Raw genomic sequence first — 489107 nt, forward strand, 5'->3', positions numbered from 1 at the left:
GGAAACAGGCCCTAGTCATACCAATCCCTAAACCTAATAAACCAGCTAATCAAGCTAACTCATATAGACCACTATCCCTAACTTCAAACTTATGCAAAGTACTGGAATCAATGGCTAAAAATAGATTACAACATTACCTAACCCAAAATACATCAACTATTGAACTGCATGGCAAGTATTTATAAAACGACCGGGGGAGGAAATATTCTGGGGGGAGATTTTATTTCGTAGGGTGGGGGGAGAGTTTATTTCGTAGGGTGGGGGGAGATTTTTTTTTCGAGAGGGGCGGAACTGTACCGGTATAACTTCGCCGAGGGGGGGAGATTTTATTCTGGGGGCGAATATATTTCGTGAAACCAGCGCCATACAGCTGGAATATTGCTGAGTGCGGTGTTAAACAGCAAACAAACAAATCATTTCAATGAAAGATTCTGTGAAACACAGGCATATGAATAGTTAAGTGAATGATAAATGCCCTGTAAATCGATTGCCATTTTCTTCAAACATATGTTGAAATGGTATGCGAAACATTAGAAACATATATGATGTATAGACATAAAGTAATAACAGTTAAAAACCGTAGTGAATAGTAATATGGATATTCTTTTGTCATTCTTGAAACCACTCTGAAATACTGAGTTTATTACTTTCTATTTCATGATAATTAGAATGTTAAAATACACTCTTAATATTTGCACATCCGTTTTATATTCTAAACTTGCACTTTGTGGTAAATGGTTTGGTGAGAGGATGCACAATTTGATGAGCCATGGTAACTTTATTTTATAACGTTTGGTAGTTAAAAAGATCCATAATGTGTGGTAAAGGTATGATTTAAAAACCTACATTATCTGCATAATTTTCCAAATAGTGAGTTCATATTCCATTCATTTGAGGTGCATTAGGCATGAACTGCTATAAATTAAGTTGTCAAGAAGGTAAGGGGATATAACTCTAAATACTATTCTTCTGAGGCCACTGTAATGAATACCAAGTCATTCATTAATAGTTGTAAGGAAATATCATATTTTGGTGTAGCAGACGCCCCTGAGCTCCATACAGTGGTGGACCATGGACTTGTTTGGGCAGTGTTTGGTGTCTTTCATTTTTCTTAAAACAATGCTTTCTCATTATTCAAAGTAATTCTTATTGTGTACTAAGGTTAAAACATATTTAATGAAAATATAAATTGCATTATTTCGGTACTAAACTCTGTTTTTGTATTTTTCTAATGTGAGTGAATAAGCCAACTGTAACACAGATACACGAGTTACCCCCCTTTCATTCAAGTGATGGAACCTTTTTTCAATGGTAGATCTAATAGTGGTCTTCTTTTCATTGATCAGAAGGCAACATTACACAATCGTTGAGGATCCCTAGTGGCAGATAGGGTTAAGGATGACCTCATAAGTTCTGTGTTAGTACCTTAAGTTGAAAAGTCTTTATGGACGCCTTCACAAAGTTTGGAATGGCTAGGATTTCACGTGAACACTTTACATTTTACTTGAGCTATAGCGGAAAGGAAGTTAGAGAACCTTTCCATTTACATCACATCTCTCTTAGTCCCTAAACACTAGGTCTGTGTATGTTCGTGATGTATCTTCACTTGTTGGTCAAATCATTGCTATGAAGCCAGGTATTGGTTCAGTTAGTCAACTTATGACGAGGTCACTCAGTATAGATTGTCTGACGGCTAACTCGTGGAATGACTGGATTGTTTTATCAGGTCAAAGTAAGGATCAGTGAGTGTTCTGGCGGGACAATATTCAACATTTCAAGTCAAGATCGTTGTGTTCAGACAGTTCCCCTACCAGGGTTGTTTATAGCGATGCATGTGGTGTAGGTTACGGTGGCTACTGTGTTCAGTGTGGAAGGTTGGCACATGGTCAGTGGTCTGAAAGCGAAATGAATCAAAGTTCAACATGGCGGGAGTTGAAGGCTGTATCTATGGCACTGACAAGTTTTCTGTCTTTTCTTGGTTCTCACTCAGCCAAGTGGTTTACGGATACTACCAATGTATGTGCTGTTATTAAGGGTAGCGTGAAGACACACTTACAAAATCTTGCATTGGTTATCTGGCAGTTGTTTGAGATCCTGTATACGTTTGGAAGTAGACTGGATTCCCCGAGAACAAAATGATCAAGCCGATTTTCTGAGCAAGCTCACTGATAGATGACTGGGCAGTTGCAGACTGTTTTCCATGTACTCAAAAAAAAATGTGGACCACATTCAATAGATCGTTTCGATTCTAGGTACTGGAACCCTAATTCTGAGAATGTGGATACTTTTACTTCAGACTGGAGTAATGAGGTGAACTGGATAGTACCACCAGTGTATCTGGTCTCTCGTGTGTTGTGCCATATGCGCAAATACAGAGCAAAGGGTATGTTGGTTGTGCCTCAGTGGTACTCGGCGAGTTTCTGGCCTTTGCTATGCAAACAAGGTACATTTTTTTAAAGAAGTAAGAGACTTTGTTTATTTGCCGTCTTGCTAAGAAGCTTGTGTTCCCAGTCGTATTGGGGGAGGTTAATTTGGTAACACATATTTAAAATTTTCAATGTTAGTGTTGAAAATCGATTAAAGTTATTGAAATGCTTTCTTCTGTTTCAGATGTGTCAGACAGTGTATATCATGTTATATCTACCCTCTCAGAAAGTTTAAAACCGAACGTACAAAGTTTGAGCATATCACTAAATGAGGCTAGATCAGCCACTACAGTGAGATCATACAACTTGGGATTCAAGAGATTTTCTGATTGGGCAGATTCTCATGGTTTGCCGACTTTATTACCAGTTGCTCTTTATTTGTTATCTTTAATACAAAGTTGTGAAGGTATTTCTCCTGTCAATACAGCATTCGATATGCTCATGTTCTTGTTGGGTAACGCAGTCCCACTGGTAAGAAATGTATTGCAGGCTGGTAAGCGGAGATTAGTTAAACCAGTAAACAAAATGGAACCGATAACAATATCGCAACCTAGTTGTATGGTATCGTCTCTAGAATGTGAGAAATGTTTTAAAGACAGCAGAGTTGCTGCAATGATTTTAGTTGCTTTTGCAGGTTTTCTTCGATCAGTTGAATTAATGCACATTGCAGTTTCAGATATGATATTTATTGAACAGTCCAAGACGGACGTGTACCGAGATGGTGCATGGGTAGTCATAGCTGTAATGTCTTGTTATGCACTTACAACGTTATTTAACGATGGCAGGGATTGCCGAGGAATATGTGTTCAGAGGAAAGAAAACAAGCCACTGACTTACACGGAGTCTTGATGTGTATAGATTTGGCCTCCACATTTTGAGGTCAGGTGGTGCTACTGCGGCAGCAAAAAATGGAGTACCTGACCGTCTTTTTAAGAGACACGGGCGCTGGAAGAGCGAGAATACCAAAGATGGGTAGATCAGAGAGTGTTAAAGCCAGATTAAGTGTGTTCATATCATTGGGTTTGTAATATAGGTTGTTTTCCTGTAATCCCTTTCTTTGTTTCTCATGTGCCACATTGTGTGTTCGTTGTTTATATCTGGCTTCACGAGATTTTGGAGGAGAAATGAAATTTCATTCGGCTGACCAATATATTCATACATTGACTTAACACTTTTTGTGGTTGTCAGATCTATCAAGGAAAACGAAATTTCATTCGGATGAAATTGATTTCTCGGGGAGGTCATTCAAGTTAGAGGGCGCTACAGGAATTGTAAAGCCCCGGGTAGTGCGGTCTGTTTATTTTATGTCCTGTGCATTATGGTTATGAACATTTTCTGTTCGCAGGCTTGCTGCGAGACAAATGTCGTCAGTGACGCTACTGGTGTTTGCATTGAATTTTTTTTAAACAGTAAATGCCTCGGCGTGTGGCACATTGTGTGTTTGTTGTTTATACCTGGCTTCACGAGGTTTTGGAAGAGAAGAGTACTTGCAGTGTTTAATGATCATGAAGCCGACTGGTTAGTCATCACATCTCACATTGCTTTTGCTCAGATGGGCGCAAGCTGACCTAAACAAGAATCTGTGGATTTTTATCTTGTGAAAAGATGTGTCGGCACAAATTAGCTCTAGGGATTCAGCTGTCTTTTATACTGCAAAATTATTCAAAGACATAATTACTGAGACGGGTGGCCCAGTCGCTGTGCAGAGTTGCGTCCCCGAAGTGGTAAACGCCCGTGACCTGCATCACTTCGGGCTTTCCTCCCACACCACGATATAACTGGAATACTGTTAAATCCAACTCACTAACAAAACAGTTGCCCATACCACAGGGGTGAGACGGAGGGTCAGAGCTGTGACTGTTCTCTCATGTCATTAGGCTTTTTTTTTAACTGTCCCATCATTTTTGGTAAATCTCAATGGAAGTATTGTGTTGACGATAATGAATCAAGGATAAGCATACCTGTGCTTAACGTTTCCCAATGACAAGAAGGCAGACACTTTACAAACGACTTGTGGCATATGAAAGTGTTGCTATAGTAGTAGCCAGTTTTACAAATGCCTCAAACAAGTAAATCTAATGTCGACAGCAACGCATATCATCTCCCAGTCCTAACAAAGTGCTGTAAGGGTGGCAAAACAGGAAAATTCAGCATTGTGTTTGAAGTAAAGAAGTGGCCTAGTATGGTTCACTCTAAATTGTCAGACAGACCAGTTTAACTACCTGGTCTTACCTACTCCATGTGATTTATTATTGCCAGTATTAAAGTAGTTTTTTTTTCAATGATATAGAAGATGAAAAACAAACCTTTAAACTTTGTTTTGCATTATTTTCATGAAATACAATGTTAGGTTTTGGACAGGTTTAATGTGTTCATATCCTACCTGAGTATAATCTCGCATGTACAGAAGGTACCATACTGTATCACTGGCAGTCTAAGTCAGTAAGGTATTGCCAGTTTATATGCTGGAACCCATTCCCCTATTCCTTTATGGGTTCACCTACTCCACAACACACACTGGAGATGTATCATCAGGACGTGCCAAGGGAAGTGTTCCACTGTTGGGGACATTCTTAAAGATGTCTCAGACCATTGCCATCCAGTTAGAGATTGGACTGCTGGCAAATTTGTCAGTAGAAGGGAAGAAGCAGCACCTGTCCAGGTTATCTACAAAGTAGGCCGCCAGATGTTCTACATATTCCTTCCCCAGTTAAAGAGTTTCCTCTGTCAACGTGCCACATACCAGGGTTAGCAGAAGATTCCTCCTCCTGATGTTTTCAATGATGAGAAACTGAAGTGTTTTCCTGCTGTACTTACCCTCAGTAGATACACCATGTGACCTTTGTCCTCACCCTGCTGCCCAACCGAAAACAGTCGAAATACTCCAGACTTTCACTTTGCTGAAAACAGAGGTACAGCAGACTCTCAACCGACCCTTCTCACCAGCTACCGTACAGACAGACTTGAGATGGCGGCGCGACCATATAGCAATCCAAAGTGAATTCCACGCAGCAGACATCAAGGGTTGTTTCTTCCAGTACACCCAGGCTATATGGAGGAAGACTCAAGACCTTGGCTTAGCTGTCGAGTACCAGGAAGATCCCATGCTGCAGAGCTGGATACAAAGAGCAGCTGGACGTCCCCTTCTTCCTCCTCTTCCTGAGGTGCAACAAGCCGTGCTGGAGGCGATGGATGTGACACCTGGGGTGGCAAGGTACCAAGAATTCAATAATAACATGGATTAACGACGAGGCCCGTTTCAGACTCCCCCTGTGGAATCATCACCACACAGTAGGACCTGGGACAAAGAACAACCTGGAGGGTTTTCATGCTCGCGTCAATCGCAGTGTTCCACATCAGCATCCCGGATTCAGGGCAGTGAGAAGCTGGAAGGTGCCAAGCTGACAGACAGACTTTGGTGCTGCTCCCCCTCACAGGAAGTCGACAGAGAATCAGAGGGAAGGCTAGTGCGTCTGAAAGGGAAGCTGGTCAGTGGGCAGAAGACACCTCTTGAATTCTTGGATGCTGTTGGACATTTGCTGAAGCTGAGCATGCATTGTACTGAACTGTGATCAGTGTGTTTTTGCAATAATGTAATAAACTGTAGAGAATTCAATTTATGCAATTTCTGGTAAATACTTAAAAAAGTGTGATAGTACACGTGTCGTTCTAATAATGTGATCATGTGAAATATCTTCCTCATTAAAGTTGAACAAAATGTATGATTTGATGAATAAAAAGTGAATAATAAACCTATCCTGTAAATTCCACTTTAATGAAAGGTAAACAGGGAACTATTGCTGGACTAATGCTGGTATAAGCTGTCTGACAAATGGAAGGCTACCCTCAGTACTGGTGTATCTTCCCAGTATGTTGAGAAAATCTGACAGTAAGCATAAATTCATGCACAAATGTAGGTACTGGAGCACTACCTAACAAAGATCGCCTGTACCCAGGGGAACGAGATGTGGTCCTAGTTAAATAAAACACAACCCTTACAGTGACCCCTGCAGACAATTATTCCAGTTGTTAGGAATATATATATATATAGTGAATTAATTGCTGATAATGTCTACAATATTACATTTTACTTCACGGTTCTAACAAGCTGTTGGGAATGAAAATGTTTGGAATAATTCAAGTTGACGAAGTAGAACTTCAGAAACCAGGAAGAAGAGTGTACAACTTATTCCCAAACACTACAGCTGTATAGAGGGGTTCGCATACTGGTAATACACAGACATAGATTTTGAATATTTTTCCAAATGCCAGACATAGCATGTCAACATGTTAGTCCTGTTATTATATTCTGGTTATAAAAAGTGTTCATTGCATACCTATTTTTTATCTATTTAATTAAAATTGTTCACATTATTTTTGGCAAAATTATGTGTCAACTGATGGACAGATCACACCAATCGCTATCCACTTATCAGATGTAGTTTTTGATATCAAATAGCAATTTTCTTTCCCAAATCTCGAAACCCCCGGGGATGCACACTATACACAAGAAAAAATGGTAAATACCTTGTGACAAGGATGGACTGGACATTGGAAACTGTTCCTACAATAGTTTCACACACAGTCCAACACAAGGAGAAATATGTGGAAACAACTGTTTATATATACACATCACACCTACAACACTGGCGGAGGCACAGGTTTCACAACGGACTGTCAGGGAATGTAATAGCTGGAAGGTGTACTTGCAGTAGATCTTACACCTTTGCAGGTGTACTCACAGAACAACAAATACCTCTGTAAGTGTACATCGCAAACCTGTGCAGGTGTAGTCAGTGCCTCTTACCTGTGCAGCAGGTGTAGTCAGTACATCGCAAACCTGTGCAGCAGGTGTAGTCAGTACATCGCAAACCTGTGCAGCAGGTGTAGTCAGTACATCGCAAACCTGTGCAGCAGGTGTAGTCAGTACATCGTATACCTGTGCAGCAGGTGTAGTCAGTACATCGTATACCTGTGCAGGTGTACTCAGTACCTCTTACCTCCTAGGAGATATCACTTGGATGAGATCAAGGTATGCGTCGTTGGAGATATCACTTGGATGAGATTAAGGTATGCCTTTGGTTCAAACAAAATGGCGACACCCAGTCAAGACCCCCCTGATCGATAATCAAAATCTATATTGTAATAAAACAGGTCTTACTTTGCAAGGTGCATCAAATCACGTGAGCACCTTGATTAACAACATGAAAAGATTTGGAAACATCTGTGGACGCTGAGTTGTTGGAAATCCTGCTATGGGTCGCGATTTTGATTGGACTATGCATAGACTCCTTAGTCCAGCCAAAATATAACTCCATAATTTCAGCCTAGTTCGGCAATGACTTTTACAGTCGGTTAACTCCCTTGCCTAGGGAAGATGAGTAAGTTGTATAAGTGCCCTCGGTGTTCTAGTTGGGCATATCCTGGTTCACATCACAGACCTTCCTGATTAGATCCGTGAACAGGGGACAGTTGGGCAGGAAACTGGGAGTATTGTAGGAATGAAATCAGAAGGCTGTGGGTCATGACCCCTCACAACAATGACAGATGCAGTATGCACTTTCTAAAAATAAGCCTTTCTGAAACCACTATCACTTCTTAACATAAACAATATATGATAATCACACTTGTCTTAAAAGTAAAACCATCTATTCATCTGTGCATCAAATATGAAAGTGTATGTATCACAGAAGTTTCCTGAAGTTGATCCAGACAGCTACAGCTGCCACCCAACACAATCCAGACATATGTTCCACCACACAGAGCTTCTGCATCCCGTGTTTGTCTGGGAACTGTTGGCAGGCTCTCCTCCTCTACTTAGACATCCCCAGGTGCAACAGCTTCCGGGTCAAGGCTGGACCATTCCAGTAGCCCCTGCAACACACAACACCCCATCACACATTCCAGTAGTCCTGCAACACACAACACCCCATCACACATTCCAGTAGCCCTGCAACACACAACACTCCATCACACATTCCAGTAGCCCTGCAACACACAACACCCCATCACACATTCCAGTAGCCCTGCAACAGACAACACTCCATCACACATTCCAGTAGCCCCTGCAACACACAACACCCAATCACACATTCCAGTAGCCCTGCAACACACAACACTCCATCACACATTCCAGTAGCCCCTGCAACACACAACACTCCATCACACATTCCTGTTATATATAAAGTATAAAGAAAGGACCCATGAAGCCCCGTCTCTCCAGGACTTACAGAGAGACACACAAGGACCTATGAATCCCCTTACAGAAGCCCCGTCTCTCCAGGACTTACAGAGAGACACACAAGGACCTATGAAGCCCCATCTCTCCAGGACTTACAGAGAGACACACAAGGACCTATGAAGCCCCATCTCTCCAGGACTTACAGAGAGACACACAAGGACCTATGAAGCCCCATCTCTCCAGGACTTACAGAGAGACACACAAGGACCTATGAAGCCCCATCTCTCCAGGACTTACAGAGAGACACACAAGGACCTATGAAGCCCCATCTCTCCAGGACTTACAGAGAGACACATGAGGACCTATGAAGCCCCGTCTCTCCAGGACTTACAGAGAGACACACAAGGACCTATGAAGCCCCGTCTCTCCAGGACTTACAGAGAGACACACAAGGACCTATGAAGCCCCTTAAAGAAGCCCCATCTCTCCAGGACTTACAGAGAGACACATGAGGACCTATGAAGCCCCGTCTCTCCAGGACTTACAGAGAGACACACAAGGACCTATGAAGCCCCGTCTCTCCAGGACTTACAGAGAGACACACAAGGACCTATGAATCCCCTTAAAGAAGCCCCATCTCTCCAGGAGTTACAGAGAGACACATGAGGACCTATGAATCCCCTTAAAGAAGCCCCATCTCTCCAGGACTTACAGAGAGACACACAAGGACCTATGAAGCCCCATCTCTCCAGGACTTACAGAGAGACAAACGAGGACCTATGAAGCCCCTTAAAGAAGCCCTGTCTCTCCAGGACTTACTTGAGCATAAGATTCCAGTATAACTCGGGCATCACATCTCTCTTCAAGTGGTACATGGTTCTCCTCTCCTTGCCTTGGTCGATGGGGAACGTCTCCAGTGGCTGGCCAGCAAAGTCAAACTCTGCCAGGATACATTTGTTGTTGCCAGTGACGAGAGGACAGGAGGTGTAGCCATCATACTGAAACACATGCTCCAGGCTTGAATGTTGACTCAAAATGAAAAATCTTTGGGCATCTTACAAAGTGTCTTATTGTAAAGTGATTGAGTCAGTGAGTGAGTGATTATTGTCGGAAGCAATCTCAGCACGATACTTCATTTACCAAATCATAAGGGTAAAACTCTGTCTGGGAGTAGATGGTACATCTGTCAGGGAGTGGATGGTACATCTGTCATGGAGAAGATGGTACATCTGTCAGGGAGTGGATGGTACATCTGTCAGGGAGTGGATGGTACATCTGTCAGGGAGTGGATGGTACATCTGTCAGGGAGTGGATGGTACATCTGTCAGGGAGAAGATGGTACATCTGTCAGGGAGAAGATGGTACATCTGTCAGGGAGTGGATGGTACATCTGTCATGGAGTATATGGTACATCTGTCATGGAGTATATGGTACATCTGTCAGGGAGTGGATGGTACATCTGTCAGGGAGTGGATGGTTCATCTGTCAGGGAGTGGATGGTACATCTGTCAGGGAGTAGATTGTACATCTGTCATGGAATAGATGGTACATCTGTCAGGGAGAAGATGGTACATCTGTCAGGGAGAAGATGGTACATCTGTCAGGGAGAAGATGGTACATCTGTCATGGAATAGATGGTACATCTGTCATGGAGTGGATGGTACATCTGTCATGGAATAGATGGTACATCTGTCAGGGAGAAGATGGTACATCTGTCAGGGAGTGGATGGTACATCTGTCAGGGAGTGGATGGTACATCTGTCAGGGAGTGGATGGTACATCTGTCAGGGAGTGGATGGTACATCTGTCAGGGAGAAGATGGTACATCTGTCATGGAGTGGATGGCACATCTGTCAGGGAGTGGATGGTACATCTGTCAGGGAGTGGATGGTACATCTGTCATGGAATAGATGGTACATCTGTCAAGGGAATAGATGGTACATCTGTCATGGAGTGGATGGTACATCTGTCAGGGAGTGGATGGTACATCTGTCAGGGAATAGATGGTACATCTGTCAGGGAGAAGATGGTACATCTGTCAGGGAGTGGATGGTACATCTGTCAGGGAGTGGATGGTACATCTGTCAGGGAGTGGATGGTACATCTGTCATGGAATAGATGGTACATCTGTCATGGAATAGATGGTACATCTGTCATGGAGTGGATGGTACATCTGTCAGGGAGTGGATGGTACATCTGTCAGGGAATAGATGGTACATCTGTCAGGGAGAAGATGGTACATCTGTCAGGGAGTGGATGGTACATCTGTCAGGGAGTGGATGGTACATCTGTCAGGGAGTGGATGGTACATCTGTCATGGAATAGATGGTACATCTGCCATGGAGAGGATGGTACATCTGTCAGGGAGTGGATGGTACATCTGTCAGGGAGTGGATGGTACATCTGTCAGGGAGTGGATGGTACATCTGTCAGGGAGTGGATGGTACATCTGTCAGGGAGTAAAAGGTACATCTGTCAGGGAGTAAAAGGTACATCTGTCAGGGAGTAAAAGGTACATCTGTCAGGGAGTAAAAGGTACATCTGTCAGGGAGAAGATGGTACATCTGTCAGGGAGTGGATGGTACATCTGTCAGGGAGTGAATGGTACATCTGTCAGGGAGTGGATGGTACATCTGTCATGGAGTAGATGGTACATCTGTCATGGAGTAGATGGTACATCTGTCAGGGAGTAGATGGTACATCTGTCATGGAATAGATGGTACATATGTCATGGAGTATATGGTACATCTGTCAGGGAGTGGATGGTACATCTGTCAGGGAGTGGATGGTACATCTGTCAGGGAGTAGATTGTACATCTGTCAGGAAGTAGATTGTACATCTGTCAGGGAGTAGATGGTACATCTGTCAGGGAGTAGATTGTACATCTGTCAGGGAGTGGATGGTACATCTGTCAGGGAGTGGATGGTACATCTGTCAGGGAGTAGATTGTACATCTGTCAGGGAGTAGATTGTACATCTGTCATGGGGTAGATTGTACATCTGTCATGGGGTAGATTGTACATCTGTCATGGGGTAGATTGTACATCTGCCAGGGAGTGGATTGTACATATGTCAGGGAGAAGATGGTACATCTGTCAGGGAAAGATGGTACATCTGTCAGGGAGAAGATGGTACATCTGTCAGAGAGTGGATGGTACATCTGTCAGGGAGAAGATGGTACATCTGTCAGGGAGTGGATTGTACATCTGTCAGGGAGTAGATTGTACATCTGTCAGGGAGAAGATGGTACATCTGTCAGGGAGTGGATGGTACATCTGTCATGGAATAGATGGTACATCTGTCAGGGAGTGGATGGTACATCTGTGAGGGAGAAGATGGTACATCTGTCAGGGAGTGGATGGTACATCTGTCATGGAGTGGATGGTACATCTGTCATGGAATGGATGGTACATCTGTCAGGGAGTGGATGGTACATCTGTGAGGGAGAAGATGGTACATCTGTCAGGGAGTGGATGGTACATCTGTCAGGGAGTGGATGGTACATCTGTCAGGGAGTGGATGGTACATCTGTCATGGAATGGATGGTACATCTGCCATGGAGTGGATGGTCCATCTGTCAGGGAGTGGATGGTACATCTGTCAGGGAGTGGAAGGTACATCTGTCATGGAGTGGATGGTACATCTATCAGGGAGTGGATGGTACATCTGTCATGGAGTGGATGGTACATCTGTCATGGAATAGATGGTACATCTGTCAGGGAGTAGATTGTACATCTGTCATGGGGTAGATGGTACATCTGACAGGGAGTGGGCGGTACATCTGATAGGAAGTGGGCGGTACATCTGACAGGGAGTGGGTGGTACATCTGACAGGGAGTGGGCGGTACATCCGTGAGGGAGAAGGTGGTACATCTGACAGGGAGTTGGCAGTACATCTGTCAGGAAGTGGGTGGTACATCTGACAGGGAGTGGGCGGTACATCTGACAGGGAGTGGGCGGTACATCTGTTAAAGAGTTGGCGGTACATCTGTTAAAGAGTTGGCGGTACATCTGTCAGGAAGTGGGTGGTACATCTGATAGGGAGTGGGCGGTACATCGGACAGGGAGTGGGCGGTACATCCGTTAGGGAGAAAGCGGTACATCTGTCAGGGAGTTGGCGGTACATCTGTCAGGGAGTTGGCGGTACATATGTCAGGGAGTGGATGGTACATCTGTCATGTAGTATATGGTACATCTGTCAGGGAGAGGATGGTACATCTGTCAGGGAGTGGATGGTACATCTGTCATGGAGTGGATGGTACATCTGTCATGGAGAGGATGGTACAGCTGTCAGGGAGTGGATGGTACATCTGTCAGGGAGTGGATGGTACATCTGTCAGGGAGTGGATGGTACATCTGTCATGGAGTATATGGTACATCTGTCAGGGAGTGGATGGTACATCTGTCAGGGAGTGGATGGTACATCTGTCAGGGAGTGGATGGTACATCTGTCATGGAGTATATGGTACATCTGTCAGGGAGTGGATGGTACATCTGTCAGGGAGTGGATGGTACATCTGTCAGGGAGTGGATGGTACATCTGTCAGGGAGTGGATGGTACATCTGTCAGGGAGTGGATGGTACATCTGTCAGGGATAAGATGGTACATCTGTCAGGGAGTGGATGGTACATCTGTCAGGAAGTGGGTGGTACATCTGTTAAAGAGTTGGCGGTACATCTGTCAGGAGGTGGGTGGTACATCTGATAGGGAGTGGGCGGTACATCGGACAGGGAGTTGGCGGTACATCCGTTAGGGAGAAGGCGGTACATCTGTCATTGAGTATATGGTACATCTGTCATGGAGTATATGGTACATCTGTCATGGAGAAGATGGTACATCTGTCAGGGAGTGGATGGTACATCTGTCAGGAAGTGGGTGGTACATCTGATAGGGAGTGGGCGGTACATCGGACAGGGAGTGGGCGGTACATCCGTTAGGGAGAAGGCGGTACATCTGTCAGGGAGTTGGCGGTACATCTGTTAAAGAGTTGGAGGTACATCTGACAGGGAGTGGGTGGTACATCTGACAGGGAGTGGGCGGTACATCCGTGTGGGAGAAGGCGGTACATCTGTCAGGAAGTGGGCGGTACATCTGTCAGGAAGTGGGCGGTACATCTGACAGGGAGTGGGTGGTACATCTGTTAAAGAGTTGGCGGTACATCTGTCAGGAAGTGGGTGGTACATCTGTCAGGAAGTGGGTGGTACATCTGATAGGGAGTGGGCGGTACATCGGACAGGGAGTGGGCGGTACATCCGTTAGGGAGAAGGCGGTACATCTGTCAGGGAGTTGGCGGTACATCTGTCAGGAAGTGGGTGGTACATCTGACAGGGAGTGGGCGGTACATCTGTTAAAAAGTTGGCGGTACATCTGTTAAAGAGTTGGCGGTACATCTGTTAAAGAGTTGGCGGTACATCTGTTAAAGAGTTGGCGGTACATCTGTCAGGAAGTGGGTGGTACATCTGATAGGGAGTGGGCGGTACATCGGACAGGGAGTGGGTGGTACATCCGTTAGGGAGAAGGCGGTACATCTGTCAGGGAGTTGGCGGTACATCTGTCAGGAAGTGGGTGGTACATCTGACAGGGAGTGGGCGGTACATCCGTTACGGAGAGGGCGGTACATCTGATAGGGAGTGGGCAGTACATCTGTCAGGGAGTTGGCAGTACATCTGTCAGGGAGTTGGCGGTACATCTGTCAGGGAGTGGGTGGTACATCTGTCAGGGAGTGGGCGGTACATCTGTCAGGGAGTTGGCAGTACATCTGTCAGGGAGTGGGCGGTACATGTGACAGGAAGTGGGCGGTACATGTGACAGGAAGTGGGCGGTACATCTGTCAGGGAGTGGGCGGTACATCTGTCAGCGAGTGGGCGGTACATCTGTCAGGGAGTGGGTGGCTGTAGATCTGATACTGACCTGACCTTGCATTTTACCGCCAGACATAACAGCCTGCAGATTTTTTTGGAGAATGCCGCTCTGAGCAGCTGAAACAAAAATAACCAAACCCCTCCTATAACAGCTGCTTATAATTTCTGGTTTAAAATCGAGAGAATTGTCAGACATCCCAACTAGGAAACTGACATCACATTGCATGATTACTGTGCCACACGTCCCAACTAGGAAATTGACATCACATTGCATGATGACTGTGCCACACATCCCAACTAGGAAACTGACATCACATTGTATGATTACTGACAACACATTGACTGATTACTATGCCACACATCCTAACTAGGAAACTGACATCACATTGTATGATTACTATGCCAGACGTCCCAACTAGGAAACTGACATCACATTGCATGATTACTGTGCCACACGTCCCAACTAGGAAACTGACATCATATTGTATTATTATTATGCCAGACATCACAACTAGGAAACTGACATCACATTGTATGATTACTGACATCACATTGTATGATTACTGTGCTAGACGTCCCAACTAGGAAACTGACATCACATTGTACGATTACTGACATCACATTGAATGATTACTATGCCACACATCCCAACTAGGAAACTGACATCCCATTGTATGATTACTGTGCCAGACGTCCCAACTAGGAAACAGACATCACATTGTATAATTACTATGACAGACGTCACAACTAGGAAACTGACATCACATTGTTTGATTACTGTGCAAGACATCCCAACTAGAAAACTGACATCACATTGTATAATTACTATGACAAACGTCACAACTAGGAAACTGACATCACATTGTTTGATTACTATTCAAGACATCAAAACTAGGAAATTGACATCACATTGTATGATTACTATGCCAGATGTCCCAACTAGGAAACTGACATCACATTGTATAATTACTATGCCAGATGTCCCAACTAGGAAACTGACATCACATTGCATGATTACTATGCCAGATGTCCCAACTAGGAGACTGACATCACATTGTATGATTACTGACATCACATTGTATGGTTACTATGCCAGATGTCCCAACTAGGAAACTGACATCACAGTGTATCATTCCTATGCCAGATGTCCCAACTAGGAAACTGACATCACATTGCATGATTACTATGCCACACATCAAAACTAGGAAACTGACATCACATTGTATAATTACTATGACAGACGTCACAACTAGGAAACTGACATCACATTGTTTGATTACTGTGCAAGACATCCCAACTAGGAAACTGACATCACATTGTATAATTACTATGACAGACGTCACAACTAGGAAACTGACATCACATTGTATGATTACTGTGCAAGACATCACAACTAGGAAACTGACATCACATTGTATAATTACTGACATCACATTGTATGATTACTATGCCAGACGTCCCAACTAGGAATGAGTGAGTGAGTGAGTATGGTTTTACGCCGCTTTTAGTAATATTCCAGCAATATCACGGCGGGGGACACCAGAAATGGGCTTCACACATTGTACCCATGTCGGGAATCGAACCCGGGTCTTCGGCGTGATGAGCGAACGCTTTAACCACTAGGCGCCCAACTAGGAAACTGACATCACATTGTATGATTATTATGCCAGATGACCCAACTAGGAAACTGACATCACATTGTATGATTACTGACATCACATTGTATGATTACTATGCCAGATGTCCCAACTAGGAAACTGACATCACATTGTATGATTACTATGCCAGACGTCCCAAATAGGAAACTGACATCACATTGTATGATTACTATGCCAGATGACCCAACTAGGAAACTGACATCACATTGTATGATTATTGTACCACACGTCACAACTAGGAAAGTGACATCATATTGTATGATTACTATGCCAGACATCTTAACAAGGAAACTGACATCACATTGTATGAATACTGTGACTCATGTCCTAACTACTACTACAGAACATGGGTTCTATCAATTTCCCTAGTGTCTGTCAACAACCGGAAGTTTGTCCTGAACCAATTTAGCTGACCTGCTGCTGCCGCTGTCTTGGAGGTTGGCACACTTGTGCAGTCACCAATGCCGAATATGTTTGGGTACTGCACATGCTGCAGTGTTTCCTTGCTGACATCCAGGTACCCATCTGTGTTGACGAGGCTGCTCTGTCGGAGGGGGTCGGGGGCAGACATGGGAGGAGTCACATGCAAGAAGCTGTACTGAAATTATATCCACAAATGTCATTTAAACTGAATTCTAAAATATTACAGTGTAAGTATTGACAGTAGTTTTGTTTATTGTAAATGAATGAATGACATGTGATGTACCTGGAATGTTTCTGTTTTTCCTTCTGGACTGTCCAGGTCCACAAACACCGCCTCCTTCTTCTCTGGCCGCACCTCCACCAGGTTCCGCCTGTAGTTCACCTGGATGTTCCTGGAGGGGTGTGAGGCAGAACACTTCAAGTGATTGACAATAAGCACTGGAGTACTACAAACACTGCGTACAAATATTGGGACCAATTGTTGCCTTCTGAACAAAGTCTTATATCAAGTCTGTTTGTAACATGTAAAGATCTCTTTCACTATTTAAAAAAAATGTGTTAGCTCACCTGATCAAATGTTATTAAATTCACTTCCACAGCATAACAAACTTTGCGTCAAAAAAGGTGAAGTTAAATCAACAAACGTTAACGCAGCAAACAGTAATATTCCAGCTATAAGATGACGGGCAGCCTGTAAATATGTATTTTGTATGAGTAAATATGAGCATTTCTGATTAAATGCAATGTGTTTTAAATTACCTAACACTACACCTATAGCACTGAGAAGTGTCAGGTAAGGTAAAACGTGAGCATTTCGGATTAAATGTAATGTTTTTATACCTACCTGACGCAACACAGTGCTATAGGTGTAGCATCAGGTAAAGTAAAACATATCATTTATACTTATCCTGACTCATACTAATTGCTTATCTTTCCTTCCTGAACTGTGTTCCAAGAGAACAGCAAAAACAGCTAACCTGAACGCACCCCTAGAGTGCAGCCACAAAACACACCGGAACCACATGACCAAGCCGGTAACTTGTCACTCTCTCATTCTCTCACCTTATATCCGAAATATTGGGGAAGAGGGGATGGGTGTGTGGGTGCTATAGAGTATGAGTGAGGATAATCATAAATGATGTTTTACCTCATCCTGACTAATACTAATAGCTTGGATCCCGGTAGGTGGTGGGTTCCAGCTGTGTGCCCCATTTAGATCCTTGGAAACATGCTACTCTTAATTCTCCTTTAAATCCATGCGGGGTACCACATCCTTCTTGTGAAAGAGGAGTAAATCTTATACATTTCGTGAATTTAGTTAAGTCCCCTAAGGAAAATAATTTTTTCTGCTTACTTTAAACGATACTGATGTTAAAAAAGGGTCATAAACTTATACCAATCCTTTTCACTTGTGCTCTGACTTACGTAGTAAAACAGAGGAACATCGACTCTCGGTCAGCAAGTCTGCGTGATAGACCTTCCTACAAGTACTCTTCTAGTATGCACCGTCAGTTGTTGTGTATTTACTATTGGTCCAAATTGATGAATGCCAGAAACATCTTGAGTGGAGACATCTCTGAGACAATGATTACCAAAGTCAGAGTCTGATCTCCCAAAACACCCTCCCATAATCGTTGGGATGGAGCAGTTTCCCTGAAGCACTAGGGTAGAGCTATATATATAGTTCTCACCTTGTAAGGCTTGGATGTTGATGGTGGATCCAGTCCTGCTGCCTGTGTAGGCTCTGAGGATAACTGCTCTCATCCAGAAGGAAAAGGTTGTTCTGGAGACTTCTGCTGAAATATTCCAGGAGAACAGAATGAACAGTCTTCTCTGCCTTTGTCAACTGGCTCCTGTCCTCTGTAGGTAGATACGTAATGCACGAATTGGGCATAAATGAAAAATCCTCAGGATCCTCTGATCCCAGGAAGAATGAGAGTGGAGGGATGTGAAACTGTTAACCTCGTAGCTGATTCTTGGCGATGAAATCACATGTATTTCTGACATCCTGGCTACCGTGGCTAAAGCCAGTAGAACTAACGTCTCCTGGGTCACACGTTCGAAAGCAGCTTGTTGTAGAAGTTCATAAGCATCACTGGTGAGATGGTTAAGCACCATATTCAGATTCCAGGCTGGGGCTCTGAATTTCTTATGTTAATCCTCAAGCCTGTATGATCTCAGTAAGGCTGTCAATTCTGGAACCTTGGTGAGCTTGATTCTGTTACCCATGGTCAAAAGGGGGATGCTAGCTGCTAGGTTGAACCTAAAGCTCAACCCAAGAGATTCCGTGTACGTCTAAGGTACCACAGGAATTCTATAACTTGTGGTGAAGTGGCTTTATCTGCTGTGAACCTCTTGGATCTCGCAAACTGGTCAAACCTTTTCCACTTATAGTCAGATAGACTTCTAGTAGATCTATGAAAGCCCAGGGATACTGCCTTGGCTGCTCTGGTTTGGAGAGGTTGAACGTGATATGTTCCAAACGTAAAGTTCATACAGATCTGGTCTTTAAAGACCTTGCTTGGTGTGTGGATGTATTAGGAGGTTTGGCCAGTTTGGCCAGTTTAGGGTTGGTTTCCCTGCCAATGGTTTTTGCCAGCCAGTAAGGTGCCAGTAAAAGCAGTAGTAGGTACTTTGTGCACATGATCTTCTGTACAATCAGGTGTATGAGTGCTGGCAGTGGGATCGCATGCTATCTGTCTGTTGAATCTGGTTGCAAATATATCCACCAAGTAGTTGACATGGGAGATTGTGTTTGCCTGCATCGGCATTCATGAGCTCCCCAGCTGAATGTTGAGACATCGATATAACAGTTGTTGAAAATTTTATTAAGCCAAAATTGCATCTGGTTGAATATATAATTCTTTGGTCTGAATTATCATATGAAGTAGATCATGAGGAAGCATGCCAGCATTACCAGAAAACTGTGTCTCTAAGGGACGTGGAGATCATTGGGAGCATATGCCAAATCAATGTGTCTCTTTTCACCAATTCCCAGTCATCAAAAGTGACGGATGACTTGTCCTTCAGGATTGATCATCGCTATGCCGACATGGTGTTCTGGTGAAGAGACGATGGATTCCAGCCCGTGGGTGTCATATAAGCGCTCCTGTTCATGCCTCGGTGTGAATTACTCATTTGAGGTCTATTGAAGTTAGTGATTTGGTCACATTGATGTTTATAGCTTCAGGCATCTGATTATCCCGTTGCAACATTACGTGCAAGTAATCATGCAAACCAATCTGTTAAAAGGCACTGATTGCAGAATAGCTGAGTTGTTTACAGTTTTACAGTCAGCGAAATCTTGACACCTGACACGTAAATTATCTTGCGCAGGAATACAGTAAAATAAATAATCGTTACATATGTTGAATAGAGTTAGAAGAATGTAATCTGAGCCAAACTATTTATGGAAATGGTTAATTTTGATAGGATGGCCCAAATTACAGAGCTCAGGAAACTTTCCAAACTACTTAGTCGGCATGGAAATAAGAGAGTGACAAGAAACCTCATTTGAGCAGATACTAGTACCTGGATATCTGCGGCACATAAATGTATAACATAATAATAATGGTTCCGGCTCAAGGGGTGTGTTTGGGTGAGCTGTTTTTTCTGCATTCTAGGAACACAGTTTGGGAAGTTACCACTTCCTTTCATGCCATCCACATGACATGAATCAATGACATGAATCAATGACATGACACACCAGAGCTGAGAACTGTAACCACGCCAACATATCCCACTGTTTGTAACTTGTACCTGTCTTTCACTATATCCAACAGTCTTTCTGCATATTTCTTCACCCCAAATATGACCCCGAGGGAGGTGTTAAAGATGATGTTTGTGTTGTCCCTCTTGCCTGCCTGCAACAACATCAGTATGAAGTCATTACATTAATCAGGGTGTGGTTCAATCACATTTTATTGGAAAATAGGGATGGGTGGGAAGATGGATAGATGTGTGTGTGTGGGGGGGGGGGGGTAGGTAGGTAGGCTGACTTTAATATTTCATTTATTTTTCAAACCTGTTTCAGTGATATGATATACAGTCACACACCATTGTTGCGAACTTGAAGGGACCAACCTAAATACTCCAAGTAATGCAAGGTTCAACACAACCCAAACTAAACAAGGAATATGCAGGGACCAAGCTCTGAAAGGAGCAAACTGTGTTTGACTGTATCTGCAGTACAGCACTCTCACTCACAAGCTCAACAGTCCATGCGGCTGTAACACTGGATGAATATATTAACTACAACAGAAAGCTGTCTCCCCTTACAAGACATTCTGCCATGACTTGAGTAAATACTTGATTCTGATTAACCAAAGTCAAACAGGGGTATATAATCACATTATAAAGGGTTATGATTTTCGGTTGAACAATCATACACATGCCAATGCATTTGATTTTAAATTTAACTTCAGAGCGAGTATATATAAATCTGGTAAACTACTTCTAATTTCAAAGGGGTGGTGGGGTAGCCTTAGTGGTAAAAGCGTTGGCTCAATATGCCGAAGACCGGGGTTTGATTCCCCACATGCACACAATCTGTGTGATATTGCTGGAATATTGCTAAAAGCAGCGTAATACCATACTCACTCACTCACTCACTCACTAACTCTTATTTGAAAACACAGCAGGTTATCTCCTAATTTGGCACATAGGTTTTCAAGTGTGCCACAGGGCCCTGATAATAGGGTTTAGGTGCCAACCACTAGATTACTTGGTGATAAAACAAGATTAGATTATTGGTAGTTTCGTTCACAAAGCGTGTCCATCATTTACCATGTGTACCTGTGAGATAGATGTGTACATTCCCACTTGCTTCACATAAAAGCAAACCTCATATGGCAGATCTACTCTTGTTTAAACAATGTCATTTCTAAATGTACCCTAAGGCACCAGGAATTAATATTTTAACCATGCCATCCCCACTTTAAGTCAAGGAATTTGGAACCCTGCTTACGGAAAACATTTGAAACATTCCAGACAACTGCTGCAAAGGATTTGGTTGTTGCATGTGACTTGCTGATAACCAGTAGAGGTAAGACAAATACTGAATTCAACAACTGCTAATGTCATACATAGACTCAGTCTGAGATATTATGTGCTTGCATCATAAAATAAAGAAAACATATTTTGTGATAGATTGATGACAAGCTCATTTAAAAAACCTTTTAATGAAATCTGAATATTACAATGTATGAGTATTCTACAACAGCTGAATTTCAACTAAAATAAAACTACTCACAACAAATTTCAACTTTGTGAGGTTTGGTTATTTAGTAAATGTATATACTTTGAAATAAAAAAATCTTTAAAAGAAAAAGAATATTAGTGTTCTTGTTTGTGTGTTACCTTCCTGAGGTAGTGGTCTGCTAGATACATGATCTTCTGGGGCGCCCCTGCACACTTGACGGGCGTGTTGGGGAAGGTGAAGATGGCGTTGCCCTGCTGCAGCGCCTCCAGGGCCGGGAATGTCTGCGTCACCGTCTCTGACCAGTAGTTGGAGCACACTGATTGATCCACCGTAAACGCTTCAGGTAACCCTTTAATCTGCAACATTGACAGGGCTACAACACCGACTGGGTACAACACCGACTGGGTACAACACCGACTGGGCTACAACACCGACTGGGTACAACACCGACTGGGCTACAACACTGACAGGGCTACAACACGGACTGGGTACAACACGGACTGGGTACAACACTGACAGGGCTACAACACGGACTGGGTACAACACTGACTGGGCTACAACACGGACTGGGTACAACACGGACTGGGTACAACACTGACAGGGCTACAACACGGACTGGGTACAACACGACTGGGTACAACACCGACTGGGTACAACACCGACTGGGTACAACACGACTGGGTATAACACAGACTGGGTACAACACCGACTTGGTACAACACGACTGGGTACAACACAGACTGGGTACAACACAGACTGGGTACAACACGACTGGGTACAACACAGACTGGGTACAACACGGACTGGGTACAACACCGACTGGGTACAACACGGACTGGGTACAACACAGACTGGGTACAACACCGACTGGGTACAACACCGACTGGGTACAACACAGACTGGGTACAACACTGACTGGGTACAACACCGACTGGGTACAACACAGACTAGGTACAACACCGACTGGCTACAACACGGACTGGGCTACAACACTGACAGGGCTACAACACGGACTGGGTACAACACGGACTGGGTACAACACTGACAGGGCTACAACACGGACTGGGTACAACACTGACTGGGCTACAACACGGACTGGGTACAACACGGACTGGGTACAACACTGACAGGGCTACAACACGGACTGGGTACAACACTGACTGGGCTACAACACGGACTGGGTACAACACTGACAGGGCTACAACACGGACTGGGTACAACACTGACAGGGCTACAACACGGACTGGGTACAACACCGACTGGCTACAACACGGACTGGGCTACAACACTGACAGGGCTACAACACGGACTGGGTACAACACGGACTGGGTACAACACTGACAGGGCTACAACACGGACTGGGTACAACACTGACTGGGCTACAACACGGACTGGGTACAACACGGACTGGGTACAACACTGACAGGGCTACAACACGGACTGGGTACAACACTGACTGGGCTACAACACGGACTGGGTACAACACTGACAGGGCTACAACACGGACTGGGTACAACACTGACAGGGCCACAACACGGACTGGGTACAACACTGACAGGGCTACAACACGGACTGGGTACAACACTGACTGGGTACAACACTGACAGGGCTACAACACGGACTGGGTACAACACGGACTGGGTACAACACTGACAGGGCTACAACACGGACTGGGTACAACACTGACTGGGCTACAACACGGACTGGGTACAAACGGGCTGGGTACAACACTGACAGGGCTACAACACCGACTGGGTACAACACAGACTGGGTACAACACTGACTGGGGTACAACTGGGCTACAACACGGACTGGGTACAACACTGACAGGGCTACAACACCGACTGGGTACAACACTGACTGGGTACAACACTGACTGGGGTACAACTGGGCTACAACACTGACTGGGTACAACACTGACTGGGCTACAACACCCTCTCTGATTGGTAAAGCAGAGCGCCATATAGCCAAATGTGTTGTAAACAGTCATGTTGTAAACAGTCATCAAACTTCTCAAAAAGTATGTTTTTTGTCTGATTATGGCCTAGAAATTGACAAATGTGGCATGGTCCCATTGACGTGAATTATCTGACACCTAAATTTAATTACTTGTACAAACATATATATTTGTAACAACAAGTTATTGCCAAAATGCTTGATTTGTCATTTGATCTTAGTGAAAGTTATCTTCATGGACATAGGCCTAGCTAGCTGTATAAAAATACAGGCCTATATGCTGTGCCCGTCCTGTGGAACAAGCAGTAGGCTGGCAACAGTTATTGTGGCCAAGGTGATTCTAAACTAGTCACTGACTGATCCCTGGGCCCTACTGTTAATCCCATGGCCCTCCTGTTGATCCAAGGGCTTTTCTGTTGATCCCTGGGCCCTACTGTTGATCCAAGGGCTTTTCTGTTGATCCCTGGGCCCTACTGTTGATCCCTGGGACCTACTGATGAGACCTGGGTCCTACTGATGAGACCTGGGCCCTACTGTTGATCCCCATGCCCTACTGTTGATCCAAGGGCTTTTCTGTTGATCCCTGGGCCCTACTGTTGATCCAAGGGCTTTTCTGTTGATCCCTGGGCCCTACTGTTGATCCCTGGGACCTACTGTTGATCCCCGGACCCTACTGTTGATCCCTGGGCCCTACTGTTGATCCTTGGGCCCTACTGTTGATCCCCGGGCCCTAGTGTTCATCCCCGGGCCCTACTGTTGATCCCTGGGCCCTACTGTTGATCCCTGGGCCCTACTGTTGATCCCTGGGCCCTACTGTTGATCCCCGGGCCCTACTGTTGAACCCCGGGCCCTACTGTTGATCCCCGGGCCCTACTGTTGATCCCCGGGCCCTACTGTTGATCCCCGGGCCCTAGTGTTGATCCCCGGGCCCTAGTGTTGATCCCTGGGCCCTAGTGTTGATCCCTGGGCCATACTGTTGATCCCCGGGCCCTAGTGTTGATCCCCGGGCCCTAGTGTTGATCCCCTGGCCATAGTGTTGATCCCTGGGCCCTACTGTTGATCCCTGGGCCCTAGTGTTGATCCCCGGGCCCTACTGTTGATCCCCGGGCCCTACTGTTGATCCCCGGGCCCTACTGTTGATCCCCGGGCCCTAGTGTTGATCCCTGGGCCCTACTGTTGATACCTGGGCCCTACTGTTGATCCCCCGGCCCTAGTGTTGATCCCCGGGCCCTACTGTTAATCCCCGGGCCCTACTGTTCATCCCTGGGCCCTACTGTTCATCCCTGGGCCCTACTGTTGATCCCGGGCTCTACTGTTGATCCCCGCGCCCTACTGTTGATCCCAGGGCCCTACTGTTGATCCAGGGCTCTACTGTTGATCCTGGGTCCTACTGTTGATCCTGGACCCTACTGTTAATCCCTGGGCCCTACTGTTGATCCCCAGGCCCTACTGTTGATCCCGGGCTCTACTGTTGATCCCCGCGCCCTACTGTTGATCCCCGGGCCCTACTGTTGATCCAGGGCTCTACTGTTGATCCTGGGCCCTACTGTTGATCCTGGACCCTACTGTTGATCCCAGGCTCTACTGTTGATCCCTGGGCCCTACTGTTGATCCCTTGGCCCTACTGTTGATCCCCGGACCCTACTGTTGATCCCAGGCCCTTCTCTTGATCCCCAGGCCCTATAGTTGATCCCAAGGCCCTTCATTGATCCCTGGGCCCTACTGTTGATCCCATGGCCCTTCATTGATCCCTGGGCCCTACTGTTGATCCCTGGGCCCTACTGTTGATCCCCAGGCCCTAGTGTTGATCCCTGGGCCCTACTGTTGATCCCCGGGCCCTACTGTTGATCCCCGGGCCCTACTGTTGATCCCCGGGCCATACTGTTGATCCCTGGGCCCTACTGTTGATCCCCGGGCCCTAGTGTTGATCCCTGGGCCCTACTGTTGATCCCCGGGCCCTAGTGTTGATCCCTGGGCCCTACTGTTGATCCCCGGGCCCTACTGTTGATCCCCGGGCCCTACTGTTGATGCCTGGGCCCTACTGTTGATCCCTGGGCCCTACTGTTGATCCCTGGGCCCTACTGTTGATCCCTGGGCCCTACTGTTGATCCCCGGGCCCTAGTGTTCATCCCTGGGCCCTACTGTTGATCCCTGGGCCCTACTGTTGATCCCTGGGCCCTAATGTTGATCCCCGGGCCCTTCTGTTGATCCCTGGGTCCTACTGTTGATCCCTGGGTCCTACTGTTGATCCCAGGCCCTACTGTTGATCCCTGGGTCCTACTGTTGATCCCAGGCCCTACTGTTGATCCCCGGGCCCTACTGTTGATCCCCGGGCCCTACTGTTGATCCCCGGGCCCTACTGTTGATCCCCGGGCCCTAGTGTTGATCCCCGGGCCCTAGTGTTGATCCCTGGGCCATACTGTTGATCCCTGGGTCCTACTGTTGATCCCAGGCCCTACTGTTGATCCCTGGGTCCTACTGTTGAACCCCGGGCCCTACTGTTGATCCCCGGGCCCTACTGTTGATCCCCGGGCCCTACTGTTGATCCCCGGGCCCTAGTGTTGATCCCCGGGCCCTAGTGTTGATCCCTGGGCCCTAGTGTTGATCCCTGGGCCATACTGTTGATCCCCGGGCCCTAGTGTTGATCCCCGGGCCCTAGTGTTGATCCCCTGGCCATAGTGTTGATCCCTGGGCCCTACTGTTGATCCCTGGGCCCTAGTGTTGATCCCCGGGCCCTACTGTTGATCCCCGGGCCCTACTGTTGATCCCCGGGCCCTACTGTTGATCCCCGGGCCCTACTGTTGATCCCCGGGCCCTAGTGTTGATCCCTGGGCCCTACTGTTGATACCTGGGCCCTACTGTTGATCCCCCGGCCCTAGTGTTGATCCCCGGGCCCTACTGTTAATCCCCGGGCCCTACTGTTCATCCCTGGGCCCTACTGTTCATCCCTGGGCCCTACTGTTGATCCCGGGCTCTACTGTTGATCCCCGCGCCCTACTGTTGATCCCAGGGCCCTACTGTTGATCCAGGGCTCTACTGTTGATCCTGGGTCCTACTGTTGATCCTGGACCCTACTGTTAATCCCTGGGCCCTACTGTTGATCCCCAGGCCCTACTGTTGATCCCGGGCTCTACTGTTGATCCCCGCGCCCTACTGTTGATCCCCGGGCCCTACTGTTGATCCAGGGCTCTACTGTTGATCCTGGGCCCTACTGTTGATCCTGGACCCTACTGTTGATCCCAGGCTCTACTGTTGATCCCTGGGCCCTACTGTTGATCCCTTGGCCCTACTGTTGATCCCCGGACCCTACTGTTGATCCCAGGCCCTTCTCTTGATCCCCAGGCCCTATAGTTGATCCCAAGGCCCTTCATTGATCCCTGGGCCCTACTGTTGATCCCATGGCCCTTCATTGATCCCTGGGCCCTACTGTTGATCCCTGGGCCCTACTGTTGATCCCCAGGCCCTAGTGTTGATCCCTGGGCCCTACTGTTGATCCCCGGGCCCTACTGTTGATCCCCGGGCCCTACTGTTGATCCCCGGGCCATACTGTTGATCCCTGGGCCCTACTGTTGATCCCCGGGCCCTAGTGTTGATCCCTGGGCCCTACTGTTGATCCCCGGGCCCTACTGTTGATCCCCGGGCCCTACTGTTGATGCCTGGGCCCTACTGTTGATCCCTGGGCCCTACTGTTGATCCCTGGGCCCTACTGTTGATCCCTGGGCCCTACTGTTGATCCCCGGGCCCTAGTGTTCATCCCTGGGCCCTACTGTTGATCCCTGGGCCCTACTGTTGATCCCTGGGCCCTAATGTTGATCCCCGGGCCCTTCTGTTGATCCCTGGGTCCTACTGTTGATCCCTGGGTCCTACTGTTGATCCCAGGCCCTACTGTTGATCCCTGGGTCCTACTGTAGATCCCAGGCCCTACTGTTGATCCCTGGGTCCTACTGTTGATCCCCGGACCCTACTGTTGATTCCTGGTTCCTACTGTTGATCCCGGGCCCTACTGTTTATCAGAAGGCCCTACAGTTGATCCCAAGGCCCTTCGTTGATCCCAGGGCCTTCTGTTGATCCCTGGACCCTCATTTGATGGACACTTACCTGACTATAGTTGAGTTGCATGCCCATTGCAACCACCAGGAAGTCATAGCCTATCTGGAAACACCATCAATATCAGAATACATCATCATGAGGATCAAGGCAAATACAGAGTCACCATCCAAAACAGTGAATTAAAGAAACTTGGTGAATTAAGAAACTAATTTCACTTAAGATAAAAAAGAAACTTGCATGCTAAGTTTCAACTTCATCAGTCAAGCAGTATTAGAGAATTGTTTGATAGGCATTTCTTAGAAGATGATGACAAATTACACACAAAAATTATGGATAACAACTTTTTTAGTATACCGTATATGTCCGCAGATAAGCCAAATTTTGAGGACCAGAAAAACGATTCTGTAGAAAGGGGTCGGCTTATCAACAGGATACACTTTCATGATAGTATTTTTCAGATCATGATCTGTCAGAAACATAGCCTGAATGACGGTCCGATAGATCACAGCTTCCCGAAAGTTTGGAAGTTGCCACGACTAGAGCCATTATTGTTATAAATTATCAACAAAGTTATTATTATACACCAATGTTGTCATTATCAAAAAAATGTTATGCATGTTACTACTTAAAATAATAAGTTTTCAATCAAATGTTCAAAGTTTATCGTTCTTCATAAACTCCACAATCTTTACATGTTTTTTTGCCTTTCACTTCCTGGTTCAGCTTATCTGCGGGTCATATCATTTTCTTTCGAATTTCAATGGTCAAGTTAATACCTCGGCTTATCTACGGGGTCAGCTTATCTGCTGTCATATATGGTACAGTAAAGGCAATGTTTTGGTAAAGATTCTTATACTGCTGTGAAACAAATCCCGCTTGTCAATGGTTGTCTTTACAGTATAATAAATAAATTATGGACTAAAGTTTGCATTACATAACCATGACAACAGGAGGTGAAGTGACGTACCTGTTCCCCGCTTCCTGTGGTCACTGTGCAGCGGTCAGGGTCAAATGACACAGCTTGATCCTTGATCCAGTCACAGCCGCGGGGCAGGACAGACTGCATGGGTCGCCCTGAGGCCTGCAGAGTCTTGATCCCCGCCCCCACCAGCGTCCACATGGGCTGGTAGAAGTGCATCTGCCATACACAAGAGAACAGTTGACACCAACACTTCCTGCCAAAGTCAAAGTACACTTGGGGGACATGTTAAACATAACTCCATGACAGTATAGCTCACTGGAATGATACATTCAAATAAGACAGTGACGAGTTGTTCCAAGGGGCTTGCTGCAACAAATACAACTGTGGATAAAAGTAGACAACAGGTTGCGTGGCTCACCTGCCAAGCTGAGGCAAATGGGACTCCAACCAGGAAGTGACTACAGGGGTGGTCCCCATTCTGTACCCTGTACGTGATCCATAGATGTGTATTACTACTGACCCCAACCATGAAGTGACTACAGGGGTGGTCCCCATTCTGTACCCTGTACGTGATCCATGCATGTGTATTACTACTGACTCCAACCAGGAAGTGACTACAGGGGTGGTCCCCATTCTGTACCCTGTACATGATCCATGCATGTGTATTACTACTGACTCCAACCAGGAAGTGACTACAGGGGTGGTCCCTATTCTGTACCCTGTACGTGATCCACAGATGTGTATTACTACTGACTCCAACCAGGAAGTGACTACTGGGGTGGTCCCCATTCTGTATCCTGTACGTGATCCATGCATGTGTATTACCACTGACTCCAACCAGGAAGTGACTACAGGGGTGGTCCCCATTCTGTATCCCGTACGTGATCTATGGATGTGTATTACTACTGACTCCAACCAGGAAGTGACTACTGGGGTGGTCCCCATTCTGTTCCCCAGTACGTGATCCATAGATGTGTATTACCACTGACTCCAACCAGGAAGTGACTACAGGGATAGTCCCAATTCTGTACCCTATACGTGATCCATAGATGTGTATTAATACTGACTCCAACCAGGAAGTGACTACTGGGGTGGTCCCCATTCTGTTCCCTGTATGTGATCCATAGATGTGTTTTAATACTGACTCCAACCAGGAAGTGACTGCTGGGGTGGTCCCCATTCTGTACCCTGTACGTGATCCATAGATGTGTATTACTACTGACTCCAACCAGGAAGTGACTACAGGGGTGGTCCCCATTCTGTACCCTGTACGTGATCTATGGATGTGTATTACTACTGACTCCAACCAGGAAGTGACTACTGGGGTGGTCCCCATTCTGTACCCTGTACGTGATCCATAGATGTGTATTACTACTGACTCCAACCAGGAAGTGACTACAGGGGTGGTCCCCATTCTGTACCCTGTACGTGATCTATGGATGTGTATTACTACTGACTCCAACCAGGAAGTGACTACAGGGGTGGTCCCCATTCTGTACCCTGTACGTGATCTATGGATGTGTATTACTACTGACTCCAACCAGGAAGTGACTACTGGGATAGTCCCTGTGATTACAACATGAAGTTCCAAACAATCTTGTTTTTTTATTCTTTCTTATTCTTGTGTCTCAACTCTCATGTACAAACATTAGATTAACTGTAACAAATAGAAAGGATTTCATTGAGTATATGGCTTTTGAATTTCCTAAATTTACACATTAACTTCCTAATACAGCAGTAATATTAGGTTGGGCTAGTTTACTTTACAAAGACATGAACATTTAACAATAAGGTGTACAACACAAACCTGGAAATTGCACTAGTACATAATAGTCCAATAAATGTACAGAAACAATGCCTTAACTGCACTAAATACACAGGAAGCTTAATATTCCAAATACCTTTCATAACTTTAGGCCATGAGAATATTTATGAACAAAGTTGAAGTCTAGGGTGTATTTCCATGAGCCAAGTCTAAACCAGCCACAAACCCTCAATTATGAAGAATTAAGATACTGTGCATGGTAGAAATTAAGAAGATGCATTTATAAACAAATTCCTATTTATTAATTTTCAAATGAGTGACTAAATGTGCCTTACCATTACTTTAGACTTCACTGGCTCCTAGCATGACTTCCTCATGCATGCTGCTTAAAGCACATGGTGACATGACCACACCAATCTGTGCTTATCTCCCTTCTTATTAAGGTTGATGTAAAATTGGCACATCATCAAAAAATGAAACATAACATTCAAACCCAGGAAATTAAATAAACATCCTAACCATAACAATTATTTAATATTGTATATTGCTATTGTTATATGTAATACATAATTTGTGGAAATTCTAGAAACCAGATTTGATACCTCCTTAACCAACTGTAGTCGACCAGGGGTTATAGTGGGTAAATATATATATTTAATAACGGTATGGGTGGGTTAGTTTAAGGGTGAGTTGAACGTCTGACGTAGTACCTATCTTTGTAGTCCTTGAGTAATGGCTTATGCCCACGCGGGCGTAGTGGCTGGGAGGACGTGACGATGGCACGCTCCTTGCATGCTCGGCTGGGCGGAAGCCATGATTGAGAGAGCCGAGATGTAAGGAGCATGTTCATTGGTTGTGTCCGTTTTCCTGGTCACATGGTCTGCGTGTTGGCTTTATAAGCCTACCCTGGGTAGGGAATCGTCAGTCGTCTCTCACCAGTATCTGGTAAGCACGGTCGACTCCCGCGTCCTGAATCAGGATCATTCATTATTATTTTAGGGCTTTCATTGAGGAGATAGATTAAGATGTATGGGTGGGGGAAAAATAGAGTAGTGATTGAATAGGTTTGTTTATAGACGTTTTACATAGTACAAGTTTAGTTATACGGGTGAATAGGTTTAAGTAGGTAGGGAAGGGGGAAAATTATGTAGGGAATAGATAAGGTTAGGATTTTGCCCTTTTTTGTTTTGTTTGTTAAATAAACTTTAAACATAACTCCGTTCTTTGTGTTTTCTTTGTGATTAGAATTGATAAACCCGACCAGGAGCCTACTAGAATATAGAGACCTAAGACTACTGCCAGAGAGAAGAAGAAACACAACGCAAAATACGGCAGCATATAACATCTGACCTTTGGTCGAATATAGCTATATTTCTACTGTCACTGGGCGCCTTTTACAGGCTTTAGAGGGCGCCTATTACACAACTAAGCTTTCATAATTGATAGAAAATAGAATTAAACATTTTGACCATTACATACCGGTCTCCTCATTGTACAATCAGGGAGTAACAATTACAAAACACAGTACCAAATTGGTCAAAACTTCTCTGAATATTAAACAGTCTATAATGAAAAGACCTGATAACAACATAATTTGTTTGTTTGTTTGTTTGCAATATCGCCGCAATCAGCAATATCCCAGCTATATGACGATGGTCTGTAAAAAATCGAGTCTGGTCCAGACAATCCAGAGATTGACATCATGAACATTGATCCACGCAATCGTGAAATGATGACATGCATCAACAAAGTCAGCGAGACTGACCACCCGATCTCATCAGTCGCCTCTTACAACAAGCAGTTGCATCCCACGGCAAGCATGGGTTGCTGAAGACCAATTCCTACCCGGTTTCCCATGGGTCAAAAATAACATAAACCTTATAAGAGTTATCAACTTCACTCTAAGTAGCCCAAATAAACCTTAAAGGTAACATATTCACATTCTTGCACGATGACTTTCAGAAGTGTTCATTTTGATCCACTCACAATGACACACAATTTGCTTATAGGACGGACAAGCTCTGTAAAAGCTGTCCTCACACGCACGATACGTACAGATCATTTTTTGTCTATCATGATCTCAATGACACGTCCTAGTGACCATGAATTACGAGGAAAACTGTCCGCCAGAAGAACAATGTCTCCAACTTCAAGATTGGGCTTCTTTGTAACCCATTTTTGTCTTTCTTGCTGCAGTGTAAGGTATTCCTTTACCCACCACTTCCAAAAGATATCAGCTAAATACTGAACTTGCTTCCATCGTCTGCAAGAGTAGACATCATCTTTACAAAATGTTCCTGGTGGCATCTTTTGACCCGACCGCAGAAGCAAAAGATGATTTGGCGTGATGGGGTTTAGATCATGGTACATCAGTGATAGGTCTACCATTGAGAATAATTTCAACCTCACAAAAGAGAGTACTCAGACCTTCATCGTCAAGCTTAATTGCTTGTTCATGGACAACAGCATTAAGAACTTTCCTACTTGAACGGATCATACGCTCCCAACTCCCACCATGATGAGATGCTGTAGGAGGGTTAAAATACCAATCAATACCCTTTTCAAGCAGTGATGAGTGGACTGGTTCAACTTTAAGATTTCTTCTTTAAGTTCAAGTTCGCTGCTTGAGAGATTGGTCCCATTGTCTGACCTGATCACTTCTGGTTGACCTCGTCTTGATATAAATCTCCATATAGCACTGTCAGTATCAAGAGAACAAGCTAGTTCTAAATGCACTGCTCGCATGGTCAAACATGAGACGACCACGCCATACCTTTTCACAGTTGCACGACATCGTCTAACTAGAAAAGGCCCCAAAAAGTCCATGCCTACATGTGAAAAAGGTGGCTTATCAGGTTGAAGACTATCATCAGGAAGGTCTGCCATCTGTTTGTTGTGCAGTTGGCGGTGATACTTCTTACAAATGACACACTTGGAAACAAGACTTTTGATGACAGCTCCAGCTCCTTAGATCCAATAACATTGCCTCAAGTGGGTAAGTATAGCATTTTTACCCATATGACCTACAGCCGTGTGAGCATCTTTGATCAGCAGCTTTGACAAGGGAGAAGTTTTAAGCAATACAACTCGATGTTTTGAATCATGCGGAATATTGGCTTTTTTAAGACGTCCACCAACCCGTATGATTCCATCTTCATTGAAGGGATCTAACTTGTACAAAGGACTAGATTTACTAACCCCTCTTCCTGTCTTAATCTGGCTTTCTTTTCCTTTCAAAAACTCAATCTCTTTCATGAAGTGTTGACCCTGCACATAACGAGTAAGTGCAACTTCTGCATCCTTTAATACTGAAACTGTCAGCTTGGGTTTTGCCCGTGATGATTTTTCAGATCTGTCCTCCGCTGCTTCTGACTCCAATTGCCTTGCTTTCATCTTTCCTTTTAGCTCTCTGATAGTCAAGATGATCAAACCAACTGCTTTTCGGAGCCGTAGCCAGCTTGAATAGTGATTCAATAGTCTGTCCAATATATTTTGGGACTGGCAAGTTACTAGACAACTTACAGAGTTCTTGACCTCTGGGTCCTCATCAGTGACAGATAAGTCAGGAGAAATGGGCCATTCGACTCTTAGTCTCCACAGAAAATCTGGTCCTTCAACCCACTGATGTGCATGTTTGAACTTGTCGTAGGTAATTTCCCTTGATGCTAAGTCTGCTGGGTTGAACTTTGTGTTGATATAATTCCACTGCTTGACCTCGGAACCTTCATGGAAAGTGGTGAGCTGATTTGCTACAAAGGTTTTGAATCTTGATGTGCTGTTAGAGATATACCTGAGCACAGACATCCGGTCTGTCAAAAAGAAAGTCTCATCAATTTGGTATTGCAACTCTCTGGTCAATAGCTTACCCAGGCGAACTGCAACTGTAGCTGCTGTTGGCTCCATGCGGGGTATTGTCATTTTCTTCAAAGGTGCCACTCTTGACTTAGCCATTACCAAGACACAGTGTCCACCATTATCTTCATTTGTTAGACGAAGGTAGGCTACAACGCCATAGCCAACTTCACTGGCATCAGAAAACAGATGCAACTGACATGATGCAATTTTGCCAAACACTTGTGGTTTGTAACACTGTTCCACTTCTATCTCATCCAACCTTGGCAAGTCCTTTAGCCACTGAAGCCAAATTGTCAAGGAAGCTTCATCTATTTCTGCATCCCATCCAAGATCTTTCTTACATAATTCTTGGAGAAGACGCTTGGCGATCAACACGTAAGGTGCCACAAACCCCAGTGGATCGTATACACTACTTACAACAGACAATATGCCTCTTCTGGTGATTGTCTTTTCCTTGTCTTGAATTTTGAAACCTAACATTTCAGAGTCAACAAACCAAAAGACGCCGAGAGCTCTCTCACAGGGAAGAGATTCACATTCCAGATTCAATTCTTTCACCTCCTTGACCCTCTCCTCAGTAGGTATAGCTTTCATTACAGATTTGCTGTTGGAGACCCATTTTGTAAGATGAAACCCTCCATCATTGCAGAGTTTTGATACTTCATTGATTAGGTAAACTGCCCTTTCTTCATCTTCTACAGAAGCTAAACAGTCATCAACATAGAAGCTGTCTTCAACCATGCTAACAACTTCAGAAATATATCTTTCTTTGTTGTCCTCAGCAGTTTGTTGTAAGGTGAATGTGGCACAACTAGATGAAGAAATGGCCCCAAATAAATGGATGCACATTCTGTATACTTCTGGCTTCTCATCAGTCACCTCTCGGCCACCAGTAGAAGCGAAGGTAATTACGATCTTCTTTGGGCACTTTGACACGATAAAACATCAGCTCAATGTCTCCCATTATCGCAACTGAGTCTTGGCGGAACCTGAGAAGAATACCAAGTAAGTTGTTTGTCAAGTTTGGGCCTTGTATGAGCATATTGTTCAAGGACACTCCTTGATAACTAGCTGTACAATCAAACAACTCTTATTTTTGAAGCCTTTCTTGGGTGGTATATCCCATGATGAGGAATGTACCATACCTTTCCTGTTTGGCCCTCAAGCTCCTCAATAGGTACCTTCGCAGTATATCCCTTAGCCAGTATGTCTTCCATGAATGTTTTGTAGTCATCACTAAACTTTTGATCCTTAATAAACTTCCGTTTCAAACTGTCCAGGCGTTTTAGAGCTTGCACACTATTGTTGGGCATCTGCACATTGGAGCACTTAAAAGGTAGACTAATATGATAATGACCTTCTTGTAAGGAGACAGACTCATTAACCTTGTCAAGAAACTTCTTGTCCTCTTGGGACATTTCTGCTTTGTCATCGATGGAGCTTTCAGGGAAGTCAAAGTTTATGCTCTTCCTAACCAAACTATTCAATTCACTGATTTTCTCAACATTTCTGACACTTACAATGTCTGTTCTCCTAGATGGAAAATGTTGTTTTCCTTCTTCTCCTGAAGGTCTGACAACATTCCATGGGATCCATCCTAATTGAGTTCTGGTTGCACGAGGGCTTCCCCGTTGACCAACTTTGACTTCAAATGGAGAGTAAGCATCAGGGGCATTTGCTATAACCAGGGTATTTTGGAAAAAGGGGTTTTTAATATTTACTTAAAATGTAGTTTACTAAATTAAGTTTTTGGGTAGAAATATGGATGCATATGAGAGAAGTGACCGTACAGGGTGAGGGCATAACCCCCAGGGCAAATGATTATGAATTTTGCTTCTCTTGAGTGATAGAGATAACTTTTCATTGGTCTGAGGAAATTAGTAGAATAAGGTCCAGTAATAAAGATGTCAGAAGAGAGACAGATGGATAGAACGGGATTGTTAGATTAGTGGTGATCAAGTATTTCTGAATACTACTGCTTGATTGGAATGTCTAAATAACAGGATTGGGTATCTTTTCGGTGCCTTCCAGTCTGGCAGAGGTAGTTGAGGGTATTTGATTTGGTTATATGAGTATGTCCAAGTTGACCAATGACCCTAAAGAGGTAATCAAAGTGGTTAGTCAAGAAGGGCTTTATGGTAAAGCTAATTACTATGGAAATTGGGGAATGACCATTATGACTCATTTCTCATGATGTCAAATGTGATTTTGGAGGGAGGAGCTAAAATTATCATCGATAGTATTTTGTTAGTTGTCCGAGAGTGGGGCGGGGAGTCGGGAGCATACAGCTGAACAGAAAGGATCACTGTGGTTTTGGGATCCAGAATCAGAAAAGAAGTAGAGTTAAACGTTCATCAGAAAAACCATAAGGCTCTTCGGCGCATCATCTAGGTATGTGTTGTACTTATGTAATTCAGGCAACAACAAGAACTTTTCTGAGGACCATGTGTGTATATTTATGATTAATTCTATCATAAATAAAAAGGACTGGAGCAAACCATCTGATTTTTTATTTTGAGAGAGCTACATCATCCCTAGAACCATGGAGTAGTTGATAAGTACAAGTGACCATAGGTAGAAGGGTAAAGTACCCGGAACCTAAGGTTACATAGCACCTATCAGAAGATCGACACCAGATTCAAGTGAAGGTAAATGAATTCCACCAAGGTGAGACCACTCTGCGACATCAGAATCATTTGGAATGTGCATACTTGTTACTGGGATATGGCTCCTAGAATACACTAGTGTATCTATAGTTATTTCAACCTTCTATGACTTTCCACTGCATCCAAGCTTATGCATCAGGGATTCTGAACAGAAAGAGATGGTACTTCCGGGGTCCAAGAATGCATGTCGATATCACTTTCAATGTATCTTTGAATGTTACTTTCACAGGGATTACAGCAAGTGTACATTCACCGCTGCTGTCACCGGTCTCCATATCTTCACTAGCTTGACCTGTACATGCACTTCAACATTTCAGGTTTGTCTGGGAGTCAATATGCAACACTGTCGAGTGATTACCTTTGCAGCACTGACATATGACAATTTTATGACATTCCTTGCTACGATGACCCTGCTCAAAGCAACGAAAACATAGACCCTTGGATTTGAGAAAGTTCAAACGATCAATGTGGGGTTTTGAAGCTAACTTCTTGCACAAGTCTATTAAATGTCCATCATTTCCACTGTAATCACATGGCCTTTGGACATTAGTATCAAACCTAGATGGCTGTTGATGTTCGTTTGGTTGGAACCTTTACAGTGCTGGGATTAGCCCATACTCTTTTTTCAACCTGTGAACATGTCTTTTGTCATCTGGTCGCATGGCTTCTGTTCCATACATTGGATCCATAGCCTTTTGGGCTTCTTTTCGGACAAACTGAACAAGGTCAGAAAATTCTACAGTTGATCTAGAGAGACAAATTTGTAAAACAATACCTCTCCACTTCTCCTGGCAGTGAAATGGTAACTTCATTACAAGCTTCCGTATGTTGTCAGGGTACTCAAGTACCTTAACCGAGTACAAACTCTACACAGCATTCTGGCATTCATTCAGGAACACAGCATATTCGTCCAAAGATTTCGCATTAACTGCTTTAATGTTGGGCCAGCACATAGCCCTTTTTATTAGGGCATTTGCAATTGTCTCTTGATTGCCATACCTTTCTTCAAGCTCGGCCATAGCAGCTTTGTAGCCACTACTTGCATCCAGGTAGCTAAAACTTTCAACAACTTGATGTGCCTCATCCTCAGTGAACTGCTCAAGGTAACACATAAGCTCATCTTCAGAACTCAAGTTGCTAATTATCTTTGTCCGAAACTGCCTCATTAACTTCTGGAATTCTAAGGGATTTCCATTAAAAAAAACACTTTTGGATGTCTGGCACTGGCTTACGAAGTTGTTGGACTATTGATATAATCATGTTATCAGATGGCTGTTCATATGCATAGGAAGAAAATGGAGATGCTCTGGGATTACGATTTGCCCCTTCAGACTTTTGCATATGTGGTATGTGCTCTCTTATGACGTGATCTCTATGCATTTCAGACTTCAGGCTTTGATCAATACTACCCTCGTCAAATGTCATATATTTTCTGGCAGAGTTCCTATCGTCCTGGTCATTGTCATAAACATCCAACACCTTAGACCTGGCCTCGGAGACCTCCAGTTGTGTTCTCAACTCTAGCTCTTCCTCCTTCATCTTAATTTCTAATTTTGCTTGATTAAGTTTTTGTTTCTCTTTCAGGGCTTTTACTTAAGCTTGAAGCTCTGCTTTTCTTTGCCTTTCAAGTAACATTGCTGAAGAAAAAGTACTGGCCAAAGGTGACAGGCCAGTTCTACATGATCCTGACCTTTTACTAGAACGACTGGGGTGTAAAGCTTCACTCTGGCTTTGGACTGATCCATGCTTCACAAAAAACTGCTCAATTGCTCTTTTAATATTTGAAAGAATTTTATCTTGAGATATGCACTCCTCTTCTTCAGGCTCTTTTAACAGTTGTCTATAGTCTTCTCTAAAATCAAATAGCGTGTTGTAGAGGAAAAGCCAAGATGCATACTCTCGACGTACATCCTCAATTGTGCTTTTAGTCACAACCCCCGTAGCAATTACTAAGTTGATGTGGTCAAAGTCTCTTTCAAGTTGCCGGAAAATGCCTTGTACCCGTTTACCTTTTGTTTCAGATGCATAAGACATGCCCTTATCAGTTAACTTTTTTCGTCTGGTTTCTTTTCCTACTTTTTCTTTATCTTCTGTCTTATTTTCCTGATCCATTTCCAAAGTCTAGTAATGTTAATGCTATGTTGATTACAACATGAAGTTCCAAACAATCTTGATTCTTTATTCTTTCTTATCATTGTGTCTCTCATGTACAAACATTAGATTAACTGTAACAAATAGAAAGGATTTCATTGAGTATATGGCTTTTGAATTTCCTAAATTTACACATTAACTTCCTAATACAGCAGTAATATTAGGTTGGGCTAGTTTACTTTACAAAAACATGAACATTTAACAATAAGGTGTACAACACAAACCTGGAAATTGCACTAGTACATAATAGTCCAATAAATGTACAGAAACATTGCCTTAACTGCACTAAATAAACAGGAAGCTTAATATTCCAAATACCTCTCATAACTTTAGGCCATGAGAATATTTATGAACAAAGTTGAAGTCTAGGGTGTATTTCCATGAGCCAAGTCTAAACCAGCCACAAACCCTCAATTATGAAGAATTAAGATACTGTGCATGGTAGAAATTAAGAAGATGCATTTATAAACAAATTCCTATTTATTAATTTTCAAATGAGTGACTAAATGTGCCTTACCATTACTTTAGACTTCACTGGCTCCTAGCATGACTTCCTCATGCATGCTGCTTAAAGCACATGGTGACATGACCACACCAATCTGTGCTTATCTCCCTTCTTATTAAGGTTGATGTAAAATTGGCACATCATCAAAAAATGAAACATAACATTCAAACCCAGGAAATTAAATAAACATCCTAACTATAACAATTATTTAATATTGTATATTGCTGTTGTTATATGTAATACATAATTTGTGGAAATTCTAGAAACCAGATTTGATAACTCCTTAACCAATTAAGCTATCATAATTGATAGAAAATAGAATTAAACATTTTGACCATTACAGTCCCCTTTCAGTACCATGTACGTTATCCATAGATGTGTTTTACTACTGACTCCAACCAGGAAGTGACTACAGGGATAGTCCCTATTCTGTACCCTGTACGTGATCCACAGATGTGTTTTACTACTGACTCCAACCAGGAAGTGACTACAGGGATAGTCCCTATTCTGTACCCTGTACGTGATCCACAGATGTGTTTTACTACTGATTCCAACCAGGAAGTGACTACAGGGATAGTCCCTATTCTGTACCCTGTACGTGATCCACAGATGTGTTTTACTACTGACTCCAACCAGGAAGTGACTACAGGGATAGTCCCTATTCTGTACCCTGTACGTGATCCATAGATGCGTATTACTACTGATTCCAACCAGGAAGTGACTACAGGGATAGTCCCTATTCTGTACCCTGTACGTGATCTATGGATGTGTATTACTACTGACTCCAACCAGGAAGTGACTACTGGGGTGGTCCCCATTCTGTTCCCTGTACGTGATCCATGGATGTGTATTACTACTGACTCCAACCAGGAAGTGACTACAGGGGTGGTCCCCATTCTGTACCCTGTACGTGATCCATAGATGTGTATTACTACTGACTCCAAACAGGAAGTGACTACAGGGATAGTCCCCATTCTGTACCCTGTACGTGATCCACAAATGTGTATTACTACTGACTCCAAACAGGAAGTGACAACAGGGATGGTCCCCATTCTGTTCCCAATATGTGTTTCATGTCTGTTAATTACTACTGACTCCAACCAGTGACTACAGGGGTGGTACGAATAAAGAATGAATGTCACAAATAAAGGTCATTATTAACATACAAATAATGAACTCAAAATACAACATGATACCCATGACCAACTCGCAAACAAAAGGCACCAAGTAAAGAAAGAACAATGTGTACTAAAGAATGTTAGTGCGCACGAAAGGATGAGGTGTACAATGTATTATGTCATTCCTCGGGCACCCACCATCTGATGTCATATATATGGTGTCTCTTTTTCAAATCGGTTTAATATTTGCAGTTACATTTAAACCACTTCCACAGACAGGAGAGAGAACATTTTACATCTTTGTGTAATTTTATAGACTGAGGTTTACCACAGTGCAGCGGGAGTGCAACATTCTCGCACAACATTCGATTTTCAGATGTTTATGAAAATGACGTAATACATAGTGCACCTGGGCATACAGTTATCATATACACAGCTGAACAAGTAGATTATAATCGGAATATTTTACAAATTGCAACGCCATCTGGTGTACTATCATTGCGTACTTTTGACCTTTATTTTGACTTTATATCTTTTTAAACAGCATCTGTTTGTTTTGTATTCTGACCTTTATTGGGAACATGTAATACTTTATTCCTAACATTTGACTATTACTGCATACATGTGTCCTTTATTTCAACTTTGTATTTTGTTTACCAAATGGCCGCCCATGATGTATTACAATTGACTCCCACCAGTCAGTGAGATCTTGGATACATATCTAAATTGTCTGCTTGCATTTCAGTATTATGACCAGATTTTTGTCACACCTTATCATTTGTCAACTTTGATATCACCACAGACACCGTGTCTGATTTCACCTTTTGGCAATTAAAAAGGAGAGGCAGTCTCAACTGTTTTCTTTCCAAAATCTTGAAAACTGTATAATCTGTTGTCCAATTAGTGTATTTATTGTCAAACGTATCAAGAAATCACCACATGGACATAAACTGTCAAGACATGCCATTTTGTTCTGCAGCCCTCGAAAACCCGACCGTGATCCACTTCCTTTTTCAGCCTTGAGTGTAAACCCAGTGATTTGATTGGTTGTCATTTTCCTTTTTTTCTTACAGGTATTAATGTGTATGTAAATTAATGACATAAAGGGATTTGATTGGCTGATGTTTATATTGGGAAGATTTGGCAATCAGTAGTGTACATAAACATGATGTAAACATGAACATCATGCAAAAGTAAAGAAATTTTTTGGTGTGTACATGGTAAAAATATTTATAAGTATGTTTGTCTCATATTTTACCAACTGCCCTCAGTGCTGCACAAGCTGATGTTAACCTGCACGTATGCGGTCTCGTGGGAAATCACACCCTGGTAACATACTGCTTGTTGTTTATTACCATGACAGAACCCTCATGACAGTGGTGGTCTGAAGAGTTATTACTCCAATAAACTGGGTTTTTTTAAACACTGTAAATCAAGTGATTGCAAAGAAAAGGCCTAAAATTAGGCCTAAAAAAGGCCTCCCTCCCAACACTCTCACTCCCAAAACTCTCCATCCCTCCTCCCTCCCTCCCAACACTCTCCCTATGCTTTTCGTAAGAGGTGACTAACGGGATCCGGTGGTCAGGCTCTCTGACTTGGTTGAACCATGTCATCTATCCCAATTGCGTGGATCAATCCTCATGATATCAGTCACTAGATTGTCTGATACAGACTCAATTATTTAAAGGCTGCTGTCATATAGCTGGAATATTGCTGCATTCGGCGTTAAACAACAAACCAACAAAAGCCAACCAAAACCAACTCAACACCCTCCTAACACCCACCCTCCTAACACTCTCCCTCCTTCCCGACACCCTCCAACCCTCCCAACACCCTCCCTCCCTCCTAACACTCTCCTTCCTTCCAAACACCCTCCAACCCTCCCAACACCCTCCCACCCTCCCTCCCTCCTAACACTCTCCCTCCCTCCCAACACTCTCCCTCCCTCCCAACACCCTCCCACACTCCTAACACCCTCCCTCCCAACACCCTCCCTCCCTCCCAACACTCTCCTTCCTTCCCAACACTCTCCCTCCTTTCCAACACTCTCTCTCCCTCCCAACCCTCTCCCTCCTTTCCAACACTCTCCCTCCCTCCCAACCCTCTCCCTCCCTCCCAACACTTTCCTTCCTTCCCAACACTCTCCCTCCCAACACTCTCACTCCTTCCCAACACCCTCCCTCCCTCCCAACACTCTCACTCCTTTCCAACACTCTCACTCCTTTCCAACACTCTCTCTCCCTCCCAACACTCCCTTTCTCCTAACACTCTCACTCCCTCCCTCTTAACACTCTCACTCCCTCCCTCTTAACACTCTCACTCCCTCCCAACACTCTTACTCCTTTCCAACACTCTCCCTCCCTCCCAACACTCTCCCTCCCTCCCAACACTCTTACTCCTTTCCAACACTCTCCCTGCCTCCCAACAATCTCCCTCCTTCCCAACACTCTCCCTCCCTCCCAACACTCTCCCTGCCTCCCAACACTCTCCCTCCCTCCCAACACTCTCACTCCTTCCCAACACTCTCCCTCCCTCCCAACACTCTCCCTGCCTCCCAACACTCTCCCTCCTTCCCAACACTCTCCCTGCCTCCCAACACTCTCCCTCCCTCCCAACACTCTCCCTGCCTCCCAACACTCTCCCTGCCTCCCAACACTCTCACTCCTTCCCAACACTCTCCCTCCCTCCCAACACTCTCCCTGCCTCCCAACACTCTCCCTCCTTCCCAACACTCTCCCTGCCTCCCAACACTCTCCCTCCCTCCCAACACTCTCCCTGCCTCCCAACACTCTCCCTCCCTCCCAACACTCTCCCTCCCTCCCAACACTCTCCCTGCCTCCCAACACTCTCCCTGCCTCCCAACGCTCTCCCTCCCTCCCAACACTCTCACTCCCTCCCAACACTCTCCCTCCCTCCCAACACTCTCCCTCCTTCCCAACACTCTCCCTCCTTCCCAACACTCTCCCTCCCTCCCAACACTCACCCTCCCTCCCAACACTCTCCCTGCCTCCCAACACTCTCCCTCCCTCCCAACACTCTCCCTGCCTCCCAACACTCTCCCTCCCTCCCAACACTCTCCCTCCCTCCCAACACTCTCACTCCCTCCCAACACTCTCCCTCCCTCCCAACACTCTCCCTGCCTCCCAACACTCTCCCTGCCTCCCAACACTCTCCCTCCCTCCCAACACTCTCCCTCCTTCCCAACACTCTCCCTGCCTCCCAACACTCTCCCTCCCTCCCAACACTCTCCCTGCCTCCCAACACTCTCACTGCCTCCCAACACTCTCCCTCCTTCCCAACACTCTCCCTGCCTCCCAACACTCTCCCTCCCTCCCAACACTCTCCCTGCCTCCCAACACTCTTACTCCTTTCCAACTCTCTCCCTCCTTCCCAACTCTCTCCCTCCTTCCCAACACTCTCCCTCCCTCCCAACACTCTCACTCCCTCCCAACACCCTCCTTTCTTCCCAACACTCTCCCTCCCTCCCAACACTCTCCCTGCCTCCCAACACTCTCCCTGCCTCCCAACACTCTCCCTCCCTCCCAACACTCTCCCTGCCTCCCAACACTCTCCCTGCCTCCCAACACTCTCCCTGCCTCCCAACACTCTCCCTGCCTCCCAACACTCTCACTCCCTCCCAACCCTCTCCCTCCCTCCCAACACTCTCTCTCCCTCCCAACACTCTCACTCCTTCCCAACACTCTTACTCCTTCCCAACACTCTCTCTCCTTCCCAACACTCTCCCTCCCAACACTCTCACTCCCTCCCAACACTCTCACTCCTTCCCAAAACGCTTACTCCTTCACAACACTCTCACTCCTTCCCAACACTCTCCCTCCCTCCCAACACTCTCCCTCCAGCCCAACACCCTCCATCCCAACACTCTCACTCCTTCCCAACACTCACACTCCCTCCCAACACCCTTCCCCCCAACAGATTCCCTCCCTCCCTCTCGCCTAGTGGTACACTCACTGGGTTACAGATACGAAGGTTGCATGTTCAATCCTCGGGAATATAAAATACAAATGCAAAATTATTTTTTAGCGAGAAACATTCATATGTTACAATGTAAAGAGAAGTTGTATTAAGAAAATCCCCAGGATAGTATAGCATATTATATAGCAAATATGCCTGGGATATCGAATAAAATCCTGGGTATATTACAACATCCCTGTTAATGAGACTTAATATGACTGGAGAACAATAGCATGAAATCAGACAAGTAGGTCTACATGATGAGACAAGAAGTAGGTCTACATAATCAGACAAGTAGGTCTATATAATCAGACAAGAAGTAGGTCTCCATAATCAGACAAGTAGGTCTATATAATCAGATATGACGGTCGATATAATCATGCGAGTTGGTCTTTTATTTGTCGGCTGGAATTCCTACAAGCACCAACAGCTGAAGGGATGGTGTAAATCCTGATGGTGCGCCATGCAGCTAGTAGATGTATCATAAGTTCAAATGGCCCCTAGTATGGTGATCTCCCTTTGCAATGCTTGCTGGCAATCTATAGAGCCCAGTTTTACATTGTACTGTCAACTAATAGTAATATATTTGTATTGCTCTACGACTTGTGATAATAGCAGTAAATCAAATCTGTGATACTGTCATGGTGACTGATTTACGACACCCATTGTCTGAAGAACATTTGATTGCAAAGGCTCATTACCCTGGAGCCATGACATCTATATGCCTTGAAACACTTAATTGCTGTTATTTATTAGATGCTTATCCTACTTGTTAATCCCCATTTTTGTGTACATCGACCGTCTGCCATCCTGAACAGGATGTGCAAGTATGTCACTGATGATTTACTGTTTACATTTATATTTATTACTTACTAAATGTCAGGTGACCTTGGCTATATAAGCCTTGGTCCAGAGAGAATGGAGAAAAAAGGTCTTACCCTTAGCCTAGCTAGGGTTAGGCTGGGTGCTCTGGGGCACCTAGACAACAACCACTACCACTATGTGCTGACCTGGCACATAGTGTCTTTTGAATGTATATATGAACATGTATATACCACAAGTCATCGTCTCCAAGTTGTCACTTCCTACAGGAACCATACGTCGGCCCCTTGCATATACGAGTATGCAAATTATTCATTAATCAACGTCAACACCGCCACACGTTGTTAATACTCTAGTCATTGTACTGTCCGTAGTCCACAGATTTTTATATCATATTACTTTATAAATAATCTAAAATCCAGCCAATGGGACTTTAAACATTATTATGGCTAAGATTGATAGAATTATCATTAAACCGCCCGCATGTTATCAGAAATCAGCGGGACACTGTAACTTGATAATGCCGTCATATTGCTTGACGACGGGCCATTATGACACCCCTGATAGGGAGTAGTATAGGTAATGAGGGTTCTGGCTCACTTCCACTGGAGCTGGATTCATATACCTATACTGCTACTACAGATGGAATTTTTTATGCCAAAATGATAATGCGATTCAACGATAGTCATGAGATTGGCTCTAGCTCACCAATACCTGGGGCCAATCATTGCTTTAGATGAGTCTAAATGGTAATAAAAATATTCTTCATTATTTTTATCGATAAAGCGATATTCAACATTTTTATTAAGTTCTTCGTTCATTTTACTAGGAGACCAGACTATATAACTACACTCTTCTTGTAAATTGATAAGAAACAATTGATTACCGTATTTGGTTGGTTTGACATCACTGATATAATAAAAACCTTGTGGTAATTCTCTCCATTTAATAGTTTTTTCCATTATTATATATTTATGTAAGCATTTGTCTAAATGTAATCACACGATAGTAAGCAATTTATTTTTAATCTCCAACCAGTTCTTTGGTTTTGGCACGGAATAATTGACGCGCTTGTTGCCTCCCTTGTTCTATGAACTTTTTTTTCTCGTCTTCGCTAATACCATTGGTCTTACGAGATTTTGATCGAATCTCCTGCTTCATTTCGTTGTATTTGGTGAGTTCCGACAGCACTAAACGAAACTCATCCTCGGATATCTTACAATCGGCCATTGCTGTCGAAATATGATCCTCAATGCTGTTCAACTTTGCTTCGGCGAGTATCCGAATACTATCGTGTTTTAATGCTTTCTTTTGCAACCTACAAGAAATGAATTTTATCGCTATTCCTGCCAGTCCCGAAACTCCGGCGGTTATTTCCATGCCGAGCACGATAGGCGCGGCGATTATAGTTGATAGTAAACCGACACCGGCTACACCGAGTCCCATGCTAGCCACTACAAGAGCGGTGTCAACTCCGTCCAGAGCATTCACGGCTCTGCGATACTTTTTATACAATCCAAGTCTCAACTCCCTATCCTTTTCTATTCGATGTTTTATGTCACTTATTTGATGTAATCGAAATCCGTCAACAGTTTCCATCTTTTCATCGAGCGCCGGATATAAACTCATAGTGTATATTACGAATATATAATAGTCTTTAATTGGTCTTGCTTAAATGTTTTGATAGTATACATCAACCTTATCAAATGTATATTATACGGTAAGAATATCTTGGAAAGAGAAATTCTGTCACTTTTAATAATTTGAACCCCCTCGAGGGTTGTAACTGGTGATGCTCCAACATGAATAATACTGCAACATTGACGCTCGTGTTTCTTGAGCCATTTAATCGATAGACCTGGTAATATTTCGAAGGCATCTACCGGTGCATCTCCGAACAAGACTTCAATAATAAGCGTAGAAATATTAGGTAATGCACTCAAGTTAACTTTAATATCATCGAATTCTGTAACCAAATTTAAACTAACATTTTGGATTGCCGGACGACTATATAACATATGACCTGGTTTTTCTGGCAGGGGAGTGACTAACACACTTTTTCGCTTTGACGGGATATAGGCCGCGAGTCTGATGCCACTATTTATTATCTTAGTTAAATTATGTCCCTTACCCATCATCGTATAAGGTGGGGTAATGGCGATATTCAGCAGCCACTCGATGTTTGCTTCGACCATAGTCCATTTATTCTCACTGTTGTAAATAATATTGTACGGAGTGGTTTAAAGGAGTCTACTAACGTCGACATCGCTAAAATCTTCTAGATTACCCGTGAATGTAACTTCTTTCCGCTTGTATACATTATCGTGTAAGTGTAAAGCGTATAACTTACCATTGGTACCGGGTTTACATCAACCATTATTTATAATATGGAGTGTTACACTTAAGTATCCTATATGTACAGGTTGGTGTTTTACATCTAATACAGAAATTTTGAGGTCTGAAATAATACCCCGCTTTAATTTTTTATATTGTAATAACGAGAAAGATTCCGTTATACCACTATTATATTTTTCATTTTTCACTGGAACACTTCTTAGCAGAGTTGAAGGACTTTCTAGTTTAATATTATCCGTCGTGCTTATTTGATCAAGATGGATGAACAACTCTTTATAGGGAACTAAATCGGGTAATGTATCTCCATGTATTGTTATGTTGGGTTTTATAGGTCCATCGAGGAGTGGAAATCCAAGTTTAAGTACTAAGTTAATGAACATAATTACACTTTTTTCTCCAGTGGCTAATTTCAGCATCCCAGTCGCCTCATTTTGTGTTAGACTAATTCCATTAGGCTTAAAAACTTCATCATTGAGTGAGCATACGCTGTAATACCCATCAGGTATATTAATGTATTTACCAGTAGTACGTGAGGATAATGTCATTATCACATTATTTAATCTCGCAGCACTTATATTGATCCACCTCAGGTAATACGTTACATCGCAGAGAGCGACTTCGAGTTGTCCATCCAAGTTATCGATAGTACGAAGCAGTTGAATAGACTGACCATTTGTTATTCCCAGGAGTGTAACATACATATCAAATATACAATGATACTATATCATAACTTAAATATGGAATCAACCATTATTTATAATATGGAGTGTTACACTTAAGTATCCTATATGTACAGGTTGGTGTTTTACATCTAATACAGAAATTTTGAGGTCTGAAATAATACCCCGCTTTAATTTTTTATATTGTAATGTTGAAAAAGATTCCGTTCTACCGCTATTGTATTTTTCATTTTTCACTGGAACACTTCTGAGCAAAGTTGAAGGACTTTCTTGTTGAATATTATCCGTTGTACTGATTTGATCAAGATGGATGCACAGCTCTTTATAGGGAACTAAATCGGGTAATTTAGATCCCTCATTTGATGAATTGATTATTATATTATCATCGGTTGCAAATCCAAGTGTAATTCCTAAGTTCCCGGTAGGAACTACACCATTTTCTCCAGGGGATAATTTCAGTCTCCCAGTCGCCTCATTTTGTGTTAGACTAGCTCCATAAGGCTTAAAAAATTCATCATTGAGTGAACATACGCTGTAATACCCATCAGGTATAGCAATAATTCTATTTTCATCATTTAATATTTCTATCTCATTATTTCTTCTCGCAGCACTTATATTGGTCCACCGCGGGTAATACGTTACATCGCATAGAGCTACTTCGAGTTGTCCATCCGAGTTATCGATTGTATGAAGCAGTTCAATAGACTGGTCATTTGTTATTCCCGGGAGTGTAACATACATATTAAATATACAATGATACTATATCATAACTTAAATATGAAATCGAGATACATTACTAATCAATCGATTATCTTAACTGCCTCTGGTGCTGAATTTTTAGTTAAATTCCCCGATATCTTTGAAAAATACAGAGTCACGGCAACTGGCGATAAAATGGTACACGATTGGTTTCACAATCCGATGCAATTTTGGCAGAATCAGTTAAACTTTGCCGTATGGTGTGCCACAACGGGATGTGGCGTATCTCTTTACGCTCCAGGATTTGAACTGAATAAGTCTGTTATGTCATTTCACGTGTACTATCAGATTAGACGTATACTTAAAGAAATTAGTGCTCCATTACCGCAGGATCGAGCGTGGAATTCCACAAATAATAATTATGATAGGTCCGCGTATGAGCGTATTTGTCAGGAATTTAATGTTTCTATGAGTAAAGATTGGCGTATTAAAGGAGCAAACCATGGTCTAGGTGTTCCTTACACAGAGGAAAATAAATCCGTCAAAGAAGAAAGCGATTATGTATATAAAGTACTTAATAAACTTCCAGTTAATTTTGGTAAGTTGTATAGTACCAGCAAACTTTACGCAAGAATATATGATCATTGGCATAAAACCGGTGATTGGTATAAAGGCTGGGAACTTTATAGTAACGAGAGGGGATATTATGAGTTTTAAGAGTGGTTTAATTTATATTGTTAAAAAATTTATACAAATGAACGATACCGAAAACGCTTGGAATGAATTTCTTAATGATAAAACGGAAAATAATTTTACTAATCCAGGATTTGTAAGAGTTAATGAATCGATAAGAACTTATGTATGGGCAATTCTCGGTGCGCAATCTCAAACACAAACGTCCATTATCGGTTCTGGGACGGCGCTCGATGCGCAAAAACAGTTTGTCGCAAACTTGGAGGACGCCATTAATTCGCCAGTTGACATACCATCGTCTATAAAGCGTTTTCAAGATGCATTACAGTACGCTCGATCCAAAGTGGACTTCGTTTATGCACCGGGACTATACATGTCTCCGAGTAATATGGAACTTAAGATCGGTCAAGTGATAGGCTATAATAATAAAATTGTTATCGCTACCGATCAACAAAAACCAGGTATAAATTCAGATATGAACGTCGAATTAATAACGCAAACGATCACGGGTGAAAAGGGAATAGTCAAGCCACAAACACCACATGTTTCACAAACATCTACTGATGCACAAGTGTCACCGTATATTGCAGCTAAAAATCAACAACATATCGATGAAAAAACAGCGCTTGTAGTGGGTGGAGTCTCGGTTGGTTTACTCATGATTTGGTTAAATAGTTCTTAGCGAATTGCTACGATCACCCCCCACAAGTTTTGACTAAGCCAAGTGGTGGTCTTAGCTAATAAATTCAATAGCCAGGAAACAACACTCCCTATTATACCGGGAAGTGCGGCCGCGGCTTTCTCAGCTAGCTTTCCCAGTGCTGAACCGCTACCACCTGTTAACGAGAGAGTCAAAGTCGATATAATAAATCCCAACGCGGTTAAAATACTGGCAATTGTTATTCCCTGTTCTCTGAACAATGTTTTAATTTTATCGGCCAGTGTAGTATCATCGTTGAGGACTTAATCGATAGTTTCTCGAATACGACTGATTTGCGAATGAAGTGCCTTTCTATTACTGGAAGCTGCTTCGAGGCGGGCCAATCTTTCCTCTTCTAGGTTACGCAATCGTTCAGCAACGCGGCGTCTACTGAATTCATCGCCCGCCTGTTCGAGTTTTGTTTTCTCTTGAGCTATATGTTTGTCGATTTCGGATAGCTTGGCTATATTATTTATCAGTTCTCCCCGCAAAGTTCGCATTGCCTTGTCAAGACCTCGTAATTCCCTAATACTGAACTCTGAATATGGTACACTGGCCGTGGAATTATCGTAATAGGTATCTAAGATTTCTCCGAGTCCGTCCGAGGCCACCATCGAGGCTGCTTCCAAATCATCTGTATTAACGAGTTCTTTCCTCATAGTCTAAAGAGCCTTAGTAGTCTTCGCGGAAAGTCGTCGGTACAAAACCTAATTCATCACGAACAAAGCCGATGCCTTTTTTAGCGGCTATCGTAGACAAGGCTAGGGGCTTACGAGTACGAGAATGCATAAGATCAATATCCAGAGCGCCATGCAGTCGCAATATTCCTTTACTATCTATCTCAGACTTTGAATATTCACGACCTATTGGAGTATCATCTTTTAATGCATCGTAATAATCATTGATGGTTGATTGTAAAATTTCATCGTTAAAATTCGTGCCATCAAAGTTGGTTTCATCAGTATCTTCGATTGGGTTATCAAAGTCACCAAAGGTACTTAGATCAAAGTCATTATGTTCAAAATTAGTCATTTTTATATTGAACATAGGGTACATGTTTTCAATATAACAATGTCTTCGCAATACGGACGCAAGTTAAACCCACAATGTAGACTTCGAGATCCATTAGGGGTCAAGGCAATTCGTCAGTCTGTTACTATAACTAATAACCCTAGTACCATCGATCAGAATCAAACGCTTCTGGTTCGCTTTCCTAATCTCGGCGCACACGATGTGTTAGTTCCGGGAACTGTCCGACTAGCATTTACGATTAGTTTGACTTCTACCGACTTTAACAGGGAGCCCGTTCAGAACTTAGGTCGTGCTATCGTTAAGAAAATCGCTATTAAAATTAGCGGTAATGAGGTTTTGAGTATCGACGATAGCGATGTATACTATCGTTACATGGATCTCTGGAGAACGGATAAAGAGCGGGAAAACTTACAGTACCAAGGTATTTGTAATAAGAACACATTGAGACTGCGCGTAGGTGCTGAAAATGGTGATAATACGGTCATAAAAGATCTCGCTGTTGCCGACGCATTAGGTAACCGATTCTATATTCCCCTAGACTTTGAATTACTAGATTCCCACATGCCTTTTTATCAAGCATCCCTAGGCGATAGGTTAGAATACGAACTCACTTTTAACGACTATGGTAGAGTAATCAGAGCTGCTGAAGATGCTAGCTATTCCATTGACAATATCTCGCTCGAGTACGATATGATAATGGATCCCGAATTAGCCAGACAAATTCGTAACCAGTATTCGGGAAGTTTAGCCATTTTGTACGATCGCGTGCTGCGACATCGAAAGATCACGATGGACAAAAAAGATACGATGTGGAATATCAATCTAAACGTCCCCACGAGGTCGTTGAAGGGTATTTTAATGTTGTTCGAGGACCCCTCCGATGCGTTTAAAAGAAATACCGAGAAGTTCTACAATCCCAAGATTACGAAAGTAGAATTGACTATCGAAGGCGTGCCTAATCAACTATATAGTCAAGGAATGCTAGCATATCAACAATGGGATGAGATTAAAAAACTTCCTTCTATAAAACGTTCTCCGGAAGTTAATGCGGTCATGAAAGATCTGTCTCTCGGGAGTGTATCGATGGGTGAATACCTAACCACGAAGTACGCGCTATGGCTTGACATGCGGACAACGGACGATGACCAACTACATGGCAGTGGGAGGAGAATAGAAAATGCTAGCGAGGGTTTCACCATACAGATAACGAAGCTCGGGGAATCGGCTGGTAAATTAAACATATATTTGTACGTGATTATGGATGCGCAACTTGATATACAGAATGGGAGATTCGTGCAAGCAATCTATTGATAATCTTTTACCTAAAGATCCGCACTGCGCTATCATATGCGGGCAAACGGGCTGTGGAAAAACAGCTTTTATTCTAGATATTTTAGAAAGTCATTATCGGGACGTTTTTGATCATATTATTATTCTGTGCCAGACTATAAGAGTTAATAAAACATACCTATCGAGAGATTGGGTAATGAATGACGACGGGGTACACAGAGTCGATCCAGGCGATCGTTTACAAGACTGTCTCCGAGTATGTCATGAAAAATACAAAGGAGAATCAACCCTTTTCGTAATAGACGACTGCAGCGCGAGTAAAGAATTAACAAAAAAGAAGGATATGCTTTCGTATTTAGCATTCTCCGGACGTCATACTCAACATAGCGTTTGGGTACTTACTCAAAAATACAACTCTGTCCTGAAAGATCTCAGAGAGCAGACCAAATGGGTAGCGCTGTTTCATTGCAAAGACCGAGATTCATTCGAGGAATGTTTACGCGAAAATGACGTCATTTATACCAAGGGTGAACGTGACAAAGTCAGAAAAGTGTTAGCAGCAACGAAGCACTGTAAACTCGTATTAAAAACCGATCAACCAGCTGCTTATGCAATTGCTTAGCAAAATGTAGCAAAAAGATAGCAAAATTGTAGCAAATATAGCAAAATTATAGCAAAAAATGTAGCAAATTGAACATTAGCGGTTAATATTACATAAAATGTGGTTCGAAATCATCATTCTTTCGCAACGGTTCATTATTACGGGATGTATTGGATACGTCATATTATATTATGTTAGACTTAAATATCTCCTTAGGTATTACATTATGGAATGCGACGAACTCATCGAACAAATGCTCAAAGAATCTGATGTAGATAAATCTTTAGATGAACATAGAGAAAGACTCGCGGCTTTGGTAGCCGGTGGAAAATGTTCCTAATATTTGGGAGAAAATTATACCATCGAAAAAATTGATAACATGACCGACGAAGAGATTAAAAAACTGTACGCGCGTTACGAGTCTAGACTGGGAGCTACCATGACTAAAACTATAGGGTCGTCTATATTACAACTATACACAGTCGTAGCTAGTACGTTTCTCCCCATCCCGGCAGAACATCGCATGTATTTATGCGAATCTCTAGAGAAAGACCCATTCATCGAACACGCTATAAGCTCAGTGAGCTGTGAGTTTTATCATAGATTCGGAATGTTCTTAGCTCCGTTCACCACAGCTTTAATAACGGCTAGGGATTGTCAATTTAAACATACGTGCCCACTTAATAATATAAAGAACAAAGTTCAAATAAATAATGGAGACACAACAGGTGACACCACAACAGATTGCGCAACCACAACAGATTGCGGAAAGGCAACAACAGATTGCGGAAACGGAACCACATATGAATGAGGAACCACAAGTGAATGAGAAAATACTAAAACCCAGAGTTACTAAGAACCCCCAAAAAATAGCTGCAGGAAGAAAGGGAGGGCTGGCGCACAAAGCAAAATTAATAAATAATTCAAATCCGATTAAAACATGGGCACTAGTAGGAGTTGCTGGTATAGCGGCTGTATGGTTGTTTTATAAGACCGGAGAAGAGAAAACGTCACCCCCTATGCAACAACAAGTTCAATTAGAGGTTAGTCCTCATATAATGCTATAAGAAGCATGACTACTCCAGTTACAGATGGTAAAATGTTGGTAAACGCGATGTATCATTCAGCGGTGGTCACAGGCTTGGCCATTGGCTATGCCCGTATGGCTAAAATGATTACTAAAGCCACACCTCCCAAGCTAGATTTTAATGGATTTGATATAGGTATGATGGTTCTGGATATTGGATTAGCAATGGCAACGAAGGATATGCTCATCAAACAAGGACTTATCCCGGAAGACATAATGAAGTAATTAAACATTTGAATATTTATATTCATATAGCATCAATTGCGATGATGGTCGGTGGAGCTGTTGTTAATGCTCTAGCTTTTTCGGGGAGTAATTATTTATTTTCCAGTATGAGGGAATCAAACGCTAAAGAAGTTGAAGAGGAGCGTAAACGACATAATAAAGCATTAGAACAATACCAAGCAGCTCAGTTACAATATACGCAGCAGAGAATGAAGAGATTAGACTTTATTCATGAACAACTGATTAAGGAAGGACATTCAATTCAAACGTTTAAGGATGTCGAATCTGCCATGCACGAATACTTCCTCGTTTATGGGAAAAAACTCGACCCAATATCGAGACCAACAATGAGTCAGTTTTATACACCCTCAGAGGCTCAGAAAGACCGAGAGGTCACATTTGTGATTATGGGATTGACTGCTCTATTGATTTTCAGCTATACCATGAATACGCAGTGACAGCTGTGGCTATGCATAATCAATATCTCGCCTAGTGTAGATGTGATTTGCATTTAGACAAATGATAAGATAGATGTATATACCATGAATAACTGCAAGTTTACACTCATGGGGAAGACGACTCTATGTAACCGCCGCTGTGTTGAAATTTACTGCGGTATACACAATTATTACATCAAGCGTGGACACATAAACTATACGTGTTCTGAATGCGGGATAGGGGTCAAAGGTCGTTATTGTTTATGTAAGAAACACGGTGCTGATAGGGTCAGGAATCAGATTATTTATGCTAGGAAGAGAGATTACATCAATGAGAGGAATAGGTTGGGGAGAATACGTATTTAGATATATGAAAACAACCAATTGGACATTTGTTTCATTTTGCATATACCATTCAACCACTATGGTTTTTGTCAGAGAGTTAAAAGCTATGGCAAAGCAACGTGGTCTACGTGGATATTCTCGTATGAGAAAAGCTGAATTGATTACCTTACTCGGTTTGGAATACAACAGACCACAGACTGTTAGAGAACTCAAAGCTCGAGCGAGAAACAGTGGGCTGAGAGGTTATTCTCGAATGAGAAGAGCTGAATTGATCGCTTTACTAGATAATAACAATGATGATGATGATAATCAACAAGAACAAGACGAGGATGATAATAATCAACAACAACAAGAATTAATATTTGTACCCATATCCGCCGGCGTTGGTAAATATCTGAGAGGTTGGAAGATGGATATTAATTCCAACATGGATGTTAACGATATTAAGCCCATCATATCGAGTAAAATTAACGAGGAATTAGATGATTTACATAGTATAAAATACAAGCTGACGATTAAAATGTCATTGAGTAAAAGTAACGCAGATGATAGCGTTGAATATACCGAACCATATTTCCGTAGCAATCAAGAAGTTATAACCGAATCCGATACTATAAACGCATCATTAGATACATCAATTCAGAGGATACAGGAAACTTTAGAACGCTGGACTAATAGAGGTTCGGGTTGGGGTGTGGATAAAATCGATAGTTTATATTTAGATATAGCGAATTACATGCCTTTCAAAGGTGGATCTTATATAGATTTACCCCCGTATTATAAGAAGAAAAAAGCCATAATTAACGTAAAAAATAAATCCGATGACTGTTTAAGAATGATGATAAGATCTGCATTGTTCCCCGTAGACAAAAATGCGGATAGACCTTCTAGCTATCCCCAAAACGATGGACTCAACTTCGATGGTATAGACGAACCTACACCAATATCGCAAATTGATAAGGTGGAAAAGCAAAATAATTTAGCTATAAATGTTTTCGGACATTCTAAAGGAATTGTTGTACACAGGATAAGCTCCGCTCCGGAACATATTCCCAGAATCAATTCATTTCTGATCGAAAAAGATGGAAAATATCATTATACGTGGATAAAGAGTTTAAACAGGCTATTATACGATCAAACAAAACATGCTAGAAAGAAATATTTCTGCAAAAGATGCCTGCATGGGTACAGCAGACAAGATCTATTAGAAGCGCATAAAGAAGACTGTAGAGGTGTTGGACAGACCGCTATCAGGATCGATATGCCTAAAGAGGGAAAAAATATATTAAAATTTGAACATTATTGTAATCAAATGCCAGTACCGTACGTAATTTACGCCGACTTCGAAGCGCTTATCAAACCCATAGAAAATACCAACCAAGATAATGATAGTAGTTTTACGTACAAAACTCAAGAACATATTCCTTGTGGGTTTGGATATATAGTTGTAAGGTATGATGGGAAAACAAACACTCCCGTGATTTACAGAGGTCCCGATGCAGCGGGAAAGTTCCTAGAATATCTACAAAATGAAGAGAGAATAATCAGGGAAAAATTATCGTGTAAGAAACCCATGCGTATGACGATAGATGATTGGATGGCCCACAAGAAGTCAACGAGTTGTCACGTTTGTAATAAACCCCTGGATGGGGATTCCGTAAGAGATCATTGTCACGTCACGGGTAATTATCGGGGAGCCGCTCATAACGAGTGTAACTTGAAACTACAAATGAATGCTCAAACAATACCCATCCCCGTTGTGTTTCATAACCTTAGGGGATATGATTCACATCTCATTATGCAAGCTATCTCAAAGACCGACGGCGGTTTAACGTGCATTCCTAACAATATGGAAAAATACATTTCTTTCTCGTTGACTAAACCTATACATTATAGGGACAAGGATGGGAAATCTAGAATAAAGCAAAGTAATGGGCTTAGATTCATAGACTCCGTACAGTTTCTGTTATCTTCCCTGGACAATTTAGCTAATGCGAACAATCCCCATGACTTCGCGATAACAAATCAATATACAGATAAGATAACTCGTCATTTGTTGCTGAGAAAAGGTGTATATCCTTACGAATATATGGATGATTGGTCTAGATTCGAAGAAACTGAATTACCACCCCTCGAATCATTCTATAGTAACTTAACGGAATCTAGAATAACAGATGCCGATTATGAACACGCTCTGACGGTCTGGGATAAATTAGGTTGTAAGAATTTAGGCGATTATCACGATCTGTTCTTAAAAACCGATGTACTGTTACTCGCCGATATATTCGAGATATTTAGAAAGACGTGTTTAAAACAATACGGCTTGGACCCAGCATGGTACTATTCCAGTCCCGGACTATCGTGGGATGCATTGTTGAAGAAGACCGGCGTAGAACTAAAATTACTCACAGATTACGATATGCACTTGTTTATTGAGAAAGGATTAAGAGGGGGTATATCGATGGCGGCGAAAAGGTATTCTAAGGCTAATAATAAATTAGTGGAAGGATACGATCTGAGTAAACCCGACACGCATATATTATATCTCGACGCTAACAATTTGTACGGATGGGCTATGAGTCAACCTTTACCCACGGGTGGTTTTGAGTGGGTCAATGTGAATAATATCAATAATAATGATGAGACTAAAGGGTACATACTAGAAGTTGACTTGGAATATCCGAGTTCGTTACATAAAGATCATAACAGTTATCCGCTAGCTCCCGAAAGATTAATGGTTAATAAAGACTGGATGTCGGAATATCAACACTCCTTGATGGGTAATAGTAGGTTAGCTAACGTAGAAAAACTCGTACCAAATTTGATGGATAAAACAAAATATATAGTTCACTACAGAAATCTCCAGTTGTATCTATCGTTAGGTATGAAACTAAAGAAAATACACAGAGTTCTAAAGTTTGATCAAAGCCCTTGGATGGAGCCCTATATAAGGCTGAACACAGATTTAAGAAAGATAGCTACCAGCGATTTCGAAAAGAATCTATATAAGCTCATGAATAACTCAGTATTCGGTAAAACTATGGAGAATCTAAGGAAGCATGTTGATGTTAAATTAGTCAGATCTAATGAGGAAGAAAGACTCAGGAAACTTATAGCCAGTCCGGCTTTTAACAGAAGCAAGATATTCGATAACGACTTAGCCGCTTTGCATATGCAGAAGAGTAATATAAAATTCAACAGACCGGTGTACGTCGGTATGAGTATTTTCGACTTGTCAAAACACTTAATGTATGACTTTTATTACAACGAACTTAAGAAGCAATACGGCGATAGATGCGAGGTGTTATATACCGACACAGATTCTTTGTTGATGGAAATACAAACCGAGGATGTGTATAAAGATATGGCAGAAAAAATAGATATGTACGACACGAGCGATTACCCAAAAGATAATCCACTGCACAGCGTTGTAAATAAAAAGGTGTTAGGTAAGATGAAGGATGAATGTGCTGGGACCCCTATAGCGGAGTATGTAGGATTAAGACCTAAGATGTATTCTATAAAAAAGTCCGATAATGGAGAGATAAGAAAAGCCAAGGGTGTTAAGAAGTATGTTGTAAAAAAGCATATCAAACACGAACAGTATAAAGAATCATTATTCAACGGTAGAACGTTCAAACACGAGATGAACTCTTTAAGAAGTTACGATCATAGGATATATGGATTAAGAATGAACAAGACATCATTATCCCCCTTAGATACAAAGAGATGGATTGATAATGATGGTGTAACTACCTATGCTTATGGTTATGGTGGTAATACTGTACCGTCGGGAACTATGAACAACTCTTCTCGTACAAATGCCCTACCCGGTCCATCTTGAAGATAATAAAGAATAGGCTCTCCTTCTTTTGTAACCAATCGACTAATGTTATACGTCTTAAGGGACCATATGTGATCGGTTGCGCGACGTAGGCCTCCTTCGAGTTCACCTGCCTGGTATAAATATCTTACCCTTACTCTATCCGGAAGTTTTTGTTCTTTGCCTCTCCTCGGTGCTGAAGATTCGGAAGTCACGGATTTCATTTTAATTGCATCGGATGGTTTCTTCCCTATTAATCTCGTTACTTCATTATTCAGCGCTGATACAACGGCTTATAATCGTGTCACCCATTCGATTGATCTCAATCGCTCGGATTTCATTTCGATCCCATACTGATAGCCAAACAAACGTTTCGCTAATGTCCTGTTAAATCTTTCGACGATAGCTTGACTGCGGTGGGCCTCTCTTTCACCACGGACGATTTTGACATCGTGCTTTGTTAACAGTTTAGTTATCGATCCCATAAACTCGCGACCGGGATCTACTTGAAATAGCTTAGGCCATTTTAGTGGTCCGCGTTTATATATGCGGCTCAGTGCATTAGCTACTTCTGTTGAATCTTTCGAGGTTAATGGCTCAGCCTCTTTGTATCGACTAGCCACATCCACTACTGTTAAAGCGTATTTATACGTTTTGCGTTTTACCTTATCGTGGGGAAGAAACAAGAGGTCAGCCTGATGAACTTCATTCGTCGTAGAAATATCAAACTTCTTCCTCGGTATATAACGCGGTGCCGGTAAATATATTTGCCACATCGCTTGTTTCTTTAACCAATCCTTGGCCACATCTTTAGATACCTTAGCCGCGGTGGCTAATTTTTTTTATTGCTCCTACACCTTTCCAATATCCTCGTGGGCTATAGTAAATTTTATTCATTATTAATTAATATTGATGTTTCGTTTAATACATCTCATGACTATCGTTGAATCGCATAGTCATTTACACATAAAAAATGCTACCTGTAGTAGCAGTATAGGTATATGAATCCCGCTCCAGTGGAAGTGAGCCAGAACCATCATTACCTATACTACTTAGGGATAGGTGACGTCACCTGACCACGTTGAATAGTGACGTCATCTTGTTTGTTCTATGAGGTTTCCATATTTGTAAAAGTGGGTCAGTGGCATTCGTGTTGATTACAGTAAATGTTTCAAAACCGATCTGTTGTTTCTTTTTATTTGATAACAAATTCCATCCATTTTAGCTATAACAATGGTAACACTATTTTTCAGGGCTTTATCATTTGCAGAAGCCCTCGGTCTTTTCAACTGCCCTGCTTCGTCGGGCTGTTAATGGAAGACCTCAGGCTTCTGCAAATGATAATGCCCTGAAAAATAGTGTTACCCTTATATCATCACACAAGTAGGTGTAAACAATCTGATGAGTGGGTCTATATAATCACACAAGTAGGTGTAAACAATCTGATGAGTGGGTCTATATAATCACACAAGTAGGTGTAAACAATCTGATGAGTGGGTCTATATAATCAACTTCTTTATTTCCGTACTGATGGAGGCCACAGGCCTATAGTACATTTATGAGTTGTACATTCAGAGTAGTAGAGTCTATAACATAATAATTTTTCTGTGTCTCATTGCATGGTAAATGTACATAGATACATTTTGTAAAAGTAGATACTTAGAGTTGTTTAACAGCGATGTGAATGTAAAGAAATTGGGATTGACATGGTAATATTCAGGTATATGCTTAGCCCTTAATGTTGCATAAAATGGGCATATAAGAAGGAAGTGGTGTTCATCTTCAATGTCATTTAGGACAAATGCATTCTCTTTTAATACCCGTGTAACGTCCAGTTTCAATAAATAAATCATGTGAACAACATTGAAATCTTGCTAGGGAAACACAGAATTTTTTTACATTTAAACAAGATAAATACTTTTTGGGATATAAATCATTTTTTACCATTTTGTAATAAATACATTTGTTTGATTTAGATACAGACTGAGACCAATTTTGTAAATATATATCTTTTAGCCTTTGTGTTAATGATCTAATGAAATATGAATGACATTGTATATTTTGTTCACACCATACATAGCCATAACCAACAGAAAACAGCAAGTTTTATAGGTCTGTTACCCAATTTCGTTTTGCATTTTTATCAAAGGGTACCATCATATTATAACATTTTTTCGGGAACCTATAACATGGCATATTCAATGATCTTAACCAATATTTGATAACCTTTAGATATGAATATATATAGATTGGAAATCTGCCACAATCACCATATACCATAACACTTGGTGTATTAACTTGAACACCAAGGAATTTCTTGCAGGCATATAAATGAACTTTTTCTATGACTTGTAAGTAATATTTCCTAGAGTAAAGATTTGTTTTAACACACCAATTAATACCTTTTGAGCTTGCATCGATGCTTGCTTTGCATGCATTGACCAACTAAGATGATTTGTAAAGTATACACCTAAATACTTGTAGAAAGAGGTAGCTTCTAGGCGTTCCCCTTTGTAAAACCATCTTTCCTTTTGACCAAGTTTCCCACCATTTTTAAAAACAACGATTTTCGTTTTATCTTTGTTTACAGTTAATTTCCATTCATCACAGTACTTTTCCAATTCGTTAATTTGTGTCGCCAAGACTACTTGAGAATAACATAATATCGTCCGCAAATAAAAGTTTCTTGAATTTGTGTTGCTAATTCATTTATAAAAAATGAGAACAAAAAAGGACATAGTATGCAGCCTTGTTTCACTCCAAGTTCACTATCAAACATTTCCGTCAGTTCTTGGTTATTTCTGACACATACTTTTACATTTTCATAAATATTACATAGAAGTTTGCTCATTTTACAACTAAGACCATGGGAATACAGAAGTGACCATAACTTATGTCGTTGTACAGAGTCAAATGCCTTTGCAAAGTCAACGAATAGAGCATAGAACTTTCCACATTTTGTACTTTGATACTTTTGTACGATTTTTTGTAGTATAAAGATATTATCAATAGTTGTATATCCTTCACACAAGTAGGTCTAAACTATCTGATGAGTGAGTCTATTATAATCACACAAGTAGGTCTAAACTATCTGATGAGTGGGTCTATATAATCAAACAAGTAGGTCTAAACTATCTGATGAGTGGGTCTATTATAATCACACAAGTAGGTCTAAACTATCTGATGAGTGGGTCTCTATAATCACACAAGTAGGTCTAAACAATCTGATGAGTGGGTCTATATAATCACACAAGTAGGTCTAAACTATCTGATGAGTGGGTCTATATAATCACACAAGTAGGTGTAAACAATCTGATGAGTGGGTCTATATAATCACACAAGTAGGTCTAAACTATCTGATGAGTGGGTCTATTATAATCACACAAGTAAGTCTAAACAATCTGATGAGTGGGTCTATATAATCACACAAGTAGGTCTAAACTATCTGATGAGTGGGTCTATATAATCACACAAGTAGGTCTAAACTATCTGATGGGTGGGTCTATATAATCACACAAGTAGGTCTAAACTATCTGATGAGTGGGTCTATATAATCACACAAGTAGGTCTAAACTATCTGATGAGTGGGTCTATTATAATCACACAAGTAAATCTAAACAATCTGATGAGTGGGTCTGTATAATCAAGTGATTGAGTCTGTATAATCAAGTGATTGGGTCTCTGTATAATCAAGTGATTGAGTCTGTATAATCAAGTGATTGGGTCTGTATAATCAAGTGATTGGGTCTCTGTATAATCATGTGATTGGGTCTGTATAATCAAGTGATTGAGTCTGTATAATCAAGTGATTGGGTCTGTATAATCAAGTTATTGGGTCTCTGTATAATTAAGTGATTGGGTCTGTATAATCAAGTGATTGAGTCTGTATAATCAAGTGATTGGGTCTGTATAATCAAGTGATTGGGTCTGTATAATCAAGTGATTTGGTTGGTATAATCAAGTGAATGGGTCTATAATTGAGCAGTTATGATTATGTGCAAGTGAGTGCATCCATTATGGCCCACAGGGCCTTGCATAGCTGTAATACAATGACCATATCAACTTTGATAGCACATTTTGATGCTATGTGTCTCCTGTACAGCTACGAGCTCCGGTGCATTACATATACCATTGACAATAGCTGATTCTATATTTAGCGTGCGTGACCTGTCATTGTTGAGCAGTTCGTTCACATTCTAAGTACACCCAAATGAATGTCATTGTGCCCCGATAGTCTCTCTCCTCCCTAAACCATGTTAGTTTCCCTACTGCCCAGCCCTGACTGTAATATAATGAAGAATTTCAAGATTTTCCACAGGCTTAGGTTGAATCACCCATCTTACTAACTGGGCCTTCTTTTCAGTTTAAAAGCAGTTGTTTGTTCTTATCAAGATTATATATTTTCGAGACTTAGCGTTGATCAAAGTGCGCCGATTGCATGGATCGTTACCCGTGTCACTCATACTATGAACGGTTATTATGAGTGCATGGTTCGGATGGTCCAGACTCGACAGTCAAATGTACAGGCCACCGCTACAAGGGTTGTTCCGCAAACATCATTCCCTCGACTCGCAAGCTGTGGGCTAGACTTACCTCGCTGGGATCAACGACTGCGACATGTCCTTTTCCAAGTTTTCCGGCAAACTTGGCGGCGGTAGCGCACCCACCTGACCCGCCTCCAACAACCAACAGCTGATAATGTTTTTTGCTGTGAGAAGTCCTAGAAGTGCTGAATCCACGGCCGCTGCTCTGTCGTATAGCGGCCGAGGTAAGACGTGTCAACGGTACAACAGTAGACATTCCGTTACGGCCAGGTGACTATATGAGTCCAACAACTTCAGATTCCACTGTCAACTTAGTTTGGGTTTGCAAACTACTTATCTGCATTGAAGGTTACCCTGAATGAAACGTGTGAGACACGCGGATACCCCACCTGTGTAGTTAAGTCGCTCCCGATTGGACGAGTAGTCACATTTCGTCCAATCAGGAAGTTAGTAGGGTACGAGTCAGGTACGCGCAGTATCAGTTGGTCGATGCGATCACGTCCGCGGCTTGTTTACAAATATATTCGTGGAATACGGAAGCTGTGTATTTACATGTGCGTTTCAAAACCTGTGCCCTTCGTGAACTCGGTGAGAATAGGACACACAACCAGGCGTAACTTTCGCCATCTGCTTCTTTCCCACATTCGTTGGAATGACGCAACCTTATTAAGGTCAATAGTACCTAAATTCTGGATAGTAACATCGAATATTTAATGTAAGCATGCTACTTGAATCAAAACACGTACAGCAATTGGTCGTAAAACGTATCAAGGGAAGCTGTAGTTTCGGAAGTTTAGGAATTTCGGTGGTTATCTTTAAAGTAAAGTTTAAATTAAAATACGATAATCCCTTAATATTATTATCCCCAAGGAAATTGGTTTTACATCTCATCATCAGCAATAAGGACAGAACAGGTAAGAAATGAATTAATCATAAGACAATTAATTATAATTAATTATAAGACACACATAACAAAAGCACTTGCATATAAAAAATCGTAATCGAGACACTATGCTTAGTTGAAGTGAATCAGTATGGTTTTACGCTGCTTTTAGCAATGTTCCATCAATACACGACAGGGGGAAATGGGCTTCAGAGCATAATAGGAAATTTAATACCCAGTATTATTACCCACAATGTGATTCAGATAATGATGTGAAGGGATACGACCTATACTTACCGAGTGCATGTTCTCTATATATATGTTACCTGACGATGATGTTTGTTTGTTGGATAACGTGGGTAATATATTCCAGATTAATGACAGCGGTCTGTCAATAATCGAGTCTGGACCAGACAATCCAGTGATCGATATTGCGAGCAACAACCACGCCTTAGTCAACGAGTCTGATTTCCCTGATTTCCAAATGTGGCTGAAGTAGTGCGTAATACCGTCACGATCAGTTAAACATTCATTCTCTCAACGTGGCATACTGTGTAGGAATCTTCAATGGCGATTTGGGGGAGTCTGTTCCACTCCTTTTGCAGTGCTTAGCCAAGTTCAGCCAACGTGGTCAGCGGCCTATGACGTTGATGCACACTGCTCACTATCATGTCCCAGATGTGTTCACTGGCGGAAAGGTCAGGACTCATTGCTTGCCATGGCATTCTTTCGATGTTGTGCTGCTGGAGGTGACCATTGAAGATTCGTGCACGGTTAGGACAGGAGTAGTGGACCGGAAAGACAAAACGTCGACCAACTCACCATGCAAACCGGACAACAATGGGTGGCAGTATGTTGTCCGGATAGTACTGTAGAGTGACCATTCCTTGCACAGTATGGAGTGGGGTTCGCTCAGTCATAGTGATGCCACCCCACACCATAACCGATCCACCGCCAAATCTGTTATGAGGTCATTGACTAAGTTCATTTTGACGTCGTTAGACATGATCACGCCTCTTAAGGAAGTGCAAAGTGAATCTGAAAACATGACACGGGACCAGTGGCAATGACCCAAATTTCAACGTTGTGTACACCACTGACGTCTGTTGGCAATATCACGATTTGTAAGGGGCGGCACAAAACGTGGCCGTCGAGCATGGAGATGAGATGGAGATGTAGACTAATAGTCTGACCCGTAGCCTCATGAAAGTTTGCAGCAATTTGACTCGTTTGAGCTCGTTTCGTAAAGCTAGTTTTAAGATCAATTGATCCTGCACTCATGTCGTTTCAGTGTCTTTCGTCAACATTTTGGGTTTGTTGCTACCCGTTCCATAGTCTGCTAATCAAAGACTGTAAAACTGTGAACGTATTGACCACTGCACGCTGACTTCCAGTATTCAGTATCCAGTAGCTCGTAGACGCTCCGCGAGATGCAGACGCCGCATCACTAGTTTTTACAAAAATAATGAATGAAATCAAGCAAATCACAACTGTATGAAAAGCAGAATCAATAAGATTGATAGAAATAATGGTCAAGATAAATAGGGATAATCTACCTTCCTGAAAGTGTCAAAATCAGGAATGAGACATGAGACACCTGCATACCATATAATCTGTTTTGGTGTTACGTTCTGGAGTCAGACGTTCTTGCATAAGATGTTTGTGGTGAACAATTAACTTTGTTCTAATGGGTAGAAGAGGCGACCACATTTGGCAACCCGTTTGCCGTTGGTTGCGCCCCTGTGTCGATGGAGAACGGGATTCTGGAGGTTGAGCCAGGGACAGTATCCCTTTTATCCCAACACATCATCACTTAAGAATGGGCCTGATTCTATCAATCAGCTGGTCACGCTGTGCTCTGTGCATGGACTTCTAGTTTTGAAATTAATCATTTTGCCGCTCGTGTCCTGTGTCAGACGACAGTGGCTCATCTGGTGATATTGACCTCTGGATTCTTGGTTTTATTAAGAAAAATGTCATGGGCCGAACCACTCTAACATTTCTTCTTTTAGATGTCTTAGGTATTCATGTCTCTATTTCTGGAGTATAACATCCTTGTAGCTCTGGTGTTGCAGCCTTGCTTCCACTGCAACATCGTCCTTGTTGACACTCGATAGACGGTGGGGAGCAGGGTTGCTGAAAATTATTATCTTACCATGGCCTCTGGTTCATCGAAAACAATTAACAATTAAGGGAAGAAAAAATGAAGCTGAGTTGAAAGACCAAGAAGTAACAAGCAGACAGAGACAGACATGTCCCCCGCCAATATGACATGTTCGGTTGTGTGCAATGCATTATCTCCTGTGAACTGAGTTCACTGGACCTTTTTGTAAATGACCTAATTGCAGCACTAAAAAAAGTTATTACTTGTGTTGTTTTGCTATCTGCAGTTTAGAATATGTAACTGTATTTGTAATGAGTAAGGATGAGTATGGACGAACAACTTCTTTATTACAATTAGGAGCGATGGCTTCGGTGTAGGTTCCAACACCGTTATCAAGCAAGTGAAGTACAAAGTATGGTTGACAAGAATATATACAGGACAGGAGGTAGTGTTTATACAGTTGAGTAGGTTTAAGATCACTTACACTGTTGTATTTGTAATGAGTTGTGTTTCTGCACGAAGTTAGTCAGTGAATGCAAAAACCGTCTCCAAGACACTTTTGGAGAAACATACACACATGCGATGCAGAATTTTGTAACAAGAAAGGAAATGTATTCAATACTGCGAGATGACATTATGTGCCAAGTTTGGTGAAGAAATATTGTACGGTTTTCAAGATCTGCTCCGGAAACGAGGACTACCACCATTTTCAGTCTAGGTCAAAGTCGTTGCCATGGAAACACGAAAAATTTTTTTTTTCAAATCCCAAACTATCGAAAGGCACCAGTTCACCATTTGATCTATCTATGTGCCAAGTTTGGTGAAGACATATTGTACGATTTTCAAGATCTGCTCAGAAAACGAAATGTGACGGAAGTCACCCATTCCTATATCCCCCTGCCACTTCGTGGGGGCCATAATAACCTCTGTAACGCGTTTAACCAGGAAAAAGTGAAACATTATGAAAACAATCACATACGTTTTTACTTTTGGAATGACAAGACTTTCCAAATCCAATAAAGGCGGTTACTTAAACATCAGATGATGAAAGAACATTGGGCGTTCTGCCCCAGGCTCGCACCCATTGACCCCAAGCACGGAGGTATAAGAATGACGTCACGCTAAAAATAGTACACCAGCGTAGTACATTACAGGTTGTGTTGCAATCTGGGAAAACCCAGGCTTAAGATAGACAAACGGCTATACATTCAAACATAGCCTAATCAGTATAATTAAAACTATGCAATAGTATGTATGAAATTCCTTTAAAATAGAAAGGGTGCAATGTTGTCAGTTCCTCTATGTTTACATTAGTTGCATAGGTAAAAGAAGAATTGTTTTGTTACTGTAAACACGAGGACAAACTAGGTCACTTAACAGTCTTCTCCACTGAAGGCAAACAGTTGTGTAAACAAACCTTCGAGGAAGGCAGTCCTCTGTATCCACGGGTTAACATAAACACACAAGCACGTTTGTTATTGAAGGTAACCTAGGCCCGTCTCTGTAGTTTTGATAGGCTATGTAGTGGATAAACATATAAGCTCTATTTACATCGTGTAGGCTTCATTTCACGTGTAACCATGCCTGCTGACGGATGGAAAGCATATTTGTCTAGTATTTATTTGAATCCCAAACACCCAGCCTCCTTTTCTGGGCCTGCTAAGTTGTATCACATTGTGAAAAAGGAGGGGAAATTTGATATTAGTTTGCATCACATAAAGAAGTGGTTGACATCCCAAGATGCCTATTCGCTTCAGCGACCTTTAAGATACAAGTTCAAGCGGAACAGAGTGGTGGCTTCAGGCCTCAATGCTCGATGGGATATTGACTTGGCTGATGTATCTAATATAGCCTCGGACAATGATGGTGTGAAATACTTACTCATAGCTATAAATGTATTTACACGTTTTCTGTGGGTTGAGCCCCTTAAAAATAAAACACCGGATGCGGTCATTAAGGCCTTGAAGAATATATTTTCCCGCGCTACCCTGCCACAAATTATACGATAAGACAAAGGTCGAGAATTTGAAAATAAGAAAATGAGGTCTTATTTAAGAAATAAGGGCATCACTTACTATGCCACACAGAATGAAACCAAGGCTTCTTATGCCGAGAGAGTGATACGGACCCTCAAGACCACGATGTACAGATATTTCACCTACAAACAAACGTATCATTATTTGGATATTTTACGAGACCTCGTCCGGGATTATAGCCACAGACCTCACAGATCATTGAATGAAAGATCACCCTCAGATATTAATCAAACGAATGAAGCTCTGGTATGGAAAGAACAATACATTGACACTTTGACGAGACAAGTCAAATCGAAAGCTGAAATCAAAAAGAAGTCAATGAAGAAACCCTTTAAATTTAAAGTGGGCGATCAAGTGAGACTCTCTCATTTGAGACAAACATTTCAAAGAGACTATCAAGAAAAATGGACTGAGGAAATCTTTATTATCAGAAGAAGGTTCTATCGTGATGGTATGCCTATCTATCTGTTGAAAGATATGGCTGATGATCCGGTTCAAGGCAGTTTCTATGCAAATGAACTACAGAGAGTAGACAAGCCCGCAGACACAGTGTGGAGAGTGGAGAAAGTTTTGAAGAAAAGGAAGCGAGCTGGCGTAAAAGAGGTGTTTGTGAAATGGATGGGTTATCCCAAAAAGTTTAACAGTTGGATCCCAGAAACTGATCTTCAGAGTATATAAGGGTCTTCCTCTTATTCCAGTGTCAGTTGCATTTCTATCGTCATGGAGTCCACATCGTGTCCTGATTGTGGGAGACAGTTCTCTAGAAATGATAATATGCATAGACATAGGAGACAGATGCATTCATATCCTCCTCCTCCTCCGGGAACCTCACCTCCTCCTCCTCCTCCTCCTCCTCCTCCGGGAACCTCACCTCCTCCTCCTCCTCCTCCTCCCACGTCTCCTCCTCCCCCACCTCCTCCAGCACTAAAAGAACATTTCTACTTTACCATTCCATCCAATACTGTGGTGGTGGGTCCAAGTGGAAGTGGCAAGACTATGTTTGTGTACAACATTTTACTACAGAATCGCATCCAACCTGTACCCAATAACATTATCTGGTGTTATATGGAGTGGCAGCCTCTGTATCAGATAATCAGTGAACAGTTACCCTATGTGATGTTTGTGAAGGGGATTCCTTACAACCTGCACGAGGATAACTATCTGGATGCACAGAATAACAACATGATTGTACTGGATGACCTCATGTCAGAGGCTAAAGATGATAAACGCATCTCCCAACTGTTCACCCGAACCTCTCACCATAAGAATGTCATTATTTTCTTACTGTTACAAAATCTGTTTCCCAGAGGTAAGGAGTCACGTGACATTGCTTTGAATTCTCATTACGTGACACTGTTTAATTCCCCTGTGGACAGACATCAAGTCAACTTGTTTGCCAGGCGCATCTATCCAAACAATGCTGATCAGTTTATGTCTGTGTATAAAGAAGCTGTTGAAAAACCCTATGGCAATCTGACAATCGACTTGCATCCTACTACCTTGGAATCAGGAAGACTACAACCTAATGTACTTGAAACAGTCATCACCCCACAGCCCATAAACGAGGAGCAGGCTGTCAATCAGTATCATTTGAAGCCAGACACCAGAAGAAATCACATCTCAGAAGTAGCCGCTCCAGTGGACAGTGAATCAGAGGACGACACTAGTGATACAACTATGCCTTCCTGTGACGAGTGTGGTATTGTGTTTGAAAATAATCATGACCTTCAGCGTCATGTCAGATCATGGTGCCCTGAGAATGGAGGGGGACCCCTAAGGAAACGAGTTAAAATGGAGACAGCTGATGAAAGCGATGTTCTACAGCCTACAATGACCTCTAAATTCAGTGAAGCTGATAAAGAGTGGGAGGTGAAAGGCTTAGAATACATGTGGAAACACACTCTAAAGCACTGTCAAGATGATGTCTTTAAGAAGAAAGAGGAGTATGAAGATCAGGGGAAAAGTGAGAGATGGATTGAAAACAAGCTCAAGAAATGCTGGGAAGCTACCTTTCTAGATCGAATGGCAACAGCTATCCGATATGTGAGTTACTTTGGATATGGACCCCTCTTCAAGCCTATCCTGGAGAAAGTGAGAGCTATGGATCCCGATATTGATTCCAAAGGATTGTCTGCTAAAATCAACAAGTGGATGAAACCTGTTGTCAAAGACATTCTGTCTCATGTAGATCTTTCTGAGGCTGAAGATCTAGAGCGTGAACAGTCAGATGTTGATGATGATGATGACACAGACACTGAATAATCACTCCATGTACATTTTTACTGTTATTGTCTTAATATTTGATTTTTGTGTTTTAATGAAATAAACCGTGTGTTAACAGTTTTACATTTCTGTCTGTTTTTCATATGTAATTACATCAATCCTTGTGGTGAAACTGATACAGAATAGCTGTAGGATTATCATTGCAGTAAGAAATTCCCTCAGCAAGTGTTCAACAACAACAAAAATAACAGACAATCGACGTTTAATGTGTGTATTTATTCACTTATTCACTTTATGTGATTAAAACATTATGTTGCTTGTTTTAATCACATAAAGTCCATAGACCCTCAGTACAGTAAACGTTACCTTCCCCAGTTGCAATAAAACTATGTACTGTGTCAACATTGCTGTGAATGCTGTTACTGGGGGAAATGGGTCAGGTATTTACACTCGGTATTTACAACTGTGAGGTGACAGAATAATACCTCATAACAAATACATATGAAAGTTTAATTACATATGACATGCATACATTCACAGCAATGTTGACACAGTACATAGTTTTATTGCAACTGGGGAAGGTAACGTTTACTTTACTGAGGGTCTATGGACTTTATGTGATTAAAACATTATGTTGCTTGTTGTACAGTTGTATCACCTTTGAATGACTTATAAGTGAATAAATACACACATTAAACGTGGTGGTGGGTCCAAGTGGAAGTGGCAAGACTATGTTTGTGTACAACATTTTACTACAGAATCGCATCCAACCTGTACCCAATAACATTATCTGGTGTTATATGGAGTGGCAGCCTCTGTATCAGATAATCAGTGAACAGTTACCCTATGTGATGTTTGTGAAGGGGATTCCTTACAACCTGCACGAGGATAACTATCTGGATGCACAGAATAACAACATGATTGTACTGGATGACCTCATGTCAGAGGCTAAAGATGATAAACGCATCTCCCAACTGTTCACCCGAACCTCTCACCATAAGAATGTCATTATTTTCTTACTGTTACAAAATCTGTTTCCCAGAGGTAAGGAGTCACGTGACATTGCTTTGAATTCTCATTACGTGACACTGTTTAATTCCCCTGTGGACAGACATCAAGTCAACTTGTTTGCCAGGCGCATCTATCCAAACAATGCTGATCAGTTTATGTCTGTGTATAAAGAAGCTGTTGAAAAACCCTATGGCAATCTGACAATCGACTTGCATCCTACTACCTTGGAATCAGGAAGACTACAACCTAATGTACTTGAAACAGTCATCACCCCACAGCCCATAAACGAGGAGCAGGCTGTCAATCAGTATCATTTGAAGCCAGACACCAGAAGAAATCACATCTCAGAAGTAGCCGCTCCAGTGGACAGTGAATCAGAGGACGACACTAAAGATACAACTATGCCTTCCTGTGACGAGTGTGGTATTGTGTACCAATAATCATGACCTTCAGCGTCATGTCAGATCATGGTGCCCTGAGAATGGAGGGGGACCCCTAAGGAAACGAGTTAAAATGGAGACAGCTGATGAAAGCGATGTTCTACAGCCTACAATGACCTCTAAATTCAGTGAAGCTGATAAAGAGTGGGAGGTGAAAGGCTTTATTCACTTATTGGATGGAATGGTAAAGTAGAACTGTTCTTTTAGTGCTGGAGGAGGTGGGGGAGGAGGAGACGTGGGAGGAGGAGGAGGAGGAGGAGGTGAGGTTCCCGGAGGAGGAGGAGGAGGTGAGGTTCCCGGAGGAGGAGGATATGAATGCATCTGTCTCCTATGTCTATGCATATTATCATTTCTAGAGAACTGTCTCCCACAATCAGGACACGATGTGGACTCCACGACGATAGAAATGCAACTGACACTGGAATAAGAGGAAGACCCTTATATACTCTGAAGATCAGTTTCTGGGATCCAACTGTTAAACTTTTTGGGATAACCCATCCATTTCACAAACACCTCTTTTACGCCAGCTCGCTTCCTTTTCTTCAAAACTTTCTCCACTCTCCACACTGTGTCTGCGGGCTTGTCTACTCTCTGTAGTTCATTTGCATAGAAACTGCCTTGAACCGGATCATCAGCCATATCTTTCAACAGATAGATAGGCATACCATCACGATAGAACCTTCTTCTGATAATAAAGATTTCCTCAGTCCATTTTTCTTGATAGTCTCTTTGAAATGTTTGTCTCAAATGAGAGAGTCTCACTTGATCGCCCACTTTAAATTTAAAGGGTTTCTTCATTGACTTCTTTTTGATTTCAGCTTTCGATTTGACTTGTCTCGTCAAAGTGTCAATGTATTGTTCTTTCCATACCAGAGCTTCATTCGTTTGATTAATATCTGAGGGTGATCTTTCATTCAATGATCTGTGAGGTCTGTGGCTATAATCCCGGACGAGGTCTCGTAAAATATCCAAATAATGATACGTTTGTTTGTAGGTGAAATATCTGTACATCGTGGTCTTGAGGGTCCGTATCACTCTCTCGGCATAAGAAGCCTTGGTTTCATTCTGTGTGGCATAGTAAGTGATGCCCTTATTTCTTAAATAAGACCTCATTTTCTTATTTTCAAATTCTCGACCTTTGTCTGATCGTATAATTTGTGGCAGGGTAGCGCGGGAAAATATATTCTTCAAGGCCTTAATGACCGCATCCGGTGTTTTATTTTTAAGGGGCTCAACCCACAGAAAACGTGTAAATACATTTATAGCTATGAGTAAGTATTTCACACCATCATTGTCCGAGGCTATATTAGATACATCAGCCAAGTCAATATCCCATCGAGCATTGAGGCCTGAAGCCACCACTCTGTTCCGCTTGAACTTGTATCTTAAAGGTCGCTGAAGCGAATAGGCATCTTGGGATGTCAACCACTTCTTTATGTGATGCAAACTAATATCAAATTTCCCCTCCTTTTTCACAATGTGATACAACTTAGCAGGCCCAGAAAAGGAGGCTGGGTGTTTGGGATTCAAATAAATACTAGACAAATATGCTTTCCATCCGTCAGCAGGCATGGTTACACGTGAAATGAAGCCTACACGATGTAAATAGAGCTTATATGTTTATCCACTACATAGCCTATCAAAACTACAGAGACGGGCCTAGGTTACCTTCAATAACAAACGTGCTTGTGTGTTTATGTTAACCCGTGGATACAGAGGACTGCCTTCCTCGAAGGTTTGTTTACACAACTGTTTGCCTTCAGTGGAGAAGACTGTTAAGTGACCTAGTTTGTCCTCGTGTTTACAGTAACAAAACAATTCTTCTTTTACCTATGCAACTAATGTAAACATAGAGGAACTGACAACATTGCACCCTTTCTATTTTAAAGGAATTTCATACATACTATTGCATAGTTTTAATTATACTGATTAGGCTATGTTTGAATGTATAGCCGTTTGTCTATCTTAAGCCTGGGTTTTCCCAGATTGCAACACAACCTGTAATGTACTACGCTGGTAAGCTATTTTTAGCGTGACGTCATTCTTATACCTCCGTGCTTGGGGTCAATGGGTGCGAGCCTGGGGCAGAACGCCCAATGTTCTTTCATCAATCAGAGTTGAGCTATATGTACCAAATCCACTCCAGTGATATAAGAATTCCAAAACTTGTCCAAAACAAGACATGATGCGAGGTCTCTCACTGGCATAACTATAAATGCTCTCGCTACGGTGGGGCTCATGAGAGCTCCGAATGCACTAATGACATCAAGTGCGTCAACTGCAATGGTGATCATTTGGCATTATCTAAATCTTGTCCAATTTTTAAACATGAAACCAAAATCCTTGAAAATCAAATTCATAAATAATATCTCATACTTCGAAGCAAAGAAAGTAGGACCAGTCTAACATTTGCAGTTTCTGGTCCTGCTTTGGAAGTGCCTTATTCTTTGACAACGTGTGCGGCGATTCAAAATCCGTTTGAGCCACTTGACATGAAAATCACGCCTACACACACAGTGCATGTGAATGGCGCTTCCACACGCTCACGATCGTCGGTTGAACCCCTAAGAGCAGCTCTGTTAATTTAATACAATGGAATTGCAGAGGGCGTAGAAAAACTATCAATGATCAGTAATATAAACAACATATATCAACCGTGACCAAGGCTATTACGTACCCCCGGCGCACCATCAACTCATCAAAGACCCCAATCAGTCATAATCCTGTTGTTTACCTTACTGGCTTCATTCTTTCCTTGTTTATGTCATTGACTTCACCGATGATTGCCATTATTACTCTTGTGTGTACATAACAGGCTTCTCCACTCCAGTATAAATACATCTGATATCTACTCTACTGTATAAACATTGCCTCCTACCTGTATATACTAGTATACTGTTCAGCCATATTCACTAAACTCCAAACAGGACACACCAACCTAAATAACCACCTAAAAAAAATAAAAAAACACACTACAGGCAACTGCCCACACTGCAAACAACTAGAAACCCCAGAACACGCACTCATCCACTGCACACACTACCTAACACATCGAACCGCATTACAAACCACCCTCAATCTAAACAAGGCTCTCACTCTAGAAGCAATACTAAACCCACAAAATAAACTAGAAAACTTCAAGGCCTTAGGCGTATTCTTAATAAAAACGGAACTAATAAAACGCATCTAAAAACACAATAACCTACCAAATCAAAATCACATAAACAAACAAACATCCACCATACCCAGCTCCCTCAGTTCTCCCCAACCCCATCGGCATCTATTCCAAATCTCAAAATTCCCTAATTCTATATAAGCAACCCCTAAAGCCTCCTCTTGGGTTGCAAACACCACCTTCGCCCCTTTCGGAAACACATTAAATGGCCTGGCCGGGCCCGTGTGCGAAATACGCATCAGTCGGAAAGCGCACGTTAAATCTCCAAAGTAAGTAAGTAAGTAAGTTATTCTGTATATCATTTGCTTGACAACGGTGTTAGAACATACACCGAAACGTGGCTCTTAATTGTAATAAGGAACTTACGTTATCTCTACACGAGTTTTTAATTTACAAGACATACCTGAGAAATAAGGATAATTTCCTTGTCTGTTTCAGTCTGTTCTTCAGGGTGTACTTGCCCTTCTTCCTAGTCCCGTATTATCATGTGTTATATAGATAGGCATAACCCTCCATGGAAACACTTTGGTTCTGACAAATTCAAATGTGACATTTTTATCAATGTCTCTTACCCTATTTAGTTGTTCTCTGACAGACTGAATGTTGCAGCTGATTAAGTTCTCTCCCAACCAACACATAGTTTATGACAATTGCAAACATGCTAATAGGTGTAGGAAGAAGGGAGAGAAATACTTTCACCATCATCCTACAGTTCATTATTTAAATATGAAAATCAAAAGTACCAAGGCTCAACCTACTTTAAGGTTGGTATAGGCGATAGTCTTGGAAATGCTTTGGATCAAAAGATTAATGGATGAACAATTCATGTCTCGAAACGCTTCTAAATGTTTAGAGAACATCATGCTTTCCTCCTTCATGGCATAATGCCAGTATTGCTCCTGTACCGAAACGTGGTCTATCGACCCGTTAACTAGCTGCGTTTGTAAATCCATGGAAGGCATGGTCAATGATCAATAAATTTATTTTTTAGAATCTAATGATCTAATCATTAATATTGCTATGTGGTTTCTGCAAAAATAGAATTGCCATTGGCCATTTGGTTCGTTTAGAGCCCTTCATTAAAAAGTCTGTTGTAGGTATAACCAGCATGTTTTATCTATGTTTACGAAAGTAAAAGCCTGTGATGCAGCTTGTGAAAAAAGACTGTCCCCGAAAATTCTTGAAAAAGACTTTTGAGGAAAAAAAGAAATTACCTGCGCAAAGATTACATTGTTGCATTGCCTTCTACTTTATAAAAATCAAGCTCGTATTTTTAGATTAAAACAATATCTGGTTTGCAGCTGTAGGTAATATCTGATCTCATACAAAATCCCAGGCTAATCGTGATACAAATATGTATACTATTGAAAGACCTTAATTGTGACTTGGTAAAATATAGGGCCAAGACCAATTGTATAAATATCTGTCAAAACTATAAACCCCATAAATGATCATGACCAGACATATTTTTAGATGGCACTATCAATAAGGTTGTAACTGAAGCCAAGTTCTTTGGATTAATTTTCAACCATTATTTTAGTTTTGCCACATCAAATATCATATAAATGCTGCATATCTAGAAGCCAGCGTTTGTCTACACCCCCCTGGCCGTTAGTCAGGCCAGAAGTAGACCTTTTACTGAACGTTTGATGAAGTATGACACAAATCAGCAAGTTCATCAATAGGAGATAGATGATATATACTTAATGTTCAATTCTTACGGATGGATCCAAGGCACGAGGCAAAGTAGCAAGTGCCGCTGTCGTTGGGTCAAAATAAATATCTTTAGAATACCAGTCAATAGTTATAACTTCACTGTTGAGGTCAAGGCTTTAGTAAACATTCGACAGACTGCATGTAAACAGTTTATCATCTTTTCAGATTCTCTTTTCAGGCTTAAGGGTATATCAATGAATCTGTTAGCATCGCTGTATCTGATATGAAGTAAATAAATAAGGGCTCTAGAGTCTATTAGAAAAATATGTTCAGTTCTCTCCCCAGACAACTCTCGGTTCCCACGTGTATAGTGGAAACGAAACATGACAGATGATGAATACGCCACACTTGTTTATGAATAACAGCCACTTTATTCTTTACATCGACTTTTCAGGGTCTATACATTAGATGATTCGTATTGTGTTAATACTAGTATATATACATGCTCATATATTTACGACAGGTTGGATTAATGTACAAAACATGCATTATTTTCACCATCCTAACTACCATATTTGCTGGCAGAAAACCAGAATTCTCCATACCAACATCAATCACTGGAAGAAAGGAAACTGCACAACAGTATTGAGATAGCTATTCACAGAGACCAGTGCCAACTTTATTAAGAAAATTCTTCTTACCATCATGATCATGAAAGGTGCACAATCATAAACCACTGAAGTTTAGTGCATCATTGAGTGTTCTTGATCAAATTCATTGCAAATAGTTCCCATCGTAATGGTGAAATGTACCCTGCTAAATATACTAGCAACATAAAGAAACTGTGCACGGAGAAAATATATTCTGGATTGAAATACAACACAGCAAGAACAAAATGATGCAGACGCTGTAGCAGCTGAATGATCGGACCATAAGAAAATGTCAACGGGACCTGAACAACATCTGTTACGATGATGTCAGAAGATCAAAATGGAGTAGGGGGTCAAACGACAAAGTCACAAAGTCAATAACGGGTATGACCACCCTGTGCGTGAATCACAGCAGTGCATCGGCGACGCATGGAGTCCACCAAATGGGCATGGAAGGCCTGGGGAATGGTCTGTCATATCCTCCTAAAATCCTGTGCCAAGTCATGGACGTTATCACATGCTCTATTGGGGAGAGATCTGGAGAAATTGCAGGCCATGGCAGTAACATGACATTGTTATGGTGAAGGAAATCCATTGCGACCCTAGCCGTGTGAGGACGAGCGTTGTCCTGTTGAAATGTCAATCCCGGGCCATGACGTTGCAGGAAAGGAATGACCACAGGCCTCAGAATCTGATCTCTGTAGCCAACACCGGTGAGATTGCCCTGAACAACCACCAAAGGGGTTCGGTGCCGTGCTGTTATCCCACCCCAAATCATCACAGAGCCACCTCCAAAACGATTCCTCTCCACAATACAGTTGCGTGCATAACGTTCTCCCAAACGCCGGTAGACACGTTGGCGCCCGTCACTGTGGGAAATGTTGAAACTCGATTCATCTGTAAAGACAACATTTCCTGACCATATTCACGGTTGGCGAACATGATTTCGACACCATCTTAGACGGTTGACTCGATGACTCGTGTGTCAGGATGGGACGTATGGCAGGGCGTCGTGGTCGAATCCCGTACTAACGTAAACGATTCCTGACAGTGTTGGGATGGATACGGCGCAGTCCAGGAATTGTCTGGGACGTCGTTACTGCCGTTTGGAACCTGTGTCGGAGATGTGTAACTCGAATCCATCTGTCCTGTCTTGGCGTCGTTACTCGGGGACGTCCTGAACGTGGGTGGTCGGCAACGTCATTTGTGTTCTGATAACGCCTCACCAATGCCGATATCGTGTTATGATGGCATTGGAAATGTGTTGCCACCTGTTGTTGCCTTATTCCCGCTCGGATCATTCCAATGGCTTCATGACGCTGTGCAGCTGTCAATCTTGGCATGATTTGCTTGTGATATGCTTGTGTCTGCGCCTGAGAAGTTTTGAATTTTTGAATGACCACAGATCATGCTTTCCAAAGTGACAGCGAATTTTGTGTTGCACATGCTGTGTACAGCTGTACAGGATGCACGTACATAGGCCCCCATCAATGACGTCATATCGCATGGCACGTGCATGAGCGTTTGAATGTCTCCAATAATTGCTGTGTTCAAACCTATCTCTCATATATGGATGGTGTGCCCTTATATCTATATTTTCTCCGTGCACAGTTTCTTTATGTGGCTAGTATATGTTGTACATAGTGTGGTGAAGAATGTAGTCAAGGATGTTGTAGGCGGCACTATCACAATCAAAGAAATGCATGTGTCTGTAGTTATGCTTTAGGCGACCCACCGTGCTAATGGTAATAAACATTTTTCACAACAGAAGATCAAGAATTCACTGTGAACATGATAAATTAATAACCAAAATTAAAATATTTTCGTGTTAATGGGCAAATGGGTGTCCCAGGACGAAAATGGTGTGACTTTATATTTTCCACTTTTGTTTTTTTGGGGGGAAGAATTAGTAGGAGGAAGTATGGTGGGGGACTCTGGATATCAGAATGTATTTTCCTAACATATACCACAGTTCTAACAGGATATTCGAAATGAATATAGATTGTGGTGTTGACTGACTGATATGATTTGTGATCTTAAAAATCATCAGATGTGACCATGTAGCCAGGATCTCATTTAGTTGTGTTTGTGACTTTTACAATTGCCATTGACCATACTGTGTATTGGTGCTTGGGACGAGGCAGGTAGCAGGGAGTACTTTTGAACACCATTTAGATGTCTTTTTTTTATCCTTTCTTCCTCAACCAGTTCATGCATTCAAAGACGACCAGACTTGGCTAGAATCCGTGTTTTTATCTGTGACAAATTCCAGCTGCTGACATTATAGTTACCTTCACAAGTGCCAGTGGATTTTGATATGCATAGTATTATATACTTTTCATAAATAGAAACTTGACACTGACTTTCAAAATGTAATATAATGCGATTGTTTCAAAATAGGACACAGAAAGCATAATTGAAACACTGTTTGAAGATCAATGTACACAATGTTCAAAACAGTAATCGTGTCACCTAGACACACACACTTACACCAAACAGTTAATGTCACAGGGGTACAGAAAATGTCAGTATCGGTTGTGCCCACCACGTGAATCAATCACCGCTTGACACCTACGACCCATAGATGCAATCAAGTTGTTGGATGTGCTGCCATTCATGCTGAAGTGTATCAAGAAGCGCCTGAAGTGTTTGGGGCGGTGGATTCCTTCTGCGAACGCGTCTATCCAACTCGTCCCACAGATGCTCAATCGGGGACAAATCTGGTGACTGGGCTGGCCAAGTAATGTCTGGATGTTTTTGTGCTGTAAGAAGTCCTGACAAACACGTGCAATATGCGGTCGAGCGTTGTCCTGCTGGAACTGTCCGCCATGAACGTTGACGTGAGAAAGAACGTAAGGCTGTAGGATCAAGTCTCTGTAACGCACACCTGTCAATGCACCTGTCACATGCACGAGAGGCGTTCTACCACCGTGATGAATTCCGGCCAATACTATGACACTCCCGCAGCCAAATGGGACAACCTGCTGCACACAGTTGGGGGCGTAACGTTCACCCCGACGTCTGTAGACACGTGCGCACCCATCAGCACGTGTGAGTAGGAAACGGGACTCGTCAGTAAACAGTACATTTCTCAACCTTGCACGTGCCCATCTAACCCTATGTTGGCACCAAAACAGACGGTCCGCCAGATGACGTGGGGTCCATACATGACGTCGAACAGGTCTTCGTGTAAAAAGTCCAGCCTCCCTCAGTCTGTTGCGTACCGTTTGATCTGATATGCTGCGTACCCCAGGGATCTGTGTGGTTGTAGACGTGGATGTGGTAGTGCGGTCTCGGAGGTGTCGCAGACGGATGTATCGATCTTGTGCTTGGGTTGTCACCCTTGGTCTTCCTGACCTTGGTCTGTCGTCAACTGTTGGTGTTGTTGTATCGGGTCCACAGTGCGGAGATTGTCTGTCTGGATACGCCAAAGTGCCTGGCCACTTCTTGCTGAGTTTGCTCCAGCTTGTAATTTCCCAATGGCGTTGTTCTGTTGAGCTGCATTCAGTCTTGGCATTCTGTCACCGCCTCTACTGCCGTTATAAGGACTGTATGAACAGCCGTTGATGTGGATTTTTATACCCATTCAGCAGGAGGGCCTGCATGCCTAAATGCAGGATCCTGTGCTGCACGTTTTTTACAGGCGGTTGCGTTTGGATGAAGCTGTAAAATTGATCACCAAACGCTATGTTTATGTGCTTTGCATGTGTTTTCGCGAATTATAGACACATCATCTTTCTGGGTTGACTTATTTGGTTCTCATTTAATGTAATTATTTTAGTTATTTGGCAAAAAATGGTTTGACATCTATGTCAAGTTTCTTTTGTATCGTTGTCAAAATTTAAATAAAACACAAAAATTAATTATCTTTATATTCAATGTAGGGGGAAAGCCCATGTGAGGACATGAATTATGAAGAATGTATTGTTTTCACGTCGACATGATGGTTAAATCCCAACTTTGAAAAAAACTTTAATATATTTCTCCTGTATGTCCTCACTTAACGTGATGATGAACATGTTGATCATTCATTTTCTGTTTCCTTTTGTGAGGAGAGATGTTTGCAAAGTGCACAAATAACAACATTAATAATTTAATAATTAAGTCTATGACAGGCATTTTGTAGTTGGAACAGCAATGTGTGTATGTGTATCTGTTACTTAGGTTGTTACAAAACAAGGTTAGGATGAGAAAAAAATTAATTCATTGAGTAGAAGTGGCATGGGATTAAATGTGTACTAGACCATTTTTGTTGTTTTAAGGTGTAATTTTGGCAGTCCAGGTAGTTTATTTAATTCTAACCTTAGGTACAGCTATGATATAAACAGGTTAAAGCATATGCAGATGTACACAGCCAGAGACAGTATATACAGTATGAAACAATAGCTTTCTTCTCATGAATCGTCACGATATGGCGGAAATATTGCCGATGTGACGTAAAGCATTACCTCACTCACTCACTCTTCTCATGAAAGTTAAAAATATCTGTTTAAAATATGGACGTGTAAAATTCACCAAACCTCTAAGGCACGAGATATACATTAAGCCATAAATAATACATGCGCGACGGCGAGATAGCGTATGATAGACTGGAGCAGGAGCGTGTTCGGGAAGTTATTATCGCCTTAGCGCATGCGAATCAAGGATAATAAGATTTGTTTCTAATAGACCTTATAATAGAGTAAGAAATCAGTACACTGATATCTGTAAGAAAAAAGGCAGAATATTTTTAACAAAAAAAATAAATCATCGACAGCATCTCTCACCTTAAAGATAATTAGGCATCTGGAACTAATAATGTGGTAGTAGAGTTTTTTAAACATTGCACAGTGCAACCAGCGATGTTCATAATTAAAGAAGCATAACCCTTCTCATTATATCGCTTTAAATATTGGGCGGTTTAATACAATCTAAATGCTTTTATCCTCCATTCGATAACACAGAGATATCTATCAGTAAAAGTTATATGCTTTATTTGTAGAATTTGCAAAGGCTTTTGACTCTGTTAAAATTATTAGCATGTGGTCCCTCATTTAAGGACATGGGCTTAGTTTGGTTTTGGTTTTGGTTTGGTTTGTTGTTTAACGCCGCACTCAGCAATATTACAGCTATATGACGGCGGTCTGTAAATAATCCAGTCTGGACCAGACAATCCAGTGATTAATATTATGAGCATCGATCCACGCAATTGGGATCGATGACATGCATAAACCAAGTCATCGAGCCTGACCACCCGATCCCGTTAGTCGCCTTTTACGATAAGCATAGTCACCTTTTACGACAAGCATGGGTTGCTGAAGACCTATTCTACCCCAGAATCTTCACTGGTCACATAGGCTTAGTAGCAGCATTGGTTAGTTTGTTCTCATATACAAATGTGAATAATTTGGACATCATATAAGTAACATCGGTGTCCGCCAAGGGTGTATATCAAGTCCCTTTCATATATTAGCAGCTCAAATCCAAACTAATTGCACTGATCGTATACATCTACATCCTGAAAAGTTAATTTTGTTTCTTGACGTAACAGGAACGTTTGTGTAGCTTTGTAGACATTAAAAAGTCTTAAGAGTTTTGGACAATATTACATAGGGTGTTGACTTCATAATATTTGGCACAAATATAGGCCCGATCGTATGGAACAAAAATTTGGGATAAACTTACAATAACATCTAACGTTTGGGATCTAAAGCAAAAGAAATGGAACACCCAAGTAGATAATAACAAATTACAGACTGTTGGAACCAATTGAAGCTGTTTATGTTAAAGTTCAGAGTCTTACAATCGCAAATATCCCAAGTTCCGTGTCATTCATAGAGACATTTTCAGCTCCGCCGGAGAGTGGTCAAAGATTCTATATTTTGAATTCCACTTCAATAAGGCCTATCCACTGAGCACAAACAAGTCAAACAACAGTATGAGTTTTGGATATTTCACAATAACAAAAAATACTCAAGGACAGGAAAATCAGAAGGGATAAAACAGAGGAGTTGAACAGAATCGATCTGAAGGGATGTTCAACAAACGTCATTGATAAAGAAACCACAGAAAGAATCAGGGAATACACAACTTATGTCAGTCATTATTTCACTGGTACTTGCAAACATTCTCCAGCCCTGCATATTCTAATACTTTCTTAGCCTAGCCCATCTGGAATCTGATCTGCAATATGTCGTTTTAGCCATTGCAACAGCTCTTACAGAAAGTCGCAACATCACTCTGAAAGATGTAACTCTTCTGCCCGAAAAATGAATGCCAATATATGTTAATGGGGTGTGAAATGTGCGGCGATTCAAGTTCCAGAAACTAGTATTATTCTTGTCAAGCACCAAATCAAACTGATCCAGAAGCTTGTGATAAATGCCCAAGATGCTATGATTCTTACATTTTAAAAACACTTAACTGGAGTCTTAATGGCTGCGTTTTGACGCACCGTTTGTCGAATATCAGGCCACCAACATTTTTCTATAACACATATCCAATTTATATACCGGAATTTTTCTGTAGTCAGGTTCATTAAACTACATACTACATGTGCGTTTCTTTTTGTGAAGAGTGTAGTTCTTGTACATATTATTAAGTTTGTTCCGATCTTTCTGTTTTGTTGTTTTCACACATTAACCCTTGTGAATTAACTTTTTTTTCTCTGAGAGCCATTATCCCATCTCCGGAGTCTAATGGCGTGATCATTTTGGGCAAATTAAACCATGAACTGTTTGGACAGTCTTTGTCAACCCAAAAGCGTGTGTCAGGGAGGACATGTTAATGTCCCTGAAAACAATACTTAAAATGGGGACACCAGTTTCAAAGGAAACTGCTCTGAATAAGATACTTGGGCAACTTACACATGAATTGAATTAAGAATAAGGTACGATAGTGAAGGTTTCCCAGAGTGGACCTAGAGAGAATCAGAACACTTTAATGTTGACATTCTTCAGCGCATGCATGATATGCATTAACAGCGGGGGACAGGCTAACCTTAGTACTTATCTAACTGTCCGACATTGAAAATCAAATTTATTATGGGCCTGAAGATTCTGCCAACGCAGCGGAGTATCATGCAGCTAATTTTAGCATGGTTGTAACGACCACGTTGAGCGAGGGCAGTCAAGGGTTGAGTTGTGACCTGATTACCACAGGCGAATCAACTGATGCGCCAGCTACTAAAGGAGTTAGTCATCTGCACGAGGAAGGGCATTTATCTGTTGCTTATGGTGATGATTCTTATTTTCAAAGTGAAAACTATTCAAGATGTATAGACAGTACCAATAGCACAATAGAAAGACTAGAGATGCTGGGTTTTGTTGTGAGAAATCTGTTTTGGAACAAATTCACTGGCTTGAGTTTTATTCTGAATTTTAAAAGAATGACTATTACACTCACTGAAAGGAAGATTGAGAAGTATAAGGAGAAACACGAGAACATATGCAAGCATAAAGCGGTTCCCATTAGACTAGTGGCTGAAATTATGGGCATCATATCCAATTGTCGCGTGTTTTGGTCTGTACACTAAGCAATTAGAGATGGAAAAGAACATTGCCCTGAAATCTTCATGGGAAAATTTTAAACTCTAATGATTCTAACAGACTCTAGCCTAGCAGAATTTGAAGTGGTGGGCATATAATATTATCTCCCCTTTCCATAAACTTTCAAGAGATGTATCTTAATTGGGGTGGGGTGATGTGTTTGATAATTGCAGTGAGAAGACAGAAGCTAGATTGTATACCGATGAAGTGCAGCTTGTGGGTAATACTTACTATCTTGAACGTAAAGCTGTTCTGTTTGGTCTCAAGTGCTCCACTGACAGATTTGCAGGTCTTCATGTGCGACTCAGAATTGACTGCTCAACGGCAGTGGCATACCTGAATCATACGGGAGGCATTCAGTCTCAGGTGTTGTGCGGTTGCTGGAGACATGTGGCTCCATGCCATGTTACATGATATGTGGCTTTCTGCAGTTCACATACCTGGCTCCTTAAATGTTGAAACGGATAAGGAGGGTAGAGTATTTCATGAGGAAACTGAGCGGATGTTGAATAAGAATCTTTTTCATAAACCTACGAGCCAGTTGTACAACCCCTGCGTGGTTTGTATGCTTCACGAATGAATAAGCAAACAGACAAGTACTTTTCTTGGTGTCAAGATCCTGAAGCTCATAAGTGATGCCTTTATGTATGACTGGGCTCAGTATACATTTATGCCTTTCTTCCATACAGTGTTCTGGAGCGACTTGTTCAGAAGGTCAGAAAAGATCCAGCAGAAGGCCTGTTGTGCATCCCTACTGGTCCACCCACTGCACCAAGATGTGTGTCTCACCATGAAAAGCACTTCCCAGAGGCAGTCAGACTCTGTACTTCCTGACAATTTCAATTAAGTATAACCCCTGCACAACAAGGTGTTACTTCTAGTTTGCCATTTGTCTGACAAGGTCTCACTTACATGGGGCTCCCTGAGAGCTCCGTTTACATTATTATGAACTCTTTGCGAAAAGCAATAAGGCATCAGTACAAATCCTATCAGGATAAATGGAAGAGTTTAAGTGTTCGAACAAAGTGACCCTTCAGATCCCTCTCCAGGTGCATGTATTAAGTTCATGGCAGAATTGTACCGTGCTTGTGTGGGTTATAGTGCTATACATACTACTTGCAGTGCTCTGTGGTCCAAATTGACCTTACCATGTAGGCTCCCAATTGGTCAGCACATTGTCTTTAAGAGGTTCTCACACAGTGTCTCTAACACTCAACCATCGCTCCCTAAGTACCATCAGATGTGGGATGTTGGTACAGTACTTGCTTACTTAATAGGAATTGGAGAAAATGCTGAGCTCTCAGCATTAGTTTCTGGCCAAAGAGCTTAATCATTACATTTACTGGTATTGAAAAATATGTCAGAATCAAACAAAAAGGTTTTTGGTCTAACCGATTTAATCAAACAAGCAGGTAGTCAACTAAAACCTATGGAATAAGAGAGATTTGAGAATGAGAGACTGCGGCTGTGAGATGTCTCAAATCCAACTGGTCCATGCCAGACATAAGAGGGGCGTTCAGTAAGTTTTGCAACTTGGACGTTTGTGTTTACACAAACAATGTCAACTTGTGGCAGGTGTGACACTAGTCATAACAAGTTCTAGACACAACAATAAGTTAGATGTAGTGGCTTATTCACATTCAATCATGGATTCTCTCAAGTTCCTTTCCAAGTAGGGATGCAAAGCAAAAGAAATCCATAATCGCATGTGTAATTTGTTGGGTAAGGATGCTCCTGACTATTCGACAGTTTGCCGTTGATCTCTACAGTTTAAAAGGGGTAGGGAGTCAACAGACGATGACCCAAGGCCAGGCAGGCCTTCAGATGCCACCCAACCAGAGACCATTGCTGCTATAGAGAGAAGAATTTTGTCTGACCTACGAGTGAAAGTGTGTGAACTTTCTAGGGAATTCCAATTATCAGTTGGAACTGTTGGAACCATTATTCATGAGTATCTTAGTATGTCCAAGGTATCTGTAAGATGGTTACCTAGAAACCTCAGAGCTCAAGATCGCCATCAGAGAACCGAAAGTTGTTGAGACCACCTGAATCTCTATACTGCAGATGAAGCCAGATTTCTTTCTCGTCTAGTGACAGGTGATGAAACATGGATCCACCACTGGGACCCAGAAGCTAAATTGGAATCCATGCAATGGAAGGTGTGTGTGTGTAAAGTATCACTTAACCCCAACGTGTTAACACGTGGTATTCTACTTTTGCATGACAACGATCTGGTTCACAAGTCGAGTATTGCACAGGCCGCCATATGTGAATGTGGATTCGAAAAGTTAAATCACCCACCCTAAAGCCCAGACTTAGCCCCCAGTGACTATTTCCTGTTCCGGCAAATGAAATCTTCCCGACGTGGAAGACGCTTCCAGAATGAGGAGGACATAAAGGCTGCCACAGAGGCGTGGTTACAGGGCCAATCTACGGATTTCTATAAAAGTGGTCTTAAAAGCTTGAAGGACAAATGGAATAAGTTTGTTGGGGTGAATGGAGATTATATTGCAAAATAAAAGTGCAAAACATATTCTGCGACTTGGTCTTATATTGAAGCTGCAAAACGTATTATATAGTGACCTAGACCAATTGCTGTTGTGTCACTTATGACCTCATGAGCCAGTCACTACAGAGACTGTGTCCAGATGGTTAAAGAATACCCACCAAATGGCTGGTATTCACATTAATGTGTTTTCAGGAAATAGCATCAGATGAGACACTAGATGTTAGTCTGAGAATGTTTACCTACTGGGAAAACCTTCCCTCGGTCTTTTACATTCATTGGATTCATGGAGACAGAGCGCTTGGCCTGTTATCTGAATTATTCATCCTATACCACAGCTATTCGGTGATGAAGAAAAATGGTTTTACATCCAAGATAAATTTCAAATGCTAATATTAAAAAAGTATACAATTTGTTAAAATTACATTATATTTCTTAATATATATATATATATTTCTTTGCATATCCGAGAGTCTTAGAACTTGCTGAGCAGCTAGCACGTGCATGATGACAGGTCCAAGATTCCTGGTGTTTGTCGTTACCTTGGGGGGGGCAGCCTAAAAATTTGATGGAGCACTGGATACTGAGCTAAAATGTCAAAGCGATTCATTGTTGTGGATATCCGTGAAGATCCCGGGTAAAATGTCTTAAGCAACCCATGCTTGCCGTGAAAGGCGACTATGCTGGTCTTACGAGGCGACGCTGACATGGTTGATATGTCGCCGCATCACAATTGCGTGGACCGATGCTCATGATATTAATCACTGGATTGTCTGGTCCAGACTCGATTATTTACAGACCGCCGCCATATAGCTGCAATACCAGTAAATTCAAATTTGAGATCGATTATCGATTTCAATGAAATTGAAAAATGGAAGTACTCATAAGCATCAGGGTACATCTTCTCTTCGGATGGTAAACGGTTTAATCGTATTAATAATTTGACCCAAAAAAAACCTACAAAAATGATTATTTGCATGCGAAAATTAAAGTTTATGGCGAAAAATAGACTTTAAAATTATGTCGGCCATTTATATACGTCCTCGCCTTAATATGCTTGTGAGGTATGGGATGGTCGCTCAGACTACAGTTGCCGGGTTACTGAAATATGCCCTCTAGTTTGAAACTGGTTGGAATACACATGCAGAAATGATGAACTATCACAATATATGCTTGTTTCATAAAATAATACTATGATGTAGCCCCTTCCTCCTTGTATGAACTCCTACCACTGTTGCTGCAACGTGTCTGCAAAATATATAAATACCTCTCAGCACAACACAATTATTTATTAAATCATTTAGTCCCGTCGATGTTAAAATTATTGAATGATTTGCTACTATCAGTTAGAGCCTTCAGTATTCTTGGCTCTTTAAAACTCAAAACCAAAAATACAAACTAAATGTGTTCCTCCCTATTTCTCCCTGTGATTTAAGGAAGTACAAGATATCGCTTACAAAATGACGCAACTTATGCAATCAGTTAAGTATGAGTCATGCAGAATTGCTCAAATAGACAGTCGATCTGTCACTGTAGTTCTGTGGAAAACGTATAGTTCTTCATGTCAATTTTATCAAAATGGAAGAAAAATCATGTTGAAAAGCTTAACTGAAATGTGTAAAAACAAGCCTGTCCCCGATATGCCAATACTGTTAAATAGGCATTCTGCCGCACCCAAGGGACGCAAATCTGCACAGCGAATCGCGGGGCCTCATACGACTGGGCCACACGTGCCCCCCTACTCCATCAGAGGTATTGCAAGATATCAACATGGCTATTTCTGTAAAAATTCCGGTCGGATGGAGAATATTACAAATTAAAAACAATTAAAGTCTGCATAACTTAAGACATTGTCGGACCCGTAAAGATCCGGAGTAGAAAGATCTTCAGCAACCCATGCTTGACGTAAAAGGCAACTTACAGGATCGGGTGGTCAGACTCGCTGACTAGGTTGATGCATGTCATCGATCCCAATTGCGTGGATCGATGCTCATGATATTAATCACTGGATTGTCTGGTCCAGACTGGATTATTTACAGACCGCCGTCATATAGCTGTGATATTGCGGAGTGCGGCGTTAAACAACAAACCAACCGACCAAATCTCTTCAGACATTGCCGACATCATTGTTCTTCCAGACGCCTGAACTTGTCAGCCTCAAATAATCGGTGTTTACTATTTAAATGAAGTAAAATTGGCATCTCACTCAAATTTCTTTCCGTCTGCTTCACTGGCAGGTATTTCCAAGTTTTGTTTATTTGTTGTTGAACGCCGCACTCAGCAATATATCAGCAACATGACGGCGGTCTGTAAATAATCGAGTCTGGACCAGACAATCCAGTGATTAATATCATGAGCATCGATCCACGCACTTGGAAGACATGCATCAACCGAGTCAGCGAGTCTGACCACCCAATCCTTTAAGTTGCCTCTTGCGACAAGGTGTCGCCTTTCACAGCAAGCATGGGTTGCTGAAGACCCATTCTACCCCGGATCTTCACGGGTCAGAAATCACACTATTATGACGGAATTTTCAGTTTGCCTCAATGAGAGTATGGTTTTCTGAGTAAGAAGCCAAAACCATGCCACAAAATGCATGCGACATAATATATTGTAGACATATCGTGAAAATATCAACTTTGCAGGAGACACGATTAGACAAAACGTGATATCTTCTGACGTGGGAAGACAAATATCCTCTACACGTCTCCATTCCATAGTGAAATACTAGTGAAAATAATGCAGGAGGACACTAGACAGCTTGGTTTTTTTTCCAGTTTGTTCACGTCAAATGTCAAGGAATGACTAAATCTAATGTAGTTACAATAGTACCCATGCGGTACACCAGCTACATTCAAATTGAGATGAATGTTAAATCATTTAGTGATAGTGTGGCAGCTAATTGGACTTGTGTAATGTGTTCTGTGTGATGCAAGAGCAGAGTCTGATTAGAGGTCTTTAATGTTTAGAGTACATCGTCATCGTAAACTCACTCATGCAAAGCATCACATTTTAAAGCAGTTTCTGAGCACAACTTTTCAACACCAGTGTCAATAAATTATACTTATAACTATGTATTGGACGCAAGTTGTGGTGAAAGCACCAATATTAAATCATAGGATGGCCAAACAAAAGACTGAAGAAAACAGGCATTTCTTGGCACTTTTCCAAATTAGATCAAAGATTTCATTTTCAGATAACATTTTGATTTGATTTTTATTGGCCAAGTTGAGCTGCACAGGCGACCAACTGCCTCACAGCATCAGAATGTTCATCACTGCATTCACACTTGGACTATCACAATTGGAAGCCTTTTTTTTCATTAATTGGATCAAAAAGTAAAAACGTGTTCATGTTATTGAGGAAATTAAGTTGGGCTGGGTATTTTCGAAAATTATATATGTCATTTTAGATAAACCAGTAAGTAAGTAAATAAATAAATACAAGCAAGTTGTTCAGTGGTGCAATCTAGTGGGTCACTGGGCTACATTTTTCTTAACAACTGTATTGTGGAATACACAGTTTCAAGGTATCAACCTCTGACTTTCAGAGTAGAATGGGTCCTCAATGCACTCCCAATCAAGTTTAGTAAGTAAACCAAGGCACACCTTGGGCAGAAGTGGATCATACTGAACTCTTCTGTTCCAAGTCACTGAAACAATTACTTCAGTGTAAAATCCTACATTCACTCTCACTGGTCAAAAACAGCAAGTTAATTTTAGGAGCCAACAGACTGGAATCTGACAATTACTTCTCTCTTAACCTCTTGCATAATCAATTTCCATGACATGAGGAATCTATCAAGAGCTTAAAGTATGATGTATTTAATGTATCTAACACTTTAACATTTCAGTCCAAACGAACTGAAATATCATCTAGTTTTCTAGTTCTGGTGACATATTGGATCAATCACTGGTAAACAATGTGAAACGATTAGAATTGTTTGATTTCAACTCCTTCACTCTTTATTATGGTGATTCCTCTCGTCCGAGACAACCACCTCTCTGGGACATGAATGCCTGCTGATACAATCCCTCCATACAGTGACTGAGACGTGCTACTAACTCCTTGGGTCTGCAAGTTTCCTGAATGAGAACAGTGCTGGTTGGATGGTGAACTACTTAGAGTATCAAACTGATGAAACATTAAAAAGTCAAAGTTGGCCTTGTCTCTGCAAAAAATAATAGTAGAAGGCTGTCAAATTCTGTTGATTTGGAGGTCACACCACGTGTCCATTCACCTATCCATGCTTTACTCTTCCTTCCTTCCTTCCTTCCTTCCATCCATCCATCATCCATCCATCCATCCATCATCCATTCTCAGTAACGCCCTCCTTGGTAGTAACCTCCTTGCCCATCTTGTGACTGGTAGAAGTCACTGTAATGGTTTCTGGCACCAGTAAGGGCTGGAAATAGTACCGCACATTTAGTTGGGACAGAAAAGCAAACAATTGCATGGATGATAACACTATAAGACAGGTAAACAAATTGCTGAGGTTGTACCCATTATCAGTACAGGTTTGGGTCAAAATTCTCAAAACATATGTCAGATCAAAATTTCAAACAGAACACACACAAAATTTATAAAAAAAACACCAAAATAAAGTTTCCCATGGTTGAAGTGATGCCTGTACACCAGGCAAAATATAATGGCAAGTTCATTCCATACCTGCAGATACAACCCCATAAATTAATTATCTTCAGAAAACAGCCGTCCCTATCTGCACAAAAATGTGTCCTTGAAACATCCATCTATTGTCTTCTCATCTTAAGATTGTTTTATTTCTTCTTGGTTCGAAGAGTGTGAAGTGCTGTTTGAGAATCTGTTGTCGCATTGAAGTATCACAACATAAAGTAGTATTGTGTGCATTGACAAGTCGTGTTACTACTATAAGCAGGGCTGAACCATGCTTGAATCAATCAGCACCTTCTAAAATATCACCTACTGTTACAACATTCCTTTGATTGTGGTGGTGTTAGTGATGTTGTTCTCAGTTCAGGGAGGATATCGAAGTCATACCAGTCATATTAGTATTTGCTACTTCAACAAGGTCCCTTCTTAAAAAAAACCCTTGGAATTGTCTTTGGTTCACACAGCATCATATTATGATAACCTTATCATACCCCAAAACAATCTTACATCACAAAGAACAAAAAATATTAAGGTGTCCTAGAACGAAACAGATGGTGTGCATAAATGGGTTGGAAATGCTGTGGAAATGCAGGTGTCTGAAATGGGTGACTGGATGATTGATTCACAAATAGCTTAAAATGGCCTGATAAGGAATATCTCGAAAGACTGCCATCCCTGAACTGAATCGGTTTCTATGACAACTCAGTGAGCAAAAGAGGGTTGGTGGTAATGTAGGTATCATGTTTCACAACTGACAACTAAAACAGATGACTGCCGTTCGAATTGAAATATCATTGACGGGTAAGTTTCATCAGACCAGCAGGAACTCTTGTCTGCGGGTCTGTGCATGTTGGAGAGGTCTTTTGACCAAGCAATTAAACATTCCACATATTCAGCAACAGCACTATCTTTGCAGACCAGGAATGTTAATATGGCACCATAATGCATATTCATTAATACCAGTACTTAACATCTACTGGGTCTAGAATATCATAATGGTAGTAAGTGATGAAATACTGTAAATTGTTTGACTGAGTGTTCCTCTCAGTGGGATGAAGTATGGCATGTGTTTCCATAAATGTGACACCACCACCCTCAGGTTGTGTACACACAAACCACTACTCAACACATCCACTGTAACCCGCCTCCATTCTCAGACACATTCACCATGGTCACAATGCTTCCTTCTCCAGCTACTTCCTCCAGCCAGACTTCTTCCCTTCAGCAATCGAACAGACAGCCATATCTGTTCCCACACAATCTTAAACTGTCAGGCTCATCACTTTCCCATCACAGCACCATTCTTTGCCTGCTCACATGACTTCTAAATAGTAGGAGCTAGTTACTGTGACAGGAACAAATATGGCTCCTGTGTTAACGTTCCTTGATCAATCAACACTCAAACACAAAACACAACACATAGCCAAGGTGTATATCTTTCAATAGCATTGTCACTCAAAACAAACCAAATCAAACAATGTATTTGACACATTCCACATATCTAAAATATCATTCCACTCAATCATATTGGGAAATGTCATTCATCACCTGCAAAACATCATCTCTCAAAATTCCTCATTCCAGGTTGACAATATCTTCCATTCAACCATATTCTGACACAGTTCAGTGACCAATGTTACCAAATTTTACCAAAAACACAATGTGAAACAAGCAGAATGGTCAGGTAAAATGTTCTTATCATATAGGCAATACAATCAATGATGTATGTAGGCAAACTTGATATTTTCCCAATAATCTCCTGTAATCTGTATGGAATACAAATTGAGTTCAAAGAGAATTTCTTATCATCTGTTACAAAGCCCAAACATGGTTGATTGATAAATAATGCAAATTTAGTCAATTTGAATACTGCATGTTGTGACAAGTATGAAAGTGTATATATAGCTATGTTAACGTCCATTCCTGCAGATGTGACATTTGTGAATGATATGACCATTAAAATGACATGACACTTGACAGTTAACAACACGGACTACACTGAGACATATGCTACTCGGTGATGGTGGCAGTCTGCAAGAAAGCTGTATGTACATGGTGATCTACTCTCACCACTAGATGTAGGACTGTTGCTTATCAATGTATGTGCTGTGTCTAGGACTAAGCTTTGTCTCCCAATCCTCTCCTTGCACAGCTCACTCTCCCCAAGCTTCCTTCAAGCAAGTAAAACATGCTCCACACACATACAAAAACTTTCAAATTCACTGACAATACACAACATGATTTGCAACGGCTACAAAGGCCATATAACAACAAGCAACTGATAGTACTACAAATATCAATGCAGGGATAATTCTAGGGTGGGGCCTTGCGCTTTTACCCCCTAAATTAGAAAAAAGCCCACATTTTCAATACAGAGGGGCATTTTAACATTGTGCTGTATGGTCATGTGTGGGAATATTTGAATTTTCACATAAAGGGCCCATGTCACAAAATTACTAGAGTGAACCCTGTCAATGGCATTTCCGTTACAATACATTTTTCAAGGAAATGGAACTACAAAATAGTATTTTGTAACCATTTACACAATTATTTGCAAACATTTGTAGATTTTCTGGAAATCTGCATTGGTTGGTAAGAAAATGTTCTCGTGTAATAGAATATGACAATTTGTTGAGAGGAAGAATTCAAGATCTTTAAATTAACACAAATGGGGGACAAGTTCAAAGATGGAAACCCATCTGACTCAGAAAACTTGAGAGCCAACAGCAACAGTATGTGCATCATCATAACCACCACTCACACAGCACTGCTACTCTATATGCAGGTCAGGAAGACAGTGCCCCTTAAGTTCAAAAAGAGCATCATACAAACTCCCAACTCATCCTCACTATCAATGTGGTGCACTGCCCATCCTCCACTTCACAGCGCTTGCCTCACACATGCTTCTCTACCACATTTCCACCACAGCTGCTGTGTTTCCAACATCCCACCACACAACAGCATAGCAGTAGTCACTTAACATACATTGGCTGATATATTCTTTAAACTAATCCACATCCCTGGTGGATATTGAAAGATATTATAGCACAAACTTAGAATTTCTGACAGACAATTAATCTGGACATTTGGTTGACAGAAGTCAACAGTTTTGAGAAGTACCTTCAATTATAATTGAGGAAGTAGAACTGTGCAGGTGTTTGTAGGCTGAATGACCACTGCTATACTATTCATTCACTCCATTCAGCTCCACCCCCCTGACCTCCCCCCACTGCCATGAGTTCCCCATCCTCCATACTGTCCCTGACTTGCAGGACTGTGGCTTTGCCCATCAGAATGTGGACCACCCCACCCTAGGAAGTTGCTTCCACTGCCCTGTCCTCCACCCCCACCAATATTCCCAAAGGTCTGATTACTGTTGTTCTGATTCGGGGTACTGTCCCCATTTCCACCTCCACCCCCACCCCCACCACCCGCCTGTCCTGCCAGCCCCAGGGGTCCCCACTGACCTTGCCCACTTAAAACAGCTTGGGCAGCTGCCATCATGGCGCTGTTAAGAAGATTCATTCCAATGTTGTTAGCAACCTGGTTATCAACCCCTTGACCCATGTTTTGACTGTTCTGCTTACCAATATTATTATGATGGGAAGGGGAGGGGCGAGGCCCTGGGCTCCATCCACCCTGATTCCCAAAGCCTTGGTTGAAACCTTGGTTGTACCCCCCACCTCCACCTTTGCGATCACCGTGGCGATCCATATTCTTGGGGGCAGCACTGCTGACATGGACACTGGTCCCATCTATCACGTGGTCTTCACCACAGAGGGTCTGGGCTATCTCAGGGTTAGCGAATGTTACGAAGGCAAAGGCTCTGAAAGGCTTCGGAATGAAGACGTCCACAACTTCACCAAACTTGCCAAAGTAGTTTCGCAAGTTTTCAGCGCTCAGGTTTTCTGTACATCTTCCCACAAAGACTTTCCTGTTCATGAGCTGCTGAGCACCTTCCTGCAATGAGAAACACATTCATTCTTTTACTCAGTCTGTACATCAAACATATATTATATATCATAATAAACAAAATATAATGTCTTCAGCTCTTTGTGATTTCACTTAAAAAATATTCTTTTCATATCATTTTGAAAGCTCTTTGTAAGTAACCATGAGATGGTGCCCTTGGTATAGACAGAGCCATTTTTTTTCATTTTGACCTTCCAGTGAATGTTTTAGAAATGTCACCAGCAACCCTGGCTAGAGTGAAACATGACAGAACAGCGAGACAATATATCAATAATCTCTAAAAGCTTAGTGAGTATGGTTCTATGCCACTTTTAGCAATATTCCAGCAATATCACTGCGGGGGACACCAGAAATGGGCTTCACACATTGTGCCCATGTCGGGAATTGACGAGTGATCGCTTTAACCACTTGACTACCTGGCCGCCCCTTTCAAAAGCTTAGAACAGAATATGCATAGCAGTGCTCCCGATAACTTCCAACAACATTATTATCAGAACAGACAAGTACCAGACATACTTTTGCAAACCACTATGTACCATACTGCTTGTCTGTAGAATTAACGAGTAATGGTCTGATATTGAACTGCCTTTATTAAAAGACCTTAGGTTGCACATTCGGATTTGGGTTTCAAACTAAAGTTAACTAAAAGGCCACACATTTTTTTCATTTTATGTTTCACAGATTTATCCCAGCTTTTCCGCAAAGGTTGGTTGAAAAAAAAAGAATGTCGATCATTTATATATTTGTATGAAAGGAATTCTAACTTGGGAGTTAAAACTGCAGCTGGCTTCTTGAATCACTGACACTTATTTTTTATTGTCAAGAGGGACTCTATTACTTGCGGGAGACATAATAAAAATAAATGTTTTTAAATGTATTTCTTTTCCAGATGCTTTTCAGTAGTGGCGACAGGCCTGTGAAACAAAAAATAACAAATTTGTGGTCTATGAGAATTTGAGTGTGTTAGCCAATCACAATGTAGGATTGGGAGCTAATCCATTTGCTTCTGACACGAAATGATGTATTCCCATTCGAGCAGAAGGTAATGCCTGAGAAGGTAAACACAGAAGTATAATGATCTTTCGAAGAAACACCCATTAACTGCTCTTGCTGCCCTGCAGGCATAATGAATATTTTTTGTCCGCCACGTGAGAAGCAGAATATTTTTTTGCATCCCTTCTCTGGACCTGTGTGTACTTGATGCAGACTTGTACATCACATAAAAACCTGCAGGTTAAATATTTCCAAAATTGCTTGTTTCAAAGCATTAATCATGTTAATAGCCAGGGTAGAGGTAAATGCCCTTGTAATGTTAAGGAAATGGGGGAAATCTGAACTAAAACACAGGAATCTGTACTATCCCAGGATTTGCAGGCTAGTGTTAAGTTCTAACCCTGGCAATACACAGTGCATGTTAAAGATCAACTAGTGATAGAGCTTGGAGCACGTACAAAAGCAGAAGAGAACACATTTCATGTGCATCAAAGCATTGTTTACATATCAAATATTTTTCACAGGAAAACGCTTCTTGCCAGTCTGAAAGTAGGGTGTGTTAAGTAGAGGAATATCATGGTAAATACCAGCTTCACTATTCACAAGTAATTTTTATGAGAGACTTGGACATTGACAATGACGTTTATAACAGTGCAGCATATGCTTCATCCCATGGAGACATTACTTCTATGATGTATAGAATGAAAATATATTGTGGGCTCTATATTACCGTGGTATCGGTAAATCTTGTAATCCACACACGCTGTCAACTGTTTACTTATACAAATCTTAGCACAATATTTCATCACTTGATCAAATAAGGATGTGTTGGGGTATGTCGCGACTACCAGTCGATATGTATACATTCACTTTTTATGATAGTTTCTGGACAGTTTTTGTAGTGGAATCACACCTCGACCCAACCTAGGTTGTATGCATAATCTAAAACAGGATGTGATGTAAACCACTTAATCCACACTTACCGGGTATCACACCACAAAATAGCGGAACTGCAACAATAGAGTTGCCTGCCCTTGAGTAGCTAATGACATGTACTTTGTTTACCGATTTCAGTAAAGAAAATCAATATTGATCAATCCTAAATATGTCATAAAAGTTGAACAAAGAACAAGAAACACATATGACATATTTAGTGTAAGTAAGTATACGTCATTATGATCAATCATAAATTAACTTCTGTAATAATAGAAATTATATGCTAATTTGGAGCTATTTTTTTTGGTATTGGTATGCATGCTCTCCCATTGGAAACCTAAGCACAAAAAGTACACCTCAACAATGAATGGCTCTCATTCATGTGTACCCCGCAACAAAAAGCGCAAAAGCAATTACCTTTGAGTTGGGTATGGTGACATCGCACCATCTGCCATCTATCATGTGACGCTGGGACATGCACTTCACTTGAGCTGAATGTTCCACAAATCGAATGAAACCAAATCCTTTGGACTGGCCAGTCTTGATGTCTCGCTTAACCTTGGAAAGGATTAAAAAAGACTCGCTACAACATGTACAAGATACCTAAACGTTTAACAAAATACAATGGTATGATTTGTAAAGTAAAATCACCCATGTAAAATACTGCTTAATGACTGCTCCATCTCTCACCATCACAGAAGTTAGTTATGTAAATCAAATTAACACTGTGATAGGCTACATACTGAAACATCTAAAAACAAGTGTCCCAATGCATAAGTACGATAGTCTAACTGTATTACCTGCACCAACAGCAGTTCTCCAAACTGAGCGAAATATTTCTTTAGGTCATCTTCTGTACTCTTCCATGGCAGACCAAGGACAATGAGATCTGTGCTGCATGGTGATGTCTCGATGCGCTTTGTCTTGGCTGCTGGGTTCTCTTGTCCCTCTTCGCCCTTCCTTTTGTTTTCTACAACAACAAAAAGCATACATAATGAACATTAGGCCTACTACTTTAGTTAACAGTGAGTGAAATAAATCTATGTTCAATGTCTGATGGGATATCAGTAATTTTGCATTACGTATGCGATACTCAGTATTCAACATCAAACACAGGGAAAAAACATACATAAACTATTATTGTTTACCTAAATGCTGAGACGTAATACGTGACTATACAGATGCAATTTCGTTTTAGTTCTGTCTCTGGAATATCAGGCAAGAAATTATCACATTTCTTTGCCGCAGCTGATCGGTTGCATTTTCTGGAAATAAATGAAGACGGCGACAACAACCGCATGGCTGCCGCAGTCACACCACAGTTCTATTGTTAGACATGCCGGCATGGCTTCCGTGAACAAAATGTGATGTCAATCATGAACATTAATAAATATAATGCAGTCACATTATAGACAAAGACATACCTTTTGGAAACACCGAAACGTAGACGTGGGATTCCCATAAACCATCTGGTGGATGCAGGCGCCCATCTACAAGGCGGATACCACGATAAGCGCCGGTTTCTGGATTGCGATATTTCATTCCACATGCTCCAGGAAACTGGGCAGAAAGTGTCGTCAATAACAGGGTACCATCATCTTCACTTGGAATTTCAATAGGTTCCTCGTTCTCCTCCTCTGTAACTTGAATATACTGACTCATGTTCGCCTGATCTTCTTGCTTCTGAACTCGTGTAGAAATGAATAAAGAAACAAAGTAAATGCAGTGCAATACTTCCGCGCAACACGAATCTAAGATGGCGTCGCGTGCTTTTAAATCGGCAAAGTCCGGTGTTTTCCGACTCCAAGCTTCGACCTCTGAAAAGCAGCTTCGGCATCGCACGCGTACGAACGGCTAAAAATAGCCAACGAATACCATTTTCTTTCAGAGTACTTTCAGTATGTAGTGTAGACTAATACATATCATATAATGAACAACTTACCTCAGTGCGACTTAGGTTATCTAAAAAGGATAACTGAATTCTTACACATAAAATCAGTCCAACACTTAATTGTTTAGAAATGACCTATCAAAATGGATTCAAAGTGACGCAGAGGTTTTGAACATTTCGGAAGCAATTCAATTGTTTTTTTCAGTTTCCTGCTCCACTACAGGTCGGCTGGTATATAAAAAGTGTTTAATATGGGAGGAAACAACTAGCAACTAATTTTGGCCTAATTATTTTTTACCCCAATTTTACATTTATTATGTTAATAATATTGGGACAGTTACTTACAATATGATCACTCATATCTGTCATTTCTGGTCCAAATATTGGAGACTTATGTTACACATTCCTAACTTCAGCTAAACCCATTGTTCAATGCCTTGTTTATGATAAGCGGTATGCCTCTTTCAAAACAACCAATCACAAGGCAGTCACGCGCCCTTCTCTATCCCATAATATAAGTGTCGGAATATGCCGATTTGACCCGAGTGAGGAAATTTGTCGAGGCATTCAGAATGTGGAAGGGAGCTAATCCACCTTGGACTTGCTTTCTGTTTACAACCCACGTGTGACAGGACCATCGGTCTCGTAACTGTACGGAATGTCGAACAGTACATTTGCACGTAACCAACTCCTAAAACATGGATGGACAGAGGGTAATAGTCGACTCGATCCGGACACCCAGTTTTTATGGTTTACCAGCTGTTAATGTCATAATAGATGCAGCGATCTGGTATGACGAAAGAATACCTTGTAAATCTATTGCAGTAGTAGAAGGGAGCAATCATTTGATTTTCAGGGGTAGGCCGGGATTTTTTATAAGAACATAATCAACACCCTGTTTATCTGAAAATATGCCACAGATGTCCAAATAATACAGTTAGAAATCTAGTTAATTTTATAATTTATAAGATATGATTGAGCACTTGATTTTGAAAAAAATATTTGAGCTAGAAAATGCTCACTTAAAACCAAAATCCCAGCCAACTAGGGCTGGGATGAGTCCGGGTATCTGATCCCCTATTACCCGACCTTACCCGGGTACCCACTGCTGGTCTCAAGAGTTGGGAACAAAATCTCTGATTGGGAATTGTTTTACCGCAGCCCTGGCCGAAACTATTTAGAAATATGTAACAAACGATCAGATCATGCGTACACAGAAGCTGACTCAAACATATGCAAGTCAAAAGGAATGTGTGTATTGTAAGAAAAGAATTGCGAACATTAGCAACTTGTAGTGTAACCACTGAGCTATAGTGAGTTTTTGTCATTAACCAATATATCACATGACTAACCGACTCAGGACCCACCGGACCCGAGTACCCAAGTTACCCATCCCAGCCCTACAGCCAACCCCTTCTGAAAATCAAATGGTTGCTCCCTAATTACATCTAGACCAAATACTAGGGGGAAATGGGCATCAGCACATGCAGCATTGTCCCACTTTATTAAATTTATATAATAAACACTTCATCAAAGCATTTTCCATTTACAGCCAAAAGTATTATTGGGTGTAAGATCAAAAGATACATACTCCTAAAAATTAAACAACACATAAAAGTTTAGCATGGATCCTATTACTCAATATATTGCTTTACGAGACAGAACGTCAACCTTTCTGAAACTTTATTTGTAAACAATAACCGATACCCCACAAGCTTACTCGGCTCTGCTCACCTTATTCCGCTACAGAATGTTCTGTGAGTGTAGGCTTATCACATGACCAGACTTTTCTCTTGTTTGTAAACAAACACACATCTGAAATAAGAACAGACAGGCCTAATACGCTCCTTTCGAGACGCTTTACATATTGTTTTGTATAATCATATAGACATCCTACTACAAATATGACAAAGAAGTGTAGGATAATATAGTTTTACACATTAAAGTGAACCTATTGCTAGCTCTCCGTTGGGCTTTGATTACAGCATGTCGCGGAGAAGTACCCCAATGAAAATAGTTTTTCACATTTGAGGACATTTTCTCGATGTTAATCTAAATGTGTAGACTTGTCCAAAATGAAACCGATGAAACACACGTTAATGGACTGGAAGATGTGGCACTAGGTACTAGGCTGGTCGTAAGGAACTCAGGGTAGGAGAGTGATTGGCTTCATATGACCAAGCATATATATGGTAATGCAGGCTTTGATCAACACTGGCTTCTTAATCTGGCAATTAGTCATTTGTAACTCATCTGTAAGAAAAACAAACACAAACTTTAACTAAAATTTGCCTCTAATATGCCTACTGAAGCCAGTTTACTCTGTGCAGTGCTTGTGTTATCGGCTTCACTGTAGGGAGCTCTATTCTTTTGGTTTGAGTATTAAATCAGGCATGTCAAGTCACACTTGGAAATTATTTCATGCATGATTTAAAAACACATAGAACTATCTGCGTACTGTCCCTTAGTCTGTGAACTACTTGGGGGCACAGATGGCCCAGTCCTCTGAGGCGCCGCGATTTGCTGTGCAGAGTTGCGTCCCTTGGGCACGCCAGAAACCTATGATTGTGGGATTGTCAGCAGCATACCCGCGCTCGTGGGTTTCACTGAAGTGGTAAAGGTCTGAGACCTGCATCACCTCGAGCTTTCCTCCCACATTAAGCTGACACGCCCTCAGGAGACCAGGGATTGTTCCCAGTTACAATGTAGGTACAGCCAACAGGAGACCAGGGATTGTTCCCAGATACAAAGAGGAAAAAAATTCAGTTTCGATCATCCCTTTAATTCCTATGTTGGAAATCCTACCAAGCACATTATTGTTTCCTCTTGTGTCTTGATTATAAACTTGTGTCTGACCTGCTGTCAAGTGGTAAAAATAACAGCCAGACAACAACTGGTGTGAAGCTAATGTTGATGCTCTATGTTCACAGGGTCTGGCCTCGGCCGAGAGGAAAGTGGGATGACGGAGGCTATCAAGGTGCAGATAAAGAACAACAAAACGGGGGTGAGTTAGCCAGCTCTTTTGACAACCATGAGGTACTGGGGACCTGTTCTGACCTGGAAACCTCCCAGGGCACTGGTACTGCATGAAGGAGGCATGTGTTTTCACAAACCAGGGTTGAGGCCTAACAAACTATAAGCACATATGTTCTACATGCTTCACACCTCCTCTTAAGGTAACACTAAGATCAGCCTTAGAGCACTGAAAACAGAATTATGTGGCCGAATAGTTGACCAGTCAAAACTATTCCCACATGTATGCGTAAAACTTTGGTATTTTGTTCATGTTGCTGATGCTTAGAATGGAAACTCTTATGAAACTTGTGACATAGCTTCAGTGTACTTTTAAGGCCTGTGTGTTATTGGAACAAAATTCTTTCAAAGTATATAACATATTCGTCAAACATCAAGCACACCAACGTTACTTACTTACTTACGTTTGGAGATTTAACGTGCACTTTCCGACTGGAGCGTATTTCGCACACGGGCCCGGTCGGGCCATTTAGCGTGGTTTTGAAGGGAAAATAAAGGTGTTGCAACCAGAGGGGGGTTTTAGTGGTTGCTTATATAAGTTTTGGAGATTTTGAAATTTGGAATGCATGCCTAGGGGTGTGGTAGTGTACTAAGGGAGTGTGTTGGTGTGTGTTTGTTTGTTTATGTGGTGTGGTTGAGTGTTTTTAGATGCGGATCATTAGATTGGTTTTAGTTAAGTATACGCCTAGTGCTTTAAATTTTTCTATATTGTTATGTGGATTTAGGATTGATTCTAGGGTTATGGCTTTATCTAGTTTTAGATTTGTTTGGAGTGTTGCTCGGTGGGTTTGGTAGTGCGTGCAGTGTAAGAGTGCATGTTCTATTGTTTCCAGGTGTGGGCAGTGTGGGCATTTTCCGGTTGCATGTTTTTTTATTTTTAGGAGTTGACTGTTTACTTTAGTGTGACCTGTTTGGAGTTTGGTGATTATTCTATCAATTTTCTTGGATGGATGGAGGATTTTAGGTTTGGTTAGAGGTTTTTTGAGGATTTTGATTATCTGTGAGTTTGTTTTTAGGTATGTCTTATGCCATTTTTGGGTGATTTTACGTTTGTTAATGCTTTTGATCTCTGCTTTAGATATTGGTAGATTAAGGCTTATTTCAGGAATTTTGAGGGATTTTTTGGCGGCTTGATCGGCGTTTTCGTTTCCATATATTCCTACGTGGGCTGGGATCCAGATAAATGCTATTTGTTTGCCTGCCTCTGTTAAGTTATTTGCGCTTTTGAGTATTTGGTTAATGAGTTTAGGGCGGTTTTTGGTGTTTTTATTTTGGAGGGCCTGTAGTCCACTTAGTGAGTCTGTGAGTATTAGGATTTTTTTATGTTTTTTAGCATGTTGGTTATGGAGGGCGGATGCTATGCCCATTAACTCTGCAGTGAAGATGGATTGGTTGTTTGGGAGTCGATAAGATTGAGTGTTCCTATTTGGTTGTGCTATGTGGACTCCGAAACCTGTTTGATTTGTGATCGGATCGGAAGATCCGTCTGTGTAGATGTGGCACCAATTTGGCCAGTTTTCGTGTATGTAAGCTAGTGTGGTGGATTTAGCTATGTTTGGATCGGTTTGTTTGTTTATTGAGTTTGCCAGAGATGTGTCTATTTTGGGGATTTTTAGTTTTGGGGTAAATATATTTGATGGTTTGCAGTTTTGTTGGAGGTTATCTATTTGGTTTTCGTTTAGGTAGTTGAAAATTCGTTGAGATATTGGAGTAAGTAAAGGGTGCTTCCTAGTTAGAGCCTGGTTACGAGGGCGGATATTTTCGTTTAGGAGGTTTTGGATGAGAGGGTTTGATTGGGACGAGGCCCAGAAATTAAGGGTTAAGTGTTGCCTACGTAGGTTTAGTGGCATTTCTCCTGTTAAGGCCTGAAGTGAAGTGAGAGAGGTGCCATGTTGGGAACGTGTGACTATTTTAAGAGCTTGGTATTGGATTGAGTCTAGTTTTTTGGTTAGGTTATTGCTAAGCGTATCATAGATCGCACATCCGTAATCTAATTTAGACCTAATTAGTGATGTGTAGAGAGAGAGTAGAGTATCTTTGGAGGCCCCCCAGTTGGAGCCGGTGAGGCATCTTAGTGCGTTTAGATCTTTGCTGCATTTAGTTGTTAAGTTTTTAACGTGGGCCTCCCATGTTAGGTGTTGATCGAAGATTAGCCCTAGGAATTTGGTTTGTTTTTGGAACTTAATTGGTTTATTGTTTAATTTAAGATTTGGGATGGCGTGTTTCATTTTTCGGTGTTTGAAGACTATTCCTGTAGTTTTTTCGGAGTTTAGGGAGAAGCCCCACTTGTCTGCCCATTGCTGTATTTTATTTAGGGATTTTTGGAGTAGATTTTGGGAAGTTGACATACTTTTTGTGCGGATCCAGAGGGCTCCGTCATCTGCGAATTTAGATGTTTTAATTTTAGGGGATAGGTCCTCGAAGAGGTCATTGATCATTATGTTAAAGATTGTTGGGCTAAGAATGCTGCCCTGGGGAGTGCCGTTTTCTAGGGGACACTGGTCCGATAGAACCTGGTCTATACCCACTGTGATTTTTCGGTTATTTAGGAAGTCCTGGATGTAGTTAACGATTTGTCCTTTTAGTCCTATTTTTTTAAGTTTTTGAATTAGCCCGTTGTGCCAAACCATGTCGAATGCTTTTGAGAAGTCCAAAAGATGCCTGTAGTATATTGTTTGTTGAGTTGTCCTGTTTTGATCTCCTGTTCTAACCGGGCGAGATTGTCTAGAGTTGAGCGGCCAGGAGTGAACCCGCTTTTGTCTGTATTTATGGTGTTGTTTAGAGTTAGGTAGTGTTGTAATCTATTTTTGGTCATAGATTCCATTACTTTACATAAGTTTGAGGTCAGAGATATTGGCCTGTAAGAGTTAGCTTGGTTTGTAGGTTTGTCGGGTTTAGGGATAGGGATAACTAGAGCCTGTTTCCAAGAGGTTGGTACCTGGCCGTTTAGGTAGATTAGATTATAGAGTTTGAGTAGTGACAGGAGTAGCTTGGGAGGGAGTTTTTTGATTATTTGGTAGGATGTTAGGTCTAGTCCTGGGGCTGTTCCCTTTTTCCTGTTTTGGAGTACATAGTTTAGTTCTTCTATTGTGAAGGGTTGGTTTATTTCTAGGTTATCGTTTAAATCTTTGGTAGGTTTGGATTCTGTTTTGAGTTTTGTTTGGAATTTATCACTGAAGTTTTTGTTACTGCTGATGGTCGAAAAGTGTTTAGCTAGGTTATTTGCTTTTTCGCTGGGGTTGGTTGAGTTATTTATATTAGGAGTTTTTTTGTGTCTTTTTAGGCCTCTAATGGCATGAATTTTGCGCCAGTGTGAGGTTATTTAATCCCTCACAAAATTTTTTCCAGTCCCTGGTTTTGGCTATTTTGACTAGGTTTTGGACCTCATGGTTTAGTTTGTGGGCTATAGGTATGTAGTTATGGTCGCGTTTGGCTTTATTGAAGGCTTTTTTACGTTTTTGTCTGGTTTGTTCTATTTCCTCGTTCCACCAGGGTACTGAGGGTTTGCCTGATTTGTTTGCTTTTCTAAAGGGTATTGAATTTTTAGCTGAGGTGATTATGTATTCTGTTAGGTTTTTGCAGAAGGTTTCTGGGTCATTATGTTCTATCTCGTTTAGATTGGCTTGTTTGCAGATATTTTGGAATTTATCCCAGTTAGCCTGGTTATAGTTAAATTTGGGTTCTGAGTTTTTGGGTTTGTCGGGGACGTTGGTATTTCCTATGGTTATGTTTATTGGGAAGTGGTCACTTCCTAGTGGGGCGTCGTGAACTTCCCATTGAGTGCTTTGGGCTAAGTCTGAGGTGCATATACTTAGGTCGATAGCCGACATGTCTCTATTGCTTTTATCATATCTGGTTGGTTGGTTATTGTTAAGTAATACGAAATCGTTGGCCTCTATCCATTCAGAGATTATTTTACCGTGATTATCTATTTTTTCCCCCGTGCCCCAGGAGAGGTGGTGGGCATTAAAGTCTCCTAGAAAAATTGTTGACTTTTTGCCTATTTGTTGAAGTATGTTTAGATCCTCTGCTTGGATTTTTTGTTGATGCCAGTGGTAGATATTTATGATGTTTATTTTTTTGTTGTTTAGGGTGATTTGAATACCGTTGGTTTCTAGGTTTGGGGTGTTTATTTTGATCTCTTCATACTTTAAGTCTTCTCTAATTAGTATGGCTAAGCCTGCTGATGCTCTAGTTGTTTTGGTTTTAGGACGATCTGTTCTGACTATGTTATAGTTGGCTAAGTTAAATTTTGATTTATTTGAGAATGCGGTTGATTTATTTGAACATGCGGTCCTTTGTTTAATTTAAATTTTGCTTTTAGTTCGTGGCTGTGCGAGTTAAGCCCGCCAGCATTCCACTGAAAAATATTTAGTCCTGCCATTATTTGGGTTTTTAGTGTTTGGAGATTGGTTGTTTTATGGGATTATTTTATATGTCTGAGATAATTAGTTGGTAACCTGTATTGAAGTCTTTATAGTTTTGGGTGGTGAGTTTGAGTTTGAATGCTACTTTATGCAGGGCTTTAGTGCTAGCATCTGGATTTATTTGTTTTAGCATGTAAGCTAGAAGGAGAGTAACACTATTTAGCGTGTTTTTTTGGAGAGTTTGGGGTTTACGTTGTAGTTTTTTGGTTCTTTTAGGTGCTGAGCGTGTTATTTCGTTTACGTCATCATCGGTTTCTACTTCGTAATAGTCTGAGTTATCGTTGTTTAGTTCCTCACTCTCCATGGGGGTTGGTAGCGTGTCTGGTTGTGTTTGCGTGTGCATGCTGGGCGTGTCTGTGTCTTGGCTGCTGATTGGATTTTCGGGTTTTGCCTGCTCGGGTGTGGTTGTTGTTGCCCTGGTGGCTGTAGGCTGAGTGGTGGAAGGTTGGGTGATGGCAGGTATAATGCGGTTTGTTTTGCGTGCAGGTGTGGATGTTGTGAGAGGGTTGGGGGTGGTGAAGGTTTGGGGGTGGTGTGGGTAGTGGGTGTGGGTGGTGATTGCTGGGTGTACTTCCTGGAGGATACCATCCCATGCGGAGTTTAGATGTCGGGGAATGTTTGGTTGCGGTGTGGGTATGAGTGGTTGTTTCGTATGCTGTGTTAGTTTTCTTGTTTGGTGTTTGGCCGTATCTATATTAATGTGTCTGTTGGCCTGTTGTGTGAGAGTGTGCCTGTGTGGGCATTTGTTAGAGAGTGAGGAGTGGTTTGTTGTTTTACAGTGTATCGTTTACACACCAACGATAATCCATGACATCTATCTATTCAGGTGGGCCACGATCCAGGTGCAGAGTTCACTCATAACTGGTGGGATCATGTCTTCAACAAAACAGCTAAAGCCATAAAAGTGGGGGCTGACCAGGTATGTCAACTTGAGGCAGGTGGGGGCTGACCATGTATGTCAACTTGAGGCAGGTAGGGGGTGACCAGGTATTTCATTTTAGGCAGGTGGGGGGTGACCATGTATGTCAACTAGAGGCAGGTGGGGGCTGACCAGGTATGTCAACTTGAGGCAGGTGGGGGCTGACCATGTATGTCAACTTGAGGCAGGTGAGGGGTGACCAGGTATTTCATTTTAGGCAGGTGGGGGCTGACCATGTATATCAACTTGAGGCAGGTAGGGGGTGACAGGGTATGTCAACTTGAGGCAGGTAGGGGTGACCATGTATGTCAACTAGAGGCAGGTGGGGGCTGACCATGAATGTCAACTAGAGGCAGGTGGGGGCTGACCAGGTATGTCAACTTGAGGCAGGTGGGGGGTGACCAGGTATGTCAACTAGAGGCAGGTGGGGGGTGACCAGGTATGTCAACTTGAGGCAGGTGGGGGCTGACCAGGTATGTCAACTTGAGGCAGGTGGGGGCTGACCATGTATGTCAACTTGAGGCAGGTGGGGGGTGACCAGGTATGTCAACTAGAGGCAGGTGGGGGGTGACCAGGTATGTCAACTAGAGGCAGGTGGGGGCTGACCAGGTATGTCAACTTGAGGCAGGTGGGGGCTGACCATGTATGTCAACTTGAGGCAGGTGGGGGGTGACCAGGTATTCATTTTAGGCAGGTGGGGGCTGACCATGTATGTCAACTTGAGGCAGGTGGGGGCTGACCAGGTATATCAACTAGAGGCAGGTGGGGGGTGACCAGGTATGTCAACTAGAGGCAGGTGGGGGCTGACCAGGTATGTCAACTTGAGGCAGGTGGGGGCTGACCATGTATGTCAACTTGAGGCAGGTGGGGGGTGACCAGGTATGTCAACTAGAGGCAGGTGGGGGGTGACCAGGTATGTCAACTAGAGGCAGGTGGGGGCTGACCAGGTATGTCAACTTGAGGCAGGTGGGGGGTGTCCAGGTATGTCAACTTGAGGCAGGTGGGGGCTGACCATGTATGTCAACTTGAGGCAGGTGGGGGGTGACCAGGTATGTCAACTAGAGGCAGGTGGGGGCTGACCAGGTATGTCAACTAGAGGCAGGTGGGGGCTGACCATGTATGTCAACTAGAGGCAGGTGGGGGTTGACCAGGTATTTCATTTTAGGCAGGTGGGGGCTTTTTCCTAATATTGAGGTGACAGTGTGTGTGTTTCAGAATGGTCAGGTGACACAGAGTGTGTGTGTTTCACGATGGTGAGGTGACATGTGTGTTTCAGGATGGGGCGATGACTCCTGTGTTTTTCCTAATATTGAGGTGACAGTTTGTGTGTTTCAGAATGGTGAGGTGACGTGTGTTTTACGATGGTGAGTTGACAGTGTGTGTGTTTTACAATGGTGAGGTGACGTGTGTTTTACGATGGTGAGGTGACACGTGTGTTTTTCCCAATATTGAGGTGACAGTGTATGTATTTTAGAATGGTGAGGTGACACTCGGCAGGAAGTCCCCAGACAGCAAGGAAGAGAAGAGGGCTGAGAAAGCCCGGAAGAAGATGGCGCTGTATGGGAACTTTGTCAAGGTATGAACTCATTCTACAGAAATTCTTTTACTCAGGATTTCAGTGGAGGGGGTACAAGCCAGAAGAAATATGTTTCACATAAATGAATACCAACTGAGAAGTTGTTTCATAAGAATGTTGTCATTATCCCCCACCACAAAGTGGAAGGGGGATACTGGAAGGAGTGCTGTCTGTCCGTCCTTCTGTCTTTCCATCCGTCCATCACATTTTGTTTCTGGAGCAGAACTAAAAAAACATGAGAGATATCTTATCCAAACTTGGCACATAGATAGGTCTAGTGGTGAACTGGTGCCTTTTGATATTTTGGGATTTTAACCAAAAAATATTTAGAGTTTCCACAGCATCGATTTTGTCTAAGACTGGAAATGGCAGTAGTGCTCTTTTCTGGAGCAGATCTTGAAAAACATACAATAGTTCTTCACAAACCTTGGCACATAGATAGGTCTAGTGTTAAACTGGTGCTTTTTAGGATTGAAAAAAAAAGAATATTTTCGAGTTTCCACACCATGACTTTGACTAAGAATGAAAATGGCAGTAGTGCTCGTTTCAGGAGGGCTAATGCCTTGCACACAACCAGACATGTCATACTGGCAGGTGATATGAGTATTTCAGGCTTGTTTTCCTGACAGAAAACAGTTGAGACTTCTCGCCCAAACAGATTTTATAAGCCAAGCTCACTGATACGCTGAAGTCATGGTTCTATGTGTGTGTTGTTGGGTGCTATGCTGAAGTCATGGTTCTATGTGTGTTGTTGGGTGCTTCAATGAAGTCATAGTTCTATGTGTGTTGTTGGGTGCTACACTGAAGTCATGGTTCTGTGTGTGTTGTAGGATGCTACGCTGAAGTCAAGGTTTCATCTATGTGTTGTAGGGTGTTACGCTGAAGTCATGGTTCTATTTTCGTGTTGTAGGTGCCATGCTGAAGTCATGGTTCTATGTGTGTGTTGTAGGGTGTTACGCTGAAGTCATGGTTCTATTTTCGTGTTGTAGGTGCCATGCTGAAGTCATGGTTCCATGTGTGTGTTATAGGGTGTAACGCTGAAGTCATGGATCTATTTTCGTGTTGTAGGTGCCATGCTGAAGTCATGGTTCCATGTGTGTGTTGTAGGGTGCTACGCTGAAGTCATGGATCTATTTTCGTGTTGTAGGTGCCATGCTGAAGTCATGGTTCCATGTGTGTGTTGTAGGGTGCTACGCTGAAGTCATGGATCTATTTTCGTGTTGTAGGTGCCATGCTGAAGTCATGGTTCCATGTGTGTGTTGTAGGGTGCTACGCTGAAGTCATGGATCTATTTTCGTGTTGTAGGTGCCATGCTGAAGTCATGGTTCCATGTGTGTGTTGTAGGGTGCTACGCTGAAGTCATGGATCTATTTTCGTGTTGTAGGTGCCATGCTGAAGTCATGGTTCCATGTGTGTGTTGTAGGGTGCTACGCTGAAGTCATGGATCTATTTTCGTGTTGTAGGTGCCATGCTGAAGTCATGGTTCCATGTGTGTGTTGTAGGGTGCTACGCTGAAGTCATGGATCTATTTTCGTGTTGTAGGTGCCATGCTGAAGTCATGGTTCCATGTGTGTGTTGTAGGTTGCTACGCTGAAGTCATGGATCTATTTTTGTTTTGTAGGTGCCATGCTGAAGTCATGGTTCCATGTGTGTGTTGTAGGGTGCTACGCTGAAGTCATGGATCTATTTTTGTGTTGTAGGTGCCATGCTGAAGTCATGGTTCCATGTGTGTGTTGTAGGGTGCTACGCTGAAGCAAGAGGAAGGTCGGCAGGTGGAAGAGAAGGAAGGCAGCAGCAGCGAGTCTGAGGAGGAGGAGAAAATAGACAAGTAATACTGAATTCATGCAGCAGCTGACATAGAGAAGAGCTGCATGTTCTGCCTTTGCACCAAGTGTTTACACATATATAGTGATATACCACCTTGTGTCCAGGCTATATGTAGTGTTATACCACCTTGTGTCCAGGCTATATGTAGTGATATACCACCTTATATCCAGGCTATATGTAGTGATATACCACCTTGTGTCCAGGCTATATGTAGTGATATACCATCAGTGTGCAGGCTATATGTAGTGATATACCACTTTGTGTCCAGGCTATATGTAGTGATATACCACCTTGTGTCCAGGCTATATGTAGTAAAATACCATCTGTGTGCAGGCTATTGAAGTGATATACCACCTTGTGTCCAGGCTATATGTAGCGATACACCAACTTGTGTCCAGGCTATATGTAGCGATACACCAACTTGTGTCCAGGCTATATGTAGTGATATACCACCTTATATCCAGGCTATATGTAGTGATATACCACCTTGTGTCCAGGCTATATGTAGTGATATACCATCAGTGTGCAGGCTATATGTAGTGATATACCACCTTGTGTCCAGGCTATATGTAGTGATATACCACCTTGTGTCCAGGCTATATGTAGTAAAATACCATCTGTGTGCAGGCTATTGAAGTGATATACCACCTTGTGTCCAGGCTATATGTAGCGATACACCAACTTGTGTCCAGGCTATATGTAGTGATATACCACCTTGTGTCTAGGCTATATGTAGTGATATACCACCTTGTGTCCAGGCTATATGTAATGATATACCACCTGTGTGCAGGCCATATGTAGTGATATACACCTGTGTGCAGGCTATATGTAGTGATATACCACCTGTGTCCAGGCCATATGTAGCGATATACTGTCAAGTCCCGTTATTCCGACATTGTTGGTTGCATATGATTATGTCGGATTAATGAGTTTGTCGGATAAACGAAATTAGGTATTATCAACGTTCGTGATTGAAAATTGGAGAACTACACGATAGATAACGATTCAAACATGTTGTAATAAAAAAAAGGGAAAAGGAAATATTCATAATGTTGTGTTACATTGTTCGCCGAATATGTTTTCTAATCATGCAACCTCTAAAGTTTAACACAAAACACAAAGTTTATCTCTGCAGCTGTTTAAATATGCTGCTACTCGCCGACTTGTCTCGCATCAAAACACGGGCTGTGTACTCACGGGCAGATGACCATGGAGTACGCTGATCACTGTGTCGGATTAACGAGACTGATTAATGAGTGATTTCAGCATAAAGGTTGCAAATTAGGTGTTTCGGAGTCGGAGTGCGAGACTGTCGGATTAACGGGTCTAAACAGCACTGATTTAATCGGTTGCCATCATTTGTGTCGGATAAAGCCGATTTTCGGATTAATGAGTGTCGGATAAACAAGACTTGACTGTACCACCTTGTGTCCAGGCTATATGTAGTGATATTCCACCTGTGTGCAGGCTATATGTAGTGATATACCACCTGTGTGCTGGCCATATGTAGTGGTATACACCTGTGTGCAGGCTATATGTAGTCTTATACCACCTTGTGTCCAGGCCATATGTAGTGATATACCACCTTGTGTCCAGGCCATATGTAGTGATATACCACCTTGTGTCCAGGCCATATGTAGTGATATACCACCTTGTGTCCAGGCCATATGTAGTGATATACCACCTTGTGTCCAGGCCATATGTAGTGATATACCACCTGTGGCCAGGCTACATGTGATATACACCTGTGTGCAGGCTATATGTAGTGATATACCACCTTGTGTCCAGGCCATATGTAGTGATATACCACCTTGTGTCCAGGCCATATGTAGTGATATACCACCTGTGTCCAGGCTATATGTAGTGATATACCACCTGTGTGCAGGCTATATGTAGGGATATACCACCTGTGTGCTGGCTATATGTAGTGATATACCACCTTGTGTCCAGGCCATATGTAGTGTTATACCACCTTGTGTCCAGGCCATATGTAGTGATATACCACCTTGTGTCCAGGCCATATGTAGTGATATACCACCTGTGGCCAGGCTACATGTAGTGATATACACCTGTGTGCAGGCTATATGTAGTGATATACCACCTTGTGTCCAGGCTATATGTAGTGATATACCACCTTGTTGTCCAGGCCATATGTAGTGATATACCACCTGTGTCCAGGCTATATGTAGTGATATACCACCTGTGTGCAGGGTATATGTAGTGATACACCACTTTGTGTGCAGGCTATATGTAGTGGTATACACCTGTGTGCAGGCCATATGTAGTGTTATACCAATTTGTGTCCAGGCTATATGTAGTGATATACCACCTGTGTGCAGGCTATATGTAGTGTTATACCAATTTGTGTCCAGGCTATATGTAGTGGTATACACCTGTGTGCAGGCCATATGTAGTGTTATACCAACTTGTGTCCAGGCTATATGTAGTGGTATACACCTGTGTGCAGGCCATGTGTAGTGTTATACCAACTTGTGTTCAGGCCATATGTAGTGTTATACCAACTTGTGTCCAGGCCATATGTAATGCCTGTGTCTAGGCAATGAAGCTGAACGTTGACATACTTTTTCTCACCAATGATGAAACATTGTAGTGACGTTACTATTTTTCTCCTTATGATGACATCAAATTTTGTTCAAATCATTAAGAGTTTAGTGTTACTTTTTATTTCTTAGTATTTATACAGAAATTATTTGAATATCCATGCTGACAGCAACTTTTTTAAACTGTCCATTTTTAACTTATCCTGCATTACTCTTTAAAGCATTCACTGTGCACCTTGCAAGAAAGAAACAGACAGCGTACCGGCGATGGTCCTGGGCGAAGGAATAATAAACTGTTCTAAGTCCCACTTTTCCCACCCACCGCCGTTGTCCTGTGACCTCTGTGACCCTTGGTCGCCTACAACATGGACGTTTACAAAACGGAGCTCTCGTTTTGGATTTATTTAGACCTTCAGTTTTCAACTACAATTCTAAAATTCATCTGCGACAGGTGATGTATTCTTTTAATATTACTCTCAAACATGTTGTGCAGTTGTAGATGTTTAATAGGAGTTAAAAGAATCTGTCTGCCATTTTGAATTGTGTTACAATTGTTTGCCTGCTAAGGTGGTCAATTTGTTTACAATTCTCAGCTATGTACGTATAATATATTTATGTTTTTTTCAAATACTACTAGCGTTGAGTCGTGTATATACATACTACTGAATACACTTTCAACTCGTTACAAAAATTTGCCGATAGATTAATTAGATCTCTACAGCAGATTTCCAGTCCCGCTTTATCAAAAGTCTCTACATTGCATAACTTATGCTTGCGTGTTGTACTAATTGTCGTAGAAAGAAATCTGCTAAAGATCCTCATTCACCTTGTCTGGAATTCACACAAGTTTGTGCATCAAACTCTAAATGTGTTTTTTGCATAAATTCCTCTCCAACGAGTGTTACAACGTATAGTCAGGTCACTCACAAACACATTTCCTGCAATTCCGTCATGAGACTAGGAAGATGTCACAATCGCTGATTAGCGAGGAATGTGGTTCGGTCATTACTATGCAACCATTATCGTCGACAAGTAATATGTCGTCTGTTACTGTCACTGCTGAAGAGCACGCTCAGCTGAAAACCTCAAATCCAGAGGGTCCTGTGAGGATCATAACTGACCCTAATTTTCAGTCGCCGGAGAAATCTACCTCAAGATGCTTTGATGCGGGGTGTGCAAACCCAAGCCACATACAGTGTTCCCTCGTTATTGCGCCCTTCAGTATAGCACTAACTCGGTTATAGCGCCCGGTAAAGCATGGCTCCCAAAATTTACTAACATTTTCAATAAACTCAAGTTTTCCAATGACGCGATGCTAAAATTCCCCCATCTCAGAAAACATCAGCTGATCACCGCGATCACATAACACCGGAAATACCAGTCAACAAATCCGAACTGAAGTACGCAATTTGATCCTATTATTATAATATCTGGTAATAAAAAAAAAAAATTCATTGTGTATCTGGATTAATGTTTGCAATTTATTTTTTTAATTATATTCAAAATTTCATTCAATAATTATAATAATGTTTACAATGATCGTATGTCGAACCACGGTCAGATTACCGGTATTGACGCCTTGAAATGAACTTTAGTTGCAAGAGAATGGATACACATATCATAAATGCCGTACCATGACTCGCTAAAAGTCATATTTGAGGCAGTTTGACTATTAAATGTCAACATAACGTTTTCCCAATGGAAATACATGCAGCACGGGAAGTCCCTACGGTGACTGGTCAAAATCGTTCCATACGTCAAAAAATATCCTGCATACAATCTGTACTTATAATTATAAGTATATATGGTGTAAGCTGCAACTAAAATAACAAGATATTGGAATCTATTATTCCTGATAAAATAATAATTTCAGATACAATTTCTGCTGACCATTGCATCAGATTTCTTTAAAGTGGTATCACTGGGTATGTTTTAACTGAATCACAGGTAGAGTGGGAGGAAACGTGTGCACAGCTGATTGCTATTTCCGGCTTAGTTTACGTGAAAATACACATGGTAATCTTAATCTCTGCATATAAGACAATACCTTTGAGAGCAGGAAATACATTTTAACATGTCTAGTGATGTTTTATATCAAATTTCATACTTTTATTGTCCAAGTTTGTTATAGATCTACCTGCTTATTCACCTGAAGGGATACGATGTGTTTTGGGTTTTTTAAAGTGCAGATTAATACTCGATCAATTCTGTTTTTACACTATGAATCAAAAATAACTTCTGAAACGTGCAACGTAGATCGTGTTAGGTAGGAAGAGCATGTATACTGTTTTGTTGGTCATCTACCACCTCCGACTCGACCTTCGTTAAACCGCTGATCATCTATAACGCTCATCAATTATTTGGACCCCGAAGGTAGCGTTGTAGCACCCCGAAGGTAGCGTTGTAGCACTGTACAAGCAAACAGGAGTAGTACCAGGCTGCTTGCGTGTACTTGGACATCGACGCATGACTCCTATTCACCAGGCAGTTCATCTAAGCCCTCGGTCAGAAGTAGTACTACATATGGGAGTAGAAGTTGTTTACCACCATTGTTCACGCACACGCCAACATCGTTCTGATTCGTCGGACTACTCTAATGCTGAAGAGGGAGATTCCTCGACAGAATGGAATACTCACCTTGGTTTGGCACAAGCACCTGATTGGGTAGCTCACCGCCTCATCTCAGTGCCTTCCCCGGGTAACGGGGTGAATAAAAAAGATACAATAGGCACACATCCTACGTCGGTTCCAGTCGACCATATGATATCAGATATGTTTAGATCTTTGGATGAGGACTTTTTCAGGCTGACGCTTACGCCGTCATTTAAGCCATCCAAGAAGGATGAATTTCCTATCCATGGCTTTGATGCAGCAGACCAGGCACATAGTTTGGATGAGGATATACAGAGAATGACAGGCTCGTCAAGGCCTACTACTCTTAAGGCTCAGGATACCAGAGTTGTGTTTATTGAAACAGAAATTTGAAGGGTATTAAAACCTTAGCACTAGCATCCTCAACACATGCAGTAGATCTGTTAAAGGATAACCCTAACCAACTAGATCAAATCCAAACTCTAGTTTATTTAAATCATATGAGAAATCACCTTAAAGCTGTGTTGGCAGAAATAACTGTCACACGGAGGCTTGAATCTTAAGCCCTATCTACTTGGGATTCAGAGTTTAAGCGCAGGTTGTTACATCAACCTTGGTCTTCCACGTCTCTGTTAAATGAGCAGATTATGGACACGCACTCCAAAGTTTCCGCTTATGCTTGGGATACTTGCTTGTCGATACCCCAGTAGGTGGGAGACTGAATCGATTTTGGAAGAACTGGAGCATCCTCAAAGATGATTATGTTCTCAACGTACTACGTCACGGTTACCAACTAGACGTAGAGGTACTGCCACCGTTGACCACAGCTGCTCTCCCTTGGAATTATTCAAGAAGGCAACATCTGCTATTAAAGGCCAACATAGACATGCTGTTGGAAAAGAGAGCCGTAGAGATTGTACACACACCAGCATTAACACCGGCTTTTTATTTCCATATCTTCCTGGTACCTAACAAGGGCTCTGACAAGATGAGAATGATACACAGTCTCTCTGTTTTCAATGAACGTTACCTGAAGCGTCCACCTTATTTCCGCCTCACCACGTTGAGACTTCTCAGAACCAGCATAAAAGCGTTCAATTCCTTGATCAGTCTCAATCTGCGGGATGCATATCTGCATATACCGATCCATCCCTCTGACCGCAGGTTCTTCAGATTCCAGTTCAGTGGGGTTGACTACCAGTGGGCAGTGCTCCCATTTGGCATTTCAGTGGCCCTGTGGCTATTTATAAGAGTAATGAAGCCCATAACTGCGTTTCTACACCCGAGGAACATTTGGTGCGTGTCATACATAGATGACTGTCTCCTGTGTCATCAACACACACAGATGTTAGTACGCCACCAGGATTTCTCCAGGATGCTGCTATATCAACTGGGATGGACAATCAACGAGGTGAAGTCAGACTTAACTCCATCTTTTTTACTCCAGTTCATAGGAGGCTTGTCTTACTTCTCAGGGTAGTACAATAGATCGAGGAGACTTGCTCTGACTTTGGTCACGCCCTGGTGGCTGGCAAGAGGGTGGTTCGTAGAGCTCAGAAATCTAGCAGAAGACGATCCACTACCCTTCCCACAGTGGTCCAACCTACTTATCCACCCTCACAACGAATTGCCTCATGCAACACCAGACAGATTTCGTCTGCACATTTGGTTCATCTTAAAAAGGCATTTAGTGCAAAGGGCTAATCGGCACGGGCAGCAAAAGCTATAACGCTAGCTCATTGTCCTTCTACTAGAGGTCTATATGATGACAAGTGGGGATCGTTTGAAACATTTTGCAAGGCTGTATGTTGAGCCCATTATTGTTTATCCTCTTTATTAATCAATTAGTGTCTGAAATTGAGGCAAGTGAATGCCGGGGAATTTTTGTAAGTGAAGTTATTGAAACAATTAAGCTGCTGCTCTTTGCAGATGATGTTGTCCTACTTGCAGACTCTGTGATAGAATTGCAAAGAAAATTAGATATATTAGAATTATTTTGAAATAAATGGGCAATGGAGGTAAATATGGAAAAATCAAATATTATTGTTTTCAGAAACAATGGGTATCTAAAAAAAGTTGAAAAATGGTTTTATAAATCTATGGAAATGTCAGCAACTTCACATTATAAATACCTGGGCATTATATTTTCTTCCAGGTTAATCTGGTCTAAAGCTTGTGAGACTATTTCATTACAAGCTAGAAAGTCATGTTTTCCGTTATTTCAACTTATGAAAACTTATCCAGATATATCTTTGAAGACAATTGTTGCTTTGTTTGATTCAAAAATTGCACCCATTCTATATTATGGCAGTGAAATTTGGGGATATACATACAGAGTATCTATAGAAAGAGTACAAAGTTTTTTTTTAAAAGATTTTTGAAACTGGGAAAACAAGCACCTTCAAGTGCAGTTTTGGGCGAAGTTGGCCGTTATAACCTATGTATAAATTATTTTAGCAGGTGTCTAAAATATTGGTGTAGACTTATTCGTATGAATCCGAAGCGTTACCCCTATGCCTGTTATAAAATGTTACAGTCACACGATGCGATTGGGGCTTTGAACTGGGTTTCACATGTCAGGATGTTGTTATTTCAAACAGGTTTTGCTTATGTCTGGATTGCTCAGGTTTGTGGAAACACGAAGGGTTTCATAACTGTGTTTAAACAGAGATGTGTAGATATTAAGATACCGAAATGGTTTCAAAAGATTACCAGCTCACATTTCCTGTCACATTATAATTCATACAAGTCATTACTAGCGCCAGAGATGTATATCACATCGGGTGTTTTAGATAAAGACTTGATCTGTGTATTAGCTAAGTTCTGCACTCTTTCGCATAGTTTGAAAATACAAAAACTGCATTATAGTAAAAATAATGCGGAAACAAATGTTGACCAGCTGATGCTATACTGTGACCAGTGTGATGAATTAGTTGTTGAGGACGAGTACCATTTTGTACTAGGCTGTTCATACTATAAGCAAAGTAGAAATACATTTATTCCACAATATTACCATAAACATCCTTCTCGTCAAAAATTAATTGAACTAATGTCCTCTACAACACATTCAACAATCAAAGGTCTTGCTTTGTACCTAAAGAGAAATTTGAAAAACACAAGAAACAAACAAACATAATTATGTATTATGTATTACGTCACATATCACGGAAACATTGTAAGTCAACTGTGTGAGATCCACAAATAAATTAGATGTAAATGTATTGTACTCTGGGCCACGAGGCCTCCAATACTGAAATAAAGAATCTTGAATCTTGAAAGTCAAGACCCTACTACTGCGTCACCTCAGTTTTGTGCTGAATACATCTTCGAGCCCCTCTATGCATCCTCATTTTATGCCCTCACCAAGAAAACAGTATTTCTCTTGGCATTAGGCACGACGGCACGGGTGAGCGAACCACATATGATCGACATCAGCCGGGTTTGTTTTGAGCATGGGATGCACAGAGGGGTGCATCTTGGGTTGTGCTGGGATGTTATTGCTAGGAATCAATTACCAGGCCAACCCCATTGTTCCTTCACCATCCCACCAATATCGACTATTGTAGGAAGCGAAGATGAGGGTGAACTTCTATTATGTCTGGTATGGGCACTGTGAATTTTCATCCGCCATTCAAAGACTAGGCGTGGTTCGAGGAAGTGGTTATTTATACCCGTGTCTGCTACGTCAAAGATTGAAGTAAGTCTTAACAACATATTTCTATAGTTACGCGCAATCATCCTTCAGGCTTATTTGATCGGCAATTTTGATCTGCCGAGAGCGAATAATCCTCATGAGATCAGGGCATTAGCCTCACTCCATGGCCTAACACAGCAATTGCACTATTAAAACCATCATGGAACAATGTTTTTGGAGGTCCGACACAGTTTTCGCCAGTCATTGTCTTCGCCAAGTGACTCTCGAGGACGTTGAATGTGTACATGGTTTTGGGCCGTTGGTTGTAGCCTAGCAGCTTACCAACCCCCGACGCAAATAATGAAGCCATTCTATTTCTGGTGCAGTCAATCAGATTTTGCCAGCGGAAGAATATTAGACAATCAATTGTCTACAAGGCTCTATATTGTAGTAAGTAAAGATTTGGCTGATGAGCTATTTGCCTTTATTACTAAGATGTATAGGGAGCTACTCTTTAATTCCTCTGTTCAATTGTTTTTCACATTTAAATAACCCGACCATAATGGAGTTTTTCTGAACTTTTCCGCTTCACGGTTTATGGACCAATTGGTGTTGTACCTTCAGGGTGTGTATTATTGAGGTGTCGGTATTTTCTGATACAGATGCATTAAGGAGTAATGCAGGATAAGTAAAAAAAATAGTAAATCTTAATATTTCTTACATTTGTATACTTATCCTGCATTACTACATTTAAGGCCCAACCGTCGCAGACTTGCCTCCCAACTTTGGCTTCAGAAACCTCAAAAGTATGTCTTTCTTCAGCTCAGGCGACAGGCAGTGATGTGAAGAGGTGACAGGGGTCACAGGACAGTGGCGGTAGGTGTGAAAAGTGGGACAGTATATTATTTCTTTGCCCAGGACCATCGCCGGTACGCTGTCTGTTTCTTTGTCGCAAGGTGCACAGTGAATGCTTTAAGGAGTAATGCAGGATAAGTAGAAAATGGACAGTTTAAAAAAGTTGCTGTCAACATGGATATGCCTGACTTACTACTTTTGGATCATAGACACTTGTTCCTGGTTTTGTTGCAGACCATCTGAGGAGGAGGTGTTTGAGCTGTGTGGTGGACGCACAGCCCACAAGTAAGTACATGACTTGGCTGGTGCAACATCAGGGACACACAGCCCACAAGTAAGTACATGACTTGGCTAGTGCAACATCATGGACACACAGTCCGCCAGTAAGTACATGACTTGGCTGGTGCAACATCAGGGACACACAGCCCACAAGTAAGTACATGACTTGGCTGGTGCACATTCAGGGACACACAGCCCACAAGTAAGTACATGACTTGGCTGGTGCAACATCAGGGACACACAGCCCACAAGTAAGTACATGACTTGGCTGGTGCAACATCATGGACACACAGCCCACAAGTAAGTACATGACTTGGCTGGTGCAACATCAGGGACACACAGCCCACAAGTAAGTACATGACTTGGCTGGTGCAACATCATGGACACGCAGTCCACAAGTAAGTACATGACTTGGCTGGTGCAACATCAGGGACACACAGCCCACAAGTAAGTACATGACTTGGCTGGTGCAACATCAGGGACACACAGCCCACAAGTAAGTACATGACTTGGCTGGTGCAACATCAGGGACACACAGCCCACAAGTAAGTACATGACTTGGCTGGTGCAACATCAGGGACACACAGCCCACAAGTTAGTACATGACTTGGCTGGTGCAACATCAGGGACACACAGCCCACAAGTAAGTACATGACTTGGCTGGTGCAACATCAGGGACACACAGCCCACAAGTAAGTACATGACTTGGCTGGTGCAACATCAGGGACACACAGCCCACAAGTAAGTACATGACTTGGCTGGTGCAACATCAGGGACACACAGCCCACAAGTAAGTACATGACTTGGCTGGTGCAACATCATGGACACACAGTCCACAAGTAAGTACATGACTCGGCTGGTGCAACATCAGGGACACACAGCCCACAAGTAAGTACATGACTTGGCTGGTGCAACATCAGGGACACACAGCCCACAAGTAAGTACATGACTTGGCTGGTGCAACATCATGGACACACAGTCCACAAGTAAGTACATGACTTGGCTGGTGCAACATCAGGGACACACAGCCCACAAGTTAGTACATGACTTGGCTGGTGCAACATCAGGGACACACAGCCCACAAGTTAGTACATGACTTGGCTGGTGCAACATCAGGGACACACAGCCCACAAGTAAGTACATGACTTGGCTGGTGCAACATCAGGGACACACAGCCCACAAGTTAGTACATGACTTGGCTGGTGCAACATCAGGGACACACAGCCCACAAGTAAGTACATGACTTGGCTGGTGCAACATCATGGACATACAGCCCACAAGTAAGTACATGACTTGGCTGGTGCAACATCAGGGACACACAGCCCACAAGTAAGTACATGACTTGGCTGGTACATCAGTAAGAACCCTGGTGTATTTCTGTTTACATTAAACCTTTTGATGAAATACAAAACTCTGTCACATAACCACTTCTTTGTCCTCTTCCTAACAACTAATAATGATGAATAGAGGAATATGCCTGTTTATCGGTACATGAACAAATATCTGCTGGAAAGTATCTTTAAATCCAGGGGCAAGGGTGGCTCAGACATCTAAAGTGTTGCCATTTGCTGTGCACTGTTGCATCTTTTAGGCACGATGAAATCCCATGATCATTGGTTTGAATCCCTGATCTTCCCTGAATAGGATTCCTGGTTTGTCAGCACCATGCTAATGGGTTTCACCAAAGTGCTTCATATCTAAGACATGCATCACTGACATGCTGGTGTTATTTGACTGAAATGATGTTCAAAGCAACGTTATTCTCCAGTCAAGCAGTCATTAATCTCTTCATCATTACAAAGTTCCCCCAGGGAATTCCTGGGTTTTCCAGGTTAGAGTAGGTGACCAAGTGGATCAGGTGGTCAGACTCGCGGACTTGGTTGATAACATGTCATTGTACCCCCATGGGATGGATGAATGCTCTCAAAATCACTGAACTTTCAGATCCAGACTTGATTATTTACAGGCTGATATCATCTAGCTGAAAAACTGCCGAAAGTGGCATTAAACAACAAACAAACGTTACAAAATGGTGAAGGACCCATTTGAGCATGTAGGTGTGTGTTACAGAGGGGCTCGTCATGGGCTGAAGCTGAACGGGAAGCTGCAGCGGGTCCAGGCTATGGAGGAACAGCTGATGCTGCAGATGAAGGCTGCGCGACCACCTGAGGCAGCAGGCAACACAGGCCGCCTCCATGGGCAAGACACAGCACCACAGGAGGGGAGGAAGAAGAAGAAACATGTAGGTGAAGAGATTGAATTGTCATTGGAGGAGAACAGTCAAGGAACTGAGGGTGTTGAGAAGAAGAAGAGGAAGAAGAAGAAGAAGCATATAGAGGGAGAGATTGAATCCCCATTGCAGGAGAACAGTAGTGCAGCTGAGGGTGTTGGGAAGAAGAAGAAGAAGAAAAAAAAGAGAAAGAAGGAGAATCATTTTGACGATGAGATTGAATTGCCATTGCAGGAGAACAGTAGACTGAGTGAGTGTGATGAAAGGAAGAGGAGATATCCAGCAGTAGAGACTGGCCCGCCTGTCCACGGGGACAGTCAGAGTGATGGTGAGAGTCCATCCGAGGGGAGGAGGAAGAGAAAGAAGTGTAAGAAAGTTAAGGAGTTGGAAGGAGAAGAACAATCTTGTGAATCACACCACCCTAAGAAGAAAAAGAAAAAAAGAAAAGACTAAGTTGTGTCATCTTTGTATTGTACACAAGGAATGTATAAAACTACAGGCAATTAAAGCTGGATGGGTTTTTTCATGTGATAGTTTAATTCCAAAAATGCGTGTCATTGATGAAGTGACGGGTACTATTTAAATGCTGTAAATACACATTTTTACGAATTACTAATTGCGTCTGGACATTGGACATTCATCAAATTTACAAGGCTTTCAATTGATGGAACAGCTTGGTAATTTTAATGAATAAAATATGATTGTCATTTGACAATTTCTGTTATGTCTCGTTACGTATTTTAGTGAAAAACCTTTTTAACAACCGGTAGTAATGTTATTCCTCTGTAGTTGTTTATGTCAATCACTGATCCTTTTTATGAGGCGGTCATATAATTGCCTTATACTATTCCTCATAATTGTCACTGGACAGAACAAGTGTTGGTGAGATTATGTCTCTTGAGTGTTGTAGTTCTGTTGTAATATTGTGTTGTCCTCTGCTACATATTATGTCTCTGGAGTGTTGTAGTTCTGTTGTAATATTGTGTTGTCCTCTGCTACATATTATGTCTCTGGAGACTTGTAGTTCTGTTGTAATATTGTGTTGTCCTCTGCTACATATTATGTCTCTGGAGTGTTGTAGTTCTGTTGTAATATTGTGTTGTCCTCTGCTACATATTATGTCTCTGGAGTGTTGTAGTTCTGTTGTAATATTGTGTTGTCCTCTTCTACATATTATGTCTCTGGAGTGTTGTAGTAGTTCTGTTGTAATATTGTGTTGTCCTCTGCTACATATTATGTCTCTGGAGTGTTGTAGTTCTGTTGTAATATTGTGTTGTCCTCTGATACATATTATGTCTCTGGAGTGTTGTAGTTCTGTTGTAATATTGTGTTGTCCTCTGCTACATATTATGTCTCTGGAGTGTTGTAGTTCTGTTGTAATATTGTGTTGTCCTCTGCTACATATTATGTCTCTGGAGTGTTGTAGTTCTGTTGTAATGTTGTGTTGTCCTCTGCTACATATAATGTCTCTGGAGTGTTGTAGTTCTGTTGTAGTATTGTGTTGTCCTGTGCTACATATTATGTCTCTGGAGTGTTGTAGTAGTTCTGTTGTAATATTGTGTTGTCCTCTGCTACATATTATGTCTCTGGAGTGTTGTAGTTCTGTTGTAATATTGTGTTGTCCTCTGCTACATATTATGTCTCTGGAGTGTTGTAGTTCTGTTGTAATATTGTGTTGTCCTCTGCTACATATTATGTCTCTGGAGTGTTGTAGTTCTGTTGTAATATTGTGTTGTCCTCTGCTACATATTATGTCTCTGGAGTGTTGTAGTTCTGTTGTAATATTGTGTTGTCCTGTGATACATATTATGTCTCTGGAGTGTTGTAGTTCTGTTGTAATATTGTGTTGTCCTCTGCTACATATTATGTCTCTGGAGTGTTGTAGTTCTGTTGTAATATTGTGTTGTCCTCTGCTACATATTATGTCTCTGGAGTGTTGTAGTTCTGTTGTAATATTGTGTTGTCCTCTGCTACATATTATGTCTCTGGAGTGTTGTAGTTCTGTTGTAATATTGTGTTGTCCTCTGCTACATATTATGTCTCTGGAGTGTTGTAGTTCTGTTGTAATATTGTGTTGTCCTCTGCTACATATTATGTCTCTGGAGTGTTGTAGTTCTGTTGTAATATTGTGTTGTCCTCTGCTACATATTATGTCTCTGGAGTGTTGTAGTTCTGTTGTAATATTGTGTTGTCCTCTGCTACATATTATGTCTCTGGAGACTTGTAGTTCTGTTGTAATATTGTGTTGTCCTCTGCTACATATTATGTCTCTGGAGTGTTGTAGTTCTGTTGTAATATTGTGTTGTCCTCTGCTACATATTATGTCTCTGGAGTGTTGTAGTTCTGTTGTAATATTGTGTTGTCCTCTTCTACATATTATGTCTCTGGAGTGTTGTAGTAGTTCTGTTGTAATATTGTGTTGTCCTCTGCTACATATTATGTCTCTGGAGTGTTGTAGTTCTGTTGTAATATTGTGTTGTCCTCTGATACATATTATGTCTCTGGAGTGTTGTAGTTCTGTTGTAATATTGTGTTGTCCTCTGCTACATATTATGTCTCTGGAGTGTTGTAGTTCTGTTGTAATATTGTGTTGTCCTCTGCTACATATTATGTCTCTGGAGTGTTGTAGTTCTGTTGTAATGTTGTGTTGTCCTCTGCTACATATAATGTCTCTGGAGTGTTGTAGTTCTGTTGTAGTATTGTGTTGTCCTGTGCTACATATTATGTCTCTGGAGTGTTGTAGTAGTTCTGTTGTAATATTGTGTTGTCCTCTGCTACATATTATGTCTCTGGAGTGTTGTAGTTCTGTTGTAATATTGTGTTGTCCTCTGCTACATATTATGTCTCTGGAGTGTTGTAGTTCTGTTGTAATATTGTGTTGTCCTCTGCTACATATTATGTCTCTGGAGTGTTGTAGTTCTGTTGTAATATTGTGCTGTCCTCTGCTACATATTATGTCTCTGGAGACTTGTAGTTCTGTTGTAATATTGTGTTGTCCTCTGCTACATATTATGTCTCTGGAGTGTTGTAGTTCTGTTGTAATATTGTGTTGTCCTCTGCTACATATTATGTCTCTGGAGTGTTGTAGTTCTGTTGTAATATTGTGTTGTCCTCTTCTACATATTATGTCTCTGGAGTGTTGTAGTAGTTCTGTTGTAATATTGTGTTGTCCTCTGCTACATATTATGTCTCTGGAGTGTTGTAGTTCTGTTGTAATATTGTGTTGTCCTCTGATACATATTATGTCTCTGGAGTGTTGTAGTTCTGTTGTAATATTGTGTTGTCCTCTGCTACATATTATGTCTCTGGAGTGTTGTAGTTCTGTTGTAATATTGTGTTGTCCTCTGCTACATATTATGTCTCTGGAGTGTTGTAGTTCTGTTGTAATGTTGTGTTGTCCTCTGCTACATATAATGTCTCTGGAGTGTTGTAGTTCTGTTGTAGTATTGTGTTGTCCTGTGCTACATATTATGTCTCTGGAGTGTTGTAGTAGTTCTGTTGTAATATTGTGTTGTCCTCTGCTACATATTATGTCTCTGGAGTGTTGTAGTTCTGTTGTAATATTGTGTTGTCCTCTGCTACATATTATGTCTCTGGAGTGTTGTAGTTCTGTTGTAATATTGTGTTGTCCTGTGCTACATATTATGTCTCTGGAGTGTTGTAGTTCTGTTGTAATATTGTGTTGTCCTCTGCTACATATTATGTCTCTGGAGTGTTGTAGTTCTGTTGTAATATTGTGTTGTCCTCTGCTACATATTATGTCTCTGGAGTGTTGTAGTTCTGTTGTAATATTGTGTTGTCCTCTGCTACATATTATGTCTCTGGAGTGTTGTAGTTCTGTTGTAATATTGTGTTGTCCTCTGCTACATATTATGTCTCTGGAGTGTTGTAGTTCTGTTGTAATATTGTGTTGTCCTCTGCTACATATTATGTCTCTGGAGTGTTGTAGTTCTGTTGTAATATTGTGTTGTCCTCTGCTACATATTATGTCTCTGGAGTGTTGTAGTTCTGTTGTAATATTGTGTTGTCCTCTGCTACATATTATGTCTCTGGAGTGTTGTAGTTCTGTTGTAATATTGTGTTGTCCTCTGCTACATATTATGTCTCTGGAGTGTTGTAGTTCTGTTGTAATATTGTGTTGTCCTGTGATACATATTATGTCTCTGGAGTGTTGTGGTTCTGTTGTAATATTGTGTTGTCCTCTGCTACATATTATGTCTCTGGAGTGTTGTAGTTCTGTTGTAATATTGTGTTGTCCTCTGCTACATATTATGTCTCTGGAGTGTTGTAGTTCTGTTGTAATATTGTGTTGTCCTCTGCTACATATTATGTCTCTGGAGTGTTGTAGTTCTGTTGTAATATTGTGTTGTCCTCTGCTACATATTATGTCTCTGGAGTGTTGTAGTTCTGTTGTAATATTGTGTTGTCCTCTGCTACATATTATGTCTCTGGAGTGTTGTAGTTCTGTTGTAATATTGTGTTGTCCTCTGCTACATATTATGTCTCTGGAGTGTTGTAGTTCTGTTGTAATATTGTGTTGTCCTGTGCTACATATTATGTCTCTGGAGTGTTGTAGTTCTGTTGTAATATTGTGTTGTCCTCTGCTACATATTATGTCTCTGGAGTGTTGTAGTTCTGTTGTAATATTGTGTTGTCCTGTGATACATATTATGTCTCTGGAGTGTTGTAGTTCTGTTGTAATATTGTGTTGTCCTCTGCTACATATTATGTCTCTGGAGTGTTGTAGTTCTGTTGTAATATTGTGTTGTCCTCTGCTACATATTATGTCTCTGGAGTGTTGTAGTTCTGTTGTAATATTGTGTTGTCCTCTGCTACATATTATGTCTCTGGAGTGTTGTAGTTCTGTTGTAATATTGTGTTGTCCTCTGCTACATATTATGTCTCTGGAGTGTTGTAGTTCTGTTGTAATATTGTGTTGTCCTCTGCTACATATTATGTCTCTGGAGTGTTGTAGTTCTGTTGTAATATTGTGTTGTCCTCTGCTACATATTATGTCTCTGGAGTGTTGTAGTTCTGTTGTAATATTGTGTTGTCCTGTGATACATATTATGTCTCTGGAGTGTTGTGGTTCTGTTGTAATATTGTGTTGTCCTCTGCTACATATTATGTCTCTGGAGTGTTGTAGTTCTGTTGTAATATTGTGTTGTCCTCTGCTACATATTATGTCTCTGGAGTGTTGTAGTTCTGTTGTAATATTGTGTTGTCCTCTGCTACATATTATGTCTCTGGAGTGTTGTAGTTCTGTTGTAATATTGTGTTGTCCTGTGCTACATATTATTTCTCTGGAGTGTTGTAGTTCTGTTGTAATATTGTGTTGTCCTCTGCTACATATTATTTCTCTGGAGTGTTGTAGTTCTGTTGTAATATTGTGTTGTCCTCTGCTACATATTATGTCTCTGGAGTGTTGTAGTTCTGTTGTAATATTGTGTTGTCCTCTGCTACATATTATGTCTCTGGAGTGTTGTAGTTCTGTTGTAATATTGTGTTGTCCTCTGCTACATATTATGTCTCTGGAGTGTTGTAGTTCTGTTGTAATATTGTGTTGTCCTCTGCTACATATTATGTCTCTGGAGTGTTGTAGTTCTGTTGTAATATTGTGTTGTCCTCTGCTACATATTATGTCTCTGGAGACTTGTAGTTCTGTTGTAATATTGTGTTGTCCTCTGCTACATATTATGTCTCTGGAGTGTTGTAGTTCTGTTGTAATATTGTGTTGTCCTCTGCTACATATTATGTCTCTGGAGTGTTGTAGTTCTGTTGTAATATTGTGTTGTCTTCTTCTACATATTATGTCTCTGGAGTGTTGTAGTAGTTCTGTTGTAATATTGTGTTGTCCTCTGCTACATATTATGTCTCTGGAGTGTTGTAGTTCTGTTGTAATATTGTGTTGTCCTCTGATACATATTATGTCTCTGGAGTGTTGTAGTTCTGTTGTAATATTGTGTTGTCCTCTGCTACATATTATGTCTCTGGAGTGTTGTAGTTCTGTTGTAATATTGTGTTGTCCTCTGCTACATATTATGTCTCTGGAGTGTTGTAGTTCTGTTGTAATGTTGTGTTGTCCTCTGCTACATATAATGTCTCTGGAGTGTTGTAGTTCTGTTGTAGTATTGTGTTGTCCTGTGCTACATATTATGTCTCTGGAGTGTTGTAGTAGTTCTGTTGTAATATTGTGTTGTCCTCTGCTACATATTATGTCTCTGGAGTGTTGTAGTTCTGTTGTAATATTGTGTTGTCCTCTGCTACATATTATGTCTCTGGAGTGTTGTAGTTCTGTTGTAATATTGTGTTGTCCTGTGCTACATATTATGTCTCTGGAGTGTTGTAGTTCTGTTGTAATATTGTGTTGTCCTCTGCTACATATTATGTCTCTGGAGTGTTGTAGTTCTGTTGTAATATTGTGTTGTCCTGTGATACATATTATGTCTCTGGAGTGTTGTAGTTCTGTTGTAATATTGTGTTGTCCTCTGCTACATATTATGTCTCTGGAGTGTTGTAGTTCTGTTGTAATATTGTGTTGTCCTCTGCTACATATTATGTCTCTGGAGTGTTGTAGTTCTGTTGTAATATTGTGTTGTCCTCTGCTACATATTATGTCTCTGGAGTGTTGTAGTTCTGTTGTAATATTGTGTTGTCCTCTGCTACATATTATGTCTCTGGAGTGTTGTAGTTCTGTTGTAATATTGTGTTGTCCTCTGCTACATATTATGTCTCTGGAGTGTTGTAGTTCTGTTGTAATATTGTGTTGTCCTCTGCTACATATTATGTCTCTGGAGTGTTGTAGTTCTGTTGTAATATTGTGTTGTCCTCTGCTACATATTATGTCTCTGGAGTGTTGTAGTTCTGTTGTAATATTGTGTTGTCCTGTGATACATATTATGTCTCTGGAGTGTTGTGGTTCTGTTGTAATATTGTGTTGTCCTCTGCTACATATTATGTCTCTGGAGTGTTGTAGTTCTGTTGTAATATTGTGTTGTCCTCTGCTACATATTATGTCTCTGGAGTGTTGTAGTTCTGTTGTAATATTGTGTTGTCCTCTGCTACATATTATGTCTCTGGAGTGTTGTAGTTCTGTTGTAATATTGTGTTGTCCTGTGCTACATATTATTTCTCTGGAGTGTTGTAGTTCTGTTGTAATATTGTGTTGTCCTCTGCTACATATTATGTCTCTGGAGTGTTGTAGTAGTTCTGTTGTAATATTGTGTTGTCCTCTGCTACATATTATTTCTCTGGAGTGTTGTAGTTCTGTTGTAATGTTGTGTTGTCCTCTGCTACATATTATGTCTCTGGAGTGTTGTAGTTCTGTTGTAATATTGTGTTGTCCTCTGCTACATATTATGTCTCTGGAGTGTTGTAGTAGTTCTGTTGTAATACTGTGTTGTCCTCTTCTACATATTATGCTTAAAGGGCAAGTAGAGTGAAAAATTTGATTGCGATTTTGTTGCGTATATCAATTTTCATAGATGCCTTAAGTCAGGTCCCAAGAGGAAAAAGATATCCTCACATTCGTAGAAAGTATTGAAAGGTCCATGTGAAAGTGCTGGAATCACACGCTCCATAATCAGACTCCAAAACAAAACTATTTGGGTGCGTTGCCTGAAGCTATCAGAGCAATGGGGTGTGACAAATGTTTTCATTGGCTAATTAATTGACTGACTGCTGCTATATGTTCTGTTAATGCTACACAAACGACATTGCATTCATTTCACATCTGTACATATCCATTTACATAATTCACAGTCCAACTGGATGGGATGATAATCACTTCCTGGTTTCTGGTGGGCAAGAAGTTGTCTCTTCTCCGTCTAAACAAATGCTCTAGATAACATCAGGTACCGAAATACAGATCCTGTATTTGAAAATTATAAGAAATGTAACACTCACTTCATGAATATATGCCGAAAGAATAAAAAATGCCAACAGTGCTAAAGATGAATGGACGCCCATAATTGACAATTTGTTACACTCCTTGGTGTCATCAGGAGGAAGCACTTTACAGGGACATTTTAGAATGCTAGAATTTTAGAGGTTGGTTAGAATCATGCATTACTGTGAAAGGAAACTGGATCATTTGGCAAATTAACTAAACATTCTACTTAACCAACATTGGGGATCATACAATACCAAATACATCAGGCAGAGCACATCACATACACCAGACACGTGGCGCCACGTACACCAGACATATGGCGCCACATACACCAGACACATGGCACCACATACACCAGACACAGTACACCACGTACACCAGACACATGGCACCACATATACCAGACACATGGCACCACATACACCAGACACAGTACACCACGTACACCAGATACATGGCACCACGTACACCAGACACAGTACACCACGTACACCAGACACATGGCACCACATATACCAGACACATGGCACCACATACACAAGACACATGGCACCACATACACAAGACACATGGCACCACGTACACCAGACACATGGCACCACATATACCAGACACATCGCACCACATACACCAGACACGTGGCACCACGTACACCAGACACGTGGCACCACGTACACCAGACACAGTACACCACGTACACCAGACACATGGCACCACATATACCAGACACATGGCACCACATACACCAGACACATGGCACCACGTACACCAGACACATGGCACCACATACACCAGACACATGGCACCACATACACCAGACACATGGCACCACGTACACCAGACACGTGGCACCACGTACACCAGACACGTGGCACCACGTACACCAGACACAGTACACCACGTACACCAGACACATGGCACCACATACACCAGACACATGGCACCACGTACACCAGACACGTGGCACCACGTACACCAGACACAGTACACCACGTACACCAGACACATGGCACCACATATACCAGACACATGGCACCACATATACCAGACACATGGCACCACATACACCAGACATGTGGCACCACGTACACAAGACACATGGCACCACAAACACCACACACAGTACACCACACACAGTACACCACGTACACCAGACACATGGCACCACATATACCAGACACATGGCACCACATACACCAGACACAGTACACCACGTACACCAGATACATGGCACCACGTACACCAGACACAGTACACCACGTACACCAGACACATGGCACCACATATACCAGACACATGGCACCACATACACAAGACACATGGCACCACGTACACAAGACACATGGCACCACGTACACCAGACACATGGCACCACATATACCAGACACATCGCACCACATACACCAGACACGTGGCACCACGTACACAAGACACATGGCACCACAAACACCAGACACAGTACACCACGTACACCAGACACATGGCACCACATATACCAGACACATGGCACCACATACACCAGACACATGGCACCACGTACACCAGACACATGGCACCACGTACACCAGACACATGACACCACATACACCAGACACATGGCACCACATACACCAGACACATGGCACCACGTACACCAGACACGTGGCACCACGTACACCAGACACAGTACACCACGTACACCAGACACATGGCACCACATATACCAGACACATGGCACCACATACACCAGACACAGTACACCACGTACACCAGACACATGGCACCACATATACCAGACACATGGCACCACATACACCAGACACAGTACACCACACACAGTACACCACACACAGTACACCACGTACACCAGACACATGGCACCACATACACCAGACACAGTACACCACGTACACAAGACACAGTACACCACACACAGTGCACCACACACAGTACACCACGTACACCAGACACATGGCGCCACGTACACCAGACACAGTACACCACGTACACAAGACACATGGCACCACGTACACCAGACACCGTACACCACACACAGTACACCACTGACACCAGACACGTGGCACCACGTACACAAGACACAGTACACCACACACAGTACACCACGTACACCAGACACATGGCACCACGTACATCAGACACAGTACACCACGTACATCAGACACAGTACACCACGTACACCAGACAAGTGGCACCACGTACACCAGTTACATGGCACCACATACACCAGACACAGTACACATACACCAGACACATGGCGCCACGTACACCACAAACAGTACACCATGTACACCAGACACAGTACACCACGTACACCAGACACGTGGCACCACGTACACCAGTTACATGGCACCACATACACCAGACACAGTACACATACACCAGACACATGGCGCCACGTACACCACAAACAGTACACCACGTACACCAGAAACATGGCACAACGTACACCAGACACAGTACACCACGTACACCAGAAACATGGCACAACGTACACCAGACACATTACACCACGTACACCAGACACTGTACACCATGTACACCAGATACATGGCACAACATACACCAGACACAGTACACCACGTACACCAGACACGTGACACCACATACACCAGACACAGTACACATACACCAGACACATGGCGCCACGTACACCACAAACAGTACACCACGTACACCAGAAACATGGCACAACGTACACCAGACACAGTACACCACGTACACCAGACACTGTACACCACGTACACCAGAAACATGGCACAACGTACACCAGACACAGTACACCACGTACACCAGACACTGTACACCACGTACACCAGATACATGGGACAATGTACAACAGACACAGTACACCACGTACACCAGAAACATGGCACAACGTACACCAGACACAGTACACCACGTACACCAGATACATGGGACAATGTACAACAGACACAGTACACCACGTACACCAGACACTGTACACCATGTACACCAGATACATGGCACAACATACACCAGACACAGTACACCACGTACACCAGACACGTGGCACCACGTACTCCAGACACAGTACACCACGTACACCAGACACGTGGCACCATGTACACCAGGTACATGGCACCACGTACACCAGACACAGTACACCACGTACACCAGACACGTGACACCACATACACCAGACACAGTACACATACACCAGACACATGGCGCCACGTACACCACAAACAGTACACCACGTACACCAGAAACATGGCACAACGTACACCAGACACAGTACACCACGTACACCAGACACTGTACACCACGTACACCAGAAACATGGCACAACGTACACCAGACACAGTACACCACGTACACCAGACACTGTACACCACGTACACCAGATACATGGGACAACGTACACCAGACACAGTACACCACGTACACCAGATACATGGGACAATGCACAACAGACACAGTACACCACGTACACCAGACACTGTACACCATGTACACCAGATACATGGCACAACATACACCAGACACAGTACACCACGTACACCAGACACGTGGCACCACGTACTCCAGACACAGTACACCACGTACACCAGACACGTGGCACCATGTACACCAGGTACATGGCACCACGTACACCAGACGCGGTACACCACGTACACCACGTACACCAGACACATGGCGCCACGTACACCAGACACATGGCGCCACGTACACCAGACAAAGTACACCACGTACGTCAGATACATGGCACAACGTACACCAGACACAGTACACCACGTACACCAGACACGTGGCACCACATACACCAGACACGTGGCACAACGTACAGCAGACACTGTACTCCACGTACACCAGACATAGTACACCACGTACACCAGACACGTGGCACCACGTACACCAGACACAGTACACCACGTACACCAGACACAGTACACCACGTACACCAGACACGTGGCACCACGTACTCCAGACACAGTACACCACATACACCAGATACAGTACACCACATACACCAGACACGTGGCACCACGTACAACGGACATAGTACACCACGTACACCAGACACAGTACACCACGTAAACCAGACACAGTACACCACGTACACCAGACACGTGGCACCAAGTACACCAGTTACATGGCACCACGTACACCAGACACAGTACACATACACCAGACACATGGCGCCACGTACACCAGATACATGGCACAACGTACCCCAGACACAGTACACCACGTACACCAGACACGTGACACCACGTAGACCAGACACAGTACGCCACGTGCACTAGACATGTGGCACCACGTACACCAGACACATTACACCACATACACCAGACAGTATCCCCGTGGGGACCCGGGGAAGCTAAACAAGAATGTGTCCTCAGCCCCCCAATGTTGTAAAAGGAGACCGAATTGGGCAGCCTGTTTGCCGTGGGCTGCGACCCTGTGTCGGCAGAGGAAGGGATTCTGGTGGTTGAGGGCGACGGAGCCGGCAATAGTGCTCCTTAGTCCAACACACCACTTCCACCCTAACTTTGCCTAGACGGGCGGTAGAATGGGCCCGATTCTATCAAGCGGCTGGCCATGTCATGCCCTGTGCATAAGATATTTCACGCACACTTATGATGTTAAAAAAAAAAAAAATTACCTAAATATATATCATATCTAACAATCTATAAAACTTACTTAGAGCCCTATGCCCAGAAGGCGGTGGCTCATGGGCCAATCTGGTGATGCTGACCTCCGAATTCTGTACTTCTCCAATTGATTGTCGTGGGCCGAACCAGCCTGACCTTTGATTCGGTAGAATGCTATTGCTCTTCGTGTCAAATTTGGTGAAGTATACCACCCCTTTATCCCCAGTCTTTGCAGCTTGGAAATCCGATGCAGCATAAGACTGTCCTTGTAGACACTCCATGTTGGGTGGGGAAAAGGGGTGCCAAATCATTTTCCTTTCGACATGGCTTCAACGCCCTGGTTCAAAACGTAGATACATAGAATCTGACAATTCACCTGACGAAAATACCACCAACCGATCTGACTTTTGGCCACGTTTTTTGATTATCGAAGCTTGTGACAAAGAACCAATAAAACTAAATCCGTTTTCAATCTCCAAAGGTATCGCTAGTACCTGTGGAAAGGTTACAAATGTCACCAAGCTTCAATCCGGTTCTCTCCTTGTGGAATGTGCGCAGAGACCGCAATCCATCATCAATCTCCCCGGTTTGAAAGAGTTTGTAAATATCAAGGTTGCTGTCTCTGAACACAGGACACTGAACTCATGCAAGGGAATTGTCCGTGACAGGGATCGCTGCCTGTCCGGCATGACCGAGGATGAAATAGTCAAAGAACTTGTCCAACAGTCTGTCACAGCTGTTAAACGATTTGCGGTCAAAAAGGATGGTGTGGTTGTAGAGACCAACACCTATCTCTTCACTTACGCCCGTTCGATTCCACAATCGATCAAAGCCGGTTATTGTAACATCGGAGTGGAGGTGTATATCCCCAATCCACTCCGGTGCTACACCTGCCAAGCGTTTGGACATGGATGCAAGTCCTGCCGTGCCTCTGCTGCCTGTTACCGCTGTGGTGACAAACACGATGCCACTGACTGCAGGAAGGATGTGAAGTGTTCAAACTGTGGTGGGAACCATATGGCATCTTCCAAATCCTACCCTGTCTGGCAACATGAATTATAGATAATGAAATTCAAGACTGAACAAAACCTCTCCTACTATGAAGCTAAGAAGAGGGTTGTAGGTACTACTGCAACCACTTCTTCTATCTCTTACTCTGCTGCTGTCTCTCGTCCTCCTGTCACCACTGCCTCTATCGACTGCCAGACTGACCTGACATGGGTCAAGTCTGTGCAGCCACTTCCTACTGCTTCACTCCATAAACCAGCTGTGACACCTTCGTCTGTGACCCCTCCTAAACAAAAAAACTGTAAAAAATGTTAGCAACATCAGAATCAGGACCAGAACCAGAACCAGTTAAACTGTCAAACAGGGAAAAAAATTATTGAAAAATAAGCAGTACCACAAAGTCTTCCTCACGTTCGCTTGACATTTCTCCTGTGGAAGCACCACCATGAATCCACAAAACATAATACAATGGAATTGAAGAAGTCTTAAGAAGAATTTTAGTGAAATACAACTTTTAATCCAAGATTTTAAACCGTCAGCTTTTTTCTCCAAGAAACATCTGACACACACAGATCTATTTGATATCCGTCAGTACAGTTCTTACCACTCGTTTTCCCTTCCTGGTGATAAAGCTACAGGAGGTGCTTCTATCCTGGTGAAGCAGGGCATTATCCATAGCCCTGTTCCACTCAACACTACTCTACAAGCTGTTGCAGTCCTTGTTACTTTGAACATAGTGTTTACATTATGTTCATTGTATCTTCCACCTTCCTCAAATATCCATCAATCAGATCTTCAGACTTTGTACTATCAGCCCCCGAAGCCCTGTGTCATCATGAGCGATTTAATCGGTCATAATCCCCTATGGGGGAGTAGTGACACAAATAATAAGGGAAAAATACTTGAAGATTTTATCTCAAACAATGATTTATGCATCTTAAATGATGGTAATACTACATATCTTCATCCCGCCACTGGCACATACTCTGCCCTTGACCTTTCACTGACAGACTCAAATATTTTAAATGAATTTGAATGGTCGGTCCATGATGACCTTTGTGGAAGCGACCATTTTCCAACAATACTTACAACCATTACTCCGTCTGGCGAACCACCGTCAACAAGGTGGAACTTTACAAAGGCCAATTGGTCATCACTCCAAACACTCTGTGCTGAAAAACTAATACCCGACAGTTTCAGGTATGTTCCTGATCCTATACAACTTTTTTCAGATATATTGAATGCTATTGGAGACGAAAGCATTTCTAAGTCCTCTGCAAACCCTCATATACGTAAACCATGGTTCGATAATAATTGTAAACAAGCTAGGAACAATAGGAGGAAATCTGAAAAATATTTCTAAAGACATCCAACTGTCCACAATTTGAATAACGTTAAAGTCACCGGCGCTAAAGCGAGACGTACAGTACCTTTAAACAGAATAAACGTCAATCCTGGAGGAACTATGTTTCAAAAATTAATTCCCGCACATCTATGTCCAAGGTGTGGAACATGATTCAAAAGATTAAGGGCAAAGGATCCAAATCTGGAGTTCACCATCTCAAAGATGGTAATACACTCTGAACTACTAAATCCGAAATGGCCAACAAACTTGGTATCCACTATCAGCTCCTGAAACATTTGCCCGATTCATGTTTGGAAACTTTACTGAATATATTTGATGAAATATGGACAACCTGAAATTTCCCTCCTTCGTGGCACAATGCTATTATTATCCCTATTCCCAAGCCTGGACGGAATCCCACAGATCCACCAAACTCCCGCCCATTATAATTAACTTGCTGTGTTTGTAAAACCATGGAGCGCATGGTCAACAATCGATTAGTCTGGTACCTGGAGATCAATAACCTCCTGAGTGACATCCGAAAAAACAGAATACCATTGACCATTTAGTGCGCTTAGAATCGTTTATTAAAAATTCCATTGTCAACAAACAACATACTGTACCAATCTTTTTAGATCAAGAGAAAGCATATGTTACAACGTGGAAACATGGTATTTTAAAAGATTTGCATGAATTTGGACTGAGGAGCAGATACCTCTGTTCATATCTCAATTTTTAAACAACAGACAATTTCAAGTACGAGTGGGCTCTACCTTGTCTGATCATTTTGATCAAGATCAGGGCGTCCCTCAAGGCAGCATACTATCAGTCACCCTTTTCAGCATCAAAATTAATAGTCTCACTAAGTATTAAACAATAGCGTTGATGGCTCACTTTTTGTGGACGATTTCAACATTTCATGTTGTGGTAAGAATATGAATACAATAGAAAGACAGCCACAGCTCTGTATTAACAAAATTCAAAAATGGGCAAACAAAAACGGCTTCAAATTTTCTAAATCCAAAACAAACTGTATTCACTTTTGCAGTAAATACAAACCTCACAAGGATCCAGATTTATTTTTAGATGGTACTCCTATCAAGGTAGTAGAGGAGGCCGAATTCCTGGGCCTCATATTTGACCGTCATCTCACATTCTTACCACTCATTAAATATCTCAAGGCAAAGTGCCTGAAGGCTCTCGACTTGTTAAAAGTCGTTTCAAATCCCGAGTGGGTAGGGGATCAGACCACCCTCCTTCACTTGTACAGATCGTTAATACGCTCCAAACTGGACTATGGTTCCATTGTCTATGGTGGAGCCTGCAAAAGCAATTTAGAAAAATTGGACACAGTACACCATCAAGGCCTAAGACTCTGTCTTGGAGCTTTTAGGACCTCTCCCGGGGACAGTTTGTGGAGGCCGATGAACCTTCACTCGAACTGCGCCGCGTTAAACTTTCACTGCAATATATCACTAAATTGCACTCAAATAAATCTAATCCAGCATACAATTGTGTCTTCCACCCTCAATATGAAAACCTGTTTCAAAATCAATCAAACCTGGTTCACCACTTGGAATCAGAATTCAACTACACATCACTGCAGCTAACTTGGATTTAAATATTATATCACCTCACCGTCTTCTCCTCCCTGACAGATGGTGAAGCCAGAAGTAGACCTCACTCTAACCAATCTAAAAAAGTCGGATACCAATCTTTTGGTATATCAACAATCATATAATCAATTACGCTCCAAATATAATTCTCACAGGTCCATTTTTACAGACGGGTCTAAGGGTGGTGGCAAAGTTGCTAGTGCCACCATCATTGGATCCAAAACTGTCTCCTCAAGAATACCAGATACTAGTTCAATTTTTACTGCTGAGGCCAAAGCTATCCTTACAGCTTTGACCTATATCAAACATCAGAACCAATCTAAAAATGTCATCATTTTCTCCGATTCATTATCATGCCTTCATGCACTTAAAAGTGTCTCCTCAAATCATCCTATAATCCTTGACATTTTAGAACCCTATAATGATCTTTCTACTGGCCAATGTGACATCGTCTTTTGTTGGTTACCAAGTCATGTAGGCATAAAGGGTAACTCAAAAGTCGATACTGCAGCTAAAGCAGCTCTTGACAAACTGTTATCTCCACTTCTTATCCCGTACAGTGATTTCAAACCAACCATCAAATCTTATACACGGGATCTCATGCAAAAGAGGTGGGACACCCAGGTAGGAAGCAATAAACTACACGAATTGAAACCAACAATCGGTCATACCTACTTGGGTTGTCAGTCAAGACATGACGAGGTCGTTTTACTACGGTGCCGTATTGACCACAGTCAGTTTACACACGAATATCTGCTTAAGACAGATGAGGACGAACCTCCTAAGTGTATCCCTTGTGATGAAAGGTTCACCGTCAAGCATATATTGCTTGACTGTGTGGACTCTGCAATCGCAAGGGATTCACATGATCAAAGTGTAAATCTAAAAGATCTCTTTTCCCGTGTCAGCGGGCATATCATCATAAATTAATTGAAAGAAATTGGTCTGTATAATAAATTTTAAATATGTATGTGAATAATTAAATGCTTGTTTTTAAATTTGGTGTAATGCTATTAGCAACTGACATTATTAAAGGCTCTGTCCAGGAGGTTAACGTAGCGTAAAAATATTGTCCCCCTGTGTGACACGTAATCCTATAGTAATGGATGTAACTATCATCAACCACTGTTTTAAGCCAACTCATTGATGAGTATTTTTTTAATATTGGCTAGTATTGTGCACAACCTTCAGTGGCTAAAGTGATGACGTAAATCCTGTTGGGGTATCATGCAGGAAGCAGAGGTACTGTAAATCCCCATGATCCCCAGCGAGGTGGCCTAGCTTTGGTTACTGGTGGCCTATAGCCCGTGTTTTAAACTGTATTAATGATATTATTATGCTCAAATATGTTTCATCAATTGTTTTTAAATATAGTATGTTCCAATATGTTTCATAAATCGTTTTTAAATATGACATTGCATAAATACCTAAATTGTGTATATTTTAACTTGGTCTCGTCGCTATATGGCTGAAATCATGCCGATGCGACGTTAAATTTTAACTCACTCACTCACTCACTCACTCACAAGAGAGTACACCAGACACAGTACACCACGTACACCAGACACGTGGCACCACATACACCAGACACAGTACACAACATACATCAGACACGTGGCACCACGTTCACCAGACACAGTACACCACGTACACCAGACACGTGGCACCACGTACACCAGTTACATGGCACCACATACATAAAACACAGTACACAACATACACCAGGCACAGTACACCACGTACATCAAACACAGTACACAACATACAGAGGACACAGTACACAACATACAGAGGACACAGTACACAACATACAGAGTACACAGTACACCACGTACATCAAACACAGTACACAACATACAGAGGACACAGTACACAACATACACCAGACACAGTACACAACATACACCAGACATGTGGCACCACGTACACCAGACACAGTACACAACATACATCAGACACGTGGCACCACGTACACCAGACACAGTACACCACGTACATCAAACACAGTACACAACATACAGAAGACACAGTACACAACATACAGAGGACACAGTACGCAACATACACCAGACACAGTACACAACATACATCAGACACGTGGCACCACGTACACCAGACACAGTACACCACGTACATCAAACACAGTACACAACATACAGAGGACACAGTACACAACATACAGAGGACACAGTACGCAACATACACCAGACACAGTACACAACATACAGAGGACACGTGGCACCACGTACACCAGACACAGTACACAACATACATCAGACACGTGGCACCACGTACACCAGACACAGTACACAACATACATCAGACACAGTACACAACATACATCAGACACGTGGCACCACATATACCAGACACAGTACACAACATACACCAGACACAGTACACAACATACACCAGACACGTGGCACCACGTACACTAGACACGTCGCACCACATATACCAGACACAGTATACAACATTCACCAGACACGTGGCACCACGTACACCAGACACGTGGCACCACGTACACCAGACTCAGTACATCACATATACCAGACACAGTACACAACATTCACCAGACACGTGGCACCACGTACACCAGACACAGTACACCACATATACCAGACACAGTACACAACATTCACAAGACACGTGGCACCACGTACACCAGACACGTGGTACAACATTCACCAGACATAGTACACAACATTCACCAGACACGTGGTACCACGTACACCACATATACCAAACACAGTACACAGCATTCAACAGACACGTGGCACCACGTACACCAGACACAGTACACCAAGCACATTAGACACAGTACACAACATTCACCAGACACGTGGCACCACGTACACCAGACACAGTACACCACGTACACCAGACACAGTACACCACGTACACGAGACATGTGGCACCACGTACACGAGACATAGTACACCACGCACACCAGACACAGTACACCAAGTACACCAGACACAGTACACAACATTCACCAGACACGTGGCACCACGTACACCAGACACGTGGCACCACGTACACCAGACATGTGGCACCACGTACACGAGACATAGTACACCACGCACACCAGACACAGTACACCACGTACACCAGACACGTGGCACCACGTACACCAGACACAGTACACGTATCTCGTTTTTTACTGAATGTTTATTGTAACATGTACTAGTCATACAAAGTGTGTCCCAGACTACCGCGATCGCTCTTCGGTTTCACCTCTGTGTACATGTATCATCCATCCTTGTGGGAACAGTAAGCCGCACTTAAGCGGTTATTATGAACCACATTCACCACGTTGCCTGTAATCACATGGGACTATATCAGCATGTGGGAAATAGCTTGTTTTTATTACATATAGTGTTTTACTTCACGATCAAAGCATAACTTCCAATTACTCTGACTAATTACACCGGCCATATGGTCAATATCCACACAACTACTATGAATTAACTGACGAGCTCAACTTTAGATAGACACGTCTAGGAACATTATGCACCGAGCAGGTACAGTTTGTTTTCTCGGGACAGGTTCAGTGTATAACCCACGAGATAGGGTATATCCATTCCCGTGGTATGCCCTGTGTCTAGTGTATGCGGAGTGTCTGGTATACGTGCTGTGTCTGATGTATGTGGTGTGCTATGTCTGATGTATGTGCTGTAATGTGTCTGATGAATGTGGTGTGCTGTGTCTAGTGTATGTGGTGTGCTGTGTCTGTTGTATGTTGTGTGCTGTGTCTGATGAATGTGGTTTTCTGTGTCTGATGTATGTGGTGTACTGTGTCTGATGTATGTGGTGTGCTGTGTCTGATGTATGTGGAGTGCTGTGTCTGATGAATGTGGTTTTCTGTGTCTGATGTATGTGGTGTACTGTGTCTGATGTATGTGGTGTGCTGTGTCTGATGTATGTGGAGTGCTGTGTCTGATGTATGTGGTGTGCTGTGTCTGATGAATGTGGTGTGCTGTGTCTGATGAATGTGGTGTGCTGTGTCTGATGAATGCGGTGTGCTGTGTCTAGTGTATGTGCTGTACTGTGTCTGATGTATGTGGTGTGCTGTGTCTGATGTATGTGGTGTGCTGTGTCTGATGAATGCGGTGTACTGTGTCTGATGTATGCGGTGTGCTGTGTCTAGTGTATGCGGTGTGCTGTGTCTGATGTATGTGGTGTGCTGTGTCTGTTGTATATGGTGTCTGTGTCTGATGTATGTTGTGTGCTGTGTATGATGTATGTGCTGTACTGTGTCTGATGTATGTGCTGTACTGTATCTGATGAATGTGCTGTGCTGTGTCTAGTGTATGTGGTGTGCTGTGTCTAATGTAAGTGGTGTGCTGTGTCTGGTGTATGCGGTGTGCTGTATTTGATGTATATGGTGTGCTGTGTCTAATGTATGCGGTGTGCTGTGTCTGATGTATGTGGAGTGCTGTTTCTGATGTATGCAATGTGCTGTGTCTGATGTATGTGGTGTGCTGTGTCCAGTGTATGTGGTGTGCTGTGTCTGATGTATATGGAGTGCTGTGTCTGATGTATGCGGAGTGCTGTGTATGATGTATGTGGTGTGCTGTTTCTAGTGAATATGGTGTGCTGTGTCTGATGTATTCGGTGTGCTGTGCCTGTTGTATTCGGTGTGCTGTGTCTAGTGTATTCGGTGTACTGTGTCTGATGTATGTGGTGTGCTGTGGCTGATGTATGTGGTGTGCTGTGTCTGATGTATGTGATGTGCTGTGTCTGATGTATGTGGTATACTGTGTCTGATGTATGTGGTGTGCTGTGTCTGATGTATGTGGTGTACTGTGTCTGATGTATGTGGTGTGCTGTGTCTGATGTATGTGGTGTGCTGTGTCTGATGTATGTGGTGTGCTGTGTCTGATGAATGATGTGTAATGTATCTGATGAATGTGGTGTGCTGTGTCTGATGTATGTGTTGTGCTGTGTCTGATGAATGTGGTGTGCTGTGTCTGATGTATGTGGTGTGCTGTGTCTGCTGATGTATGTGGTGTGCTGTGTCTGATGAATGCGGTGTAATGTGTCTGATGAATGTGGTGTACTGTGTCTAGTGTATGTGGTGTGCTGTGTCTAGTGTATGTGCTGTACTGTGTCTGATGTATGTGGTGTGCTGTGTCTGATGTATATGGTGTGCTGTGTCTGATGTATGTGGTGTGCTGTGTCTGATGTATGTGGTGTGCTGTTTCTGATGAATGCGGTGTAATGTGTCTGATGAATGTGGTGTGCTGTGTCTGATGTATGTGGTGTGCTGTGTCTGATGAATGCGGTGTACTGTGTCTGATGTATGTGGTGTGTTGTGTCTAGTGTATGCGGTGTGCTGTGTCTGATGTATGTGGTGTGCTGTGTCTGTTGTATATGGTGTCTGTGTCTGATGTATGTTGTGTGCTGTGTCTGATGTTTGTGCTGTACTGTGTCTGATGTATGTGCTGTACTGTATCTGATGTATGTGGTGTGCTGTGTCTAGTGTATGTGGTGTGCTGTGTCTGATGAATGTGGTGTGCTGTGTCTGATGTATGTGGTGTGCTGTGGCTGATGTATGCGGTGTGCTGTGTCTGATGAATGTGCTGTGCTGTGTCTGATGTATGTGGAGTACTGTGTCTGATGTATGTGGTGTGCTGTGTCTGATGTATGTGGTGTGCTGTGTCTGATGTATGTGGTGTGCTGTGTCTGATGTATGTGGTGTGCTGTGTCTAATGAATGCGGTGTAATGTGTCTGATGAATGTGGTGTGCTGTGTCTGATGTATGTGGTGTGCTGTGTCTGATGTATGTGGTGTGCTGTGTCTGATGTATGTGGTGTGCTGTGTCTAGTGTATGTGCTGTACTGTGTCTGATGTATGTGGTGTGCTGTGTCTGATGTATGTGGTGTGCTGTGTCTGATGTATGCGGTGTGCTGTGTACACCAGACACAACGCACCTGATACACCAGACACAGGGCACACCACATACATCAGACATAACACCACATATCACGCTGACAATGCTCTAGGCCACAAATCCCATGCCACATATGAAATCTCGGCACCAACCCGCAGCCCAATATGTGGTAGGGGGTAGTCTTTCTTCTCTGCTACTATTTATGAACAAATTACTATGGATAAAAAATAAGGTACCAGTATTTCATGAACGCGTGTATCATACAGAGTGTCATGCATTTAGTTTTGCCCTAGCGACAGAAAGGGATGTACATATATTGCTCAAAGTTTGCTTAGGGTCAGGATTTTGATAACGAACAATGCGCGTTGAAACGTTGAAAATGAATACTTGCATATTCCTATATGCAAGGGGTGTACGGTTCTCAGTAGGAGGTGACAAATTGGATTCGAAGGCTTGCGGTATATACAAGTATTTACTTTATACAGGTAGATACATACAAGAAGCGCTGTGTGCCAGGTCGGCACACAGTGGTAGTGGTTGTTGTCTTGGTAACCCGGAGCACAGAGCGTTTTTCATCTCTGGACCAAGGCTATCCAAGGTTACCTGATATGGATTAAATCAGAAATTTTAACAACAGTAATTAATCAGTTACATAGTTGCACTGCTCGTTCAGGATGGAAGACAGTCAATGTACAGTTCAATGGGGATTAACAATGGGTATGAACATCTTATAGTAATTGCAACTGGGTGATTCTGGAAATGTCATGACTAACAAGGTATAAGCCTATGTTCATTCAGACAAAGGTTGTTTCAAATAGGTTACTGTGGCAATATAAAAAACATCACCCAACATATAAAGATTGAAATATCCTGGTACAGAATGATTAGCTGACCTCCTCGGGACATCAGTTACTTGATGAACGAACACAGGCATGCAGTCATGGGCACAATGTGCATGGGATCCTTGATATCCTGTGTGTGTGGATGTATTGTGACAGAATCGTTGCATGTCATTATCAGAGAGGACAACAATATTTGCTACTGAGGATTGCAGCAACTGAATGCACTGATGCCCCTTGAGCGTCAAAGATTGCAATTGACCTAAGAATTAGGCAGATGCATAGGTATGCTAGAAACTGGGTCAACACAACGTCACGTTGCAAACGTCTTTGGTGTTGGCCAAAGTGTGATTAGCGGGGCATGGAATCGATACCAGACGTTTGGATCAGTGACATATGCCGGTGGTCGACAGCGTTCCACCACACAGGGGGAAGACAGGCTGCTTATCATTGCAGCAAGACGTCATCACTTCGTTACTGCCACCACACTCAGAAATGACCTGCGGAACGCGTTTCTATTAGAGAGTGCATAATCGTCTCTGTGAGTCTGTTCTCCGGTACTGAAGGCCGAGTATGGCGTGGATGTCAGGATTCCAACGTAGCCGTACATAGCCGCTATGGGGGGAGCTCAAGCATGATTTGGGTTTGCGACCAGTAGATCTGGAAGAACCGATCTCCATGTCCTACCCCCGGACACGATGACAGGTGTGCGCTACAAGGATGGCAGTCTGGGTGTGTACGCGAGACTGTATGCAATCGGACCTGGCATGGGGTGGCCAGATCGTCACCAGACCTCAACCCAATCAAGCACATGTGGAACGAGCTGCAGATCGCCCTCTCACGACGCCCTTTCCTTTCGGCAACTCTACATGAACTCGGCAATGTTCATACTGAAGAGTGGAACAATCTTCCCATGGCAACAATCCAGACACATAGAGACGAAGGTGCCAGGCTCTGATCGCATCACGTGGATCACATGCGCTATACTCAAAATTGGGTTTTTCTTTTCAATTAATTTGTTTTCGTGTTTTGGGGCGTTTCAAAGATTAACATGGGATAATCAAACTGACATTTCAGGGCTACAAGGCTGATTCTATCTTTCGTTATATGGGCTAAACATTTGAACGGAAAATACTTTACATAGCCCCTGGGAGGTTTTGCCATACAATCTCGGCCATCTATTAGTCATTCCGGAATGTTCTTTTGTTCAGTTTTCAAATTTTCAATCGAGAATTTGGTCAAAATATTTTTCAAAGCGTTCTCTGGAATGGTAGTCGCCAGTTTGAAACTCGCGCCGTAAAGCTCGAGAAAGCTGCTTTCTGATTGGCTAATGTCGACTTTTCTTGTGTCATTTCATTGGTCGGTCAAAGTTCACGAAAGGTCGTTCTGGCGTAAACTGATATGGGGGTGTACTCAGATCTTCCTTAAGCGGTAGCGAGAACTAAGATCTGATTATAATGAGATTAACTATTTCCAAGTAAGTATTCGTAAAATATAAATATTTAAACTATCTAAAGTAGACAAAATATTTATGGACAACAACTTCTTTATTTTACTGTGACAGTGACAGTATAGATCCATACCGAAACGTCGCTATTACAGTTTACTAAAGAAGTTGTTATCCATTAACTTTTTGTTTACTTTGTCAAAGGTCAGCTTGTAAGAAATGCCGATCAAACAGCTTCAACTATCTGTCAAAATTAAATATAGGGGATCGTGTTCAGCACAGGCAACACACACACACCACACCAGATATATTATAAATCATAAGGGGAAACGAATTATTATACGGCCGCTTCCTCGAACATATGTTCTCGAGAATATTGACATACGCGACATCAAATGTCTTTGAAAGAATACTCTTATATCTTGAACATTTAGACAGGGGGCGTCTCCTTGGCCCACACAACGTGGTTACGGGTGATACAACAACATGGGCGTGAGATGGTTACACTATGTGACCTGCATGCATGTCACATGCCCCCCTTTCACTACGCCCTCGAATATCCCGAATCACCCCGAATCGGAAACTTTCGAAATTCGTGATGATTCGACCAATAATGCAAACTTTCGTGGCTTATCGGGTTGAAAAATATGAATAATGCCAGGAATGGGTTAAGAAACATGTACGAATTACAAGATTCATGTACGGATCATGCACGAATTGTAAGAACCACCTACAACTAAGTTACGAATATGCCGAATGTGGTTCTTACTTAATTCTTGCATGATTCGTCGTTGACTCGGGACATTCGTGGCTGTTTCGGGATGTTTTCGGGTTGGGGACAAGAAATTTTGGTAGCCACGAATCGCTAAGACTAGCCAAGAAGCCGTTACGGAACATAAGAATTAATTACGAATGGATTACGATACAGCCACGAAATTGCAATTCGGGGACCCTTCCACGAAAGTTTTTGACAAACAAAAACTTTCTCGCCGATTCGACGAACTCCCGCGAACTGTACGAATGTTTGGGAATCAAATAAGATTCATTTAAGAACTTCAAGAGATGATTGAGATATATCTATGAACATGAAACATTTCCTATTCGGTGGTATTCGGTATTCGTGGTCGTAGTGAAATGGGGGCATAGTGTACCCCCTTGAGAAAAACCTTCGAGCTGCAAGGATTATCTGTCTCCAGTGAATCAACTTTGTGGGTTTCTGGGCCTTGGCGAGGAGCTTTCGACATTAATTCAAGAGGGACGGATAACCGGTAATAATATCCTAGAAAGCAAACAATTATTGAATTGTACTTCTGCTTTCAATGACTGTCTTTTACGTGAACTATCGATAAAGAAAAATGTTGTTGTCGGTGATTCCGTAATTCAGATAGACAACCCACTTAAATAATTGAAATCAACTCTGCCGCTTTTTGCAATATATTTGCCAACGCAAAAATTCGGTTTGGTTTACCGCCCGGAGAGCGGAAGGTCCGGGGTTCGATCCCCCGGCCGCGTCATACCAAAAGACGTTGAAAGATGGTATACTTGTTGTTACCTTGTCTGGCGCTCGGCATTAAGGGGCTAAAATAAGGACTGGTAGGCTCGGAGTAAGGTATACTGTGTCTGAGTGGGGTATTCATGTTAAACTGCGGCATGGTATCTCAGTGAGCTAGCACTACAAAACGGCATCAGTCCGGACTAGTACAAGCAGACACACAAACACATACATGTACATGTACGTCGCTATATAACTGCAATAATCTTGGACGCGACGTTAAACCCAATTTCACCTCACCTCACCGGTTAGATTTCAAATTCAATTTAGCGCGTTTAAAACTACAAGTATCCTAGCTCAACATTGAAACCATAGTATTTTCTCTTCTATGAGGTGGGCAATACTGAAACTATTTTCACCTAACATTATACAAGTAACATGCCACAGTGGTGGAGCTGTGTTCTTACTGATCCTGGCGTCATGCAACGTTTAACGTTCCCTCACACACGGGGTACAAGAATTCCGCCCGTCTATCCATCTGACCCAACAGTTTGGAATAGACTCGTAACTAGCGATGCTGGACAGAGGTGCCTTCTCAGTAGTAGGAGATCAAATCTAGATGTATGGACTCAGGTTCGATCAAAGAACTCTATTCAAGAATGCATAGTTAATGTTCACATCAAATTCAAAGATGATACATAAATCTTTTCAGAGAGAAATAGCGTGCTGTCGATTTTTTGTGTGGGCATTCATCAAATGGAATAAGGTGCTATTTATGAAATAAGAGAGTTAGGTGTTTATAGCGGATTAAGTAGATCAACAGTGGAATCTGTATCTCAACCGTGTTAACGATAGAAACGCGTGCAGGGATAGTTATTTTTCAAATAGCTTCTCTATTGTATATTTGTGTTTCTCTATAATTATAGTGTGCCTATAAATACTGTAAACTATATGGATCAAACCTAGGCGACACCGTTCAGTAATCTTTAGGTGTACGGGTCTGTCGACCACGGCAAAAAAGAAAATGACATCCCTGTTTCTACATATCAAAATAAGAAAAGTTTTATTTCAACCCCTCCGCTGCTGGGGGTGACAAGAAGAAATCTTAAAATAGTTTGCGGGTTGTAAAACGAATTCGATTGAGCCTAAACAACATTCTGAAAATAACCTGCAAGCCTAAGAAGCGTTTCTTTCTTCTATCGTGTATTAAACTTATCACATCTATAAGGCATGCACATTATAGGTTTTTCGTTTTATTAGAGGTCAATAAACCTAGACGCATTTCACTAAATGGCGTTAATGAATTAAACTTTCCGTGTAATCATAACAACTACACATGCACGCGCATAATTGCTTGGGGATTCAATTGAAGTCTGCTCACTGACACGGTAATCACACTGGTTTCAAATTGCGTAAAGACTGATTGAAATCTATTAAAAGATAATGTAATTGTTCTCTTTTACAGAGTGCAACGCATTCAGAAACAAATCTATATATTTTGATTGTTGAGGCTGACTGTGGGTTGCTGCGGGTGCTCCCGAAAAGGAAGGACTCGTTCATGCATATCTTATAGTAGTAGGGTTTTATGTGAATAGGTATAAACATAATCTATAAATGATTTTATTTAAATATGCTATAAAAATGACTATTAATAACATAGTAAAAATAAATAAACTATGCGGTCATAAAGCTGAAAATACTAGAGAAACAGTGTGATATTTTTACAAGCCCAGTCAGGTGGGTGCCAGGACCCAATGAATGGTCACCTGGTTGAAACTGTGAAACAAAAACATACCCATTCACATCATAATTAGATCTATATCGCCCATAAAAAGAAATCAATATATGTACACACTTGAATTGTAATAACACGATTACAGATATTGTATGCTTTGATGCGGGAACACCTCGCTGAAACCCAACTTCGGAAAATGTCTGGATGGACTCGGGCTGTAGCCATTTCTACTTATCTACATTACTGACCTTGATCACGTATTACCAAATACTACTTCCGGTGTAAACTGAATTGACCGAAGAATATACGGAAACTGAAACATGATATTTGATAGCGCATCTGCTATAACACGCCGAAACATTTATCCCACACAGCTCCTCGCACTCGGCACTGAAACAGTCACTAGCCATTGGACCGTGAAAACCCGTGACCTCATTAGCATACTGACGAAAACATCATGGCCGATTGAGGCGGCGAAAGGCAGTCCGTCTGGAGTATTATTCCTGGTTTTAATGAAATAGTGGCCGGTTTTAGTCCCTCTGACAACTCAAAATGGTTTTCGAATCTCTTGTTGTGGAACTTATTAACAAGTTCGTTGGAGATTATGTGGAGAATTTGGATGCATCGCAACTCAAGTTGGGCATTTGGGGCGGTAAGTTTTCTACTTTTACGGTGTAAGCGTTTAGGCCTACCGATCATGCCGATGTCTTATGACTTTGCGCGTGATATCGAATCAGTCTGAGCTCAAGTGGAATTTGCGTGGGCTGACGACCCCGTACGACTATATTTGACACATATGGACATATTTATATTTTTAGAGCGGGCGTCGCCGTCGATAATGCACAACTGTTAACTGTAGAAATGCACGCACTGTGAGCCGGCTTCTCTCACGTGTGCGCGCTTGAATGACAGTACTTTCTTCGCATAAGATCACTTCCTGGAATTAAAAGAATAGGCCAAGTTGCTCATATATCTGACACCAGCAGCTAATTCTGGCAACACATGGATCACCGCCGTTATCACGTGCGCGTGTTATATGTGCGTTAATATTTGGTGATGCAAATGAATATATACATTTCATTGTGAGGGACAGCTTTGTTCTGAAGCTGCATCCGTTGCAGATCGATCGATATGGCTGTATCGGTCACGTGACAACGAATGTGTCTATTTATATGGAAATTTGAAGTGGTTGTGACGACTGTGGTCTTGTGTTTTCTGCGCCATTTGCGCTTTTTTATGCATATCACATTTGCCAGTTCATTGAATGACAACAACACATAGACTGCTGTGACTGTAGCTTTTTAAATCCTTTGTAATTCCAGCCCAGGCGAGAGGCTCTTAGCGATGTCCTTTGGGCCTTGGGTATAAGTATGACTAATATTTGAATAATAAGTATACAAAAGTAAGGAAGCAATTCAACTCATGTTTAGGTTTAAACCTCAATGGGTCCTCAGTTAATGTACAGATCCTTGTGTTATGAGTTTTTTAGTATCTAAGAAGTACTTCTCTTTACGTGACTAATAACAATCCCAATTCACTAAAATTTAGTCTTACCTTTGAAAACATTTGTTTCTTGAAACAAATATATCATCAAATGACCATGTCTTTTTAATTTTATAGCGATAATGTCTTGCCGAGCGAGATGAATTGATCAGGCACCATCTTGATATCATGGTTATGATCACATGATTTACAAACATCAGCTGATGCATAATCAGTGCATGCGATTGTTCTTATGCAAAATTGTCATCAGATCAAATTTGATTAAAATGTGCATAGGGAAAAAGTGATTTTTGAGGTGTGTTTTCATTACATGAATATCCTCATGTAGCTTAATTTGCCACATAAATTCTGTCTGTCTCTCAATATGTTTCTGCCCTACAATATCCCATCTTTGATCTCTGAAATTTAATAACAAATGATTCACCTGCCAAAGTAAAAAACATCGACTTGTAAAATAAGTGTACTGTATCGGGATACAAATTGTATCATACTCATAGTAGTGGGAAACATCATATCGAGACTTCAACGTAACGTTACACCTCCACTTAGGATGAGTCCATCGCGCAGTGCACTTAACTTGTTCCTTGCATGCTTGAGTATACGGCACTTCCTGTAATCTACATTTTCTAGATGGGAATACTGTCATATTGTAGAATGACATGCATTCCAGCGTACTGTTTGAAAACGAGCATACATAGTGATGTTATACTCTAATAATCTGCAATGCACAGCATTATCCAGCATGAACTCGTAATCAGGTGAAACAATTCTACATCAGTAATATGTTGCTGTTAGTCATAACCATTGACACATTGATTTTGTTTCTGGATGGCCTCTGCAAGATGCTGCAGGATAGATATTGATTTGGGGCAAGCATGCATGTCACTGTCGTTGATGTGTGCTGCACACTCAACTGTCCAACTGTACTTTGCTCAGTAAGAAATGATTTCATGAATTACATTTTGACTTTGATAAACTCTAGTAGATGGGTTTGTTTCAACAACGCCTAAGTGTGATGTTGATTAATGATCACCAGTGATTGCATATTACTATATGCAAGGGGTCAGTGTATGGTTCTCGGTAGAAAGTGACATGGAGTCGATGGGAGTTCTATGGATCAACTGTGTCACACGAGGTTCTGTGGATCAACTGTGTCACATGTGTTGCTGTGGGTCAACTGTGTCACACATGGTTCTGTGGATCAATTGTGTCACATGTGTTACTGTGGATCAACTGTGTCACATGTGGTGCTGTGGATCAACTGTGTCACATGTGGTTCTGTAGATCAACTGTGTCACACATGTGGTTCTGTAGATCAACTGTGTCACACATGTGGTGCTTTGGATCAATTGTGTCACACATGGTTCTGTGGATCAACTGTGTCACATGTGGTGCTGTGGATCAACTGTGTCACACATGGTTCTGTGGATCAACTGTGTCACACATGGTTCTGTGGATCAAGTGTGTCACATGTGGTGCTGTGGATCAACTGTGTCACACATGGTTCTGTGGATCAACTGTGTCATACGTGGTTCTGTGGATCAACTGTGTCACATGTGGTGCATAGTAGCACTAGCTGGTCTGCTGGAGCAGTGTTCACAGTGCTACATGTGTCACCTGTGTGATGATTTGTCGCCCAGTTATGGCTGAATGGTTGATGAAGCTGGTTCCTATGTGTGTGGAAGGCAGGGATGGCTTGCTGAGTGCAGCAGCTGTTGAATCATTTCCTCCCACCCCCCCTGCGGCTGACTCAGCAGACATGTGACGTTGTGAGCAGCACAGACAGATGGTTGTAGGTTGTGTAGCATTGCCATTGTCATGTACTGCACTTCAAGCCATGCATGACCACTGGACAATGAAACAACTCGCACATACATTTTCCTCATCAGGACAGATCTATTTCTTTCAATGCATTTTTTATCAAATATGTCTTTGATTGGAAAATTTCGTTTCAAACACATCAAAATCTCAGACTTAAAATATTTGAAAAACAATGAATTACTTGGACTTATTCAAACACCTGCTGTAGATAACGTCTCCGAAGAGATGGTATTGGCGTTTCGATGAACATTAAAATATCTGGCAACTTTGTTTTGTGCAATTCTTGTTTGCAGCACACCCACTGCGCGTAGAAGTTAATTTCCATCTTGCCATGGCATTGCTAATGCATAGTTACAGTTTAACAAAGCTGTTCTTATGAGCACCTGATAGTTAAAAAATTATTGTGTGCTGTTCACATTAAAAAATGTGCATGAGTATCATGCTCCAAACAAGCTCAGAAACATCCAGATTGTGCACCGTGCATGTACATGCACGTGAAAGTTGTAGATCACCACCTTAAAGTCGAGGAGATGTCTTCATGAATATGTATTGAACAGTTGAAAGATGCATTATAATAATTGATTTCAGAATAAACATATTTTTTTTAACATTATACTAAGCATTAAGAGAGAGGGAAGGAGAGAATATTTGTAAGTTTTAACATCCGAGTTGTCTCATTCTTATTTTCGTTAACACTGGTGTCATTAGACAAACTGACCCTGGCTATCTGGTTAGTGTCACTTTCTATCCCTCAAACATGCTATGTCATGCTTAAGTCTGAGCTGTCAACTACTGACGGGCACAGTGTCTAGTGATATCACAACAGGTCATAATGATATGTCCATGTCACAGATTGTGTAATCACATCTGTGAGATGGTGGTTCAAGGTTACAAGTTTGTCCATCTTGCAGGTCTGTGCATGTGAGGGGGTTTGACGGTTATCAACATCATAACATCACTTGTAACACCAAAAGCCTTGCCACTGTGGGATTACAACACTGATATTAGTGATAGTAAGAACTGTGTCACCTATGCCAACTGTGGACATGATGTTTTCTGAATGAAAATGATTCGGGTTGGGGGTTTCTTTGAACAGACAAATGGCACAGTTTCAGCACCGGTTGATTCCATGTTTTTATATGTCCTCTATGTATGTTAAGCAAGATAAAGCTGTTTTGTCTACTTCCATTTAGAAGGATGCCCTCATTTTGTACATGTTGTAGTTCATAGTACTTTTCATCATGAACAACATCGTTGTTACACTTTTCAAGGGAGTAGGTGGCCAGAATCAACACTTCTGGGCTGTGGACAATGGTGGAGTTGGAAATGACTTGTTTACTTGTAACATGCCCCCAAAGACATACCAAAGTCTTGCCTGGTAGATTATGTATATGTCTGGCCTGGGGGACACATGGTGCAGTTTATCTACATAATCTGCTACAGTTTATAAATCTTGGACACAGCACTGGAGTTTCCAAAACATCAGCAGCCATCATGAAAACTGAATTTAAAATAATAGGTTTTGGAGGGTAACAATATGTTACTTGTGTCATTTTGTGTCATCACTCCCTTAACAATGCTAAAGGGGGCTCATTCATTAGCTTGCTGTCCCTTAGACATGCCATACACCTGTCTAGTCTAGTCTAATCTTGTCATGTTACATAAACTACTTGTCCGATATGACCAGTATTGCCTGTCCCCGGTGTCCCAACCCCTCCCTTGCCTTTTGTTAGCACAAGTTTGTTACCTACAGTCTACCTTCTAACCTACAGTAGTATTAAAATGTTCTCAACACCTGTTTGAATGGTGAAAGGAAATGTTGCAGGTCTGATTTTCTCCCTGTCTATTTGATTGGGATAACTACTTGTGCTCTATTGGATTACCATGGTTCTAGGGTAACTCAAGAGTACAGTCTCGAAAAAAGCCTTGAAATATAATGTCCCTCTTGAAAAGCCTGGATTTTTAGTATCAACCTTTAAAAGCCTTGAAAATCACCAAAATAGCTTGACAAGCCTTGAATTTGTACAAAATGACATATACTTGTAAGTCAAAGTATTAAAGCACACACAAATATCTAGCGAAGATGTTTGACATGTATAATTTAGATTTATGACGGTGATAGATTTGTGTGCCAAAGACCCTGAAGAATTTATGCCAGACTTAATATACTTTTGTTGTTAGTGAAATATAAATCTTGTTGGAAAATATGGGATAATCATACTGCTTTTAAGGTCTTATTATTCATATATAGTATGCTGATTTAATCAAATATTGACACACTAAGGCTAATAACCCAACAAAAAAGCCTTGAAAATGACAGCAAGCAACCTTGAAAAGCCTTGAATAGGCCTTGAATTTTAGGGTTCCATATCTGCATGCATTTGGAGAGTCTCAATAAAACAATCGAGGGATTATTTCTAATATATTGCGTGAAAAGTGAATTCTGTGTTTCACAGTGTTTTTCTCGTGAACACAGTATCTGTGCTGTGAGGTTTCCCCCACTTCACATCTTCTTACAGTCCTGTATGTTGCATTCTATGAATAGCAAGTCCCAATGTGAGCATGGTGAGGAAACATCATTCACAAGGTGCAGCCAGGGCTGGATGCAGGCAGTACCCTGACAGTTGGTCCCTACCAGCCTCATGCTGGTCGGCAGAGGTGACTTAATGTCAGTCATTATATCAGTCACCACATCAGTATGGTCACTAGGTTGTCTGGTAAAAATTTGATTATTTACAGGCCACCTTCATACAGATGGTATATTGCTGATTCGGCATTAAACAATAAACACGCACATAATCAACAAAGTGGTAGTGGTCATGTGAACTAGGTGGTAGTAGTCAGTGTGTCAGTTTGTCTGATCCACCCTCTATTGTTTCCTGACATCCCTTGTGTGAGGCTGGCCATTGATAATGTTCTTGCAGCTACAGTATGGCTAAGAAGGTGTTTCCACCCTGTACAATCCCTCATTGGGTCACGGCTTGAGTGATCAGCATTCAGTTTTCCTTTTCCTTTTCATATTCATATTATATAGTCACATAAGAATTCTGTTCAAAGATTTGCTTATCTTTAGATTTATTAAAGCAATAGTTTGTTCGTGTTTTTGAATGAATGCACCATTGATGAGCATGTAATCTCATTGAATCCTAGTATAGGGAGGACTATGGGGTATTTGCTCTGCTGGAGTGTTGTCCTTTGTACCAGGTCTCCCCCAGTCACCTGTTTGTAGCCTTACAGGTTTCGTGATGGAATAGTACATGGCTATACAGTTATTTAGTAAGACCATCTGCATATCCCACATTTCAGATAGAGTTTTCCTGCTCAGTGTTGCCAATACTCTGAAAATGTTGATGATTCGACTCCTTCATGTCCATGGCCTTGTTGACAGGAAAGTATCAAGTTTGTATGTGGTCTGACAAAAGGTGTAAAAACAATTCATGATTGGAATGTCATATTCACTGTCTACAGTGTAGAATGGCATGTGTGTGATGGTCATTCTCAGCAGATAGGTGTGATGCCCAGAATTCACCACCAGCCTTGTAGTACAGTATATAGCCTGCAGTGTTTGTACATGGCTCCAGATAAGCTCCATTGCATAATGATGTAAAATACACACCAAACATGTTATATTTCATTTAGCTTGCAGTGTGTATACACCCCGAGACACCTGATACTGGATCTAGCGTGCAGTGTGTATGTGGTTGTACAGCCATGTTGTACTGGCTGTAGTGTGTATGTGGTTGTACAGCCATGGTGTACTGGCTGTAGCGTGCAGTGTGTATGTGGTTGTACAGCCATGGTGTACTGGCTGTAGCCTACAGTGTGTATGTGGTTGTACAGCCTTGGTGTACTGGCTGTAGCCTGCAGTGTGTATGTGGTTGTACAGCCATGTTGTACTGCCTGTAGCCTGCAGTGTGTATGTGATTATACAGCCATGTTGTACTAGCTGTAGCCTGCAGTGTGATGTGGTTGTAAAGCCATGTTTTACTGGCTGTAGCCTGCAGTGTGGATTTGGTTGTACAGCCATGGTGTACTAGCTGTAGCCTGCAGTGTGTATGTGATTATACAGCCATGTTGTACTGCCTGTAGCCTGCAGTGTGTATGTGGTTGTACAGCCATGTTGTACTGCCTGTAGCCTGCAGTGTGTATGTGATTATACAGCCATGTTGTACTGGCTGTAGCCTGCAGTGTGTATGTGGTTGTACAGCCATGTTTTACTGGCTGTAGCCTGCAGTGTGTATGTGGTTGTACACCCATGGTGTACTGGCTGTAGCGTGCAGTGTGTATGTGGTTGTACAGCCATGGTGTACTGCCTGTAGCCTGCAGTGTGTATGTGGTTGTACAGCCATGTTGTACTGGCTGTAGCCTGCAGTGTGTATGTGGTTGTACAGCCATGTTGTACTGCCTGTAGCCTGCAGTGTGTATGTGGTTGTACAGCCATGTGGTACTGGCTGTAGCCTGCAGTGTGTATGTGGTTGTACACCCATGGTGTACTGGCTGTAGCGTGCAGTGTGTATGTGGTTGTGCAGCCATGTTGTACTAGCTGTAGCCTGCAGTGTGTATGTGGTTGTACAGCCATGGTGTACTGGCTGTAGCCTGCAGTGTGTATGTGGTTGTACAGACTTGTACTGACTGTAGCCTGCAGTGTGTATATAGTTGTACAGATGGCTGTAACACCTGGCTTCACAGCAACAGTTGTAAGCTAGTAGTACAGGGAATCAATATACTACTTTGTGCAGTCACACACACATGATGCAGCATGTAATGATTGCACATGCTTAAACAGCCCAATGTTTCTGTTGTGTTTGTTGGTTGTATAACCCACCTGCAGACACAACCAATACGTTGTCAGATGCTGATGGTGGACAAATGCTTCTTAAAAATGTTCAAATTTATTTCATCTCATGTTTCTATGTGTACCTGACTATAGAATAATATTATTACCATGCTAAGGAATTAACATTATCAACATTACCACTTGACATAAACTTAGCATTTCTAGCATTGTGAACTGGTATTGCAGGGGAGGCAATATTCTACCTAAGTGTGGTAATATGTCCCTTTACCACCGACTGCCTCTCTTGTATAACAGATAGACCACACTAAACCTCACCTCACACTTCACCACCAAACTCATTCTGACACAAATAAGTAGGGATTTCATGGACAAGATGTTGTGTCCTTGACTGACTTTGTCTGTTAGTGTTATAAAGATGTTAAAACTGAGTGTGAAAATCTTAAAGAAAATGCAAATGTCGACATATTCCACTGTTTAGCCATGTAAACATGCAAGATAATGATGCTAATCAGCACACACACTGTCAACAATTACTTTCACTGATCATGTTGATAGTTTTGTGTATTTCATGTAGTGCAAAATACTGGAAAAAGGTCCAAACACTGTGTCTATGTTTTAGAAGGTTTAAGGTTTGTGCAATGGTGTCCATCATTTAACTGAGTAGAGAGCAGCAAGCCACTGGACTAGATCTTCATCTGTCTGTCTTGGACTTGCAGGGTTGTGTGTCACCAGCAGTGTGCCGGGGTATACAGTTACACAGGCTTATATCATCAGGACATTCACTCAGTGAATGTTACACTTTCCCAGCAATGTTACCAAGTAATCATATTGCAGCACTGAACAGCCAGTTGCACCCTATACAGAGATCTATATGTGATGGACTACACAATGATCTACCAGACATCTAGAGAGCGACACAATATTCTATAGGACACCTAGCTGCTACACAACGATCTATAGGACACCTAGGGGCTACACAGTGATCTATAGAACTCCTAGGGGCTACACAGTGATCTATAGGACATCTAGCTGCTACACAGTGATCTATAGGACACCTAGCTGCTACACAACGATCTATAGGACACCTAGGGGCTACACAGTGATCTATAGGACACCTAGGGGTTACAGTGATCTACAGGACACCTAGCTGCTACACAACGATCTATAGGACACCTAGGGGCTACACAGTGATCTATAGGACACCTAGGGGCTAAACAGTGATCTATAGTATAGGACACCTAGGGGTTACAGTAGTCTACAGGACACCTAGGAGTTACATAGTGATCTATAGGACACCTAGGGTTACACAGTGATCAGGACACCTAGGGTTACACAGTGATCTACAGGACACCTAGGGTTACATAGTGATTTACAGGACACCTAGGGTTACACAGTGATCTACAGGACACCTAGGGTTACAGTAGTCTACAGGACACCTAGGGTTACATAGTGATTTACAGGACACCTAGGGTTACACAGTGATCTACAGGACACCTAGGGTTACACAGTGATCTATAGGACACCTAGGGGTTACAGTGGTCTACAGGACACCTAGGGTTACATAGTGATTTACAGGACACCTAGGGTTACATAGTGATCTACAGGACACCTAGGGTTACACAGTGATCTACAGGACACCTAGGGTTACATAGTGATCTACAGGACACCTAGGGTTACATAGTGATCTACAGGACACCTAGGGTTACATAGTGATCTACAGGACACCTAGGGTTACACAGTGATCTACAGGACACCTAGGGTTACATAGTGATCTACAGGACACCTAGGGTTACACAGTGATCTACAGGACACCTAGGGTTACACAGTGATCTACAGGACACCCTAGGGGCTACACAACAATCTATAGGACACCTAGGGTTACATAGTGATCTGTAGGACACCTAGGGGTTACAGTGGTCTACAGGACACCTAGGGGTTACACAGTGATCTACAGGACACCTAGGGTTACATAGTGATCTACAGGACACCTAGGGTTACATAGTGATCTACAGGACACCTAGGGTTACACAGTGATCTACAGGACACCTAGGGTTACACAGTGATCTACAGGACACCTAGGGTTACATTGTGATCTACAGGACACCTAGGGTTACATAGTGGTCTAAAGGACACATTCATGGGACAGAAGGGTTCGCCCTGCATCAGTGAGCATCTCATGATTGTTATAATTGTGTGTGTATATATATATATATATATATATATATATATATATATATATATATATATATATATATTCTCTTGAGCATCAGTTTTCTCAGGTACCTCCTTGGTGTGGCCCCATGTGGAATTGTGTGTGGTGCACAGAACAGAGGGTGTGGTGCCTAGTACTGCATGCTCACTGCGAGATACACATGTCAGGGGAAAACCCAAGCTACATCACCTCGCAGGTTTGGCAAACTTAATTTATCGGCAGCAGCTTTTTCAAGTTGTCATGGCAACACCCCAAACGAGCTTGTTTGTCTACAGTGAGAGAGGGGGTTCAGTTCAGCCTGGCTAATGTCAAATATGCAACCTTGACCTTTCGATGGGGTCATTGGAGTTCCCTGTTGAAGGTGTGTGTCGTGTAGCCATGGAAACTGGTACATATGATGTTATGGGCGTAATCAGATGCTTCTGCTCCAGCATGTGTGATGATCAGCAGGTTCACATGCTATATATAACACTCATTAACAGGCTCATTCCACCAAGTGTTATTTCCGTGCATTGTCAGCTCAAAGGCTGATATGTTGGTGTACAGCTCACCAAATATCCTGATACACTGCTTGTAATAGTATAAGTTTCTCATCACAGAGAGCTTGGAATAGCTGACTGACAGGATGGGAGGGGAACATTGCAGAGTAAGAGATTGCTTGAGCAGTGCATCTGTCTAATAAAAGTGTTTCTTTTGTATGGCTTGTTGATTTGTGTTGTTGATGCTTCATTGGCAGTGGAAATAATGTTTGAAAAGGTGCTTAATGTGTGTACAGATGTTGACTTGTGTCACATGGATAGTTACACAACAGTCTCCTTATGTCCTTGTGTCCTTGTGGCAACAACACTTCACACTGACAGTGCAACATCCAGGCAGCCTTGTGGCAACAACACTTCACACTGACAGTGCAACATCCAGGCAGCCTTTTCATAGAAGTCGATTTGTCTGTGAATAAGTGTGCATAGGCAAAAAATATCTGTTCTTGTGAACAGAGTGATGTTCAAATTGAACTAATAAGCATTTCCAAGCTGAAATTCCTCATGTCATTGGAATGCAAACTATTTTCTGCACAAGTCAGACAGGTGAAATTTGTAGGTACATTCTGCACTGCAGTGTGGATGCTGGTGTGATGCTGACTTGACAGTTTGGTCGTACATCCTCGACTAGGTCTGCAAGTCACTAGGCTCTTTTCCAGCATAACTCATTCTACTGTCCCAGGCTGGTCGCTGGCTGTACTCAGTACACGCCTACATTCATCGCATGGTCTCCTCACAATGGTTGGTGTAGTGGGCCAAGTTCCCACTTGTCCTGAGACCTATTGTGAGTTCGTAGGTTATGTGTGTCTGGTGCAGCTATCAACACTCAGTGGTTGAGGTGCTCATGTGATATGGGCTCCACTCGGGTTCCTGTGGGTCTGTCCAACTGCTAGTAGTGGAGGACAGTACAGACGATTTCAAACGAATCATAATCAATGATTTATCACACTCAACGATCATGGGGATCTAAGTTATAATCAAGATAAGATGCTATCACTACTGTAAATGTGATTGTGCAGACAGGAGAGAGTTTTACCCTCTGAACAATCCTGAATAAAATGGTCCAAAGTGATATAGAAGTTGCAATATTTAAGATGCTAGCTTAATGATTTTACATTTGAGATCAGGGATCTTATGTCTTTCTTTCGGTTGATATAATAAGCATGATAAGGGTAGTTCGTCCAGCATAAGCATCTTAAGAAAGCTTGGGGAAGGGTAGATTAGGTAGATAGTCCAACCAGGATCCAGACAACCCATTGACTTAATCAACATGATCAAGGTGACATTCAATCAGTCAGTCAGGGAAATCAGAGCCTCCCTGATTAAAATAGATGCTTGTGACAAACAGAAACAATCCATGCCATCGTGGTACAATGACATGCAATCAGCCAAGTAACAGACTGACCACCTTGTTTTAATTGTTTCTAAGACAAGTGTGAGGTACTGGGTAGCGGCATATGAAAACAGTAGCTAGCATCTGGGCGACACACCTGGCAGGCTCCTACAGAACTCGGCCTTTGATGTTGGGGCTGAGTCAGGACATTAACAGCAGCCATGCACCAGTGAGCATAGTTGACAGGGAATTTGCTCAGCAGGACTATTCTGTGTTTTTCTTTTGTTACACTGTTAGAAGTTAGACAGTTTTATTATGGGTAGAAGTAATAACCTAGCACTGCTGCAGTTTTAATACACTTTGGGAATCAATTTCTAAACATACCCAAATAGTACAAATAATTTGTTAGCAGTGGTGAATCAAAACTTTTCTGTTAATAGTAAACATAAATAGATTGTTTGGTGGTGCTCAAAATAAATAGTTTGTTGGATGCAACTAAGGGAAAAAAATAGATTGTTCGTAAAAATATCCTATAAAAACCCAAATCCCCCAACCTACCCCTGCAAATGAAAAGGATGCTCCCTTACAAGTGAGGATACATCGGGATGTATTCACATCAGTAGCAGCACTCAGTCACAAACAATATACATGGGAACATGAGATTCCGTCTTTTGTGTAGAAGATTGTAGCCTTGACAGCATACATGGAATTATGTTTGTGATTTGATACACCAGGTAACTGGCCTCCTGACATTTTTTACAGGAATGAACAACAAAACTTTATCAGTGCTTGAATCAGTGTGCATGTTGAATATTATCTAACTTGTAATCATTCTGAGTGCATAGTCACAATATTTTTGGGTATTCAGCATATTTCTACTTCCTTGGGTCCAATCTATTGGGTATATTTAAACAAGTGAGTTGACATTCCAAAGTATGTCTACTTAAAACAAATACATGTTTAGCCCCTGATGGTGTTTGGTACAATGATAGTTAGTTTGGAAAATTTGATTACGCTTCCTTAACCATGTAGCAGGAAACCCACATCAATAGCCTCATGAAGATCTGGGTTAGAATTGATCTTCAGCATGTTCAGCAACCCATGCTGGTCACATGATGCAACTACAGGGATCAGGGGCTTAGGCTCGCTGACTTGCTTGATGCTTGTTATCATATCCGAGTTGCGTAGATTGATGCTCATTATGTCAATCACTGGATTGTCTGGTCCAGAGTTGGTTATTTACAGACTTCTGTCTAATAGCCAGAATATTGTTGAGTGTGTTGTTGAACAACAAACACACCAGCGATAAGTGTCTAAGTTACAATATGTGAGATGCGATGTTGAGATGTATTGTTAACTGTAGTAGTGCTCATGTATGTTATACCTGCAGGTGGTCTGTGGAAATACACTGGTATGTAGGATGAAAAGGGTAATTACTGTTACCATTCTGTTGGGTTTTGGAGGATTTCATACACATCTCAGCTCTTTGTATGCAAGAAAGTTTATTGTCTTATGGTGATTTTCCGCTCAGAACCACACCTTGTTATCACAGAGCTCCAGATAACTTTTTGAGCAATTGAGTTTTTACTCTAGGGTTTCTATTTTAATTGGGTTATTACATTTTTCATTTGGTAACCAATGTTTTTTCACTCATCTATGCATCACTCTATTTGGTTATTCCCAAAATTAGTGAACGCTTTGAGATTTTGAAAAAATGAAATAATGTTTTAGATGTATGTAACTGTTCTTAATATAGAGGTTTAACTCGGAAAGTAAATTAGCTCGTAATTGTGTTTAGGAAATTAGCTCCTTTCTACGCATGCTGAAAAAGCTTCATTGGGTATTAAGTGAGCTGTTTTTATAATTTGGCTTTTTCATTTAATACATGCGTCTCTGTACACAAGTTAATTGAAAGTAATTAGGTTTTGAATATTTTTGGTGGGTATTTTACGCAAATACGCTGCTTATCTGTAGCTCTGTATCATATCATGCATCTTGAAACACTCTTTTAAAAGAAATGATATTTATTTTTACTAGTTTAGGGCTGTTACAGTAACCCATTCGGTTGCAATTTTGCAACTGAAGATTATTTGTGATGACCAAGCCCTTTATGTATGCCCTAGTCCCTGGCATTGTATACTGCTAGTATGTTGGTGATGATGTTTTCACCACTGGAAATAGTTCAAACTATTGCTGACATACTCCTGCTCATTGAACTCAAAACACCTCGTCTTCATGCATTGTTATTGCCATGCCCCTTTCCGTGGACCCACCATGTTAAAAAAGGTTAAGGATCATTTGATTATTTCATATCACTATAGTTAATGGCATGACAGTCTTATTATAGTAAATATGTGTTTGGGGATGGTAAATATCCTGCTTTAGGAATAAACATTGTATTTAGCGAGTCTTGGCGAGCTAAATACATAATGTTTATTCCTAATACAGGATATTTACCATCCCCAAACACACAAGCGTGATAACCTCTTTATCATATAATGTCATTCTTTAATTCTGTGCTTTAAAATCGCTTTCCCTCTCTCACAAACATTACCGAAACATTGTGAGTTTTCCTGGAATGCGCGCATAAATATTTATTACGTCACAGGGTAAGTGATGTGTCAGTCGGACAGTGACAGTGGCCGATATAGTTCCAACTGAAATCTGTTTCTTATACAGGGACGAAGCGACATATACGCAAAACAACAGTTGTTTTTAATTGCCTTTCGCGGCAAGCTACTCTAACCCTAGTCTATGATCCGTCAGGGCCACGGTCAGACGTTGTTGACAGTCGGTCTGTCCTGTCATATGAAGTTAAGAAGTGTAGTCAGATGTACACACAGGGACAAAACGAAACAAAGGTAACAATTCAAACATATTTTGGCCAAATCCAACTATTTTTATTTGTGGAGAAGGTTTCAAGCCGCAGAGGTCTACAAGCACAGATATGGCTACTGATCCCGCTTGGCTTGGCCTCGTGCCCTTGCAAAATTGTTTCGAAATGTGTATCTCCAAAGTTGCCAAAACTTATAAAATGCCTTAGCTACGTCACAGTAAGACACTGATTTTCAGTATATTAGTTCTTTTGATAATGATAGCAGTTATCCCAGTAGTTTATCCACATTCCTGATGGTTAATTCTGACTCGATCACCGAATGATGAGGGCTACGCCATGTTTGTTTATAAACAGTGAAAGTAGTCCTTCTTGACCTTTGATATTTGCATCTCTTTCCGCATATGACCCCAACGGATATCGTTTTTATCCGTTGGCTTTATCCTGCCGAGAAACCTACCCATTGTATGTGGTCCCTAGACATTCTTGTTATCATTCGTGAAACCGGTTGAGTAAATGAGTAAATTATGCATCTCATCTTTGGACTTTTGTATTTTATATATAGATATTGTTGAGTTGTTTCAGAGCTTATCATGGACTCCTTCCATTGCAGGAGATGCGGTGCTGCAGAACCTGGACCTCAAGCAGAGTGCCCTGGTATGTACTGGTTACTCAACAGTCTGCTAGTCCAACACTAGTGACATTCAGCCAGGACAAGTCACATTTCCTTATGGATTGCCACTTTTACCTTTGGGTAGATGGCAACTCTCTAGCTGTTTGTTTATGTGGACTAGTGAAAATAAGAATTATTTTCCAATCCTCACATACTATGACAACACACACATATGAACATGAGGTTTAGTTATTTTGTGTCAGGGACTGCAGGCATGAAAACTCCACAGGATATCTGCATATTATTTCTAATTAAACTCAGTAGTTGTGTCTTGGTCAGTTGCTGAACTGAAAACTGATACAGGGTCGATAGAGTCCCTCCTATTCAGTAGTTGTGTCTGAGTTGGCCTTAGTCAGCTGTTAAACCTTAGACTGATACAGGGTCGATAGAATCCCTCCTGTTCAGTACTTGTGTCTGAGTTGGTCTTAGTCAGCTGTTAAACCTTTGACTGATACAGGGTCGATAGAGTCCCTCCTATTCAGTTGCTATGTCTGAGTTGGCCTTGGTCATCTTGTGAACTGTAGACTGATACATCATGTGTACTTTCAGGATGATCTGGACCTGCCTGTAAAGATCAAAGCTGGTCATGTTGGTGAGTAGTCTGACGTATGTACAGATCTGTTATTGGTCTTGAACTGGTAGGTAACCTTGTTAAAGGACTGCTAATGGCGCTCGTTCAATAGAGGTAAGTCATTGTGGCCATGTGTAACAATGGTGGTGCAGTTGTATCCCCATTATGCACTGAAACCACTATAGCTGATGATTTACACAGGCACCTTGGTTGTGGGTTCGTGTGTATTGAGTGGACAGTGAAGACTGCCATTTGGGCAAACTAGAACTAGAGCATATTTTGTGCCTAGGCAGATGGAGGGCGAGTGACTGTACAGGATTAAAAGGAACACTTATGAGAACCAAAAGGCTTGGCTTCTCATCCTTTTTACTTTCAACTATACCTTCATTTCCCAGTAAAGTACCATTCCCTGTCCTCAACCAATTGTATAGGACCACCTGACTGAAACATCATCTGGTATCAATGATGGGGACTACAATTAATCATCATTCTTGTCACATCAGCATATCAAAATAGTATTGCCCAAGGTCACATATGAAATTGATGTTAACTACTTGCAAGGACTTTGGAAGTTTAGAGATAAGTTGTTGTCCTGTGTGGCTGAAGTATGTCTACCAGTGATAAAAGGTTAAGACGACGCACAGACTTATAGCGGGAGCATGATCTTTGTTTAGAGATATTAATAGTTGTTTTGTGAAACTTTGCCTAGGGCATATGAAGATAAATTTCAGAGTGAAAATCTGCATTGGATTCTTGGCCATTGCAATAAGCTGCTATCTTCAGTAGGTTGCTAGTATGCAAGCAGCATTTTGAAAACAGCCATTGCTTGGACCTGTACATACACAACAGAACAGACTTAATAGGATTCCACGCAGTAGACATAGAATATTCATGGAGGTAGATATCTGAAGGAACTCAGTATTGATTGTGGGAGATGCTGAATGTGGTGCGTGACATATGCATTACATTTGATGTCTGGGTGACACCTCCATGTGTGGCCAGGCATGCTCCAAGTCCCTGGTGTTTGGTGTTACACCTACTGGAGGTGGTGAAGCAGCAGACTATCTTCAAGCAGGCTGGTGGCTGAAGATACTGACTCTTGATGTTGAGAATCTTTCTTGTTGTTGGTGCTGGCATTCTTGTATTCCAGACTCTTCTTGTGTCATGTCACCATCGTCATAGGCCCGAATGGGTGTTGTAAAATTTATACATATTTTATGTTAGCTCATTTGAAAAAATATGTGATCAAATCAAGTAATGTGTATAAAATTCCAAACAAGGCAGATGGCTTAGTTAAAATGTTGAGAGTATGACGTTTTATAAATAAAAATTTGGCACATCTGAAATCATATTACCTAATTTTTAGGAAATTATGAAACCTACCCTCCCTTTGGTTCTGTTCTGCTATAAAATTGTACAGTTGTCTGGTTGCCCATAGTCCAGTCCAAGACAAATTCTGCAATTCCGTGATCACGGAAAGATTGGTAGAAAATGTAACATTCCTAAGAATTGCAGAAAAGTCACAGAATTTGCCTTTATCAATCAACATGATCAATACACTGCTTTTCATTATTATCATGATTTTCTATCAATTTTGCAATCAAATGACGACCAATAATTTAACATGCCATTCAAACATACATGATATTACTTTTACAATAAAACAAATCCTGAATGTTCTTGTATTACAACATAAACTATATTTTCATCTAACCATGCTAACCACTCTGCATATGTAGTAACTATTTCCATAATGTTTGTCTTGAAATGTCTAAATACCAGGGTAATATAGGAATGTGTGCCATCTCTCTGTCCATCGCATTTTGTTTCCAAAGCATAATTCAAAGACTGTTTGATATTTCTAGATCAACCTTTGTACAGATATCAGACTTGTTATGAAGTGGTGCCTTTTGCTGTTCAGTAATTTTTGAAATATTTCCAGTTCAAATGAGAAATCGGGCTGAGGTACGAAGTGGTGCCTTTTGCTATTTAGCAATTTATATAATATTCCAAGTTTACGTTGAGAGGATAACAGTAGCAGTGAGCTAGCAGCATAATATTGAGTGTGTGATTCTGTGCCACTGACTCTTGTGTCCCCACGTGGCTGTTGTGCTCACAGGTTTATGTACATTACATTGTAATTTTCTCATTCCAGGAAAGTTGACATTAAAAATTCCCTGGAAGAATTTGTACACGGAGCCAGTGATAGCTGAGCTGGATGGAATCTATGCATTGGCAGTTCCCAATGCAGGTGAGTGAGACCGAGGTCATTTAGCCATTTAAGTGTTAACAGAAATATATGTTCTCAGAGGTAAGACTGACTTTTAGTGTATTTGGATTGTTATTAGACACACAATGACAAATACTTCTTTAGGTTTAAAAAAACCATGAAACATGGATATAATCATGATAATGGCACTCAATCCGAGATGGGAAATGTGACAATATGCAGGAATTTTATCAACTCCAGCAAATGAGAGGATGGTGCGGACAGTCTTAGAAAATGATTTCTATGATTAAACTTCAGGGAAGGTGTCTAGTGGTAGAGCATCCACCCGGATATATATATATACAGTGTTGGCTGAAGAGCGCGTTTTTGCGTCTTGGACGCACAAAAATGAGTTTGAACGCACCTGCGTAACATGTGTGGGTCTCGTGGACGCAGTGACTGGGGCGTTATTAATTTCATATCGAATTGACACTGTTATCGTAAATCAAAGACGTACGTCTTTGCGTAAAGGTATTTGTAGCCAAACAAGACAGGGAAGCATGTTGATTAACACTTCCGTTTGCTAAACCAAACCAGTTTCATTATTCTCTCCCTGTTTATGACAAATACCCAAACCGGTTTCTTGACCTATATCTATTTTCGTTTTGCATGTATTAATGTTCGGTATGGTCCGTAGCTTTGGTTCAGCCAATCAGGTGCCGCATATTAAGCAGGTCGGATATAGTCGTAATTCATTTAGCTTGATGATTGGTCGAAAATATTCCGACCTTGTGTCAAACTAAAAATAGCCCGGCACATCAAGGGTATACTTCAGAACGTGGTAACAGTGACCCGCGAAATCGAGCGACCGTGTAGGATGGTACGCTATGTTTTCGCGGTAGTTAATTTATTATGGATCGTAATGGGGCACGCTTATAAACTTATTAAATATGTGATTCACAAATTTTTTGTTGTTCATTGGATTGATCGATGCTGATTTTCTTTACCGAGTTCGGTAAACAAAGTTCCTGTGTGGGTTATATGGTTTACATCACGTCCTGTTTTGTATTTTACATACGACCGAGGTCTGATCAAGGGACTTCGTTTGAAGAAATGGGTACTTTTTCTAATCAATTTCGAATGGAGGTAGGGGTAATTCCACTTTTTAAAACATCCCAGAAACTATCATAAAAAAGTTAACGTGTGTACAAGTAGCCGTGACATACCGCAACGAGTCCTGTATTCGATCATGCGATGAAATATGTCGTGCGTAGATTTGCATAAGTAAACAGTCGACTGGTTGTGTGGATTTCGAGATTTTATACTGTTTATGATAAAGAATAAATGCGAACACTTGAATGTAAGCATTGTTTTCATTTAGCGGACTCTGAATATTTAGTTATTCTACAACAGATTTATCAAGCTGATTATAATTCAATCTCTTGTGGGTTATATAATATTAAGAATTGCAAAACACATTTTGCCAGAACCGTTATTAGTGTAACTGACATGTTTTAACATTTATAGCACCTGAAACATGTTCATTGTTGACTAGATTTATGAAGGAAATGCTGGATCCTGAACATACTCTTACTAAAAAAAACGTTTGATATCCCAATTATGTTATGACTCATTGATCATTGTCACAGTTACGACATGAACTCACTACTCAGTACAGTAGCCACAGAACAGCCATTGAACTTGACTGAATCCATAAACTTCAAATCATTGGAAGATCTAGATATAAACATTCACAAATGTCTGCCCCAATGACCCCTTACCAATGGCTGATAACCCGTGTACTGCCTTTTCATTTACGAAGTTAGATATTAACATGGATAGTTTTGTGTTAAAATAAAGATTCATTAGTATCAAATTTTCATTTTAAGAAATGGTTTGTCCCTTAATGTAATCCTCTTGGTCATGAGAGCAGGATGTGCCCTGATGTGAACCTTTCTCTCTCTCACTTTGCCTGTTTGTTGATATTTTGCAGTTGCGAAAAGATGTCTGATTTTTCACAACCACTGTTTTCTGTTGTTTATGTTATATAATGATACTATAAATTTGACCCGTCCATTTTTGTTTGGGACCCCTAATTTTATGATGAAGGGATCCAAGCGACCCAAAGAAAATTTAAGCCAGAGCAGACACTGTATATATATATATATATATATATATATATATATATATATATATATATATATATATATATATATATATATGCATTGGCATGTGTGTCTAGTGGTAGAGCATCCACCCAGAGAGCGGAAGGTCTGGGGTTCGATCCCTGGCCGCGTCATACCAAAAGACGTTAAAAAATGGTACTTGTTGTTACCCAGTCTGGCAGCTAGCATTAAGGGGCTAAAACAAGGACTGGTTGGCTCCACGTAAGTATACTGTGTCTGAGTGGGGTATTCATGTTTTACTACGGCATGGTATCTCAGTGTGCTAGCACTATAAATCAGACTAGTACAAGCAGCCACACACACACACATGTGCATTCACGTCTCTATATGAGTGCAATAATCCTGGACGCAACATTTAACCCCATTTCACCTCACCTCACTTCACCTCACATCACCCATTACCCAAAATAGGTGATAGCACAACACAGAAAAGGTCACACAGTTGTAGTACTATTGTTGTGTTGTAGGCATCCAGTACAACACAGAAAAGGTCACACAGTTGTAGTACTATTGTTGTGTTGAAGGCATCGAGTACAACACAGAAAAGGTCACACAGTTGTAGTACTATTGTTGTGTTGTAGGCATCGAGTACAACACAGAAAAGGTCACACAGTTGTAGTACTATTGTTGTGTTGTAGGCATCGAGTACAACGCAGAAAAGGTCACACAGTTGTAGTACTATTGTTGTGTTGTAGGCATCGAGTACAACACAGAAAAGGTCACACAGTTGTACTATTGTTGTGTTGAAGGCATCGAGTACAACACAGAAAAGGTCACACAGTTGTAGTACTATTGTTGTGTTGTAGGCATCGAGAACAACACAGAAAAGGTCACACAGTTGTAGTACTATTGTTGTGTTGTAGGCATCGAGTACAACACAGAAAAGGTCACACAGTTGTAGTACTATTGTTGTGTTGTAGGCATCGAGTACAACACAGAAAAGGTCACACAGTTGTAGTACTATTGTTGTGTTGTAGGCATCGAGTACAACACAGAAAAGGTCACACAGTTGTAGTACTATTGTTGTGTTGAAGGCATCGAGTACAACACAGAAAAGGTCACACAGTTGTAGTACTATTGTTGTGTTGTAGGCATCAAGTACAATGCGGAGAAAGAGGAGAAGGCGAAGCAGGAGGCGAAGCAAAAGAAGCTGAAGCAGATTGAGGAGAGGAAGAAGGTTGAGGCTGAGAAGGGTGAGTCAGCACCTCATTACTGTGTGGTGGCACATCCTCACAGCCTGATAATTTCATGACTTGTAAGCTGTTACCTTTGATAGATTTGTAGTTGAAGAACTAGAATCAAAGTTGTGTCAGGTCCCAGTTAATAAGTTATGGATCGAATGTATGACCTTATGAAACCCATGCTTTGGACAATTCTAGGGATGATGATATTACAAAGTCACATTTTAGTACTGGCCATTTACCACATTGAAAGCAAGCCTATTTGTCATAACCAAAAGACTCATCGTTTCAGACAAACCTAAGGAAGAAAAGCCAGACACGTTTGTGGAGAAAATGGCAACTCAGGTGATTAAGAACCTGCAGATAAAGGTGAACAACATCCATGTGAGATACGAGGACCGTTTTACTAATCCCAAGCGTCCGTTTGCCATCGGCATCACTCTCCAGGAACTGCTGTTTCAGGTAGCTATATAAGATAGTGTTCATTGTGTAAATTGATAGTATTACAGTTGTACTTATCCTTTATTGTCACACATTGAAATGACTTTCAGATATATTATTATACATTGAGATTGTCAATGAACATCTCTGTTTTGGGTAGAGTTATATATACGGTGTAGTGTGTCCTGAAAAACCTGTATTAAACAGTACTGGTGAATACAAGTGACGTTAGAACATAGTTGTGTCAAAGACAGTGCAGACTCGCCTCAGCTGATTCCATCAGGATAAGTCCATACTGCCCTCAGCTGGTTCCATCAGGATCAGTGCAGACTGCCTTCAGCTGGTTTCATCAGAATCAAGTTCATCTGGTTCCATCAGGATCAGTGCACCGACCCTGACACAACTATCTGACAGATGTCTACACTGACCCTGACAGAACTATCTGACAGATGTCTACACTGACCCTGACACAACTATCTGACAGATGTCTACACTGACCCTGAAAGAACTATCTGACAGATGTCTACACTGACCCTGACACAACTATCTGACAAATGACTGCTCTGATCCTGACACAACTATCTGACAGATGTCTACACTGACCCTGACACAACTATCTGACAGATGTCTACACTGACCCTGATACAGCTATCTGACAGATGTCTGCTCTGACCCTGACACAACTATCTGACAGATGTCTGCACTGACCCTGACACAACTATCTGACAGATGTCTGCTCTGACCCTGACACAACCCTCTGACAGATGTCTTCTCTGACCCTGACACAACTATCTGACAGATGTCTGCTCTGATACTGACACAACTATCTGACAGATGTCTGCTCTGATCCTGACACAACTATCTGACAGATGTCTGCTCTGACCCTGACACAACTATCTGACAGATGTCTGTTCTGACCCTGACAGAACTATCTGACAGATGTCTACACTGACCCTGACACAACTATCTGACAAATGACTGCTCTGATCCTGACACAACTATCTGACAGATGTGTGCACTGACCCTGACACAACTATCTGACAGATGTCTACACTGACCCTGACACAACTATCTGACAGATGTGTACACTGACCCTGACACAACTATCTGACAGATATCTCCTCTGATCCTGACACAACTATCTGACAGATGTCTACACTGACCCTGACACAACTATCTGACAGATGTCTACACTGACCCTGACACAACTATCTGACAGATGTCTGCTCTGACCCTGACACAACTATCTGACAGATGTCTACACTGACCCTGAAAGAACTATCTGACAGATGTCTACACTGACCCTGACACAAATATCTGACAGATGTCTACACTGACCCTGACACAACTATCTGACAGATGTATACACTGACCCTGACACAACTATCTGACAGATGTCTGCACTGACCCTGACACAACTATCTGACAGATGTCTGCTCTGACACTGACACAACCCTCTGACAGATGTCTTCTCTGACCCTGACACAACTATCTGACAGATGTCTGCTCTGATACTGACACAACTATCTGACAGATGTCTACACTGACCCTGACACAACTATCTGACAGATATCTGTTCCGACCCTGACAGAACTATCTGACAGATGTCTACACTGACCCTGACACAACTATCTGACAAATGACTGCTCTGATCCTGACACAACTATCTGACAGATGTCTACACTGACCCTGAAAGAACTACCTGACAGATGTCTGCACTGACCCTGACGCAGCTATCTGACAGATGTCTGCACTGACCCTGACACAGCTATCTGACAGATGTCTACACTGACCCTGACACAACTATCTGACAGATGTCTACACTGACCCTGACACAACTATCTGACAGATGTCTACACTGACCCCGACACAGCTATCTGACAGATGTCTGCTCTGATCCTGACACAACTATCTGACAGATGTCTGCTCTGACCCTGACATAACTATCTGACAGATGTCTGTTCTGACCCTGACAGAACTATCTGACAGATGTCTACACTGACCCTGACACAACTATCTGACAAATGACTGCTCTGATCCTGACACAACTATCTGACAGATGTCTACACTGACCCTGAAAGAACTATCTGACAGATGTCTGCACTGACCCTGACACAACTATCTGACAGATGACTGCTCTGACCCTGACACAACTATCTGACAGATGTCTACACTGACCCTGACACAACTATCTGACAGATGTATACACTGACCCTGACACAACTATCTGACAGATGTGTGCACTGACCCTGACACAACTATCTGACAGATGTCTGCTCTGATACTGACACAACTATCTGACAGATGTCTACACTGACCCTGACACAACTATCTGACAGATATCTCCTCTGATCCTGACACAACTATCTGACAGATGTCTGCTCTGACCCTGACACAACTATCTGACAGATGTCTGTTCCGACCCTGAAAGAACTATCTGACAGATGTCTGCACTGACCCTGACACAGCTATCTGACAGATGTCTGCACTGACCCTGACACAGCTATCTGACAGATGTCTGCACTGACCCTGACACAGCTATCTGACAGATGTCTACACTGACCCTGACACAACTATCTGACAGATGTCTACACTGACCCCGACACAGCTATCTGACAGATGTCTGCTCTGATCCTGACAACTATCTGACAGATGTCTGCTCTGACCCTGACACAACTATCTGACAGATGTCTACACTGACCCTGACAGAACTGACAGATATCTGCTCTGATCCTGACAAAACCCGGGGCAACAGTAGTGATGAGACACAACACACACGGAAGACTAGTGTTGTTGTACAAGACCAGAACCAGTTGAGATATTATACTGTCTGAAATTGCCTGTTGTTAAAAGGTTTGGATAAGTATTGATAAAATTTGGAAACATGATGATTTATCTGTGAAAGTAACATTCATCTTATTTCCCACTTTCACAGAAGATTATTTTACTTATAAAATTGAATGAGTAGTTGCCATGTTTGTATTGTTGTACTAATTTTACAAGGACACATAATTTTGCAAGTCGGCTATATTACTGATACTATTGTACTACCTTTTTGAACTGTGCATCTGACGTGTTATGTTGTGTTTCCTCAGACCACAGATGAGTCCTGGCAGCCATGTGTCATCAAGGATGCTGTGACCCAAATCTTCAAGGTATGAGGGGAGGAGGACATGTATGTCAGTACTGGGGGGAGGGGTAGGACATGTGTGTCAGTACTGGGAGGGGAAGGACATGTATGTCAGTACTGGGGGGAGGGGGAGGACATGTATGTCAGTACTGGGGGGAGGGGTAGGACATGTGTGTCAGTACTGGGAGGGGAAGGACATGTATGTCAGTACTGCAGGAGGAGGACATGTCAGTAGTATGAGGATACACTTGTTGAAATAATGGTGTCGACTGGGGATGTGTTAAGTAATCTCTGTGTGTGTTTCAGCTGATCCGCCTGGACTCTCTGGGTGTGTACTGGGACAGTTGCACCAAGATGTACGACAATCTTCCTAAGGAGGACATTCTGGTAGGTGAACCTACTGACTTCAGCACTAGGGGTAGAGTGTCATTAGGCTGCCTCAGTTTACTGTTTAGTGAAGGTCTAAAAATCTGCATCCCATTGTCCTTTCTACCACACCGTGATGTAACTGATTCAAGCAGCATTAATCCAAACCCATTAATTCTTGATTGGAAGGTTAATGCTATTATAATGGTGTTGTTTTCAGAATACCCTGAAATCCAATATTGCTGCACAGAATGCCCAGACAGATTACCAGTACTGTAAGTATTCTGCTGTGAACAAGGGGATCAGTCTGCAAATTTAACCACAAGTCTAAAGCTGGAACATACTGTCATTTTGTTTTTTCTAGTATGCTCAGCTAGTACATAACATAACGCTAAATTCTACTGACAATGATGCAAAGATTCAAGTACATGCTAATGGACTCAAAATGGGGTAAAGTGTTGTACCTCTCTAACTGATGTGGAGGCAGAAAGGTGTTCACTGGGGTGAGATCTACATGTCTAACTGATGTATAGGCAGGAAAGTGTTGACTGGGGTGAGATGTACCTGTCTAACTGATGTGGAAGCAGGAAGGTGTTCACTGGGGTGAGATCTACCTGTCTAACTGATGTATAGGCAGGAAGGTGTTCACTGGGGTGAGATCTACCTGTCTAACTGATGTATATGCAGGAGGGTGTTCACTGGGGTGAGATGTACCTGTCTAACTGGTGTGGAGGCAGGAGGGTGTTCACTGGGGTGAGATCTACCTGTCTAACTGATGGATAGGCAGGAAGGTGTTCACTGGGGTGAGATCTACATGTCTAACTGATGGATAGGCAGGAAGGTGTTCACTGGGGTGAGATCTACCTGTCTAACTGATGTATAGGCAGGAAAGTGTTGACTGGGGTGAGATCTACCTGTCTAACTGGTGTGGAGGCAGGAGGGTGTTCACTGGGGTGAGATCTACCTGTCTAACTGATGTATAGGCAGGAAGGTGTTCACTGGGGTGAGATCTACCTGTCTAACTGATGTATATGCAGGAGGGTGTTCACTGGGGTGAGATGTACCTGTCTAACTGGTGTGGAGGCAGGAGGGTGTTCACTGGGGTGAGATCTACCTGTCTAACTGATGGATAGGCAGGAAGGTGTTCACTGGGGTGAGATCTACATGTCTAACTGATGGATAGGCAGGAAGGTGTTCACTGGGGTGAGATCTACCTGTCTAACTGATGTATATGCAGGAGGGTGTTCACTGGGGTGAGATGTACCTGTCTAACTGATGTATAGGCAGGAGGGTGTTCACTGGGGTGAGATCTACCTGTCTAACTGATGTATAGGCAGGAGGGTGTTCACTGGGGTGAGATGTACCTGTCTAACTGATGTGGAAGCAGAAAGGTGTTCACTGGGGTGAGATGTTGTACCTGTTTAACTGATGTGGAGGCAGGAAGGTGTTCACTGGGGTGAGATATACATGTCTAACTGATGTATAGGCAGGAGAATGTTCACTGGGGTAAGATCTACATGTCTAACTGATGTATAGGCAGGAGAATGTTCACTGGGGTAAGATCTACATGTCTAACTGATGTATAGGCAGGAGGGTGTTCACTGGGGTAAGATCTACCTGTCTAACTGGTGTGGAGGCAGGAAGGTGTTCACTGGGGTGAGATGTTGTACCTGTCTAACTGATGTGGAGGCAGGAAGGTGTTCACTGGAGTGAGATGTACCTGTCTAACTGATGTATAGGCAGGAGGGTGTTCACTGGGGTGAGATCTACCTGTCTAACTGATGGATAGGCAGGAGGGTGATCACTGGGGTGAGATGTACCTGTCTAACTGGTGTGGAGGCAGGAAGGTGTTCACTGGGGTGAGATCTACCTGTCTAACTGATGTATATGCAGGAGGGTGTTCACTGGGGGTGAGATGTACCTGTCTAACTGATGTATAGGCAGGAGGGTGTTCACTGGGGTGAGATGTACCTGTCTAACTGATGGATAGGCAGGAGGGTGATCACTGGGGTGAGATCTACCTGTCTAACTGATGGATAGGCAGGAGGGTGATCACTGGGGTGAGATGTACCTGTCTAACTGGTGTGGAGGCAGGAAGGTGATCACTGGGGTGAGATCTACCTGTCTAACTGGTGTATAGGCAGGAGGGTGTTCACTGGGGTGAGATCTACCTGTCTAACTGATGTATAGGCAGGAAGGTGTTCACTGGGGTGAGGTCTAACTGATGTGGAGGTAGGAGGGTGTTCACTGGGGTGAGGTCTAACTGCTGTAGAGGTAGGAGGGTCTTCACTGGGATGAGATCTACCTGTCTAACTGCTGTAGAGGTAGGAGGGTGTTCACTGGGGTGATATGTACCTGTCCAACTGATGTGGAGGTAGGAGGGTGTTCACTGGGGAAGAGATGTTGTACCTAACTGCTGTGGAGCTAGGATGGTGTTCACTGGGGATGAGATCTACCTGTCTAACTGCTGTAGAGGTAGGAGGGTGTTCACTGGGGAAGAGATGTTGTACCTAACTGCTGTGGAGGTAGGAGGGTGTTCACTGGGGTGATATGTACCTGTCCAACTGATGTAGAGGTAGGTGGGTGTTCACTGGGGGTGATATGTACCTGTCTAACTGCTGTGGAGGTAGGAGGGTGTTCACTGGGGATGAGATCTACCTGTCCAACTGATGTAGAGGTAGGAGGGTGTTCACTGGGGTGATATATACCTGTCTAACTGCTGTGGAGGTAGGAAGGTGTTCACTGGGGATGAGATCTACCTGTCTAACTGCTGTAGAGGTAGGAGGGTGTTCACTTGGGATGAGATGTTGTACCTAACTGCTGTGGAGCTAGGATGGGTGTTCAATGGGGAGGAGATGTTGTACCTAACTGCTGTGGAGGTAGGAGGGTGTTCAGTGGGGATGAGATCTACCTGTCTAACCGATGTGGAGGTAGGAGGGTGTTCACTGGGGATGAGATGTTGTACCTAACTGCTGTAGAGGCAGGAGGGTGTTCACTGGGGATGAGATCTACCTGTCTAACCGATGTGGAGGTAAGAGGGTGTTCACTGGGGATGAGATCTACCTGTCCAACTGCTGTGGAGGTAGGAGGGTGTTCACTGGGGAAGAGATGTTGTACCTAACTGCTGTGGAGCTAGGAGGGTTTTCGCTGGGGTGATATGTACCTGTCCAACTGATGTGGAGGTAGGAGGGTGTTCACTGCTAACTGCTGTGGAAGACAAAGGACTTCACTGATGGTCTGAGGGTCTGTCACAAGAAACAGGATTGTTTTGACACATTATACAAATGATGGGTCTATGATAGGTTACTGTTGTCTAATGATCTTGTGAGTAAAGCCTGAGTCAGTCAGTAAGTGCCATCACCTTGGGCATGTCATGGTGATGTGTGTGTCTTTTCCCTTCAGTGGTCAAGCCCATATCGTCTGTAGCACATCTCAAGCTCAATCCCAAGCCAGAAAAGAACCAATTCACTCTTCCGAAGATCTTCATGACAATAGTGTTTGACAACATCGCAGTAGCTCTCTCCAAACTACAGGTGAGTGATATGAGTGGTAGCAGCTTTCCATAGGAGCACACTGACAGGATAAGCTATGCAGTAAAACACTCCACCTATGTATGGCTGATTCAAGGGATGTAAGGATTCAACGATTGTTTGGTGCATCGTGATGCCTTGGCTCATAGTTAGACTTTCAGTATTGGAAGGCCATGTATCTGTATAAGAGTGACATGTGAAATGGTAGGAACATTGTCTATAATATACTATGAGTTTCATGTGTTGTTACCAGCTGGATGGTCTTTTACACCACAAGACTGAAGGTCCAGGGGTGTACACAAACATATGTCACATCCTGTACACCGTCTAGTGACACATGTATCAAATTCATTATTCAGATTTTACAAGTTAAAGAGATGTTTGTGTGCCATTTAGATCAACTGTAGATGCCTATGTTATTAATTATCTTATTAATGTACAGCCTTATCAAGATGAGTGTCAACTTCCATGCGTTGTATTGTGGTGATGTTTCAGTATGATGACATGATGGAGATGTTGGAGGCATTCGAGAGGACAGCATTGTTGGGCATGTATCGCAAATACAAACCAGATGTGCCACTACACAACAATGCCAAGGCCTGGTGAGGATTGGACACTTCTTTTCTATCTTTTTTTTCATCATGACAAAACTTTTATCTTACCTTACACATGAATGTCGGATTCTGATTGGCTGAGGCCCATTCTGTTATTGTCAATGCAACATTTGCAACATACCAACCACAATTTTGTATCTCATTTAATGATGTAAGATGCCATTCTCCAGATATTTGCGATATTTTCCGAATGAAATACATTCAGGGGGAATAACTCAGTTGGTTTTTTTGTCATTTGCAATTTTTTGATGAATGTGAAAATAAATGAAATGCCTAACTGTGGTATTCTTACCGATTCATTCCAAAGCATGCATGCATAAGACATACCTGCATTATAAATTGGTGTGCGGTAAGATAAATTTGTTGTCCACTTGTCCCTCGGGTGACATGGGTTGATGTACCCTCTATTGTCTGGCTCGGGCAACGTAAACTAACATAGAGGGTATGTCAGCTCATGTACCCCTGGAGACCAATGGACAACTTATAATGTAATGGACAACGTATAATGTTATGGACAACTTATGATGTAATGGACAGCCTATAATGTAATGGACAACTTATAATGTTATGGACAGCTTATAATGTTGTTGACAACTTAAATGTTATGGTCAACTTATAATGTAATGGACAACTTATAATGTTATAGACAACTTATAATGTTATGGACAACTTATAATGTTATGGACAACTTATAATGTTATGGGACCCGTGAAGATCCGGGGTAGCATGGTTCTTCAGCAACCCATGCTTGCTGTTAAAAGGCTACTGTGCATGTCATAAGAGGCGACTAATGGGATCGGGTGGTCAGACTCGCTGACTTGGTTGATGCCTGTCATCGATCCCAATTGTGTGAATCGATGCTCATGATGTCAATCACTGGATTGTCTGGTCCAGAGTGGATTATTTACAGACCGCTGTCATATAACTGGAATATTGCTGAGTGCGACATTAAACAACAAACAAACAAACAAATATATAATGGGCAACTTATATTGTAATAAACAACTTCTAATGTTAATACTTAGCTGGACATTAACATGTAGTAGTAGACCATAGTCCTGGGTTCAGAGGATACTGCTGAGTCACTGCTAAGCAAGTAGTAGCAGGTAGTACTCTGTCTACACAGATGTGTGCTCTGTGATTCAGGTGGCATTATGCCTACAATGCTGTCCTTGAGGAGACAGTTCGACGGCGCCGACGGATGTTCTCCTGGTCTCATATTATTCAACACAGGCTGGCAATGAAGCGATACAGAGAGGCATATGTAAAGAAGCTTGACAAGGGAAAGGCTTCGGGAGATGTTCAGAAGGCAATCGATGTAAGTTGTACCTCAAGGATCAACACACTTCAAAAGTAAAGAAGAAAACAAAATAATCGTTCTTATACTTGAATATCCTACATTTCAGTTTATTTCTTGTGGTATGCCTTCGCTTGATGCATGTATACGTATGAGACTATTGTGTTTACAGGAATGTGAGAAGCTATTGGATGTGTTCAGCATCACCCTGATGAAGCAGCAGGCTGAGGTGGAGGTAAGAGCTGCAAGACGATATACAGAGACCCTTTGGGGAGGCCCTGGGCAGGGTGGGTAGTAGGTCGAGGTAAGAGCAGCAAGACAATATACAGAGTCCCAGTGGGGAGGTCCAGGGCAGTATGTCAGGGTAAGAGCTGCAAGACGATATACAAAGACCCTTTCTGAAGGTCCTGGGCAAGGTGGGTAGTAGGTGGAGGTAAGTGCTGCAAGACGATATACAGTGTCCCTGTGGGGAGGTCCTAGGCAGTAGGTGGAGGTAAGTGCTGCAAGACGATATACAGAGTCCCTCTAGGAAGGTCCTGGGCAGTAGGTGGAGGTAAGAGCAGCAAGACGATATACAGAGTCCCTGTGGGGAGGTCCAGGGCAGTAGGTGGGGAGTAGGTGGAGGTAAGTGCTGCAAGACGATATACAGAGTCCCTCTGGGAAGGTCCTGGGCAGTAGGTGGAGGTAAGAGCAGCAAGACGATATACAGAGTCCCTGTGGGGAGGTCCTGGGCAGTAGGTGGGTAGTAGGTGGAGGTAAGTGCTGCAAGACGATATACAGAGTCCCTGTGGGGAGGTCCTGGGCATTAGGTGGAGGTAAGTGCTGCAAGACGATATACATAGTCACTGTGGGGAGGTCCTGGGCAGTAGGTGGAGGTAAGTGCTGCAAGACGATATACAGAGTCCCTGTGGGAAGGTCCAGGGCAGTAGGTGGAGGTAAGTGCTGCAAGACGTTACACAGAGTCCCTGTAAGGATGTCCAGGGCAGTAGGTGGAGGTAAGTGCTGCAAGACGATATACAGAGTCCCTCTAGGAAGGTCCTGGGCAGTAGGTGGAGGTAAGAGCAGCAAGACGATATACAGAGTCCCTGTGGGGAGGTCCAGGGCAGTAGGTGGGGAGTAGGTGGAGGTAAGTGCTGCAAGACGATATACAGAGTCCCTCTGGGAAGGTCCTGGGCAGTAGGTGGAGGTAAGAGCAGCAAGACGATATACAGAGTCCCTGTGGGGAGGTCCTGGGCAGTAGGTGGGTAGTAGGTGGAGGTAAGTGCTGCAAGACGATATACAGAGTCCCTGTGGGGAGGTCCTGGGCATTAGGTGGAGGTAAGTGCTGCAAGACGATATACATAGTCACTGTGGGGAGGTCCTGGGCAGTAGGTGGAGGTAAGTGCTGCAAGACGATATACAGAGTCCCTGTGGGAAGGTCCAGGGCAGTAGGTGGAGGTAAGTGCTGCAAGACGTTACACAGAGTCCCTGTAAGGATGTCCAGGGCAGTAGGTGGAGGTAAGTGCTGCAAGACGTTACACAGAGTCCCTGTAAGGATGTCCAGGGCAGTAGGTGGAGGTAAGTGCTGCAAGACGTTACACAGAGTCCCTGTAAGGATGTCCAGGGCAGTAGGTGGAGGTAAGTGCTGCAAGACGTTACACAGAGTCCCTGTAAGGATGTCCAGGGCAGTAGGTGGAGGTAAGTGCTGCAAGACGTTACACAGAGTCCCTGTAAGGATGTCCAGGGCAGGAGATGGAGGTAAGTGCTGCAAGACGTTACACAGAGTCTCTGTAAGGATGTCCTGGGCATGGTGGGCAGTAGGTGGAGGTAAGAGCTGCAAGACGATATACAGAGTTCCTGTGGGGAGGTCCTGGGCTGGAGATGGAGGTAAGTACTGCATGACGATATACAGAGTCCCTGTGAGGATGTCCTGGGCTGGAGATGGAGGTAAGTGCTGCAAGACGATATACAGTGTCCCTGTGGGGAGGTCCTGGGCTGGAGATGGAGGTAAGTACTGCATGACGATATACAGAGTCCCTGTGGGGCAACTCCCTCTACTTGGACATGCTTGGAATTAGGTGTATAACCACAATTGATTGTATTATGGATGCTTTCGTTACAATTGGGGAGGATATTCTGTGTAATTGTGTTTTATCATACTGTGACCAGTATTTTGTTTTATGGGAGGAGACCCAGGTAATTGATAGGCTGGAGGACAGGTAGGAAATAGACCCCGCTGATACTCTTGTGAATGTGCACTCTTGGTGACCATGGCATGGCTTCTCATGTGGGTTTCTGTGCAGGCTGCCAAGCTTGGGGCTAAACGCAAGGAGGAACAGGGAGGTGGTTGGTTTGGTGGCTTGTTCGGAGGAAAGAAGAAGAAAGAAACTGAAAAGCCTGGAAATGATATTCGTAAGTAACACAGATGGCAACACAGATGGTGCTATGCAGGCTTTTGTTGAAGCATTCCCCTGAAATATGTTGTTGGGTTATATTCAAGTCATTCCAGTCGGGCATGTTTTTCCCTAGCACAGAGATTGTATTATAAAACAAGATTTTTTGTCCATAAAATTGATGTGAAGATGGAGTATTAGAAACAAAATATGACCTGATATACAGGATTGGAAATGATGCAGGCAAAACTGAGAAATAACCTTTTCAGTTTGTGATGTCTGATGGTGATGTTTGTATATTGCAGAGGAGAAATTCTATGAGCAGTTCTCTCTGGATGAGAAGAACAAGCTGTATGGAGCTATAGGCTATGAGGAGAATGAGTCTGATCCTACACTCCCCATAGATGTAAGTACCCCGGAATGCCAGCACCCTGGTGATTGTCAGACCAGTTGTGTTGTAGATAACCAGTAATATCTGAGTCTTGTCATTTCAGTACATTGCAGTCCGACTGGTTACTAAGCTGAACAATGTCTCCGTTTCTCTCCGAGATCCAACAAGAAAGTAAGTTTTTTTCTTCAATACATTGTGGTGTACAGAGCGTCTGTGTGGTGTACAGTGTGTCACTGCGGTGTACAGTGTCACTGTGCGGTGTACAGTGTCACTGTGTGGTGTACAGAGTGTCACTGTGCGGTGTACAGTGTCACTGTGTGGTGTACAGAGTGTCACTGTGCGGTGTACAGAGTGTCACTGCGGTGTACAGTGTCGCTGTGCGGTGTACAGAGTGTCACTGTGTGGTGTACAGTGTTGCTGTGGTGTACAGATTGTCACTGTGTGGTGTACAATGTCACTGTGTGGTGTACAGTGTTGCTGTGTGGTGTACAGAGTGTCACTGTGTGGTGTACAGATTGTCACTGTGGTGTACAGATTGTCACTGTGTGGTGTACAATGTCACTGTGTGGTGTACAGTGTTGCTGTGTGGTGTACAGAGTGTCACTGTGTGGTGTACAGATTGTCACTGTGGTGTACAATGTCACTGTGTGGTGTACAGAGTGTCACTGTGTGGTGTACAGAGTGTCACTGTGTGGTTTACAGTGTCGCTGTGTGGTGTACAGAGTGTCACTGCGGTGTACAGTGTCGCTGTGCGGTGTACAGAGTGTCACTGTGTGGTGTACAGAGTGTCACTGTGTGGTTTACAGTGTCGCTGTGTGGTGTACAGAGTGTCACTGTGTGGTGTACAGAGTGTCACTGTGTGGTGTACAGAGTGTCACTGTGCGGTGTACAGAGTGTCACTGTGTGGTTTACAGTGTCGCTGTGTGGTGTACAGAGTGTCACTGCGGTGTACAGTGTCGCTGTGCGGTGTACAGAGTGTCACTGTGTGGTGTACAGTGTTGCTGTGGTGTACAGATTGTCACTGTGTGGTGTACAATGTCACTGTGTGGTGTACAGTGTTGCTGTGTGGTGTACAGAGTGTCACTGTGTGGTGTACAGAGTGTCACTGTGTGGTGTACAGATTGTCACTGTGTGGTGTACAATGTCACTGTGTGGTGTACAGTGTTGCTGTGTGGTGTACAGAGTGTCACTGTGTGGTGTACAGATTGTCACTGTGGTGTACAGTGTTGCTGTGTGGTGTACAGAGTGTCACTGTGTGGTGTACAGATTGTCACTGTGGTGTACAATGTCACTGTGTGGTGTACAGAGTGTCACTGTGTGGTGTACCCACTGTGTGGTGTACGAGGGGTGTTCATTAAAGATTACCCCTGACCCACTTCCGATGGACCTAGTGGAATGAAACTTGGCATAGGTATTAGTCTTTCTCCACATAGGAACCACCAAGAGTTACACACTTCTCCCATCGTTTTATGCAACTATGGAGGCTGCTTGTAAAAGCCCTCATTTTGCGTCTCAAACCAGGACTTGACTTCAGAAATCAGTGTTTCATCATCTGTGAAACGTTTTCTCTTCAAAAATGACTTCATGGTTGGAAAGAGGTGGAAGTCAGGAGAGTAAGGAGGATGTGGAAAGATTTCATAGCCACAGGACCGCGCTTCTGTCTGGGCAACATGAGAGTTGTGTACTGGAGCATTGTCTTGCAGGAGACCCACATCCTTGGTCAGCATGCCACGCCTCTTAAGCTTGATAGCATCCCGTAATTTTCGCAGCAGTGAAGCAAAATAAGCTCCTGTAATTGTGGTACCCTTTGCTAAGAAATCCATCATCACTACTCCGTGCTGGTCCCAAAACACTGTGAGCATGACCTTGCCTGCAGAGGGCTGGACACGTGCCTTCTTTGGGGGTGGTGACTCCACATGCTTCCATTGCATCGACTGAACTTTAGTCTCAGGATCATAGTGATGGACCCATGTTTCATCCTGTGTGATAAGTCTGTCAAAAAAGTTTGCCTGGTGTGCGACCTTTCAAATATAAAAACCTAATCACTGCTCGGTATTCTACTGGCTCCATTGTCACTACCTACTCGATCATAACACCTGTAAAAGTGTTAAGATTAATAGTTCGGTGCTGCAAATTCAGACATAACCCATAGATACATGTATCATTACACATGTGAAATTTCAACCAAATATGATAACCCTAAGTGGTTTAGGGGAAATCTTTAATGAACACCCCTTGTATTGTGTCAGTATGGTGTACAGAGTGTCGCTGTGTGGTGTACCCACTGTGTGGTGTATAGTGTCACTAGGGTGTACAGAGTGTCACTGTGTGGTGTATGCTGTATGCTGTAAAGCTTTTGTGTTATCTTTCAGAGATCCCCAGGTGCTCAGACTGCAGCTGAAGGATGTGTTCACGTCTGTAGGGCAGCGGCCAGCAGCCAGTGCTGTGAGGTAAGACACCACAGCGTCCTGAGGAGAAGGTTTTGCTGCATGGGACAAGCTGTAAACACTTACAAGGTGTAAACATGTTACTATGGTGTCAACATGCTGGCCATGGGATACAGGCTGAGTTGTTTCTGTTTTAGTGTGGAGGCCAAGATAGACCGACTCAGTGTACTTGGAACCCCCCAGAACAATGCCACGCCTAAGATGGTTACATCTCTCGTACAGGAAGCTGATCAAGTATACTCTCTCCTCTCCATCAACCTGGAGACCAACCCTCTAGATGGTCTGGCCGACACCCGGGTTAAAGTGTCCTCCAGACCTCTGGAGATAGCATACGATGCTGTGAGTACGATCCCACACCTTTTCCCCTCCCTATGTTTTAATAAATAATTTATGCATCGTTATTTGTCAAATATCTGGATGATAAAGAACAAGCTGTTTAAAGCTATAATTGATCACAAGTTCCTTTGTCTTCTAGTGATGATGAAAAGTATTTGTGATGCTGCCACTGCATTGTTGTGTGTGTACATGCTGTATGTTTTTATGGTCACAGATTACAGTGAATCAGCTGGGAGACTTCTTTAAACCTCCCAAGTCTGTACAGTTGAAGCAGTGAGTGTTCTTGTCAACATCATCTGTTTACTAGATCTGTGTTTGTAGTAAATTTTCTGAAGATATAAAACTAGCTATGTTATAGTATTTACAATACAAGTGAAAAGAAATATAAACATATTATACGTAAATGAATTGTTCAGTGTTTGACACTACACTCATAATTATTTTAGCTATATCATCACCAGCCCCCTATGTTTTTATGACTTTGCATTTTTTAAGACTCTCTCAAGCGGCTATGGCGAAGTTTGATGAAGTTAAGGAGCAGTCAGCCACTGGTCTACAGCACTCGATTGAACAACACAAGTACACCGAGATCAGCGTTGATCTCATGTCCTCCTACATTCTGGTACCAGAGGGGGGTCTCATGAAGAAGTAAGTATAGACTGCAGCAACACTGTCAGTTCAGATTGTAGAAGCAGTCAGTATAGACTGGTATAGCCGCAGATAAAGTGAGTGACTGTATGTATTTTGATGATTATTTAATTCTTTATTTGCAGAGGTGTGAAAATGCTCCTTCTCGACCTTGGTAGCCTCAAGGTTTCTAGTGAAAAGAACCAGTCTCAGCAAATCAAGGGCAAGGTCAGTATTACTCAGCCCAGGAGAAATATGTTTTGGTATAAAGGATTTTGTTGTGGTATGCCAAGTATGACTTGCCAGCAGGATGTGGGGACATGCCATGAGGGTGAGGGGACTTGTCATAAGGGTGTGGGGACTTGCCAGCAGGGCGTGGGGACTTGCCAGCAGGGTGTGGTGACTTGTCATGAGGAAGTGGGGACTTGCCAGCAGGATATGGGGACTTTCCAGCAGGGTATGGGGACTTGCCAGCAGGATGTGGGGACTTGCCAGCAGGGTGTGGGGACTTGCCATGAAGGTGTGGGGACTTGTCATGAGGGTGTGGGGACTTGTCATGAGGGTATGGGGACTTGCCAGCAGGGTGTGGGGACTTACCAGCAGGGTGTGGTGACTTGTCATGAGGAAGTGGGGACTTGCCAGCAGGATATGGGGACTTGCCAGCAGGGTATGGGGACTTGCCAGCAGGATGTGGGGACTTGCCAGCAGGGTGTGGGGACTTGCCATGAAGGCGTGGGGACTTTCCGTGAGGGTGTGGTGACTTGCCAGCAGGGTGTGGGGACTCGCCAGCAGGGCATGGGGACTTGTCATGAGTGGTGTTGTGACTTGTCATGAGTGGTGTGGTGACTTGTCATGAGGAAGTGGGGACTTGCCAGTAGGATGTGGAGACTTGTCATGAGTGTGTGGAGACTTGTCATGAGTGTGTGGGTACTTGACATGAGGGTGTGGGGACTTGCCAGCAGGGTGTGGGGACTTGTCTTGAGGGTATGGTGACTTGACATGATGGTGTGGGGACTTGCCATGAGGGTGTGGTGAATTGTCATGAGGATGTGGGGGACTTGCCAGCAGGGTGTGGTGACTTGCCAGCAGGATGTGGTGACTTGCCAGTAGGGTATGGGGACTTGTCTTGAGGGTTTGGTGACTTGCCATGATGGTGTGGGGACTTGCCATGAGGGTGTCAGGACTTGTCATGAGGGTGTGGGGACTTGTCATGAGGGTGAGGGGACTTGTCATAAGGGTGTTGGGACTTGCCAGCAGGGTGTGGTGACTTGTCTTGAGGGTGTGGTGACTTGCCATGATGGTGTGGGGACTTGCCATGAGGGTGTGGGGACTTGTCATGAGGGTGTGGGGACTTGTCATGAGGGTATGGGGACTTGCCAGCAGGGTGTGGGGACTTACCAGCAGGGTGTGGGGACTTGTCATGAGGAAGTGGAGACTTGTTATGAGGGTGTGGGGACTTGCCAGCAGGGTGTGGTGACTTGTCTTGAGGGTATGGTGACTTGACATGATGGTGTGGGGACTTGCCAGCAGGGTGTGGGGACTTGTCATGAGTGTGTGGGTACTTGACATGAGGGTGTGGGGACTTGCCAGCAGGGTGTGGGGACTTGTCTTGAGGGTATGGTGACTTGACATGATGGTGTGGGGACTTGCCATGAGGGTGTGGTGACTTGTCATGAGGATGTGGGGGACTTGCCAGCAGGGTGTGGTGACTTGCCAGCAGGATGTGGTGACTTGCCAGTAGGGTATGGGGACTTGGCGGCAGGATTTGGGGACTAGCCAGCAGGGTGTGAGGACTTGCCAGCAGGATGTGGGAACTTGCAATGAGGGTGTGGTGACTCACAAGCAGGGTGTGGTGACTTGTCAGCAGGGTGTGGTGACTTGTCATGAGGCAGTGGTGACTTGTCATGAGGCAGTGGTGACTTGTCATGAGGGTGTGGTAACTTGTCATGAGGGTGTGGGGACTTTTCATGAGGGTGTGGGGACTTGTCAGGAGTGGTGTGGTGACTTGTCATGAGAGTGTTGGGACTTGTCAGGAGTGGTGTGGGGACTTGTCATGTGGGTGTGGGGACTTGGCAATAGGGTGTGGGGACTTGGCAGCAGGGTGTAGGGACTTGCCAGCAGGGTGTGGCGACTTGTCAGGAGTGGTGTGGTGCTGCCCAAAGGGAGTGTTTGGGTGGCATCTTGTAAAAGACAGATGTACAAGGCATGTACATAGTTCTATGGATGTACAGCTTTTGCGACATTAATGTGACATTTCAGTGTAGATACTAACACCATTATCCTGCAAGTTACATCATTTGTACATCAGTAGCTGTGGTTGTGTGTTGTCAGGTGGACATCATTGTACCATTGTAATCATGGTAACAGTTGTATATTGTCTTGTCAGATGGACAGTCTGGAGGAGGTGATGGCCAGGGCATATGACAAGTTCAACATCCAGCTTGCACGTATACAGCTGCTGTTCATACATCCAGGTACATGACAGGAACCTTGATTTCCTCCATCATTGTGTGAGAGTGTTGGCTTAATCAGACAGTGTCACTGGAGAGTGTATGGTCAGTCAGACAGTGTTACTAGAGACAGTGTATGGTCAGTCAGACAGTGTCACTGGAGACAGTGTATGGTCAGTCAGACAGTGTATGGTCAGACAGTGTCACTGGAGACAGTGTATGGTCAGTCAGACAGTGTCACTGGAGACGGTGTATGGTCAGTCAGACAGTGTCACTGGAGACAGTATGTGGTCAGTCAGAGAGTGTTACTGAGACAGTATCGCTGGAGATAGTGTATCGTCGGTCAGATGGTGTCACTGGACTGTTGCATGTATAGTTTAAGTTTGTTGGTGACTGTTTTTGCTTTTTTCGGCAGGTGAGGACTGGCACAAGGCACGCTGGGCGGGACAGTCAGACATGCACATCCTTCGACCAATATCCATCAATATCGACCTTCAGAAGTGTATGTTTGACAAGGACCCCAGGATGGCTAAGTATGTTAACATTTTATCTTGCCTAATCAGGATTTACTTTTCACAGGCAAGCTGTGTGTGCATGGTGTGTAATGATGCTGTGTTTTGCAGGATGAAGGTGGCTGGTGAGTTGCCCCTGCTTAGCTTGAGCATCTCGGACTATCGACTGCAGGAGATCATGGCGCTGGCCCAGGGCATCCCCACTGGAGGAGGAGGAGAAGCAGCCCCTCCAGATGAAGTAGAAGAAGAGATATTCAAGGTGAAGTTTTGAAAGTTGTTAGGCATTTGTAATGAGTTTGTCATGTTTCCCACACAAATGTCCCTGTTGAAGTACAGCATGTTGCTGTACATGGTCAGTCATGTGAGAAGTGGGATCAAAGGTGGATCAAACCACTGGTGATGTTGTCATCATTATGTGTGGGTGATAACCCAACTGTTGGTTATTGTAGGCAACAACTAATTAAAGTACTGTCGGAAATGCTAGAAAACTGCTTTTTGCGTGTTAAAAAGGGATATTATTTTTCACAGACTGGTGTTATTGAAATATCGAATAACTACCAATCGCCCTACCTGTTGTTTGAAGTATTTCAGTCACAAGGAGTCCTAACGACAAGTTTACAGGAGACAAATTTGAAGGAAAACATGAAGTTCACATTTATTCTAAGTCCAATGATGGCAGTCTGAAACTGTCTATAGAAATATGCGCACATGACTCCGTTACAATGATAATAATGTAGTCTTTATAAAACATCTATTCCACAACAAAAATCATTTTGAGAAAATCCTATATGTGCATCTTCTAAAATGACAAAATGACGCTGTATTTGTTTTGTTAAGATTGCATGCTCCCATGATGCATGTTACATTACACTTGCATAGCCATAACCAAGGTACACAATATGGAATCTGTACTTGGAAATGCATACAAGTTCTTTACACTTTAGAGAGATAAAGGGAAACCATTTATTAATTTAGATAGGGTGGATTACCGAACTGCCCAAGCTATGGTGTTTTCAATTCATGCCATCAAGTCTACGGTATGATAAGAAAACAAATGAGGTATAGGTGTGGTCTCAAAAACAAAACTGGGATGTAAAAGGATATTAGACAGCTTTGATACAGGGTGATTAGGCGTATAGTGTACAAGCTTTATGAGCAGAAGGTAACCCTGACTTGTAGTAGAATTTGGGAGGAATTAGGGATACAATTAATGTTTCCCGAACTGCACTATTGCTGTCCAAGAGATGGGATTTTGATACACTGCGCGTGGCGATGACCGAGCAATTTTCAGGGGGAAATATTCCATCCTGTCTATGAGGTCATATTATCTCCGAACTATTCATAGCTATCACAGTCAGGGCGTCCAGATAATTTACCTTGGTGAATCATTCCACTGACTACATGTGGCTATTGGCAGATGGACAAAAAGCACCCATGGTACCATCAGGTAAAGTAATCGTGTCATTGTTTTGCACACTGCAACCCATGATATGGGGCTTATTAAGGAAATCATAGGAGGTGATGTGTTCATAGACTGGTTGGAACTTCAGCTATTGCCCATTTTAAACAACGTCAGTGTGATTGTCATGGATAACGCCAGTTAATATGATGTCGGGGTATCAGATACTGTCACCCAAACCATGAGTAGTCTGAAGGCAACCATACTGAAATATATGACATTGTCGACTTCAGACCATATGAAACGAAAGTTCAACTCATAGAGAAAATTTGTCTGAATTCTTAAAGAAACCAGTAAAGTACAAGACATATGTGCGGTTACGTTGTCTTACGTATGGCAGTCAGACATTGTGAGCTCAACCCTGTTGTGCCGATCTTGGCTAAGTGAAACAGGTTCATAGCAAGACATAACACAACATTCAAAAGTACAGATTTATATACGTCATCAGCAGAGATAAATGCTACCTCAAGAAACCATCTGTAGAAGAACAAATACTTCTGGATTCCAAAACCGCAACCTTCCAAATACACATCTCGTTTCATAGCTCTTAACTAGTCCATCATGTTCCCAAACAAATATATTGCAGTACATATCCTAAATTGCTACCTCATCAACACACGTCAATTAAGTACAATAACAGCAATATTTTGAGACCACCCCTAACTCGGTGACATTTGCACCTGGGAGAATGCACAGGACTGTGTGAGGTCATCACCTCGGGACAGGTTTTAGGTAAATGGTAAAATGTTATAGGCCATTTTATACATGCATGACAACATACGAACATTTTCTAAGTTGATCCTCATTTTACCTGTAAAGGTACATTTTAAGGGTTATCACAGTGTGAGGTAGGACAGACTAGATTTGTGCAAATTTGCGTTATTTTGATATATGCTCTTTTTATAGTCCTATGACTCGTATTTATTAAATGATGCCAGAAAAGCAGTTTTCTAGCATTTCTGACTGTATTTTAGGAGTTATTGATCAGTAGATTTGCCCAAGTACACGGTTTCTACCATATAATGGATATTGTTATTGTTGCCATAATCGAATTCAATAGACTTTGTATCATTGGTAAATATGCCAGTGAGGTCACCCAACTGAAACTGCTATTAATAACCTACATATATTGATGCCCGCCTGCTTCGTAAACTATGGCCTTATATTCCTAATAAGTTATAGAGGTTCTGTAAATTAGCACGGCTGTGAATAATTTGGCTCTATAAAATATGTTATGCAGGGTTAGAAACTAACAGTTTTTGTGACTGGTCCTTATAATGATAACATATAGCAAAACCCTTAAAATTGGCCAATTTCTACTGGTCCTCAGGATACCTTTACCATTGGGCAGTTTGGTAAGGACTACAGGACTAGTGCCAATTTCTAACGCTGTTATGTAGATTGGATCACTTTATCAGTCATTTTGAGATGTTTTTGTTTTAGTGTACATTTTTTGTGTGTTAGAGAGTCAGTGTTGTGTGTTGTAGGGCCCCAACACGATGGTGTCTGTGGCAGGAGACGAGGGAACCCTGCTGAACCGAGCCTCCAAAATACAGGTGCAACAAGGGGACAAGGTGAGAGGATATGAGCTGCATACATATACATTTGGGTTTCACCAAAGTGTTTCAACAACCTGCATCACTTCTAACATGGACATGGCGAGATAAAGCTGATATGTACTGCTGAGAGCAACTTTTCACCATGAAGATCCGGGTTAGAATTGGTCATCGACAACCCATGGTATTAAGCAGTGACTACCATATTTTCTTGAGTATAGTGCGCACTTTTTTCCAAAAAACACAGCTGTGTAGAAGGGGGTGCGCATTATACACGGATTAATGAGTTTTGATGTTTTTTCCCCCTTGGAAAGACATTACCGTGAGCACGTAACACCGGAAATACCATGTCAACAAATCCATACTGAAGTTCGCAAATTATTCATGTAATTACACCGTCTGGCTTTAAAAGTGTTCTTTGTATATCTGGACTTATGTTTGTAACTTATTTCATTAATTTTGTTCAAAATTACTTTTAATATTGTTTTAATTAATTTCGGCGAAATCGTGTGTGAAGCGATCGGAAGATCGCACAACTCACCGTTATTAACAGCAACCACGGTCAGATTACCGCTAATGACGCCTTGAAACGAACTTTAGTTGACAGAGAATGGATACATATATCATAAATGGCATACTTTGAATATTAAAAGTCATATTTGTTTTTGTTGGACGATTCTATGTCAACACATAATTCTCGCGATCACGCAATTACGTGCACGGGAGCCTTGACAGTGACTGGTCAGACTGGTTCCATGTAAAGAATAATACCCGGCAATAGCGATCAGCTGCTTCGCTTAGGGTTATTATTATTTTAAATATGTTTAACAAAACCTGCATCTAAATTAACAAGATATTGGAATATATTATTCCTGATAAAAAAACAGTTTCAGATACAACTTTTGCCGATCCTTGCATTAAAATACTGTAAAGTTATATCATTGGGTGTGTCTTGACCGAATCACTGGTAGATTCCAAGAAAATGTGTGTCCGGCTTAGTTTACGAGAAAATACACAAGGTAATCTTAATCCCTGGATATAAAACAATGCCTAGATGAACAAAAAATACAATTTGAACGGTAAATCAACATGTCTGGTGATTTTTTATCTCAAATTTTGAATTTGTACTGACAAAGTTTCTCATCACCCGTTCGTTTGCCGGACTTCGCTGAAGGGGTACAGTGTAATTTTTTTCTGCGCATAATATTCAAATTTCTTTTTTTCCAAAATATTGAATCCGCTAGAGGGGGGTGCGCATTATACATGGGTGCGCAATATACTCAAGAAAATACGGTAACAGGATCGGGTGGTCAGGCTCACTGACTTGGTTGAGGAATGTCATTGTATGTCAAATGCATAGATCGATGCTCTTGATGTCAATCATTGGATTGTCTGGCCCAGTTTCAATTATTTGCAGACCACTGTCATATAGCTTGCTGCAAACAAACAAACAAACAAACCAGTCACTCCCTGTGTCTTGTCCCTGACCCCGTTCTTCCTATTCTCACTGCCTATGTTTGTGTGCAGCCTGGAGAGAAGCCGCTACAGAGGACCACATCCCAGGAGTTCATCAATGCCACTGACATGGAACTCAAGTTTGAAATCAAGGAGGTAGGTGTCTCAAGTGACAGGCAATAGTCCTATTCAGATTTTGTAGTGTTATGCAGATGTTGTTTTGACCTACTTGATGTCACTGTTTCAGATATTGATCAATGTAGCACAGAGGGAAGGTGCAACAGAGGCACCACTGCTGAAATTGGTGATTGAGTCGGTTGGCACCCAGGTGAAGATGAGGACATTTGACATGGTAGTCGAGGCCTATGTGGGCTGCCTCTACCTGCAACACCTCAAGTTCGAAGGTTAGTACCATTGTAAGAGGAACACACATGTTGAAACCACTTCTTTCCAATTATGTACTTATGAACCGTTCAAAATTGTTTATTTGAATTGATTGCACAGTATTTATGATCTATCAATTGAATATTTAACTAATGACAAGGGAGAGTTCATGATAATCTTCCTTATTATAATTAGCAATGTTTTGGAAATGCTGTTACTGTTAAGAAGTCATTTGCCTGACAACAGTGTTGGCATTTGAAACGTTATTGATCGTCCGTTATATCTTGTGAAGAGTGTGTATTGTGAGATGTGGATCCAACTTTTAGAGATTTCTCCAGTTGGCTTGTTCACTCTGTGAATCCTACTTTTAGACGCTTCTCCAGATGGCTTGTACACTCTGTGGATCCTACTTTTTGACGCTTCTCCAGATGGCTTGTACACTCTGTGGATCCTACTTTTAGACGTTTCTCCAGCTGGCTTGTACACTCTGTGGATCCTTATTTTAGACATTTCTCCAGTTGGCTTGTTCACTCTGTGGATCCTTCTTTTAGACGTTTCTCCAGCTGGCTTGTACACTCTGTGGATCCTTCTTTTAGATGTTTCTCCAGTTGGCTTGTACACTCTGGGGATCTTTCTTTTAGAGGTTTCTCCAGCTGGCTTGTACACTCTGTGGATCCTTCTTTTAGACGTTTCTCCAGTTGGCTTGTACACTCTGTGGATCCTTCTTTTAGACGTTTCTCCAGATGGCTTGTACACTCTGTGAATCCTACTTTTAGACGTTTCTCCAGTTGGCTTGTACACTGTCTTCCCTGACTATGTTTCTGAATGATTGCATGTATTCTTGGCATGTTGCAGCCTCCGACACCATGGCCCAGCAACTCTCTAAAGTCCGACGTTTCTCTAGTTGGCTTGTACACTCTGTGAATCCTACTTTTAGACGCTTCTCCAGATGGCTTGTACACTCTGTGGATCCTACTTTTAGACGTTTCTCCAGCTGGCTTGTACACTCTGTGGATCCTTATTTTTAGACATTTCTCCAGTTGGCTTGTTCACTCTGTGGATCCTTCTTTTAGATGTTTCTCCAGCTGGCTTGTACACTCTGTGGATCCTTCTTTTAGACGTTTCTCCAGTTGGCTTTACACTCTGTGGATCCTTCTTTTAGACGTTTCTCCAGATGGCTTGTACACTCTGTGGATCCATCTTTTAGACGTTTCTCCAGTTGGTTTGTACACTTTGTGAATCCTACTTTTAGACGTTTCTCCAGTTGGCTTGTACACTGTCTTCCCTGACTATGTTTCTGAATGATTGCATGTATTCTTGGCATGTTGCAGCCTCCGACACCATGGCCCAGCAACTCTCTAAAGTCCGAGGTTAGTCATTCATTGACTCTTCTATCAATAAACTCCAACCTGTTGAATATAAGTCATGTTTTAAGCAATTTCAGTTTCATCATATCTTTTCTCTGGATTATGTATTCTTTTTATTGGACAGGTAAATTCAGCTTTTGAATTGCACTGCATAATACAAGTCTTCATTTATCATAATGAACCTGTATTTTAACTTTATATTGCTAACTTTCAATCACTTATGGTTTTTCCTTATTGGTAATGTGAGACTAACATGATGCGCTTGTCAAGACATTATTTACTTTGTGTTGGAGTATGAAGTGTTATGTAAGTGTCCATGCATTGCTTGTGGCCCCAGTATTCTGTCACATGATGTATATTAGATGACAGTATATTGCTAGGATGTTGACTTGTATTTTACATGTGTCTATGTTTCAGCGGTCAACGATGGCTCCCTGATCAACATCATCAACACACCGAACGGCCCCGGCTTTGGAAAGCTGCTGATGGTGCAGTATGTCAAGGTGAGACTTGTATCACAGTTGTTAATTAGGGTTTCAGTGAGGTTGGCATGAGACATGTATCCAGTGACTTCCACAACTGTCCATTGTGTGTATGCAGGCCAACAAGGAGGGGCCTGAGTTCCTGACAACGTACAAGAACACGGAGCAGGCCATCACGGTTGTTTTCTCCGGCCTTGAGCTGCTACTGCATCAGGGAGCCATTATCAGTCTCCTCGAGTTCGCACAGAAACTACAGCCACCATCCTCCCCTGCCACAGCAAGTCAGAAGGAGCAGGAAAAGAAGGAACGGGAGAAGAAGGAACGGGAGAAGAAGGAACAGGAGAAGAAAGAACAGGAGAAGACCAAGGACAAGAAGCCCCCAAGAAAAAGTTAGTCAGTTCACGATCAGTTTGCCATCAGTTGCATCTAGGAGACATGTAGGACTACAAAGACCAGGATTCTGTCGGTCACTGCAGTGTTGGATAGATGCATTTTCTTTATTCATTCATTGAATGGCAGGACAAGGGGAACACAAAATATTTGGAGGGGGACTTGCAGGATATCCCGCCCCAAATTGGTCACGTTCTTGTCCATCATATTCTTGGCATTATAAACTACATGTTACAATTTTCCTGGTTTTGCATGGCATTGCACTGATGCGTGTGTTTCAAAGTTAAAAGTCATTTCGTGTTCAGGGAGGGTCCCCCGCTCTGGAAGGAAAAAGTCCAATAACCACAATAGAAGGGCTGTATGATTAGATGTTCCCTATGTACCAGTAGTAAGAGAATCAGTGTATGTTCTTCTGCTGATGTCAGTATTCTGTTACAGAGAAGGGCAAACCAGAAGACCCAAACCTGATTGACATCCTGGTCAATGCTGAGATGAAATCATTTGCTGTTGCCATCTCCTCAGATGAGAAGCTTCTAACAGACATCAAGATTAATGGTAGGTGGAGTATGTTGTGTTGCCCTGACTGATTGTAAGTAGTAGAGAAGACAGCCTGGAGTGTTGTGTCATGTCTGACTGCTGGTGTTGTACTGATTGATGTAAGCTGTAGAGAAGACAGCCTAGAGTGTTGTGTCATGTCTGACTGCTGGTATTGTACTGATTGATGTAAGCTGTAGAGAAGACAGCCTGGAGTGTTGTGTCATGTCTGACTGCTGGTGTAGTAGTGATTGATGTAAGCTGTAGAGAAGACAGCCTAGAGTGTTTTGTCATGTCTGGCTGCTGGTGTTGTATTGATTGATTGATGTAAGCTGTAGAGAAGACAGCCTAGAGTGTTGTGTCATGTCTGACTGCTGGTGTTGTACTGATTGATGTAAGCTGTAGAGAAGACAGCCTGGAGTGTTGTGTCATGTCTGACTGCTGGTGTTGTACTGATTGATGTAAGCTGTAGAGAAGACAGCCTAGAGTGTTTTGTCATGTCTGACTGCCTGTGTTGCAGGTATTGATGTAAGCTGTAGAGAAGACAGCCTGGAGTGTTGTGTCATGTCTAACTGCCTGTGTTGCAGGTATTGATGTAAGCTGTAGAGAAGACAGCCTGGAGTGTTGTGTCATGTCTGACTGCTGGTGTAGTATTGATTGATTGATGTAAGCTGTAGAGAAGACAGCCTGGAGTGTTTTGTCATGTCTGACTGCTGGTGTTGTACTGATTGATGTAAGCTGTAGAGAAGACAGCCTAGAGTGTTGTGTCATGTCTGACTGCTGGTGTTGTACTGATTGATGTAAGCTGTAGAGAAGACAGCCTAGAGTGTTTTGTCATGTCTGACTGCTGGTGTTGTATTGATTGATTGATGTAAGCTGTAGAGAAGACAGCCTAGAGTGTTGTGTCATGTCTGACTGCTGGTGTTGTACTGATTGATGTAAGCTGTAGAGAAGACAGCCTGGAGTGTTGTGTCATGTCTGACTGCCTGTGTTGCACTGATTGATGTAAGCTGTAGAGAAGACAGCCTGGAGTGTTGTGTCATGTCTGACTGCCTGTGTTGCACTGATTGATGTAAGCTGTAGAGAAGACAGCCTAGAGTGTTTTGTCATGTCTGACTGCTGGTGTAGTATTGATTGATTGATGTAAGCTGTAGAGAAGACAGCCTGGAGTGTTTTGTCATGTCTGACTGCTGGTGTTGTACTGATTGATGTAAGCTGTAGAGAAGACAGCCTAGAGTGTTGTGTCATGTCTGACTGCTGGTGTTGTACTGATTGATGTAAGCTGTAGAGAAGACAGCCTGGAGTGTTGTGTCATGTCTGACTGCTGGTGTTGTACTGATTGATGTAAGCTGTAGAGAAGACAGCCTAGAGTGTTGTGTCATGTCTGACTGCTGGTGTTGTACTGATTGATGTAAGCTGTAGAGAAGACAGCCTGGAGTGTTGTGTCATGTCTGACTGCTGGTGTTGTACTGATTGATGTAAGCTGTAGAGAAGACAGCCTGGAGTGTTGTGTCATGTCTGACTGCCTGTGTTGCAGGTATTGATGCCCGGGTAGCAGTGCAGAAAGCCCAGACCACTGTGGCAGCTGTGCTGAAGGACATGACAATCTACGACCCGACACCTGACACGCTGTACCCCAAGGTGGGTCAACCAAGATAACGGAGCAGTTTCTTTCCACCCTACCTGACTCCAGACATGTGAAACATAAAACATGGAATACACAAAACATGTTGAACAGAAAACATGTAAACACAAAACATATAGAACACAAAACTTGTAATTTACCAAACATATGAAGCTAAAGTTTATACAGGTCTTGCCTCCAGGAGTGACAGACCGAGACGTATCAGATTCTGGAATTTTGATGTTTAGGAGGTGCAATGCTTGAATATATTTTACTGTCAAAACCAGTTTTAATTTAATTAATTTCAGCCCCTCTTAGTTTTGTTATTAATTCAAATTATGATGTTCACCAACACAGGTCTCTTAAACTCACACAATTTAGATTGAAACTCTGATGGTTGTTTCAAATCCTAGGTACCCTTGTATGAAACTCTGATGTTTGTTTCAGATCCTTGGTATCCTTGTATTAAACTGATGTTTGTTTCAGATTGTTGGTATTGAGGGGTCTGAGGTGCTGAAGCTGGACGTTGTTGCCTATAATAACGGCACAGCCGGTGACAAGTACGGCGACATGTCATGTATGGACACGAAGGTGGATGTTGCCCTGGGCTGCATCAGATTGGTCTTCCTCAACAGATACGTCACAGACCTGCTGGTGGGTATAACACATCACAAAACCACTTAGTTTTGGGGGATTTCTTACATAAGTTATCTTGTAATCTGTAATACTGCACTGGGTATGTGATACACATGTTACATAGCTAGGTATGATAACTACATGGGATACAGAGACGGTTTGTCTGCTCCAGGCTTTCCTTGACAACTTCCAAGCTGCCAAGGCTAAAATAGCGGAGGCTGGAGAGGCGATGGCAGAGTATTCTGCGGATGCGGTGCAAAGTTTACAGGAGACAGCTTCCCGTATCGGCCTTAACATCGCCATGAAGGCCCCACTCATCATTGTCCCCCAGAAGTCCACATCCAGCAGCGTCCTCCTGGCTGACCTCGGCAATCTAGAGATCGCTAACTCCTTCCACCTGGCAGGCAAGCACTCCCCCAACAATATCCCGGCTGTGTTAGACAAGATGAACATTGTACTCAACTCACTCAAACTGTCCAGGTGAGTTATCACACAACATGGAATAAACCAGATTGGATTGGTTGTGTCATCAATCTTTCCTCTTATCTAACATGCTCACTATAAACAATACTTTTTCACACACTGTGCTACCTGTACATGTGCTATGCTGCAGGGCTGCAGAGTTTTGTTTATCAACAGCAAATACAGAAATAATAACGTGAAGAGCGAAACAAAAAGAAATTTTAATGGGATTGGAAACCCTGGAAATCTTGTGGACTTGACACTGTGCATGAACACTTTTCTTGATATGTATCTTGGTTAATATACGTAACACCAAAAGAAACGCGAACCATAAAATCATATACAGAAGATATTACCTTAAGAAGAGATGTTTCCAGAGTGTATCACTTAATAATAAAACTAACAATCAGTCAAGTGTTACCACCGGGTGTCTTTATTCCTATCACGATATGCAGCAGATGATTTCCAAACTTTACATGCTAATCCTACACAAGACAAATGGTGCATATTGAGTCATGAATCTATGACATCACATGTGATGTGTTCATGAGCGTCGGTTCACACAATATAACAGTATGTTCTTTTGTGCATCGAACCAATCAGATGCCTCTTGAAAAGGAGTAATTCTTCTATATTAACCAACATACATGGTATTCGCGTTTCTTTTGTCGGTGAGTATAGTTTGAAAAACAGAACATCCTTTTATCAGAATTCTTAGTTGTGAAGGAAAGACATATATAATTTTGCATGAATCATCATGTCATAGCAATCTACTGATGTCGTATGCATCTCACAGCTGTGAGAGTTCACCCAGAAAAGACTTATTTTACAATGACGTCAATTCAAAATCAACTTTCCAGCTATTAACTACTCCATCAGTGTTTTTGACCACCCAAGCATCCAGTATGTATACACAGAACAGATTGGTGAAGTCTCATTGACCTCTGTTATTTTCAGGGCTGTTCTTGTCAAAACTGGTCAGGTGGAGGCAGAGGTTCTGCTGTTGGAGCCTGTGACCATATCTGTGTTTGTGAACCGCAACCTCTCCGCTGCCTGGTACCATGACCAGCCAGACATGGACCTGGGCGGCACACTGGAGGCACTCACAGTCAGTCACTTTCCACTATCTAGGGCTGGGGTAGTGGTGCTGCTACAGTCTGTCACTTTCCACCATCTAGGGCTGGGGTTGTGATGCTACTACAATCTGTCACTTTCACACTATCTAGGGCTGGGGTAGTGGTGCTACTACAGTCAGTCACTTTCCACTATCTAGGGCTGGGGTAGTGGTGCTGCTACAGTCAGTCACTTTCCACTATCTAGTGCTGGGGTTGTGATGTTACTACAGTCACTCACTTTCCACTATCTAGTGCTGGGGTTGTGATGCTACTACAGTCAGTCACTTTCCACTATCTAGGGCTGGGGTTGTGATGCTACTACAATCTGTCACTTTACACTCTCTAGGGCAGGGGTTGTTTTGTTGTGGTGCTACTACGGTCCATCACTTTACACTATCTTGGGATGGGGTTGTGATGCTACTACAGAGCTGTGTTTCACTCTGTGTGTGTGTGTGTGTGTGTGTTTGTTTTTGTGTGAGTGTGTGTTCGTATGTGTGTGTGTGTGTGTGTGTGTGTGATTGTGTGTGTGTGTGTGTGTGTGTGTGTGTGTGTGTGATTGTGTGATTGTGTTTGTGTTTGTGTTCGTGTGTGTGTTATAGTGTACCGTATATGACCGCGGATAAGCCGACCCTGTAGATAAGCTGAGGTGTTAACTTGACCATTGAAATACGAAAGAAAATGATATGTCCTGCAGATAAGCCGAACCAGGCATTGAAAGGCAAAAAACACTGTGAAGTCGGACTGCAAGACATGTGCCGGTACTCGCAGATATTCAAAAATATAAGATGAAAAACGTTGTAATTATATTGAAAAAGTCATTTTTATTTCTAATAAAGATTTAACAAACCAGTCGTCCACTTTCATAATGTGGGGAGCAGTTTCTCGTGGTTTTTTTTAATCTCATAATGATCGTTAATTGTTGCCATCAACAACGAAGCGCCATTTTGTGAATCGGTGTATATAGAATTATGAACCCATGAGAAAATATATCAGCTAGAGCGAAGACTCGCAGTTTGAATTCAGCATCGTAAGCATGGCGTTTTCGTTTCAAACTCATGATGAGAATGTCAGTCAGTAAAAATATACGAACTTTTATAACCCCCTTTACACCACTATTGTATGTTAATCCAATTGAATTAACTCTTTCAACACTGTAGGCCGGTTATCCGGCCAAGAAGCATCGAGTCCCCAGACACCGCAGGCCGGTTATCCGGCCAAGCCGTAGTCACGTCAAAATAGTATATATTTTTATGGACCTACCTGTAATATCATTCATTTATTAAATCTATCACATTTCACAATGTCTGAAATACATATTCCATTTCAATTTAACATTTTTTATCGTTAAATTAAAAAATTATTCACTATTTCCTGCGATGTTATTGAAAATAAAATTCTCGGACACACATTTCGACAACGGGTCCACATCGAACACGTCAAAGAGGAAAATAAAGACGTTTTAAACAAATCTTTAAATATATTATACAAAGTAATAAATAAAATCAACAAAAATATATCTAAAAGTAATCAAACTTACATCTAAGTTATTATTTCCATCTTTTTGTACGATCGTGTGTAATGTAAGTCAAATGACATCTCTGCTTTCGTCGCCTTGAATTCTCGGCTCGGACACGATGTTTAATGCAAAAATATATGCATGAAAAATCTTTGTCACAGCTCGTAACCTAGCGCGATACATTCACGAAGTTCTATATTTTTAATATATATCGTGATTTCCTGCTCAAAACGTTCAGAATAACACGATTTAACCAAATTCTTTCGCAAACTTCTGTAATTTATCGAACACGAGCTTGGTATCACAGCTGTAATTTGATTGGCTGCCTTAGGTCACATGCTCAAAATTGACCAATCACAAAACTTGTAGCAGATTTCAGCAAGAAAGCGTCATTAGAAACCAATTTTAATCCAATGAAATCGCTTGTTATAACTACGGAAAAAAACAGTCGATGTTACGAGCGTGTAGATGAAGGAATAAGCTTTCCAGCGATGTGTCATATGCCATTCTTCGACGAACGTGTTCATACGAAACCTCGAAAACGGGGGTATTTCTTCATTTTACTGAGCGGACAGTCACTGTTATCGGGAAATGGGTGATGACAGAAACTATTTATAATTCTTTTTAAAATGATTTTCCAATTACGTAAACAATGAAAATAAAACAGAAATAGGTACGTGGATATTATGAAATCATATATTTGCCGAAAATCGTCAAGTTTTCGCTTCCTTGGTCCTTAATCTGGATGTTAACAACGTGTTAGCGTACATTTTTTTATTTACAACGAATTTAATTAAGTTGTAAATACATTATTTTAAATAATGTGAAAAACATAACTTTCATATTTATAAACCATAGGATCAGACCTTTCAAATGGTGTATAACATGTAGTAGCAGATATGTTTTACAAGCAGGTATTTTCTTTGATAAATGTTGGCTTCATCTATCACACAAGAGTCGGTGTCCCAGCAGTGAACACTTCTGGTTGACTTGTGTTGAAAGAGTTAAATAAACTATCATACTATGAACACATTGAATGACCGTCACTTACTCACAGGCTTCTCCAGTTTATTAAATTAATCTCTAGAAAACAAAGTAATTACGTCCCTACTCCCTAACACGATCGCTAAGCACCCACAACTTGAAAATGTTTGCGTAAACAACGTGGCAATACCAATCGGCCCGTTAGTATCAGTGCTCATTTCCTTGTGTACCGTGTTGCTTTTTAAACAACAGGAAGCAATCACAGTGGTCACTGTTTGTGTCGTCACAGGAAACAGCTGATCACATGTTTTTGCAAATGGCGAACGGAATAACTCTCCGATACAGTTGTTTATTTGCCTCTTTCAGTAAAGGTAGACACTTGTTCACTATCAATTTATGAACTTTGCAAAACGTACGTAATAGCTATTGGCGATTTCATCTGGGGATTATATATTATAGCTGTGAATTACATATATTGTTACATGTAAAGATTGTGGAGTTTAACGATAAACTTTGAACATTCAATTGAAAACTTATTATCGGAAGTGGTAACATGCATAACATTTTTTTAATAATGACAACATTGGTGTATAATAATAACTTTATTGATAATTTATAACAATAATGGCTCTAGTCGTGGCAACTTCCAAACTTTTGGGAAATTGTAATCTATCGGACCGTCATTCAGGCGATGTTTCTGACAGATCATGATCTGAAAAATACTATCATGAAAGTGTATCCCGTGGATAAGCAGACCCCTTTCTACAGAATCTTTTTCTGTGTGTATGCTACATAGTGTGTAGTTTATGTGTTACAGAGTGAATGTGTTGGTATTTACAGTGAGTGTTGCATAGTGTGTGTGTTACCTAGTGTATGTTATATAGTGTATGTTATGTAGTGTGTGTGTGTCTTACAGAATGAATGTATTGGTATATAAAGTGGGGTAGACTGCAGTATTTGGGTCCCCACTTCGGAAGGAACGTTTTTACGTGTTTACGGAAGTTGTCGAATGAAAAATGTTCCACGCATGCGCAGTTCGTTATTTACGATCGAAGCAAGAGGATTTGTTGGCCGCCATTTTTCTACCGAACGCTGTCTGCAGTTCAGTATTTTTTTACACAGACAACACACGGCGGGTACAAGGGGGGTTTGTCCTCCCTTGTCGAAATATTAAAGTAAAAACACCCCTTTTTTCAAATAAATCGCACGACGGTAAGTTCATTCTGTTACTTGAACAATATATTTTGTTGGGCGGACAACACAGCGGGGTTCAAGGCAGGTACAACCCCACCTTTATGACATTTTTAAAGAAAAATATGGGGGGTAAAGGGGGAGGATCGCAATATAGTATAACTTCATTCATGAAAGCATGTGAATTTTCATAGGAAAATGATCATCTATAGATACTTTCTCATTCAAACAAATCATTTGAAACGTTGAATTCGTTTTGACTGTCATATAGATTCTAGGACCTAAGTCTGTGGATCCATCTAGACCTAGTTCAATTTCTTTTTCTGCTTCTTTTTCATCTTTTTCTTAAACGATCATTTTGCTTCCTAAGTTTAATAAATGTAAACACGGCCGGTGAACTTAGAAACTGATCAATTGAACAACTGAAATATTTCTTTTCTGATAATTGTCATACATTCCCGCATTCGCCCCATACCTATGCAAAGATGTCTTCACTGTACGCCAAGTCGACTCTGTTTTATTTGTACAAGCCACACTTTATGAATTTACAAGTTATGAGCGAAGTTGCTTTCGTAGTAACAAGTCCACATAAGGAAAGTCACATGATCAAACACGTGGAGTCTTATGTGATTTATGTCCCGCCCACAAACAACAAGAAGTCTACAGTATAATAATTCGGCTTCACTTTCTATCGTAAAACTCTCGACCCCCACAGGGGCGGAGTTTTAGACCATACTTTTCACGTCCAGCTCATCTTTGGGGTCCTTTTTGCTAAAAATTGCCTCCTAACGGATTTCGGCACGCTTACACGTGCGAGCTTATATATAAGCAAAGCTGCCTTCGGCAGATTCCGTACTGAAACTGCCAAAGGCAGCGGTTGCCTTACGGAAACCCCCGAAGTGGGGACCCAAATACTGCAGTTGACCCTATAAAGTATGTGTGTTGTTAAATAGTGTGTGTTATTACATAGTTTGTGCATGTTGATGTTTAGGTGAAGATGAGCCAGGGAGACTTCACCATGACGATGAGTGTACTGAATGATAACTTGTCAGAGGGACAGAGCCCGGCAAAGACCTCTTCCAAGACGACAGATGTTGTACCCGCAGTGGAGCCTGCTGTTAAGGCATCCCAGACCAGCACTACAGCAGGTAGGCACCCCAGACCAGCACTACAGCAGGTAGGCATCCCAGACCAGCACTACAGCAGGTAGGCATCCCAGACCAGCACTACAGCAGGTAGGCATCCCAGACCAGCACTACAGCAGGTAGGCTTCCCAGACCAGCACTACAGCAGGTAGGCATCCCAGACCAGCACTACAGCAGGTAGGCATCCCAGACCAGCACTACAGCAAGTAGGCTTCCCAGACCAGCACTACAGCAGGTAGGCATCCCAGACCAGCACTACAGCAGGTAGGCATCCCAGACCAGCACTACAGCAAGTAGGCTTCCCAGACCAGCACTACAGCAGGTAGGTACTCCAGACTGGCACTGACATGGTACCGTAATGGTACGGACACTGACCAGCAGCCTTGATCAGTGTGAATGATACTGTTAATATGTTTAAGCTGAAGTATATGAGAAGTCATCATCCAATAAAGCATCAGTTAAAGATTTCCTGCACATTTCCTCTATTGTAAGACTGTATTTTCCTGTATTGTCGGCTTATGTTTCAGCTGCCCCTGGCAGTGCCCAGCAGACACAGGCAGTAGCTGAGCCTCCTACACAACTGGTGTACACCAAGATGAAGTTCAACTTCCAGATCAAGTCTATCTCTGTCACACTGTACTCAGGAGAGTCCAAGCTGGTTAGTTCAGTAGAACAGTAGGAGACAGCAAGCTGGTTAGTTCAGTAAAACAGTAGGAGACAGCAAGCTGGTTAGTTCTGTAGGACAGTAGGAGACAGCAAGCTGGTTAGTTCAGTAGAACAGTAGGAGACAGCAAGCTGGTTAGTTCAGTAGGACAGTAGGAGACAGCAAGCTGGATAGTTCAGTAGGACAGTAGGAGACAGCAAGCTGGTTAGTTCAGTAGGACAGTAGGAGACAGCAAGCTGGTTAGTTCAGTAGGACAGTAGGAGACAGCAAGCTGGATAGTTCAGTAGAACAGTAGGAGACAGCAAGCTGGATAGTTCAGTAGGACAGTAGGAGACAGCAAGCTGGATAGTTCAGTAGGACAGTAGGAGACAGCAAGCTGGTTAGTTCAGTAGGACAGTAGGAGACAGCAAGCTGGTTAGTTCAGTAGGACAGTAGGAGACAGCAAGCTGGATAGTTCAGTAGAACAGTAGGAGACAGCAAGCTGGATAGTTCAGTAGAACAGTAGGAGACAGCAAGCTGGTTAGTTCAGTAGAACAGTAGGAGACAGCAAGCTGGTTAGTTCAGTAGAACAGTAGGAGACAGCAAGCTGGATAGTTCAGTAGAACAGTAGGAGACAGCAAGCTGGTTAGTTCAGTAGAACAGTAGGAGACAGCAAGCTGGTTAGTTCAGTAAAACAGTAGGAGACAGCAAGCTGGTTAGTTCAGTAGGACAGTAGGAGACAGCAAGCTGGTTAGTTCAGTAGGACAGTAGGAGACAGCAAGCTGGTTAGTTCAGTAGAACAGTAGGAGACAGCAAGCTGGTTAGTTCAGTAGAACAGTAGGAGACAGCAAGTTGGTTAGTTCAGTAGGACAGTAGGAGACAGCAAGCTGGTTAGTTCATAGAACAGTAGGAGACAGCAAGCTGGTTAGTTCAGTAGGACAGTAGGAGACAGCAAGCTGGATAGTTCAGTAGGACAGTAGGAGACAGCAAGTTGGATAGTTCAGTAGGACAGTAGGAGACAGCAAGAGACAGCAAGCTGGTTAGTTCAGTAGAACAGTAGGAGACACGAGCTGGTTAGTTCTGTAGGACAGTGGGAGACACCAAGCTGGTTAGTTCAGTAGAACAGTAGGAGACAGCAAGCTGGTTAGTTCAGTAGGACAGTAGGAGACAGCAAGCTGGTTAGTTCAGTAGAACAGTAGGAGACAGCAAGCTGGTTAGTTCTGTAGATCAGTAGGAGACAGCAAGCTGGTTAGTTCTGTAGAACAGTAGGAGACAGCAAGCTGGTTAGTTCAGTAGAACAGTAGGAGACAGCAAGCTGGTTAGTTCTGTAGAACAGTAGAAGACAGCAAGCTGGTTAGTTCAGTAGAACAGTAGAAGACAGCAAGCTGGTTATTTCTGTAGAACAGTAGAAGACAGCAAGCTGGTTAGTTCAGTAGAACAGTAGGAGACAGCAAGTTGGTTCATTTGCAGCATATCAGTTTCTTTTCTCCAGAATATGTGCTGGATTGTCATTGGTATCACACCATATACCCCGAGGGACACGTTGACAACAAATAATGTACCTTGATTTTCTGAAGAAACTAGTAGCATGTAGATGAACCTGTCTGGACCGGCAGAATATTAGGGAATTCATTTGCCAGCAACAGAAGTAATATGTATTAGAATAGAATATCTGATTGTATCCTGCACTGGATGAATCTGTTCCCCAGACGACCGGCGTGTGTCAGCGCGAGGCCATTAAGGCACTGGGCAAGGTGGCACTGATGATGTTTGCCCTGGACGGAAGCATGATGTCCGACACCTCTATGGTTACCAAGGTGATCCTCCGAGACACCATTTTAGACGACCTGCGCCCACAGAGTCAGAAGGGCATATCAAGGTAGGCTGTTGCTCTTTCTCATATCGGCAAAGTTGATATGGTTGTAATGAAATGTAATGTAATCGGCTAGTGTAACTGAAGTGTAAAAGTTGTGACAGATAACAGTTTTATGTATCTCAAGTAACTGTCCTGTGCATGTTTTTGCTGTAAAGTTTATTTCAAAGCCGTAGTTTTAAGTCCCAACTGTTTTGTGTTGTGTTGATTACATGTTAGAATTATGGTTGTCATACATCTTTAAGTCATGCACTGTTTTATGACCATGTAGATTTCACCTTGTTTTGTGTTAGATATTGCCACAGTCAACCTGACACACCCATGTTGAGCAGTGTGTGTGTGGTGGGGGTGAGGACTTCTGTAACATTACCATTGAAACAAGGAGGCTGGGGAATTGAATTTTATTTTGTTCGGACTTAAAATATGATAAGTATAAACACATGTAAAAGACTAGATCTCAGTACACTGACCCATCTCAGAGTCAGTAAATAGGGAGATGTTAATCGGCAATCTGGTGACCAAGTGATATTCTTTGGCAACCTAGCAACACACATGTTTGATAATCTTTCAATTTCCTTAAAACAAACCACCTTCTACTCTGTAAATTGTCAATCATGTTTGTTTTTGTTGGCTTTTGCAATTATCAATTATTGATTCTCTGTTTTTATGCCTGTGTATGTAAGAGGTCATTTGACATGTTGCTTGTAAGGTTAGAATCACCCATGTTTGATAACGAGAATCCTAGATTGGTAGAAACCATTGTCCATGACTTACCACCAGATGCCATGATGTCAGCCTTCTTGTGAGTGCCAGCTATTGCTGTGGTAGTTGGGTTGAATGTGGCAGTATCATGTTCAATGTGTCACCTGATTAATACTAGTATTCACTTTGCCCCATTAGGCTGTTGCGGTAAGTGAGCATGCTGACACCTGTCAGTCCAATGGTGTCTTTATTTAGTTCATACAGCTCAACCACCGTCTTGTACACCATGGAACAGTTGTACCTCTGTAGCGCCCTCTAGTAGCCAGTCTACTCTCCCTGCAGGAGGCCTTCTTGCGGACATGAAAACACTAACTACAACTACTGGCAGTGTCAAATATGATCAAAAACGTCCTGTAGATCCAAAGGTTATGAAATGATGATAACATTTTCCTGCGAGTTGTCTCCAGCAGAATCATTGTTGCCTGTAACACTTGAAACATTTTTTAATTTATTGCTTTGATGTCAGCAATTGGGTCTCTGTCGGCAATGACTACTTTTATGCATGTTTTACTTATTTTAGAATACGACTGCTAGTGTTTATTTAACTTCTTTGATAGGCATTTAGAATGTGGAGTACTAAGTAAGGATAAGAATTTATGGATGAACAACTTCATTATTACAATTGCTTGATAACAGTGTTAGAACCTTCACCGAAACATTGCTCTTAATTGTAATAAAGAAGTTGTTCATCCATAAATTCTTATCCTTACTTAATGTTGATTTAGTTTAAGATACTTGATACTTGAGTATGTAAGTACTGAGATAACACCAGGGAAGGAGCACGGTCATGTTATGTCTAGTCAGACAGCCATCTCACAATGGAGATAAGGATACTTGGTGGAAATGCTCCTACTGATCTGTTTCCTGACAGCACAGCACCTGACTGAGAATTGAATCTTTTTTTGTTTGTGCACACTCGTGTTAGACTTACTGCAGGGTGAGCTACAGTACTAGAAGCAGGACCTTGTCACACTCAGGACCTTATCTCATCTAGGACTTCAGCGTTAGAAATTGGCACTAGTCCTCTAGTCCTTACCAAACTGCCCAATAGTAAAGGTATCATAAGGTCTAGTAGAAATTGGCCCATTTTAAGGGTTTTGCTATATGTTATCATTATAAGGACTAGTGGACAAAAACTGTTAGTTTCTAACCCTGGACTTTATCTCATTTAGGAAGTAAACCTTTATAAAAATCTCAGTCCCCCAAAATTTCAAATTTGAAATAAATACATTATCACAATACATAAGATAGCTACACGATCATGGCGCTAGATTGCAAAGAACAATGAAGGACGAAGAGGGGTTTATTTCGTTAATAGACATCATTTCTGGATACACTCACAACTTCACGACGTTGTAATTTGGACAACACTAGGTTTTAGAGGGAAGTGAGTTGTTCTCTTAGATGTAGCTGGGCAATACGGTTAAATGCAGTGGCTGAACAATCACATTCTTAAATGGGTGAGATATGGCAATAAAAATATGGATAAATATTTTTTAAGCTTGTAAGTTTTATTAACCCCATTAAAGAGGCTGTTACTTAGGTTGATATTTAATGTAAGAAATAAATGACTCCATTTTTTATTAGTTTAATTCAATACGTATACCGGTAGGCCACAGGCCTTTGTGTACAGAATATAATAACACAGACAGGCTGTTAAACATTGGATAATAAGTTTCTTTTAACTGGAGTATTATTAATGTATTTTGCAAAATTAACAACAGTGTTAGGATCTTGTGATGATAAAAGGAAGATGAATTTATGATAGTTTGGATGGAGATAGAACCTGGTTTTAATATAAGTTTGTCTTTAGTTATCAAACACTTTAACACAGTTTAGGCTGCATAATTTATATTTACGTAGATTACAGGAAATATTTGCATGCCACCCATGTTTGATTTCTAGATCATGACAGCTTAATCGAAATCTGGAAAGAGGAGGTATTAGTTTTACTGAGGGCATGAGTTTCAGATAGGTTTCACAATTTATAAAAGTTTTGTGCATAATAATGCATTTTTGAGGAAAGTTGTCTCTCAAACGTTGTTGAAACATTTTTTTAAATATTGTTTTGTTTTCATATGTTTGGCAAAAAATACACATTGCCAATCCTAGTTTACACATAAAATTTCTTAGCTTTATAACCCAATTTGTCTTTCCTTGTTCATCATAGATACACATCATATTATAACATTTACTTGGTATACGCCATTCAGACATTATGACAATATTTAGCCAACATTTAACACTTTAATAAATGGCATATGGTTCCCCCTCGTCATGTATTTCTTAAATACAGTGGTCCCTAGCTATTGCCCCCTTCATAATAGCACTAACTCGGTTATAGCGCGCAGTAAAGCATGGCTCCCAAAATTAACTTATATTTTTAATAAACTCAAGTTTTCCAGTGACACGATGTTTTCCCCATCTCACAAAACATTTTCAGCTGCACATTGCGAGCACGTAACACCAGAAATACCAGTCAACAAATCCAAATTGCAGTATGCAATTCAATCCCATTATTATGATTAAAAAAACATGTTCATTGTATATCTGGACTTAAGTTTGTAATATATTTTATTAATTTTATTTCAAATTTCATTCAATATCGTTTACATTAATTTCAGTGAAATAGTGTGTGAAGTGATCGGAAGATCGCACAACTCACCGTTATTTACAGCAACCACAGTCAGATTACTGCTATTGACACCTTGGAACAAACTTTAATTGCAAGAGAATGTCATAAATGCCATACTTTGACTTGCTGAAGTCATGTTTGAGGCAGTTTGACTATTATATGTTAACATAACATTTTAACACTGGAAATACATGTAGCGCAGGAAGTCCCTACGGTGACTGGCTTAGTTTATGAAAAAGTACACACGGTTATCTTAATCTCTGCGTATAAAACAATGCCTCAGAGAGCAGGAAATACATTTTAAGGCACCCCTTTTAAATGGTAAATTATCGAGTCTAGTTACATTTTATATCAAATTTCGTATTTTTATTGACCAAGTTTGTTACATCTGTACGTTCACCTGAATTTGTTGAAGGGATACTAAGATAGGTTTTTTTATAGTGCATAAGACTCGATAGTCTATTTTCACATTATGAATGATAAACAACTGCTATTCCAAACCTTTTGTTAAAGTCTGAAACATGAAGCGTAGATTTGTTTTAGATAGGCAGAACATGTACTGTTGTGTTGGTCATCTACCCCTTACTCCACCTCGGTTATTTGGACCTCAAAGGTAGCGTTGTAGCAAGGGATCACTGTATGTTCAGATATATACCATATCTTTAGCTGTAGGTGATACGCACATTACACACAGGTACATTACTGGGAGTACCTGACAGATTTAACTTAAGCTGGCTGACGTATCTAATTTTCCATGCACTGACCTAAGACTGGCAGAATGTGACATCATCACATCACAGGATTACAATTTATCCAAACCTACCTCATGGCAAATTTGAAAGAATTCATGTTTCATTTGTGAACGTAATTTTGCACAGCATATACTGGAGGGAGTGACTCGTCGCAAGGCCTGCACTCGAGGGACTTCATTACTACAGTTCATTATCATAGTCCGCTCCATGTTGTTAGCTGGGTAATCAAAATAAACAAACTCTTCATGCCCTTGAATTAGGCTGCTCAAAAGTACAAATAGTGCTTACTCATATTCTTCTTGCTTCATACAGTTCGTCTCTGTGATTTGCAGCAGCCTGTATTTCTGAGTGTGATGTGTGAGTTAGTGAGTGAGTGAGTAGGGTTTTACGCCGCTTTTAGCAATATTCCAGCAATATCACGGCGGGGACACCAGAACTGGGCTTCACACATTGTACACATATGGGGGACCGAACCCGGGCCTTAGGCGTGACAAGCAAACGCTTTAACCACTAGGCTACCCATAACCAACTAGTGTCAGTAAGTGTGATGTGTGTCAGGAAGTGTGATCTGTGTGTCAGGAAGTGTGATCTGTGTGTCAGGAAGTGTGACCTGTGTCAGGAAGTGTGACCTGTGTGCCAGGAAGTGTGACTAGTGTCAGTAAGTGTGATGTGTGTCAGGAAGTGTGATCTGTGTGTCAAGAAGTGTGACCTGTGTCAGAAAGTTTGATGTGTGTCAGGAAGTGTGATCTGTGTCAGGAACTGTGATCTGTGTCAAGAACTGTGACCTGTGTCAGGAAGTGTGATCTGTGTCAGAAAGTGTGATGTGTGTTAGGATCTGTGACCTGTGTCAGAAAGTGTGATGTGTGTCAGGATCTGTGATCTTTGTCAGGAAGTGTGATGTGTGTCAGGAAGTGTGACCTGTGTCAGGAAATGTGACCTGTGTCAGGAAATGTGACCTGTGTCAGAAAGTGTGATGTGTGTTAGGATCTGTGACCTGTGTCAGAAAGTGTGATGTGTGTCAGGATCTGTGATCTTTGTCAGGAAGTGTGACCTATGTGTCAGAAAGTGTGATGTGTGCCAGAAAGTGTGACCTGTGTCAGAAAGTGTGATGGGTGTCATGAATCTGTGACCTGTGTCAGAAAGTGTGACCTGTGTCAGTAAGTGTGACCTGTGTCAGTAAGTGTGACCTGTGTCAGAAAGTGTGATGTGTGTCATGAATCTGTGACCTGTGTCAGAAAGTGTGACCTGTGTCAGTAAGTGTGACCTGTGTCAGGAAGTGTGACCTGTGTCAGGATCTGTGACCTGTGTCAGTAAGTGTGACCTATGTGTCAGGAAGTTTGACATGTGTGTCAGGATCTGTGACCTCTGTCAGGAAGTGTGACATGTGTGTCAGGATCTGTGACCTGTGTCAGTAAGTGTGACCTGTGTGTCAGGAAGTGTGATCTGTGTCAGAAAGTGTGATCTGTGTCAGGAAGTGTGACCTGTGTCAGGAAATGTGACCTGTGTCAGAAAGTGTGATGTGTGTTAGGATCTGTGACCTGTGTCAGAAAGTGTGATGTGTGTCAGGATCTGTGATCTTTGTCAGGAAGTGTGACCTATGTGTCAGAAAGTGTGATGTGTGTCTGAAAGTGTGACCTGTGTCAGTAAGTGTGACTTGTGTCAGTAAGCGTGAACTGTGTGTCAGAAAGTGTGATGTGTGTCATGAATCTGTGGCCTGTGTCAGAAAGTGTGACCTGTGTCAGTAAGTGTGAACTGTGTCAGGAAGTGTGACCTATGTGTCAGGAAGTGTGACATGTGTGTCAGTATCTGTGACCTGTGTCAGTAAGTGTGACTTGTGTCAGGAAGTGTGACCTATGTGTCAGGAAGTTTGACATGTGTGTCAGGATCTGTGACTAGTGTCAGTAAGTGTGACATGTGTGTCAGGATCTGTGACCTGTGTCAGTAAGTGTGACCTGTGTCAGAAAGTTTGATCTGTGTCAGGATCTGTGTCAGGATCTGTAATCTGTGTCAGGATCTGTAATCTGTGTCTGGAACTGTGACCTGTGTGTCAGTAAGTTTGACCTGTGTGTCAGTAAGCGTGACCTGTGTCAGTAAGTGTGACCTGTGTGTCAGTAAGTGTGACCTGTGTCAGGAAGTGTGACCTGTGTCAGAAAGTGTGATGTGTGTCATGAATCTGTGACCTGTGTGTCAGAAAGTGTGACCTGTGTCAGTAAGTGTGACCTGTGTCAGGAAGTGTGACCTGTGTCAGTAAGTGTGACCTGTGTCAGGAAGTGTGACCTGTGTGTCAGGAAGTGTGACCTGTGTCAGTAAGTGTGACCTGTGTCAGTAAGTGTGCCCTGTGTCAATTAGTGTGATCTGTGCCAGGAAGTGTGACCTGTGTGACGTGTGTCAGTAAATGTGTCCTGTGTCAGTAATTGTGACCTGTGTCAGGAAGTGTGACCTGTGTGTCAGTAAGTGTGACCTGTGTCAGGAAGTGTGACCGGTGTGTCAGTAAGTGTAATGTGTGTCAGGAAGTGTGATCTGTGTCCGGAAGTGTGACCTATGTCAGTAAGTGTGATCTGTGTTGCAGGATCTGTGATCTGTGTCAGGATCTGTGACCTGTGTCAGGAACTGAGATCTGTGTGTCAGTAAGTGTGACCTCTGACAGGAAATGTGACCTGTGTGCCAGGAAGTGTGACTAGTGTCAGTAAGTGTGTCCTGTGTCAGGAAGTGTGGCCTGTTTGAGAAAGTGTGTCCTGTGTCAGGAAGTGTGACCTGTGTGTCAGTAAGTGTGACCTGTGTCAGGAAGTGTGACCTGTGTCAGTAAGTGTGACCTGTGTCAGTAAGTGTGACCTGTGTCAGGAAGTGTGACCTGTGTCAGGAAGTGTGACCTGTGTGTCAGTAAGTGTGACCTGTGTCAGTAAGTGTGACCTGTGTGTCAGTAAGTGTGACCTGTGTCAGGAAGTGTGACCTGTGTCAGAAAGTGTGATGTGTGTCATGAATCTGTGACCTGTGTGTCAGAAAGTGTGACCTGTGTCAGTAAGTGTGACCTGTGTCAGGAAGTGTGACCTGTGTCAGTAAGTGTGACCTGTGTCAGGAAGTGTGACCTGTGTGTCAGGAAGTGTGACCTGTGTCAGTAAGTGTGACCTGTGTCAGTAAGTGTGCCCTGTGTCAATTAGTGTGATCTGTGCCAGGAAGTGTGACCTGTGTGACGTGTGTCAGTAAATGTGTCCTGTGTCAGTAATTGTGACCTGTGTCAGGAAGTGTGACCTGTGTGTCAGTAAGTGTGACCTGTGTCAGGAAGTGTGACCGGTGTGTCAGTAAGTGTAATGTGTGTCAGGAAGTGTGATCTGTGTCCGGAAGTGTGACCTATGTCAGTAAGTGTGATCTGTGTTGCAGGATCTGTGATCTGTGTTGCAGGATCTGTGATCTGTGTCAGGATCTGTGACCTGTGTCAGGAACTGAGATCTGTGTGTCAGTAAGTGTGACCTCTGACAGGAAATGTGACCTGTGTGCCAGGAAGTGTGACTAGTGTCAGTAAGTGTGTCCTGTGTCAGGAAGTGTGGCCTGTTTGAGAAAGTGTGTCCTGTGTCAGGAAGTGTGACCTGTGTGTCAGTAAGTGTGACCTGTGTCAGGAAGTGTGACCTGTGTCAGTAAGTGTGACCTGTGTCAGTAAGTGTGACCTGTGTCAGGAAGTGTGACCTGTGTGTCAGTAAGTGTGACCTGTGTGTCAGTAAGTGTGACCTGTGTGTCAGGAAGTGTGACCTGTGTGTCAGGAAGTGTGACCTGTGTCAGGAAGTGTGACCTGTGTGTTATCTGTCCTTTAGTAGTAACAGTAACTAGTATTGTTTCATGTTTCTCTTGATGGTGGAGGGTTGTTAATCTTACCATTGACATTTTCATTCTCAAATTGTTGTTTGTTGAACATACGTCACATTTTTGTGATGGAATTTAAGTTTCCAATATGGATGGCTGCCAATTATGAACTGAGAAATACTCTTTGTAATTAGTTAAAACATATTCATATATCAATATATTTTGTAATCAGTGTGCTTGGTGTTCTTGATATATCAGTATATTTTGTACGTTTGATGTTTATCCATATATTTAGCATTGTTTATGTAGCATGTAAGTACCCATCTGTCTGGACAGCTGTAGGGACATATACAGATATATTCTAGCATTCATAACACCTAATGACATGTTCCCCGTGCAGATTACAATGATGGTTATATGTTAGCATATCTTGAAGTCTTTACTAAGGTGCACATAAGGCACTGTAGTATTTATTAGCTAATGCTAAAGAAGACACAGTTAGTGCAGGGATGCAATGATTACTCATAAGCAAGTCATGTTCTTGCTGTAGGTGAAGGCATACATTATTGTATGTGTCATGAAGACATGTGCTGACCTGCTCGTTGGTCTTGCAGGATGATACAGAGGAGTACGACGACGTCCCGTACATCAACACACACCGCCAACATGATTGATGTCAACTTCAAGCAGAACCCAACACAGGACAAGAACAGTTAGTGTTGCCATGAGCAGTGAAAACATTGTGTCAGCTGTTTGTCTAAGTAATAAGAATCTCTAATCACTAAAGGTATTCTGGGCAGAACAGGTGTGCCCCATGTCTGTGTAAGTGCTGACAGGAGTGGGTGGGTACAGTGGTTGATTACATGATGGCATGGATTGTTGTTCATCATCTACTCATGGGATGTCATCATATGACTGGAGTATTGCTGACTTTGGCCTAAAACAACATTCACTTATTCTCTTAGGATGCTGGAGTGAGAGCTGGGTAGTGTAAGTACACTGCTATAGTGATGCAGTATTTCATCAAGTCACTGTGTTGAGTTGTAGGCCGACAGTGCAGTCTCCTGTGTATGTGTTGCAGTTGATGTGAAGATGAGCAGCCTGCACGTGTGTGTGTGTGTGGAGTTCCTCATGACACTGGGCGACTTCTTCACCAAGGGCATGCCCACCCCGCCTGCTGGCTCAACCACCACCGATGTAGAGAAAGGTGAGACTGCCCAAGAAGACATCGCACCTGTACAGATTTGTCATAATAATAACCATACCTCAGAACATAAGTCGATATAAGTAGTTTCTAAATAAGGCTAAAAATACAAAAACAGTATTGGTCTCAGGCACCATCGCAATTTTTGTTTTTTATATCCATTTTCACTAAAAAAAAATCCTTCAATATTCCATGTCTAGAACACACAGCCCATCCTGTGAAATGCTACAATACTTAAAAACAACGCGATCCATTATAGTGTGTAGTTACTATCCTTTACATGTGCACTGCTTTACTGTGCATCTCATGTGTTATGGTCATGGCGGCAATAGAAATTTGTATGCCTGTTTTGCCTTTTACAAATTTTGTCAATACAAACATGAAAATTACGATAAAATATCAATAGACATGATGATTTACAAATTCAATGGTATTTGTATACTGTATGCCGGACAAAGCGCAGTGATAAGATTACATGTGTATTTGTCTCATAAAAAAGGCCAGATATAGCAGCTGTTCACACATTCTCTCCACGATCTATGGATGATTTAGTTGAAACAATACTTATGGCCAATATCATATCTGAAGAGAAACTTCAATACAGTGACAGGGACACAAAGTCTTCGGTCTTCCTTACAACTAATGTTCGTTTCAAGACGAGTTCATAGTGAGTTGATGTGATTTGCAGATCAGTTCATACACAATTTCGCCAAAATTAATGTAAACAAAATGGAATGGGTTCTTGGATAAGAGAAATATAATGGATTACACACACAAGTCCAGAATAAACACTTTTATAGTCAGAGAGTATGACAACAGGACGGATTTGTTGACATGCTTCTTCCGGTGTTTGTGTGCTCACCATGAAATCCAAGCACATTGTATGTGTGTATTACGCACTGGTAGTCCAACTGTAGTCAAATACTGTATTTAAGTGTTTTAGTCATCAAGGAATACATTTATGTTGGGAGGCCCTTTCCAAGGTTGATTGTACACAACTGTTTATTTGGTTACATACTAGTCTGAGTATCCAAACACAAAAAAGCCTAAGCTGTAAATGCAGTTGCAGAAGTCTTACTTAGGATGTTGTATTTATGTCCAATTTGCTTAAAATAGTAACAGTAACTTAAATGTACAGAATGAAAAAAACCCATTGATGTTCTGTTTACTGGAGCTTGTACCATCTACAGCGCCTTCAACAACTACACCAGCTTCAACAGCCTCACCTGCCCCAGCCGCATCAATGCCCCCAACTAGTGAAATGGTTATCACTCTGGAGATAGAGAAGCCTGACATTATCTTGGTAGAAGACCAGAAGAACACAAGCTCCAATGCCCTTATGCTGAATGTGAGTTGAACACAACGTACTATCTTCCATCTCACAGAGTAGTTTGATTCAGGCACTGGATCCACTCACTGTGTGGGAGTGTTGATGAGAGTGTGTATCTGCTGAGTTGTTCTCCTAGCATAGAGTGATCAATGATCTGTGTGCTGTGTGTAGTTTTAATAGTTAGTGTATTTGCCTTTCAACCTCTCGTTTACCCACCTCTATGAACTGTCTACCTGTCTACCTCTTTGTCTGCCTCCCTCTGTCTGCCTACCTCTCTGTGTACCTGTCTCTTCTTCTCCTTGATCACCAACTGCAAGTTTGACACCCGATCAGTGAGTACACCATTCCTGCCCTGTTATTGTGCCTCAGTCTTGCTCTTGTCTGATATTGTATTAATCTTGATGATATTGCCTTGATTTTTGCCTTAATCTTAATGTTATTTTGTTCCAATTTTGCCTCAGATCGGACTATGTTAACTCAATCTTGCCTTTATTTGGCTGTTTCCTTGTCTCAATCCTGACATTATATTGCCTCAATCTTGCCTCAATCCTGACACGATATTCCCATAATCTTGCCTATATTTTGCTTCAATCTTGCCTCAATTCAGAAACAATGTTGCCTCAATCTTCTCTCGATATTGCCTCAATCTTGACTTGATATTCCCATAATCTTGCCTCTGTTTTGTTTTAGTCTTACCTCATTCTTATCTCTTTTTTGCTTTAATCTTGATGCTATAGTATTGCTTCCATTTTGGACAGAATCGTGACTATTTTGCATCAATGTCGATGATGTTACCTAGGTCTTGACTTTATACTGACACAAAATATGATATGCTAAAATATGGCAACACAGCCTTTTAACATTGCTTGTGTGTATGCTAAATGCCGTGTCTTTGTTGTAGCTGGGCCTGATGTTCAAGTTACGCAACACCCCAGATGTGCAGTCTATGCAGGCCAGCATCAAGAGACTCCAGATCATCTCCTGTGTCTTCAACAAGAGGGACAAACCAGGAACCGAGGTAGGGGGAAGGTGCATTTTGTGTGTGTGTGGGTGTGTGTGTGTGGAGATAGCTGCATCAAATGCTAATGAGTGTACACTGCTGCAGTGATTTTGCTGGAGACAAATGTCATTTGGACATTTTTTATGATTTTGGAAAGATATGATAGGACATTCTTCTATATACCCTCACCTGCATTGATAAAGAAAAAGTCCTAAAGATATTTTTCAATCAGTAATTGTCCAAATAAACCAATCTGAAACTTTGCAGCTGTTTAGAAGTAGATAATAGCATTGACCTCATATTGGCCATGCAAGACATCTATTGGGGTAAGTAGTACTGACCATGTCTTGACCATGCAGATGTATGTAGACAAGACATCTATTGGGGGTAAGTAATACTGACCATGTCTTGACCATGCAGATGTATGCAGAGACCTTGGTTGTATTGCTGACAGTATGACTGTTTGTTGTGCAGGTGCTCCAGCCGTGTGACATCTCTTTCATTAGCAGTGCGCCCTATGGGAAGGATCATCATATGGATATCAACATCACTGACTTAGTTCTCAATATCTCTCCAGCCATCATCTCAACCATGGCCGCCATATCAGCAGGATTTGCCACCAAGCCTGTGAGTCTGTCACCGTCCTTACACACACTTACCCACATCCATGTACATAGATGACTGACATGTATCCAGGTTTTGCCACTACACCTGTGAGTCTACATCCTCAGACATATATACCCACATCCATGTACAAAGATGACTGATTCCACTACACCTGTGAGTCTACATCCTCAGACATATATACCCACATCCATGTACAAAGATGACTGATTCCTCTATACCTGTGAGTCTACATCCTCAGACATATACAGTGATCCCTCGCTATTGTGCTCTTCGATAAAGTGCTACCTCGGTTACTACGCGCGGTAACGCATGGCTCCCAAAATTTATGTACACTTTTAATACTGAGAGTTTTACACAGACATAATTGTATTGTTGTTCGTTGTTCATTTGCACATCATGCTTCTAATTGCATAATCAACCGTTTATCGCTGAATGGAGTTCTAATAATCTGTTTGAAAACATCCGCGGCAAGTCCCGGAAATACGATTGTTCAACTAGTTAACTTTTCACACTATACATCCTTTGATCTTAGAAGCGCATGCATGCAATAAAAGAGAACCACAAGCGAAGTTTATATTCTTAATTAGTGGGCAATCCAATTTGAGGCGACACTGTCACACACGTGTAGTAGCTGTCACAACACGGCGGTCATTCATTACGTAATCGCGCTTTCGTAACATCGGCTGTTTTTTTTTCTTAGTGATAACAAGCGATTTCATTGGATTAAAATTTGTTTCTAATGACGCTTTCTTGCCGAAATCTGCTACAAGCTTTGTGATTGGTCAATTTTGAGCACGTGACCTCAAGCAGCCAATCAAATTATAGCTGTGATACCAAGCTCGTGTTTGATAAATTTCAGAAGTTGGCGAAAGATTTTTTGTTCAATCGTGTTATTCTGAACGTTTTAAGCAGGAAATCACGATATATATTAAAAATATGAAACTTCGTGAATGTATCGTGCTAGGTTACGAGCTGTGACAAAGATTTTTCATGCATATATTTTTGCATTAAACGTTGTGTCCGAGCCGAGAATTCATTTGACTTTCATAACACGCGATCGCACGAAACGATGGAAATAATAACTTAGATGTAAGTTTGATTACTTTTAGATATATTTTTGTTGATTTTATTTATCACTTTGTATAATATATTTAAAGATTTGCTTAAAACGTCTTTATTTTGCTCGTTGACATGTTTGATGCGGACCCGTTGTCGAAATGTGTGTCCGAGAATTTTATTTTCAATAACATCGCAGGAAATAGTGAATATTTTTTTAATTTATAGATAAAAAATGATAAATTGAAATGGAATACGTATTTCAGACATTGTGAAATGTGACAGATTTAATAAATGAATGATATTACAGGTAGATCTAGGTCCATAAAAATATATACTATTTTGACGTGACGTGAGATAAAAACATATTGATGATTTGAGATTTGCCGAGCGCGCTCCCCCCGCCTCGGCTTCGGTTAAACGGCTCATCTTCTATAACGCCCACCAATTATTTGGACCCCATTGGTAGCGCTGTAGCGAGGGACCACTGTATACCCACATCCACACATAGATGGCTGATTCCACTACACCTGTGAGTCTACATCCTCAGACATATATACCCACATCAAAGTACAAAGATGACTGATTCCTCTATACCTGTGAGTCTACATCCTCAGACATATATACCCACATCCATGCACATAGCTGACTGATTCCACTACACCTGTGAGTCTCCATCCTCAGACATATATACCTACATCCATGTACAAAGATGACTGATTCCTCTATACCTGTGAGTCTACATCCACAGACATATATACCCACATCCATGCACATAGATGACTGATTCCACTACATCTGTGAGTCTACATCCTCAGACATATATACCCACATCCATGCACATAGATGTCTGATTCCACTACACCTGTGAGTCTACATCCTCAGACATAGATACCCACATCCATGTACAAAGATGACTGATTCCACTACACCTGTGAGTCTCCATCCTCAGACATATGTACCCACATCCATGTACAAAGATGACTGATTCCTCTATACCTGTGAGTCTCCATCCTCAGACATATATACCTACATCCATGCACATACATAGATGGCTGCCATACACACACATTTACACACAGAGACTACAACATTCAGACTTATTCTTGAGTTGAAACTGAATTGTTTATTGTTGATATAACTTTTTCCGTTCTGTGCATAAGTGATGTTCCTGTTTGATTTGTAGGCAGAGGAGGAAGGTCCAAGCAGAGAGCCTGTCCCCGTTGGACTGTGGACTATCAAGAAGGTGGAGGAGTGCAACTTCTGGTATCTCAAGTCCAGTACGTCTGCTTAAAACACTCGTCAGTTTCATGAACACACTTCAGCGCTGAACTTTAACTGCTTTCAAACAACTCATATTTTCTGTTTCAATAACTGTATTTCTTTTCTTGGTGTTGAAACTAAGCCTAACTGAGAGTCGCTGAAAGGGATGTGTCTGTGGCTGGATAGTTCCTGGCCTTCTAGCATGATGGACACTACCCATTTGTTTGATAACACCTGCAGTGTGTTGACTGTTACAGTTGAGGAGGGCCTTGCAGCAGACACAGAACCTGCCCTCACAAACGGAGAGGTTGCCGAGGAGGTCGGCGTGCAACGTGGAGAACAGGTAACGGGTAGACACTATCTCCATTACAGATCACCAAGGCTAACCATACATGTGGGAGTGATTGCTCCGGATAACTTTAATATTCAGGTGGTCATACATTCTTAGCTTAAAAGGTGGGTGTTTTTATGATAAATGTTACAGTTAGCAAAGGCTTAACCAAATCTGTCAGTTCTATGTGATGAGTTTTATCTTGGTTTTGTTTATTTCGACAGTTGATCCTGAACTTACCATCCCTTGTGATCAAGCTTGAAGGGGGTGTTGGCCATAGGACGGTGCCGCTACTGATTGTTGAGTCAGCTTTCCAGGCTGAAGTCCGTGACTGGAGCTCTAAGGTAAGGCTTTAAAGTGTAAGATGCTGTTGTTTACCGACTGCATGCTTCATGGCCACTGTGAGAGTGGTGCTGCTGTCGGGCACCATTGTTGCTTTGACACTGATGTTGTGAGAGTGATATTTCTGCCTGTCATAGACCTGTGTTGCTGTGTTTCAGCTGTTGGTGGACAGCTCGCTGCTCCTGGAAGTGGCGTATTACAATGAGAAGCTGGCTGTGTGGGAGCCGTTGTTGGAGCCCATTCTGGAGGATGGAAAGCCACGCCGCTGGGAACTTGGACTCGAGGTACACAACAGAGAAGTTTATTATTTAACTATAGGTATCAAGAGAAAGCACTTGCATATACCAGGAAAGAATACATGCTAGTAACCTACTCTTGCTGTGAGAGGTGACATCTGTGCCTGATTGGATGCTGCTCAATATACCAGTTACTCATTTGTCGATTGCAGGCCTCTGTGACATAGCTGGAATTAGCTGACTGCAATATTAAACAGAATGCACATCACTGGCACACATGGATATACTGTGGGTGGTGTTTGGTGTACTGATGTTGTTATATCATGTGTGTGATATACATGACAATGCTACAAGGTGTGGCTACACCTTGTGTGTGCGATACACATTGAATATATGGTGTGAATGCACAGTGATGTGTGTTGTGAGTACACATGGATGTGTTTTTATGTTGCAGGTGGTGCAGAATGACGACCTGCCCCCACTGCCCCCAGAGGACGCCGAAGACACTGTGGTCCTTCCCCTGCCCAAGATGAGCGTCAGCATCAAGTCTACTGATGCCATGCAGCTCACCATGTCCAAAGCCTGCCTGGAGGTGCTCACCAACCTGGGCAAGGTGAGTCAGTCATCTGTTTAGTACAGTGTCCTCCCTGCAGGAGGTGGAAACCTCGCCTGAGCTAATGTTGAATGTCATTTAAGGGGCTGCAAACAGGGGGAAAATATAAATACACATTCATTCATATTTAGTCCTACTGTGCTTTTGTGTTGCATGCAAAGAAGAAAATATGTTGTGTTTTTATCATCTCCCCCCATATTCCTTGTTACATTTACGTTTCTATGTGATTTTTTGTAATTTAAACACATATTTGTCCATTAACATAATTAATCTATATGTTCTTTATGCCACAGGCCTTCAATGATGCTTACAACTTGGTGGAGCCATCAGCTGCCATTGGGGAGGTCCTCACCCCCTATGTTATTGAGAATTACACCGGCATGGACATTGTGCTCAAGCTGGACACTTCCTTTGAGGTATGTGTCACATCATTAGAACCAGGGAGACAGTAAGTGTCCGTACACTTTTAGGTATGGCTTGTCTGCGACCAGTGTGTATTTTTTATATATATACTCTGACCCATGCAGTGAGTGGGTGTGTCTAGGTATGACTTGTATGTGACTGACTTGTGTACATTCTCCATGTGTAGACTCCGACCCATGCAGTAAGTGGGCGTGTCTAGGTATGACTTGTATGTGACTGACTTGTGTACATTCTCCATGTGTAGACTCCAACCCATGCAGTGAGTGGGCGTGTCTAGGTATGACTTGTATGTGACTGACTTGTGTACATTCTCCATGTGTAGACTCCAACCCATGCAGTGAGTGGGTGTGTCTAGGTATGACTTGTATGTGACTGACTTGTGTACATTCTTCATGTGTAGACTCCAACCCATGCAGTGAGTGGGTGTGTCTAGGTATGACTTGTATGTGACTGACTTGTGTACATTCTTCATGTGTAGACTCCAACCCATGCAGTGAGTGGGTGTGTCTAGATATGACTTGTATGTGACTGACTTGTGTACATTCTTCATGTGTAGACACCGACCCATGCAGTGAGTGGGTGTGTCTAGATATGACTTGTATGTGACTGACTTGTGTACATTCTCCATGTGTAGACTCCGACCCATGCAGTGAGTGGGCGTGTCAAGCTGCAGTCTGGGAAAAAGCTGCCGCTGTCAGAGAAGATTGTCGCCCAGTCATCCACAAAGGCCTCTGTCATCAAGGCAACGCAGGAGGGTGTGGAGAGAAAGATAATATTCCTGGTATGTTCTTTACTTGACATCAGCAACATGGCTGCAGAATACTGTTATGTCTTGTATATACTGAGTCATGTAGAACATTTAATGTTTCTAGGAAACTCCTAAAGTAAGACTAACTGCCTGCATGTTATGTAGGTGGAGGAGTTTGGAGCTACTCGAGAAGTGACGATCAAGCGGGCAGAGAAACGCATGTTCCAGATCAACAAAGTGTCTCACAGCGGAGACAAGTGGGCCATCGTCGCCAACACACAGGCACATATTGGCCAGAAGATTGTGGCTCTGCAGTCACTCATACAGGTAATGGTCCTCTGCTATCTTGACTGAAAGTATTGTCTTTTGTAAACCGAACAGCTATCTGTTGGACTAATCAAACCCAAGCAGTGGCAATGTGTAACCCAGAAGACACCAGCTGGCTCTTCCATGCTTAAACTCCTGTGGGGTTAGGATAGGTCCCAAAGACTAAAATTGTATCTGATGATGAGACTCTTTGACACATCCAGTCACTTTGTTTAGGTCAAGAATCACTTAGACCAAGCAGTGGAGGTGTATTACCGCGGAGACACACGGACTGACAGCTGTGGAGTGGCACCTCCTGGTGGCATCTTCAACATCCCGCTGCATGCCATCTACTCCTCATCCAGTGAACTCTACTTCCGACCAGTCGAAGGGTGAGACATTTTAGTACAATGCTTAATGATGATCAAACTGAACTCTGTCTTTCACAGTGGAATGTGTATTGCTTACACAAGTATGAACCTCAGGGAAGAAGCAGTCTTAGCATCATCAACTTGTTTAATCATTTCTATGTTTTCTGTGGAGTTGTGATGATGGTGTATGATCTGTCTATGGAGTTGTGATGGTGTATGATCTGTCTATGGATTTAGGATGGTGTATAATCTGTCTGTGGAGATGGGATGGTGTATGATCTGTCTGTGGAGATGTGGTGATTGTGTATGATCTGTCTGTGGAGTTGTGGTGATGGTGTATGATCTGTCTGTGGAGATGTGGTGATGGTGTATGATCTGTCTATGGCGTTGTGATGGTGTATGATCTGTCTGTGGAGATGTGGTGATGGTGTATGATCTGTCTATGGTGTTGGGATGGTGTATGATCTGTCTGTGGAGATGTGGTGATGGTGTATGATCTGTCTGTGGAGATGTGGTGATGGTGTATGATCTGTCTATGGTGTTGTGATGGTGTATGATCTGTCTATGGTGTTGGGATGGTGTATGATCTGTCTGTGGAGATGTGGTGATGGTGTATGATCTGTCTATGGAGATGTGGTGATGGTGTATGATCTGTCTGTGGAGATGTGGTGATGGTGTATGATCTGTCTGTGGTGATGGTGTATGATCTGTCTGTGGAGATGTGGTGATGGTGTATGATCTGTCTATGGTGTTGGGATGGTGTATGATCTGTCTATGGAGTTATGATGATGGTGTATAATTTGTCTATGGAGTTGTGATGATGGTGTATGATCTGTCTGTGGAGATGTGGTGATGGTGTATGATCTGTTTGTGGTGTTGTGATGGTGTATGATCTGTCTGTGGTGTTGGGATGGTGTATGATCTGTCTATGGAGTTATGATGATGGTGTATGATTTGTCTATGGAGTTGTGATGATGGTGTATGATCTGTCTATGGATTTAGTGATGGTGTATGATCTGTCTGTGGAGTTATGATGATGGTGTATGATCTGTCTATGGAGTTGTGATGATGGTGTATGATCTGTCTATGGATTTAGGATGGTGAATGATCTGTCTATGGATTTAGGATGGTGTATGATCTGTCTGTGGAGTTGTGATGATGGTGTATGATCTGTCTGTGGAGATGTGGTAATGGTGTATGATCTGTCTGTGGAAATGTGGTGATGGTGGTGATGGTGTATGATCTGTCTGTGGAGATGCGGTGATGGTGTATGATCTGTCTGTGGTGTTGTGATGGTGTATGATCTGTCTGTGGAGATGGGATGGTGTATGATCTGTCTGTGGAGATGTGGTGATGGTGTATTATCTGTCTATGGTGTTGTGATGGTGTATGATCTGTCTGTGGAGTTGTGATGATGGTGTATGATCTGTCTATGGAGTTGTGATGATGGTGTATGATCTGTCTGTGGAGATGTGGTGATTGTGTATGATCTGTCTGTGGAGATGTGGTGATGGTGTATGATCTGTCTGTGGTGATGGTGTATGATCTGTCTGTGGTGATGGTGTATGATCTGTCTGTGGAGTTGTGGTGATGGTGTATGATCTGTCTATGGAGTTAGGATGGTGTATAATCTGTCTGTGGAGTTGGGATGGTGTATGATCTGTCTATGGAGTTGTGATGATGGTGTATGATCTGTCTGTGGAGTTGTGGTGATGGTGTATGATCTGTCTGTGGAGATGAGATGGTGTATGATCTGTCTATGGAGTTGTGATGATGGTGTATGATCTGTCTATGGAGTTGTGAAGGTGTATGATCTGTCTATTGAGTTGGGATGGTGTATGATCTGTCTATTGAGTTTTGATGATGGTGTATGATCTGTCTGTGGAGATGTGGTGATGGTGTATGATCTGTCTGTGGTGTTGTGATGGTGTATGATCTGTCTGTGGAGTTGTGATGGTGTATGATCTGTCTGTGGGAGACTGGCAACAGTTTAAGGTGTAGTTGTCATGTATTTCCTATCTTTTGATGCAGATATGACATGTGTAAGGAGCCATTCAGGTGGCGGGCTGCAGAGAATGATGGAGTGAAGCAGTGTGCGTGTCCAAGTCGACAGAGTGGACACTCAGCCTTCTACTTCAATGTGAGTCTAACATTACTTGATTTCACAGGAAATATCATCTGTGTGACATCAAAATACATCTCAAGGAGATAATGTTTTCCTAATCATCCAATGGGCGATTGACCTTAGCTTGGGGTTAACATGTTCAAATCTGACAGAAATTATTCTGGTTTACCTTACTTTTGACTTGGAAACATATTTCCTTTTGTTTTATTCTAACAGTATGATGGAGGGCTTGGATGGGTACTCGGGTCTGATGGGTACTGAGAAGGACCCGGGTACCCACAGAACTACACGTCCCCTTTGTTAGTCACGTCATATATTATTATACTTAAATTATCTAGAATTCTATGGTTACACTTCAAGTGACAAATGTTCGTATTTCTTTCTGATGATGCACACATTCCTTCTGACCTTTATATGTTTAAATAAAGATAAAACTTCAGTCAATTTCAGTGTATGCAAGACCAGATTGTTTTATATGTGTATCTAAATACATTTTGCCAGGGCTACGGTCAAACCATTACCAATCGGACATTTTGTACCCAGCTCTTGAGATACCGGTACCCGAGTAGGGTTGGGTAATAGTGGGGTGGGTACCCAGGTAGTAAATTTGGACTCATTCCAGCCCTAGTGTGATGACATAATAGTCAGAGAACCGAACATTCTGGTAAGTAAGGATGTTTTGTTTTGTTTGTTTAACGCCGCACTCAGCAATATTCGAGCTATATGATGGCGGTCTGTAAATAATTGAGTCTGGACAAGACAATTCAGTGATTGACATCATGAGCATCTATCCACACAGTTTGGACCGATGACATGCTTCAACCAAGTCAGCGAGCCTGACCACCTGATCCCGTTAGTCGCTTTTATGACAAGCATAGTCGCCTTTTACAGCAAGCATGGGTTGCTGAAGACCTATTCTACCCCGGATCTTCACGGGTCTAATTGAGTGGATGTCCTAAACCTATTATGTTATGGCATGGTTGCTTCTGAACTGTAATTTCATCTTCAGACTGGTGGTATTTCTGTGGTAATAAATTCTGCATTAATTTACCATTTTATACAAAAGAAAGACATTTTTAAACTTTGCATTACACTATTTTGGTACTGATTTCTCAATGATGTTGTACTAAAAGGCAGCAAACTTTTCACATATTCGACCTCTACTTTAATAGTTGTTAATTGATTGGCATCATGCTATGCAGTGATGACTTTGGTGTTCCAGGTGAGCCCTGAGGTGGAGAACATCTTCTTTGAGGCAGGCGAAGAGCCCTCCGCCAAAAGCTATGTCCTACACCTGTACCCAACAGTCATTCTTCACAACTTGCTGCCCTTCCCCATCACCTACATGTTGGAGGTAGGTTGTGTCCCATCACCTATATGTTGGAGGTAGGTTATGTCCCATCACCTACATGCTGGAGGTAGGTTGTGTCCCATCACCTACATACTGGTGGTAGGTTATGTCCCATCACCTACATACTGGAGGTAGGTTGTGTCCCATCACCTACATACTGGAGGTAGGTTATGTCCCATCACCTACATGCTGGGGGTAGGTTGTGTCCCATCACCTACATACTGGTGGTAGGTTGTGTCCCATCACCTATATGTTGGAGGTAGGTTGTGTCCCATCACCTACATACTGGAGGTAGGTTATGTCCCATCACCTACATGCTGGGGGTAGGTTGTGTCCCATCACCTACATACTGGTGGTAGGTTGTGTCCCATCACCTACATACTGGAGGTAGGTTGTGTCCCATCACCTACATACTGGTGGTAGGTTGTGTCCCATCACCTACATGTTGGAGGTAGGTTGTGTCCCATCACCTACATACTGGAGGTAGGTTGTGTCCCATCACCTACATACTGGAGGTAGGTTATGTCCCATCACCTACATGCTGGGGGTAGGTTGTGTCCCATCACCTACATACTGGTGGTAGGTTGTGTCCCATCACCTATATGTTGGAGGTAGGTTGTGTCCCATCACCTACATACTGGAGGTAGGTTATGTCCCATCACGTACATACTGGAGGTAGGTTGTGTCCCATCACCTACATACTGGAGGTGGGTTGTGTCCCATCACCTACATACTGGTGGTAGGTTGTGTCCCATCACCTACATGTTGGAGGTAGGTTGTGTCCCATCACCTACATACTGGAGGTAGGTTGTGTCCCATCACCTACATACTGGTGGGTTGTGTCCCATCACCTACATGTTGGAGGTGGGTTGTGTCCCATCACCTACATACTGGAGGTAGGTTGTGTCCCATCACCTACATACTGGAGGTGGGTTGTGTTCCATCACCTACATGTTGGAGGTAGGTTGTGTCCCATCACCTACATACTGGAGGTAGGTTGTGTCCCATCACGTACATACTGGAGGTAGGTTATGTCCCATCACCTACATGCTGGGGGTAGGTTGTGTCCCATCACCTACATACTGGTGGTAGGTTGTGTCCCATCACCTACATACTGGAGGTAGGTTGTGTCCCATCACCTACATACTGGAGGTAGGTTGTGTCCCATCACCTACATACTGGAGGTAGGTTGTGTCCCATCACCTACATACTGGTGGTAGGTTGTGTCCCATCACCTACATGTTGGAGGTAGGTTGTGTCCCATCACCTACATACTGGAGGTAGGTTGTGTCCCATCACCTACATACTGGTGGGTTGTGTCCCATCACCTACATGTTGGAGGTGGGTTGTGTCCCATCACCTACATACTGGAGGTAGGTTGTGTCCCATCACCTACATACTGGAGGTAGGTTGTGTCCCATCACCTACATACTGGAGGTAGGTTGTGTTCCATCACCTACATACTGGAGGTAGGTTGTGTTCCATCACCTACATACTGGTGGTAGGTTGTGTTCCATCACCTACATACTGGAGGTAGGTTGTGTCCCATCACCTACATACTGGAGGTAGGTTGTGTCCCATCACCTACATACTGGAGGTAGGTTGTGTCCCATCACCTACATACTGGTGGGTTGTGTCCCATCACCTACATGTTGGAGGTGGGTTGTGTCCCATCACCTACATGTTGGAGGTGGGTTGTGTCCCATCACCTACATACTGGAGGTAGGTTGTGTCCCATCACCTACATACTGGAGGTAGGTTGTGTCCCATCACCTACATACTGGTGGGTTGTGTCCCATCACCTACATGTTGGAGGTGGGTTGTGTCCCATCACCTACATGTTGGAGGTGGGTTGTGTCCCATCACCTACATACTGGAGGTAGGTTGTGTCCCATCACCTACATACTGGAGGTAGGTTGTGTCCCATCACGTACATACTGGAGGTAGGTTGTGTCCCATCACCTACATGCTGGGGGTAGGTTGTGTCCCATCACCTACATACTGGAGGTAGGTTGTGTCCCATCACCTACATACTGGAGGTAGGTTGTGTCCCATCACGTACATGTTGGAGGTAGGTTGTGTCCCATCACCTACATACTGGAGGTAGGTTGTGTCCCATCACCTACATGTTGGAGGTAGGTTGTGTCCCATCACCTACATGCTGGGGGTGGGTTGTGTCCCATCACCTACATACTGGAGGTAGGTTGTGTCCCATCACCTACATACTGGAGGTAGGTTGTGTCCCATCACCTACATACTGGAGGTAGGTTGTGTCCCATCACGTACATACTGGAGGTGGGTTGTGTTCCATCACCTACATGTTGGAGGTAGGTTGTGTCCCATCACCTACATACTGGAGGTAGGTTGTGTCCCATCACCTACATACTGGAGGTAGGTTGTGTCCCATCACCTACATACTGGAGGTAGGTTGTGTCCCATCACCTACATACTGGTGGGTTGTGTCCCATCACCTACATGTTGGAGGTGGGTTGTGTCCCATCACCTACATGTTGGAGGTGGGTTGTGTCCCATCACCTACATACTGGAGGTAGGTTGTGTCCCATCACGTACATACTGGAGGTAGGTTGTGTTCCATCACCTACATACTGGAGGTAGGTTGTGTCCCATCACCTACATACTGGAGGTGGGTTGTGTTCCATCACGTACATACTGGAGGTAGGTTGTGTCCCATCACCTACATACTGGAGGTAGGTTGTGTCCCATCACCTACATACTGGAGGTGGGTTGTGTTCCATCACCTACATGTTGGAGGTAGGTTGTGTCCCATCACCTACATACTGGAGGTAGGTTGTGTCCCATCACCTACATACTGGAGGTAGGTTGTGTCCCATCACGTACATACTGGAGGTGGGTTGTGTTCCATCACCTACATGTTGGAGGTAGGTTGTGTCCCATCACCTACATACTGGAGGTAGGTTGTGTCCCATCACCTACATACTGGTGGTAGGTTGTGTCCCATCACCTACATACTGGAGGTAGGTTGTGTCCCATCACCTACATGTTGGAGGTAGGTTGTGTTCCATCACGTACATACTGGAGGTAGGTTGTGTTCCATCACGTACATACTGGAGGTAGGTTGTGTTCCATCACCTACATGCTGGTGGTAGGTTGTGTTCCATCACCTACATACTAGAGTCTGATTGTGTCCCATCATCCATGTTGAGTGTTGGTTGTGTGTGCCCGTTCATCACTCGGCTGTGTCTCTACGTGATGCCCTGCATGTTTCAGGGGATGGCGGAGCAGCAGACGCTACAGAAGGGGGAGAACATCCCGCTTTTCCATGCCAGTATCAACGAGTCCAGCCTTGAAGTGACAGTAAGTCCATCCTATGTCTGTTCATCTCTTGTCTCTAGACTCCAGGAAAAGGGAACCTAATGTCTTGGATGACAGTAACAACAGCTCCAGGACATGTAAAAGTTAATGGGTTAAGTGAATAACTGATAAGGTATCAATGACACACAACCTTCTTTAATGATGTCACTATCTTATAACACATGATGAATGCTTTGGTCTATGGGATTTTTATGTCAAACTAACATACCAGGTTGGGGATATTGTGTTGATGTGTTTGGTGTAAGGGTGTCGGGCTGGGATGTTGTGGGACAGCCAGCATGGTAAAGGACTAACATCAACGCCACAGCTTGGTATAAAATGTGTGTGATAACACTTAACACTTTATTTTCCCCCTTGACAGCCACGCCTGGACATTGTGGTATGAATGTAGCTCCGAGCTGATGTATGCATTGTGTTAGTCTCTGTTGTTATGTGGTATGACTTTAGATTCCAGCTCACATATTTTGTCTTAAGGGGCATTCACACGGTACAACTAGTTGTATACAACTTGGTGTATGCAATTAGTTGCACAAACTGAAGTTGTATACAACTCCGCATTCACACGGCGGCGAGTTGCATACAACTCGGGTCTCGCGAGATCTCTGACAAAAAGCCTTAGCTGTCAATGTTCCGCCAATTAGACGATAAAATCCAAATGTAAAACAAATAGTTGTCCACACATGAGTTATATATTAATAAAAATATAACATGACGAATTTCCTTCAGGTGTACATTTACTTTAATTTAAGAAATGAAGGGTTTGCCACAAAGAATATTTCACAATTCTCCAAAGGAAATATGTATATGCTGCAGTGTGGTACATTCACAAAGCATATTATAGGAAGAATAACACGATGAATGTCAATTTCTGTGATAAAAAAACCAGCTGATTATTCTGAGTTTCATAAATTCTATGGCATTTTAGATTATATTAGTAAAAGTTCTATATACATGTACCCATTTTGCAGCAGTGCATTATTTTACTGGGTGAAAAGATATTGAAGAGATATTCAAATTATAATTCAAGATTGAAACAGTAAACTACTTCATAAACTGAATGCGTTGTGTGCTAGTTCACCCGCACCTCAAAGAAAATAACAAATATGTACAACGATGTTGATGTTGACGTATACTAATATGACATCACTACCGGTAACCTCCCGTCATAACGTAGCGAGTTCACTGATAGCAGTACGCGGAATGTTTGGAGCAGGTTTTACCGTGATGCTGGGATCATATACATACATAAATAAATCATGTAAGTTAAGTAATCAGAATCAATCTGAAATCAACAGGTTCTGTTTGTTTTTATGTTTCCATTCTCGCTTTGATACTATGTGGAAAGGCAGACCAATACCGTCGTCAGTGTGTGTGATTTTGCGTCAATATCATGGCGTCACGTGGAACGATTTCTGTTGACTTTGCCAAAAAAGTATCTAGACTCTAAATATTTATTCCTCAGTTTTTGCAAGGACTGCATAATCGTAATAATCCGAGCTAATGTACGTAACAAATTGACGACTAAATCTCTCGGAATAGTAGAAAATGTTAAGTAAAACTAGAAGTTTGCTTTGTTTACATTTTTTTCAATGAGAAGAGCACAGGGTTTGGCTTCACACTTGAATATTGCGGTTGATTTCATTTGGACCGTTTGTATTGGTGATTTAGACAAAATGTCATTTGATTCTTATTGGTATGATGAATTCAGGGATGTATGTATCGTAGCTGAGTGTGAAATACATGTGATGTGATAGGCATCTCGTCAAACGCGAAAAGAACCGTGATTTCCCAACGCTATCAACATGGCGGTTCGGTCCAGAGTTTTTGTTTCGAAAACGAATATAGGATTATTGGAGTCTTTTTGGAATGATGATTGGTGTTTTGACAAAGAGCAGAAACCCAATGTTTTTGTAATTGAAATTCACATGTAGCTATACCTTATTTGAATAAATAATGACATTTAGAACAGTGAATTGGTAAAATGCGAAAATGGCAATATTTTCGCTGTACACTATTTTCAGATGTCGTTAGTGATACATATGCTTTGCCTAACATAGTTGTTAATGGCATCACATAATAGATAATTCCCCTCAGAATCTAAGTGTGTATGATGTATTTTAAGTTTTAGAAACGTATATGGACCTAATCTCACCTTGGTCTACACTACAGTATATACAGTCACATAGCCTGTCGTTTCAAATAACACTATAAACAGTTTAACCTGGAGAATTAAACCGATGCAAATGTCAAAATATATAATTTGAGACAGCGGTACCTACTTTTCATAGGTCCTTTATTGAGTGGTGACACTTAGGATACCGAAAAGCAGAACTTACCGACGTGAATTTTTGTTTACAAATTGACGTGTAAATGTCACGTGATTTTCATACGCGTTTTGATTGGCTGCGTACGTACAACTTGTCGCATGAAAATAGAGCATGTCCTATTCCGTACAACTCACGTCCAACAAGTTGCATGCGTCAAAAGTTGGACCGACTTGCCCGTTCACACGATGCAATGTGTTGCATGCAACAAATCGTATACAACTAGTTGTACCGTGTGAATGCCCCTTTAGTCTTTGTTGTCATGTGGTCTGACTGTAGATCCCAGTTTACATATTTTGTGTGTTAGTCTCTGTTGTCATGTAGTCTGTGTTGTTGTTTGTGAAGCTTGTGCTGTCACGCATCCACTGCGTGAGACTGGGCAACTCGGGCAGCCTCATGGACAGTGCATCCACTGTCTTACCCGCATGTGCTGATGTAATAGAGCCATCCTGGGTTATCCATTGTCTCCTATCTCCGTTATAGCAGGACAAGTGCCCTGACCCATTTGCTACACAAACTCACGGGTGAGAGACATTTTGTGGAAGGTGCAATGAGAGGAATGGACAGCACTTCTAAACAGTTATAAAACGGAATAAACCTACTGTGTTTAATGTTATGGAATGGAGATTAAATACACTGGATAATTGAGGACAGCAAGGAATGTTGTGAAATGCCTGAGGATTCAGAAAAAAAACCATTTGAAAACTACATCCTGAAGTGCTCAATCTGTATTCAATTAATATATTACCATTCATCATGTGAAGGCTGACCATGTAGATGTGTAAGACCAACATGTGAAGGCTGACCATGTAGATGTGTAAGACCTACATGTGAAGGCTGACCATGTAGATGTGTAAGACCAACATGTGAAGGCTGACCATGTAGATGTGTAAGACCAACATGTGAAGGCTGACCAACATGTGAAGGCTGACCATGTAGATGTGTAAGACCAACATGTGAAGGCTGACCAACATGTGAAGGCTGACCATGTAGATGTGTAAGACCAACATGTGAAGGCTGACCATGTAGATGTGTAAGACCAACATGTAAAGGCTGACCATGTAGATGTGTTAGACAAACATGTGAAGGCTGACCATGTAGATGTGTAAGACCAACATGTGAAGGCTGACCATGTAGATGTGTAAGACCAACATGTGAAGGCTGACCAACATGTGAAGGCTGACCATGTAGATGTGTATGACCAACATGTGAAGGCTGACATGTAGATGTGTTAGACAACCATGTGAAGGCTGACCATGTAGATGTGTAAGACCAACATGTGAAGGCTGACCATGTAGATGTGTTAGACAAACATGTGAAGGCTGACCATGTAGATGTGTATGACCAACACGTGAAGGCTGACCAACATGTGAAGGCTGACCATGTAGATGTGTAAGACCAACATGTGAAGGCTGACCATGTAGATGTGTAAGACCAACATGTGAAGGCTGACCATGTAGATGTGTAAGACCAACATGTGAAGGCTGACCATGTAGTTGTGTAAGACCAACATGTAAAGGCTGACCATGTAGATGTGTAAGACCAACATGTGAAGGCTGACCATGTAGATGTGTATGACCAACATGTAAAGGCTGACCATGTAGATGTGTTAGACAAACATGTGAAAGCTGACCATGTAGTTGTGTATGACCAACATGTGAAGGCTGACCATGTAGTTGTGTATGACCAACATGTGAAGGCTGACCATGTAGATGTGTAAGACCAACATGTAAAGGCTGACCATGTAGATGTGTAAGACCAACATGTGAAGGCTGACCATGTAGATGTGTATGACCAACATGTAAAGGCTGACCATGTAGATGTGTTAGACAAACATGTGAAAGCTGACCATATAGATGTGTAAGACCAACATGTGAAGGCTGACCATGTAGTTGTGTATGACCAACATGTGAAGGCTGACCATGTAGTTGTGTAAGACCAACATGTGAAGGCTGACCATGTAGTTGTGTAAGACCAACATGTAAAGGCTGACCATGTAGTTGTGTATGACCAACATGTGAAGGCTGACCATGTAGTTGTGTATGACCAACATGTGAAGGCTGACCATGTAGATGTGTAAGACCAACATGTAAAGGCTGACCATGTAGATGTGTAAGACCAACATGTGAAGGCTGACCATGTAGTTGTGTATGACCAACATGTAAAGGCTGACCATGTAGATGTGTTAGACAAACATGTGAAAGCTGACCATATAGATGTGTAAGACCAACATGTGAAGGCTGACCAACATGTGAAGGCTGACCAACATGTGAAGGCTGGCCAACACATGAAGGCTGACCATGTAATTGTGTAAGAGCAAATTTGGAGGTCTGCAGTACGAAGGGGACACATTTGAAGGCTATCCGGTTTCTAGAGGATTTCTTTCAAACGAATACAGCTCAGCATATTGCATTTTATTACCAGCAGAAAACTTCACATATAATCAGTTGAGCACAAAATCACAAGCAGTTAGCTGTCAGCAGCATGTTTGTTGAATATATGATGTCTTCTGACTGGATGTATAAACACATATTATCCATCCTGCACATGCAGGCAATATGGGAAGCCAGCCAAGACACTAGGGGTGTAACAGTACGCTAGCAGTATTTGTCATTGCACTCACAGCTTTTTTACCTCAAACACATCCTGTCAATTATGTCAGCATGAGGCTAATTTGCAGCTCCAATTACTGCTTTCATAAGCATGCTTTGTTTCGGCCTAGATGTATTCCACTTGTGAGGTTTATTTTCCTGTCAGACGGAGGGAGGGACTTATATGATACTTACCGTTATATGTTGTGTATTGTTTGTATGACTTAGTTAGTGGCTGTATAGCAGTGGCAGCCTGCAGAGAGATTGCATCTCTGTATCACTGCATCACAAGAGGAGACGGAAGTCAAACATCCATGGCCAGTGTCTCCCAGTACAGGTGCTGGCATACCCTGCTGGCGTCCCCTGCTTGCAACTTTGTAGTCTCAATGCATGGACTGAAGCATGTAGTTGACAGTAGTCACATATACCCTGGGAGTGTGGTAAAGCACTAATATTGGAATTATTAAAGTGAGCTTGAACAATATCGCATTTACCACAGTTGAATATTCCTCTAACTCACTGTTAACTCATTACAGTCATGCCCCGCTTATACGGACTTCAGATATCCGGAAACCTTGGTTCCCGGATGATTTTCATTCAAAACGAAATAATTACTATATAAATTTACCCGTATTTACGGAAATTCAGTTTCCGGAACCAGGTGGTCATTTTCATACACAAAACACTGAAATGCACACAAAATTGTCTCACTTACCCAGACAATACACTTCTGCTGGTGGTAATCCTTCCGCTGGTGGTAATCCTTTGATTCGTGAGAAGTCAATTAACCAAGTGACACTGAGTTACGTTTGAGACGAGCTTGTTTATTGTACATGTAATCCCATTCGATAACCCACTACAGTCACTCACAAGGAAGCTTGTGCTTGTATAGAGACCTTGATTACATATTACGAGAACACAGGCGATCTGGACAATTTGGAATTATTGTTTAAAATTCAAACCTCAAAATGTGGTAAAGTTCAAACTTCCATGACAGATTTTTTGAAACATGTATGTCTTGAATAAAGATTGAGTGGATGTATCTATTTGCTCTGTCATCTGTCATGAGTTGCATAATTGAAGGGAAGTAACTCTTCCAGTAAGAAGCTGGTTTCAGTTATACGGAAATTCGTTTATACAGACGAATTGTGAAATGACGCAATGTCCGTATAAACGAGGCACGACTGTACTGGTAACATAACTTAATCAACCCAGTTTGGTGAAAGTTGATCAATTAAAGCATTATCCGTGGCAAGTGTTAACATACAAATACGACCTCTGTCATGAGGAAATGTGACTATGGATTCTGTATTGTATTGTGTTACAATTCCGTAGCCTGCAGAAGATAGTTACGTATGCTGACTGTAATCAGGAGGTGTCTTCAGACAAAGTACTTGGTGGTACAACACTTCTCATAATGCTTCTTCGAACAGTCCTAGTTCTTGTCTTCATCTTCACATAGTTTGTCATTTCAGCATCAGTAAGTAGTCTATTCTCACACAGTTTCTCTGTCCCATCCTTTCCTATGTTGTAAACAAAGCATGACGGTGGACATACTTGCAACTGCAACAACCACACCTTAATGCTGTCAGTATTCTGGAGCAGGCACAAGATTACATTATCTTAGTGATATTCTCTCTCAGAGATGCCCCCTCAAAAATCCTTCATAGGCTGGCACTGGAATACAGGATATAATGTAATGTGCCATGTCTATACAATGCAGCTTTCTGACACAAAGCATAACCCTAGGGACATGGATCCAGCCGTGCTGTGTTACTCTCCATGGCTGCTGCACTAGCTGCAGTAGTGCACAGAGACTACCACAGCAGTGCCGTCTGATGACTGGAATGACACTGTGTCTGTGTTGCAGATTCCGGACTATCAGGGCAAAGAGTGGATTGGCCGCAGGACGCTGCAAAAGAATATCCCCGAGTTGTCTGTGTGGAACTTCGAGAGCCATGATGAAACCCAGAAGACTGCTATGGTAAGTTATCTAATGAGAGGAATGACTTTGTTACCAAAGCTGCTGCAAGGGAAGTACGTTGTTCACACAGAGATGAGACTGACATGGTGTGTTGAATGTTTCAGGATCTGGGTCTGCACTGTAAGGTGAATGAGGGCAGCTTTGACGTGACCCTGTACAGCCCGTACTGGATGCTAAACAAGACAGGACAGTCCCTCTGTTACAAGGTACGTTGTTGCTTAGCCTGCTGGATAGATTGTTGTTGTGTTGTTACTCCTCCGTGGAGATACGCCTTTGTTGAACTGTGGCTCATAACGTCATGTGTGGACGGGACTAGTTTGGTCATTCGTATGGTGGTGTCGGTTATGTCAACTGATGCAGTCCTGTGTCGTGAATCTATGGTGCTCCATTAGTGGTGCTGGTGCAGGTAATGGTAATTACTGCACTTTCAAACCACCTTCTGACTCTTATCTTTGGCTCCCTTTGCCAACACTGAGTCGACTTGAAACAAGATGTCTTCAGCTCAAGGCAGATTTGCTGGTGATAAGGAACAAATAAAAACAAATCTTATCCTTTCATTTATGCCATGCATTTATTGCCACGTCTCACCATGAGAGATCTGTGGTGTAATGCATTCCTTGAAACAAAATGGTATCTAGTTGGATCTTGTTTGGTTTCTCCACTCTAACTCTGTGGCATTGATTCAAGGGCTGTTTGACTTTATTTGACTGTTTGTTGATTCCAGGGGTCTGATGCCGATGTTGTTTGACTTTATTTGACTGTTTGTTGATTCCAGGGGTCTGATGTTGTTTGACTTTATTTGACTGTTTGTTGATTCCAGGGGTCTGATGCCGATGTTGTTTGACTTTATGTGACTGTTTGTTAATTCCAGGGGTCTGATGCCGATGTTGTTTGACTTTATTTGACTGTTTGTTGATTCCAGGGGTCTGATGTTGTTTGACTTTATTTGACTGTTTGTTAATTCCAGGGGTCTGATGCCGATGTTGTTTGACTTTATTTGACTGTGTGTTGATTCCAGGGGTCTGATGCCGATGTTGTTTGACTTTATGTGACTGTTTGTTAATTCCAGGGGTCTGATGCCGATGTTGTTTGACTTTATTTGACTGTTTGTTGATTCCAGGGGTCTGATGCCGATGTTGTTTGACTTTATGTGACTGTGTGTTGATTCCAGGGGTATGATGCTGTTTGACTTTATTTGACTGTTTGTTGATTCCAGGGGTATGATGTTGTTTGATTTTATGTGACTGTTTGTTGATTCCAGGGGCTGATGCTGTTTGACTTTATGTGACTGTGTGTTGATTCCAGGGGTCTGATGCCGATGTTGTTTGACTTTATGTGACTGTGTGTTGATTCCAGGGGTCTGATGCTGTTTGACTTTATTTGACTGTTTGTTGATTCCAGGGGTCTGAAGCCGATATTGTTTGACTTTATGTGACTGTGTGTTGATTCCAGGGGTCTGATGCCGATGTTGTTTGACTTTATTTGACTTTTAATTCCAGGGGTCTGATGCCGATGTTGTTTGACTTTATTTGACTGTTTGTTGATTCCAGGGGTATGATGCTGTTTGACTTTATTTGACTGTTTGTTGATTCCAGGGGTCTGATGTTGTTTGACTTTATTTGACTGTTTGTTGATTCCAGGGGTCTGATGTTGTTTGACTTTATTTGACTGTTTGTTAATTCCAGGGGTCTGATGCCGATGTTGTTTGACTTTATTTGACTGTTTGTTAATTCCAGGGGTCTGATGCCGATGTTGTTTGACTTTATTTGACTGTTTGTTGATTCCAGGGGTCTGATGCCGATGTTGTTTGACTTTATTTGACTGTTAATTCCAGGGGTCTGATGCCGATGTTGTTTGACTTTATTTGACTGTTTGTTGATTCCAGGGGTATGATGCTGTTTGACTTTATTTGACTGTTTGTTGATTCCAGGGGTATGATGTTGTTTGATTTTATGTGACTGTTTGTTGATTCCAGGGGCTGATGCTGTTTGACTTTATGTGACTGTGTGTTGATTCCAGGGGTCTGATGCCGATGTTGTTTGACTTTATGTGACTGTTTGTTAATTCCAGGGGTCTGATGCCGATGTTGTTTGACTTTATTTGACTGTTTGTTGATTCCAGGGGTCTGATGTTGTTTGACTTTATTTGACTGTTTGTTAATTCCAGGGGTCTGATGCCGATGTTGTTTGACTTTATTTGACTGTGTGTTGATTCCAGGGGTCTGATGCCGATGTTGTTTGACTTTATGTGACTGTTTGTTAATTCCAGGGGTCTGATGCCGATGTTGTTTGACTTTATTTGACTGTTTGTTGATTCCAGGGGTCTGATGCCGATGTTGTTTGACTTTATGTGACTGTGTGTTGATTCCAGGGGTATGATGCTGTTTGACTTTATTTGACTGTTTGTTGATTCCAGGGGTATGATGTTGTTTGATTTTATGTGACTGTTTGTTGATTCCAGGGGCTGATGCTGTTTGACTTTATGTGACTGTGTGTTGATTCCAGGGGTCTGATGCCGATGTTGTTTGACTTTATGTGACTGTGTGTTGATTCCAGGGGTCTGATGCTGTTTGACTTTATTTGACTGTTTGTTGATTCCAGGGGTCTGAAGCCGATATTGTTTGACTTTATGTGACTGTGTGTTGATTCCAGGGGTCTGATGCCGATGTTGTTTGACTTTATTTGACTTTTAATTCCAGGGGTCTGATGCCGATGTTGTTTGACTTTATTTGACTGTTTGTTGATTCCAGGGGTATGATGCTGTTTGACTTTATTTGACTGTTTGTTGATTCCAGGGGTCTGATGTTGTTTGACTTTATTTGACTGTTTGTTGATTCCAGGGGTCTGATGTTGTTTGACTTTATTTGACTGTTTGTTAATTCCAGGGGTCTGATGCCGATGTTGTTTGACTTTATTTGACTGTTTGTTAATTCCAGGGGTCTGATGCCGATGTTGTTTGACTTTATTTGACTGTTTGTTGATTCCAGGGGTCTGATGCCGATGTTGTTTGACTTTATTTGACTGTTAATTCCAGGGGTCTGATGCCGATGTTGTTTGACTTTATTTGACTGTTTGTTGATTCCAGGGGTATGATGCTGTTTGACTTTATTTGACTGTTTGTTGATTCCAGGGGTCTGATGTTGTTTGACTTTATTTGACTGTTTGTTAATTCCAGGGGTCTGATGCCGATGTTGTTTGACTTTATTTGACTGTTTGTTGATTCCAGGGGTCTGATGCCGATGTTGTTTGACTTTATTTGACTGTTTGTTAATTCCAGGGGTCTGATGCCGATGTTGTTTGACTTTATTTGACTGTTTGTTGATTCCAGGGGTCTGATGCCGATGTTGTTTGACTTTATTTGACTGTTTGTTAATTCCAGGGGTCTGATGCCGATGTTGTTTGACTTTATTTGACTGTTTGTTGATTCCAGGGGTCTGATGCCGATGTTGTTTGACTTTATTTGACTGTTTGTTGATTCCAGGGGTATGATGTTGTTTGATTTTATGTGACTGTTTGTTGATTCCAGGGGCTGATGCTGTTTGACTTTATTTGACTGTGTGTTGATTCCAGGGGTCTGATGCCGATGTTGTTTGACTTTATGTGACTGTGTGTTGATTCCAGGGGTCTGATGCTGTTTGACTTTATTTGACTGTTTGTTGATTCCAGGGGTCTGAAGCCGATATTGTTTGACTTTATGTGACTGTGTGTTGATTCCAGGGGTCTGATGCCGATGTTGTTTGACTTTATTTGACTGTTTGTTGATTCCAGGGGTCTGATGCCGATGTTGTTTGACTTTATTTGACTGTTAATTCCAGGGGTCTGATGCCGATGTTGTTTGACTTTATTTGACTGTTTGTTGATTCCAGGGGTCTGATGCCGATGTTGTTTGACTTTATGTGACTGTTTGTTAATTCCAGGGGTATGATGCTGTTTGACTTTATTTGACTGTTTGTTGATTCCAGGGGTCTGATGCCGATGTTGTTTGACTTTATTTGACTGTTTGTTAATTCCAGGGGTCTGATGCCGATGTTGTTTGACTTTATTTGACTGTTTGTTGATTCCAGGGGTCTGATGCTGATGTAGTTCTTGACCATGCAGCTGATAATGAGGATGTTGTCCTGTTCTCCTTCAAAGCCAAGACTCTCTTTGGTACCAAGAAGAAGGTATGTAACCTCTAGGAACAAGTCCTTCATGTGATCCTGTCAGTATCTGCAAACCTTGTAACATTATGTCTGAAGAACACACTAGTGTGAATCAGTCCTTGGTTTGTTGTGCCCTTGATGGCATTATGTATCCTAGTGATAGTGTATAGAAAGGAGTTGCTTTGTAGGACAAAGTGGATAAGGTGGACATGTGATTGTGTTTTATCTTACCCTGATGATGTGAGATGTTGCTCATGATAGGAACCATTTGTTTATCTGGACGACGCTTGATGATTGATATGGTGCTAGGATAAAGCTTGAATACTGCTGACCGCACCATGAAACAACATTCATGCAGTCATTATAGGAAAGAATGTTTGTGGTACATAGTTCAGAGTGAAATACTTCTCTGTTTGATTACAAAGGATCCATGGTTGTATACAGTGCGAGAAGCTATACATATCTTAATACCAAACCTGAGCACTGTTGGTTGTCCTCTCTTTGGTACCCTAGCCCTTCTAGCTGCGTCTGCCACCTCAATGTTTATGTAGCCTAATGTCTTGAATGTATCTTTGAAGGTTTAGGATAGACTTTATCTTGCAGCTGAATACTGGCAAAGAACCGGTAATAAAGGGGTTATTTCTTCCTGCATAGCACATAGTAGTAGCTCATGAGGACTAACACTGGCAGCAGTCAGGTACCAGGGAACTAATTTCACATTCAACACATGTACTGGGTACTGATGTCACATTCAACACACGTACTGGGAACAAATTTCACATTCAACACACGTACTGGGAACAAATGTCACATTTAACATATGTTCTGGGTACTGAGGTCACATTCAACACACGTACTGGGAACAAATGTCACATTCAACATATGTACTGGGTACTGAGGTCACATTCAACACACGTACTGGGAACAAATGTCACATTCAACATATGTACTGGGTACTGAGGTCACATTCAACACACGTACTGGGAACAAATGTCACATTCAACATATGTACTGGGTACTGAGGTCACATTCAGACACGTACTGGGAACTAATTTCACATTCAACACACGTACTGGGAACTAATGTCACATTCAACATATGTACTGGGAACAAATATCACATTCAACATATATACTGGGCACGGAGGTCACATTCAACACATGTACTGAGCACTGATGTCACATTCAACACATGTACTGGGTACTGAGGTCACATTCAAAACAAATACTGGGAACTAATGTCACATTCAACACATGTACTGAATACTTGCGTATATGACTCTCAATTAAGGAAAAATATGTCCAGAAATAAATGACTGCATCATGACTGACGCAATTTCAAAATATGTGTGTTGTTGTTTACCAGCTTTGGAATGAAAATATTACAGCTACTCACCTGAACTTAATTTATAAACATTTTCCGAATACAATATATGCAAACATCTTAAAATTTACGTCTAGTTTTTAATGAATCGTCGTTTTTAGAAGTAACATAACTTCGCATAACACCACTGCCACGGGCTAATTTGCATAGCCTGTCACATGACCAGACTTTTCTCTCATTTTAAAACAAACGCTAAAATCAGAACAGCCGAGGGCTTTACATATTGTTTTGCATAGTTATATAGATATGCTACTAAAACTGTGCGATTGTGAGGTACACTACAAAATATGTTTTAGTCTGTTTTCAGTCGTACAAATGGGTATCTCTCATACCCTCACGTCTAGTCGCACGTTTAAAAGGAAGCCAGAAGCTGGAATGTAAACATTAAACTTGTTTCCGTCCGGTTGCACATGCACCTCCCTATGATATGCTACAAATCTCTCCGTGCGCCTCTGAGCTGGTCGCTCGAGTAAGGCTTTCGCGGTAGACTGCTAGTTTGTATTCTGCTAGTACTTATCGCTTGTCTACAGCGGACTGCTGACCAGCGCCACGAGCAGAGAAGGTCATCGGGTGGATCATTGGACTCTGCACCCTCCACATCAGGCCCTGGGGGTGGCTAGTCGGCCACACCCATGGCATCAGTTGATAAAGACCCGCCTGTTTTCGACAAGACACTTGACCGTTCGCCTGCGGATGATACTACCCGCACGACTGATCTGTGTCAATCGGTTGATCGAGAGCGTCAATCATCCTCCACAGTTATGATGGGACCGGGTGCTAACGAGGACCATGAGGGGACCTCGGTCCCCAGTCGGTCCGTATCTCGTTCTACCAACGACGATAGGGACGTCGTGCGGGACGACAGTGGACACAGAAGTCATTCCCGTTCAATCGGGATGACAGGTCGAGTGCCTCGTCGAGAGACAGTACACGACACGAGGGCGTTCATCGCCTTCGTGGTTGTCAGGAGTACGATGGGGATCGTAGTACTTCTACAGTTAGAGATCGTAGCCCTCGTCCCCACAGGGACGTGCGACGTTCAGCAGGGAGTTTCTGGGAGTACTGCGTCGTAGTGAAGATAATGACAGAATCGACCCGGCTTTGATAGCCCAGATCACGGCGGTGGTTCTCGCCTCGACGGCGTCGACCAAGAAGGATTTGACTGCATCCGGGGTCCATGGACCGTCAACCAGTACACCAGCTCTTTCATCCACGCCTCCACAATTGACGTCAACGATGGATTGTGATGATAGCCTCTTGGTTGTCTTCGCCTAGTCCCGATATGTATCGGGCCAGATTACTATGGCACGTCACCATGGTTACATCGACTGCACTGAACTACCTGATCGTCATGGCAGGACAATGTAACGGGCCCCGTGGTCATCGCAACAGTTGTTTGACGGTCGTACCAACGAAGTTCTGGACAAGTACTCCAGGGAAGCCGAGCGTGACATCATCATTTCGGCTTCATACAACCAGTCCAGACGGCCACCGGTTTCGAACACCCCACGACGACATTACAGACTGAGAATGTACGTGCCTTCATGGTTGAATATCAGTCACGTAAATTCCGACCGCCGGCCTGGGACCTCGATGTCGTTCTGCACAACCTGTCTTGTCAGACTTACAAGCCTCTAGATCAGGTCGCATTCGACTTACTGTCTCAGAAAACGGCTTTCCTTCTCTCCCTGGCTACGCCCGCGAGAGTATCGGAAATACATGCCATTGACATTCGACGGCTGTTCATACTGCTCTCAACCAATGCAAAGAAAGAGATTACACGTAGTACTCTCTCTGAGCGGTCATTCTCAGAGCTTACGAGGCGCAAGGACTCGCACCTCCCACCTCCTCTCATCCGCACGAAGTTTGAGCCATAGCTTCAACATTAGCACTCCACGGTGCACTCTATTATATGGAGGGCTGCTTTTGGAGATCTACTTCAGTGTTTGATTCGCATTATCTCAGAAATATCTCTACAGAAGATGTTGAAGGACTCAAACAGTTTGACCCACTCTCGTGGTGGCACAACAGATCTCCCAGAAAAGACAGTGAATTTGTGCTTTATTCACTTTGGACTTCGTGCCAGATAACAGGTTACAATAAAAACTGTTGGTGAATGTACGCATTCTTATGTTTTTTTGTTGTGTGCAGTACTTTGGCTTTTTTATTATGGTTATTCGGTGTATGCATCGTCTTCCCATACTTTATAGTACTGCTCGTATTTTTTAGTTACCTTGTATACTGCGAGTTGCTCTGTAACTAAATTATGCGCCTACCACACTTTGATCGCAGTTCAACTGACTCGTGCACTGTCGCATCGATAATTATCCCCCGCCCAACAAAGTTGGCGGGGAATATAGAAACGGGCTCACTCCATCCGTCCGTCCGTCACGGTTCGTTTCATAAACCGTTCAATATTTTTTCATCAAACTTTGCAGGTCTGTCAGGTACATGCTGAACTGGTACCTTTTGCTATTGAGAAATTTTAGAAATTTGTATTTTTTACGTTTCCATGGCAACAAGATGGACTTAGGTTCCAAACTCATCTTTTTTTTACAATTTCCATGACAAGTTCCACCCCGGTTAAAAAAGGTTAGGGTTTGTTTAGATTCAATTATGTCATAAATTCTGTAACAGGGGCGGGGGATATAGCCACGTTAGTGTCAAACTCTTGTTAGTTGTGTGTCGAAGAGCATTAACCATGCTATTTTTAGTTACCTTGTCTACGGCGAGTTGTTCTGTAACTAAATTATACGCCAACCACACCTCGATCGCAATTCAACTGACGTGTGCAGTTGTCCTGTTGAATCAATAATTAGTTGTGTGTCGAAGAGCATTAACCATGCTATTTTTAGTTACCTTGTCTATGGCGAGTTGTTTCTGTAACTAAACTATACGCCGACCACACCTCGATCGCAATTCAACTGACGTGTGCAGTTGTCCTGTCGCATCGATAGTTACTTGTGGATCGAAGAGCATTAACCATGCTTTTTTAGTTACCTTGTATACTGCGAGTTGCTCTGTAACTAAACTATACATCGACCACACTTCGATCGCAGTTCAACTGACGTGTGCAGTTGTCCTGTCGCATCGATAATTAGTTGTGTGTCGAAGAGCATTAACCATGCTGTGCGTTCGTGATAAACAACTTGCATCTGGTCGAATGTTCTAATGTCACTACAGGGGTGAGGAACTTGGTACATTCGACGTGAAAGAGGTCACTTCCTGATTACTTTCCCGACCCTCCTTCCAGTGTTCCGTCGAATTCTACCCATTTGTACGACTGAAAACAGACTAAAACATGGGTTTTTCAGATTAAAAACGATGTTTTATTGGTCTGTTTTCAGTCGTACGTTCCCACCCAGCCATCCCCACTGGGAAGTAATACTTCGAAATTTGTGACATGTCATAGGGAGGTGTGTGCACAACCGGATGGAAACAAGTTTAATGTTTACATTCCAGCTTCTGGCTTCCTTTGAAACGTGCGACTATACGTGAGGGTATGAGAGATACCCATTTGTACGACTGAAAACAGACCAATAAAACATCGTTATTAATCTGAAAAACCCATATTTATTATCCCCCGCCACGAAGTCTGTCCGTCCGTCCTGCCGTCACACTTCGTTTCCGGAGCAGATCTTGAAAACCGTACCATATTTCTTTACCAAACTTGGCACATAGATAGATCTAGTGGTGAACTGGTGCTTTTTGATAGTTTGGGATTTAAAAAAAGTTATTTTTCGAGTTTCCATGGCAACAACTTTGATTTAGACTGAAAATGGTTGTAGTCCTCGTTTCCGGAGCAGATCTTGAAAACCGTACCATATTTCTTCACCAAACTTGGCACATAGATAGCTCTAGTGGTGAACTGGTGCCTTTTGATAGTTTGGGATTTTAAAGAAAATTATTTTTCGAGTTTCCATGGCAACGACTTTGATTTAGACTGAAAATGGCAGTTGTCCTCGTTTCCGGAGCAGATCTTGAAAACCGTACCATTTTTCTTCACCGTATTTTGAAACATTGATTGGTCTAGTGGTGAACTGGTGCCTTTTGATAGTTTGGGATTTTAAAAAAATAATATTTTTCAAGTTTCCATGGCAACGACTTTGATTTAGACTGAAAATGGCAGTTGTCCTCGTTTCCGTAGCAGATCTTGAAAACCGTACCATTTTTCTTCACCATAATTTGCACATTGATTGGTCTAGTGGTGAACTGGGGCCTTTGGATAGTTTGTTGGTTTTTTTAAGAGTTATTTTTCGAGTTTCCATGGCAACGACTTTGATTTAGACTGAAAATGGAGGTAGTCCTCGTTTCTGGAGCAGATCTTGAAAAACGTAGTATATACAAAAAGGCCCAGTGAACATAGTTCACAGGAGCTAATGCATTGCACACACCCGACATGTCATATTGGCGGGAGATGTGAGTATTTCATGCTTGTTCATCAAAGTGAACGTAATTCTCACACTCCGTGTGGCTTCGATGACACCATGTGATGTAAACAAAGGAAAACTATGCAAATTGACCAGGTTTTTCACGTTTCGGTATATTTTCTCACTTAAAGTTAACCATGACATATGTTTATCTAGATGTGTAGACTCGTAAAAAATGAAACAAAAGAAAATATTATCATTGTTGCGGTGAATAATGTGATTTGGCGGGGTCACAGTATGTGGTTAAACAGGGTCACATTCAACACATACAGGTTACTGAGGTCACATTCAACACATACAGGTTACTGAGGTCACATTCAACACACATACTGGGTACTGAGGTCACATTAAACATGCAATGGGGGCTAATGTCATATTCAACACACATACTGGGTACTAATGTCACATTAAACACACATACTGGGTACTGATGTCACATTCAACACATACTGAGTACTGTCACATTCAACATGTAATAGGGGCTAATGTCATATTCAACAAACATACTTAGTACTGAGGTCACATTCAACACATGTACTGGGTACTGAGGTCACATTCAACACACATACTGGGTACTAATGTCACATTAAACACACATACTGGGTACTGATGTCACATTCAACACATACTGAGTACTGTCACATTCAACATGTAATAGGGGCTAATGTCATATTCAACAAACATACTTGGTACTGAGGTCACATTCAACACATGTACTGGGTACTGAGGTCACATTCAACACACATACTGGGTACTGAGGTCACATTCAACATGTAATAGGGGCTAATAACATATTCAACAAACATACTGGGTACTGATGTCACATTCAACATAATAGGGGCTTAAGTCATATTCCAGAAACATACTTTGTACCGATGTCACATTGAACACACATGCTGGGTACCGAGGTCACATTCAACACATGTACTGGGTACTGATGTCACATTCAACACATGTACTGGGTACCGAGGTCACATTCAACACCTGTACTGGGTACTGATGTCACATTCAATACATGTACTGGGTACTGATGTCACATTCAACACACACTCAGGGTACTGATGTCACATTCAACACATGTACTGGGTACTGATGTCACATTCAACACATGTACTGGGTACTGATGTCATATTCAACATATGTACTGGGTACTGATGTCATATTCAACACATGTTCTAAGCCCTGAGATCATATTCAACACACATACTGGCTACTGATGTCACATTCAACACACTTACTGGGTACTGAGGTCACATACTGGGTACTGAGGTCACATTCAACACACATACTGGGTACTGAGGTCACATTCAACACACATACTTGGTACTGAGGTCACATTCAACACATATACATGGTACTGTGGTCACATTCAGCCAGTGTACAGGGGCCCTCTGTCTTCTTCAACACAAATATTGGATATTGAGGTCATGTTGAACATAAGTACTGGCTTCTGTCACTTCAAACACATACTGTTGGTTAGTCTTAGAAGATAACTTTCCTTCTACACGTGTGATTGTAATATTTTTACATTTTTACCTTATAGATACTAATACCATTTTTGGGAGTAGTAGCACTTTGATAACCAGGCTGGTCCATCAGAGGCCAGAAGTAGCACTTTGATAACAAGGGTGTCCATCAGGGTCCAGGAGAAGTAGCACTTTGATAACAAGGATGTCTATCAGGGTCCAGAAGAAGTAGCACTTTGATAACAAGGGTGTCCATCAGGGTCCAGGGGAAGTAGCACTTTGATAACAAGGGTGTCTATCAGGGTCTAGGGAAAGTAGCACTTTGATAACAAGGGTGTCCATCAGGGTCCAGGGAAAGTAGCACTTTGATAACAAGGGTGTCTATCAGGGTCTAGGGAAAGTAGCACTTTGATAACAAGGGTGTCTATCAGGGTCCAGGGGAAGTAGCACTTTGATAACAAGGGTGTCTATCAGGGTCCAGGGGTGGTAGCACTTTGATAACAAGGGTGTCCATCAGGGTCCAGGGAAAGTAGCACTTTGATAACAAGGGTGTCTATCAGGGTCCAGGGGTGGTAGCACTTTGATAACAAGGGTGTCCATCAGGGTCCAGAAGAAGTAGCACTTTGATAACAAGGGTGTCCATCAGGGTCCAGGAGAAGTAGCACTTTGATAACAAGGATGTCTATCAGGGTCCAGAAGAAGTAGCACTTTGATAACAAGGGTGTCCATCAGGGTCCAGCGGAAGTAGCACTTTGATAACAAGGGTGTCTATCAGGGTCTAGGGAAAGTAGCACTTTGATAACAAGGGTGTCCATCAGGGTCCAGGGAAAGTAGCACTTTGATAACAAGGGTGTCTATCAGGGTCTAGGGAAAGTAGCACTTTGATAACAAGGGTGTCTATCAGGGTCCAGGGGAAGTAGCACTTTGATAACAAGGGTGTCTATCAGGGTCCAGAAGAAGTAGCACTTTGATAACAAGGGTGTGCATCAGGGTCCAGGGAAAGTAGCACTTTGATAACAAGGGTGTCTATCAGGGTCCAGGGGTGGTAGCACTTTGATAACAAGGGTGTCCATCAGGGTCCATAAGAAGTAGCTCTTTGATAACAAGAGTGGTCTATCAGAGAACAGGAGATTGGCTGGTTGGTATTGTTAAGGCGCATGCTATGGCAGATGTTCCTGTAGCTTGTCCTTGAAGACAATGAAGAATCGGTAGACTTACCGAAAGATATTTGAGGGAGGGATGTCAACTTCATTGTCCAGGGACCCGTTCCACAAAGCTATCTTAGCACTATGACTGTCATAAGTGTGAATTACAATAGTCGTAGGTTTGTAGGACAGGGTTGAGGTAGAGGATGTCGCTGTGATTAGGGATGGAGTTGTTACTGAATGCCCATGTTGTTGAAGGAGAAGGAGAAGGACGGCACACTGGAGAGGAAGGGCAAAGTGAAGGAGATGAAGCAGAGTGGTAAAGTACGTATCTGGGCAGGGCAGGCATGCCTAGCAACAAGCCCTGCCCAGGGGCAGCAGCCTGTAGCATGTCTGGCCGCTTGTTTCACTAACACCCTACTCCAGCTAGCGGAGTCGGAGACTGCAGTAGCAGTGAACTTTTGTTCACCATATTGACAACTTGCTCACTCACACTTCCTCAAAAGATGTGTAGAATAGCAGTCAGTTTTGCATGGATGTTTTATTTCAACAACTGTTTGAGTTTCAAGTTTAGTGAAATTTGTTGCACATTTTGTTCTACGGCACAATTTGTTCCATCACATTTTGTGTATCCAATTATAAGCAGCCTCTTGACTCCATCTTTCTTATGGTTTTGTTGGTAGTGATTTGTCTTTGTCACAATGAGAGGATGTTGATATTATAACTATGTGATTTACAAGTTGTAAACACAAGGACAACCTAGGACAGCGTTACTTCACACTGTGTCTGCCTAATGCCTAGCCAACAGAGAAGTATAACTCCAAACCTGAACTGATACCTTCACTTCATATGGAAGCCATGTGCTTGAAAACAGATAAAAATATGAATGGAATAAGTTTCAGTCTTTTCCTGTTATACAGCAAAGAGAGGGAATGAAAACACTGGAAATAGAACTTTCCCATTGACTAACTGTACCAGTTATCGCCATTTTGATCTCAAAGCAGCATGTGCCACATGATCTTCTGTTTTACAAATTACATTTTTCATGCACTGTTTTTGTTGTTTAGACAACGTGTCAATGATGTCAATACATGTATTATGTCATCCAGATAATAGTACATATGAACATGTGTTGATCATCAATCGTGTAGTTGTCTGATCTTCGATCACACAAATACTTAATACTTTATTTTGTTTATCCGACATACTCAATAATCCAACATTATCATATGCAACCAACCCTGTTGGATTAACGGGACCTGACTATACTTTCATACTGACTAGCTGTAAACATGGAATGTGGAAGCCATATACTGCAGTAAGAAAAGGAAAGAGTATGGGATGAGGCCTGAAAAGGGCTAGAACTTTCTTGTATACTTAGCTAGCCTTTCTGCAGTGGACAGAACTGAAAGCTGTTCCATTCTAAAGCTAAGATTGAGGAAGGTGTTCATAAACTGTGTTCGCATTAATCCAGAAACATGTGTCTTCTACGGATAAGAATGAGGAAAACATGCATGAGACATTTTGCATGCACTGTTTTTTGTCCAATATCAGTTCCCATGACAACAAATCGAGGCAAGTTGTCATATTTATGAATGAATTTGTTGCACTACAGTCCATATTATTGAGGTCACGGGATACCAATAAATTTTCCACCTGCCGGACTTCTTGCGTTTCTAATGTTGTCATTAACCGATTTCCAGTTTGTGGCCTGTATCCGGTACACTGTAATCTAATAAAAGGGGCACTGATCTAAAGCAATTCCCCGGGACTGGTTGTTGCCTTTGTTATTGTTTTTTCCCTGTGAGTACCCGGATGTATAGCAGAAATCTAGACTAGTTCGCGACCTCTGCTGCGCCATTCGTAAGCGCATTAGTCACTTTTATGGGTAGTAATAAGGGCGTATGGTCACATTGATCAACAAAATGAAATACAGTTTTCGAGATAATAAGGAAATGTAGGTATCTTTGTGGGTAGCATCAGTAATGGTGACGAAGTTTTAATAAGTCACTTGCTTGGTAATTTTGTGATTTTCGTTTACACTATTTTGACTTGCAACACAAAGTAAATATTTCACCTGAGCATTGCTTTTTTTATAGTGTGTATATTTCTTTACTGTCAAAATGTGTAACATTTTCAAATTTATTAAACGCCTAAATATTCAGTTATTTTACTGAATGACTGAAAAACGTTTCCATCTGTATTTGTATGATTACGAATTCCAAACATTTTGATGTTTAATGTCATCACCAAGAGACTGAAAATGTTACGTTGAAAAGTACATTTCTATGTTGTTTGGCTTCTAAATCCTACATAAAAATCTGTTGGGATGCTTTTAGGCCCTCTTGATCGTCTAATTCAATTTAAGTCAATCTGGACAGATTTTTCCGTCAAAATGACTGAAATATTTACACTTTTTATAATTTGCCTGAGAGAATCACATTTTACAAATTGACGGTAATATATACACGCTTACAAAGGAAAAGACTTGTGAAAACAGCGTCTAACGCGCATTGAAGAATTTCCCAACCAAGACGTAGAGGAAAAAGAACGAATCTGTTCAATGCTACAGCAAATGAAAGAAAACAAAATGCAAATACCATAATTACAACCTACAAATTAATGTGTATAATTTTAGGCAGCTTTCTTGTTCGAGGAATGTATCCGTGAATATCCACACAAAGGAACAATCTCCCACTCATCTGCAGCTGTACAAAGAAACTTATTCGATGTCACGTGTCTCTGTAACAATCAAATATTTTAAAAGATATATATCGTTTCAGGATATCATAACCCGTGTTCGTTTCTCAACTGATCACTTAGATTGTTTCAGGTGTTTCACATAGGTGTCAAGTCTCAAGGGTCGGCTGAGAAAGCCCACGTGAAAACTATTTTCATAACGTCCACGGTTCCTAAAAAATCCATTGAATGATAGATAACAATGAGCAATCAATCAACGTATTATCAGTTAACCCTTTGAACAAAGTATGTTGTCTTTACATCGGCACTTCACGCCATGATATGAATATATCCCTTTGTTTTAGTAAACATAGACATGTAAACACTCATTTTTGACATATCCACTGTGCAAGATAACAGTGATTAATCAATCAACATATTTTCTGTTAATCCTTTGATGACTACGAACGATCCGTTGATTAACAAAAAAAGTAAATCAACTGATCATTCACCTCTTGCTGGGCTGCCACATGCATATTACACAACACACATTTCACCTCACTTCAAACCTGGATTTAGATTGAATAATTACCCCAGACACAATAAATTCCAAATGGGAACCTTTATCAGGTAATCTGAGTGGAGATACCACTAATTATACCTGTAATAAATTCATTAACTGAGCATCAAGTGAATGACGATAAATACACAAGTGTAGGGTTATACCAGAAAACGTGGATGACAACAAGGGAGTGAGTAGTAATCGTATTATCGACGCAATCCGAAAACCAAAAATGCTTCCACTGCATGGATATTTTTTTTTATTATTAAACTATAACCATCTGGAGTATTTCCAAATGACATCTGATGAGCTCCGCCGTTCTTTTTGTCTGTTTGTTTAGGCTGAAGAAATTACTTAACATGCGCCCTTTGTCGAAATCTTTATAGATCACAGTTAACCAATCAGTGTTCAAAAATGCGTAAAACAAATATTGCCTCAAGCCTCTAAGTTTATTTAGCTGTCCTTGCAGACGGTAGCCCAGTCTCTTGTCACGCTCAGTTGAGTTGCGTATCATCCGTTTACTCATGGGGAAAAAAACACTAACAAAGGCAACAACCAGTCCTGGGAATTGCGTTAGATCAGTGCCCCTTAAAGGTGAAACTGAGCTGAAAAACAATACCCCTTTGACACTCATGAAAAGAAAACAGTGCATGCAAATGAGTTTGTCTTAAGTAAGCTAGAGGCATGTGTTCATGCTATTCAGGAACAGTGGTGATGGAGCTACTTTTGTATTTGCTAACACTTTTCTAGTTGTTGAGGATACACATGAGTGTTGTGTGCATGCACAAGACAGTATAGATAGCTGCCTGAACAGGCATGTGTCATGCACCTATAAGCTTGTTTGTTTTTTAATATCTTGTCATCATTTAGCTGACCAACATTTCTCTTTCAGAATTATGTGTATGTGTTGGTTTCACTTGGAGAGATTGTTGTCCCTGCCCGCTGATAGAATAAATGTGACTTAGTAGATCTTGGTTAGATCTGCCGTCCCAATAGGTGTGGATCTAGATGGGGCCCATTGTTAGATCTGCCACCCCACCAAGTGGATCTGGGTGGGGACATTGTTAGATACGCCAACCCCCCAAGTGGATCTAGATGGGGCACATTGTTAGATCTGCCACCCCCAATAGGTGGATCTGGGTGGGGCACATTGTTAGATACGCCAACCCCCCAAGTGGATCTAGATGGGGCACATTGTTAGATCTATCACCAAATAGGTGGATCTAGATGGGGCACATTGTTAGATCTGCCACCCAAATAGGTGGATCTAGATGGGGCACATTGTTAGATCTGCCACCCCCAATAGGTCGATCTAGATGGGGCACATTGTTAGATCTACCACCCAATAGGTCGATCTAGATGGGGCACATTGTTAGATATACCAACCCCCCATCTAGATGGGGCACATTGTAAGATTTGCCACCCTAATAGGTGGATCTGGATGATGTTCATTGTTAGATATCCCAACCCCCCATTTAGATGGGGCACATTGTTTGATCTGCCATGTGAAAGAGAGACATTTGACAGTAATTGGATCTTGGGAGTTCAGTGTTAGAGAAAGATGTGACAGTGATGGGATCTTGGGAGTTCAGTGGCAGAGAGAGATGTGACAGTGATGGGATTTTGGGAGTTCAGTGGTAGAGAAAGATGTGACAGTGATGGGATCTTGGGAGTTAAGTGTTAGAGAGAGATGTGACAGTGATGGGATCTTTGGAGTTAAGTGTTAGAGAGAGATGTGACAGTGATGGGATCTTGGGAGTTCAGTGGCAGAGAGAGATGTGACAGTGATGGGATCTTGGGAGTTAAGTGTTAGAGAGAGATGTGACAGTGATGGGATCTTGGGAGTTCAGTGGCAGAGAGAGATGTGACAGTGATGGGATCTTGGGAGTTCAGTGGTAGAGAGAGATGTGACAGTGATGGGATCTTGGGAGTTCAGTGTTTGAGAGACATTTGACAGTGATGGGATCTTGCGAGTTAAGTGTTAGAGAGAGATGTGACAGTGATGGGATCTTGGGAGTTCAGTGGTAGAGAGAGATGTGACAGTGATGGGATCTTGGGAGTAAGTGTTTGAGAGACATTTGACAGTGATGGGATCTTGGGAGTTCAGTGGTAGAGAGAGATGTGACAGTGATGGGATCTTGGGAGTTCAGTGTTTGAGAGACATTTGACAGTGATGGGATCTTCGGAGTTCAGTGGTAGAGAGAGATGTGACAGTGATGGGATCTTGGGAGTTCAGTGGTAGAGAGAGATGTGACAGTGATGGGATCTTGGGAGTAAGTGTTTGAGAGACATTTGACAGTGATGGGATCTTGGGAGTTCAGTGGTAGAGAGAGATGTGACAGTGATGGAAACTTGGGAGTTCAGTGTTAGAGAAAGATGTGACAGTGATGGGATCTTAGGAGTTCAGTGTTTGAGAGACATTTGACAGTGATGGGATCTTGGGAGTTCAGTGTTTGAGAGACATTTGACAGTGATGGGATCTTGGGAGTTCAGTAGATGCCATGATTGTTTTCACCTTATCTTCTCTTGTGTCATCTTTCTCTTTGATCTGTGAATCTGTTGTGCTGCAATGATGTCTAACTTGCCATGACTTATCCTCCATATCTAACTTATGCTGACAAGGACAAAAAGGAAGAGAGCACTAAGTGTCCTCAGGCCAGGCAGGTAATAACGTAGGTGGTGAGGGGTAGAAGTGTTTAGATCTGGTGGAGGAGAAGAAGGAAGAGGGAGGTTGACCATCACGGCATCTTAGGCTTCTTTCTGGATTCCATCTTATTTCTATCTTCAGGTTTTATATCTCTCTTGACTCCAACTTTGGGTTCAATAGTTCCTTGTTTCATATTTAGCTTTCATGTTGGACCGCCATGACAACAATCTCACTGATGACCAATAGATTTGTTTTGCATGAACAGAAATTGTCCAATCGACTAAAGCAGGGATTTTTTGTTTTGCATGTATGTTTATGCTACTTGTTTTGTCCTTTTTATAGATACAATGCAGGATGTGAGACTTGTCATGTTTGATATCGATTTCTTTTGCATGTTCTTCTTTTCATATATTTTTTCTTGTATTCAATTGTTGGTTATCAATCCAGTGAGCTTTGAACTGACCGGGCACCACAGCTGTAGATATATGTGACCCAGTGATGACCACACTGTGGTACGGTGATGTAAGCTGTGACCAGGCACCACAGCTGCAGATATATGTGACCCAGTGATGACAACACTGTGGTACGGTGATGTAAGCTGTGACCGGGCACCACAGCTGTAGATATATGTGACCCAGTGATGACCACACTGTGGTACGGTGATGTAAGCTGTGACCAGGCACCACAGCTGCAGATATATGTGACCCAGTGATGACAACACTGTGGTACGGTGATGTAAGCTGTGACCGGGCACCACAGCTGTAGATATATGTGACCCAGTGATGACAACACTGTGGTACGGTGATGTAAGCTGTGACCGGGCACCACAGCTGTAGATATATGTGACCCAGTGATGACCACACTGTGGTACGGTGATGTAAGCTGTGACCAGGCACCACAGCTGTAGATATATGTGACCCAGTGATGACAACACTGTGGTACAGTGATGTAAGCTGTGACCGGGCACCACAGCTGTAGATATATGTGACCCAGTGATGACAACACTGTGGTACGGTGATGTAAGCTGTGACCAGGCACCACAGCTGCAGATATATGTGACCCAGTGATGACCACACTGTGGTACGGTGATGTAAGCTGTGACCGGGCACCACAGCTGTAGATATATGTGACCCAGTGATGACCACACTGTGGTACGGTGATGTAAGCTGTGACCGGGCACCACAGCTGTAGATATATGTGACCCAGTGATGACCACACTGTGGTACGGTGATGTAAGCTGTGACCGGGCACCACAGCTGTAGATATATGTGACCCAGTGATGACCACACTGTGGTACGGTGATGTAAGCTGTGACAGGGAAGGACATGCCACTTGTAACAACTAGCTCTATCGTGTTTCACTTCCCATTCTCTGTTGTCCGAAGTAACATAACATTCAGTACTGGGACCTTAATATTTCTATAAAATCGTGGTTCACCTTCTCATACTTTCTGTATATAAATCTGTGGCATCCACATTGTACAGTATTTCTTCAGTTATGTCCTGCAGTGTTGTGTGTGGATGTAGTGATGCAGGTGCTTTCTTGCAGTGTTGTGTGTGGATGTAGTGATGCAGCTGCTTTATGTCCTGCAGTGTTGTGTGTGGATGTAGTGAAGCAGGTGCTTAATGTCCTGCAGTGTTGTGTGTGGATGTAGTGATGCAGGTGCTTTATGTGATGCTGTGTAGGCCCAGCTGAAGATTGGTGACACGGACTGGTCAGACAAGTTCTCCCTGGACACAGTGGGCAGCTCAGGCACAGTGCAGTGTAAGAGCAACAAGAGAGTGTTTGAGGTAAGCCACACCTGCAGCTGTCACACAGATAATGCCCTTTATCATATAATGGTTATGTTTCTTGCCAGGATAAAGCCAGCTGACAAAAACGATATCTGTTGGGGTCATATGTGGATAGAGATGCAAATATCAAAGGTCAAATAGGGACTATTTCAGTGCTTACAAACAAACATGATGTCGCCCTTGGCATTTTGAGATCTAGTCAGAATTAACCATCTGAATCTGGTGAATTTACTGGGACTATTGCTATCATTATCAAAAGAATAGTCTGATTTACCAAATATCAGTGGTTAACTGTGATGTAGCTAAGGCATTTTACCAGTTTTGGCAACTTTATAGATATAAATTGCAAAACAATTTAGCGAGGACACTAGCTTAGCACCAGTAGCAGGATCAGTTTCCATTTCCTTCCTTCTAGACCTCTGCGTCTTGGAACCTTTTCCCAAAATTAAAACAGGTGGATTTGGCCGAAATATGTACGGATTGTAACCTTGTTTCATTTTGTCGCTGTGTGTACGTCTGACTGCACTTCGTAACATCATGACAGGACAGACAGACTCAAAACAGACTGACGTCTCATAGACTAGGGTTAGAGTATCTTTCCTTTGATAAAGGGCATTTACTCTAGCAGACAGACTAGTGGATTGCCACAAAAGGTAAGTAGAAACAATTTGTGTAGGCAATTGTTGTTTTGCCTATGTGTAGTTGCGCTACTCAATATGAAACAGGTTTCTGATGGAACTATATTGACTGTCACTTACCTTCTGACGAAATTTATATTAATGTGCACATTGCTGGAAAACTTGCAATGTCTAGGTAATGTTTGTGAGAGAGGGGAAGAGAGTTTACGAGCACAGAATTGAAGAATGACATTATATGATAAAGAGATAATCACATTTGTGTTTGGCAATAGTAAATATCCTGTATTAGGAATAAACACTATGTATTTAGCTATTTAAATAAAATGTTTATTCCTAATACAGGATATTTACCATCCCCAAACACATTCTTGTGATAGCCTCTTTTTATCATGCCACAATGTCAGAATGTTGAGGTCTGATTGGTTCAACATTATCTTGATAAAACACTATGCCTGGGAGGGAAGTAAATCTTTGAGTTGGAGAATAAAGCCCTCATACCACGCCACGAAGAAGACAGGCTACATGTTGATGTCTGAGTGCTGCTTCGAAGCAAAAAGCTGCATGCTTTTTCCAAGTCAATGAAAGTCACATGGCACAGCACAAGTTAACCTCAGCTGTTTTCTAACAATTTTCATTTTGTTTGAATTCATTCACAGTAGCTGATTGAAACATGTTGGTGAGATAAAAACATTGTTGAAGTATAACTTGGGTTATGTAGTTTTATAGCACTCACCTCCAGCCTACCACAAATAGTGCTCAATGCCTAACACAGATAGGACCCGAGAGCTTTCTTTCTAAATTTTCAATATTATACAGATATTTATATAGGACGAGTTATCTCTTTCAATATTGTATTTCTTCATACTGTCCTTTAATCTATATGTGATAAAACATCACCATCATGTCATAATTACAACCTTGTTTTGGTTCCTAGGTCACTTGCAATGGCATTAACTGTACTTCATGTGAGACAACAAAAGTTTGTAACTGCAAAACTGACCAAACACCAATTTTATTTCTTTTTGACATTTTGTTTTTTAATTTCAATTTTTAATTTCAATTTTTAATTATTGAAGTGTTTATGTTATGTGTAATTGATTTGTGATACTTTATTCTATTAATTGTATTGAAGACTTGAATTGTTTTATATTAGATTTAAAATCATGTTGTGTTTGTTCTCAAGATGTTTATTTCTCTCTGTCATAGCAAATGATATGTTTCTGAAAAGCTTATGAAATGGGCTTTCATTTGACATGCATCATGACACAAGAAAAACAAAAACTAAACAAATCATAATCTCACAAAGATGCTTCAGAGGGTCCATGATCCCCTGTGCCTTTGGTATAATGGGATAGATTCTGAGTGAAAATCACTTGAAATAATTTTTGTTGCAATTTGTCTTGGGTGCTTTGGTATTTTGACTGGACTGCAGTTGCATAATATATAACGTTGCTGCTGTTTTGGATCGCCTTTTCTTGCTAATCTCTCTCCTCCATTTTCGTCCAATTGCATCAGTGAAGAGGGAATGGTGTAGAGTTGCAAATGCTTTATTTTCACTCTTGTGTATTTATGTACTTCAGGTGGGTGTGAAGATCAGCCTAACATCGTCTGGTCTCACCAAGATCGTAACATTCACACCATTCTACATGATGCTCAACACTGCGGAGGTAAGACTCCTTGAAGTAGAGAAAGGTTGCACGTCATGCTGTGCACAGCTGGCCCTCTATAATGTTGAATGAAACTACTGATTGCTCAATACTATAACATCATGTGTAGATGTCTTTATATTTACTCAGTGCTTTCCATGTTATGTTCCAGTATTCCATCTTGTGTACGGAGTCCACAGAGACAGAGTCCTGGGTGGAGGTTGTTCCTGGGAAGGTGAGTTCAGGCAGCCAGAAGACATTTCCCTCTAACTGAGCCGCAGTCCTGGGTGGAGGTTGTTCCTGGGAGGGTGAGTACAAGCAGCCAGAAGACATGTCCCTCTAACTGAGCCACAGTCCTGGGTGGAGGTTGTCCCTGGGAAGGTGAGTACAAGCAGCCAGAAGACATGTCCCTCTAACTGAGCCACAGTCCTGGGTGGAGGTTGTCCCTGGGAAGGTGAGAACAAGCAGCCAGAAGACATGTCCCTCTAACTGAGCCACAGTCCTGGGTGGAGGTTGTTCCTGGGAAGGTGAGTACAAGCAGCCAGAAGACATGTCCCTCTAACTGAGCCACAGTCCTGGGTGGAGGTTGTCCCTGGGAGGGTGAGTACAAGCAGCCAGAAGACATTTCCCTCTAACTGAGCCGCAGTCCTGGGTGGAGGTTGTTCCTGGGAGGGTGAGTACAAGCAGCCAGAAGACATGTCCCTCTAACTGAGCCACAGTCCTGGGTGGAGGTTGTCCCTGGGAAGGTGAGAACAAGCAGCCAGAAGACATGTCCCTCTAACTGAGCCACAGTCCTGGGTGGAGGTTGTTCCTGGGAAGGTGAGTACAAGCAGCCAGAAGACATGTCCCTCTAACTGAGCCACAGTCCTGGGTGGAGGTTGTCCCTGGGAGGGTGAGTACAAGCAGCCAGAAGACATTTCCCTCTAACTGAGCCGCAGTCCTGGGTGGAGGTTGTTCCTGGGAGGGTGAGTACAAGCAGCCAGAAGACATGTCCCTCTAACTGAGCCACAGTCCTGGGTGGAGGTTGTCCCTGGGAAGGTGAGTACAAGCAGCCAGAAGACATGTCCCTCTAACTGAGCCACAGTCCTGGGTGGAGGTTGTTCCTGGGAAGGTGAGTACAAGCAGCCAGAAGACATGTCCCTCTAACTGAGCCACAGTCCTGGGTGGAGGTTGTCCCTGGGAAGGTGAGTACAAGCAGCCAGAAGACATGTCCCTCTAACTGAGCCACAGTCCTGGGTGGAGGTTGTTCCTGGGAAGGTGAGTACAAGCAGCCAGAAGACATTTCCCTCTAACTGAGCCACAGTCCTGGGTGGAGGTTGTTCCTGGGAAGGTGAGTACAAGCAGCCAGAAGACATGTCCCTGTAACTGAGCCACAGTCCTGGGTGGAGGTTGTCCCTGGGAAGGTGAGTACAAGCAGCCAGAAGACATTTCCCTCTAACTGAGCCACAGTCCTGGGTGGAGGTTGTTCCTGGGAAGGTGAGTACAAGCAGCCAGAAGACATTTCCCTCTAACTGAGCCACAGTCCTGGGTGGAGGTTGTCCCTGGGAAGGTGAGTACAAGCAGCCAGAAGACATTTCCCTCTAACTGAGCCACAGTCCTGGGTGGAGGTTGTTCCTGGGAAGGTGAGTACAAGCAGCCAGAAGACATGTCCCTCTAACTGAGCCACAGTCCTGGGTGGAGGTTGTTCCTGGGAAGGTGAGTACAAGCAGCCAGAAGACATGTCCCTGTAACTGAGCCACAGTCCTGGGTGGAGGTTGTTCCTGGGAAGGTGAGTACAAGCAGCCAGAAGACATTTCCCTCTAACTGAGCCACAGTACTAGGTGGAAGTTGTTCCTGGGAAGGTGAGTACAAGCAGCCAGAAGACATGTCCCTGTAACTGAGCCACAGTCCTGGGTGGAGGTTGTTCCTGGGAAGGTGAGTACAAGCAGCCAGAAGACATTTCCCTCTAACTGAGCCACAGTCCTGGGTGGAGGTTGTTCCTGGGAAGGTGAGTACAAGCAGCCAGAAGACATGTCCCTCTAACTGAGCCACAGTCCTGGGTGGAGGTTGTCCCTGGGAAGGTGAGTACAAGCAGCCAGAAGACATTTCCCTCTAACTGAGCCACAGTCCTGGGTGGAGGTTGTTCCTGGGAAGGTGAGTACAAGCAGCCAGAAGACATGTCCCTGTAACTGAGCCACAGTCCTGGGTGGAGGTTGTCCCTGGGAGGGTGAGTACAAGCAGCCAGAAGACATTTCCCTCTAACTGAGCCACAGTCCTGGGTGGAGGTTGTTCCTGGGAAGGTGAGTACAAGCAGCCAGAAGACATGTCCGTCTAACTGAGCCGCAGACTCCAAACAAGCTGACATGATCGTCTTGGTTTGTCAGTAATATGATGATTGTGATGTTTATGTGTTCCAGTGTCTTCCATTTTGGCCTGAGCAGTCAGGGAAGGAAATGACAATGAAAGCCAAAGTGAAGAACAGTGATGAAAGGACGGCAGAGTTCCTCATCAACAAGGCTCATACCTCTCTCATGCGCCTCAACAATGAGGTGGGTAGTCTTTGGAAGTTGCATGGAATGCATGGAGCACATTAGTTAATTAACAAGGTGGGGGCTTGAGGGGTGGGGTCAGGATCCAATTGTGATTGATTTTTGTTTATCTGTCACACACTGGGGGAGGGCATAGCAACATTATCCTTTATTTTTAAATGTTGTACCTTGTGTATGTTGTGTCTAGTATGGCGGTATCAACACGGAGTGCCAGGTGACTGAGAGTGCCATGGTGACTACCTTCAAGGCCTACAAGTCTGGCATGGCAACTGTACAGATTGTCAACTTTACAGACAAGTGTTCACTCACCTTCTTTCAGAGGTAGGTATCATGCACAGACAAGTGCACCCTGACCTTTATCGGAGGTACGGGTCATACACAGAGTACACCCTGACCTTCATAGGAGGTACGGGTCATACTCAGACAAGTACACCCTGACCTTCGTTGGAGGTAAGGGTCATACTCAGACAAGTACACCCTGACCTTCGTTGGAGGTAAGGGTCATACTCAGACAAGTACATCCTGACCTTTATAGGAGGTGCGGGTCATACACAGAGTACACCCTGACCTTCGTTGGAGGTAAGGGTCATACTCAGACAAGTACACCCTGACCTTCGTTGGAGGTAAGGGTCATACTCAGACAAGTACATCCTGACCTTTATAGGAGGTGCGGGTCATACACAGAGTACACCCTGACCTTCGTAGGAGCTACGGGTCATACTTAGACAAGTACACCCTGACCTTTATAGGCGGTACGGGTCATACACAGAGTACACCCTAACCTTTGTAGGAGGTACGGGTCATACTCAAACAAGTACACCCTGACCTTTATAGGCGGTGCGGATCATACACAGAGTACACCCTGACCTTCGTAGGAGCTACGGGTCATACTTAGACAAGTACACCCTGACCTTTATAGGCGGTACGGGTCATACACAGAGTACACCCTAACCTTTGTAGGAGGTACGGGTCATACTCAAACAAGTACACCCTGACCTTTATAGGCGGTGCGGATCATACACAGAGTACACCCTGACCTTCGTAGGAGGTACGGGTCATACTCAGAATACACCCTGACCTCTATAGGAGATAAGGGTCATGCACAGACTAGTACACCATGACCTTTTGGGGATTGGTAAATATCAAACACCAGATAGCAATCAGTCTCAATGACCTGCCTCAGTCACTTATTGCCGGTTATACTGAGGCCGACGTCACTGTCATACTTCCAGACTCTGTTATTTATAGCCTGCTGGGATAAATCTTGAATATCTTGAATCTCTGCACAAGGCAGATTGCATGAAAAACCTAGATGGTGGTGTTGTGTTAATGCAGGTTTGTTTGTGTTACAGCGGTGTGAAGAACAGTGTGCATGAACTGGGCCCCAACCAGACCCAGCTGTATACATGGGAGAACTCGCTTGGCAAGAGGGAGATGGTCTACACCTGTGGCAACAAGAAGGACGTCAAGAATGATCTCAGCCAGGTATGTCCTCCTTTACATGGAAAATACTGCTAAAGACTGATTTACTATAATCATACTCCAGACTGATAATACAATTACAATGCAATACTATGAAAGTATCCTTCTCAATAAAAGTATGTGTATTCATATGAAGAGATACAGCAGGTGTATGTGTAGGAAGGCTGGTGTGTAACTTTTAGAAACTGCTGTAGTTGTATGTATGGTGAGGTGAATGGGGTATGGTGGCCGTAAGGTCATGTAGGTTGAAGTAAGTGGGGTATGGTGGCTGTAAGGTCATGTATGCTGAAGTAAGTGTGGTATGGTGGCCGTAAGGTCATGTAGGTTGAAGTAAGTGGGGTATGGTGGCCGTAAGGTCATGTAGGCTGAAGTCAATGGGGTATGGTGGCTGTAAGGTCATGTAGGTTGAAGTAAGTGGGGTATGGTGGCTGTAAGGTCATGTAGGTTGAAGTAAGTGGGGTATGGTGGCTGTAAGGTCATGTATGCTGAAGTAAGTGGGGTATGGTGGCTGTAAGGTCATGTAGGTTGAAGTAAGTGGGGTATGGTGGCTGTAAGGTCATGTAGGCTGAGGTGTGTGGGGTATGGTGGCTGTAAGGTCATGCAGGCTGAAGTAAGAGGGGTATGGTGGCTATAAGGTCATGTAGGCTGAAGTCAGTGGGGTATGGTGGCTGTAAGGTCATGTAGGCTGAGGTGAGTGGGGGGTATGGTGGCTATAAGGTCATGTAGGCTGAAGTCAGTGGGGTATGGTGGCTGTAAGTTCATGTAGGCTGAAGTAAGCCTGTTATGGTGGCTGTAAGGTCATGTAGGCTGAAGTCAATGGGGTATGGTGGCTGTAAGGTCATGTAGGCTGAAGTCAGTGTGGTATGGTGGCTGTAAGGTCATGTAGGCTGAGGTGAGTTGGGTATGGTGGCTGTAAGGTCATGTAGGCTGAAGTAAGTTGGGTATGGTGGCTGTAAGGTCATGTAGGCTGAAGTAAGTGGAGTATGGTGGCTGTAAGGTCATGTAGGCTGAAGTGAGTTGGGTATGGTGGCTGTAAGGTCATGTAGGCTGAAGTAAGTTGGGTATGGTGGCTGTAAGGTCATGTCGGCTGAAGTAAGTGGGGTATGGTGGCTGTAAGGTCATGTAGGCTGAAGTGAGTTGGGTATGGTGGCTGTAAGGTCATGTAGGCTGAAGTGGGTTGGGTATGGTGGCTGTAAGGTCATGTCGGCTGAAGTAAGTGGGGTATGGTGGCTGTAAGGTCATGTAGGCTGAAGTAAGCCTGTTATGGTGGCTGTAAGGTCATGTCGGCTGAAGTAAGTGGGGTATGGTGGCTGTAAGGTCATGTAGGCTGAAGTTAGCCTGTTATGGTGGCTGTAAGGTCATGTAGGCTGAAGTTAGCCTGTTATGGTGGCTGTAAGGTCATGTAGGCTGAAGTCAGTGGGGTATGGTGGCTGTAAGGTCATGTAGGCCGAGGTGAGTGGGGTATGGTGTGGAGGTGACTGACAGTGATGCGTTGTATACTGCAGGATGGTATCGGGGAGTTCTTCTTCGACTCGGATACCAAGGTTTACTGGGTGTCATTCCTTGACGGCATGCAAAGAGTGCTGCTGTTTACTCAAGATCTGGCCTTAGCAACTGTTGCACAACAGGTAAGTGATAAACCAATTCAACTAATTAATGTGGTACAACTATACTTTGCTTATAAGAAGTTATATATTTATGAAGACATACGTTGCTGTTGTAAAACTCTGTGTTATGATGTTGTTTAACATTTCTTCCTAGGCTGGTGAGCTGGAAAGGATAGAGCTAGAGGTGAATATTTGTATACAGGGTCTCGGCCTGTCTCTTGTCAACAACTACAATCAGACAGAAGTGGCCTTCTTGGGTATCACCAGGTGTGTATAAAAAGAGACAAGGTTTGTTTACAGAGGCCAGTTGTGTATACACAGGCAAGGTATCACCAGGTGTGTATACAGAGACCAGGTGAGTATACGGAGGTCAGGTATCACCAGGTGTGTATACAGAGGCCAGGTATCACCAGGTGTGTATACAGAGGCCATGTGTGTATACAGAGGCCAGGTATCACCAGGTGTGTATACAGAGGTCAGGTGTGTATACAGAGGCCATGTGAGTATTCAGAGGACAGGTATCACCAGGTGTGAATACAAAGGTCAGGTATCACCAGGTGTGTATACAGAGGACAGGTATCACCAGGTGTGTATACAGAGGTCAGGTATCACCAGGTGTGTATACAGACACCTGGTATCACCAGGTGTGTATACAGAGGCCATGTGAGTATACAGAGGCCAGGTATCACCAGGTGTGTATACAGAGGTCAGGTATCACCAGGTGTTTGTACAGATGCCATGTGAGTATACAGAGGCCAGGTATCACCAGGTGTGTATACAGAGGTCAGGTATCACCAGGTGTGTAAACAGAGGTCCGGTATCACCAGGTGTGTATACAGAGGCCAGGTATCACCAGGTGTGAATACAGAGGTCAGGTATCACCAGGTGTGTATACAGAGGCCAGGTATCACCAGGTGTGTATACAGAGGTCAGGTATCACCAGGTGTGTATACAGACACCTGGTATCACCAGGTGTGTATACAGAGGCCATGTGAGTATACAGAGGCCAGGTATCACCAGGTGTGTATACAGAGGTCAGGTATCACCAGGTGTTTGTACAGATGCCATGTGAGTATACAGAGGCCAGGTATCACCAGGTGTGTATACAGAGGTCAGGTATCACCAGGTGTGTAAACAGAGGTCAGGTATCACCAGGTGTGTATACAGAGGCCAGGTATCACCAGGTGTGTATACAGAGGTCAGGTATCACCAGGTGTGTATACAGAGGCCATGTGAGTATACAGAGGCCAGGTATCACCAGGTGTGTATACAGAGGTCAGGTATCACCAGGTGTTGGTACAGATGCCATGTGAGTATACAGAGGCCAGGTATCACCAGGTGTGTATACAGAGGTCAGGTATCACCAGGTGTGTATACAGAGGCCATGTGAGTATACAGAGGCCAGGTATCACCAGGTGTGTATACAGAGGCCATGTGAGTATACAGAGGCCAGGTATCACCAGGTGTGTATACAGAGGTCAGGTATCACCAGGTGTTTGTACAGATGCCATGTGAGTATACAGAGGCCAGGTATCACCAGGTGTGTATACAGAGGTCAGGTATCACCAGGTGTGTAAACAGAGGTCAGGTATCACCAGGTGTGTATACAGAGGCCAGGTATCACCAGGTGTGTATACAGAGGTCAGGTATCACCAGGTGTGTATACAGAGGCCATGTGAGTATACAGAGGTCAGGTATCACCAGGTGTGTATACAGACACCAGGTATCACCAGGTGTGTATACAAAGACCAGGTGTGTACACAGAGACCATGTATCACCAGGTAATATAATTTGCTACACCTTAGCACTGCTACAGAAAATTTATCTGTACTCCACTGTTTCAGTTCTGGCATCATCTGGGAGGAGAAGCGGAAGCGTTACAAGGCCATCAAGATGAAGGATGGCATGGTACTGGAGATGGCCTACCAGAAGCACTTGGCTGAGTTGGCTGTCGGCAAGACTCCTAATGCCAGGATGGTGCTGGAAAACAAGTTTGATGTGAGTCTACTTCACAGTGGCTGGCCTAGATAGGGTGTAGCATGTAGTGGCTGACCTAGATAGGGTATAGCCTGCAGTGGCTGGCCTAGATAGGGTGTAGCCTGCAGTGGCTGGCCTAGATAGGGTATAGCCTGTAGTGGCTGACCTAGATAGGGTGTATCCTACAGTGGCTGACCTAGATAGGGTATAGCCTGCAGTGGCTGGCCTAGATAGGGTGTAGCCTGTAGTGGCTGGCCTAGATAGGGTGTAGCCTGCAGTGGCTGGCCTAGATAGGGTATAGCCTGTAGTGGCTGGCCTAGATAGGGTGTATCCTACAGTGGCTGACCTAGATAGGGTATAGCCTGCAGTGGCTGGCCTAGATAGGGTATAGCCTGCAGTGGCTGGCCTAGATAGGGTGTAGCCTGTAGTGGCTGGCCTAGATAGGGTATAGCCTGTAGTGGCTGGCCTAGATAGGGTGTAGCCTGCAGTGGCTGGCCTAGATAGGGTATAGCCTGTAGTGGCTGGCCTAGATAGGGTGTATCCTACAGTGGCTGACCTAGATAGGGTATAGCCTGCAGTGGCTGGCCTAGATAGGGTGTAGCCTGCAGTGGCTGGCCTAGGTAGGGTGTAGCCTGCAGTGACTGGCCTAGATAGGGTGTAGCCTGCAGTGGCTGGCCTAGATAGGATGTAGCGTCTTGTGACTTCTTTGGTGCCTTGCATGATCAATCTTACTGCAATCAGTGACGCAAGACACTGTTGGAGAGGAGAAAAAATGTCAGTTACTTAGCTCAATAGACATGTGGAATAATGTTGCCTTTGTCTGAGACTTCAGTGATTTCTCTGTTTCAGGTGGACTTCAGCAACAAAGATAAGATGATGATGTTTAAGCCAAACAAGCGAGAGATCCGGCGTAGTTTTGTAGATGGAATCTGGCTGCAGTACAAGACATCGGCCCACCAGCTGCAGTTCCATGCCAAGATCAACCGTCTGCAGCTGGACAGTCAGCTGAAGGGTGCCGTGTTCCCCACCATACTAGCCCCAATACCTCCACCCAAGTCTGTGGCTGCAGAGAGTGGTTAGTAATATAACACTGTATTGTCAAGCATTAAATATTGGTTTTCTGTTTTGTAAAATTTCAGTGTGTAGGATTCATTACAAAGAATCTCTGAGGAGAGCCTGAGAACATGTGTTGTGATTTCAGTGCCCAAGCCCTTCACAGAGATCAGTCTGATGCAGAGGAAACATGAGCACAGCAATATTGCACAGATCAAGTAAGTCCTCTTTATCAGTCTGTTTACAGTACATCTAGTATTTCTTTCGTCTGTGCCTGTCACAAGCACATGTTGGTACACTTCTGTCAGGTATGTGCGGTGCTTGTTGCCAGGTATGCCAAGGTCCTCATCCAGGAGTTTGCTGTGAAGGTGGACCAGGGATTCCTCAATGCGCTGCTGGAGCTGTTCGCCTCTGGGGAGCCAGTGTCAAGAGAGCAGGAGGTGGGACTGTCAGCATTCCCCTTTAAGTGCACACATACGCACAGAAACATACGCGTGCACACACACACACAGACACACACACACACACTCGCACCACAAAAATACATGTGTCTGCGCAAACGCTCACGCTCACGCACACACTGAGCAGGCAGGGCACACAGCCATCCTTCACATATACTTCTTCAGCCTGACTTACTGGAATCTGTTGTGCAAGGTGAGAATAAGTGCCAGGTAAATGTAACTGTTGAAGATAACTGTTTAGTTGTTACACATAAACCTGTTTGACTACTTCCCAATGATATGGATGTAGCTCAAGCCCGGGGGATGTTGGACAATTTAGTAATGCGATGTTTGTTACCAGACGAAGGAGTTTGAGGCGGATGTGAAGAAGACTGATGCAAAGCTGATGGATGTGGTGGGCCTGTCTCTGGCCGAGGAGCAGAAGAACTTCTATGACTACCTCCATCTCTCCCCCATCAAGGTGGGTTCCACTGTAGCAAGCTAGTAACACCTCAGCAGGGCCCCTCACTGTCTTAGGCATGTCGGAACTCTACAGTGCAAAGTAAATGAAACAGTTTAGGCGTAGTTTTAACATGCCAAAGGCTGTGATAGCCACTGATGCCTGACAAGAAGAGAAATGCTCTGTGTTCCTTTGGAGGTACCATCTGCATGAGGTGGTGCTCCCCTCTTTAATGTATTAATGACAACGATGAGTGATAGTGTGTTGAGCTAGTAGTGTGTGTTGGATTTGTGAGTGATTGTGATTGTGTGTGGAGCGGTGTATGGAGGTGGTGTGTTAGTGTGTGGAGGTGGTGTGTGAGTGTGTGGAGGTGGTGTGTGAGTGTATGGAGGTGATGTGTGAGTGTGTGGAGGTGGTGTGTGAATGTGTAGAGGTGTGTGAGTGTGGAGGTGATGTGTAAGTGTGTGGAGGTGGTGTGTAGAGGTGATGTGTGAGTGTGTGGAGGTGGTGTGTGAATGTGTAGAGGTGGTGTGTGGAGGTGATGTGTGAGTGTGTGGAGGTGGTGTGTGAGTGTGTGGAGGTGGTGTGTGAGTGTGTGGAGGTGATATGTGAGTGTGTGGAGGTGATGTGTGAGTGTGTGGAGGTGATGTGTGAGTATCTGGAGGTGATGTGTGTGGAGGTGATGTGTGAGTGTGTGGAGGTGATGTGTGAGTGTGTGGAGGTGGTGTGTCTGGAGGTGGTGTGTGGAGGTGATGTGTGAGTGTGTGGAGGTGATGTGTGAGTGTCTGGAGGTGATGTGTGAGTGTCTGGAGGTGATGTGTGAGTGTCTGGAGGTGGTGTGTGACTGTATGGAGGTGGTGTGTGAGTGTGGAGGTGATGTGTCTGGAGGTGATGTGTGAGTGTGTGGAGGTGATGTGTGAGTGTCTGGAGGTGATGTGTGAGTGTGTGGAGGTGATGTGTGAGTGTCTGGAGGTGGTGTGTGGAGGTGATGTGTGAGTGTATGGAGGTGATGTGTGAGTGTGTGGAGGTGATGTGTGAGTGGCTGGAGGTGGTGTGTGGAGGTGATGTGTGAGTGGCTGGAGGTGGTGTGTGAGTGTCTGGAGGTGGTGTGTGGAGGTGATGTGTGAGTGTCTGGAGGTGATGTGTGAGTGTATGGAGGTGGTGTGTGAGTGTGTGGAGGTGATGTGTGAGTGTGTGGAGGTGATGTGTGAGTGTCTGGAGGTGGTGTGTGGAGGTGATGTGTGAGTGTGTGGAGGTGGTGTGAGTGTGTGGAGGTCATGTGTGAGTGTCTGGAGGTGGTGTGTGAAGGTGATGTGTGAGTGTGTGGAGGTGGTGTGTGAGTGTGTGGAGGTCATGTGTGAGTGTCTGGAGGTGGTGTGTGAGTGTGTGGAGGTGGTGTGTGTGGAGGTGGTGTGTGTGGAGGTGATGTGTGAGTGTCTGGAGGTGGTGTGTGAGTGTGTGGAGGTGATGTGTGAGTGTGTGGAGGTGGTGTGTGAGTGTGGAGGTGGTGTGTGAGTGTGTGGAGGTGATGTGTGAGTGTCTGGAGGTGGTGTGTGAGTGTGTGGAGGTGATGTGTGTGGAGGTGATGTGTGAGTGTGTGGAGGTGGTGTGTGAGTGTGGAGGTGGTGTGTGGAGGTGATGTGTGAAGGTCGTGTGTGAAGGTCGTGTGTGTGTGAGGTGGTTGCACACACTGACAATAGGTCTGTTTGTGTACAGATACACTTGAGCTTCTCCCTGCAAGGCGGCGGCGGTGATGACAGCGGGAAGCCCACTCAGCTTCACTCCAACGTCCTCAACATCTTTATGCAGAGCGTGGGAGTGGTGCTCACTGATGTCCAGGATGTAGTCTTCAAGTAGGTTCACCCCCTGGATTCTTCTTGTAATAAAGATATTGTTTAGTGAACTTTGGCGCCATTGCTCTTCAACTACCTCCACATCTTGTGTTGTACTTTGTTGCAGACTGGGGTACTTCGAGAGGTCCCACACCTTCTACAACCAGAGTCAGCTTGTGGGAGAGATGACTAGACACTACGCCGGACAGGTAACTATACATAGCTGCTGAGACAATACTGTAACACTGGACAGGTATATTTACACAGCTGCTGACACAGTACTGTAACACCGGACTGGTAAATATACATAGCTGCTGACACAATACTGTAACACCAGACTGGTAAACATACATAGCTGCTGACACAACACTGTAACACCGGACTGGTAAACATATATAGCTGCTGACACAATACTGTAACACCAGACTGATAAATATACATAGCTGCTGACACAACACTGTAACACCAGACTGGTAAACATACACAGCTGCTGACACAACACTGTAACACCAGACTGGTAAATATACATAGCTGCTGACACAATACTGTAACACCAGACTGGTAAATATACACAGCTGCTGACACAGTACTGTAACACCAGACTGGTAAACATACACAGCTGCTGACACAACACTGTAACACCAGACTGGTAAATATACATAGCTGCTGACACAATACTGTAACACCAGACTGGTAAATATACACAGCTGCTGACACAGTACTGTAACACCAGACTGGTAAACATACACAGCTGCTGACACAACACTGTAACACCAGACTGGTAAATATACATAGCTGCTGACACAAAACTGTAACACCGGACTGGTAAACATATATAGCTGCTGACACAATACTGTAACACCAGACAGTTAGATATACACACCTGCTGACACAACACTGTAACACCAGATAGGTAAACATACACAGGTGCTGACACTATACTGTAACACCGGAGAGGTAAATATACACAGCTGCTGACACTATACTGTAACACCTGACAGGTAAATATACACAGCTGCTGACACTATACTGTAACACCTGACAGGTAAATATACACAGCTGCTGGCACAATACTGTAACACCTGACAGGTAAATATACACAGCTGCTGACACAACACTGTAACACCGTATAGGTAAATATACACAGCTGCTGACACTATACTGTAACACCAGACAGGTAAATATACACAGCTGCTGACACAATACTGTAACACCAGACAGGTAAATATACACAGCTGCTGACACAACACTGTAACACCGTATAGGTAAATATACACAGCTGCTGACACTATACTGTAACACCGGAGAGGTAAACATACATAGCTGCTGACACAATACTGTAACACCGGATAGGTAAACATACACAGGTGCTGGCACAATACTGTAACACCGGATAGGTATATATACACAGCTGCTGACAATACTGTTACACCGGACAGGTAAATATACACAGCTGCTGACACTATACTGTAACACCGGAGAGGTAAATATACACAGCTGCTGACACTATACTGTAACACCAGACAGGTAAATATACACAGCTGCTGACACTATACTGTAACACCAGACTGGTAAATATACACAGCTGCTGACACAGTACTGTAACACCAGACTGGTAAACATACACAGCTGCTGACACAACACTGTAACACCAGACTGGTAAATATACATAGCTGCTGACACAATACTGTAACACCAGACTGGTAAATATACACAGCTGCTGACACAGTACTGTAACACCAGACTGGTAAACATACACAGCTGCTGACACAACACTGTAACACCAGACTGGTAAATATACATAGCTGCTGACACAAAACTGTAACACCGGACTGGTAAACATATATAGCTGCTGACACAATACTGTAACACCAGACAGTTAGATATACACACCTGCTGACACAACACTGTAACACCAGATAGGTAAACATACACAGGTGCTGACACTATACTGTAACACCGGAGAGGTAAATATACACAGCTGCTGACACTATACTGTAACACCTGACAGGTAAATATACACAGCTGCTGACACTATACTGTAACACCTGACAGGTAAATATACACAGCTGCTGGCACAATACTGTAACACCTGACAGGTAAATATACACAGCTGCTGACACAACACTGTAACACCGTATAGGTAAATATACACAGCTGCTGACACTATACTGTAACACCAGACAGGTAAATATACACAGCTGCTGACACAATACTGTAACACCAGACAGGTAAATATACACAGCTGCTGACACAACACTGTAACACCGTATAGGTAAATATACACAGCTGCTGACACTATACTGTAACACCGGAGAGGTAAACATACATAGCTGCTGACACAATACTGTAACACCGGATAGGTAAACATACACAGGTGCTGGCACAATACTGTAACACCGGATAGGTATATATACACAGCTGCTGACAATACTGTTACACCGGACAGGTAAATATACACAGCTGCTGACACTATACTGTAACACCGGAGAGGTAAATATACACAGCTGCTGACACTATACTGTAACACCAGACAGGTAAACATACACAGGTGCTGACACAATACTGTAACACCAGACAGGTAAATATACATAGCTGCTGACACAACACTGTAACACCGGATAGGTAAATATACACAGCTGCTGACACTATACTGTAACACCAGACAGGTAAATATACACAGCTGCTTGCACAATACTGTAACACCGGATAGGTAAATATACACAGCTGCTTGCACAATACAGTAACACCTGACAGGTAAATATACACAGCTGCTGACACTATACTGTAACACCAGACAGGTAAATATACACAGCTGCTGACACAATACTGTAACACTGGATATGTAAACATACACAGCTGCTTGCACAATACTGTAACACTGGATAGGTCAATATACAAAGCTGCTGACACAATACTGTAACACCGGACAGGTAAATATACACAGCTGCTGACACAATACTGTAACACCGGATAGGTAAACATACACAGGTACTGACACAGTTGACTGTGGTTAATTGTTTATTAATATAAGCCATGGTAATTCCCTGATTGGTTGTTGATGACGCACTCATGAATGTCCTCCTCCGGTGTGTGCCAGGCCATCAAGCAGATGTACGTGCTGGTGCTGGGGCTGGATGTACTGGGCAACCCCTTCGGCCTCCTCCGCGGGCTGTCAGAGGGAGCAGTCGATCTCTTCTATGAACCGTGTCAGGTAAGGGAACTTGTCGTGTACATGTCCACATGACTGAAAGTTCATCATGCCCTCGTTGTCTGGCATCTGACATCTGTACACTTCTTGTCCTTAGAAATAACTGAACTAATAAAGCTGAACCTTCACTAGCTTGCTCCCATCAATGGTGACACCTGAATTTGTTCATTTTCTCAGTTTTGTCGAAACAAATGAAAATTGCCATTTATATATTTGCGTTTTCAACATGGGTTGTAAATAAAAGACTTCTCATGTTGCTTTGGTGCTGTTAGAGGCCATAGAGAGTCAGTTATTTTTGTGAAAATAGTACTATTGTATATATGATGTGTTACAGGGTGCTATCCAAGGACCAGAGGAGTTCGCCGAGGGCCTGGCGCTTGGTGTACGCAGCCTGTTCGGACATGCTGTCGGTCAGTCTTTCTGTCCCAACTGGACACGTATCAGCATGCTTATTAAACAGTTGCATTTCATGTCATAGCCTAGTGAACTCTTCAAGAGGCCAGTACACTTCCTGTCCAGAATCCTGTTAACAATTTGGTCACGAGATGCCACTTTATTTTAGGTCCTGAGTTGAAAGTTGATTGATTTGTTAGTAAACAATCCTAGTCCTGTCAAGGTTGATAGCCAGATGCATTGATTAGTATGAAGGGGTAGATGCGGCTGCTGCTGTGTTGCTAAGAATGATGTTGGTGTTGCTAAGGATGATTCTGTCACCAATGTTGCTGGTTTTGTATGCATAGGTGGCGCCGCAGGAGCCGTGTCTCGGATCACAGGGACATTGGGTAAGGGCGTGGCGGCCCTGACTCTGGACGATGACTACCAGAAGAAGAGGCGAGAGCAACTCAACAAGCGACCAGCTAATGCCAGAGAGGGCTTCGCTCGTGGAGGCAAGGGGCTAGTGATGGTGAGTGTTGTGATGATACTTTAGATCCTGACACATACTGAAGTGATTGTCCATATGTCTTAGTGTAATGCATCCTCAAGATTTCACATAATTAACAAGGTGCACAAGTACAAGCTGGAGACCCAGCCTCCATGTTTGTTCTGAATATAGCAGGTGACTGTTGTGGGACTTGTTGGAATTGGGGGATCTGGTTAAAACCTGCTGGTATTAAAGATATTTCTTTGTGTTTGACTACACTTGTGTTAATGTATCTGATGTCCCATGCGGTTCTGTGTGTATCTGTGCAGGGTGTATTTGACGGTGTGACTGGCATCGTCAGGAAACCCCTGGAGGGTGCTCAAGAAGAGGGAGCCAAGGGTTTCTTTAAAGGTAACTACTCAATACAGGGGGTACAGCATTTCCAAGGGACAGTTGTGCTTTCATTTGATATATAACATGACATGATACAATTAATTTTGATGGATCCTTTCCTAAAAATGCATTCACATGCAATGTGGCCCATGAAGATGAAGTCTCTGTGTGTGCTCCTGTGGTGATGACAGTGTATGTATGTTTCCAGGTATCGGCAAGGGTCTGGTCGGTGTGGTCACAAGACCAACAAGTGGAGTCATCGATTTCGCCAGCAGCTCATTTGAGGGAATCAGAAGGTATTGTTCTGGAAATGAAACTGAGGTGACATACATCTGGTAATAAGCATAGACAGCTGATTGATGTGACAGAGAATATGTTAGTGCAAGTGCAAATGCATATTGGTTCAAGCTGAATGTAAAACCTATGTTACTCATTACAGTGTACAGCAGTACACTGACAAGTATTGAATGGCTCACTTGTTAAGACCTTGGTATGAGGAACTACTAATTGTTAGTGTTGGTCTCCAGGATTGCTGAAATGTCTGATGAAGTACGCCGACTCCGCCCGCCCCGTCGCTTCCACAATGACAAGGTGATCCGCCCCTACAACCATCAGGAGGCAGAGGGCTACGCCATCCTGCAGGTACACATTGATACACTTGGCTGTGCTGGTTACTTCCTGAGACCTGTGACATTTTCATCACGTTTGGTCTCACGTTGCTTTTCCTAACGAAGACTGAGGCTTTAGAACTCATGAACTGGCTCAGTATCAGCATGGTGGTTCAAGGGTGCCATCTTCCATGTTATACCAAGAGCTCCAACATCAGTCATCTTTAAGCCAGGTTAGAGAACATCCTCACTCTCCCCATCAGTGCTGATCTGGTCACTTGTGTATAAGAGAACATCCCCACTCTTCCGATCAGTGCTGATCTGGTCACTTGTGTATAAGAGAACATCCCCACTCTCCCCATCTGTGCTGATCTGGTCACTTGTGTATAAGAGAACATCTCCACTCTCCCCATCTGTGCTGATCTGGTCACTTGTGTATAAGAGAACATCCCCACTCTCCCAATCTGTGCTGATCTGGTCACTTGTGTATAAGAGAACATCTCCACTCTCCCCATCTGTGCTGATCTGGTCACTTGTGTATAAGAGAACATCCCCACTCTTCCCCATCTGTGCTGATCTGGTCACTTGTGTATAAGAGAACATCCCCACTCTTCCCCATCTGTGCTGATCTGGTCACTTGTGTATAAGAGAACATCCCCACTCTCCCCATCTGTGCTGATATGGTCACTTGTGTATAAGAGAACATCCCCACTCTTCCCCATCTGTGCTGATCTGGTCACTTGTGTATAAGAGAACATCTCCACTCTCCCCATCTGTGCTGATCTGGTCACTTGTGTATAAGAGAACATCCCCACTCTCCCCATCAGTGCTGATCTGGTCACTTGTGTATTAGAGAACATCCCCACTCTTCCCCATCTGTGCTGATCTGGTCACTTGTGTATGAGAGAACATCCCCACTCTCCCCATCTGTGCTGATCTGGTCACTTGTGTATAAGAGAACATCCCCACTCTCCCCATCAGTGCTGATCTGGTCACTTGTGTATAAGAGAACATCCCCACTCTCCCCATCAGTGCTGATCTGGTCACTTGTGTATAAGAGAACATCCCCACTCTTCCCCATCTGTGCTGATCTGGTCACATGTGTATAAGAGAACATCCCCACTCTCCCCATCAGTGCTGATCTGGTCACTTGTGTATAAGAGAACATCCCCACTCTCCCCATCAGTGCTGATCTGGTCACTTGTGTATAAGAGAACATCCCCACTCTCCCCATCAGTGCTGATCTGGTCACTTGTGTATAAGAGAACATCCCCACTCTCCCCATCTGTGCTGATCTGGTCACTTGTGTATAAGAGAACATCCCCACTCTCCCCAACTGTGCTGATCTGGTCACTTGTGTATAAGAGAACATCCCCACTCTGCCCATCTGTGCTGATCTGGTCACTTGTGTATAAGAGAACATCCCCACTCTCCCCATCTGTGCTGATCTGGTCACTTGTGTATAAGAGAACATCCCCACTCTCCCCATCAGTGCTGATCTGGTCACTTGTGTATAAGAGAACATCCCCACTCTGCCCATCTGTGCTGATCTGGTCACTTGTGTATAAGAGAACATCCCCACTCTCCCCATCAGTGCTGATCTGGTCACTTGTGTATAAGAGAACATCCCCACTCTCCCCATCAGTGCTGATCTGGTCACTTGTGTATAAGAGAACATCCCCACTCTCCCCAACTGTGCTGATCTGGTCACTTGTGTATAAGAGAACATCCCCACTCTCCCCATCTGTGCTGATCTGGTCACTTGTGTATAAGAGAACATCTCCACTCTCCCCATCTGTGCTGATCTGGTCACTTGTGTATAAGAGAACATCCCCACTCTCCCCAACTGTGCTGATATGGTCACTTGTGTATAAGAGAACATCCCCACTCTGCCCATCTGTGCTGATCTGGTCACTTGTGTATAAGAGAACATCCCCACTCTCCCCATCTGTGCTGATCTGGTCACTTGTGTATAAGAGAACATCCCCACTCTCCCCATCTGTGCTGATCTGGTCACTTGTGTATAAGAGAACATCCCCACTCTCCCCATCAGTGCTGATCTGGTCACTTGTGTATAAGAGAACATCCCCACTCTTCCCATCAGTGCTGATATGGTCACTTGTGTATAAGAGAACATCACCACTCTTCCCCATCTGTGCTGATCTGGTCACTTGTGTATAAGAGAACATCACCGCTCTTCCCCATCTGTGCTGATATGGTCACTTGTGTATAAGAGAACATCACCACTCTTCCCCATCTGTGCTGATCTGGTCACTTGTGTATAAGAGAACATCCCCACTCTCCCCATCAGTGCTGATATGGTCACTTGTGTATAAGAGAACATCCCCACTCTTCCCCATCTGTGCTGATCTGGTCACTTGTGTATTAGAGAACATCTCCACTCTCCCCATCTGTGCTGATCTGGTCACTTGTGTATAAGAGAACATCCCCACTCTTCCCCATCTGTGCTGATCTGGTCACTTGTGTATAAGAGAACATCCCCACTCTCCCCATCAGTGCTGATCTGGTCACTTGTGTATAAGAGAACATCACCACTCTCCCCATCAGTGCTGATCTGGTCACTTGTGTATTAGAGAACATCCCCACTCTTCCCCATCTGTGCTGATCTGGTCACTTGTGTATGAGAGAACATCCCCACTCTCCCCATCTGTGCTGATCTGGTCACTTGTGTATAAGAGAACATCCCCACTCTCCCCATCAGTGCTGATCTGGTCACTTGTGTATAAGAGAACATCCCCACTCTCCCCATCAGTGCTGATCTGGTCACTTGTGTATAAGAGAACATCCCCACTCTTCCGATCAGTGCTGATCTGGTCACTTGTGTATAAGAGAACATCCCCACTCTCCCCATCTGTGCTGATCTGGTCACTTGTGTATAAGAGAACATCCCCACTCTTCCCCATCTGTGCTGATCTGGTCACTTGTGTATAAGAGAACATCCCCACTCTCCCCATCAGTGCTGATCTGGTCACTTGTGTATAAGAGAACATCCCCACTCTTCCCCATCTGTTCTGATCTGGTCACTTGTGTATAAGAGAACATCCCCACTCTCCCCATCAGTGCTGATATGGTCACTTGTGTATAAGAGAACATCCCCACTCTTCCCCATCTGTGCTGATCTGGTCACTTGTGTATAAGAGAACATCCCCACTCTTCCCCATCTGTGCTGATCTGGTCACTTGTGTATAAGAGAACATCACCACTCTTCCCCATCAGTGCTGATCTGGTCACTTGTGTATAAGAGAACATCCCCACTCTTCCCCATCTGTGCTGATCTGGTCACTTGTGTATTAGAGAACATCTCCACTCTGCCCATCTGTGCTGATCTGGTCACTTGTGTATAAGAGAACATCCCCACTCTGCCCATCTGTGCTGATCTGGTCACTTGTGTATAAGAGAACATCCCCACTCTTCCCCATCTGTGCTGATCTGGTCACTTGTGTATAAGAGAACATCACCACTCTTCCCCATCTGTGCTGATCTGGTCACTTGTGTATAAGAGAACATCCCCACTCTTCCCCATCAGTGCTGATCTGGTCACTTGTGTATGAGAGAACATCCCCACTCTCCTCATCTGTGCTGATCTGGTCACTTGTGTATAAGAGAACATCCCAACTCTCCCCATCTGTGCTGATCTGGTCACTTGTGTATAAGAGAACATCCCCACTCTTCCCCATCTGTGCTGATCTGGTCACTTGTGTATAAGAGAACATCCCCACTCTTCCCCATCTGTGCTGATCTGGTCACTTGTGTATAAGAGAACATCTCCACTCTTCCCCATCAGTGCTGATCTGGTCACTTGTGTATAAGAGAACATCCCCACTCTTCCCCATCTGTGCTGATCTGGTCACTTGTGTACAAGAGAACATCTCCACTCTCCCCATCTGTGCTGATCTGGTCACTTGTGTATAAGAGAACATCCCCACTCTCCCCATCTGTGCTGATCTGGTCACTTGTGTATTAGAGAACATCACCACTCTCCCCATCAGTGCTGATCTGGTCACTTGTGTATTAGAGAACATCACCACTCTTCCCCATCTGTGCTGATCTGGTCACTTGTGTATAAGAGAACATCCCCACTCTCCCCATCTGTGCTGATCTGGTCACATGTAGCATGAATGACTATCGGTGACTTTTTAGGAAATAAGGAATTAAGGGGATGGTTTTGACCACTTGATAAACAAACATCCCTGATACTGAGCAAATTTGATGATTTTTGACTGAGACTGATTTTTCACACTAAGTTCAGTATTGCCGTGGTTCCATGTGTTTCAGGAGACTGAGAAGGGGAAATATGCTGCCTCAGACGAGTATTTGGCCCACGTGGTCATCAGTAAGGACGGGAAACTTGTGTTCCTTGTACTGGACAAGTAAGTAGATACTTGCTCCCTTGTAATCTTGGCAACTAACCGACTGTCTATAGGTTACATGACATGCTGCTAGTTGTAATGGCTGGTTATTTTGCTGTCATTATAGGGAAGGTTAATTGTGGATTTAGATGTTCAAATGCATTTTGATTATTGCTTGGCTGGTTTAAATGTTTACATGTACAAGTTTACTGATGATTTTAGCATGTTACAGACCCTTGTCTCTGTGTTTCTAGGCGAATTTTACTTGCTAAGAGAGGAGAAATCTTCGGATCATGGGACTGTGAATGGACGTACACATGGCCAGATCTGAAAGAGGGTCCCAAGAAGACTGCAAGGGGCATTGAGATTATCCTCAAGGTGCGTTCACATCAGTGGCTGGTTTCTGGGGATCTCAACTTCTTGTAACCAGACATGACATATTTCTGTCAGTGTTTTGTTTTTGTTATTTGTGTTTCGATGTAGAACATTTCTCTTTGGGAGGTGTACACAGTGGTCTATCATGAAGAAGACAAGTATTTTTTGTCATTCTTCAGTGACATGTCTGTGTAACATGATGGTAGACTGAGATCTGTGTTATAGGTGGTAGACTGAGATCTGTGTTATAGATGGTAGACTGAGATCTGTGTTATAGGTGGTAGACTGAGATCTGTGTTATAGGTGGTAGACTGAGATCTGTGTTATAGATGGTAGACTGAGATCTGTGTTATAGATGGTAGACTGAGATCTGTGTTATAGGTGGTAGACTGAGATCTGTGTTATAGATGGTAGACTGAGATCTGTGTTATAGGTGGTAGACTGAGATCTGTGTTATAGATGGTAGACTGAGATCTGTGTTATAGGTGGTAGACTGAGATCTGTGTTATAGGTGGTAGACTGAGATCTGTGTTATAGATGGTAGACTGAGATCTGTGTTATAGGTAGTAGACTGAGATCTGTGTTATAGGTGGTAGACTGAGATCTGTGTTATAGATGGTAGACAGATCTGTGTTACAGGTGGTAGACTGAGATCTGTGTTATAGATGGTTGACGGAGATCTGTGTTATAGGTGGTAGACTGAGATCTGTGTTGTAGATGGTTGACTGAGATCTGTGTTATAGATGGTTGACTGAGATCTGTGTTATAGGTGGTAGACTGAGATAAGTGTTATAGATGGGAGACTGTGATCTATGATATAGACGGTTGACTGAGATCTGTGTTATAGATGGTAGACTGAGATATGTGTTATAGATGGTTGACTGAGATCTGTGTTATAGATGGTTGACTGAGATCTGTGTTATAGATGGTTGACTGAGATCTGTGTTATAGGTGGTAGACTAAGATCTGTGTTATAGGTGGTAGACTGAGATCTGTGTTATAGATGGTTGACTGAGATCTGTGTTATAGGTGGTAGACTGAGATCTGTGTTATAGATGGTTGACTGAGATCTGTGTTATAGATGGTTGACTGAGATCTGTGTTATAGATGGTAGACCGAGATCTGTGTTATAAATGGTAGACTGAGATCTGTGTTATAGATGGTAGACCGAGATCTGTGTAATAGATGGTAGACTGAGATCTGTGTAATAGATGGATGACTGAGATCTGTGTTATAGGTGGTAGACTGAGATCTGTGTTATAGGTGGTAGACTGAGATCTGTGTTATAGATGGTTGACTGAGATCTGTGTTATAGGTGGTAGACTGAGATCTGTGTTATAGATGGTTGACTGAGATCTGTGTTATAGATGGTTGACTGAGATCTGTGTTATAGATGTGAGACTGAGATCTGTGTTATAGATGTGAGACTGAAATCTGTACTATTGATGGCAGACTCAAATGTGTTATGTATGGGAGACTGAAGTCTGTGTTATAGATGTGAGACTGAAGTCTGTGTTATAGATGTGAGACTGAAATCTATGTTATGTATGGGAGACTGAGATCTGTGTTGTATATGGGAGACTGAAGTCTGTGTTATAAATGTGAGACTGAAATCTGTGTTATAGATGTGAGACTGAAATATGTGTTATAGATGTGAGACTGAAGTCTGTGTTATAGATGTGAGACTGAGATCTGTGTTATGTATGGGAGACTGAGATCTGTGTTGTAGGTGGTAGACTGAGATGTGTGTTTTAGATGTGAGACTGAAGTCTGTGTTATGTATGGGAGACTGAAGTCTGTGTTATAGATGTGAGACTGAAGTCTGTGTTATGTATGGGAGACTGAAGTCTGTGTTATAGATGTGAGACAGATCTGTGTTATAGATGGGAGACTGAAATCTGTACTATTGATGGCAGACTCAAATGTGTTATGTGTGTGAGACTGAAGTCTGTGTTATAGATGTGAGACTGAAGTCTGTGTTATAGATGTGAGACTGAAGTCTGTGTTATAGATGTGAGACTGAAATCTGTGTTATAGATGTGAGACTGAAGTCTGTGTTATAGATGTGAGACTGAAGTCTGTGTTATAGATGTGAGACTAAAGTCTGTGTTATAGATGTGAGACTGAAGTCTGTGTTATGTATGGGAGACTGAAGTCTGTGTTATAGATGTGAGACTAAAGTCTGTGTTATAGATGTGAGACTGAAGTCTGTGTTATAGATGTGAGACTGAAGTCTGTGTTATAGATGTGAAACTGAAGTCTGTGTTATGTATGGGAGACTGAAGTCTGTGTTATAGATGTGAGACTGAAGTCTGTGTTATAGATGTGAGACTGAAGTCTGTGTTATAGATGGGAGACTGAAGTCTGTGTTATAGATGCGAGACTGAGATCTGTGTTATAGATGGGAGACTGAAATCTGTACTATTGATGGCAGACTCAAATATGTTATGGATGGAAGACTGAGATTTGTTTTATGGATGGGAGATTGAGATCTGTGTTATTTGTGGGAGACTGAGATCTATGATGTAGATGTGAGACTGATTTCTATCAGTATGTTATAAGTTATGTATTTTCTTGTTGTAGGAGAAGGAGAAGAAGAAGTTTTTTGGCAGTAGTTCCTCTAAGAAGGAAGTGCCTATCTCTGACCCAGCCACTGCTGAGGTAACTTTGAAAGTTGTTATCAGCAAACACAGTAAAGCTGCAAAATATGTAAATGTTCGTCTTGGGAATGTTGATGAGGCTTTTATCAAACAGTGCAGGAAACATACATTATACATTACTTCTGTTAGTGGGTATAAATTACAAACCTCACATGGATACCAAATGTTTATCTAATTGGACACCATGTACATCAATCTTATGAAGATCTGATGACACAGCCATAGGTCGCGCCAAGTTTACTTCCTAATAAGCCAATCAGTGTTGTGGCTTCTAAATTCTGGGGACGAGTTAGCAAAGTATTCAGACAGGCATTTCTGATTTGTGTATCTCGACAAAGAACTTAACACGACCATCAGAAGGTCGGGGGTTCGATCCTCGGCCGCTTCATACCAAAATACATTAAAAGATCGTGCTTGGTTTTAAGGGGATAAAACAAGGACGGGTCTGCTCGGAGACAGTGTTCTGTATCTAAGTGGGGTGTCCATGTTAAACTGTGGCATAGTATTTCATGGGTCTAGCACTATAAATGCGACAGAAGTCTGGAGAAATAGACTGCCTCAATGGTCTAGCGGTAGAACGTCCGTCCAAAAAGCAGAAGTTCCAGGGTTCAGTCACCAGCCGCATCATACTAAAAGACGTTAAAAGATGGTACTTGTTGTAAACCCGGCATTAAGATGCTAAAACAAGGACTGGTCGACTTGGGAGTCAGTACACTGTGTCTGCGTGGGGTATTCATGTTAAACTGCATGGGATCTCAGTAGGCTAGCACTATAAATCGGCATCAGTCTGGACTAGTAAAAGCAGACCCACACAGGCACTCACACATGCGTGCATGTCGCTTATATAAGTGCAATAATCTTGGACGCAATGTTAAACCCCATTTCACCTCACCTCACCTCACCTGGACAAGTACAGGCATGCAAGGTCACTATATATATATATAAGTGCAATCAGCTTGACTGCGATGTTAACCCCATTTGAGGCAATGAGTCCTGGAAGTTAAGAGTGCCAGTATAAGAATGAAGACTGCACTTACTATACAACAGTAGCCATGTGGGGCCAGGCTCAATAATAAGGTACATGTGGTGAAGGAAACGGTTGTCTACCGATCATGGTCCAAACAAGGCATTAGATATATTTATGATGTTGATGAAAAGGGACGCTCTCCATCATTTGTACAATCATGGAGAATTATAACATTAAAATTAATTATGTCAACTAATGAGCCTGATCCACTCTATCGGAATACTGTCGACAACAGAACATCCAGAAGCTGAAGAAACTTAGTAACCCAATTTTACCATCAATTATTTCATCTGTTACAAACCATGAAATGTTCCCAATATTTCTAAAAACTAATTATGGACATGATTACCAAGAACCATTACTTTCCTGCTAAGATGTGAAATCTGCGAAGCAAATCATGAACATTAAAATCCTACACCGTTTAGGTGTACATAGTCATGTACATTTAAGTGGTTTCAATACCAACAAATTCTACCTACAAATTGGCTTGTGTACAAGACGGGAGACATGGACAGTGACATGTGTAGGTATTGCTCACCTGTCTTAGGAATGTATGCCCCTTCTGGTCCAATAGGAAAAAAATGGCTTCTTAATGAAGGGCAAATGACCATTCATATCTGAAAAGAAACCATGTTGCTTGAATATTGTTTACAAAACAATAATCCATAATATTGGTGCTGACAAAAGTTATTTTTAACAAAAGAATCAAACACAGATTCCGATATTCCTGTTTATCATACAATGGGTAGGTTTCTCGGCAGGATAAAGCCAACGGATAAAAACGATATCCGTTGGGGTCATATGCGGATAGAGATGCAAATATCAAAGGTCAAGTAGGGACTACTTTCACTGTTTATAAACAAACATGGCGTCGCCCTCGTCATTCGGCAATCGAGTCAGAATTAACCATCGGGAATCTGGATAAACTACAGGGATAATTGCTATCATTATCAAAAGAACAATCTAATATACTGAAAATCAGTGTCTAAATGTGACGTAGCTAAGGCATTTTATAAGTTTTGGCAACCTTGTAGATATAAATTTCGAAACAATTTTATGAGGGCATCAGCAGTCATATATGTGCTTGAAACCTTCTCCACAAATGAAAATAGTTGGATTTGGCCGAAATATGTTTGAATTGTTACCATGTTTTGTTTTGTCGCTGTGTGTACATCTGACTACACTTCTTAACGTTATGACAGGACAGATCGACTGTCAACGTCTGACTGTGGTCGTGACGTCTCATAAACTAGGGTTAGAGTGTGTGTTTGGGGATGGTAAATATCCTCGGCCGCTTCATACCAAAATACATTAAAAGATTGTGCTTGGTTTTAAGGGGATAAAACAAGGACGGGTCTGCTCGGAGACAGTGTTCTGTATCTAAGTGGGGTGTCCATGTTAAACTGTGGCATAGTATTTCAGGGGTCTAGCACTATAAAGGCTCGCTAAATACAATGTTTATTCCTAATGCAGGATATTTACCATCCCCAAACACACTCGCGTGATAACCTCTATAAATCCAACAGGAGCTCACTCAATATCATTTATGAACAAAGTACATTACAAATGTAAACTATGACACTGGATATTTCAACAAGTACTGGTCAAGCTGTCCTTTACTCTTCTCGTAATGCACCACAACTATATGTGTAATATACACACTTATACCAGGAAAGTGCAACAGAATATAAAGTTACAAACAATCATCATGTCAGCTACAACTTTCAAACTATACAAGGTGTGCCTGGTATGTGTTATGTAATACAATGCATGTGTTGCTGTGTCTACATGGTACTTATTTCATGAAATTATTGTGGGTTTTCTTCCAGCGAATCGTCACAAAGATTGAAGAGGCTATGGCCAGAATGAAGTAATGTGTGTAGGAGCTGTCAGAACCAAGTCCTTCTTCCTTGGCTGGAGTCCAGTGCAGCCAGGCTGGGCAGGCTGGGGAGCCCAGTACACTCCTCTGTGTTTGCATGAAGTGCCGACCTGTACTCTCTATGTCTGAAAGGTTGTGTCTTGTATTCATGACTACGGTGAAAGACAAGATTACCTGAAATCCGTTTGATGAAACAATGGCAGATATGATATTTTCATGATTTGGCCCCACATGGGATAGAGAATATATATGTCAATAAATGATATTAATCGACACATCAGGGTAAAGCTTGTCTGGTAAATGCTGTAGTGCTATCTACTTCAACTGAGTAGTGCTAATGTCCCCTTGTTTTGAGCCAGTCTATTTTGTTCTAAACAGTCCCATCAACCCCTATGTTGCCATGGAATAGCTGTAAAAGTAATGAAAGCCAAGAATGTTGTAGCTGATGGTTGTGTCCAGCTGTCTGTCAGCGACATGTCCATGTTTCTTTTGTTTTGAAGACTAGTCATTGTTTAGATGCTTGATTTGTTATCCCGACCCACACGAGAGTGTGTTGTGGAGTATTCCTGTGGTAGCCCTGACAATGCTCAGTCCTGTGTGAACAACGTGCACATCATGTCACATTTCCTGTCTTGCCAAGTGTTTGGGAGAAACCTTGCATTCTTGAATCTGGTAGATAATGAAATGTATGTCACAGTGATTAAATGAATGTAATGGACAGGATTCAAAGCAGTTGTTAGAACAAGAGGTGTTCTTGTGTTATCGCCTTATATAACCACCCCAGCAATATTGTGTGTTGTGCTACATATGCATGTGTTCTGCTTCACCTATGGTGCTATTCATTTGCTTGTTTCCATCTAGGTAGTCTGCCCGGATCACACACTGTCGTATATCTATGTCTACTCTGCTGTCATTTATTCCACAGTTTTTTGTGTGACAAGCAGTTTCAGGCATATATGAAATATATATTATGCTATTTGGGGTGTTAATATTTTAGTTAATATTTGTACATGAAGCGATCATGTACATCTTTATAAAATGTATGAAAACATTATATGAATATAGTGTTGAATTGAACGATTTTGCTGACATTCGTCAATATGCAAGCTGCTGAACTCTGCCTGGCCTTACACCAGTATTGGTGAGGGAGCCAGGGCGAGGTCTCATGGTTCAACCGACTGTTCCAGCAGTATTCCCCCTGGTTGCTTGGCTTGGCTGGCTCTACACGGAGACGCAGCCACAAGCCTCATTCACCAGCGTTGTGGGTAAATCACAGCTAGGTTCTGGGAGAGCTTGCACCAAGTGTAGCTATGCAGACCAAGCAGTGCCCCTGTCTGTTGTGTGTGTGTCGTCTGCTACTCTCTAGAGTTGTGACAGGGTATTAGCTGAACATCATGCAAAAATGATTATCTATACAGTGTGATGTTATTTAATTTCTTTTGATATAATTCAAGTTTTATGACACTTTGTTGTAAGATTCTGTATATTTTAGTGGAACTGATTTCTTGAGTTTTATTTTCCTTTGTTGTGATTTTATAGTTTAAATGCTTTTGAAGGCAGCATATTTCCCTATGTGAGGCATGGTAGTGCTCCAGTATGTCGCCCCAATGAGACAGGTCCAGCTTCAGGCCTCATCCAGCCTGTCACATACTCCATACAAGTATTACCTTTTGGTCATGAAGGATTTATTTATGGGCAAATTTGAACAGCATAATGTGTCAATATGTTTGCAACTTGCAGGCCTAGGTATACCGGGGTAGTTGTGCTTCGATAAAAAAAATGATGAAATCCCAAAATGCTATGCTTTCTGCATTTTCAATTTTTTTCTCCCTTTTCTGTAGCGTTGTATTTTATGGGATTTAAAGGTTTCAAGTCTTAAATGATGTTTGAGGTGTGATGAAAAAACTTAACATGTGTCAGTTGATCTCATTTCTAGCTGTCACAAATAATGACCCTACTCCTGACCCCTGAGCTCCCTTCAACTTCTTGTTCATGTCCCTCCCTGTAACAGGAATTCAGCTTTAGTCCAGTCCCGGTATTTACCCCCATCAGTGTCGGCGGCCTGCAACCTGCCTTCTAACCGTAATAGTTCTAATTCAGTATGCATGTTTATTCATATCGCCTAAAGGGACTTCTGAATAATACCTTGTCTTTCAACTCTCCTGTATACTTTTCTATTTTTTTTCTATGTGTAGTAACTTACAAATGTGTGTGAGCTTGTATCGTGAGTCCCCCAAGCACACAGAAGGGCCCGTGACTGGGGCCCACATACAGCAGCCCCACCCCGCATGTGCTGGGCGGGGGACATTATATCCCAGTACTAACTAGCAATATTATGTAAAGCTTTTACTGTAGTGAAGTGGGCTGTGGTCCGTGTGGGGACAGGGAGATGCACCTGCATGGTGGTGGCTGTAGCATTGCTAGAGGACTGTAGTGGAGGCTTGTTAGAGCAACACAACCCATGGTGGTATCATGCACACCTAACAGTGTAATGTGTAGTAGAATGAATGTATTTTAATTCATGCCAGCCATTTTGAAATTAAACAGTAAAATGTTGTTTTTGTTTAGTTGATTTGTTGATATATACTGATCGTGTATACTACAAGTGTCAGAAACGTGTAGGAACATGCCAGAGTTACAGTGCCAGAAACATGCATTGTAACAACAGTGCTGGGAACATGCATTGTAACAATAGTGTCAGGGACATGCATTGTAACAACAGTGCCGGGAACATGCATTGTAACAACAGTGTCGGGAACATGCATTGTAACAACAGTGCCGGGAACATGCATTGTAACAACAGTGTCGGGGACATGCATTGTAACAATAGTGTCAGGGACATGCATTGTAACAACAGTGCCGGGAACATGCATTGTAACAACAGTGTCGGGGACATGCATTGTAACAACAGTGCCGGGAACATGCATTGTAACAACAGTGCCGGGAACATGCATTGTAACAACAGTGTCAGGGACATGCATTGTAACAACAGTGTCGGGAACATGCATTGTAACAACAGTGCCGGGGACTTGCATTGTAACAACAGTGTCGGGGACATGCATTGTAACAAATGAGCCACCAGGAACTCAGAAACCGTTCAAAGAACACTGGTAGTTATATAAACAGGGCTATTTATACCAGAAAACAAAAACGTGATCATTAAGACACACTTAGAGTACAATTAAAGCCAATCAGGCAAAGGTCAAAACAGAAACTTGCCGTTCACAGATACCTTTGTAATATCGACATTAGTGCATTATTAGTAGCCATTATGAATGTCCTCAGAGTTTCAGTCAAGGGTTTCTTCACTTGTCCATTAGTATTGGACTTAAAGAATTATCATTTTCAATATGTCCTGCGTGTCATCGTCTTCAACAAAGTAAACATTTTAAAAAATCAAAATGGTCACTGCTACAGCTCGTTTTAGTGGAAATACTGCCTCTTGCCAACCTATTCTCAGTCACCATTGAGCATTGTCTTCAGATTTGCAGAAGATTATTATTGAAAACGTCAAGCGTGTCCTGCTCGTTCTTCACTCCGTTCGGGTACTCATGACGCCGATAAACGAACGCAACAAAGAAACGAAACAACTGCTGTATTATTGTAGAATGGTAATGAATGCCCTGCACCAAATCAGTATACCCAGTTTGTTGTGCTCAGCAACAACAATTTGAAAAGATGTATAAGAAACTATGATGTTTTGAAATGCGACAATGATATTGTCCACTTACAGGATGGGTCTCCCCGCACTAGGGAAGTGTAGCATTACGTGGCGTGTCGGGTACCCTTTCCTGTGTGCCTGCCCTGAGATAGGGGTCTACAGACTCATGCAGTGTGTGATGGGAGCCATGGCCCACTCCTTGATTGGAATTGTGAATCGAACTCTGCCTCTGTGGTTGTGATATGGCAAGGCCAAGATATGATTTCCACTGTCAACAACTTGATGACGTCATCAAGAGGTCCAATGACTGACAGTACATGTGCAGAGGGTCTCCCTATTGAGATATACCATCATACGGAACACATGAGTTTTGTCAGTGCAACATTTTATGCACAAAAACAATTAAATAACAAATCCAGTCTTAGATATTTTTATTTTCCCATAAAAGTTTCAGCCCTACGGATGTTAATGACTACTTTACGCTAGATTAGGCTCACATTTAGTCTCTGAAATGAAAACATTAAAGGATAGTATATTTGTTGAATTGTCTGTCAATACATGATACGAAGGAGCCAAGAGCATGCTTTCACTATTTTGCCTTTTGCCTTTTACCCATAATGAAAGATGTTTCGGCAGATATTCGAGATTGATTATCTTGGGCTAACATTATATATTGATTATCAGGCCTGATGACATTAACACTTGCCTCACTAGCTAATTGTTACTTGAATGGGCTGTTTGAGTGCCTGGTATTATATATGACTACTCTGGATTCGTCGTGTGTGCGTGAGTTCTTGCGTGCGTGCGTGCTGGAATATATGCGTTTTGAGAGGATGCGGAGGGCTTCCTTGAACCAGTGCTGTGGCACATTTACCCAGTGTATTCCAAGTATGGTGTCTGTTCTGTCTCTGAAACCTCCTGGAACGAGACTGGAATAGTAAAATGACGAGTTATGAAACGTCAGCCATATTATGTTGTTTATTACTCAATTCATCACAGTTTTGTAAAGTTGTCGATTTAAGCTGAAATTATTCGTACTCTAGGGTGCACAGTCAATATGTGTAATCGGGGCTCGCGGAAGGAGAATACACCAGGTACTATGTTGAGAAGAAATTATCCACAAGGATTGGTTGACAAGTTCTAATAAACAAGTTTCTTTGATGAATGAATGTACTCTCTCCTGGGAAATGCCTACTGAGCTAGCAATATGACGCTCAGTCATTGGCCTGTTAGTCATCACCATATATATCGTGGATTGCCTGGATCACTTCTGGTGTTGCTGAAGTGACAGGCCTTCCAGGACGGGGGTCGTCTTCAAGGCTCTCCCGGCAAGGGGCATCCTCCCGTGGTGGCTTTTGGTGTTAAACCCTTTGTTCTGCAGTTACTTTGTCCACTTTCCAAAGGTCACGGACCACAGCTTATTTTACTGATTTGTCACAGCGAAACTATTTGCTCAGCTGACACTTGATTTTGCGGATATACCTCAAAGACGTCATATTGCACAATTACGCAGTTCCTTCTCAGAACTTAACAAACAACCATGAACCATGTCCTTGTACCAACGCAACTTGTGGTCCACAACAATGTCTGCAATCACACACCTTGCGGCAGCTTCATCAATTTACAATGCATGCATTAAAATTTGAGTTTACAAATGCTTTCCTATTTAAAGTTATCCTACTAAAAATAGGTAAAGATCCTTAACTCATTTGAGTAATAAACTACATGTTTCATGCTCGATACTAGTACCATGCTCAAGCCGGTCAATGGACCAGCGTGCACTCAGTTTTCACTGTCATCTCCCGGGGGATGACCGAAGCGGTCTGTGAACTGCGAAAAGGTCGGGACGTAATATATAATGAAGTTATATTCTGAGACAGTTTTGAATGTTTCCCTTTTTGAATGAGTATCGTTATGGTCGTTGGCCTGCATTACACAACAACAAGCTTTACAGAAAGAATCTTCAGCTCTTGGCAAGAGCGGCCAGCTACAGTTGGAAGTCGCCAGCTATTTTGGGCATGGCGATCTCGCAGATGAAGGACTTTTTTTTGGAGCAGGGGGACGGGTTCATGGCTCCACCCTTGGTGATCTCCAGGCATGTCTGATCTACCAAATGTTTGGCCATGTCGGGGATAATCGCCCCGTCCAGCCAGCGCCACACGCTTGCCACCTCTTCGCCCCCGAGGTAAGTGTTGGAGCCCACTGAAAGGCCACAACGTTCAAACATGAAAGGTCTATGAAAAAACAATAACACATTGTAAGTACTTCACATACGTAGACACAATTATCATATCAGTACACCATTCCACCCTCCACTGTGGAGGACAGAGTGTATACGTACATTATGACACCATGGGTGTTTGTGGGGGTGGGGGTGGGGGTGGGGGTGGGGGTGGGGGTGTCACTGTGGAGGACGGAGTGTATACGTACATTATGACACCATGGGTGTAAGTGTGTGTGTGTGTGTGTGTGTGGGGGGGGGGGGGGGGTCACTGTGAAGGAGGGAGTGTATACGTACATCCTTGCACTACTGTGGTGAGGAATGACAGCGCATATTCATCCTTGGGCATAGCTAGGTCGGCCCCATACTGCTGGCAGATGCTGCGGGACGCCTCGAAGGTCATTTTCTGGACAATCACCTTGATGCAGATGTTGTACACGTCGACGAAGGTAAAAGACGAGATGCACGGATCTGTAATCCATACTGGTCATCAATTTTATTAATAATGAATACAAGTACAGTCACTTGAGTGAGTGAGTGAGTGAGTGAGAGATGTTTAACAGTATTTCAGTCATGTCACTACGTGTCAGCCTACGTTTAGGAGACAAGCCTTGGGATATGCTGGGATTCCTTTACATCACATTGAGGGGTGGTCGGGTAGCCTAGTGGTTAAAGCGTTCGCTCGTCACGCCGAAGACCCGGGTTCGATTCCCGACATGGGTACAATGTGTGAAGCCCATGTGTGGTGTCCCCTGCCGTGATATTGCTGGAATATTGCTAAAAGCGGCGTAAAACCATACTCACTCACTCACTCACTTCTATCACATTGGATGTCCAAGTTACCACGAGAAGAAACAGTCTGCTGCCAGGTTTAATTGATAGGCCTTGATACCCATCTGTGTCTACATGTCTAATAAAGGAATTCCGAAGTTTAATTCATAAATATGTGTTCAGGGTATCACTGGATATCAGTCTCAAGACCGATAAGTAATTCTAGTCACCGGTCTCTCAGCAATCTTGACGAGGACACTTGCACAAAGAGATCTTAGCGCTAAGATGATCGTAACTCCCATACTTTAACATAGGCTTCCGATAGTCTTAGCGCTAAGATCGCTTTCTGCAAGTGGACCCAGGACACTTGACCTGTGTAGGACGAGGGACTGCTAGTTATATGGGTTGAATTCCATCTATAGTGTTAACATTGACCAATTTGACGAGGCAATAACATGTTACTGACACATGTAGTAATCAAAACGTTTCAAGTGTGTGCTGTGGCTATCGCCACGCGCCCGCGTTACATATCGTTTCAAATTATTGTGTGACAGAATTTCTTTGGATAGGTGACAAAGCTATGCAGAGACTTGTCCAGGGTATCTATGACAATAGATTGGAGGTACTGCTGGATGTGAGTGACATCGGTCCATCACACACGCCTACAGCCCACCTGCTCGACTGTAGTACTTATAGCCAGTGCTGAGGACTGTCTGGGAGATGTCGGGTCTGACGAGGCCGTCCACGAGGCTGCAGAGTCCGTCACTGTCGCGGTAGTAGAAGGAGAAGCAGGTGGAGGACACGGAGGAGCAGAGCTGGCCACAGTGGAGCTTGCTGCTGGCCCGGAAGGGTCCGGGCAGTGACATCAGGGCGACATCTCTCGCCACCAGCATGTACACCAGGGCTGTCGATGTCATCTCCGCTGTTGTGTGAAACTAGAGAAACAAGCATAAACAGTACAGGATACTACTAAACTTATACGAAATATACCTGTAATGTTTTTCTCTAAATAACATTGGTGATTCTGCCAGGTAGATCCTCGGATGAGTGAGTGCGTTGGGTTGAAAGCCGCATTGAACAGTATCTGCGTTATATCCCACCTTAATGTTAGAGGAATGACCATAGTGTGACAGGTCCTAGATGTTTAACACTTTTATAAAAATGATTTCTTTCTATAAACATAAGACATCTCTGCTAAACGCACGAGCATGGGCATGGGGCGGACATCACAAACGGAGTTCCAGATCAAATGCGTCTTTGTGAGAACAATAACCCGACTAATTTGGAGTTAATACGCACGAAACATTCCAAAAACCAAACTGAGTAATTACCCGGCGTAGACTTTTCAGCTTGTCAACCCGAACATCGTTACACATTATTATTTCCTGGTCGAATGCAGGCATCGCCAATACACAAACTGTGCTGCAGTGAATAATGCACCAGCTTCCCGAGGCGAGGGAGTTAACTGACTGTAAAAGTCCAGTTTCCATCCTTGCCGAATCAGGCTGTATTATGGAGTTACATTTTGGCTGTGCTAACGAGTCCATGCATAGTCCAATCAAAATCGCGTAACAAACTAGAAATCCGGTTTCTAAACAACATGGATTTCGTAAGACAAGTTCTATGGATGAACAACCTCTTTATTACAATAAGGGCGACGTTTCGGTGTAGATCCTAACACCTATATCAAGCAAGTGATAAAGGTGTTAGGATCTACACCGAAACGTCGCACTAATTGTAATAAAGAAGTTGTTCATCCATAGAACTTGTCTTCCTTCATCACGCCAACTTCTAAATGCCACTTAAAGTAACATGGATTTCAACGTACAGATTTCGGTCGACTGCAGGATTTGCAAAGCATGTGTAAAACTGGGCGTGGACATATTTTGCAAATTCTTTCATGTTTTTAATCATGGTGCTCACCTGATTCGATGCACCTCGCGAGATAAGACCCACTCAATTACAACACAAATCTTGACTATCGAGCAGATCGTCTTGATTGGGCGCCTCCATTTTGTTTGAATCAAATGCACGTGATACGAGAGATGAAATCTGATTGGTCAATAGGCAGGATTCTTCAATAGAAGGGACTTACCTTGTAATAGCCACTGGTGGCGCTACGATCGAGCCTGGAAATTCCAGTCGACTTCGGCAAGGGTGGAAACTGGACTTGTATAATCAGTTAACGCCCTTGCCTCGGGAAGATGATACTGAACATACGTGATACGACTCACTAAGTGTAAGAGAGGCACGTTGTTGTGAGTTGGCGACGGGCGACACACTTGGGGCTGCACGTGAACAGAAGAAAATTAGAAGTCACCTGAAACAGTATTTTAAGCAGAATTATTTTTAAAAATGTTTCCTCGTTGGTTTAAAACTACCCAATCGACTGGACCAAAGGGAGTAAACATGTATTGGATTTCGAAAGAAAGATATCAAATACTCAATGTGAATGATAACCTGATTATGAGTAAATGCTAAATGGCTTGACATATAATCTGGAGCCCTGCACCAAGAATAAAAACCGGGGATTCGACCCCACGAGCATCGTACTCTGGCACGACTCTTCTGGAGTGAGGAAAGTACCAAGTATAGTATCCCTGGACATCTAATCTACAACCAACTTGAAAACATCAATGTTCTTTTCATGTATGTGTTGTCACCTTTTAATCCCCTCCTTTAATATATTTTCGGAGCAGTGAGACCAATGTTACAGCGACAGCAAGTAGTCAATCCATGTGACCATAACTGCCCCACACATGATTCACAGGAGTAGAAGGTATGCAGTAGAACGGATGCCCGCACCAGGAAGTACCGATAACCAAAGGATATTTGACATGGTTACATTCATGCTGAATACAAACAACAAGCGAAGTCAATAATTCAACATTAAATTCGATATGATTTGGATAAAATTGAAACCTCGCAAGCTTGAAATCACTCTGGTTGTAAGTCTTCCAACTTGTATGATGACGAGCTCAACATGTCGTTATGTTCTACAGCCTTCTTTGTATGTCTTGTCCAACCACAGAACCTACAGAACCATTATCAAGATAGCATCGCCCTTGTTTGTAAAAAAATGATTCCAAATACATCACAGATAAAATAAAAATGAATTGGTTATTCTGTCTGTCGATCTACTTTCATCTGAGACTACTGAAAAAGAGTGATGAAAGTTTGCACGATGACTTTAGACATATGTTTCTTTGATGAGTTCGGAACTTTGTACAGGGCATTCCTACAGTGGACTCCAGATCAAGGATGTTGTCTTTGGGAGCACATTCCCAGAATATATGCATAGTGCTTCTAAGACTTTCAAATAAGATCCAGCAGCACCAGGAAATACTGTTCTGATAAAATATTTTTTCAGACTTTACAAAGTATTTCAATGTGGTGTGAATGCTATTTACTTTTAACACTGTTTAAGAAAAAGTATATTCCTAGTTTAAGTACACATCAGTACACACCATTCACCAGTTGGACCCCTGAGGTGTCAATCTTGTGGGAGACTTTTACGCCCGAGCGAGGAATCCTTTCCGAATCTTGTCGTAATTATTATGATTGATAAGAATGGAAGAAAACGTTTCCATTAATATATAGGCATGAATTAAAATATTCTGGATGGAATATCTGGGATGACTACAGGCTACGTGAATGTACCAATATTGGCTTATGGAAACACGTGTCACTAGTAGTAGTATTGTTACCAGCGTGCAAAGATGTTAGCTCCTCGGGTGGATTCAAGGCAACAACCAATCACTGTCACGAGACAATTACGTTTTTATATATGGACAAGACGCACGTGCCATTGACAGTGCACGCGATCGATGAGAAAAGCCCGTTACTCTGGTGAACGCGCGTTGACCAAAGAATGACATTTTAGCACACGCTAACTGACTGATGAGTTTAATGAACAGATTTTAATGAATATCATTAACTATGTATCTAGGTAATAACATTTATACGAGCTACATTCCTAAATGCATCAGGGCAAGGAAACTTACGATTGTCGGTGTAAGACTGTCTCAATAATGAACATGTGATGTTGATTCTACATCTCTGTTTGATGGTCCACGCGTTATTGTGAACTTCCTTGTCGTGTTAAATGCATTATACAGAACAGGTACAACGGCAGCTATGTGAAACACCTGTTAACATCTCAGAGTTGTGTGTTGTAGCAATATACATGCTGCATGACACACTGTTGTGTTTCTCCTCAGGGAAGTCTTTTTGTATTAGGCCTATATCTAAGGATGTGTTTTATGCATTTGTTTAGGATACTGTCTAAGTTGTGCTTGGTTAACACTGGTGTTCTCAGGTTAAATGGAATTAACCTTGGTTGCCAGAAATACGCTAATCTCAGTAAACAATCGAACACAAGTAATGTTATTACACAAAAATACATGTGAGCTATGTCTGCTGGTCCGAATCCCGACACAATGTGTTATCAGGGCTTATTTCAGGTATGTAATGGTCATGCTGGGACAGAGATACCAACCATATCTGACTAAGATACAGATCTGATTATAGACTCAATATGCAGGGCCGGGGAATCTATGAAACGAAAGAATAATGTCTACACACGGAATGCACACCCATGATATGATACAGATTGTGTTTATGTGAGAGAGGGCATATTAGCGTATAACCTATAATCCCTACCGGCACTCTAATGACAATGCGTCTTTGAAGAATACGAGTATGAAGTTGGTCTAGGAATTTAGGAGTTACACCTGGGGATAGCGTCCTCGTGTTATAACTAATGTAGTTCAGGACAATATTACACTTTGGTTACAACACATGGGGTAGTGCAAACTTTGATTCTTAATTCAGATGACTGATTCCCTTTTACTATAAAGTAATTATTTTTTTAATACGCATACCTTGCTTACTGGCATTTTACTCCTCTTGCATTTGACAATTCTGTTTAGTGTGGAACAAGTACTGTCTCACACGTCCTATCGTAAACCTTGTGTATGTAAATTCAAAAATCAAAATCAGCATCCATTTTTTCTCGACATTCATGTGATGCTCCAAACCACTTAGCGGTAATGAAGACGAATGACAATCTTCTCAGAGAGGACAGAGTGACGACAAACAGGAGACGCATAACGCGGCCGCAGTATAAAACAGCAGCTTGGTCTAATGTCAGGGGAAGACGCCGTGGGTAACAGCTAGCTGGAAGAAAGCAACAAGACTGAAGGTCTAGTGGCCATGTCTGTCCCCGAAGACGTCAGCTCGACCGGCTTGGCTGTGTGGTCACTTATTGGACATTTCGAATCAGGAAAGTAATAAAGCTGTCAATTTAAACAGAGGCAAATGATGTTTAGCAGAAGGTTAACTTTTATATTACAATATGTTCGTATGTAACACCTGGCCATTAGGGGTAAACTTGACAGCTGGCGCGAGTTGCCGATGGGGACATGCACATCCTTATCTGTCTCTCCTTCCACACGGACCACGTGTACAGTGCAAAGTTGAAAGATAGAGGTTCGCGTGTACATACACCGACTTATCTTGTATGTGGTATCGGTACTTTGAGTCGACAGCCTACCAGGCGGGTATAACATATAAGCAATAATGGCTCCAAGTACAACTTGTGCTTTACCTTATGTTCTTCCCCGTGCAACATTGCACGTAGGGGTGACAACGACCCACGCGCTATGTTCACTGTGCACCCTTTCCCTGCATAGAAGCTGCACTTCAGATTACAGTTAAATCATCGACCATCCATATTTATCGAATCAGTGTAATACACTGTTAATGCCTGACATGCTACAACTACATAGGTGTGTACTGGGGGATACTTACATAGCAGCAGGCAGTCGATGGCTGTCAACGCGCGCCATGGAGTCCTATGGAGGAGTTCTTGCAGCTGCACGAGAGTCACTCCTTGTTGTGTTGTAGTAAACCACAGTAATTATGTAGCACCACTTCTGTCTTCACAATGGCGGGAAGTTGGGCATTCATCCTGCTCTGTTGTCTAACTATCTGAATGCACGTATTATCAAAGTCAGAGCGGAAGTGATAATGAGCCGAGGGTTCGAGGCCCTGGACACAAAGGTGTAATCAGTGCTCAGCTATAGCAGTATAACAACGGTGTGATGAACGAAAGTGTAACGCGATTTCTAATCAGTCATATCACACGGCAGTATTCGTGTTAAGGAGTGAGTTGCCGCTTTCAGAGACATAATGACCATTCATACATCTGAACAGGTGATCAGGTATTCTAAATACTAAACGAATAACAACACTATACCTAACTCATTAAGTGACATATTTCCAATAAGATTTCATGATTACTAAACTAAAATTGCCAGCTCACGAAACTCTCCGCTCCTCTTCTGAAAAACTGTATCTGCGCGTGAGTGTTGTCATGTATACACCGCCATACTATGGTGGCCGTTGATAGGATGAATGAAGCACTATGTGTGAGTGTTGTCATGTATACACCGCCATACTATGGTGGCCGTTGATAGGATGAATGAAGCACTATGTGTGAGTGTTGTCATGTATACACCGCCATACTATGGTGGCCGTTGATAGGATGAATGAAGCACTATGTGTGAGTGTTGTCATGTATACACCGCCATACTATGGTGGCCGTTGATAGGATGAATGAAGCACTATGTGTGAGTGTTGTCATGTATACACCGCCATACTATGGTGGCCGTTGATAGGATGAATGAAGCACTATGTGTGAGTGTTGTCATGTATACACCGCCATACTATGGTTGCCGTTGATAGGATGAATGAAGCACTATGTGTGAGTGTTGTCATGTATACACCGCCATACTATGGTGGCCGTTGATAGGATGAATGAAGCACTATGTGTGAGTGTTGTCATGTATACACCGCCATACTATGGTGGCCGTTGATAGGATGAATGAAGCACTATGTGTGAGTGTTGTCATGTATACACAGCCATACTATGGTGGCCGTTGATAGGATGAATGAAGCACTATGTGTGAGTGTTGTCATGTATACACCGCCACACTATGGTGGCCGTTGATAGGATGAATGAAGCACTATGTGTGAGTGTTGTCATGTATACATCGCCACACTATGGTGGCCGTTGATAGGATGAATGAAGCACTATGTGTGAGTGTTGTCATGTATACACCGCCATACTATGGTGGCTGTTGATAGGATGAATGAAGCACTATGTGTGAGTGTTGTCATGTATACACCGCCACACTATGGTGGCCGTTGATAGGATGAATGAAGCGTTATGTGTGAGTGTTGTCATGTATACACCTCTACACTAAGGTGGCTGTTGATAGATGAATGAAGCACTATGTGTGAGAGTTGTCATGTATACACCTCTACACTAAAGTGGCTGTTGATAGGATGAATGAAGCACTATGTGTGAGTGTTGTCATGTATACATCGCCACACTATGGTGGCCGTTGATAGGATGAATGAAGCACTATGTGTGAGTGTTGTCATGTATACATCGCCACACTATGGTTGCCGTTGATAGGATGAATGAAGCACTATGTGTGAGTGTTGTCATGTATACACCGCCATACTATGGTGGCCGTTGATAGGATGAATGAAGCACTATGTGTGAGTGTTGTCATGTATACATCGCCACACTATGGTTGCCGTTGATAGGATGAATGAAGCGTTATGTGTGAGTGTTGTCATGTATACACCGCCACACTATGGTGGCCGTTGATAGGATGAATGAAGCACTATGTGTGAGTGTTGTCATGTATACACCGCCATACTATGGTGGCCGTTGATAGGATGAATGAAGCACTATGTGTGAGTGTTGTCATGTATACACCGCCATACTATGGTGGCCGTTGATAGGATGAATGAAGCACTATGTGTGAGTGTTGTCATGTATACATCGCCACACTATGGTTGCCGTTGATAGGATGAATGAAGCACTATGTGTGAGTGTTGTCATGTATACACCGTCACACTAAGGTGGCCGTTGATAGGATGAATGAAGCGTTATGTGTGAGTGCTGTCATGTATACATCGCCACACTAAGGTTGCCGTTGATAGGATGAATGAAGCACTATGTGTGAGTGCTGTCATGTATACATCGCCACACTATGGTGGCCGTTGATAGGATGAATGAAGCACTATGTGTGAGTGTTGTCATGTATACACCTCCACACTAACGTGGCTGTTGATAGGATGAATGAAGCACTATGTGTGAGTGCTGTCATGTATACATCGCCACACTAAGGTTGCCGTTGATAGGATGAATGAAGCGTTATGTGTGAGTGTTGTCATTTATACACCGAAAGACCTGATTGTTGGACAACGGTCTGGGGATAAAATCAGGGTGCGTAACCCTCATCGGATCATGCGTGCAGGACTCCTGACCCAAGCTACCACGAAAGACCGCATCGTCTACACCAAGCGCCGCATCCTCTACAGTACAGGCACGGGTCTGCCTGTAGACACGGTCCCCTTTGGGTGAAGAGACTAGACAATTTTTATGATGTTCTCAACGTTGTGTCGGCTGTTGGCGTTTTATCTTGAGGACATGCGTGTTCGGAGAGAGTGCCGTGCACTGTTCACTTCAATCCGTGAAGCCATGGAAGAAATCAACAACGGTCAGATTAGTGGAACGAAAACAAATGCAACCAATGAGAAGCTAGGGTTTTCGACCAATCAGAGGCCCGCACACACCCTGTGCGAGACTCTGGTCGAACAGTGGTTGTGCTTTCTCTCCCATGGAACAGGCCTTTTCCTGTGGAAAAGAAACACAACGTCTGTGCCAAACTGGGTTGTGTGTGGGCCAGAAACCAACCAATGAGAAGGTCGGGTTCTTCACCAATGAGAAGCTTGGGGTTTTATCCAATCAGGAAGCAGGGTTTCAGTTCCTTAAATACCACAGACGTTCGCTTGTCATCACTTTTCTGCTGCTGTCCAAGAAGCAACATCATGTCGTCTCGATACAACTGTCTGAAGTGTCAGACCGACAGTCACAGTTACCTGTACTGTCCCATCTTCCCCAGGCAAGAGAGTTAACTGACTTTAAAAGTCCAGTTTCCACCCTTGCCGAACTAGGCTGGAATTACTGGGCAGTGGCTGTTACTAGTTATGTTCCCCCCCCTGAGCCTCTCCTATGGACCAATCAGATTCCACCTCTCGTATCACTTGACGTTTGCTTCACACAAAATGGTGGCGCCCAGTCAGGACGATCTGAGCGATAATCAAGATCTATATTGTGATAAAACGGGTCTTACATCGCGAAATGCACATCAAAACACGTGAGCACCTTGATTAAAAACATGAAAAGATTTGGAAAATATTTGCTGACAACGAGTTGGCTGTGCATATGCTTTGCAAATCCTGCAATCGACCGAAATCTGCACGACTGTTCACGAACTTGATTTCGGTGCGCGATTTTGATTGGACTATGCATAGACTCGTTAGTCCAGCCAAAATGTAACGACATAATACCAGTCTAGTTCGGCAAGGGTGGAAACTGGATTTTTGTCGTCAGTTAACTCTCTTGCCTCGGGAAGATGGTACTGTCCTGAAGTGACATGTACCGAGTGTCACACTCAAGGTCACCGCCACTATGTCTGTACGGAGACGAAGACAAACAGTCAAGGTCAAGCACATGGTCCATGCTACAACAGTCAAGCCGTTGGCCATTTCGCTGCAGATTGCCCAGAACCCCACAAGAAGACTCCAGCAGCGCCGTCAATGTCGACACAACTGACACAAGTGCTCCATCTTATAGAAGACATACATAACAATGTCCGTACCCTAAAAGAACACATAACACATCTCCATGCGGATGTTACAGCAAGCTGAGGCAAAAGAAAAAACAACAGAAGCCCCTCAAGAAATCCCCCTTTAAAGCGCCGGCGACGTCATCATTCCTAGGAGGAGGTGCGAGTGAGTGAGTTGGGTTTAACGCCGCTTTTAACAGTATTCCAGTTATATCACGGCGTGTCAGCTTTTATATGGGAGGAAAGCCCGAAGTGACGCAGGTATCCGACGTTTACCACTTCGGTAAAACCCACGAGCACGGGAATGGTGCTGACAAACCTAGAAACATAATCGGGGCGAACCGGGATTCGAACCTACGATCATAGGTTTCTGGCGTGTCCAAGGGACGCAACTCTGCACAGCGCATCGCGGCGCTTTAGACGACTGGGCCTCCCGTTTACACGAGTAAAACACCACGTATGTCTATCTAAACGTATGTTTGTAGTCACGAGTGACAACACGTTTGCATGTATACACGAGTGACAACACCTATGCATGAATTGGCGAGCGACACCGCGAATGTCTGTCTAAACGTATGTTTGTAGTCACGAGTGACACCACGTTTGCACCTAAGCTCAGACCAGGCACCGGAACGGTCCAATCGGCGCTGCGTTTTGGACCCATCAGCGTGCAGAGACCTAAACAGAAATAGAAGCCTCTGGACAAGGCTCCGGCCAAGTCCAAGAAGAATGAGAAACAAACCCCGACCCCGACCCCGACCCCGACCCCGACCCCTTCTACACCACGCCTGGTCATGAAAGTCAGGTCGCCCAGGAGGAAGCAGTCCCCACCAGTCTCCACCATGGAGATTAAGGGGACCCTTCCCCCGACCCCACAGCCCTCCGCCGCAGCAAAAGACCTTGCTCCCCTCGAATTCAGAGGGGAGGAGCCTTTCCGCTCGCAGGAGGCCACAGGGCATGGAAAGAAGAAGAGGAAGAGGAGAGGGATCTCCTCTCCCGACACTCCCCCACGCCCGACCCCAACGCCAAGTCTACGTAGACCCTGACCGCTACAGCACCAAGCCCCACCCTCAACAACAGCCAAGTCCAGACCGACCTGGTCCAGGAACCAGAAGTTGAAGTAGACCTCCGTCTTGAACTTAACCGGTAAGCAGACCTCATCCTGTAACAGCACCAAGCACACCTCGACCTCTACCAAGGTCTCTCTCTAGAAGAACATAGCCTAGCCAGGAGGCTCCTGGAAAGGCATCGCCAATAGAAAGCAACGGGACCAGTCACCACACAAGCTCGCCAGCCGACGCGTGCCTTCCACAGCTCGAACCACATACATACATCGAGAGGATTCAGTTTCACAAAAATCATCGCATCGAGAATGGCAGTGACTGATGGTACGGATGCTTGTGAGCCCAGTAAGCCGCCGACGACACCCCATCAAACTTTTGATAGAAGACTAGTCTCGTTTGAGGCGTGGCGGATGCAGATGGGTCAGACCGCTGAAGAGATGGCCCATGTGTGCTTACCGATAGCGTGTGCTGCTTTCAATGCGGCGTGCGGCTGAGAAGATGGGCGCCCCACGACGATCCTTGGATCCCCAGTGTGTCTACCTCAAGATGACCGGAATGGTGAGACACAAGAAGAACGTGGAGACTACTACTTTCTGGCACTATCTGTGCGAGAATGCAAATCAGAGGAGCACGAACGAGGAAGCTTTCCCCCAGGATGAAGTTCCAGTTTCCGTTCCCGTTCCCGTTCCAGTGTTGGTAGTTTTTCTTCTTCAAACGGCCCTTTTCAGGGCCATCCAACTCTCCCGAAAAAACACTTTCATCATTGCTTTTCATCACTCTGCTTGCCAACCCTGATGCCAATGATATCCTTACTTAAGTTGAGGATTTTACGTGCGCTTTTTATATTCTCCTCCTCCTCGCCATCTTGGTGGCGCACGCCTTCCCGGAACCGAACGTGCCGTGATCTTGAAGGCGCACGCCTTCCCGGAACCGGACGTGCCGGCATCTTTAAGGCGCACGCCTCCTGGAACCGGACGTTGCGCCCTCTTCCACTAGAGGGAGAGAAACCACTTTCGGTAGGGGAAGATGACTCCCGCTGGCTTGGCGGCCAAAGAGCACGCTTACACTACTCACATGTTTTGTAAGTTATGAAAGTTCTTAATGAAGACAATATTTGTTGCTATTGTGGGTTCCTTCACCAGTATCAAGTCTGGACTATACCACAGAAAGACACTGTCACTACAGCAGATTCTCTCGGATGCACATTGGGAAGGTCCATGGACACAGAGCAAGAACGGCGTGCTTCATTAACGTGTTGCGTGGCCACATCATGTTTGCTACTGACTGTTGCCCAACAAATCCAGAACCAGCCATGTGCGCCTGTTCATCTCTTGGAAGATGTCCCTCCGTGAACAGTCGGTGTACAGCCAACCCCAGACTGCATTTAGACGGACGTCGAAGCTGACAACCACTATGGTAGACTAACACGCCCGCTTCCCTGCTCGGATCTGGAACCATCATCTCATTGTTGGTCCTCGGACCAACAACTAACTTAAAGACTTTCATGGACGTCTGAAAAATAAAACAGCATCTAGGAGTTCCCGATGCAAATAAAAATAGGTTGAGGCTGCAGACAGAGCCAAGTGGCTGCGGATGGATCATAATGTCACATTACTCTCAGCCTCTATCAACTCAGTGAACAGGACCAATACATCATGCGACTAAGGAAAACCTCCACTGCGGACTGAAAACCCCACTTGAGTTCCAGGAGGCTGCTAGTCGCCCTTTTAAGGGGAATTGAACTGAACATTGAAACAAGCAAATGAGGACTATATCAAACTGAACTCTAAATCCAAATGTTTTGATAAACTCAAGAAAAGAAAGACTATATCCCCAGACTATATGATAATATGTGTTTCACACACCAATTGTTGTTATTCTATATATGTTATTAAAATATATAATCTGTCTATACCTGGTCCAGTTCATTTGTATAAAAGGTTACTACGTGGCGACTACAACCACTAGACCCCGACGTGTTTTAAGACTGTTGGCGACATGGGATGTAGGCCGACAGGGAACACACTCTTGCTAGATTATAACACGATCAAGCACAAGACTACTGACATTTGTGACGACAAGAGGAACTGATTATCTTCATGGGGAAGACTAACGATGGAATGCGATGATGCTTTTTTCTGAAACCCGATTAAATGAGCCTTGTCTACTACTAGGGCCTTACCTCTGCATGTGGTGTTGTATGCCGAACATCTTGGTCGTATGGGCACTCCTGCTCATATTCTTAAAGGTTTCAAACGGGTGGATCGTTTCTTGCATTTGGCGATGTCAGTGGGCCCTGGTCCTTTATCATACTTTGTCTACTTACATGAACAACTGTAAAACACTAATCAAACATAGTTCACATTCTACTACCACTAAAGTGGAACAAAGAAACGAGAGGAAATATACTTCCACACATTAACACAGCATTGTGCCCGAAACTGCCATGTACTTATCATGTCATATGATTCCACACCATCCCCATGCACCTCTCGTTTTCCATCTGTACATTAATTGAAGGAACGCCACACGTGGACCCTTGTATTTGTCATGCGCACATTTAGTAGCGACAGATGTTAGATCTGATTGCCTCAAATACAATAACTACATTTAAATACATTACCCGTGGTCGCAGGGACGCTACAGAACATTGCTAGGATACAGGGTTAGGAGAACCACACAGGTAGGTAAACATATATTCGCGCTTGAATTCCTAGCCATAAGTGTATGATAGGACTTGCAGATAGGGCAACATGGTGAGGTGGTCGACTAAGGCGCCGCAATAAGCTTGCAATCTACTCTGAAGTGACTCTGTACCAAACACCTGGCGCTATCGTGCCTGAAGTGACTCTGTACCAAACGCTGTATGTGTTCTCGACTCTGACGTCAACCTGTTCATTAGCTCCAAGTGAAACGGTACTCAAGGGCCGCATGAAAGTGGCTAGATACATGTCTGTTGTAAACATAAAACGTGCACCTGTACACTGTAATAAATAATTGCCGAAAAAAAACATTTTTGTTATATTCCTGTCAGCACTTTGGAATAAAAATAAATAATGGTGTCTATTTTATGTTTAAAACCTCTTAATTGAAATACAATTGACCAAAAAAGTACGTTTATCAATAATTCGCAATTGTCTTATTTAATAATGGTTGCGCTTTCTTAAAAAGTTGTCATACATCTACAATAACCTTTTACGTTTCATTTCCACATTGCGATATTTTATGTTAACCAAGGGAGGTAACTATCAATTACTCGTGTTTGTTTATGGCTGCAAGAGGTGACTATACGGAGATTTGATATCTACGACCTCCAGGCTTGGATTCACTGAAGGCATCGAAGATACAATCCAAAAAGTAATGTCCTATGCTTATTTTTATTAGCTAGGTATATGATTACGTAGGATATCTTTTTTTCACTTTAGGACGAAATAAGAAAGAAGTTACGCCGAGAATAGTAAATATCGGCTGAATATGTAGCCTAGGCTGATAGTGATATATAGGTAAGTCGACTTATAACAAGAGTAAACTTATCAAATGAAACACTTATATTGGTCGGCGGTCTAAACTTGCAAAACAGGTGTTGTAATGAACTGTTAAATGCATCTGATGACGTGGATTTAATGCAGCTCTTGCTGGAATTTACGTGTTTTGAACAAGTGAAATGCAGACGTTGATCTATAAGACTAGGCTCCAGGCCTAGCGTGTGCTTGGTACAAGGTCCAATCACGGAAAGAAAGTTAGTGGGACTTCGTCTGATTGTTTGGTCACGGATGTCAAGGCATGATGATGAATGGGGAGACCGACCTATCCATAAGTTCCCGTCAAACACGTACACTACACAGGTGTTCATATGCATGATTTGACCTGAATTCAGAATCATTGAGTTGGTGTGTGCAGCCATTTTTGCTTGTTGAAAGGTTATGATTAGATGACTTGAAACCATAATCTGATTCATACTGAATTTCCATATTTTGCACAGGTCTTTTAGCAGCCCGAAATTCAGACAAGATCCCTTACACAGGCCTGATATTTAACAAACATGTAATCTTGTTTACAATGAGTAATCATGTACACTTATTGTTTTATGTTGATTTTTCCAACTATCCCATTTATGCATTGGTGAAAAGATATCTTTAAGGAGAGTACTATAGCCTGAAAATGCAGAAACAGCCTGAAAAACTTGCACAAAAAATGTAAATTTGTATTACTGATTAAATCTCTATTGATGTATTTCAGTAACTCCTGTAGTTTACATTGGAGATTATGTTTTCATGTGAAAGGGTTCTTCTAAAAAATGCATTTAATGTCACTGGCTATAAGTTAGTTTACATTGTTATAAATTAACATGTTTCATAATAGTGGAGCTCAGGTTTTTTATATCTGAGGCCCATTAGATGTCTCGGTTTTCATGAGGATCATGGTAAGGACACAATCTCCATGTTTACATTAATCCTTAAATTCTGACATACTTGTTTGTTCTCAAATTGTAGTTCTCCATTTGCAATTGATGGTGTTAAAACATAACTTGGCCTACCTTTAGAATTCAGAACCACATATGTTGCTATACCCTATGATACCATTTGTGAAATTTTGTTGCAAGGTACACCATGGTACTTGTAATGTCAGCATGGCAACAGGGTTGCTGGGGTCTTCAAGTGGCTCCTTTCAGTGATCTATCATTGCTACATGTAATGCCAATGTCACTGAACAAACCTGGCAATGTTGAGATGTTTTTATTTTCATCATATTTTGTTTCAACTTACTATATTTGGTGTAATAAGCGCCCAGGGAGCTCTCAAAATTAGAAATATGGGGCTCTTATTAGAATATTATTTTGGTGAAAAAAAACAGAGTTGAAAGATACATTTTGTGGTTTATATTGACAGCCTGAAATGTTTATGTACGACTTATATTTTTCTACAATTTAATTGCCCATAATTAAGGGTGCATATAACACGAGTGCGTATTGTACGTGACTAAATAAGTCTTGTGAACATTGATCAATCGGAAGGGGTGCTAATGGGGATTGTTCACTTTCCAATATATTTGCAAATTCCGCCATGGGCGCTTATTAGAGCGGGGCGCTTGTTACGTCAAATACGGTAATTCATGCAGCTAAAAGGATTATATTTGGGAACTAATGATTCAAATTTTAGCTGTATATTTTCTGTACACAATAACAGCAATAGAGCAAGATGTCTACTGCAGCTACATTGCTCAGATATGACTCCAAAGTCCACTCACCCTCACGGCATCAGTAGCCATGCATATGCCTTCCCCAGTACTATGATCCATGTTAAAGATCATTAAGATGAGAAGTTGCAGTGCTGAATTCTGGAGGTACTCCAATAATTTTCATTCCTGTACTAATTTGCATGATTTCATTGACTAATTGAAAAACATTTACCCACAATGCAGATTAATCATGATCATAATTACTACTTTGCAAACATTATCACAACACTTATATTGACACACAAAATACGTGGGATGTTCATTAAGGGTTTCCCCTGACCCCACTTCCGATGGACCTAGTGGATTGAAACTTGGCATAGGTATTAGTCTTTCTCCAGATAGGAACCACGAAGAGTTACGCACTTCTCCCATTGTTTTATGCAACTATGGAGACCTTGCTTGTAAAAGCCCTCATTTTGCGTCTCAAACCAGGACTTGACTTCAGAAATCAGTGTTTCATCTGTGAAAAGTTTTCCCTTCAAAAATGACTTCATGGTTGGAAAGAGGTGGAAGTCAGATGGTGCAAGGTCAGGAGAGTAAGGAGGATGTGGAAGGATTTCATAGCCACAGGACCGCGCTTCTGTCTGGGCAACATGAGAGTGTGTACTGGAGCATTGTCTGGCAGGTGACGGACACCCTTGGTCAGCATGCCACACCTTTTAAGCTTGATAGCGTCCCACAATTTCCGCAGCAGTGAAGCATGATAAGCTCCTGTAATTGTGGTACCCTTTGCCAAGAAATCCATCATCACTACTCCGTGCTGGTCCCAAAACACTGTGAGCATGACCTTGCCTGCAGAGGGTTGGACACGTACCTTCTTTGGGGGTGGTGACCCCACATGCTTCCATTGCATCGACTGAACTTTAGTCTCAGTCTCCTTTGAGCAATTGACTCGTTCCTGCTTTTGGAAAGGTGTGAGCAACCTGGGAATCCATCGTGCAGACATCTTATGCATGTTCAAATTGTCATGGAAGATCATGACATCTTGTGCTAACTGACGAACAGTTATACGTCGGTCTGCCAAAATGGCGGTCTCCACTTGATGGATAGTGTCCTCATCAATGGCTGAATGGGGGCGACCAGGAATAGCAGTTGTTTCCACAGATGTCCGACCACACTTGAACTGGCGATGCCAGTGTTTAACAACATCATATGATGGGGCATCTTCCCCATAAGTTGCTTTCATTTCATCGAAAGTTTCTTTTGGTGTGCAACCTTTCAAATATAAAAACCTAATCACTGCTCGGTATTCTACTGGCTCCATTGTCACTACCTACTCGATCATAACACCTGTAAAAGTGTTAAGATTAATAGTTCGGTGCTGCAAATTCAGACATAACCCATAGATACATGTATCATTACACATGTGAAATTTCAACCAAATATGATAACCCTAAGTGGTTTAGGGGAAATCTTTAATAAACAACCCCTCGTATGTTATATTTTTGTGTGCTGGTTCCATTTGACATCTGTGGTGCATCAGGAATGTTTTTTACACATTGCACCCATATGGAGAATCAAAGCTTTAGCCACTATGCTGCCCTTTTGTGGACAAATATAGGTATTTTATAATTATGCTTCAGCTATTTTATCTTATGTTTTACAGATAAAAGGGGTTGATAAATGTTACCCAAATACATGTAATGTATCAATGCAACTAAATTTTGTTTGGAAGAAACCCTATCTCATTGAAATCTGATCTTAGTTCTCGCTATTGTAAACAATGATCTGAGGACATCCCATTACAGGTTACATCATAACGACCTTTCATCCGACCAATCAAAGCGTTGCTTACCAGATCATGAAAGTGACAGTTGGAATGTGTTTTCTAATCATGCAACCTTGAAAATGTTAACGAGGGGAATTCCAAACAACAGTTATGGCCCAAAAATTTTAATCAATTTTAATCGAGAACTGTGAAATCGTCAGGTTGAAACGAAAGCTGCTTTCTAATTGGCTGATGTCGACTTCTTGTTTGTCATTTCAGTGGTCAGTCAAAGTTCGCGAAAGGGCGTTTTGAAGTGACCCGTAATGGGATGTCCTTAGATCTTTGTTTTGTGGCAGCGAGAACTTAGATATGATTTTAAGGAGATTGGAAGAAACCTTGAAAATTAATTTTGCTACACTGACAGCAATGTTCAAAACAGTTATCTGCCTGTTATCCTGTGACCATTATAGACTGTCAATATGAGCCATATAGCAACCATATTAACAATGACTAATGGTGTCTCTTTGTTATAGCACATGTTAACTGTTGTGAAGCATTGTCCATCCCCTGTCCTGTCATACATCTGTTGTATCTTGTTTGACATATCCCATGAAGCTGAAACACTAGATAATCCTAGCAGCAGTGCTCACAGGATTCCTATCTCGCTTCAAACATGGCTGCTTCAGCATCCATACTGAAAATGTCAATTTGGCCCATAAGCATGCTGGGACCTATTTTCTATGTTTTTGAAAAAAAGTGTGGTTTACAATTATAGAGTGGCAGCGGCAGTACCTGTCCAGTGGCAGTAGCCAGACACTCACCAAAAATTTATTTATAGCTACATGTAATTAGGTAAACCAATAATATCCAAAATTAACAGGCCTGCATAATCCTCTTCCTGCAAAGACCATTAAAACATATGTCTGCAAGAGATAACTTTCTATATATAAACCGTCCAGGATCCACCCTTCTTACATTATTGCTAAGCAATATTATTTCAGGTTTTAAGCTAGTGTATTCCACACGACTCATTTTAGACGACCTTTGGTGTATGATAGGACTTTAAGTGAATGTAACAGCATTCCACGAAAGACAATCCCTGAAAAACACTAACTAGTACTACATGTATTAAAGCTGTGTCTGGATACTACCTTGATGAAAAACAGTTGTAAGGGAGTACACAGAATTTTTTTAAAGAAGAAGACAAAGTCATCAATATCCCCCACAATGGTAAATACTTGTCATGAATAAATATGTGAAACTTGTTGCCATGGAAACTAAAACAATATTTAAGCTGTGGTTGTGTATTGAGGTGACATTTATTAAATCAATTTATTTGTTGAGTCAGTCAATCAATCAATCACCCTGTAACAAATATATAACATGATATACAATACATACTATAACATTCAAAGATACGACTGCATATTGATTATATCATTCTTTAAGCAGTCACATTAATCCATTCATGTAACACATACAGTTACATATCACTAGTTCATTGTAGATAACTGTTATCATATTCAATTTGCAGGACTTTCAAATCAGTAATACATATATTAATTGTGTCTTATCATAACTGAATATATATGGGTTACACCCTATATAGTTAGAAGAATACCAGTAGCCATACGGCATCATTGATATATATACCAATTAATACCAAGAGTAGGAATGTATATAAAATGCTGCCACGTTGTGTTTCATTATAACACATAGATAATACATATGAATTCATACATAAGTGAGTGATAATTAAAGGATGGGTGACACCGGGATGTGTCTATTATAACCCACATCATGAGTGGCATTCCTATGAAAAATAAATAACTATCATACTTGAATATATATATACTTATCAATCATGGCGACAATTACTTTAAGTTATGGAAAAAAACAACTTGTAATTCAATCCCTATATTCAAAACTACCAATCAAATCATGCTCTCACACATACATGCATGTTAATCACTTTATACTGATAAAATAGAAGATATCTTGATTATTTGATATAATAGATAAGCGTTTACTATACTTTACATTATTGATTAGATATTTATAGATATATTAGAATTCTTTTTAGGAAAAGATAATGTAAATAACAAATCTGAGCTACTTGTAGTCCATGTCTTGTCTGTGCAAAGTTATAAGCAGAGTGACTAAAAAGTGTGTAAAGATAGGGAAGAAAGCTGTAGTTAAATAATGTTAATCAGCTAGGGTGGTGAAAGCTATTGTATTGACAAGCTAGAGAGTTTGTGACAAAGGAACAGGAATAGACTAACCTGTCCACCCTTAAAATAAAATGGACCAACTGCTTGGACTCTTAACCTAAACATATACATCTTATGCCACAACTATAATAAAGACTATATAAAACTACTTGAAATAAAAAGCTAAAACTATATTCCTAAAACCTGTGTACACAATATCCTGTTACAGCAAGATAACAATGAAATCTTTATCTGCATACATATCATAACAGATACTCAGATGTCTACATACTACTTATTCATATATTAAAGTGGATTTTCTTTAAAAATGTTCTTAATAATCTGGGTGTAATTATTTAAGAGTGCATGTTAATTTTTCGGATTGTTTTAAAAATCTATATAATCCATTCCTATTTTTGAGATCTACTGATGTAGTTTACAATAACATGTAGGAAGTGAGCCTTGTACCCGCCAACAGGTCTGACAGGAAAGCAATTAAGAACATGATGACAGATTTAGAGGATACACGCAGATATGATGTCATGAAATGACAAGTAGTTTCAGATATTGCAGGCGCCATGGTTGTTTATGTAACAAGACAGTTACTGATTATTTTAGCCTGATGTTTAGGGACAACAAAATTATCAGTATAACCCCATTTTACACCGAGAGGATGATGACCCATGATGACCTCCGTGAACTGGAGGCAGTGTCCATAGCTGGACTGTTTTTATTGTCTTTGCATTTTGGCCGAGGGGCATATTATCCAAGAACATATTAAATGTCTGCTGAATGCCAGGGTTGATCGAGATAACAGTTTGTGTTAATTTTATGATATTAATTTAGAATGAGATTAACAGTTTACTGTGAGTTACATGTGATATTATTGTTCAGATTTATTGTTTACCGCATCTGTTCAATTGATGAATCTGTCTGAGGCAGCTGCGTCAAAGTAAGCATCTGAAATATATCCAGTCAATTATGACAGGTCATGTTCACGATGAACTGTATGTTTCAATGCCTCCATTACTTTCTAATCTGTTTCCATGTATTTTGCAATTTTAAAAAAACCATGTGAAGTGTCTGACTACTGCCTCTCTGCTGTTTGGGAACAGCTGACTTTGTCCGGGTCCTACTGAAGCTGTTGTTAGGCTAATAGTATCCAGATTAGGCTGAGCAAGACGTTCTTTGTCTGTTGGTAAATTTTGAAAACACGAGCAATTGTCTCGCTTGGTATCGCGAGGACAGATATGTGTCTGGGTACTGCCTCCCCAGCTCTGTTACCTGTGGGCAAAGTCAGGTGGTCAATTTGTTAATAAACACGATAAAAACAACTCATTTTATTATGTTGGTCTGTTTTGTAAACCAACTAGCTAAACATAAATGACCTTACTCCGCCATTTCTTAATATATTATAATGAAAATATATTATAATTGTTAACTAAATATTGATGAGTTATTGATAAAAATCGGAGAAGTAACTGAGCAAATATGCAAATAAAAAAATATTTCACTCCACTGGTGAGTGGTGGCATATCTATGACATTAGTGACAATATCAAGTCTGTTTTGGTAAATCTAAACTTTATTTCATCACAATAGATTATGTAAGATATTATCAATGACACAATTTTCATATTAACAATTGACCCATGAATATCCGGGGTAGAATAGGTCTTCAGCAACCCATGCTTGCCGTGAAAGGCAACTATGCTTGTCGTAAGAAGTGACTAACGAGATCGGGGGGTCAGACTCGCTGACTTGGTTGGTGCATGTCATTGTATCCCAATTGCATGGATAGATGCTCATGATGTCAATCACAGGATTATCTGGTCCAGCCTTGATTATTTGCAGACCCCTATCTGTGCGGCATTGAACAACAAACAAAGTAACATATTGATAATTGTTAATATTTCTTCCAATAGACTATAATTCTGATTACCAATCTTTTTTGCTGCCCTAATTTTTGCATGTTTTGAATTTTTAGATCATCTGATGTTCATCCTTACATGTAGTCCGGTAATTAAAGGTTTATTTTTCATGAAGGTTCAACAAAATTGACGGAAAAGGTTTTTTAACACATTTCACTGCCTTGATAGGTCTACTTTAAAAAAAAAAATAGTTTACCAAAATTTGACTTGGGGAAACACCCAAAATAGGTCAAATCCAAGATGGCCGCCATCAATACAAACGAAAATCGAAAAAGTAAAAAAAAAAGAATCAATCAAAATCTAAAAATGGATGATGACTCTATTTATAATCAACTTCATAAGATTAAGACAGGGGAATATATATTTAACAATTTTAAAGTGAAATCTTACACAGAAATAAATTACGGCTGCCCGAAATGTGAAAAAAATGCAATTGTTCCATATCGGACTACAAAATACTTAACACAGGCTTATAAAGAGGGAATAACCCTGCAATACTACAGTTTACAAGTCAAACTTACTATCAATTTAAATGTCTAAAGTTCAAGACAGTCGCACTCATATATTGGACATGAAGAGACGATTATTCAGTAATGTCAGAGAAGTCATGACTTGGTCCATTTGAAAATGTCATCCCTTTGCATTGTCCACATGCTGAGGTACATTGTAGACAAAATAATTCTGCATGAGCATGTGTTTTCATCACACTTTCCAGTGCAATTGTATCTGATTATTTTCAACAGAAATTTAGGAGTGACAGCTTGGTGCCTTGTGATTGGTTTCAATATAGTGCCCTTGTTGCTCTTGTGAAACGTCCAGCCCCATTCTGTCGCATCCATATTGTTGCCTAGCCAGGTCTGCACTTGGAGTCAGACTCGTTGGCTGGGCAATCTGGCAGCATCTGATGTCGGTGGAAGGTGTCGAAGGGGTAGGTAATTTGAGCTTGATACATACCTTCTCAGTGAATTTTGTCACACGTTCAGAATTCAAATCCAAGCCAGGCATACAGCCGCAGAGGATTGCAAGTGCCTGATTACCAGCCTGCTCGATTTCTGCATGGTTTCCACCTGTCACCATGAAAACCTTTGAATATTCCTGAGACCATCCCTATGCCATATGGCCTCAATGTTGTGTCGGTCCCTGACAATGCATGTACAAAGAGCAAAGAATGGCTGAGATTAGGATCAAGGATCATCTGTAGGATGAAGATGTCAGTGATCTTTGTACTTGTCTGAAGAAAGATGGCCTCCAGTTATTCTCTGATGGGTCTCATCCTTGGTAAAAAAAACACCACAATAACCATCAACACGATAAGAGCATTGCAGAAGTGGTTCCTCAAGAAATGAGCCCGCACAGCTTGTGACACAGATTTGCCGGACAACATCTGATCTGTACTACCCTCTGAATATACTTGAGTGATGATCTCCTTTAACACAGATCCAGCCATCAGATTCCCAACTGTACCCACAAAACTCATCTAAGTATGGAATCCCCCCAAGACCAGGGCTATTCGATGCAAGGGGCTCTCAGCTGGCCGTGATTCGATGATCATGTATGCAATTCACCAAAGTTGCTGGTCGATTGTAATAACCGGTGTGATTCCATGTCGTCTGGCATATTTTGAAATATACTCCAGCGTTGATCTGACACAGGATTCGTCACATGGTGTCAAGTTGATAATCAACAATATCTCAGAGCTCTTCCTGGGGTATGGAATGTCAGAATGGAGCAATTGCGTGCAACCGGAACACAGTGGTCAACACACATAGAAGTGGCGCACTCCACAAACTATCTAGTTTGCTATTCTTTTCATCAAGACAGAAGTCACCAATTGGTGAATAGATAATGTTCGCCAGCACTGCCTTTGGATTTCTTTGTGAGAATGGTTTGACACTGTTGATTTTTTTAACATCATCCAAGTCCACCTTAACTCTTGGTACCCTCCGTCTCACCATCTCGCTCATAGTATGGATTGAGCCAGTCCCATCAAACTTTTTGCTGGCATGATCTATATAACCAGCCTGGTATTGCACGAATGTATCTGCAATGTCTCTAATTAGGTGAACACCATGAGTGGTCACCGAGAATTTTCTAAATTTACGAGGAGCTGAAACCGAGTTGGCTTATCATATCCACTAAATTACGATGACCATATATGTGTTATAGTGTGATACTTTGTCAAACTTGTCGAGGAGGCAGAAATGATGGGGACATTTCGAATGCATTATTGCCTGACCCAATGACGCAGCTCAGCTCTTGATGATAGTTTGAAGGAGGATGAGTAATGCATGTGGGAGGTAATCAAGATTGGTGTCAATCAATGCCATCTGCTCATTGTCGAGATACACATCAACATGTTTCGACATGCTCTCTACCTGCGTATGAATGTATCCTCCTCCAACTTTAATCAAACTGTCCATGTCAGATTTGTCCACCTTTGCAACATTTTCATATGCCGTAAGAGATGCAATGTTAGGTTGTTGCCTGATTTGTTATGAATACCTTGTTCCCATAGTGATTCATGAATTCCCTTTTCAGCTGAGAAGTAGTGTGTAGTTGATCATCACTCAGTGCACTCATTGACTTCATAATGTGATGCAAATTGTCCAAAGGAATCGTTTCATCATCATTCTCTTCCAAGTAATAAATGGCAATCTCAAATGCTGTCATCTAGGACATACACTTCGGTCGACCAAGTCTCCGTTTCTTTGGTGGAGCCTCCCCATGTTCAATACAAGCTGCAGGTATACTTGTCCCTCTCCGAAAATTCTTATCACAAGCATGGTGATGGATAGCTTCTTCAGCTGGTAGATTGTATATGGGCACAATACTTGACTGTACCATCTTGGTCCAATCATCTTGCCTGTTGACACAGTATGTTGCAGACATATGTTGAGTAACTGAAGAGCCATCGCAGGGCTGAAGTACACTTCTATATGGATGTTTGTACAAGTACCACATAGAAAACAGTGAGTTTTAAAATTTAAGGCTTTAACATATGATCAAAAGGTTTCAGCTACTTTGATTGCCTTTGGATTTTTATGCATACTTCGACACTGTCTGTGTACCAACAGGCTACAGTTGTATATGATGTCTGGTGCATCGAATTTACAGCAGCATTTTGCAATCAACTTCACATAATCCTGGGGTTTGTCCAGGTTAACTGGTTCCATACATAGCAAACAAGTCGCCATCTGTGATCTACATAGGACACCTTCAGTTGAGAATAGTCACCTGCGAATAGTAATAGTTGATAGAAATATGGTTGACATGTGTCCAGATACAAATGTTGCTTTTCCGATTATAGCAAATGATTTTTGTGCTAAATGTCTTGATTATATCTTCTGAATTAACTTTTAATAAAGTTTCTGAGAAGCTAATACCATTTGAGAAAAATAACTGCTTCCCGGAGTTTGGATTATCTCCCTTGATTTTCCTTTAAACAAATGTTGATGTTAATTTTAAGGCTCTGTTTCAAATTTTATATTTATATTTGTTCATATTTTCATCAGTTATTCCTCTCTAGAGCCAATCAACTATATATTATACAAGTTTTCATTTTAGCTATAAAAGAAAAATAGCTTATACATACCTTTATGTTCTTGAGGTCTATCTTTAAGATATTGTATGCTCGGCCGCCATTTTGAAGAAGGGAATACTTTGGGTTTTTTCAATTATATTTGTTTCTAACTTGATTATTTACGTGAAGACAATAAACTGCATGATTTTATATGCAAAACGTCAACATTATAATAAATCGGTTCATGTTCTGCAAGAATTACTGATATTAACAAATTTATGTACTTTTTCGTCATTTTGAAGCATTATTTTAAATTTCTATGTGAATTTTCCTTTCAAAATTGTTAAATATACATTCTTTTGCATTTATCCTGGCAAGCTAATATAGATACACTCATCATAAATGTTTTTTTTGTTATTGGTTCCACGTTTATGACTATTATTACTTTTGTTGGCGGCCATCTTGGATTTGACCTATTTTCGGATGGTTCCCCATGTCCGATTTTGGTAAACTATTTTTTATTTTAATGTATAGGTGCCAAGGCACCAAGATCCAGCAATAAACCTTTTCCGTCAATTTTGTTGAACCTGGTCCTTTTAATTACTGGACTAATGCCCCTTTAGCTACATGATCTAGGTGTACTGCATTTTGGAAATCTCCTTTGAGATATGATGTCTGGGTTTACCATGTTTATGAAGCTGAAATTTGTATAATATTCTAACTACAGGGGTGGATCATTCTTTTCTGTGTCAGTGGACATAGTGACTTGCAGTTATTATTGTTGGTAAGTCACAAGGCATGGTGTGCAAGTCAGAGTTTTCAATATGGGACTGGTCATGTAGTGAAAGGGAGAGAGTTGGATGGGAGAGGGTTGGTTTGTGTGTGAAAAGATGACACAAATCTTATTCTAATAAATTAAAAGTTTATTTAGGAACTGGTCATCAAAATATGATATAGTCCTAAAACCAAGCTGAGTAATATGGGTTTCATTTGTTTTGTGTATTTGAAGTTTTGCCAGGAGTTTACCATGTTTAACTCATCTGTGACCTTCATGCACAACTACCAGGGAGACATGGTTAAAGTAGAACCCTCTGTGGCCTCAATCTGGCGGGAGTGTATGTCTACGTTATGCTGTGTAGGTAGTTTACTCTGTTACGTTTGGTCTTCATTCCCGGGATATGATGAGTCAAGTATTGCAGATATTTCACGACATATAACATACAACATTTATTCTTGATATTAAATTGTAATTTGTGTACACTGTCAACATATCACATATAGTGAGAGCACAATTCAGATGTGATTTATATTATGACCACAGCAGCTGAACTTGTTGACTGTGTGGAAATGACATTTTGAACCGTAACAAGCAATGTCAGTACATCAGCTGGTATGTCTCAATGTGAAATACATAATACAGTGACTACGACATGTACAAAGGTTCTTTGTCTATTATGATATTGTGAAAGTGTCCCGTAGTCATGTTAATGTTGCAAATATTCGCGAGGATTCACACATGATCAAGTGAGCTTCAGTGGGTTGTGGTTCTGTCTTTATGTTAGGTTTGTTTCTTGTCTGTGTGAGACTATCTGATGTCTGGTTTATGCGCCAAGGGCATGGTCCTGGTGGCTGCAACATAACCTGACAACATTTCCCATTTGTTGTTTAACGCCGCACTCAGCAATATACCAGCTATATAACGGCGGTCTGTAAATAATCGAGTCTGGACAAGACAGTGCAGTGATTGACATCATGAGCATCGATCCACGCAATTGGGATACAATGACATGCATCAACCAAGTCAGCGAATCTGACCACCTGATCTCATTAGTCACTTCTTACGACAAGCATAGTCGCCTTTTACGGCATGCATGGGTTGCTGTAGACCTATTCTACCCCTGATCTTTATGGGTCAGCCTAAAGAGAGGTTCAAGGACAAACCTCACACACCTGGAACATGAAGACCTGGGTGTATCAGGATGGTTGTTATGAAGACCTAGATGGAGCAGGGTGGTCATGAAGACCAAGGTGGGAGCTGTGTGGTTGTCATGGAGACCTAGGTGGGAGCAGGGTGGTCATGAAGTCCTAGGCAGGCCTCAAAGTTGCGACTAAAACGATGGCCAGTGCGACCCATATTTTCAATTTGTCTAAAATTTGATTAAAATTCAGAGGTCGCCAAATGGCTACCTTGAAAAATATCTTGTGGCAACTAAATTCTATTGCTCACATAGCAATTTGTGTAGACACAAATTTTCAGACACACAATTTTCTTGATGGCCAGTGCTGTCACAGTCGCAATGGAATGCATTTACCGTACTCATGGTCTGTTTCATTGATATTCCCATAGCACACTGCAGCATTGAGGGATTCAGTTTTGTAAACTCTTTCAATGCCGAAGCCTCGAGTCCTCGGACACTGTTGGCCGGGAAACTGGCCAAGCCGTAGTCACGTCAAAATAGTATAGATAATTTAATAAACCTACCTGTCAAATTATGCATTTATTAAATCTGTCACATTTCACAAGATCTGAAATGTGTATTCCATTTCAATTTATAATTTTTTATCGATAGATTAAACAAATGTCCACAATTTCCCGCAATGTTATTGAAAATAAAATTCTCGGACACACAGTTCACTTCGACAATGGGTCCACATCAATAATGTCAAAGAGCAAAATAAAGACGTTTGAAGCAAATCTTCAAATATATTCTACTGAGTAATGAAACAATCAGCAAAAAATATTTCTAAAAGATGTCAAACTTACATCTAAGTTAATATTTCCATCTTGCGATCACGTATAACATGGTATAATGCAAGTCAAATGACACCACAGATTTCGTCGCTTCGATTTCTCAGCTCAGATACGATGTTTAATGCCAAAATATATGCATAAAAACTCTTTGTCACAGCTCGTAACCTAGCATAAAACATCCATGAAGTTCCATATTTTTAATATAGATCGCGATTTTCTGCCTAAAAACGTTAGGAATAATAAGATTTAGCTGTAAATCATAGCTGTAATTTGATTGGCTTCCTTAGGTCACATGCTCAAATTTGACCAATCACAAACCTTGTAGCATATTTCGACAAGAAAGCATCATTAGAAACCAATTTTTTTACAAAGAAATAGTATGTTACGATTGTGTAGATGAAAAAACAAGCTTTCTAGCGGTGTGTCATGGGACAGTCTTCAACGAACGTGTTATTCATTTGAAGCTTCGAAAACGGAGGTATTTCTTCATGTTACTGGGTGCCTTTTGTGGGAAATAAATAACACCATTTACAACACCGGTATTTGCTTTCAGTGTCTTATCACTTTGAATATATTCAGTTAACATCCAAACACACATTGTCGAAGACCTATAGAAGTCTGTTAATGGTAGATTGTTATACTATTTTATTTTAGTCGACAATGCTCATTGGATAAGCAAGGCTATACCTATGTCCTCTTGTAATAAGATGCATCATTGTTCGAGTCACAAATAACACAAACAACAAAAACCAAGTACAGTTTCCACTAATATACAATTTCAAGCCTAGTGCTATGAATTGTATACATATTATGATAGTTATTTGATAAATGATAATTTGAAATGTTTTTGGCTACCTTAAATTTTGGCTTGTCTTGTTGATTGGCTACCTGGAAAAAAGTAATGGTGGCCATATGGCTACTAGTTAAAAAACAATACTTTGAGACCTGCTAGGTGGGAGCAGGGTGGTCATGAAGACCTAGGTGGGATCTGTGTGGTTGTCATTGAGACCTAGGTGGGAGCAGGGTGGTCATGAAGACCTAGGTGGGAGCTGTGTGGTTGTCATGAAGACCTAGGTGGGAGCTGTGTGGTTGTCATGGATACCTAGGTGGGAGCAGGGTGGTCATGAAGACCCAGGTGGGAGCTGTGTGGTTGTCATGAAGACCTAGGTGGGAGCTGTGTTGTTGTCATGGAGACCTCGGTGGGAGCAGTGTGGTCATGAAGACCTAGGTGGGAGCAGGGTGGTCATGAAGACCTAGGTGGGAGCAGGGTGGTCATGAAGACCTAGGTGGGAGCTGTGTTGTTGTCATGGAGACCTAGGTGGGAGCAGGGTGGTCATGAAGACCTAGGTGGGAGCAGGGTGGTGATGAAGACCTAGGTGGGAGCTGTGTTGTTGTCATGGAGACCTCGGTGGGAGCAGGGTGGTGATGAAGACCTAGGTGGGAGCTGTGTGGTTGTCATGGAGACCTCGGTGGGAGCGGGGTGGTCATGAAGACCTAGGTTGGAGCTGTGTTGTTGTCATGGAGACCTCGGTGGGAGCAGGGTGGTCATGAAGACCTAGGTGGGAGCTGTGTTGTTGTCATGGAGACCTAGTTGGGAGCAGGGTGGTCATAAGGATTGAGTTGGGGCAGGGTGGTTGTCATGAAAGTCTTTATGCTGGCATAAATTCTTTATTTCTTGTCAGTACCTGTATAGCTGTTGATCCAGCCAATGATTAACCTGCTAAATGCTTCATTGTATCAAAGTGGGATAAGTTTCTTCAGGGTCAGTCCATGCAGCTTCATTCGCAACATGTAATATGCAGATGTGTGACATAGATAACATTTCCAGTGGAACACGCTCAAGTGCATGTAATATTTATGCTTTGCAATTCTTCTGAGTGCCGCTTGCAGCGTTAGAAATTCGCACTAGTCCTGTAGTCCTTTACCAAACTGCCCTATAGTAAAGGTATCCTAAGGACCAGTAGAAATTGGCCCATTTTAAGGGTTTTGCTGTATCTTGTCATTATATGGACTAGTGGACTGAAAACTGTTAGTTTCTAACTCTGGTTTGTAGGATATGATATGTATGGCCTCCCAATTGAAATGGAAGTGGAAATTGCTCCGTGTGGAGTGAACACTGTGATCAGAAAGTATCAATAAATAATATGAATAAAGCCAATTGTCAGTTATCATCAGGAATACAATCTGGGAGTTAGCTTGAGTATTGCCAGCCTGATCATGCTGATTAACACTGTGTTATTTTAGTTACAGGTTCAGTGTTAAAACCTGCTCTCCAAAGACACTTCAAAATTGAATGGCAGCTTAAAACAGTAATAGTCAATTCAGATATAATTTGACATAGTTTTATTGACAAATTAAGGGTTGGTCTTTAATAAATATTTCCTTGGGTTTTGAGGGAGCAGAATGTTTAGAATGTTTTCATGAGGTGTGGCGTGTTGATATGGGTAGATAACATTAAGTGACAAGGCCTTATAGAAGTCCTCTTGTCCTAAATTGTACTGACAAGCACAATGTGTTTTGCACATGTCTTAAGCCTGTCATCAAATGGTGAAATGGCTCATGGTATACTCTTACATAATGACAAGAAATTAGAAAGGCATGTATGTGATTGGTGAGTAGACAGTTCCTTAGTTGCAATAAAGAGGGAATTTGAACATGTTGATATGGAAAATTATTTCAGGTCTTTTCTAAAATTATGTTCAATTAGTTTGGCACATGTAGGCGTAATAAAAAACACTTTATGTGTATAATGGTAGGGAAATATATGCAGCTCACATCATTTGTACACCCATCAGTTGCTATGTATGTACGGCATGAACTGCTCAAAGCTACATATGTATTCCACTACTTACTCTTTTAGAATTGTTAACACAAACACACACAAGCATGGTTTTTACTAGTGCACCATAACAGCGGCCTCAACTTAAATGATAAATGTGGAGTCGCTGGGCCTCATGATGGATTGAAACCACTTGGCCTTATGATGAAGGTGAAACCACTGTACTGGGCCTCATGATGAAGGTGACACCACTGTACTGGGCCTCATGATGAAGGTGAAACCACTGGGCCTCATGATGAAGGTGAAACCACTGTACTTGGCCTCATGATGAAGGTGAAACCACTGTACTGGGCCTCATGATGAAGGTGAAACCACTGGGCCTCATGATGAAGGTGAAACCACTGGGCCTCATGATGAAGGTGAAACCACTGAACTGGGCTTCATGATGAAGGTGAAACGACTGTACTGGGCCTCATGATGAAGGTGAAACCACTGTACTGGGCCTCGTGATGAAGGTGAAACCACTGAACTGGGCCTCATGATGAAGGTGAAACGACTGTACTGGGCCTCATGATGAAGGTGAAACCACTGAACTGGGCCTCGTGATGAAGGTGAAACCACTGAACTGGGCCTCATGATGAAGGTGAAACCACTGAACTGGGCCTCATGATGAAGGTGAAACCACTGTACTGGGCCTCATGATGAAGGTGAAACCACTGTACTGGGCCTCACGATGAAGGTGAAACCACTGTACTGGGCCTCATGATGAAGGTGAAACCACTGTACTGGGCCTCATGATGAAGGTGAAACCAATGGGCTTCATGATGAAGGTAAAACCACTGGGCCTCATGATGAAGGTGAAACCAATGGGCCTCATGGTGAAGGTGAAACCACTAGGCTTCATGATGAAGGTGAAACCACTAGGCTTCATGATGAAGGTGAAACCACTAGGCTTCATGATGAAGGTGAAACCACTGGGCCTCATGATGAAGGTGAAACCAGTGTACTGGGCCTCATGATGAAGGTGAAACCACTGGGCCTCATGATGAAGGTAAAACCACTGGGTCTCATGATGAAGGTGAAACCACTGGGCCTCATGATGAAGGTGAAACCAGTGTACTGGGCCTCATGGTGAAGGTGAAACCACTAGGCTTCATGATGAAGGTGAAACCACTAGGCTTCACGATGAAGGTGAAACCACTAGGCTTCATGATGAAAGTGAAACCACTAGGCTTCATGATGCAGGTAAAACGAATGGGCCTCATGATGAAGGTTAAACCAATGGGCCTCATGATGAAGGTGAAACCACTGGGCCTCATGATGAAGGGTAAAACCGCTGGGCCTCATGATGAAGGTATAACCACTGGGCCTCATGATGAAGGTAAAACCACTGGGCCTCATGATGAAGGTGAAACCACTGGGCCTCATGATGAAGGTAAAACCACTGGGCCTCATGATGAAGGTGAAACCACTGGGCCTCATGATGAAGGTGAAACCACTGGGCCTTATGGTGAAGGTAAAACCAAAGGTGATTGTTTTCTTTTCATTAAAACATGTTGTTTTGTATCATGACAAGTTAATTAACCAACCCTAGCGCAAACATCAGTTCATCAGGTTATCACAAGATGTTGAAAATATGGTAGCCAGGTACGACAATGGTGCCCCTATGTTTGCCTTGTAGTGTATGAGTGTCTGTGTTTTTGCAGTCAGTATGCTGGGAGTATGGTGACAGAAGTGAAGGAGTTGTCTGGTAGCTCCGGTACGGTGGTGCACATTCCCTCTATGGCTGTCAGAGGCAGCTCCAACAACAGGAATGATGTGGAACACTTTCACCATGAAGAACACAGAATCAATGCCAAGGTAAATAATCGTTGCTTGCTCTGTATTTGTAACTCAACGTGTTTGTCCGGGGTAGCAGGGTTGCTGCCATTTACACAGTTGTTTTCATGTTCATGTGGGTGGTAGCAGGTGGTTGTCATGGTGTTCCATAAGCATCCATTGGTAGCATTAAAGTTTGGGAAAAGGGGAGGTAGCAGGATGGTCATGAAGACCTAGGTGGTAGGAGGCTGGTTGTCATGAAGACCTGGGTGGTAGGCGGCTGGTTGTCATGAAGACTTAGGTGGGAGCAGGGTGGTGCTGAAGACCTGGGTCTTGTTCCTCAAAGGGATCTTAGTGCTACGATTATCGTAAATCTGTGTTAAAATATGGGAGTTACGATCATCTTAGTGCTAAGATCGCTTTGTGGAACAGACCTCTGGAGAGGAGCAGGGTGGTCATGAAGATCTGGGTGGGAGCAGGGTGGTCATGAAGACCTAGGTGGTAGGAGGCTGGTGGTCATGAAGACTTAAGTGGAAGCAGGGTGGTCCTGAAGACCTGGGTGGGAGCAGGGTGGTCCTGAAGACCTGGGTGGGAGCAGGGTGGTCATGAAGACCTAGAGGGGAGCAGGGTGGTCATGAAGATCTGGGTGGGAGCAGGGTGGTCATGAAGACCTGGGTGGTAGGAGGCTGGTTGTCATGAAGACTTAGGTGGAAGCAGGGTGGTCCTGAAGACATGGGTGGGAGCAGGGTGGTCATGAAGACCTGGGTGGTAGGAGGCTTGATGTCATGAAGACCTGGGTGGGTGCAGGGTGGTCATGACAACCTGGTGGGAGCAGGTTGGTCATGATGATCTGGGTGGGAGCAGGGTGGTCATGAAGATCTGGGTGGGAGCAGGGTGGTCCTGAAGACCTGGGTGGGAGCAGGGTGGTCTTGAAGACCTGGGTGGTAGCAGGGTGGTCATGAAGACCTGGGTGGTAGGAGGCTGGTTGTCATGATGACAAAGGTGGGAGCTGTGTGGTTTGGGTGAACATTGTTTGGTAGCATTATAGTTTGGCAACACAAACTCTACAAGAGCTATTTGTAAACTTCACACCACTTGCCACAACATTCTTAAGGCAGGGTAGGGGACATTAGTATATGGATGCTATTAATGAGATGCCACTGTTACGTGTTCTGACCAAAATGTGTTGCCACACCTACTTATATTATCCTATGGAGCACAATTTGGCATTTAGTGACCTACAAGTTCTTCCGAAACTATTTGAAACTGCCTGCCAACCCTCCTGCCCATGACCCTCAAGAGTTGTGCATTTCCAAACACATCATCTTCCAAGGTGACTGGAATATCATCTAAGGTGCCGTGGTTCCCAGAGTTGTATCCCTAGGCATGCCAGCAACCTAGAAACCTGGGTACGAATCCCGATTGGCTCTGTTTAGGTTTGTCAGCACTGTACCCATGCTCTTGGGTTTCACCAAGTGGTACTGAGACCTGCATCACACTTGCAGCTTTCCTCTCACATTCAGCTAACACACATACAGCTTGACCAGTATGTTCCACTATCATGGACAATGGGGCAAAGAATCCCTCCTATTGTTACTTAAAATCTTCAGGAATTTGATTGTTTCCCGAAATGCAGATATGTGAGAACTTTACAATATTTAGAATTTATAAAAAGCCGACGAAAATGACTGCAGATGCATTATTAAGCTTCATGAAAGAAGTGCTTGTTAGTTGAATGTCACAGCTTGAGTTTCATTGGAATTTGATATTTTACAAGTGATTTAAGGGCAGTTAAAGGCACAGCTGTGTATGTAGTGTAGCGTAGTGTGTAATGTCATGTAGTGTAGTGTAGTGTAGCGTAGTGTGTAATGTCATGTAGTGTAGTGTAGTGTAGTGTAGTGTAGTGTAGTGTAGTGTGTAATGTCATGTAGTGTAGTGTAGTGTAGCGTAGTGTGTAATGTCATGTAGTGTAGTGTAGTGTAGTGTGTAATGTCATGTAGTGTAGTGTAGTGTAGTGTAGCGTAGTGTGTAATGTCATGTAGTGTAGTGTAGTGTAGTGTAGTGTAGTGTCATGTAGTGTAGTGTAGTGTAGTGTAGTGTGTAATGTCATGTAGTGTAGTGTAGCGTAGTGTGTAATGTCATGTAGTGTAGTGTAGTGTAGTGTGTAATGTCATGTAGTGTAGTGTAGTGTAGTGTAGCGTAGTGTGTAATGTCATGTAGTGTAGTGTAGTGTAGTGTCATGTAGTGTAGTGTAGTGTAGTGTAGTGTGTAATGTCATGTAGTGTAGTGTAGTGTAGTGTAGTGTAGTGTAGTGTGTAATGTCATATAGTGTAGTGTAGTGTAGTGTAGCGTAGTGTGTAATGTCATGTAGTGTAGTGTAGTGTAGTGTCATGTAGTGTAGTGTAGTGTAGTGTTGTGTGTAATGTCATGTAGTGTAGTGTAGTGTAGTGTGTAATGTCATGTAGTGTAGCGTAGTGTGTAATGTCATGTAGTGTAGTGTAGTGTAGTGTCATGTAGTGTCATGTAGTGTAGTGTAGTGTGTAATGTCATGTAGTGTAGTGTAGTGTAGTGTAGCATAGTGTGTAATGTCATGTAGTGTAGTGTAGTGTAGTGTAGCGTAGTGTGTAATGTCATGTAGTGTAGTGTAGTGTGTAATGTCATGTAGTGTAGTGTAGTGTAGTGTAGCGTAGTGTGTAATGTCATGTAGTGTAGTGTAGTGTAGTGTCATGTAGTGTAGTGTAGTGTAGTGTGTAATGTCATGTAGTGTAGTGTAGCGTAGTGTGTAATGTCATGTAGTGTAGTGTAGTGTAGTGTGTAATGTCATGTAGTGTAGTGTAGTGTAGTGTAGCGTAGTGTGTAATGTCATGTAGTGTAGTGTAGTGTAGTGTCATGTAGTGTAGTGTAGTGTAGTGTAGTGTGTAATGTCATGTAGTGTAGTGTAGTGTAGTGTAGTGTAGTGTGTAATGTCATATAGTGTAGTGTAGTGTAGTGTAGTGTAGCGTAGTGTGTAATGTCATGTAGTGTAGTGTAGTGTAGTGTCATGTAGTGTAGTGTAGTGTGTAATGTCATGTAGTGTAGTGTAGTGTAGTGTGTAATGTCATGTAGTGTAGCGTAGTGTGTAATGTCATGTAGTGTAGTGTAGTGTAGTGTCATGTAGTGTCATGTAGTGTAGTGTAGTGTGTAATGTCATGTAGTGTAGTGTAGTGTAGTGTAGTGTAGTGTAGCATAGTGTGTAATGTCATGTAGTGTAGTGTAGTGTAGTGTAGCGTAGTGTGTAATGTCATGTAGTGTAGTGTAGTGTAGTGTAGCATAGTGTGTAATGTCATGTAGTGTAGTGTAGTGTAGTGTAGCGTAGTGTGTAATGTCATGTAGTGTAGTGTAGTGTAGTGTAGCATAGTGTGTAATGTCATGTAGTGTAGTGTAGTGTAGTGTAGCGTAGTGTGTAATGTCATGTAGTGTAGTGTAGTGTAGCGTAGTGTGTAATGTCATGTAGTGTAGTGTAGTGTAGTGTAGTGTATGTAATGTCGCATTTTGTTTGTTTGTTGTTTAACGCCGCACTTAGCAATATTCCAGCTATATGACAGCGGTCTCAAAGAAATCGAGTCTGAACCAGACTGTTCAGTGATTGACATCATGAGCATCGATCCATGCAATTGGGATCGATGACAAGCATCAAACAAGTCAGCGAACTTGACCACCCGATCCTGTTAGTCGCCTCTTACGACAAGCAGTCAACTTTTATGGCGAGCATGGGTTGCCGAAGATCTGTTCTACCCCGGATCTTCACGGGTCTAGTGTAGTGTAGTGTCATATTGTGTTATGTATGTCGTGTTGTGTAATGTGTGTTGTGTTGTGTCGTAGCGTGTCATATTGTGTAATGTAATGTGGTGTAATGTTGCGTTGCGTAATGTAACGTAACGTAACGTAACGTAATGGTATGTATTGTAATGTATGTAATATATGTAGCTCCCAAACAAATGCTTTTGACATACAGGTCATACAGCAATATATGTGTCTTTGTTCAGAGCCATTGGGATTAATTAGCATTTGATAAATGCCCATATCTGTTGCAGGTGCCGCAGCACAACAAGTTCATCACTTCACTCATTGCTGGAGCCCTGGCTGGAGCTGTGGCCAAGACCACCATAGCTCCACTGGATAGAACAAAAATAAATTTTCAGAGTAACTGTCATTCATTCTAGTTTTATCCTACTTGATCCCATCATCCTCAGGGACTTCTGCCATAGCTAGTTGTCCATTGTTGGTCAGTTGTTTGTTGTTTAAAGTGGTAATTCAGGGCTTGAAACTACTCAGTGCTGCTGTGCCTTTAGCACACATAAAAGAAATATAATATCTACTTTAATTTTATGTGCTAGTTTCCCAGCTTCCCCATTAGTTGCATGTTGCCTGTTGTAAGTCACTTCCTGTGATTCAAGTAGACTCTATCTTATAGACGTTTGAAGAGATGTTCAAGATTGCACAAAATACATTTGAATGTACTTCTTTCCATATTTTGACAGAATATCACAAATATTAAGTAGGTATTGCATTTCAAAGGCAGTGGTTATTCCCGTTGACTGTTGTGAAATGCCAAACAATCACTATTTGGCAATATCGAAGAATCTGAAAAGAAAAATTCCACTACAGTAGAAAAGTTACTGCAAGAAAAACAGCCTATACCGCTGCCACTGCCCCCTCCGCCGAGTGCTAGTGCAATCCCTGAGAAGTGAATATTGATTGTAGACACGACTGACATGTGTGATAGAACAAATGTAATCAGCCTGAGGTATTCACAATAACGGGCCACTTACAAACTAGAAGTTGTGGTTAATATGTGACGGGGCTAAAAATTGAATATAATGCAAAATTTGCAAAGAGTATGTATGGTCAACCAGTTGGAAAATGGGAAAATAATGTAGGGATTTCAGAACCGTTAACTTTAAAACATATTTACAATCCAATGAATATTTAAAGGTGTTCAATATGCACTTTTAACAGAAGCAAGTGAATCACAGTTGGAAATAGGTGTAACTGACTTAATTTGTCATAAAATATTTTGATCAAATGGATTAGCAGCCTTTTGTTTTAATTATTGGGAAATATAGACAAGGCACAACTAAATCTAAAATGGCACACCTGAAAAACAGGTCCAGTACCCTTGGGCACACCTGAAAAACAGGTCCAGTACCCTTGGGCACACCTGAAAAACAGTCCAGTACCCTTGGGCACAGAAAAACAGGTCCAGTACCCTTGGGCACACCTGAAAAACAGTCCAGTACCCTTGGGCACACCTGAAAAACAGTCCAGTACCCTTGGGCACACCTGAAAAACAGGTCCAGTACCCTTGGGCACACCTGAAAAACAGGTCCAGTACCCTTGGGCACACCTGAAAAACAGTCCAGTACCCTTGGGCACACCTGAAAAACAGTCCAGTACCCTTGGGCACACCTCAAAAACAGGTCCAGTACCCTTGGGCACACCTGAAAAACAGGTCCAGTACCCTTGGGCACACCTGAAAAACAGTCCAGTACCCTTGGGCACACCTGAAAAACAGGTCCAGTACCCTTGGGCACACCTGAAAAACAGGTCCAGTACCCTTGGGCACACCTGATAACAGGTCCAGTACCCTTGGGCACACCTGAAAAACAGGTCCAGTACCCTTGGGCACACCTGAAAAACAGGTCCAGTACCCTTGGGCACAGAAAAACAGGTCCAGTACCCTTGGGCACACCTGAAAAACAGTCCAGTACCCTTGGGCACACCTGAAAAACAGTCCAGTACCCTTGGGCACAGAAAAACAGGTCCAGTACCCTTGGGCACACCTGAAAAACAGGTCCAGTACCCTTGGGCACAGAAAAACAGGTCCAGTACCCTTGGGCACAGAAAAACAGGTCCAGTACCCTTGGGCACACCTGAAAAACAGGTCATACTACAAATAACGAAACTTTGTACTTGCAGTCAGCAACACCCGATTCTCGTTTCGTCAAGCTATCCGTTTTCTGCACCTCACATTCAAGGATGAGGGCTTCCTGCGCTTGTGGCGCGGCAACTCGGCAACCATGGCCAGAATTGTGCCATACGCTGCTATCCAGTACGCTGCTCATGAGCAGTACAAGTGGCTCCTCCTCAAGGACAAGAGGAAAAAGTGAGAAGGATTTTTTGTGTACTACATAACTACAAATTGTATCTTGATACATTGCAATCAGAAAGCTGGAATAACAAAATTATGTCAATGACATTACTAAGCTTCACTAAACTTGTTCACACACACACAGACTTACCCTTTCACAACCTTTGCCCACACCAGAGCCCGTTGCTTTTGAACATATATTCCTGGTAAACCAAGATTCTACCTGCATGATGATTAAAATTATCAAATGGATTGATGTTTGTGTGTGAAAAGATGCTACCTGAACATCTGACAATATGTATCCAATGTTGTTGCAGACATCTGCCCCCTGGGAGAAGGTTCCTGGCAGGTGCTCTGGCTGGGACAACCTCTGTGGCCTGCACCTACCCCCTTGACATGGTGCGGGCTAGAATGGCTGTCACAGCTAAGGAAAAGTAAGCGACTAATTCAGAGTTCTGGTGTTGCCAGGGAGATCTGGTTAACACACAACTACAGTACACATATGATGTTATACATACATCAACTACATACTGTAATCACCACACAATGGCAGTGATTAACACAACTACAGCACATATATGATGTTATACATACATCAACTACATACTGTAATCACCACACAATGGCAGTGATTAACACACAACTACAGTACACATATGATGTTATACATACATCAACTACATACTGTAATCACCACACAATGGCAGTGATTAACACACAACTACAGTACACATATGATGTTATACATACATCAACTACATACTGTAATCACCTCACAATGGCGGTGATTAACACACAACTACAGCACACATATGATGCTACACATACATCAACTACATACTGTAATCACCACACAATGGCGGTGATTAACACACAACTACAGTACACATATGATGTTATACATACATCAACTACATACTGTAATCACCACACAATGGCGGTGATTAACACACAACTACAGTACACATATGATGTTATACATACATCAACTACATACTGTAATCACCACACAATGGCGGTGATTAACACACAACTACAGTTCACATATGATGCTATACATATGTAGCCGGGTGGTGGTGCTAACTCTGAATGAGTTATAGCCACATAAGTACCCCCCTCTTTTAACCCCCCTTAGATTCATTCTATACATATATACATACATGTTCATCTATTATCACGATCACTTCATTCTGTGTTCATTATATGTTCATTATATGTTGTCCTTGTCTGCAGTTGAATGTCAGCCAGCTAACACCAACCTGATACCCTTTTGCAGCCTCTGTAATTTCTCCAGCTTCACCTGGACTTCCCCCTATCTATTTTTAGATATGTCCACCACTTCATGTGACTGAAGCATCTTGACTTCCTTTAAATACAGATGCTACCTTTCTTTTGATTGGCCCTTTGGTCCACTTCTTTAACTTCCTTTCTCACCTGCCCTCCTCATGCATTCTGCATGAACTCTTTATGGAGGGAGGACTCTTCATTACAGGTGAGAAACATATCAATATTCTGATCTCTTTCCATCCTGCTTTGGAAACAAATATATTCATAGAAAGGGTATCACAGCTTATCATTAAAGTAAATTATATTTAATTGCATTATTATTTAATTTGTTATATCTAAATGTTTGCCAGCTCACACATTTTGTGTTACAATAATTGAGCACATGGTCTTCAACCATGTGCTCCCCAACATATCCCTATAAATTAATCTGTTTCCTTTTGGCTTAAATTAAATTATAACATATTCTGCATGAACTCTTTATGGAGGGAGGACTCTTCATTACAGCTTCCCTCCCACCATCTACTCCAAAAGAATAAATATGATCATCATCTTCAAGAACTGCCTCCTGTTTTGACTAGCAGCCCAGTGGCTGGACACATGACACCACGCCCGGCTACACATACATCAACTACATACTGTAATCACCTCACAATGGCGGTGATTAACACACAACTACAGTACACATATGATGCTATACATACATCAACTACATACTGTAATCACCTCACAATGGCGGTGATTAACACACAACTACAGCACATATATGATGTTATACATACATCAACTACATACTGTAATCACCTCACAATGGCGGTGATTAACACACAACTACAGCACACATATGATGTTATACATACATCAACTACATACTGTAATCACCACACAATGGCGGTGATTAACACACAACTACAGTACACATATGATGCTATACATACATCAACTACATACTGTAATCACCACCCATATGTGGTGCTTAATGCAACTTTGTGTGAAAGCTTGGGTACAAGACGACTTGTGTATTAATGATTGGAATATTGGGTCTCCATTGCGTCAAGTTTTGGGTGTCCTCCATAAGGTCAAGGTCACATGAGGTCAAATTATGAAACATGATTAAAATGTCATGAAATTTCAAATAAAAAATCAAAGGTTTTTGTTAAGATGAATTCAAAGTAACTAACTCAACACCTTTCATGTGTCATGAATGTGTTCAATGTCAAAGCTGCTTTAAGGTCATTTAATCATGAAGCTTCGTTCAGGAAATATTCTCAGTGTGGTATGGAGGATCCTTACATGTGATTGGTAATGTCCTACACAATATCATGAGCGTTCATGATTGGAATTCACTGAAACTTTATACACATGATCTCTTGGCAGTTCATAACTGAGAGGGGCGGTTGGGTAGCCTAGTGGTTAAAGCGTTTACTCATCACGCCGAAGACCCGGGTTCAATTCCCGACATGGGTACAATGTGTGAAGCCCATTTCTGGTGTCCCCCACTGTGATATTGCTGGGATATTGTTAAAAGCGATGTAAAACCATACTCACTCACTCACTCATAACTGAGATGTAAGGTCAAGTCATAAACCTGAAGTGTTTGTAATTATGTTATTAAGGTTCCTTGTGGCTGAGGATGTTCTATTTCAAAGTTGTGCTGCATTGGGCATGTGTTTTTCAAACTGGAAGTGGTGTTATTAAACCAGAAGTGCTTGTAACTATGTTATTAGAGGTAGCAACCATTGTACTTTGTCAACTGTCAACTGATGCGATCAAGTCAGTATGATTCATGACAACCGATATGTTGGTGTTTGCTAGGGGTTGACCATATGATGAAAGACAATCTTTTAAGGCATTTTGGTTGCAAAGATTATCTTGTTGTAGATATCACAACCTGAAGGAGGTGATCATGAAGACATATAAAGAGGAGGGTGTACGCACTCTGTACAGAGGATTCACTCCCACGATACTCGGCTCCATTCCATACTCAGGGACAAGCTTCTTCACTTATGAGAGTCTTAAGAAATTACATGCTGGTATGATCTTGATGATTACTTGCCTTGCCTTACAATCTCTGGTTAACACTTTCCACCTTGGACACCTTAATGTTGAATAGGGGGCATGTTGGCACTCCTAAGGTGCTTCTTTTGTTTTGCAAAGTTGTGTCCCTTTGCGCATGCTGGAAACAAATCCCAGTTTGCCGAGATTATGTTCCTAGTTCTGTCAGCACCAAAGTGGTAAACATCTAAGACCTGCATCACTTTGGGTTTTCCTCGCACATTAAGCTGACATGCCGTGATATAACTGGAATACTGTTGAAAGAGTTGTTAAACCCAACTCACTCACGAATGACATCTTGCGGAGGCAAGTGAGTTAACTGACTATGAAAGTCCTGTTTCCACCCTTGCCGAACTAGGCTGGAATTCTGGAGTTACATTTTGGCTGGACAAACGAGTCCATACATAGTTCAATCAAAATCACGTAATGAACTAGACATCCGGTTCATAAACCATATGGATTTCAACGTGTAGATTTCTGTCGACTAAAGTATTTGCAAAGCATGTGTACCGCCAACTGGACGTCAACAGATATTTTGCCAATCTTTTCATGTTTTTAATCAAGATGCTCAAGTGATTTAATGCATTTTGTGAGGTAAGGCCCATTTTATTACTATATACATCTTGAATATCAATCAGATGGTCTTGACTCGGCACCGCCATTTTGTTTGAAGCAATTACAAGTGATAGAAGAAGTGGAATCTGATTGGTCAGTGGGATGGACATGGAAGGGACATAACTTGTAATAGCCACTTATGGCGCTACAATCGAGCACAGAAATTCCAACATAGTTGGGCAAGTGTGGAAACTGGACTTTTGTAGTCAATAAACGCCCTTGCCATGGGAAGATGACTTATGATGATTACAGTCAATGAACATTGATTTAGCTTGAACTGATATGTCATCCAGTGTTATTCATTTGCTCATTGTGTACAAGTTTATTTTGCATATACTCCTTGCCATGGTTTTATGTCAGTGTATTTTGTGTAGAGTATGCAATGGGTAAAGATCCCTCTCCAGTGGAGCGTCTGTCCTTTGGTGCTGTGGCGGGGCTGCTGGGCCAGTCGGCCTCCTACCCCCTGGACATTGTGCGCCGCCGGATGCAGACAGCAGGTAAGCACGGCAGGCAGTGAGGAAGGCAAACGCAAAGGGATGACTGTTGGTGGCGAGGGAAGATAGCAGGTGAGGGAGGGCAGAAAGCAGATGGGGAGGGCAGGCAGCAGATGGGGAGGACAGACAGCAGATGGGGAGGACAGACAGCAGATGTGGAGGGCAGACAGCAGATGGGGAGGGCAGACAGCAGATGGGGAGGGCAGACAGCAGATGGGGAGGACAGACAGCAGATGGGGAGGGCAGACAGCAGATGGGGAGGACAGACAGCAGATGGGGAGGGCAGACAGCAGATGGGGAGGGCAGACAGCAGATGGGGAGGGCAGACAGCAGATGGGAAGGGCAGGCAGCAGGTGGGGAGGGCAGACAGCAGATGGGGAGGGCAGACAGCAGATGGGGAGGGCAGACAGCAGATGGGGAGGGCAGACAGCAGATGGGGAGGACAGGCAGCAGATGGGAAGGGCAGGCAGCAGGTGGGAGGGCAGACAGCAGATGGGGAGGGCAGACAGCAGATGGGGAGGGCAGGCAGCAGGTGGGGAGGGCAGGCAGCAGGTGGGTAGGGCAGATGGGGAGGACAGACAGCAGATGGGGAGGACAGACAGCAGGTGGGGAGGACAGACAGCAGGTGGGGAGGGCAGACAGCAGGTGGGGAGGGCAGACAGCAGATGGGGAAGGCAGACAGCAGATGGGGAGGGCAGACAGCAGATGGGGAGGGCAGACAGCAGATGGGGAGGGCAGACAGCAGATGGGGAGGACAGGTGGGGAGGGCAGAGAGCAGATGGGGAGGGCAGAGAGCAGATGGGGAGGGCAGAGAGCAGATGGGGAGGGCAGACAGCAGATGGGGAGGGCAGACAGCAAGCAGGGAGGGCAGACAGCAAGCAGGGAGGGCAGACAGCAGGTGGGGGAGGGCAGACAGGTGGAGAGGGCAGACAGCAGATACGAAGGGCAGGTAGTAGTAGGTAGGGGTCCATGCAGACAGTAGGGGAGAAGGACTAGATCATGTTGATGCTGGAGTGTTCTTATACTGTCTTTGTCTTAACCTCAACTTTTTTGCCTATCAGATATATTCCATGTATATTAAAGTGCTCTGCAAATTAGTCCTGTTATTACCGTATTCGACGTAATAAGCGCCCAGGGCGTGGTTTATGCTGACAGCCTGAAATGTTTATGTACGACAGAATTATTTTTCCAGAATTTTATTGCCCATAATTAAGTGTGCATATAATACACGAGTGCATATTATACGCGAATAAATAAGTCTTGTCTACATTAATCAATCGGAAGGCGTGCTAATTGGGATTGTTCACTAGCCAATATATTAGCAAATATCGCCTTGGGCGCTTATTAGAGCGGGGCGCTTAATGTGTCGAATAAGGTACTCTATCTAGTTTTGAAAAGTGCTAATTCTATATCTGGCTTCATGTGTTCAATCTATTTTATCAACTGTAATCAACATTCCATTTAATGTATGGTCTTAAATTTTGGCAAAATTGTGGGTGAACTGATCGGAAGATTACTTATTGCAAACCTGATCAGGCTACCACCATTGACAAACCACAGTTTCCACAGAATGTATACATACATCATAAATGCTATACTCTGACTTGTAAAAAAAGTCATATTTGTTGTTATTTTATGTCAATGTGTTGTTATCTTGATCAAAACTTGTGAAACCTTCATGTTGTGATCGCTGATTGGTTGACCTCAAAGGGTGACCCGCCAAAACTATACCATACATTAAGAATAACCTGTAATATACAAAAGTGCTACCCTTATAGTGATTTCAAATATAAAAAGTAAAAGCATAAACTACGATAGGTAAAATAACATGATATTAGAATAATTTATCTGGTTCAAATATAGTTTCAGATATAATGCTTTGTGTGATTGATGACATGACAGGTAGGTCTACAAATTGTCTTGCGTACAAACTTTCGAGTCAAAAACTAGGTAAAACCACAGATAAAACACTTATCTTGCCCATACCTACAGAGCCGTTATCTTTATTCAAGCATGAGGAATGTGTGCTTCATCAGTAAGAAATGACTCTTTACTGTTACAGCCATTATGCAATATATCACATGACTAACCATGAGCCATGTAGTCCTGTGGGTAGCCAGGTCCTTCTCAGGATCCCCCTGTCTCAGCCCTAGACTAAACATTGGTGTATGTGAGACTGTGGTGTTGCAGGTGTGACCGGTCACTCCAAGGACTACACCAGCATCGTGGGGACAGCCACACAGGTGATCAGGGAGGAGGGCTTCATCAGGGGCATGTACAAGGGACTCAGCATGAACTGGATCAAAGGACCCATTGCTGTCGGCATCAGCTTCACCACGTTTGACATCTCCGTCAGATGGTTGCGCACATTTGAGTTTTTCCACATAGACGATGAAACTTAGCTGTTACCACTGTAAGGTGCTATCTGTTAGCTGTGATATGACCACCTGTGATGTAGTGCTGGATCTGTGTGTCAGGGCATGTGTGTCTGGACCTGTGTGTCAGGGCATATGTGTCTGGACCTGTGTGTCAGGGCATATGTGTCTGGACCTGTGTGTCAGGGCATGTGTGTCAGGGGCATGTGTTTCTGGACCTGTGTGTCAGGGCATATGTGTCTGGACCTGTGTGTCAGGGCATGTGTGTCTGGACCTGTGTGTCAGGGCATGTGTGTCTGGACCTGTGTGTCAGGGCATGTGTGTCTGGACCTGTGTGTCAGGGCATGTGTGTCTGGACCTGTGTGTCTGGACCTGTGTGTCAGGGCATGTGTCTGGGCCTGTGTGTCTGGGCCTGTGTGTCAGGGCATGTGTGTCTGGACCTGTGTGTCAGGGCATGTGTGTCTGGACCTGTGTGTCAGGGCATGTGTGTCAGGGCATGTGTGTCAGGGCATGTGTGTCAGGGCATGTGTGTCAGGGCATGTGTGTCTGGGCATGTGTGTCTGGGCCTGCGTGTCAGGGCATGTGTGTCTGGGCATGTGTCTGGACCTGCGTGTCTGGGCATATGTGTCAGGGCATGTGTGTCTGGACCTGTGTGTCAGGGCATGTGTGTCTGGACCTGCATGTCAGGGCATGTGTGCCTGGACCTGCGTGTCAGGGCATGCGTGTCTGGACCTGTGTGTAAGGGCGTGTGTGTCTGGACCTGTGTCCCTAGAACTGAGTGTCTGGACCTGTGTGTCTGGGCATGTGTGTCTGGACCTGCGTGTTAGGGCATGTGTGTCTGGACCTGTGTGTCTGGGCATGTGTGTCTGGATCTGTGTGTCAGGGCATGTGTGTCTGGGCATGTGTGTCTGGACCTGTGTGTCTGGGCATGTGTGTCTGGACCTGTGTGTCTGAGCATGTGTCTCTGCACCTGTGTGTTAGGGCATGTGTGTCTGGACCTGTGTGTCTGGGCATGTGTGTCTGGGCATGTGTGTCTGGGCATGTGTGTCTGGGCATGTGTGTCAGGGCATGTGTGTCTGGACTAGGTTGACTTGAGTACCACCGAAAATTCTAATTTACTGTAAGAAATGACTTGATTTACAAGACCGGACCAGTTTTATTTTTTGTTAAACAGCTTTTTGTTGCAAAGATGTGAGGCACTAAATAATGTCAGGATGAAATAACAAAAATTGAAATTGATAACACAAGTATTGGTTTTAAGATACATATTCTAGGGGTAAATGGTCTTGCATTCAATTAATTATGGAATCATTCACAAGTAGGACTTTGAAATAAATTGACAAATATGCATACCTGACATTAAACACAGCGTTTAGACATTGAGATAATACAAGGAATAGGTTCTGATCTCAGTGTAAGATAGAAAAGGGTCAGAGGCACAAATCAAGTCGATTCCCCATCTTCAACATCTTAATGCACCATTATGTTAGCAAACTATGAATGATTGACATCTGTTTCTCTTGATAAAATATTTGTGTTGTGTTAGTGTTGAAATGATTGAAATGTTGTCCTAACAGCATGACACTGCATTGTGAGTGTGTTACTCCAGGAAATCAGTGTGTGTGAATGTATGTGGTGCAGGGCATCTGACTACAGCTATGTAGGTACGTGCTCTATGGGACTAAGGCTGTTTTCAGCCGTGTATCGAACTTGGAGTTGTCAGGAGTTTTGTGTTTAGTTCCTTTCTTTAAGCATCTGTTCACAACAGTTTTCACAAGGATAGGTAAAATTAACTTTTGAAAACTGTCTTTTCTCTCCTTGTTGAAGCATGAAAATTACGTTTTATGTTAATACCCGACCTGGAGTCTTATTTTGAAAATCTGTAAATGAAGAAATTAATAACATGGTGCCTTAGGAGTGGATTTGAGCTAGGGTAAAAGTGGCAGGTCATCTGTAGTCAGAAACATAGAGAAATTTATATTCAAGTTTCTCCTAAACTTGGGCAAGTACGTTTCAAGTGTATTTTCTTGATGACAGATGCTGTGGATTAAACTAGTCTGTTTACATGACTGAGTTCGGCTGTCGTGTCAGCCCTGACCAAATAGTATGAAGATGGATTTACACTGAACACAAGTCCTGTTCTGTCTCTCATACAGATTAATTACAAGATAAGTATATGTATCAAAACAATCTCTGAGTTTACCTTTATGTACTGATTGATTACAACATAAGTGTATGTATCAAAACAACCTCTGAGTTTACCTTTATGTACTGATTGATTACAACATAAGTGTATGTATCAAAACAACCTCTGAGTTTACCTTTATGTACTGATTGATTACAACATAAGTGTATGTATCAAAACAACCTCTGAGTTTACCTTTATGTACTGATTAATTACAACATAAGTGTATGTATCAAAACAATCTCTGAGTTTACCTTTACGTACTGATTAATTACAACATAAGTGTATGTATCAAAACAATCTCTTGGTTTACCTTTATGTACTGATTGATTACAACATAAGTGTATGTATCAAAACAATCTCTTGGTTTACCTTTATGTACTGATTGATTACAACATAAGTGTATGTATCAAATCAACCTCTGTGTTTACCTTTACGTACTGATTAATTACAACATAAGTGTATGTATCAAAACAATCTCTTGGTTTACCTTTATGTACTGATTAATTACAAGATAAGTGTATGAATCAAAACAATCTCTTGGTTTACCTTTACGTACTGATTAATTACAAGATAAGTGTATGAATCAAAACAATTTACGTACTGATTAATTACAAGATAAGTGTATGAATCAAAACAATCTCTTGGTTTACCTAATATGTACTGATTAATTACAAGATAAGTGTATGAATCAAAACAATCTCTTGGTTTACCTTTATGTACTGATTAATTACAAGATAAGTGTATGAATCAAAACAATTTATGTACTGATTAATTACAAGATAAGTGTATGGATCAAAACGATCTCTTGGTTTACCTTTATGTACTGATTAATTACAAGATAAGTGTATGAATCAAAACAATCTCGGGGTTTATGTTCTGATTAAATTGAAAATAAGTGTATGAATCCAAACAATATGGATGGGGGTTACCGATACACTAGGAGTGATTGCTTGTGGAGTATGTCATGCTGCATGTTGTTGTACGCCTGGCTGTTAGACATTAGTTCTGTGAGAAGAGTGATGATGCAGGCCTGGCAGGACACTGTGGTGTCTTCATAATACCAGTATTGCATAAATCAGCTATGTCCAAGGCTGTAGTTGGAGCAGAAACTGGTAACTTATCTAAATGAATAAGTTTAGATATGCATATTTAAAACAACAGTAACCTCTTCAGGAAGGTTGTAAGGTAAAATGCATAACATTGACTCAGTGATTCCCATCTGATATTGATGCATCACTATGTTGCTTCAATCCTACAACACTGTAGACATCTTTGTGAAGCTAATACGTCTGTAGGTTCAACTCCGTGGTACAGTGATAAGGAGCTGTTCGGGAGTGTCTACACCAGGAGAGATATGGGTATACCTACATTCTGCAGAGCATTAGTGAATGTAGGATATGATGACACATAGCAGATTCTACCACCGTTTTCAATGTTCGGTCCGTCCAAACATAGCTGTAGACTTTAAGAAAGCTACACCGGCAGCTCTCCCTGTGTGTTTGTTGGATGGCATTCTCCGAGTGAGGGGCAGTATTGATGTGCCCGACTCATTCTGTACTTCTCATCCATCCAGTTGTGTCCAGCCGTGTGTGATGGGGGCCTCATGGTGATCAGTATGTAGTCTTGGCAGAGCTGCTATCAGCTGAATACTTCTTCACAATACACTCAACTAACCTTGTACTGTACATTGGGAACTTTTACTATGTACATGATGTATGTTTTTTGTTTTGTATATTTAATATTTGTCATTTTCTTTCATTAAGGGTTGAGTCTGTGTCAGAACTCACCTCAAACCCACCTCTAGGCCGCGCAGCAAGAAGGTGGGGACACTTGTCATCTCTTGATGACTTCCTCCATAGCAGTTCAGTGTTTACATGTTTGTTTTACCATGGCAAGAGAATATTTACCCAGTTAGAGAGTTGTTTGTTTCTGTGTATCAGAGTGCTGTGATATGTAGATGTTGCACTGTTAGACCACATACCCCAGTCCAGCACTAGACTCATCAGTCGGCAGTGCAGTCAGTCAGTCAGTCCAACCAATCAAGATACACAGCTATATTTACTGCCAACCTGTGTAGATCCTTGTTGAAGTTGGACTTCCTGTGAGGCAGCGAGGTGCAATGTGTGCCAGTAGGTGACACACTGCTGTGTGGCATCACTTGTTATATCATGTTCAGTATTGCTGAGTGGCATTAGTCTGTATATTATATGTAGAACTTGTTGCTTCATCCAGTCCTGCCAGAGGAACTTAATAGGATTACCAATGCATCCCATACTTGCCGTAAAAGACGACTACCCTTGTCGTAAGAGGCAACTAATGGGATCCGGTGGTCAGGCTCACTGACTTGGTTGATGCATGTCATTGACACCACGAGCATCGATCTACGCAATTGTGATACAATCACTGGATTGTCTGGTCCAGACTCGATTTTTTACAGACCGCCATCATATAGCTGGAATATTGCTGAGTGTGGTGTTAAACAACAAAGACCTCACCATGCTATGCATCATATCCCTGTTTAAGTACAGCACGTCATAGATGGAGGGGAGACAACTCGGTACACACTGATGCCATACTAGGTCCCTGTTCCAGAAAGGCTATCACAGCAGTAAGATAATGGCAACTCCCATGTCTAACAGACTTATGATAGCTTTGTGGAATGGGACCCTGCATTCATAAGTAGGAAGTTCCTTATCTTATGTTTTTCAGTACCAAATTGTATTGAGAGCTTGTATCTTGTAATCTATAAAGATTACAATAGTAAGACTTTGAAACAATGTTGGATTGCGTTTTGTTACGTCTGGAGTAAGGAATGAGGACGTGGTGTATGCTGTTTGTACCAGATGAAACTTGGGTTATGTTTTGTCCTCAAGCATGATCTTTGCAATGAAATCTGATATTGAAACTCTCAGATGACAGTCATACTGAGATAGTGTTTCCTTATTCAACCTCTGTACATGTATTGGATATTTAGTAAGTATGTATCAGAACATATATACATATACTATGAATCGACACATATTGAGTAGCTGTTAATAACTATCAACCTCTGATTTGTCTGAGACTTGATCCTATACTTACACCGGTAGCCATCTTAAACACAATCACTTTCGTTGTCTTGGTGTGATTTAGTATGAAGGAACTTTATGTGTGTCCTCTTTGACATGGACTAAAACTGCTTGTGCCAGTTAATGTAATTTTCATGTTCATAATGATGCCACTTTAATTTATTGATTTGTGTAAAAACATTGATGATTGTGTTTATGGATGTCTGCTTGTTAAACCTCATTTAATCTCAAGTGTTGTATTTTCATGAAAGTCAGGTGAGCTACAGAGATTGTGCTGCTGTATTTGGTGACTTTGGACTGACCTTGGGTCACCATGTCCACACAGTGATCGCGCATCTTACCTTGCCACAGAATTCTTACTCAGGGTACAGACTTTTAACCAACAAGTGTACAGTTACTCACCTCCTGAGCAGGCTGTTATCCTAACTCGCCTTCTGTTATTAGCAAAATATTTATAATGATGTTAATCAGAATCATAATTAAGCACACACACTATTATTTCCAGAAATGGTTTGTAATATTCCAGAAAAATATCAAATATGTGACATTAGTCTTCATTTATTGTTTTCTACATGTGCATACAATTGTATCACTTGTATTGTTGACATTGTATTGATGCAGTTTCCTGATGTGTGTGCAGGAGGTGCTGCTGTCTGAGTGGTGTGTGACTCCCTCCACTGCCAGTATGTCTGTGTCACATGCACCACTCCCTGATGAAATCCTGATTAAATACTGCTGTTGAAATGCTGTCTTTGCTTGCTGTCAGTTGGTAGGTGCTGGGAGGTGCATGTAATTACTCTTCGGGGGAAATACTCCTGCCAGAAACATGTGATGTAATTGTAAGCGATTTATTTTTAAAGACTCATTCCGGCCTCAAGAGTTTGCATGAACTCTTGTTACGCTTACAAAAATTCAAACGAGGTTCTCCCAGTTTGGGTGGCACTCTGTTTGATAGAGGAAGGCTTAAATCCTAAACAAAGGGACAAACTACAAAATTATTCCACATACTGATTTATTACCATTTTCAAGAATTTGCAAATGATATACATTAATTTCTAGTTCAGACTCCACTAAATAAAAACCAATGGAAGTATTACCGACCAGTATACATGTGTTACAAATTCCGGCCTACCTTTAGAATACAGTACCACAAACTTTTCAAACACGTGATCATACCCTATGACGTAATTTGTTGCCAGTCACACCGGCGAAACAATGCCCTGTGACGTCAGGGGTCATCGAGTGTGCATAAGCTCCTCCCAGTGATCTATCTTCTCTACACGAAATGTCATTGAATATGCCAAGAGCTGTGGAGAGTTTTGAATATTTGTTTACTGAAATTAGCCTGCGGCGGCGCATTTTATAGCAAGCGCTAGTTTACGAAAGCACTTTCATTTTTTATTTATTTTTTATTTCGTTTTTCTCGTAATTCAAGTGGCTAAAAGGGTTATAAATGGGGGGGATACATATATTATTTTTTCGGTGCATTAATTTTCATTATTATGCAAAAGAATGTAGTTTGTTAGGGATATTTAGTGGTGCTGAACACATCCAAATGTCGCCAGTGTTAGAGTAGGTTACCCCGAACTCTATCCTTAGCCCTTGGATCCCCTTTACGATAATTCACCCCTTTACGATCATTAGGGTTAGGAACCCGTTTAGTGGCTATTAGATTACCCTAAGTCTATCCTTAACCCTTGGATCCCCTTTACGATCAATCACCCGTTTACGATCATTAGGGTTAGGGGCTAGGTACTCGTTTAGTGGCTATTATAGATTATATAGAGGCAAAAACGTCGAGTAAAAAGGATGAAATGGTTTTGTGTCGAATATTTTGGCAACTGGAAACTGTCACCGGCTACATTTTTCAGTACTGATTCAAAAGCGAACTCACTGTTGTGTCGTCACTAGTCATGCTTATTCCTCCATCGTTCCTTACTTTTATCCACATCATCCTTACAGTGTTCCCTACCACACTTTTCTGTCACAAAAATCACCCGACGAATTATTAAATACCATATCATTCATGCGCACTCGCGAGTTCGACGTCTGACGCCTGGAGCCGTTTTCAGTTCGCGGCATATCGGCTCATTCCTCACCACCCGGTATCTCGTAGATTACGGAATGTGACGAGTGTGCCAAATGGCATCGGGATCATTCGTAAGTGTCCGTAGACTAAAGTCACGAGACACCATGCCCACCCGTAACCTTCGTAAGTGTCCGTCACCTTTTCGACCCTTTTCGTTCAGTTCCGTAACATCATAGGCATGACTAGGTAGATTTGCACTAAGTTTAACAGTGTGGACGTAGCTCAGTCGGTTAGCTGTCAGGCAAATAATCCGAAGGTCGCGGGTTCGCATCCGACGGATTCTCACTAAAACTGGTTGCTTGTCTTGTGACATGTGACCTTCGGCAGAGATCGTCCTCACGAGAAGTTGTGGTACTGTATTCTAAAGGTGCTCCCAAATTCCTACACAAACTGGTGACAACCCAATGGAAGTATTTTCGACCAGTATACATGTGTTACATGTTCAGACAACGGTTTACAAAACAATGGAAGTATTACTGACCAGTATACATGTGTTACAAATTCCTACACAAACTGGTGACAACCCAATGGAAGTATTATCAATATCGAACGGTAGACACGGAGGCGTCAAAAGCGTTCACTATTCACAGTCCTCGAACATATCTAACAACCTCGGTTGACACACCGGGTCCAAAGTTTTGAAACTTCTTTAGCCTAACCAACACTGGCACACAATTTCCAGCAGAAAATATTACTAAGCTACTTGCTAAATCTATCCCATTATAACAAACATGATAACCTACTCATAAAGAAAAATGGTGTGACTGGGCAAATAAAAAGAACAAACTACTACTAACACAATTATCTTACCATACCGAACACATGTGTGCACTGACTCCGGCAAGCCTGTCCCTGGAGCCAGACGCTGACTGCCGCTCGCGCGACATGCACGAGCTTAAATATCCCTTTCCCAAAACCCGGATGTTCGAAACACCCGTATGAACCAAGGTAACTTCCTGTTCCGGTTGTGGCAAGTGTAGTGTGTAAACTTCCGTTACATCACCCCCCCCCCCCCCCCCCCCTCCATGGACAAAGGACGGCCTCCGGGCATCCACCCGCGTGCTGGTCAGAAAGAACCTCTTCCGCAATCCTCAGCATGGGGACAGTCTTTGCCATACAGACCATACCGATTAACTTATAAATACATAGGTGTAGATATATTACACACACATTATTCTAAAATCACTTCTGACACCAAGCCACAGTCCACCCAAAACAAAATCAATATGCAGTACAGTAATGTGGAACAATAAAAAAAAATTTGGAGTTGCGGGCTCCGGGTACGGAAATGGTTACAATAAAGATTTTAACAATATGGGAATTTAAAGCAAAATTGATATGAAATTTTAAGAAATATATATATTGAAAAAGAAAAGGCACCAAACAATACATCTGCTAAGTAACCCTATCCCTAATTTATATAAACATTTTTACTACTAAAATAAAATCTAAAATATACCTACCTTATCTCTAGCTTACAACAAACGAGCACTTGCAATCTCGAGCACACCAAATATTAAACAAACCGGATTTCGAGCCAACATACTCGAACAAACTGAATCTCCAGCTGCGGAATCTCCAGCTGCGGAATTTCAAGCAACCAGGTACCAAGCAAGCAGAGTTTTGAACAAGCAAACATCAGTGCTTGAATAAAACACAGGAGAACATATCAAAACATAAATATATATCAAAACATATCTGAACGTATCAGAACGTATCAAAACGTATCAAAACGTATCAGAACATATCAGAACATATCAGAACATATCAAAAAGGCTCAGAACATATCAGACCGTCTCAGAACATATCAGACCGTCTCAGAACATATCAAAACATCTCAGACCATATCAGATTTCTAGCTAAACATTAAACCCAGAGAAACATATCCCAAACTCAAGAATGCATACAAACTTATAAATACAGAGTAAATCCAAACACAGGCCAACAAAATTCAACCAGCATACTTGGCACATGAGTTGAAATTCCCTCTCACATAACAATCACACTTTCACATTCACAAGGCGTCCCTTCTTCCACACGAAAGGCGTCCCCCTCCACAAACTCATGGAATATCAGATTCATATGTCCAAGTGCACAAATCTATTTAATTAGCCATAAAAAAAAGATTAAAAAAAGATGACTAAGCTACCCATAAAACTATGATACATAATCCGCAAACCTTGGGTTGGCACAAACTTGCCGACCAGCTCTGGTTACATAACCAGTATCAGACACTGCGGGAACTCCTGACACATTGCTACTCAAGTGACTCCGCGAAGAAGATGATGCAGGCGAAAAAATGACATCTCGAAACCCACTAAACGAACTAGTGTTAACTTTGTCCAAACAAAGTTTCGAACCCCGTAACACCATTCTGCCTGGAACCAACCCCTTGTGCACTATCCCCATCAACAGAACTCCTTACTGCAGACAAAATAGTTCCAGAACGTTCATCTTGCCTAGGCCTAACATAGTAACCTAACGCCGGCCTATTTCCCTGCGAGTCTTCTCGTTATCTACAGTATCTACCACAGGGGTAACCCCATCATCCTCTAGCTCAGAACCACTAGTGCTAGCCAAAACCTCCTCTACCCTAGAATCCGACGCTAGTTTTTTCAACCGGTTCACATGTACTACTTCTCACCTAATAAGTCCATTCATCTTACCCTTCACTCGTACAACAACTGGATTTATCTTTTTAGTAACCTCTTAAGGCCCTACCCAAGGCCGGGTCAACTTACGAGTTCTGCCTCGTTTGACTCTAGGGTAATGCAACCAAACCAAACCATATCACCCACTTGTAGGTCACCTTGGGTGGTACGTATATCATGCTGTATCTTTTGTTTTTGGTGACTGGCTTCCAAATTTTCCTCTACTACCCTAAAAGCATCCTCAAAACACTGTTTCATGTGTCTCACATAACGAGGTAACTCAACCGCTGACAATATCTACAGGTAGATTAAGTTCCCGACCAAAAACCAGATAGTTAGGTGAAAACCCTGTGGAATCCTGTTCCGCACATCTGAACGACATAAGCACTTTGGGAAGATGTACATCCCAATCCCTCTGAGAGTCCTGAACATATTGGCTTAACATACCCGACAAAGTCCTATTGAATCTCTCTACCAACCCATCACTCATAGGATGGTACGGCGTGGTCCTGGTTTTCTTAATGCCTAATTCTGCACAAACAGACTGAAAAAGTTTAGACTCAAAATTGGCACCCTGATCAGAGTGTAACGAGACTGGCATACCAAACCGACATACAAATTCATCCACAAACCTCTTGGCCACCATTTCCGCCTCCTGACTGGGTGCATAAACTTCCACCCACTTGGTAAAATAGTCCTGTACCACCAAAATATACCTATTTCCATTAGTAGTAACAGGCCAGGGCCCTGAAATATCCATTGCCACTCTCTGAAAAGGATAACCTGCCGTAAACCCATGTAACCTGGCCTTACGAGGGATAGGGGATTTTCTTTTTGCACAACCAGAACATGATTTTACCCAAACCTCTACATCTTTACGCCAACCAGGCCAATAGTATTGGACCTTGACCTTCGACACGACTTTCTTTTTACCTAGATGTCCACCTCCAGCTACGGCCTCATGAACTCCGTGCAAAATCTCCTTCACCATACTAAGTGGAACCACACTCTGGTTAACACTAGAACCATCCAACTTCCTCACCAAAACCCCTTACACAATAGCTAAGGAATCCCATTGCTGCATTAATACACTGACAAATTTTGTAAACGGGCGTTGTACCAGAGACTTATCTTGTTGATCCACGGCCTTATATAAGCTACTCAAATCACTTTGTTGTGCTTGTTCTAACGGAGATTGAATGGACATTGCTAGAATTTCAACTCTATTGCACTGTCGACAAGGTGTACGGGACAATGCATCAGCATTTCCATGCTTCTCTCCAGGTCTATGTTTGATCTCAAAATCATACTCTGATAAAACCTCCAACCACCAAGCTACTTGTCCCTGGGGTTCCTTAAACCTCATCAACCAGGTTAATGAGCCATGATCGATCCTGATAAGAAACTTCTTGCCCATAAGAAAATGTTTGAAATGAGTCACACCTGTCACAACGGCTAACAATTCTCTCCTGGTAACACAATAATTTCTTTCAGGTCTAGACAAAGTTCGACTCCCATATGCTATGACACGTTCTTTCCCTTCCTTTTCTTGACTTAACACAAAGCCCAGACCAACTCCACTGGCATCAGTGTCTAAAATGAAAGGTTTCTCAAAATCAGGATATGCCAAAATGGGAGCAGAAACCAACAAACTTTTCAACAATTCAAAAGCACTCTGACAAGCCTCAGACCATTCGAATTTTACTCCCTTTTCAGTCAACCTCGTTAAAGGTTTAGCCACACTGGAAAAATCTTTGATGAACTTATAAGTTGCCAAACCGAGAAAACTTCTAACCTCAGAAACTGTACTAGGAACAGGCCAATTCTGTACTGACTCCACCTTCTTTGGATTTGGCGCTACGCCCTCACTAGACACTATGCCCCAAATAAGACACCTCTGTAGCGCAAAACGTGCACTTAGAAGGTTTCACCTTCAACCCACTCTCTTGTAGTCTTTCTAGCACTTGAGATAAGTGATCTGAATGATCTTCAAAAGTCTTGGAGTAGATAATGATGTCATCAATGTACACCAAACAGATTTTCCACTGCAAGCCAGCCAATACACAATCCATCAGCCTCTGGAAAGTTCCTGGGGCATTACACAACCCAAACGGCATAACATTAAATACATACAGACCTAGTGTTGCATAAGCTGTTTTCTCTCTATCTCTAGGGTGCATTCCGACTTGCCAATATCCCGAAGCTAAATCCAGAGACGAAAACCAAGAAGAACCAGCTAATTGTTCCAAAGAGTCATCAATACGTGGTAATGGATAGGCGTCCTTAATCGAGGCATCATTCACCTTTCTTAAGTCAATACAAACTCTCGTAGATCCATCAGGTTTGCCAACTAGTACTATAGGGGAAGCCCAAGGGGACTCTGAATCCCGGATAATACCATCACGCTCCATATCGTCAATCAACTTCCTAACTTCAGGCTGCTTATGAACGGGCAATCTCCTAGGAGCTTGCTTAATTGGCCTAGTATCTCCCGTAAGAATCTCATGCTGTACCTTGTTAGTCCTACCTAAATCATGTGAACCTGCTGAAAACACTTCTGAATAAGAAGCTAATAACATCCAGTCAAATTAGCATGAAAAGGGTTTAGAGTAGGCCTAGATGGTAACCTCTGCCATAACTTCTCACTAATCAAACTAATTCCACCTCCATTGTCAGTCATCATCTGAGTAAGGACACCTTGCACACGCCCAGATACAAGTACTGAGGACATACCAAAATCGGTTCTGACCCTGAATTGACACCACTAAATACAGTATCACAATGCTCAAATTCCTCAGCTCATTGCCAGCCTCTCCTAGTTTGGGGAACCGGTAGAATCGTTAGAACCCTTTGCCCCTGAAGACCTAGTCACCTCACACTTTTGAGCTAAATGCCGTCTGCCCACACTTGAAACATGCACCAGTACGGCGATAACAATGTTCCCGTAAATGTCCTGACCTCCCACAGAATGAACACTGCTTGCCTGAACTGTCAACACTCTTGCGGTTCTTCAAGGTTGACAACTCTGCCTTAAGCTGCCCCAGTTGATCACTCAACCCCTTAACTAAATCTTCCAAAGACTTACTATCTGTAGACCCTTTTTGTACCTCCATAGAAGCCTGTACCAAACTACAGCTACCTGAATCGGATAACTCTATATATTGCTTCCCATCCTAAGGCAAATGCTACAGCATCATCCAAAGTCTTAAAATTCTGATGTCTCATTTTCAATCTCAAATCCCGATGTTCCACCTTATTGACAAACTCACTAATGCACAAAGCCTGTCTAGCTAACGAATCAACCTGAGGAAAAGCTACCTCACAAAGTCGACGAAGTTCCACAGCAAAATCGTGATATGTTTCTCCCTAACGCCTGACACGCGTCTGATATTCCACCAGTCCTAAAGCCTGAGTACCTTTAGGTCGAAACTTGCTAGTCAAGGATTGAACCACAAACCTATAACTAGTACGAGTCTCATCGGACAAATCAAAATAAATTTTCCTAGCCCTACCTCCCAAACGGACTCCTATCATAATAGCCATGTGCCTATTATTCCAACTATTGAGTTGTGCATACATCTCAAACGTTCGAATCCAATCTGGCCACTCCTCTAGTTTCTCACCAGTGAAAACTTCAGGAAGCAAAGTCACATCCGCAGGAAAAGAATCAAAACTGTCCATATTCCTAATGCTTCCTACCTCCCTATCACCTACTAGATTAAATCCTCTACCACGACCAGACGGAGTATGCAAAACAGAAGACACTGGAGTAGATGCAAGAGCTTTCTCAACGGACTCTTTAACAAAAGTTACCTGTTCCTTCTTAAGACTCATGATGACGTACCTACTACTAAACTAAACAATCAAATACTACTAAACTAACCTAACTCTGATAAACTAATAACTAACAAATACTAACATACAGACCTAGAATTTACCTAGCAGACATAATTATCACTTAAAGCTTAAGAAAATTACTGAAATTGATGTGGTGCCTTAAATAAAGTTAGTAAAAATTGTAACGCAAAAATTGATAATGGCTTACCATGAATCTGTACACACTGATGAACTAAACTAAATTTTAATATATACCTACATGCCAAGTCACACCAACTAACTAAATTGACTAAAATACCTAACTAACTAAATACTAGTGTTTCTGACAAACAGCAAAACTCTCCACAAACAAAGTGCCGATCAAACAAATCCTGCCGACGACGCCAATTTGTAAGCGATTTACTTTTAAAGACTCATTCCGGCCTCAAGAGTTTGCATGAACTCTTGTTACGCTTACAAAAATTCAAACGAGGTTCTCCCAGTTTGGGTGGCACTCTGTTTGATAGAGGAAGGCTTAAATCCTAAACAAAGGGACAAACTACAAAATTATTCCACATACTGATTTATTACCATTTTCAAGAATTTGCAAATGATATACATTAATTTCTAGTTCAGACTCCACTAAATAAAAACCAATGGAAGTATTACCGACCAGTATACATGTGTTACAAATTCCGGCCTACCTTTAGAATACAGTACCACAAACTTTTCAAACACGTGATCATACCCTATGACGTAATTTGTTGCCAGTCACACCGGCGAAACAATGCCCTGTGACGTCAGGGGTCATCGAGTGTGCATAAGCTCCTCCCAGTGATCTATCTTCTCTACACGAAATGTCATTGAATATGCCAAGAGCTGTGGAGAGTTTTGAATATTTGTTTACTGAAATTAGCCTGCGGCGGCGCATTTTATAGCAAGCGCTAGTTTACGAAAGCACTTTCATTTTTTATTTATTTTTTATTTCGTTTTTCTCGTAATTCAAGTGGCTAAAAGGGTTATAAATGGGGGGGATACATATATTATTTTTTCGGTGCATTAATTTTCATTATTATGCAAAAGAATGTAGTTTGTTAGGGATATTTAGTGGTGCTGAACACATCCAAATGTCGCCAGTGTTAGGGTAGGTTACCCCGAACTCTATCCTTAGCCCTTGGATCCCCTTTACGATAATTCACCCCTTTACGATCATTAGGGTTAGGAACCCGTTTAGTGGCTATTAGATTACCCTAAGTCTATCCTTAACCCTTGGATCCCCTTTACGATCAATCACCCGTTTACGATCATTAGGGTTAGGGGCTAGGTACTCGTTTAGTGGCTATTATAGATTATATAGAGGCAAAAACGTCGAGTAAAAAGGATGAAATGGTTTTGTGTCGAATATTTTGGCAACTGGAAACTGTCACCGGCTACATTTTTCAGTACTGATTCAAAAGCGAACTCACTGTTGTGTCGTCACTAGTCATGCTTATTCCTCCATCGTTCCTTACTTTTATCCACATCATCCTTACAGTGTTCCCTACCACACTTTTCTGTCACAAAAATCACCCGACGAATTATTAAATACCATATCATTCATGCGCACTCGCGAGTTCGACGTCTGACGCCTGGAGCCGTTTTCAGTTCGCGGCATATCGGCTCATTCCTCACCACCCGGTATCTCGTAGATTACGGAATGTGACGAGTGTGCCAAATGGCATCGGGATCATTCGTAAGTGTCCGTAGACTAAAGTCACGAGACACCATGCCCACCCGTAACCTTCGTAAGTGTCCGTCACCTTTTCGACCCTTTTCGTTCAGTTCCGTAACATCATAGGCATGACTAGGTAGATTTGCACTAAGTTTAACAGTGTGGACGTAGCTCAGTCGGTTAGCTGTCAGGCAAATAATCCGAAGGTCGCGGGTTCGCATCCGACGGATTCTCACTAAAACTGGTTGCTTGTCTTGTGACATGTGACCTTCGGCAGAGATCGTCCTCACGAGAAGTTGTGGTACTGTATTCTAAAGGTGCTCCCAAATTCCTACACAAACTGGTGACAACCCAATGGAAGTATTTTCGACCAGTATACATGTGTTACATGTTCAGACAACGGTTTACAAAACAATGGAAGTATTACTGACCAGTATACATGTGTTACAAATTCCTACACAAACTGGTGACAAACCAATGGAAGTATTATCAATATCGAACGGTAGACACGGAGGCGTCAAACGCGTTCACTATTCAGTCCTCGAACATATCTAACACACTCGGTCGAACGACAGACACAGAGGCGTCAAACGCTTATATTCACAGTCCTCGAACATATCTAACCAACCTCGGTTGACACACCGGGTCCAAAGTTTTGAAACTTCTTTAGCCTAACCAACACTGGCACACAATTTCCAGCAGAAAATATTACTAAGCTACTTGCTAAATCTATCCCATTATAACAAACATGATAACCTACTCATAAAGAAACAATGGTGTGACTGGGCAAATAAAAAGAACAAACTACTACTAACACAATTATCTTACCATACCGAACACATGTGTGCACTGACTCCGGCAAGCCTGTCCCTGGAGCCAGACGCTGACTGCCGCTCGCGCGACATGCACGAGCTTAAATATCCCTTTCCCAAAACCCGGATGTTCGAAACACCCGTATGAACCAAGGTAACTTCCTGTTCCGGTTGTGGCGAGTGTAGCGTGTAAACTTCCGTTACATAATAATAATAATAATAATAATAATAATAATAACTACAGATTTATATAGCGCTGGTATACAGTTTGAAGAACTGCTTAAAAGCGCTTCATTTGAGTCTATACAAAAAAGGGGCGGTCGGGTAGCCTAGTGGTTAAAGCGTTCGCTCGTCACGCCAAAGACCCGGGTTCGATTCCCGACATGGGTACAATGTGTGAAGCCCATTTCTGGTGTCCCCCGCCGTGATATTGCTGGAATATTGCTAAAAGCGGCGTAAAACCATACTCACTCACTCACTCACTATACAAAAAAGAGACATTACACACCTAGGAAAACACAAAGCCTCAATACTCCAAGAAAGATTTGGTGAAAAGATAGGTTTTGAGTCTTTATCGGAACAAAGTAGGACTGTCAATGTTCCTGATATCCAATGGCAGCCTATTCCATAGCTCAGGGGCAACTTTGGCGAAACTCCCGACCTCCAAAAGTCGCCGTTCTAACAATAGGCACAGAGAGTAGGGACTGGCAGCTTGATCGGAGAGATCTCCTAGGCACGTACTCTTCAAGAAGCTCGCTGATATAAGTTGGGAAGCTGAACAGTCATTGGTTGGAGATTTGTTGGCTTCCTTCTTCCTGGAAGCAGGCCGTCACATGATTTTTTGGGTTACCTCTCCCTGGAAGCAGGCCGTCACGTGATTTGTTGGCTTCCCTCTCCCTGGAAGCAGGCCGTTACATGATTTGTTGGTTTCCTTCTCCCTGGAAGCAGACCGTCACATGATTTGTTGGCTTCCTTCTCCCTGGAAGCAGTCCGTTACATGATTTGTTGGTTTCCTTCTCCCTGGAAGCAGACCGTCACATGATTTGTTGGCTTCCTTCTCCCTGGCAGCAGGCCGTCACATGATTTGTTGGTTTCCTTCTCCCTGGAAGCAGGCCGTTACATGATTTGTTGGCTTCCTTCTCCCTGGAAGCAGACCGTCACATGATTTGTTGGTTTCCTTCTCCCTGGAAGCAGGCCGTCACATGATTTGTTGGCTTCCTTCTTCCTGGAAGCAGGCCGTTACATGATTTGTTGGCTTCCTTTTCCCTGGAAGCAGGCCGTCACGTGATTTGTTGGCTTCCCTCTCCCTGGTAGCAGACCGTCACGTGATTTGTTGGCTTCCCTCTCCCTGGAAGCAGGCCGTCACCTGATTACACTGTGCGTGGCGATGACCGAGCACTTTTTAGGGGAAAATATTTTATCCTGTCTATGAGGTCACATTATCTCCGAACCATTCATGCCTATCACAGTCAGGGCGTCCAGATAATTTACCTTGGTGAATCATTCCACTGACTACATGTGGCTATTGGCAGATGGACAAAAAGCACCCATTGTACCATGAGGTAAAGTAATCGTGTCATTGTTTTGCACGCTGCAACCCATGATACGGGGCTTATTGATGGATGTTTTCGAGGCGAAAAAGAGAACTGGTGATTTTCATAAGGAAATTATAGGAGGTGATGTGTTCTTAGACGGGTTGGAACTTCAGCTATTGCCCATGTTAAACAACGCCAGTGTTATTGTCATGGATAACGCCAGTTAATATAACGTCCGGGAATCAGATACTGTCGCCCAAACCATGAAAAGTCTGAAGGCGACCGTACAGGAATATATGACATTGGTCGACTTCAGACCACATGAAACGCCAGTTCAACTCATGGAGAAGATTCGGCTGAATAAGAAACCAGTAAAGTACAAGGCATATGTGCTGGCGACACAACACGGTTACGTTGTCTTACGTACGGCAGTCAGACATTGTGAGCTCAACCCTGTTGTGTCTATCTTGGCTAAATGTACAAGGTTCGTGGCAAGACATAACACAACATTCAAAAGTACAGATTCATATGCGTCATCAGCGGAGATAAATGCTACCTCAAGAAACCATCTGTAGAACAACAAATACTTCTGGATTCCAAAACCGCAACCTTCCAATACTCATCCCGTTTCATAGCTCTTAACTATTCCATCATGTTTCCAAGCAAATATAATGCAGTACATATCCTTAATTGGTAACCCATCAACCCACATGTCAATGAAGTACAATAACAGCAATATTTTGAGACCACCCCCAACTCAGTGGCATTTGCACCTGGGAGAATGCACGGGACGGTGTGAGGTCATCACCTCGGGACGGTGTGAGGTCATCACCTCGGGACAGGTGTTAGGTAATTACCTCAGGTTATAGGCCATTTCATATATGCATGACAACACACGAATATTTTCTAAGTTTATCATCATTTTACCTGTAAAAGTACATTTTAAGGGTAATCACAGTGTCAGTGAGGACAGGCTAGATTAGGGCAATTCGCGTTATTTTGATATATGATCTTTTTATAGCCCTATGACTATGCTTTATTAAATGAAGCCAGAAAAGCAGTTTTCTAGCATTTCCGACAGTACTTTAATGCTTCGTAATTCATGTATAGCCTTCCGTCAGGTTACATGAATACAAGCACACTCTCTAAAATATGTAATATTTAGTGATATTGTTAGTACAAAAAGTACAGCTCTAAAATGTCTTGCTTCAAGGATAGTAGCATGCAGAGAACAAAATCAAGAAAAGAGTTCCTGTTTTTGATAAATTAGAATACATAAAGAATACATCCTTCACATTTGCCCTATCAAACACCAGAATTTTCACATTTTTCGACAGATAAATATATAGAAGTGTGGTATTTATGTCTTGGGATATCTCCCCACGATGTCTTTAGCAACCCATGCTTGCTGTAAAAGGCGACTATGCTTGTCGTAAGAGGCGACTAACGGGATCGGGTGGTCAGACTCGCTGACTTGTTTGATGCATGTCAGCGATCCCAATTGTAATTGATTATTTACAGACCGCCGTCATATAGATGGAATAGTGCTGAGCGCGGCGTTAAACAACCAACCAACCACGATGTGCACCATCCCTTTTCCATGTACATTTGGAAATCTCTACGTATGATATTCAGCGCTGATATACGTAAGTATCTACCACTGCTACATGTGAGTACAAGAACACTGCATGTGTTGTCAGATGGTCACAGATACTGAATCATATGGTGCACAGATCCCCCAGAACATTATTACAGGATACATTCTTAAAACACGACCATTATATGTGGACATACACAGCCAGTATTGCCTGATTATGTTCCACGTGTACCTATGTTGGTATCAAATCCTCAACAGCCTCATTTCCAACAAGCCAAATACAACCACTTTCACAATTGTTGTACTGTCATGACTACCCTGGCTGATCTCATAGATCATATACTTCCTATAAGATAGTTGCTGGTTGCTGGTGCATGTTATTATCACATTGAAACAAAGGAGGACGTAATACTGGTCAATAAACATGTTACCCTTAGATTGTAAAATTAGCATTCAGATCAAAACTTCATCTGTCTTAATTAGCTTGATATGTTATCCTCCCTGATATAGCGACCAGCATGTCCGCCCGTCCGCCTACCATCCGTTTTCAATTTCTGGAGCAGAAGTCCTAAACCGTTGAGTATTTCTTGTTGAAACCTTCTATACAGACCATTCCAGTGGTGAACTGGTGCCTTTTGATGATTTGAGATATTTTTCAAGACAAGTTTGACTTATACTGAAAATGATAAAAGTACTCGTTTCCAGAGAGGAACTCCACAACTGTTCAATATTTCTAGATGCAACTTGCTATACAGATCAATCTTGTGGTGAAATGGTGTCTTTTGATGATTTTGAATTATGAAAAATACTGAACAGTATTATATTTTTCTTCCCTGAACTGAAGAAATATTTAATGGAAATGAACCAAAACTGGGACATAAGTAACAAAACTCCAGTTCTGAATTGCATCCGACTCAGGGGATATGTCCTCTCCTGGTGACTTTTACAGTAAGATATCAAGCATCATGGGAATTTGTCGCTGTACCCAAATTAATATATTTATTTTTATGAGTCCTCAAAGAATATATAATTCTAAAAGATTATTTGTATATGTGTAGCTATTTTCACACACACACACACACACACACACACACACACACAAACAAACACACATAGTGTTTTTGTTATTTTTTATATTGTTAATATGTCGTCGTGTAATCTCTTACAATGATATTATCATTGTAACCCTCCTTAGTGACGATTCCGATTTCGTTCTTGCCACATGCCAGCTTTTCATACTCACCTTGAAAACAGTATGGCGTCCATCAGAGGAAATGGACTCGCATACTTGTAGAAACATGGAATGTACCACAGCAATATGGCGATATATTCAGCACAATGCACATATTCGGATGGCATATGCGTCTGTCGTCCTGTTGGCAAAGTGGACCTGAACAAATAATGACCTTACCTACGTAATGGATATTTACAGACACCGTGTTCGAGGATCGATCGGCTTAGTTGTTGTTGATCACCACACTTCTATTTTATTCAGGATTCGTAGGCTTAGCAGTGTCCACAACATATCATACGTGTGGTGTATGTACATCTAAACCATGGTCTACATAGCAGAGTATTGCATAAACTGAGGACACTTGGTCTCGATACAGTTTTGTTTTTGTGAACGACTTCTACTCCGTACTCGATTCTGTCAAAGCTAGTACACACGTTCAAGAGTTGAATGAGAAAAAGTACTATTTGTGCTTAGAGACATCGCAGATACTTACCTGAGACTATGGAATCAGACTTAGCAATGACTTGTGCCCCGGGGTTGCACGTCTCCACTGATGTGTCTTCAGATGACTGCAAACAAAGACAAGCCCCAGGTGCTCAGTCAGATTTCAATCAAATAACCGAACACAGAGAGCGTCTTTGGGAAGGCTTTTTCACTAAAGATAGTCTTGAGGATGGAGTACAAGAAACAGTTGATACAGAGTTAGGTACAGACTGTAATGAGGACCTCTCAACCACTTTACAAGTGGGTTTTATACAGAACAGCTACAACCAAGGTTCCTTCACAGATAATGTTACCATGGTCACCCAAGATGTGTGTAGTGACGGACAGGTGGGAGATAAGGCTGGCATCAAAGTGAAGAAAAAGAAATCTTATATTTGTGACATATGCGAGAAGGTGTTCAACAGAAGTGACAATTTGAAGATTCACATGCGTGTTCATACCAATGAGAAGCCATACTTGTGTGTGGTGTGTAATAAAACATTTTCTCGCTCACAGCATCTCACAACACATATGCGTTCTCACACTGGTGAGAAACCTTTCTCCTGTGATGTATGTAACAAGAGGTTTTCTGAGTCTAAGAGTCTACAAAACCACCGCAAAACACACACAGGTGAGCGTCCGGACAAATGTGATTTGTGTGGGAAGTGCTTTACCCACTCAGGCCACCTCAAACGTCACATGATGACTCACACAACAGAGAAACCATTTAAGTGTGGTTTATGTGACAAAATGTATACACGCTCAGAAAACCTAGAGAAGCATATGAAAGTACATGCATCATGTGAAGTCTATACTTGTGACAAATGTGACAAACGATTTCTCTCCACAGAGAGACTGGATCTCCATTTGAGGTGGCATGCCGGGGAGAAAGTGGCTATATGTGAAATCTGTGATAAGCTGTTCACTAAGCTGGACTACTTGAAGAAGCATGTGAAGGCCATGCATACTGAACAAACAGGGTTCAAGTGCCAGTACTGCAGCAAGGTGTGCAGCCTCAAGAACAACCTGCGCATACACCTGCGCACACACACAGGTGAGCAGCCCTACAGGTGTGAGGTGTGTGGTAAAACATTCAGTCAGTCATCACAGGTGAAGTCACACCTGCTAACTAACCACCAACAGTTGCATAATCCTGATGACAGTGACAATGGTGTGTTCATGGTGGGGAGTGAGGAGGAGTCATCACCGACAGCAGATTGAGTAGTTTGCTCCACACGCTTCTTGTAATGGCTGTTGTGAACTGTAGTTCGTTGTGATATGATTATAAATCTTAAAGTACTGTCGCAAATGCTAGAAAAATGCTTTTTGTACGTTAGTTTGCCACAGACTGTTGCTATTGTAATATCAAGTATCTATCGATCGACTTACCTGTGGTTGGAAGTATTTCAGTCACAAGGAGTCCTATCGATAAGTTTACAGGAGAAAAATTCGAACGAAAACAATAAGTTCACATTTATTCGAAGCGCAATGATGGCAGTCTCAAACAGATTATAGAAATATGTGCACGTGACTCCGTTATAATGATAGCAATGTAGTCTTCATAAAACATCTGATCTACACAAAAGAAATCATGGAAAAAATACTACATGTGCATCTTCTTAAATAAAAAAAAATGATGCTGTGTTTGTTTTGTCAGCACTGCTCCCTTGATGTATGTTACTTTACCATGTTTATTTACACTTGCATAGCCATAGCCATGGTACATGACATGGAATCTGTATTGGGAAACTTGCATAGCCATAGCCATGGTACATGACATGGAATCTGTATTTGGAAACTTGCATAGCCATAGCCATGGTACATGACATGGAATCTGTATTGGGAAACTTGCATAGCCATAGCCATGGTACATGACATGGAATCTGTATTGGGAAAGTTCTTTCACTTTTTAGAGAGATAGAGGGTAACCATTTATAAGTTTAGATAGGTCGAATTACAGAACTGCCCAAGCTATGGGGTTTTCAATTCATACCATCAAGTCTACGGATTGATAAATAAAACAAAAAGGTTAAGGGCGGTCTCAAAAACAAAAGTGTACAAGCTTTATGTGCAGAAGGTACCCCTGACTTGTAAAATTTGGGAGGAAATTAAAGATACATTTAATGTTTCCCGAACTGCACTAAATATTGCCAATTTCAATACACTGAGCGCCGCATTGACCGGGCAATTTTCAGGGGAAAATATTCCTTCTTGTCGATGAGGTCACATTATCTCAGCACCATTCATCGCAGTCAGGGCTTCCAGATAATTTACTAAGATGAATCATTCACTGAGTACATGTGGCTATACATGGCGATAGGCAGAAGGACAAAAAGCACCCATGGTACCATCAGGTAAAGGTAATCATGTCATTGTTTTACACGCCACAACCCGTAATCTGGGGCTTATTGATAGATGTGTACTAGTTTTCGAGGCGAAAAAGAAAACTGGTGATTTTCATAAGGACATTATAGGTGGTAATGTGTTCTTCGACGGGTTTGAACATCAGCTATTGCCCATTTTAAACAACCCCAGTGTCATTGTCATGGCATTTAATATAACGTCTGGGAATAAGATACTATTGCCCAAACCATGAGTAGTCTGAAGGAAAGCATGCAGGAATATATGGCATTGTCAACTTCAGACCATTTGAAACGAAAGTTCAACTTATGGAGAAAATTTGGCTAAATAAGCAACCAGTAAAGCAGCGCAACACGGTCTTATGAACGCCAGTCAGGCATTGTGAGCTCAAACCTATTGTGCCTATCTTGGCTAATTGTAAATGGTTTGTGGCAAGACCTTAAACAACATTCGAACTCACACATGTCAAAGGGAGGATGAACTCAGTCTTTGCTAGATATCAGCCTTGTTGAACCAGTAATCATACCTTTGGATGTTAGCATGGTTAGTACCGATTCATATTCGTCATCAGCGGAGATAGATGCTACCTCAAGAAATCATCTGTAGAACAACAAATACTTGTTGATTCCGAAACTGCATTCTTCCAATACTCATCCTGTTTCATAGCTTTAAACTATTCCATAATTTTTCCAAAGAAATATAATCCCGTACATGTCCTTAATTGCTATTTAATCAAGGCACATGTCAATTAAGTTCAACAACAGAAATATTTTGAGACCCCGAATTCAGGTGACCTGTAAGAATGCACAGGGCCGTGTGAGGTCATCACCCCAGGACAGGTGTTAGGTAAATTACCTCAGGTTCAAGGCAGTCTCATACATACATGACAACACTCGAATATTTTCTAAGTTTATCATCATTTTACCTGTAAAAGTACATTTAAGGGTAATCACAGTGTCATTTAGTTAGGCTAGAAGAGGTCAATTTGTGTTACTTAGATATATGCTATTTTCATAGCCCTATGATTCGTATTTAAGTAATGATGCCAGAAAAGCATTTTTATCGCATTTCCAACCATACTTAAGTTCACCTGGATCATCCATAATTGTAACACAAGGTGTGTGTGTGCTGCAATCCTTTTGGACTTTTCACTGCATACACACGACATACACACGGCATATACACAGGGCATACACACATGGCATACACACATGGAGAATACATTTTTTATGAGTATCATGTCCATATTTGTATTTACCATGTTAAACATTTTGTGTTTTCCAATTTATCTGTTATTGAGCATGTTCAGTAATGATGTGCTATTATATTAGACATATTTGCCATATCAAGCATGCTAATCTCCAGACTTCATCTAGACTATTACTTCTGTACTGTTTATGAGCCCTGAACATTTAGTCTCAGAAATACATATAGCTTGTGTATTGATTTGATAAGAGCCTCTTTGTCAATTGTCCAAGTGTCCTTGTTGTTATTAGCATGACAAGTCATATTACAGCAAATATGATCTGTAAATGTGAAAGCTCTGATGTTTCTGGGAGGGGAATACCCTGAAACCTGAAAACAGTTATTCAGATAATGTTTATCTACCACATGTTTACATGTGTCCTGTGTTTTGGATTTCTTTTGAAATGTTAAATACAATACAACACAGGCCAGCATTGATCAGTTATTACATTTTCCAAGATTAGTCTTTCTTGATTAACTTTCAAAGTGTGTTCATATTTCGGTTTTAAAACTGGATTTATGATTTGCAACCAATCAACATCATCAGTTGATAACTATTAATGTTTGACAGTGTTGGATACCTGGTGCAGTTGTAACATCAGCACAGTACAGACAGCAACAACACTAACTTATCAGTGGTGGGGATAAGATACTTCTTGTTTATTGCATTAGTGATGTTTCAATGGAGATTCTCACACCATTTACAAGTTATTATCCATAGAGTTATACATTTTCTTGTTTACTCTCTAACTTCTGGAATGCCAATGAAAACAGTTACTGGTGGGGAGACTGCCCAAGAGGGGAATTGCATGACAAAATTTAAGTGTTTTTTTAATCAAAATGAATGAAAATATTCACTGCCAACATGAAAGTCTTAAGTCATTTAAACTTTTGTCTGTCTAGTTTAGTATATTCTTTTACTAAACTGATATTAAAATATTGTCAATAAAATGTGCTGATCAGAAATGTTGGATGTTACTTTTTCGTTAAACCCCATTTCTTCTCACCCACCACCATTCTCATAGGACACTACTCTCTCTTGCCTGTTGGTGCTGGAACTCCACCGGGCATACTATAGGTGCGCATACTATAGGTGCGTCAAACACAGCCACTGTCGATTTGCAAGGTCCTAAACAGCACTGTTTTCACACTTGTTCAAAAATGTCATGGATTAAAACAGTAAAGGAAAATGCATGTGCAAGTTATGGCATTCGTAACTCGTGGTAGTGGCTATAAAAAGGCAAGCATAAGCCAATAATTTGTCATTCAATTGTCAATATTTTTCAAGTTCGAAAATGCCGAGACTCTGTGCTGCCGATCGTAACATCGCCATAGGACGTATCTATAGAGGGGAATCACAGTCTTCTGTTGCACGCCACTTCAACGTCCACCACAGCACTTTTTGCCGCCTTTGGAACCGATATAAACCGTTTCAATTCCAGTGCGATCCGTCCGAGAATCGGCCGACCAAGAGTTACCACCCCTGCACAAGATCGCTACATTCGACTGTTCCACCTACGTCATCGCAACATCCCAGCTACGGAGACTGCAGGATACATCCTTGGTTTGAGGAGATATCGGACCATACTGTCAGGAACCATCCTTGCAGGGCTGGAATCCGAGCCAGAAGACCAGTTATCATCCCTGTTTTGCAACAGATCCATGGACAGCAACGCTTGCGTTGGTGCCATACCTTACAGCCTTGGAATTTGAGAAACTGGAGATGAGTGTGGTTTCGCCATGAATCACGATGGGGGCGGGCATATCCTACACCACGACATCTGACTTGGTTGTGGTTCAGGGAAATTTGACAGCATATCGCTTCATGAATCAAATTCTTCAACCTCACCTTCTTCCAATTATTGACCGCCAGAGGGAGCTGTATCAACAGGACAACGCTCCACCGCACACAACTCGTGTCATGGTAGACTACATTCATAACGCCAACATCAACGGCTTGCCCTGGCCGTCGAGATCTCCAGACAATCGAAAACCTCTGGAAAGAACTCGATCGACGTGTACGTCAACGTCAGAACACGCCGCAGACCCTCCTACAACTGGCCAACGCGTTACAAGCAGAATGACGCAGAATTCGGCAGGACAGAATTCGTACACCTATCCAGTCAGTGCCGGGTAGGTGCAGAGCCGTGATTGCTGCTGTCACACGAGATACTGATTTCAGCGCCACCTTGTGGCCTTATGTGACATGACAATTAAAAGTTTTCAGTGCCTTTGTACAGCGACAACATGTGACTATCAAGCTCCAAAATTTCATATTTACATCTATGATATTAAATTAAATATATCGACTTTATTAGGTACAATACATTTACTAACAATCTACTTGTGCGTTTCTGTGTCTGTGTATGTTAAAGCATGGAAGTCACCATCATGCCACCGCCAAGATCTGTTTGTGGGACATGTCCCAGGTAAAGCGCAGCTACTTGTGTGTAAACATCACACGAGTAGAGGTGCCCCCATTGTTTGACAGCCTTTACCTTGTGACATCAAAGTGTAAACGTCAGCCGAACAGTGGACGGGAAGACAGATGACAGCCTTGTTTTCATCTAGCGACTAGGTTTTCATGGACAACCTCGTATCACTTTAAACATAGTTCGACCGTAGCTGACCAGGATATATACTGAGGACTTGAAACGAAAACTCGATTCTATAGATTTACACAAAACACAGTGTCAACAAATGAAGAAACACATGCACAAGTTCAGCTTCCTCTGTCGGACAGTTTCAGAGGTGATGTTTACAGTGTGCAAGGAAATGCATTTTGAGAGTTTAAGAGCATGGTCGAAGTGTAAAGTTCAGTCTAGGTCAAACTTTAAGATGTCGGGTATCTGCTGAGCCCCACTTTTACACATATACATTACATTTTCAAGATAATTATGGCTCGTGTGGTGGTCAGGCTGAAGACCGGATGCACAACACAAATTCCTATCTGTACAAAAGGCCACTGTGTTGTACAAACTTCAGTTCTTACACGTCTTACTGAATTGCGTGAGAAACTTGTCACTGTTTCAACGGACAAAGCATCAAACAAGACCACGTTCATTTGTAGAGATCACTCTGTGATCTGTCTACACAAGCAACTTGACATCGATGGGGTATACTATTCCAACATGCAATTGTCAGTCATTGTCTGACAAGTAATTATGTGACAAATATGAATTATTTCTGATACTGGGGGATGTTCTGTAACATCTGACAATCAATCCATTTCAGCGTTATTCTGTATTTCTAAACTTTATAAAAATCCATATGAGATATACATGTATATTGCAGGGTACAGAAAGTGTGCCACCAAATGCTTGTCAAGACTACTAACAAGAAATCTGACAACCATCAAAAATAGAAGTGACAAAACCCTCTCCATAGCCATAAGAATTATTCTGCAAGCGAAGTCCATTGTATGATTCCGACTATATCATTGGCATGTGTTTATTGATCTCTATCAAATAGAGATGATACCAGGTGTTCGCGAAAAGGGGATCGCATCCTACCCCATCGGTGGCATCTGTCACAAACACATGCAAAGGTAAATCAATTGTTCACTTAAAAGAACAACACTGGGACATATGGTACAAGGTAAAATAAGGAATTGCATCGGGCACCATTTTGGCCACTGATGGGTCAACTTGGAAATGGCCTCCACATGTCGACCATAAAACATTTGAAAGCTTTACATATGCCTTCACAAACAACCTTTGAACAAGAATCGTAGAAACAGCATGCTCGATTGTACTTCGAACCTGAACTGCAGACACCAAAGGCTGGAGCTGCAGGAATATTGTTCGACATAAAGGAAAGATGATTATTGGAAAGTTGAAGTCATCCCTCTTGTCATACAGTCTTGTGTATAGTTTTTGTCACTCTGAATCTTTATGCATAGATCCAAATGTGTCCCGTATAAAACCTAACGAGGGACGCATAAACCGCATGTACCCCGAGTGATCCTGCTACAACGCATTTATCTTACGACATGTTTTAATACGACATTGTAAAAGAATATTAAAACAAATTCAAAATTGACGGAAAACAGCTGTTCTATTGAGCCGAGGTTAACTTGTGGTTGTAACGTGACTTTCATTGACTCGGGAAAAAAGCGTGCGGCGTCTTGCTTCGAAGCGGGATGTAAGGTTTTTATTCTGCCTCTCAGAAATCCACTTGCAGTCTGTCTTGTTTGTGGCGGGGTATAAGGGATTTATTCTCCCACTGAGAAATGTATTTCCCCCAAAAGCGGGATACATAGTATTTTAGAAAGATCACGTGGACCAATCGGATCTCATCATTCTGACATGGAAGTAGGATAAGGCGGTTCAACTGACCTCATATTTCTAACTCAGGTGGGTAAATCAGTGCAATGGCATGTCATTCGTTGAAGAAAACACGGGGACATATGTTCAAAGTCAAAATAGGGAATTGCACCAGACATAATTTTTGTCACTGATACGACAATTTTGGAAATGTTCTCTACATTTAGAAATGCGTTTCTACCATAACGTTTATTGAATGACTAAACCGACACCCTGTGCCACCCAGTCGATCTATACGACCTAGACGATCCAGGGTACACCAAATTGTCATCACATCCCTGTTTGAACTATCATTCAATTTATTGTTTCTGAAGCGGCCCCTCGATTAATTACATGCCAACATTGTTGTATTGCCGAATGCGGATTAAAGTACTATCCACTAAGTGCTCATAGCTTTCCTTAACTAACGCCGAGCGGTATGTTTATACACCTTTCTAAACTTCATTTGGATACATTAATCATTAATAAATGTGAATGTGACATATATTTCAAGATACATGTACCTCAGTATTTATGTCATAATCTTATAAAATATACATGGTTGTTGTGTTTAGCAGTTCAAGCTAACAAACGAATATGCCGATGTAGGAACATTGAGCTCAGTGTTAAGTAAACCCATGGTGTGACAGATCAGTGGGGCACCGTCCACCAACACACCCTATTTAGATGGAGACAATGCGTGCCATATCATTGCAGTAAGGAAATAATCTTCCAAAAGTGGTAAAACAACTATCGGATATCAAACTGCAAACTAAATCTCCTGCTACACTAAAAAAAACAACATCGACAGGGCAATAACCAAATTACAAACAGGCTAAACTAAACTCACACTCTTTACCAAATGAAAAAACAACAACATCAAACCGGTGAATGTCCACATTGCAACCAAGTAGAAACTCCCGAACAGTAATACCAACAACACTAAAATCCACACTAAACAACCAAATGATACTAGCAACTCTACTCTACTAAACTCCTTAAATAACTCACAAACCTATAAAAAGCACTGGGCATTTATCTAATAAAAAGAATCCTACTCGGCCGCATTTACAACCCCCACCCCCCCCTCATACACACACACACACACACACACACACACACACACACACACACACACACTCCCTCCCTCCAAAAGGCTAAACAAAGACAAACAAACAAACAAAAAGCAAAACAACAACAAAAGAAAAACAACAAAAATCCCCATAAAAAACAACAACAAACAAAACAAAAAACACGCAATTAATCATAAATCTATTTAAAAACCCACCTCACAAGCTATTTTAGTTCCCCCCACCCAGCCGCCCACCCACCCACCCACCCACCGACACACACACACACACACACACACACACACACACACACAGCATGACATAGCATTAGCATGACATATTTCAAAATTCCAAAAATCTCCGCCAAGAATAATTAAGCGACCATAAAGCCCCTCCAACCCTTAGGACATACCCTTCTCGATCACTAAGGGATCAAATCAATGGGTACAACCAACACACGAGTAGTAATACTCACATCACTAGGCCAGTCAGTCCCCTATGCGTAAGGGCTCAGTCACACACTCAGGATTTGTACTGCCGTTCTTGATAGGACCCGATTCCCGATTAAATTTTGTCAAAAGTCTGATCAAGATCCTGTGATTCGTTGCGGGAAATTCACAAATTTGTCAAAAACATTTATTAAATCACGACAACAATAAGATATTGTTCAGGAAGGGTCCCAATTCAACCGCTTCCAGCCGAATTCGTCCCGATTCTCCCGTTCTCAATCCGATTCTGATCCCATTTGTATCTTCCGCATGGTTAAAAACGACCGAATCTGTCCCGGCATTGAACAATTTCTCCAAATCATCCACAGGACACCGGCTCGACAACACAGGACATTGTTACGGTTTTGATCCGATACATCAGAATGTGTCACGACAGAGTCACGATTGTAATCCGACTAGACAAGATGGACTGAGTGTTCCGAATGTTACGGGATGCATCATACTGTCGGGTTTGCCTGACCGATCTCTCAGGACACGACCTTTCCCGATCCGTAGGACTCTGTTACGAACGTACACGACTGCCAGATCATTGAGGATATTAATCCGACTTTTTCACTTTTCGTGTCGTAGCGCTGTCTGATCGAAACGGAAGCCATAATCGGCACTATGTGAACGCAGCCTCAATTAGCTGTGCGTAATTCTTTGCCATTTGCCAGTTTAGTGAGATTACTTGGGTTTTAAGGTTTCCGACGTTTGATTCAATATTTTTGGACGTACAACTGTCGCTGACAAGGGTGATTAGTCCTCCTCCTTTTTCTGTCTTTTCTATACTCAACAACAAAAGTTCCTCTGACACCAATATTTTAGCTTGAAGCAGGATCGAGTCAACGTGATGTTGCAAGACAATTTAACGTCCACAAAAACACCATTTGGTGTTTATGACAACGTTGGCAACAGATGAATGCAGTCAGAGACCACCCTCAGAGTGGCAGGCCACGCGTAACCAATACTCGACAAGACAAGATTCTGTGTTTATGATGGGAAATGATACTGTACATATCCTATAAATATCTTGGATTATGGATTCATGAGAATTTAGATTTAAAGTTTACAGCTAGTGAGATTGCTAAATCTGCTAGCCGGGCTCTTATAAGATGTAAGTCCAAAGTTGTAGGGGGTGGTTTTCATATGACGTTTTTAACACGCTTTATTCAAATTAAGTGCAACCTATTTTGACTTTGGTTCCGCTATTTGGGGTCTTGAAGAATTTAGTTGCATTAATGCTGTACAAAATAGGGTTGGTCTTCAAAACGCTGTAAACAAAATATTGAAATCTTACGCTTTTGACGTCGCCTTCACCGTGAAAATTCCTGTAAAATTGTTCGTTCTATTAGTAAATGGTCACCAAAATTTAGAAAATCCTGGTATGATGTCTGTACAGCTTTTAACTCATGGCAATTATCGGTGGCAGACATTTGCAATATATCAACTTCAGATTTTGTTAACTGTAAACTATGGTTGGAAAATTTAGATTTGCAAAACTGGCTTAACCAAATTTGGAATGATAAAGGTCAAATAAATGGAAATAAACTTTGCACTTAATGTAGAGAGTTATGTTTCTGCTCCATTAGAAAGAAAACATAGAAGCATCCTAAGTAAACTACGTGGTGACACTCTGCCGTTAGAAATAGAAACCGGTAGATTTTCAAAAGTCCCTTTACAAAACCGTATCTGTAAATACTGTAAAAGTAATATGGTTGAAGATGAAGATCACTTTTTGACCACATGTGACTTGTATTCCGATTTAAGATATGAAATATATTTTGAACATTGATCCACTATTTATACAGCTTCCACCAGTTGACCAGTTTATTTATTTAATGCAAACTTGTGATAGTTATTCATGTAAAATCTTAGCTGCCCTAGTATATAAAATGTTACAGCGTCGTAAATTCTGTGTTAACATTAATATTTAATAAGAGGTTTTAACATGTTAAATATTTTATCAATTACTTAACTACAAGCACTTTGTGCATTTGTATTGATATTTTAGTGACACGCATGTCTCGTAGGCCTCTGGCCGGATGTTGTATGTTTTTTAATATGAATAAAATGTAATTTATCTGCTAATGTACAACATGTGACACTTTGATAAAATATCATTCTTCTTCTTCTTCTATATAATATTTTTTAAACAAATTTTACCTTTTTGCAGATATCATAGATACTTGCATTTCTGACGAATGCGATTAAAGTGCTATCCACTATGTGTTCATAGCTATCTTTAGCTAACGCCGAGCTAATCATATACGGCAGGGTCCACTTAATTAATATGAATGTAATGTGACTAAACTGACGTGGTGGTACGTGGTCCTGTGCACAGCGCGAAGGTAGCAGGTCGCAAATCAGTTGATGTGAAGCACCGTTAGTCTCGGAGAGTAGTTGGATGGAGACAATGTGTGACAGAACAGTGCTACATGGTCGACCAACACACCCTAACTAGATGGAGACAATGTGTGACAGAACAGTGCTGCACAGTCCATCAACACATCCTAACAAGATGGAGACACTGTGTGACTTTTCAGTGCTGCACAGTCCATCAACACACCCTAACTAGATGGAGACACTGTGTGACAGAACAGTGCTGCACAGTCCATCAACACACCCTAAATAGATGGAGACACTGTGTGACAGAACAGTGCTGCTCAGTTCACCAACACATCCTAACAAGATGGAGACACTGTGTGTCTGTTCAGTGCTGCACAGTCCACCAACACATCCTAACTAGATGGACACAATGTGTGACAGAACAGTGCTGCACAGTTCACCAACACATCCTAACTAGATGGAGACAATGTGTGACAGAACAGTGCTGCACAGTTCATCAACACACCCTTACTAGATGGAGACAATGTGTGTCAGTTCAGTGCTGCACAGTCCACCAACACATCCTTACTAGATGGAGACAATGCGTGACAGAACAGTGCTGCACAGTCCTCCAACACACCCTAAATAGATGGAGACATTGCGTGACAGAACAGTGCTGCACAGTCCACCAACACACCCTAACTAGATGGAGACACTGTGTGACAGAACAGTGCTGCACAGTCCTCCAACACACCCTAAATAGATGGAGACATTGCGTTAGAGAACAGTGCTGCACAGTCCTCCAACACACACTAAATAGATGGAGACACTGTGTGACAGAACAGTGCTGCACAGTCCACCAACACACCCTAACTAGATGGAGACAATGTGTGACAGTTCAGTGCTGCACAGTCCATCAACACACCCTAACTAGATGGAGACACTGTGTGACAGAACAGTGCTGCACAGTCCATCAACACACCCTAAATAGATGGAGACACTGCGTGACAGAACAGTGCTGCACAGTCCACCAACACACCCTAACTAGATGGAGACACTGTGTGACAGTTCAGTGCTGCACAGTCCATCAACACACCCTAACTAGATGGAGATACTGTGTGACAGAACAGTGCTGCACAGTCCTCCAACACACCCTAAATAGATGGAGACACTGCGTGACAGAACAGTGCTGCACAGTCCACCAACACACCCTAACTAGATGGAGACAATGTGTGACAGTTCAGTGCTGCACAGTCCATCAACACACCCTAAACAGATGGAGACACTGTGTGACAGAACAGTGCTGCACAATCCATCAACACACCCTAACTAGATGGAGACAGTGTGTGACAGAACAGTGCTGCACAGACCACCAACACATCCTAACTAGATGGAGACATTGCGTGACAGAACAGTGCTGCACAGTCCTCCAACACACCCTAACTAGATGGAGACATTGCGTGACAGAACAGTGCTGCACAGTCCATCAACACATCCTAACTAGATGGAGACACTGTGTGACAGAACAGTGCTGCACAGTCCTCCAACACACCCTAAATAGATGGAGACATTGCGTTAGAGAACAGTGCTGCACAGTCCTCCAACACACCCTAACTAGATGGAGACACTGTGTGACAGTTCAGTGCTGCACAGTCCACCAACACACCCTAACTAGATGGAGACACTGTGTGACAGTTCAGTGCTGCACAGTCCATCAACACACCCTAACTAGATGGAGACACTGTGTGACAGAACAGTGCTGCACAGTCCTCCAACACACCCCAACTAGATGGAGACACTGTGTGACAGTTCAGTGCTGAACAGTCCACCAACACACCCTAACTAGATGGAGACACTGTGTGACAGTTCAGTGCTGCACAGTCCTCCAACACACCCTAACTAGATGGAGACACTGTGTGACAGTTCAGTGCTGCACAGTCCTCCAACACACCCTAACTAGATGGAGACAATGTGTGACAGTTCAGTGCTGCACAGTCCACCAACACATCCTTACTAGATGGAGACAATGTGTGACAGTTCAGTGCTGCACAGTCCATCAACACACCCTAACTAGATGGAGACAATGTGTGACAGTTCAGTGCTGCACAGTTCACCAACACACCCTAACTAGATGGAGACAATGTGTGACAGAACAGTGCTGCACAGTCCACCAACACACCTTAACTAGATGGAGACAATGTGTGACAGAACAGTGCTGCACAGTCCATCAACACACCCTAACTAGATGGAGACACTGTGTGACAGAACAGTGCTGCACAGTCCATCAACACATCCTAACTAGATGGAGACAATGTGTGAAAATTCAGTGCTGCACTGTTCACCAACACACCCTAACTAGATGGAGACACTGTGTGACAGAAAAGTGCTGCACAGTCCACCAACACACCTTAACTAGATGGAGACAATGTGTGACTGAACAGTGCTGCACAGTCCATCAATGCACCCTTACTAGATGGAGACACTGTGTGACAGTTCAGTGCTGCACAGTCCATCAACACATCCTAACTAGATGGAGACAATGTGTGACAGAACAGTGCTGCACAGTCCATCAACACATCCAAACTAGATGGAGACAATGTGTGACAGTTCAGTGCTGCACTGTTCACCAACACACCCTAACTAGATGGAGACACTGTGTGACAGAAAAGTGCTGCACAGTCCACCAACACACCCTAACTAGATGGAGACAATGTGTGACTGAACAGTGCTGCACAGTCCATCAATGCACCCTTACTAGATGGAAACACTGTGTGACAGTTCAGTGCTGCACAGTCCATCAACACACCCTAACTAGATGGAGACAATGTGTGACAGAACAGTGCTGCACAGTCCATCAACACATCCTAACTAGATGGAGACAATGTGTGACAGAACAGTGCTGCACAGTCCATCAACACACCCTAACTAGATGGAGACAATGTGTGACAGTTCAGTGCTGCACTGTTCACCAACACACCCTAACTAGATGGAGACACTGTGTGACAGAACAGTGCTGCACAGTCCATCCACACACCCTAACAAGATGGAGACAATGTGTGACAGAAAAGTGCTGCACAGTCCACCAACACACCCTAACTAGATGGAGACAATGTGTGACTGAACAGTGCTGCACAGTCCATCAATGCACCCTTACTAGATGGAGACACTGTGTGACAGTTCAGTGCTGCACAGTCCATCAACACACCCTAACTAGATGGAGACAATGTGTGACAGTTCAGTGCTGCACTGTTCACCAACACACCCTAACTAGATGGAGACACTGTGTGACAGAAAAGTGCTGCACAGTCCACCAACACACCCTAACTAGATGGAGACAATGTGTGACTGAACAGTGCTGCACAGTCCATCAATGCACCCTTACTAGATGGAAACACTGTGTGACAGTTCAGTGCTGCACAGTCCATCAACACACCCTAACTAGGAGACAATGTGTGACAGAACAGTGCTGCACAGTTCACCAACACACCCTAACTAGATGGAGACAATGTGTGACAGTTCAGTGCTGCACTGTTCACCAACACACCCTAACAAGATGGAGACAATGTGTGACAGTTCAGTGCTGCACAGTCCATCAACACACCCTAACTAGATGGAGACAATGTGTGACAGAACAGTGCTGCACAGTCCATCAACACACCCTAACTAGATGGAGACACTGTGTGACAGAACAGTGCTGCACAGTCCATCAACACATCCTAACTAGATGGAGACAATGTGTGACAGAACAGTGCTGCACAGTCCATCAACACACCCTAACTAGATGGAGACAATGTGTGACAGTTCAGTGCTGCACTGTTCACCAACACACCCTAACTAGATGGAGACACTGTGTGACAGAACAGTGCTGCACAGTCCATCCACACACCCTAACAAGATGGAGACAATGTGTGACAGTTCAGTGCTGCACAGTCCATCAACACACCCTAACTAGATGGAGACAATGTGTGACAGTTCAGTGCTGCACTGTTCACCAACACACCCTAACAAGATGGAGACACTGTGTGACAGTTCAGTGCTGCACAGTCCATCAACACATCCTAACTAGATGGAGACAATGTGTGACAGAACAGTGCTGCACAGTCCATCAACACACCCTAACTAGATGGAGACACTGTGTGACAGTTCAGTGCTGCACAGTCCATCAACACACCCTAACTAGATGGAGACAATGTGTGACAGTTCAGTGCTGCACAGTCCTCCAACACACCCTAAATAGATGGAGACAATGTGTGACTGAACAGTGCTGCACAGTCCATCAATGCACCCTTACTAGATGGAAACACTGTGTGACAGTTCAGTGCTGCACAGTCCATCAACACACCCTAACTAGATGGAGACAATGTGTGACAGAACAGTGCTGCACAGTCCATCAACACATCCTAACTAGATGGAGACAATGTGTGACAGAACAGTGCTGCACAGTCCATCAACACACCCTAACTAGATGGAGACAATGTGTGACAGTTCAGTGCTGCACTGTTCACCAACACACCCTAACTAGATGGAGACACTGTGTGACAGAACAGTGCTGCACAGTCCATCCACACACCCTAACAAGATGGAGACAATGTGTGACAGAAAAGTGCTGCACAGTCCACCAACACACCCTAACTAGATGGAGACAATGTGTGACAGTTCAGTGCTGCACTGTTCACCAACACACCCTAACTAGATGGAGACACTGTGTGACAGAACAGTGCTGCACAGTCCATCCACACACCCTAACAAGATGGAGACAATGTGTGACTGAACAGTGCTGCACAGTCCACCAACACAAACAACAAAGCCAGTGGTGTGAAAACTGATATTTTACTGATCCTCTTGTTACAAAACAGTAAATCTGTCCCCGCCTCTGTGCCCCATGTAGATGATGCTCAGTTGCAACAGAAAAAACAAAGAAGCTAGACTTTGTCTCTTGCATCACCAAGCTGAATGGTGAGTGAACATTACATAGCTAACATGTACTGAAACAAAACCAATCTCTTAGTAAAGCAAAATGGGATTCTAATTTAGTTAAGCCATTGGCAAATATTTTACATTTCTTTAATAACACTTTAAAAAAAATCTTAGTACCGGTAGGTAGTGGGCAACAAAATAAACATAAATAAGATACAGATATTTTTAATTCTTCCAAATGTTGTCTGAAAATGGTGCCATGAGAGCAGCGTTAGTCGACTTGTCGTATCAGTCATAAAGTCAAACCTATTGCATGTACACTTCTCTTGTGGCGAATGCGTAAATTTACAAGTTCAATGGAATAACAAACAATAATGTTTTTCACATCAGCTGTTTCAACTTGTCATTTTTTGAGGGACGGAGGATTCAGTAAACCAAATAAAAAGGAAATCTTGGCTTATCTCTTTCATCTAAAATACAATGTACCAATAACAGAGACAGTTAGTGAGTTAAGAAATAGTAACACAATCTCCTTCTCAGCTAGGCCACACTTTGTGTTTGACTTGCTTCACAGATGTCTGAAAGGAAAATACCTGTCAGTAGGCGGGGAAACAGAAAAAGCAATCTAATTAATTATTTGTTTTCTGCTCCACTACAGGTCAGCTGGATAAAACACATTCTAAATGGTTTAATGAGAGAGGAGAGCCTGCACCACAGCTGTTGCTGTAAGCCATGGCATACCTGATGAATCAAGCATATTACTGGTGTGCTTCTAGGGATCCCATCAATTTCAGGAACAACAAACTTTATTTTGACTCCCATTTATAATATAATAATGATATATGTTAACTTCAGGGGGTCCTTGTTTCTAAAAAAAATTGTTTTAGCACAATATGCTATGAGCTTATCAGGAAATTATCGAGAGCAAATTCTGAATTCTTCTCTTTCCTTTTTAACAAAATTTACAGATGCGGATCCGTGAGGCAAGTAGAGAAACAAGGTGTGGCCTTACATGGAGCCCTGCACACCTCAACACACCTGCTTCACACAACATGGTTTTCCAGGTGGAATACAAACATGTTTTATGGCACTCTTGAAAATAATACATAATACAACAAAATAATAACGGAATGCAATATTCTAACTATAGAACATAATATGCGCAAAAAATTATAAAAGATTGACATAATACTACTTTCATTATTAAAAATAATACAATTTGTGAATATTTGAACAAGTTTGACAATTCTTATGTTTCTTGTGGCAGCAGGCTGAAATAGAAACATTGACCTATCATTGGTATATCTGTATACAGGAATAACCTGATAACAACTTCTGATGAAAGGTACTTTGTGCAGAATAAAATACACATGCATTCTTTTAAGCAATTTGTTATTTTAAAAGAGTACTATATACACCTGGAAGAAAGACGGCACCAACCCTTCTCTGTTGTCACTGATCCTGAACATCCATATTGTCCATGGAAACATACATGACATCTCATTTAGCCCGAGGTCTACGATGGAACTACCAGCTTCAATGTTTGTAAAGACTACTGTCTGCTGTCTGACTGTCTGCTGTCTGACTGTCCCAGGTGTGGCCAGGAGTAATGTCATTTTAAGAAGTAGCAAGTAGAGGGTCCTCACAACCAGCTACTGTCATGGAACAGTAACATGACAGGTCATCGGATAAACAGGTAAATAGATAATCAGGTTATCAGGTCAGGGAAAAAGGACATCAGATAATGAGATATTGAGATAAGGGACAGAAAAAAATAACATGTCCCCCAAAATTCTTGAAAAACAAAAATTATGCTTTATACTTGTCAAAAATAAGAGATTGACTGCCACAAAGAGGACATTGATTCAAGGTGTTTTACTTAAAAAACAATTCAGGCTCATAGTTTAAAAAAAAGAACATCTGGTTTTGTAGCTGTAGCTGAAAAAACTATCTAATCTGGATACCGAACCCCAGGCCCTGCCACCCCGCCCTGCCACCCCGCCCTGCCACCCCCCAACAGAATAGGAAACGGTCGGCCCTAAACTGTAAGTAGATAATCAGGCAATCAGGTAAACAGATAAACAGATAATCAGATAATCAGGCAATCAGGTAAACAGATCATTGATTTTTGTATTTCAGTTTGAATGTTTCACAACATATACAAAACGTGTTTTTTCATAACATTAACACAGAATGGGAATAAGTAAACCATGTCTGTTTCCTGTGGAACTATGTTGTAAGCAGTGCTGTTTTCCAGGTGTATAACTGATAAAACTGTCCTGACTGATTAAGTGTAGCTGTGGACCGAGCGGAGAGCGTCGCCGTCAATTTACCCCAACAGACAATACACATGTATGTACAGACCAGGCAAACACACTGACAGCCCCTCACAGAAACAGGAGACGACGTCACATGTAAAATGTGCTATACAAAATATGTATTATGTATAAAAACGGACATGAACATTTGTACAAAACAATTGTTGATTTGTGCCTCCATATGTACATAGAGAACATGCATGGGTCCCAGGTCAGGATGTACTGAAGGACTAGTCACGTCTACATGTCTACAGGACTTGTACTACTATTCCACATGCAAATAAAGATAAAAAAATCTAGCTGTGAGTACATGATGACAAGACAAGGTGTAAACATACCCAGCTTGTCCAGTCTAAAAATGGAAAAAGAAATCCTATTGCAATAATGTATGACAAAGTGTCACTGTGTGATGAGTTTGTTTACATGAAAGTAATTTGTGGCAGATAAGTATTGGAATTATAAGGTATGAAATATGGCATAATTATAGGTTGACTTTTGTTAACCATCATCATTAAGTCAGTCAGGAGAGAAAAAACTAACTTCTTTGGTATTATATCTGGCTCAGGCAGTTGCCTCTCCTGTCATGTTGGCATGTAACCTGGTGGTCATCCACTGAGAGGTCAGCCTCTCCTGTCATGTTGGCATGTAACCTGGTGGTCATCCACTGAGAGGTCAACCTCTTGTGTCATGTTGGCATGTAACCTTGTGGTCATCCACTGAGATGTCTGCCTCTCCTTTCATGTTGGCATGTAACCTGGTGGTCATCCACTGAGACGTCAACCTTTTGTGTCATGTTGGCATGTAACCTGGTGGTCATCCACTGAGAGGTCTGCCTCTCCTGTCATGTTGGCATGTAACCTGGTGGTCATCCACTGAGAGGTCAACCTCTTGTGTCATGTTGGCATGTAACCTTGTGGTCATCCACTGAGATGTCTGCCTCTCCTTTCATGTTGGCATGTAACCTGGTGGTCATCCACTGAGACGTCAACCTCTTGTGTCATGTTGGCATGTAACCTTGTGGTCATCCACTGAGAGGTCTGCCTCTCCTGTCATGTTGGCATGTAACCTGGTGGTCATCCACTGAGAGGTATGCCTCTCCTGTCATGTTGGCATGTAACCTGGTGGTCATCCACTGAGAGGTCAGCCTCTCCTGTCATGTTGGCATGTAACCTGGTGGTCATCCACTGAGAGGTCAACCTCTTGTGGCATGTTGGCATGTAACCTGGTGGTCATCCACTGAGAGGTCTGCCTCTTGTGTCATGTTGGCATGTAACCTGGTGGTCATCCACTGAGAGGTCTGCCTCTCCTGTCATGTTGGCATGTAACCTGGTGGTCATCCACTGAGAGGTCTGCCTCTCCTGTCATGTTGGCATGTAACCTGGTGGTCATCCACTGAGAGGTCAGCCTCTTGTGTCATGTTGGCATGTAACCTGGTGGTCATCCACTGAGAGGTCAGCCTCTTGTGGCATGTTGGCATGTAACCTGGTGGTTATCCACTGAGAGGTCTGCCTCTTGTGTCATGTTGGCATGTAACCTGGTGGTCATCCACTGAGAGGTCTGCCTCTTGTGTCATGTCGGCATGTAACCTGGTGGTCATCCACTGAGAGGTCAGCTTCTCCTGTCATGTTGGCATGTAACCTGGTGGTCATCCACTGAGAGGTCTGCCTCTCCTGTCATGTTGGCATGTAACCTGGTGGTCATCCACTGAGAGGTCTGCCTCTCCTGTCATGTTGGCATGTAACCTGGTGGTCATCCACTGAGAGGTCAGCCTCTTGTGTCATGTTGGCATGTAACCTGGTGGTCATCCACTGAGAGGTCTGCCTCTTGTGGCATGTTGGCATGTAACCTGGTGGTCATCCACTGAGAGGTCTGCCTCTTGTGCCATGTCGGCATGTAACCTGGTGGTCATCCACTGAGAGGTCTGCCTCTCCTGTCATGTTGGCATGTAACCTGGTGGTCATCCACTGAGAGGTCAGCCTCTTGTGTCATGTTGGCATGTAACCTGGTGGTCATCCACTGAGAGGTCTGCCTCTTGTGCCATGTCGGCATGTAACCTGGTGGTCATCCACTGAGAGGTCTGCCTCTCCTGTCATGTTGGCATGTAACCTGGTGGTCATCCACTGAGAGGTATGCCTCTTGTGGCATGTTGGCATGTAACCTGGTGGTCATCCACTGAGAGGTCTGCCTCTCCTGTCATGTTGGCATGTAACCTGGTGGTCATCCACTGAGAGGTCAGCCTCTTGTGTCATGTTGGCATGTAACCTGGTGGTCATCCACTGAGAGGTCAGCCTCTCCTGTCATGTTGGCATGTAACCTGGTGGTCATCCACTGAGAGGTCAGCCTCTTGTGTCATGTTGGCATGTAACCTGGTGGTCATCCATTGAGAGGTATCCCTCTTGTGTCATGTTGGCATGTAACCTGTTGGTCATCCACTGAGAGGTCTGCCTCTTGTGCCATGTCGGCATGTAACCTGGTGGTCATCCACTGAGAGGTCTGCCTCTCCTGTCATGTTGGCATGTAACCTGGTGGTCATCCACTGAGAGGTATGCCTCTCCTGTCATGTTGGCATGTAACCTGGTGGTCATCCACTGAGAGGTCTGCCTCTCCTGTCATGTTGGCATGTAACCTGGTGGTCATCCACTGAGAGGTCAGCCTCTTGTGTCATGTTGGCATGTAACCTGGTGGTCATCCACTGAGAGGTCAGCCTCTCCTGTCATGTTGGCATGTAACCTGGTGGTCATCCACTGAGAGGTCAGCCTCTTGTGTCATGTTGGCATGTAACCTGGTGGTCATCCACTGAGAGGTATCCCTCTTGTGTCATGTTGGCATGTAACCTGTTGGTCATCCACTGAGAGGTCTGCCTCTTGTGCCATGTCGGCATGTAACCTGGTGGTCATCCACTGAGAGGTATGCCTCTCCTGTCATGTTGGCATGTAACCTGGTGGTCATCCACTGAGAGGTATGCCTCTCCTGTCATGTTGGCATGTAACCTGGTGGTCATCCACTGAGAGGTCAGCCTCTCCTGTCATGTTGGCATGTAACCTGGTGGTCATCCACTGAGAGGTCAGCCTCTTGTGGCATGTTGGCATGTAACCTGGTGGTCATCCACTGAGAGGTCAGCCTCTTGTGTCATGTTGGCATGTAACCTGGTGGTCATCCACTGAGAGGTCAGCCTCTTGTGGCATGTTGGCATGTAACCTGGTGGTCATCCACTGAGAGGTCAGCCTCTTGTGGCATGTTGGCATGTAACCTGGTGGTCATCTACTGAGAGGTCTGCCTCTTGTGTCATGTTGGCATGTAACCTGGTGGTCATCCACTGAGAGGTATGCCTCTCCTGTCATGTTGGCATGTAACCTGGTGGTCATCCACTGAGAGGTCTGCCTCTTGTGTCATGTTGGCATGTAACCTGGTGGTCATCCACTGAGAGGTCAGCCTCTCCTGTCATGTTGGCATGTAACCTGTTGGTCATCCACTGAGAGGTCAGCCTCTCCTGTCATGTTGGCATGTAACTTGGTGGTCATCCACTGAGAGGTCTGCCTCTTGTGGCATGTTGGCATTTAACCTGGTGGTCATCCACTGAGAGGTCTGCCTCTCCTGTCATGTTGGCATGTAACCTGGTGGTCATCCACTGAGATGTCTGCCTCTTGTGTCATGTTGGCATGTAACCTGGTGGTCACCATCAACTGTTGCAGGCAGGTCGACACACCATTCAAAACATGAGTCATATTTATTGCAACATATCCAGGAGACTGTTGCCATGGTAAAAGAAATAATTTACAGTATCATTAGTATGTGTTTTAATTGATAGACTTTCATTTCTAAACGGTTAAGGGCGAAAACAAAACCACCTTTACTTGAAATGTTGCATGACTTTCTTAAATTGTGCTCATGAAAACACTGCCATGAATGAAGACTCCCGAAGACTTATATTAGGGGTGAAACAATACATCAGTGCACCGTGCATCATAAGTTTTCATGCAATGATACAATACATGAAATGTTTTCTTCTGTACTGATACAAATCTATACACTTGCTAAAATATATTATTAACTACTCGTTCAAAGACACCCCAGCGATTTTGTTAGTCAAATATCTCAAAATGTGAGGTTATTAGCATTCCAAGTCCTCTGCTAAAAATAGCAGCTACGAACATGTGTCTTCAGCTAGCTTTTCCATATCTCAGAAATATTTATAGTCGAGAAGTTTCCATGCAATCTGACGTAAATATGTATATAACGATATGTATCATATCGTTTCCTATGTATCGTGATACGTATTGTATCATGACCTTGCTGTATTGTATCACCCCTCGTTAATATGGTCACAAATAGCTAATCAAAAACAGAAATGTGTATAAGTATTTAGTACAAATGTAATGCTGCCAGTGTGAGTGAGTGAGTGAGTGAGTGAGTGAGTGGGGGTGTACCTGACTCACCAATGGCCAGCATAGTTCCTTCCCAAAATAATAATCAGACCATGGGGCAAGACATTAGCCAGTCCTTAACAAAACAAACACTTCCGCCCCCTGTAAATGTTCTTTTGTACAGTGGTATGTGATACACACATCTGTGTATGATTGTGAAGTCTGTGGTATCAATGTGAAAGGGAATCTAGACACGAAACACAAAGTATGGATACTGTAAAGTTCTATAGTAGAACCTTAAATAGTTCTATAGTAGAACTTTAAATAGTTCTATAGTAGAACTTTGAATAGTTCTATAGTAGAACCTTAAATAGTTCTATAGTAGAACCTTAAATAGTTCTATAGTAGAACTTTAATTGTTCTATAGTAGAACCTTAAATAGTTCTATGGTATAACCTTAAATAGTTCTATAGTAGAACCTTAAATAGTTCTCTAGTACAAAATTAAATAGTTCTATAGTAAAAACTTTAAATAGTTCTATGGTACAACTTGTCTTAAAGGCCCAGGTAGAATCAGTGTTGATCACGAACACACAACAGTAAGTACTGAGACAGATGGACAAAATAGCATGAGGAAGTTTTTGTAAAAGAATTGCATGTAATATCAAAAAGGTGAATTGACAGCATCTGCTGAGTGTCTGAGTGTGACCAGGCAGGCAGCTCCCATTGTCACATGATGCTAGTGACGACAACCTCACACATCACAAGCATGTCGGCACAGGTCGGCACAGGTCGGCCATTGCTTCTGGAGATGGATGTTGATGACATATTCACATTGAGAGCGATGGAATCTCGAGGACTTAAATAAGAAATAAGAGACACTGCTGTCTTTGTAGCCAAAAGTAGAAAGTAGGTCCTGTCCTTGTGTGAAGTTTCACTTCCACATTAAACATGTTTCTCATACAATTGATGAAAAGTGGAATCAAAACAACTATTCGTCACCAGCCATGTTGACGATGTGGTGTCTCTATCACCACGGTGTTGTACAGTGCACTCGGGACAGAACACATTCTTGAACACATGGAACTGAGTTGTCTCCCCCTGCACATCATTAAGCAGCTGCATCAGATCCCTCTGCTCAATGTACCCACAATCCTGACGACTGGCAACAACACACTGTGATATAACCGGTGACATGAAGTAACAAATACTGTCAACATATGCATTTAGAGATTCGGGAGACTTCGGGAGGAACACTCGCATCAGTGTGGAGATGACCTGGGACACAGGCAGCCAGACGTGTGTGCTCAGGCCAGCTGTTGATGCAGCATCAGATGCGTGTACAGTGATTGGAAGCTGTCAATGGCTCCGTCTCCGGGGGGTCATAGTCGTACTTGGGGTTATAACCCAGGTCATCCATGGGGTAGCTGTGTTCCATGTATGTCTGCATATAGGGGGGCGCGGTGGGCTCGGGGGGAGGGGGGTGATACGCCATCAGGGTCTCCTCATGTTCAGTATCCTCGTGTTCACGCACCCGCTCTGTGACGCCACAGCAACACTTAGTGAAGAACTGAAAGTATATGTCGGAAGGCAAAACTTAGACAAGGAAAACAGAGGCCTTAAACTGTCAGTTGATCATGTGGTTAATGGAGCTACAATATCCCAACTGCAGCACAAGGCCATAAGGAAGTACTTGGTACATGGTTTTATCCCCGTCTGTTTCAGTACCATGCCTCACATCTCACGTATGTTACTTTAAGTCCAGCACTCTACAAAACCTGGACATTATATATGTAAATATAATCATCATAATACCATCATCCTTATTCAGTTGGTAAGAAACGGCTGGAAATCCAAAATTATATTTTTCCAACAAGAATGCTTTCAAAGCATAAATTTTCAAAACTGTAATTGTGTTGAATTGCAATGCAAAAAGTAAACATTTAACTGAAAATGACAGAATCAGTGCTTGCTGCAAGGAAACTATTGTTGCGCTGGTATTACTGACTGTCCCTCATCTCTGCTCCTACAATAATGTCAGCCATGCCTAGAGTAAAAAGTGTCTGCACTAACATGGTTACACTTTCGTTGTAGTAGTCACCAGCTGTATGAGAAACAGCTTGGGTATCATCAACCGTACCTGTACCCAACTGCAGACTACGGTTGGGCGTCATCAACCGAAACAGTGCCCAACTGCAGACTAAGGTTGGGCGTCATCAACCGAACCAGTTCCCAACTGCAGACTAAGGTTGGGCGTTATCAACTGTACCAGTTCCCAACTGCAGATTAAGGTTGGGCGTCATCAACCGAACCAGTGCCCAACTACAGACTACGGTTGGGCGTCATCAACCGAACCAGTGCCCAACTGCAGAATACAGTTGGGCGTCATCAACCGTACAAGTGCCCAACTGCAGACTAAGGTTGGGCGTCATCAACCGTACAAGTGCCCAACTGCAGACTAAGGTTGAGCGTCATCAACCGTACAAGTGCCCAACTGCAGACTAAGGTAGGGCGTCATCAACCGTACAAGTGCCCAACTGCAGACTAAGGTTGGGCGTCATCAACCATACCAGTGCCCAACTGCAGACTACGGTTGGGCGTCATCAACCATACCAGTGCCCAACTGCAGACAAAGCTTCGGCGTCATCAAAAGTACCAGTACCCAACTGCAGGCAAAAGGCGTCATCATCCCTGTGATGTGTGTGTGCACTGTGTGTGTGTGTGGCATACCCCAGGTCCGTGTGTGGTGAACAGTGTGTGCAGCGCCCCCAGGAGGATGCCGATGTAGGGAAGGACAGCGATGCACCAGCTCACAATTTTCCAGGGCTCGGGGAACGTGTAGTTGTCTTCCTCGTAGATCAGGTCACGGTCCCTCGTCTTCAGGAACAGCGTGAACCACATACCCTGCGAGGAGTAGAGAAACATATAAACCAAAGACCCTTTAGGGGAGCAGTCAATGCAACTGCTACAGTGGATTATAGATGATGTGTCTGTATGTCCACAGTGGTATCAGTACAAGAGCTACAGTGTATCAGCTGACAGTTGTGAACTCACCGCTGTGAAGACTGCAGAGACAATGAACCACAGACCCATGATTATCCTCTCGGCCAGGGCAAAGTTCTGCTTAACTGAAACACAAACAGAAAATTAGTGTGCCAACTGTTACACTCATGGAGCTTGTCCTTATAAATAACATTAGTGTACCAACTGTTACACTGACTGGAGTGTGTCCTTACAAATAACATTGGTCTGCAAAATGTTACACTCATGGAGCTTGTCCTTATAAATAACATTTGTGTGCCAACTGTTACACTGACTGGAGCTTGTCCTTACAAATAACATTGGTCTGCCCACTGTTACACTAACTGGAGTGTGTCCTTACAACTAACATTGGTCTGCCAACTGTTACACTCATGGAGCTTGTCCTTACAAATAACATTGGTCTGCCAACTGTTACACTGATGGAGCTTGTCCTTACAAATAACATTGGTCTGCCAACTGTTACACTCATGGAGCTTGTCCATACAAATAACATTGGTCTGCCAACTGTTACACTCATGGAGCTTGTCCTTACAAATAACATTGGTCTGCCAACTGTTACACTCACGGAGCTTGTCCTTACAAATAACATTGGTCTGCCAACTGTTACACTCATGGAGCTTGTCCTTACAAATAACATTGGTCTGCCAACTGTTACACTCACGGAGCTTGTCCTTACAAATAACATTGGTCTGCCAACTGTTACACTCATGGAGCTTGTCCTTACAAATAACATTGGTCTGCCAACTGTTACACTCACGGAGCTTGTCCTTACAAATAACATTGGTCTGCCAACTGTTACACTCATGGAGCTTGTCCTTATAAATAACATTGGTCTGCCAACTGTTACACTGATGGAGCTTGTCCTTACAAATAACATTGGTCTGCCAACTGTTACACTCATGGAGCTTGTCCTTACAAATAACATTGGTCTGCCAACTGTTACACTGATGGAGCTTGTCCTTACAAATAACATTGGTCTGCCAACTGTTACACTCATGGAGCTTGTCCATACAAATAACATTGGTCTGCCAACTGTTACACTCATGGAGCTTGTCCTTACAAATAACATTGGTCTGCCAACTGTTACACTCACGGAGCTTGTCCTTACAAATAACATTGGTCTGCCAACTGTTACACTCATGGAGCTTGTCCTTACAAATAACATTGGTCTGCCAACTGTTACACTCACGGAGCTTGTCCTTACAAATAACATTGGTCTGCCAACTGTTACACTCACGGAGCTTGTCCTTATAAATAACATTGGTCTGCCAACTGTTACACTCATGGAGCTTGTCCTTACAAATAACATTGGTCTGCCAACTGTTACACTCACGGAGCTTGTCCATACAAATAACATTGGTCTGCCAACTGTTACACTCACGGAGCTTGTCCTTACAAATAACATTGGTCTGCCAACTGTTACACTCATGGAGCTTGTCCTTACAAATAACATTGGTCTGCCAACTGTTACACTGATGGAGCTTGTCCTTACAAATAACATTGGTCTGCCAACTGTTACACTCATGGAGCTTGTCCTTACAAATAACATTGGTCTGCCAACTGTTACACTCACGGAGCTTGTCCTTACAAATAACATTGGTCTGCCAACTGTTACACTCACGGAGCTTGTCCTTACAAATAACATTGGTCTGCCAACTGTTACACTCATGGAGCTCGTCCTTACAAATAACATTGGTCTGCCAACTGTTACACTCATGGAGCTTGTCCTTATAAATAACATTGGTCTGCCAACTGTTACACTCACGGAGCTTGTCCTTACAAATAACATTGGTCTGCCAACTGTTACACTCATGGAGCTTGTCCTTACAAATAACATTGGTCTGCCAACTGTTACACTCACGGAGCTTGTCCTTATAAATAACATTGGTCTGCCAACTGTTACACTCACGGAGCTTGTCCTTACAAATAACATTGGTCTGCCAACTGTTACACTCATGGAGCTTGTCCTTACAAATAACATTGGTCTGCCAACTGTTACACTCACGGAGCTTGTCCTTACAAATAACATTGGTCTGCCAACTGTTACACTCATGGAGCTTGTCCTTATAAATAACATTGGTCTGCCAACTGTTACACTGATGGAGCTTGTCCTTACAAATAACATTGGTCTGCCAACTGTTACACTCATGGAGCTTGTCCTTACAAATAACATTGGTCTGCCAACTGTTACACTCATGGAGCTTGTCCTTATAAATAACATTGGTCTGCCAACTGTTACACTCATGGAGCTTGTCCTTATAAATAACATTGGTCTGCCAACTGTTACACTCACGGAGCTTGTCCTTACAAATAACATTGGTCTGCCAACTGTTACACTCATGGAGCTTGTCCTTATAAATAACATTGGTCTGCCAACTGTTACACTGATGGAGCTTGTCCTTACAAATAACATTGGTCTGCCAACTGTTACACTCACGGAGCTTGTCCTTACAAATAACATTGGTCTGCCAACTGTTACACTCATGGAGCTTGTCCTTACAAATAACATTGGTCTGCCAACTGTTACACTCATGGAGCTTGTCCTTATAAATAACATTGGTCTGCCAACTGTTACACTGATGGAGCTTGTCCTTATAAATAACATTGGTCTGCCAACTGTTACACTCACGGAGCTTGTCCTTACAAATAACATTGGTCTGCCAACTGTTACACTCATGGAGCTTGTCCTTACAAATAACATTGGTCTGCCAACTGTTACACTCACGGAGCTTGTCCTTACAAATAACATTGGTCTGCCAACTGTTACACTCATGGAGCTTGTCCTTATAAATAACATTGGTCTGCCAACTGTTACACTGATGGAGCTTGTCCTTACAAATATCATTGGTCTGCCAACTGTTACACTCATGGAGCTTGTCCTTACAAATAACATTGGTCTGCCAACTGTTACACTCACGGAGCTTGTCCTTACAAATAACATTAGTCTGCCCACTGTTACACTCACGGAGCTCGTCCTTACAAATAACATTGGTCTGCCAACTGTTACACTGATGGAGCTCGTCCTTACAAATAACATTAGTCTGCCCACTGTTACACTCACGGAGCTTGTCCTTACAAATAACATTGGTCTGCCAACTGTTACACTGATGGAGCTCGTCCTTACAAATAACATTAGTCTGCCCACTGTTACACTCACGGAGCTCGTCCTTACAAATAACATTGGTCTGCCAACTGTTACACTGATGGAGCTTGTCCTTACAAATAACATTGGTCTGCCAACTGTTACACTCATGGAGCTTGTCCTTACAAATAACATTGGTCTGCCAACTGTTACACTCACGGAGCTTGTCCTTACAAATAACATTGGTCTGCCAACTGTTACACTCACGGAGCTCGTCCTTATAAATAACATTGGTCTGCCAACTGTTACACTGACTGGAGCTTGTCCTTACAAATAACATTGGTCTGCCAACTGTTACACTCACGGAGCTTGTCCTTACAAATAACATTGGTCTGCCAACTGTTACACTCACGGAGCTTGTCCATACAAATAACATTGGTCTGCCAACTGTTACACTCACGGAGCTCGTCCTTATAAATAACATTGGTCTGCCAACTGTTACACTCATGGAGCTTGTCCTTACAAATAACATTGGTCTGCCAACTGTTACACTCACGGAGCTTGTCCATACAAATAACATTGGTCTGCCAACTGTTACACTCACGGAGCTTGTCCTTACAAATAACATTGGTCTGCCAACTGTTACACTCATGGAGCTTGTCCTTACAAATAACATTGGTCTGCCAACTGTTACACTCACGGAGCTCGTCCTTATAAATAACATTGGTCTGCCAACTGTTACACTGATGGAGCTTGTCCTTACAAATAACATTGGTCTGCCAACTGTTACACTCACGGAGCTTGTCCTTACAAATAACATTGGTCTGCCAACTGTTACACTCACGGAGCTCGTCCTTATAAATAACATTGGTCTGCCAACTGTTACACTGATGGAGCTTGTCCTTATAAATAACATTGGTCTGCCAACTGTTACACTCATGGAGCTTGTCCTTACAAATAACATTGGTCTGCCAACTGTTACACTCACGGAGCTTGTCCATACAAATAACATTGGTCTGCCAACTGTTACACTCACGGAGCTTGTCCTTACAAATAACATTGGTCTGCCAACTGTTACACTCACGGAGCTCGTCCTTATAAATAACATTGGTCTGCCAACTGTTACACTCATGGAGCTTGTCCTTACAAATAACATTGGTCTGCCAACTGTTACACTCACGGAGCTTGTCCATACAAATAACATTGGTCTGCCAACTGTTACACTCACGGAGCTTGTCCTTACAAATAACATTGGTCTGCCAACTGTTACACTCACGGAGCTTGTCCTTACAAATAACATTGGTCTGCCAACTGTTACACTCATGGAGCTTGTCCTTACAAATAACATTGGTCTGCCAACTGTTACACTCACGGAGCTTGTCCTTACAAATAACATTGGTCTGCCAACTGTTACACTGATGGAGCTCGTCCTTACAAATAACATTGGTCTGCCAACTGTTACACTCATGGAGCTTGTCCTTACAAATAACATTGGTCTGCCAACTGTTACACTCACGGAGCTTGTCCTTACAAATAACATTGGTCTGCCAACTGTTACACTCACGGAGCTTGTCCTTACAAATAACATTGGTCTGCCAACTGTTACACTGATGGAGCTTGTCCTTACAAATAACATTGGTCTGCCAACTGTTACACTCATGGAGCTTGTCCTTATAAATAACATTGGTCTGCCAACTGTTACACTCACGGAGCTTGTCCTTACAAATAACATTGGTCTGCCAACTGTTACACTGATGGAGCTTGTCCTTACAAATAACATTGGTCTGCCAACTGTTACACTGATGGAGCTCGTCCTTACAAATAACATTGGTCTGCCAACTGTTACACTCATGGAGCTTGTCCATACAAATAACATTGGTCTGCCAACTGTTACACTCACGGAGCTTGTCCTTACAAATAACATTGGTCTGCCAACTGTTACACTGATGGAGCTTGTCCTTACAAATAACATTGGTCTGCCAACTGTTACACTCACGGAGCTTGTCCATACAAATAACATTGGTCTGCCAACTGTTACACTCACGGAGCTTGTCCTTACAAATAACATTGGTCTGCCAACTGTTACACTCATGGAGCTTGTCCTTACAAATAACATTGGTCTGCCAACTGTTACACTCACGGAGCTTGTCCTTACAAATAACATTGGTCTGCCAACTGTTACACTCACGGAGCTTGTCCATACAAATAACATTGGTCTGCCAACTGTTACACTCACGGAGCTTGTCCTTACAAATAACATTGGTCTGCCAACTGTTACACTCACGGAGCTTGTCCTTACAAATAACATTGGTCTGCCAACTGTTACACTCACGGAGCTTGTCCTTACAAATAACATTGGTCTGCCCACTGTTACACTCATGGAGCTTGTCCATACAAATAACATTGGTCTGCCAACTGTTACACTCATGGAGCTCGTCCTTACAAATAACATTGGTCTGCCAACTGTTACACTCATGGAGCTTGTCCTTACAAATAACATTGGTCTGCCAACTGTTACACTCACGGAGCTTGTCCTTACAAATAACATTGGTCTGCCAACTGTTACACTCACGGAGCTTGTCCTTATAAATAACATTGGTCTGCCAACTGTTACACTCATGGAGCTTGTCCTTACAAATAACATTGGTCTGCCAACTGTTACACTCACGGAGCTTGTCCTTACAAATAACATTGGTCTGCCAACTGTTACACTCACGGAGCTTGTCCATACAAATAACATTGGTCTGCCAACTGTTACACTCACGGAGCTTGTCCTTACAAATAACATTGGTCTGCCAACTGTTACACTCACGGAGCTTGTTCTTACAAATAACATTGGTCTGCCAACTGTTACACTCACGGAGCTTGTCCTTACAAATAACATTGGTCTGCCCACTGTTACACTCACGGAGCTTGTCCATACAAATAACATTGGTCTGCCAACTGTTACACTCACGGAGCTTGTCCTTACAAATAACATTGGTCTGCCAACTGTTACACTCACGGAGCTTGTCCTTACAAATAACATTGGTCTGCCAACTGTTACACTGATGGAGCTTGTCCTTATAAATAACATTGGTCTGCCAACTGTTACACTCACGGAGCTTGTCCTTACAAATAACATTGGTCTGCCAACTGTTACACTCATGGAGCTTGTCCTTACAAATAACATTGGTCTGCCAACTGTTACACTCACGGAGCTTGTCCTTACAAATAACATTGGTCTGCCAACTGTTACACTCATGGAGCTTGTCCTTACAAATAACATTGGTCTGCCAACTGTTACACTCACGGAGCTTGTCCTTACAAATAACATTGGTCTGCCAACTGTTACACTGATGGAGCTCGTCCTTACAAATAACATTGGTCTGCCAACTGTTACACTCATGGAGCTTGTCCATACAAATAACATTGGTCTGCCAACTGTTACACTCACGGAGCTTGTCCTTACAAATAACATTGGTCTGCCAACTGTTACACTCACGGAGCTTGTCCTTACAAATAACATTGGTCTGCCAACTGTTACACTCACGGAGCTTGTCCTTACAAATAACATTGGTCTGCCAACTGTTACACTCACGGAGCTTGTCCTTACAAATAACATTGGTCTGCCAACTGTTACACTCACGGAGCTTGTCCTTACAAATAACATTGGTCTGCCAACTGTTACACTGATGGAGCTTGTCCTTACAAATAACATTGGTCTGCCAACTGTTACACTCATGGAGCTTGTCCTTACAAATAACATTGGTCTGCCAACTGTTACACTCATGGAGCTTGTCCTTACAAATAACATTGGTCTGCCAACTGTTACACTGATGGAGCTTGTCCTTACAAATAACATTGGTCTGCCAACTGTTACACTCACGGAGCTTGTCCTTACAAATAACATTGGTCTGCCAACTGTTACACTGATGGAGCTTGTCCTTACAAATAACATTGGTCTGCCAACTGTTACACTCAAGTGTAGATGAGTAAGAGACCAGTTATTGACATGACTGAGAAAGATCTGAAATTTTATACATGTCAGCAAAAGCTCCCCCACCGATAATGTTTGCACCTTTCCTCAGTAAAGTGCTGTTTTACACTACTTTTACCAACATCCCAGCTATATCACAGTCCCTTAATGGTAAGGACCAAGAGCTGTTATCATGATATAACATGAACATCACAGAACAAACATCTTTACAGTATAATTATCATATACCTACATAATGTTGTTTTTACCAGTATATATATTACAGCTTTATGTGGGAGTCAAGAATATGCACACGTCAATCATAGCTGACAATGTCACACTCCCAGATATTTTCCTAACCTGGCACAGATCGTCATGTTGAAGTGTTCAAGGTAAACATTTCCAGTGTGAATGGTAGGGGCTGGAGATACTCACTGTACACAACCAGCAGGCCGAATGCCAGCAGTATGACAAGGATAAACTGAAGCTTGGAGATGGACTGGTCAATGAGGATGAAGTAGTACATTCCTGCCTGAAGGAGAACAGAACACAGGGTCAGCTGGCATGTACACACACACACACACAGGGTCAGCTGGCATGTACACACACACACACACAGGATCAGCTGGCATGTACACACACACACACACACACAGGATCAGCTGGCATGTACACACACACACACACACACACAGGGTCAGCTGGCATGTACACACACACACACAAAGGATCAGCTAGCATGTACACACTCACACAGGGTCAGCTAGCATGTACACACTCACACAGGGTCAGCTAGCATGTACACACTCACACAGGGTCAGCTAGCATGTACACACTCACACAGGATCAGCTAGCATGTACACACTCACACAGGATCAGCTAGCATGTACACACTCACACAGGATCAGCTAGCATGTACACACTCACACAGGGTCAGCTAGCATGTACTCACTCACACAGGATCAGCTAGCATGTACACACTCACACAGGATCAGCTAGCATGTACACACTCACACAGGATCAGCTAGCATGTACACACTCACACAGGGTTAGATAGCATGTACACACTCACACAGGGTCAGCTAGCATGTACTCACTCACACAGGGTCAGCTAGCATGTACACACTCACACAGGATCAGCTGGCATGTACACACTCACACAGGGTTAGATAGCATGTACACACTCACACAGGGTCAGCTAGCATGTACTCACTCACACAGGATCAGCTAGCATGTACACACTCACACAGGGTCAGCTAGCATGTACTCACTCACACAGGATCAGCTAGCATGTACACACTCACACAGGATCAGCTAGCATGTACACACTCACACAGGATCAGCTAGCATGTACTCACTCACACAGGATCAGCTGGCATGTACTCACTCACACAGGATCAGCTGGCATGTACACACTCACACAGGATCAGCTGGCATGTACACACTCACACAGGATCAGCTGGCATGTACACACACAGGGTCAGCTGGCATGTAAACACTCACACAGGATCAGCTGGCATGTACACACACAGGGTCAGCTGGCATGTACACAAAGGGTCAGCTGGCATGTAGGATCCCCCCAAACCTTGTCTCTACCTTGGTTGTCTGTAGGATCCCCACAAACCTTGTCTCTACCTTGGTTGTCTGTAGGATCCCCCAAACCATGTCTCTACCTTGGTTGTCTGTAGGATCCCCCAAACCTTGTCTCTACATTGGTTGTCTGTAGGATCCCCCAAACCTTGTCTCTACCTTGGTTGTCTGTAGGATCCCCCAAACCTTGTCTCTACCTTGGTTGTCTGTAGGATCCCCCCAAACCTTGTCTCTACCTTGGTTGTCTGTAGGATCCCCCAAACCTTGTCTCTACCTTGGTTGTCTGTAGGATCCCCCAAACCTTGTCTCTACCTTGGTTGTCTGTAGGATCCCCCAAACCTTGTCTCTACCTTGGTTGTCTGTAGGATCCCCCAAACCTTGTCTCTACCTTGGTTGTCTGTAGGATCCCCCCAAACCTTGTCTCTACCTTGGTTGTCTGTAGGATCCCCCAAACCTTGACTCTATCTTGGTTGTCTGTAGGATCCCCCCCAAACCTTGTCTCTACCTTGGTTGTCTGTAGGATCCCCCCAAACCTTGTCTCTACCTTGGTTGTCTGTAGGATCCCCCAAACCTTGTCTCTACCTTGGTTGTCTGTAGGATCCCCCCAAACCTTGACTCTACCTTGGTTGTCTGTAGGATCCCCCCAAACCTTGACTCTACCTTGGTTGTCTGTAGGATCCCCCAAACCTTGTCTCTACCTTGGTTGTCTGTAGGATCCCAAAACTTGTCTCTACCTTGGTTGTCTGTAGGATCCCCCCAAACCTTGTCTCTACCTTGGTTGTCTGTAGGATCCCCCAAACCTTGTCTCTATCTTGGTTGTCTGTAGGATCCCCCCCAAACCTTGTCTCTACCTTGGTTGTCTGTAGGATCCCCCCAAACCTTGTCTCTACCTTGGTTGTCTGTAGGATCCCCCAAACCTTGTCTCTACCTTGGTTGTCTGTAGGATCCCCCCAAACCTTGTCTCTACCTTGGTTGTCTGTAGGATCCCCCCAAACCTTGTCTCTACCTTGGTTGTCTGTAGGATCCCCCAAACCTTGTCTCTACCTTGGTTGTCTGTAGGATCCCCCCAAACCTCGTCTCTACCTTGGTTGTCTGTAGGATCCCCCCAAACCTTGTCTCTACCTTGGTTGTCTGTAGGATCCCCCCAAACCTTGTCTCCACCTTGGTTGTCTGTAGGATCCCCCAAACCTTGTCTCTACCTTGGTTGTCTGTAGGATCCCCATGCCTTTAGCAACACACATGATGACAAAGGTCATGAGCAGGTGGATGACGATCTTGCTGCAGCACTTCTTGTCTATCCACTCCTCCAGACTGTCCATGATGTTGTCCACTATGGTCAAGGAGCCCACCACCTGGACATACATAACAACACTCACTTGGATGTCTTCCCCCCAAAACATAATCTCTTGAAGAAAATTTTATTTATTTTATGTATGTTGAATTAGATCTGATTTGGGTGATCAACTCACTTACACAGCCAATTACTGCTAATATTGATCAACGTGTTGATATGATGATGAAAGATTTGCACAATTTAACAGTTACACGTGCAGTCATGTTTGAAATAGATAAACAAACTGCAGACCAAGATATACACAGTACAGATGTTCTGCACAATTTTTCACCCCAATAACATACAACATAAAATATACATGTTAAACACAGGTCTGATCACTACAGTACAGCTGAACTCAGTAAATCACAGTTTATTCATTGTCTCCCTACAAATCTCTCATACAGTAAGTTTTACAGCTGGTAATTAGCTATCGTTTAGTCAAGCACAACTCCCCTACTCACCAAGAACATGAGACCGAAGAGGAATGCGGAGAGAAGGAAGAGGAAAGCGTAGATGGGTGGAATGTTGAGAGCTGTGAAGGCTGCCGGCATCTGCCACAGCACCAGCCCTGGCCCAACCTCCTCTGTAACACACAAACACACACCAGGAGTATCACAGCTGTACACACTGGGATCATCACAGCTGTACACACTGGGATCATCACCGCTGTACACACTGGGATCATCACAGCTGTACACACTGGGATCATCACAGCTAAAAAAAAATGGGTCATCACAGCTGTACACACCATGATCATCACAGCTGTACACACCAGGGTCATCACAGCTGTACACACTGGGATCATCACAGCTGTACACACTGGGATCATCACCACTGTACACACTGGGATCATCACAGCTGTACACACTGGGATCATCACAGCTGTACACAAAATGGGTCATCACAGCTGTACACACCAGGGTCATCACAGCTGTACACACCAGGGTCATCACAGCTGTACACTCAGGGATCATCACAGCTGTACACACCAGGAGCATCACAGCTGTACACACTGGGATGATCACAGCTGTACACTCAGGGATCATCACAGCTGTACACTGAGGGATCATCACAGCTGTACACACCAGGATCATCACAGCTGTACACTGAGGGATCATCACAGCTGTACACACTGGGATCATCACAGCTGTACACACAGGGATCATCACAGCTGTACACACTAGGATCACCACAGCTGTTCACATAGGGATCATCACAGCTGTACACACAGGGATCATCACAGCTGTACACACAGGGATCATCACAGCTGTTCACATAGGGATCATCACAGCTGTACACTGAGGGATCATCACAGCTGTACACACTGGGATCATCACAGCTGTACACTGAGGGATCATCACAGCTGTACACTGAGGGATCATCACAGCTGTACACTGAGGGATCATCACAGCTGTACACACTGGGATCATCACAGCTGTACACACAGGGATCATCACAGCTGTACACACTGGGACCATCACAGGTGTTCACACAGGGATGATCACAGCTGTACAAGAGGATCATCACAGCTGTACACACTAGGATCACCACAGCTGTTCACATAGGGATCATCACAGCTGTACACACAGGGATCATCACAGCTGTACACACAGGGATCATCACAGCTGTACACACAGGGATCATCACAGCTGTACACAACTGGATCATCACAGGTGTTCACACAGGGATGATCACAGCTGTACAACAGGATCATCACAGCTGTACACACTAGGATCACCACAGCTGTACAACAGGATCATCACAGGTGTTCACATAGGGATCATCACAGCTGTACACACCAGGATCATCACAGCTGTACACACAGGGATCAATACAGCTGTACACCAGGATCATCACAGCTGTACACACAGGGATCATCACAGCTGTACACACCAGGATCATCACAGCTGTACACATCAGGATCATCACAGCTGTTCACACAGGGATCATCACAGCTGTACACTGAGGGATCATCACAGCTGTACACTGAGGGATCATCACAGCTGTACACACAGGGATCATCACAGCTGTACACACAGGGATCATCACAGCTGTACACACCAGGATCATCACAGCTGTACACACAGGGATCATCACAGCTGTTCACACAGGGATCATCACAGCTGTACAACAGGATCATCACAGCTGTACACACAGGGATCATCACAGCTGTACACATCAGGATCATCACAGCTGCTCTCTGTCTGTATCAATGCTGCTCACATAACACTGTCAAGTCACCAGTCAGACCTAAGTAATAATAACTCAGCTGCTTCAACTATCAAAAGGCACCAGCCCTATCTATCTATCTAAATTTGGTGAAGAAATATTGTACAGTTTTCAAGATCTGCGCTGTAAACTAGCACTACTGACATTTCCAACCTAAGTCAAAGTTGTTGCTTTGGAAAATAAAAATATTTTTGTTGAAAATACCCAAATATCAAAAGGCACCAGTTCACAATATTGTACAGTTAAACAACATCTTGCACGAAATGGACAGACTGACGGTGTCCATTTAATTACCCCGTAAAACGTGTTGCAGTGAATACCTACTGTGTATGCCATGAATCACAAAAAAACTTACTCTGCATGCCAGGACTCTGCTGTTTGAAGATCATGTCACCCAGATATGGTGCCATGGCAATTGGAGGGAGCTGGCTGAAGAGTGCGTAGACCCCGATCATGAGAACCCAAGTGCTGCACAGAGAGAGGTTGAAGATGAAGTTCACAGGCTATGACAACTGTACTCTCTGATGCTGTGACATTTTATCATGGAGCCATGGGGCTATTTAGTGGTACTCACATGTTTCGTATTGACCTCCCCTTGCCACACATCTTGCCCATGGTAGCAGCAATGACCGTCCACACGGGCAGCGAGTTCATCACCACGAGAAGGGACTGGTGCCAGCTCTATCAAGGGACAACACGCATCAGTGTGTGCATACATCATAGGTGAGTATATGAAATATGCTTTGAGAGAATGTAATAATTCAATCCAAGAGAAGTTGGTGTATACGTAGACGTAAAGCACTGTATTCTGAGTTGTAGGCGTGGTGTATACGTACACGTAAAGCACTGTATTCTGAGTTGTAGGCGTGGTGTATACGTACACGTAAAGCACTGTATTCTGAGTTGTAGGCGTGGTGTATACGTACACGTAAAGCACTGTATTCTGAGTTGTAGGTGTGGTGTATACGTACACGTAAAGCACTGTATTCTGAGTTGTAGGCGTGGTGTATACGTACACGTAAAGCACTGTATTCTGAGTTGTAGGCGTGGTGTATACGTACACGTAAAGCACTGTATTCTGAGTTGTAGGTGTGGTCTATACGTACACGTAAAGCACTGTATTCTGAGTTGTAGGCGTGGTGTATACGTACACGTAAAGCACTGTATTCTGAGTTGTAGGCGTGGTGTATACGTACACGTAAAGCACTGTATTCTGAGTTGTAGGCGTGGTGTATACGTACACGTAAAGCACTGTATTCTGAGTTGTAGGTGTGGTCTATACGTACACGTAAAGCACTGTATTCTGAGTTGTAGGCGTGGTCTATACGTACACGTAAAGCACTGTATTCTGAGTTGTAGGCGTGGTGTATACGTACACGTAAAGCACTGTATTCTGAGTTGTAGGTGTGGTGTATACGTACACGTAAAGCACTGTATTCTGAGTTGTAGGTGTGGTGTATACGTACACGTAAAGCACTGTATTCTGAGTTGTAGGTGTGGTCTATACGTACACGTAATGCACTGTATTCTGAGTTGTAGGTGTGGTGTATACGTACACGTAAAGCACTGTATTCTGAGTTGTAGGCATGGTGTATACGTACACGTAAAGCACTGTATTCTGAGTTGTAGGTGTGGTGTATACGTACACGTAAAGCACTGTATTCTGAGTTGTAGGCGTGGTGTATACGTACACGTAAAGCACTGTATTCTGAGTTGTAGGCATGGTGTATACGTACACGTAAAGCACTGTATTCTGAGTTGTAGGCATGGTCTATACGTACACGTAAAGCACTGTATTCTGAGTTGTAGGCGTGGTGTATACGTACACGTAAAGCACTGTATTCTGAGTTGTAGGTGTGGTCTATACGTACACGTAAAGCACTGTATTCTGAGTTGTAGGCGTACACCTGCTTGAGGTAGGAGAGGGCAGCGGAGCGGTCAAGATGGGTGTAGCCATAGCCCAGGACAGCAAGCAGACAGGACAGAGCAGCTGGCCCCATCACGAACAACACCTGGCAAAGGAAAGGGACCTTGTAGAGTCAGACTGCCCTCCTGCCATCAAACAGCAAACGTTTTGCTGGCTATGCCTCTATGACACCATGCAATGTCCACAGGAAAAGATTTCACTTCTATGCAATTTCTTCTATGTGAGGCTTAGAATTTGTCACTGAAACCTAATATCAGCACTACATGGAGTGTTTCCATAAATTCCCATGTGTTTGGTGAGGTAGCTATCAGCACTACATCTAGTGTTTACATAAATTCCCATGTGTTTGGTGAGGTAGCTATCAGCACTACATCTAGTGTTTACATAAATTCCCATGTGTTTGGTGAGGTAGCTATCAGCACTACATCTAGTGTTTACATAAATTCCCATGTGTTTGGTGAGGTAGCTATCAGCACTACATCTAGTGTTTACATAAATTCCCATGTGTTTGGTGAGGTAGCTATCAGCACTACATCTAGTGTTTACATAAATTCCCATGTGTTTGGTGAGGTAGCTATCAGCACTACATCTAGTGTTTACATAAATTCCCATGTGTTTGGTGAGGTAGCTATCAGCACGACATCTAGTGTTTACATAAATTCCCATGTGTTTGGTGAGGTAGCTATCAGCACTACATCTAGTGTTTACATAAATTCCCATGTGTTTGGTGAGGTAGCTATCAGCACTACATCTAGTGTTTACATAAATTCCCATGTGTTTGGTGAGGTAGCTATCAGCACTACATCTAGTGTTTACCGTATTTTCTTGAGTATAGTGCGCACTTTTTTAAAAAAAAACACAGCTGTGTAGAAGGGGGTGCGCATTATACACAAATTATGAGTTTGGATGTTTTTTTCCCCCATGGAAAGACATTACCGTGAGCACGAAACACCGGGAATACTATGTCAACAAATCCATACTGAAGTACGCAAAATAATTATGTAATTACACTGTCTGGCTATAAAAAGTGTTCTTTGTATATCTGGACTTATGTTTGTAACTTATTTCATTGATTTTATTCAAAATTCCTTATAATATTGTTTTTATTAATTTCGGCGAAATCGTGTGTGAAGCGATCGGAAGATCGCACAACTCACCGTTATTAACAGCAACCACGGTCAGAATACCGCTATTGACGCCTTGAAACAAACTTTAGTTGACAGAGAATGGATACATATATCATAAATGACATACTTTGACTCGTTAAAAGTCATATTTGTTTTTGTTTGACGATTCTATGTCAACATGAAATTCTCGCGATCACGTGATCACGTGCGCGTGAGCCTTGACGGTGACTGGTCAGACATGTTCCATGTAAAAAATAATACCCGGGAATAGCGATCAGCTGCTTCGCTTAGGGTTATTATTATTTTAAATATATTTAGTAAAGGTTGCATATAATTAAGAAAATAATGGAATATATTATTCCTGATAAATAAAATAGTTTCAGATACAATTGTTGCCGATCCTTGCATTAAAAATCTTATAAAGTTATATGATTGGGTGTGTCTTGACCGAATCACCGGTCGATTCCAAGAAAACGTGTGTACAGCTGATTGCTGTTTCCAGCTTAGTTTACGAGAAAATACGCAAGGTAATCTTAATCCCTAAATATAAAACAATGCCTAGCAGAACAATAAATACTATTTAAACGGTAAATAAACATGTCTGGTGATTTTTTATCTCAAATTTCGAATTTGTACTGACGAAGTTTCTCAGCACCCGTTCGTTTGCCGGACTTCGCTGAAAGGGTACGGTGTAAAAATTTTCTGCGCATAATATTCAAATTTCTTTTTTTCCAAAATATTGAACCCGCTAGAGGGGGGTGCGCATTATACATAGGTGCGCACTATACTCAAGAAAATACGGTACATAAATTCCCATGTGTTTGGTGAGGTAGCTATCAGCACTACATCTAGTGTTTACATAAATTCCCATGTGTTTGGTGAGGTAGCTATCAGCACTACATGGAGTACTACATAAATTCCCATGTGTTTGGTGAGGTAGCTATCAGTACTACATCTAGTGTTTACATAAATTCCCATGTGTTTGGTGAGGTAGCTATCAGCACTACATCTAGTGTTTACATAAATTCCCATGTGTTTGGTGAGGTAGCTATCAGCACTACATGGAGTGCTACATAAATTCCCATGTGTTTGGTGAGGTAGCTATCAGTACTACATCTAGTGTTTACATAAATTCCCATGTGTTTGGTGAGGTAACTATCAGCACTACATGGAGTGCTACATAAATTCCCATGTGTTTGGTGAGGTAGCTATCAGCACTACATGGAGTGTTTCCATAAATTCCCATGTGTTTGGTGAGGTAGCTATCAGCACTACATCTAGTGTTTACATAAATTCCCATGTGTTTGGTGAGGTAGCTATCAGCACTACATGGAGTGCTACATAAATTCCCATGTGTTTGGTGAGGTAGCTTCAGCACTACATCTAGTGTTTACATAAATTCCCATGTGTTTGGTGAGGTAGCTATCAGCACTACATCTAGTGTTTACATAAATTCCCATGTGTTTGGTGAGGTAGCTATTAGCACTACATCTAGTGTTTACATAAATTCCCATGTGTTTGGTGAGGTAGCTATTAGCACTACATCTAGTGTTTACATAAATTCCCATGTGTTTGGTTGAGGTGAGGTAGCTATCAGCACTACATCGAGAGTTTACCCATCCACAGAAGCGTCCTCCAAAGCCAACGAGGAGGAAGATGATGACCCACACAATAGCCAGAGTCACTGGCATTAGAGAGACCTCTGCCTTCCGTGCGATCTCTGTGAACTTCCACTGAGGAAAGCCATCCATGGAATCCACGCCAGTGGAAATCTGAAGAAACTCGTGTCTGCAAACAAATACTGCACTCTAATCACAGGGGCAAATAAATACTGCAATCTAATCACAGGGGCAAACAAATACTGCACTCTATTCACAGGGGCAAACAAATACTGCACTCTAATCACAGGGGCAAACAAATACTGCACTCTATTCACAGGGGCAAACAAATACTGCACTCTGATCACAGGGGCAAACAAATACTGCACTCTAATCACAGGGGCAAACAAATACTGCACTCTAATCACAACAGCAAACAAATACTCCACTCTAATCACAGTTGCAAACAAATACTGCACTCTAATCACAACAGCAAACAAATACTGCACTCTAATCACAACAGTAAACAAATACTGCACTCTAATCACAACAGCAAACAAATACTGCCTGCACTCTGATCACAGGGGCAAAATATAGAGAAGTTATAGGTGTGTTCAGGGCCTCAGTGACACATTGCCACAAAGTGACGGAACAATTTCTTGGCAGAACATATTTTCAAATTAACATCAATACCTGCATTGTTCAAAAGGTCTATATTTTCACTGCAAGAGAACCAGTAGCTTGAGCCTAAAATTTTGCAACTGTTTAATCTGTGAGAAACTCATGAACTACATGTGTGCCCAGTCTGAGGGGAATTTAAACAAACCATCAACTATAATACTTCAGTGCAGCATCAAGGGAGACAATCCATTAGTTGTCTCCCCTTGGCTGTTGTATCACCCCTGCAGTGGCACCTGACTTACTTGTAAAACAACTCCTCCGCTCTGTGGTAGGATTTCATGTTGTTTAAAATTCTGCAAAAGTACAAGCTCTTTTTAACACACTGAAAATGACAAATATATAAGTTAAAAAGTCTTTTAAATAGTTTAGAAAATTATTTGACATGCTCATTTAACTGAAAACTAAACTTATGACATGATATTATATTTGACATGATGAAGTCTAAGTATGACATAAAAGGTTCAATCTGAATCCCAAACCAAATGTTTGTACTGACGATCAGTTCACACAAATAAATTCACTATATGGATCATTTGTTGATGTGGACTTGGGTGATCTTACTGTTGAGAATCTGGATTAACATCGTTCCATTCTAAAAAATAAACCTTGGAATTACTAATAGGTGCCAGCTTCAAATGACCATTGACTACAGATAATTCACAATTCATCATAGCTGTTATTCTCTGTTTGTTGGAGTTGTATTTGTGTCTGTTACCACGGTTACTTACTTCACCTCTGAATGGCCATCATAGCAGAAAGGTTGGTCGATTATTGTCTTACAGTTGCCCCACACGTATGGCTGCTCCGAGATGGCGATGAAGGCATAGGTGCCAAACTGGGCAACAATGGGGGCGAGGTTGGTGAGTCTTAACAGCAGATCTATCACAGCCACCACACCCACACCTACAACACAGGGCACAGAGGTGGAGATACAGGGCAGATCTATCACAGCCACCACACCCACACCTACAACACAGGGCACAGAGGTAGAGAGACAGGGCAGATCTATCACAGCCACCACACCCACACCTACAACACAGGGCACAGAGGTAGAGAGACAGGGCACAGAGGTAGAGAGACAGGGCAGATCTATCACAGCCACCACACCCACACCTACAACACAGGGCACAGAGGTAGAGAGACAGGGCAGATCTATCACAGCCACCACACCCACACCTACAACACAGGGCACAGAGGTAGAGAGACAGGGCACAGAGGTAGAGAGACAGGGCAGATCTATCACAGCCACCACACCCACACCTACAACACAGGGCACAGAGGTAGAGAGACAGGGCACAGAGGTAGAGAGACAGGGCAGATCTATCACAGCCACCACACCCACACCTACAACACAGGGCACAGAGGTAGAGAGACAGGGCACAGAGGTAGAGAGACAGGGCAGATCTATCACAGCCACCACACCCACACCTACAACACAGGGCACAGAGGTAGAGAGACAGGGCACAGAGGTAGAGAGACAGGGCAGATCTATCACAGCCACCACACCCACACCTACAACACAGGGCACAGAGGTAGAGAGACAGGGCAGGGATGTGGAGAGACAGGGCAGATCTATCACAGCCACCACACCCACACCTACAACACAGGGTACAGAGGTAGAGAGACAGGGCAGGGATGTGGAGAGACAGGGCAGATCTATCACAGCCACCACACCCACACCTACAACACAGGGCACAGAGGTAGAGAGACAGGGCAGGGATGTGGAGAGACAGGGCAGATCTATCACAGCCACCACACCCACACCTACAACACAGGGCACAGAGGTAGAGAGACAGGGCAGGGATGTGGAGAGACAGGGCAGATCTATCACAGCCACCACACCCACACCTACAACACAGGACACAGAGGTAGAGAGACAGGGCAGGGATGTGGAGAGACAGGGCAGATCTATCACAGCCACCACACCCACACCTACAACACAGGGCACAGAGGTAGAGAGACAGGGCAGGGATGTGGAGAGACAGGGCAGATCTATCACAGCCACCACACCCACACCTACAACACAGGGCACAGAGGTAGAGAGACAGGGCAGGGATGTGGAGAGACAGGGCAGATCTATCACAGCCACCACACCCACACCTACAACACAGGGCACAGAGGTAGAGATACAGGGCAGAGATGTGGAGAGACAGGGCAGAGATGTGGAGAGACAGGGCAGAGATGTGGAGAGACAGGGCGGAGATGTGGAGAGACAGGGCACAGAGGTAGAGAGACAGGGCAGAGATGTGGAGAGACAGGGCAGAGATGAAGAGATACAGGGCAGAGATGTAGAGATACAGGGCAGAGATGAAGAGATACAGGGCAGAGATGTAGAGAGACAGGTCAGAGATGAAGAGATACAGGGCAGAGATGAAGAGATACAGGGCAGAGATGAAGAGATACAGGGCAGAGATGTAGAGATACAGGGCAGAGATGAAGAGATACAGGGCAGAGATGAAGAGATACAGGGCAGAGATGAAGAGATACAGGGCAGAGATGTAGAGAGACAGGTCAGAGATGAAGAGATACAGGGCAGAGATGAAGAGATACAGGGCAGAGATGAAGAGATACAGGGCAGAGATGTAGAGATACAGGGCAGAGATGTGGAGAGACAGGGCAGGGATGTGGAGAGACAGGGCAGAGATGTGGAGATACAGGGCAGAGATGAAGAGATACAGGGCAGAGATGAAGAGATACAGGGCAGAGATGTAGAGATACAGGGCAGAGATGTGGAGATACAGGGCAGAGATGAAGAGATACAGGGCAGAGATGTGGAGAGACAGGGCAGAGATGTGGAGATACAGGGCAGAGATGAAGAGATACAGGGCAGAGATGTAGAGATACAGGGCAGAGATGAAGAGATACAGGGCAGAGATGAAGAGATACAGGGCAGAGATGAAGAGATACAGGGCAGAGATGAAGAGAGACAGGGCAGAGATGAAGAGATACAGGGCAGAGATGAAGAGATACAGGGCAGAGATGAAGAGATACAGGGCAGGGATGTGGAGAGACAGGGCAGAGATGTGGAGAGACAGGGCAGAGATGAAGAGATACAGGTCAGAGATGTGCAGATACAGGTCAGAGATGTGGAGAGACAGGGCAGAGATGAAGAGATACAGGTCAGAGATGTGCAGATACAGGTCAGAGATGTGGAGAGACAGGGCAGAGATGAAGAGATACAGGTCAGAGATGTGCAGATACAGGTCAGAGATGTGGAGAGACAGGGCAGGGATGTGGATAGACAGGGCAGAGATGTGGAGATACAGGGCAGAGATGTGGAGAGACAGGGCAGAGATGTGGAGATACAGGGCAGAGATGTAGAGATACAGGGCAGAGATGAAGAGATACAGGTCAGAGATGTGCAGATACAGGTCACAGATGTGGAGAGACAGGGCAGGGATGTGGAGAGACAGGGCAGAGATGTGGAGAGACAGGGCAGAGATGAAGAGATACAGGGCAGAGATGTAGAGATACAGGGCAGGGATGTGGAGAGACAGGGCAGAGATGTGGAGAGACAGGGCAGAGATGAAGAGATACAGGGCAGAGATGTAGAGATACAGGGCAGAGATGTGGAGAGACAGGGCAGGGATGTGGAGAGACAGGGCAGAGATGTGGAGAGACAGGGCAGAGATGTGGAGAGACAGGGCAGGGATGTGGAGAGACAGGGCAGAGATGTGGAGAGACAGGGCAGGGATGTGGAGAGACAGGGCAGAGATGTGCAGATACAGGTCAGAGGTGTGGAGAGACAGGGCAGGGATGTGGAGAGACAGGGCAGAGATGAAGAGATACAGGTCAGAGATGTGGAGATACAGGTCAGAGATGTGGAGAGACAGGGCAGGGATGTGGAGAGACAGGGCAGAGATGTGGAGATACAGGGCAGAGATGTGGAGAGACAGGGCAGAGATGTGGAGATACAGGGCAGAGATGTAGAGATACAGGGCAGAGATGAAGAGATACAGGTCAGAGATGTGCAGATACAGGTCAGAGATGTGGAGAGACAGGGCAGGGATGTGGAGAGACAGGGCAGAGATGTGGAGAGACAGGGCAGAGATGAAGAGATACAGGGCAGAGATGTGGAGAGACAGGGCAGAGATGAAGAGATACAGGGCAGAGATGAAGAGATACAGGGCAGAGATGAAGAGATACAGGGCAGAGATGTAGAGATACAGGGCAGAGATGTGGAGATACAGGGCAGAGATGAAGAGATACAGGGCAGAGATGTGGAGAGACAGGGCAGAGATGTGGAGAGACAGGGCAGAGATGAAGAGATACAGGTCAGAGATGTGCAGATACAGGTCAGAGATGTGGAGAGACAGGGCAGAGATGAAGAGATACAGGTCAGAGATGTGCAGATACAGGTCAGAGATGTGGAGAGACAGGGCAGGGATGTGGATAGACAGGGCAGAGATGTGGAGATACAGGGCAGAGATGTGGAGAGACAGGGCAGAGATGTGGAGATACAGGGCAGAGATGTAGAGATACAGGGCAGAGATGAAGAGATACAGGTCAGAGATGTGCAGATACAGGTCAGAGATGTGGAGAGACAGGGCAGGGATGTGGAGAGACAGGGCAGAGATGTGGAGAGACAGGGCAGAGATGAAGAGATACAGGGCAGAGATGTAGAGATACAGGGCAGGGATGTGGAGAGACAGGGCAGAGATGTGGAGAGACAGGGGAGAGATGAAGAGATACAGGGCAGAGATGTAGAGATACAGGGCAGAGATGTGGAGAGACAGGGCAGGGATGTGGAGAGACAGGGCAGAGATGTGGAGAGACAGGGCAGAGATGTGGAGAGACAGGGCAGGGATGTGGAGAGACAGGGCAGAGATGTGGAGAGACAGGGCAGGGATGTGGAGAGACAGGGCAGAGATGTGCAGATACAGGTCAGAGGTGTGGAGAGACAGGGCAGGGATGTGGAGAGACAGGGCAGAGATGAAGAGATACAGGTCAGAGATGTGGAGATACAGGTCAGAGATGTGGAGAGACAGGGCAGGGATGTGGAGAGACAGGGCAGAGATGTGGAGATACAGGGCAGAGATGTGGAGAGACAGGGCAGAGATGTGGAGATACAGGGCAGAGATGTAGAGATACAGGGCAGAGATGAAGAGATACAGGTCAGAGATGTGCAGATACAGGTCAGAGATGTGGAGAGTCAGGGCAGGGATGTGGAGAGACAGGGCAGAGATGTGGAGAGACAGGGCAGAGATGAAGAGATACAGGGCAGAGATGTAGAGATACAGGGCAGGGATGTGGAGAGACAGGGCAGAGATGTGGAGAGACAGGGCAGAGATGAAGAGATACAGGGCAGAGATGTAGAGATACAGGGCAGAGATGTGGAGAGACAGGGCAGAGATGTGGAGAGACAGGGCAGAGATGAAGAGATACAGGGCAGAGATGTAGAGATACAGGGCAGGGATGTGGAGAGACAGGGCAGAGGTGTGGAGAGACAGGGCAGAGATGTAGAGATACAGGGCAGGGATGTGGAGAGACAGGGCAGAGATGAAGAGATACAGGGCAGAGATGTAGAGATACAGGGCAGAGATGTGGAGAGACAGGGCAGAGATGTGGAGATACAGGTCAGAGATGTAGAGATACAGGGCAGAGATGTGGAGATACAGGTCAGAGATGTGCAGATACAGGTCAGAGATGTGGAGAGACAGGGCGGGGATGTGGAGAGACAGGGCAGAGATGTGGAGATACAGGGCAGAGATGTGGAGAGACAGGGCAGAGATGTGGAAGTACAGGGCAGAGATGTGGAGATACAGGTCAGAGATGTGGAGAGACAGGGCAGAGATGTGGAGAGACACGGCAGAGATGTGGAGATACAGGTCAGTGATGTGGAGAGACAGGGCAGAGATGTGGAAGTACAGGGCAGAGATGTGGAGATACAGGTCAGAGATGTGGAGAGACAGGGCAGGGATGTGGAGATACAGGTCAGAGATGTGGAGAGACAGGGCAGGGACGTGGAGAGACAGGGCAGAGATGTGGAGAGACAGGGCAGAGATGTGGAGAGACAGGGCAGATATGTGGAGGGACGGTACACGGCAGAGATGTAGAGGGACAGTACACGGCAGAGATGTAAAGGGACGGTACTTGGCAGAAGTGTAGAGGGACGGTACACGGCCGAAATTTAGAGGGATGGTACACGGCAGAGATGTAGAGGGACAGTACACGGCAGAAGTGTAGAGGGATGGTACATGGCAGAGATGTAGAGGGACGGTACACGGCAGAGATGTAGAGGGACGGTACACGGCAGAGATGTAGAAGGACGGTACACGGCAGAGATGTAGAGGGACAGTACACGGCAGAAATGTAGAGGGACGGTACACGGCAGAGATGTAGAGGGGCGGTACACGGCAGAAATGTAGAGGGACGGTACACGGCAGAGATGTAGAGGGACAGTACATGGCAGAAATGTAGAGGGACGGTACACGGCAGAGATGTAGAGGGACGGTACACTGCAGAGATGTAGAAGAACGGTACACGGCAGAGATGTAGAGGGACGGTACACGGCAGAGATGTAGAGGGACGGTACACAACAGAGATGTAGAGGGGCGGTACACGGCAGAAATGTAGAGGGACGGTACACGGCAGAAATGTAGAGGGGAGGTACACGGCGGTACTTGGCAGAAGTGTAGAGGGACGGTACACTGCAGAGATGTAGAGGGACGGTACTTGGCAGAGGTGTAGAGGGACGGTACACTGCAGAGATGTAGAGGGACGGTACTCGGCAGAGATGTAGAGTGACGGTACAAGGCAGAGATGTAGAGGGGCGGTACACGGCAGAGATGTAGAGGGACGGTACACGGCAGAGATGTAGAGGGGCGGTACACGGCAGAAATGTAGAGGGACGGTACACGGCAGAGATGTAGAGGGACGGTACACGGCAGAAATGTAGAGGGACGGTACACGGCAGAGATGTAGAGGGATGGTACGTGGGAGAGATGTAGAGGGACGGTACACGGCAGAGATGTAGAGGGACGGTACACGGCAGAGATGTAGAGGGACAGTACACGGCAGAGATGTAGAGGGACGGTGCATGGCAGAAGTGTAGAGGGGCGGTACACGGCAGAGATGTAGAGGGGCGGTACACGGCAGAAATGTAGAGGGGCGGTACACGGCAGAAATGTAGAGGGACGATACACGGCAGAGATGTAGAGGGGCGGTACACGGCAGAGATGTAGAGGGGCGGTACACGGCAGAAATGTAGAGGGACAGTACACGGCAGAGATGTAGAGGGACAGTACACGGCAGAAGTGTAGAGGGATGGTACATGGCAGAATTGTAGAAGGACGGTACACGGCAGAAGTGTAGAGGGATGGTACACTGCAGAGATGTAGAGGGACAGTACACGGCAGAAGTGTAGAGGGGCGGTACATGGCAGAGATGTAGAGGGATGGTACATGGCAGAATTGTAGAAGGACGGTACACGGCAGAAGTGTAGAGTGATGGTACACTGCAGAGATGTAGAGGGACGGTACTCGGCAGAGATGTAGAGGGACGGTACAAGGCAGAGATGTAGAGCGTTCATGTTGGATACACCTACCTTTCCAGATTGGGAAGAACATGGAGAAGATACCCACAATGCCCTTCTGCAGGTAACCGCCCAGCTTCAGCTGGATGTACAGGGCTGGGGTGCAGATGAAGAACGTCAGCAGGTACAGTGCAATCACCGACATCCCCCCTGAAACAACATCACATGCTGTAGACACAACCCTCTGTGCCTATTCATCCAAGTATTGATTAGCAGACAATCCTGACAAGCTGACTTCCCTCGAGAAAATGAAGCAGGCTTTGATGTTTTATTCTTAAGTGCACACCACTATTACAACATTGTGACATGCTAGACATGACATGACAGTACACAAGTAGTGTAAAAATCAAGATGTGTTGATATTACTGAATATTACAGTACACTCTCCAAGTATTTGTTCATCAAGTTTTCGGCCTTTAAACTTTTACACTCGTTGTAAATAATGTAGCAGCTTTTTATTTAGAAGCATTAAAGGAGTAAGATCACTACAGGGTCACATGACCTGATCACGTGACTTACCTTCTGGGGGCCTCATGAATGACAGGTAGCATGTGAAAAACGATATGAAGATGAACTGCATGGGATTCCAGGGGGCTATCTCTCCCATGATGCTGATTTGTTGGCCTTAGCTGTCAATCACTTACAGTATCCAATCACAGTGTTCGTAAAGACTCCACCCACGATTTAAACTGCACTGTTAGTGTCATGAATGAACCATGGTTGAGATCTGAAAAAAGTAATAATATCTGATAAAATAAATACAAGTTTAGGGTTTTACTTGTCATTTCACCAGATCCTGGGTGAGCCAGATGCCTTCTGCTACTTCACGTACATGTTCGTCGACCACAGGTATCAGGTGAAATAGCTACTTTCACTAAAGAATAGCTGATGACACTTGAAACAAAACATCTCCAGCCAACAGTCGGTATTGTACAGTCTAAATTCTACAACTAACACTTGTACATTTGTGTTAATTTCCCATGAACATCCATTCAATAGACAAGATATAATAGCCTTGGCAAAACTGTCTTACGTCCCTGGTATTATTACTAGCCGCCATTTGTTTTATTTTCTAACAAAGATGGAAAATATTTCATTAGTGCATTCTAAGCAGCAAACTTCAAATGGAAACAAAACCACTTTTTGAGTGAGACCACATCGCCTGAAGTTTGAGACATTTTCTTTTCCCTGATGTGCTGCTGCATACAGAGACTGAAGTGTCCATGTGTGCATGAAGTGCACCTCATGTTAACTCTGCCTTAAACAGTGAATGAGCGGCTCCCCTCTTGACAGGGTGCTGGAGTCCTGTGGAGGAATGCTGAATCTGTGTTATATTGTATCCTTACAGCATTCACCTCAGAAGTTTTATGATTGAAAAAAAAATTTCCTTTGAAATAAAAAGTAATATGTTATCTATTTTGCTGGTCTTTATCACCAGGAATCAAAGAATGAGGTTCTCAGGCCTGTGTGTATTTAATATCACATGTATAAATAAACATGGAAATAGGCAAAATGGAAGACACGGAAAACTAATTTTCTTCTTCTAATTTTAGAATAGATGGTACCTGTAATGAAAGCTGACATGTTGAAGCCTCACATTAACTACAGCGCTGACCCCGGGTGCAGGCAGGACTTCATCACCCCAGGCAACAACTGAACGTAAGAAACCTTACAAGATGAAATGCTTGTTAGAATAAGTACTGCATGTATTCATTACACAGAGAGAAAAACTACCACACTACAAAGATCAAACAGTTTCCCAGTCTACCTTGTCATTATGCCATGCAACCAGAGGCAAAACATCTTCAGCCTCTTGACCTCAGTTCGCTAGTAATGCCCAACTGTCCCCATGCTATGATCATGCGTGTTATTCAGATTAGCTATTAAAACTGCTGGTGAAAACAAATGTCAACAGAAAATTCTGTTTCCAAAGTTTCCTTATTTCATTTGGCAAGAATATTAAATGGATAAATCTGTGAAGTGTTTGAAAGGCATTTAGAAGTGACTGAAAGGAAATTTATAGATGTCAACTTCTTTATTATGAGGAACACAACATTTCGGAGTATATACTTACTCCTTCATCAGGTGAATGTCATGACGAAGTAAGTATATACTCCGGGGGCAAGTGAAATACTTGTGTACACCCCATTCACATGTGACTGTATACATATAGGAGTATATAGCACATGTGACTGTATACATATAGGAGTATATTGCACATGTGACTGTATACATATAGGAGTATATTGCACATGTGACTGTATACATATAGGAGTATATAGCACATGTGACTGTATACATATAGGAGTATATAGCACATGTGACTGTATACATATAGGAGTATATTGCACATGTGACTGTATACATATAGGAGTATATAGCACATGTGACTGTATACATATAGGAGTATATTGTACATGTGACTGTATACATATAGGAGTATATAGCACATGTGACTGTATACATATAGGAGTATATAGCACATGTGACTGTATACATATAGGAGTATATTGTACATGTGACTGTATACATATAGGAGTATATTGCACATGTGACTGTATACATATAGGAGTATATTGCACATGTGACTGTATACATATAGGAGTATATTGCACATGTGACTGTATACATATAGGAGGATATAGCACATGTGACTGTATACATATAGGAGTATATAGCACATGTGACTGTATACATATAGGAGTATATTGCACATGTGACTGTATACATATAGGAGTATATAGCACATGTGACTGTATACATATAGGAGTATATTGCACGTGTGACTGTATACATATAGGAGTATATTGCACATGTGACTGTATACATATAGGAGTATATTGCACATGTGACTGTATACATATAGGAGTATATAGCACATGTGACTGTATACATATAGGAGTATATTGCACGTGTGACTGTATACATATAGGAGTATATTGCACATGTGACTGTATACATATAGGAGTATATTGCACATGTGACTGTATACATATAGGAGTATATAGCACATGTGACTGTATACATATAGGAGTATATTGCACGTGTGACTGTATACATATAGGAGTATATTGCACATGTGACTGTATACATATAGGAGTATATTGCACATGTGACTGTATACATATAGGAGTATATTGTACATGTGACTGTATACATATAGGAGTATATTGCACATGTGACTGTATACATATAGGAGTATATTGCACATGTGACTGTATACATATAGGAGTATATTGCACATGTGACTATACATATAGGAGTATATTGCACATGTGACTGTATACATATAGGAGTATATTGCACGTGTGACTGTATACATATAGGAGTATATTGCACATGTGACTGTATACAGTTAGGAGTATATTGCACGTGTGACTGTATACATATAGGAGTATATTGCACATGTGACTGTATACAGTTAGGAGTATATTGCACGTGTGTACAGGAATTTGCCAGTGTCTCCAGTGAGGACACATGCACCCAGTATTCTAATGTAACAAGCTGACAATCTCAGCTCACAGGAAACTCCTCACAAGCAGGAATGTCTGTGCGTCAAACACTCCCGTGATACTGCGATGTTGATGCTGCAAGTTGTTCTGAGCATCCTTGTTGGAAGGGCAGCTCTAGAAAAACAATTCTCTGCACTTTAATCATCTAAAATAATTTCACAAAGGTACAAAATGATTGTTCTCCCTTTTTATAATAATTCAAATAGTTGACTCGCGTAAAACGGAGTAATCTTTTTCTATTTCCACCAACTCATACAACCTCATATCACCATGATCACTGACTACAGAGCTTAGCCAAGTCCAGAGTTTCAACCATCAAATCTTATGACACAGTCCCAGCTGATCCCCCAGCCCTCTCACTGAGACCGCCATCGGCTGGGAGCATCCGTGATCAGATCTGTAGTACACACATCAGTGAATCAATCCTAGACACAGGCCACACGTCCCCCATAACCTGCACATGCTGTAAGTCTCACTGTACGTGGGGCCAGCTGTACATGTTGTAAGGACCCACTGTACATGCTGTAAGGGCCCACTGTACATGCTGTAAGGGCCCACTGTACATGCTGTAAGTCTCACTGTACGTGGGGCCAGCTGTACATGTTGTAAGGACCCACTGTACATGCTGTAAGGGCCCACTGTACATGCTGTAAGGGCCCACTGTACATGCTGTAAGTCTCACTGTACGTGGGGCCAGCTGTACATGTTGTAAGGACCCACTGTACATGTTGTAAGCACCCACTGTACATGCTGTAAGGGCCCACTGCACATGCTGTAAGTCTCACTGTACGTGGGGCCAGCTGTACATGTTGTAAGGACCCACTGTACATGTTGTATGGACCCACTGTACATGCTGTAAGGACCCACTGTACATGTTGTAAGGGCCCATTGTACATGTTGTAAGGGCCCACTGTACATGTTGTAAGGGCCCACTGTACATGTTGTAAGGGCCCACTGTACATGTTGTAAGACCCACTGTACATGTTGTAAGGCCCGCTGTACATGTTGTAAGGCCCGCTGTACATGTTGTAAGACCCACTGTACATGTTGTAAGACCCGCTGTACATGTTGTAAGGGCCTGCTGTACATGTTGTAAGGACCCACTGTACATGTTGTAAGACCCGCTGTACATGTTGTAAGGACCTGCTGTACATGTTGTAAGACCCACTGTACATGTTGTAAGGCCTGCTGTACATGTTGTAAGGCCCGCTGTACATGTTGTAAGGGCCTGCTGTACATGTTGTAAGACCCACTGTACATGTTGTAAGGACCTGCTGTATATGTTGTAAGGCCCGCTGTACATGTTGTAAGGACCTGCTGTATATGTTGTAAGGCCCGCTGTACATGTTGTAAGGGTCTGCTGTACATGTTGTAAGACCCGCTGTACATGTTGTAAGACCCGCTGTACATGTTGTAAGGGCCCGCTGTACATGTTGTAAGGGCCTGCTGTACATGTTGTAAGGCCCGCTGTACATGTTGTAAGGCCCGCTGTACATGTTGTAAGACCCACTGTACATGTTGTAAGGGCCCACTGTACATGTTGTAAGGGCCTGCTGTACATGTTGTAAGGCCCGCTGTACATGTTGTAAGGCCCGCTGTACATGTTGTAAGGGTCCACTGTACATGTTGTAAGACCCGCTGTACATGTTGTAAGGCCCGCTGTACATGTAAGGCCTGCTGTACATGTTGTAAGGCCCGCTGTACATGTTGTTAGGCCCGCTGTACATGTTGTAAGGCCCGCTGTACATGTTGTAAGGGCCTGCTGTACATGTTGTAAGGCCCGCTGTACATGCTGTAAGGCCCGCTGTACATGTTGTAAGGCCTGCTGTACATGCTGTAAGGCCCGCTGTACATGCTGTAAGGCCCGCTGTACATGTTGTAAGACCCGCTGTACATGTTGTAAGGCCTGCTGTACATGCTGTAAGGCCCGCTGTACATGTTGTAAGGCCCGCTGTACATGCTGTAAGGGCCCAGTGTATATGTACAGATTCATCGACTCATAATTTCACAAAACATCAAAAGTTTGTGTCAACATTGATTTAGAACAAACCAGGAACTGACTCATTCAGTATCCTTTTCCTTCATTTGACACTAAACATCCAACATTTAAGAAAATCAATGAAATTCTTGACTCTCAATCAACCTCACAGTATGTATTTTACGTGATGTCTTGAAAAAAAATCACTTTGATGGTATAAATCTTGACTCCTGTGTATATGTGACATGTTTGGTTTGACTTCCAGCCAAGCCACGTAAATACAGCTATGGGAACTTCTGGCTATCTTCTCACCAACAGAGAACACTCAATGTACCAGATGGTATTCCTTATGAGGCGGCTGTGTATGAAGGAGTCATCACGTAGACTCTATCTGAGACAACTACCAGGGCTGGTAAAAAAGTTCTAAGCCTGACTAACTTTTAACTATCGGCCATAACAAAGTGAACTTTAACATTGTTTGAGTAGTTCATTGCAAGTGTATTTGGTCTGTTGAGGCTGTTTGTATATTAGTGACAACAGCCAGTTGAACATGATAGGGGTCCAAATGGACAGAGAAATGGAAAAGAATGAGCACCAAGCAGCCATCAAGTATTTGACTTTTGAGAAAAGTGCTCCACAAGAGATTCATGAGTGGCCAATTGTATCACATTTAAACTGCCAGAATTTAACAATACAACACAGAGGTATCAATGTAACCACACAGAACACATAGACCCAGACTGGCTGACTGGGAACTACCAATGGCCCAGGTGAGCTACAAGGCTGACTGGGAACTACCACTGGCCCAGGTGAGCTACAAGGCTGACTGGGTACTACCACTGGCCCAGGTGAGCTACAAGGCTGACTGGGAACCTACCACTGGCCCAGGTGAGCTACAAGGATGACTGGGTACTACCACTGGCCCAGGTGAGCTACAAAGATGACTGGGTACTACCACTGGCCCAGGTGAGCTACAAGGCTGACTGGGAACCTACCACTGGCCCAGGTGAGCTACAAGGCTGACTCGGTACCTACCACTGGCCCAGGTGAGCTACAAGGATGACTGGGTACTACCACTGGCCCAGGTGAGCTACAAGGCTGACTGGGTACTACCACTGGCCCAGGTGAGCTACAAGGCTGACTGGCTACTACCACTGGCCCAGGTGAGATACAAGGCTGACCAGGCAACCAGTTATACCCAGGTGAGCTACAATGCTGGCCAGACAACCAGAACTGAGGTGAGCTACAAGGTTGACCAGGCAATCAGTATTGTCTGAGGTGAGCTACAAGGCTGACCAGACAATCAGTACTGTCTGAGGTGAGCTACAAGGCTGACCAGACAATCAGTACTGTCTGAGGTGAGCTACAAGGCTGACCAGACAATCAGTACTGTCCGAGGTGAGCTACAAGGCTGACTGGGTACTACCACTGGCCCAGGTGAGATACAAGGCTGACCAGGCAACCAGTTATACCCAGGTGAGCTACAATGCTGGCCAGACAACCAGAACTGTCCGAGGTGAGCTACAAGGCTGACCAGGCCATCAGTACTGTCTGAGATGAGCTACACGGCTGACCAGACAATCAGTACTGTCCGAGGTGAGCTACAAGGCTGACCAGACAATCAGTACTGTCTGAGGTGAGCTACAAGGCTGACCAGACAATCAGTACTGTCTGAGGTGAGCTACAAGGCTGACCAGGCAATTAGTACTGTCTGAGGTGAGCTTCCCACCTTACACCAAGCAGCTTATTCAATTACATGTGGAGGTTTCTCTTCTTGATTTATTTTATAGCAGCTGCTATTGATTAGGTCTATTGCAAAGTCTATTTGTTCAAAGATGAATTAAAATTTTCAACAAGTTCGTGAGAGCTCTGTACAGCAACAATGCCCCTGCTTCATATGACCACAGTGGTAAGGTTGGACACACTGTTTTCTTTTGCAGACAAGTCCAGTTTAGATTTGGCAAATTCTTTCCAAAAGAAATTAAAAAAAAAGAAAAACTAAGAAACCTTTTGCAGGAATTAGTTGAAAGTATTGTCTGCTTTTCTTTAGTAGTTGAGAGTATTATTTGATATATCATGTATCATAATCAACAAGGACCTAAAAGATTAAATTTCTTGTTTGATTTATAATTGATTATTGCTTAATTTACAATTTGACAATCCATTTTCCCCAAATCATCTGTATAGGGATAACAGTCGAAACAATTAACTGCACGGTAAAACAGGAAGAATTCACAACTCTTCATCATCCACAGACCTGATTTGGAAAGCCAAAATGAACTCTGACCTTTCAACAATAGTTTGGGTTAAAGCTGACCTTTGCATCTGGCTGAATGAAGTCTGTACTTGATATCAATGATAACTTCCCATCCATGATTACAGTTATCATCATACAACTCTTACAATTACTACATTATATTTACAGGAAAAGAACATGCATAATATTCCTGACTTGCAACAATTATGGGCAATTTTAATCATCTATAGCATGATTATACCTAAAATACTATATTCCATACAACTGCTTCCCAATGCACACTTCCCTTCAGAAGCCTCAGCCATCCCTGCTTGGCCTCTACAGTCCCCACCCAGCACTAATTACCTGCATCAGAAGGATAAATATCACATGATGTTGCAGATGTCAGCATCAAAATCTTGTTAATCATCACTAATGATCGACAATTTCAAATGTGTGGGCATTTGCCTGGTGCATACTTGGCAGACCGGCGCACACAGCAACTGAGACTGCAATTAACATGCAATTTACAAGCCTGGCGTTTGATTCATATCATAATGAGAAGAATGTGTTACATGCTGGGAGAGGAGATTAGCATGACAAGTTAGAAGGCAAGGATGCCACGCTATGCCCCAGCTGATGCATGCTCACCTCACATTAACTGTCCCTGAAACCTGTGACTGTATATGATAGGAATCAACAAACTCAGTCTCTGATTACATAGTCTCCCTCTCATCTCTCACCCCACAACTCATCATGGGATTTGGTTAAAATAAAAAAAATCAATGATTTGGTTCATAACAAGCGATCGATCAAGATCTCTGGTTGAGGATCAAATGCACTCCTTTGTGTTCCTAAATGGAAGTGTCAACATAGCTTTTATTTCCTGTACCTTAACTGTGGACAAATGAACCACAAACAGTTCCACCATAAAAGCCAACAAGCAAATCATTCTGATATCTGTATCTGAGGAGACAAAAACATGATAAACCAAACACACCTCCCTTGGCATATTGCCAGGTAGGAGAGATGTGTTGAAGGAAGTGTTAACTCCCTACCCCTTGGTTGGGTTACAGAAGGGTGGGGAGATTCTTCAGGAGCTACTTGATCATTATGACCTGGACTTATCATAATCTGTTCTATCTAATCTAATCCATGTTGCTAGATATTCTCTCTGTATGCTAGAACAGTCTTAACACCCAGTGATGCCAGTCAGTCCATGCTGAAGGGGTTTGATCATGGATGCATGCTGGTGTGTTCACAACGACCTCCCACACCATCAGCAGTGTGTGTGTGTGTGTGTGGCACTCCTCACATCAGAACAGCTCACCTATAGAGATTCAAATGAATTTGTGTATGGGCTTATTGATAACCTGATTCTTTCCTTTGGAAAATAGTTAGTAGAAATCAATATCCATATTTAACCAAAATCCAAGCTCTATTTGTTTATCTGCTAGCATTTCATATTTAGATAATCTTTTTTCTTGCCTTCCATCTGCCTCCAAACAGATAAATGGAATTTTACAGCCTCAGTGCCGATTACCCACAGCTCCAAATTCTTCTGGAATGATGATACACTCTGATAACACTATTAACATATAAACACACTGTCAGAGGCCATGATAACACTGTCAGAGACCATGATAACACTGGCATACATCGTCTAAACTCAAGAACACATTGACATCTCAAACATAACTAGAACAAGAAGCTATGGATTAGAAGTGTGAAGAAAGTTTTGGGATGTGAAAAATAGGCACAATTATTTCTGAAAGTCACAAGAATTTAAAAGAATTTATGAATACGACCAGTGGAGTGTACGCATGTTGTTGTTGTATAGCCTTCCAAACTCTGGCCCCAAATGTGAACCTGTGTACAGGACACCCGTGTATATCCAGGTGAGAATTGATCTGCAGCAATACATTCTTGTTGTAAGAAGCTACTCTTGGGATCATGGTCAGGCTCGCTGAGATGGTTGATGCACGTCATCCTATCCCAATTGTGCAGATCTTGATGTCAATCACTTGACTGTCTGGTCCAGATTCAATTATTTAGAAACCTCTGTCACACATATATATAGCAATATTGCAGAGTGCTGCATTAAACAACAAACAAACTGTCTACAAGTGTTGCAGAAGCAGTGGCTCCACTGTATGTCCTCTGCAGGACAACACACAACAAGTGTAAGTGTCACTGTAGCGTAGGATCTCCGAAACAGGAACATGTGATAGGTGTGATCACCACAACATAAGCCCTGATTTGTTGAAGTACCATTCATCCAAACTCGACATTCCAGATTGCCAATGGGAAGAAGTTGACAGGCCTCAAAAGAAGATATTATTCAGAAGGACAAAAAATCAATGTGAAACTTATACTGGCTGTTGGTCATGTTGGTATTCCACATATAAGTATCTGATACTTCACATGCAACAGCTCAACAAGGCTCAACCCAGCTTGTACAGAGAATGGGGAGACTACTAATGAAGGTTGTACTCCCCTACACAGGGTGGGGAGACTACAAATGAAGGTTGTACTTCCCTACACAGGGTGGGGAGACTATACATGAAGGTTGTACTTCCCTACACAGGGTGGGGAGACTACACATGAAGGTTGTACTCCCCTACACAGGGTGGGGAGACTATACATGAAGGTTGTACTCCCCTACACAGGGTGGGGAGACTACACATGAAGGTTGTACTTCCCTACACAGGGTGGAGAGACTACACATGAAGGGTTGTACTTCCCTACACAGGGGGGAAGACTATACATGAAGGTTGTACTTCACTACACAGGGGGGAAGACTATACATGAAGGTTGTACTTCACTACACAGGAGGGAAGACTATACATGAAGGTTGTACTTCCCTACACAGGGTGGGGAGACTATACATGAAGGTTGTACTTCACTACACAGGGGGGAAGACTACACATGAAGGTTGTACTTCACTACACAGGGGGGAAGACTATACATGAAGGTTGTACTTCCCTACACAGGGGGGAAGACTATACATGAAGGTTGTACTTCCCTACACAGGGGGGAAGACTATACATGAAGGTTGTACTTCCCTACACAGGGGGGAAGACTACACATGAAGGTTGTACTTCCCTACACAGGGGGGAAGACTATACATGAAGGTTGTACTCCCCTACACAGGGGGGAAGACTACACATGAAGGTTGTACTTCCCTACACAGGGTGGGGAGACTACACATGAAGGTTGTACTTCCCTACACAGGGTGGGGAGACTATACATGAAGGGTTGTACTTCCCTACACAGGGTGGGGAGACTACACATGAAGGTTGTACTTCCCTACACAGGGTGGGGAGACTACAAATGAAGGTTGTACTTTACTACACAGGGGGGAAGACTATACATGAAGGTTGTACTTCACTACACAGGGGGGAAGACTACACATGAAGGTTGTACTTCCCTACACAGGGGGGAAGACTATACATGAAGGTTGTACTTCACTACACAGGGGGGAAGACTATACATGAAGGTTGTACTTCACTACACAGGGGGGAAGACTACACATGAAGGTTGTACTTCCCTACACAGGGGGGAAGACTACACATGAAGGTTGTACTTCCCTACACAGGGGGGAAGACTACACATGAAGGTTGTACTTCCCTACACAGGGTGGGGAGACTACAAATGAAGGTTGTACTTCCCTACACAGGGTGGAGAGACTACACATGAAGGTTGTACTCCCCTACACAGGGTGGGGAGACTACACATGAAGGTTGTACTCCCCTACACAGGGTGGGGAGACTATACATGAAGGTTGTACTTCCCTACACAGGGTGGAGAGACTACACATGAAGGTTGTACTTCCCTACACAGGGTGGGGAGACTACACATGAAGGGTTGTACTCCCCTACACAGTGTGGGGAGACTACACACGAAGGTTGTACTTCCCTACACAGGGGGGGAGACTACACATGAAGGGTTGTACTCCCCTACACAGGGGGGGAGACTACACATGAAGGTTGTACTTCCCTACACAGGGGGGAAGACTATACATGAAGGTTGTACTTCCCTACACAGGGGGGAAGACTATACATGAAGGTTGTACTCCCCTACACAGGGTGGGGAGACTACACACGAAGGTTGTACTCCCATGTATAAGGTGGGATCATGGCCTGACATTATTATAACAATGTTCACCAATCACACACTGAGGACTGTAACACTTACCACTGAAAACACCATATCCTTTGACGCTCCTTGTAAACTAACTATTTCCTTGAAAACTTTAGTTCTTGAAATCTCTATTTCCTGAAAACTATTTCCTTGAAAACTCTCTATTTCCTTGAGGACTGTTGTGTGATGTACCATGATAACGCAAGGGTTAACATGGACTACATGCCATCAGTGAAGCAGGACGGAAGTCAACCTTCATCACCAGCATGAGTGACATGTGATGTGGTACTGCAGCCTCCCACACCAGCCTGACAGGACATACCTCAAGCATGTTAAGTAACAACAGGAATAGCTGTGTATGTAGAACTAACAACACTTGCATTGATAAGGTGGCATGACAGGGGCACAGTTTTCCATTTCAACCTATAAATATCGAATACTGAACGAGCAACTGTGTAATACCAATTTTATGAAATAAGTGAATAGTTCTAGTATCTGCTGAGTCAAAACGTGTTTTATATGTTATGTCAGGTTTCCACTCCCAGACTTGCCCAGGTTATGTTTCCAGGTTTTCGCAGACTTTCATTGGTTTAATCAAAGTGGCAAGTGCCTGAGACATGCATCACTCCTTGATTTACTTCCACATCAAGGTAACATGCTGTGATATAACTAACACATTAACAAGCCTCTGTCATAATAGCTTGAATACTGCAGAGCGTATCCTTAAACAACAAAGTGTATCCTTAAAGAACAGAGGCTATCCTTAAACAACAGAGTGCATCCTTAAACAACAGAGTGCATCCTTAAACAACAAAGTGTATCCTTAAACAACAGAGTGCATCCTTAAACAACAGAGTGCATCCTTAAACAACAGAGTGCATCCTTAAACAACAGAGTGCATCCTTAAACAACAGAGTGCATCCTAAACAACAAAGTGTATCCTTAAACAACAGAGTGTCTCCTTAAACCACAGAGCGCATCCTTAAACAACAGAGGGTATCCTTAAACAACAGAGGGTATCCTTAAACAACAGAGGGTATCCTTAAACAACAAAGGGCATAATTAAACAGCAATCAATTACAAAGCCCCTTCAACATGTGTCTACATGTGATATGTTACAATGGTTACAATAACACTTCTACAACTAATTTGACACTTGACATCTGCAACATATGAAGCAGTAGGATCCTCCTTGTCAAATACTAGGATTATAATATCTGGTCCATTCTTTCAGTTTCATTAGTGCTGATATACCAAGAAATAGTAAAATGTTTCCTATTTTCCTGTCAAAGTCTCAGCCAGCAGCGAGCCAGGTAAACCTAGTCATTGACAAAGTAGACACAATTTATGGATAACAACTTCTTTAATACTGTAAAGGCAACATTTCGGTATAGATCCTTATACTGTTGTCAAGCAAGACTAAATGAGGAACATTGATCAGAATATAGTTTGTAGGATTATCAGTTGAGGTTTATCAAACTGACTGCAACGTTGGACAATCCTACGTAGATGAAAGATCCCAACCCATCAACACCAGAATCAAAGAGCACAAAACCTCCACCATCAAATCAGACAGAAAATCAGCCATCTCGGACCATATCAGCAACTGGGACAATGTCCAAATCCTCTGCAAGAACCTCCATGACTTCACTAAAACTAACAGAAGCAGTCCACATTCGCCGCCACAAGCCATCGATCAACAGAGATCAAGGCAATTTCATCTCATCCGCCTACTTATGAACTCTTTAAGCAATAATCACCACACCTATGCAAACTTATCCTGTTTAATTGGCTTCTTGTCTCATTGTGTTCTCTGTCCATCATGTTGTGACAGTATTAACCTTCTGTCACTTGTCGTTACTTACTCATGTTATCCCACTCTTGTATGCAATTGTTGTTACTGTTAATCCTCCACCTACTATATATATTCTGTACAATGTTCCTCATTCAGTTTTGCTTGACAACGGTATAAGGGTCTATACCGAAACATCGCCTTTACAGTAGTAATGAAGTTGTTATCCATAAATTATGTCTACTTTGTAATCCGCTAAATTCTAAGAAATGCCCATCAAACAATTCAACCCTAGTCATTGTCAGCATATCCAGAAAAGGCTCATAAAGACCCATTCTGACAGCAGCATGAACCAGTGGGCACCTCACCACCTCATCAGGAAACTCCCCAAACAACCTCAAACCAACATGCAACTTATCCTTCCTGAACCTAGTGTAATTAAATGTTAACCTCAAAAGTGATTTTCAGTTAGCCATTGCTGATACAGCCTGCCAGTGAAATATGCCGGAGTACGGTGATTCCAGTAAAAACCACTACCTCCACTACAGTGAAGTTTTTGGTTTGTTGGCAATCAGCGGACCCAACTGTCACCAGAACGTGTGTTGAATCCCGACTCGGTGAAGAGGCACCATGCAGAGGGCAAACAATACAAGTCACACAAAAAGTACCCAACACAAATCAATGCCAGAGTGTTTTTGCAATGTAAACATGTCAATCTGACAGAAACTTCAAGGAATTTAACATCAGGGCTTTTAAATATTTAACACACAGTGTGACAATGACATGATTGGTTGTTTGTTACAAGCCTGGAGCCTTGACTGGACTGGCAGGTGGAAGCTGCGTATATGGCGCTGTTGTCACCGACTACCAGAAGCCTGCTGTCAGTGTGTGGACCAGGCAGTGCTTGGTTCGTTATCTGTCAGTAACAGACAGTCATAACAACTTGCAAAACACCACATACAGCATAGACTTTTTTTCTTTTTCACCTAAGGAAATAAAGTTGTGACTGTTGATTACCGGTATTCTGTGGGAATGGATTCTGCAGGCGTGATCAGTCATCTGCTGAGCGACTGCATGTTGTCTCAGGAACATCCTGCTCTTCCGTCTCCTTTATGTAAATTCAGGCTCATTGATGTCTAACAGCAGTAATCAGGTTGTACAAAATGTCATTGCACCTACAACTAGTTGTCTCTGTCTTGGGTTGCAGCTAATTGTTGTACAGTGTTCAGAACTAAGTTGTATGTCACTGAGGGGTGGAGGTTCAGGAGGCTATGGAATCACATACTACAATAGCAAACTTAAGGACACCTGGGCCCTTTTATTTCAAACTGTGTGTTCACAAACCCTGCATTCCTCCCGTGACCACACCCCCTCCCAAGCCGGCAATCTCCCTCAGAGAGCAGTGCAGCACCTTGGTGTTGCCACATATGTGAAGGTGTAAGGATGGGATGCAGAATGTTCAGCACCCAGTGTTTACGTTGGTGGCAAAGTGTTCAAATAGACGGAGTTGTGACATAGAAAACTTCACTGCAGCTTGGGTCAACAACAATCAGGCATGATGTGAACCCGAAAACCAAAGGCAATGTTATGTTCTTTAGCCTTACAATTACTCTTGAATCCAGATTAACCGTGTTTGACTGTTTGAGCTTACACACTGTCTCCCCCGGAGTGCAGCCTACACAAAAACAAAGTGTCTACTTGATGAGGCGGTATGATGTCATGCATGGCATGAAGTATGTTCCCCGGGGAGTTGAGATGACAACAGCTTACACAATTACACAATAAGCTCTGTGTTGAAGTGCGTGTAATATGTCTAGGGAGATCCTACTATGATAGTAAAACTGGCGCCACCACAATCTTGAAAGAGACTTGTTCCTCCTATTATACACCAGTTTATTCCCCCTTGTGATCAGAGTGGTGTTTGCAGCAAATTGTCTTTTTTCATTATTACAACAATTTGAGATTGATTTCAACAAACAACCCTCATATGTTGTAACAATCTCGGCAGCAATAATGTCAACCCTTCACAACCTCCATCTGATGTTACAATCTTGGCAGCAATAATGTCAACCCTTCACAACCTCCATCTGATGTTACAATCTCGGCAGCAATAATGTCAACCCTTCACAACCTCCATCTGATGTTACAATCTCGGCAGCAATAATGTCAACCCTTCACAACCTCCATCTGATGTTACAATCTCGGCAGCAATAATGTCAACCCTTCACAACCTCCATCTGATGTTACAATCTCGGCAGCAATAATGTCAACCCTTCACAACCTCCATCTGATGTTACAATCTTGGCAGCAATAATGTCAACCCTTCACAACCTCCATCTGATGTTACAATCTCGGCAGCAATAATGTCAACCCTTCACAACCTCCATCTGATGTTACAATCTCGGCAGCAATAATGTCAACCCTTCACAACCTCCATCTGATGTTACAATCTTGGCAGCAATAATGTCAACCCTTCACAACCTCCATCTGATGTTACAATCTCGGCAGCAATAATGTCAACCCTTCACAACCTCCATCTGATGTTACAATCTCGGCAGCAATAATGTCAACCCTTCACAACCTCCATCTGATGTTACAATCTCGGCAGCAATGATGCCAATCCTTCACACACTACAATTAGCAATGGCCAGTGGCAATCCACAACACAGGCTGTATCTGGAAGCTGACAGCTGGAACCCATGTAGGAACTTTTTTACAAATATAACATAGACCCGATGTGGGAGGACAGAGTGACACTGATAGTAGAACTAACCACGGAATGAAAGTCAGGATCATGCTGCTGATAAACTAAGGATCATGATCATCTTGATTCAAGGACTCAAATCTTAGTAACAATCAGCAGTGTCCTCAGGGTGGGTGATGTACCACTGTGTACCACCAGTGTCACCAGGGTGAGCTATGTGATATTAAGAGAGCTGCCCTGTAATGCTAACAAGTGATATTAAGAGAGCTGCCCTGTAGTGCTAACAAGTGATATTGAGAGAGCTGCCCTGTAGTGCTAACAAGTGATATTGAGAGAGCTGCCCTGTAATGCTAACAAGTGATATTGAGAGAGCTGCCCTGTAATGCTAACAAGTGATATTAAGAGAGCTGCCCTGTAATGCTAACAAGTGATATTAAGAGAGCTGCCCTGTAGTGCTAACAAGTGATATTAAGAGAGTTTCCCTGTAATGCTAACAAGTGATATTGAAAAAGCTGCCCTGTAATGCTAACAAGTGATATTAAGAGAGCTGCCCTGTAGTGCTAACAAGTGATATTAAGAGAGTTTCCCTGTAATGCTAACAAGTGATATTGAAAAAGCTGCCCTGTAATGCTAACAAGTGATATTAAGAGAGCTGCCCTGTAGTGCTAACAAGTGATATTGAGAGAGCTGCCCTGTAATGCTAACAAGTGATATTAAGAGAGCTGCCCTGTAATGCTAACAAGTGATATTAAGAGAGCTGCCCTGTAGTGCTAACAAGTGATATTAAGAGAGTTTCCCTGTAATGCTAACAAGTGATATTGAAAAAGCTGCCCTGTAATGCTAACAAGTGATATTAAGAGAGCTGCCCTGTAGTGCTAACAAGTGATATTGAGAGAGCTGCCCTGTAATGCTAACAAGTGATATTAAGAGAGCTGCCCTGTAATGCTAACAAGTGATATTGAGAGAGATGCCCTGTAATGCTAACAAGTGATATTGAGAGAGCTGCCCTGTAATGCTAACAAGTGATATTGAGAGAGCTGCCCTGTAGTGCTAACAAGTGATATTGAGAGAGCTGCCCTGTAATGCTATCACATCTTCATGTGGCAGTTGGAGGTGATCGAGTCAAACTGACATGAACATAACTTTCAGGAAAAAACAGTTGGTAAATTATCTTAATAAAGTATAATAAAAGGTCAGGTCAGACACTCTCTTCATTTCCTGAAACTGCAGTAATCTGGACTTGCCCACTATTACAGCCGTGCATGGGCTGTGTTGGGTATATGTGTTTCTCACCGGGGTCTGTAGAGGTGAGCCTTCCACACACACATCAGCAGAACCTGTGTGACATGCCTGATACAGCAGCAGTATCTCCACTCTTCCACATTGTTCCAGGACCAGACATCTTAGTCTGCACAGGAAATGTGGAAAGAAGACAGTCTGCCCTGGCTATGATTAACTGTGTCCTTAATTAAAAGTGGTGGTCATTACCAATGACCAGTGCTGACCTGGGCAGTGTGGGGTCAGTGGTGTGGTCACTAGGGTATCATTTTAACACAATGGATGAGAGGCCCTCCAGCCACCAGCAGAGGGGGTGGTGGCGGAGGACAGAATGTCAGGGCACAAGATGATGTCACCATGGTAACAGAGATGAACCCACACTTACCACCATCCCCAGCATCACAACCAGGAAGCTGTGTGAGTTAAACCTATTTTCAGTTTCTATAAACAGAGTCATGATCTGTTCATCCACTTACATGACTTGGCTGATTTGGTTGATTGGTGCCATCTGCTCAAGGTTTGAACCACTGGTTTCTCTAGGCCATATTGGACACGTCGATATAGTTTTAATATGAGTGACTTCGGAGTTTTTAATAAACCCAACAACATTGTTTGAGAAGCAGTAGAAACAGAAACTGAAAGAAGTCAACTTCCTGCCATTTAAAGTTCACTCACATGACCTGTGGATAATAACACAGGAAAATCATTTGAATTCATCGATAAAATGTCAGGGAATGGGAAGACAATTGACACTGACAGGTACAATTACTGTCGCCATAACCAGGGCTCGCACAACAAACATGTATATTCTCTTCCCCTGCAAACCATCCATTACCACATATTGATGAATTAAAGAAAACATCTCACAGATTTACTTTAAATGATGAAGTAATAAAATATTATGAAAAACTACAGTAAACCTAACAACAGTACATGAAAAATGGGAGAACATTCTTGGCAAAGATGTGTCATGGATAGAAGGGTTTGTTTCAGTGACCACGGTTATAGGTAATGTACAAAAGATGTCAAACAGTACTACAACTACCAACTTACTTGAAATACAATCTTAACCATCGCATCATCTGTACAAAGAATGAACTGTTAAGAATGAACATTGTTCGTGATAATCGTTGTTCTGAATCCTTTCTTCATCTTAACTTGGATTTTTATGCAACATCATCCACTGAAATAGATAAAAACATCCTATCCTTCGTACATGTTGTACATGTTGTAGGTTTGTGATGTGTGCAGGGTCATGTGTTTTAATACTCCCAATGTATACACAATTACAGCAACAATCAGTACCACCGTAGTGATGCACTGTGATGAATTGCCAAATACAAATGACTGTAAATAGTAAATAGATGTATACAGATTACTGAAAGAGTCCCTTCCCTTAGTTACTGTTTAACTACAAGTGTATTTCAAAATGAATCTTACAAGTGACAGCCAAATGTCCATATTGGTGACCCAGTACTGCGATACTGTCCCCCTTACATGGCAGGCAGTACATGAAGACTGCGGTGTACTGTCACATGGTGTGAGGCCTACCTGGGATCTGGCAGTAAGACGCAGGGTGACGCACACACACAGTGGGAGGAGCAGACTAGTTAATGTTCCCCCATGTCTTCAGCACCTACATCGTGAGCGTGCACGCCGCCGCACGCATCATGTACTCTACAGCAATGGGGCTCACACTGGAGATACGTCCTTATCAAACCACCAACACATTCACAGCCGGCCAGGATGGGATGATGTAGGTCCCCCAGTGAGCAGTGGCGTACACCACACCAGCAATTAGTACTAGCTTTGTTGGTATGGTTGTATTGGCTGTTATCAAATCATAGCTTACGTCCCCAAACTCGCCATGTTATGGCACATCACCAGATTTTGGAATAGTAACTTCAATGAAACATTTATATAATTTATACAATAAAATATTGTATCAGCAAACCTCAGTAGAACTTGCAGGTGTCATCAGAAAGTAATTGTACCAGTAGTAGTCTGCTGTGTCTGTTGGCCGTTTTGTATTCATCCCAGTCTGGGTGAGTGTAGGGTGTGACTGTCATCCTGTCAGGGTGAGGTGTAACTGTAACAGAGTCAGGGTGAGGTGTGGCTGTCACAGAGTCAGGGTGAGGTGTGACTATCACTGAGTCAGGCTGAGGTGTGGCTGTCACAGAGTCAGGGTGAGGTGTGACTGTCACAGAGTCGGTGAGGTGTGACTGTCACAGAGTCGGTGAGGTGTGACTGTCACAGAGTCAGGGTGAGGTGTGACTGTCACAGAGTCAGGGTGAGGTGTGACTGTCACAGAGGCAGGCTGAGGTGTGCTGAGGTGTGGCTATCACAGGGTGAGGTGTGACTGTCAGCCAGAGAGGATGGTGGTGATTGTCTGCGACATTAACCACTTGTCGAAAGCCCAAATCTTGTGAATTCCTTCAATTTAGTTCATTTGTACATTAAGCTCACATTGACCAGGATTTACCATGTAACTGTCTTAAAAGCAGTGACCAACAGTGTCTCTCTAAGAAGAGTCCCAAACAATAACACACATCGTCCTCATTAGTCCATCCTATATGTCTATATGTCCTATTGTCTGGGTTCCACTGGGTGTCTGGCTCCGACCTCTGACAGCCAGCCATCATTCAATACTTCTCATCCCGTCATCACTCACTTGGCATCAGTTATCAGCACTGCACATGTTCACACATCTGGTGCTGTGGCCTGCATCATTACTGTTGAATGATAGGTGCACTGTCCATGTATGACTGTTGGCAATACACATACCACCCTGGAATAACTATGTCACACAGTGTTGTGTAATGTCCACATACCCCCCTGGAACAGCTATGTCATACAGTGTTGTGTAATGTCCACATACCACCCTGAAACAGCTATGTCACACAGTGTTGTGTAATGTCCACATACCCCCCTGGAACAGCTATGTATCACAGTGTTGTGTAATGTCCACATACCACCCTGAAACAGCTATGTCACACAGTGTTGTGTAATGTCCACATACCACCCTGAAACAGCTATGTCACACAGTGTTGTGTAATGTCCACATACCACCCTGAAACAGCTATGTCACACAGTGTTGTGTAATGTCCACATACCACCCTGAAACAGCTATGTCACACAGTGTTGTGTAATGTTCACATACCACCCTGAAACAGCTATGTATCACAGTGTTGTGTAATGTCCACATACCCCCCTGGAACAGCTATGTATCACAGTGTTGTGTAATGTCCACATACCACCCTGAAACAGCTGTGTCACACAGTGTTGTGTAATGTCCACATACCCCCCCTGGAACAGCTATGTCACACAGTGTTGTGTAATGTTCACATACCACCCTGAAACAGCTATGTCACACAGTGTTGTGTAATGTCCACATACCACCCTGAAACAGCTATGTCACACAGTGTTGTGTAATGTCCACATACCCCCCCTGGAACAGCTATGTCACACAGTGTTGTGTAATGTTCACATACCACCCTGAAACAGCTATGTCACACAGTGTTGTGTAATGTCCACATACCACCCTGAAACAGCTATGTCACACAGTGTTGTGTAATGTCCACATACCACCCTGAAACAGCTATGTCACACAGTGTTGTGTAATGTTCACATACCACCCTGGAACAGCTATATCATACAGTGTTGTGTAATGTCCACATACCCCCCTGGAACAGCTATGTCACACAGTGTTGTGTAATGTCCACATACCACCCTGAAACAGCTATGTCACACAGTGTTGTGTAATGTCAACATACCCCCCTGGAACAGCTATGTCACACAGTGTTGTGTAATGTTCACATACTACCCTGAAACAGCTATGTAATACAATGTTGTGTAATGTCCACATACAACCCTGAAAAAGCTATGTCAGACAATGTAGTGCTGTGGCCTGCATCATTACTGTTGAATGATAGGTGCACTGTCCATGTATGACTGTTGGCAATACACATACCACCCTGGAATAACTATGTCACACAGTGTTGTGTAATGTCCACATACCACCCTGAAACAGCTATGTCACACAGTGTTGTGTAATGTCCACATACCCCCCTGGAACAGCTATGTCACACAGTGTTGTGTAATGTTCACATACTACCCTGAAACAGCTATGTACCATATATCGCTGTGTATAAGGCGACCCCACGTATAAGACGACCCCCCTGTACACGCCTTAAAAATCAACCCAAAATCCTATACTCCCTGTATAAGGCGACCTGGAATGAAACACATCACAAGTCTGACTGATATACCGGTAGAAGATTTAACGCGCTCTTGCCGACTGTAGCGTATTTCGCACACGGACATCACAAATTAGTTAGTTAGTTACTTTGGAGATCGAATGTGCGCTTTCCGACTGATGCGTATTTCGCACACATCACAAGTGCGCACACAAACCTTATATATGCAATAAAAATATGTTTATCTTGCGTTGTTTTTTTTTCTACAATGATAGGTCGCGTGTGTAACTCCGGCACACGTCGCCATTTTGTGTTTACACGGTACGACACCAAATTGGTGCCCGTAAAATAAAATTCATTTATGAAGTAATAACATATAAGAGACAATGGTGAGTAATTTAATTGCCAATTAACTATGTTGTAACTAACTAGGCTTATGTTTGCTTCACATTCAGCGTTTTTATTCCACAATCACTTGTACACACCGTCTCCAACACTTGTTAATACAACTGTAAAAACAGCGGGAATTGATTTCAGCTTCACCGGTTATCACATGTTAGGTCACATGTGCAATATGCAAATGATTACCGGTACTTCCGGCTCTCTACTCACGGATGTTGATTGTTTTACCGTGTCAGCTGGTTCGACAATCTGCATCGAGGAGAGGGTCATTTCAACTTTATTTGCAGAAATTATTAAACTTTATTCAAGGAAAAGAGATACAAATCATGTTTATGTATGGAAATAGTTATTTGAACAGTTATTTAGGACGAAATGCGAAGTTTTATTGTCAAATGCTGGGCTGGCTATCGGACGCCGGTTGACATCGCCAGTGGAAAAAAATGTGAGATCTTCGACTCCGTGTATAAGACGACCCCCCTTCTTAGCCCCCTCATTTTAGGTACGAAAAACTCGCCTTATACACAGCGATATACGGTAATACAATGTAGTGAAATGTCCACATACCCCCCTGGAACAGCTATGTATCACAGTGTTGTGAAATGTCCACATACCACCCTGAAACAGCTATGTCACACAGTGTTGTGTAATGTCAACATACCCCCCTGGAACAGCTATGTCACACAGTGTTGTGTAATGTCCACATATCACCCTGGAACAGCTATGTCACACAGTGTTGTGTAATGTCAACATACCCCCCTGAAACAGCAATGTCATACAATGTTGTGTAATGTCCACATACCACCCTGAAAAAGCTATGTCAGACAATTTTGTGAAATGTCAACATACCCCCTGGAACAGCTATGTATCACAGTGTTGTGAAATGTCCACATACCACCCTGAAACAGCTATGTCACACAGTGTTGTGTAATGTCCACATACCCCCCCTGGAACAGCTATGTATCACAGTGTTGTGAAATATATACATACCACCCAGAAACAGCTATGTCACACAGTGTTGTGTAATGTGAGACATACCACCCTGAAACAGCTATGTAATACAGTGTTGTGTAATGTCCACATACCACCCTGGAACAGCTATGTATCACAGTTTTGTGTAATGTCCACATACCACCCTGAAACAGCTATGTCACACAGTGTTGTGTAATGTTCACATACCCCCCTGAAACAGCTATGTCACACAGTGTTGTGTAATGTCCACATATCACCCTGGAACAGCTATGTCACACAGTGTTGTGTAATGTCCACATACCACCCTGGAACAGCTATGTCACACAGTGTTGTGTAATGTTCACATACCACCCTGAAACAGCTATGTCACACAGTGTTGTGTAATGTCCACATACCACCCTGGAACAGCTATATCGGAAAGTGTTGTGTAATGTTCACATACCACCCTGGAACAGCTATATCACACAGTGTTGTGTAATGTTCACATACCACCCTGAAACAGCTATGTCACACAGTGTTGTGTAATGTTCACATACCACCCTGAAACAGCTATGTCACACAGTGTTGTGTAATGTTCACATACCACCCTGGAACAGCTATGTCACACAGTGTTGTGTAATGTCCACATACCACCCTGGAACAGCTATATCACACAGTGTTGTGTAATGTTCACATACCACCCTGAAACAGCTATGTATCACAGTGTTGTGTAATGTTCACATACCACCCTGAAACAGCTATGTAATACAGTGTTGTGTAATGTCCACATACCACCCAGGAACAGCTATATCATACAGTGTTGTGTAATGTCCACATACCACCCTGGTACAGCTATGTCACACAGTGTTGTGTAATGTTCACATACCACCCTGAAACAGCTATGTCATACAATGTTGTGTAATGTCCACATACCACCCTGAAAAAGCTATGTCATACAATGTTGTGTAATGTCCACATACCACCCTGAAACAGCTATGTCATACAATTTTGTGTAATGTTCACATACCACCCTGAAACAGCTATGTCAGACAATGTTGTGAAATGTCCACATACCCCCCTGGAACAGCTATGTATTACAGTGTTGTGAAATGTCCACATACCCCCCTGGAACAGCTATGTATCACAGTGTTGTGAAATGTCCACATACCCCCCTGGAACAGCTATGTATCACAGTGTTGTGAAATATCCACATACCCCCCTGGAACAGCTATGTATCACAGTGTTGTGTAATGTCCACATACCCCCTGGAACAGCTATGAAATACAATAAAAATTAATGTACACAAGTCAACTGGAACAGCTACACAATATAGGGTTGTGTCTATACACATGTTGTAATAGAGTGATGACAGGGCTCTATATCTCGTGCCACATCTATACATGGCTGCCAATACCTCCCTCCAGATCAATGCTCATACAATCGCGTCCTGTATATAGATGTGCTGTTGGTGTGCTGCTGACGTTGATGGGCAGTCTGGGAGGTATCAACGTTTGTCGATGAAGGACTCTCAATTTGTGTCTACACAAACAAAATTTAATTAAATGAGCTGGAATCCATTAGTTCTTCATTCACATATCTCGTATTTCCCCACAATCAACATTCAATTGAATATACAGTGATTGTGTTGAAATAAGAGCCACAGAGATGTGTCAGGCACACAACTTTGTATAAATGTGCGATGTGCGAGGGGACTAGCTGATGCTAGTGTAGATATTGGTCACAACATCGCAGTCTGATACTGACTCACTGAGACTAGATGAAGTGGGGAGTGTACGATGTGACACTAGTGCAGCCAGTCTATCACATTGTGGCAGTCTGATACTGACTCACTGAAACTGGATGAAGTGGGGAGTGTACGATGTGACACTAGTGCAGCCAGTCTATCACATTGTGGCAGTCTGATACTGACTCACTGAGACTAGATGAAGTGGGGAGTGTACGATGTGACACTAGTGCAGCCAGTCTATCACATTGTGGCAGTCTGATACTGTCTCACAGAGACTAGATGAAGTGGGGAGGGTACGATGTGACACTAGTGCAGCCAGTTTATCACATCGTGGCAGTCTGATACTGACTCACTGAAACTGGATGAAGTGGGGAGGGTACGATGTGACACTAGCGCAGACAGACCTATAGTGATGAACTCAAAAAAGTGGGGACTATTCCTTACCACCATTGTTGGCCTGTCTTGATTCCAGTTTGTATCTCCATTATTTAGTGTAATTTTCCCTAAAGTACCCCATTGGGAAAAATGGAGAGAAATCAACAATCTAAAAGAAAACATAAAAATCACAAGTGTCCTAAGTATGACACGGCTCACAGAATATTGCCACCTCAGCATTGTCTCTAAGTCTTTGGCTAAAACATGCAATCATGAATCTTTGTCCTCCTGCAATCTCATCAAAAATCAAAATGTCAAAATTTGTTACCTGGATACAAAGACCTTGATATTCAAAGACATAACAACCATAAATGCCAATGCATCTTTCAGCCAATCGTGCGCTCACACTGCACCATGTGTGACAGTGCTGCTGTGGTGCATGGTAAACAGCAACCAGGGTCAGTCAGGGCCTGCTAGGGGCATCTGTTCCCTGAACACCAATTGACAAATTCGTCTCTGTCATCATGGTTCAAGGCAAAAGGGACATGTATTGTACCAGCACTAGACTGTGGACAAGAGCTGAACCTACAGTGGAAGTGTTACGAAGGTACACCTCTAGCTGTGCAGCATTCACTCTGCCCAACCTAGGACACAGTACTGTAAGGTGCAGTCACACAGGACATTTCCTGTAGCTGCCAGAGTTAGGACACAGTAATGTGAGGTGCAGTAAGGCAAGACATTTCCTGATGCTGCCAGAACTAGGACACAGTACTGTAAGGTGCAGTAAGGCAGGACATTTCCTGATGCTGCCAGAACTAGGACACAGTACTGTGAGGTGCAGTCACACAGGACATTTCCTGATGCTGCCAGAACTAGGACACAGTACTGTGAGGTGCAGTAAGGCAGGACATTTCCTAATGCTGCCGCAACTAGGACACAGTACTGTAAGGTGCAGTCACACAGGACATTTCCTGTAGCTGCCAGAACTAGGACACAGTAATGTGAGGTGCTGTAAGGCAAGACATTTCCTGATGCTGCCAGAACTAGGACACAGTACTGTGAGGTGCAGTAAGGCAGGACATTTCCTGATGCTGAGGGAACTAGGACACAGTACTGTAAGGTGCAGTAAGGCAGGACATTTCCTGATGCTGCCGCAACTAGGACACAGTACTGTAAGGTGCAGTAAGGCAGGACATTTCCTGATGCTGAGGGAACTAGGACACAGTAATGTAAGGTGCAGTAAGGCAGGACATTTCCTGATGCTGCCGGAACTAGGACACAGTACTGTAAGGTGCAGTAAGGCAGGACATTCCCTGATGCTGCCAGAACTAGGACACAGTACTGTAAGGTGCAGTAAGGCAGGACATTCCCTGATGCTGCCAGAACTAGGACACAGTAATGTAAGGTGCAATAAGGCAGGACATTTCCTGATGCTGCCGCAACTAGGACACAGTACTGTAAGGTGCAGTAACACAGGACATTTCCTGATGCTGCTGGAACTAGGACACAGTACTGTAAGGTGCAGTAAGGCAGGACATTTCCTGATGCTGTCAGAACTAGGATACAGTACTGTAAGGTGCAGTAAGGCAGGACATTTCCTGATGCTGTCAGAACTAGGACACAGTACTGTAAGGTGCAGTAAGGCAGGACTTTTCCTGATGCTGCCAGAACTAGGACACAGTAATGTAAGGTGCAGTAAGGCAGGACTTTTCCTGATGCTGCCAGAACTAGGACACAGTACTGTGAGGTGCAGTAAGGCAGGACTTTTCCTGATGCTGCCAGAACTAGGACACAGTAATGTAAGGTGCAGTAAGGCAGGACATTTCGTGATGCTGCCAGAACTAGGACACAGTACTGTGAGGTGCAGTAAGGCAGGACATTTCCTGATGCTGCCAGAACTAGGACACAGTACTGTAAGGTGCAGTAAGGCAGGACATTTCCTGATGCTGCCGGAACTAGGACACAGTACTGTAAGGTGCAGTAAGGCAGGACTTTTCCTGATGCTGCCAGAACTAGGACACAGTACTGTGAGGTGCAGTAAGGCAGGACTAAGGAGATGAGGCTGGTGTGTCTGTACAGAGGCCATTTATGGTGAATTATTGGCCACTGAGTGTGTGACCCAATATAATCAACACTGTGGGTTCTACATGACAATTATGTAGGCACTTTCCAGCAGGGCTTGGTCTCTAAACCATTCACACTCGTCTGTCTCCAAGACCCTACAGAATCAATTAAGAAATTAATCCAACTCAAGTCTAGAATGATTAGGCAAGTCCAGATTGCCTCAGTTAAAGGTAAAATTAACCATAATTTGTAGACTCATATCTTCAAATGAGATGTATTTCCGTGACTAAATTTATGTAGTGAGGGAAGAAGGGGCGCTGCTAGGTAAAGGGTCCACCACACATGCTACCCAATGGGATTCGAGGTCACACTGTTGGTTACCAGCAATAACTCAAAGTCTGGTCACAATGTGAGACATTGTTATTGGTGTGGGACCTTTCTCATACTGTCCTCAACGTTACATGCTTTGTTTATTTGGTTTTTTTTTGTTGTTGTTGTTTATCGCCGCACTCAGCAATTTTCTAGCTATATGACGGCGGTCTGTAAACAATCGAGTCTGGAACAGACAATCCAGTGATTGACATCATGAGCATCGATCCATGCAATTGGGATCGATGACATGCATCAACCAAGTCAGCAGGGCTGACCACCTGATCCCGTTAGTCGCCTCTTATGACAAGAATCATATAAGTCGCCTTTTACGGCAAGCATGGGTTGCTGAAGACATATTCTACCCCGGATCTTCATGGGTCTCATGCATAGAGGCAAACAACTGGTATGGTATAAACATGAAATATATCAGTCATTCTCTAAAAAAAAGTAATATTTTCTTGAACATAACTCATTATTCTGTTTTCAGATTATTTGACAATGAAAGATATTTGTCGGTTGTATGCAATATTCTGCTAAAATAACTGCTATAACCTTATGTTAGCCAGTACAATATGTTAAGTGTGCAGACAAGAGCAGAAATTGGTTGTCCAATGAATACAAAATCAAACTTTTTCAAATTATCTAAACAGTGCTAAAGTCTCTTGGAAGTTCCAAGTTGGAACAAATACTTCCCAAAGCCCTGATGACTTATGTTGCATGACATCAGGAATGGCATATAACACCAAAAAACTTATTGATTTTCCACCTGGATTCATTATTTTTGGTAACAGTAATCTTGTCCAAAGTAATAGTGTCTGTCCTGTCACAAGATAGCACAAATACAAAGAATAATCACTCCCTTGGTATATCGGAGTGCTAAGGTCTTCTCAGGTCACTTCCTTCCAGTTCCATCAAGGCACCATGTCCTCAAGCAATTTACCATGCTGAAGTTTCTCAAAAATAACTGGTAAGTGTTATCTCTTGACATGTACTTTTTGTGGGTGTCTGTACTGTTACTCTGCATTTTGGATTCCGAAATTGTTCAAATCTTAAAACTTAATCAGTATATTTGGCTCTCAGAGTGGAGCTCAACCAGTGTGCTTTTTTTAGTACAAGGGAGAAGTCATTGCCCTAAGCTGGCATTATGGCAAGGTTTGTCTCTCCTGTCACTGTCTCTGCTGCCACCTTAAAAAATGTGACAGGGCAGACATATTTAGGCAACAGCATACAGTGTTTAATAGACATTTCAACAAATAAAGTTTAAAGTGTGATAACTATCTTTTCCTTATAGAATAATGATAGTCCCCTTTGAACGTAATCAGTAGACAGGTTTATCATATATCTTTATGCATATAATTCCATAGTATGCACATATTTACAGTCTAATAATTTAGTAATGCCAATAAATGAAAATTAATTGTTGTTGATCTTTCAACTATGCCTAAACACAACAACCATACCCAAAAGTTAATTAATTTAAGATCTATTTTCGGTGACAAAAACTGAATTTTAGGCAAGGTAACAGCCAAGACATTTGGTACATTGATGCAAAATTTAATTTTCTGCAAAATTGAAAATAAGGCTTATTAAGCCTTCACACTTGACGTTTATATTCAGTAATTGTTATATTGTTTATCTGCTCAATAAAAACATTTCAAAAGGGAATTCAGTTTTGTTGTTTTTCCTTGGCCCGAAATGTTACCTTTTTAAAAGAATGACCCATATACCTGTACAATATGGAACATAACTTGTAGAATACATCTTATAGGGCTGTAGGTTTTGTTATGTATATCACAGTATATTAAGAGCTAACTGATCATTATCGGGAAAAGCAGGGCCACTGTAACTTGATAATGCCTTCATTTTGCCAAATGACGAGCCATTATCAATCACATTGCAATGAAGTTATAGCTTATTTGCATACAAACATAAACAATCCCTGTACGCTGTATCAGTATAGCTCTGTCAACTCTGGTAACGGATCGAACACCTCACGAGTCAACTGTTGATATATCCCAGTGTATGGGTCGAACACCTCACGAGTCAACTGTTGTTATATCACAGTGTATGGGTCGATGATGTACCAGGCATACATTTAGAAGAAAACCATAGTGAGTGCTCAAATGTTGTAGGACAACTGTAAGCTCACCTGTTTTACTCTGAGACATCAGCTTGTACTTATATCACCATCCTAGACAGGTCCAATCTGCTGACCCTAAAAAGAAAGAGGGGAATTTATCAACATGTATTTAATGACTATAACATCAAATGAAATGAACGTATGTAGACTGTTGACACATGCTGTTACGATGGAAATATCCAAAACACAACACACTCTGTCACACTCAAATCAATTTTCTTAAAAAATGTGACATGTATCGCAAACAAAATAAGAACAAAATAAATATTTTAGGAAGAGGATAATCAGTGCAGGGCTGATATGAGACATGCATACCTTCCCAGTCATTTAATTGCTATTGGTATTAAAAGTAACGTGCGTTGTCTCCCCATCAGGTTTATCAACGCTATTGTTTGTTTGTTTTAATGCTGGACTCAGATATTCCAGATATATGATTGTAGGTCTGTAAATAATTGAGTTTGGATCAGACAAGCCAGTAATTGATATCATGATCATCAATCGGGTCAATTCTTCTGACATCATGAACATGAGTTATCTCCTCATTTTTCTTCAATGATATTATAAGTAACATGAGTTGTCTCCCCATCAAATGACATCAGAACTATTTGTCCAGAGGTGTGAAGGAAGTTCCTCTGGCCTGCGATGCAATCAATAGATGAAGTTGACAGCCAATAGGTGGCGCTGTATTCAGAGAATTGACTGACAACTAATTTGACCTTGCCCGCACCGCTGACCAGTCAGACTGTACAACAGTAATGACTTGCAGCCCAGCTGGACGTGTGACAGCACCATTGACTGCAGAAAACATGGCCTCCAATATAAAGGTCATTCTGTCAGAACTACCATACAAGCAAGAAGACAAAGTCTTTGATATCCATCTCCATTTAAAGTAGGTGCATGAAATCACAAAAAGTATGTCAATTACCTATTATACCAGAAAAGGTTATTCCTAAAACTTGTGACTTCAACTGACATTAAGATAGATGGTTCTGAACCAAAGCATTCCCACTAGTCCATAAATGATTTAAATACGTACCAAGAATGTGAATTACTAATGGTACTTTAAAAATAGAAAGAACTTTTCATTTGATAACAATGTAATATATAAAATTTTCAAAACTCTAAATCACTGTTGTTTGATAGACATTCCTAAGAATTTGACCGATGACAAAGTAGCCAAAATTTATTGATAACAACTTCTATATTATACTGTAATAGCGACATTTCAGTATAGATTCTCATCATCTCATTCCATGGACAAGCTAGACTGAATATTGAACATGGTACAGAATTATATGTGGTGGGCGAAGGATTAACCATAACGACAACTATCACTTGTAGAGGGCTGAACATGCGGTGGGTGGCCTGGGTTACTAATAACAGCAGAAGGACAATATAATAACAACTATCACTTGTAGAGGGCTGAACATGCGGTGGGTGGCCTGGGTTACTAATAACAGCAGAAGGACAATATAGTAACAACTATCACTTATAGAGGGCTGAACATGCGGTGGGTGGCCTGGGTTACTAATAACAGCAGAAGGACAATATAGTAACAACTATCACTTGTAGAGGGCTGAACATGCGGTGGGTGGCCTGGGTTACTAATAACAGCAGAAGGACAATATAATAACAACTATCACTTGTAGAGGGCTGAACATGCGGTGGGTGGCCTGGGTTACTAATAACAGCAGAAGGACAATATAGTAACAACTATCACTTGTAGAGGGCTGAACATGCGGTGGGTGGCCTGGGTTACTAATAACAGCAGAAGGACAATATAGTAACAACTATCACTTGTAGAGGGCTGAACATGCGGTGGGTGGCCTGGGTTACTAATAACAGCAGAAGGACAATATAGTAACAACTATAACTTGTAGAGGGCTGAACATGCGGTGGGTGGCCTGGGTTACTAATAACAGCAGAAGGACAATATAATAACAACTATCACTTGTAGAGGGCTGAACATGCGGTGGGTGGCCTGGGTTACTAATAACAGCAGAAGGACAATATAGTAACAACTATCACTTGTAGAGGGCTGAACATGCGGTGGGTGGCCTGGGTTACTAATAACAGCAGAAGGACAATATAGTAACAACTATAACTTGTAGAGGGCTGAACATGCGGTGGGTGGCCTGGGTTACTAATAACAGCAGAAGGACAATATAGTAACAGCTATCACTTGTAGAGGGCTGAACATGCGGTGGGTGGCCTGGGTTACTAATAACAGCAGAAGGACAATATAGTAACAACTATCACTTGTAGAGGGCTGAACATGCGGTGGGTGGCCTGGGTTACTAATAACAGCAGAAGGACAATATAGTAACAACTATCACTTGTAGAGGGCTGAACATGCGGTGGGTGGCCTGGGTTACTAATAACAGCAGAAGGACAATATAATAACAACTATCACTTGTAGAGGGCTGAACATGCGGTGGGTGGCCTGGGTTACTAATAACAGCAGAAGGACAATATAATAACAACTATCACTTGTAGAGGGCTGAACATGCGGTGGGTGGCCTGGGTTACTAATAACAGCAGAAGGACAATATAGTAACAACTATCACTTGTAGAGGGCTGAACATGCGGTGGGTGGCCTGGGTTACTAATAACAGCAGAAGGACAATATAGTAACAACTATCACTTGTAGAGGGCTGAACATGCGGTGGGTGGCCTGGGTTATTTATAACAGCAGAAGGACAATATAGTAACAACTATCACTTGTAGAGGGCTGAACATGCGGTGGGTGGCCTGGGTTACTAATAACAGCAGAAGGACAATATAGTAACAACTATCACTTGTAGAGGGCTGAACATGCGGTGGGTGGCCTGGGTTACTAACAACAGCAGAAGGACAATATAGTAACAACTATCACTTGTAGAGGGCTGAACATGCGGTGGGTGGCCTGGGTTACTAATAACAGCAGAAGGACAATATAGTAACAACTATCACTTGTAGAGGGCTGAACATGCGGTGGGTGGCCTGGGTTACTAATAACAGCAGAAGGACAATATAGTAACAACTATCACTTGTAGAGGGCTGAACATGCGGTGGGTGGCCTGGGTTACTAATAACAGCAGAAGGACAATATAATAACAACTATCACTTGTAGAGGGCTGAACATGCGGTGGGTGGCCTGGGTTACTAATAACAGCAGAAGGACAATATAGTAACAACTATCACTTGTAGAGGGCTGAACATGCGGTGGGTGGCCTGGGTTACTAATAACAGCAGAAGGACAATATAGTAACAACTATCACTTGTAGAGGGCTGAACATGCGGTGGGTGGCCTGGGTTACTAATAACAGCAGAAGGACAATATAGTAACAACTATCACTTGTAGAGGGCTGAACATGCGGTGGGTGGCCTGGGTTACTAATAACAGCAGAAGGACAATATAGTAACAACTATCACTTGTAGAGGGCTGAACATGCGGTGGGTGGCCTGGGTTACTAATAACAGCAGAAGGACAATATAGTAACAACTATCACTTATAGAGGGCTGAACATGCGGTTGGTGGCCTGGGTTACTAATAACAGCAGAAGGACAATATAGTAACAACTATCACTTGTAGAGGGCTGAACATGCGGTGGGTGGCCTGGGTTACTAATAACAGCAGAAGGACAATATAGTAACAACTATCACTTATAGAGGGCTGAACATGCGGTTGGTGGCCTGGGTTACTAATAACAGCAGAAGGACAATATAGTAACAACTATCACTTGTAGAGGGCTGAACATGCGGTGGGTGGCCTGGGTTACTAATAACAGCAGAAGGACAATATAGTAACAACTATCACTTGTAGAGGGCTGAACATGCGGTGGGTGGCCTGGGTTACTAATAACAGCAGAAGGACAATATAGTAACAACTATCACTTGTAGAGGGCTGAACATGCGGTGGGTGGCCTGGGTTACTAATAACAGCAGAAGGACAATATAGTAACAACTATCACTTATAGAGGGCTGAACATGCGGTTGGTGGCCTGGGTTACTAATAACAGCAGAAGGACAATATAGTAACAACTATCACTTGTAGAGGGCTGAACATGCGGTGGGTGGCCTGGGTTACTAATAACAGCAGAAGGACAATATAGTAACAACTATCACTTATAGAGGGCTGAACATGCGGTTGGTGGCCTGGGTTACTAATAACAGCAGAAGGACAATATAGTAACAACTATCACTTGTAGAGGGCTGAACATGCGGTGGGTGGCCTGGGTTACTAATAACAGCAGAAGGACAATATAGTAACAACTATCACTTGTAGAGGGCTGAACATGCGGTGGGTGGCCTGGGTTACTAATAACAGCAGAAGGACAATATAGTAACAACTATCACTTGTAGAGGGCTGAACATGCGGTGGGTGGCCTGGGTTACTAATAACAGCAGAAGGACAATATAGTAACAACTATCACTTGTAGAGGGCTGAACATGCGGTTGGTGGCCTGGGTTACTAATAACAGCAGAAGGACAATATAGTAACAACTATAACTTGTAGAGGGCTGAACATGCGGTGGGTGGCCTGGGTTACTAATAACAGCAGAAGGACAATATAGTAACAACTATCACTTGTAGAGGGCTGAACATGCGGTGGGTGGCCTGGGTTACTAATAACAGCAGAAGGACAATATAGTAACAACTATCACTTGTAGAGGGCTGAACATGCGGTGGGTGGCCTGGGTTACTAATAACAGCAGAAGGACAATATAGTAACAACTATCACTTGTAGAGGGCTGAACATGCGGTGGGTGGCCTGGGTTACTAATAACAGCAGAAGGACAATATAGTAACAACTATCACTTGTAGAGGGCTGAACATGCGGTGGGTGGCCTGGGTTACTAATAACAGCAGAAGGACAATATAGTAACAACTATCACTTGTAGAGGGCTGAACATGCGGTGGGTGGCCTGGGTTACTAATAACAGCAGAAGGACAATATAGTAACAACTATCACTTGTAGAGGGCTGAACATGCGGTGGGTGGCCTGGGTTACTAATAACAGCAGAAGGACAATATAGTAACAACTATCACTTGTAGAGGGCTGAACATGCGGTGGGTGGCCTGGGTTACTAATAACAGCAGAAGGACAATATAGTAACAACTATCACTTGTAGAGGGCTGAACATGCGGTGGGTGGCCTGGGTTACTAATAACAGCAGAAGGACAATATAGTAACAACACGAGTAACACAAGAGGATGAAGCCAACTAAACAGGAGGCCCATTAACCAATTGAAGCAGTTTAAATATATAGGGGGATAGTTGGGGAAACTAATTTAATTGCTTGATGAGTTCACAATAGGCGGATGGCATGAAATAACCCAGATCTCTGTTTTATCTATATCACTATTCCATACAATAGATAAAAAGCGAATCAAACAATTCCTTGAAAGATGTATGTTGCTGTTCTTGCTTTTTAAAATAAACACTCCTCTTAGATGATGAGATAATGAGACACTATCAGAGTATGGCATCACGCAATCAACCAATCAACCAATCAATCAAGCCTGACCACACAATCTGTCACCTCTCAAAACAAGCATTGAGGTTGCTGGGGACCTTTTTTAACCCAAAATCCCAACAGGATTGTACAATGTATGATATATGATGTGCTTACAAAATGAAGACCAACTTGTTTTTGTCTTAGAAATGCAAAATCTAAACATTTATAAAACTCCTCAATAGCTAAAAAAACAGTTCAGCATTTGCCCGATGCTCCGAAAATGAACCCTACCCCATACAACAAAATGTTCAGTGCACACCTTATGTGTAAATAAAGTTTCATGAAATATTTAGAGGTTTATGAATGATACTCTGGAAAAGAAAACATGATGGATGGAAGGACAGGAAGACTGAGCCCGTTGCTGTGTCCAGTGCAAAACTATATTTGGCTGGGGGACAATCATCATCTACTCAGCTTCAGGTCGGAAGACAAACAACTTCAAAGATTTATCTCTCTTCCTGGTCAATATACTATGGAATCAAGTCTGTAAGTCTTGTGATGTTGTGATAAACATGGCGGGCCATGTTCACTACCATACACAGTCAATGATAATGTCCCAGTCAGATCACAAGACAGAGCCAGGGAACCATGTCACTTACACTACTGGTAATCCTGCAACACATAAAATTCAACTATACTTTCTTTGGTGATGTTTCCAAAACGGATCTATGCCAACATTTAGCATGTTTAGAGTATATATATTTCTTTGTAACTTTACTAGCAACCTCCATCTGAGATTACTGCCACTTCCACGCAGCTGGCTTTAAGTGGTTTGTGTATTAAACAATGAAATATCTCAACACTAGGGCTGCAACGAATACACTATGAGGCGAGTATGATACGTATCAAGAACATAGGGTAACGAATACAAGTATTTATTCACGAATACAATAACAAGTTACTTCTGGTGTTACGTGTTCACATCAATCAGCTCAGGTATTGTCTTTGCATCGGGGAAAAACATTGTGTCAGTGTAAACATTAATGTACATCATGTAATTGCTTAGGTTGAATCATTTCTGTGATATTTTTTGTGAAGCAAACAAGCAATACATTGCAACAGCGACGCTTATACTATAGCCTCATGTTTTGGTTGACAGCACCATTAGGGGTCTTGACAAAGTGACAAAAGTTATGCTACTGCTTGCTTGTTTATATTCCATTTTACATATCTCGCTTTGATAAGTAACTGACGAGTTAAAAAACACTCTTTTCCCAAAAATCGTACGTATTCGATTCCAGTGACCACGAATAAATAATTCAATTCAAGAAGGTATACTGTACAATTCATCGAATACGCGAGTGAATCGTAACCGCCCTACTCAACACAACTAAAACTTGATTAAATGACACAGCAGGAATATGTTAAATTCAATTACAGCATTTTTCCTTCATTAGAACTTGTCTGACATAAAGTCTGAAGAGAATATTATTTATAGGGTCCCCCGATTCCCTCATTGCACAGTAAAACCTGCCTGGGCCAGGCCTGATCTATGATGCAAAGATTCAGTCATATTGACATGAGTGGCTACTAACCCCCTAAACAATACAACTTCTGAATCTCCCGAGACTTACTTTCAAATTCTGCTGATTCATGAGGAGCTTTAGGTGGAAATGGCAGAATTGCCTCAATTATTTGTGATTTTTTGTTGGTGTGTGAGTAGGTGGCGAGAGAGACGCTAGCATCTCAGTAAACAACATCAGTAGAAAGGAAGGTAGTATAATCGGATTTCCCCAGCACAGCATAAGATGTATTGCAGACGCATTCATGATTTGAAATCGATCCCATTCAGGGCCAAACTTGTGGACAGAGGCACAGTGTACACTTGCACAGCCTACCGAGTCCAGTCTCACAACACACAGGACCACCATGTTTGTGCCCTGGCTCAGCTTCCCATCTCAAATTAAACCTCACACAAAACTCAATTCTCTCATCTTGCCAATAACAATTTTTAATATAGCTGTGTATATCAGTTACTGACAAGATTTGATGAGGCAAACGCCTGAGTTTTATTCACAGGCCAGACAAACAACATTGAGACACACAGCTTCCACAAGCTGCTTGACACACAACTTTCACATGCTGTTTGACACACAACTTTCATATGCTGCTTGACACACAACTTTCATATGCTGCTTGACACACAACTTTCACATGCTGCTTGACACACAACTTTCACATGCTGCTTGACACACAACTTTCACATGCTGCTTGACGCACAACTTTCACATGCTGCTTGACACACAACTTTCACATGCTGCTTGACACAGAACTTTCACATGCTGCTTGACACACAACTTTCACATGCTGTTTGACACACAACTTTCACATGCTGTTTGACACACAACTTTCACATTCTGTTTGACACACAACTTTCACATTCTGTTTGACACACAACTTTCACATTCTGTTTGACACACAACTTTCACATGCTGTTTGACACACAACTTTCACATGCTGTTTGACACACATCCTTCACATGCTGTTTGACACACAACTTTCACATTCTGTTTGACATACAACTTCCATTTTCTGCTTGACACACAACTTTCACATGCTGTTTGACACACAACTTTCATTTTCTGTTTGACACACAACTTTCATTTTCTGCTTAACACACAACTTTCACATGCTGTTTGACACACAACTTTCATTTTCTGCTTGACACACAACTTTCACATGATGGTTGACACAATCCTTTCACATGCAGTTTGACACACAACTTTCACATGCTGTTTGACACACAACTTTCACATGCTGTTTGATACAATACTTTCACATGCTGTTTGACGCACAACTTTCACATGCTGTTTGACACACAACTTTCACATGCTACTTGACACACAACTTTCACGTGCTCTTTGACACACAGCAACTTTCACACAGTGTTTAAAGCACAACTGATACACAACTAGAGTTATTGTGTCATTACTCCATCAAACTGTGACACCTAACAGAAACCCTTTTGGCTGTAAAGGTCTTTATCCGTCAAACTTATTCCAGTGGGGAGTTCTGTGGTGTCGTTTGGGAGGGTCATGAAGAATGGACATAACTGATGACATATCCCCTCCCCCACCCCCCAAAAATGTAAAAAAATAAATAAATAATAAAATAAAAATAAAATAAAAAATACCAGTGTAAGTTCAATATGTTGAAATATTATTTTTGATGCCTGGAAAACAGTGTAATAATCTGCTGCTGACTACAGCCTCTGCCAGGACATACTCAAGCCTTGTACAAAAACACCTAACATCAGCTGGTCTGTCAGTTCCATCAAAGTTTGTCAAACTTAAAAATCCGTACTCCAAAATAAGCTCAATCATCAATGGGCATGACAGCGGAAGGCAAAACCCAACAGCCTTCATGAAAGTTCTGTTTCGCAATTACGGAAAAAGTAAAAAAGTCTTGGAAGAAAGTAATCGGTCGGACCAAAACGACATATATACGCCCTGTGTTGTGAGAGCAGTCATGTGGAATACCTAGTCAATCACAACATAGGGTTCGTGGTATTCTTGTGGACACAGCATGGATGGTCAGGAGTACTCGCCTGTGAGAACACAATCTCAGCTCAGGTTCTATCATTTAAAAATCAATACCTTCCTTGATCGCTTCTTAACACCAACAACTGGCTCGATTCAATCCGTACTTAGACAGACAAAGCGTAGACAAGATATGTGACAGAAGGATGCAGGTATTCCTCTTGGCCTCAAGCATAGATTTTATTTCTTCGAACTACCATACATGTGTGTTATATAACTATAATCATGATAATAAAGATTAAGTTTAGAGTGATGTTTCAATATCTAACAGTCAATACAAATGCATTTGGTAGAACTTTCATCAGATGCCTATTAATAGAGACTGCCAGAGACCTTAGATGCTGGTTTATAGAGAGTGTCGGAGTACCCAGATGCCGGTTTATAGAGAGTGTCACAGTACTGAGGTACTGGTTTATAGAGAGTGTCACAGTACTCAGATGCCGGTTTATAGAGAGAGTCACAGTACTCAGATGCTGGTTTATAGAGAGAGTCACAGTACTCAGATGCCGGTTTATAGAGAATGTCACAGTACTCAGATGCCGGTTTATAGACAGTGTCACAGTGATCAGATGCCGGTTTATAAAGAGTATCACAGTACTTAGATGCCGGTTCATAGAGAGAGTCACAGTACTCAGATGCCTGTTTATAGAGAGAGTCACAGTACTCAGATGCCGGTTTATAGAGAGAACAGAGAACTCAGATGCCGGTTTATAGAGAATGTCACAGTACTCAGATGCCGGTTTATAGAGAGTGTCACAGTACTCAGATGTCTGTTTATACAGAGTCTCACAGTACTGAGATGCCGGTTTATACAGAGTGTCACAGTACTGAGATGCCCGTTTATAGAGAGGGTCACAGTACTGGATGCCGGTAAATAGAGAGTGTCACAGTACTGGATGCCGGTTTATAGAGAGTGTCACAGTACTCAGATGCCGGTTTATAGAGAGAACGGAGTACTCAGATGCCGGTTTATAGAGAATGTCACAGTACTCAGATGCCGGTTTATAGAGAGTTTCACAGTACTCAGATGCCGGTTCATAGAGAGAGTCACAGTACTCAGATGCCGGTTTATAGAGAATGTCACAGTACTCAGATGCCGGTTTTTAGACAGTGTCACAGTGATCAGATGCCGGTTTATAAAGAGTATCACAGTACTTAGATGCCGGTTCATAGAGAGAGTCACAGTACTCAGATGTGGCTTTATAGAGAGAGTCACAGTACTCAGATGCCGGTTTATAGAGAGAACGGAGAACTCAGATGCCGGTTTATAGAGAATGTCACAGTACTCAGATGCCGGTTTATAGAGAGTGTCACAGTACTCAGATGTCTGTTTATAGAGAGTGTCACGGTACTGAGATGACGGTTTATAGAGAGAACGGAGTACTCAGATGCCGGTTTATAGAGAGAGTCACAGTACTCAGAGGCCGGTTTATAGAGAGTGTTATAGTACTGAGATGCCGGTTTATAGAGAGAGTCACAGGACTCAGATGCCGGTTTATAGAGAGTATCACAGTACTTAGATGCCGGTTTATAGAGAGAGTCACAGGACTCAGATGCCGGTTTATAAAGAGTATCACAGTACTTAGATGCCGGTTCATAGAGAGAGTCACAGTACTCAGATGCCGGTTTATAGAGAGTATCACAGTACTTAGATGCCGGTTTATAGAGAGAGTCACAGGACTCAGATGCCGGTTTATAAAGAGTATCACAGTACTTAGATGCCGGTTCATAGAGAGAGTCACAGTACTCAGATGCCGGTTTAGAGAGAACGGAGTACTCAGATGCCGGTTTATAGAGAATGTCACAGTACTCAGATGCCGGTTTATAGAGAGTGTCACAGTACTCAGATGTGGCTTTATAGAGAGTGTCACGGTACTGAGATGACGGTTTATAGAGAGAACGGAGTACTCAGATGCCGGTTTATAGAGAGTGTCACAGTACTCAGATGCCAGTTCATAGAGAGAGTCACAGTACTCAGATGCCGGTTTATAAAGAGTATCACAGTACTGAGGTACTGATTTATAGATAGAATGGATACTCAGATGCCGGTTTATAGAGAGTGTCCGAGTACTGAGATGTCGGTATACAAGAAAGAGTCGGAATACTGAGGTGCTATATTATAGAGAGCGTCGGTACTACTGGGGTGCCAGTTTATAGAGAGTGTCACAGAACTGAGATGTCGGTTTATAGAGAGTGTTGGAGTTTTCAGATGCTGGTTTATAAAGAGCGTCGGAGAACTGAAGTGCCGTTTATAGAGAAAGGCAGAGTACTGAGATGCCGGTTTATAGAGAGTGTCGGAGTACTGAGATGCCGGTTTATTGAGAGAGTCACAGTACTCAGATGTCGGTTTATTGAGAGTGTTGGAGTACTGAGATGCCGGTTTATAGAGAAAGGCAGAGTACTGAGATGCCGGTTTATTGAGAGTGTCACAGTACTCAGATGTCGGTTTATTGAGAGTGTCACAGTACTCAAATGCCGGTTTACAGAGTGTCACAGTACTTAGATGCCGGTTTATAGACAGTGTCTGGGTACTGAGGTACTGGTTTATAGAGAAAGGCGAAGTACTGAGATGCTGGTTTATAGAGAGTGTCGGAGTACTGAGGTGCCGGTTTATAAAGAGTGTCGGAGTATTCAGTATCAAGATGTGTATCCTTTGGCAGGTGACATCTATTGTTTTAGATGATTAGCTCTAGGCAATTAGGGTGCTGTCTAGACTTATTCATCATCATCGTTTATTCCAATAAGACCGCTCACAGCGGTACATGGTGTACAGTTACAATATGTAGCAAATATATTACAGAGGCTGTTGATATATGTTTACAGCATTAAATATACAATGGATAAATTTACTCAATTTTCTTACAGTTGAAATCTTTGGGCAAGTCATTAACTGTTGAAGCTTATAATAGTTTGGATAAGTAAAGTAATATTCTTGGAGATATTCTTCTCGTTCATTATTAAAATATGGACATTTGAGCAGGTAGTGGTATTCATCTCCCACAGAGGAATTGCATTAATGACAAAGTCGTCTCCCAAATGGTATATTTTTCCACCTCCCTGTTTCTACGGGTAGAAAATGATTAGTTGTTCGAAATTTTAGCAAGGGAATGGAGATATTTACACTATAAGATAAATATTGTTCTAGACTAAAGTTGGGTTTTATACAACTGTAAAATAAACCTTTTGATGATGCCGTTTGGGCACTGTGCCAATTTTGAAGAAAATGGTCCTTTAACCTGTGTTCTACTAGATTTAATAATAACTCTTTACTGTTTACTGTCTGATTGTGCCAAACATAGCGTAAACCACAGCTATCCAGAATGTTTTTGACATGTAACAACCACGGTGAATGAAAAGTGTTATTACAGTGTTTTTGATATTAAGTCTTATACATGACAACAGAGAGCTTATTTACATTTTGTGACAATATCAGGTTGCACCAAAAGGCCAATACTTGTTTTTTAACAATAATATCGAGTGGTAGGCGACCTGTCTCGCCATTTAGCATATGAGTGGGTGTGCTCTTACGTAATCTTAAACATAATTTTAAAAATAACTTGTGGACATTTTCAATGATAGAAAAGTCTGTAAAACCCCAGACTTCACAACAGTATAGAAAAATTGGGACAACCATGTGGTTGAATGCAATAAATAAACAATCTAACGGTAGATTTAAGTTTCTAGCTTTGGATAACAAATAATACATAGCTTTAAGTCCTTGTTCCTTAAGAGATATTATGGCTTGGTTAAATTTTCGGTTCATGTGAAACTTTATACCTAGATAAGTGTAACAATCGCAATTATCTAGTTCAACATAATGAATTTTAAAAACATACTTTTTCTTACCCAGAATAATTGCAGAAGTGTCAAAGATAATAACCTTTGTTTTTCGCATATTTATCTTGAGTTTCCATTCAGTGAAGTATTTCTAGAAATGATCTAAACAGTGCTGTAGACCTTCAGGGGATTCAGCAAAGAGCACCGTATCATCAGCGTATAAAAGAAGGAAAAGTTTAAGTGTACCAATGTTGATACCATCACAATTATTAGATTGCAAATAGGTTTCTATGTTGTTAAAAAAAATAGCAAATAACAATGGCGACAGATTTTCTCCTTGACGGACACCATTATCACAGTTTAGACAAATACATGACTTAATATCATTGTACATATTCCTTATAAGAGTAAATAATTTTCCTAAAATACCATAGCTTACAAGTTTAAGCCACAGTCCATTCCTCCACACATTATCAAAGGCTTTTTGAAAATCGACAAAAACACTAAATAATTTTTTACCTGAATATTTCAATAGTTCAATGATACTATTCAAAACGTAGACATTATCTACAGTAGAGTATCCTTTACGGAATCCGGCTTGAGGTTCAGATAGTATTTCATTACTTTCAACATAACGTGTTAAACGCAGATTAATAACACTTGTAAACAATTTCCCTAGGCAGGATAAAATGGTTATTGGTCTATAGTTTTCTGGTTTGGAAACATCCTCCGTTTTCTTATAAATTGGTTTGATCATTCCCATTAAATTAGATTAAACAGTTCGCAATACAATTTTAAAAGAATAGATTTGGTTGAAATAATATATTCATTTTCAATCATGTCTATACCTGATGCTTTCTTATTTTTAAGTTCATTAATTGCTTCTTCTAATTCTTTAGTGTCAAAGCTTTTGTTGAAATCATTATTCATGTTGTTTGGCTGTGTTACAAAACAGTCACTTTCATCTGTAGCACTATTAATGTCTTTAAAGTAATTATAAAGTTAATCAAATGAGATATCTTGGAGCTAGGGCCTGGTTTATCTTTAAAATATTTCCAAAAACCTTTCACATCGTGACGGGCCATATAAGAAAACTTGCCTTTCATAAAATGCACATGGTTTCAATACTTTTTCTTTAATACAGAGTTAATTTAGTGGTAGAGACAATGTTATTTTAGGGTTATGTTTATTTAGTTGGATAATGGGGATTAAGATTTGTTTACATTGATTACTTAGACACCCAAATTAAGTCATAGCTTACATGGCATTTAGATTAACATTATTTCAATAGAGATTATTATTGAATGTTTTGGTTTACGTGACAGAGTATTTATGGTTTAATAATTAGGTGATTTAGAACATTGCAATGATATTATATTTGATATTTTATGTATTAAAGGGGCTCTGATCTAAAGCAACTCCCCGGGACTGGTTGTTGCCTTTGTTATTGTTTTTTCCCCGTGAGTACCCGGATGTATAGCAGAAACCTAGACTATTTCGCGACCTGTGCTGCGCAGTTCGTAAGCGTATTTGTCACTTTTATTGATAGTATAAGGGCGTATGGTCACATTGATCAACAAAATGAAATACAGATTGGGAAATAATCAGGAAATGTATAGGTATCTTTGTGGGTAGCATCGGTAATGGTGACGAAGTTTTGATAAGTCACTTGCTTGGTAATTGTGCGATTTTCGTTTACACTATTTTGACTTGCAAGACAAAGTAAATATTTCACCTGAGTATTGCTTATTTTAGCGTGTTTATATTTTTAGTCAAAATGTGCAAAATTTTCACTGAGGAAAGTTATTAAACGCCTGAATATTCAGTTATTTTACAAATTGAGTGAAACATATGTCCATCTGTATTATTATGACAACTAATTCCAAACATTTTAATGTTTACTATCCTCACCAAGAGACTGAAAATGTTACGATGAAAAGTACATTTCTATATTGTTTGACTTCTAATCCTACATAATAATGTATTGTGATGTTTTTAGGCCCTTTTGATTTTCTTAAGCATTTTTAGTCAATCTGTTAAATAAATGAACAGATTTTTCAGTCATAATGACTGAAATATTTACACATTTTTCAAAGGAAAAGACTTTTGAAAACAACATCTATCGATCGCGCATTGAAGAATTTCCCAACCAATGCGTAGAGGAACAAAAATGAATCTGTTCATGCTACATGTACAGCAAATGAATAAAAACAAAGTGCAAATATCGTAATTACAACCTACCAAATTTATGTGTATAATTTTAGGCAGCTTCCTTGTTCAAGGAATGTATCAGTGAATATCCACTCAAAGGAACAATATCCCACCCGTCTGCAGCTGTACTTATTCCACGTCACATGTCTCTGTAACAATCAAATATTTTATAATATATATATTGTTTTGGGATATTATAACCCGTGATTGTTTCTCAAATGATCACTTAGATTGTTTCAAGTGTTTCACATAGGTGTCAAGTCTCAAAGGTCGGCTGAGAAAGCCCACGTGACAACTATTTTCATAACGTCCACGGTTCCTAAAAATATCCATTGAGTTTGATAACAATGAGCAATCAATCAACGTATTATCGGTAAACTCTTTGAACAAAGTATGTTGTTTTTACAACGGCACTTCACGCCATGATATAAGCGTATTACCTTTGTTTTAGTAAACCTACCCATGTAAACACTTACTTTTGACATATCCACTGTGCAAGATAACAGTGATTAATCAATCAACATATTTTCTGTTGATCCTTTGATGGCTAGCAATGATCCGCTAATTTACAAAAAAAGTAAATCAACTGATCATTCATCTCTTGCTGGGCTGCCACGTGCATGTTACATAACACACATTTCACCTCACTTCAAACCTGGATTTAGATTGAATAATTACCCCAGACACAATAAATTCCAAATGGGAACCTTTATCAGGTAATCTGAGTGGAGCTACCACTAATTATACCTGTAATAAATTCATTATCTGAGCATTAAGTGAATGACGACAAATACACAAGTGTAGGGTTATACCAGAAAACATGGATCACAAGGGAGTAGTAATCGTATTATTGACGCAATCCGAAATCCGAAAATGCTTTCATTGCATGGATAATTTATTTTTATTATTAAAAAATACCTTACGTCGTTCGTTTTGTCTGTTTAGGCTGAAGAAATTTATTAACTTGCGCCCTTTGTCAAAATCTTTATAGATCACGGTTTACCAATCAGTGTTCAAAAATGCCTCCAAGTATATTTAGCTGTCCTTGCAGACGGTAGCCCAGTTTCTGGTCACGCTCAGTTGCGTTGCGTATCATCCGGGTACTCACGGGGAAAAAACAATAACAAAGGCAACAACCAGTCCCAGGGAATTGCTTTAGACATGTTAGATCAGTGCCCCTTTAAAGTATATTTTATGAATAACTACCATTAAAGGTTTTCTAACAGTTGTTTTTTTGTATATATATATAGCATCATTACAAAAATGATGTACATATTTAATGCCCATGATAGTATATATAGATGTTCAGCCCAGTAGGACTGCCTGGTAAGATGACACAAGCTGTACAAGGTGTATTGCGCATGTAGCCAGGTGTGAACACATCGTGGTGCAGCAGGCACCTCCGTCCAGTGTGCAGGAGCACGTTATCACACGGCCCCAGACAGTGACACGTGTGCAGGAGATAAGTATGCTGTGTCCCCTCATTAGCTGACACTCCGGCCCTCCCAGCATCAGGAGGAACAGTGTGTCTGTGTGTATTCTGGTCCTGGGAGATAGCAAGTGTGACATGGGTATCGCCTGGCTCAGACTGCACTGTATTTCCAGGCATCTGCAATGGACACTGCTCTACTGGTAATTAGTGTTGTATCATTGCTCACATTCCTCTCATGGTCATCTCATTAATTTCATGTCCGCTATCAGCCTGCTGTGTGGTTTTCATCCTTCATTACACCTATACATTAGTACAAGATAACCAACAAGAGGCCAACCCATGGCTTGTCTGTACATTCAATAAAGGTTGCGTGGGGATCTGTTATACCAGTATACTGGTGATCTCTGACAAGAAACAAGTATGCATATCTCGGATCAGACACAAGTATGCAGATCTCGGATCATACGCAAGTATGCAGATCTCTGATCAGACACAAGTATGCAGATCTCTGATCAGACACAAGTATGCAGATCTCGGATCAGACACAAGTATGCAGATCTCGGATCAGACACAAGTATGCAGATCTCAGATCAGACACAAATATGCAAATCTCTGACTTATATTTACCAACAAGTATGCAGATCTCGGATCAGACACAAATATGCAGATCTCAGATCAGACACAAATATGCAGATCTTGGATCAGACACAAGTATGCAGATCTCGAGACACAAGTATGCAGATCTCAGATCAGACACAAGTATGCAGATCTCGGATCAGACACAAGTATGCAGATCTCGGATCAGACACAAATATGCAAATCTCTGACTTATATTTACCAACAAGTATGCAGATATCAGATCAGACACAAGTATGCAGATCTCGGATCAGACACAAGTATGCAGATCTCAGATCAGACACAAGTATGCAGATCTGGGATCAGACACAAATATGAAAATCTCTGACTTATATTTACCAACAAGTATGCAGATCTTGGATCAGACACAAGTATGCAGATCTCTGACTAGGAACAAGTATGCAAATCTCAGACTTATAAGGGACAACTATGCAGATCTCTGATCAGACACAAGTATGCAGATCTCTGGTCAGACACAAGTATGCAGATCTCGGATCAGACACAAATAGGCAGATCTCGGATCAGACACAAGTACGCAGATCTTGGATCAGACACAAGTATGCAGATTTCAGATCAGACATAAGTATGCAGATCTCAGATCAGACACAAATATGCAAATCTCTGACTTATATTTACCAACAAGTATGCAGATCTTGGATCAGACACAAGTATGCAGATCTCTGACTAGGAACAAGTATGCAAATCTCAGACTTATAAGGGACAACTATGCAGATCTTTGATCAGACACAAGTATGCAGATCTCTGATCAGACACAAGTATGCAGATCTCGGATCAGACACAAATAGGCAGATCTCGGATCAGACACAAATAGGCAGATCTCGGATCAGACACAAATATGCAAATCTCTGACTTATATTTACCGACAAGTATGCAGATCTCTGACTAGGAACAGGGGCAGTCGGGTAACCTAGCGGTAAACGCATTCACTCGTCACGCCGAAGACCCGGGTTCGATTCCCGACATGGGTACAATGTGTGAAGCCCATTTCTGGTGTTCCCCGCCGTGATATTGCTGGAATATTGCTAAAAGCGGCGTAAAACCATACTCACTCACTCACTGACTAGGAACAAGTATGCAAATCTCTTACTAGAAACAAATATGCAGGCCTCTGGCTGGAAACAAGTATGCAGATCTCTTACTAGAAACAAGTATGCAGATCTCTCACTAGGAACAAGTATGCAGATCTCTGACTAGAAACAAGTACGCAAATCTCTTACTAGAAACAAATATGCAGGGCTCTGGCTGGAAACAAGTATGCAGATCTCTCACTAGGAACAAGTATGCAGATCTCTGACTAGAAACAAGTATGCAGATCTCTGACTAGGAACAAGTATGCAGATCTCTGACTAGGAATAAGTATGCAAATCTGTGAACAGACACAAGAGTGCAGATCTGTGAACAGACACAAGAGTGCAGATCTGTGAACAGACACAAGTGCACAGATCTGTGAACAGACACAAGTGCGCAGATCTGTGAACAGACACAAGTGTGCAGATCTGTGAACAGACACAAGTGTGTAGATCTGTGAACAGACACAAGTGTGCAGATCTGTGAACAGACACAAGTGTGCACATCTGTGAACAGACACAAGTGTGCACATCTGTGAACAGACACAAGTATGCAGATCTCTGACTAGAAACAAGTACGCAAATCTCTTACTAGAAACAAATATGCAGGGCTCTGGCTGGAAACAAGTATGCAGATCTCTCACTAGGAACAAGTATGCAGATCTCTGACTAGAAACAAGTATGCAGATCTCTGACTAGGAACAAGTATGCAGATCTCTGACTAGGAATAAGTATGCAAATCTGTGAACAGACACAAGAGTGCAGATCTGTGAACAGACACAAGAGTGCAGATCTGTGAACAGACACAAGTGCACAGATCTGTGAACAGACACAAGTGCGCAGATCTGTGAACAGACACAAGTGTGCAGATCTGTGAACAGACACAAGTGTGCAGATCTGTGAACAGACACAAGTGTGCAGATCTGTGAACAGACACAAGTGTGCAGCTCTGTGAACAGACACAAGTGTGCACATCTGTGAACAGACACAAGTGTGCACATCTGTGAACAGACACAAGTGTGCAGATCTGTGAACAGACACAAGTGTGCACATCTGTGAACAGACACAAGTGTGCACATCTGTGAACAGACACAAGTGTGCACATCTGTGAACAGACACAAGTGCGCAGATCTGTGAACAGACACAAGTGTGCACATCTGTGAACAGACACAAGTGTGCACATCTGTGAACAGACACAAGTGTGCAAATCTGTGAACAGACACAAGAGTGCACATCTGTGAACAGACACAAGTGTGCACATCTGTGAACAGACACAAGTGTGCAGATCTGTGAACAGACACAAGTGTGCAGATCTGTGAACAGACACAAGTGTGCACATCTGTGAACAGACACAAGTGTGCAGCTCTGTGAACAGACACAAGTGCGCAGATCTGTGAACAGACACAAGTGTGCAGATCTGTGAACAGACACAAGAGTGCAAATCTGTGAACAGACACAAGTGTGCACATCTGTGAACAGACACAAGTGTGCAGCTCTGTGAACAGACACAAGTGTGCAGCTCTGTGAACAGACACAAGTGTGCACATCTGTGAACAGACACAAGTGTGCAGATCTGTGAACAGACACAAGTGGGCAGATCTGTGAACAGACACAAGTGTGCAGATCTGTGAACAGACACAAGTGTGCAGATCTGTGAACAGACACAAGTGTGCAGCTCTGTGAACAGACACAAGTGTGCACATCTGTGAACAGACACAAGTGTGCAGATCTGTGAACAGACACAAGTGTGCAGATCTGTGAACAGACACAAGTGTGCAAATCTGTGAACAGACACAAGTGTGCAGATCTGTGAACAGACACAAGTACTGTAGATCATGTAGATATCAGGTCTTACAAATACTACAGAAGAGATTGCAGGTCTGGAATATATCACAACAATCTGAATGAGACACTGGGCCAAACTGTACTTGGACAAAGACAAAATATCAAACATGTTGAATGCCTAAACACAATACTGTATGTCGCTGTCTAGAAAGCAGCCCGCCCATAAGACGACGCCCTGTAAAAGACTTCAAACTCTATGCTAATTTATATACCCGGTCTATAAGTAATCCAGAATGAAGCACAACACCATAGCCCACACAATTCCTATATTTGCAATAAAAATGTGTTTGTCTTCCGTTGTGTTTTAATACGAATTCAGGTATTATATGCAGAAACAAATTACATCATATCTCTTCAGCAAAATCAGGTAAACAAACAGGTGATAACGAATGATAGAACAGGTATATTGTAATTTCTGCTCTGCTAGGCATTGTTTTATATGCAGAGATTAAGATTACTTCATATCTCTTCAGCAAAATCAGGTAAACGAACAGGTGATAACGACTGATAGAACAGGTAAATTGTATTTCCTGCTCTGCTAGGCATTGTTTTATATGCAGAGATTAAGATTACTATATTTTCTTGTAACATAAGCCTGAAACAGCAATCAGCTATTACAGGATTATGTTATCAGGAATATCAATTTCCAATATTGTGTTAATTTAGTTGCAGCTTTACTACATATATTTGAAATAATAATAACCATATGCGTAGCATTTTGGTAGAGCTGATTGCTATTGCCAGATATTTTTTATTTATGGAACAATTTGACCATAACTGTCAAGGCTCTCAATCGCGTAAACTTTATGCTGACATATAACAGTCAAACTACAACAAATATAACTTTTAACAAGTCAAGGTATGGCCTTTATGATATATGTATTCATTCTCTGTCAACTAAAGTAAGTTTCAAGGTGTCAATAGTGGTAATCTTACCAAGGTTGCTGTAAATAACTGTGAGTTGTGCAACCTCCCCATCACTTGACACAGGATTTCGTTGAAATTAATGTAAACAATAATGAATGAAATTTTGAGTAAAATAGGTTACAAACAGAAGTTCAGATGTACAATGAACATTTTCTATAACCAGTCAGTGTTATGCCTACCACTAGACTAATTTGTGTATTTCAGTATGGACTCTTCAACCCTGTGTATGGGACGAAACCCCTTTGAAACCCCCCTAATTCTAGGTAAGAAAAACTTGCCTAATACATGGCCTCATACAGTACATTCACTGACTCACAATGACTGATCGCCAAATGCATTGATTGCTCTACAAAGACTGAACGCCTAACACATAGTGCTGGAGTGATTGATCCAATAATCGGTCCACTGATCGATCAGGAAGGTCAAAACAATTAATGATCTGCTGAAAGGAATAACCAATTCTAGAGCATCATGCGAAATAAAAGAGAAAGTCAAGACAGCAGTTTACCATGGTTTACTGGCCAGAACTTGGACAGTCCACATGAATTTGTAATTATACACAAATAAAAGTACCTAGCAATAATTATGATTTCCTGTGTCACAACCATGCCTATAGCACTAACAATGACTTGCCATGGAGCTAAACATCTCACAAAGCCCTGTTTGATGCTTCACTGGTCTCGCCTGTCTATACAATCCTTCGTATCCCGTACTCATATCCCCCGACAATGTGACATGTTTTGTGCAATGCACTACCTCCTGTGAACTACGTTCACTGGACCTTTTTGTAAATGTCCTAATTGTAGCGCTAAAAAAGTTATTACTGGTGTTGTTTTGCCATCTGCAGTTTATGATAGAATATGTTACTGTATTTGTAATGAATAAGGATGAGACATATGGACGAACAACTTCTTTATTACAATTAGGAGCGACGTTTTGGTGTAGGTTCAAATACTGTTATCAAGCAAGTGAAGTACAGACTATGGTTGACAAGAATATACACAGGACAGGAGGCAGTGTTTATAGAGCTGTTGTATTTGTAATGAGTTGTGTTATTACTTAAACAATAATCAGAGAAGTAAGGGAGTTCCTACTTTACTGTGCGATCAATGAAAGCAGGGGTCACCATGAGGTATACTGAGAAGTACAACACCAATCATCTGATGATCTGAGTAGTAGACTGGAGTTTGGATTGATACAGCACTGGCATGATCAGTAAACAACAAGTCCAGTGTAGCTCCAAGACAGTGAGTTGGAGAGTGAATGAGTTGAGTCAGTTTTCACTCAGAACACAGTTGAAATCCCCAGTAACCAAGTCATGTTCACATTCATGCTGCTTGGAGAGATCCTAAAGTTTCTGCATCAAGTTAGTGAATGTGACAACCGTGTCCATGACACTTTTGGAGGAACATACACACAAGCAATGCAGAACTTGCCAACAAGAAAGGAAATGTATTCAATACTGTGAGATGACATTACATCAGATAGCTGGACACTGTTCTTGAAACTTGTTGAAACATACACAGTAATACATGTACCATGTGTTGTGTCTCCTGGATAGACTTGATATCCTGGCAGGTCTTTTTCACTGTAAATATAGATGTGTGTTTCTGTGAAACACAAAACATCAAGCACACCAACAAACTTGTCCTTCTTCACATTTTCGAAATGAACACTGAGGGATCGAACATTCAAGTGAGCCACCTTGAGTCCATCACCATGACTGTTCTCTACAAGGTGTGTCCAGGTGAACAGTCTTTCATTCCACAATCTAGTCATCTCATCCAATGCTTTTTGTTTACTACAATTTTGTGTTCATCAAAACCTACAAGTTTTAGGCCTTTCTTTGATTTGACCCTACTGAGCATCGTATACACATGACCAGGCTGGGCTTTAAATTTACTTCCTTGTGCAATTGTCATGTTCCCAATCATCTGCTCAATGGTGCTACCTTGTGACTTGTGGGTTGTGAGGCCCCATGCTAAAGTTCCTGTTTTCTTTCAACCATGACAGAATATTGTATGGTTTTCAAGATCTGCTCCGGAAACAAGGACTACCGCCATTTTCAGTCTAAGTCAAAGTCGTTGCCAGGGAAACTCAAAATAATAATTCTTTTAAAAATCCCAAAGTATCAAAAGGCACCAGTTTACCACTAGACCTACTTAATGTGCCAAGTTTGGTGAAGAAATATTGTACGGTTTTCAAGATCTGCTCCGGAAACAAGGACAACCGCCATTTTCAGTAAACGTCAAAGTCGAAACTAGAAATGTTTTTTTTTTTAGAAAATCCCAAAGTATCAAAAGACACCAGTTTTCCACTAGACCTATCTATGTGCCAAGTTTGGTGAAGAAATATAGTACTTTTTTCAAGATCTGCTACGGAAATGAGCACTACCACCATTTTCAGTCAAAGTCAAAGTCGTTGCCATGGAAAGTCACTGGATTGCAGGAAACACACTATGTATAGTATATTGTCAGGAAGTGATAGCTAACACTTAATGTGCCTGTCAAACTGCACTTAATCCTAGTGGTGTCATGTTGACTAAACACTATGCGAGTCTATATATAGAAAGTTGTTGTTTACTTCTGCATATGAACAATTAAATTTGTCAGTGTTAGTTACTTGATGTTTTCTCCCAGCACGCAATGCATCAACTTTAAAATGATTTAAATACAGATAATCTAAAAAGTATATATGCTATGATTCCCCAAAATGATGCTTAGAACAGTGCATCAAGTTATCAGCTAAAAATGAACCAGTGAAAGTCAGTTTTGAGGGCAATAGATTATGAGCTGTAGACTGTACTAACACAGACCAACACTTAAGGAATATTTCATGTATCGTGGTAATTCTTTAGGAAAACCCAGCTAGTATATTTGCAAATGCAAATGTCCACTGTAGTTTTAAATTATCAGGACCACCTCCGTAGTCTAGTGGTAGAGTGTCCATCCAGTGAGCGGAAGGTCCAGAGTTCGAACCCTGTCCATGCCATACCAAAATATCTTAAAAGAAGGTACTTGTTGTTACCCTGCCTAGCCCCTGGCATCAAGGGGCTAAAACAAAGACTGATCAGCTCAGAGTCAGTATACAGTGTTTGATTCGGATATTCATGTTAAACTGCAGCATGGTATCTCAGTTGGCTAGCACAATAAAATTGCCATTAGTCCCAACTAGAACAAGCAGCCACACAACGTGCAAGCACATCACTATAATAAGGGCAATAATCTTGGATGCAACGTTAAACCCCATTTCACCTCCCCTCCCCTTTATTATCAAGATAACTATGATTATGTATCATGCCAATAAGTATGGAAGCACACACCAGGACAAAGTGTGTTGATGGCTAGAAACAGACCCATGTGACAGTTTACCTTTTGTAAGGCAACTTCTTAATTCCAGTTGACATGATAGTAGCAATGGTTCAAAATCGATTCAAGGGATGTTCTTTTCTGTCAGCACTATTTAGAGGGTGGTCTTATATGTCAGCACTATTCAGAGGGTGGTCTTATATGCCAGCACTATTCAGGGGGTGGTCTTATATGTCAGTACTATTGTATTTAGAGGGTGGCCTTATATGTCAGCACTATTCAGAGGGTGGTCTTATATGTCAGTACTATTCAGAGGGTGGTCATATATGTCAGCACTATTCATAGGGTGGTCTTATATGTCAGTACTATTGTATTCAGAGGGTGGTCTTATATGTCAGCACTATTCAGAGGGTGGTCTTATATGTCAGTACTATTGTATTCAGAGGGTGGTCTTATATGTCAGCACTATTCAGGGGGTGGTCTTATATGTCAGCACTATTGTATTCAGAGGGTGGTCTTATATATGACAGCACTATTTAGATGGTGGTCTTATATGTCAGCACTATTCAGGGGATGGTCTTCTATGACAGCACTATTGTATTTAGAGGATGGTCTTATATGTCAGCACTATTCAGAGGGTGTTCTTATTTGTCAGCACTATTGTATTCAGAGGGTAGAGGTGTAATGATACGGGAGGGTCGCGATACGATACGTATCACGATACAGTGTTTACTGGTACAAGCTAAGCCAAGTTGATGTCTTTCTGCTCTCTAAAAGATGTGACAAGTACAGCTGAAGAAGATATAAGGTGTTTATTTACTGTTATAGCAAATTGTCAGCAACAAACTGGCTTTGAAACTGTTAAACGTATTTCATGTTTAAAAGTACTTTCCTTGAGTATAGTGCGCACCCATGTATAATGCGCACATCCCTCTAGCGGGTTCAATATTTTGGGAAAAAAGAAATTTGAATATTATGCGCAGAAAAAAATAACACTGTACCCCTTCAGCGAAGTCCGGCAAATGAACGGGTGATGAGAAACTTGAGAAATTTGAGATAAAAAATCACCAGACATGTTGATTTACCATTTAAATTGTATTTTTTATTCAGCTAGGCATTGTTTTATATCCAGGGATTAAGATTACCTTGTGTATTTTCTCGTAAACTAAGCCGGACACAGCAATCAGCTGTACACACGTTTTCTTGGAATCTACCGGTGATTCGGTCAAGACACTCCCAATGATATAACTTTACAGGATTTTAATGCAAGGATCGGCAAAAGTTGTATCTGAAACTATTTTTTTATCGGGAATAATATATTCCAATATCTTGTTAATTCAGATGCAGCTTTTGTTAAACATATTTAAAATAATAATAACCCTAAGCGAAGCAGCTGATCGCTATTGCCGGGTATTATTTTTTACATGGAACCAGTCTGACCAGTCACCGTTGATACTCCCGTGCACGTGATCGCGTGAATTACGTTTTGACATAGAATTGTCCAAGAAAAACAAACATCACTTTTAACAAATCAAAGAATTTATGATATATGTATCCATTCTCTGTCAACTAAAGTTTGTTTCAAGGCGTCAATAGCGGTAATCTGACCCTGGTTGCTGTTAATAACGGTGAGTTGTGCGATCTTCCGATCGCTTCATACACGATTTCGCCAAATTAATTAAAACAATATTAAAAGGAAGTTACAAACATAAGTCCAGATATACAAAGAACACTTTTATGGTCAGACAGTGTAATTACATGAATAATTTGCAAACTTCAGTATGGATTTGTTGACATGGTATTTCCGGTGTTACGTGCTCACGGTAATGTCTTTCCATGGGGGTAAAAAGATAAAAACTCATTAATTCGTGTATAATGCGCACCCCCTTCTACACAGCTGTGTTTTTTTTGGAAAAAAAGTGCCCACTATACTCAAGAAAATACTGTAAATAAAACTGTGTTATGTAAATATCGTATGTATCATGATACATGCTTTCCAATTCAATGCATCGTATCGTGGGCTGTGCATCGGGATACAATACTGTATCGCCGTATCGTTACACCACTAGAGGGTAGTCTTATAAATGTCAGCCTTATTTAGAGGGTGTTCTTATATGTCAGCACTATTGTATTCATAGGGTAGTCTTATAAATGTCAGCCTTATTCAGAGGGTGGTCTTATATGTCAGCACTATTCAGAGGGTGTTCTTATATGTCAGCACTATTGTATTCAGAGGGTAGTCACATAAATGTCAGCCTTATTTAGCAGGTGTTCTTATATGTCAGCACTATTGTATTTAGAGGGTAGTCTTATAAATGTCAACACTATTCAGAGGGTGGTCTTATATGACAGCAATATTGTATTTAGGGTGGTCTTATATGTCAGCACTATTGTTTTCAGAGGGTGTTCTTATATGACTGCACTATTCAGAGGGTTTGGTTTGGTTTGTTGTTTTACACCGCATTCAGCAATATTCCAGCTATATGACGGCGGTCTTCAAAAAATCAAGACTGGACCAGTCAAGCATAGTCGCCTTTTACGACAAGCATCCGTTGCTGAAGACCTATTCTCTTCACGGGTGTTCTCATATGACAGCACTATACAGAGGATGTTCCTTAAGACAGCACTATACACAAGGTGTTCCTATATGACAGCACTATACACAAGGTGTTCCTATATGACAGCACTATACACAGGGTGTTCCTATATGACAGCACTATACACAAGGTGTTCCTATATGACAGCACTATACACAAGGTGTTCCTATATGACAGCACTATACACAGGGTGTTCCTATATGACAGCACTTTACACAAGGTGTTCCTATATGACAGCACTATACACAAGGTGTTCCTATATGACAGCACTTTACACAAGGTGTTCCTATATGACAGCACTTTACACAAGGTGTTCCTATATGACAGCACTATACACAAGGTGTTCCTATATGACAGCACTATACACAAGGTGTTACTAGATGTCAGCACTATACACAGGGTGTTCATATATGACAGCACTATACACAAGGTGTTCCTATATGACAGCACTATACACAAGGTGTTCCTATATGACAGCACTATACACAAGGTGTTCCTATATGACAGCACTATACACAAGGTGTTCCTATATGACAGCACTATACACAGGGTGTTCCTATATGACAGCACTTTACACAAGGTGTTCCTATATGACAGCACTATACACAGGGTGTTCCTACATGACAGCACTATACACAAGGTGTTCCTATATGACAGCACTATACACAAGGTGTTCCTATATGACAGCACTTTACACAAGGTGTTCCTATATGACAGCACTATACACAAGGTGTTCCTATATGACAGCACTTTACACAAGGTGTTCCTATATGACAGCACTATACACAAGGTGTTCCTATATGACAGCACTATACACAAGGTGTTCCTACATGACAGCACTATACACAAGGTGTTCCTATATGACAGCACTATACACAAGGTGTTCCTATATGACAGCACTATACACAAGGTGTTCCTATATGACAGCACTATACACAAGGTGTTCCTATATGTCAGCACTATACACAAGGTGTTCCTATATGACAGCACTATACACAAGGTGTTCCTATATGACAGCACTATACACAAGGTGTTCCTATATGACAGCACTATACACAAGGTGTTCCTATATGACAGCACTATACACAAGGTGTTACTAGATGTCAGCACTATACACAGGGTGTTCCTATATGACAGCACTATACACAAGGTGTTCCTATATGACAGCACTATACACAAGGTGTTCCTATATGTCAGCACTATACACAAGGTGTTCCTATATGACAGCACTATACACAAGGTATTCCTATATGACAGCACTATACACAAGGTGTTCCTATATGACAGCACTATACACAAGGTGTTCCTATATGGCAGCACTTTACACAAGGTGTTACTAGATGTCAGCACTATACACAGGGTGTTCATATATGACAGCACTATACACAAGGTGTTCCTATATGGCAGCACTTTACACAAGGTGTTACTAGATGTCAGCACTATACACAGGGTGTTCATATATGACAGCACCATACACAAGGTGTTCCTATGGCAGCACCATACACAAGGTGTTCCTATATGACAGCACTATACACAAGGTGTTCCTATGACAGCACTATACACAGGGTGTTCCTATATGACAGCACTATACACAAGGTGTTCCTACATGACAGCACTATACACAGGGTGTTCCTATATGACAGCACTATACACAAGGTGTTCCTATATGACAGCACTATACACAAGGTGTTCCTATATGACAGCACTATACACAAGGTGTTCCTATATGACAGCACTATACACAAGGTGTTCCTATCTGACAGCACTATACACAAGGTGTTCCTATATGACAGCACTATACACAAGGTGTTCCTATATGACAGCACTTTACACAAGGTGTTCCTATATGACAGCACTATACACAAGGTGTTCCTATGACAGCACTATACACAGGGTGTTCCTATATGACAGCACTATACACAAGGTGTTCCTACATGACAGCACTATACACAAGGTGTTCCTATATGACAGCACTATACACAAGGTGTTCCTATATGACAGCACTATACACAAGGTGTTCCTATATGACAGCACTATACACAAGGTGTTCCTATATGACAGCACTATACACAAGGTGTTCCTACATGACAGCACTATACACAGGGTGTTCCTATATGACAGCACTATACACAAGGTGTTCCTATATGACAGCACTTTACACAAGGTGTTCCTATATGACAGCACTATACACAAGGTGTTCCTATATGGCAGCACTTTACACAAGGTGTTACTAGATGTCAGCACTATACACAGGGTGTTCATATATGACAGCACTATACACAAGGTGTTCCTATATGACAGCACTATACACAAGGTGTTCCTATATGGCAGCACTTTACACAAGGTGTTACTAGATGTCAGCACTATACACAGGGTGTTCATATATGACAGCACTATACACAAGGTGTTCCTATATGACAGCACTATACACAAGGTGTTCCTATATGACAGCACTATACACAAGGTGTTCCTATGGCAGCACTATACACAAGGTGTTCCTATATGACAGCACTATACACAAGGTGTTCCTATATGACAGCACTATACACAAGGTGTTACTAGATGTCAGCACTATACACAGGGTGTTCATATATGACAACACTATACACAGGGTGTCCCTATATGACAGCACTATACACAAGGTGTCCCTATATGACAGCACTATACACAAGGTGTTACTAGATGTCAGCACTATACACAGGGTGTTCCTATATGACAGCACTATACACAAGGTGTTCCTACATGACAGCACTATACACAAGGTGTTCCTATATGACAGCACTATACACAAGGTGTTCCTATATGACAGCACTATACACAAGGTGTTCCTATATGACAGCACTATACACAAGGTGTTCCTATGGCAGCACTATACACAAGGTGTTCCTATGGCAACACTATACACAAGGTGTTCCTATATGACAGCACTATACACAAGGTGTTCCTATATGACAGCACTATACACAAGGTGTTCCTATATGACAGCACTATATACAAGGTGTTCCTATATGACAGCACTATACACAAGGTGTTCCTATATGACAGCACTATACACAAGGTGTTCCTACATGACAGCACTATACACAAGGTGTTCCTACATGACAGCACTATACACAAGGTGTTCCTATATGTCAGCACTATACACAAGGTGTTCCTATATGACAGCACTATACACAAGGTGTTCCTATATGACAGCACTATTGTATTCAGGCTTATAAATGTTCAGGTTGGCTTGCATCCCCAGGGTTGCTGAAGTTGATTTGATTACCCCAGATCATGAAATCATAATAGCTGAGCTGAGGGACACCTTCTTGATCATTTTCATAACACCATTAATATAGTAAACATGGCAAAGGTTTTTTTTCAGTCAGAGCTATTATGCAAATATTTTCCCCAAATAAAGGCTTTGTCCACAGTGTGGCCTCATGCATGTCGTGCACTTACCACTACACAAAGCTAAAACATGCTCCAGTGTATGCTGTCGGTAGGTTAATGTTACCGACTACCATCAGGACCACTTCATTCAGAAGCACATCACATATTAGTGGGAAACTTTTGGCAAACAGACATCAACAAAACGCCAATCGTCAACTTTAGCCACTAGTCACTAAGCTCATCTAAAATAGTAAATATAATACTATATACAAGACATAAATGGCATATGTAAATTCCGAAACCTTAGCTTAGAGTCAAGTTCAGGCAAGTAATCTCACAGATTGAAACAGATGGTGTTCACAGATGGTAACAGGTCATTGTTTTCATATCCTCGTAATCTGTATCCTAGTAGTTTCATGTACTAGTAGTTTGGTATCCAAGTAGTTTGGTATCCAAGTAGTTTGGAATCCAAGTAGTTTGGTATCCAAGTAGTTTGGTTTCCAAGTAGTTTTGTATCCAAGTAGTTTTGTATCCAAGAAGTTTCATATCCAAGTAGTTTCGTATCCAAGTAGTTTCGTATCCAAGTAGTTTCGTATCCTAGTAGTTTCATATCCTAGTAGGTTTGTATCCAAATAGTTTCATATCCAAGTAGTTTTGTATCCAAGTAGTTTTGTATCCAAGTAGTTTTGTATCCTAGTAGTTTCATATCCAAGTAGTTCCGTATCCTAGTAGTTTCGTATCCAAGTAGTTTCATATCCAAGTAGTTTTGTATCCAAGTAGTTTCATATCCAAGTAGTTTTGTATCCAAGTAGTTTTGTATCCAAGTAGTTTCGTATCCTAGTAGTTTCATATCCTAGTAGTTTCGTATCCAAATAGTTTCATATCCAAGTAGTTTCGTATCCAAGTAGTTTTGTATCCTAGTAGTTTGGTATCCAAGTAGTTTTGTATCCTAGTAGTTTTGTATCCTAGTAGTTTTGTATCCTAGTAGTTTTGTATCCTGGTAGTTTTGTATCCTAGTAGTTTTGTATCCTAGTAGTTTTGTATCCTAGTAGTTTTGTATCCTAGTAGTTTCATATCCAAGTAGTTCCGTATCCTAGTAGTTTCGTATCCAAGTAGTTTCGTATCCAAGTAGTTTTGTATCCTAGTAGTTTTGTATCCAAGTAGTTTCATATCCAAGTAGTTCCGTATCCTAGTAGTTTCGTATCCTAGTAGTTTCATATCCTAGTAGTTTGGTATCCAAGTAGTTTTGTATCCTAGTAGTTTTGTATCCTAGTAGTTTTGTATCCAAGTAGTTTTGTATCCAAGTAGTTTGGTATCCAAGTAGTTTGATATCCAAGTATTTTTGTATCCAAGTAGTTTGGTATCCAAGTAGTTTCATATCGAAGTAGTTTTGTATCCAAGTAGTTTTGTATCCAAGTAGTTTCATATCCTAGTAGTTTCATATCCTAGTAGTTTCATATCCTAGTAGTTTTGTATCCAAATAGTTTCATATCCAAGTAGTTTTTTTTCCAAGTAGTTTCGTATCCAAGTAGTTTTGTATCCTAGTAGTTTCATATCCAAGTAGTTCCGCATCCTAGTAGTTTCGTATCCAAGTAGATTTGTATCCAAGTAGTTTTGTATTCAAGTAGTTTTGTATTCAAGTAGTTTCGTATCCAAGTAGTTTCGTATCCAAGTAGTTTTGTATCCAAGTAGTTTCGTATCCAAGTAGTTTCGTATCCTAGTAGTTTTGTATCCAAGTAGTTTTGTATCCAAGTAGTTTCGTATCCAAGTAGTTTTGTATCCAAGTAGTTTTGTATCCTAGTAGTTTCATATCCATGTAGTTCCGTATCCTAGTAGTTTCATATCCAAGTAGTTCCGTATCCTAGTAGTTCCGTATCCAAGTAGTTTCGTATCCAAGTAGTTTTGTATCCAAGTAGTTTTGTATCCTAGTAGTTTCATATCCAAGTAATCCAAGTAGTTCTGTATCCAAGTAATCCAAGTAGTTTTGTATCCAAGTAATCCAAGTAGTTTTGTATCCAAGTAGTTTCGTATCCAAGTAGTTTTGTATCCTAGTAGTTTTATATCCAAGTAATCCAAGTAGTTTTGTATCCAAGTAATCCAAGTAGTTTTGTATCCAAGTAGTTTCGTATCCAAGTAGTTTTGTATCCTAGTAGTTTCATATCCAAGTAGTTCCGTATCCTAGTAGTTTCGTATCCAAGTAGTTTTGTATCCAAGTATTCCAAGTAGTTTTGTATCCAAGTAGTTTTGTATCCAAGTAGTTCCATATCCTAGTTGTTTTGTATCCAAGTAGTTCCATATCCTAGTAGTTTTGTATCCAAATAGTTTTGTATCCTAGTAGTTTCATATCCAAGTAGTTTTGTATCCTAGTAGTTTTGTATCCAAGTAGTTTTGCATCCAAGTAGTTTTCCGTATCCTAGTAGTTTTGTATCCAAGTAGTTTCGTATCCAAGTAGTTTTGTATCCTAGTAGTTTCATATCCAAGTAGTTCCGTATCCTAGTAGTTTCGTATCCAAGTAGTTTTGTATCCAAGTATTCCAAGTAGTTTTGTATCCAAGTAGTTTTGTATACAAGTAGTTTTGTATCCTAGTAGTTTCGTATCCAAGTAGTTCCATATCCTAGTTGTTTTGTATCCTAGTAGTTTCGTATCCAAGTAGTTTTGTATCCTAGTAGTTTCATATCCAAGTAGTTTTGTATCCTAGTAGTTTTGTATCCAAGTAGTTTTGCATCCAAGTAGTTTTCCGTATCCTAGTAGTTTTGTATCCAAGTAGTTTTGTATCCAAGTAGTTTTGTATCCAAGTAGTTCCGTATCCTAGTAGTTTTGTATCAAAGCAGTTTTGTATCCTAGTAGTTTGGTATCCTAGTAGTTTGGTATCCAAGTAGTTTTGTATCCAAGTAGTTCCGTATCCAAGTAGTTTGTATCCTAGTAGTTTCGTATCCTGGTAGTTTTGTATTCTAGTAGTTTCGTATCCAAGTAGTTCCGTGTCCAAGTAGTATTGTATCCTAGTAGTTTTGTATCCTAGTAGTTCCGTATCCTAGTAGTTTTGTATCCAAGTAGTTTTATATCCTAGTAGTTTCGTATCCTAGTAGTTACGTATCCTAGTAATTTCGTATCCTGGTAGTTACGGATTCCAGAAGTTTTGTATCCTGGTAGTTTCGTATCCTAGTAACTTCGTATCCTGGTAGTTGCGTATTCCAGAAGTTTTGTATCCTGGTAGTTTCGTATCCCTTAGTTCCTTCAGTTACCAGTTTGTTTATCATAGGGCTTTTCCAAGGACAGCAGTTTTTGTCAGCGCTTGACAATGAGATTAGGTGAATTTGTAGAAAACCATCAACTCGTAGACACAATTTACAGTGAATTCATAGAAAAACAGTGAGTGAAATTGTAGACACATTTTTCTATATTGGAATTGAATGATAATAATCACATTTGAAAAATGGAAATAGCAGTAAATTAGATGATGACAAACGACAGGCAAAATAAAATATTCCACCAAGGAGGGGCCCCTCATTCCACTTAGTAGAGGTTAAGACGGGGTCCAGTGTTTGTCCCACTGCAGTTTGGACGATCATGAAGTTTGGGTCGATGCCCAGTCTGCCTGCTTCTGCCTCAGATTTATTATAACATGTCTTATTCTGTCTGCTCATCCATTTGATTACCATATCCAGAACTGATGTCACCTTAGTATCAACACTGAACACAGATGTTTACCCCGGGGCAGCTGACGTCTTATTACCCAAACAGTGTTCTGACGTGACCCGTTCTGACTTGACCCGTAATGGGATGTCCTCAGATCTTTGTTTAGTGATAACGAGAACTAAGATCTGATTTTAATGAGATTGTAGATTGCTAATTGTTATTTCAATTATGTCAAGATCAAATGTTTCACACATTGAACGATGTCTACAATACTGTTATTTTTGTAAGATTAACAGAAATAGCAGACACAGTGTATGTATAACGCCATAATAATCACCAGATAGATAAATGCAGAAAACCTATCAGCCAGTGAAAACAGTTGTTACTGCTGTGCTGGTAGCTTTAGGCCCCCCCCCCCCCCCCCCAAATAGGTTTGTTTTGAAGGCCGATTACGAAGCACTTTCACTTGGACATTTAAATAAATGACTAAATGTATACCATGGTATACAGGAAAATTTATATTCCCAACAAAATTGCAAACATTTTTTTTCACATTACTTGCCCTTAAAATACAAAATATGGTAAGTAGTAGTATTTATTTTGCAGCATCCTCTGTAAGTACTCTTAGAGAAATTAACAATCCTGGGAGTATATCCCAGCTGAGAATGACAAGACGATCCTTCAGTAAGTGGTGAGCGCAGTTGGGGCTTATTGAACTCTTGTCTTGATAATGCATCACATGTTTATTGTCATTTATTTTTTTAAAGATTTGAGATACATTTGCCACAAAATAATTCACTGTGTACATACGCAATAAATCAAATTGAAGTCCCATTTATTTGTTTCGTCTACGACTCCATCTTGAATTTTGTCTACATGTTGGAAGTTGTCTATGAATCATGATGAATTTTCAATGGGTAGGAGTTCCCCTACAGCTGAGTGACGATCAATGTCAGCCTGGTCAGTTCAGCACCATACCCATTCTCGTGGGTTTCACCAGTAAGTGGTAAACGATGAAGACCACCATCATTTTGGGCTTGCCTCCCACATCAAGCTGACACGCTGTGATATAACTGAAATACTGTTCAAAGCAGCCTTAAACCTAACTCACTCACTCACTAGTTACTGTTTTAGCGGTAGAATATGCCAAAGTTCCTATTATCATGATAATAGTAAACCTAAACATTACCAATATTAGGAAGAGTGCCTAGCATGTCTTTGTTAAAGACCTAAAGTACTTGTTTATGTAGCAATATCCTCAAATTGTTAAGCACAAATATAGATGATGCTATACAAACAATCAGGGTAGTGAAACCACCGGAATATATTCATGTAATCTGGATGTAATGCATGATGTTTTATAAAACAACCAGCATACGGAATTACACAGAGCCAGAAAGACAACTTTAAGCATATTTCAGTACACTAGTATTGTTACTGTTTCATCTGACAGGTCTGAAAGCCTACGTTTTATTATCATCTACTAGTTTCCACCTTTCTGTCAAAATGTATCAGTTCAATATTGCATCTAAATAGTCATTATCATGATTTTGACATATCCAGTTAAAACTAAATTCTGTAGAACTCCACTGTTAGTGAAAAGAATATAATGTTAGAAAGGGAGAGAAAGATAAAGCTTCACTGTTTTCACTTGGCAGTAGTTGCTGTATGCTAGCGTGTACCATCTGAAGGCAGTACAAAAGAAGTGTGAAGTTTGCCTGGGAATATGAAGGCGTTTGTGACATAAATAAACCATCAGTCATTTACAAATGCACTCGTAATGTAGCTGTGGTCTAAATGCAACACACACGCTTCCATCCGTGGTGAAGCTACGTCCAACAACGACGGCAGCTAGGCGGCCACACGCTGCCATCACCAGCTTTAGTGGAATAGTCTATAATGGCTTCAACAATTGATTTTCACAGCCTTTCATGTGCTGTGTAGTGGGTATTGCGAACTAAACAATGAAATGTTTCCACACGTTCAACATACAACTCACAGTGAACTGACGAGTGTTGATGTCTTACCGTACGATAACGCCAGTCTCTTTGAGATCTCTGTGATAAAATCCACTAGGCTATCCCCACGTCAACAGTGACAGCATATCCTGCTATTAGTTCCTCGGAAATGTAGATAAACAAGTAAGCCTAGAGACCCTTCAGACAAAGACGTTCCTGGTAGTTTGAACAACACGTTTCCTGGTACAGTTGGCAGTGAAATGTGCAGTTACATTCTGATGTTGTGCACTCCGAGTAAAAACTACTATCTGTCAGTTGTGTGGTGCATGCAGGGGTGTCAAATGCCACATGCAACACTCTCCCCAGAACACAACAAATCAACACCCGGAAGTGACCTCCTGTACTGTTAGCCGCACAACTGAGCGCTACACTCGGCGTGAGTATCTAGGCCTACTAGCAACGGGATCTCTCGATCCCTGACAAGCTGTTACCGAGAGGGAACGGTTACTCATATTGAAATATGGTTCCAGAAACAAAAGCATTCAGAATTATGAAATGCATACTGCTTATTGCATGTACCTAGATGAAACAGAAGCAGACCTTTGATAGTTTTTAAAAAAACTTTGCCTTTAGAATGGGGTTTGGGCTAGGTAAGCGTGTTTATTGTTTATTGTGCCACAATCAGCAATCAGCAATATTCCAGCTAAATGACTGCGTTCAGTGAATAATCAAAGTCTGGACCACGCAGTCAAGTGATTGACATTATGAGCACCAATGGCCGCATCGATTTACGCAAATTGGATACGATGACATGCATCAACCACGTCAGCGAGCCTGACCACCCGGTCCCGTTAGTCGCCTCAAAATGACCAGCATGGATTGACCAACTCTGACGGTCCAGAGAGTACGTGTTATGAATGGTTTAGCTCAGGGTGACCTGTGACTGCAGAAACAATATTTCATCAAAGACCAACTTGTTTATGAGTTTTACTTGTTTATTTGTAAACAATATAGATTCTACTCAATTCTGAAATTTAAGTATTTAATTGTAAGAAAGGGAGAGAACATATATGTATTTCTTTGACCGGATATTTTATAACTTTAAAAGATATTGGAGATGACATGCGTTTTTATTGTGTGTGCATCAATTAAATTACTGTTTCAGTTGTATTAACACCAAAACACAATAAAACATAAGTGTTAATATATTTGACCACATCTCTCAATCCACACTGTATCGCAAATATACAAATATTTACGTCAAGCTCGCGGAAATGGTTGATGCATGTCATCGTATCCAAATTGCGTGGATCGATGTCCATGATATCAATCACTGGATCGTCTGGTCCAGATTCGATTATTTACTGACCGCCGTCATATAGCTGGAATATTGCTGAGTGCGACGTTATACAATAAACAAACAAACAGATCATAACCAGAGAGATTTAGCCGCCTCTAACGACAAAAAAAAAAGTGGTACGTGCTGGTGACCTGCTCCACCTCGGGTTTGCACAGAACACAGGATAATGATCACGCAACAGGCATACATGTTTATATTAGGCAATATGTATATTTAGCAACAATACAAGGAGTGACCAGTTAATGCTGACCTTCGACCAGAGCACACGAACGACGCTGTAGAGAGTTAGTGACATACCCATAACTTGTGTCATTGTTTCAGTGGTCGCGCGGTTGACGTCACAGTGTTAAGTGTATGTACAGGACATAGCTGTTCGTGCATCACGTTTTGGCCCGCAGGAAATGTCATATTTCATATTTAAGGACATTTTGAAGTATCGCAATCAGTGTTTGAAACCAGAGACCACGCATATATCGGTATATGGTATCTGCTGAAATACACCAGAGTAAACTGAGAGCCTTTAGGGTCAGTACGTTTCAAAAACTGTGAAAAAAACTGTAGGCCAAAACATTGTAGTTGAAGCACGGAGACCTACGCTTGCACCCTCAGCGTTATGATTCACTTACCAGTTTACAGCTTAAAATAAACTGCTGACATTTAAAACTATTAGCCCGCGAAAACATCTGTCGGTCTCGGGCCTGCGGGTCGATGTCTACTTGGAACACTGACTGTAATGAAAATGGTCAGATATGTTCAAATGGCTGATAACTCGCCTTTTCTTTCATTTTAACACTTGTAAGTTTTGAACCTCTGACTGGTCAGATGTATAAGGAACGTGAACATGGCTAAATATATAGGGGAAAGGCCGACTTTCGAGACAACATCTGACCATGAGGAAGTCCACATATCGTTGACAATGTACTGTCTATCGTACACCTCAGAATGAAAATTAGCTGAGTGAAACAATTGCTCATGTTCAAACACTGAAAAAACGCTTTCATGAAAACTCCTTAATTAGCCTTTGTGACACATTTTAGCCTTAAATATATGATGTAGATCTGTCGTCACACTTACAAATCTGACGGAGAAACAAGGTGTGGCCGTGCTTTGGGAGAAGAGGCTTTGTCACATCGACTGATGATTGTACATACTGAATGGGATTGTGCTGCTATCTGATAATGGTTGAAAAACTTTGTTAAAAGGGATTTGCTCCCAGAAATCTTTCGGATTTCGCTGTGTATGTATACAGTTCTTTTCTCAGTCTCAAATTTGAATACAAGTACCATTCGGCTTGGTTAAACACCATCTTAATGTGGAAGGTAAACATTATGTGTTTTCAGATTTGAGAGTGTTACAGATAAGAGTATTCGATGCCTGGACATTTTACTTGTACCGACAGCGTCAGAGACCTCTTGGTCAAGTATCTGAAATACAAGGCCAAAAGACTAAACTGTATAAAACGTTAACGCTCAATGGGCTCTGATCCATGAGTAATTCCCCGGGACGGGATATTGCCTTTGTTATGATTTTTTTCCCCGTGGATACCCTCATGATATGCCTGATTTTCTCGTCTAGTTGGCGACCTATAATGCTTGACCAGATAGCACATTTGTCGCTTTTATTGATAGTATAAGTGCGTATCGTCTAATTGACCAACAAATATAGTTGATATAAAGTTTTGTGTTGGAAATAATAAGGAAATGTATAGGTATTTTCGGGGGTCGCACCATTAATGGCAACGACGTTTAGATGAACCACTTACTTGGCAATCAATTAACCAATTACCGGCTTATCCTTTGAATAAAGTATATTGTTTTTACATAGGCATTTCACGCTCAGATTTATGTGCATTCCGTCTGCTTTAGTAAACCCACATATATGAACCATTGCTTTTGACAAATCCACCGTTCAAGATAACAGTGATTAATCAGTCAACGTATTATCGGTTAATCCTTTGATCGATATTTTTTGCTGATCATTCCTCTCTTGCTGCTCTGCCACGTGCATATTAGTATATTTATAACCCTACCTTAGATTGAATAATTACCCCAGACGCAAGAAATGCCAAATGGGGACTGATTGCTACATACATCCCAGACAACCTCAGAGACAGGAAAAGGTTAGCAAGATGGAGTAAGGTTCAAATGAGGGCTTCATTGTGCGGGTTGGTTATCTGTCATAGTGTCAGTATAGATCCGATAGTCAATGGTATACAAAAACCACGCAATGACAAAACGGGGGTTCACTTACAGCCTCAAATTAATCCAGTGTTTATGTTTGCTATGATAGGTCTATCGACGTGACATTGCTACATGGCATGATTATTCACTTTAAGCTATGAAACAGTGAAATGGGATCCAAATCTATCCCAGTCATCTTATCATCCACACAATCAGAATCACAATCACACGCTTCCACTGCAGGGAGTCTATATTTTAATGAAACAATAACCAACAGGGATAGTTCCGAATAACGTTATCCGATGAACTTCCTTTTGTCCGTTTAGGTTGAAGAAATTAATTAACATGCGAAGTTTGTAGCTGACGTAGGTGTAAGTCTGAAAGGTGCTGCAGAGCAGGGTGGGACTGTGATGCGGCACATTTAATTGGGACGCCACTGGGCAAATGTGGTGGCAGCTGTGATCACACTGTCCCTTACCAACCCAAACCATTAGCCATTTACAGCATATTTTAATAAAAACAAACTTTGTTCTTTAAATATTCTGGGGTATTCATATTGAATTCACCATATATATGAGTATACAATAAAGATATGCCGAAAAAGTAAGAAATGCATATTTATTTATAATTTTTTTTCACACTTTAGATTACCTAAATCAATATTAATAGGCTATTGTGATAAAAATATGTAGATGTGGTGTTAGGTATATATATTCCAAAATGTTCATTTTTCATAATACAAATAGGTTGTGGGTGATGTTTACAATGAGATATACTAGAATTTCATTCCTCCATGGCGGCCAAATTGGATTGTTTTGGGTGGCTCCATATCTGAAAATATTTGGAATGCCTGTGCCAAGTTTCATGTTTCCCCCTTAAAGTGCAAGTATCATGAAGTATAGTACTATATTTATCTTACATCATTACGTAGCCAGTATCATGTAGAATGAGAGAGCCGAGAAAGAAAGTGTGAAAAAGTATAATTAGCGCTGTTGCGCTTAATTAAAAGGGGGCGGCAGCCTAGTGGTTGAAGCGTTCGCTCATCACGCCGAAGACCCGGGTTCGATTCCCGACATGGGAAAAATGTGAAGCCCATTTCTGGTGTCCCCCGCCGTGATATCGCTGGAATATTGCTAAAAGCGGCGTAAAACATACTCACTCGCTCACTCACTTAATTAAAAGTATGTATTTTGATGTCCGCATGTGTAACAACCCAAACGAATCTGAGGAGGCGTGGCTTTATTGGCAAGCTGGCTGGGTATTACCACCAGCTGGGAACAGGATATACCCGATCGTTTCATTAGTTGTATGTATAATACCCCTATTGATTCCGTGTAAGTCACGAGTATGGCTGGACGGGTGTCTGAAGTAACCTAGAGTCTATGACATGTTGCTTCATCTCTGTAGTGCTATTTCAAGACTACAACAGGATATTGTGATTTGAAGAAATTAAACTAATCAAACGAACCAATATGTGTTTTGCAATCACTTGTAATCCATGCGTCCTCGACGGGGGGCACCCTAATTATTTTCGTCACCATTTGTAGGGGTTTACTTGGACCGAAATCACCACTATGATGTATCTTCCTAGAAACATCCACGTGCCATGATAACTCGGAAAGTATTGGACATATCATCAGGTTATGGCCAGGATGTCGCAAAAGGAGCGATGTAAGTGCGATCAACGCTTCATAATTTTATACACAGATCAGCGAATATTTTAAACACAGAAAAGTCTCACAACAAAATTAGTGAAAGTACCGAAACGGAACAATAAACGCAATTGAAGAAATAGCATGTTTCTCACATAGTTTTCTCCAGGAATAGTGAACTCAATTTGTGATGTAAATGGTCTTTGTCACTTTTCCATTGTTGAAAGAAAGTGGATTATATTTAAATCGTTTAAGCCCACTTATACGCAGGAAAGTACAGTTTACAAATGTGTGCGAACGGAGGGGCAGGCTTGTTGTTCGATCAAGCGTGTCATTTTCGAGGTAATTTCCAAGAAGACCATATATGGAGCCTCTGTATAGAAAAGCCCCGTCTCCACTGTATTTACGTTTCAGCTTTTGAAATTGATAGACGGACAAAAGTGCAAATAAACATTATTTACACAGCTTTCCACGTTTTGATGTCATGGATCTGTGCTCCAAGGATCAGGGGTGTCATTAAATAAGAAAAAAAGTAATAATGAAAACGTGGTTATAGGTTCACAGGTTTATTACTAACAACTAATTGTACCAATAGATGACAATAAAAGGATCAAATAATCCCAGTCTGCGCTGGCAAAGACCACTGATTAATCACACAAGAACAAATACACAAGCAACTG

The 489107-nt window shown here is 42.4% G+C and overlaps 8 protein-coding genes and 1 pseudogene across 23 annotated transcripts; 5 read left to right on the forward strand and 4 right to left on the reverse strand.

Annotated features, from left to right (window-relative positions):
• Positions 1 to 6180: 6180 nt before the first annotated feature.
• LOC139461034 (sulfide:quinone oxidoreductase, mitochondrial-like) lies at positions 6181 to 64441 on the reverse strand. 2 transcript variants are annotated; one of them, XM_071242525.1, is made up of 10 exons: positions 64097 to 64440; positions 28725 to 28895; positions 27806 to 27859; positions 21910 to 22107; positions 20311 to 20414; positions 16835 to 16943; positions 16543 to 16726; positions 14520 to 14587; positions 9427 to 9605; positions 6181 to 8300 (listed from the first exon to the last, which is right to left on the reverse strand). In XM_071242525.1, the coding sequence occupies exons 1-10, from the start codon at positions 64301 to 64303 to the stop codon at positions 8240 to 8242; spliced, it is 1335 nt and encodes a 444-aa protein (XP_071098626.1). In that variant the 5' UTR covers positions 64304 to 64440; the 3' UTR covers positions 6181 to 8239. The 2 variants fall into 2 exon arrangements, with proteins under 2 accessions (XP_071098626.1, XP_071098627.1); XM_071242526.1 differs by lacking the exon at positions 6181 to 8300 and adding an exon at positions 8328 to 8568 and having other exon boundaries at positions 64097 to 64441.
• A 22186-nt stretch (positions 64442 to 86627) lies between these two features.
• Positions 86628 to 88469, forward strand: LOC139460249 (uncharacterized; annotated as a pseudogene).
• Positions 88470 to 91534: 3065 nt separating this feature from the next.
• On the reverse strand, positions 91535 to 100563 carry LOC139461035 (TAR DNA-binding protein 43-like). Of its 4 annotated transcripts, none has more exons than XM_071242529.1 (5): positions 100215 to 100563; positions 99591 to 99760; positions 99208 to 99348; positions 96477 to 96849; positions 91535 to 92342 (listed from the first exon to the last, which is right to left on the reverse strand). In XM_071242529.1, exons 1-5 carry the CDS (start codon positions 100450 to 100452, stop codon positions 92191 to 92193), a joined length of 1074 nt encoding a protein of 357 aa, XP_071098630.1. In that variant the 5' UTR covers positions 100453 to 100563; the 3' UTR covers positions 91535 to 92190. The 4 variants fall into 4 exon arrangements, with proteins under 4 accessions (XP_071098630.1, XP_071098632.1, XP_071098631.1 ...); XM_071242531.1 differs by having other exon boundaries at positions 92258 to 92428; XM_071242530.1 differs by having other exon boundaries at positions 92258 to 92662.
• Positions 100564 to 101260: 697 nt separating this feature from the next.
• On the forward strand, positions 101261 to 125333 carry LOC139461036 (G patch domain-containing protein 4-like). 2 transcript variants are annotated; one of them, XM_071242532.1, is made up of 7 exons: positions 101261 to 101394; positions 103612 to 103685; positions 108968 to 109060; positions 110535 to 110636; positions 112376 to 112464; positions 122340 to 122390; positions 124455 to 125333. In XM_071242532.1, the coding sequence occupies exons 1-7, from the start codon at positions 101340 to 101342 to the stop codon at positions 125065 to 125067; spliced, it is 1077 nt and encodes a 358-aa protein (XP_071098633.1). In that variant the 5' UTR covers positions 101261 to 101339; the 3' UTR covers positions 125068 to 125333. The 2 variants fall into 2 exon arrangements, with proteins under 2 accessions (XP_071098633.1, XP_071098634.1); XM_071242533.1 differs by lacking the exon at positions 108968 to 109060.
• A 27595-nt stretch (positions 125334 to 152928) lies between these two features.
• LOC139461037 (intermembrane lipid transfer protein VPS13A-like) lies at positions 152929 to 295057 on the forward strand. Of its 4 annotated transcripts, none has more exons than XM_071242534.1 (85): positions 152929 to 153151; positions 168149 to 168192; positions 168758 to 168800; positions 170935 to 171030; positions 174266 to 174367; positions 174648 to 174817; positions 177892 to 177951; positions 178233 to 178313; positions 178513 to 178567; positions 181695 to 181825; positions 182318 to 182424; positions 183583 to 183754; positions 183906 to 183968; positions 186016 to 186124; positions 186411 to 186511; positions 186600 to 186667; positions 188869 to 188946; positions 189081 to 189282; positions 189494 to 189552; positions 189775 to 189927; positions 190053 to 190134; positions 192293 to 192380; positions 192772 to 192889; positions 192980 to 193127; positions 195815 to 195901; positions 197411 to 197494; positions 197586 to 197742; positions 199054 to 199092; positions 199507 to 199592; positions 199690 to 199960; positions 200400 to 200516; positions 202033 to 202136; positions 202606 to 202773; positions 202928 to 203235; positions 204175 to 204325; positions 209015 to 209171; positions 209696 to 209826; positions 211521 to 211690; positions 220243 to 220340; positions 220710 to 220835; positions 222023 to 222180; positions 223064 to 223180; positions 223637 to 223789; positions 226032 to 226125; positions 226366 to 226451; positions 226664 to 226783; positions 226940 to 227065; positions 227472 to 227630; positions 227924 to 228046; positions 228688 to 228834; positions 228967 to 229128; positions 229345 to 229499; positions 231510 to 231618; positions 232826 to 232957; positions 236204 to 236290; positions 236670 to 236687; positions 243094 to 243207; positions 243312 to 243413; positions 247271 to 247369; positions 256031 to 256096; positions 263346 to 263450; positions 265672 to 265758; positions 265910 to 265972; positions 268134 to 268265; positions 268453 to 268586; positions 269618 to 269750; positions 271253 to 271375; positions 271509 to 271621; positions 273199 to 273352; positions 274181 to 274406; positions 274533 to 274602; positions 274716 to 274824; positions 275186 to 275305; positions 277001 to 277137; positions 277244 to 277325; positions 280217 to 280330; positions 280662 to 280737; positions 281068 to 281231; positions 281519 to 281600; positions 281791 to 281878; positions 282110 to 282224; positions 286487 to 286581; positions 286815 to 286938; positions 289519 to 289596; positions 292452 to 295057. In XM_071242534.1, exons 1-85 carry the CDS (start codon positions 153052 to 153054, stop codon positions 292494 to 292496), a joined length of 9780 nt encoding a protein of 3259 aa, XP_071098635.1. In that variant the 5' UTR covers positions 152929 to 153051; the 3' UTR covers positions 292497 to 295057. The 4 variants fall into 4 exon arrangements, with proteins under 4 accessions (XP_071098635.1, XP_071098637.1, XP_071098638.1 ...); XM_071242536.1 differs by lacking the exon at positions 256031 to 256096 and adding an exon at positions 261636 to 261677; XM_071242537.1 differs by lacking the exon at positions 256031 to 256096.
• A 2913-nt stretch (positions 295058 to 297970) lies between these two features.
• Positions 297971 to 301385, reverse strand: LOC139460593 (uncharacterized). Its single transcript, XM_071242060.1, has 4 exons — positions 301250 to 301385; positions 299828 to 300089; positions 298681 to 298854; positions 297971 to 298364 (listed from the first exon to the last, which is right to left on the reverse strand). Exons 2-4 carry the CDS (start codon positions 300069 to 300071, stop codon positions 298150 to 298152), a joined length of 633 nt encoding a protein of 210 aa, XP_071098161.1. The 5' UTR covers positions 300072 to 300089; positions 301250 to 301385; the 3' UTR covers positions 297971 to 298149.
• An 11823-nt stretch (positions 301386 to 313208) lies between these two features.
• On the forward strand, positions 313209 to 350018 carry LOC139461039 (mitochondrial coenzyme A transporter SLC25A42-like). 2 transcript variants are annotated; one of them, XM_071242539.1, is made up of 9 exons: positions 313209 to 313285; positions 331772 to 331925; positions 335957 to 336065; positions 337842 to 338028; positions 338331 to 338447; positions 341179 to 341330; positions 342342 to 342464; positions 344652 to 344874; positions 346874 to 350018. In XM_071242539.1, the coding sequence occupies exons 2-8, from the start codon at positions 331788 to 331790 to the stop codon at positions 344861 to 344863; spliced, it is 1038 nt and encodes a 345-aa protein (XP_071098640.1). In that variant the 5' UTR covers positions 313209 to 313285; positions 331772 to 331787; the 3' UTR covers positions 344864 to 344874; positions 346874 to 350018. The 2 variants fall into 2 exon arrangements, with proteins under 2 accessions (XP_071098640.1, XP_071098639.1); XM_071242538.1 differs by lacking the exon at positions 346874 to 350018 and having other exon boundaries at positions 344652 to 345135.
• Positions 350019 to 365566: 15548 nt separating this feature from the next.
• LOC139461040 (zinc finger protein 83-like) lies at positions 365567 to 370485 on the forward strand. Its single transcript, XM_071242540.1, has one exon. The coding sequence runs from the start codon at positions 366039 to 366041 to the stop codon at positions 367239 to 367241; it is 1203 nt and encodes a 400-aa protein (XP_071098641.1). The 5' UTR covers positions 365567 to 366038; the 3' UTR covers positions 367242 to 370485.
• Positions 370486 to 385850: 15365 nt separating this feature from the next.
• LOC139461041 (sodium-dependent proline transporter-like) lies at positions 385851 to 483634 on the reverse strand. Of its 7 annotated transcripts, none has more exons than XR_011652868.1 (17): positions 483305 to 483634; positions 447415 to 447480; positions 418038 to 418245; positions 417531 to 417668; positions 410713 to 410887; positions 410227 to 410277; positions 409322 to 409493; positions 406523 to 406663; positions 405226 to 405332; positions 405007 to 405119; positions 402884 to 403005; positions 402286 to 402438; positions 399932 to 400028; positions 392469 to 392542; positions 392145 to 392318; positions 388146 to 390984; positions 385851 to 387937 (listed from the first exon to the last, which is right to left on the reverse strand). XR_011652868.1 is itself a non-coding variant. In XM_071242543.1 (17 exons), the coding sequence occupies exons 4-17, from the start codon at positions 418123 to 418125 to the stop codon at positions 390745 to 390747; spliced, it is 1845 nt and encodes a 614-aa protein (XP_071098644.1). In that variant the 5' UTR covers positions 418126 to 418245; positions 437116 to 437250; positions 447415 to 447480; positions 483305 to 483634; the 3' UTR covers positions 385851 to 390744. The 7 variants fall into 7 exon arrangements, 4 of the variants coding, with proteins under 4 accessions (XP_071098644.1, XP_071098643.1, XP_071098645.1 ...); XR_011652867.1 differs by having other exon boundaries at positions 388094 to 390984; XR_011652866.1 differs by having other exon boundaries at positions 385851 to 387521; positions 387678 to 390984.
• Positions 483635 to 489107: the final 5473 nt, after the last annotated feature.

Source organism: Haliotis cracherodii, unplaced genomic scaffold (genome assembly GCF_022045235.1).
Source record: "Haliotis cracherodii isolate W230 unplaced genomic scaffold, xgHalCrac1.p SCAF_14, whole genome shotgun sequence".
Classification (NCBI taxonomy): domain Eukaryota; kingdom Metazoa; phylum Mollusca; class Gastropoda; order Lepetellida; family Haliotidae; genus Haliotis; species Haliotis cracherodii.

What these genes read in the sequence shown, in the direction of transcription:
- LOC139461034 (XM_071242525.1), bottom strand. Translation starts at nt 64,303, where the DNA reads ATGTCTACTGTTGTACCGTTGACACGTCTTACCTCGGCCGCTATACGA. An exon ending in TGCAACTCAACTATAGTCAG is followed by an intron (nt 22,108 to 27,805) that starts GTAAGTGTCCAT and finishes TCAATGTTGCAG; the next exon opens with ATTAAAGGGTTACCTGAAGC. An exon ending in TACTGGAATCTTATGCTCAA is followed by an intron (nt 8,301 to 9,426) that starts GTAAGTCCTGGA and finishes TGTGTGTTGCAG; the next exon opens with GGGCTACTGGAATGGTCCAG.
- LOC139460593 (XM_071242060.1), bottom strand. Translation starts at nt 300,071, where the DNA reads ATGACATCGACAGCCCTGGTGTACATGCTGGTGGCGAGAGATGTCGCC. An exon ending in TAAGTACTACAGTCGAGCAG is followed by an intron (nt 298,855 to 299,827) that starts GTGGGCTGTAGG and finishes TATGGATTACAG; the next exon opens with ATCCGTGCATCTCGTCTTTT. An exon ending in CACCACAGTAGTGCAAGGAT is followed by an intron (nt 298,365 to 298,680) that starts GTACGTATACAC and finishes GTGGCCTTTCAG; the next exon opens with TGGGCTCCAACACTTACCTC.
- LOC139461035 (XM_071242527.1), bottom strand. Translation starts at nt 100,452, where the DNA reads ATGAGTCAGTATATTCAAGTTACAGAGGAGGAGAACGAGGAACCTATT. An exon ending in CGTTTCGGTGTTTCCAAAAG is followed by an intron (nt 99,761 to 100,214) that starts GTATGTCTTTGT and finishes TTGTTGTTGTAG; the next exon opens with AAAACAAAAGGAAGGGCGAA. An exon ending in GAGAACTGCTGTTGGTGCAG is followed by an intron (nt 99,349 to 99,590) that starts GTAATACAGTTA and finishes ATCCTTTCCAAG; the next exon opens with GTTAAGCGAGACATCAAGAC.
- LOC139461036 (XM_071242532.1), top strand. Translation starts at nt 101,340, where the DNA reads ATGTCGAACAGTACATTTGCACGTAACCAACTCCTAAAACATGGATGG. An exon ending in TAAAGAACAACAAAACGGGG is followed by an intron (nt 103,686 to 108,967) that starts GTGAGTTAGCCA and finishes CTATCTATTCAG; the next exon opens with GTGGGCCACGATCCAGGTGC. An exon ending in TGTATGGGAACTTTGTCAAG is followed by an intron (nt 110,637 to 112,375) that starts GTATGAACTCAT and finishes TGTGTGTTGTAG; the next exon opens with GGTGCTACGCTGAAGCAAGA.
- LOC139461039 (XM_071242539.1), top strand. Translation starts at nt 331,788, where the DNA reads ATGGTGACAGAAGTGAAGGAGTTGTCTGGTAGCTCCGGTACGGTGGTG. An exon ending in AACACAGAATCAATGCCAAG is followed by an intron (nt 331,926 to 335,956) that starts GTAAATAATCGT and finishes TATCTGTTGCAG; the next exon opens with GTGCCGCAGCACAACAAGTT. An exon ending in TCTTAAGAAATTACATGCTG is followed by an intron (nt 341,331 to 342,341) that starts GTATGATCTTGA and finishes TATTTTGTGTAG; the next exon opens with AGTATGCAATGGGTAAAGAT.
- LOC139461037 (XM_071242534.1), top strand. Translation starts at nt 153,052, where the DNA reads ATGGTTTTCGAATCTCTTGTTGTGGAACTTATTAACAAGTTCGTTGGA. An exon ending in GCGTGCAACGTGGAGAACAG is followed by an intron (nt 226,452 to 226,663) that starts GTAACGGGTAGA and finishes TTATTTCGACAG; the next exon opens with TTGATCCTGAACTTACCATC. An exon ending in TCCGTGACTGGAGCTCTAAG is followed by an intron (nt 226,784 to 226,939) that starts GTAAGGCTTTAA and finishes GCTGTGTTTCAG; the next exon opens with CTGTTGGTGGACAGCTCGCT.
- LOC139461041 (XM_071242542.1), bottom strand. Translation starts at nt 418,125, where the DNA reads ATGGGAGAGATAGCCCCCTGGAATCCCATGCAGTTCATCTTCATATCG. An exon ending in GTTCTTCCCAATCTGGAAAG is followed by an intron (nt 410,888 to 417,530) that starts GTAGGTGTATCC and finishes CCTGTGTTGTAG; the next exon opens with GTGTGGGTGTGGTGGCTGTG. An exon ending in GGGAGGTCAATACGAAACAT is followed by an intron (nt 405,120 to 405,225) that starts GTGAGTACCACT and finishes CTCTCTGTGCAG; the next exon opens with CACTTGGGTTCTCATGATCG.
- LOC139461040 (XM_071242540.1), top strand. Translation starts at nt 366,039, where the DNA reads ATGGAATCAGACTTAGCAATGACTTGTGCCCCGGGGTTGCACGTCTCC.